At 46.7% G+C, this 576,716-nt stretch overlaps 1 pseudogene; it reads right to left on the reverse strand.

Moving 5' to 3' along the window:
- Positions 1–523,214: 523,214 nt before the first annotated feature.
- Positions 523,215–523,893, reverse strand: LOC144769688 (putative G-protein coupled receptor 33; annotated as a pseudogene).
- Positions 523,894–576,716: the final 52,823 nt, after the last annotated feature.

Raw genomic sequence — 576,716 nt, forward strand, 5'->3', positions numbered from 1 at the left:
TGGTTGGGGGCTAGGATAAAAATCATGCAAATCCCAGATACAGATGGGACCATCTCTGAATTTGGGCTGAGAAGATCGTAAGAAGGGGGCAATGTTCCTGTGTTTGAATTTAATTAATATCAAATCCCCCGGGATATCTTTAGGCAACCTGCCTAGCCATCCCACCCTCCTCACGCTCAGAATTCCGCCATCTAGGGTAGGTGGTAACGGTCTATTATTTTGGAGCCAAAAGATGGCTTTACACAGCAGGTCCTGGTGTGTTTCCAATTTGCCCCGTTTAAGTACAGGGACCCCAGAAAGAACCGTCACGTATGGGGCGGCTTCAGGTGGTAAATTAATGTTATGCCTCCCTTCTTGAATAATTCTAGGAGTTGTGTGAGGAACACTCTAGAAAGGAAGCCAAGGTGGTCTTTGCAACAGGACATACCCTGTGGCTGCTCCGGAGAAGGGTGGTCCTTTATCACGGAGCACCATGACTAGAGCCTGGGAGAAGCTGGAATTAAATGTGGCTTCCTCAGCATACTGCAGGGCTGGCCATGGACTTCATCTGGGTTTTTCAAAGCTGATCTTAGCCCCACTTGACAGTGCCAACGGGCAGAGGAAACCTGGCGGCTCCATATCCTCTGGGCACGCTGCGTCATTGCTACCTCCTGGCTGTGATACGGCGGCCACTAGCATCTCACACCCAGGCTGTCAGCACGCCTAGCAATGCTACCAAAGCAGCCCGCCTCACTGGTTAGATGAGTTCAACTACATTTTGTAATGTTTGTGACGTGTTTAACATTACTGGATGTGTGGCCTTGAAATACTTTGTCCTCATGCTTCTAAGATACAGTATTTAAGGCAGACGTTTGCCCCTCGGGTTCTCTGGCTTCATTCAAATACCTAGATCTGTTTACCCAGGCATATATGTGTTGATCAGTCATCTTTAGGAATCCCATGTCACAAGATATCCATTTAGGACAGATTTATTAAGGACTTAAATCAGAAGTTCTTGTATAGTGCCACTTGTGACCCCAGGGGGTGTCTAGGAACTGGTGGGCTCTGTGTGCCTCGGTCGAAGAGCCAGGTCTTGAGGTGCTTCCTGAAGTCCTTTAGCGAAGGGGTGGCACGAAGGTGGAGGGGTAGTGCATTCGTTCTCCACATTGGCTGCTGCGAATACAGGGGATAACAGCCAAAGCGATAATGGAGTTGTAATACCATCAAAATCAAAGCATGATCAGAGATGTCAGTATTATAGATATTAGGAGTAACAGCTGAATTAATTAATTGCAGAGAAACTAATAAACAATCTAGTCTTGAGTAAGAGTTGTGAGGGTTTGAGAAAAATGCGATTTTTTTCAGTAGGCTAATGTAATCGCCAGATATTCACCAATAGAGTAAAAAATGCTCTAGGTGGTCGAAATTTGGTGTGAGAAAATCTATCTAATAAAGGATCACGTACAAAGTTGAAATCACCTCCAGCTATAAGTGGGACATTACCCAACTTGAGAACTTCAGTAGTTAAAATGAACCAGAAATTAGGGTAATCAATTGTTGGCCAATACACATTCTTTAAAAACACAACTGTATATTGAATTTTAACTTTCACTATGGCATATCTACCTTCTGCATCTGAAGATTCACTAAATATTTGACAATGCAACCTTTTTGCAAAAAGAATAGCGACACCATTTTTGTACCCGTATCAGGAGAAGATATAATAGAATCAACCGACTTTTTTCATAAAATTAAAAATTGTCTCCTTGTTAAAACCTGTATTTGGTCGGGGACAATCGAGATTTGCCCGGCGGTATTGCCTCTGTGACCCACGAATTATTAATCAATGAAGAGGCAGGCGCTGGAGACTGGAAAGCAGGAAACAAGGTTTTATTTTCTCCGGAGGAGAACACAGCAAAACAGACAGCAGGTATCGTTCTGAGGTGCTCTAACTTATTTCTGGGGCCTGGCCCTTATATTCAGTCTTTAGCGGTTTTATTACAGTTTACATACTCATGACAATGCTTTGATGTACGGAAAAGACATTCCCGGAATCCCCCTTTGGGCCCGTTCCCACACATTTTTACAGTAGAAGTCCCCCCCCTGGTCACAGCAGGTGATGACTATCGCGCAGCTGGATATTCCGCCAATTCGTGGAATGCGGGGTTCGATCGGATCTCATGGGGTGGGGGCTTTGATCAACTCGGGGGTCCTTTGATGAGGGAAGCTTTCTATTGCACGGGGAGGGGCAAGGGATAGTATCGGCAGAGCTGGGTGTCGGCCTGGGAACGAAGAAGACAAACGGGCACACGGGGAAAAAGGGTTTGCATCAAAGGGCCGGGGACCAGGAAAGGGAAGAAGGGAGGTGTTGCGCTGGGAACAGGATGGGGGTCTGAGGCAGAGCAGCGCTGAAGAGGGGTTTATGATTCAAGGCAGGTGCAAGCAGGGGGTTGGTCAGCGTGCAGGCTTGGTGAGGGCGAAGGGCCATGTCGGGGGCCAGTGGCATCTTGTTCTGATCAGGGCATTAAAAATGGCGGGTGCGCACGAAAAGTGTGGCATCGGGGGAAGAGGCAAGATGGCGCAGATAATGTTCACCAAACCGTGCTAATTTTCCACAGTCCTCCCTTTAACATATTCAAGACATCTTGCTGATTCATTTTCTACTCAGTTCTACTCTGCTGGGCACAAGAAAAAGCAGTAGGAACCCTAGGTGATGGAGTAGTAAACATTACATTTAAGATCTCTAGTTTTAGGAGGCGGACCTATTGATAAACTTTGATAAACTTGTGTAGCAGGAAAGTCATAGTAATGCAATACAAAAATAATTCGAAGTGCGTACATTTCATAAGGTGAACTGATGGATTGTTACATAATTAATACAATGCGGGCTGGGAGAGAAACGAGACGTAGCAGAAATGATAGTGAAGGAATGTTCGAAGTTTAGTAAGTTGTCGGCAATTTTTTTCGTCTTCTGTTGGCACTGTGGAGTACCGGCGGTGGAGCTACGAGTCCAGCTCTATTCTAAGTTCCGTGTTGCAGAGCACGACCTTTTCCTCGCGTTTCTGATCAGAAAGGTCTTTTTTGCCCTGTGTCCTTTGGAATCAATAGTCAATAAGTTCAGGAGGAAGAAGAGTGCTCAAATAGTCCATAGGGTAGGTCGGAGGAAAAAAAGGGGGGGGGATGGAGCAAGGCCAGATCGGGAACAAACTAGGGAAACGAGATATTCAGGTGAGCGGGCTCATGACCGCGTCTAGAGAGCGGGGACCTTTCGGCACACATTCGAACATGGAGCGGGGGCATCAAGTTAGCCCTTTCCTCTCCTTTTGTTGTAGATAGTGCCTCGTCCTGTAGCTCTGTTCTGTCGCGGTCTCGCCTTGGCCCATATCGCAGACGTTCCATAGTCCGTAGTCAGGCCACGTGCTCCCACATCCGGTCCTTCTTTCCTCCGGCAGCCGTACCCTTGCAGGAGTTCGAAAAAGACAGTCTTTTAGAGAATTGGTAGAGGAAAGTAACCACATAAGTCTATTTCTCTCCCAGCCCCAAGTAAATGAGAATAGAGACGTCTGTTATGTTAGTGTTCACAACTGACATATAAATGATCGATGGTGAGCCTGCCGGTTTTACTATGACTTTTCTTCACGATTGTTTAATATAATCACGACAGTTCATCTGAATACAAGCCTGACAATGCTATACCGTTCTCTAGGGGTCTATATTTAAAAAGGGTGTCGTGAGCTATCAGCACAGAACTAACAGGCATCTCGACGTGGGACGAACATAGGCAAAGCATTTTTCCTATTATCACTGCCTCCTGCCTTTTACCTAAACATTTTCGCTTTTCGACAATGTTCATTGTAATGGTTATCTTTGCTTCGGTCTAATCTTTGACTTTGTAAAACATCATTCTGGTTCCTATGCGGCCTCTCACGGCCTAATTACAAAATTTGAAAAGACAGGGATCTTATGGGAAAACAACTAGGGACATAGAAAACGGTGGTGGGGGATAGTCAAAAACTCTTATCGGGGGGCAACTGAACGCAGTACTGGGCGCGTCCTGGGAAGATGGGGGGTTTCGGTTACTTTTATGGTTTGGGTATCGTGACAATTCGGAACGGGGAAGGTCGCGCTATCTGGGGCACTCTATTCCATCAGGGGAGCCGCTGACGTAGTTCCCTTATTACGGGTCGGATTAGGGAACCTCAGTCGTCTTACCCGTCCTTTCCCTTATGGCCAATTCAAAATAGTTTTCGGAAAGGAGAGGTAGTGGCACAGCGTTAGGGCGATTGTATTAAAGACAAGTTTTGAGCAAATACTGGCGGTATTTGAAGCCAATTGGGTGGTGTGCTAGGGGTGGTAGTCTGCCAATTTCGGAGCTAATCGCTTGGAAGAGTGGGAGTGTGACGGAGAGAGAGAGAGAGAGAGAGAGAGAGAGAGAGAGAGAGAGAGAGAGAGAGAGAGAGAGTGCAACGGCAGGCTAAATAGTACACGTGCGACAGGAGGGTGGCAGTGTATTCGAGAAAGGCTATTTAGTGCATTACACAGCAAAGGACAGTTACGGGTCTGCGTTAGAATCTTGAAAGCATGCAGTTTGAGGCGGACGAGCATTTAGACAGGGTAGAGGGGGCATGCTTTGAGGAAAAGAGAAAAAGGGGAGGTACCGTTGTGTCGCACTTTCTTGCACTCTTGGTCCTTCGACCAGTTGAGTCAACGCTTCAGTCACACACACACATTCTCTCATAGTTTCGGATCATACGTGACATGGGTTCATTCGTGCAGCCTGGTTTAAGGGTGATCATTTTTCATCAGATCATACTAGTTTTACGGGGGTGTGCTACAATGAGTAGTTTGCAGGCGTGCTTATGTGCCATCTTGCAGCGTTGGTCCGCTTCGCGTATTAGACGGGGCAAGGCTTCAGATCCTCGTCATACCTCGGTTGTGGCCCCTGATGTAACCTGTAGAGGGAGGAAAAAGAGGGGAAGGGAGGGGGACAACATTCGCGCATATAAAATACATGGATTCGAGAGTCCTTTACTGACCTCATACTCGTCTTTCCTCATCGGGGTAGAGTCCCCGGGGATATGGTTTCTGGAGTCGGGGGGGGCAGTGTGTCCTTATAGGTCGTGTGCGGGGAAACGTGAAAAGGGAACCAGAGGTGCCTAGTGCGAGGTGTCTAGTTAGCAGATGTATCTCACTATCGGGGTCCTTAAAAATCTCCTTCAACGCTGTGACGTTCTAGGGTTCTTCAGTTCTAGGGTCAGCTCTGTTCCCTAATACCTTTGAGTCGTTGTACTTTATAACATTTACATCGTTTTATTTTACCCTTTCTTTTACATTCCCTCATTTATAGCGTTCTTCTTACCCATCCTTGGAAGTCGAGGTCTTCCTCCATGCGAGAGTCCATGAGTCAGTCGCGTACCTTGAAGGCAGAGTGTCGTGTCGTAGACCCGATCCGTCCTCCAGGGCTGGGCAGCCATCTTCTTAATAACCTTAAAGAGGGAGCATAGTAGGGTGCACAGAAAAGAACTCTCCCGCCCATCCCATATTTTCAAATAAAGCATGCAATACCCGTTCATCATTTCGAAGACCTTTATTTTTGCAAAATCATAGCACGTGGACTTATGAGGGTGCAGTCGTATTTGGCCGGACACGGTAATGGCTAAAGTGCGTACAGTGGGGTGTCGTTTTGCAGCAATAAGAACGTTAGAAAGTTTTAGCAATTCATTTGTAGCAAGCTTAGAACGTCTATCAGTTGGCCGGGGGCTCGGGGGCGTTTATTTCATAATTTAGAAGCATAGTTCAGACTAGTTGCAATCAGATTTTCCTATATGCATACCGTGTGCGTGCATCATAAGCGAGGTTATACATCGGCTATATTTATATAAAAACATAATACATCGTACATTTATAATCATCATTTTAACGGGATCCGTTTACATGTTCCCCGAGTGAGCTCTCCTTTCTTCTTGTCAAGTGTACAAAAAGGGTCATATACGTCTCAGAACATTAAGTTTGTATAGTACAAAGGGACACCACGAGGTGTTCGTAAGTTCCTATCGATACCGGCGCCATTTTGGGCGGGCCGGGTTAGTCCGGAAGTAGCATCAGGGAAAATGTTTCCTACAATCGGCAGTTGGACCAGAGTCCTTTTCGGCAGTTCTAGAATTCATGCTAACAGAAGGAGTGGCAATGTCATGTTTGTTCCGTTGGCGATCAAGGCAGTTGTCCCTTACCGGAGGCCTGCAGTGGCCGAGGGTTCCTCCGGGGACCTTTGCAGAATCTTCAAGGCTGTGGAGATGTTGTCGGAGGTGGGGGCTCGTGCTCCGGTGGGCGAGCGACCGAGTTATATTGCCGTTCAAAGTTACTCTAGTGGCCGAGGCCCGCCTTCCAGCGGACCCAGACGCCATTTTGAGGCCCTGCAGCAGTCCCCTCTCATCGAGTCTGTAAGAGTGGAAGTATGGCCACCTGTGGCGCACATTCGGTGCTGCGCAAGTATCGGTGCAGTCATTGCATATTCGGTGCTCCGAAAATATGGGTACCATTGCACGTTCGGTGCTGCGCAAGTATTGGCGCACCATCACCTGGCTGGGGGTGCTCGGTGTTGGGCCGGGGGCTGGGAGACCTCCTATCCGTGGAGGTGGGAGAGGCTCGTCCGCGTCGCCTCTCCCTCCCAGCCCAACTTGGACAAATTGTTGTGGAGGTACGTGCAGGACATCCCGCCGCCCAGAGCTGCTGCGGCTGTTACGGAGGGGAAAAGAAAGAGGTGCCTCGTTCTTCTCTGGACCGGGATTCCTTAGGTCATCGGCTGCAGCCAGACTCAGTTGGCCCCGGTCCCTGGCCATTGGTGGCCGGACCGGGTGGACATGTGGCGGGACTACCGGCAACTACCTAGGGCCGCTGCGGCTGGACTCCGCTGGCCCCTGCCTCTCCTCCGGCTCCCCCATACGTTAAGATTTCCTGACCAAGTGCTGGCAGCAGGGCCCGCCTTATATGGGTTGCCGCCGGTTGGGCGTAGCCGTAACCCTGCCCTGCTTTGGAAGGTTCCAGAATGTGGGGGGGGTGGTGTTCAGTTGGCTTTCATGTTCTACAGTTTACCGTTCTTGTTTTTCTAGCGTTTTTGTGTTTTTCTTTTGCTTGTTATGTTAAAATAAAAGTTCATGTTTATCAGCGGCTTACTGATGTCGTTTCCCATTATTTTATTTTTTTTTCTTTCCAGGTTGTTTCATGCTAAAATTTCTATTAACATAGTTTATGTAACATGGAAGCACGTGCAGGGGGATGACGCAGATTCATATATTACGTACACACAAACTCAAACGGGGGGTGCGGGGACAGTAAAAAGCATGATACACAAGATTCAAAGACAAACATAAAACAGTGATTGGCCATAATTTTTCTCTTTCTGTCTGTTAATTTAGAACTAGGCTGGGTTCCCGTCTTTACATTGTCCGGTCCTAGGAAAATTCGAACATGTCGCTGAAATCGTTCTGGCGAAATCTGTGCCATCGGGCATAATCAAACGTGGTGGTTCTATCTGGTCTGTCCATGCGAGTCTGTTTCTTCTTTGCCTCGTGCTTTTTCTCATTCTGCCGGCCTGTCGTTCCTGTCGGCCCTCTGCCCCTACTCACGCTCAGTAGAGTCGGGCATTGGGCTTTCCAGTGTCCGACGTATCTACAAAAAGCGCATTGGTCTTGCCCTAAGTCTGGCCGTCTTTTGCGTAGTGTCGGGGGATAACTTTTGGGTCGTGGTGCCTCGGGGTTGTCCTGTCGGTATGTTTCTCTACCTGATCTGTCCTCGTCTTTTCTCTGTCGTTGCATAGCCTCTCTGCGCCACATACCGAGACTGTCGAGCATAATAGGCGTTGTCTTATTATTGCGAAGGGCGATTTCCAACGTTTCTATTTTACCAAGGTCAAAGGACCCTACCAGTGGCCACTGTTTGTCTTGACATTCTTTGGTATACCTGTGCCACAATTTATTATAGGCTATGGTGACTAATCCATAGTTTATGAACATGTCCTTATTAGGGGTGCCTTCCAGTGGAGCTATATGGTCCACCTCTAATACACGGTCCGGGCTGAACCAATTATCAATCAGTGGGGAGAAGACAGACATGACGGCTCGTAGCGAGGGACAAAAAGTCAGCACTGCCTATCTTATCACTGTGCGCAAAGACTAGACAGAATATTTCTATTCTACGTTGTTTGCGGGCAGTGAATACCTCATGAACAAAAAATAAAAAAGAGTAACCAGTAACGAGGAACAATCAATAATAAATAAGATAGAGTAGAATCAATGGGGAGAGTAAGTAGGGCGCAAAAGTCTGCGTCCTCTACCTTTTCACTATCCACAAAGAGGAATCTGTTATTTCCGGTTTGCAGACAGAGAATCTCCAGAAGACAATCTGCGACCAGTAGTTCGGGGTCAAAGAACCCAGTTAATCAGTGAGGGAGAGGGAATCTCCCAAAAACCGTTTAAGAAATAATAGAGTCAGTGGGGGAGAAAAATAGGCACGACGGCTGCGTTACCTATCCTTCACTGTTTGCAAGAGGGAAAGAGCCTACTGTTTCTCCGCGTGCAGACAGTGAATCTCCAAAATAAGTTAACAAAGAGTAATACTAGTATTTTTTAAACAATCAAGCAATTATTTCGCAATCCGTCGTGTTTACACGACCTTACCCGGACCGTATGGACAGTTTCTTGTCTTCCGAATCCAGCGCCTGTTCGTCCTCTTTTTCTCGTATTTCTCACGGCACTCCTAATGGTCCCCAGTCAGGACCGTAGATCGCTCGAGAGAGGTCTGTTCGGAACTAGTGAAGTTCGGATGATCGGCTGCCAGACGAGGGTCTATTGGGCAAGAGCTCTCCCGATCGTTGCAGTCGTTCACTCTGTCGTCGGGACCTCTCCCACTGGATCCACGAGTCGCTGATGGGCCCCACGCTTGGGACGCCAATTGTTAAAACCTGTATTTGGTCGGGGACAATCGAGATTTGCCCGGCGGTATTGCCTCTGTGACCCACGAATTATTAATCAATGAAGAGGGAGGCGCTGGAGACTGGAAAGCAGGAAACAAGGTTTTATTTTCTCCGGAGGAGAACACAGCAAAACAGACAGCAGGTATCGTTCTGAGGTGCTCTAACTTATTTCTGGGGCCTGGCCCTTATATTCAGTCTTTAGCGGTTTTATTACAGTTTACATACTCATGACAATGCTTTGATGTACGGAAAAGACATTCCCGGAATCCCCCTTTGGGCCCGTTCCCACACATTTTTACAGTAGAAGTCCCCCCCCTGGTCACAGCAGGTGATGACTATCGCGCAGCTGGATATTCCGCCAATTCGTGGAATGCGGGGTTCGATCGGATCTCATGGGGTGGGGGCTTTGATCAACTCGGGGGTCCTTTGATGAGGGAAGCTTTCTATTGCACGGGGAGGGGCAAGGGATAGTATCGGCAGAGCTGGGTGTCGGCCTGGGAACGAAGAAGACAAACGGGCACACAGGGAAAAAGGGTTTGCATCAAAGGGCCGGGGATCAGGAAAGGGAAGAAGGGAGGTGTTGCGCTGGGAACAGGATGGGGGTCTGAGGCAGAGCAGCGCTGAAGAGGGGTTTATGATTCAAGGCAGGTGCAAGCAGGGGGTTGGTCAGCGTGCAGGCTTGGTGAGGGTGAAGGGCCATGTCGGGGGCCAGTGGCATCTTGTTCTGATCAGGGCATTAAAAATGGCGGGTGCGCACGAAAAGTGTGGCATCGGGGGAAGAGGCAAGATGGCGCAGATAATGTTCACCAAACCGTGCTAATTTTCCACATCCTCAAAATGCGTCTCTTGTATGAAGCAAATCTCTATTTTATAACTACTTAAATAATCAAAACTTTGTGTACCTTTTACAGGATGTTGTAAACCTTTAACATTCAAGGAAACAATTGTAATATTATGAACATTAGCCATAGTGACATGGGAAAATACACATGTGAAGAACGGATAAAGTTTTAAACAAAAGAATAAAAACAGTAGCTCTACAGAAGGACCATTGGGTAAAAAAGGAAAACAAAGAGACATACAAACATAGAAAAGGACAACATTTACACAACAATAACAATTTTGAAATGCACACACGCTTTGCAAGCATGACCGAACTATTGGAGCCCTGTGAGGAAATAAACAGTTAGATTAGCCAGAAAAAATAATGAGTTATTCTTCAAGGTGGAGACTCATGTGTATCCATAGAAAGCTGTGAATGCTGATCTGGAAATATGCATAGGTCTTCAGGATGCTGAAAGGGTTTTAAAAAACTATCTTTCCAGATTCGCATTGTCAAAGGATCAAAGAGACCATATTTAAAACCAAGACTTCTTAACCTGTGAATTCCTTGCAAATCTTAACAGTTTCCTTAGCAAAGTCTTGGTGGATAAAATGTTGTTACCATTTACCATTAAGGAAGGAATTGCTCTTGCTGCTTTCCTTAGCAAGACTAAATGATGGTGACCTAAAACTTTGAATATCTTTTGTCTTGGCTTGGTATGATGCCGATTTCGATGAGAAGGAATCCTGTGAGCTTTATCTATTTCAAATTTTTCAGGAAATTTAATGGGTAACAAAATAGGTATCAAATTCTCCAAATATATCCTGCAATCATCACCTTCTACATCTTCAGGTAAATTTTAAAAAAAGCAAGTTGTATTGCCTGTTACGATTTTCCAAATCAAGAAGGAGAGTAGACATAGGAGACATTTTTGCCACAAGCGGTGAAAAAGTATCAATTGTAACTTTATTTTCTTGAATTTTAATTGCATTGTCAGATATTTTCATTGACATACTAGACATATCTTTTCATAATTTTTTAATCTCTGACCCAATAACACCAGTGCTAGAGTTAATTGCCTGCACCTCATCAAGTAGCAAAGCCAATGAAGGTTCACTAGATTCCACCACTTTAGATTTAGCAGGAAGAGGAGAAATATTGTGTTTCCTTTTATTATGTCGAGGATGCATATTTTTGTTCTCCATATTGCTTAAAATGAATTTCAGCAGTCAAATAGAATCAATATGCAGGAAACAATATGCAGGAAAGAGTTAATAATGAAGAGAAATCACTCAATAAAGGATGGTGCAGCAGCAAAAACTGACTGTGGGAGTGACTAGGCCGAAGCCTCGCCCTTTCCAAGGTATTACTCCGTGCCCCTGACAGGAATGCTGGGCTGTACCTGAAGAACAGATACCAGGCAGAGCCAGGATCGAAGAACACAGCTTCCGGCATTCAGGGGAGCTGGAAAAACACCTCAGCGGTTAGTAAATGATATTAGACATTGTTGCCAGTGGTTTTGAACAATGTTCTGGATAATATTTGTCCAGAATTAGTTGAATAGGGGCTGAAAAGGTGAAGAGCTCACCGGGGGGCTCTCGCGCGTCTCTCCTGAAGATGTGATTCTAACCAATGTCTCAGGTTCCGTCATTTAAATGAGCACATTTAAATATGGTTATATTAAAAAGCTGATACTCAAAGTGGTAGGTAGGTTGTAGGTGCGTATATGTACAATTAACAGAAGAAGCATAGAATATATACCATAGGCCAGCGTTGCCTTGGTAAATGGGCATAGTTGGGTGGTATAAAGAGGCATATTAAGGGCCCGTGTACATTCCCTCGTTCTCGCTATAAATCTGCACTGATAGACGTGTTTTCTTGTCCTGTTCTCAAAATCCCATTTCCCTCCTGCCCTTTAGAAAATAAAATAAACACAGACACGATGCTGGGCAAAGAAATTTTGTTCTTTTACAATCAGAGCAAATATATGATGGGTGTTTCGCCATTTGCAGGTGACAAAATAGATAATAGTAGATAATATGACCTCAGACGCTGAATCCAACTTTAAAAGTTGCCTTTCCGCAGTCCTCCAGTGGATGAGGAAAAACCACCTTAAATGCAATACGGACAAAACAGAAATCCTCCAAATAGGTAAAGATGTCCTATTCCAGCCTTGTAAATGGTGGCCCGGGGGAACCACTCCTCCACCAGATGTGGTTAAGGTGGCGAAGACTTGGGAGTAGAATTTGATGCAACACTCTCCTTTCTCCCACATGGCACAGCAGTAGCAGGGACATGCTTTAGTCTCGTTAAATCATTAAAAAAAAATTCTATTTTCTCCCACTAGCCGCAAGGAAGTCAGTGGCAGTGGCCCTGATTCTCTTGCATTCAGATTATTGTAATTGCCTTCTCTGGGGAGATAATAAAGCTACTCTTAAAAAGTTACAAGTGGTCCAACACGCGGTGGCACGGTTGGTGCTCAAACTCCCACGGAGATCCTCAGCATCTCCAGCATTAAAAAGTCTGCCCTGGCTTCCTGTGCATAAGAGAATTCTTTTTAAAATTCTCCTGATCACTTATAGAGCCAGGCTTAACGTGGGACCTAAGTATCTTGCAGCACGTTTTTCTCCTTATACCACAACTAGGACACTGCGGTCATCGTCACGTACTTGCTCAAAACCCCCACCTTCAGATACAAACTGAAAGGAGGAAAAACAGTAGCCTTTCTTGAGAGTAGAGTGTGGAATTTACTGCCACCTCACCTAAGGCTACTTGAATCAGAAATTCAATTTAGGAAGGCCCTGAAGACCTGGATATTCATGGCCCCAGACGAAGTATGTCTTTCTCTGATTTAGTATTTTCACGGCTCACTCTCACCTCCAACCAAGTTAGCGCCAGGATACTCCTCGCGGAGTGACAGTCGCGCTCTACAAGTACCTAATGACATTACATTACAAAATAAATAGGTGAAAATGATTCACAGGGCAGTAAATCCAGGGCGCGCAGTTTTACAGTGTGGAATGTTTCCCTGGAAGTTCACTACAGAGGCTGATGGACTCAGAGATGTTGATCTCTGCTCTGTCTGTGGAAGGGAAGGGGAGGGGTTACTACTTACACCAGCTCTTCAAGGAATCAAAAGCACATGCCTGTGTGTTTCAGTGCCGCTGATGCCCAGCGACTGCCAGCCCCAGACCCAATTAAAACCCTTAAGAATGGGATGGGCAAAATTAGAGTAGTGTTTTAGTTCAGGAAGAGACATTTCGCGTTAAAGAGCGGCACAAAAATCACTAACACTGCTAGCAAAAGCTTTCTGCATTTGGGTCATTTGCTGTGTTTTGCTTGCTTGTGCTTAAGTTTTGTCACAAATGGCGACTTAGCATGTGGCGTAATTTTGTGTAATAAGAATAGCACAAAAGTATGCAAGATCATGCCTAAGTAATGGAAATTTCACCCTGACCTACTTAAAATATACGTGTGGAGGGGTCACACCATACACCCCCACTGAAGATACGGCCGTGCACAAGTCCTATAAACTCTCAGCCGCCTGCCTTCACTCGCCCTGAGATGAGCAGAGTGGGACAAAGGAAGCATTTTTGCTCTGCACCCTCCCACCCCCATCCCTACCACAGCGCAAGCCCTTGATGTAATTTGGCCACCCAAACATGGACAAAGCACATCCTCACGGTCTTGGAAAGCGCCAACCGGCCACAAGAGCAAAGGTCCAACTGCTACTCTCTACTTCCCCTCGGCTACCTGGAGCCCAGTTCATAAAGTGTTTTCTGTCAGTACTAGTAGTTGTGTCCTGTCCGGACTTTACTGTAATGCTCACTGTGCATGAGCTGCATAGCCTTGTATATTTCAGGGAAAATTTACTAAGATTGATAAAAGTGACGCAAATAGGCGCAAAATGTTTTTTGCCCAATTTACTCTCCAGCGCTAAAGTTGTTTAGCGCTGGAAATAATGGAAAAGAAATAAGACGAAATAGTGCATAGCGCTGCTTTGCATTACTTTGCACCATGGGGGCGTACCAAGGGTGGAGCATGGGCGTTCTCAAGCAACCACCCAAGGTTTCTTACACGAAACCCAATTTACTAAATAAATTAGATTGGATTTATCGTGAGAAAACTGCACCTTTTTCAAGTAGGCGCATGGAAGGAGAAATGCTTTAATTGAGAGGAGGCGGAGGAAACGCCATTTTAGGTGAGGGAATTACGATCCCCGCACCAGCTTTCAGGCCACCTTCCCGCCTCTTTTGTGTTATAAAATGGAGGGAGGATTTCGCCGGCGCAGCGGGCGGGCGCAGCGGGCGCGCCGAAGGCGCGCCGAAGGCGCGCCAAAGGCAAGCCCGTCTGGGCCCGTCCGGGCCACGCCGGGCCCAGGGGCCAGATCCCCTGGCCTATTACCTGGTAACGATCCCCTTATATCATATAACAGCAACCAACTCATGTCCTTAAGAGGTAAGATCGACCCCACTTGTAGCTTGCTAAACACCTATAAGGATCATGAGTCATGTTCAGGCTGCCACTATCATTTTAACCCAGATATAAGGACCCATGAGCAGCCTCCTTTCTCACTGGCTCTGTTGAACTGCCGATCCCTACCTAAGCATGCCCTTGAGATCTCCATGCTACTGGAGGATTCAGATATTGAAGTCCTTTTCCTCACAGAAACGTGGACCAATGATGGTTCCGACCCTGATGTTGTTCGGGCCCTCCCTCCGAACTATGCTTTGTCGAGGCAAGATCGAATGGATGGACGAGGAGGAGGGATTGCTATAGCACATAAAAAATCAATAAACTGCAGAACAGAGAAAGTCCTTATTCCGGGGTCAGAGTGTATGATGTTCTCTATTACTCTCTCCCCTACATGTTCGCTCTCAGGCCTCTTGGTCTACAGACCTCCGGGACCAACGGGACAGTTTTGTGAAGATTTGTTAAGTTCAGTCAGCAATCTATCCTGCAATACTCCCAACTTCACGGTGCTGGGAGATTTCAACATTCAGTTAGATAAATCGGATACTTCAATCTGTCAGACTTTGCTGACAGCGTTAAACACAGTCCAACTTAGACAAATTGTTCATGGCCCCACGCACAGAGCAGGACACACCCTGGACCATTGTTACACTAATTTAAACACGCTTGTGTTTATGAATAATACCTCAATTCCATGGTCCGATCACTCTCTTTTGTCCTTCTCTCTTACCCGCCAGGAACAGATAGGCCAGGCTTGCTTTGTAAAAAAATACAGACGTCCCTGGTCTAAATTAGTAACTGAGAAATGGACACTCAATCTTTTAGAAACTGTACCAGAAACTACTAATTGTCCTTCAGACGCTAATGACTGTTTTAACCGTTGGCTTGAGGACTCATTGAATCAGACCCTACCGAAGGTTGGGCTTTCCCATCGTATTGGAGCAAATAAAAAAGCCTGGTACACCCCAGAGCTTAAAACCCTTAAACAACTTTGTAAACAGAAGGAGAGGCTCTGGAGAAAAGATTACCAACAAAACAGTAAGGATACTTATAGGACTGCCCTTCGCAACTATAAAAAATTGATTAAATCCACCCAATCCAACTATTATCAGGAGAAAATCATCTCGGCCTCAAGCTCCTCTAGGGAAATCTTTAAAATATTCAAGTCCCTGGTTACTCCACCTAGTCCCACCGCTGATCCTAGTCTTGCATATATTCGCTGTAGAGAACTAGCACATTTTTTTGTCTCAAAAATTACAGACATTTATTCCACTTTCCATGATATACCATGTTTATCAGCGGTATCCCCTAGTTTGGAGGTGAATCTCCTTGAGACATTTCCTCCTCCTGACTGTCGGGAGGTTCAATCACTTCTAAGTAACCTTAAATCAGGTTCACCTGCCGATGTAGCACCTCCCACCATGCTCAACCTAGTCTCTGATGTTGTGGCCCCGGTGATTAAGGAGGTGATTAGTGCCTCACTCACAACCGGGGAAGTTCCCCTTCACTGGAAACATGCTAGAGTGAAAGCATTACTGAAAAAACCCAACCTCAACCCCGATGACTGGGCGAACTATCGCCCTATCTCTTTGCTGCCAACAATTAGCAAACTTACTGAAAAGTATGTTAATTCCCTGATTTCCAACCATCTGGAAACCCATAATCTACTCCACCCTTCCCAGACAGGATTCAGGCGCAAACAAGGCACCGAGACTGCACTGGTGGCTGTAATTGAGGAAGCAAGAAGGATTGTAGATCAGGGCAGCTGTGCGGCCATACTATTATTAGATCTCAGCGCGGCCTTTGACACCGTTAATCACTCCATCCTGATTCAAAGGTTGGGTGATGTGGGTGTCACTGGGACCGCGCTGAAATGGTTACAATCCTTCCTCTCCGATCGGACTTTTTCTGTATTTGAGGATGACATCTGTTCTCCACCTGTGCATCTTCACTGTGGCGTTCCCCAGGGGTCATCCCTCAGCCCAACATTATTTAATATCTATATGAGGCCTCTGGCTGAGGTGGTGTTACCCTGGGGAGTGCAACTAGTGACGTATGCTGATGATACACAGCTTATCATCACCCTTTCTGATCGGATGTCTTCCTATGATAAACTCTCCTCTTGTCTCAGTAAGGTTCGTGAGTGGATGGATGCCTCCTTTTTGAAACTCAATGGAACAAAGACGGAGATCATGATGTTGGGACATGATGCTCCATCAACGGTGGACGGATGGTGGCCTACTATCTTAGGACACCCCCCTACCCCCAAAAAGGAAATTAAGAGCTTAGGGGTCTGGCTGGACCCAGCTCTTAACTTTTTGGCACAAGCTCAGAAGGTAGCAGCAACCTGTTTCGCCCTGATGCGAGCCCTTAGGAAAATTATTGAATTACTCCCGTTCGAAGCAAGGCGGATATTAGTCCAGGCCCTGATTCTAACACGCCTGGACTATGCCAATGCAGTATACTTAGGCGCACCACTGGGGACACTCAGGGTCCTCCAGACGGTACAGAACTGTGCGGCCCGGATGCTTCTAAAGACACCGCGCCGAACTTCCGCTAAACCAGCACTCCAACAACTCCATTGGTTGCCAATACAACAAAGGGTGGAATTCAAGGCGATGACCATTGTTCATAAAGCCCTCCTCAAGACAGGTCCTGCTCTAATCCAACCTCTGTTCTGCCCTTACCAAACCAATAGGTCCTTGAGATCCAGTAGTAAGAATCTTCTGACAGTCTCACGAATAAGGAGAATCCGTATGGGCGGCAGACGTTTTTCTGTCCAATCAGCCAAGCTCTGGAATAATCTGCCGGACTCTATTCGGATGGAACAGAACCACACTAGGTTTAGAAAAATGTTAAAAACCTTCCTATTTCTGTAATCTCTCGGATGATGAATTGATGCACCGCAGCGCTGGGATGCCTCCGGGTAACCACGCGCTATAGAAATGAGTATTCATTCATTCATCCTTTTTTGATTTTGCATGCGTGCTGCACTGTACAGCACGCATACAAGGTGGGGAAAATGTTGCATTGTGTCTGGGCAATGTATTTTGAACAAGAAAGGTACACTTCCTGTACAAAACCTATGCCAGACTAATGCACCCACCCTAGCACTATGGCGCTAAAGTGTGTGATTGGCGCATGGCAGCTGTAATCAGCACCGGCGCAAGGGAAAAGGAGGAGAGAGCCATATCTCTGAAGATATGGCGCTCACTGGCTTCCTCCCTATCGCACAGCGCAGCCTCGCAGGGGACTGCGCTGCATGAAATGTTTCTAAATCTCCCCCTTCATGCGTAAGAAACTCAACTAGTTACCGCGATCTCAGCAGCGCAGGGGGCTCCATGTCCCAAGGATCATCGTGAGCCAGTGAGGAGGGGCTTTACTAGCTCTGCCGCACCGACGCGCATAAAGCACTCCCTGGTCTCCCGCATTGTGGGATGTGCACTGGCCATGCCCAGCTAAGCCCAGGTCCGCCCTTCGCCTGGCTGCACCATGAAGGGGCAGGGCTACCCCCCTTGGCCGTGTGGCTGGATGCTGTCCGGTACCCTGGGAATATTCAACATTACATTCAGTACTTTTGCATATTGCCCCCTGCTTGCACTTCCCTATTAGGCCCTTTGTTGTAGTTTCAAGATTTGTCCCTAGCGGGACTGACAAGGGACACCCCACAATTCTGGGAGGTAGTAAAGCGGGCAGTTTTTGAAGAATGTGGTACCTCCGTAAAGGAGTCCTTAACACCTGCAGATACCTGAGTACAGCATTATATAGACGTTTTTCTTATTGTTGACTCAGAACCTGTATCAGTGGTTGTGGGGGCACCTATAGATTTAGATATACAAGCGTTCAGTAACTAAATAAGTGTGGAACAAGTGTCCAAGGCCATACTGAGAAGCTCTGCAGTGAAGGCCCTGGGCCTGACGGGATTGCAGTGGATGTTTATAGATCTAATGTACCACTCTTCACCCCACTCCTAGCAAATTTATTTAAGAATTCCATAATAGGCCAGCTTCTAGATTCATGGAGTAAAGCCAAATTTGTTCCTATATCAGAAATGGGCAGCAGAGGTCTGCTCGCCTGCGCTAAGATCCTCGATGGGTCATCCTCTGTCGGCTTGAAGACTGGGCAGAGGAACATAAGATTCTCACTGAAGTTTGGTTTGGATTGTGCATGGATAAGCACAATTGAGCAATGTTTGAATCTATATCTGGTAGGGGGAAAATATATGCTAGAAAAAAGTAGGTACTCCACCTAGCACTTATGGAACTCTCGAGTGCATTCGACCTGGTCAACCCGTTAAAGCTCTGGGATATAATGGATAAATTGGGGGTTGACAAAGAATTGTTGTTGTTGATAAAACGCCTCCATGATGAAACTTCAGTTTCTATCATTATGGGGTCTCAGGAGAGATAAAAACATTTGTTGGGACTCAGAGGCGGTGTCCACCAAGGATGCATTTTGCACCCTTTCTTTTTTGCTATATATCAATAATGTTAACACACACCTACTTGATTCATGCTCTGATTTGCCAAAGATGGGTATCCGCTTTGTCCCAATGTTGTTGTACGCAGATGATGCAGTGATCTCGCAAGAACTGCAAATGGCCTTCAAACCCTATTGAACTCCTTTTTCTCCTTCATGGAAAGTTTATGTTTGAAAGTTAATCAGACCAAATCTTTTGTAATGATTTGTGGCCCAGCAAAACAAAGATTAAGAATTATAGGGTAGCTGGTCAAGGTTTGGGGTTCATTTTATTCGTTTGACCTGGTCACTCATGATGAATTTAAGAAACCAACATTTTAGCTTAACAAATGAGGCAGTGTTCAAATTTGTACATAAACAGAGACAGAAACCGGTTATTGAATGAATCACTATTTATAAAAGTGTTTACCCGTGGGCTCATATGGGGCTGGTATCTGGGGCCACTCGAAATCAGAAACTCTACGACGCACGGAAAATAGTTTTTTATACAGACAACTGTCAATCCCACGAAGCGCATCCTCGATTATAGGGCATGAGGAAACAGGCCGAGAGGCTATGGAGGACACGATTAGGCTCTCTCCACTGATACTGTAGATTGATTGCTGAGCCAAGCATGAAGCGGGCCTCATCAGAGCCTTTTTTGTTTTTTTTAGTAGAGTTTTATATAGCGCGAACTAGAACCGAGACCTCAGGTATCAGAGCGCTTTACATGAGCACCAGTTTGGTTACATGAGGACACATTCATTTTTGTTAGGCACGGGGAGATTAGCAGCCTTATTCATCAACGGGCCGTTTTGCGAGCCCCTAATAGCAAATCATAGCGAATCGCTATTAAGGACTCGCAAAACGGTATTCATGTAGGAATTGCTAAATAAATAGCGATTCCTACACATTCCTTATTTGCGAGTAGCAAATTGCTAATCGCAAATAAGGAATAACTCCCCATTCATTCCTATGGGCCAAAAGGCCCATAGGAATGAATGGGGAGTATTCCTTATTTGCGATTAGCAATTTGCTACTCGCAAATAAGATAGCGATTGAAAGGGTGCCAGGGGTGTCCAAAGGACACCCTGTAGCACCCCTGAAATGCTAATTGAAACAGGTGTTGCGCACACACATGTCCAAGGGACATGTGTGTGTGCAACATGCAACTTAGAAAAATGCTTTTAAAAGCATTTTTCTAAGTTTTTGCTATTTACCGAGAAGTCTGACCTCTCGGTAAATAGCGGCCCAATATTGCATTTTCGCAATTTTAAAATGCTTCATGAATTGCATTTAAGGAATCTCAAATAGAGATTCCTTAAATGTAATTCCTCGCAATTTAGCGAATTAGCAATTACCGATTTTTGCATTTGGAATGATGAATCCCAAATGCATAAATTGCGCTCGCAAAGGGCCAGGTTCTCAGAATCTGGCCCTTTGCGAGCGCAATTCGGCTTGATGAATCAGGTTGTAAGTGATTTACCCAGAATCACATGATGTGTGCATATAATGCCCGGTTACTCACCGGTAATATCCTTTACTCCGAGTCCTGGTCTCCCCGTCCCATTCCTTACAAGTGAGCAGCTAGTCTGCTCCACAGAAACCTAGGTACCTAGCAGAGCTTTTTGCCCCTCCCCCAGTATGGCGTCACTATCATGTGACAATAAAGGGGGAGGAGCGGCAGAGAAACTTCCTGAGAATACCAAAGAAAAAAACCCAGAAACGAAACAATCACCCCAAAACCAAAAAGAGTTAGGGAGGGAAGGGCTCAGGAATGGGACGGGGAGACCAGGACTCGGAGTAATGGAGATTACCGGTGAGTAACCGGGCATTACCTCCTCGTCCTGTCTCCCCGTCCCATTCCTTACAAGTGAGCGCATACCCAAGCACACGGTGATTGTAAGAAAAAAACAGACCAGAAAGTTCGAGAAAAAACAGGTCCATTTTAATCAACAGAAAACAGTACATTCTACAAATCATATACCGCAGACAGGACACGAGCCCCAAAGGCAGCAGGGGCCGCCATCCCCAACTGAAGACGATAATGTGAAACAAAAGTATGGGGAGAAGCCCACGTGGCAGCATCGCAAATGTCCCTCAATGAAGCCCCCTCGAACATGGCCCAGGAGGAGGACACGCTCCGAGTCGACCGACCCTGGACAGAAGAAGGCAGAGGACAGTGGGCAGAATCGTAAGCAAAAACCACAGCGCCCCGGACCCAACGAGACAAGGTGGACAAAGAAGGCCGAAGCCCCAGACCAGAGAGGCCATAGGTGACGAACAAGGAATCAACCGTACGGAAACCAGCCGTACGCACCAAGCAGATGCGGAGAGCCCTCAGCACATCCAACGAATGGAGGAGCACCTCCACAGGAGAGGCAGGAGCCGGAAAAAACACCGGGAGAACAATATCATCCTGACAGTGAAAAGGAGACACCACCTTAGGAAGAAAGAACCGACACGGACGGAGAATGACCTTGTCAGCGCAAAAGCGCAAGGGGGGAGAAGCCATCAGCGCCCCAATCTCACCAACCCTCCGCCCAGAAGTAATGGCCACCAGGAAAATAACCGTAGCAGAAAGGAATTTCAGGGCCACGGAGTCCAAAGGCTCGAAAGGAGGACCCGTCAAAGCCCACAGAACCAAGGGAAGAACCCAAGGAGGCACAGGAGAACGAGAAACAGGACAACGAATCAAGAAACACCTCAGAAGGCGAGCCACCAACGGGGAGACAGAGGACACAGAGGAACCCCGAAAAGCAAGAATTGCAGCCCACTGCACCCGCAGGGAAGAAACCGCAAGCCCCAAATTGAAAACATCCCACAAGAAGTCCAACACCCTCACGGCCTTACAGGAGTCAGAAGATAGACCCTTCCCAAGACACCAGGAGGAGAAATTCTTCCAGTGACGGGCATAGGACTTCAAAGTGGAAGGACGCTGAGAAAGCAGGAGAAATTGGGCAACCTCCACACAGAGGGACAACAACCAGTGCACCAGCAACACCAGGAGGGCCAAGAGAGAGGAGGCATCCATACCATCCCGCAAAAGAAAAACCAGGGCCCGGACCATGTCAGCAGAACAGGCCCACGCCCGACAAAAAAGCGGGAAGCAGTAGAGGAACGCCACACTCCACCAACAGCCAGCCGAGCCCGGAAGGCAGCAGCAATCTCCACACGAAGAAGCAGGCGCAAGGATGCAAAGAGGTGCATGCAGAGAGCACCCGAAGAGGCATCCAGCACCATGGCAGCAACGCAAGAGAGGAGGACACAAAGCAGCCACAGAGGACGGGACTCAAGAAAAAGAGACCCGCCCAGAAAGGCATGAAGACCTGAGGCCCTGTCCCCATACAGGAAAAAGGGGGGGGGGGGTGCTGAAAAAGCATCCGGCTGCCTAAAAACTTCCCCAGGGAGCGGAGCACCCAGCAGGAAACACAGCCGAAAAACCCCGCCCGCTAAGCAGGGCGCATCGGGAACGGCATCGAGAGGAACGGCCGCTAGAGCAGGCCAAGGAGGTCCAAAAATATCCCCGGGGAGCTGAGCACCCAGCAGGAAACACAGCCGAAACCCCCCGCCCGCTAAGCAGGGCGCATCGGGAACGGCATCGATAGGAACGGCCGCTAGAGCAGGCCGAGGAGGCACAAAAACACAATACGCTGCAATCAGGATTCAAACCTGCACAGGGAAACCCAAACGGATTCCAAGCGCAACGCCTCAACCATATGTAATAGCAACAAATGAGGCCAAAACAGGGGGGTCACAGATAGAACCTTCACACACTACATGTGAGCCACACAACTGCTCTCTTCATGTGAAGCATTGTGCCGTATAGTAACTGCCTGTGCTCATACCAGAAAAGAACATGAGAACCAAGCACCACCAGATCACGTAACAGATCACTCCAGTGCCCAAAAGCAAGCAGCAGCCAAAAAAGGAGGCACAACTGGCCGCTAGAGCGGACCGAGCAAGTGACAGGCCCCCCCCCTACAAACATACAAGAAGGCGGTGCCACAAAGAGTAGGGATCGAACCTCCGGTAGTCACACACACAATAAAAAGGAAAAAAGGCGGCCGCTAAAGCAGGCCGCCACAATAACAACAAAAAAGAGATAAAATTACCCCCAAACAGCTCCTGCTAGGACATCAGTAGACTGCGAACACAGAAAAAAAAGAACAGGAAGTTTCTCTGCTGCTCCTCTCCCTTTATTGTCACATGATAGTGACGCCATACTGGGGGAGGGGCAAAAAGCTCTGCTAGGTACTAGGTTTCTGTGGAGCAGACTAGCTGCTCACTGTCATATCGTAACTGCCTGACCCCTGTCTGCGACAGGACAGGCAGTACAGGAAGGTGCGTGAGGAGGAAGAGGAAGTCAAGGCAAAGGGAAGCTAGTTATGAGTAGGACACAGAAGAATAAAGACGTGTTGAATACTACTCCTGGCTCCTGTCGTAATTTGGGGGGGCACGACACTGGCGACGAGGGTGGGATTAGTGCAAAAACCCACATTGCCCGAACCCCTGCCGTGTGTGAACGGCCCGAGACTAGAGAGCCTGCAGCCTGTGTCAGCGCCGCGCGTCGGAAGCGCGAAAACGAAACGCGTTACGCGTTGTGCCTGAATGCTGCCCCGCGACATGACAAGTGGGTGAATTGAAGCCGCCTGTACGATCGGAGGGCCACCCAGAGCGTCCACACTTCATAACGAAGCGGCCGGAAGAAAAGAAACGGCGCGAAAGGCAGCGCAGAGGCTGAAACACCTGGGGACAGACCGCTGCGCTCGGCAAGGCAGGGGTTGAGTCCCAAAGGCACGGATTTCATTTTAAAGCCCTGGCAAACAAGCACAAAAGCTGCAGAAAACAGAGTGAAAGAGATAAACCTGCAAGGAAAACAAAAATTACAAGGGGTCACGCGTCCCGAGCGACGGCCATTTTGAAGTCAAGCGCTGCCCATTGACTCCCATTAGAATTTTGGTGTCGGCCATTTTGGGGTCAGGCTCAAAAGAAAAAAAAAAAGAAAAAAGAAAACTTTGCATAAACTGCCCAGGGGACTTTGGAAAGATCGAAATTACTGACTCTAACAACAGCAGCCACCTGAATATTCCTACAAGCAAAGATGTCGGTTACCAGCTCGACTGGAGCCACAGGAGGAGCAGCAGCAGCCCCGGGCAACCAACCACTGCCAGCACCAACTCCTCAAGTACTCATGGGAGTGCCTTACCTGCGACCCCCGGACGCTCTGGAACTAACGTCCGGCAACAACATGGGACCTAAGTGGAAGAGCTGGGCTGAGGACTTTGAAGATTACATGACTGGGTCTCAGGTACAAGACCCCGAACAGAAGTTAATAGCCCTGCGGAACTTGGTGGGGAAAGACATCGCGCAGATCATCAAAAAACTGCCTAACGCGGCCACCGCTTCATACGACGATGTTCAGGGAGCCCTCGACCGAAGATTCCTACACAAACGCAACTTAGACTACGAACGATACATATTTAATCTAGCCACCTAAGAGAGAGACGAGCGCATGTGCGATTTCATCGTGCGCATCAGATGGCTAGCTCGCCATTGCGACTTTGACAACTTCAATACCGAGGATGCGTTGCGGCTCCGCATAATTGAAGGCTGCCACTCCGAGTCACTACGTCGGCGACTGCTGAAAAAGCACTACAATCTCGAAGAAATTGAAGAAATGACACGAATCAACGATCAGGCGGAAGATCACGCAAAAAAGATGGAAGCGAATAAAACTGATAGAAAGGAGCAAGCATTCAGAATGCAAGCACACAAGGAAAAGAAACACCGGACTGACCACCACAAAACGAACAAACCAGCACACTTCAAGTCTTCTCGGAGGCCGCCGTCACGACATGAATCGCGACACACCAAATCTAACAAATCTGCACCCGCATGTTACAGATGTGGCCAGGACTATCCTCATTCAGGACAATGCCCAGCCATTGGTCAAAGATGCCACCGCTGTGGCAGGGAAAATCACTTTGAAAGTGTCTGTCAGACTCAACGCTCAGGGCGACGGTCATCAAAAACTCGACCAACCACCCAGCATCACGCCCATGCAGTGAAGGGGAGAGAAGAACGTTCCTCCAGCTCCTCCCGATCGAGTGTTCAATCTGTGAGCTTACACAGATCGCGAAGATCAACATCCAGCGAGTCGTCCCGCACGCCCGTGTCACAAGACAGTGACGAATACATATGTATGGTATCAGACCCGGACCTACTAAAAAAATATCCGAAGCTAGACATCCGGATAGGAGAACACCCGGCCAAGTTTGTTTTAGACTCTGGAGCCTCACTAAACTACATCTGCGCACTGGAATATCAGAGCATGAAACCACGACCCAAACTAGAACCTGCGGCTGTCAGGATACTCACGTGGATGTCCAGGAAGCCATTACCATGCCTAGGCCGTTTCCACACGACGTTGTCATACAAAGACTGACAGATCCCAGCGTATATCCATGTCGTCGAAGGCCCGGATGTGGCTGACTGTCTACTCAGCCTGCCGACAGCTGAAAGGTTGAGGCTCGTGGAACTCCTCTATATGACTGAAGACGCCCCGTACATTGTTGCAAAGTTCCCAAATCTCTTTAAGGGGCTAGGAAAACTGAACCAATTCAAGGTGAAACTACATATTGATGAGCGGGTGACTCCGGTGGCGCAGCACCACAGGAAGGTACCGTTCCATTTACAGCAGGCTGTCGATGATGAACTCCAGGACCTGCTACAGACTGACATCATTGAGCGCACCTCAGGACCAACTCCATGGGTGTCACCCGTAGTGGTTGTACCGAAGAACAAAGTGCGCCTGTGTGTAGACATGCGGGCACCCAACGTGGCCATTGAGAGAGAACGCCACCCTGGGCCACACATCAGCGATATGATCGCTCGCCTCAATGGAGCCACGGTATTCTTGAAACTCGACCTCAATAAGGGGTACCATCAGCTAGAGCTACACGACAAGTCACGCTATATTACCACCTTTACAACACATCAAGGACTCTTCCGTTACAAGGGTTTGAATTTTGGCATCTCGTCAGCGGCTGAAATATTTCAAGAGGCTATCAGGCGAGTGATCCAAGGGATTCCCAATGCATTCAACTACAGTGACGATCTACTGGCGTTTGGAAAAGATTAGACCGAACACGACACAGCTCTAGACAGAGTATGCCACGCACTACTGAAGGCAAACTTGACTTTGAATGCAGCAAAATGCGAGTTTCATATGTCAACTCTGAAATTCTACAGACACATCTTCTCCAAAGATGGCATGAAGCCGGATCCAGACAAAGTGTCTGCCCTTGAGGACACACCAACACCGCGTGACGTCAGCGACCTTTGTTCCTTCCTTGGAATGGCAAGCTATTGTGCACGATACATCCAGGACTTCGCCACCATCAGCCACCCTCTCAGAGAGCTCACCCGTCAGGGTCAACCCGTTACATGGACAGCTGCTTGTGAGCACTCCTTTCACAAAATCAAGCATGCCGTTGGCTCTATCATCAACCTGGCTTACTTTGATGCAAAGAAACGGACTGAAGTCACCGTTGACGCCAGCCCGGTGGGCCTTGGCGCCATCCTGGCACAGTATCAGGAGGATTCAGAACAACGCCACATCATCGCCTATGCCAGTCGCAGTCTCACCAGCGCTGAGAAACGATACTCACAACCGGAGAAAGAGAGTCTAGCGGTGGTGTGGGCCTGCAAACATTTTCATCTCTTTGTCTACGGCAAACATTTTACCATCATCACAGACCACCAAGCTCTCGTCACCATCTTTGGCAATCCAAAAGCGAAGATGCCTCCGCGCATTGAACGATGGGGACTGCGACTCCAAGATTACATATACACCATCGTCCACAAGCCAGGGAAGTCGGAAAATCCAGCTGACTACATGTCCCGGCACCCTAGGACAACCACCAGTGGGGAACACTCATTGGCCGAGGACTATATCCACTTTGTCATTGACACGGCATGACCGCCGACAGTTCCTCTAGCAGCGATCCAAGAAGCATCCGCCCAGGATCCCATCCTTCAAGACGTCACGGAACGCATACTCAACAACTCATGGCGACACGTGAAAGACACGTCTCAGGACTCTGGCCAGAGGTCCCAGGAACTATCCGCGTTCAAACACATTCACGAGGAACTATCTATCAATGAAGACGGCTTGATCTTGAGAGGGGGGAGGATTGTCATTCCTCAAAGACTAAGGCAAGGCGTGATCAACCTCGCCCATGAGGGCCACAGAGGGATAAGTGCCACGAAAAAGTCTCTACGAGAACGTGTCTGGTTTCCGACACTCGACCAGATGGTAGAAGCCACACTCAAAGACTGTGTTTCATGCCAGCTGGTAAGCCGTGATGAACCACCTGCTCCTTTACAAATGTCAGAACTACCAGAAGGAGTATGGCAGCAGGTTGCAGTTGACTTCTTCGGCCCTCTGAAATCTAGCCAATACATTATCGTCATTATGGACGAATACTCCTGGTTTCCTTTTGCACATCTGATATCATCTACCAAAGCGACCGCAGTAATTCCAGTCCTCGACGAAACGTTTGCAGCATAGTGCATTCCATTCCGAGTCAAATCGGACAATGGACCACCGTTCAATGGACATGAATTCACAGAATTCGCAAAACATCTTAATTTCAAACATCAAAAGATCACACCCCCATGGCCCCATGCTGGGAAGAGTCCCACGCACTCGACTGCCCACCCTAGACAGTGCATCTCAACCAAAGGTTACAAACATCGATCATGAGACACTGGTCAAAATAGACTATGATAAGAAACTACAAATGAAGACGTACGCTGACCAGCGCAGACACGCAAGACACACCGACATCCAAGAAGGAGACTGGGTGATGGTCCGACGTGACAGAAGAACAAAAGCGGACAGCCGCTACCTCTCCCATCCCCTGAAGGTTAGCCGCCGGAAAGGAACTATGATTACAGCAGGAGGCGATCACAAGCGGATCACTCGAAATATTTCACACTTCAAGAAATGCAACCCTCACGGACGGCATGAAAGTCAATACTGGGAGTCCACCACCGACTCAGAGAGCCGAAGCAGGAGCAGCGACCAAGGTCATTCCAGTCCGGCAAGGCAGGACAACACCGGGCGCCGCCGAACCAGGACACCAGAACAGGCTGACCGCCCCAGACGACAGGCCAGACGGTCAGTGCGCCTCATAGAAGTGATCTAAGAAGCAGTAAGACTTTGTACAAAAGGGGGAGATGTCATATCGTAACTGCCTGACCCCTGTCTGCGACAGGACAGGCAGTACAGGAAGGGGCGTGGGGAGGAAGAGGAAGTCAAGGCAAAGGGAAGTTAGTTATGAGTAGGACACAGAAGAATAAAGACGTGTCGAATACTACTCCTGGCTCCTGTCGTAATTTGGGGGGGCACGACACTCACTTGTAAGGAATGGGACGGGGAGACAGGACAAGGAGGTAATGAGTTTTTACTGTGTAATATAAAAAAATTATACTGTAGCTTTTAATATTTGTATATTTTTCTGGAATGTGTTTTGATATTTTATGTTTCTTTTACTGCTGTTTTATAGCTGAATAAATATATATTGAACTTGTACTCATCCATTCCTGCGAATCTCAATATAAAGCCCGAACCACAGGTCCCAGAATGCAAAGGTAAAAATTTAGACCGAATTAGCCAGTGTCAGTGTAAGGATTGGTGGACCCCTGGCAAGACGTATCTTGGATCCTCATATTCAGAACAACTTCGAATTTCATTACCTTTTTCTGATAATTCAAGCCTGGGAGATGCATAACATTATTATATTGTATTTAAACTTTCACTTAAAACAGCCGAAATGTGTCTTCCCGGAGTTCAAAAATCCAGAAAATGACACTGGACACAGAGAGAGTCAGAGGTAGAGGTAGGGACGGAGAAGATGAGAGGTTCTAATGGAGAAATCAATGAAAGTGAGAGAAACTGTGAAGCATCACTTTACCAAGGGGCCCCTCGGAGGATGGGGGCCCTGGGCCATTACCCACCATGCCTATGCCTTAATAACGTCTCAGGAATGAGCACCTGCTATTGCACGGACCTGGGATACTAAACTTGAGAGCACTGCCCTTGTCGAGGGTGTGAAACATGGCTACATGATCAGCTTGTGTTTCCCCTCTGCTGCACGAGCGTGGTTTAGGAGTTCAGCTGGTCCTTGCTGTCTGTCCCAGAGTGCTTTGCACGAGTAAGCCTTAGAAGCTGCCAGGCACTGAATCCTGCCCCACTTACTCTACGGTTCATTTAGTTTGTGCCCCCTGACATGTCCGGTGTGGGCTTTCATGACATCTATAAATAGCAGTGGAATTTTCATTATTTCCAGAGACCCATCCGAGCAGTACAAAGTCTGAATAGGCGAGTCCATTTTAAAGCACTTCGGCAGCACATAAGCACCTCTCTCAAAGCTGAGGGGTCTCATCGCCTTGGCAACCCCAAGGCGAACGAATGTCACTGCTGCGGCTGCTGGGACTGACTGTGTCCACCGGGCACTTCCGTGAGATGCAGGGTGTGGTTAACACACTCTGACTGCATGGAGAGACAGTTTTCACCAGCGGCCAGAAGCTAAATAAAAAGAAAATAACTTTTCTGACAGTAGCGTGAGTACCTCGTCCTTCTATGTTGGCTGGGCAGTTCTGGGCTTTCTTTTGACTTCACAATGCCTTCTGGGAGTTGTAGTTCTGGGCTTCTCTGATTGAAAGAATGGACTAATGCACTTTAGAGCAATGATTTGTAAGAGATGTGTTTATGACTGGAAATGCGTTGTCATGGCGACAAGGAGTGAGGAGGCAAACTTACATCTAGGTCAAAGAGAGATTCTCGTCAAGGCCTTGTGGTTGCTAAGTGCTTACCTGAAGTAAGATGGGTGATAGTTAACATTTCAAAGCCATTAAGCATCTGCCAAGGCCGCCATTACCGTGTGTGCACAAAATAACTTGTATTTTACATTGTATTCCTCCATTCCTGTCTGGTGCCACTTTTAGCCAGTAATGGGAACTGCCCCTTTGCAAATAAGAGGGGTACCTGAGACATTGCCTGTCCTTACATATACAATCGCCACCTCCTTCACTGCCATGCTGCCTACGTCTCTGTTTGTTTTCTTACTAGCCGAGGACTTGTCTCTTTAATCACATTATTTCTCTATTTCTTCCTTTTTTCTACTTAGTTTTCAAGGTAGCATGCATGGGCGATGATTTAACAAAATGTTAGGGGGAGCGGAAGTGACATCACACATCCTTTGACACCCCCTATGACATCACATGAAGTGATGCCAAATCATCTCTGACCCGCTGTCACTTTGCTTTAACTGTCTGGTTGTGAACTGTCTAATTTGTTTATTCTGTCTCTCGTCTGTCTTTCTCACCTGTTGCTGTTTCTTACTCACCCTCCTGACTATCTCTCAACTGTGTTTCACTTATGTCCTTAAAATACATGTCATTCCCACTCTCACCTGACTTTCCCACCAGGTGTCATTTTATCACGTCTGTTTCACCTGCCTCTCTCCTCTCTTACACCGTCGCCTGTCTCTGTCCCAATATCATCTACATGTCTCTCACCTTTCCTCCTCCCTACCTGTCTCTCTAAACGATATAACTGCTCTGTATCCCATTCAACTTTCCACTTTACCACCAGGCACTCATTTGTCTCCCTTCTTTTATGCATCACTTTGTCACCTCTTCACCTCCCCCCTCTCAGCTGTCTTTCTAACCTGTCTCTTTGCTGTGCCTCTCTCTCCCTTCTGTCTGAGCTGTCTCGCCCTTCTTGTCTCTATCACCGCCATTAATGCACTCCTCCACCCTCTGCATCTCCTTCCCTCTGAATCCACTCTTTCTCAGTATCCTCCCAGCTCTCGCACCTGTCTGACACTCTTTCAGTCCATCGCTGAGCTGCATCCTTCTGACCAGCATCCCCTACCTCCTTCTGCCTCTCAGTTGTCTGTCACCAGCTGTCTCTTTATCACTTTTCTCACACCTGCCTCTCGCTCTTTGTCTGTCGATTTCTCATCTGTTACTAGCTATATCATGTTTTTGATGCTGTCACCCGCTCTCTGGGCTTCCCTCTATCTGACTCTCGACTGTCTCTTTGTCATCTGTCTATGTGTTAACAACCTACTGGTCTCACTTGCCTCACTTTCTTCAAATTTATTTATATCTCTCATACACCTGTTAACTCTCTCTGATGTCTCTGTAATCACTCTTGTGCTCTCTTTCTCCCTCTCTCTCTCACACACATATGCCGCCTGTCTTTGTCTCTCAATCTCCAACCCTTCTCTTTGTAGGGTCTTCTTTCTTTCCTTATTTTAAGGTCTTCTCATAGTTTTTCCCCTCTACTTCTCTGTTGCTCCCATTTTCCCTCCTGGATTCGTGCAATTCCCACACTCCACGCTGTTGTATTAGCGTTAAAGGCCATTTATTAGGACAGGGTTGCTAACATACTCTTAAACTTTACATAAGCAATGTCTCAAACTTCTGAATCTGATCATAAAACATGACAGTTCCATTCTACCCGCCATCAATTTCCAAACAAGTCCATATCCTTTTCTTCATTCTTCCCCCTTTCACTCACTGACCTCGTACCATATATCCAGTCACTCCCTCACTTGCCCCACAAACATCCTCCATTGAAGATCCTTCTCCTGCTTGTTGCAACCTTCAGTCACCTGTGCTCCGTTCTCCACTACCCCGAGGGGTGATATGCCCGAATGTAACTTACCATCCCTAAAATACCATCCTAGAGGAATGGATATGACGAGGGCAACAAGATTAAATACAAAACAGCCTTAAAAAAGTATCACCAGTTATGTAGAGCAGCCCACTCTGCGTATAACATGGATCAAATCACGGCAGCTAATAACTGCAAAATCTCTGTTTAGAGTGCTGAAAGAATTTTCTGCAACTGCAATGCGAGGAATTGGCAGGTTTCTTCAATAAAAGGTGGCAGATATTCAGCTGGCGCTAAAGGCATAAGGGAAGAATAGCCCTCTGTCAAATAATGTGGCAGGGAAGCTGTTTGTGAAGGACCTATTGTGCCTATGCCCCACAGGAGGAGGTAACGAATTAAGAGCATGCAACAAGTTGCACCAGGATGGTTTTTTTTCATTACTGATGTCAATTGGATCTGGCTCACGTAGAGATCCTATTCTGGTATTAGACTTAGCATCTTTGGTTTGGTTTCCCCTTACTTTTTACCTCTACCTCCTGTATTTTTGATGCTGTGCTATATTTCGTTTTCGCTGGCTTAGAAGCTTTGAGCACTTTGCCTCTGCTGATCAGTGCCAAAGTGCAAGTGCTCCCTGTATACATTATTGTAACAATTGGTTCTGCCTGATTGGCATATTTGATTTACTGGTAAGTCCCTAGTAAAGTGCACTAAGTGTGTCGGGCCTGTAGATTAAATGCTACTAGTAGGCTTGCAGCACTGATTGTGCCTCCCACCTAAGTAGCCCTGCAAATGTAACACAGACCTGCCACTGCAGTGTTTGCGTGCAATGTTGAACTGCCTTGTCGACCTGGCAAGTGCACCCATTTACCAGTACCTAACCTTCCCTTTTCTTACATGTAAGACACCCTCAGGTCAGCCCAAGGTATCCCCACGGGCAGGGCAGAGTGTATGCTAAAGCTAGGACATATGCTATTGTGTGTGATGTCCTGATTAGTGAAATACACTGTATTTCGTTTTTCACTATTGAAGGGCTATCTTTCCCATAGGATAACATGGGAAATACTTTGTAACATCTTATATAACTTTCCATTGGGACAATATGGAGAAATAAAAGTTAGGCTCTCTGAACACATAATTTAATAACACAACTTTTAGTAAATATGGTTTTTAAATTGTGTGTTTGGAAAAGCCACTTTGTAGGCATTTTCTTGTTTAACCCTTCTGTGTGCCTCTGCCTGTTTGTGGATTGACTGTCTGGTTTTGGAGTGACAGGGGCTGAGGATGTGCATTCACATTAGAAATCCTCTGGGGGTTGGAGGGTGAGGTGTGCCTGGCCCTTCTTGGATGACCTAGCGCTGAGCTGAATATATCTTGGCTGCATTTATAGTAGTGGGAGAAGTTTTCCTTGCACCTAAATAGGGCCTGTCTCCCCTGGACAATGCTGTCTCCACCCCTGTAGTCATGCTGCAACTATGAGGACAGAACTGGTACGGACTGGGCTCAGAGAGAACCTTGCACAAAGAAGAAGAAAGACAAAATGGGGTATATGTAGTGGACCTTACACCCCAGAACTTTAGATTACTTCAAGGAACAAGAGGACCTTGCCAAGAAGATGAGCAAAAGTATTGTGTGAGGAGTGCTGCCTTTACTGTATGTGGGGTGGATTAGCCTGCAGTTGCTGCTTCTGTCTGTGGTGGAGGAAAAAGACTGACTCTTTTTGCCCTGCTGTGGTATCCTGCTTGTGAAGGTCTCTCCAAGGGTTTGTGTGTGCTGGCCTCCTGTTATGGGAAACTTAGTGACAACAAAGTTTCCAGATTTGTTTTGTCTGATCTAAAATAATTTTCTCTCCTGAAAGCCTCCCTGTGTGTGCAGCAGGGGAAGACTCCCCAGTGCACATGCTGTGTTGAAAACCTTGTTTAAAGGCCTTAGGCGCTGGAAGCCATGTGCGCTCTGTTCTTTGTTTACTTCCAAAGTCAGCAGTGCAGCCATAAATAATAAATAAATCCAGTACATCCAATCTGTGTCGTCCGTGAGCCCAACAGTGAGGGAAAAATCCATTACAATGCAGTCATTATATCGCACTGATTTTACAACGCAACCGTTACAACGCAACTGCCTTTACATCGCATGCCATTACAACGCATGCCACTATAACGCATGCCATTACACTGGATGGATGTATGACGTTATAACGCATACTATTACTCCGCAGACCATTACAACGCGACTTTTACTCCGCATACCGTTACAACGCATAGCGCCTTGGGGCGCTGGATAGTGGTAAGTATAATTTACTATTCTAACTCCAGTCCCCGTGGACCCTAGGGAAGGTGTTGGATAGTAAATTATACTTATTCCCTATCCTAGAGCGCCCCCCAGCGCAATGCGTTGTAATGGTATGCGGAGTCAAAGTCGCGTTGTAATGGTAGTGCGGAGTAAAAGATCCGTTGTAACGGGTGTATACCCACTGGATACCATTACAACGTATATCATTACAATGCATTGTAATGTAAGTAATGGAGATTTTTTGTTTTACAGTGGGTATGGGTTTTGGGGTAGATGGGAATAACAATTTTTACCCATACACTATCCAACACTTTCCCTACTGTTGCACTCACTGGAGGCGGAATAGTCATGTTTATCCCTACACTCTCCAACGCTTACCCTACTGTAGTATGCATTGTAATGGTATGCGTTGTAATGGAATGCATTGTAATGGTAGTTTTTAAAAATGCGTTGTAATGGCATGTGTTGTAAAATCATGCGATGCACTGGTAGTTGCGATGTAAAAACCGTGTTGTAAAAGCATGCGTTTTAATTGTTTGTGTTGCAACATCATATATTCAAACAGTGAATGTCATCACCGATTCAGTTTGGTACATGAACCTGTAGTAAAACTACAGGTTCATGTACCAAACTGAGAACTTTGGAGCCACACCCATAATTCCTGGACACCACAGGAGTGTGGTGTGTCATATTTGTTGGAAATGGTGCTGCTGACAACTGATTGATAATATAAACTACAGTCGGTTCTGTCGGGTGCCTCAATTGCTTAGTATGCAGTAATCAATACAACACAACACAGGAAGTTTTGTCAACGTCAACTCGCACGGCTCGCGCGACTTTCCTCTATCAAATAGCTGAGCTCCACAACACACATGTCATGGCAACAGTTTGTGGCTTCGGCATTCAGCGCATTTAAAGAGTACAATGGTTCAAGGGTGGCCTAGATAGGTCCAAAGCAAGAGCAATTACATAGACTATACACTAAATCAATGTGAGAGCAAAACATGTAGGGCAACATGTATATTTAATTGATGTGCTTTTTCAACATATTGGTATTTTAAGAATACGTTCAGATGCTCACATAAGTGACAGGGTGCGTATTGTGACTGAGTGAAAGTGAAATAGACAAACCAATCACATAAACAACAAAAAATTATATACAATGGAGGGATTTTCGTTGGGGGGGTCGACGACGTTTTGATGTTTTAGTTAGTTAAGATCATCATCAGGACAGGGTGAGCAGTCTGAAACTGAATTAAAGCAAGCTAAAGTTAGCACCTTGCCCTACCCAATGTTTTCACTTAATACAGTGGCTTAGTTCTCCCAGTGACATGATAAAAACAGTTGGCATGCAGACTGTTTATTCTTATTACTTAGAAGGTACAGTGCAGGCGGGAAACCGGGCGGTGAGGGCTGGGGCGCGCAGAGTTGCATGGGATGGAATTTACTATGGGATCACTGCCGCGCTGGGGCCTGTGTAGTGTTGCGGCACTTACTTTCTTTGGGGATCAGATCAATGGTGAAGGGAAGCAGAGTGTAACATGAACACTCAAGTGGTTGCCTGAAACCACTGGCCTGCGGGTACTGCTGGCGTGATTTCTGGATGAGTCGAGGGTGGGGAGGAATTCTATAAATAGGCAGAAAGCAAAAGTCAGCTCCATGTTGTCAAACCTACAAGGAATAATCTAAGCTAGGTTAAGAAGGTCTCTCTCTTACTCGCAGGTTGATTGGCTTACTCCACAATGTGCTAATCGTTCAGGAGGAAGAATCACTTATACGGGAATCTAAGAAAAGAGAGTAAATCAGTATCCAAAACAGCAGGTTGGGGAGTAGCAGAACTGATATTGACCATGCTTACTGGGGCTGTTCAAGGGAAGGTGGTGTACATGATTTAAGTTATCGTCACCATCGATTCAGAAGCTCGGCCAGCCAGTGGTCTGAGCTTGGTCCTAGGGTTAAGGTGACACAGTTACCAAATTATCTATGCTGATGCCATTCAGTGCAGCTCTCCATTAAAGAAAGGTAGGAGGCAGAAATTTTGAGGGGCTTGTTGTTTCAATATCCCACCACTAAACAACGTCTTATCAACATTAACTTCCAGATTACAACTGGCTGGTGGATTCTGCAAAGAGAAAAGAAAAATAATCCTTTTCCTAAAGTTAAAATATTCCTTCGCTGCAATCTTCGATTAAAATACCACAGCATTGTCAAAAGGTAAGACACACGCTACAATAGCGTTGTGCCATTTTTGGGTACCATGCAGTAGTAGGCTATCTGTCCTACTGTCAATGTTTTATTAGGTATTCATTGAAGAGGGTCCATTCTTCCACAAATCATACCCTTATTCTATACTTCACTTCCAGAATCGAACCAGAGGGTGGTTTCTTACCCTGTGAGATTGATTGGACATTGAGATAAGTGTATGAGAACGTTCTCTATTTTCAGAAGATCTGCTGTGTGATATTTACCACAGTTTGATTTGGTAAGTCCATTACTAATTGAGGCTGCTACTGATTTAGGGTCAGATGTATCAGGTGTTTTACCGTTCGCAAACTGGCCAATTCACAGAATTTGCCCATTTGCGAATGGTAAAAATCCCTTTGAGATGTATCTTCTCAAAAGGCATTCGTAAAATAGGGAATCTCAATCTTTGCTATTACCTATTTTGCGAATGCATTTAGGGAATCGCAACTTGCGAGTCCTTAAATGCACTGCTGGAAGCAAAACAATATTGTGACATGGCTTTAAGGAATCGCAAATTACCACCAACTTTAAGTTGGATGGTGATTTGCAAACTCCTAGAAAAATGCACTTTCTTACATTTCTCTAGGTGCCATGTGGCGCACATATATGCCCTTAGGGCATGTATGTGCGCTTAGGGCAAGTATGTGCTCCACATGTGAACACATGCATATTTCAGGGGTGCAACAGGGTGTCCTTTTGGCCCCCTTGAAATTGCATGCGCAATTTGCGAGTACCTTTTGGGTACTCGCAAATTGCTAATGCAATTCCCATTAATTCCTATGGGCCTCTAGGCCCATAGAAATGAATGGGAAGCCATTCCCTATTTGTGACGAGCAATTTGCGAGTTGCAAATAAGGAATATGTAGGAATCGCAATTTTATTTGCAAAACCTTCATACAGTGCATTTTGCGAGTCCATACTTGCAAATCGGTAAAATTTGCTATTAAGGACTTGCAAAATACAATGTTGATACATCTGGCCCTTAGTCTTTATACCCACAGAAAACACACCAGACTTATAATTAAATTATCTTGCCCCGTATAGGCTGTCCATATCTATGCTTTCAGTCCTGAGGAAGACCCGCTGTGACGCTTTTTGAACTGCGCATACCTCTGGGTCGAAATGTCGATGCTTTTTCGATTCATGTCCACCAGTTTCCTCACCGGAAGGCCATAAAAATAATAGAGGGTTGATCTGAAAACATGTGTTAAAAAATTATGAAAGGACAAACAAACTCTAATTTGTAGGATGTACTTGTGTTAATTGTATGATTCTGTATAGATTTCATTATGATATCACTTTATTGCCTTATTGCACTTCACTCATGAGAGTTACTTTTCCTATATTTTGATAAAAAATGGGTATGTAACAGTCATATATTCTCTTTAAAACAAAGTAAAGGTTGTTTCTAAAACAAATGAATTAATGTCTCTCGGTGTGTTTCGGTTCTTACTATAAAAATATTAGTAATTGGAAATTAACAAAACTTCCTGTGTTGTGTTGTATTGATTACAGCATACTAAGCAATTGAGGCACCTGACAAACCAACTGTAGTTTATATTATCAATTCCCAGGTTCAGAGGGACATTGGTTTACCCTACTGATTGATGACATAAACTGTTGGGCTCATGGATGACACAGATTGCATGCACTGGATCTAGTTATGATTGATGGTTACACTGCCAACTATTTATCTTGAAGAACACCATTTTTTGCTGCATCCTTTTGGCATATTTCTCTTCCCTTGATGAAACCTTGTTAGTTGAAACCCACTGGCTGCACTCCTTTGAAAAATTTAAAATAAAGCTCAAGACCAATTTCCACTAATAAAGATCTGTGAGTATTAATTACATGCAAAGTATCTAGCACTGAATGTGTTGTATATTTTGTATGATTATTGTCTGATGTATGGTCAACAGGCAGCTGACCATTGATGTGGGCAGCACTTTTTCTCTTTTCTCTATTCTATTGTGGTGACTACATCAGACAGTGCAGTTTTGAATTCCCTGGCTGCTTCCCTCTTTGTTCTAGTGCTTCTGGGATAAGCCTGATTTCTCTGACAACCTACCAAGGGGGTGAGCAGGGGTTATCTTCTGTGTGTAACTCTCTTGCCCTGACTAAGAGTGGTGTATTCTGCATGGGTTAGATGTATACCCTACCCAAACAGAAACCCCATTCTAACATTTGACAACTAAGACCGAGACAATCTGCAACTTCTGGGGATTCTCCTCAATCTATCCCTAAGTATAAGGCAGATTACTCAGGCATGGAAACATTCCATGGTCCAACTCTTCTTGAAGAAACCTAACCTAGACACCAATAAGTGTAGATCACTTTCTTTGCTTCCCACCATGGCTAAGATAATGGAAAAACATGTTAATAGACAACTCTCCAGTTTTATGGAAGCAAGAGGGTCTGCATTCCTCTTAATCGAGTTTACGAGGGCACACAGTACAGGGTCCATCCTGCTTGAACATCTCTGTTGACTCCTAGATGGGGGCAAGAAGGCCGCACTGATTCTTCCAATTAATCTCAGTACGACTTTAGATACTTTGTCTCATTAGACTCTTATATAGACCCTGATTAAGCTGGGTCTGCAATATGAGCCCCTTGACTGGATGACATATTTTCTAGGGGACCAATCTTTCCAGATGTTTTCAGCGATGGACTCATCCGGGGGACTACCCTGACATCAGGAGTTTCTGAAGGATGGTCCCTAAGTCTTGCGCTATTTAATATCTTTGTTCGCCCTTTGGCAGACTTGGTGGGAAGCTGTGGGCTCACTTTATTTTCACACGTGGATGGCACACAAATAATCTTCTCACTGTCATCCACATAGAGTCACAACTCAGAGATCTTGATCAACCTTTTTTCGGGCACAGTGGTGGAGTGGATGAATATTCATCCACTTAAGCTCAACAGAGATAAAACTCAGGTAGTGAGGTATTGGTGCTGGGGACGAATTCATCCTCTTGTGGTTCCCAATACTGGACAGAAAGCTTGGGCCCACTTCCTTTGTCAGTGATCAAACTGAAGAACCTGGGATTTGTACTGAATGATAACCTGCCTACGTGCTTCACCGTCCTAAAATGGCTGAGAAAAGTCTTGTGGCAGCTCCCATATTCAGCCCAAAGGAAGGTGGTGCAGGCTTTAATAATATCAAGACTAGACTCCACCAATGTTCATTATCTGGGAGCAGATAGAACAGTGATCAAAATGGTTGCAAGTAGTCCAGAATTCAGCTGCAAGGATATTCTATAGACCCCTGAAAACTTCCTCGGCATCTGGGCTCTTACAGGAACTCCACTGGCTTGAAAAGAATCCAGTTTGAAAGGTTGTGCTATGTGCACAAGGCTAGCATAGGAATAAGTCCACCATATTTGCAAGAACTAGTTAAAGTCTATCAAACTTCCAATACTCTCTGATCGGGCTAACTCCCTTTGTGTGCAGTTCCTTTAGATAAACGTGTGGATGGGGCCAGTCATTTGCCTTCTAGGGCTTTAAACTGTGAAACTCTCTCCCAGAACCGTTAAGAAAATGTCCTTCATTGACAGTGATAGAGCACAACGTTGCTCTTTTATGCATTATAACCATGGTTAGTCCGCATCCACATATAATCCATTGTCATATTAACATTAAGATATTAGAACATGAATTGTAATAACATGTAAGTGAAGTGTTAGATATTTTCTTCATGTAATAAAATAATTAATGTAACAAATATATGTGTTTAGATGAATCATATATACTGTGGAGTGTATTCCTGACTAATGAATTTTCATATATATTCTCATATAATGTGTGCATATTAATATCTCACATATGCTTGTATTTTAAATCTGGGCACTATTCCTATGTTAGCCGAACTTGTTCAGCCTAACGTTCATTTCTCCCTGTTTGATCTAAGTGAAACTGTTAAATATAGTATGTGTTTGTGGAGTATTTTTCTTTTCATGCCTCTGTTACAGGTGAAATAATTAGTTCTCATTAGTTATAATAATATCTCTGTTTTAGGAGTTAGTCAGACATAGGGAAGAGAGGATGTCTTTGAGCAAGCGGAGCTGACAAAAAAGGAGGATGTATTCCTTGTCTGGAAAGGCATGGGAGCCAAGGTCACCGAGCAAGAGTTTGAATGCATCATCACTCCATAGAAAGTTACCTACAAGGTGGTGTTCAACTGGACGAGGTGGTCAACTGAATTAATTGGAAGCGGGATTTTTGACTTTGTATTGGGGATAGGGACAGAGCCCTGGAAACTTCTGCCTTACCTGGAGAGGGGAGAGCATCTTAGAATGAGCTCTGTGGCTTTATGCTACTCAACCCATTCAACGTGAGTGAGCTTATTAGGAAGACTTCATGTGCTGACAGCTTTTGGGAGCTTGCCTGGGGAATGCTAAGTAGGGATGTCACAGCAGAAGTAGTGTAGGGACAGATAATGCTCTTCCTTATTATTCACCGATAAAAAAGGCTCTGGATGTTGTTTCTATAATCATTTGCGTCATGATTTTAGAATTGGCTATTCTGTGCATTTTGCACAGCTTAAATTTTATTTGTAGCTTTGTATTTATATTAGTGTCCATTTATCGTTACACTCTTGTTTTGAAGTGTTTATTTGTCCAACTGTTCTTGGCTTTGTAATAAATGTATACAAAATTGGATTAGGAGTCTGTGGTTCTTTGGGTCTTGGGAAATGGTAAAGTAATTGGTTAATGATTTTCCTCCCCTCCACACTTGCAAAGCAGGCAACAAGGTCATCGGCCAGAGGTTCCAGATTAAGTCTACAACATGGAACCCGGCTCCTTCAGTTGGTAGCTTCAGAGGATAGTTGCCTCTTGAAGTGAGGGGAGAATCCAGAACAATCTAGAATAGACTTAGATCTATAGAGCCCCAAAATAGAGCCCAATAGTTGACAGCGGAGAACGAGGGACTTTGACGGAGACCGACGAAGATTGATGAACAGTGGCGTGAGTATGAACCGGGATGTGTGTGTTAGATTGCGGTGATCCGATTGTGTGATGTCTTGCGGAGTTGGGATAACAGTTGAGTGAATGTGGTTTATCGGGCCGAACCCGCGCTGTCCATGAGGTTTTGGTGAGGTTTCGATTTATTGGGCTCAAGAGTAGCCGAAGATCCTGAGATAGGTCAGTGGTGTGGAAAACACCACCTAGTCGTAATTGTTTTGGCCATTTGTTTGTTGGGAAGTCGTGGATTACTATCGGCAGGCCACTTGTGACAGGGATCTTTGTGTGAGTGAACTTGTTAGAATTGTGTGTGGAAAACCTCATGCACAGGGGTAGACTGCAGTGATTTTAGTGGCCAGTGCAGGTCGTGGGTCACGGGTCACGGGGTGTGAATGTTCTTGAGTGAGTGAATTCTATCGATCTTTTAGTAGGTTTTGGTTTAATGTAACTGTCAGGTCATTTGGTAGGCAGACAGTTACTAAGTTCTATGAGTGCGAGAGTGAATGTGTACGGTGAGATTGTGAGGTAGGGTGAACCGCTGTGAGGAGGAAAAGGTGACGTGAGGTTGTGCAGTGCTGTGATAGGTAGGTTGGTGTGGTGCCATGATGGGAGTGGTGGATTGTTATCAAGAAGCAGAAGTCAGAAAATTGTTAGCGAAAAGACTTAGCTTAAAAATGCAGTGCTTTAGGGTATTAAGAAATTTGTGTAGGGGAGACACAGCTGTAGTAACTCGAGTGGGTGAAGAAGCACCGACCGAGGATACTCCAGCACATGATATGGAAATGAATCTAGGTCTCCTTACTATAGTTTGGCTTCAAAATTGGCACAAGATAACTGAGAAGGAGGGAGATTTGGCTTTTCTGCATTATGGGTCATTTCGATTGGATGTGTTATATCAGCTGAGGAGAGTGATGTCTTCATTGTGAACCCCACCTAGACCGCCACAATTTGAGGAATTGGATGCTTGGATGTGAGCGGCTCATGCGAAGATCACGGAAAAATCTCAGGTTAAAATGAGAAGAGCCATGAAGGAATAGCAGGATTCACAATAGGACGCAAAGTGGAAGAGGTGGAGAGTGGATACCATTGAGGGGGAAAGGTTGTACCCGTTATTGGTGAAGGAACCAGACACTCACAGTAGGAATGGGGATGATGGAAGTGATACTGACAACAGTTTGTTAGACACTTATTAGCAGATCGCCCCCACCTTTTAACCCACACTTAGAAGAGGGACGGTGAGTATTGACAAGTGCAGTGAGGATGGAAAGAACGGAGGTGTCACTGACAGGTCTTAATGCAAGGGTAGTGGGAAGGATGTCAGCAGGGACAGAAAGAACAGGGATGCCAGCGCTTGGAGGATCTGAGATTAGTGGAGCTAGTACTGCTATATGGTTACTGGAATCTGTTACAGTACCGGTCAACATTGGGCCTGTAGTCTCTGTATATGATCCAAATCAGGGGGAAAGTAGCAGCCAGTAACAAACAGGATTAGGAAAAAGAATCCATTCAGGGGGAAATGTTACAATGGATGGGAAAGGTACACTTTTGGTGCCTGTGGAAGCCAGTACACCATTACCAGCAAACGCAGACCTTTCGAGGATGTGTGTTGGGTCTAATACAGTACGAACAGGTACATTGACCAATCCCCAGTCAGATTTGAGAATGTGGGAAGCTCCAATTAGAGGACCCATAGGAAGGATACCGGAGGTGGGTACGAGTCAGGGATCTTCTGGAGTTCAGCATGTCTCACGGGATAAAGGGTCAATAGATCAGTTGAGGAATCAGAGTTGTGAAAGAGAAGGACGGACTAGTGTGCCGAGTCAGGGAACGATTAAGGCTGCAATAAAAGCAGAATTGTTAAATGTGGTGAAATTGAAAGAAGTTGCCCTTGGACAGTATAAAATTGCATGAGCATGATGAACTTTTGTTCGTGGCGAAGGATATTACCCGTAAGGCAAGATGGACACATGAAAAATTAACGGAACTGAGTCAGAGGTACAATGTGGACTTAACAAAACGAAAATGTTGCAGGGAAATCATAGGTTAAATTATAGTGATCAAATGGGAAGAGAGGTGGTCTAAGAAAAAGAGTGTCAAGAAAGGGATAGGAGCTATGCCACCTCCCGGAGGGGGGACCACTGGAGTGAATGCTTATCCATTGTGAGAACTGAGAAGTACCAAGCGGGGTGTATGTGCATGTGCCTTGGAGTAGGGGAAACTTTACAGCGTTTACAGATGACTTTTCTCGGCTGAGGGAGAAACCCGCTGAATGGTACAAACAAGTTGACCGCTACGTAAAAATTTCAAAAGTGTTATAGATTGACTTGAATACTCTGTTTGGTATTGTGGTCCCGAGTGATTTATGGTTGTCATGTAAAATTGCTGTTGATTGGCCATCTGCAGAACCGGTTAGAGATCCTGTGACACACGGCCCTTCCCCTGAAGTCATGAAAAAGTTTGATCAGGTAATCACATGGTTGCAGACTAAGATTGCCCTGCAGGATATTGATTGGCTTAAGATATATCGAACTGTCCAAGAGCCTAAGGAGTCAGTGTATGCCTATTATGAGAGGTGGTTTTTGCAAGCTTTTAAGCAGTACAGAGGGTTGGATAATTTGGACCCCAAGGATTGTTTCCAAGTTTGTGCTAGGACTAAGGCCAGAGATTAGCTTTATGATTCAACAACGTTTGATCTGTTGGCAGAACAAATCTGTGGACAAAATGTTGCGATATGCTAGGTACTGTAGCGTTGCGATAGAGTCTAAGCATAGGAAGATGAAAGACAAACTCAAGTTGGTGCAGTTGAGAAATGCAGATAAAGATGAGCAGACTCAGATGAATGGGGGAACTTTGAGTCGGAGACAGGGGAATGGTCAAGGAGGCACCCAAAATGGGTTGGCCCCTGTGGGACAGGCAAAAGGAAGGGGAACATATCCTAGGTCAGGAGTAGATTTGGGGACCTTAAGGAGGACCAATGCCTGTCATTATTGTTACAAGATCGGCATTGGAAGTGCGAGTGTTGGGCAAATCCAGCAAATCAGATACCAGAGGAGGAGATAACATAAGTGCCTGATGTTATGAATACAGTGACGAGACCTAGATCCATGAATGGTGGGGGTTTGAGTCAGCAGGTGCAGGTTCCCCAACCCCCAAGGATTGCACAGGGCAACTGGGTATACCAACAGATGCCATTCAGGGAAACGTATGAGGATTTTGATCCAGACTTATCACAATGATGGTGCCCGAGGAGGGGGAGGTCTGCACTCTTGGAGCAGTCCTGGAGGTAGATCAGAGTGGATTGTTTGTAGAGGCAGATGTTGATGGTCATTGCATTACTTTCTTGGTTGATACTGGTGCTGCCCATACTACTGTGAAATCAACAGAAATCCCCAACCCATCCCTCTTGGGACAATCGACCCAGGTTATAGGAGTTGCCAATAAAAGAATTACCAATCCTTTAACAGAAGAGTTACCTGTAAGAATAGGAACATTCCAGGATTGACACCAGTTTGTTGTGTGCGATTTGAGTCCAGTCTGTATGTTAGGACGCGATCTTTTATTCAAGTTAAATTGTACCATCTATTGTGCGCTCAAGAGAATAGAATTACAATCTAATGATGATGATGTTGCATTTAAATTGGTGAGTCAAAATTTCTGTACAGAAATATTTCCTGAGCCAACATTAGAGGAGCTACCACATGACTTGAGAGAGGCTGTCTTTCCAGAGGTGTGGTATTTCACAGGAGAAGAGATAGGATTGATCAAAGGGGTTGAGCCAGTTATGATACAGTACAAACTGAATGTTGAATTTCCGAGAACACAGTATAACCTGACCCCGTATACGGTGGCAGGAATAACACCTGTAATAGAGTTCATGATCACATAGGGTATTTTAAAGGAGATCAGAGGAAGTCCCTGCAATTCACCCATCATAGGATTGCAAAAGCCTAATGGCAAGGATAGGATTGTCAAGGACCTGCGAAGGGTCAATGAGATTGTGATTCCATGTTGTCCTGTGGTACCAAATCTAGCTGTGAACCTATTTCAAATCCCTTGGGAAGCAGAATGGTTTACTGTCATCGAATTATGCCAAGCATTTTTTTCGATACCCTGGCATGAAGAAAGCCAATTTTTTTTGCTTTCCGTTTGGGGAACCATGTATTAACATGGTGTTGTATCCCACAAGGGTATACTGAAAGTCTATCTATCTTTAATCAGATCTTGAAAGAGAACCTTGAGAATCTAGTTTTGCCACATAATTCAGTCTTTGTGCAATAGATACATGATCTGATCGCTTCAGAAACTGAGGATGCTTGTAGGATTGATACTGTTGCTCTGCTAAATCCTCTGGCAGAAAATGGACAAGGGTGTCCTCAAGTATACTCCAATATTGTTTTTCTGAAGTCCAATATCTGGGTCATTGTGTTGAAAAAGGCAAGAGAAAGGTGTCATCAGATCGAATTGAGGCGATCATGCAGATGAATCTGCCTAAGACTCGGAAAGAAGTCTGGATGTTTCTGGGAATGGTTAGCTATTGTCGACAGTAGATGCTCAATTTTTAATTAGAGGCAAAGCCTTTACTGAGACTGACACGCATGGATATGAGTGATCCAGTACCATGGGATAACAACTGTTTGGTCGCTTTCCTGGAGTTGAGAGAGAGTCTGTGTCGTGCTCCGGCTCTGGGAATGTCTGATTACAATAACGCGTTTTCGCTCTTTTGCTGTGAATGGGTTGTGCACTAGCTGTACTCACCCAGACACATGGGGGAGTCCATAGACCTGTGGCTCATTTCTCAGCTACATTAAATCCTGTAGTTTATGAGTTGCCTGGATGTCTTAAATCTGTTGCTGTAACTGGTGTCAGCATTAAAAGATATGAAGGCATTGTAATGGGTCATACTCTTACTGTTTATGTTCCACAAGTTGAGCTCCTGATGACGAGAACTAAGACGTAGCATTTGACCAACAATAGGGTCACCTGATATGAGCAAATCATCTTGGCCTCTGATAGTGTCATTTTGAAAAGATGCTCTATGTTAAGTCCTGCTATCTTGATGCCTATTCCAAATCTTGAAAGGGCAAATTGTGAGGACCATGACTGTCTGGATGTGACTGAGCTTTGTACCAAACCGAGACCTTACATTGATGATGAACCATTACCTGATTCAGATCAAGTCCTTTTTGTCGATGGTTCATGCTTAAGATACAATGAAGTTTATGTGAGAGCAGGGTTTGCTGTATGAACTATATATGGGGTTAGGGGGGCTGCTTGTCTACAGGGAATATACTCCTCACAAGTGGCTGAAATCATTGCTTTGACCCGTGCATGTCTTGTTTCTGTTAAATTCCGAGTCACCATCTACACCAATAGCTAATATGGATATGGTGTGGTTCATGGCTTCGGACAGCTGTGGTCATAGAGAGGGTTCTTAACATCATCAAGATCTCCTATCAGAAATGGGGAATATGTGAGACATATGTTGGAAGCTTTGCAGCGGCTGAAGGAAGTGGCAGTGGTGAAGGGTGCGGCTCATGGGAAAGGGGAAGACTTTGTCTCTATGGGAAACCGCTATGCCGATGAAGTTGCACACTTTTGCTCTGTATATGTTTGTATTTTTAAAGGAGAATATTCAGGAGAGAGCACAGAAAAGACTGAGATCATCATGATGTTCACCATTGCAGACACTTGGGTTCAGGTTAAGCATCTGCAGGGAGAAGTGTGAGACCAATAAGAAGCTGGTTGGTTTAAGGCAGGTTTTGAGAAACGAGATGATGGCATTTGGGTTTCAACCGATGGTAGAGCAGTGTTACCAAATTGCTTGTTGAGTCCTATGGTGAGGCAGATTTGTAGAGCAGTTCACCTTGGGAGAGATGCTATAGTGTGGGTGTTCAGACAAACGTGGTTTATTCTAAAATGATGTGTTTGTGTGGAGGATGTGGTTGCATTGAGTCACGTTGGGAGATCGGGAGGTCCTTTCAATAGGATCCAGTAAGATTTCATTGAGTTACCTAGATGCAATGGGCTGAGGTACACTTTGGTGGGGGTGTGTGTCTTTTCACGTTGGGTGGAGGCATATCCAAGAAGGAGGCATATTAGTCTGACAGTAGCCAAGTTACTGCTTAGAGAGTTGATTCCGCAGTTTGGATTTCCAACTTCATTGTCGGATAGAGGAATGTATTTCAATAGTGAGACCTTCAGGCTATTGTGAGCTGCCTTACAAGTTGCCCAAAGACTGCAATGCAGCTATAGGCCGGAGGTGTCTGGAATTGTGGAGCAGGTAAGTGGGATGCTCAAAATGAGGATGGCGAAAGTGTGCTTTTCAACATCTTTAAATTGGCATGATGCACTGCTCTTAGTACTGATGAGTGTGCGCAGCACTCCAGACAGTAGGGTGGGACTTTCCACACATGAAATATTAATGGGGAGTGTGATGCGCTTGCTTGCAGTGCCAGCTACAGCATTGATAAACATCACAGGTGATTTGATCCTTGATTATTGCAGGGAATTGTATGATGTGGCTCATTCTGTGCCTCACCAGTTTGTAGCCAACACAGCACCGACCTCGAAGGAACTCATGCATGACCTATGCCCAGAGTCTGGATATTGGTTCGTGAGCATGAGCAAGAACTGCCTTGATGCACAGTTGCGACGTCCGTATCAAGTGATCTTGGTGACAAATACTGCAATGAAGTGCAGAGGCTTACTGAACTGGATTCAGGCCTCCCATACCAGCAGAGTTCCAGAACCTTTGGAAAAAACAGGTCCTCTCCCTGAAGAAAATCCAGCTGTGGTCAGAAGGCCGGTGGGAGGGCAAGCCAAGCTGTAGGGGTTCTTGACGAGACTGGTTACCTACTAGGTCGAGCTAAGGGGGGTCATACTACACAAAGCCCAGGTATAGACTCAGAGGGAGACGGTAACGTTGCGAGTGGTATAGAGTCAGATTCAGCTGAAGAGACTAATGTGGGACGTAGTTGAGTGCTGCGGAGAAGAACTGAAGCCGAAAGACAATCGTGGCTGGTGAGAAAAGGAAGACTGAACTTGAGATTGAGACCTGAGAGAGATCTTGCTCCCAAATCTGAAATGAGGGAATGAGAACAAAGTGATGCAGAGCAAAAGCAAGGAAGTTTGAGAAGAGCGAGGAGAGAAAGAGTACCATGCCAGAGGTATGCTGCCATGGAGTGGACATATCTCATCACAGATGCAGGGAACAGTGAGGTCCGGGAGACCCAGATTAGGACGAGTGAGGTGGAAAACCTCAGCGCTGATTATTGAAATTGAATTGTTGGTTCCTGGAGTATAAGCTCACAGAGTTCTGACACTGACTGTATCAGACCCTCCAAAGCTGAGTGGCTTGACTAATCTGATCCTAACCAAGCTTTCATTTCCAACCTTTGGGCGTCAGACTTCAGCTCAGGAGATGGCAGCACATCGTTTGGAAATTTTGCAGCGTGTCGTTGAAAAACTTGACTCTGCCCTCATACATGATGTAAATTGAATTGTAAATAAACAGTAGTTTCTCTAAGATGATAACCTAGGACTGACTGGCCTAGGGACCCTCGAGTAGAAGAAGAAAGAGGACTAGGGAAGTCTTTTGACTGTGTAAATAATTGTGTGAAGAACTGAATACAGTTTAATTTCAGAACTCCAGGCCATCGCGTATGAACGTATGCACAACAAATGGAAAGCAAGGAAGAGATTTTGGTTGAGCCTCTTGCAAGTTGTTGCTTGAACTTGATCCAAAATAGAGTCTGGAAATTCGAACCGTAGAAAGAAGTCTGTAATAGGCACACTCATAGCAGGAGTAATAGTAGTTATAGCTGTAGTCGCCATTATATCCATTGTTGAGTCCCATGAAACAGAGGTTGAAGGGGTCAGAATACGAGGGACATGCACACCATCTACTTCAAGCACAAAAGCGGGTTCATTAGGATCTGATAGAGTTATGATGGAGGTAACTAGTCACTTATTACATGTAGATTTGTCTAAAAGTGATTTTACGTTGAATGCATATGCAAAGCTGTTGTATGAATATGTGGATAGATGGATTTGAGAGATTGTTATGTGTGTATGTAATTGCCACCATCAGTGGAGGAGGGGATTAGGTATCCTCACCTACCCCTGACATATGGTATTACTTGTAGTATATTACTTAGGCAGAGTCCTAGAAGTCCCGCATGTTTCAGAGAGAGGGCAGGCCTAGACACCAATACATTACCAGAAACTGGGGGCTCTTTCTGGGATCCACCAAGTCAATCCAGACTGACAGAGTGCTGCTGTGGATGTGGACGATTGAGGACCCATCAAACATCGAGGTGCCTACCCGCAGAGGGGATTGTATTTTCATTGGTCGCAGTCTTACGAGATCACCGGTGCCCTGAGACACGAGGTTGACACAAAAACTGGGTTACTGCTGGATGTGTTTTAGTGAGAGGAGTCTTTGGTGAGCTGTGCAATTAGAAGCACACTCAGGCCGGGAGCCTCTCGGCATTATGGTAACCTGCCGTACCGGCGGAACAGCCCACACTCTGGCTTCTGCCACCACAATCCGAGAAAGCGAAGATGGAAAGTTGAACAGGGGCAGGGAAAGCGGGAGAGAACAGGGCGTGTGAAGACTGCTGAGATTGCCGGACCCCTTCTGCCATGGAGGTGTCAAGTTAAGGTGAGGCACCCACTCCTTTGAGGAGGTCAAAGACCTTGAGTTGCTGAGGGCCAGGGCAGCCAGTTTAGCTCAGCCTGGCTCCGGCTCCCGGCTCCAGCCTGAAACCCGCCTGGCTCTCGTCTGTCAGGTGGTTGGACTCCTCCCTCGGGTCTAGATTCAGGTGCCAAAAACAACTGCTATTGTCCTTGGTGTTTGTGGATGGGGCAGGTCAAACTACAGGCCCCAGCAATTCCCGAGGCACTAGCTGCATCAGCGTTCCCAGTGCTCGTCATTTTCAATCGTGCCTTGAGGCACCTACAAGTAACGGCTGGGGTTCCACTGCGTCTGCACCCGTCATCACCCGGAAGAGGCTGCGCCCCCTCTCTTTCCTTAGTGGTCTACTGTGAAAATCACTGAAGGCAGCTCCTGTGATTGCACCTTCATTGTTTTGACATTATTTTGACTCTTGTTGCTAAAGTTAGTTAGGGGTAAACGCAAGTCAGGGGACATTCCGACTCATGGCCTCCTAGATAGGAAACAGAAAAGACCAGGATCGACCAGACCGGAGGCTATAGCACTAGAATACATTACAGTACCTGATATCAACACCCTAATTGGAGAGGTAGAGCTGCTCCTTACTACAAATAATACCAGGGGGAAGGAAAAATTTACCAAAAATCCGGACCTGTTTAAGGCACCGACTACTGCTTGGGCTCCTACCTTGACTAAGGATCCTAGTTTGACATGCGTAACAAACCCCGGATGCCAGGCTATCACGAATGCTCTTGAATCTGTTCTCTCTAGGCCCAAGGCTACTAATACTGCAGATCAAACCATCAAGACCCCGTGTTACTTATACACCACCATCACTGTGATCCCGAAAGTGCCATGCCACAATTGATTTGATCCCAACACCCCATTCACGATTGTGAAGAACCACCTTTTCCTAGTTTTCCATCAAAGGAAGTTTCTATTGCTCCTCTCAATCTTGGAACACAAAGTGTCCCCCCAGATGCAGTGAATAGCGTACTGTTGATTAGTAAGATAAATGAACTCTGTATTCAACTTAGGTCATTATCCTCTATCGTAATGGATCTTAAACAGATCCTTTTGTGTAGCTGTATGTGCAGGTATAATGGTCAGACAAACAACATGAAGGCTCCACATCCTAATCTTCCAGCTAATGGAGAATGTAGTGATGCTATTCCGGCCCCTGCTCCAATTAATTGGGGGCACTGACTAATGTACCACTGTTGACACCAGCAACACCAGTTCTTCCCACAAAAACGTACATTCAATGAGCTTAAATCAGAACTGGCACAAGGAACTGCTCACTCCGAGGTCAACCCCGACCTGAACTCTGTCCCCCAAAATTGTCAAAACATAATACCTCTGAGGGCTGGTTACCCACCGGCAGAGAGGGAATTTCCTCCTAGTAGACTTTTGCATCATCCAGTCTTCCTTGGGCCAACTTTTCCTCCTTCCGTCACCCCTGGAGCAGCTCTTCATCCATCTGTGCGTAGCTATCTTTTGAACTACAATCTTCAACAATCTAGCGAGCATCGAAAAACCAACAGGTCAATCTATATGGTAAGGGTCCCCAAATTGAAGCCAGGCACCCTGGAGGACACTGATGCATGAATAAATAAGGGGATCTGTTGGCTAAAGTTGGAGCAGAACTGCCTATCTATAATTAAACCTGACGTTATATTTGCAAAAAGGCGCTCAATCTCCTCTTCACCTTATGACCATATAGATGTTGTCCTGTGCTCCAACCTTTTGGTTGAAAACCCAATAAACTTTGAATTCCGTACCTGCCCCCTCATCAGGAGAAATCAATCAGGGATACAACTAAAAGTATTTTCCCTCTGGCAGACTGTTTTGAGGGGTCATCAGAGGCGGTTGGTGACATTGGAAAGTGGTGAGGCGTAAAACAATTGTCTTACTTCACTGCGGCAAATGAGCGTAGGGAGCGAGCCTGAACCACCTACTGGGGTTTGTGGGGATCTCCTCCGAGAAAAATTTGAAAAAAAGTGGGCAAATGGTGCATTTTCAAGCAAACCAGAAGGTGTGAAGAACAGCTCAGTCAATACTACTGTTTAGAGTTGTGGGAGTTTTGAAACCTTATAGAAATTTGACACATAATGGGAATTCTCTGGAAATATGGAACTAAAGTGAACAACGAAATAAACTGGAATTTAACGGTACCGCAGTAGCACAACTATTCTTAATCATACTGGATAGAACCACAAGCTATCCACTATTGATAGGGTGTACTTGCTGATTCAGTGAATCAAGGGACAATTTGTTTTTTAGAACCACAAGCTAACATGTACAATACCATGATTGACAGGGTGATGACTTTACTTGGACACTAGCGCTTAAGGAATGTTGCTCATCATTTTATCATATAATGACAATTGCGTCCTTGTATTTCTAAACTTTGTCAGCAGCAACCTAGTTTTAACATTCAACTGCTTTGCATAACTTTCTGTGATGTATCTTTTGCAGTGTAATCACTGAAGCATTTCCTTTTCATTTAATGCGTGGCACGGATATTGACTTGGCATGAACACGGAGGCTTGGGAGTCTAGTGACTAACATTAGAAGGCAGAGGATATACCACTCGGACTGTCTCTTCGACTTACCTGACTTACCTGATTCTGCTGCACTTTATCTGAGCACATACCGGCTAGGTAATGGCTCGTCGTGATATCACTATACCGGACAACAGCATTGCCGACATAATAATGAAAAATATCTAAAAACTAATTTTCTATTCGCTACATCATTCTTTTCACATGTGGATTACACTTTAACAACCAAAATGAGAGGCATTCTCCAATCAACCTTGAGAAACAAAAACTACACTTGATAAGCCGCACTCTCCTACATCAGAAAGCTTAAAAAAGACGAACCACATTACAGGGCATTTTGCAACTGGGCAAGCACTGAAGCAAATCGATTGTTTTCCCTGTTTGCTCTAAAATTAAGAATACAGAACCCAGAGTTGCTCTTAACATATGCACACCGCTGTGGCAAGCAGTTATAGAGCCAGCATGCTTACTCCATGCTGGCTGTTCTTTTTACTGCCCAATTTTTCAAACATGAACGATAGTCCCTTTTCTACAGGACGCAATACCACCATTTTAACTTTTACATGCGCTTCAAATTAAAGATAACGCTATTATTAGAGTTAATGACAGTTAATTTGTCGACTTTGTACGAGTGAAATGCTGGATTGGAGTGGCTAAGTTTGAAAGACGTGACTGCAGCCAGACGTTTAACTCGCCGAGCTATTCAGCCAGCATGAGGAAAAACCATCTTGATTGAGGTTTATTTCACAGCTAAAAAATGTGACAGTAATTACAATCCGCCTTTTTGCTTATACAAGTAAGTTCGACGATCAACAAAAACAATCTGTCTGTCTGTGCTGCTTACTAAACATGAAGCAAAACATGTCCAAAGTAAATAGGGTTCCAAGTTTCTGCACACGTGCAAACGTTCAACTGTCATGCTGCCACGAAAACAACTTTTGGTGCATGGCACCATTGCCACTGACAGCTAAGGAGGCAGGGGAAATACATTACAACACATCAATGCTTTATTGGCATGCTTGTGGGTTGAAATGTGTTTCAAAAGCTTCACAGATTCAAATGGTTGTCACAATTTTACACGAGGATCCAGTCGTGGCCAGCAAAACGGGCAGGTGGGTTCATGCGGGGCAGGGGGGAGGGAAGTGGCCAGTGGGATGGTAATCTTTATATTAATAAAAAAAGTACCCTCCTCCAGTTCCGCAACCGCATCACGCACTATCGTCCCAGCTCTTGCTGCTCCTGGCGCGTTTTAGGCAGCCTCCCTCCTCCTGCTCCTAAGCCAAATACAACGCTGCAATGGCAGCTTTGTGATTGGTTAGGCTCAGTGGAGGGTGCCCCAGCCAGACCATTTTGTCTAAGTAGGCTGCATGCAGCAGCCTACATAGATAAACAAGCATTTACAATGCAACGGTTTCGCCTTTGCAAAAGTTAGAGCTATTGGCATTGTAAATGACAACATTTTTATTTATGTGTTGGTTTTGAAAATAGATAAATAAATGGCATTGTCATTTACATTGCCAATAGCTTAATCTCTCGCAAATGTGAGACCTATTGTACCCTAATGGATGAGCTCAGCAGACAGCAATTACTACCACACACACACACACCCAGAGCCACACACACACACCCAGAGCCCGCCACACACACCCAGAGCCAGCCACACACACCCAGAGCCAGCCACACACACCCAGAGCCAGCCACACACACACACACCCAGAGCCACACACACACACACCCAGAGCCACACGCACACACACACACCCAGAGCCACACACACCCACCCAGAGCCACACACACCCACCCAGAGCCACACACACACCCATAGAGCAAGCACAGCGAGGGGGCAGGGAAGCAAGCACAGCGAGGGGTCAGGGAAGCAAGCACAGCCAGGGGGCAGGGAAGCAAGCACAGCAAGGGGGCAAGGAAAGCAAGCACAGCCAGGGGGCAAGGAAAGCAAGCACAGCCAGGGGGCAGGGAAGCAAGCACAGCCAGGGGCAGGGAAGCAAGCACAGCCAGGGGGCAGGAAAGCAAGCACAGCCAGGGGGCATGGAAGCAAGCACAGCCAGGTGGCAGGGAAGCAAGCACAGCCAGGTGGCAGGGAAGCAAGCACAGCCAGGTGGCAGGGAAGCAAGCACATCCAGGGGGCAGGGGAACCAGGGGGCGGGGGAGCAAGCACAGCCAGGAGGCGGGGGAGTAAGCATAGCCAGAGGGCGGGAGAGCAAGCACAGCCATGGGGCAGGGAAGCAAGCACAGCCAGGGGCAGGGAAGCAAGCACAGGCAGGGAAGCAAGCACAGCCAGGGGGCAGGGAAGCAAGCACAGCCATGTTTCCAGTGCTTGGCTATTCTGAACAAACCATTGGTATCCGGCCTGCCACTCAAACGAAAACAATTTCCAGAATACCTTAAATAGCTAAATGAAACCTCAGAAGTAGAAACATTATGTCCTGACTACACGAGAGAGGCTGCAATTGTAACTGCGAGGGACAAATACCTCTGAACTGGGAAGAAGACGGCATACAACTATAGTGGAAGAATAACAACCTCGTACACTACTGCATACCACTGTGCTTTGGATCCAGGAACACCACAGGCCCAGGTTTGGACGCTACTTCAGAAATGCCACAGCACAAAAAGAATAACATTACCTATTCGTTTTACATCAGTTATTAAAATCAAGAAGTCCACATTGTTCACAATATCGGCATCATTTTCGGGGAGAGTAGTTTCCACGGTCATGGCTCGTCAAATCACGTTCCAAATCGAGAACAGCAATGACACTCCATTATGCCTCGGTACAAAGAGCCTCCTGGTGCCCCCAGCAGACGGCGTCCCCTACCAGGCAGCATGCTCCTCCGCCCCCTTTGCTCACCTGGTGAACCTCTTCATGACTCCTGCGCCCTCGGAATGGTGGTGTCCAGAGGGCTGAAGCTCTCATGTCCCGCGGGGATTCGGCGGCTGGTGACTGCGGCAGGCTCCTGCCTCCTTTTCATCACTGTCCCGGTCAAAACACACAGAAACAAGGAGGCTGACGGGGCGGGCCGGATACAGTCTTCGAAGCCAGGGCAAGCCCGGAGGCTATGCTCGGGGCTGCGTGCGCAGAGTAAATACATCCCGGCAACTTAAATCGCGCACCGGGGCGGAGAAGAGCTGCTGCAGAGGGAAGGGGGGGGGGGTGCGAACAAGAGCGGGACGGAGAAGAGCTGCAGTGAGGAGAGCTGCGGGCAGAGGGAAGGGGGGAGGCGGGAGGGGGAGGCGAGGCAATAGCGGAAAGGAGGAGGGCTGCTGGAAGGGGGAAACGGAGGACAGGACGTAAAAAGAAAAATATAACAAAATGCTGCTTACCTGCTCGTAAATAAAGAAATACATCCCGGCAACTAAAATCGCGCAACCCACCACTGCAGAAACGCACGTTCAAAATGGCCAAAACATGCCGAGAAAAAAACAAAAAAAACATCCGCCCACCGCCGCATGAGGGGCGGAGAGAGAAAAAATCAGCGGAACGCCCACGAATCTGCACGGACAATTATGGACAGATCTCTCTTCCAATGGCTAGCCTCCATTTATGGAGAAAGCCCCGTACTGCTAAACAAAAGATTTCGCCTGCGCAACGCAGTGGACGCCAGGCGAAACCTAAAAAGGGAGAGTGGGCATGACTTGGTTGGTCGCCCTGGGGCTGACCAAACAGTCAGTACCCACAACAGTGGGCAAGCCACTTCCCCCTGCCTTCGAACAGGACCGCCCGCCCACCCACCCCCCAACCTGACACTTCTGCTTTCTCGCAGTGCGCTAAGCAGAAACATAAAATGGTAGTTTTACCATTTCATGTTTCTGCCTTCTCGTACTTCGAGAAAGCAGTGGGGCGACGCCCCCTTGCCCCAATGAAGGAGCAGCCACTGGGGGTCATCCTAGCTTGTGGACGGCTCCAATGACTAAGGAAATTACCAGCCCCTCTTTCGCTCCTTCATCGCATATGAATGCACTTGATTGACTAGATAATACCACCCATATGTATCCTTGCAACCATATGGGTCATAGTTCTTGTATACCAGCAAATGGTATCCCTATATTGAATACAACATGCGCAACGGAGGGAACCTGGGCAACAGGAACCTTAGAGTGTACTTTTAGCACTGTTCCAACATGTGTTCCAGTGCACTTCTGAAGCATTAGTAAAAACAGGGATAATTTGCTTGATGGGGCTGAATGCAATATTATATTACATATCAAGGAGGATTGCAATTACATTAAATCCCCCGACAAGCCTCACCATTTAAATGATTGCCCAGGGCTTAAACCCAACACAGTTGGCAGCCCTCTTACTTCACCGAATCTCACCCTTTTACTTCACTGAGTCTAACCCTTTTATCTTGGAATTTAGCTGGTTTAAACGCAAAAATATGTGATCCCGATTGGTTAATGTATATTTTGAATTATGGTGTGTTTATATTTCAGGAAACATGGGCTACAGAGAAAGCTTATATACATGGGTTCACCTCCCTCAGTGTGGAAGCCAAACCTGCTGAGTACTATGGTCGAACAAGTGGAGGGCTTCTAACCTTTGTTAAGAATGGTTGTTTTAACACCCTAACTCCTTTGGCAATTGAATGCCCCGATTTAATGGAGACTATGGTTACCCTACCCTCGGTTCTTTCTCTTGCCTTGCTTAATATGCATGTTAGAAGGGTTAAGCCAAATGATGAATCCCCTATTGTAGCAGTACTAGATATTACACTGGACACTTTACACCATGACACAAAAGTAATAGTGGTGGGAGACTTTAACACCTCCATTTAACCCTGCACCTTTCTAAAAAAGATTACTTCTGAGGAGGATAAGCACTGGGGCATTCCTGCACTGACAGTGCCATCAAGGAAAAATCTCTACTGTAGTGCTTCACAAGGATCCTTGTTGATTACCAGCAGAGGACTCAGAGCTTTAAACGGTTGCACCATCTCCAATCCTAATAGAGCAGCAACAGTAAGAAGGGGAACAAGTACTAGTGTAATAGATTATGTACTGATTGATGTGAGTTTGTGGCAACTGTTGGCTGATTTAGAAGTTAATGTAAGGTCCGATAGCGACCACAACTCTCTTGAGGTGATATACCTTGGTGAGCCTTTGGAGCAAGGGACTAACGTCTTGCTTACGATTGTTCTAGTCACAGTTGTAATCAACAACCGTTGCTCTGTTAAATGGTCCAAAATCCTGGCAAATCCAAAACTATATTCAGAGCTATATAATCAGTGTGTTGCATCCCTAGAACAATATGTGGGGTTATCAGTAACTAGTATTCCTATTTTAATCAATCAATCAATCAATCAGGAGTTTATAAAGCTTGCTACTCACCGTGAGGGTCTCACAGTGCTGGGGGGGGGGGGCAGTTCAGAATCAGTCGAAGAGCCAGGTCTTGAGGTCCTTCCTGAAAGTGTGCAGGGTTGGGGAGCATCTGATGTTCACAGGGAGCTTGTTCCAGGTCTTGGCCGCGATGTAGGAGAAGGCTCTCCTACCTGCTCTGTTTCTGCGAATGCGGGAGACCTCTGCCAGGGCAAGGTCAGCGGAGCGAAGGTTCCTCTTGGGTACGTGGAAGGATACTCTCTTGTTGAGGTATTTGGGACAAATGTTGTGGAGGGATTTGTAGGTGTGGGTGAGGTGTTTGAAGGTGACCCGCTTCTCGAAGGGGAGCAAATGGAGGTCTCGTAGGTGTTGGGTCATGTGTTCCTAGTGCGGTGTCCCGAGGACGAGTCTGGCTGCGGCATTCTGGATGGTCTGGAGTCTGTGTAGAAGAGCTCAGTTGATTCCGACGTATAGGGTGTTGCCGTAGTCCAGTCTGCTGGTTATGAGTGCACAGGTGACGGTCCTTCAGCAGTTGGGGGGATCCATTTAAAGGTCTTACAGAGGATGTGCATGCAGTTGAAGCTGGTGGAAGCGACGGTGTTGATCTGGCGGTTCATGGAGAGGGAGGAGTTGAGGATGCTGCTGAGGTTTCGTGAGTGGTCTGTATGGGTGGGCGGATTCCCGAGGGCGGAGGGCTGCCAGGTGTTGCCCCATGCGGAGGTGCAGGGTCCAAGGATGAGGACCTCGGTCTTACCTGAGTTGGGCTTCAAACAGCTGTCCTTCATCCAGACTGCCACGCTCTTCATTCCTTCCTGCAATACTGTGCCCATGCTGTCTGACGATGGCGGCGAGAGGGGCCATGTAGATGTTGAAGAGAGTGGGGCTGAGCGAAGATCCTTGGGGTACTCCACAGTTGATATCGTGGGTTCTAAGAGGAAGGGAGGGAGTCTGATCCTCTGGGTTCTGCCGGAGAGAAAGGATTGGATCCAGTCAAGGGTGGTTCCTTGAATTCCTGCATCGTGAAGCCTGGCTGCGAGCGTGCGATGTGAAACTGTTGATGGCTGCGGAAAGGTCTAGGAGGATGAGGGCTGCAGTGTGCCCCCGGTCAAGTTGCATGCGGATGTCGTCAGTGGTGGCAAGGAGGGCTGTCTCGGTGCTGTGATTCCTGTTGAATCCAGACTGGGAGGTGTCTAGGATGGAGTTCTCTTCGATGTACGCGGTCAGCTGGGTGTTTACGAGCCTCTCTGTGACTTTGGCTGCGAAGGGGAGGAGAGAGATGGGCTGGTAGTTTTTCAGGTCCGTAGGGTTGGCCGTTGGTTTCTTGAGGAGGGGTTTAACCTCTGCCCGCTTCCAGTCATCTGGGAAGATGATCGATCTGAAGGAGGTGTTGATGGTCCGTCCTAGTTGGGGTGCGATAGCGGCGGCGGCCCTGTGGAAAATGTGAGGTGGGCAGGGGTCCATTGGGGCTCCTGAGTGGGTAGTCTTCATGGTCGCGGTGATATGTTCGACGGTGGCGGGATCCCAGGTCATGATGTGTGGCTTGTCGGCCGCAGTGGGGAGGGGGGTGGTGGGGTTCTGCGTCAGTTCGCTGAAGTTGTCGTAGAGGTTCTTGATGTATGACATTGAACAGTTCCTTGGCGTTGGTTGCGTTGGTCTGGACTTTGTCTCTTTTAAATGTCCGCTTGATTTCTCTCATGAGCTTGTGGTATTCCTTCAAGGCGCTCCTGTGGTTTTTCCATGCTTCCGGGGTTTTCTGGTTTTGCCAGGTTTTCTCAAGGTGTCTGCAGGAGCATCTGACTTCTTGTAGTTCTGTGGTGAACCAGGCAGCCTTCGGGGGCATTGTTGGTGGGGTTGCATAGGGGTGCGAGCTTGTCGGCGCAGCAGGAGATCCAACTGTGAAATTCTGTGGCTGCGGAGTTGGTGTCAGTCATAGCGCTAGGGGGTTTTGGAGGAGAGTGGTGTTGAGGTGTTCGTCTATGACCTTGCTCCAGTTCCGTTGTGAAGGTTGCTGGGGGGCTTGGGTGTGACAGTGGTGTTAAAGGTGAAACGGACGCAGTGGGGGTCCGTCCAGGTGGGTGGTACCAGGTAGGAAGGCGGGAGCAGGGACTGTGTTGGGGTGGGCGTGGGCGTGGCCGCAGGGGCAGGAGTGGCGGAAAACATGCTAGGCAAGCAAGAGGAAAAGAAAATAACTTGAGGAGTCCGGCGGAGATAGAAGCAATAAATCCCAAGTAAAATACAATCCCAGAAGTAAAACACAGAGAAAATACAGTGAGCACAAATGAACACAGCTACAAGAAAAATCTACCGAAGGCAAGTCTGGTTGCAGGTGTGAACAATGACTGCAGGAGACTCGAGGCTGCGGCGGTGAGGCAAAGCTGCAGGGGAGAGTGCTGGCCTGGACCCACGGTTTAGATTTTAACAGTGCATACCCAGCTGTTAAGTGAGTTGCAAAAGATCTTCTACAAAGAGGTAACTGTCACCAACACCATGCATTCTAAAGAAGGAGCGCAGGGCCGCATGTGACGGCACGGTGCTTGTGATGAGCTCAGCACGTCATGCTGCACAGTGGAGCTGTGCTCGTCAAGACTCCGCCCACTCTCCTAGAATGCCCGCACAGGCGGGGAATTAGCCCCGCGTGGGCCGTACGCGACCGTTATGATGGTCAGCTTGTCATGAGCACAGCTCCACTGTGCCTCATGATGAGCTGAGCTCATCATAAACAATCAAGGGGTTAAAATAGCAAAGACCTCGTTGAGGCTGGTAATTATTGAGGAGGATAGAGCTAAAATTTGTATAGCCAGAAGCACTTATGAATCCAGATTGAGACAGGCCTAACGAGATTGGGAGGACAACTACTGGCAGGATTTGCTTGCCACTAGTAAAATCAAGGATAGCAGAGCCTTCTGGAAACTAGTAGCAACTAACAAACCTGGAAGTGTGACGCTCCCCTGTTTTAATATTTTCCTTCAAAAATGGGAGGCCAACTTTTCGGCTCTCTATAACGCAAAAGAGAATAATAATTCAAGCTGAGCCGGAATTAAGACTGGTTCTGCATTACTATGTCTTACAATGCAAGAGGCATATACTACTCCTGTTCCCTTCAGCCCCAAAGAGACAGCTAGTGGAATAAATTTGCTTGGCACCAGGCCCGGACAAGATCCCGGTTGACCTCTATAAGACTGAGCCACAAATCTGGTCAACTTATTTTAATTTGCTAGCAAATGCCATCTCGGCTGGGGGAGAGGTACCTGAATCTTGGGGAGGGGGCTGAGATCATAATCTTATTTAAAAAAGGAGAGGCTAGCAACCCAGCTAACTACAGACCTATAAGCCTGAGAGATAACACCCCAAAAATGTTTAGCCCACACATTTTGAATAAATTGATTGACTGGATGGAGGCCAATAAAATAAAGGCTCAGTCGATCAATCAATCAGGGTTTGTTGAGATTGGCTTCTCACCCATAAGGGTCTCAACGCGTTGGGGGGGGGGGGGAGGAGCAGCTTTGGTCCATTAAGCTAGGGGTCTAATCATTGAAGAGCCAGGTTTTGAGTTTTCTCATGAAAATGGGGAGTGATGTTGTCTGCCTGAGGTGGAGCTGTAGGGCGTTCAATGCTCTGGCCACGAGGAGGGAGAAGGAGCGGCCTCCTGATCTGGTCTTTCTGCCGCAGGGAACCATGGTGTAGGAGAGCTGGCCTGATTGTAGGGTTCTTTAGGGTGTGTGGAAGTTGACTCGGCTGGTTAGGTATGCTGATCCGGTGTTGTGGAGGGCTTTGTGTGCATGGGTGAGGATCTTGAAGGTGATTCTAGCCTCGATGGGGAGCTAGTGGAATGTGCGCAGGTGTTGGGAGATGTGGCAGTGTCGTGGTAGGTTGAGGACCAGTCTTGCGGCGGAGTTCTGGATATTTTGTAGCTTGTGGGTGAGGTTTTTGTTTATTCCGGCGTAGAGTGCATTGCCGTAGTCGAGTCTGCTGGTGATGAGGGCGTGGGTTACGGTTTGTCTGTGCTCGAGGGGGATCTATTTGTAGGTCTTACGTAGGAGGCGGAGGTTGTGGAAGCAGGAGGGTGTGACAGCGTTGATCTGGAGGTCCATTTTGAGCTCAGAGTCTAAGGTTGCGTGCGTGGTCAGTGGGGGCAGGTGGTCTGCCGAGAGCGGGGGGTGTCGTTCTAGGCGTCGGGGTGTGGGTCCATGAGGAGTTCTTCTGTTTTGTCGGTGTTGAGTTGTAGTCAGCTGATTTTCATCCATTTGGCAACAGCTTCCATGCCTTCTTCGAAGTTGAGTCCGGAGGTGTTGGGTTCGTTGGATAGGGAGAGGATGAGCTGGGTGTCATCTGCGTATGAAACAATGTTGAGTCCGTAGGTTCTGACGATCGGGGCGAGAGGTGCCATATAGACATTGAAAAACCTTGGGCTGATGGAGAACCCCTGCAGGACTCCGCAGGTGGTTGGTGTAGGGTCCAAGAGGAAAGGGGGAGTCTAACCTGCTGCGTTCTGCCAGAGAGAAAAGAGTAGATCCAGTCGAGGGCCCTGTCACGGATAACTGTGTCGTGGAGTCTGCATATTAGGGTCTGGTGGGATAGCATGTCGAAGGCCACTGAGAGATCGAGGAGGATGATGGCTACTGTTTCTCTTTTGTCCAGGAGGGAACGGATGTTGTCTGTTGCGGCGAGGGTGGTTTCTGTGCTGTGTTTTCTTCTGAAGCCGGATTATGACGGGTCGAGGATGTTGTGCTCTTTGATGAAGGTGGAGAGTTGGCTGTTGACGGTTTTCTCAATGACTTTCGCTGAAAACGGGAGCAGGGAGATGGGTGTGTAGTTTTTGAGGTATTTCTCCATACAATCTGGTTTTATGGCAAAGAATAGCACTATTGATCAGATTTTTAGATTTTCGTTATTATACTGGAAAACCATCCTTTTAAAACATGAAAAGCTCCATGTAGCTTTCATAGCACTTAGAGCTGCCTTTGATCTCATTCCACGTGTTAAGCTATGGCAAGTCCTACTTAATATAGGAGTTCCCAGTAACTTTGTATAGATCCTAAGCAAACTGCATGAAAACAACTTTGCACAGGTCTGCTGGGGTCCGAATGGCAAACTAATGCAACACATCCCGATCGAACGTGGAGTTTGCCAAGGATGCGTTCTTGCACCCACACTGTTCTCCCTGTTCCTAAATGATGTAGTCGAAGTTTCAGAAAACTGTGTTAACGACTGCCTAACGCTGAACAATAGGAATGTCCTGGTTTTATTATTTGCTGATGAATCCCTTTTCATCTCGAAGTCACCCATGGGTCTGCAGTACCTGGTTAACAAATTCTTAGACTTTTGCAACACCAGGGGCCTTGAATTAAATGTTAACAAGACCTAATTCATGGTACTGGGCAAAGAGGTCAAGAAAGGAAAAGCAGCCTTTTGGGTAGACAATGAGGTACTTGAAAGGGTAGACAAATGTGACTATCTAGGGGTGTGATTCATGGAAAATTTTAAGTGGATGGACCAGATTACTAAAAGGAGGCTGCTCATTGAGCATAGGTCAAATGCCATTTTGAGGACGCAAAAGAGAACGGTGTCACATGTAGTATCGCCAAACCTGGAGATATATCGGCCTAAGGCACAAGGGGCTGCACTTTATGGGGCTGAAATAAAGGAGTATATGGATGTCCAACCCCTGGCACTGGCGGAAAGCAGTTTTGCAGGAAACTACTCTGCCTCCCATCCAGTTCACCCCTTGTTCCGCTGTATCTTGAACTGGGATTGAAAAGAGTAACTGATGTGGCCATACTAAAACATTAGTTTACTGGGTTCGTCTCTGGAGTACTCCTGAGCTTGCTGATTACAGAGATTCACTTGATGAAGTTCTTAAGCTACTAGGTGCTAGATCGCTCCCCTGGATCAAACATGCGTTCACCTGGATGGGTGAGCAAGGACTTCTCAGATTTTGGGCCGACCCAACTAAAAAAAAGGAATAAAATCTATTGAAAGTACTTATAGGGCATACATTAACGAAAAACTCTCAAATAAAAGTCCTGTGGTATCTCTCACCAATACGTTTCTTGATCATAAATTCTTACCTTTTTATGAGGAATATTTAGATTTTATACCCTCCTCTTTTCCTAAGAGCCTATTTTTACGATTTCGCCTGGGGAAACTCCCTCTAAGGTCCGTCACCCATAAATGGAGTAAAGAACAGGTAAACAATGGTACCCAAGTGTAACCAGGGCAATGAAAATGAACCACATCTACTCTTTTTTTGTCCAGAGTATTCTACCGCTCGCCGCAAGTGAATCATTCATGTATGTCGTGAACTGGGGGGCTCTCATTACCAGGTAGCTCTTCGAATTTAAAAGACCAATGCATCTCTTAGAATCGCTTTACCTGTTAGTAAATTTTTTGAGGCAGTCTGGCACAAACGAAGAGCAATTTTAAAAATTGAAGTGTTAAGATCTATGGTCGTCTCTTCTTTTATACACCTAAATACAAACAATTATTTTATCCTTCTGTAAGCAGGTTTCAATGCAATGACCTTATGAGTATACTGTTGTATACCATCTATGTATTTTTATTGCTGCTAATATTTCTGCACTGATATTGAAGCATGGATCACTTTAGCCCTTGAAGCGCGTTCATCAATTGGGTTACGTCCTACTGTTCAGAGAATGGCTGGAATCGATAGTTGCACTGATTTTGAAGCACTGGGCACTTTATAGGTTGGCATGGCACTTAATTAGGGCCATTATCACACATCACTGTTAGCACTGCGTGTAGGTATGTTCTTTTACTCTTGAATTTTATCTTTTTAACTTTATTAGTTTATTATTTTATTATTGTGTACCTCACATTGTCATTGACATTAGTCTTAGGATATGGTCTTAATATTTAATTGCAGTGCTGCAGAAGGTCCTTAAAGCATTATTTGTTCTGTACTACAGCCCGCTTACAGTTATTAACCCCTGTGGCTATGGAATGTTTTATTGTAACGTGATGTATGTTCTGTGTATTCATTGTTTTTAATTGATGCCGTTTTGCTGGATGTATACTTTGATGGTTGTAATAACTAAATAAAGTAATAATAATAATAATAATAATAATAATAATAATACTTAGTATGTTTTATGGCAAGGGACATTACGAGTATTATTTTTCAAACTATGATGTAGTGCTTTCAGAGGTGACAGCTTACAAACACCTGAATAAGTATGATTATTACAAACAGAAAGAATGGCTTAATATGTTGTACCTACTGTTACATTAGATACAGCTTGTGCACATGGGCACAATCTCACTTGCATGCTAACTGATATAGAAAAGAAATGTGTAGATCAGATAGAAAATAGACATAGGCAATCATTGGTTAGGCGTAATAGTAAAGTTATAAAGGTTGAATGGACTAAGGAGGAGTTAGCCCATAGAGCAAAGGTTCAATAGCTTTAGATTTACAACAACAGGGAAACTTTTGCATTAGTGAGACACAGACACACTATGATAAGATATTTGTGGGACAGAGTGAATGTGACCACATCTTCCTGATTGAGGAGTCTGTAAAGAAGGCATTGAAGGTTACGCTACAGGCGGTGCCAAACATGTATTTTGTATGTGGGAGAAATGCATATGCTTGATTGCCACAACATTGGTATGTGCATGTTATGTAGCTATCGTATTTCTCAAGATTTTTCACGTGGAGGATTTTTGGTCATGAGAAGGGAAACAGTCTCATCGAGAGAACGTGGTACAAGTACAGGAGAGATTGTGGGAGATGTGTTTGGAGCGATGATATCGAGTCCGGGAGTGATTCTGAATGATGTGAAGAATATAAAGTTGTCAACTATAGTAGATAAGTTGTCAGTGAATACAGCCCAGTCCTTATTACTTCTAGACAGAGAGAGAGGGCTATGGTAATGCAAAATTGTTTTACTTTAGATGTATTGTTGGCAGAGGACAGCGGAGTCTGTAAAATGTTGAGGGTACAACAGTGCTGTACTTATATCCCAGATCATAGTAAGTATATGAGGAAATATATAAGTAACATCAATGAGACACAACATGAGATACATTACCTGCCCATAGAAGGAATTTGGGATAAAATTGGTCAAGGATTTGGAAAGGTTGGGAGTTGGTTTGCGAATATATGGAGAGGATTTCTTGGTTATTTTATGAAACCCATCATCTTAGTTGTGACTTGTGTCATCATCTTATTAGGTGCTATCAGAATCTATAAGTGGCATCAAGCAAGACTGGCTGAGAGTTCTCTAAGATGGCTGGAAAGGAGAATGGAAAGACTGAAGGACAGTCACTATGAGAATCTCAAGAATTTGGAAAAGATCAGACAGGGAAGACTTGCTATGACTTCTGTATAGGTCGGTGTTTTCTGCAGGGAGAAATTCCTAGTGGGATAGGATGCTGATTGTGATGACACTAGTCATCAGAAGTTGGCTGTTAGAGTGCAGCTTTGCTCTTTTATTTGTAGGGGTTCATTATAACCATTGCTAGTTCGCATCCACATATCATCTATTGTCATATTAACATTAAGGTATTAGAACATGAATTGTGATAATATGTAAGAAGTACTAGATTTTTTCTTCATGCAATTAATGAATTAACTTAGCAAATGTACGTGTTTAGATGAATCATGTACGTGTGAAGTGTATTCATGACTAATGAATTTTCATATAAAGGCTCATATAATGTGTGAATGATAATGACTCATATATGCTTGTATTTTAAATGTATCAGCACTGTTCTTATGTTAGCCAAACTTGATAGGCCTAATTTTCATTTCTCCCTGTTTGCTCTTTGTGAAACTGTTAATGAGTTTATGTGTCTCTGGAATATTTTTTTTTCAAGCCTCTGTTGCAGGTGCAAGAATTTGTTGTCGTTAGTTAGTGTAACGTCTTTGTTTTAAGAGTTAGTCAGACATAGGCAGGAGAGCATGCCTTTGAACAAGTGGTGCTGATAATAAAGGAGGATGTCTTCTGTGTTTGGAAAGGCCTGGGAACCAAGTTCACTGAGCAAGAGTTTGAATGTATTGTTACTCCATTGAAAGTTACCTACAAGGCGGTGTTCAACTGGACGAGGGGCGTGATTTTCAACTTTGTATTCGGAATAGGGAAATAGCCTAGGAGACTTCTGCCTTACCTGGACAGTGGAGAGCATCTTAGAATGAGCTCTGTGGCATTATGCTACTCGACCCATTCAACATGAGTGAGCTTCTCAGGAAGAATTTGTGTGCTGACACATTTTGAGAGCTTGCCTCGGGAATGCTAAGTAGGGATTTTACGGTAGAAGTAGTGTCGGGACAGATAATGCTCCTGCTTATTATTCACTGTTACATTTGGGAATCTCTAGTTGGCACAGGTAGGTACTTGTGACAAATAGGGATACCTCTCTCTAGTAAGGATAAGGGGATTACACTCCTAAAATAACCCCTGCTCTCCCCCTTGGTAGCTTGGCACGAGCAGTTGTGACCACATACAGTAACCCAGTGACAACACTACAAATGGACGCCATACAGGTTTTATATAAAAAAATAAGTAGACTTTATACAGAGTTACCACAAGACCATAAACGACAAAAATACACACTATGATTACTTTAAGATGGTAGATTTAAGCTTAGTTCAGTTCAGTTCTTAGATGTGACACTCTGCGTCAATGTACCTTAGGTTGCGTTGCGCTTCCACGGCAAGCAACGTCGCAGCAATGGGAAATGCTGCAAAGTTCAGATACAAAGAAATAAAGAAGTGAAGATCTTCCAGATATGACATGCTTCTCGGGGATGCGAGAAGTTCTCGGTTCGATGCGTGGACTGCAGCAGCAACACCCTTACGATGCGACGACAAAAGTTCCAGCGGCGACGCTCTTCTCCCACAATGCATGAAGCTTCCGCTCGATGCTACAACTACAGCAGCGACATCCAAGATGCGACGGCGGCATGCTTCTCGGGGATGCGAGGTGCTCTTGGTTGATGCGGTGCAATGCGACCGTTCCAGCGGCGACACCCTCCTTTGGAGTTGCGACGGAAGGCACAGCGATAGCGACATGCTACTACCTCGTTGCGAGATTCTTTTCCTGATGTGGTGCAGTGCGACAACTACAGCGGCGACACCCTCCTTCGGAGTTGCAACGGCAGCAGCAGCGACACTCTTCCTTTTCGTTGCGGCACGCTTTTCTCCGATGCGGTGCTGTGCAACAGTTCCAGTGGCGACACCCTTCTTCGGAGTTGCAACGGCAGGCACAGCGCCGGTGACACGCTTCTTCTCGTTGAGTCGCGCTTCCAGCTCCTTGCGGCACGCAGTCCCTTAGAAGGCAAAAAACAGCAGCAGGCACTTCCAAAGAACTCTGGGGGACTGGGGGGTGAAGTCTGTTGTCCCTGAGACTTCAGCAGGAGGCAATCTCTTTTCCAAGCCCTTGGAGATCCTTCACAAGTTGAAAGCAAAGTACAAAACGTTCCTTTCTCCATCCTTGGGCAGTAAGGCAGCCACTGCAGGCCAATCCCCAAGCAGCCCTTCAGCTTGGGAATAGTCTCTCCTCAGTTTTTTCAGTTTCCTCTCCTCAGTAAAGGTTTTTTCTTGTAGTCCAAAGTGATCTAATTTCATGGGATCAGGGTCCCAATATTTATACCCCAAACTCCTTTGTTCTCTGAGGGGAAAGTGGCATTTGCCCAGTCCAAACCAGTTCTGAAGCACTCTGTTTACCAGACTTCTCCTTTCCTTTCACAGTGCAGGGCATGCAAATCAGAGGCCCCACAGGAGGTGGAGCCAGCATTGTGGAAGGCAAGTACAGTCCTGGAGCACTTTGTTGACAGGTCTCCTTCTCTTCTTTCAGTGTGCAGGGCAGAGACATCAGCCACTCCCCAAGGGGTGGAGCCAGCATTGTGGAAGGTAGGCACAGTCCTATTCAAGGTTCAGGTGCACTCCTCCCTCCCATCTGGATGCAGATCTCTCTATTCACCACTGGGTGACTCAGCCTGTCTCCTGGAATTCCGCAACCCTGTCACTCACAAAACCAGACATAGGAATACACAACCTAGCAGAGGCAGGTTTGAATGGTTAGACAAACAAATACCTACTTTCTAAAAGTGGTATTTGCAAACACAGAATATTAAAATAAACTTTACTAAAAGATGTATTTTATCATTCTGAGTTCAGGCATGCTAAACTCGAATTTCTACCATGTTCTCTGAGACAGTTAGGATTATAAAATGTAATAACTCTAACAGCCCATTCTGGCCTATGGAGAACAGGTAGCCTTTCAATAGTGAAAAACGAAAATGGCTGTAATTCACTATTAGGACATGCCACACACACCAGGGCTTGTCCTACGTTATCCTTACAATGCACCCTGCCCTTGAGCCTACCATAGAGGTGACTGTTATGAAGAAAAGGAAAGGTTTAGGGACTGGGAAGTGGGTGCACTTGCCCAGTCAGCATGACAGTACCAGACTGCACGCAGGCTCTGCAATGGCAGACCTTAGATACATTTTACAAGGCTGCTTCTGTGGGTGGCACAACCAGTGCTGCAGGGCCACCAGCAGCATTTGATTTACATGCCCTGGGCACACTCAGTGCACTAGACTAGGGTCTGACAAGTAAACCAAATAGCCAAACATGGAACCACTGATTAATACATCAATTTACAATAGGGAGCACTTGCACTGTGGCACTGAATAGCAGTGGCACAGTGCCCAAAGCATCTAACACCAGCAAAAAGACATGAGGCAACAGTAAAAATGGAAGGGAGGCCCACGCCAATGGTGCTAGGTCTAACATTCACCAATAAAGAAGGCTCTGGATGTTGTTTCTATAATCATTTGCCTCTTGATTTTTGAATTGGCTATTCGGTGCTATTAATTTTATTAATAGATTTGGTCTTGTATTAGTTCCCATTTTTGAGGTGTTTATATGTCCAAATGTCCTTGGCTTTATAATAAATATATACAAATTTGGATTAGGAGTCTGTGGTACTTTGGGTCTTGTGAAATAGTATAGTAATTGGGTAATGATTTTCCTCCCCTCCACACTTGCAAAGCAGGCAAAAACATAACTGGCCAGGGTTTCTAGAGTAAGTCTAGAACATGTAACACGGCTCCTTCAACAGTCTTGCGACGACAATTCAAGACATGGCTCTTGTGAAGTGGGACAGTGGATACAGTCCTACCTGACGTATAAACCTCAATGAGGTAGCTGCGTGCTTTATGAAATCGCCAACTAAATAAATAGATTATTTTTGCATACGAAATTACCAAAACTGCAGATTCATCATGGTATGAGCAAATGTATCATTTCATTAGGAAAACAGAACACATTTTTATTACATGTCAAATTGTCTTAAGACTTTAGTACCATCCCTCTACATAAATATTGATTCTTCCCACTCTATGCTGATGCCATCAAATAAGGTAGATACATGAACAACAGCAAAACATTATGAATGAGTAGGGTACAGTGAGCTAGTGGAAGCAAATTAAAATGACTGAGCTGGGGAAGATTCAACGAAAACAGCATGAACAATGAAAAAAGTAAATAAACAGAATTCGTTATTTTTAATACTATGAGACGCGCAGGGAGAAGAGAAGTGGAAGCATCTATTTTGAAAAAGAAGGATGCGAGGCCTAAATCGAGGCCTAGTTAACAAGAGCCAAGGAAACACACTTTAATATGTCATAGGACATTGTTTTTAAAAGCAATCATATTAAATCAATGTATAAATGTGTATTCAAGTGTACAGTTACATTTTGCGTGCTGCTAATAATGCATAAAAATATAAATGCACAAAAAAAAATCTTCAACACAGGACAGAATGAAAGTAAAGGATTGGGAAAGGCACAACAGGCGTTCCTGGTGTCAAAAGCTAGGTGCCCGGTTGTTTCATATTCATAAAATAGCATGGTTTAAAACCAGACTTTCATTTTGCATATATTTGTTAGCAGGCCTTTTAGTCATGTGACTCAGTTATAGCATAGGAAGACTACGATTCCCAGAATGCATTGATAATGTATGTGGAGTTACACAGGGCGAGATCTGCAACGTGGAGAAGTGTGGCTAAATGATTAGAGCGGCAGACCCTGATACAGAGGTCTGGCCCGGACCAGGGTTCAATTCCCGCCTCGGCGGGTTTTGGGCTCAATTTCCCCGGACCTGATAATTCTCGCCTCGGTGCCTATTCTAATCATGGGTCCCACACTGCAACTCTGGGCAATAGCTTGCTTAATCTCCACAACGGCCCCAGCAGCGCTTGGATGCCTGGCTTCACCTTGGGGGTGCCCAGGAGTGGGCACTTTACAGGGAAAGGCCAGGAAGGGTTCCACAGCGGTATGTGTACAGTGCCTTGAGACCCCTTCGGGGTGATACGTGCACTATATAAGCACTACTACATTTACATTTACAACTAACCTGGCAAACCTCATGTTACTTATTCAACATGAATATGCAGCGCTGATTCAAGAGCGCAATTCGCTTGGCATATTTTGAGAATGTCAATATTATCTGGCCTGGTCCCCCCTCACCTGTATAATTTTTCGATGCTTGTGCTCTCCATTCCAAGAAATATATACTCTGCCACGTTTTAGAGACCACAAGTTGAGGTTTGCTAGGTCACTTGCTAGTGTACAATGACTGTTTTTAGCTCCGGCTACTCAGCTTGCTATCTGCCAGGTCTCATGTCAGCACATACAGCAGAGAGGGAATTGGGGTCAGCCCCCTTTACTCACTGAGTCGTTTTGGTCAGCCCCTTCAGGCACTGGCTTGTCAGGACGTCCATCTTGTTTTGGGACCAGCCATCACCGTCATGCAGTTGTTTACATTGCCTTGTGTTTTACTGGTAAGTAGGCTAACAATTGTCTCTCCTTATCTTCTGCTGCTAGGAGCTCATGGGAATCTGGGGCCAGATGTAGGAGCCCTAATACCGGTCGGAAACGGCCGATTTTGGCCGTTTCCGACCGGTATTAGGGTTTTCAGATGTAGGGCATGCATTTACAGAATCGTTATTTTACCGATTCTGTATTTACCGATTCGGTAAAATTACCGAATCGGGAAAATACAGACTCGGTAAAATACCGATTCTGTAAATGCAGATGTAGCTGGCACATGTCAGAGTGCCACAGGGCTTTAAGAATCGGTATTTTACCACCCAATCCAATTGGGTGGTAAAATACCGAATCCAGGTGTGCATGCACATGTGTGCATGCACACCTGTGCCATGTGACACACAGACATGCCCTTAGGGCATGTCTGTGTGCCACATGGCGCACATGCCTATTTTTGGCATGCCAGAGGGTGTCAAAGTGACACCCCCTGCACCCTTTCTGAAATCGGTATTTACCGAATCTGTAAATACCGATTCGGTAATGCCCATTGATTCCTATGGGCTTCAATGCCCATAGGAATCAATTTAGACGCCTTATTTCTACCCTGGAGCAGTACTTTGATATTATAATAGTGCATACTGAGGACATGAATGTCTCTTTGAAAATTTGGGTTTAAAAGGTTCTGAAAAATAATTTTTCTTCTGGCCAGGTTTTCAATACGGATAGAACACAATACCGTTATTGACTGAAGAATAATGTGAAACGTTTTTTGTATATTACTGTGAATTCCTTTCCTTTCTTCTATATTCACTTTACACTTGGATCACCTCTTTTGCACGCTCTGTTTGGGCAACCTTTCTGTTTTTACTGTTAAGATAACATAATACCATTCTGCGAAATGAATTCTAAATAAGAGACAATGAATTAAATACATTGTATCTCAGTCTCCGTTGTAGTGGATGTTTTCCTTTGTGCTTTTTTCCTGAACATTATTAGTTATGTTTGAGTAGATTCAATTGAAGTACTCTTGACTGTGAAATTTAAGTAAACACGATTGATTGAGTCAAGTGTTTTGATCAATAGGTCTAGGACCATTGTTTATTTATATCATAGGAATCAATGGGCATTACCGATTCGGTATTTACAGAATCGGTAAATACCGAATCTTAACGATTCGGTATTTACCGAATCTGAAATACCTACATCTCCCCTCCTCTTTTTTTACCACTTCTTAAATACCGATTCGGTATGAATCGGTATTTAAGAAGTGGTAAAAAAGATTTACCTACATCGGGCCCTTAGTTCCCAACCAAGCCCGGTGTCACCAGCCCTTGAAATGTCCCGCTGAGGTAACAGCAGATCAAAATGTAACCACTGCCTCCTGTCTTCACTTCCGGCAACCTCGTCCGGCTGCAGGAACTCACCCTAGAAAAAAAAGGCGCCTTGCTGCTGTATCATTTCCTTTTCCATGGTCACGGTTCAGTGGTCGGACACAAGTGTTTTCAGTGAACCCTACCTCCCAAACAACTGTTTATTCATGATTGATTTGTGATCATCCGAGCATCTTAATTCTCAAGACACTGAAGAATCTCCTTTTTCTACACTTATCAAACAAGGCCAGTGTGGGACTGGAACAGAAGATAGGCCCGGGCACCAAAATAAAAGTGGCCTTCAGATAACAAGAAATGGGCCATGGCGGCAAATTATAGCAGTTTTGAACTGGTAAAGACACGCTGTATATGTTTTGCAAGGAATGGAAAGCTGCATGGATTTGATCTTGCTGCAGAAAATGTTTGTTTTAATATAACGGAAATCAATGGTTAAAACCGGCCCAGCAGACCATAAAACAAGCAGTGGCGGTTTATTCGTGAGGGCAGGGGGAGCGTCACCCCCCTGGCAGCTGCGTTAATGATTTTATTGCCATTTTATTATTCACAAAGCACCTCCTGTCAGACGGCCCAGGAGCCGGGACGAAAAGAGGGGCGTGGCCAGGGCCAAAATGGGAGCCGGACCCGGCCCTGACAAACTGCGCGGCCTGCCACCCCTCCAGGGGGGAGGGGGTGCGGCTGAGCTGTTTGCGAGGGACGGTTTCGGCCAATTTTGTTAAAGGAGGACAATATTGCCGCCCACTGGTTGCAAAAACGACCCGCCAGGGGCCCAAAACCAGCCCTCACCCTGGCGGCACAACAGGGAAACGCCTGGTGCCTGCTATGGCCAGTCCAGCCCTGGGCGTGTCCTCTGCTGTTCAGAGAACTGGTGATGTAGCTGGACTAACCCTGCAAAAGCGGGTAAATCAGTTTGGCCGTCTGTCTTGAGCTGACCAGAGTGACATGTACACTTTGCAGGTCTCTACATCCAGCCAGGATGCTCCATCCAATCCAGGTGGCATGAGAGCAGTGTCTGGATTGGTTAGAAAAGTTTCCTCTTCCACTGGAGCCCATCGGAGGCACGGACTGCAAGGACACAGAGAACCCAGCACAGGTAAATGAATGTATTTCTTTTAATGTAATTTTAATACATTGTAGTGTTTTTATTTTGTATCCTCTTTAAATGTAAATATGTTGGGGATGCTGTGGGGGACTTTGCTTCCCCCACCACTTTGATATAATACCAGCTCCTGAAAACAAGCCCACAACACACGAATAAAACTGGCTCATACACTGACCAGTCAGACCTGCCCTTCAGGCACTGCCTGGTTGCTCTCTAGGCCAGCCCGAGCCTGCGTAAGGCAATAGAACAGCGTGTTCCAGTTCATCTGCTTAAGAGGGAGATATCAGCCTGATGGGAGGCTGTAATAATCAATCCAAACTTACACATTTAAACAATTACTTCCTCAGTAGGTCAGTATCGTTCTTGTTAAAGTGATGTAAATTGATTGACTGGTGAAATGGACCCGGCTGACAACATGCTCCTTAATTGAGGTTTAGCCCTTTTTCTCACAGAAAACCTTTTTTATCTCATGCGTGCATTTTAAAATTGTCCGCTGTGTGGGCACTGAAATCATCATCCGCATTTCTTTGCTTTTAGCCCAGGTATTTAGGCCAAATCTGCTTCATTTCTGGCTTGAATTTGAGATGAAAGTGCAAAAAGCAAGAGGAAGCAAAAATATTGGCATTTTTTTATAAAAAAAAAAAAAACCTCTCTGAATCATACTGTTTATATGGTTGCATATCTCATTCACTGACATAACCCCAGCTTTTTTGTGATTTCTCCTGCAATTGTCATTTAAAATAATCATTGCCAAAGCCAATAGGACTGGCATATGCTAATCAAGCAGATAGTATTTCAGGATGACTGTTATGTTTCTGAAATCATTAGTGCATTAAGCTGAGGCCTAAAGGCTTTGCCAGTGGTTATTCTAATAGGTTGTATGAAGCTGTACATACTCAATAAGAGATGTATATGATGGTCCATCTGCTTCAGACTCCTCGGCGGGGTCCATCAATGTCTCCTACTCACCATATTCATGTTCTTGTTTATCTTTACTACAAAAAGAAAGGTCAGGAGGGTGTAAGGGGGTCAGTTTACCGACCCTGACATCTCAAAACCCCAAGTCAAATGTAATAGCAAAAAGAAGAGATGTCTGGTCAAATGTATGTATGTGCTGTACTAGAAGCTAAAGACACGATGAGGTCGTATAGCAACCAAATGAAATGACACAGGGCTGGAAAACTCCCATCAGCCCACCCTTATGGCGGAATATCATCATGTGGGATACAAATAGTAAATCCAAACCTCGCCCAACCCATCAATCGATGGTGCAGAGATGGATTTCTGAGGTGGAACTCTAGCCACAGTGTGATTAAGATGATGCTGATGATGTGCAGTGCTGTGAAGATGTGAGTGAAATGTTAAAATTGGCTACTAGGGCAAAAAATCAAGTTTAATAGGGATTGTCCTAGTGTCAAAATTAAAATGACGCCTAATAGTCTGAAAGTATGACTATGTTGTGGCGCTGTGCAGTGAGGTCAACATGTTTCAGCCGAGTGGAACAAACTGTCTGGCTTTCTTCAGGACCCAGAATGGATAGCTACTGCAAAAAGTGCAAGTGAGAAAGATATAAATATTATGATTGTGCAACAATCGTTCAATTACTCCTACCAGGAACTTGGGTCCCCAATGTAATCTGGTGGGATTGAATTAGTTGTCCTTTCCTGTAAGAAAAAAAGGAAAACAGTGCACAAAATATATGATAAGGTTGTATACAAATATCCCAAAATGGCATAAAGATACAGTACAGACAACACATAAACAAACGAAGAGAAACATCTCTTCGAGAAACAGGATGCTATAGTCCTTCTGTATGTCAAATCTTATTCAAATGATAATTTTATTTGATATTTTACTCACCCAGCATTGTGTGGGAAATAACCTCACCTCACCCGGCAACCGCTGGGGAAAATGAGGCCCCGCTCTGTTATGTACAAATGAAAATGGGGACACAGTCAATATCTTATTTGTTGTGTCCGGCTAAATTGCTATATCATTTCTTTTTTGAAAAAGAAAAAACCCAGTTTTTATCAAAAGACCTTCCTTCTACGAGCCATATGGCTCAACCTTCACTAGTGGCATGAGATGGTCTGCCTCTTAAACGATCAATAATTCACTTATGGAGAAGGTCATATAAGTGAAAAGGGTTTTTTCTTTTTCAAAAAAGAAATGATATAGCAATTTAGCCGGACACAACAAATAAGATATTGACTGTGTCCCCATTTTCATTTGTACATAACAGAGCGGGGCCTCATTTTCCCGAGCGGTTTCCGGGTGAGGTGAGGTTATTTCCCACACAATGCTGGGTGAGTAAAATATCAAATAAAATTATCACTTGTTTATCTTTATTCTTCTATAAGAAAGTGAAGAAGATCGGGTAGTTTGGATGATATGTCAGGATCCCTTTCATGTTTCCCTAACTCTTTACTGACACTCTCTTTAACTCAGACCACACCCTTGTCAAGTCAAGGATCTTAAGGTAATATTTGCCCTTAAAGAGCAGGGTGTGATCCCACCACACTGGGAAGTTTCCACCTGGTATCTTAGGGTCATTGCCTTCTAAGAGTCCTATTGGAAGCTCAAGTTAGATACTGCCTAGCATCTAATGATGTCTTGGAAGATTGACAGGCAAGCCTTAATCACATCCGCATACAGAGCTAAATTTAGTTGCGACAATAGATAATGCTAGATAAATTACGGATGGCAGAAGACGTCAGATGTGTCACTACCCTAAACCTTTCAGATCTGTGACCACAAGTTGGAAATGTCGATCATGCAATCCTCCAGGTTTGCCAGCAGCAATCTTGCAAGAGAGATTACTAGCTCCACCAGCATTTCCTAATTCTCTCTATCTGTTTATAAAGGATCTCCCCTAGCATCTTACACCCTGGAACCCCAGTTTCTCTCCCAGGGGCACCGCCTGGTCCTTGCTGTCACCATACGGTGTCATGATCTGCTTTGAGTTCATGCCAGGCTCATGGCATCCCCTGAAACTTGAATCATTGCCTGCCTGGAAAGGCGAGATGGCCATGGGCTGCAGGTCTCTCTCGAAGCATGCAAACGACCTCTGGCTTTCCCTACCTGAGTTATCGTGGGATCTAATGATCCTAATGGAAACCTGGCTGAAGGAGGGTACTAACCCAAACCTGATGTGACCTCCCTTGCACCGCAGAGACCGTATAGTGCTGCGTTCAGGACCAGCTCTTATTTTGCAGGAATTGGCCATTTTAAAACGAACTCTTTGCCAAAATTTGAGTCAAATGTCGTTATTCCTTCCTTTTCAGTGCCAAGCACCCCTCTCCACCTCTCCCCCACCGTGGTGTAAGAGCATTCAATAAAATATAGGTAACGTGACATGAGTCATCAATGCCAATTTACTACATATGCACTTTGACCTCTTATGACATCACAGGGTGAAACTCTTGTGGCGACTTTAGTACCCTGTTCCACATGCTGAAGCTCGGACACAGATCCATGGCTGGCACACACTTGACGTTCTTGATTCTGCCCCAGCCATGACGGCCTTGAGGACATACTGGTCTAAAAAGATGATTTCCCACAGGTTCCACCCGTAACCAGCGCCCCTCTCCACCCGTCATCAGATGCCTCATGCCTCCTTTACGGCGCCTGTACCTGCCGCCTGTGTTCCAGGGTGAAGTTGCGCAGGTCGTGCCGGGTCCATTATCCCCTGCCCATCTCCGGCCTGCCCACCTGCGCAGAAGGGCTCCATGGCAACGTCACCGCGCGCCGCGGTCCTCGCATCCTCCCGTCCTCTCAATCAGAACCCAATCTATCGGCCTTTCTTCTCGTCAAATTCATGAGTAATACATGAGCGCAGCAGCTCTGCTCCTAAAATGTCCCCATTACACCCATTTTCAGGGACAAGTGCTGGTGGCTGCGCGCAACATTCAGAACATGCCCGTCATCTCTCAGCGAGGCCTTGAGACTTGAGAACAGAAAGCACCAGGGCAGAATGGGAACGGCGCTCTGGAGGGCCGGCTCTAGTGCTGCTGGCGCCCGGTGCCACAATCACTTTTTGGCTCCCCCACCCCATGATCTCCTCGGATTCTTTCACTACCACCAGACAAAACCTGATCTCTCTAATCATAAGTTATTGCACAGCACACCCCCTGAGGTCAGCGCCCCCCTCCACAGGTCAGCGGTCGCACTGCCCTAAAGCCAGCCCTGGCGCTATGTTCAATATTAACCATTTTCAACATTCAGTTTCCAATATGAGAAGCTTAGTTATTATTTACCTTCGACAGGGGTGCTTGGCAATGCACATTAGCGCTGCATTTGGAATGCCTTCTGTCGCTTTGCACCACACGAACACCTGTGCAAAACTTTAGCAAACAAATTCCGTAGCCGTAAATAATGAAAATAACTTTGCAGCAGCTGCTTGGGCAAGCCCCCGCCTTTCAGAAGGGAGCCCAGATTTTTAGATGCAGAACTCGAGCCGTATTTGGAAGTGTCCTGGAGGTACAATGGGTGTTTGTGCCTGCTCTGTGCGCCCCCGTGGTAATTCGGTAGTGCTGAAGGGCGCAGACGCTTGTGCGCTCCCTTCTGTAATACTGATAGCACTGGCGCACAACAAGCACCAGTGCTATCATCAGAGGGCGTTCCCTCGTTAGCATGGGGGCATGCCCCAAGCAAATGAGGGAATCCCTTTGCCTCAGCGTCCACGCTGCATTATAGATGTGTGCGCAGAGGCAAAGAAGCTGTCAGGAGATGCACTGACAGAGCACCACCCAAAAGGTTGTATCCACAAAAAAAGGATTTTTAGTATAAAGGGAAACACTTGCGCTCCACAGGGTATCGGCTGTCAAGTTGACATAGAACTGGGTAATATGGTGCTAACAGGAAAGGGGTGACCCTAATAACCCCTAAACTAGTGTTTGGAACTCCAAACCCATACAGTAATAACCAAGGACCTGTGCACACATAAGATCAAAACACAAAGTATGTTCATGTAATGTACAAATAGATTAAAAAAATCGCCACGTCTTTTCTTGTTGTTTTTAATGCTTGTTTGCATAGAGACCAGCCGACACGTGTTTCGTCAGAGAATAGTCAACTCTGACTCTTCAGGGCAAAGTCATAATAGATTAAATGAATAATCCCAAAGCCGGTGATTATTCCAACCCGGTCGGGGTCTGGGTAGATGCAGAAGCAATTGCAAACACAATAAAGATGTGAGGTATTCAGCTGATAAAAAGGACACATAAATCCAAGTCCAATGACCAGATAAGTAATGTTAGCTGCATCTACCCAGACCCCGACCGGGTTGGAATTATCACCGGTTTTGGGATTATTCCTTTCATCTATTACTACTTTGCCCTAAAGAGTCAGAGTTGACTATTCTCTGATGAAACACGTGTCGGCTGGTCTCTATGCAAACAAGCATTAAAAACAACAGGAAAAGACGTTGCGATTTTTTGATCTATTTGTACATTACATAAACATACTTTGTGTTTTGATCTTATGTGTGCACAGGTCCTTGTTATTACACCACCCAAAAGGTGGCGCACTGCCAGTGCGCCCCCTAATGCAGCCCTCTGGTGGAAAAAATTAGGTCCCATGGACCCCACCGACATCTCCTTGCAGGCAGGTGCAGGTGGGTGTGTCCTTGTTTGCACCGGGCACACCTTTTAAAAGGTGCACCCAGCACAGACGAGAAAAATGTGCTGTATCTGTGATACGGCCCGGGTCTTTCTGAATATTTTTTTAGGATCTGGTCGCAACATGAACTCCTACAGTCAACCCTTATTTTATTAGGACTTGCCTACCAGGCAGCTTTAGCTGGCTGTAGGTGAAATACTATATGGGAAAAAAAATAGCAAAGACTTAGATCAGGATCAGAACCCACCCAATGCTTTAAATTGGATGGCTTCTCCTTTGATAGATTTAGTGTCAAATCCACCTTTTCAAAAGTCCTCCTTCAAGAATTATGCCTTGATACAAGAGAGCCCACAGATGAAGCCATACTTGGATTGGGTAAGACAACCCTCGGAAGGAATTTTACTCACCAGATTCCATATAGGATCCATTAGACGGAAGATCTGTTTCTCTCAAGTTCAGTATGATCTAGCTAGCATTAGCCCCTGAGATGGAACTTCATGTCAAACCTTGCTTTACTTTGTATTTTTGGGTAAATATAATAAATGGTTGTCCAAGAGGTCTTCTGATCCTAATTTTTAAGAAGTTACAAAACAAAAAGTTCTTCTTCTGGAAGGCGTAGGACGTGGCATGTTGCTTTTCCCATTGCTACAAATGTTGGCGGTTCGTGGACCGGACGCTGTGGCTTCACTCCTGATCTCAGCCTTAGCTGCATTAAATCCGACCCCTACCTCGCCACCTTGTTGCTTTGCTGCCTTGCCTTGCCCCCTCAGCACACCCACTAGTGCGGTGTTTTTAGCAGGGTGTTGATCTAAGCATCAGGAACCAAGCTTGTAGGGCAAGCAGCTCTAGCCCAGCCTTGACTGTGTACGTGGCAGCTGAGTGTAGGATGCCGGGCTCCACGCCCCTACCCAAGGCTCTTGTGACTCCAGAGGCTCCTAAGGCCCCCTGATACCTCCAGCAACAAGGCGAGTTGTGAGGTACATCGGGTTATGGGGCTCCGGCGGGCAGTGGGTGCCATTGTCAAGGCAAAGCAAGCGAAATGGGGTACAAGAAGCTTATTTATTTATTTGATTTATTTACGTAATTTTTGTAGCGCAACAAATACCCTGGGGTGTCTCGGCGCTGTAGAGCTAGTGGAGTCAGCCATCCTCTTACTGGTTAAACAACCATGTTTTTAAGAGCCTGCGGAAGCTCATCAGGTTCGGAGCAGTTTTGATGGCCAGTGGCAAAAGATTCCAAAGTTTTGGAGTGGCCACAAGGAAGCGCCTGTCTCCCCAAGTGGCTGTTCTTGTGCGTGGCACAGGAAGGAGACTGGTGTTGGCTGATCTTAATTGCCTTCTAGGAGTATACAGCTGAAAAGCTTCGGTCAGGAACCTGGGTCCTATGCCATGTACTGCCTTATATGCAATGCAGAGGGCCTTAAATTTAATGCGGCTCTCAACTCTCAGCCAGTGGAGCTGGCGAATGCCAAGAGTGGTAGATTTGCGGCGAGGAATGTTTAGAAGGATCCTAGCAGCCGCATTCTGGATGGATTGCAGCTTAGTTATGACACGCTTCTGGGTATGAAGAAAGAGAGCGTTCCCATAATCTATTTTAGAGAAGACTAAGGTGGAGACCAGAGTCTTCCCAGCTGAGGCAGGGAGATAAGGTAGTAGTTTCTTAATTTTTTTCAAAATAAAGAATGCTGACGAGACAACCTTGTTGGTGTGGAGGTCGAAAGCCAGCTTGCTGTCGAAAATCACTCCCAGATTTCTGGCTTTTTCCACTGGAACAGGTGGATGGCCGAGCTTTTCCGGCCACCAGCTAGGGGACCATTCAGGGGAGAGTTTTCCAAGGTCATAATCTCGGTCTTGTCCGAGTTGAGCCTGAGACAATTCGAGGCCATCCAGGTACTGACCTTAAGCATTGCTCTCTGGAAGTTGGCTGCCACAGTGAGGCCGTCCCTGTGGATACCCAGAACCAGCTGGGTATCATCTGCGTAGGATGTAAGCCGTACCCCATGGGCCTTTATTACCCTCGCTAAGTCCGCTACATAGATGTTAAATAGCATAGGACTTAGCGAGGAGCCCTGTGGGACTCCACAAGGGAGTGCAGAGATAGGAGAGTAAAAGTCTCCCAGCCTCACTGTCTGGGTACGGTTTGCCAGGAAAGATGAAATGAGATCCCTGGCCAGACCGTTTATCCCCAGGGCTGTGACACGGTCGACTAGAATGACATGGTCGACCGTGTCAAAGGCCGCTGACAAATCCAAAAGGATGAGGACAGCCGCCCCTCCCTGATCCATGATTGCCCTGATCTCATCAGAGGCCTTTATCAAGGCGGTCTCTGTTCCATGCCCTTTCCTAAAACCAAACTGCGTTTCGTCGAGAAGTAGCAGGGGTGCAACAAACTGTTAGGGCATAGCACTCCTCCCAAGGGTTAAACCGGCGGAAACGGCCTGGCTAGGCCCGTAGTGCGGCTTGTTCTACTCTGTGTGCCTACCCACCCTGGTTCCTGCAATTTGGACTTCTCACGCTCGCTCAAACCTGCAGAGTCCCCTAGGGGTGGTCTCAATCAAGAATCAACAGTAACTGCCACGACAAAAGACTGAAAGTTTGAAATGCATAAAGAGCTGTCTGCATTAGCAGTTGAGCTAAAAAAACTTCAGTAGCTCAGTTAACCATCAAATATCTCTGCCAGTGACGGAAAGGTGCCAGGTAGGGCAACAAGGCTCATCGAATAGGAGATCATGAGATCAGGGAAGGCAAGGGTAGCACTGACAGACATGCCACCAGCCTAAAAACAATGGTACCCCTGATTCCGGCTCGCAAATGGCCCGGCAGACAGAGCAAGACAATGGTTCCCTGCTGTGGGAAAGTGCCCCTTTTTGCATGGTTGCCCCTCACTTTTTGCCTAAGGTTGATGTCCTTTGACTAAGTGTGCACTGGGTTCCTACCAGGTACTCAGGGCCTAAGTTCATTCCCTAAACAGAACTGTTGCAAAACCCAATTGGCAACTCTCTGGCCACATGAAGCCCTTTGTAAAAGGTACAATAGGTACCAAGGGCACTGTGACCAGGGAAGTCCTCTAAGGGCTGCAACACTTATTGTGACACAGTTAGAGACCCTGTACCCTTACACACACACACACACACTGCCATTGCAGGCTGCTTGTTTTGGTGCAGAACAATGTGAAGAGTCCACATGGCACACATCCCTTTTTGCCATGCCTACAATCCACTGCCCTTGCATAGATCAGTCACCCATCTAGCAGGGTGCGCTATACCAGTGGTGCATGAGGCCAGTACCCCTACAGCATCCAAGTCAATTCTTAGACATTGTAAGTGCAGTAATGTCATTAAGAGTATATGGTCTGGAAGTTTGTCATCACCAACTCCACAGCGCAATAATGGCTTTACTGAAAACTGGGAAGTTTGGTATCAAACTTGTCAGCACATTAAAACCACACTGTTTCCAGTGTGGGATTTAATTAAAATGCACTCAAAGAGCATATGAGTGATGCCCCCTGAAAAACAACCCAACTCTAGTGTCCTGGCTGAGTGGCTGCTCAACAGTTGCCACCACCAGATATATTTCTGGACCCCTGGGTCGAGAGCCTGCAGCTCTCAGGGTTCTGACACAAAGCGCATTTTGGGACGAGGTGCCAAGCCTCCTCCCCCAGGATGGGCAAGGTCCACAAAGGGTAAGCTTCAAAGGATTTCCACCTTTGTGGGGTACCCCAACCATTTGTTTCTCCCATCAACTGGCTCCCACCCATTCTGACTCCCATTTCGGGTGGAAGAATCAGTAGGAAAACCAAGCTCGGAAGAGAGGTGTGCCCACCTTTGCTAACCCAAACCTTCAGGAGGGTGAGTCGAGGTGAAGCACAGGTCTCCTGCCCCACCACGTGGCACAATAGGGGGTGTGCCCACCCCAAGGAAGGGACCCATTGCTTCTGACCTGTACCTTCCTATTACACGCCTAAATGTATTAATTAGAGGCTACTCTGAACCTTGCCTCATCAGACAGGAAGAAACAAGAAAAGGGATAACCGAAGAGCCATTCTTAAGAAGAAGAGGACACCAACTGACTTGGCCTCAATCCTACTGACCTATCCCGACCTGGACCGACTACAGCAAAACCTCAGGGTGTCCTGCAGCCAGAAGCCCCTAAGAACCCAGAGGAACTGCCCTGCCTTCCCAAACGAGAAAGTGTCTCCCATGAGCACCGGATTTGCTTACCCACTGACTCTGGCCATATCCGCGAGTCTGCACCACACTGGACCCGACGCCCACGGCCGGAGCTTGAGTGGTCAAACACCACGAGGACATCTCCCCGGCGATACCGACCTGGATCTGGTGATCCCTGAGCTGCCTAAAGTCTGCAACCGATGCCTGCAGCCCCTTTCTGGAGGATCCCCCCCACCGCAACCGTAGCCGGTAAGAGAAACTCGATGCCAAAAGACACCCCTGCACCTGACGTCCCACAGCCTTGGGTGGCCCAACCGACGGTGTCTCAGCATCCCCACATATCCCAACTTACCTCTCCAAATAGTGGTTGCATCCATAAGATCTTTGTCCCCGAGCCTGCAGTGTCTGTTGCAATCAGAGAATCCTCATTGAAACTAACAGGGTACCCAACCCAAAACAGCACCCTGCACTGGCTGCCCCTGTGCCGCTTTGGGAGCAACTTGTGTGCTAAATCGTATCCCCCTTTGCCCTGAGCCTGGGTGCACCCTGGTTTTAAGACAAACAATAAATCCTGAGCTAAAAGTTCTTCAATATCAAAAGACAAATGTCGAGTCCAAGGTTTCAAAATATCTTCATCGATCTTCATTTATTTTCATTTTCAAAATAATCCAATCTTCACCAATATTGAATTTAATAACCGCTGCCAACACGTGTTTCGTCTAGGTCGTGAAGACCAAAAGACTTCGTCAGGGCTGTAAATATTACAATAAATATAATCATAATTCTATTCCACTTAAATTATATCACATAAGAAGCATGTTATTAACAATCCTTACTAGAACAAAGTGGCTTCAAAATTACAGTCAAAACATTGCTAGCTGTAGTGACTTTGACTGAGAGGGCCCTGCAAAATAGACCCTCCTAAGTCAACACACATATTGTATCAGTAGATAGAGATGCTACAACTGTATTCGCTACTTTGTCATTATATCCATTCAAGTTGTAATCACAAATCTTTTTAAAATTTGGTAAATGAAGAGTGAAAAAATCTAGAGGGGGAAAGTGCGGAAAAAGCCGGAAGAAGAGATAGTGCTATAGTCAAATGACCATAGTGATATAAAGTGAGAGTGTGTAGATACATAAAAGGACATGAGCAAAGTAGTGTATAATCGTAAAGGTATATACACGACAACCCGTCACCCAAACTATAAGTAATGACACAGAACAGAAATAATAGCGCGTAGATACCAAAACCAGAACCATTGTCACTCACCTAGTAGTGATAAGATTATATATAGGCCTAAAAGAATAGACAAGGTCAACGTATATATAAAAATCGCTCACCATATAAGTCAAAAGGAGGAATTACGCAGACATAATAAGAAGAATGCCTTTATCCATAGCCAGCAACAATTCATATACTGAAAACGAAAATTTAGATGGTCATTGTTCAGTACATACGTGGAACCCTCCAAACGTAAGAACTAAGTCTTAAAAATACAAAGATCGCTAAACACAATAACAAACCATCATTCAAGTACCCAAAGATGTATAAGGAATATATATAACACTCACTCCAATTCCACTGTTTTCCAAGATCATAAGTGTTAGACCTGTCAGCCTTAGGGTGGTCTCCCCTACATTTTTGCCCTTTTTGCCTCCCATTTTTACCTTACATTTCGTTGGACTTAGGACTCTGGGCGCCTCACCACTGCTAAACAGTGCTGAGGTGCAGGTGCTCTCCCCTAAAACCTTGTGAGGCTGGCATATCTGCCACAAGCCACTGCTACTGCAGTAAGGCTAATCCTCCATAGGCTAACATTGGGAACCTCCCCTTATGGGATAACTTCTGACAGGGACCTAATAAGTCTGTCATGTTTGGTCTTGTTGGACTCGGGGCGGGGAACCCTTTCCAATGATATATAGGGTTTGGGCACTACTACGCTAGGGATCCCACTTTTATAAAGGGGATCTTTTCCTGCCTACACTTAGATTAGGCTGCAGACTCCCCCCTCCCCTCTGCATACTGATAGCCTGCCTGGGTTGGGAGGTGGGAGTGGTGATCCACACCTTCTTCCCTGGGATGAGCTGTGATGGGCTGCCCACTGTAGCCTTAACGGCCTGTCTCTCGTCACTGTGACAGCTAGGTCAGGGAAGGCAGGGAACATACCAGAACTCCCTGGACTCTTCCAGAAGCCCCTGCCCACCCAGACCCTTCCAGAGACTTCCACCACTTTCTAGCCCCTAGACTAAAAAGATATATAAGGGAGGGTCCTGGCCTCACATTCTTGTTACACTGCTGGACCTGGAAGAATCCCTGCTGGAGTGAGGACTGCTGCGCAAGAGGATTGCCACTGGGAAGGAGGCTGACTGCTCCAAGGAACTGCTGCCCCACAACCTGCTGAGCTGCCCTACTGTCTGCTGATCCTGCCCTGCATGGGAAACTGTGACATCACCACCAGAGTGTCTCCACAACATCCCAAAGGAACTACTTTTCTTTGAACCACATTTTAAAGAATCTTCCACCTTTTAAAGATTGCCTTTTTGGGACTGCACCCTTTTTAAGCTAAAGGAAACTACCTGTCCTTGGACCACAGCGTTTTAAAGACTGCCCTTTGGAACAGCAACAACACTCTCAAGATTTGCCCTGCAACGCTGTGCCTGCCCTCAGCACTGCTTGCCCTGTGATCCTCCCGAGGGCTCTGTGATTGCCTCTGCTTCTGGCGCAAGCTGACTGAAACTGGCCCTGAGGTCACTGCCACTGGGACCGGAGCGCGCTGTGTAGCGCTGAGAAGCGAAGCACTGTGTGGCAGAAGGCTCCGTCGTTGCCCCGGACTTGGAGGCACTGTTAAGCGCTGTGCTAAAGGAGCGCTGTGTGGCCATGACCCCCACCCGTGCAGCGCCTGCTGAGCCCGAGGCCCCAGGGGGAGAGGAGCCTCGCACCCGCGCCCGCAACCACCACTCCAGGTAACGCCTCAGTGCAACCAGGCTGCTGCGAGGGGGCGGGGTGCGGGATGGCCGGGTACCTGGAGTGTGAGCTTTGTGCTTGGCTGGGAACCGTCCTTCACTGACCGGCCTACGGGGGCATAATTACTTGGTAATTGACACTGGGGCATTTTTTAGCATTACCAGCAGCGCCTGGGCAGCCGCACTTCCTACGCTGGGAGCATCATTTCTATGAGAGGCACACTTATTACGCTACAGGGGAACTTTGGCCTAAGAACCTTCCCACAGTGAATTTTGACCATAAGAACCTACCTCAAGTGAACTTTTGCCATCCAAGGACACTGTGGGAAAGACATTACCAGCGGGAGCCCTTGGCACACATGAGCTTTAGGTGATTTGATCAGGCCTGGGAACTGGATTCATTCTTATTGATTATTGATCTTGCTTGGAAACTGGAATCCTTTTTATTATTGATCAGGCCTGGGAACTGGATTCTTTCTTATTGATTATTGATCCTGCTTGGAAACTGGAATCCTTTTCATTATTGATCTTGCCTGGAGCTGGATTTACCTGCTTTTGGTTCTTGCATATTTTTTAGATAAAGAAATTCTTATTCTTATACAAAACTTGTGTGGTGTTCCTTTTGTGAGTGTTTTTACTGTGTCATCGCCGTTGTGTGTTGCACAAATACTTTACACATTGCCTCTGAAGTTACGCCTTTGCTGCTCTGCGCCAAGCTACCAGGTCAGAAGCGGTGGTCCATACTTGGACTAGGGTGCATACCCCTGCCAACTAGAGACCCCGGTTCTAACAATAAGTACATAAATTCCATAAGCCCAGTCCTTAATATTGAACAAGCCGTAACCGGGTTACTTTGGTGAAAAATAAAGAATTCACTCCTGTCCTAAAACCAAGACAAAAACATACTCCATGTCAATAATTAGACCGAAAGGAAGATGTAATTTCCATCAAGTCATAATAAGAGTAACAAGTTGAAATATTTGGTTGGGGCTTCTATCCATGAAGTCCGACATTGAAGGGGTATTAGTTCGTAATCGTAACTGATATTACTCTTAATAAAAATAATAACGAAAGTTCCAAGGTCGGCATAAATTGCCGTCTCCAAAACGAAACACATTGGTCCCCACCTATACACACATTACATATTATCTACAAATAGCGGACAAAGAAAATCATACACAATGTCCTGAATACCGTACCTCCGAGTGCAGAGAAAAGAAACAGCATTCCAGTATTAAGCGGCGTGCAGCAACAACGCTATATTGTACGGCTCCTTATCAGCGAGATTCCCATTAACGGTGACTGAGAAAGGACTACTGAGTACGCGGTGCAAATACGCCGCCATCTTATGGTGGTCAAATATACATGAAAAAAATAAAATAAAACAGATGCCATAATACAAATGCAGCCGCATATTGCATAAGAGGTCCACCAAGTTTCATGCAAAGTAGCGTCAATCAGGCCACAAGATAGCCATACTTTTGCCACCCAAAATTTATCAAGACGAAGTTACTCCTTCCCATCAGAAATCAATAGTACAAGTAAGCAGACACAAACAAGTGGGTCCCAATCAATCCTAGACATAAAATTCTAATTATCAGTAAGGGAAAAACGACATATAAATATATATGCCCAATTCCACAAATCAAAACAGAATTCACTGTCGGAGACAAGAGTGAATTTATAGTGAAATAGTAGTTAAAATTGGTTAAGAAGAAAAAGCAGTATTAGTAAAGTGAACAGAAAACGAAAAGTTTCAAACCTAGAAAGAAATAATCACATATAAATCAGTCATATAGATTCATATATTAGTATTGCTTAAAAGCACATCCGGATGAAAAAGTCTTACAATTAATAAACATCATTCCAGAAAAAAAAAATATATATATACCTGCTCATAATTGGTCCAACATTCAGGGAACATCACACTAATTCACAGATTCATCATATGGTGATGTTACTAGATATATAAGATGATTAGAGAGTGGAGAAAGGAATACATCATTTTGGTACATCATAACATTAGACCAAAAAGTATTGTAATTCATCATCAAAGTTCAAACCCCTCTCCACCGCATGAACCCTCATTATCCAACGTGCTTCCTGTTGTCTTAGTTTAAGTTCACGATTTCCACCCCTTATATCTATCGGTACCGTCTCTATGCCATGAAAGGACATTGTCAGATGTTCCGTTTGTGCGGGGCAGTCCATAGCATGGACTGCTATTGGAACTCTATTGTCCCTGTTCTTAAGCCCTCTGAAATGTTCACTGACTCGGTCTTTTAATTTCCAAATGGTACTCCCAATATAGACCTTCCCACACTTACATAAGATGGCATATATAACATAAGTGGTTGTACAATCAATGTGGGTCTTAATATGGTAAGTACCTGAGTCATTGTAGTTAAAGAATTTGGTACCATGTATTGACATTCTGCACATACTGCAGTTCCCACATTGGTAAGAACCTTTATTAAGAGTATGTAGCCAAGATGTTTTCTGGAAGTTTTTAGGGTAGCTAGGACTAATCATATTTCCAATCGTAGTACCTCTACGATAAGTAATGGATGGATGGGCCAATATATGTTCTTTTAATGAGGGATCAGATGTTAACATGAACCAATATTTTTTTAGAATACCATAGATTTGTGTTGACCATATATTATAACTAGTAACACATCTAATTGGGTTCTTAGTTCCAGTAGGTTTTGGTTTTGTTTGAAGGGTTTCAGTTCTTTTTAGTTTAAGTGCCCTGTTTTTAGCTCTTCTGATTACATCCTGTTCATAACCTCTGGATAGAAATCTATTTTCTATATCATTGGTGCATATTGTATATTCTGTGTCCTCACTGCAATTTCGGCGAGCTCTGTAAAATTCGCCGTAGGGGATTGAGGTAATTTGTGACTTAGGATGTGCACTACTGCAGTGTAACACAGCATTACATGAGGTTTCCTTTCTAAACAGTTTGCTGCAAATTTTGCCATTATGTACATAAAGTTTAAGATCAAGAAAAGTTATTTCGGAGCGACTGTAGTTAATGGTGAAGATCATATTATAAGAATTATTGTTCATATAATCAAAAAAGTCCAAAAGTTGAGTCTCACTGCCTGTCCAAATAAAAAGAAGGTCATCAATATATCTTCCATAATAGTTGATATATTCGTGCCACACGGCACCACCAGGGCCCCAGATATGCGTCGTTTCCATCCACCCCATATAGAGGCAGGCGAAAGACGGCGCAAATCTAGAACCCATGGCTACTCCGCATTTTTGACGGTACCATTTCTCATTAAAAAGGAAAACATTATTTTCCAAAATCATTTTAGACATAGTCAGTAACATGTTTGTGTGATCCAGTAATTCAACTAGTCTTTTGTATAAAAAGTATTCCAATCCTAAAATACCCTTATCGTGTCCAATATTGGTGTATAATTGTGAGACATCCATAGTAACCATTAACATTTCTGGCTCCCAACTAAAATCATTGAAGACATTAAGTACATCCTTCGTATCTTTGATGTAAGAGGCTAGGCTGGTAACATGTGGGCGTAGAAAAATGTCGGGTATATTACCTTTACAACTATACACTACTTTGCTCATGTCCTTTCATGTATCTACACACTCTCACTTTATATCACTATGGTCATTTGACTATAGCACTATCTCTTCTTCCGGCTTTTTCCGCACTTTCCCCCTCTCCATTTTTTCACTCTTCATTTACCAAATTTTAAAAAGATTTGTGATAACAACTTGAATGGATATAATGACTAAGTAGCGAATACAGTTGTAGCATCTCTATCTACTGATACAATATGTGTGTTGACTTAGGAGGGTCTATTTTGCAGGGCCCTCTCAGTCAAAGTCACTACAGCTAGCAATGTTTTGACTGTAATTTTGAAGCCACTTTGTTCTATTAAGGATTGTTAATAACATGCTTCTTATGTGATATAATTTAAGTGGAATAGAATTATGATTATATTTATTGTAATATTTACAGCCCTGACGAAGTCTTTTGGTCTTCACGACCTAGAGGAAACACATGTTGGCAGCGGTTATTAAATTCTTTATTGGTGAAGATTGGATTCTATTGAAAATTAAAATAAATTAAGATCGATGAAGATATTTTGAAACCTTGGACTCGACATTTGTCTTTTGATATGGAAGAACTTTTAGCTCAGGATTTATTGTTTGTCTTATAACCTTACATTTGTGGCCTGTTTCAAGTCACATTGTTTGATTCTGGCTGGGTGACCAGAATCTTATCCTTTGAGCTTACCGGATATTGTATCATATTACCAGTATTTCCTCTCTGCGCAATTTACCCTCATTCACCTGTCCTCTTTGTTGTATTGAACCCTGGTTTTAACCCCAGAATACCAACTCCAAAACCTAACTACTTCCCAAGAAGGCGATAACACTGTTTTCTCCCATAGCACTGCATTAACTGCTTTTATCAGAAAAATCTTCCAAGTATGGAGTTGGTTTGTATGAAAACCCTAAGAAACTGCATATGTGTAAAAACTGAATTACTTATCTTTCATCTAGGAAATGTCCCGGTGTGATATCTAGGCATGTCACACTGATTAGCAATAGTAACTTAAAAAGTAAACCAAGAAGTAAAGTACACAGTAGTCTACAAAGGAACTGAAACGTACTTTTGACTGTTGACGTACCTGTAAATCAACCAACTGCATTTTAAACTGCATTCAACTGTGAGTCACCACATACGTTTGCAAAGTATCATTCGATTACCTGTACCAGGCCTGACTTGGTTCTAAAGATGAAAATATAACTAAATAATATTTTTATAGAAACAAAATTGATCTGAGTTCAGTCCTTGAGTGTGTGACATCATCTCTTGCCTGCGCGTGTACAATACATGCTTAACACTACCCTCTGATAAAGCCTTTCTGCTTGCCCACACTACCACAAATAGAGAGTAAGGTATTATCTACTTCTACCACTGCCTATCTTTGGGGATCCACTTTGGTATTGTATATACAGAGCCAGCTTCCTACACCTGCTCTCTCCTATTCTGGCGGTCCAGTTGCATGATCAACAGTCAAGCAACTTGAACTAATTCAATGGCCAAAAAACCCAGTAGATGCACTTTTCTCACACAATAAGGATGGCGGAGTGCTTAGAAACTCCCCTTCAGCCGCACTCCTCGTCTACAATCCTTCACCAACCATCAGGCGCCAACGATGCTTCATGTCTGCAGAAAACAACTGAGAGTAAGAAAAGAACACCTTTCCAATGGGAGGAATGGGCCATATAAAGTATGGAAGCAAGAGACAAGCAGCTGAACCTGGCGATCGACAACCCCATATTAACCAACACAGTTGTGGACATTTCTGGAACTGTTTCAATGCAAGCAGTCTCTGTAAACTTTATGAAAAGATCATCACTTCGCAGTCCTGCCAGTAAAAGACACAAAGACAACCTATCCACAGACAAGCAACTTGAAGAAAGGAAGGGTTGTTTAGTCACTGCAGAGCTGCATTTTGTTCCAACACAAACAGCACCAGTCACTGAGCCCCTGAATTCTCTGCCAGACTATGTGGAAAACAACTGGTGCCCCATGCAAAATCTTCCTGGCTCTCAGACCAGTCATTCAATAAAGTGACAGCAGCTACTAGCCAACAAAGGAGTAGGTCTCCTCTCCCAGAAAGACCATCAATCCTGTTTTTAGATGCCACTCCTCATTTACAGGAAAAGAGCCTGTCCGCAATTGATTTAATCGGTATCTAGCGGATTCTCGAATCTATCCTCTCCCTGTTTTGGAACAACTCAGTATCTGTGTAGATGACTCCCAAGGCTCACTTAAATGAGAGAAAGAAGGAACAAGCTACACCTGGGAGGCTATGTAACACTCATTCCAATCAGTAGTTAACGCCCTAATATATAAGTCAAACAAGCTTGACCTGCAGGTGGACTTTCTGAGCACCATGCCAGCTTGTGCCAGGGCAATCAGTGCTATGACAGGTGCAATAAACACGTTGATACAACCTGTGCAGTCTGAAGTAGGCCAACCAGCCTTAGCTTGGTCATATGGTCCGGTGACTAACAAACATGCATACCTTCCTGCCACACTAGGGTCTGTGCTCACAAAAATAAAGTTACACCTAAACCCAGGTCCACCGGTAGTACAGGAGCCAATTGTTCCAAAAGTTGTGCATAGCGCCTCTAACATTAAGCAGTTCATAGAAGTTTCGAGTAATGTCGGCCATTAGAGCTTATATTTCTCCAAGGCATCTACCCTTCAACCTAGCGAAAACATGCTTCCATCAAAAAACAGTGCAAGAGGCTAAGAGAGGCTCATAATGAGCAGCTCACAAAAGGAGAGGCATCTACACAGCACACACAAGTATATTCTATTTACAGACCAGTTTCTAAGATTGCAGTCACAGCCAATGAATCTCTAATGGAGGGAGTCGTACATTAGATCAATAACCCTCATAGACACTTTACAGAAAATGCATGGCAGGCAGATCTTGAATAAACTGAATGACTAGATGGATGAAAAAAACATCTTGACAGCCTATCAAGCAGGGTTCAGGATGCGTGTCAGCACAGTTGATCAGGTCTTCAAGCTTCTATGTATTTTGTGGAAACATATTAAGTTGCGAGAAGCGCATTGGTGTGCCCCTGCCCCTTTTGGGCCATACTAAAATGCCAAGGTGTTCCCCTACTAACTTAAAACCCAGATAGTTAGCGTACATCATGATAACTATGCCTAACTCCACTGGGGTCCACCTGGTGAACTTGCTGAACCCATTTCTTGTTGTTGTTGTAATACTTTATTCGATACCTGTTAGACCCGTCTGCTTCTGAGAGTCCCCTCACCACTATGATTTCCTTTGTTCCCCTGTACCTCCCAAAATTTGTCGTTTTTTATTTGTCTACCAGGACTTTTTATGTGTTGTTTCATGGGGTTAGATGTTCCTTGACGCCCAGTTGCTCACAAGGTTTGTGGCACCTATTTACAAAGGCGCCTGGCCCAAACCGGTGACATTACAAGCTGGGGTTGTCAACCTGTGTAAATGAACTTAAAATGGTGGACACCCTTTTTCCTCATGTGAAGTGACTCCCATTGGAGCCTTCATGAACCCTGGCCTTTTGAGGTTTTGGCGCCCTTTGGTTGGCGCGCATTTCTGACAGGAATTCCTTTATTTTCCTCAGATACACAAAATGGCTGCTCTAGAACCCCAGTACGGTGGCTGTGAGTGTCCTAAATACCCCTCAAGAGTGCCATGTCATTGTCACAGCCAGAGAAGGTTCTAGAACCTTCTGGCTCGTGCCAGTACCCTAGGGCACTGGCTATATAAGGCCCAGTCCCTGGCGGCCATTTTAGATTAGATTAGATGAGATTCGACTAGAGAAGAAGAGATTCCAGACTTGACACCAGATTGACACCTGCCCTGTTGACCCCTGAGGTGGCTGGTAGCGCAGGCAGTAGAGCAGCAAAGGGTTGCTGGCGTTGTGTCTGACTGGCGCCGTAGGCGCGCATAGACCCCACCGGCAAAGCAGAGATCCTATCCCGGTGACCGCCAAGTGCAAATGATGTATTGACTGTGTTTCCTTGCCTTCTAGATATACGCGCATACGCCTTGAGTGATTATTAAAGAGTCCCAAACCTTATTTTGTGCTCAGAGAAGCCGTATACCTGGTCATTGAAAACAGCATAAACTGTAAGAGTTATCTTTCCCATTTGAAACGTATTGCAGATGTAATGATTCTAAAGTATTTAATTGGTGGCAGCGATACCAGAAGAAACATGTGGTTGTTTATTTAAATGAACCAATATTTATTGTGATATTTATTGTGATATTTATTGTGATACTCATTCCTGAAGTTATTCTATTTATTAATACTATTTATTACCAGAACTGTATGACCAAAAGAAATGTATATGTGCTTTCCCAGTCAACCCTATTTACAACAAAGAACTTTTATATAACGGGATCGTATTTTTATACAGCAGTGGTGTGGTGTCCTTCTTTTTGGTGTGGATGTACAAGGAGTTATTATTGGGTCAGAGCCGGCTTAACACTACAGCCTTCACTTGCCTTGTCACTTGAGCCAAGCTACCCCCTTTGTGCTGGGCTTGCCCATCGCAGGTCCAACATAAAATTGGTGCTCAGCGGGTGGGATTGCGAGCCGTGCTTGTTTTGAACCCCATAATAATTCAGTGTGCACCACAGGTACACACCCGGAGTTTTCTCATAGCGGCCCTCAAATTCAACGTTTTGCTTTTTCCAAATTCTTTCCTGGAGGTGGGTGGAAGTGACCCTCAAAGTCCTTATCCTGGTCACCTACTTCGGGGTGGTGGTCCACACTTTTCACTGACAAGATGGAATTCGAAATGTCAGAGCTGGAGACCTATACTGTGGCACAGCTCAAGGATTTCTGTCAGGAGAGGGGAGTTTTGTCAGGCGAGGGGCCAAAAGAGAGGAGCTCCGTACTAGTCTGCGAGCATGGGTGGAAGCACACACAGAGGGAACGGTGGAGGAATCGGACAGAGGTACTGTCATTTATAGGACTGCGGAATGTCCCCCGGGGGTGGGTGAGATGTCAATCAGCCCCAAGGCAACCTCACGGGAGGGCAGCAGTGTGTCATCGAGAGGGTTGTCAGAAACCGAGTTAGCTGACAGGAGAGAGGAAAGACTGTTAAGGTGGGAAATAGCAAAAATGGAGTTGGAAGAAAGAAGGGAGGGGAGGAGGTTGGAACATGAGTCCAAGCTGGAGATGGAAAGGAAAAGGATGGAACACGAGTTCAAGCTACGAGAACTCGAATTCCAGGCCCCTAACATCACTCCGAAGGGTGTCGAGTCAAAGGAATTTGCCAGGGAGCCCAGGCCCCATTTACCCAAGGACGTAGTCGCCAGTTATACCGCTGGAGATGACATAGCCAAGTGGCTGGCAGCCTATGAGGTCTCCTTAAGAGCCCATGGGATCCATGAGAAGCATTGGGGTGGTGGATTATACCGGTACATGCCTCCGACAGGTAGGGATGCCCTATTGGCCCTAGACCGGGAGGAACAGGTTAATTACCCCGCCATGAAGGTGGCGCTCATCAGGAAGTTTGGGTTGACCCCCGAGAAATACCGGCAAAGGTTTAGGGGCAGCCACAAGCTGAGCTCACAGAATTGGGTTGACTTCCTGGATTTTGCCAAGAAAGCCCTGGATGGGTGGGTCCAAGGTAATGAGGTGGAGGACTATCGAGGGTTGTACGACTTGATACTCAAGGAACATCTACTCGAGAAATGTCTTCCCGAGCTGAGGCAACACCTGGTAGACAGCAAACTTACTTGCCCCCGTAAGCTTGCTGAGGAGGCGGACATTTGGGCAAGTACCCGAGTGTCCACGAAGGGGACGGGAGGAGATTCTCAGAAGTCCGGACAGGGCGCTCCCCAGAAGAAAGAGCGGGGAGATAACAAGAAGCAGGAGTTCTCCAAAGGCCCCCAAAATACCTTTAAGGGGAAAAGTTTCTTCTCCACTTCTAAGGCTAACCCGCAGAAGAACCCTAATCCTGGCCAGAGTCACCAGCCAAGGGTTATCCATTGCTATGAGTGCGGTGGTATTGGACATTATAAGGGAGACGTGAAATGCCCAAAGAGACCACCCCCTCCCACTGGAGGAAAGGCCCCGGGAGTCGCTAGTGTAGCGCTCGGGGAGGAGATGCCCTTAGTTAAGGGGGGGAGTGGGCGGGTGTCACCTTAGTGTCCCTGGGTGATCGGGAGATGGTTCCAAAGATCCAGGTGCCCTCAAATACTACCAAGTATGGGCAATGGGTCACCATCAATGGCCATAGAGGGAAGGCTCTGAGAGATACAGGAGCCAGTATGACTATGGTAAGGAGTCATCTGGTGTCCTCAGAGCAGGTGATTCCAGGCCTACTTCATCCAGCCGCGATGGCTGACGGCAGAATGGGCCACTATCCTGTGGCCGAGGTTCCCTTTGAGTGGGGAGGGGTTGCAGGTTCACTTCGAGTTGCCGTAAGCCCCGCCGTGCCAGTCGATTGTCTGCTGGGCAATGATATGGAGCACAATGCTTGGAAGGAGGTGGAATACCGGACTCATACTGAGATGCTGGGTACACCTGATTGGGCCTGTGTGAGTACCAGGTCTGCGGCTGCTCGGGAGAAGTCGCGTGGGTTGGAGCCTGGAACAATGGCCCACCCAGCTGCTGATGAGGGAACATTTCGAGGACAGGAGGAGCCTGCCTCGATGTCCATGCCCCGTGAGAAGGATAGGCCACCTGTGGAGGTGGACCCGGAGTCCGCGGAGGAGGACATGGTTCCGTTGGAGGACTTGCCTATCCCCGCTGAGTGGCGAGTGGAAGGAGGACCATCCAGGGAGGAACTGAGCAAGGGACAAAGGGAATGTCCCACCCTCGAGGGTCTGAGGCAACAGGCTGAAGCCCAGGCAGCAGGTAACGAGTCTGGGAACTATCGTGTTTACTGGGAGGATGGTCTCCTCTACAGTGAACCCAGGGCGCCAGTGCACGGATTGTCACGGGCCCTGGTAGTCCCACAGTGTTACCGAGCCTTCCTATTAGAGTTGGCTCATGAGATTCCCTTGGCAGGACACTTGGGTCAGGACAAGACCTTTGCCCGGCTTGTCCCCCACTTTTATTGGCCTCGAATGAGGGTGGCGTCCGACACATACTGTCGGTCGTGTGTGTCATGCCAAGCCAGTGGGAAAACAGGGACGAAGCTGAAGGCTCCCCTGGAACCACTTCCGGTCGTTGGCACCCCCTTTGAAAGGGTGGGCATCGACATTGCTGGGCCCCTAGATCCACCTACATCATCCGGTCACAGGTTTATCCTGGTCTTGGTGGATCACGCCACAAGGTATCCAGAGGCAATTCCTCTGAGAACCAATACTGCACCAGTAGTGGCCAAGGCCCTGAGGGGATCTTTACCCGAGTGGGATTCCCCAAGGAAGTTGTGTCCGACAGGCGGACCAACTTCCTGTCAGCATATATGCGGGCCATGTGGAAGGAGTGTGGAGTGACTTACAATCCCACAGCTTGTCTGTGCAGGGCCGTGTGTTTCTATTACTGGGTATTACCCCATATATTACGAATTCTCTTCTTATCCCCAATTGTTTTTTGAGTTTTGAGCAGTTGGTAGTATATCTTCCCCTTTGTCCGAAATATATTTTTTTCTTTTCCTTCATATATTGCTAGAAATGGCCAATCTTAAAACGTTTGGCTTTACAGACGATGAATTTGCCACTTTAGTCGGTATTACGGCCCCACGAATAGTACCAACTCCATTAGTAGAGCTAATAATGACAGTAAAAAATTAATAGAACTTAAAAAGAAATTAATTCGCATGGAAGCCCATGGTGAATTCATGCTGGCTTACTTGAAAACAGGCATTATTCCAAACGGTTTAAAGGTACGTATTACCCCAGGTCTATTTGTGCATCATAGACCATTTTTAGAAAAATGGAGTCTTATAGCTAATAGGTGTTCCCGCGATCTGATGATCTTGATCGTGGAAACGTCTAAACACCTAGCATTGGAAATCAAAACTGAAATAGAAGACTTAGAAAACAAACTTAGACAAGACGAAGGGGTAGAAGAGGCAATGAAAAAGATAGCCGACTGTAATAAAGATCTTGAATCTTTTATAACCTATCTCAATAAACGGAAAACTGACAAACTAAATAAAGATAAAAGATACTATACTGAGGAAACAACATATCCCTATCTTGGCAAAGATTTTTACCAACAAAATCATTACAGAGACGAGTCTAGGAATACACAGCAAAGGGTAAATAATTTTACTGACACATCGGATTCTGAAGGTGAAAGCACTAATGGAAACTATTATGAGCCGGATGGTGGTTTTAACTCTTACCCTAGTTCTCGACCATTCCAGCGCCCTTTTTTGTCCAACAGGGGGCCTCGTCGAGGCCGCCCCAGAGTGAGATTTCAAGGGCAGGTACAAAACAGGGGGAATTTTCACAATCAACAACAACAGCAAATACAACATCAACATCAACAACAACACCAGCAACACCAACAACACTTGCAACAGGAACCCCAGTTTATAAGAGAAACCAGGAACAGACAGTATTGGGGCCAGTAAATACAATACCCATTTTTAATCTGTCCCATACAGAACTGGATCAGCATAGTGAAACTTTGCTATCTAGAGGACTTTCTTTTGTGCCTCATGCACATGTTAACACATTTGATCTATATAAAGATAATATATCTTTTTTCAGGAAAATCCGGCTCAGAAAGTTTTTCAAAGACAGCAATACAAATAAAGAGGAAGAAATTAGACATAGAGAGATAATGCTACCTTCCACTTTCAGTCCAGGATTAGAACAACTAGGTCCTGAGGTAGCTGCATTTGAACTGATAGTTCTTCAAAAATTGGAAAGATCTCTCAAATTTATCCCTAAACCTAAGTATAATTTGAGCAAAGAAGAATCATTAGCACTTAAAAGAATAACAGAAAACAAAGACCTAACTATAAAAGCATGTGACAAAGGGGGAGGAATTGTCGTCCTGGACTCAAATAATTACGAGAACAGTATGATTACAATGCTAAACGATAATTCCACCTATCAGAAGATTAAGACAAATCCCCAAAATAAGATCGTAAAAAAGATTCAACTTTTAACAAATGAGGCCTTAGTTAGTGGAGATATCAATATGAAAGAACATGAATTCTTGAACACCAATAAAAATAAAACTGCGTGTATTTATGGTCTCCCCAAAATACACAAAAATACAATGGATCCACCTTACAGGCCTATTGTATCAACCATCGGTAAACCAACGGAAGCTCTCTCAAAATACGTAGATCATTTTCTGAGACCCCATATTAGTAAGATCAAATCATATGTCAAGGATACAGGGCATATGATTAACATAGTTGAAAATTTGGAATTCATCCCTAATAGAGATATACTAGTAACAATGGATATTACATCCTTATACAGTAATATCCCTATTGATGAAGCCATTAGAGCTACAGATCAATTCATTGACAAACACAATATAGTCTGCCCAAAGCAATTTGTAATTGATTGCTTATACATAGTTTTGACGGAAAACATCATGGAATTTGGGGAACTCCTATATCGTCAACTAAGGGGAGTAAGTATGGGTGCTTCTGTTGCACCATCTATAGCGAACATATATATGTCCGCTTTTGAAGACAAATTTGTTGACAACGAGGTGGCTCCATTCTTCGAGTCCATTTCCCATTGGTCCAGATACATAGACGACATTTTCTTTATCTGGACCAATGGGAATGACTCGCTACTTGAATTCTTGGAATGGATTAATTTGACAGATGAAAATCTACATTTCACGGCCCAATACAGCACCAGTCAGGTTGAATTTTTGGACTTACTTATCCGTGAAAACAACAGTAAACTGGAGGTAGACCTTTTTGTGAAAAGTACAGCCCGTAACACGCTGTTACATTTCGGTAGTTTTCATCCAAAAAATCAACGCGAGAGTATTCCATTCTCTCAATTCCCGAGAGTGCGTAGAAATTGTACGAATCTCTCGGACTTTGACAGACAGGCTGCAGTGATGCGAAAGAAATTCTTAGAACGTGGATATCCACATAGGCTCCTCAGAAGCTCATACAAGAGAGCACGCTTTTTTGATCGAGATGCCCTACTGATCCCCAGAGAGAAAAAGATAAAAGATCAACTTGTCTGTATAACCACACACTCGACATTAAATGAGCGTGTACGCCAGATAATTAATGCAAACTGGCATGTATTGAACTGTAATCCTACTTCCCATAGCAAGCTTCCTAAACCAATGTTTGCATACAAAAGAAACAGAAATCTTAAAGACAAGATTGTTCACTCCAGATTCAACTCTAAATCCCCCAACATAAGTTTGAATCAAAGATCTTCGTTGAACAATCTCCCAGTACGAGGAACTGTGAAATGCTCTTCGTGTAAGTCTTGCAATAATATCATCAGTGGCGAACAATTTACTCACAATGGTTTTACAACAAGAGCAAACGATATCTGGAACTGTAAAACTACGAATGTAGTTTATTTCATAAGATGCACGTGTGGCTTAGGCTATGTCGGCGAAACCAGTAGGTCCATCCAAACACGCCTTACAGAACATAGATCTGCAGTGAGAACCCAAAAACTAACAGCACCCCTAGTAAAACACTTCCTAGAAAGCGATCATAAACCTGAAGACTTCCAATGGCGCATCCTAGAAAAGATAAGAACACCTGATAGAAAAGGAGGATGCGCTATTAGGAAGAAGAGGGAAGTCTTCTGGATTTTTGTTTTCAATACATTTAAGAAAGGGTTGAACTGCGATATCCCTTGGGAAAACGCAATTACATAGAGATGCAGTAAACCTATAGTGTATATTTTTTACAGTAAATGACCCATAGTTTCCTCTATGGAATACACTAGCATTGAGGAACTCAACACCCCTTTGGAAATATTAATACTGACTAGTTTGAGTTCATAGAATAAAAAGAATCCCAAACGCATGCTTAAAGGGCAGATCGTTCATATATTCTTTATTACCATAACAATTATTAATAGAATATGTTTTGAGACCCTTTCATTGGTCCATCTATATTATCTTACGAGTTCCACAGTAAGTCGATAAGAATTGACCTATTTATAGATGGTATACTAATTGTCATGGTTTTGATAGAATATCGGTTTACAAGTAAATAAATGGCCGCTGTGATATCTGGGAACAATAATAGAAACTCAGTGGATAGGTCGAGTTAAAACTAAGGAAACTGACAGACCTGTATATACAGTTTCTGCATTTGTGAGATTGCACATAGGGAATACCGATCTAGCGATCCGTCCCTTTAAATATATTATCCACGAGTTCTAAGATCCCATTGGCCGATCATCTCACGTGGGTCGTTCGAACATTAAGCGCGGGAACCATTTAAGAGAGACCGCCCCATAGCGTACAGATGAAATCAAATGCAACGGTCGGGAGACGCCGGCCACAGTATCTTGCAGCTCCGCCGATCCCTCGTTTATCGTTTTAAAGGTAAGAAGAGCGAAAGAACCTTTAGTATAACTCATAGTAGATGCAGGCTGTCTCTAGCAGCCGAATGACAATAATACCAAAGAATATACCCGTTTATGTCTCCATAGGGAATATTGGTAAAAACCCATATCAAAGGATTTACCAAACTGGAAATTTAAGTGCAAGAATTATCGATTGCACACAGATATAATATACCAGGAATGTACATGAAAACCGGTCAACTATACCGGCAGTGAAACAATGGTTCACTAATACGAAGAAATGTAAGTACAAACAACACCCCGAAAAATTACAACGAACTTCTGAAAAATTTGGGTGTCATGAATAATTTAAAACGGTGTTTCTTTTACCAACAGTTGAGAACATCAAAGGGAAACATCGCTCGTTCTGCATTATATAAATAATGAAGAATACATCCATGATAGAGTCCTTAACTGGCCCGAGATTTTAACTAGGTAAGCGACTCAATAGGAAATGTAGTTTAGGGTGTATCTACTATCGACAGGGTGGAATGAGAGCTCTCTGCCTTATGAATCCCTTATTGCTGCAAAATTAATTAACAATGTTATTTAATATCCTTTTTTATGCCTATCCTAGCGCCAGAAAGATCCATACCAGTATCGGTGAAATTTATATTAAATACAGAGGGCTAATACCATGAAACCTTTTTTAAAAAAGAGGAAATAATCGGTTTAGCTGTGGACATTGTCTATATAGCCAATCGAGGGTGTTGTTTTTTGACTCCCCTTTTTCAAATTAGGAGTTTGTTAATTCTACCTCCATCTATGTTCATTATAAAATATCTGAATATTAGAACCTTTCCTTTTATTTGAATCTGCAGAGTTTAGCTGTACGCGTTCCTTTTGACGACTAACAGACTATACAACAAGGGAACCCAAGTTTTTTATACCATTGGAACAAACGATTTTTTGAAATTTAGTAAGTATACTATTTCAAATAAAAGGGGAAAAAAAACTACTAGGAAACTAATAATAAAGTGTTGGACTAAAATAATAGTAAAATGATCGCATAATGAAGAGATGTATTTTATTAGAAAACATCTAAAACTGTGGCTTTTCAGGCATCAACCCCCTTTAAATACAACCCTTTATCCATATCTTTTTTACATATCCAATGTAAGATAACTAAATTATTCCTGCCCTTGCTCACTTCTTTACCCCCCCCCTAAAATACTTCATCTAGCAACTGCTCAAACATTATTAGATGGCATTGAATTGTGCCTTTTTATCGTTTTTACTAGTTGTTGTATAGAGATAGCTACAGCTCAAAGAGGATAGAATACTATGTACAATAAGATAAAATTGTAAATGATTAAATTTATGAGTATGAGAGATTGCTAATGAATTCTTTTCGATAAATTGACAAAACATGTTACCAGCATGCAACAGTAAAAAGTTGGTGAGTTTTGAAGCCAGGTCGTAATTAGGTCTGATAATTGTGAGAACTTTACTAAAATACTTGCTTATGTATGTTTTTTTCCCTTTTTTTATATATGTTTCAGTGTAATTGTGTGGCTCCTGAAGAAGGCGTTTGTTGGAACGCCGAAACGCGCGTCGAGAGACTGAATTATGTCATGCCACTTTTTTAATGAAATGTTTTGAACAGATTAGATTTTGATTTGCTAATATTTCAAGTCAAGTTTCTAATTCAATGTGAGAGAAGAAATATAAACGTTTATTATTAATTGTGAATTTATATATATGTAATAGGTAGTCATTGTTATTATTGTTTTCAAGATTATTGTCTAGGACATGTGTTTTTTTAATTTATTTTGTGTACAAGATACAATGATTTTATATGTACTCGTTTTTTAATTAAAAATGTTGAATAATTGAGAAATATTTGTCTTATTAGTTTATGATTGTTGGAAATTATTCCTTTATTTAGATCTATGACCTTCCTCTGTAGCTATCAATCATTGTTGAAAGTATTCCAATATATCTATTGTCCCTGTCGCCGGAACTGACAACGCCGAATAAGGGGGTCCTTGTTTGTCTGACATAAAAAATCCCACAGCTTGTCTGTGCAGGGCCGTGTGTTTCTATTACTGGGTATTACCCCATATATTACGAATTCTCTTCTTATCCCCAATTGTTTTTTGAGTTTTGAGCAGTTGGTAGTATATCTTCCCCTTTGTCCGAAATATATTTTTTTCTTTTCCTTCATATATTGCTAGAAATGGCCAATCTTAAAACGTTTGGCTTTACAGACGATGAATTTGCGACTTTAGTCGGTATTACGGCCCCCACGAATAGTACCAACTCCATTAGTAGAGCTAATGATGACAGTAAAAAATTAATAGAACTTAAAAAGAAATTAATTCGCATGGAAGCCAATGGTGAATTCATGCTGGCTTACTTGAAAACAGGCATTATTCCCAACGGTTTAAAGGTTCGTATTACCCCTGGTCTATTTGTGCATCATAGACCATTTATAGAAAAATGGAGTCTTATAGCTAATAGGTGTTCCCGTGATCTGATGATCTTGATCGTGGAAACGTCTAAACACCTAGCATTGGAAATCAAAACTGAAATAGAAGACTTAGAAAACAAACTTAGACAAGACGAAGGGGTAGAAGAGGCAATGAAAAAGATAGCCGACTGTAATAAAGATCTTGAATCTTTTATAACCTATCTCAATAAACGGAAAACTGACAAACTAAATAAAGATAAAAGATACTATACTGAGGAAACAACATATCCCTATCTTGGCAAAGATTTTTACCAACAAAATCATTACAGAGACGAGTCTAGGAATACACAGCAAAGGGTAAATAATTTTACTGACACATCGGATTCTGAAGGTGAAAGCACTAATGGAAACTATTATGAGCCGGATGGTGGTTTTAACTCTTACCCTAGTTCTCGACCATTCCAGCGCCCTTTTTTGTCCAACAGGGGGCCTCGTCGAGGCCGCCCCAGAGTGAGATTTCAAGGGCAGGTACAAAACAGGGGGAGTTTTCACAATCAACAACAACAGCAAATACAACATCAACATCAACAACAACACCAGCAACACCAACAACACTTGCAACAGGAACCCCAGTTTATAAGAGAAACCAGGAACAGACAGTATTGGGGCCAGTAAATACAATACCCATTTTTAATCTGTCCCATACAGAACTGGATCAGCATAGTGAAACTTTGCTACCTAGAGGACTTTCTTTTGTGCCTCATGCACATGTTAACACATTTGATCTATATAAAGATATTATATCTTTTTTCAGGAAAATCCGGCTCAGAAAGTTTTTCGAAGACAGCAATACAAATAAAGAGGAAGAAATTAGACATAGAGAGATAATGCTACCTTCCACTTTCAGTCCAGGATTAGAACAACTAGGTCCTGAGGTAGCTGCATTTGAACTGATAGTTCTTCAAAAATTGGAAAGATCTCTCAAATTTATCCCTAAACCTAAGTATAATTTGAGCAAAGAAGAATCATTAGCACTTAAAAGAATAACAGAAAACAAAGACCTAACTATAAAAGCATGTGACAAAGGGGGAGGAATTGTCGTCCTGGACTCAAATAATTACGAGAACAGTATGATTACAATGCTAAACGATAATTCCACCTATCAGAAGATTAAGACAAATCCCCAAAATAAGATCGTAAAAAAGATTCAACTTTTAACAAATGAGGCCTTAGTTAGTGGAGATATCAATATGAAAGAACATGAATTCTTGAACACCAATAAAAATAAAACTGCGTGTATTTATGGTCTCCCCAAAATACACAAAAATACAATGGATCCACCTTACAGGCCTATTGTATCAACCATCGGTACACCAACGGAAGCTCTCTCAAAATACGTAGATCATTTTCTGAGACCCCATATTAGTAAGATCAAATCATATGTCAAGGATACAGGGCATATGATTAACATAGTTGATAATTTGGAATTCATCCCTAATAGAGATATACTAGTAACAATGGATATTACATCCTTATACAGTAATATCCCTATTGATGAAGCCATTAGAGCTACAGATCAATTCATTGACAAACACAATATAGTCTGCCCAAAGCAATTTGTAATTGATTGCTTATACATAGTTTTGACGGAAAACATCATGGAATTTGGGGAACTCCTATATCGTCAACTAAGGGGAGTAAGTATGGGTGCTTCTGTTGCACCATCTATAGCGAACATATATATGTCCGCTTTTGAAGACACATTTGTTGACAACGAGGTGGCTCCATTCTTCGAGTCCATTTCCCATTGGTCCAGATACATAGACGACATTTTCTTTATCTGGACCAATGGGAATGACTCGCTACTTGAATTCTTGGAATGGATTAATTTGACAGATGAAAATCTACATTTCACGGCCCAATACAGCACCAGTCAGGTTGAATTTTTGGACTTACTTATCCGTGAAAACAACAGTAAACTGGAGGTAGACCTTTTTGTGAAAAGTACAGCCCGTAACACGCTGTTACATTTCGGTAGTTTTCATCCAAAAAATCAACGCGAGAGTATTCCATTCTCTCAATTCTTGAGAGTGCGTAGAAATTGTACGAATCTCTCGGACTTTGACAGACAGGCTGCAGTGATGCGAAAGAAATTCTTAGAATGTGGATATCCACATAGGCTCATCAGAAGCTCATACAAGAGAGCACGCTTTTTTGATCGAGATGCCCTACTGATCCCCAGAGAGAAAAAGATAAAAGATCAACTTGTCTGTATAACCACACACTCGACATTAAATGAGCGTGTACGCCAGATCATTAATGCAAACTGGCATGTATTGAACTGTAATCCTACTTCCCATAGCAAGCTTCCCAAACCAATGTTTGCATACAAAAGAAACAGAAATCTTAAAGACAAGATTGTTCACTCCAGATTCAACTCTAAATCCCCCAACATAAGTTTGAATCAAAGATCTTTGTTGAACAATCTCCCAGTACGAGGAACTGTGAAATGCTCTTCGTGTAAGTCTTGCAATAATATCATCAGTGGCGAACAATTTACTCACAATGGTTTTACAACAAGAGCAAACGATATCTGGAACTGTAAAACTACGAATGTAGTTTATTTCATAAGATGCACGTGTGGCTTAGGCTATGTCGGCGAAACCAGTAGGTCCATCCAAACACGCCTTACAGAACATAGATCTGCAGTGAGAACCCAAAAACTAACAGCACCCCTAGTAAAACACTTCCTAGAAAGCGATCATAAACCTGAAGACTTCCAATGGCGCATCCTAGAAAAGATAAGAACACCTGATAGCAAAGGAGGATGCGCTATTAGGAAGAAGAGGGAAGTCTTCTGGATTTTTGTTTTCAATACATTTAAGAAAGGGTTGAACTGCGATATCCCTTGGGAAAACGCAATTACATAGAGATGCAGTAAACCTATAGTGTATATTTTTTACAGTAAATGACCCATAGTTTCCTCTATGGAATACACTAGCATTGAGGAACTCAACACCCCTTTGGAAATATTAATACTGAGTTGACTAGTTTGAGTTCATAGAATAAAAAGAATCCCAAACGCATGCTTAAAGGGCAGATCGTTCATATATTCTTTATTACCATAACAATTATTAATAGTATATGTTTTGAGACCCTTTCATTGGTCCATCTATATTATCTTACGAGTTCCACAGTAAGTCGATAAGAATTGACCTATTTATAGATGGTATACTAATTGTCATGGTTTTGATAGAATATCGGTTTACAAGTAAATAAATGGCCGCTGTGATATCTGGGAACAATAATAGAAACTCAGTGGATAGGTCGAGTTAAAACTAAGGAAACTGACAGACCTGTATATACAGTTTCTGCATTTGTGAGATTGCACATAGGGAATACCGATCTAGCGATCCGTCCCTTTAAATATATTATCCACGAGTTCTAAGATCCTATTGGCCGATCATCTCACGTGGGTCGTTCGAACATTAAGCGCGGGAACCATTTAAGAGAGACCGCCCCATAGCGTACAGATGAAATCAAATGCAACGGTCGGGAGACGCCGGCCACAGTATCTTGCAGCTCCGCCGATCCCTCGTTTATCGTTTTAAAGGTAAGAAGAGCGAAAGAACCTTTAGTATAACTCATAGTAGATGCAGGCTGTCTCTAGCAGCCGAATGACAATAATTCCAAAGAATATACCCGTTTATGTCTCCATAGGGAATATTGGTAAAAACCCATATCAAAGGATTTACCAAACTGGAAATTTAAGTGCAAGAATTATCGATTGCACACAGATATAATATACCAGGAATGTACATGAAAACCGGTCAACTATACCGGCAGTGAAACAATGGTTCACTAATACGAAGAAATGTAAGTACAAACAACACCCCGAAAAATTACAACGAACTTCCGAAAAATTTGGGTGTCATGAATAATTTAAAACGGTGTTTCTTTTACCAACAGTTGAGAACATCAAAGGGAAACCTCGCTCGTTCTGCATTATATAAATAACGAAGAATACATCCATGATAGAGTCCTTAACTGGCCCGAGATTTTAACTAGGTAAGCGACTCAATAGGAAATGTAGTTTAGGGTGTATCTACTATCGACAGGGTGGAATGAGAGCTCTCTGCCTTATGAATCCCTTATTGCTGCAAAATTAATTAACAATGTTATTTAATATCCTTTTTTATGCCTATCCTAGCGCCAGAAAGATCCATACCAGTATCGGTGAAATTTATATTAAATACAGAGGGCTAATACCATGAAACCTTTTTTAAAAAAGAGGAAATAATCGGTTTAGCTGTGGACATTGTCTATATAGCCAATCGAGGTTGTTGTTTTTTGACTCCCCTTTTTCGAATTAGGAGTTTGTTAATTCTACCTCCATCTATGTTCATTATATAATATCTGAATATTAGAACCTTTCCTTTTATTTGAATCTGCAGAGTTTAGCTGTACGCGTTCCTTTTGACGACTAACAGACTATACAACAAGGGAACCCAAGTTTTTTATACCATTGGAACAAACGATTTTTTGAAATTTAGTTAGTATACTATTTCAAATAAAAGGGGAAAAAAACTACTAGGAAACTAATAATAAAGTGTTGGACTAAAATAATAGTAAAATGATCGCATAATGAAGAGATGTATTTTATTAGAAAACATCTAAAACTGTGGCTTTTCAGGCATCAACCCCCTTTAAATACAACCCTTTATCCATATCTTTTTTACATATCCAATGTAAGATAACTAAATTATTCCTGCCCTTGCTCACTTCTTTATCCCCCCCCTAAAATACTTCATCTAGCAACTGCTCAAACATTATTAGATGACATTGAATTGTGCCTTTTTATCGTTTTTACTAGTTGTTGTATAGAGATAGCAACAGCTCAAAGAGGATAGGATACTATGTACAATAAGATAAAATTGTAAATGATTAAATTTATGAGTATGAGAGATTGCTAATGAATTCTTTTCGATAAATTGACAAAACATGTTACCAGCATGCAACAGTAAAAAGTTGGTGAGTTTTGAAGCCAGGTCGTAATTAGGTCTGATAATTGTGAGAACTTTACTAAAATACTTGCTTATGTATGTTTTTTTCCCTTTTTTTATATATGTTTCAGTGTAATTGTGTGGCTCCTGAAGAAGGCGTTTGTTGGAACGCCGAAACGCGTGTCGAGAGACTGAATTATGTCATGCCACTTTTTTAATGAAATGTTTTGAAAAGATTAGATTTTGATTTGCTAATATTTCAAGTCAAGTTTCTAATTCAATGTGAGAGAAGAAATATAAACGTTTATTATTAATTGTGAATTTATATATATGTAATAGGTAGTCATTGTTATTATTGTTTTCAAGATTATTGTCTAGGACCTGTGTTTTTCTAATTTATTTTGTGTACAAGATACAATGATTTTATATGTACTCGTTTTTTAATTAAAAATGTTGAATAATTGAGAAATATTTGTCTTATTAGTTTATGATTGTTGGAAATTATTCCTTTATTTAGATCTATGACCTTCCTCTGTAGCTATCAATCATTGTTGAAAGTATTCCAATATGTGACTTACAGGTTCACCACTCCTTATCACCCACAGACCAATGGTCTTGTGGAAAGGTTCAACCAAACCTTGAAGGGTATGATCAGAAGTCTACCCGAAAGCCTGCGGAGGAAATGGGACGTCCTCCTACCCTGTTTGCTCTTTTCCTACAGGGAAGTGCCGCAAAAGGGAGTGGGCTTCAGCCCCTTCGAGCTTTTGTACGGGCACCCTGTATGTGGACCTTTCAGCCTGGTGAGGGACTCCTGGGAAAAGTCTCCCCGGAAAGTTCCCCAGGATGTGGTGAGCTACATGCTGGCCTTCTGAAGCCAAATGGCTAAGTTGTGGAAGCAAGCTTCTGACAACTTGGAAGCCAGTCAGGCAGTCATGAAAGCGTGGTATGACCACAACGCTCACCCAGTGGAGTTGGAGCCTGGCCAGAAGGTGTGGGTGATGGAGCCTGGAGAGCTGAGTGCCCTCCAGGACCGTTGGACAGGCCCCTATGAGGTATTGGAATTGGAGAAGAAGGGCAAGTCTACCTATCTGGTGGACGTAAAGACCCCTCGGCATCCGCATCGGGTGTTACATGCCAATCGCCTCAAGCCCCACTACGAGAGGCCCGAAGTCATGTTGGTTATGGTGACTGACGGATCGGAGGAAGAGGACACGGAGCCTCTCCCCGACCTTTTTGCGTCTCAAGAAAAGGATGGGTCAGTGGACGGAGTGAAACTCTCGCCAACCCTGACTCCTGAGCAGCAGGAGGAATGTCGCCAGGTCTTGGGGTCATTCGCTCCTCTGTTCTCCCTTGTCCCGGGTAAGACCCACTTGTGTACCCATGACGTGGACACAGGGGACAGCCCACCTGTGAAGTCAAAGTCTTACCGGCTGTCTGACAAGGTGAAGGCCAGTATCCAAAGCGAAGTAGCTAAGATGCTGGAGCTAGGAGTCATCGAACTTTCAAGTAGCCCTTGGTCTAGCCCGGTGGTGTTAGTTCCTAAAGCTGCCCCACCTGGCACCACACCAGAATTGAGATTCTATGTGGACTACCGAGGACTAAATTCGGTAACCAAAACGGATGCTCATCCGATCCCTCGGGCGGATGAATTGATTGACCGGTTGGGAGCTGCCCAATATCTCAGTACCATTGACCTCACTGCAGGGTACTGACAGATTCCCATGTCTAATGGAGCCAAGGAAAGGTCAGCCTTCTCCACACCTGATGGACACTACCAGTTTTGCGTCATGCCCTTTGGGCTCAAGAACGCTCCTGCCACTTTTCAGCGGCTGGTGAACACGATCCTCACCGGGATGGAGTCATTCTCTGCTGCTTACTTGGATGACATAGCTGTCTTCAGTAGCAGCTGGGAGGATCACTTGCAGCACTTGCAAGCTGTTCTCCAGACCCTGGAACGGGCTGGCTTGACGATCAAGGCCAGCAAATGTCAGATTGGACAGGGGTCGGTAGTGTACTTAGGACACTTGGTGGGCCGGGGAACGGTGCAGCCCCTTCAGGCGAAGATTGAGGCAATCATGGCCTGGAAACCCCCCAAGACCCATACTGAGGTCCGAGCCTTCCTGGGCCTCACAGGTTACTACAGACGATTCGTGAAGGGGTATGGCACTATCGTGGCACCCCTTACAGAACTCACGGCCAAAAAGCAACCCAGGAGAGTCATTTGGACGGAGGCTTGCCAGCCCCTTCAGGCGAAGATTGAGGCAATCATGGCCTGGAAACCCCCCAAGACCCAGACTGAGGTCCGAGCCTTCCTGGGCCTCACAGGTTACTACAGACGATTCGTGAAGGGGTATGGCACTATCGTGGCACCCCTTACAGAACTCACGGCCAAAAAGCAACCCAGGAGAGTCATTTGGACGGAGGCTTGCCAGCGAGCCTTCGACACTCTGAAACAAGCATTGTGTAAAGCTCCAGTCCTGAAGGCTCCAGATTTTTTCAAAAGAGTTCATTGTCCAGACAGATGCATCCGACATTGGCATTGGGGCGATGCTATCGCAACTCAATGACGAGGGTCTGGATCAGCCCGTGGTCTTTCTGTCACGAAGACTGCTTCCCCGGGAACAGAGGTGGAGTACCATTGAGCGGGAAGCCTTTGCGGTGGTCTGGGCACTGAAGAAGCTGCGACCATATTTGTTTGGTTCACACTTCCTTGTTCAGACAGACCACCGACCCCTTCGTTGGCTCATGCAAATGAAGGGGGAAAATCCCAAACTGTTGAGGTGGTCTATCTCCCTACAGGGAATGGACTTTCGGGTGGAACACCGGCCCGGAGTTGACCACGCCAATGCAGACGGTCTCTCCAGGTATTTCCGCCTTAGTGTTGAGGACTCCCAAGGGGTTGGGTAGCTCTCCCCACTTTCAGCTGGGGGGGACGCGTGTTAGACCCGTCTGCTTCTGAGAGTCCCCTCACCACTATGATTTTCTTTGTTCCCCTGTACCTCCCAAAATTTGTCATTTTTTATTTGTCTACCAGGACTTTTTATGTGTTGTTTCATGGGGTTAGATGTTCCTTGACGCCCAGTTGCTCACAAGGTTTGTGGCACCTATTTACAAAGGCGCCTGGCCCAAACCTGTGACATTACAAGCTGGGGTTGTCAACCTGTGTAAATGAACTTAAAATGGTGGGCACCCTTTTTCCTCATGTGAAGTGACTCCCATTGGAGCCTTCATGAACCCTGGCCTTTTGAGGTTTTGGCGCCCTTTGGTTGGCGCGCATTTCTGACAGGAATTCCTTTATTTTCCTCAGATACACAAAATGGCTGCTCTAGAACCCCAGTACGGTGGCTGTGAGTGTCCTAAATACCCCTCAAGAGTGCCATGTCATTGTCACAGCCAGAGAAGGTTCTAGAACCTTCTGGCTCGTGCCAGTACCCCAGGGCACTGGCTATATAAGGCCCAGTCCCTGGCGGCCATTTTAGATTAGATTAGATGAGATTCGACTAGAGAAGAAGAGATTCCAGACTTGACACCAGATTGACACCTGCCCTGTTGACCCCTGAGGTGGCTGGTAGCGCAGGCAGTAGAGCAGCAAAGGGTTGCTGGCGTTGTGTCTGACTGGCGTTCCATTCAGCTACGTGAGAAGTGATCTAGCGCCTACAGCGCCTGCCCAGCGAGTACCTCATTGCCCACAAAGACTGTGGCCAGATTCGTGTGCCTCTCCGCCCCCCCCCGGTGGTGAACTGTGATCGATTTATCGAGTCGCGAGGGGAGAGCAAGTTCGCCGCGACCGCGATCGTCAGCTGTGCCCCCTTCGCGACAGGTGCCTCTAGAGGGGAGCTCGGACGTCTCCGAGCCCCACCAGCGTAGAGCGCTTCCTGCGCAGATTGAAGGTGAGGTGGTGCGCCGGGGCGGGAAAAGGCCAGCCTTTGTTGGGCGGTACTAGCGTCTTCGCCACTCCCCAGTGACCCGGGAGCTGTAGCTGTGGGCGGGAACCACCCTGTGTGCGGAAGTCGGAGGGAGGTCCGTGGAGCCCCTGAGAGCCCCGTCGTTAACGAGAGGAGTGCTGTGCCCGACTGAATCGTATCTTGATTGCAGCCGATGTGAGGTGGGCCCGTTTCCTCATAGTGAATGCAGCGTTGTGAAGGAACTGTGAACCGGCATTTACTTGACTGTGCGCGAAGGTTGTGTGACCTCTCCGGCAGCCCGTTCGTCAGTCTAGTGACTTTGAACTGGTGCCGCCTGTGCTCAAGTGGTGCTAAAGCCCGTAGGCGCGCATAGACCCCACCGGCAAAGCAGAGATCCTATCCCGGTGACCGCCAAGTGCAAATGATGTATTGACTGTGTTTCCTTGCCTTCTAGATATACGCGCATACGCCTTGAGTGATTATTAAAGAGTCCCAAACCTTATTTTGTGCTCAGAGAAGCTGTATACCTGGTCATTGAAAACAGCATAAACTGTAAGAGTTATCTTTCCCATTTGAAACGTATTGCAGATGTAATGATTCTAAAGTATTTAATTGGTGGCAGCGATACCAGAAGAAACTTGTGGTTGTTTATTTAAATGAACCAATATTTATTGTGATATTTATTGTGATATTTTTTGTGATACTCATTCCTGAAGTTATTCTATTTATTAATACTATTTATTACCAGAACTGTATGACCAAAAGAAATGTATATGTGCTTTCCCAGTCAACCCTATTTACAACAAAGAACTTTTATATAAAGGAATCGTATTTTTATACAGCAGTGGTGCGGTGTCCTTCTTTTTGGTGTGGATGTACAAGGAGTTATTATTGGGTCAGAGCCGGCTTAACACTACAGCCTTGGACACTCCGCGTGCAGGGGAAACTCGTATTCCGGTTCTTCTGTACGCGGATGATGCCGCTCTAATAGCACGGACCCCCATTGGTCTACAAAAACTTTTAAATGCTTTTAATGGTTTTATGTCATCCTTAGACCTAGTGATAAACAACTCCAAATCACATGTCATGGCTATAGGGACTGGTAAAAACAACTCCAGACAGTTTTTCTGTAATGGCGATGTAATTACAAATGTTAAAGTCTTCACATATCTGGGCGTAATTTTTGATAACAAGGGGAGTTGGGCTCCGCAAATTGTAGCCAAAACTAAAGCGGTTAGAAGCTCAACCAATGCCATCCTAAGTTTCGCAAGGAGACTGGGAGGGAAGCCAACAAGTGCTTTACTTAATTTATACAGGGCAAAATCTTTGGCAATAGCCAGGTACGGCGCTGGTCTGTGGGGCTATGTAAATAGCGATACAATCCAAAGGGAAGAAAATAAATTCCTGCGTTCTACCCTAGGGCTTCCCCAATCCACAGCTACGTTTTCAGTCCACCAGGAAGTGGGGTTTGGATATATATCGGATACCCTTCTTATGGCTCCTATTCTGCTATGGATAAGGCTCTGGACCAACAAAAATCTGGTTCTTAACCATAAAATTCTGGCGGATTGTTTAAATCTGGATAACCATAAAAGTATAAATTGGCTTTCACATGTAAAGAAGTGCTCTTTGGACATGGGCCGCCCTGATATTTTCTTTTTCCCTCAGGGTCTTAAGAAATCAGATTCTGTCTGGGTGAAGGCCAATTTTGTATATAGGAAAAATGTGGTGAGGGAAGAATCCCAATTACTTAAGCCCACGGTCAGAGCCCATTATCTGACCATTACGCGTCTTACCATCCAACCATACCTTACCATCGTCACTATCCCCTTTCATAGGTGGCTTCTGGTTAAACTTCGGTTTAACCAGATTTATACAGTTTTGTGTGACAGTCACGGTTGGTTTAAGGAGGAGGATGCCCCTGTTTGTAAATGTGATAGTTTTTCTGCACAAAACAATATGCACTTTATGCTATTTTGTGATTTTTTCAGTGAGCCCAGACAGAAATATCTTGTACCATTGTTGAAGGAAAAAGCTTTCCTTCAGGCAAGACCTGCTCTCCTGTTTCTCCAATTAATGGATTCTACGCGGGTTATGTGGAGCGTGGCTAATTATCTTGTCGCTGCGGTTAGGAGCAGGAGGAAAAGACTGAAAGATATAAATATTAGTGTTTTGTGAAGACAAATGAAATGGATGTTGTTATCATTTTTAAATGTCTATTTTACTGAGTATTTTACCCATTATGATGTATTTTTGTATATTAATGAACTATCACTGTCGCTTTTTTAAATCTTGTATTTTTATGAATGTTTATTGAACGATGCACTTGTATTTGCTCATGAATTTTTCTGCCTTTTGATGTTTGTATGATTGTAGAATGCTTTTATGATTTTTAACTAAATCGAATAAAGTGGTTTTGACTTGACTACAGCCTTCACTTGCCTTGACACTTGAGCCAAGCTACCCCCTTTGTGCTGGGCTTGCCCATCGCAGGTCCAACAATACCTGTATCATAAAAGTACAAACATAAATGGTACATAAAAAATGTATCGAGTATTACAATTCCTCCTAAAAACATGACATCAATAGAAACAATTAAGTGCTGGGGGAAAATATCGTGAATAAAATTTGAACTAAAAGGAGATCTTTACATTGCTTGGACAACAATTTTGACCGAATGATCCAGGCACTAGCCAAGAACTTAGCAACCCTGCAGATGATAAACATAGAGGTAGTGTTGGTTAAAATGATACGGAGAGCTGATCTATAGTCCCTAACTCCTAACACTTTGCAAACTGGCTTCAACCATCTAGCTCTAGCCTGCTTATATGCTTTACATGCAAAGAAAAAATGGCCTAGAGATTCTTCCTGGCATGGGCAACCTGGACATTTTAAATCCTCTTCCCTCCTATCCTTCCACCCCTCCATGAAATTTGTGAGAGGAAGGCTGCCATATCTTAATTTCAGAAACAAGGTTCTGTCTCGAGGGGTCTGGATGAAATCCAGAAATGGTTCTAACTTAGCAAGGACCTTGTGTTCTAAAAATGTACTCGTAGGGGACCCCAGTTTGGATTTCTTTAAAAAGGGGGGTGCAAGAGAGATGCATGATGCTTGCACCCACCCTGTTCTCACTCTATGGCAATAATGTTGTAAAGCATCTGCAGGAGTGTAACCACGGCACTCGGAAGCTTTGTGGGGCCCAAGTTCCTGCATTACTTTTTGCAGATGATACTATTTCGGTATCACAGAAGTCAAAGGGCCTACAAAAGCTACTCAATAGTTTTAATGAGTATTGTATAGCCAAGAGACTATAAATCCATTCTAGTAAGATGAAATACATGGCCATTACAATCCATATGAATTTTAAGAAAAACACTGTGTAATACGGCAGCAAATATTGGACTATTTAACTAACTTTAGTCATCTGTGTATAATGTTGCACACTAAGCTACGAAGGCTTCCAGACATTAACAAATCCAAAACCGTTCTCGCCCATAGCCCTATGGCTAATATTAAAAAGGACCAAGCCACTACATGTAAAGTGATTTTCCCGGCCCTTGAGGTTTACAAGTATAAGGCCCAAGCAGCAGCACTACATAGTGCTGAGTTATGGGGTGCAAACAATCTCAATCAGCTCAGAATGAGCAAGAATACTCTTATAAGAAGGTTATTATGCCTTGCCAGGTCCACACCATTGATACCTATTTACCTAAATATAGGCATTAAAAGAAAAAAGCACTTAGCCATCCTGAGACCCAGGCTTCACTGCATAAGGCTATGGGTCACACAGGAATGAATTCACTGTGGAGAGTAACAAAGGAAACTGTTGGGTCTTGACACTCACACCGCCTTCCCCTGCTTCTGTGCCATCTTCAGACTTGGTTTAGTAAGCTTGGTCTAACCTCCTTCTGGAGTGATCCGAAGAGGTGTGGCGCATCGGCCAGGGCGCCTGTCTCCAGACCATAGGGTTCATGGTTCATTCCCCGGTGCTGGCGGCAGGTTTAGTCCAGCACCATGTGACTCTGGGCAATATCTCGCTTAACCTTCCCGACAGCCCCCAGTCCCTTGACACCCTCGGGTAATTGTGGCTTTACAAAAACTGGATTTCATTTCATTTCATCCCCAAACAATAACAGTACACTCAAAAAAGCACCTGAAGCGGATATATTTGGAATATGTTCTGAACACGCTTCACCAAAATGGCAGGTTGGGATGGTTGACTTCACAATTACTTGCCATCAAACTGATTCCAAGTTTCGAAGAGTATCTGGATGTTGTCCAACCCCATATGGCAAAAATGCTGTATCTGAAATATCGTTTTGATATTCTTCAAATCAAAGCTTTTGCAGCACGGTGGAAAGCAGGCGATGATGCTAATGAAGAAACTAACTGCACTTTATGTACGTTGGACACTAGAGAAAGGCTTGCACATATTCTATTTTTCAGTGTATGCCAATTCGAGAATTAAAGGGATTCGCCTGATTAGCCACAATGTGAGGTTCTGGAAACATCTAGATGCACTGAGAGTCTTAAAACAAGCATTTGTAATGCAATAGGAATCACATTTGAGAGAGTTAGAGCTATTGACGTTGTAAATGGTAATGTCTTTTACATTATACATTTTACACTCCTGTGACACCTTGCGAGACTTAGGACGCCGGACTGCTGGGTGTAGTTTACATCTCTTACACCCGTTAGTCGGTCCTTATTATTGTGCTGGCTGTCGGTGGTTTTTGGAGCGAGCTACTTCCATCGCCCCTACGCATTCGGGGGCAGCCGTTCGCAATAACCGCCCGGAGCTTGCTCTCCGCATTTTTAGTCTTAATGCTAGGTCTTTGGTATCGCACTATCAGGCAGTATTTGACCTGTTGCAGGATGAAAGCCCAGACATCGTGGCTATCACCGAGACATGGCTGAAAGACGAGGACGCTGCCATTATTAATCTGGCATTCCCCCCTGATTATACAGTCCGTACCCTCAATCGATCTTCTAGGGGAGGGGGAATTGCCCTGGCTATTCGTTCTAGTTTTTCTTGCTCCTGGACTGCACTGACCATTGCTGGATGTGAGGGTGCGATGTTTAAGATTCTGGTTACTCCTCACTTTTCACTCTCGGGGATGGTGGTCTATCGTCCCCCAGGGAGCGAGGTGGCGTTTCGCGCTGCTTTCCCTGATGTGGTCAGCTCCTTGGTGGTAGGGTGTCCCAATTTTTCGATTTTGGGGGACCTTAATCTCCATTTCGACAGACCTAACCTACCCGCGGTCAGTGGCATTCTCGCGGATTTGGAGGCCTTACAGTTGTCGCAACTCGTTCAGCAGACTACCCACATCGGTGGCCACACGCTAGATCCCTTCTTCACTAACTTGGCAGATGCTTCTGTCACTGCCGTCTCGCCCTTGGGTTGGACTGACCACTCTTTGGTCGCCATTAGTACCCCTTTACCAGGTAGGATTGTCATTCCTCCTGCCAAACTGGTCGTAAGGCGGCATTGGGGCAAATTACGGTTGGAAGATCTGCACCGTGTCCTCGCTGCAGAGCCATTAGACCCGTTTGTGACTGTTGATTCAGGTTACGATGGGTTCTGCGCGTGGATCTCCAAGGCGCTAGATGCGCTCATTCCACTCACCGCCTGTAAGACCAGTGCTAGAGAATCTAGCCCGTGGTACGATGGCGCCCTACGTGCGCTCAAGGGTAGTTGTAGACGTGCAGAGAGGGCTTGGCGGAAGGCGTACGATTCGGGGAAAAAAGCTATCTATCTCGCCTCCGTCAAAGTGTACCATCGGGCTGTGTGCCGTGCTCTGGCATCGTACGATACTGCCGAAGTTGGCAACAGCTCTAATCCCTCGAAAACTATTTTCAAATTGATGAAGGATCTTCTAGCTAAGCGCCCTGATATTCCGGCGACTGGCTCCATTGCACATTGTGAGGCCCTTGCGGCGTTCTTCCAGGAAAAGGTCCAAAACATCTATAAGACCTTTCCATCCACAGGACCCCCAGTTGAGTCTCCGATTTCCATCTGTGGAGACACGGCCCTGCACGCGTTGCCCCTGTTGACATCTGAAGGGTTTGACATCTTGGCAAAGCAGGTGAAATCTGGGTCCCCCGCTGACCCTCTTAGTTCGGCTCTCTTTAGAGATGAGTCGTTCTTGGGCCGGACCGTGGTTCACTCCTTGATCAACAGCTCGTTGGAGTCAGGCACGGTCCCCCTCAGCTGGAAGCGGGCGGTGGTTTCTCCCATTCTAAAGAAACCCTCATTGGACCCAGACAAGCCTGAAAACTATCGGCCTATCTCTTTGCTTCCCTGGCCTACCAAAGTCATGGAGGCCCATGTCAACAAAGTTCTCTCGCCCCACCTTATCCAGGTTAACATCTTGGATCCCACCCGAAACGGCTTCCGTGCTGGTCACAGCACGGAGACCGCCCTTCTCTCCATGGCTGAACACCTGCGCACAGTGATGGATGCGGGGCAGACAGCGGCGCTCGTTTTATTAGATCTGAGCGCCGCGTTTGACACCGTGCCCCATCCTATCCTGTTGCATCGCCTGGAGGAGATCGGGCTGGGTGGCTCTGCCCTCCAGTGGTTTCGCTCGTTCCTGAACGATCGTTTCTTTAGCGTTGCGTTGCCACCGTTCCAGTCCCAATTCCTTCCTCTGAGACAGGGGGTCCCGCAAGGCTCCTCGCTGAGTCCCACACTGTTCAATCTGTACGTGAAACCGCTGGCTGAGATCGTCAAGCAATGGGACATGACTATGGTCTCGTATGCTGACGACACTCAGCTAGCGGTTACTATCAGCGGGGACGCGGACCGGGATGCCCCCAGGTTTCAGAGTGGACTTAGGGCGGTGGCAAGCTGGATGAAGAACAACTGTCTCCAGCTCAACGCGAAGAAAACCGAGATCATGATCGTCGGCAGGAGGGCGGAACTGTGGGGGGACAAGTGGTGGCCCGTTGAACTGGGGCCGGCCCCTCTCCCGGTCACTGAACTTAGGAATCTGGGAGTTTGGATGGATCCTGCTCTTAGTTACGAGGGCCATTCGAAGAAAATCGCGGCCTGCTGTTTTGGCATCTTGCGGTCGCTGAGGCCCATTCTTAAGTTCTTTGACCGTGGTACCAGGCAGCTGTTAGTCCAGGCAACGGTATTATCTCGCCTGGACTATGCCAGCTCGCTTTTGGCAGGGACCAATGTGGCGGAGACCACCCGCCTCCAACGCGTGCAGAATGCCGCAGCGAGAGCCATTGTTGGCTTACCTCGAAGGAGCTCTGTCTCGGGAGTCTTGAGATCTTTGCATTGGCTCCCCATCAAATCACGCATCCAGTTTAAGGTGTTGTGCGTGGCGTTTAAGATCTTGAGGGGAGTAGGTCCGCCAATTCTTGCTGACCTCCTGTCATGGTATGTTCCTTCCCGCGCTCTGAGATCGGGAAGTCAAGCGCTCCCGGTGGTTCCCCGATACAGGCTGTGTCGGGCTGGTGGTCGCTCTTTCCGGGTTAGGGCGGCTGAACTTTGGAATTCCCTCCCAGTGGACTTGCGGCTATTGGATGACCTCTTGGCCTTTCGCAAAGCACTGAAAACTTTCCTTTTTAAATAAACTCTTTTATCTGTGTTATGTCTCTGCTAACTGTTGCACATTGCCTGCCATGCGCCAGGACGCCCCTTAGCTGGGGCAGCTGTGCGCAATACAAAAGTGCATAACATAACATAACATAACATAACATTGTTTTGGATGTAAGTGGTGCGGAATGGAATCATGTTGGTTGCATTGTAATTGTTATTTGTGGAACTGTGTGGGGTGGTATTGTGTGGTGTGCAGTGTATTTGTGTAGAAGAATTATGTGGCATCATAAACAGGGGTGAGAGCTGCAGAAAATAGATAGGAATATAGAGAGGGATAGGTAGTTTTTGCACGAATAGGTGACTGAACTCCAGACAGAGGAGCAGCAAGAGTGTGCGAGAAAGAGGGAAAAAAGTGACATCAGGCCACAGTGGAATAAATGGGAAGTGTTTGACACCAAAAGAAGAGGCAGAAGACACCTGAAGAAGAGGAGGAGAGCGTGGGTTTGAGGGACAGAAACATCTGAAAAGGCACAGGAAAGATATTGTGCTCAAAGACCTGAAGTGAACCATATGAGAGGGGCGGAAAGTGTGCATGAGAGAGAGAGAGAGATGGGGTGAGAGATATTACGAAAGAGAGAGACAGACAAAGAGAGAGAGAGAGAGAGAGAGAGAGAGAGACATACAGACAGAGACAGAGATGAGTGGGGGGGCTTCAGGGGAGGGGGAGGTGCGAAGTTGACTACTGCACAGCGCAAGGAGGCACCAAAAAGTAACATGTATGAGCAGGTATCATAGAGAGTAGATAGGGAGTATGAGGGAAGGATTAGAGGGGGCAGTGGGATTGCAAGATTAAAGGGGGTAGTGGGAGTGTGAGTGAGATGGGTATATTACAATTGTTTGTTGTGGAAGTGTGCGGTGAGGAGCTGTGTAGCGGAAATATGTGGCATGGTGTGCTGTAGAATTATGTGGCTAGTAATCAAATGGTATTAAGTGTGATGGAATTTTGTAGTGTAGTGGTGCTGAGGTGGTGCTGCACTGGTGCTGAGTGTTACTGAGGTGGTAGTATGCTTGTGCGGATGTGCCGGTGAGTGATGCTGAGGTGTTGCTGTGCTCAGCTGGTGCTGAGGTGGTTCTGCACTAATTCTGAATAGAGGCTGCTACGATGCAGAGTTGACACTGAGGTGGTGCTGAGATGGCGCTGAGGTGGTGCTGTGCTGATGCTGTGGTGGGGCTGCATTGGTGCTGCACTGATGCAGAGGTGGTGCTGTGCTAGTATTGGATGATGCTGAGGAGATGCTGTGCTGGTGCTGAGAAGATGCTGCGCTGAGTGATTCTGTGGTGGTGCTGAGTGTTGTTTAGGTGGTGCTGTGCTGGATTGCTTATGTTGAGGTTATACTCAGGTGGTGCAGTGTTGATGCTGAGTACTGGTGAGGTGATGCTGAGCATTCGTGAGGTGGTGCAGAGTGATGTTGAGATGGTGTTGCCTGGTGCTGAGTGATGTTTTGGTGGTGCTCATAGAGGACACTCTTAATTATGCGCTGCAAACCTAAGATTTGTATTTAGAGGAGCCAAAAGCTCACAAAGATTGACATTTTGGAAACAGTCTCAGTACCTGCTTTGCAGAACTGCTGGTGCTGAGAACCGTTAGGACCTGGTCCACTTAAAGCCCTGGGCTGAAGGCCACAAAACATTTCCCCATAGTAGCAACCTCCATTTGGATTAACCCATCAACAACAAATTCGCACCTGATAACTCAGAGGGTGTTGAGAAGAGTGGACATATTATCACTGTCCCACTAAGTGAAGAGTAAGGAGCAGTAAAGGGAACTGTTTAATTTTTTATAACAGTTGTAACATCTTCCTAACTTACAAAATTACCAAAATACCGAATTTATGCACTGTGATTCAGGCATAAATAACATGGTTAGGCAGTTATGTGAGGCAAGGCAGTGTTTTTCTCCTCGTTTGCTCTGTGTTGTCGGAGCAGTTAGACTCTTCCTGGGACAGCCATCATTACAGATTTATGCATGAGATATATGAAAAATAAACCTCACTCTTATGTCACTTTCAGGCACAAGAAAAAGGTTACATAAGGATTTCCCCACAATGTAAACATGAAAGTATGGACTGGCCTAGCACTTGCACGTGGCACCGTAGAAGACCCCAAAAATACAAGTGATGAAGGGCACACCTTTCGTTTTTAAAAAAAAACTATTTTCAAGAATGTGTGTGCTGGCCCATTTTGTGCTCTGTCCCAAATGCACGTGAATGAATTTCAAACTGTCAAGTGCGCCTCCATGAACCAGTGAATGAGCTGTACCACCATGTAAGCAAAAAAGTTAGAAGAATCAATCAACATGAAACCAATTATTATCCAAGTAATCCAGTTTAAGCCATATTTGATCTATTTCTTAAGTCCAGTGTACACACGGAGACAGCGTGACTTTCATACTTCAATGCTCAAGCAATGCCCATCCAGGTCTTACACATCAGCACCTTAGAATTCATGTCTCACCCACTATCTAGCTATGAACATAGTGCGTTTTGGGATGATAGCCCTTTGTTAGGGGTACCTTTGGTATAGAAAAAAAGTTAATCATGAGTCATGCATTATTACACAAGATGCTTACTTAACTAAACCGTTGCCGTGCAGTGTATAAAATAAATACACAAACACCATCATGCCACTAATACTTAACCTCAAAAACGTGTTCCTTTACCAAAGAATTTCAAGTGATATTTTAAACCTCAACTGCATTAAGCAATTCAGTGCTAAAATATACCTACTTTAACATCATGTAAACAATAAACCCCATTCTGAATCGCACCATAAGGGTGACTTGAATTAAAGGAACATAGGCCAAATGTAACCTAAAAAATGTAATATAAAAAGACAAGCAATGCCCAGAAAAACAATACTCACCGAATATGTTCAAATTGAAATGTCAACCTTAATAAAGCAACAATTAATGCTCTGTAGAAAAATATTCAAAATTGTGAAGTGAAGGTCGCTCCTGCTGCTGAACTTAATGAGGCTCGACGTTCCCAATACTTTCCAGAATGGCATTTTTTGTTATTCATTTAGAAGCACATCCCAAAACTGCAGCGCAGGACCCGAGCAGAGGAATTCTGACTCTGTGTTAGTGAAAAACATTAAACACTCTTTTGAATGGTTACCTTCGGTAGGTTACCGTTTTTTAGAAACCTCCTGTGATTGGTCTGGGAAGAAAGGAGCAAGCAGAAAGGGGAATGAAGAGGATATGCTTAATGGCTGGAGCAGCTTTGATGCTGTGGAACAGGGTTCGAGCTAGCAGCGTGATACCTTCGGCGTGAGGGTACAAATGTAAAAATAAAAAAAAGTTTAAACAAGCAAAGGAGTGTGGGTGTATAATAGAGGTAAAAGCAATAAAGCGATCGGGAATATAAGAGAGAGGTCAGAAGGGACAGACAGACAAAAATAGAGCAGAGTAAATTACTGAAAGAGACGGAAGAAAACAAGTGATGGGGCGGAAGGGACAGATGGATAACATGCAACTGGAGGTGGAATAAGTAGTACTTGCATCACCGGAGGGGCACTAATCAGGTAAAATTAATTTGTACTTGAGCGGTGCTCTTTAGCTACAAACGGAAGTGATGTAGCGGTGCCGGAACTAATTAGGAGGCAGCAATGAGGATCAACGTTGTAATCAACCTATAGTAAGTAGCAGGTGGGATCACACTGCTGTAGTAAATACAACAGGTCTTGCAGAGGGCGCATGCTCGCTGACGCTCGACCTAAAAATGATACTACTTCGCATATAGGGGCATATGTATCAAGATACCCTTTTGAGATTCTCAAATAGCGATTTTTTGAGAATAGCTATTTGAGAATTGCAAAATGGTATGTATGTAGAAATTCGCAATTTTTTAGCAATTTATTAAAATTCCTTAATTGCGATTAGCAAATTGCTAATCGCAATTAAGAAATAATTTCCCATTCATTTCCATGGGCCAGGAGGCCCATAGGAATGAATGGGAAGTTATTTCCAATTTGCGATTCGCAATTTGCTAATCGCAAATTGAGAATAATTTCAAGGGTGCAAGGGTGTCTAAAGGGCACCCTGCTGAACCCCTGAAATTGACATGTGTGCACATATGGCGCACATACATGCCCTAAGGGCATGTTTGAGCGTCACATGGCACCTTTACAAATGGCAAAAAGTGCATTTGTTGAAGAATTCGCAAATTACCACCAACTACAAGTTGGTGGTAATTTGCGATTTCTTAGTCTAGTTTCGCAAAACTTAAATGCTTCATGCATAGCATTTAAGTAATCGCAATTTGCGATTCCTTAAATACTTATGCAATATTAAGGAATCGCAAAATTTGCGATTCCTTAACATTGCGAGGCTTTTTACTTGATACATTCCATTTTCCTATTTTTTGGTCGCAAACGCTGCTTTTTAGTGATTCGCAGCGTTTGCGACAAAAAAATGGTTTGATACATCTGCCCCATAGTTTTTAGCTCAAGTAGCTATATATTAGCAGTAGGATTTGTAAGAAAAAAAGGGAATTGAACTTTTAATTATTTGTGGTTTTATCATTTTACTAGTGGTTTTATCCTTTAAACCGATTGTATTGCATGTAAATGCTGAAAGATTGTTTTGTGTTTGCACTTTATTCACCATTCTGGATTTGTACGGCATGACAAATAAGCTGTGTGCTTGCTATTTATGGTTTTTAACCAAACTAAAAGCTATTTTAATTTTAATTTGAGTCATACCCGTACTAGATGGGACCCCGGCTGTTGAAACAACAACTGCCAATGTAGACAATGGCAACCTGGAGCAGGCCAAAGTTTCCTTTGTGCGAAAGAAAATTTTAACTAAACAAATTAAACAAACGGCAAAGAAGGATCCTCAGGAGGATCTGATCAAGCCTGCTAGAACACTGGCTTCAGAAGATGGAATTTGTCATCTTGCAAGTGAAACAAGCTTATCAGGTATTCAAACTCTACAAATGGTGCTACAGGCATCCCAGATCGAGGAAGGCCGGAATAACCTCTGCGCCAAACAAACAACAGTGAAAGTCAACAGACCATCTCACTGCCCACGGGCACTCCTCCCATTCTTAACTTAAGCTGTGATCTTTTGGTAACTATAAAGTTCCTACCCTCTCAGAAACCAGCATTTCTCCAGGAGAGAAAATAGAGTAGAAGGATCACTATTTCTCTGAAAGGCACAGTAAAATACATTTTTACGCCAAAATATGTCTTGAGGGCAGTTTGACACAATCTACAGAGGCACAATGCTCTGCATGGCCAAGGAAATACTGACACTACGGCATATGAAGTCGGCAGATATTCATACGGTCGCCTTTGGCTGCAGAATGTCATCTAACAGAAGAATCTACAACAATAAATTGGGCAAATCACCTGCTTGCAGAGCAGGTCTGGAAGGAGAAACTGACCTTTGGCAAATGGGATATTGAGATTTCATGCCATGAAGGGAGCCAATCACCAACTCAACACGTTAAGGAAAAATAAACTGTTCATGCCTCCTGATTAGATTACGGACTTGTGACCCTGGCAGGGCTACCCAAAGCCAGACTGGCTCCTGTAAGAGCTTCTCTGGACTCTGCTGCCAGACTCATCACAGGATCAAGAAACATGATCACATCACACCAGATATAATTCAACTCAATTGGCTCTCTATTGAAGCAAGGATTCTGTTCAGGATAGCCTGCTTGACGAATCAAACTCTTCATTTTAACACTCCCATTTAACTGGCAAAACCCCTGTACTTTCTGTTGTGTATCTGGCCCTAAGAAGTTCTAACACTCTCCTGCTGCAACCTCATTATTCAAAAGGCAGAGAACGTACATCCATGCCTTCTACGGTCTTGCTCTGAGAATATGGAACGCTGTCCCTCCCGAAATCAGATCCAACCCTTCGACCTTCTCATTCAAAAAACAAGTCAAATGGGTACTCCTGAATAGCTACCTGCAACTATAGATCAGGAGCTTCCGAAACTAACTTTAATTTCTTGTTTACAGCACTGGTCTCCCATTCAACTATACCATTGTTGTTTCTTTATGTGTACTACGCGGTCTGTTCTTTTTTCTAAATTTTGTATGTTTAACTTCTTATATGTTTAGTATTTACACCTTTACCTGATTATCATCTCTGTTTCTATGTACAGCGCTCAGATAACCTTATGGGTCATGTTCGTGTTATATAAAACTTTTCAAATAAACAAGGACACAGCACATCCACAGATCTTAATCCCTAGCCACCCCGATCAAAGGCGTCTTCTCACAAATTCATCAAGAGTGCAAAGCAATCAAGAAACACTGGCCCAAGTGCATGAACTGCCCCATACAACATCGGTTCTTGGAAAGACAAGGAGCCACTCAGTGTTGATGTTAAGACCGAGGGTCAACATCTGTGGCAGCAACGGTGAAGTGAAATGAAGTGGCTGCCAAGTCAAGCTCCAACAGACTGGGCATGGGTCCGATGCGTGCTGCATCCAATTACTAATAGCTACAAAAACAATTGACAAGAAAAACTATCCATGACAACCGAGGGAAAGCTTAGCAATCTGCTCATGGGACGTTGAGGGTCTGCAAAGCAAAATTGAGAATGCGCACTTCTTAGCCCACATAAAATCCTTTCAATTGGTAATTCTACAGCAAACTTGGGCACTGGTCCCCCTAGACAGACCGACTTTTCTAAGGTTCTATAAACTGGCAGTGAAAACCCACTTGCTGGACGCCCCGGAGGGGGAGGGGAGACTAACCTTTTACGGGGGGTCGACATCATGGCCAAAATAGAAGACATACAAATAGACTACTCTAACTTGCAAGCTGGGAAGCTATCAGAATGCTTCTAAGACAATGAACACCCCCTGCTGATAATAAATGTTTAAATTCACCTTTCTCCAGCGAAAAAAGAGGCAACCTTTGATCTCTTATTGCCATTTATTATTGACCAAGTATTATGCAACTCTATGCCACTTATTCTCATGACATGAGATTTCAATAAGAAATTGTTGCAGGAAGTTGTGCAAGAACAAATATTAGAAATACAAAATCAGATCTTCCGTATTACCCCGCTTCAGCTGTGGATGGAAAGGAGTGACAACAGAGGTCTGGAACTTGCTGAGAACTTGTAGCACCAGGGATCAAGAACTCTAAACAGGCAATTTAAAACTGATGTCCCTGCACAACCCACTTTCCACTTGGTATCGGCTCACTCGATTTTAGACTACACCCTGATGTAGTCTAAAATCCAGCAGGAAAGCGACTACTAACTCTAAAGGATCCTACTAAATTTACGCTGTAGGCTCCATGACCAGGCACTCCAATATCTCTGAACTGTCCACACAGCCAACTACAGGAGGATAAATTGGTCAACAAGATCTATTGCTTGACTCAAACTTAAAGCAAGTAGGCAATGGAAAGTATACTTACTTTGTCCATTGACCAACTGGAGAAATGGCCTCTGCCCTCGGACCTTCTCTTGGTAACTAAAGGTCGTCTTCCAAGTAGACCATACCTACAACCAAGTTACTCTACTGGGAGTCCTTCAGTGGAGTTCACTATAGCAAAAAGAAACTAAATTGCTCACAAAGGTGACTTCGAAATAGCCCAAGCTCTACAATGTAGAGGTCTGCATTAACTAAGAAAAGAGAGCAACATGGAAGTCAGCTAAAACGGAAACAGATCAGTACTGGCACAAACTATAAGCAGCCCCCAGAGGAAAAGCCCTCCTCCTGCATCCTCCAATATATCAAAAGAAGCATGGGTTGTTCATCTGCAGGAAATTACATCATATAAGTTGGTCAAACAACTATATGAAATCATCTCTCCTGATGATTTAAAAAAGCAATCTCCTCAGGATATCCTCGACGGAATCCCTAGCCCAATGGACTCCTACAGGCCATCTTTAAAGAAAATCCTCAATTTTGGGCCGGACTTCTCAGTCATCTTTCTAACTTCCTCCTTCTCGACCAGGCCATTCCTGACAGCTGGTGGGGATGGGTAATGTCTTAGATTTACAAGGCAGGAAAAAACACACTACCGGCAAAAATTTTAGGTTGATCGCTGTGCTAGATGGTGAGGAAAAATATTTTACCCAAATTTTGTTGACAGAATTAACCGAATAGTCAGCAGAAGAATCATTGTTCCGGGAAATCAAACTGGGTTTATTTGAGACGAAAGAACAATCATAAACATCCTAATGCTCACCATCTTGATCGATAAAACAAGATCCTACTATTAGAACTTGCATCTTAAATAAATTGACTTTTTTCTGCTTTTGACACGCACAGCGTAATATTCTCTGGTGCAAATTTCTGAACTGTGGAATTTCTCCAATGCTGCTCAAAGCCATTTAACTTGTATATACCAACACTTGGACAAAGGTCAGACTGGGCTACAGAACAACTGTCTCAAGGAAAATATATATCAGTAATGTCCTAAAATAAGGATGCATCCTTGCTCCGTTCCTTTTTATTCTGTATTTAGCAGAACTGACAGATATCTTAATAAAGTAAATTTGTATGCCCTAACACTGGCAGGCGTTAATGCCTTGCCATCATAGAGGTAGAGAGTAGGAAACCAAATTGCGTCCTCCCTAAGATGACTTCCTACACAAATGGGCCACTAGGCTGGACAATCGGTCGGCGGTCCTGGGGAAATCCAAAGATTTTGGAGTACACGCCTCACCCACTAAATAGTGGCATGCTTAATCATAGGCACCTATCCACACCCTGGTAGGATGGTACCACCAGGTCAGACTCAACCAGAAATGGGAGTTATTATATAGATCATTACTGGATTATAAAGCAGCGATCCAGGAGAAAAATAGTAAAAATAGTACAAATGCCTCAGCGTATACCCAAGGAGATTCCTTTAGTAGTTGGGTACAGTAGGCATTGATAAAAGAAGAGTTTTGTGGGGTACATATAAGTTACAATGACTCAATTTCACATATTATACGCCAGCATATTTTGGCCCATATTTAAAGCCCGTATGGGTTTGAGGCCAGGGCTGTCAGAATCCCTGCCTTTCTCTTCATTCGTACCACGCATAGATATGAGGCTTTAGGCTCTCAACTTCTAGTAGTCTCCTACTTGAGGAAACCTAGGGATAATTATATATATGTCAATGGATTATTTGGTTCAGGGCCATACATTTTATTGACATAATCAAGTATGTTGATAGGTTGTGCTGGTGGTGGGGGGGTGCACCTTGAGTAAGTGGCCACCGACCGGCTTTAACCACCTGTCTTCATCAGACAAGTGCTTGGTGCAACTTATTGCACGACATATAGAGATGCTATAAATGAAGCATGACAAACCATTTAACAACACATGCTATAAAGTGAAACACCTCAAACCATTATAAAGACACCGGGCACCTGAGCTTGCACACTTCAACAATTTTGACACCAAAAGGAAATAGACACACTTCTTACCCTGAATATGGGTTGTTCAGGATTCAAGCGCATCTGGTGAAAGGCGCTACTATAGTTACAGACTTATGGTAAAAATATAACATTGTTAATACTATTGGTTGGATGTGGGGCTAACTGCCATATGCATTATATTCTTAAAAAGGTGCGTTTCTGTAGGTTTTATAAGCATCAATGGAACTAAACAGGGAAAAACCAATTGGATATGCCCGAGGATAAAATGGTATTGTTAATCACCCAATGCATTCATACCAATGTCAGAATGCATAGCCGCTAAGTAATTGGAGTCAAGTTAGCCTTTACACCAGGGTGCCCGCCATAGGAATGTCAAAGTGTGGTGGGCCAGCGGGATATCTCGGTGTCACAGATGAATACATTACCTTTAAATGGGGGGGAAAGTGAGCCCCTCCACCACCCAACCACGATGTGCATGCCTTGGGAACACTGCTTCCGTTAATGCAGCTCTTGCCAGGTGAAAAAGGCATATAGGCCTAAAGGCAGGTGAGCGCACCCATCGTAGGTGCAATGCACGGACAATAATTGGCCCCCACTTACTTCGTCAAGAAGGCATGCATGCTTGTTACTCCTACAGTGTTCTACAGAGACCTCCGCCAAACACCTGGTGTTTGAGCAGGCTAGTCTTTAAGCAAAACAAAAGGAAAGCGCAATTGGTTAATTTGCTGAACAGGGCAGTGACATGTTGGCCTGCCGAATGGCTAATTGCCACTTATGGGATATGTAGGCTGTGATGGCCTTAGTCTCTGTGTGTGCTACACTACTCGAATAGAGAGCATTATTTACACTGAAGAGTATACACGTGCGTTACTGCACCATCTGCAGTGGAATGCGTGATGAATGAGTCTTTCGCAGGCAAATATTTTTTTGCCAATGTGCACTTATCCTGAATATGCCCTGGATCTAGTAACTTTTGTAAGGACGCACTGCCCTGCGAAGATATATTACTATGTATTAGTAATTTTTTGTTTTATGCCAATGCGATTTTGTTAGAAATGGGGGTCTCTAGTTTGCGAGGGTTTGTACCTTTGTACAAGTAGGGACCCTTCCTTCTAGTCAGGATAAGGGAGTTGCATTTCTAAAATAACCCCTGCTCTCCTCCTTGGTAGCTTGGCAGGAGCAGGCAGGCTTATCTTAGCGGCAGTGTGTAAAGCATTTGCCCATAACTAACAGCAACACAGTGTAAGCACTACAAAAGGACACCACACCAGTTTAGAAAAATATCCAATTTTTTTATATACTTAAGACAAGACCAGAAACAATAAGAATCCACAGTACAGTACTTAGAAAATTTCAGTCATCAAAATAGACTTGAAATAGAGTTCCTTGGGGTCAATAGCTCCATCTGGGGCTATTACGGCGTCGTGAACAACAAATCCTAACAGTTCTGGCTAACCGCGGCATTGCGGGCCAGCTACGGTGTCGGGAAGAACCGGAAAACAGTACCTGGAGAAATGCAGATTGTCGGCGACCTCTTGTTGAGCTCCGAAAGCACGGAGTTTGCAGGCATCGGTTCTGTAAGTCTGTGCGGGAGTCATCGTTGCAGATCGAACTCCTCGTGGTTGCAGTCAGGAGTGTCGGCAGGCTTCGGGTGCTACGGAGCGAAGTGAAGCAGTGCAGTGTGCGGTGCCCTCAGGTCGCGGTGCAGACAGCGGCTTGGTGACATTCATCTAGAGGCGTCGGTGAGACCACGGCTGCAGTGCGAAGTGATGCGGCGCTCGTCGCGGTGCTGGCAGGTCACGGTGCAAGCAGCGTCGTCGTCATTGCTGAAGCGCTGTTATCGGCTGATGAATTGGAGTCGATGGCACCAGTGTCGATAGGCCAAGGCTGTGGTGCAGGATGTGGAAAGTGTGTTGTGTAGCTTACAAGCAGTGACCTCAAACCACTGTGCGGATGTATGACGGTACAACGCGTACCGTCACAACGCATCCCTTTACCACGCATCCCTTACAACGCAAGTCGTTACCACGACTTGCGTTGGGGGTGCGGATTTTGAATAGTTTAATTTACTATTCTAACACCAGTCCCCGTGGACCCTTGGGAAGGTGTTGGGATAGTAAATTAACTATTTTTAATCCTTTAGCGCCCTCCAGCGCAAGTCGTGGTAACGACTTGCGTTGTAAGGGATGCGTGCTAAAGGTACTGCGTTGTGAAAACATCGTGGTAAACGATGTTTACCCACTGTGCAGGCAGCGGTGTCAATGTCGGACTTAGAGCGTCGTCGTCGAAGATACCAAGGCGGCATTGTGAAGCGAGGCAATGCTAACAGCGGTGCCCACAGGTCGCGATGGCGGCGTCAGATGGTGTCGTCGGTGAGACCAGGGTTGCGGTGCAGCTTTGCGGCAGTGCCCTCTGCGTGATTTCAGGACACGGAGTCGGCAGCGGCGTCATAGATGGCGGTGGGTTGCTTTTCTTCTGTTGCAGCACAAAACACACAGTCCCCAGTGCTGAGGGCAGAAGAGCTGGAAGTCTTTGCTGTTCCTGAGACTTCTTGAACAGGCGGCAAGCTCTACCTCAAGCCCTTAGAGAAACTCAATAAAGAAGTTGTAGAAAGTTCAGTCCAGTCCTTTCACTGTCCAAGACAGAAGCAGCCACTGCAGGCCAGCACAGCAAAGCACACAGCAAAGTGGTAGTTCCTCCTCACAGCTTCTCCAGCTCTTTTCTTGGCAGTCTTCTTGGTCCTAAAGAGTTCTAAAGTTCTGGGATCTGGGCCCCAATATTTTTATCCCACAATCATGTTTCCCCTCAGGCAGAGAGTGTCTGTGCTTAGTCCAAACCAGTTCTGTTCTCTCTGGCCCAGCTTCCTGGCAGGGGGTGGAGACAGCATAGTCCAAGGCAGACATGGCCTATTCAGGTGCATGGGAAATCTCCTCCCACCACTCTAAATGCAGACTGGGCCTATTCACGTGCAAGTGACAACTCCTCCCACTACAATCATCATGCAAAGGAATGGACACTTGTATCTACAATAACCATTGGTTATTCTTTGAAAACCCTCATAGACGTTGAGATGTTATAAGTGCGGTGTATCTTTTATCCGCCCCTTCTCTAGCATCATGGCATATTCATCGGGTTAACAAATGACGTGCTATATGCCTGCCTCACCCGAGGCAACCTCTGGAAAGAGTAGAAGTGTCCAGGAATGAAAAAATGCACTTGTCCAGAGGGTTGTAGTGTAGTGCTAGTGAGCCAAAAAATTCTAAAAACAGGTTTGCACCCAAACGAACAATTTATTATAAAAAGGGTGTAAACTGTAGTTAAAAAATAGTGGTATATGAGGTAATCGAGTTACAGGACTACCATATAACTCCATCTAGGTCGACATGTTTCAGCTCTAATGGGCCCGAGGGGTCTGTAGAGCTTTCGTCAGGACAATACAAAAGAGACAAATTGAATACTCACACTATTCGTGTAGTGTTCATTGGTTGTGTGAAAATTTCACACTCAGTTTCCTGTATAGGGAAAACAAATACAAGAAAAATTGTACATAGTATAGCGGCATATAGCATGCACAGCAAGGGACTCATTTTAATTGCCCGGTGCAGAGAAGTGAAAAAATTCAATCAAACTCCATTCGTACATCTGTTTGCACCACATTGTGGGTACTATATTACATGGGAGCAGTGAAGATGTGAAGCAATGGATCGTGACACTGGAACTTTAGGATGAACAATGATTCAAAATAAAATTATAGTAATGAGTAATTGTTGGATAGTGGGTCAAAGTTACTATTAGTAGCCCCCGTGCCCGCTTCATGTGTTTAAATGGTTGCAGGCACGGGGGTTTAGCATTATGGGTCGTGCACGGAGTGTTCTAATTCATGCGCTAATACTAATAATACCTTTATTTTCAGGAAATCTCTCCGCATCAGACGGGCTATTAGAGTCGCTGTTCACAAGGCATTCGCTAGAATAACAAAAGCAATGCGTTTTGCGTGAAGGTATCACAACAAATGCAAGAGCGCAGCCGTTACTTACTGCGTTTAGTTAGGTGCTCGTCTCGCGCCATTCTTACCCTCGTGTTGGATGCAATTACTGCTTGTGCTGACTCTGCCCCTGGGAAGAGGAACACCACTCCCTTGTTTGTTTTTAAAGTCATGGACAGCAACAAGGGACTGCTGCCAGCCATGGGTATTAAAGTGGCAGGGACACATTGTTCGTTGTCGTTCAAGAAACGGCATAGTAACTTAAAAGAGTTATTTACTCTATCTGGCCAAAAATATGAAAAATGACTAAATGTCATAAATAGTCGCTAGAGGCTATGTTGTGAGAAAATTATTAAGGGCCTCTTATTGACATGGTGGAAATATCGTACTCAAATCAATTGGAATTTTAAATAAGTAAGTACAGAACGACCAGGAATAAATCTAAAGGGTTGATCAGTAGATCGAAGACAGTGTGGACGTTTAATAAAACTGGTGCCATGGAATATTGTCATTCATCCCATGTAAATGGGTTCCCAATCGATTGACCCATCTTTGCTCCCTTTCAAATAGTGTGCGTTCAGCATCAGTGTGTTTTTCATGGAGTTTTTCCAGCACTGTCCATCTGAGATCATCACACGTATGTCCTGCTGTCACGAAATGTGTGCAGAGTTTTGTTGTACTTTTTTTGAGCCGTATGTTGCTCCTATGTTCTCCTATGCGAGTCTTGACCTTACGGCAGGTCATCCCCACATATTTTTGTTGACAAGGACATGTTATGAGGTAAACCACATGGGTGGAATTACAGTTTGTGTGTTGCCTCTGTGTCCATAACAAGCTGTCAGTCAATTGTAGGGTCTTGGTTGGATTTGTGAATTTACAGACTCCACAGGTGCCACAGGGAAAATGGCCAGTTATTGGGGTCATATTGATGTTTCTTATGGTAGTCGTAGTGAGTCTTTTCCTGGGGCGAGTGTGTACTAACACATCTTTGAGATTTTTTGTCCTCCGGTTGGCAAATCTTGGCTTGGGCCAATCAAAATTCCCTGAGGTCACTATTGGCCAGTTCTTCCTTATTAGTTTTTGTACCTGATACGAGGCTGGGCAGAAGGTGGTCACACATGTGACAAGGTCCTTTACTGGTTCCTTCTGGTAACTCTGTAACAGACATTCCCTTGGTTGGTTTTGAGCTCTTTTTTTACATTTAGAGATTGTCTGTGGGGTGTAGTTTCTAGCTCGTAATTTCTTACTTAATATTGTAGCCTGTTGTTTATAATCGCTTGCTTTGCTACAATTTCGCTTGTGTCGAAGAAACTGGCTATGTCAAGGTTACAAGTAGTCTTACCTGTAGGCCACTTGTAAAGGGATTCCGCAGAGACGTTATGGACCAACTTCCCCAAATTCTAGGTAACTCCTAGTGATTTTGTAGTTTACACTTAGGTATCATATAGAAATCAGGGAGGTAGGCCGGATCGTGGACGCTACCTGCTTCCTTATTGTCGACCTGCGAGGCAATAAAAGAAAGCTATTGTAATCTCTATTCTCTAATCTTCTGCACTATTGTTAACTCCCCATAGATTCTCCTTATAAGTCAGATGCAAGCCTACCTGCGACTGTTAAGGCCTAGGCGTCACGTCCGTGTTGTCGTTGTGAAGGGTGAAGTGAAGATGAGCTGGGCAGGATTGAAACGGATGAGTTGCCAGAGAATTCTGATTGCCACTGGAAAGGAAATAATTTAGATAAGTTACTCTTTTCTTGTATTGTTTAATCCTTCCTTTTCACTATCCCTTACTATATACACCACTTACTCTCTCTGTATTGTGTTGTGTCTTCCTTCACCTTTTCTTCCCAGACCAAACCTATAATACTAACAAGATACAAATGCACACAAAATATTCTACGAAAATTATTGTCCCAAAAGTTAGCTTTGATACTTCTCAAAGCCTTAACAAGCAAGCAAGAATTGTCTATTTCAGGAAGTCTCTGTTCTAGTTCCTTATGCTTCTTCAAATCATTCTTCAGGTAAGTTATTCAAATTGGAACCTGTGTTGCTTGCTTGCGTTGTGCGCCTGCTGATTTAAACAATAAAGAAAGATTTCACTTAGCTTTCTTAGTTGTCCGTGTTCTTTTTCCTTTTTTGCGCGATGCCGAGATGAAGACGTCGAGATGCAGACCTTCGAAGTTGCAAGGGCGTTGGCTGGTGTCTGCAGGCTCCGTGAGTTCTCCAAGGCGATTCTGTGCTGGGCGACGGAGGAAGGCAAAGCGTGGATTTGCGTTGGGTGTGGTCTTTTATAGTTGTGCCACACCCAGGACTCCTTGACGTTACGCGCACATTTTCCTGCGTGTGCCTTTTAAACGTGCGCTTTCCTATGCGTGCGCTAGCACCGTTCTTCTGCGTGCGCTTCCTCTGCTTGTGCCAGCGTCCCTCACACGCTCTGACAAATGACTAACAAACATTACTAGCGATTGTGCAAACAGAAGTTAAATTATATTCTCATCTTCAATCTCCTCATTATCAGAATCAGAATAGAATTAACAGCGTTTGACCCAAAAAGGATATTAAGAAACCATACTGTTTTAACAGAAGTGAATAAATATACATTTGACAGTGAAAACACGGTTTACATTCAGACACATAACATTTCTGGAGTGCTGGCTGCACGGGACAGGGGTGGGTTTTCTGAGTGGGCAAAACCACATTCGTAGGAGCCGGATGTGTGTACCTTTAGTGGCGGTGGTGATTCATGACAGTACTCCCCTCTCAAGAGCCCTCCCAAGATGTGTGGAACAGGTTTTGGTTTGCTTGGGTTATGAAGATGATAACCTCTAAGTAATCGAGGAGAATTCTGTAAATTGGAAAGAGGTTCCCAGGTTCGCTCCTCAGGACCATAACCCTTCCAATGTACCAAATAAAATAGTTTTCCTCGACTTCTCTTTGAATCTAAGATCTTTTGGACTTCAAACTCAGGGACTCCATCAATGTGAAGGGGTACTGGATTCTCTTTAAATCTAGTCTTAGGGTCACAAGGTTTTAATAATGATACATGGAATACTGAATGAAATTTATACTTGGAGGGTAACTTTAGTTTAATACTGACTGGATTGATTACTTTCTCTACATCAAATGGTCCTATGAATCTTGGACGAAACTTTTTACAAATATTTATTTTTAAGTTCTTTGTAGATAACCACACCTTATCTCCGATAGAATAATTAGGTGGCGGTTTTCTGTGTAAATCCGAAGATTCTTTTTGATTTTCTTTTGCTTGTGCTAAATGATACTGAGCCTGATTTTGTACATGGATTAATTTCGTAATGTGGTCTTCCAAAGATGGAATAGCCGAAGGAATCAGGATAGCTTCTGGGATATTTTTAGGGTGAAACCCATAGGTGCAGAAGAAGGGTGAAAGCGTGGTGGAAGAATTATCCATGTTATTGAATGCAAATTCTAAAACCCATAAAATATCTGACCATTCCTTCTCTTCTTCCACCAAGGCACATCTTAAAAACTGCTCTATGGTTTGATTGGTTCTTTCTGTTAAACCATCAGTTTGGGGATGATAACCAGAAGATGTGCGAATATCCATATCTAAAGTTTTACCTAATTGCTGCCAAAAATGCGAAACGAATTGTGGACCCCTATCAGAAATTATTACCGAAGGAATACCATGTAGTCGAATTATTTCTTTGGAAAAAATGTGTGTTAACTCTTTTGCAGAAGGAATTTTCTTTAATGGGATGAAATGTGCCATACGAGAGAAATGATCGACTACTGTCAGAATGGTGTTAAAACCTTCCTTGGTTTTCGGAAGCTCCACTACAAAATCTAGAGATATCGTGTGCCAAGGTTGAGGGGAAATCGGGAGAGGAAGCAGCTGACCACTAGGTGCTTGATGTTGTGTTTTATTCTGTGCACAAATCACACAAGTCTCAATATAAGATCTAACGTCATTTAACAAGGAAGACCACCAGAACTTTCTTTTAATCAATTGACTGGTCTTAATGATTCCGGGGTGCGCAGACATAAGTGTGTCATGATGTAACTGTATTATCCTTTTCTGTAATTCTGGCGTGGGTACATAAATTTGTTCATTCATATACAACAACCCTTCTCTTAACTGTAACAGAGGATACAAATCATACCAATCTTGTGATGTTTTTTCCTGAACCTTTTTTCTAATGTCTTCCATTATATCGGAAACAATCACTCCAACCTTAAAACAATGGTCTGGTAGGACAGCTTGAGTTTTTTCAGAGGAATTTTCTTTTTCTTCTAACATTCCCAAACGAGACAAAGCATCTGCTTTTAGGTTCTCTTTTCCTGGTCGGTAAGTTATCACAAAGTTGTAATCATTAAAGAATAATGTCCAACGTAATTGCCTAGCAGTGAGTGCCTTAACCGAGCGCAGAAATTGTAGATTTCTGTGATCAGTATAGATCGTTACAGGATGTCTTGCCCCTAACAAGTAATGACGCCATTCTTCGAAGACTGCTTTGATGGCTAACAACTCCTTGTCAGCGATTGCGTAGTTTTGTTCTGTAGGGGTTAGTTTTCGTGAATAATATGCAATTGGATGCATTTGACCTGTTTCTTTGTGTCTTTGAGATAAAATCCCTCCGATGGCAAACTGTGAAGCATCTGCTTCCACTATGAAGGGATTAGAGGGATCCGGGTGCATTAATACAGGAGCTGTGGTAAACTGTCTTTTTAGATTCTGAAAAGCTTCCTCTGCATCGTTATTCCAATCAAATTTTACACCTTTCTTCAGAAGCCTAGTAATTGGGGTTATCAAATGAGAAAAGTTACAGATAAATCGCCTATAAAAATTGGCGAACCCCAAAAAACTCTGTACTTGCTTCACTGAAGAAGGACTGCTCCAATCTAGAACTGCTTGGATCTTTTTAGGATCCATTTCTATACCTTCTGGACTTAACACATACCCCAGGAATTCGACTCTAGTAGTATGGAATGTGCTTTTCTCAAGTTTTACATACAAGGAGTTGTCAAGAAGTTTTCGAAGAATCGCTCTTACTTGTTGTACATGTTCTGTGGTGTTTTTAGAATAAATGAGAATATCATCTATGTACACAATGCAACAGATATCTAAAAATTCCCTAAGTACCTAATTTATAAAAAATTGGAACGCTGCGGGAGCATTGCAGAGTCCGAATGGCATAACCTGATACTCATACAGACCGAATTTGGTACGAAATGCTGTTTTCCATTCGTCGCCACTACGAACTCTAACCAAATGGTAAGCTCCTCGCAAATCCAATTTAGTATAAATGAGGGCGTCTTTTAGTTGGTCTAAGAGAGTTGGAATTAACGGAAGTGGATATCTGTTCTTAACGGTTACATTGTTAAGAGCTCTATAGTCGATGCAAGTTCTCAACTCACCTCCCTTTTTTGGAATAAAAAAGAGAGGAGAAGATACTGGAGATTTCGAATGTCTAATAAATCCATTTGCCAAGTATTCGTCTAAATAGTCCCTTAAATGGTCGTTTTCTCTTTCAGTGAGTGCGTAAATTCGACTACACGGTAGGGTAGCCCCAGGTACTAAATCTATTCGACAATCGAAATCTCGATGTGGTGGTAAGGTATTGTCTTTGGTTTTGTCAAACACATCATGAAGGTCAGAATACTCCTCAGGAATTCCTTCCAATAGTAACACACTTTTAGAGTTCAGGGGGAAACTACTACCTTGAATCAGTACTTTGGAATCTTGTGACAACAAACAGGTTGATGTACAATAAGTCGAATCTAACAACACAGTCCTCTCTACCCAATCGATTTTGGGATTGTGCTTAGTGAGCCAAGGTATACCTAGAATCAAGCGAAATTGAGGTGCGTCAATGATGTCAAAGGTTATGTTTTCTTTATGGACATTTAAACAAGTCATGGCAAGTGTTTCGGTATGGAATTGAATTAAACCTGATGATAACTCTTTTCCATCCACTGCTCTGACCACTTCTGGATGTTCCTTGGATTTGGTTTTAAAATCTAATTCTTTTAAAAACATTGTGTCTATAAAATTGCCTGTGGCCCCTGAGTCGATTAAAGCGTCAACCGTCCATCTTTTCCCTGATTCTGTAAGAGATTGCAAAGTGACCTTTATACTAAGATGTTGGGAAGTTATTTCAGGAGTTATGGAGGCCAAACTAGAAATCTTACTCGACAATCTGACCTCTCGATTTGTCGAGCTAGTTAGTTTTCCGACTGTTGTACCACAGCTACCTCAGAATTCTTCCCCTTGGGTTTGTTTGGGCGCACCGGGCATTCCTTAACAAAGTGGCCTGACTTGCCACAATACAAACATTGGTTTAATTTTCTTCTTTTGTCCTTTTCTTCTTTACTTAGAGGACCTTTGATAGTACCTATCTGCATGGGTTCTCCTAAATCAATCTTGGGAATGTTTTCTGTTCTCATACTACTATTTCTTTCTTTAAAAGAAAAGACAATCGATGATTCAGTTTTACCACTAAGTCAATGAAATCTTCTATAGTATCGGGCGGATCTAAAATCTGTGTGACCATGTCCTTTAATTCGTCTTTGAGTCCCTTGTAAAAAAGGGAAACCCTTTTTTCCTCTGGCCAGTGAGCTTCAATTACTAGTCTATTAAATTGAGATATATAATGCAGCAAATCCGACGAACCCTGTTTTAAATGTAATAGCTCGTGGTCTGCTGATTGGACAAAGACATGTTTTGCAAACAGTTTTTTCATGGTATTTTTAAAGGTTCTGAGATTATAGAGAATTGGGTCATCACGATCAACTATTGGCACTGACCATAAAGCTGCATCACCCCCTAAATATGAGAGAATAAAGGCTATCTTAGAGGAGTCATCGGGAAAGGCTGCTGGTTTTGCTATAAAATGTAAATGACATTGAGTTAAAAATATAGAAAATTTGTTACTGTCTCCATAAAACCTTTCAGGAGGTGCTAAGGGGACAGGTACTGGAGTTACAACTTGAATCTGAGTTGACGTTGAAGACGAACTAGAATCAGGATGTAAGGTTTGAAACCCAGGCTGAAAAGTTGCTGGTTTCAACACAGACTTCTGAGTAGGGGAGAAATTCCAAGTACTAGGACCGGATGGAACAGGTTGCGTATTACTTCGAATGTCAGCAACCTCTCTACGAAGGGCTGCGTTATCGGCTTGAATCGCAGTTAACAGATTTGCCATGTCTTGCAAAGAATTTGCAATGGAAGGATCCATAACGTCTGGGCGGAATAAATGTCGTGGGCTTTGCCTTCTGTCAAGGTTACAAGTAGTCTTACCTGTAGGCCACTTGTAAAGGGATTCCGCAGAGACGTTATGGACCAACTTCCCCAAATTCTAGGTAACTCCTAGTGATTTTGTAGTTTACACTTAGGTATCATATAGAAATCAGGGAGGTAGGCCGGATCGTGGACGCTACCTGCTTCCTTATTGTCGACCTGCGAGGCAATAAAAGAAAGCTATTGTAATCTCTATTCTCTAATCTTCTGCACTATTGTTAACTCCCCATAGATTCTCCTTATAAGTCAGATGCAAGCCTACCTGCGACTGTTAAGGCCTAGGCGTCACGTCCGTGTTGTCGTTGTGAAGGGTGAAGTGAAGATGAGCTGGGCAGGATTGAAACGGATGAGTTGCCAGAGAATTCTGATTGCCACTGGAAAGGAAATAATTTAGATAAGTTACTCTTTTCTTGTATTGTTTAATCCTTCCTTTTCACTATCCCTTACTATATACACCACTTACTCTCTCTGTATTGTGTTGTGTCTTCCTTCACCTTTTCTTCCCAGACCAAACCTATAATACTAACAAGATACAAATGCACACAAAATATTCTACGAAAATTATTGTCCCAAAAGTTAGCTTTGATACTTCTCAAAGCCTTAACAAGCAAGCAAGAATTGTCTATTTCAGGAAGTCTCTGTTCTAGTTCCTTATGCTTCTTCAAATCATTCTTCAGGTAAGTTATTCAAATTGGAACCTGTGTTGCTTGCTTGCGTTGGGCGCCTGCTGATTTAAACAATAAAGAAAGATTTCACTTAGCTTTCTTAGTTGTCCGTGTTCTTTTTCCTTTTTTGCGCGATGCCGAGATGAAGACGTCGAGATGCAGACCTTCGAAGTTGCAAGGGCGTTGGCTGGTGTCTGCAGGCTCCGTGAGTTCTCCAAGGCGATTCTGTGCTGGGCGACGGAGGAAGGCAAAGCGTGGATTTGCGTTGGGTGTGGTCTTTTATAGTTGTGCCACACCCAGGACTCCTTGACGTTACGCGCACATTTTCCTGCGTGTGCCTTTTAAACGTGCGCTTTCCTATGCGTGCGCTAGCACCGTTCTTCTGCGTGCGCTTCCTCTGCTTGTGCCAGCGTCCCTCACACGCTCTGACAAATGACTAACAAACATTACTAGCGATTGTGCAAACAGAAGTTAAATTATATTCTCATCTTCAATCTCCTCATTATCAGAATCAGAATAGAATTAACAGCGTTTGACCCAAAAAGGATATTAAGAAACCATACTGTTTTAACAGAAGTGAATAAATATACATTTGACAGTGAAAACACGGTTTACATTCAGACACATAACATTTCTGGAGTGCTGGCTGCACGGGACAGGGGTGGGTTTTCTGAGTGGGCAAAACCACATTCGTAGGAGCCGGATGTGTGTACCTTTAGTGGCGGTGGTGATTCATGACAGGCTATAAGGGAGACTGTCTCTGAGAGGTTGAGGATGGAAACTAAAATACGATAATAGGCTGTTTTTAGCTGTAGGTTTTGTGTAGGTCCTTGTTTCTAGTTTCCCATTCTCAGAAAATTTAGTCAAGTCTAAAAAGTCTATGCTCTCTCTGTTGGCGATAGAGGTAAACCTGAGCCACCGGTCTTGGGCATTCAGCCACTCCATGAATGTGGTCAAGGAGTTCTTCGTGTCCCAAATTAACAGGACGTCATCGATATAACGTTTCCAGTATAATATACTGGAAACGTATGGATTGTCATTGTTGAGGACGAATTTCTGTTTGAATTGACTCACATACAGTCCAGCTACCGATGGAGCGAAGGCGCTTCCCATGGAGGTGCCATGGCACTGTAGGAAAAGTTGTCCGTTGTATTCAAAGTAATTTTCTTTCAATGCTAGGCGGCAGCACTCAAGAATAAAATGGCGAGGGGTTTTATGAGGCCATTCTATGAGGAATAAAAGGTCTTCCAGCATTTGCATGGTATCATCTTGGGGCAGGCTCGTATAAAGCGATTCTACATCTAATCCAACTAGGATCATGGTGTTAGGGTCGAATGCTTTATCGGCTATCTGGGTTAGAAGGTCACGAGTATCCTTTAGGTATGTCGGGGTACTTTGAACTAGCGGTTTAAGATATTCATCCGTGAATTTGGAGAGGGGTTCTAGAAGTGACCCGATACCCGAGACTATCGGGCGTCCTGGTGGTGGGGATTTATTTTTTTGGGTCTTGGGCAATGAATAGAAAAAGGGGACTTTGGGTGTTCTTGGTGTTAAAAAGTCCGCCTCTTTTCGAGAAATCCATCCATTCACCTCTGCTTCATGAACCATTATCGCGATGGTGTTGAACAACCTATCGGTAGGGTCAGAATCCAGTTTTCTGTAGAAATTTTCATCCGACAGTAGTAGGAGGCATTGTTGGTCATATCCTTCTTTTGTGAGGATGACCACACCACCACCCTTGTCCGCCGTTTAATGATGATGTTATCATTATTCTAAAGTTCCTCTAAGGCTCGTCTCTCCTTGTTACTGAGATTTTGAAAAGTTTTTTTTTTGTCCAAATTGTCGATGCCTTTTAGGATTGCTTTTTCGAAGGTTAATATCTCTATTGATACCGCATTGGTTGGTGGTGAGAATTTCGATTTTCTTTTGAGTGTTGTATCACCATCTGTCCCGTGAGAAGGGGATCCATCAAAAAAGGCTTTAAGTTTTAGTGTTCTACAAAATTCAGATAGTTCGCACTTTAATTTGAATGGATCAACAGGTGGAGTTGGGACAAAGCCTAAGCCCTTGTTTAGAATGTTTGTTTGTTCTTCCGTTAGGGTCATATCAGTCAGATTCACAATTAGTGACTCTTCTTGTTCCCATCCACTTGTGCCGATGACATACTCCTGGTCTGGACATTGGGTTGACGGTCCTGCCAAGTCAGATTTTTCTTTTTGCCTCGTGGCTGATTTTGGCCTCTCCCTAAAAAAGGCTGCTGTGGTTGGTGCGGATGGCTTGGATTTTGTAGCATTTGGTCGCTCATGTGTGGCTGATGTTCATTTCCTGGATAGTAAGGGTTCATCCAACCTCCAAAGGGGGGCATAAATGGCTGGAAGTAAGGCATTGAGTTGCCAGGGTAGAAAGGAGGTCTGTGCCACCTGTTTCCTCTGTAACCACGTCTTGGTCCTCTCTGTCTGGAGTGGTTTTGTCCTCTTCTTGGTGTTTGTTGGTCCGAGCTGTTTGCTGAGCCATCAGAAGACCACCCAGTCGAGTCTGCATCTGAAGTGATATCTATCACTGTGTAATCATCTTTGGAGTATGGGTGCATCTTTTCCTGACTAAACTTTTTTAAATCCTTAGCCAGTTTCTGCAGCTTGTTCTGCATCAGGAACTCCTGAGTATCATCCATTTCTTTCGTGATCTCATCCAATCTTTTCTTAAAAATGTGCGGATTGATGCTGTTTTTTAATTGGGTTTCACAGGTTAGAATTTCTACCAATAATGCATCTGATAGTCTCTTGGCTGTCTTTATTATCAGGACCAAATAATCCAGAGTACACTTCCAAGATATGGAGGACCAATCTCGACGGAAGGCTAAATCATGAAGAAAAATTCTTGGAGCATTTGAAATCCATAGGCCTCTGGGTGCTGACTTGGTTCTCAAATACTCGGTCAGAATTATCCCATGGATAGCGGTTCGAATTTGTTCCCTCTTTTTATTTGTTAAGGTCTCCCATTCATCTGTCTGGGCAATTGCTTGTGTGAAGTCTACATTCTGTAAAAGTAGCTGTGCAGCTAGAATTTCATCAATGTCGTCACCAGTGAAACTGAGTCCATTGTTATTCTCCATCATACAAAACTCCTTGGAAAAAGAAATACACGTCCAAGGAGTCCAAGGAACAATAAAAAGAGGGAACAAATTCGAACCGCTATTCATGGGATAATTATGACCGAGTATTTGAGAACCAAGTCAGCACCCAGAGGCCTATGGATTTCAAATGCTCCAAGAATTTTTCTTCATGATTTAGCCTTCCGTCGAGATTGGTCCTCCATATCTTGGAAGTGTACTCTGAATTATTTGGTCCTGATAATAAAGACAGAAAAGAGACTATCAGATGCATTATTGGTAGAAATTCTAACCTGTGAAACCCAATTAAAAAACAGCATCAATCCGCAAATTTTTAAGAAAAGATTGGATGAGATCACGAAAGAAATGGATGATACTCAGGAGTTCCTGATGCAGAACAAGCTGCAGAAACTGGCTAAGGATTTAAACAAGTTTAGTCAGGAAAAGATGCACCCATACTCCAAAGATGATTACACAGTGATAGATATCACTTCAGATGCAGACTCGACTGGGTGGTCTTCTGATGGCTCAGCAAACAGCTCGGACCAACAAACACCAAGAAGAGGACAAAACAACTCCAGACAGAGAGGACCAAGACGTGGTTACAGAGGAAACAGGTGGCACAGACCTCCTTTCTACCCTGGCAACTCAATGCCTTACTTCCAGCCATTTATGCCCCCCTTTGGAGGTTGGATGAACCCTTACAATCCAGGAAATGAACATCAGCCACACATGAGAGACCAAATGCTACAAAATCCAAGCCATCCGCACCAACCACAGCAGCCTTTTTTAGGGAGAGGCCAAAATCAGCCACGAGGCAAAAAGAAAAATCTGACTTGGCAGGACCGTCAACCCAAAGTCCAGACCAGGAGTATGTCATCGGCACAAGTGGATGGGAACAAGAAGAGTCACTAATTGTGAATCTTACTGATATGACCCTAACGGAAGAACAAACAAACATTCTAAACAAGGGCTTAGGCTTTGTCCCAACTCCACCTGTTGATCCATTCAAATTAAAGTGCGAACTATCTGAATTTTGTAGAACACTAAAACTTAAATCCTTTTTTGATGGATCCCCTTCTCACGGGACAGATGGTGATACAACACTCAAAAGAAAATTGAAATTCTCACCACCAACCAATGCGGTACCAATAGAGATATTAACCTTCGAAAAAGCAATCCTAAAAGGCATCGACAATTTGGACAAAAAAACAACTTTTCAAAATCTCAGTAACAAGGAGAGACGAGCCTTAGAGGAACTGAAGAATAATGATAACATCATCATTAAACCGGCGGACAAGGGTGGTGGTGTGGTCATCCTCACAAAAGAAGGATATGACCAACAATGCCTCCTACTACTGTCGGATGAAAATTTCTACAGAAAACTGGATTCTGACCCTACCGATAGGTTGTTCAACACCATCGCGATAATGGTTCATGAAGCAGAGGTGAATGGATGGATTTCTCGAAAAGAGGCGGACTTTTTAACACCAAGAACACCCAAAGTCCCCTTTTTCTATTCATTGCCCAAGACCCATAAAAATAAATCCCCAACACCAGGACGCCCGATAGTCTCGGGTATCGGGTCACTTCTAGAACCCCTCTCCAAATTTGCGGATGAATATCTTAAACCGCTAGTGCAAAGTACCCCGACATACCTAAAGGATACTCGTGACCTTCTAACCCAGATAGCCGATAAAGCATTCGACCCTAACACCATGATCCTAGTTGGATTAGATGTAGAATTGCTTTATATGAGCCTGCCCCAAGATGATACCATGCAAATGCTGGAAGACATTTTATTCCTCATAGAATGGCCTCATAAAACCCCTCGCCATTTTATTCTTGAGTGCTGCCGCCTAGCATTGAAAGAAAATTACTTTGAATACAACGGACAACTTTTCCTACAGTGCCATGGCACCTCCATGGGAAGCGCCTTCGCTCCATCGGTAGCTGGACTGTATGTGAGTCAATTCGAACAGAAATTCGTCCTCAACAATGACAATCCATACGTTTCCAGTATATTATACTGGAAACGTTATATCGATGACGTCCTGTTAATTTGGGACACGAAGAACTCCTTGACCACATTCATGGAGTGGCTGAATGCCCAAGACCGGTGGCTCAGGTTTACCTCTATCGCCAACAGAGAGAGCATAGACTTTTTAGACTTGACTATATTTTCTGAGAATGGGAAACTAGAAACAAGGACCTACACAAAACCTACAGCTAAAAACAGCCTATTATCGTATTTTAGTTTCCATCCTCAACCTCTCAGAGACAATCTCCCTTATAGCCAGTTTCTTCGACACAAGCGAAATTGTAGCAAAGCAAGCGATTATAAACAACAGGCTACAATATTAAGTAAGAAATTACGAGCTACAAACTACACCCCACAGACAATCTCTAAATGTAAAAAAAGAGCTCAAAACCAACCAAGGGAATGTCTGTTACAGAGTTACCAGAAGGAACCAGTAAAGGACCTTGTCACATGTGTGACCACCTTCTGCCCAGCCTCGTATCAGGTACAAAAACTAATAAGGAAGAACTGGCCAATAGTGACCTCAGGGAATTTTGATTGGCCCAAGCCAAGATTTGCCAACCGGAGGACAAAAAATCTCAAAGATGTGTTAGTACACACTCGCCCCAGGAAAAGACTCACTACGACTACCATAAGAAACATCAAAATGACCCCAATAACTGGCCATTTTCCCTGTGGCACCTGTGGAGTCTGTAAATTCACAAATCCAACCAAGACCCTACAATTGACTGACAGCTTGTTATGGACACAGAGGCAACACACAAACTGTAATTCCACCCATGTGGTTTACCTCATAACATGTCCTTGTCAACAAAAATATGTGGGGATGACCTGCCGTAAGGTCAAGACTCGCATAGGAGAACATAGGAGCAACATACGGCTCAAAAAAAGTACAACAAAACTCTGCACACATTTCGTGACAGCAGGACATACGTGTGATGATCTCAGATGGACAGTGCTGGAAAAACTCCATGAAAAACACACTGATGCTGAACGCACACTATTTGAAAGGGAGCAAAGATGGGTCAATCGATTGGGAACCCATTTACATGGGATGAATGACAATATTCCATGGCACCAGTTTTATTAAACGTCCACACTGTCTTCGATCTACTGATCAACCCTTTAGATTTATTCCTGGTCGTTCTGTACTTACTTATTTAAAATTCCAATTGATTTGAGTACGATATTTCCACCATGTCAATAAGAGGCCCTTAATAATTTTCTCACAACATAGCCTCTAGCGACTATTTATGACATTTAGTCATTTTTCATATTTTTGGCCAGATAGAGTAAATAACTTACTCTTTTAAGTTACTATGCCGTTTCTTGAACGACAACGAACAATGTGTCCCTGCCACTTTAATACCCATGGCTGGCAGCAGTCCCTTGTTGCTGTCCATGACTTTAAAAACAAACAAGGGAGTGGTGTTCCTCTTCCCAGGGGCAGAGTCAGCACAAGCAGTAGTTGCATCCAACACGAGGGTAAGAATGGCGCGAGACGAGCACCTAACTAAACGCAGTAAGTAACGGCTGCGCTCTTGCATTTGTTGTGATACCTTCACGCAAAACGCATTGCTTTTGTTATTCTAGCGAATGCCTTGTGAACAGCGACTCTAATAGCCCGTCTGATGCGGAGAGATTTCCTGAAAATAAAGGTATTATTAGTATTAGCGCATGAATTAGAATACTCCGTGCACGACCCATAATGCTAAACCCCCGTGCCTGCAACCATTTAAACACATGAAGCGGGCACGGGGGCTACTAATAGTAACTTTGACCCACTATCCAACAATTACTCATTACTATAATTTTATTTTGAATCATTGTTCATCCTAAAGTTCCAGTGTCACGATCCATTGCTTCACATCTTCACTGCTCCCATGTAATATAGTACCCACAATGTGGTGCAAACTGATGTACGAATGGAGTTTGATTGAATTTTTTCACTTCTCTGCACCGGGCAACTAAAATGAGTCCCTTGCTGTGCATGCTATATGCCGCTATACTATGTACAATTTTTCTTCTTTTTGTTTTCCCTATACAGGAAACTGAGTGTGAAATTTTCACACAACCAATGAACACTACACGAATAGTGTGAGTATTCAATTTGTCTCTTTTGTATTGTCCTGACGAAAGCTCTACAGACCCCTCGGGCCCAATAGAGCTGAAACATGTCGACCTAGATGGAGTTATATGGTAGTCCTGTAACTCGATTACCTCATATACCACTATTTTGTTACTACAGTTTACACCCTTTTTATAATAAATTGTTCGTTTGGGTGCAAACCTGTTTTTAGAATTTTTTGGCTCACTAGCACTACACTACAACCCTCTGGACAAGTGCATTTTTTCATTCCTGGACACTTCTACTCTTTCCAGAGGTTGCCTCGGGTGAGGCAGGCATATAGCACGTCATTTGTTAACCCGATGAATATGCCATGACGCTAGAGAAGGGGCGGATAAAAGATACACCGCACTTATAACATCTCAACGTCTATGAGGGTTTTCAAAGAATAACCAATGGTTATTGTAGATACAAGTGTCCATTCCTTTGCATGATGATTGAGGTACCTATTCAGGGGAACTGAATGGACGCAAAATTCCTCTTCCCTCTTATGATCACAACTCCTCCCACTACTCTGAATGCAGCCCAGGTGTATTCAGCCCAGCCCTGACTCATTCAGGAAAGGCAACACACACATCAACCCCCCGGTGGCCATCTGAGAGAATACACCTCCCAACCCCTGTCACTCCAAAGCCCAACAGTTATTAACCGCATGCGTGCGGGCGGAATTCCGCTCGTACGCTGAGATTTTTTATATCGCACTTTACGTGACGAGCTGGGCTCGTCATGAGCGTGCGAGGAGGCTACGCCATGACGAGCCCAGCTCGTCATCAGCGTCGAAGGGGTTAAACATCCCAGTAGAGGCACACAGGATGGCTAAGCAAGAAAATACCTACTTTCTAATAGTGGTATTTTCAAGCACAGGATGTAAGAATCACCTTTACTAAAAGATGCGTCTTTAGATTCGGAGTTCAAGCATAGTAAACTTTATTTTCCTATCTGATCCCTATGGGAAGTCATATTTAGAAGATGTTATAAGTTACTTCCATTCTCTCCTATGGGCCAGATAGCCTTTCAATAGTGAAAAACGAAATCAGCAGTATTTCACTATCAGGACATGCCACACACATCAGAGCATGTCCTACCTTTCACATAGACTTCACTCTGCCCAGAGGGGTACCTTGGGCCTACCTTAGGGGTGACTTACATGTAAGAAAAGGGAAGGGTAGGGCCTGACAAGTGGGTGGACTTGCCAAGTCGACATGGCAGTTACAAACTAAGCGCAGTCTCTGCATGACAGCTCAGACTAGGTGAGGGAAAGGACCTGCGGACAGATTATACTTGTAAATGTCATGGTACTTATAGAGCGCACTGTAACCAGACGGTCACCTTGCGGTGTCGCCTATTCGGCTTCCTGGCGCTGATACTCATACCGCTGTGGAACCCCTCCTGGCTTTCCCTGTGAAGTGTCCACTCCCGGGCACCCCCAGGGTCTAGCCAGGCATCCTTAGCGCTGTTGGGGCCGGTGTGGAGGCTAAGCAAGCTATTCCCCAGAGTTGCAGCGTGGGGCCGTGATTAGAATAGGCACCGAGGCGAGAATTAACAGGTCCGAGGAAATTGAGCCCAAGACCCCGCCGAGGCGGGAATCGAACCCTGGTCCCTGGCCAGAACTCTGCATCAGGGTCTGCCGCTCTAACCATTGAGCCACACTCCTCCACACAGTACTTAGTGATTCTCCCTACTTTAGTACTGTTTATAGTCCTACATTCTTCCCTCAGATGTTTACCTGAACATCCTTTGCAATTGGTGTACGTTTTAAGTTTGATAGAGGGTGTTGATTTTTGTGCTATTTGTGCCCTATAAAACAAGGGTACTCATTAATTATACAAACAACTCTCAGAACACATATATCTTAAGCTGAGATCTAATACTGTTACCTCTACAACCTACCAGGTATTATACTGTTATGGCTGTCAACCTTGGGGGCAGCACTGGAAGAAAACACAGGATACACACGAATAGTTACTGCACTATCAGCGTTTGTTCTCTGTGTCATGTCAGGTTATATGTTTCAATGTTCTCACAGTAGTGCAGGACCTGCCTTGCACCTTTCATAAATAGTCTTTCCCAAAATTACGTTATGAAGAACGTCCTGTTATAAGGTTAACGCAAGCGCACTTACCGCCCGTTCCAATCTCTTAGGCCCACATGCATCATTGTGTCTTTTTGCATTTCTTAATTTGCGAAAAATAAGGAATCGCAAATTAAGAAATGCAAAATGATATGCATCAATATTTTCGGTATTCTTGTGGGATTCGGTAAAAATCGCATTTTTTACCGAATCCCAAAGAAATACCGATTTCTTAACTTAATTTTCGCAATTCCCATTGATTCCTATGGGCCAAAAGGCCCATAGGAGTCAATGGAAATTGCGAGTGGCACTTAGAAAATTTCATGGGTGCAGGGGGGGGTCCAAAGGACCCCCCCCTGCACCCCTGAAATGTACTTTTCAGCATAAGTTACATACACACATGTCCTAAGGACATGTGTGTGTGTAACTTTACAGTTTAAAAAATGCATTTTTGTGCATTTTGAATCAATTTCGCAATTTACCACGAAGTTGAACTTCGTGGTAAATTGCACTTCCAATTTAAATAAACGCATATTTTTCTTTAATGATGCATAGCATTTAAGAAATCGCACAATTGCGATTTCTTAAATGCTAACGCAATTTTAGAAATCGTAAAAAAGATGCGACTTCTAAAATGGCATGATGCATCCCAACAAGCACTTTTGCATTCGCAAACGGCCGATTTTAAGGAATCGCACCGTCTGCGACTGCAAAAATGCTTGATGCATGTGGGCCTTGGTCCCAGACTGTCTTTGGAATTCCATCCTAGATCAGCTTTCTGATTGTAGCAGCGTGACTCTCTTTCAACTTCAGATCAATGCCACTGCTGTTAAGACGAAGCAAAAGCAAAACACTGGGCCTCATTTATGAGGCCCCTTGTGCCATCGGAACGTCACTGTTTGTAACGTTCCGTGGCGCAGAAGCCTGCGTAATATTTATCAGGCCGCACTAAGCCACTTTTTAGGCTTAATGCTGCCCAATAAATATCAGTTCCTTTAACACAGTGTTCTGTGTTAAAGGGGCATGCAATGGGTGTTGCTGGGGGCGTTCCCAGCAACATCCATGGCCTTTTGACATTGCCCCAGATTTACGAGAAATCGTAAATCTGAGGCAGTGCCAAAAGCATACACCTCTCCAGGGGAGGCGTAAGGGAGGCGCAACAGGGAGAAATTTCTTTATTTTTTCACGTTTTTCCTTTTTCTATGTGTGCTGCATTCTGCAGCACACATAGAAATAGGAAAAGCTTCTTGTGATTATTTTTGTACAGAAAGGTTTCCCTTCCTGTACAAAAATAATCATCCCCACAACGCAAACACCCTTGCACCATTGTGCAAAGGTGCTTGCATTGGCAAAGGCAGCCCATTGTGCGCCGGCGCAGGGGAAAAGGACAGGAATGCGCCGTATTTTACAGATACAGCGCATTCCTGCCCTTTTCTTTTGCCGTAGGGAAGTGCAGCAGAAAGGCCTGCTGCGCTTCCCTATGAAAACCTCATAAATGAGGTCCACTGTCTCCCGGCCGCAAACCTTCCTAGATGGCTGACAGAGGAATAGAGAGCACGAGGCTAAGGGCGAGGCTCTGTTTTATACACTCGAGCCACGCCCAACATGGCAGATGCATGCTGAACGTTGTGTTTCTGTACAGTGATATACCACTGTGCAATGGAAGGGCAAAAGCAGGGAAAGGGAAAACCAGGGCTGCAGACAGAAAAAGAAACACTAAACATTTTTTAAAACAAAATGGCAAGGAAAAACAGTGCACATCGAACTTAATCCCCCATACTGACATGAAACAGTGCACATTATACACCGTGCACATTATATTCAATGCCTCTATGAGTTAAAAATAATGTTGAACTAAGAAGGTACAATGCCACCAATACTTATTTGACGAAAAGGGGGCATGGATCTTGCCACATCTTTGACGTGGACATAAACGGCACACAGAGACATATGGATCTAGTGTCCTATGGTCGCCGGTGAGAACTATGACAATTTTTAGGCTTATGAGCTCATCCACTTACCTGCACAGCAATATCTTTTGGCCCCATTTGTATGGCAAACACAGCTAAGTGACGTCAATATACCGGGCCCTCTATGGTGACCTCTGGTCACATAATACTACCCAATACACAGACTGCAACAGATCCAGCTGAGATAAGTGTTAGACCAGGCATATTTTGGCATGTTCCCCCTTTCTTTTTTACTTCCTGGCTGTTTTTAATGGTATGCTGGACTTCCTTTTGCTGGTTTAGTGCCCCTGTGCACTTTTTCACAGCTATCCAATGCTTAAGTGCAAGTGATCCTACTGTAAATTGTGTTACGATTGGTTTCCCATGATTGGTATATTTGATTTACTGGTAAGTCCCTAGTAAAGTCCACTGTGTGAGCCCAGGGACTGTAAATCAAATGCCACTTGTGTCCCTGCAGCACTGGTTGTGCCACCCGCACAAGTAGCCTTTCAAATGTGCCTCAGACCTGCTTCTGCAGTGTCTGTGAGTGCAGTTTTAAACTGCCATCATGAACTGGCAAGTACATCCACATGCGAGGCCCTAACCTTCCTTTTTCTTACATGTAAGTTAAATCCTAAGGTAGGCCCAAGGTATCCCATAGGCATGTTACAGTGTATGTAAAAGGTAGGACATCTAAGTAGTGTATTTTATATGTCCTGATAGTGAAATACTGCCAATTTCATGTTTCACTATTGAAAGGCTGTCTCTCCCATGGGTCATCGTTGGAACTGCCTTGTAACATTTTACAAGTGTAACTTTCAACTGGGAAGAGATAGACATTTGGAGTTTAAGTTCCCTGAATTCAGAATATAAAAATACATCTTTTGGTGAAGATGGTTTATTAAATTGTGTGTTTGAAAATAACACTTTTAAACAATGGGTATTTTCTTGCTTTACCAGTCTGTTTGCCTCTGCCTGCCTCAAGAATTAATGTGTGCATTCACTCCAGACACTCACACAAAATGTGCCCTGCATATCCCGAGGGGTCTTCCTCAGTTAGATTAATGGGAGGAGTTGTCGATGAACACCTGAACAGGCTCTGACTGCCTTGCACAATGCTGTCTCCACCCCCTGCAGTGTGGCTGGACCAGGGAGAAAATAAAGTTTTTTAATGAGCAAAAGAGTCTTTCTTACAAAGACTTCAAAAGGAAAAAGGGGTTGAAGTATTCAACCATAAACCCCAGATCTTTAGATTACTTGTGGAATCAAGAGGAACCTCTACCAAGGAAGACGAGCTGAAGAGCTGTGAGAAGGGATTCTGTCCCTTTGCTGTGTGTTGCTCTGCTGGGTTAACCTGCAGTTGTTGCTTCTGCCAAGGAGAGTCCAAAAACTGCACTACGCTGTGAAACCTGCTTGAAAAGAATCTCCAAGGGTTTGTGTGTGGATTGTCCTCCTGTTCAGATACTTGTGGAATCAAGAGGAACCTCTACCAAGGAAGAAGAGCTAAAGAGCTGTGAGAAGGGGTGCTGCCCCTTTGCGGTGTGTTGCTCTGCTGGGTTAACCTGCAGTTGTTGCGTCTGCCAAGGAGAGTCCAAAAACTGCACTGCGCTGTGAAACCTGCTTGAAAAGAATCTCCAAGGGTTTGTGTATCGATTTGCCTCCTGTTCTGAAGTCTCGGGGACACAAAGACTTCATCTACAGTTTCCTTGAACTCCACTGCTGGGAGTTCTGGTCTGCTAGGTGGAGGCCAGCCCAGTGCTGGGCCCCTGGGGATTGTTCCTGCTACAGAAAACTGTGAAGAACTGAAGAAACCATCAAAATGAATGCTTCACTCTTGTTGCAGCTATTTTAATCAATGCTACACCGCCATGCAGGAGAAAATTCCAACGCACAGCCCGTGCAGCCCAAAAAAAATAAAAAATCAATGCAGCACCGGTCAGCGGCAGGAAAAAATGCTGCATGCCGAGTCCCATGCATTGATCCCCGAAGTCCAAGATCACGGCACCAACTTCGACGCAGGCCCTGCCCTGTGGCTAAAGAATCAATGCATCGTTGGACCACAGCTGAAGAAATTGATGCACCAAATTGACATCAACACTGGGGCTGCAGTAAGAAAGCAACACATCACCTCTCCTGCATGGCAGTAAGAAACCGACACGTCCCTTTCCCTGCGCCTGTTTTTCTTGAGATTTTGACACATCCCAGGTACTTTACACCAAAAGTGATGCATCCATAGTTTTCTATGGACCGAAATGTTTTTACTTTTAAAGAGTCAGATTTTGATACCTGTATGTTGGATTTTTGTCGTTTTGGTCTTGTTTGGTTTAGATAAAGATACTTTATTTTTCTAAACTGGTGTGGCATCCATTTGTAGTGTTTTCACTGTGTTATATGCCTTACACATTGCCTCTGAGATAAGCCTGACTGATCATGCCAAGCTATCAAGGCAGTGAGCAGCTGTTATTTTATGTGTGTAATTCCTTTATCCAGACTAGATTGACAGGGTGCAAGCCACCACCAACTAGAGACCCCCATGTCTAACAATAAGGATCATCGCACATTTGCCAGTAAGGAATATACTAGCAGCAGGGCTGCTGCAATATAAACAGCCCATCGGGCCTACTGTTCCCTAGATAATCCACATTTTGGTGCTGAGCACCTTCACAAAATCACTGTACTGGTGTTGAGATCTGTTGGAAATGGCCCTTTTTGCAGGGCTGCCCCCAAACGTTTTGCTTCTTCCTCTGATTTTTTCTTGACCTGCTGTTGTTGATTTTAGGACTTCGGGCACTTTAGCACTGCTATTCAGTGCTAAAGTTCATAAGCTCTCTGTGAAATTTGTATTAGGGATTGATGTTTCCATGATTGGCGTACTTGATTTACTAGTCAGTCCCTAGTACAGTGCACTATGTGTGCCCAGGGCCTGTAAATTAAATGCTACTAGTGTGCCTGCAGCACTGATTGTGGCTCTGGCCTTTCCCAAAGAAACAAATGTATATAGACATTTGTTGACACTGTACATATTGTTCACTACTTTATCACAATGCACAACTGTCACCCATAGACACTGTAAGAATTCCTTGTACACAATTATATTTCACAGTCTTTTTACTTGTAAGAATTGTATTGCTGATCATGAAATGAAGTAATTCTGACAAACACTTGATCAAATCTTGTTGAGCGCAGAACTGATTCATTGAGTACTGTTTTTGAATATTTGTATGTTAAGAGATCATGCCATTTCTAATTACATTTACTGTACCCCGAATCAATGTCAGTTCTACCCGACAGAACCATTTTTCTTTAATCGTTTAATTACTCAGGTTCTGAGGGACACCCCATTTTTGGAACTACAGCCACCCCTGATAGCTCTAGTTTGGCTAGGTTTCCCTGGTTGCTGGCTGAGCTAGGGTCCAAAATCTAAGGGAACAAAAACGGTAGAACAAGTGTGATCATCATTTTCCTGCGCCCAGACAGCTTTCACCAGCGTGGCTGGGTCCAGGAGCTCCGACCGCCTAAGGGCCCCTTGGCTCCGTCCTCCGGCATACCGCATCGCCAAAGGCCCAGGAAGAGATTCCATCAGCTCCGGGGCCTCTCCTGCTCCACCTGCATGATAAAATGCCTGCAGGCCCCAGGCCAGAGCTCCATCATGGTCCTCCTCGCAGCCCTGTGACTGAGACACAGCTGGGGCTCTGAGCATCAAGCCCGCAGGCTCCCCTGAACCTGGCCATATGGTTACGCACCATGCTTTCCACTAGTGGGGGGACCTGAGGGCTGGGCTGCGCTGGAAGTCCCAATTTAGGCTAATTTGCTTCCTTGAGCCCAGAAGGGCTCCAGAAGGCCGGTGTGTGCGCAACTTCGGTCCCCTGTGTCACTAGGTATGCATGGATTACCAGAAATGAGGGAAGTGTTCCTGCAAATTACTAGGGTTAGCATAGCCAGGACTCAGTTGTGGTCTGGCGGTTCTCAGTCAGTGACCAGATGGCCCTGGACCGGGGTCCCCCCTATCCTGATTGCCGTCCTCAGGTCTGCTGCGTGGCAGATTGCCACGACAGGATCCCATGGGCCCAGGAAGGCCTAACCCTGTGCAGCTGGGTCCAGGAACTCCAGGCCCGTGCTGGTGCTCCCACCCTGGGCTCCACCCTTCGGCCTGCCACTGTCTAGGGCCTGGTACGGGGTACATCGGAACTGGGGAGGCTTCCTCTTCTTGGCTTAAAAGCTCTGACCGGGGTCCACCGGGTGAGAGCCCCCTATCCTTGGCGCTGTCTTCTGGCCCACCGCACAGCCAATCCCCTGGGGTCTGGCTCCTGTGGGCCCAGGGGGGCCACCTTGGCATGGCTGGGCTCAGGTGCTCTGACTGGGACCCAGCCCCGCCAGGCCCCAGAGCAGACACCCCTGCATGGGCTCTGTCCTCTGGCCTGCTGCACTGCCAAATACCTGGGATGGGAGTCCATAAGGCCTGGGGAGGCTTCCCTTGCTTGGACGTGGCAGAAGCTCCAGCCGTGGCCCCAGTGGGCTGTAGGGTGGGTGCCTCTCCTCCTGGGCTCCGTCTTCTGGCCCACCTCACTACCAAACCTCTAGGACTGGCTCCTGCAGGCTAGTGAAGGCATCCCGTGCTCGGCCGGGTCCAGGAGCTCCCACCCTGGGATTCATCCTCCAGCCTTCCAGTCTGCCAATGGCCAGGGGCGTGGTCCATCAGGCCCGGGGAGGATTCCCCTGCTTGGCCTGGTTCAGAACCTAGACTGGGGCCCTGGGCTAAGTCTTCTGGCCCACCCAATGGCCATGCCCCTGGGATGGGCTCCTGTGCGCCCAGGAAGGCCTCCCGTGATTGTCCAGACCCAGGAGCTCCAACTGAGCCTCAGAGCCCCACCAGGCCCCATGGCAGACACCCCGGCCCTGGGATCTGTCCTCCGGCCTGTGAGGTTCCGTGAATTCTGAACCTGTTTCCTAAATGTCGTCGTGTCATGACGATATTTGTATCAACGGACCGAAAATGACTAGTGTAAAATGTACGAGTGTTTTTGTCATGTTCGAGTGACGAGATCACCATGAAATCAGGGATTCCGTTCTGAACCCTTGGGTTCCATTTTGTATGCGGCAGCCATTTTGTGGTTGCCCTCACATAGGCCGATGACTAAGGCCGAACGAGTCCTTGGGACACGTACACCTTTAGCTGACTTCTGCGTGACCTGGGCAAGCTTACTCCTTTGCCCGAGGCCGGACTTGTTGAGCCAGTTCCTTGCTCGGCAGCTGGTCAAGATTACGGATCAGGGCGCAGGACATCATAGACCCTTTTATTGCACACAACTATGTCTTATCTGACCTACACCTGTCTCTGCTCCCTTCTGTATGACCCATTTACGATGAGGAGGTGCCCGTTTTTATTAGGGGCCATCCGATATATCTGATGAAGAGTGTTGGACCTTTCTGGGTAAGCGACGGTGGGCTGGACAATGAAATGTGGGTTTGTCATGCAATGCTTTTGTCGTGTACACTTGGGATTGGGCAACTGTAAATAAGGAATGTTTGCCTGAAGCACAATATCTGGTATAAAAGGGATGACGCGCTTTGTAAGTTTGAGCAGTCTCCTACGAATATACAGCCTTTGTACTTCGTGGACCTCTGTTACTGGTTGCAGCCAATAAATCTGATCTTTGACGTCACCAAGAAGAGTCCGCGTTTCTGTAGTTCTGAGACAGGTGAATCCGGAGACTTCGGGTGTGTCCCCTGGCACCGCTGGGTCTTAAATAACCCGGTTCTTCATTTGGCGCCCAACGTCGGGCGACTTCAGCGGTACCGGTCCAAGCCTGATGATCGTGAGGAGCTTCGTGTGAAAATTCTGGAGGAAGGCCAACCACTTCATCGACCCCTGTATGTCGTCGTGATCCGAAAGACTTTGCTGCGAGGTTCCCCGCTTTCCGACGGCTACGAAGGACTGCTGCCCTGACTGTCGCCCTGTCTTGGAGCCTTTGACGATTTGTAGAGCGAAACGGTAGACGGGTCTTCTGGTGACGTCATCGACATTTCAGTTAAGTATGAGTGGAGCGTCTTCCAGTCCTTAGTTTTGGGTATCCCTTGGGATCTTTGATTTGGGTTCTTTGATTTGGGCCTTGCAAGAACCAAAGCCGAGGGACTCGTGTATTCGCGAGGCTATCATATTTGATAATCCCTTGAAGTTTGAAGCTAGACTAGAGAGCGAAGATGCCTGGTCTTAGCAGACTTGGAAGAATATTTTGTTGTGCTTCTAATAGGGATTCCCGATTGGAGGACTCGTGTCCGGTTCCTCCAATTGCAAATCCAACCTATGAGCTCTATGTGAAGCATGGCGTGGGCCCCATCACGTATAATGAAGGGTGGATTAGGTACACTAGGAAGGACGGTGTCCTCAAATGGCCCCAATATGGTAGTTTTGATACGGAAGTTCTAGATAATTTAGAGGTTAAACTCTTTAATAAGAAAGCCCGGCCGGCGATGTTTGACTCTTTCCGCCTATGGCGAAAGGAAGCCAAACAGAAGGAAATCAAATTAGCGAAGAGAAATAAAAGAGAGAAGGGTATCTCGATTATGCAAGCTGCTATGCAGTTTAAAGATAATGAAGAAGAACAGGCGAGTGAGCAGTGGCCCAGGCAACATAAAATGGCGATTGATAAATAATAATAATAATAATAATACTGGATTTTATACAGCGCGAACAGCTACCTCACAAGGAGGTGTCCCGGCGCTAGTAGTTCACCGATAACCTGGGCCAAAGAGGGGAAGCTAGCGTGGCTGGGTGAAAAGCCAGGTCTTTAGCAATTTCTTAAAGCAGGGTTCGGTTGGAGCCTGTTGAATTGCTTGTGGTAGGGAGTTCCACAAAGCGGAGACATTCGCTGAGAAGGTCCGACCGCCTAGTCGGGCCTTCTTAGCACGTGGGACAGCCAGTAGAACACGGTCATTGGACCGTAGTGCGCGGCTTTGGGAGTATCTTGGGAGACGGTTTTTCAGGTATTGTGGGCAGGAACCATGCAAAGATCTGAATGCAAGCGTCAGCGCTTTGAATTTTGTTCTGTTGGCAACTGGTAGCCAATGCAGGGTACGAAGATGCGGAGAGACTGACTGCTTGAACGGGATTCGCAGTAACAGTCTCGCAGCCGCATTCTGAACTACCTGAAGCTTGTGAGTCAGGTATTTAGGGAGGCCAAGATACAAGCCATTGGCATAATCCAGTCGTGAGGTAACAGTTGCGTGGACAACTGTTTTTCTGCAGCCCACCGGTAGAAGTTTTAAAATTTTACGAAGGTTTCTTAGCTTGCTCAGGCAGCATCCGGCCACTTGTTGGATATGGGATGTAAAGGACATATTATCGTCCCATCTCACTCCAAGATTTTTTGCCGAGTGACTGGGTGACGGGGGTGGGCCCATCTCCGTAGGCCACCAGAGTTCTGGGGCGGGGGTGGGGCCCTTCCCGAAGAAGATGACTTCGGTTTTATTGGCATTTAATTTTAGTTTATTAGTGTTCATCCAGTGTGCTATGTCCTGGAGACAGCCTTTGAAATTTGCGAAGGAGTCTTGCGTCATCTCTGAGTACGGAAATACCAACTGGGTGTCGTCAGCATACGAGATTGCCTTGACACCCCAGTTGGCAATTAACGCAAAGAGAGGTGCCAGATAGATGTTAAACAAAAGGGGGCTGAGGGCCGAACCCTGCGGGACTCCACAGCTGAGGGGTTTGGGTGAGGAGGAGATTGTCCCGAGTGCCACCTTCTGCGTTCTCAGAGATAGATAGGAGCTTATCCATCCCAGTGCACTATCCTGAATACCTATCGCTGCCAGCCGGCTGAGTAGTCTGGCATGGTCCACCGTATCGAAGGCGGCCGACAGATCCAGGAGTACCAGCATTGCTGAGTTTCCTGCATCCATCGACCACCTCACTGACTCGGCTACCTCTATGAGTGCTGTTTCGGTGCTAAAGCCGGGACGGAAACCCGATTGAGTTTCATGTAGAGTATTGTTGGATTCCACGAATTTGCTCAGTTGGCGCTGTATAACTTTTTCTAGCATTTTTCCCGGGGCAGCCAACAGGGATATTGGTCGAAGATTCGTGAGGTCATCTGGGTCTCCATTGGGTTTTTTCTTTAGGGGTAGGAGAGTAGCGTGCTTCCACACGTCCGGGAAAATGCCCGATGTGATGGAAGAATTCCAGATATCTTGAAGCGTGGGGGCTACCGAGTCCGCTATGGCATTCCATAGTTTAGCTGGACAGGGATCATCAGGGGAGCCGGATTTGCAGCGGCTAAGTTCTTGCCTTACCTCGTTCAGGGGGATATACGTGAACTGGGTGAGGGTCTCTCCTAGCTCGCCATTATTCGCTAGGTCCTGCTTCACTGTTTTTACTACTGGACCAAAAGAGTCGTACACTTTTTTAATTTTATGATCAAAGAACTCTGAGATTTGCACACATAGCGTAGCTGTGGGTACCACCTCTCTTTCAATGCACTTTGGTTTGAAGAATGACTGTACCACTTTGAAAACTTGTTTGCTAGACTGTTCTGCCTGAAGAATCGAGTCCGCATAGAAGCGCTTTTTACTTTTCCTGATGGCTTTCCGAAGTTTTTTGGAGGCTTCCTTATACCTAACTTTTTCTTCCAGACCGTAGTTTGCTCTCCAGCGTCTCTCCAATTTTTTACATGCCGCTTTCTCATTCCTAAGTTCCTGCGAGAACCAGGGAGCTGAGGGGGAGTCTCTTTTTGATAGAGCCCGGGAAGCTGGAGCAATGGAGGAAACCATCTTTCTGATCCATTCATTGAGCAGTATAGCATCCGTATTGGCATTGTTTGTCAAGGAAGGGGTCGTTTGTGCAAGGACCGGGCACATAGTATCAGGGGTCAGCTTACTCCATTGCCTCTTCATGAAGTAGCATTTACTCGACGCAGGAATATCATTCACAATGTTGAGTGTAAATGGGACGAGTGAGTGGTCTGACCATGTCAGGGGGAGAGGTATCTCAGGTAGTACATTCTTAATATTAGAAAAGATGAGATCAATAGTATGTCCCCCTGTATGTGTAGGGCCCTCATTGATCAGTCTGAGGCTGGCCATATTTAGCGTGGTTCTGAGTAGCTCTGCCATGGCACAATCGGGTTTATCCATATGGATATTGAAGTCGCCTACCACAATAAAAAGGGGATGGAGGAGCGAACTCTGGACAATCGTATCTAGTAAAATAGTTAGGTAGGGGTCCGCGCCGACCGGGGGGCGATATATCACTAGTCCTGCTAGTGATAGCTGTGGGCTCACTTGGAAGCAGAAGTGGAGGCCTTCAATTCCTTGAATAGTAGTGGGGGCTGAGGATGTCAGTACTAAATGCTCTTTGAATATAATGGCTACACCACCGCCTCTTTTAGTCCCGGGGCGGTTGGCAAGGCATATTTTAAATCCCAGAGGGACTGCAAGTGCAATGGAAGTAACATTTTCCTCTTTGAGCCAGGTTTCAGTTAAAAACAGGATATCCCATTCCTGCTCTTCAAGTAAAAGCCATACATCATCTGCGTGTTTTGCTAAGGATCTGCAGTTGAGTAGGCCCGCCCTGAGGCTGGTTTGAAATGGGGATTTGGGTTTAAGGAGTGACAGCGAGGCATCGCTGCCGATGGCTATCCCGCAATTATTACAGCGCTGAGGGGAGTTGAAGGTCATAGGGTCTATAGAGTGAGGACAACATTTAAAAAGGGGGGCAAGCGCCATTAGGTCCTCACCTGACCATGCAGTCCTTCCAACTTGTGCTTCACTGCCGGCAGTATGACTGGCCCCGGCCGCGGTCTGGTCGCGGACGGGCGCAGACGGGCTTGCCTTAGGCGCGCCTTCGGCGCGCAAACGGCGCGTCCGCTGCGCGTTCTGGGGATGCACATTTTAAGTAGTGGACCGTTAGGCGGGAAGGGGGCGTGGCCAAAAGTGGGCGTGGCCAGCGGCGCTGGGAGGCGATCGAGGGTGTCACGTGACAGCGCTTAGGTCCGCTGTACGTCTCCCTAAAGTGCCAGAGTGCAAAGTATTAAAATCACAGTATCAACACAATTTTAAAAGGAGGAAATGCAGCAACTCCCGGCTTTTCGCCTCAGGAGACAGGAACTAGGCGAGCGCTCGTGGTTCAGCGCTCTAAGTAGGGCGGGAAGGGGGCGTGGCCAAAAGTGGGCGTGGCCAGCGGCGCTGGGAGGCGATCGAGGGTGTCACGTGACAGCGCTTAGGTCCGCTGTACGTCTCCCTAAAGTGCCAGAGTGCAAAGTATTAAAATCACAGTATCAACACAATTTTTAAAAGTGCCAGAGTGCAAAGTATTAAAATCACAGTATCAACACAATTTTAAAAGGAGGAAATGCAGCAGAGCTATCCAGCTATCCAGCTTTGTCGCTTCTTCAGCAGGACGCAGCGAAGGAACTTGAGAAAGATCCCTTGATGTCGCATTTGTTGAGTTTGCCACTCCCTTATGCGCAAAGTGCTACAGCACCTCCGCAACCTTTGGTTGTGCAACCTCCAGTTGTGCAGCCTCCTGTTATCCCACAGCCACCAGCTCCTCTTCAATTGGCTCCTGCTCCTTTGGTCCAGCCTTTTCAAGGGCTGCCGACTTTGCCACCCGCTCCGCCTTTAATTACTGCAACTTTTTCACCTTTTCTTGCTACCTCCTCTGCTACTGCTCCTACGTTGACCTTTTCTCAGTCCGCTTTATCTCCTGTCCTTTCGACCTCTCCTTCTGTTCGACAGAGAATGACCAGCACTGTTACTAGTCTTTTTTCTCCTTTCTTTGGGTCGCCTACTACGACCCCTGTTTCAGAGCGTAAACAGTTGCGTAGCCAACTGCCTTATTCTCGAGAGAGAGAAATATTGGATCGCTTGGCGCGTAAATGGGTTACTCGTCCCTTGAGATGCGACGTAGAATCTGTTATGGATGTCTTCCGTCAATGGGAAGAACCGAAACAGAGATATGTCTTCGATAAAATGTGTATCTTTCTTCGTGAAAAATGGGAAGATGATGATTTGGGACAGACTCCGCCGGAGTTGTCCAATGTGCAATCCGAGTTTGCAAAAGGAACGATTGTGGGTTCCGATGTTGAGAAAGCAGTTGCGACGTTGTTGTCGTTTAGGTGCGAGTCTCCTTCTCGGTCGTTATTTGAGCCTGATCCCTCTGTTAGGAGAAAGGTGCGGCAATATCCAATGAGAGAAGTTCCTCCGGTATGGAAGGAAGCAGTTCAGGCTGATGTAGGTCTTGGTATTGTGGCTGCGCCGGCCCATTTTCAACGTGTTTGGGTACATGTTCCATGGAAACGAGCAGAAGTCTTGGCCCTTAAGCAGACTTTACCTGACCCTCGTAAAAATCCTGCAGGGTATTATAAGGAGTTATCACAGACCGCAGACTCATGTGTTATGAATCTAGCTGATATAGACATGTTTGGAAATGTGGTTCCACAGCCTTTATGGGGATTGATTCGTCATACTGATCATGCGCAAGAGTTAGGTGATTCATGGGTTAATATTGCTGCTGCAGATGGCCGACAAGTTGGTGGTGCCAAACCTGAGCCCTTAGTCGCAGAACTCCCTGGTAAGATTGTTACTTACATGAAAACTTTAATGCCCGCTATGCGAGTAAACTGGGACAAATTGTCTGCGTGCAAGCAGAAGAAGGATGAAACAGTATCTGACTTCTTCACCAGGATTGAAGAAACGTTTATTGACCACAGTGGTCAAGACATGAGTACCGTGGGTGGTCAACGTTTGTTTGTTGATAAGTTTGTGCATAATTTACTTCCCGAGTTATGTACCAAGTTAAAAGATTCAGAGAGCTCTTGGGCTGTGTCATCATCAGCACAGATACTGGCTACTGCACAGTACTACGAAAATAGGGATAAGGATGAGAAAGATAAAGCAGACAAGAAAACTAAAGAGTTAAAAACGAAGGTGCTTTTACAGCAAGCGTATCCGCCCCGTAATAGCCAGCGTGATTATCAGCAGCCTCAGCAGTTTCAGAGAAACTCGCAAAGGTTCGAGTCTCCTCAACCGCGTTTTCTGGTAGGCCCCAATCACTGTTCATATTGTAAGGAAGAAGGTCATTTCAAGTATAGTTGCCCTATTTTGTTACAGCGTATGAATGGTGTTTCTAGTGCACGAGGTCGAGGTGTTCAACAAGCTCCTAGAGGTAGGGGACGTGGAGGTTTCCCCCAGAACGCGCGTTCATTTCCTCCACAAAATTCGATGAATAGTTTTGATCAGCAGAATAATGCATCTGGCAGAGAGACTCAGTACTATGCAAATGACTACTATGTCGAAGGAGGGAATATGGATGGTAATGATTGCTAGGACAGCCATGGACAAAGAGAGGGAGTTGTTTCAGTTCCAGTAGATCAGAGTGGACCTTATGTTGAGGTGATTACATCAGGTGTGTCAGAGCCTTTTCTGTTGGATAATGGTGCTACGAAGAGTTCTATTATGCACTCTAAACTCCCTGGCGCACCTTTGTCTGGCTTAACGAATGTTTCAGTAGGTTTTTCTGGCGCCCCAGTTAGAAACCCGATTTCTAGCCCTTTGTCTCTTTCTGTTGGACCTCGCGAGCTTGAAGCACCCCTTATTCTGACGACAGGTTGTGGTGAGAACTTGTTGGGATTGGATCTGTTGAAAAGGTTGTATGCAACATTGTATTGTTCTCCTTCGGGAGTCCAACTTACACTGGGTAAGAAAGTGGTCTCTCCGATGTGTTTGTCGAAGGATAAACTTCCAACGGAACTATCTTCTCTTCCTGATATTCTTTGGGCGACTGGTCCTAACGATGTAGGTCTTCTGGAGATTCCGCCATACGGTGTGACGTTAAAAGTGAACGTTAAAATGCCACGTATTCCCCAATATAGGATCTCTAGTGATGGTGAAAGAGCGTTGCTAGCGATTATCCATGATTTGATTGAGAAAGACGTGATCGAGGAAACAAGAGGTAATGTGTGTAATAGTCCTGTTCTGCCTGTCTTGAAATGCACGGACTCTTCTCAGCCACCTGTTTACAGGTTTGTGATCGACCTTAGAGAGGTGAATAAGATAGTTGTGCCACAGTTTCCTGTTGTTCCGGACATCACTGCTTTATTGACTATGATTCCAGCTTCGGCAACTTGTTTTTCAGTGATCGATATGAAGAGCGCTTTCTTCCGCATCCCGATTGCCGAGGAGAGTAGAGATATTTTCGGCTTCTCTTTAGGAGGTCGAAGCTTCCGGTTCAAACGCGCTCCTCAGGGCTATTGTGAGAGTCCGTCAATCTATAGTCAGGCTTTGAAAACACAACTTGACACGATTGTGTTACCTGATGGTGCTGCTCTTCTCCAGTACGTTGATGATTTACTAGTCGCCGTCGATAATGAGGAAATTTGTAAGAAAGCTTGTCGTTATTGCGTCATTTATCTGACTTCCATCACAAGGTGTCTCTTTCAAAGTTACAATATTGTCGACAAGAAGTGATCTACTTAGGTCATCTCTTATCGAAGGAGGGAAGAAGATTGACCCCAGAAAGAATTCAAGCGATTGCGAGCATGTTCAAGTTCAAGTTCAGAGATTTGTATAGCGCACTACTCACCCAGAGGTTCTCAAGGCGCTTGAGGGAGGGGGGTACTTTACTTATCGAATATCCAAGTTTTCAGTTTCTTTCTGAAGGAGAGGTGGTTCTGTGTAAGTCGGAGGTAGGTGGGGAGAGAGTTCCAGGTTTTGGCCGCTAAGTAGGAGAAGGATCTACCCCCCATGGTGGATTTATGGATGCGCGGAATTGCGGCGAGGGCTTGGTTGGACGATCGTAGTTGGCGGGTAGGGGTGTAGAAGGACAGGCGTGTGTTGAGGCATTCGGGTCCTAGGTCGTAGAGGGCTTTGTGTGCGTGGGTGAGGAGACGGAACGTTATTCTCTTGTTGACGGGGAGCCAGTGGAGGTCTTTCAGGTGGCCGGAAATGTGAGCTTGGCGGGGGATGTCTAGTATGAGTCTGGCTGAGGCGTTTTGGATGCGTTGGAGTTTTTTCTGTAGTTTGGCTGTGGTTCCGGCGTAAAGGGTGTTTCCCTAATCCAGTCGGCTTGTGATCAGTGCGTGGGTGACCGTCTTTCTTGTTTCGGTGGGGATCCAATAGAAGATTTTTTTGAGCATGCGTAGGATGTTGAAGCATGATGATGAGACGGCGTTGACTTGTCTGGTCATCGAGAGGGAGGAGTCCAGGATGAAGCCCAGGTTACGTGCGTGGTCTGGGTGCGGTTCCCAGGGCCGGTGGCCACCATGAGTCGTCCCAGGCAGAGAGGGATGAGCCTAAGATGAGGACTTCCGTTTTGTCCGAGTTCAGTTTTAGGCGGCTGTTCTTCATCCATTCGGCTACTTCATTCATCCCTTCATGTAGGTTGGTTTTGGCGGTGTTTGGGTCTTTGGTGAGGGAGAGGATCAGCTGGGTGTCGTCAGCGTAGGAGATGATGTTGAGGTTGTGTTGGCGCGCGATGGATGCAAGGGGACTCATGTATACGTTGAAGAGGGTGGGACTGAGTGATGATCCTTGTGGTACACCGCAGATGACTTCTGTGGCCTTTGATCTAAAAGGGGGGAGGCGGACTCTCTGGGTTCTTCCGGCGAGGAACGAGATGATCCAGTCCAATGCTTTTCCTTGTATTCCAACGTTGCTGAGGCGTTGTATGAGGGTGCTATGACAAACTGTGTCGAAGGCTGCGGAGAGGTCAAGTAGGATGAGGGCAACTGTTTCTCCGTTGTCCAGTAGCGTTCGAATGTCGTCTGTTGCTGCGATGAGGGCGGTCTCGGTGCTGTGTTTGGCTCGGAAGCCGGACTGTGAGGGGTCGAGAGATTTGTTGGATTCGAGGAAGGCGGCGAGCTGGCTGTTGACGGCTTTCTCAATGACTTTGGCAGGGAATGGGAGGAGCGAGATGGGGCGGTAGTTCTTAAGTTCAGTGGGATCTGCTGTGGGTTTCTTCAGAAGGGAGCTGAGTTCGGCATGTTTCCAGCTTTCCGGGAAGGTAGCGGAGTTGAGGGAGCAGTTGATGACATCTCGGAGATGGGGTGTGATAATGGAGTCTGCTTTGTTGAAAATGTGGTGGGGATATGGGTCGGTTGGCGATCCTGAGTGGATGGAGTTCATCAGGCGGATGGTGTCTTCAGTGGTGATTGGGTTCCAGGCGCAAATGTTGTTCGGGGGGGTTTAGGTTCGGAGGTGGGTGGAGAGGACTGGTCTCCGGACTGGTTTTCAAAGCTGTTATGTAAATGTAAATGTTGGATACTTGTAAAGCACACTGTTACTCTACCCGAGTGTCCTGGCGCTGTAGACCGCTGGGGAACCCGTCCTGGTTTTCCCTGTGAGATGGTCCCTTTCTGGGTATCTGCAGGGTGAAACCAGGCATCACCCGCGTCTGTGGGGGGCCGTTGTAGAGATGAGGCAAGCTTAATGCCCAGAGTTACCGAGTGTGTTCCATGGTTAGAGTAGGCACTGAGGCGAGAATTATCGAGTCCGTTGACCTTGGTCCAAGACCCTGCCGCGTCGGGAATTGAACCCTGGTCCCGGGCCGTTCTCTGCTTACAGGTCTGCCGCCTCTAACCAGTGAGCCACATGTCGGCGATTTTGTTGTGGAAGAATGAAGCTAGGGAGTCGCAGAGGTCTTGGGAGGGAGTGATGTCGTTGGTGCCGGCGGTGGGGTTGGTAAATTCTTTGACGATGTTGAATAGTTCCTTGCTGTTGTGGGCGTTGTTGTCAAGTCGATCCTTGAATGCTGATTTCTTGGTGGATCGGATCAGTTGGTGGTGTTTGCGGGTGGCGTTCTTGAAGGTGGCCAGGTTGTCAGTGGTAGGGTTTTTTCTCAAGGCTTTCTCGAGGGTGCGACAGAACTTCTTGGATTTCTTAAGGTCATCGTTGAACCAGGGGGCTTTTTTGCTACCTTGCTTGATTTGATGGTTTTTCAAGGGTGCTAGTTCGTCGGCGCTGTGGGTGATCCATTGTGTGAGGTTGGTGGCTGCTTGCATGAGTGTGCCGATTACACAGAGAGACGTGCGTGCCTTTTTGGGTATCACGTCATATTGCAGACAATGGATACAGAATTCTTCTCTGCTGGCCAAACCGCTCGTGGCATTGACCTGTAAAGATACACCGAATCCCCTCCCGTGGTCTGAAGATTGTCAGAAAAGTTTTTCTGAATTGCGCGACGCATTGTGTTCAGCTCCTGTGTTGGGTACCCCCGACTACAGTAAACCCTTTACGTTGTATGTCCACGAGAGAGAAGGATGTGCGTTGTCAGTGTTGACACAGTCTTTTGGGGACAAGCAGCGTCCATGTGCGTATTTTTCGTCGACTTTGGATCCGGTAGCTAGAGCGTTGCCGAGTTGTTTGAGAGCCACAGCGGCAGCAGCTGTTTCTATTCGACAGTCTGCTGGTTTGGTGATGAATAATACGCTGGTCGTGATGGTTCCACATGCAGTGGATACGTTGTTAAACAGGACCAAGATACAGCACTTGACTAGTGCTCGATTGTCAGGTTATGAGCTGACACTTTTAGCGAGTCATGTACACATAAAGAGATACAATACGTTGAATCCAGCCACGTTGTTGCCGATTTCAGTAGAGACAGATATTGTTGAACAGCATTATTGCTTTCTCAGGACAGAGGAAGAAACGAAAGGAAGAATAGATCTTAGGGACACGCCTCTTGTGAAGTGTGATGGTACCTTATGGGTGGATGGTTCATGCTTCAAGCTTCCGAATGGTGATACGACTGCGGCATATGCTGTTACGACTTTGCAGACGATTGTTGAAGCTGCACGTATCCCACATAATTCAGCTCAAGCAGCAGAGTTGATTGCACTTACGAGAGCGTGTGTGTTATCGAAAGGAAAGAAAGTGACCATATATACCGACAGCCAGTATGCGTTTGGTGTGGCTCACAGTTTTGGACGCTTGTGGAAGGAACGTGGGTTCCTTACGTCACAGGGGACAAAGATACAGCATGGGCAGTTGGTGAATGAGCTTCTGGAATCACTTACCTTGCCATTGCAAGTTGCGATTGTGAAATGCAGTGCACACAAGAAGGTCACCGATGATGTTGGGCGGGGTAATGCGTTTGCAGACGAAGTTGCGAAAGATGTGGCAAGAGATGTGACGAGCCGAATGTATGTTGCGGGTCCGGTGAGATGGGTTCCAGATAGAGGAATGTGTGAGGATACGATAGAGAGTGTGAAGTCGATTCAAGCTGAAGCTACAGAGAAAGAGTTGAGTGTGTGAAGAGAGAGCACGGGTAAATTGGATGCGAATGGTTGTTGGATTGAGTTGTCAGAGCATCAGCGATGGTTGTTACCCGGTGCGTACGTGCTTGCAGTGGTTACGATGGCACATGAAATGGCCCATATCAGTGTGAAAGGGATTTGTAAGTTGTTGGCTCCAGTATGGCAAAATGCTGGAATCCCTAAATGTGCAGAGAATGTGGTCAAGAATTGTATGGTTTGTCTGAAGTACAATCCTGGTAAGGGAACTCCAACCCCAGCTGGCCACTTTGCGCCTCCGATGTATCCGTTCGGGGTTTTGCAGCTAGATTTTATCCACATGGAGAGGTGCAACAACCTGAAATACGTACTCGTAGTGGTTTGTGCCTTCTCAAGATGGGTAGAGGCATATCCCTTGAAAGATAACACTGCAACGTCCACAGCTAAAGTCCTTATCAAAGAGTTTTTCCCTAGGTATGGTTTGCAGAAAATGGTCTGGAGTGATAATGGGAGTGAATTTGTGGGTCAAGTGATGAAGAGAGTATGCGAAGGGCTAGGAATCCGCCAAAAGTTCCATGCCTCAAATCACCCCCAATCAGCTGGACTAGTAGAGTGCTATAATGGCACCCTTAAACTGAAACTGGCCAAGATACAAGCAAGCTCTGGTCTTAAATGGCCTGATGCTTTGCCATTGACACTTTTGTCTACAAGAATGACTGTACATTCCCGAGTAGGACTTAGTCCCTATGAGATTGTGTTTGGTCGCCCGGCCAACATATGGGGAGTGCCGAGGCCGACGAAATTCAGCGAGATTGAACACCCTGTACTGCTTGATTACTTGTATGATTTGACGACTAAATTGCGTGTCTTACACCAACAGGTTCATGATACACTGCCTCAGGCTTCTGAAGATCCAGGACATGTCATCGATCCTGGTTCATGGGTGTTAATCAAGAATTTCCAGTGAACAAAGAACGATCAGCCCCGCTGGACTGGTCCCTACTTGGTGCTCCTGTCAACGCGATCTGCAGTACGAGTGCAAGGAAAAAAGAACTGGATCCACGGCGTACACTGTAAGAGGGTTCCTTTGCCTCTGCCGTACGACCGGTGGGTCCAGGAGGGTGTTGCTGATTCTGAGACTGAGACTGTGCCTCGTTTTCTGCCTTTTAGCGATGCACGTTTAATTGGGACAAATTCCGAGCAAGAGAACGACAATCTTCTACAAGAAACTGAGAGAGCACAAGTTTGGAAAAAAATGTATAAGTACGCCATATTTACAAGCACGTAGTTAGTTAACATGTACTTTGCACCAGAGTGTTTATATTTAGAAGTGAAATACACCGAGTGTCTTATATTCAGTGGTGAAATGCATAGAATGTTTAAGTAGAGTAACAATAATCATAACTGTGTGAGACTAATGTAGAAATGTTTGGGATGAATATGAAAACCTCATGTTCTCATGTTAAAGGAATAATGTAAGAGTTGAATGTAACTCTAAAACCCAGTATTTTGTGTAGGCCTCATGGCAATTCACAAGCAAATCTAAACGTGCTGCTAAAATAATGTGAGACAAGGTTGACATGGTTCTTTCAAAATGTACTATTGAACTTAGGGTTAAAAGTATATGCTTTATAGATGTGTTATTTTAGAAACGTATGCTAGTTAAGAATGTTTGCTGTTTAAATCAAGGTAACGTTTTAAGAGTGCAGGAACCTGCTGCATGTAAATCAAGTAGGCCAGAGCCGATAATGTCATGTAGTTTAAATCGTCATGTGCTCGTTAGAGGAGAGGTCGTGAGGTGTCCAGTATGAAGCTCTGAGAGTGTTTTATGGCCTAAGATATGGTGAAGTCTGGAATTTGAGGCCCACTGCAGGAAGAGCTGTATGCAGGTGCGAGGGTCCTAATCAGCTCGAATGAAAGGGACTTTGTTCAGTGGCGCCTTGCGCAGGCCTGTAGGAGTTTCCAGGAATTTCAGGGGGTATCAGCGCACGGAAGAAGAAGCCTGGGAACCAAGGTCAACTTTAACGAGGGTCTTCAAGAGTACCATCATGGAGTTTGCCGCGCAAAGATGTACCACGTGAGGGGCGTCCCAAGGGGCGTTTCTATTGGAAATGTGATTTGGTATTAGGGAAAGTGACCCGGGAGGAGAGCAGAGCAGATGATTTTGGGAGCCTAAGGAAGCGGATGGGTAGGCAGATAGGCTGATCAGGAGAGACCCATTATCTGAGAAGAGACAAAGAGAAGTGCGTGATCTTCTTAGGAAATCACCACGGCTGACACCTAGAGGGTTAAGATCTTGCTAAGTAGGGATGTCATTTAGTGTAGTGTAGGGACAGACTAACCTTAATTTTCTTTTCTGTAATGACTTTGAGGTTGCAACTTGTATCCATTTTAGCAACCCTGATGGTATTCGAACTTGTACTTATTATTTTGTTCTTCAGACTCAGACTATTCAAGAAGTTCATGTTCATAGTGATTCCGATATACCTTTTGAATCTCATCTTGAGAAGTTTGTATCTTCAGTTATCTTTGACTTTATATTAAATCTTTAAAACTTAATTTTGGTCAGTGGTCATTTAGAGTGGTGTAAGTTCTTAAATTGATTGTTTATTGTGAGATTACCTTTTACTCAAGACAGGTACCAACGATTCAGTCGACAGGAAATGGGATTTGGTAAGATAATTAGTAACCAGTAATCCCGCGTTAGCAGTTGGTAGCAGAGTGAGGATGGTTATCTTCTTGAGGAAGGTAATCTAGAGAGGTTAGTTTACCCCAAGGCCCGAGACGTCGAGAGACGAGCAGCGGAAGAATCGTGTGCCGAAAGGTGCAGACGGTGCGAGAAAAGCAGCAGTATCGGAGAGTGAGTATAAAAAGGGTCATGCGTGAACAGATTGCGGTGTTTTGTGTTGTATTTGTATTGTAATGTCTTGCGGAGTTGAATGCCTGTAGTGTGAAAGAGAGAAGGTTGTGAGCGCGCGCAATCTGGTAAACTGGTAACCTGGTAAACGGGTGAACTGGTGAAATCTTAAGTTCAGGCCAGAGCTTAAGTGGTTTTGGGTGTATCGAACATCCAGGGTAGTTGTCGACCATAGTACGGAGGTCACGAGGTACCATTGACCGCCGTGGATCCAAGATAGGGGGAGTGTAAGAGTGAGTGTGTGAGTAACGGACGCTGGTCGAAAGTTACTGCGTGTGAGTAACCTATCGGAGAAGGCGATTGTCTGGAAGTAAACGGAAAGACATTTCGCCAAGTTAGGGTGACAACTACAGAAAGACTGTGGGCGTACAGTCAAAGAAAGGTGATCGCTTGGACGGAAGTAATCATTTTTCAGAGTATGAATGGGATGCGTGCATGACCGAGGAGACGAGCTGAGAAAGGAGGGGAACTGCTGCGAAGGGGGACGGGTGACGTCGGCTAGAGCCGCGCTGTGATTGAGCGGTTGGTGTGACGTTAGCTAGAGCCGCGCTCTGGTTGGGCGGCTAGAGTGACGTCGGAGGAAAGCCGCGTACGGATAGGCCAGTTAGTGAGAACGGCGCTGAGATTGGTGGAATATCATCAGGAAGTAAACAAACGCGGAGAAAAGAGAAATCATGAAGTGTTTTAAGTGTTTGAAAGGGATTTTTAAACGTAAACGAAGTGAACATTATTACGGGGAAGAGGCTCCCCCAGAGGGTACGCCAGCTCATTATATGGCAACGAATGTTGGGCTGCATACGATATTGTGGATTGGGGCCTGGAATAAGCTTACGGAAGGAAATGAGGAAATGCAGTTCCCGAAGTATGGAACGTTTAAGTTAGAGGTGTTACATCGGCTAAAAGCAACCATGTCCTCATTGAAACCTTCACCTAGACCAACACAGTTTGAGGCTCTTAATGCATGGATTAAGGCTGCACACGACCGAAATTTGAACAGGCGTCAACAAAGGCTGACGCGATCGGTAAGGGCAGTGCGAGATTCCAAATGGGATGAGGAGGAAAAGCGTTGGAGGGTACAGACTATTGAGGTGGAGAAAATGTATCCGATGAGGGAGGTGTCAGGAGGAGGAAACCTCATGGAAGAAGACGAGGAAAGCGAGTCGGAGGACAATCTGATAAACAGATTGTTAATGGATAGACCACCTCCGAGAGTGGGTTTGATAGAAGATAGAGGGCTCGCAAGGGAAGATGGGAATGAGATAGAGGGATATACACCACTCCCTATATCGGAATGGACACCTAGCAAAGGCGGAGAAACACCTCCAAACAACACTGTACAGAGTGTAGTGGGAAGGTTTGTGGTGCAGAAAACGCCAACCACAGAAAGGGTTGAGTCTGTGGGATTGCCAGACGCTCTTCAAGTGCCTGTTACCATAGGACCCATAGTTTCGATCTATAATTCTGAGAGAGATAGAGGGGAACAACAAAGGCAATTGGATAGGGAAAGGATTGAGATGGAAAGGAGGAATAATGTGACGAATGCATGGAAACAATTACCAGGTTCGGTAACGTGGAACACCCCATTAGACACAACTGTCGGTCCCAATTCAGAACAGGGAGGTCCGAGAGGACCAATGGATCTAAGGGGACCGCGGCCAAGATCTTTTTCAGAGTTAAGAGCTGATTTGAGGGAATGGGACGGGTCCATAGTATCTCCGAGTAACAGGACAAGAACGGAACCAGAGTGGGAAAGCAGGGGTAACGGGACAGTATCTCATTGTGGGGCCAGCGAGAGTAGTCAGAGCCGGGAAGGCCAAAGTCAAGAGAATAGAGGGGATGCATGTCCTACAAATCAGAGAGAACAGCCGGAACAAAATACTAGGATTGTAGAATGTGAGGAAATGTCCCGTCTCTGGGGGAACGGAGGAGATGAGGCGGTACGGAATTTCCAGAATAGGTTTAGGTGCCTTCATCATACCCTTGGGGAAGACGTTCAACATTGGAGAAAGGAGAACAGCGATAGGTCCCGCCACGCCTCGAATACTCAGGAAGCACAGGGAAGTAGGGAAGAAAGAGGGAATAATAGAACCTCTTATCCTCAATCCCATGAAACTAGCCAGGATGGAGAGAGAGAGGCTGGGAGGCATGAAGGAGTGTTTCACCACCCACCCCGAGAAGACGGAAAGGCATGGGACTTAGAGAGATGGGAACAGGGGAGGACTCCCTATAATTCACCAATACCCAAACGTAGATCTCGGAGCTGGGATGGGAGAGATGCAGATGGAGGAGCTAAATTGAGTGTCTTGAAAGCTGAAATAAAGGCAAAAAGGCTTGATGTTACCAGTTTAAAATCAGATGTTGATGAGATAATAGATGGAACATTGCCTTTGGAAAGGATAGAATTGTATGAACAGGATGAGTTATTGTTCATGGCAAAGGATATTACTAGGAAAGCTAGAGCGTTTCATGAAAAACTGACTGATTTGGCAGACAAGTATGCCGTGGATTTGTCTAGGACAAGGGCATTGCAGAGCAACCACAGATTACAGTACGCAGACCAAGATCTAGATGAGAAGAGAACTGCTGGATTAAAAACACACATAAGAGAGTTGGTAACCGGGATAAGAGTGTGGAGAGAACTGGATAAATGGGAAGAAAGGTGGTCGAAAAAGGGCACAGTTAGGCGAAGTACAAACGTGATGACCCCTGAGGGAAGGGTAATGCAGATGGAGGCATTCCCTTTGCGAGAAATATCAAATGGAAATTATGTACATGTACCCTGGAGTAGAGGAGACTTAGCCGCATTTACCAACTCATTTCCGAAGTTGCGGGACAACCCAGTCGAGTGGTATAAGCAGGTAGAGAGGTTTGTTAAAATTTCGAAAGTATTGTGGATAGATTTGAACACGTTGTTTGACATCGTGGTCCCATCTGATTTGTGGACCCCTTGTAAGACTAGTGTCGAATGGCCAAATGCTGAACCATTGAGAGATGTTCGAACTAATGGACCATCTGAGATAGTCATGCGAAAGTATGAAAGGGTAATAGCATGGCTGAAAGATAAGGTACCACCACAGGATATAGATTGGGTAAAAATAGACCGAACAAGGCAGGAACCCAAGGAGACAGTTCACGAGTTTTATGAAAGATTGTTGAAAACATTCAAGCAATACAGTGGACTAGATGTAATGGATCCCAAAGACATAGGGCAGTTCGTGTCAAAGTTTGTATTGGGGTTGAGACCTGATATTTGTTTGATGATACAGCAACATTTAATCTGTTGGCAGAACAAACCACTAGATGAAATTTTACGATATGCGAGGTACTGCAGTGACGAGATAGATTCTAAAGCCAAGAATCTAAAGGAGAAATTGATGGTGGTGCAAATGCAGTCCGCTGGGAAGGGTGGCCAGCAGAAGCAGGGGATGGGACGAAAACCAAATGGTCAGAACAAAGATAATGAAGAAGGGCAGAGACCTAGGATAGACTTTGCCACTTTAAAGAAAACGACAAAGTGTCATCTGTGTCATCAGGTGGGGCATTGGCGACGCGAGTGTCCCTTTAACCCTGAAAACGGAGAGCAAGAAGTAGAAGAGCAGGTCCAAGAAGACCCAGTGCAAAAAGTGACAGTCCCAAGCAGTAAGGTGGCCAAAGGGGGGACTTCGGCTCCACGGGCCCAATTCCCACAGCCACCGAAGATAGCAGCTGGAGGAAAGGTCTTTAAACAAATGCCTCTGTTTATCGAGGAAGAAAAATGTTATTACATTGATCCATTGACAGGACAACGGGTGAGCAGTGAAGAAGACTGTACCCTCGGGGCAGTTCTAGAAGTGGATCAGAGAGGGCCATTTGTTGAGGCAGAAGTGGCAGGGTGTCCCACTACGTTCTTAGTGGACACTGGGGCTACTCGTTCGACTCTGAGATCAGCGGTAGTTCCAGACTTGCCAATGTCAGGGGAAACAATTCAGGTGGTAGGAGTTGCAAATAAGAGAATGACTAGTCCCTTGACAGAACCAGTGTCTGTGAAAATTGGAAACCACATGAACGAACATCAGTTTGTGGTTTGTGACTCGAGTCCGGTATGTCTGTTAGGTAGGGATTTGTTATGCAAATTGAATTGCACCATATACTGCACCCCACAAGGAGTGGAGGTACAGACTACCGACGATGATGCTACCTTTAAGGTGGCCAATTCAAAATTCTGTGTAGAACTATATCCTACTCTGACTGTAGAAGATCTTCCACAAGACTTAAGAGATGCAGTGGCGTCAGAGGTGTGGGATTTCACAGGAGAAGATATAGGATTGATTAAAGGGGTAGAACCGGTAAAAATTCTGGTAAAACCAAATGTTGAGTTTCCAAGAACGCCTCAATACAAATTGTCCCAGGAAACGATTGCGGGAATAAAGCCTGTGATCGAGTCAATGATACAGCAGGGAATACTGAAGGAAATCGTGGGCAGTCCTTGTAACTCCCCGATTATGGGTTTGCAGAAACCTAGTGGGAAGTTTAGGATAGTTCAGGATTTACGAAAGATTAACAACATAGTCGTTTCATGTTGTCCCGTGGTACCGAATCCATCAGTAATATTGTTTCAAATACCATGTCAAGCAGAATGGTTCACAGTGATAGATCTTTGTCAGGCTTTCTTTTCAATCCCATTGGATGAAGAGAGTAGGTACCTTTTTGCGTTTAAAATGGAAGATCGCGTTTTAACATGGTGTCGAATTCCACAAGGATTCACAGACAGTCCATCCATCTTTAATCAGTTGTTGAAGAAGAATCTTGAGAATCTAGTACTGCCACAGAACTCGGTTCTGGTACAGTACATAGATGACCTACTTGTTGCGTCAGAAACAGAGGAAGCTTGTAAAGTAGACTCAATTGCCTTACTGAATCATTTAGCTGAAAATGGACATAAGGTATCTCCGAGCAAGTTACAGTATTGTCTGACAGAAGTACAGTATCTAGGGCACAGGTTAGAAAAAGGGAAACGTAAGGTGTCCCCAGAGAGGATTGAGGCGATAATGAAAATGAATGCGCCTACAACTCAGAGAGAGGTTAGAATGTTCCTAGGAATGGTGGGTTACTGCCGACAGTGGATAGTTAACTTTTCACTGAAAGCAAAGCCCTTACAGAAACTGACGCACAAGGAGGTGAGTGATCCGGTACCATGGGATGAAGAATGTCTGGTGGCGTTTTTACAGCTGAGAGACGATTTATGTCGTGCTCCGGCTCTGGGAATGCCAGATTATGAAAAGTCGTTTTCACTCTATTGCTGTGAGAGAGAGGGATGTGCTTTGTCAGTCTTGGCACAGACCCACGGTAATGCCCGTAGACCAGTTGCATATTTTTCGGCTACATTAGATCCAGTAGCCGCAGCGTTGCCCGGATGTCTCAAATCCGTTGCTGCAACGGGTGTCAGCATTGAAAGGAGCGAGAGTATTGTGATGGGACATCCAGTAGTGGTGTATGTACCGCATTCAGTTGAATTGTTAATGACCAGGACGAAGACGCAGCATCTGACCAATAGTAGGCTCACGCGTTATGAGCAAGTTATACTTGCCGCAGAAAACGTGACTCTCAGGAGATGCTCTGTCTTGAATCCTGCTACTTTGATGCCATTACCTACGGTAATAGAAGGCGAAGGATGTGAAGACCACGATTGCCTTGATGTGACTGAACTATGCACGAAACCCAGACCAGATATTGTGGATGAGCCATTGTCTGACCCCGATGAAATTTACTTTGTTGATGGCTCATGTTTAAGAGACGATACTGGTCGGTTAAGAGCAGCTTATGCTGTTTGTACCATTACTGGAGTTGTGGAAGCCGCTTGCCTGGAAGGAGTACATTCCGCACAGGTAGCAGAGATTATTGCCCTAACTCGTGCCTGCATAGCAGGAAATGGAAAGAGAGTCACCATCTACACGGACAGCCAATATGGTTTCGGTGTGGTTCATGATTTCGGGCAGTTGTGGTCTCAGAGGGGTTACATGACCTCCTCTGGTTCGCCCATTCGAAATGGAGAATTTGTGCGATTGCTGATAGAAGCATTACAAGGTCCTGTTGATATTGCAGTAGTGAAGTGTGTAGCTCATACTAAGAATACAGATTTTGTGTCACAAGGTAATAGATATGCTGATGAAGTCGCACGCTATTGTGCGGAACAAAGTTATTCTTTCTCAAAGGTGGAAATAGAAGGTGCAGAAGAAAAGACAGAATTAAGTATGATGTTAGAAACGGTAGACACTTGGGAGGATTTAAGAATAATGCAGGAGAACGCACCTGAAAAAGAGAAAAAGGCATGGGAAATAGCAGGCTGTGTGCGAAGTGAAATGGATTTTTGGGTTTCAGCAGATGGGAGAGCTGTGTTACCTGAAGAATTAGCTAATCCCATGGCGAGAGAAATACATGGTCCAGTACATCTAGGAAGGGATGCTATGATGAGAGTTTTTAGGCAGACTTGGTATTGCCCGAAATTCAGAATAGCAGCAGAATCAGTATGTAAGCGATGTGTTACCTGCCAACAACTGAACGTAGGCAAACGAACACCAGTCACACTGAGTCACATTGGGAGGTCAGGGGGGCCTTTCAATAGAATGCAACTAGATTTCATCGAAATGCCAAGAGTCAATCGCCTTCGGTATGTGTTGGTGATTGTATGCGTATTTTCCAGATGGGTTGAGGCGTACCCTACACGTAGGTGCGATACACTCACAGTGGCTAAATTGTTGCTCAGGGAGTTGATACTGCGCTTCGGGGTGCCTGCCTCTTTGGAATCGGACAGAGGAAAACATTTTAACAGCGAAATAGTGAAGATGTTGTGCTCCACACTGAATATCGATCAAAAGCTGCATTGTAGTTATCGACCAGAAGCTTCAGGAATTGTGGAACAAGTGAATGGCACTTTGAAGAATAGATTGGCTAAAGTAGTGGCATCCACATCTTTGAGTTGGCCAGATGCTCTTCCATTGGTGCTCATGAGCATGCGCAGCACACCTGATAGGAGGACAGGTCTCTCTCCCCACGAGATCCTGATGGGGAGGGCCATGAGACTTCCTACAGTTCCAACTACTGCTCTATTGAATATTACAGATGATCTGATCTTGGATTATTGTAAAGGACTGTCTGACGCCATCCATTCTGTGTCCCTTCAGGTGCATGCGGCTGAAGTTCCAGCAGCGAGGAACCTGTGTCATGACCTGAACCCAGGGGACTGGGTCCTGGTTAAAAAACACGTCCGGAAGAACTGCCTAGATGTTCGCTGGCGTGGGCCCTTTCAGGTAATCCTGATCACGAACACCGCGGTGAAGTGCGGGGGGCTGCCAAATTGGATTCATGCATCCCATACTAGAAGAGTTCCAGCACCTCTAGAAGGAACAGCTCCCATCCCAGACGAAAGCCCGGAAGTGGAAGAAGAGTCGCAAGAAGGGATTGAGGCAGCTGAGGAGGTGTCGGAAGAAGTTGGGAACGCATCGGATTCAGAAGAAGAGCGAAGGCAGGACGGCAGTGAGACAGAAGACGCAACTGAAGGAGAGAGCAGAAGTGAATACGACTCAGACTCAGATCCGTATCGGAGCGACCAAGGACCAAGTGAGAGGACAAGGAATAGGAGAATAAGGTTTGGAGCTGCCACTTGGCCAGCAAGAAGAAGAAGGCTAAGTTTGAGGTCGGCCCAAGAAGAAACGCTTACTCCTATATCCGAAGACTCAGATCCAGAAGAAGATATCCAGGATCAAGCCGAGGAGGGTCTTAGAAGATCAAGTAGGGTGCGAGTGCCTAGCAGAAGATACTCTACTCCCGACTGGACCTACCTTGTTGCAGATGTCTGGGAGACACAGAACAGGGAGGATCAGGGAAGTGGAACTGATCAGAACTGACCCGATCATCACAGTGCAAATAAAGTTTCTACTGCCAGGAGCGGAGACCGAAAGGTTGCTGACACTCAACATCGTTCATCCTGCTCTCCTGAGTGGAATAAGAAAATTGCTTTTAGAGACAGTTGAGTTTCCAGTTTGCTGTTCACGATATCCAATATTGGAGGGAACTCTTCTTCGTTTGGAAATGCTTGAACGAGTAGTAGAATTGCTAGGAGTGCTTATTGTTGTGGATTAAAACCATACTGCGAATGTCTTCAAAGGGGTGCAGATCTGGAAAAGTGAAGAAAGTGATCTTGATTAGAACGGACCCCTTTGTAATTGTGGATATAGAACTGATAGTACCAGGATTGGAAATTGAAAAAACGCTAACTCTCAATTTCGTCTGTCCACTTGTCTTGAGCGAAATAAGGAGAATAATCCTAGAAAAGGTTGACTTTCCATGGTGTGGTACGAACTGTCCAGAACCTGAGGGAATGATACTTCGGATGGACGTTTATGAAGAAGTAGTGTCACTCCTTGAGTCATACATAACTTCAGATGAAAATAAGACTTTTGAAAAGAAATTGTAAACTTGTTGCAAGATAACCTAGCGCCGAGTGGAAGAAGAAAAGTGATAGGGGTTTCATTTTAGTGGATGGAGAAGGGCTAGGGTTGTCTATTTTCTACTGGACTTTGAACTGTTTTGCGGAAACAAATTGTCAAGCTTCCAAGCGTTCCAAGAAAGACATTGCAAGAGAGAAAGACTTTGTTTGAAAAGAAGAGGAAGTGAATGCTGGAAGAAAGTCGAAAACTACACAGTTTGAAAACATGGAGGCTGGCAACCCGAACCGCAGGGCAAAATGTATAGCTGTTACATTTTTAGGAGTAGTGGTTTCTCTTATAATTTTAGTGGTAACTGTTTCATTCCTAGCGGGACACGAAGGGGATGGAACCACAGTTAAGGAGGATAAGGGAGTGTCAACACCGAGAACTACCATTATTAAGGAGAAGGGAAACATCAATGAGAAAGACAAAGCGTTGTTAGATGCAGAAGTAAAAAGGTTACACATGGATGAGTCACAGGGGAATTACAAGTCAAATGCTTATGCTAAGTTGCTTTATGAATATGTTGATGCCATGGAGGTAAAGGACTGCTATGTATGTATGCAATTACCAATTTCGGTGGAGGAGGGTATCAAATACCATCATCTCCCGTTGACATATGGAATAACGTGCAGTTTATTGTTAAGTATGTTTTATGGACGAGACGGATTTGAGTATTACTTCTCGAATTTCGACTCGACATTGCCAGAGGTTCCGAATTTCAAGCATTTGAACAAATGGGACTACTACAAAAGCGAAGACAGGTTACACAAATGGTTTATTCCATGGAAAACGTTAGATACTTCACATGCTCGAAACAACAATCTGACTTGTCAAATATCAGAAGTTGAGAAAAAGTTTATAGCTCAGGTAGATACTAGATACAGAAAGCAGAAGGCATTGAAGGCATCAGGACAAGGAGAAACAGATTGGACCAAGGAGGAAAGGGCACAACAACGAAAAGGTAGTATTGGTCCAATTGCTTTGGATAAGGAGAAACGGGGGAAACTGTGCATTCACAGGAGTTACTCCTACTATGAAAACGTTTATGTAGGACAAGTCAATTGCGAACATGCTTTTCAATTGGAGTACTACTCTAAGAACTTCATGAAAGGGATGCAAGCAATACCAAATGTATATTTTGTATGTGGAAGATATGCCTATGTGAAGTTACCAGATAATTGGTACGGATCATGCTATCTGGCTGTTGTCTTCCCTAAAATATATCATGTTGAGAATTTAGACACGCCTAAGAAAGAAATATCAACTAGATGGAAGCGAGGGCTGGGTGCAGCAGAAGTAATCGGAGATGTAATAGGTGCTGCATTCCCTTTCTTAGGATTGATAATGAATGACCTTAAGATCAGGAGGTTAGCTACAGTCGTAGATAGACTGTCTGCCAGTACTGCAAGGTCCTTGATGCTGATAGAAGGGGAGATGCAATCGATTAGGGCAATGGTTCTTCAGAACCGACTTGCTTTAGATGTTCTGTTAGCAAAAGAGGGAGGAGTCTGTAGGGCCTTGAAGGTCCAGGAATGTTGTACTTACATTCCAGACAATTCAAAGCCTCTAGAGAAGTATATACAAAACATCACTGCCATACACTACGAAATTGAGGACCTGGCAAAGGTAAATGTGTGGGAAAAAGTGGGTCATGGAATGGGTAAAGTTGGAAGTTGGTTTGCCAACTTAGGAAAGGGTATCGTTTGGTACATATTGAAACCCATCATCATAGTAGTGATTTGTGTAATCACTTTGTGGGGATTGGTGCGTTTGTATCAATGGTATAGAGCAAATAGGTTACAGAGAGCTATGAAGAAACAGGAAGAAGAGTTGACAGCGATGCAGGACACTCAATATAAGAGTCTGAAAGCATTAGAGAGTATGAAAAGAAGTGGTACTGCCCTGTCTTCACTATAAAGGTTCTACATTTTTAGTGTCATGGTAATGATGACCCCTAAAGGTCATCAAAGGGGGGACTGAGAGAGCACAAGTTTGGAAAAAAATGTATAAGTACGCCATATTTACAAGCACGTAGTTAGTTAACATGTACTTTGCACCAGAGTGTTTATATTTAGAAGTGAAATACACCGAGTGTCTTATATTCAGTGGTGAAATGCATAGAATGTTTAAGTAGAGTAACAATAATCATAACTGTGTGAGACTAATGTAGAAATGTTTGGGATGAATATGAAAACCTCATGTTCTCATGTTAAAGGAATAATGTAAGAGTTGAATGTAACTCTAAAACCCAGTATTTTGTGTAGGCCTCATGGCAATTCACAAGCAAATCTAAACGTGCTGCTAAAATAATGTGAGACAAGGTTGACATGGTTCTTTCAAAATGTACTATTGAACTTAGGGTTAAAAGTATATGCTTTATAGATGTGTTATTTTAGAAACGTATGCTAGTTAAGAATGTTTGCTGTTTAAATCAAGTTAACGTTTTAAGAGTGCAGGAACCTGCTGCATGTAAATCAAGTAGGCCAGAGCCGATAATGTCATGTAGTTTAAATCGTCATGTGCTCGTTAGAGGAGAGGTCGTGAGGTGTCCAGTATGAAGCTCTGAGAGTGTTTTATGGCCTAAGATATGGTGAAGTCTGGAATTTGAGGCCCACTGCAGGAAGAGCTGTATGCAGGTGCGAGGGTCCTAATCAGCTCGAATGAAAGGGACTTTGTTCAGTGGCGCCTTGCGCAGGCCTGTAGGAGTTTCCAGGAATTTCAGGGGGTATCAGCGCACGGAAGAAGAAGCCTGGGAACCAAGGTCAACTTTAACGAGGGTCTTCAAGAGTACCATCATGGAGTTTGCCGCGCAAAGATGTACCACGTGAGGGGCGTCCCAAGGGGCGTTTCTATTGGAAATGTGATTTGGTATTAGGGAAAGTGACCCGGGAGGAGAGCAGAGCAGATGATTTTGGGAGCCTAAGGAAGCGGATGGGTAGGCAGATAGGCTGATCAGGAGAGACCCATTATCTGAGAAGAGACAAAGAGAAGTGCGTGATCTTCTTAGGAAATCACCACGGCTGACACCTAGAGGGTTAAGATCTTGCTAAGTAGGGATGTCATTTAGTGTAGTGTAGGGACAGACTAACCTTAATTTTCTTTTCTGTAATGACTTTGAGGTTGCAACTTGTATCCATTTTAGCAACCCTGATGGTATTCGAACTTGTACTTATTATTTTGTTCTTCAGACTCAGACTATTCAAGAAGTTCATGTTCATAGTGATTCCGATATACCTTTTGAATCTCATCTTGAGAAGTTTGTATCTTCAGTTATCTTTGACTTTATATTAAATCTTTAAAACTTAATTTTGGTCAGTGGTCATTTAGAGTGGTGTAAGTTCTTAAATTGATTGTTTATTGTGAGATTACCTTTTACTCAAGACAGGTACCAACGATTCAGTCGACAGGAAATGGGATTTGGTAAGATAATTAGTAACCAGTAATCCCGCGTTAGCAAAACTGTGCCACCGACAGTTCGATTGGACATTTCCGAGCCTACACTCCTGTTTCGAGATCAGACATTGCTGGGGAAAAGTCGTTATAATTTGCGACCAAGAGTCATGGACAAATAAAAGAAATTTCCTTTATGATCTATTTTTGAACATTCAGCTCTCCCATCTGAGAAACTGTTTTGACCGATTTTTGTTTTTCGAGCCGCCATCCGGGTTCAGCTGTAAGGTCGCGGTGTCAAGTCTTCGGAGTGCAAGCCGGAGACACAAGGTCGACGGTTCTGGTTGGTCCTAGGGCGTTCCCAGGACTGACAGACGCATTCCTTAGCACGGAACACCCAACAGCCGCGAACAGCACGGTTAGGGGATGGAGTTTTTCAAGATGGAGAGACCTGTTGAAGAAATGAACTTTAGAGCCAAAATGTGTACAATCATGAGCAGAAAATGTTTTTTAGTATTGTGTCTTTGCATGTTGCTTAGCGTAATGAGGTTTTTGATGGGATATATAATATTCTCTTTTCAAGTGACGTTTGCACCCACTGCACAGCCCATACCTCCTTCTACTGTTTCCTCACATTCTTTTCACCCTCTGCCTGAACATGAGTCCATTAGGAGACTGGAATTCGCTAATAACTCCTTCGTTCAGCTTCTACACCAACACCAATTAGTAGTGAACACGACTAACGGTTGGGTGTGTGGTCTTATGCCCCATACTACCGATAAAGGTATTCCCTACCTGGTCCTGCCATTTAGCTACAATGGTTCTGTGTGGGCATACAGAACGATGTTCATATATGCTCGTGAAGTCCACCCCCTACGTTCTGTGAAAGACAATCCGAAGAATAGTGCTCTAGTTAAGGGTATAGTAGACATGATTAGAGGAGCTACTTCCTATGAGACTATCCCGAGAGATGAGACACTAGCATATATTGGATGGAACGTTACTGGATATGGAGTTAGTCTGAATGAGAACCAGCAAGCAAAAAGATCCTCTCCGATCTGGATCGTACCCCATCAGGGTCATTACTGTCTGCAGGGAAATGGCAAGAATCCGAGAGCTCAGTTAGGGAACAGTATCTGCACTGAGACATATGTTTTTGCATCCCAGACTTCCCCATCGTTTCTAGCAGCTAAGGGTACCTATTTTGTCTGTTACGATAGAGCATACACATGGTTGCCCCCTGATTTCTCGGGCACATGTTTTGTCTCGTTCCTGTTACCTCCCACCTACACAGCTGCGGCAGATTATCACAAGACAAGAATTGTTAGAGGTGTCTTCAGTAAGGAAGATACCGCAGGACAAGAATTAGGTGATTTCTTGAAGGGTTTTCTGCCGTTTTGGGGACCTATGGTTAACAGCAGGAACATACGGCAAATGACAAGAGTGGTTGAGTCCACCGTAATTGAAACTGCCGATGCCCTTAGTAACTTGACTGCTGAGCTCCAGTCGGATCGTCTTATGACTCTCCAGAACAGAGTTGCGTTAGACGTCATACTAGCAGACCGAGGTGGGGTATGTAAAGTGATCCAATCAAGTTGCTGCGTTTTTATTCCAGACAATGCTCCGACAGTGTACCAGGCCATTTCCAAGTTACATAAGATCTCCGAATCTATACACGTGGATAAAGGAGATTGGTCGTTGATGGGATGGTTCTGGGAACTGATATCCACGTGGGGATGGAAGATTCTGATGGTCATTGGGATGGTCTTAGCCATCATTTTCCTGTTCTGTCTTTGTGCACAGTGTGCTCCTGCTATATGTGGCCTCTGTGCTACATCGTGTATAAGGAAACCTGTATCACAAGACGTGCTAAGTAATAGGATGATGCTACAGCAACATCTCGATGATCTGATGAGCATAGACCTAGATTCAGACTGACATGGGTTTAGGTTATTGCCTATGTAAGGGCAAAAGGAGGGTCTGAGGTTCCGTGAATTCTGAACCCGTTTCCTAAATGTTGTCGTGTCATGACGATATTTGTATCAACAGACCGAAAATGACTAGTGTAAGATGTACGAGTGTTTTCGTCATGTTCGAGTGACGAGATCACCATGAAATCAGGGATTCCGTTCTGAACCCTTGGGTTCCATTTTGTGTGCGGCAGCCATTTTGTGGTTGCCCTCACATAGGCCGATGACTAAGGCCGAACGAGTCCTTGGGACACGTACACCTTTAGCTGACTTCTGCGTGACCTGGGCAAGCTGACTCCTTTGCCCGAGGCCGGACTTGTTGAGCCAGTTCCTTGCTCGGCAGCTGGTCAAGATTACGGATCAGGGAGCAGGACATCATAGACCTTGTTATTGCACACAACTATGTCTTATCTGACCTACACCTGTCTCTGCTCCCTTCTTTATGACCTGTTTACGATGAGGAGGTGCCCGTTTTTATTAGGGGCCGTCCGATATATCTGATGAAGAGTGTTGGACCTTTCTGGGTAATCGACGGTGGGCTGGACAATGAAATGTGGGTTTGTCATGCAATGCTTTTGTGGTGTACACATGGGATTGGGCAACTGTAAATAAGGAATGTTTGCCTGAAGCACAATATCTGGTATAAAAGGGATGACGCGCTTTGTAAGTTTGAGCAGTCTCCTACGAATATACAGCCTTTGTACTTCGTGGACCTCTGTTACTGGTTGCAGCCAATAAATCTGATCTTTGACGTCACCAAGAAGAGTCCGAGTTTCTGTAGTTCTGAGACAGGTGAATCCGGAGACTTCGGGTGTGTCCCCTGGCACCGCTGGGTCTTAAATAACCCGGTTCTTCACCTGCCACAATGCCAAATACCTGGGACAGGGGTCCATTGGGTGTGGTGTGGCTCCCCCTGCTTTCCTGGTTCAGAAGCTCTGACCGGGGCCCTGGCGGGCCCTGGAGTGGGTGCTACCCATCCTGGGCTCCGTCTTCTGGCCCACCGCATGTCCAAACCCCTGGGACAGGCTCCTGCAGTCCCAGGAAAGCCTCCCCTGCTTGGACGGGCCCAGGAGCTTTCACCGGGCCTTGGGGCCCAGGCAGGCCCCAGGGTGGACACCCCTGCCTTGGGCTCTGTCCTCCATCTTGCTCGGCTGGGTCTAGGAGCTCTGACTGGGCCCCGGAGCCCCACCGGGCCACGGAGTAGTGGCTCCCGCCCTGGACTCCATCCTCCGGCCATCCCCACTTTCCAGGGGCCTGGGATAGGGGTCTATTGGGCCCTGGGAGACCTCCCCCTCTTCACCTGCATTTTAAGGTGCCTGCAGGTGCCGGGTCAGAGCTACGTCGGGGGCCCCTTTACAGCCCCATGCTGGAGGCCTAGATGGGGGTCGAGCCCCCGGGGTGCAGAGCCCTAGTTCCCTCCAGGAACAAGCAGAAGCCCTTTTGTTGAGGCACAGAGCGAGAAGAATGACCATTCTCGAGTCTGGCCATCTGGTTGAATCGAGACCCATGGCCATCTGGTTGTGCCCAGTGCTTTCTAATAGGGCAACCAGATGGCCTGCCTGCCCTGGATGTCCCGATGGGGGGTCATTTGCTTCCAAATTCCCAGCTAGGGCTTTAGGAGGTTCGATACATTCACGCCTTCAGTCCCCTCTGGCACTCGGTGTGCATGGATTAATAGAAAGGGGGTTATTTTTCCTCCATATTACTAGGGGGAAGTTACTTCAGACTCCCTTTAGGTCTAACAATTCTGAGCTGGGCAAATCTAGGTTCAGGGCCCACCCGACATGGCACCCAGGGGCCCAGTTCTGCTCCTGCCTCCCAGCCCTGCCTGATGGGCCTTTTCTCAGAGCCTGCTTTTTCCCGAGAGCAGGCAGGGACATGAAGTGGACATCACAGCCGCCCTGGAAGTCCCGATGAGGGCTCCGTTGCTTCCGTAAGCCCAGTCAGGGCTCTAGGAGTTTGAGTACATTTGTGCTGGTGGTTCCTTCTGTCCCTCGGTGCACATGGAATACAAGTAAGGGTCGGAGCCTTCCTCTGGAATATTAGGGACACAATGCATTGCACCCTCTTGTGGTCCATCGCTTCTCAGCCGGGTGCTATCAGGACCTGGGCAGCTGGGACCCCCAGAGACCCGGGCTGATGCCTGCCTCTCAGACCTGCCCGATGGGCCTTTTCACTGCGTCTGCCTTCCCTAAAGGCAGACAGGAACATGAAGAGGCTGTCCCAGCTGCCTTTGAAGTCCCAATAAGGGATCATTGGATTCCTTAAGCCCAGGCAGGGCCTTAGGACATTGGGTGTATTTGTACTGGTGGTCCCCTCTGTCCCTCCTTGCGCGCGGAGTAAGAGAAAGGTAGCCTTCCTCCGGATTACCAGGGACAGGATACTCCGGACTCCATTGGGGTCTGGTGGATCTCAGCCAGTGACCAGCTGGCTCAGGACCGGCTCACCTCCATCCTGGGCTCCATCCTAAAGCCCCCTGCATGCCAGAGACAGGGTTTGATGGACCCCAGGAGGCTTCCCCTGCTTGGCTGGGTCCAGGAGCTCCAACTGGGACCCTGGGGAGGTTACCCCTACCCTGGGCTCTGTTTTCCAGCCCACCACATGGCTAAACACCCGGGACAGGGTCCTGCAAGGCCGGGGAGGCCTTTCCTGCACGTCCGGGCCCAGGAGCTCTGACCGGGGGATCCCACCCTGGGCTCTATCCCCATGGCCTCCCCTTCTTTGCCCGCCCGTTAAGGGGACTTTTGGCGCTGGGTTGGAGGTTCATCAGTGGCCCTCCTCGCAGCCCCGTGCCTGAGACCCAGGTGGGTCTTTGAGCCCCCAAGCCGCAGAGCCCCTGTCCCCACCAGGGAGAAGCGGAAGCCCTGTTTGTTAAGGTACAGTTTGACCAGTTGGCTGCTCTTCGAACCCGGCCATATGTTTGCCCTCAATGCTTTCTAATGGTGCTACCAGATGGCCTAGCCACCCTGGAAGTTCCATGAGGGTTCATTTGCCTCCCCAATCCCAGCCAGGGCTCCAGGAGGCTGGGCACATTCACGCCTTTGGTCCCCTCTATCACTCAGTGCACACGGGTTAAAAGAAAGGGGCTATTTTCCTCCGGATTACTAGCTAGAGGGCATGTTGACCCCCTTGAGGCCTGGCGATTATGAGGCAGGCAAAGCCAGGTGCATGGGCCTGCCCGCTAGGGCCCCCAGTATCCCGGGTCCACACCTGCATCCTAGCCCTTTCCTTCAAGCCTGCCTTCAGACTCGAGGGCCTGCCATTTGGTGGAGGTCCTTCCCCTACCCAGCAAAGTGAAGGCCGAGCAGCAATGGCAGCTTGTGCCCCCCCAGTGGTCTGACCGAAGTGGAAGGGGTTGGGTAGTACCAGGTCCCAGGCAGGGTGCCTGACGGTCCGGTCCCCTGAGTGCTAGACTGTAACCCCCCTCTGCCCAGTGCATTTCTGCAGCAGCTCGGAATGACTGTTCCATGGGGTGTCATTGAACCCTGTCTCACTCAGGCTGCACCTCGACCTGTCTTTCCCTTCCATTGAGACGGCTGGGCCTGCCACTGTCTATGCAACCGCACATGTCCTCCAAGCAAGCCCCCTAGGTGGGTGGACTGCCCCAGCAGGCTCCCGAGGGGTGCGAAGGCCAGTTGAGAGATGGGCATGCAGCTCCCCGCAACCTTGTCCAGCAGGTGCACCTACCTGGTTGATCCTGCCAGAAGCATATGCTTGTCTCAAATATTTAGCCATGCAAGGGCTTAGATGGCACCTTGCTCTGTTTTATCATAGAAGGAGGAGGTGTGCTGGTGAAGGTGAGAGGCTGTTTGTGTATGCTGTAGATGAGCGAGGGAGAGTCCGCAAAGAAAGTTAATCTGTGTCTGGTCTTGTGGACACGGTTCTGGAGATTGGTCCGGTGCAGTGGTAGCAGAGGATTGAGATACACATGAGTGTTATCTTTCACTACAGTTAAGTGTGGACCTCTGAGCTTTATATTTTCTTGTGCTGTACTGTCAAGCCCTACTTGCCTGCATAGTGCTCCAGCAAGGGTGCGAACAATTTTGGTGGAGAATGCCCTGCTAAATGATCATCGGAGCAGCTCCTGCATACCGCTGGACGAGGTCACGTGTCGGCCTAGACACTGAGCGTCATAGCAGCCGTTCCTACAAGCTAGGAAGAACGACTCGACTGAGTCCACTTGAGGTCCCACGCCATGATATCCAGACCTCCGCTGTTCCGAGAGCTCAGGTGAGCGGGTTGGAGCTTAGAAGACAGGGGGAGGTAACGCGCTATACTCCCGATCCCTGTGTGAGTGCGGCAGCAGAACGACGCGGGCAGTTGGAAGTCTCCGTGAGAGAAGCAGACCTACGCAAGGGCGCCCATCCTCCGTCGACTGTCCTTGGATGAGGGGGCGATCAGCTAGCAGCCATTATACATCCTTGAACCACGCCGTGCCTGACCTTAAAATGGCGGCCGACCGCTAGCACGGGTGCCATTTCCTCATGCTGACCACTCGGAGATTGAGCAGCTGTCACTCTACATGCGCTCTTCAGAGGAGTCCACTGACAACGGCTGGCCATCAGGGGCTCCGTATATTTATCCTCGAGGCAGGCTTGCCACCCCATATTAGAAATTTTTAATTGAGGCCCAAAGATATCGCAAGTGCAGTAAACATATTGAAGGCTGTCTTTTCCCTGCGCCTCCCTGTCTTACGTGGAAAGTGCTGGACCTGCACTACACCTAACTCCTCTTTGTCTGCTCTCTATTTACCACCATTACAAGCTCAATGAAGTCTGTCCAGTAGCGCCTACCACATATTCTCGCTCCTAAGTCCCATCTTGGTCTGCTGACTCACCTCTTCTGCGCCACACCAGTAACCAGGGGCTGGGGTTTGAGCCTTATGCCTCCGAAGAAGCCGACAACTCGAGCGATGTCTTAGGTCACAAGCTTCTTCACACCAGCGGATAAGCATCGGACCTTGGACCACGGCGTCGAGCCATCCAGTATGGCTCTTACCAAAGAAGATCTTATGTCCTCACTTAGAGATTTTAAACCAAACTAAGTAAAGATTTGTGTCAAGGCATTCAAACTTCCATAGACCAACTAAAGACTGATCTTACCACACAGATGGCAGATATTAAACGCAACGTGGACTCCGTGCGCAGCAGAGTAATCGACCTTGAAACACGTGCTCAAGAAGCAGATAGGCACTCCTCTGAGTTGCATGACACGGTCCTCACCCGGCTGTCACCTATCCAGCCGGACCTTGGGCAGATTATCCCCTTGTTCTCTACATCTTATCTTCCTCCCACCCCTTTACCCTATCCCCTTACCCTTTCTTGCTCCTTTCACCTTGTCCCATATGTTCTGTAAATGCTTTCCTTGATAGTTATGTAACTTTTAACGGATGTTAATTGTTAACATCAGTGTTCCTCATGTAAAGCATTCTGATTCCTTTGGGTCTAGCCAGCTCTATATAATAACTCATAAATTAAATATGTTCCCATTTAGTAGTCTTTCTCTCTTGGGCTTATCCATGCTTGGCTCCCTGGATGCCAAGAAGGTGGAAGGCACCCACATCAGGCAGCACCCTGAGTCCACGGTATGGCAGTGACAATACCCAGAACAGAGTGGCTGAAGGTCCAGGGAGGACTTTCCTGCTCCTGTATTGGGTTTGGGCTAAAGAGCGGAGACCAGTCCTGCATGAAGGCCCAGCCCCTCCCCCAGATGAGCCTGGGAGAACTCTGAGAAGTCCTCAGCAGACACCTGGGCCCGATCTTGGATGACAGCGACTGTCGATGTACCGTGCCACCCAGGAGGTAAAGTTGACAGGCCGGCGCTAGGCTTAGCGTTCTCCTAAGAATGAGCAGGGCCTGGCAAAGGGGAAGTGGCCGGCCCGGGAAGCCCCTCCCCCTCTTCTCTGGCAGTGAGGGAGGCAGTGCTTGCACCCTCGGTCAGTGCTCCGGTGGGACCCGGGCTCCTTTCGCAGGCCCTCCATGTCGCCAAGCGTGTGGCTGGGGGAAATGGGCTCTGCGATCTTGGACAGTGGGCCAGCCTCAGGAAGGTCCAGACCGGACTCTTGTTGAGCGGGCATATTTGGGCCGATTTGACAACTGTGGGCTGCTTGGTTGGAAACACCTGACCGTGGCACTGGTGAGGGCTTCCGAGCTAGAGGACAGGCTCCTCAGGGTCAGGAAGCCAGTAGGCCTAGGTATGTGAGCCCACCAGGGCCCTGGGTTCCCTTCTCCAGCCCTCCGTGTCGTAAAAGGGATGCTGCCCCTGTGTGGCCGGTTTCCCAGGATCTGAATGGGCCACTGGCCCCCTGCTGGGCCATGGAGTGGGCTTCCTCCTCCAGCCTGCAGCGTCACAAAGGGCATGGGACGGGGGGTACCGTGGGTATGGGGAGGCTTCCACTGCTTGGCTGGGCTCAAAAGCACGGAATGGGTCCGGGATCCGTCGGGGTCCTGGGGTGGGAACCCCCATCCTCCCAGCGCCTGGGCAAACCTTGAAGGATATAAGCATATGACCCCTTGCTGAAATCAGAATTTTGTCTACTTTTCAGAAATGTACAGCTTTCTAGTATCCACCATGGGTTTCACAACCAATTCTACCACTAACTGGAAGGAGGTTGAACACACACAGAAATTAGGAGAAATGGGCTATGTCCCAGTAAAATGCCAAAACTGAAAGCTGGGAAGATGGTGATTTTTAGCACTGCAAACCTTGTTGCAGGGATTCTGCACAGACACAGAACTATGCGCCGGTTTATGAGATTTTGGTGTATAGAGACTGAGGGCCGTATGCATAAACCGGCTGTCCCATAGACACAGAATGGGTAAAACCCTTTAATGCATCTGCCCCTAAGTCTTCCTACCACCTTAGCACCCATGAGCCCAGGACCGACTACCTATAGTGTCTCACTTGCTCTCCTAGTCACAGAGAAACAAATGATTAGACACTCCAGAACACTGCACTACTAGATCTCTCAGGAATTGCGGTAACAAGACACATCCTTTCGCTTGCACTCTTGTATTTGTCCATAATAAGATCTGACAGAGATACTAGACAGTTTAAAATATTTATTTTAAGTAACGTGCCCTACCATGCAGTATACGTGCCACAACAAGCAGGAAAATGCATAGTACAAATACAGTCAGCATAGCAGCAAGTCCATAACTCATGAAGGGAAATGTCTTCATGAAAAGACAATAAAGCCTAACCTCCCTCCCCTTGCTAAGAAGCAGTGTTATTATATATTAGAAGATCTCTGGGCTTTGTCAGCAGAATCCATACCTTAGTCTATAGATGGTAGATCTACATCATAAGTGCTGTCTCGTTCTTCTCCCTGGAAAGGTTCATCTCCCGTGTGTGTTGCCTATTTGTGTATTCTAATAAAACCCAAGTATGTTTGTCCAAACAACAGCTGCATCCGTATGTTTTGTCTAAGGGCTAAGGCTTTGCTGGAATAAAATAACAAGGGGCATTGTTGTTTGACCTTGCACATAATGTTCAGTCAAAATCCCAGGAACATGCAGAGAGTGAACACAGTGATTAATTCTCATGCTAAAACAACTATAGAAATTATTGCAAAAAAATAAGGACATGTAGTAACATTTGCAAATCAGCAGGCAAGTTGCAGCGTGCTTATGCTAACTTAGTGAAGATGAGAATGTCCCTATGAGCCACGTGACAACCTTTTGTAGGAGCCATGTGCAGGGAAAAAACGAACGCTTTTTTCTGCGCCACTGGTTTCCCCCCAAAAAACTAATTTATCTGTATTTTGGCTAATTCCCGGTCGCCTCCAGGGGAATTCACAAACCCTGGATACCTTTAGAATCCCCAGGACATTGGAAAAAGGGGACGCAAATTGGGCATGGATACTTTATGTAGACAAAAAAGGTATGGGGGCCTACGAGTGAACAACCCCAAATAGCCAAAAAAGGGCTTAGCACAGGGCAGAGAAAAGGCCTGACAATGAAGGGGTTAAGCATCTGCAGGAGGGTTTTTCTACGGTTGTTACAGGCTATTTTTCAGGTTCTGTTGATGAGGTAAATTTTGGCCTTTTTTAAAAAAGTTTTATATAGCGCGAACTAGACCCGAGGCATCGGGTATCGGAGCGCTTAACATGAGCACCAGTTTCGTTACAGATGAACACATTCATTTTTGTTAGGCACGGGGATATTAGGTGATTTGCGCAGAATCACAGGATGTGTTGCGTCAGTTGCCGAGCCTCAAACCCGGTTCCCCAGGTCCAAGGTCAAACGCTCTAGCTATAAGGCTACATCCTCTCCCCCTTTAGTTTGCTAGTCAGAAGTTCAGCTTGTTGTTCATAGTTGCTTTCATCAGTTCTATCTCAGAAGCTCAGTATGATGTTCATAGTTGCTTTTGTCAGTACAATTTCTTCTAAGTCTCAGAAATTGTCCCACTGGTAAATTTTACTTTAGTGACTTTGGGCGGAAACTGTCATACCTTAACAAGTTGTTTGTAATATACCTCTGTTTCTAGGCAATTGTCATCTACCCACATTTTTACATCCAGAAGGGTGATTGCTTTTTTGTCCGTCGTGATTGTGAATCTGAGAAACTCAACTCTAGAGTTTAGCTGTTTGACAAACTGCAAGGCCTCTGCTTTGTTTCCTTGCCAGATGATCAAAACGTCATCAATGTAACGTTCCCATGTTTTTATATCACCGTTGTATGGTTTACTGTTGTGGTAAATGTGTTTAGTCTCAAAATAGTGCACCCAGAGACATGCTGTGCTTGGGGTGAAGGTACTGCCCATTGCAGGAAATAATGGTCCTCAAATTAAAAGTAGTTTTTAGTGAGTGCCTTAGAGAAAATGGTCAGTAAATTTTGAGAGTGGCTTGAAGAGGGATCTGATCCCAGATTCAATTGGCGTACTGGGGGGGGTACCTTTGTGTATTTTGGGTAGAATGTAAAAAATTGTACTCTTGGTTTTTTTCTCATTAGAACGTCTGCCTCTTGGCTTGTTATCCAGCCTTTTTCTTTGGCTTTGGTAACCATAAATTGCATACCCTCCATAACATCCTTGGTGGTGTCTCTGTGTATCCTCTTGTAATTCCTGAGGTGGTGCAACAGCCTTAGGGGTTCTGTACTGTACATTTCTTTCAGGAGGACTTCTTTAATGCCTCCCATATGTTGTATGCCAACAATTTAGTTCTGATTAAACAGAAAAAGGTTGACTTGCAGAGGCTAATAAATGCCACAGCATTGTATGTGCAAAGCATGGGCTCACAGTCAACTTTAAGAAAAGGAATGCTAGTCAGCACAAAAAGAAGTCCTGCACCAAAATACCACCTGGAAGACTCAACCCTGGAACCGGTGACAGAGTATTAGTATTTGGGGATAATCTTTGACTCAAGAGGCTCTTTCACAACCCTCAGGCGCACGACATTGAAAAAGAGTAACACCTCAATTTCTGCTTTTTGCTCTTTAAGGCACACATTAAAAGGCCTCTTTCTTCAACCATTACTGCAAGTCATGGCTGCAAAACGTGCTCCCTCTGTAGCCTATGGCGCAGAAGCTCTCTGGGAGAGAGTAGATAGAGCAATTGATAATGCAAATACTGGTACCTAACACCGGGTGTTCAGCCTTCCACGTCATATGTCTCCAGCCCAAATAAGATTAGAATGTGGGTTATGGAGGAAGAATCTATCTAGTTTCGGCGCCTACTTTAAAACAAGACAGCTGTGGGTGGGGGTTAAGTATGCGGGGGTTGGGGGTGCAATTACCTTTTCTTGATGTTACAACAGTATGAACTAGCTTACAAAGATTGCTACAAATGCGGATAGGGTTATAAGCTCAAGGAGGAAAAATGATAAGAATAGACAGATTTTTCTTGTGATTTTAACTAACAAAGTGTTTTGATTGTTTTGCTTTTAATTGTAAGTTTTAATTGACTGTAAAATAAAATTATGAATTCATTCATTCAGAACAAAAAGTGTAGAACAGCCTAATTAACGTGTAGTCGCTGTGCTCAGAGATGGGTAACACCACTTTGTAAATAAGGAGAATGGCATATTGCACCCAGAACGTTGCTAAAAGTAACGCTCTGGTGCTGATATCCCCTTGCAAATATGCCCCTTATTGTCTTCCCTTTAGAAATGTGCCCAATGGAATGTCAGACTGTTTTAAGCATAGAAAGTCTATGTATTGCACTCCCACTTACACTCACACCTCATTACCACCACCATCACCAACCTCTCATTACCAGTCACATTCTCTCTGTCAGGACTCTGTCTGGTTTACAGGACTATGAATGGATTAAAATGTAAGAGTGCTACATGCAAATGTTTTGAGAGACAAATTCCTGGACATAGTTAGTGGTCATTCACCTACTCCTTGCCGAAGATTGTGACACTGTAAGGTGAGCAACCCTCCCAGCAGCATAGTAGCTATAAACCTTTAACATTTTGAATTACATCAGATTAATTTGTAGCAATGCATGGTAGGGCACCTGACACATGATGTTTTAAGCATGCTCACCACTGCTTTTCTGTACCCTTTGTCTGATTAGATTATAGTGGTCATTCACAGCTGCCAAGTGTCCCCGTGCAGAAGTCTCACTTTACGTCATCCAGATCTTTTAACAGATATCATATTGTATTCTAGGACTTGAAATTGTGGTGTTAACATTGTAATTCCGGGCACAAAAATCCCAGCAGTAAATTGCAGTTGGGTGATTAGCTGAAGGTATCACACATAACAGTGGCAAGCTTTGCAGCTATGAATTCTGTTGGTATGTGGAAACACATGGTGTCATGTTTTCCCATTCGAATGTTGACAGCACTCTTCCTCTTTTCACAGGTACCTGTGCACTGAATGTTTAAAGCCTGAGGTGTTTGTCAGGTGAGCTGATATTAATAATATCTTGCTAGCAAAGGAGACTGAAGGTTTTACCCATACTGTGTCTGTGGATAAATGAGATATGATGTATTGGCCAAGATTCTTATGGGCAAGCCATTTTACCAATCACTGACAGAATTAAACACTGACAGTGATGATTACTCACGTCTTGTTTGCATGTTTAATTGATTATTTAAATGTCGTTTTTAAAATTATTGCGGTGCGTAGTGCTCCTGTAAAATTAGTAAACATGTATTTGGCTTGTATGAAAGGCAGATTTACTTCACAAGTGGGCTGAAACCACTGTAAATAAATGCATAAACACTGACAAAAGATCACATGTAATTTTACTATTCCCAGATTATCTCAAGTGCATACATTATTTAGAGAATACCTAACACACCCTTCTAACCCCTGCATCTTTAATCCAAGCACACACGACTGGAGGAAACAAAAGGAAGAAGAAACTATATGTTAGTGACAATAATGAAGCAGAATAATTGTATACTAGCCTTTTTTGCTCATTCCTTGTATAACAAAGTTACATTGTGTTGCACATTTTAGAAAGAAATAGAAAGGACACATTCTCACTTTCCTTTCTTTGTGTGGCAGTTTAGCTTGTAGTTTTGCAGGTGTTTATCAATGTTTACATGTTTTTTTGATTGAAAAAGCTTTATTCGAGTTATACACTCATAAAAGCACTGGCATATAAATTCATACATTTTAAAACATCAAGCATTCTATAACAACAATTTATAATTGAAAATACATAATACCAAAGCATTAAAATTTTTACCAATTGGAATAAAATAAGCTTTTTCATACAATGCGAATACTAAATGCATGCTGAGGTATGGGAACCTCCGCGTTACAGACCATTCCCAAAGTTTGGACAAATTAAAACTCATACCATACATATTGCCCGCATTATTTGAGTTAAAATTCATATACAACACCCAGTAGATATTTGCAAGGTTTAGTCAAACAAATATAAAAATGTGGAATTCAAAACACATTGGGGAGTAGAGCCCGCCTCCTTATGGACCATGCCCACCCCAGGTATTTAGCTGTTCCAACTACGATGGGCATTTCAGTGGAGGAACAGATAATTCTCAGCCCCTCCACACCGCTTCGGACACCAAGATTCCTACATACTGGAGCCAACCATGATTTCCTTGGGATTGCATAGGACTCACATATAAACAGGAAGTGTGCAATATTCTCATTGGGGGCCCCACATGACGGGCAGCACAAACCACCACTAGTTCTCCAGCCGGATGTCAGGCACCTCAGGGGGAGAGAGCCCGCCCTTAGCTGGAAAAATAATTTCCTGTCTAATGGAACAGTTATGCTGTCCCAATACTTTTCCAGGGATGGGCTTTGTTTGATTTCCAGGAATCTTCCCCCCATTGAATCCGAGGTTGCGCTCCTCCATAATTTCTGATCTATGTAATCCCAATATATTTCTTTAATGTTGGTTTTACTGGGGAATACTTCCCCAAGAGGGTTTTCCCATAAATTGGAGAGCCCAAGTTCCGCAAGAACGTCCTTGAGCGTTTTTAGCCATTTAATTTTGCGAAAAACATCTAATTTGGCTAATGCTAGGAAGCCCTCGGCATAGTGCCTTATTTCCATGGTTGTCCAAAGCCGTCTCCAATAAAGGATTGGCCTCAGTCGGGCTCGGTCCCTGAGCGATTTTCTACCTAAATCAAGGACAAGCGGTATTAAGGGGGTGCTTTGGGGAAGACTAGTTATCCCTCTCAAAAACTTGTTCTCAGATTTTTGAATGTTGATAAGACTCTCAAAGCCCCAGACTTCGGCCCCATAAAGGGTTGCGCCCAAGGCTTTGGCGTCATAAACCATAAGAACTGGTTTTATGGGCCTGGTCTTAGATTTTACTTGCTCAAGCCTGAGGGCTCCTGAAATTTGCCGATGCTTCAACAGCGCCTTCTCTATGTGTCTTGCCCAACCAAGTTTGCTTGAGATCTCAACCCCGAGGTATGTAAAAAAATTTACTAGCTCCAACTTAGCATTATTCAAAAATACCCTAGGTTGAGAATGACGCTTATGCCCAAAGGCCATCAACTTGGTTTTGCTTACATTCACCTCAAGACCCCGTTCTTTGCAAAATGCGTCAAAAATGTTCAGGGCTCTCTGCAGGCCCGACGGAGTCTTGGACACAATCAAGGTATCGTCCGCGAACATCAGAATTGGGACTCTGATGCCCGCTAACGAAGGTGCGTCAACCATTGCGTCCAACATCCTATCCACGATGCCATTGATGAACAGGGAGAACAGCAGGGGTGCCATTGCACAACCCTGCCGCACTCCCCGCTCAACCGGGAAGTTAGTAGTGGATTCCCCATTCCTCCCCCACTGGACCTTGGCATAATTGCTCTCGTGGAGACGCATTATCAGCGAGAGCAATTCAAGGGGAACCCCAATTTTGGATAAAACCTCCCACAGCGTGCACCTGGGCACCAAGTCAAAGGCAGCCCTTAGATCTACAAATGCTACATAAAGGCTGCCTTTACCCAGGAGTACAGTCCCCCACCGCAGCATGGTGAAACGGAAAATTTGGTCGACCGTACTGGTTGCACGTCTGAATCCTGCCTGGTAAGGGGATAGGGCATTATTGTCATCTACCCAGGCCGTAAGTTTGTCGACCAGCATCTTCCCCACTACTTTTTGTATAGTAGCCAGCAGACTTATTGGTCTATAGTTTGCTGGGAGTGACCGATCGCCTTTTTTAAAAATCGGTATAATTATGGCCCCCTTCCATATATTGGGGATTTTTGCCCCTTTAGCCAAGCCATTTCCCAACAAAGTCGCATATTTTGCCCACTTAACCTTGTCATGCTTAAAAATGTCTGAAGGGATTCCATCCAGCCCGGGGGCTTTTCCCCCCGGCAGTGTTGAGATTACAATTTCCGCATCCTTAGTGTTAAAAAAATCACCCTTGCAAAATATCATAGGGATAGGTTCTTTAGCCACTATATCCCTACACTCAGCATACTGGGGTTTAAAATATTCGACCCACAATGCCTCATCGACATTGTTGTCGGGATTATTGGGGGCGCCCCCTCTTCCCCATTTCACAATTTTCCAGAACATTCTGGAGTCCCTTTGACCTGAGGCCTCCAGTAGCTCCTCCCAGTACTCCTCATCCCACTGCTTCTTAGCCTTTCGAATACTGTCATTATAACATTTCCTTGTAGCTTTAATCGAGGCCTTGTCCCTGCTTTTGAGTGCCCTACCCAACTCCAGCCTAGCTACCCTACATTGTTTGTTGAACCAGGTTGGAGTTGTGATTGGTACTTTCCTATTAGCCTTCAGAGGTTTAGTGAAATGCGGTTTTAATAGAGAAAAAAATGTCTCATGTATGTCAGTAATTTGGACAGAGCCTGGTAGTATAGGGTCTACTCTTTCCATTGCGGCAATGGCATTGTCAACCTCCAAATTAATAGACTCCAAGGTGGTCAAATTAGCCAGGACATATGGCCATTTCACCCTTCTTGAGTCATTGGCCATAACAGGTACGCTCCCACTACCTGACACTGAGTTGGCTCGTGCGGCCTTCCACCATGAGTGGGAGACACAGAGAGGATTGTGGTCGCTTTCTATTCTGGCCACAATTTCCATGTCACCCACGCCACACCATAACTCAAGACTGCAGATGACATAGTCAATCCTGCTTTTATTATGTCCATTATCGTATGTGCAACTACCACCTTGATCACTTTTTGTCCTGCCATTGAGGGCCCTCAAACCGTATTCCAAACATAATGCATTCAACAACAAGATGTCGTTAGTCCACCGCTTCACTGGTAGGAGGTCTAGATTGGGGATGTCCCAAAGGGCATCTTCCTCTAGTCCTATTGGGAAAGCAGTATGTTCTAGGGGCTCGAATGTCCTATTCAAGTCACCTGCCAAAATTACACTGTTTCCAAGTGACCGGGATTCAAGGGAAGCGGATAATACTTCCAGGGTAACAGAATTCCCTGAACTCGTGCCCCTGGCATATATATTATAGATATCTATTGTTGAACCCTTGTCTACAGATAATCTCAGTAACTGGATATCCTTACAACCTAGATCAATCGTTTTTGCCTTTACATTTGAGTTTTGTTTAATCCAGACTGCAAGGCCTCCCATAGGTCTACCCCTGTGGCCTCTCGTTGCCGGTATGCAGAAGTTTAAGTAGCCCTGGAAGTGGATTGGCTCACATGCCCATGTCTCCTGAAATAGGCACATTTCAAACCCGGTTACGAAGTCAATCCAATCCTGCGACATCATTCTTGCCCCCAACCCCGCAACATTCCATGACAAAAATCTCTCCAGGATATTTTCTACACAAATCCCCTTGTCATTAGGTGTCATAGGCGGAATATCATCCTGCATCCCACAATCACAAACCTCACTTAGAGCAATATTTATACAATTAACATCTGTACCATCTTTGGAGCAGTCAATAGTTTGCAAACTCGGTTCACCCGCACACCCCCCCGAGCATTCAATATTGTCCACATCCCTCACATATTCCACTACGAGTTTTCCGGTCATTTCATCGTGGGGTCTTAATATTACATCAGGGAACTTCCCACTAACCATGACCTCATCCTGTCGTAATTGCTCAATTGATCTCTGTCAGCAACCCCACCTCATCTGCCCCTGCCCTTTATAGGCGTTAAATGCCTCAGTGTAACAGTTAGTCGATCTAAATATAGGAGCAGCAGGTGGGACAGCCTCTACCCAAGTACAAAGACTGGGTCTCGGTTGCTCATTGGAGCCCCCTAGATAGATCGCCGGTCTTGGGTAAAAGAAAGTGAGGTCAACAACCCCAATACCTCCAATGTTAGTGTTCCAACCCAGTCCCGTAATCAGCCCCACAACCCTTGGATCCTGGAAATTGATTATAATACACTCACCCCCCTGTTTTTTTATAGTATTCCCTATCCAAAGGACCCTTCTAGCCCCGATTATCAGGCCATCCACCCCCCCTGGGAGCGGTCTATTGACTGAAAGCCAATGCATGGCCTTGTTTTTTAACATGTCGTAGGTTTCTCTCTGGCCCTCCGTCAGGGGTGGGACGTTAGTAAGTACGGCCACATATGGGAAGGAGTCAGGGGTGAGCTGTACTGGCGGGATTCTAGTTGGCAGTTTGGTTATTTGGGTCTGTAATTGGACTTGTTGTGGGGGAACATAACTCTGTGAGGGAGGTTTTGCCACTGTCACACAGGAATTAATCCCATTCCCATTACTCGGGTGAATTTTGTCTACCTGTGTATGGACTTGCCGTGGGGGAACCTGGCTCTGTGTGGGAGGTTTTACCACTGTCACACAGGTATTATTCCCATGCCCATTACTAGGGTGAATTTTATCATTTCCTGACCGTTGGGGCAAAGTTATTCCCGATCCGGTCGTCAAGGGTGTGGCATTTTTGCTAGTTGTTGTAGGTGGGTTTTTTAGACTGTCCTTGCTTCCCTTATTTCCAGTGTTATTGGACTTCGGTTTCCCGCAATTACTACTGGTTTTGCTAGACACTGGATCAGGTACATTCTTGCTATTCTCCCCTTCATTATTGACCTGTGCAGGAATACCACTTACAGGCGGAGATTGTAGGTCAACCAACATGGCTCCTTGAACTTTATCACCCTTCTGTTGGTTGTTCCCAACCTCACCCATTTTTTTGCCAGACTTAATTAAAGATTTAATAGAAAAAAAGTTATCTAAGCTAGCTTGTTCTAGATGGTCAAGTTGCTCAGCTAGCTTTTTAAGTCTTATTTCCACTGGATTAAGGAGGGAACGCATTATTTTTTCCACTTCTATCAAAAGATCGTGGTTGGAGGGTGGCGAACCAGGGGGAACTATGATAGATGGATCTGGGACAGGCACCGCCATTATTGTCGGGTGCACCATACTTATAGGCTCTACTACAACTGGAGCTACTTCAGCCTCCCCTATTGTCATTAATGCATCATGCTTTGGAGGGACATGATTCAAAGTCGATTTAGTACCTAGCTTCCTGTGTTTTCTAGCAGGTTTTATTGGTTGTGGTTTTTTTACAGTAGCTCCCCATTTCCTTTTGACACTAGGCTTAAGTTTGCCCGCTTCTGTTAGTACACAGTGATTTTCTGAGGCTCCTTCCCCTGTTACTATTTGGCTAGGTGCCTCAGGATGCACAACAGATAAGTTTGTTGTAACAATGTCCAATTGGGGGTTAGCTACTAACTCAGTAAGCAGTGGTACGTCAAGTAATAAGTCCTGGGGGGCTGGTAAAACAATGGATGATAATGGTGTAACCAGCGCAGGATAGTTCAAGCCTTGGTTTTTCTCCAGTGGATTTTTCAGAAGCTCAATCGAAAGCCTACGCCCGGCTCGCCTTTCTGCCAAGGCGATCTCTTTATCGATATCCTGCGGCAGACGCTTGAAGTAGGAGTCAAGGGGGCCCATGATAACAGGCTCAGCTTCCCCCGGGGGAGGCAGCAGAGTAGAAGTACTTATTGAGCTAGCCATAATACAAGGGACCCCCTTTCTGGCCACCTATAGGGAAAAAGGTCACACAGCCTTTCCAACAACAGTGCGTTTGATCAATACCTGGCCCGTAGATGTTAATGGGGTTTACATGTTTACACGGAGTGTTGTTTCCCTTTACTCTGGGATTTTATCCATTATTATAGGGTTAACCCTAAAACAGAATAGCCTATCTCCTAGGAAATTAACTTTTTTCTGCTTCCATTTTACTCATCTTCGCCCCAGCAATAGCCGTAGACATGAGTGTTTGTCTTGTTTGCGATCACATCTACTTTAATAGTAACAGTAGTATTTTTTATTTCTACTTCGAACAACCAATTTCCAGCAGGTCAGCCTTTGTCGTGGAGTAATTCACACCGAAACAAATTACTGTGAACAAGGTCATGGCCAATACAGAATGCAAAAGAGATGAGTTAGGACAGTGTTGAAAGTGAGTGGCCAACTGCTTTGCATCCATCTACTGCTATTTCTGAATAAAAGCTGGATATTCGTGCAAGGCACCTTTCTTTCTTCAGCTCTGTGTATCAGTACAGTGGCATGTCCTGGACCAGAGAAGGAAACTTCCTCTGTTTCCGATACAGAAGTAGGGAACATACCTAAGAAGTTGAGCCAATGCTGCTAGAACGGGAAAGAAGAAAGGAGTCTGCCTGCCATGCCTTATTCAGTACAGAACTCAAGGACCAGCTGTGACCAATGCTGATGTGGAAATCTCCATTCGCGATGAGTTACAAGGATCAAAGACCTGTTACTTCTGCTTAGACCGATCTCAATATCATACCGGATAACTCACCAAAATCTCTCCCGCTCCATATCATAGGTGAAGAACTGACATTCAACCTAACACTTCCTTTTTACAATCCACGGTACCCGCTCTTTGGAAGCATGCAATGGTGAACCCTTTACTAAAAAAAACAACGGCTGACCCCGAAGTACCATCCAACTACAGACCCATCTCTCTTCTACCAGCGTTTTCAAAAATCTTAGAAAGACATGTCCATTCCTTGCTTACAGACTTTGCAGAAACCAAAAACTGTCTTCACTACTCTCAATCTGGTTTTAAAGCGGGCTACTCAACCGAAACAGCACTTCTAGGAGTTACCGAAAAGATCCATAGGCTCCTGGACGATGGCCAAACAGTTGCTCTCATCTTACTGGACCTGAGTGCGGCCTTTGATACCATCTCTCACAAAAAGCTGATAAACACCCTGAAAAATATTGGTGTATGTGGCGCCCTTAAATGGATTGGCTCCTTTTTGGAAAATCGCACTTTCCAAAATAATCTGCCTGTTCTAAAAATTTTGCTGCACCACATGGAGTACCCCAAGGCTCGATTCTTAGGGCCAGATGTAGGAGCCCAAATACCGGTCGGTAACGGCCGATTTCGGCCGTTACCGACCGGTATTTAGGAATTGGCATGTAGGGGCCAATATTTTACAGATTCGGTAAATTTACCAATTCGGTAAATTTACCGATTCTGTAAAATACCGAATCGGTAATTTTACCGATTCGGTAAATCCAAATGTAGGTGACACTCCTGAGAGTGTCACAGGCCCTTAAGAGTCGGTATTTTACCACACAATCCTATTGTGTGGTAAAATACCGAATCCAGGTGTGCATGCACATCTGTGCATGCACACTGTGCAATGTGACACACAGACATGCCCTAGGGGCATGTCTGTGTGCCACATGTCACACATGCCTTTACTTCGGGTGCTAGAGGGTGTCAAAGTGACACCCCCTGCACCCTTGCAACATTCGGTATTCACCGATTCGGTAAATACCGAATCGGTATTTCCCATTGATTCCTATGGGCTTCACAGCCCATAGGAATCAATAGGAAATAGCGATTCGGTAAATACCGAATGTTACCGATTCGGTATTTCTATTTTTAAAAATACCTACATCTCCCACCTTCATATTTACCGATTCATAAATACCAAATCGGTAAAATTTGGTATTTATGAGTCGGTAAGTGTCCCTCACCTACATCTGGCCCTATGTCCCTTGTTTTTTAATCTTTATGTTAAACCCTTAGCAGACATAGCAAACAAAGCAGGTCTCACCCTCATGACCTATGCAGACGATTCTCAAATCATCTTTTCTCTCACCGACTCCAGTTCATTTGTTCCCTCCAACCTCAAACTTGGTCTTATTGATATTTTGATTGGATGACTGTTAACCAACTAAAACTAAACGGAGATAAGACTGAGGTTCTTGTCCTAGGACAAAAAAAAAAGAACTCTGGAATCCTTCCCTTTGGCCTATCGAAATGGGAACTTTTCCAGTCCCGACTAGTCATGTTCGCAACCTTGGGGTGATTGTGGATAGTACCCTATCTATGAACCAACAAACTGGCAAAGTAGCAGCCCTGTGTTTTACTATTCTAAAATGGCTGAATAAAATTCTGTGGATGCTATCTGTTTCGACCCAAAAGACCGTAGTCACTGCGCTTATAACATCTCGACTTGACTACAGAAACATCTTATATCTTAAGTCAAACAAGGCCGTGGTACGCAGATTGCAGTTGATACAGAACTCAGCGGCTAGACTGCTTTGCAAGGTTCCCAAAACAGCTAGCATCTCTGGCCATCTACGAGACTTACACTGGCTCAGGGTGTAGAATCGCATCAAATTCAAAGCCCTGAGCTATATGTTCAAAATAAAAGCTGGTACCGCTCCCAAATACCTCCAAGCATTAGTGCATCCTTATGTACCTACTCGTCTTTTAAGATCCCAAACTGCTGCCAAGTTCTGTGTGCCGAGGTTTAAACTTTCTAGAGTAGGTGGAAGATCTTTTTCATACTTAGGTCCTTCCATCTGGAATACTCTTCCCATCTCTATGTGGAATGAAACTAACTATGTACGTTTCCGAAAAAACGTTAGGACCTGGCTATTTGACCAATAAAATCTACGCTCAGGCTGCTGCTTCTGCTGTTTTTGCTCCGTCTTGGCGCCGGGAACCCCTTTTTGGGTAGCTGTGCGCCTTATAAACTTAACAAATAAATAAATAAATAACCATCAGAAGAGTGGGTGAACATTTCAAGAACATTCCCTCACTGTGGTATCACATAGAGAGGAGTGCCTATCAGAGGTGCCCATTCATGCAGCGGTACTGGGGTACAGAGGGGAGGGACTAGCCTACCTTGCACCAGATGTGGTTCTTTTCATGCTGCCTAGTGTTGTGGGCCAGGTCCATTCCATTCACAATATAATACTTCACCAACCTCAAACAGAAAACAACTTTCCACATTTTTGCTATGATGGGGTCTCCTCTTCCTATCACCACTCTTATAACAATTCAAATGTCTACGGTTGTGTCTTCTAATGCAAACATATGTTTAATGCCCTAATGGTTAATTTGCTTTAAACTGAAACATTTAAAAAACATATATATTCCATAAACAATTATTTCGGTCTGAGACATGTTTGTTCCCCATGATTATTCCTCCCCTTTTAACTTCTCTTCTTTCTGTTCTTCTCTCACTTTCTTTTTTTGCTCTCACTTTATCTTTTTATTCTCTCTATCCCTCTATTTCTAACTTTTGTTCCATTTCTCATTCCCCCTCTCTGCATCTTTCCTACTTAGGCGTCGATTCCGTTCCGGTAAAAAGCGCTCCGAATTGCCGTTCGGAGCGTTTGTCTCCGTACGAATCATACCCGTATGCGTCCAAGTACGAACCAGCAAGTACGATCCCAACCAAAAGCGTCACTCCGTACGCCTCGTAAAAAACTCCGTACAAATCGAAAGTCCATACGAATTGAATTCGGACGACGCTCCACGCTACGTCCGAACGTAAATAGACCGCGTCTCCCGAACCAGGAAGTACGATCCGTTTAGAACACACTCCATAGGGCTCTTTTTCTACGAGAGCTGAAAACTACCGTGAAACCAGACTCCGGCACAACCGCACCACGGTACGCGACAAACAAGACATGAACGCCATCGTCCGTCTCATCCCAATCCTGTACGGCCACCACCTCGTACATAGAAACCGACGACGGCGCAGACGGTGAGTACAACGAAGTCCAACATACCTGTACGTGGTGCCACATGCGCACATCTCCATTGCACGACTGTAATGTCTGGGTACGTTGCGCCACACATTCCCGCACATCACCAGTGTAATACGGAGACGTGCCGCACCTACGTCATCAACCTCGGGGTACGGTACGTCACCGCACATCACCAGCGTAAAACGGAGACGTGCCGCACCTACGTCATCGACCTCGGGGTACGGTACGTCACCGCACATCACCAGTGTAATACGGAGACGTGCCGCACCTATGTCATCGACCTCGGGGTACGGTACGTCACCGCACATCACCAGTGTAATACGGAGACGTGCCGTACCTACGTCATCGACCGCGGGGTACGGTACGCCACCGCACATCACCAGTGTAATACGGAGACGTGCCGCACCTACGTCATCGACTGCGGGGTACGGTACGCCACCGCACATCACCGGTGTAATACGGAGACGTGCCGCACCTACGTCATCGACCGCGGGGTACGGTACGCCACCGCACATCACCAGTGTAATACGGAGACGTGCCGCACCTATGTCATCAACCGCGGGGTACGGTACGCCACCGCACATCACCGGTGTAATACGGAGACGTGCCACACCTACGTCATCGACCGCGGGGTACGGTACGACACCGCACATCACCGGTGTAATACAGAGACGTGCCGCACCTACGTCATCGAGCCCGGGGTACGGTACGTCACCGCACATCACCAGTGTAATACAGAGACGTGCCGCACCTACGTCATCGACCTCGGGGTACGGTACGTCACCGGACATCACCAGTGTAATACGGAGACGTGTGGGACATACGTCTGCCATGTCAGTATAAGTGTAAGAGGTGTGTAGAAAACACCCAGCAGTGCCCAGCATTAGAATGTGTGTTTGGCTAAGACCCCCACCAGTGCCCAGCCTCAGATTGTGTGTGTGGCTAAGACCCCCACTAGTGCCCAGCATCAGAGTGTGTGTGTGGCTAGGACCCACACCAGTGCCCACCAGTGCCCAGCCTCAGAGTGTGTGTGTGGCTAAGGTGCCCACCAGTGCCCAGCATCAGAGTGTGTGTGTGGCTAAGACCCCCACCAGTGCCCACCAGTGCCCACCAGTGCCCAGCATCAGAGTGTGTGTGTGGCTAAGACCCCCACCAGTGCCCAGCCTCAGAGTGTGTGTGTGGCTAAGACCCCCACCAGTGCCCAGCATCAGAGTTTGTGTGTGGCTAAGACCCCCACCAGTGCCCAGCATCAGAGTGTGTGTGTGGCTAAGACCCCCACCAGTGCCCAGCCTCAGAGTGTGTGTGTGGCTAAGACCCCCACCAGTGCCCAGCCCCAGAGTGTGTGTGTGGCTAAGACCCCCACCAGTGCCCAGCCTCAGAGTGCGTGTGTGGCTAAGACCCCCACCAGTGCCCACCAGTGCCCAGCATCAGAGTGTGTGTGTGGCTAAGACCCCCACCAGTGCCCACCAGTGCCCAGCATCAGAGTGTGTGTGTGGCTAAGACCCCCACCAGTGCCCAGCCTCAGAGTGTGTGTGTGGCTAAGACCCCCACCAGTGCCCACCAGTGCCCAGCATCAGAGTGTGTGTGTGGCTAAGACCCCCACCAGCACCCACCAGTGCCCAGCATCAGAGTGTGTGTGTGGCTAAGACCCCCACCAGTGCCCAGCCTCAGAGTGTGTGTGTGGCTAAGACCCCCACCAGTGCCCAGCCCCAGAGTGTGTGTGTGGCTAAGACCCCCACCAGCGCCCAGCGCCCAGCCTCAGAGTGTGTGTGTGGCTAAGACCCCCACCAGTGCCCACCAGTGCCCAGCATAAGAGTGTGTGTGTGTCTAAGACCCCCACCAGTGCCCAGCCTCAGAGTGTGTGTGTGGCTAAGACCCCCACCAGTGCCCACTAGTGCCCAGCATCAGAGTGTGTGTGTGGCTAAGACCCCCACCAGTGCCCAGCCTCAGAGTGTGTGTGTGGCTAAGACCCCCACCAGTGCCCACCAGTGCCCAGCATCAGAGTGTGTGTGTGGCTAAGACCCCCACCAGTGCTCACCAGTGCCCAGCAGTTAAATCAAAAACATACCATTGTTAACCTCATTACCATCAGGAGATAGACACATGTTAACATACCCAAATTTGAACATCACACCAGCTTCCAGGCACACAACAGTCACAGACATTATCAGACAAACTAAAGTTCAGAAAATGAAATAAATAGCTTTATTCAGCTGGTTCAAAATTGAAAACGCAAATAAGAGTCCTTGCTCATAAAAGGCCAATGGCCAGTCCAAAAAAGTCAGATTAACCGTGAGTGCCTCCATGGATGTGCTCACACCCAAACTTGCCTGCACATGGAGTTTAATCCGCAGTGGAAACTACGGGGGCACCATCTGTGGAATCCTCCGGCACCGCATGGACAGGAGAGGGAATGACAGGTGGAGTGGGTGCAGGTGGAGTGGATTCATCCACACTGGTCGGTGCATCGCTGAAAGTTGCTTCAAAAACCTGGCTGCACACCTCAGCCAGTGCGGAAAAACTACCACCTGAACCCGGGGACACATTGGGGGTGGAGGTAGAGGGCTGTGAGTCTTTTCTCCTGGGTGTGGGAATGCATGTGTGCGGTGTGTCCCCTCTCCCTGTGGGTGTGCCTACATCCCCTTGAGATTGGGTGCGTGGAGCTTTGATCTTTTTCTGCCGTGTGGGTGTGCTGGGTGTGTCTGACCTGTGGCGTCTGTGTGTATGTTGTGTAGGTATGGGAGAGGCAGAGGTGGATGGGTCTGAAGGATGGGGGGTGGACAGATGCTGCTGGGTCTACAGAGCTGCCGTCAGTGTTGACTCTATGGCAGCCACACTCCGACGTAGATCAGACATGGCCGATGACATGCCCTCCATGAACGACACCAACTGTGTAATGAGTCGTGTATGTCCATGGAGGACAGTCAACATGGATGTCTGACCTACTGCAATCTGCCGGAGTAGGTCCACAGACTCAGCACTGAGGGCAGTAGGGGACACAGGGGTAGGGGCTGCGGTGCCGGGAACAAAGGAGACACGGGGGCTAGCACGGACCCTAGGGACACTAACAACTGGGAGGATGGAGATGGTACTGGAGGAGGGGAGGCCAGACAAAGATGAAGAAGTGACCATTGCGGCTCCCCCTCCTCCGGAGAGTCTGATTCGGAGTCGTCCGCATGGTAGGATGTGTCAGTCACATGTCGTCCGGCCTGCAGACTCTCCTCACCCTCCGTGTCCTACTGCCTCCCTCTGACTCCTCAAAGCAGGTGGCACTGTCGCTGGGTCCCTCTGCCTGGTCCGCGCCTGTGTCTCCTCCAGATTCTGATGATGATGCTGTAGGCAAGGAGAATAAGAAAAACATATCAGTCACCTGTACACATCAGACATATCAGCTACAAATCATTTGGGCACATTTCTAAACATGGCATGCATCATGAGTCACATGACACTGAACTCTGCACAATGCTAAGTCTAGTCTTGGGCAATTGTGAGAGACACAACGCTCAATGTATAGTAGGATACAAGCAACAGGCAAGGCAAAAACTTGTATGAGAGACACAATGATGATCCACTGCCTGACAGCAGGATAGCTGATGATGTATCACAGTTAATTTTCCCACCCTGCCACCCAATCCCAGACCTGGTCATGTTTGAATTGCTTTGAGCTTGTGCCACATGGGAAAAGTCCTGCCTTAACTGACAAGTGATGCCATCCTGGGACCTGAACCAAGTGTCCCATCACCTCACACTGGCATCACAGCTGTCTACACCCAAAGCCACATTGTGTGGCTGACCATCAATATTATTTACTAACTACATGCAACATATTTTGAGAATATGCACACACGCACTGCCCAGTGTGAGTATGCATAAGCCCAAAATATTGCACATGTATATTGTGCACCTGTAGCTAACACATGACAATTAGAAAGTGTACCATGGACAAAGGCCACTGAGGCTGACTCGTGCAGAAAACACATGTTGAGACTCAAGATCAGTGCCAAAATATGAAGAAGGGCAGACACAGTGCACATGTGGTGCTACATGTAAGGTACCAACAGGTGTCACAGACCCCCCTTCCAGCTTCAGCTGTACTCTGGCGATGCGGCGGGTCCAGCACCGGATGTCCTGCCACCTCTTCTTGATGTTTCTGAGCCTCCTGCGAGGCCCCCCCTCACTCCTGACAGCCCTGGCGATGTCCACCCAGATTTCACCCTTCTCATAGGCAGATACCTGTCACGAATGTAAAGTAAAAGACCATCAGTACACCTGGTCCATGTTCCAAAGACACACATATGTGCACAAAATACTTGAGGGCAACAGGACATCGTATGCTCTACACATTTGCATCATTGTCCAGGAGTATGTGGCCTGTGAGCAAACACAACTGCATTACATGCCATTGAAAGCCTACAGATGACATAAGGGGTTCAAAACACTCTTTGAGCATGGCACTTACTGAGCCATATATGCTACATCTGGGTGCACTGCAGCACGTGACATGCTGTCACACACCCCACTACAACAAAGAACTCTCTTGAAACAACACTGTACACCCTGGCACTCACTCCCAACAACATTGCATCTATCCACTATACATACACCGTGGCTAAAATGTCACACACACAACAGGTGCACACTCCAAGGTATTGCACACATCACTCACCTGATCCTCTGGTCTCCCATACAGCTTGCTGTAGTTAGGCAGGAGGGCATCCAGCAGGGCCTTGTTCTCACCATCACAGAATGCAGGTGCCCTCTCCATGCTCAGCTATTCAGGGTCCAGAGGATACAGAGACAGCAGCTGTGGTTACCACTCCAATGTTGTGCAGGCAAGTGCCCTCCCACAGCCACATGCTGCCTTGTATCTGTGCTGCAGAGGGTCTGTGAGTCCAAGGAGTAGTGTGTGATAGGCCACCATAGTCTGCATCCTATGTTTCATCCAATCACATCACACATAAGGCCATGACACACATATGCATGGTTTGAAAACTGAGCCAGAGATGAACAACAACTTTTGCAACATTGTATACTTTTGCCCAACTGAATTTTCTAGGACACCTGAAGGAGGCTCAAAACTCTCTGTATCCATGACAACCTGGTTGCATCCTGATCATTCCACTGTTCCTCTAGATGTTCCCTATGTATTTATTTGAATACCCACACAAGTACTGTGCCATTGCCATTGCAAATGCAACCCATTCAATGATGTAACGAGGCGTACACACGCACGTACCATAGGGGTACGCTGTGCTCGCGTGTGGCTAAAATTCAATAGGGAAACGAGGCGTACCATTGGGGTACGCTGTGCTCACGTATGGCTAAAATTCAATAGGAAAACGAGGCGTACACACGCACGTACCATTGGGGTACGCTGTGCTCGCGTATGGCTAAAATTCAATAGGGAAACGAGGCGTACACACGCACGTACCATTGGGGTACGCTGTGCTCGCGTATGGCTAAAATTCAATAGGGAAATGAGGTGTACACACGCACGTACCATTGGGGACAGTGCGTCAGACATGCTCAAGTGAACGCTTGTGTAGGCTGTGTTCCTGACCTCCTTCATGTCACCATTGGGAGAGTGACTCCAGTACATCACATTGCAGGGATGTAGTCTACACTCATGTTGACGATGTGGATGCATACATCAGCATGGCATCCTTACATCAACATGCCCCAGGTGTGGCAGACATTGAAGAAGCACAGGGACTGTGACCTTGTGGCTCAGTTGATGTGTGAAGAGCTGTTGAGACATGTCAGTAATCATTTTGCACATGTGTATCACATACATTCAACACTTCGCACCTGAGCAACGTCTGCAACATATAGTGATGCACATCAACACTGGAATGGCACACCATTCAGTGCAGGGAACTGTCACATGATGACAGCAACATGCCCACTGTCACAGAGGTCAAATTGCCGCACAGCATGACCCTGTGTGACCACGTCATGTGTGTGCCCTGTGCGACATTGTGCATGCTGTTTGCATTTGAAATAAACAGGTCAGTATTATATTCCTCACCTTAGAATATCCCCAAGTGTCATCCTGGATATGGCAATTTCCGCTCAGCAGTACACTTGTCTGTCGGTAGGCATCTCCTGCGGCTCCGCTTGTGTCGTTGGCGTTGTGTGCGCCGTGATGACGTTGTCAGAGTACTCATACGTCGCCTCAGCGTGCTCACGTCAGGTCCTCTTTTTTAACACCACCAGTGCTGTTCCCGTATAAGTGTAACCGTACTCATTTTTCTTTTTTAAATCATAGTACGATCACTTCTGACCATTTAACTTTTATTGTCCGACTCTGGATGGTGCCAATAGGGATGGCCATTTCCAAGCCTGTGAGGATTGCGACTGACTCATGTTGGTGACTGACCCTCACCGTCGGTGTCTCCACTGTTTTGACGTCAAGCACGACAACAAGAGCTGCTCCGACTGCCGGGACCAGACATATGAAGCCAGGTGTGAGTGGTCCCACAAGCCGCTCGGACTCCAGCAGTTGGCCCTGCACCGCAATAGCTCATGGTCTGGACGGTGGTCAAGTGCCTGGGCGTGGGTGTTGAGACATCAGAGCCCCGGGATTTGACATCAGTCATCCAGGGCAAAGTTGTCAGGTAACCACAAGAAGTCAAAGAGACGTCATCGCAATTCAAACTCACCACAATGCACGTGCAATGCTGCATGGGATTTGGGTGACACCGCCCACACGGCTCAGTCAGATTTTCTGCCGTTGTAGCCTGCACCACAACCTCCGGTCCCTGGCCAGCATGCGACACAAGAGGACTAAGTGCGCTTCCTCATGGCCATGATGTCCCTCCCTCCACCGACGGCCTACGCCACGGCTTAGGGCCCAGCAGACCCGTCTGGGGGCACTACCGGGTCTGGTGCTTTGCCCCCGCCGCCGTCACTCGCTTTGGCTCTGACGCTGGTGGCGCCTTCGTCCCAGCCCTGCTGGGACAGACAGGATCCGATTGGTGATCCTGGTCCTCGCTGGTTCACCTCACAACCTCACCGACAACAGTCCCCCAGGTGTCACCCTTGGCGCCGTCCTCGGGTGGTGCTGTCCCCGATACCACACACTATACGGCTCTGGCGTGGAAACTGTGCCGCAGAACACCACTTTTAATGCTGCATGAGGAGGTAAACTTCAACGAGCCGGGCACAGCAGCTTATGACAACCATGATTATCAGGGAATGGGTGATAAGGAGTATTGGGAGGGTTCAGAAGACCCACTAACATGTGAGTGTCAGTCCCAAGACGACAGGACAGGTGGACTGGGGGATGTGAGTGGTCTGGACACCTCGTCAGACACTGGTAATGTCTCTACTCCAAACGTGTCTTTGGATGAGCGGGCAACATACAGTGTTGTGTTTATGTGGGCGGCCGAAGCCTTGCCCCTTCATCTCCCCGTTGCGGCCGTGAGGAGCAACCTCCTCACTGAGCACCTTAAACTGCAGTCAAGCTCTGCAGAGCCTCTGCAGCTGTTTCATGAGGAATTGACTGATGCCATATTGGCCACCATGCCCAGGCCTGCTGCAGGTTTGGCTGTAGATAGGCACGTTGCCAGACGCCCACACTCCTCCCCGGATGACCCATGTTTCCTGTCCTCCCACCCCACACCAGAGATCTTGGGCATCCAGGCCTCCAAATCACATACCGCATTCCCGTTTGCTCCGTTGGACAGGGTATCCAAGAGGTATGAGCAGTACGGAAAGATGGTATCATCCTCCCTGAGTCTGGGACTGAGGTCTTCCAACATCACATGCCTCTTTTTCCGCTACACACACTCTCTGTGGGACACGGTTGTGGAACTGCTGCCAGAGTGTGGGTTGTAGGTACAGGCAATACTTGGCCAAGCCCTTGTAGAATGCCGATCTGCGACACGGTATTCGATCTGGTGTAGGCTGGATAGCACCGACTCACTGGGCAGAGCGATGGCATCCACGGAGGCAATTTGTTGCAAAGCCTGGTATGTATTCCAAGTTAGGAATATGGTACTAACTACTGTTCCTTACAGATATTTCGTTACAAAAGGTAAGTAACTAGTTCATACTCTTCAGTATATCTGCTGTAGGAGCATCTATGTTGGGTCCTTGCCGTGATGACAGGGTTTCTAATGTACGCACACCATGCCACTTATGCAAAATAACCGCTCATATGTGTGATGGCATCACAGACCATTTGTCACAAATCTCACATTTATGCTGTCTGATGATGTCCATGTAATAGTTGTGGAAATATCACACCGCAATAGGAATATGTCTGATCTGTGTAAATGATGGCACATGTGATGTGGGTGTGTGTATTGCTGTCAGCTGTCTGGATGTGCAGATAACCTCCTAATGCAATTTACGTGACGTGTGTCACTGACATGATACATTGTCATGCTCACTCAGACCTTCCCATCAGATCATTTGTATGCATGTCATATCCATTCCACAGACCACAGGTCTTTTACTCTTCACGGAGTAGTGGCTGCCAGCTGGCACATGTTTCCTCAGTGTGTATCCCACGCCACAATCAAAATTGTCTAGATTTGTTGAAGCAGTGTTGCTTGTGCCATGTACATTGTTATTGTCTTTGTCTGACAGTTGTACACATTTTCTACTAAATATGGTTTGCAGGGCACCTCCTCTGGAAAGGCCGTTGCCAGACTTGGAAGCGATGAGGGAACGTAATTGCATACGGCGTTACCGCTTCGGCAGACAGTTGATCAAGGACCTGACGGACAGGCTGGAGGTTCACCTGCAACCACGACATAGGTATCCAACTGCGCTGACACCCAAGGTAAAGGTGATGGCAGCCCTACATTTCTTTGCTGTTTGACCCTTCCAGGTCGCTCCACCTACCGCACGGCCCCCGTGTGCTGGCCTCCACCGCTGCTCCTGCTTGCTGCCGCCGCTGATTGCCTCCAGGGACCCCGCCCTCAGGCCATCCCCCTCGCCGCCTCCTCCGCACTCTTTCCCGCCTTCCAGACCCCCGCCGCTGCGCCCCTGCGGCCCGCCCCCTTACTCTATCCCCATTCCCCATTCACCGCCCCGCTCCTGCCTCCCAGCTGCTCCTCCCTCGCTCCGCCCCCCCACTCTCCATTTATGGCAGAGTACGCGCGTGCGCGCAGCGTCCAAGCGCAGAGGGTGCGCCGAAGGCGCGCCAAAGGCAAGCCCGTCTGCGCCCGTCCGCGCCTGGACCGCGCCCAGCGCCAGGACCCCTGGCCCCCGCCGCCGATGCAAGACTACCCTACAGACCTACGACGCCGCCACTCTCAACGCACTCAATGCCGGCCGGAACCCTGCCTGCTACCAAACAACCCCGAGACGCACCCACGGACCCTTCGCCTGCCAAGCCTGCCGATTCACCTGCTACCGGACCTGCACCACCCCCGCCAAGTCGAGCACCAGCAGCAACCCCCTGAAGTGCATCCTGCTCAACACCCGCTCCGTCCACAGGCACGCCGTGGAACTCTGGGACCTGCTCAACGCAACAGCACAGGACGTGGCCTTCCTCACCGAAACCTGGATGAACGCCTCCTCAGCGCCCGACATCGCCATAGCCATCCCGGACGGATACAAGATCACCCGGAAGGACCACGTCAACCAGACCGGAGGAGGCATCGCCATCGTACACAAGAACACCATCCGCATCTCGACCAACTCCGATGAAACCTTCACCGCCGCCGAACACCTGCACTTCCAGATACACACTGACCCCAAGACCACCCTCCGAGGCACCCTCATCTACCGACCACCGGGACCACACACACAATTCAGCGAAGACATCGCAGACTTCATCAGCCCGCACGCCCTTCCCTCCGCCGACTACATCCTCCTAGGGAACCTCAACTTCCACCTGGAGAACAACAACAACAGAAACACCACCGCCCTGCTGGACAACCTCGCCAACCTCGGACTACGCCGGCCACACGCTTGACCCCGTCTTCTCATCCAGCAAGCACATCTCCTTCAGCCACGCCACCGGACTCCACTGGACCGACCACAGCTGCGTCCACTTCAGCTTCAGAAGAACTACGACCCACCACCACCCGCAACAGGTTCCCTGCCGAAGCTGGAGCAATCTCACAGCCGAGCAGCTCACCGCCTCCCTCAACCAGAACACTCCCACCAGCACAACGGACCCCAACGAAGCAGCCAGCAACCTCACCAAGTGGCTGACCGCCTGCGCCGATGACCTCGCACCACTAAAGAACCCTCCCAGCAGACCCGGCAGCAAGAAAACCCCCTGGTTCACCGACGAACTCAAGGAATCCAAGAAGAACTGCCGCACCCTCGAGAAAGCCTGGTGGCTCGATCAGACCACAGACAACAGGACCGCCCTCAAGCACGCCACCCGCAAACACCATCAGCTGATCTGCACCACCAAGAAGACGGCACTCAAAGAACGACTGGACAACAACGCCCACGACAGCAAGGAACTCTTCAGCATCGTCAAAGAGTTCTCCAACCCCAGCGCCGGAAACAACGACATCACTCCCTCGCAAGACCTCTGCAACTCACTCGCCTCGTTCTTCCACCGCAAGATCGCCGACAAACACAACAGCTTCAACGCACAGACCACGCACCCTACCACCGAACCAACGCCCGCCACCACCACCCTCTGCAACTGGACCCCGATCAGCACCGAAGACACCACCCGCATGATGAACTCCATCCACTCCGGATCACCTACCGACCCATGCCCACACCAGGTCTTCAACAAAGCCAACGCCATCATCACACCCCATCTCCGAGACATCATCAATTCCTCCTTCCGCACCGCCACCTTCCCGGAGAGCTGGAAGCACGCCGAGCTGACCGCCCTCCTGAAGAAACCAACGGCGGACCCCACCGACCTCAAGAACTACCGTCCCATCTCACTCCTTCCTTTTCCGGCCAAAGTCATCGAGAAGACCGTCAACAGACAGCTTGCCGCCTTCCTCGAGATGAACGGATCCCTCGACCCCTCGCAGTCCGGGTTCCGGGCCAACCACAGCACCGAGACCGCCCTAATCGCTGCCACCGACGACATCAGAACCCTGATTGACAACGGGGAAACAGCGTCCCTCATGCTCCTGGACCTCTCAGCGGCGTTCGACACTGTCTGCCACCACGCCCTAGTGAAGCACCTCAGCAACATGGGAATCCAAGAGAAAGCACTGGAGTGGATCATCTCGTTCCTCGCCGGAAGAACCCAGAGAGTCCGCCTCCCTCCGTTCAGATCCGAGGCCACCGAAGTCATCAGCGTCGTACCACAAGGATCTTCACTCAGTCCAACCCTCTTCAACGTCTACATGCGCCCCCTCGCAGCCATCGCACCCCAACACAACCTCAACATCATCTCCTATGCCGACGACACCCAGCTGATCCTCTCCCTCACCAACGACCCCACCACCGCCAGAGCCATCCTACATGAAGGGATGAAAGACGTCGCCGACTGGATGAGGAACAGCCGCCTTAAACTGAACTCAGACAAGACGGAAGTCCTCATCCTGGGATCATCACCCTCCGCCTGGGACGACTCCTGGTGGCCCCCGGCCCTGGGCACCGCTCCCAAACCAACGGACCACGCACGCAACCTGGGCTTCATACTGGACTCCTCCCTGTCGATGACCAGACAAGTCAACGCCGTCTCATCCTCATTCTTCAACACCCTGCGCATGCTCCGCAAGATCTTCAGATGGATCCCCACTGAAACCAGGAAGACCGTCACCCAGGCACTCGTCACCAGCCGACTGGACTACGGGAACACCCTCTACGCCAGAACCACAGCCAAACTTTAAAAAAGACTCCAACGCATCCAGAACGCCTCCGCACGACTCATCCTGGACATCCCTCGACACAGCCACATCACCGGACACCTGAGAGACCTGCACTGGCTCCCCGTCAGCAAGAGAATCACGTTCAGACTCCTCACCCACGCACACAAGGCTCTCCACGACCTGGGCCCCAAGTACCTCAACGACCGCATGACCTTCTACACGCCCACCCGCCAGCTACGATTGACCAGCCACGCCCTCGCCACCGTACCACGTATCCGCAGAGCCACCGCCGGAGGAAGATCCTTCTCCTACCTGGCAGCCAAGACTTGGAACTCCCTCCCCACCCACCTTCGGCAAACCCAAGACCATCTCTCCTTCAGGAAGCAGCTCAAGACCTGGCTGTTCGAGCAGTAACATACCCCTCTCCCCCAGCGCCTTGAGACCCTCCCGGGTGAGTAGCGCGCTTTACAAATGCCGTGATTGATTGATTGATTGCCACAGGTACGTTCCAATTTACCATAGCTGATGTGGGAGGGATGTCTCAGACAATGTTCAGCCGTGTATTGTCCGATGTATTGGCAGCTATGTTACTGCACATCGATGAATTCATTACATTCCCTACTCCAGAACAGTTGACAGATGTCAAGGGGGAATTCTATGCCCTGGGACGCATGCCACATGTAATTGGTGCAATTGATGGTACACATGTTACTCTGGTGTCACCACAGGCTCAGGAGCAAGCGTACCGCAACAGGAAACACTACCACTCGATAAATGCCCTGGTGGTGTGTCTTGCCAACATGATTATCTCACATGTTTCTGCACGTTTTCCAGGATCGTGCCACGATGCTTTCATCATGAGGCGTAGCAGGGTACCACAGATGATGCTACAGCTGCACAACCACCGGGCATGTCTTGTTGGTGGGTAAACTCTGTCAGCTATGTATGTCAGTATGTCAATAGTTCATGGACTGCATCATATTACACACTCATTTCCATGATGTCAATTTGCAGGAGACGCAGGATATCCAAACATGCTGTGGCTAATGACTCCGCTACGCAACCCTAGGACAGCTGCAGACCAGCGGTACAACAATGCTCATGGGAAGACCAGGCGGGTGATTGAGCGAACATTTGGACTCCTGAAGAGCCGGTTCAGGTGCCTGGACAAGACAGGCGGAGCCCTCCAATACACCCCACGCAAGGTGTGTGACATCTTCACCGTGTGCTGCATGCTACACAACATGGCAGTGGAGTAGGCCGTGCCACTCTACCTTGATCCTGATGAGCTGGAACATCCGCCCGTTGAGGATGAAGGCCTTGCCCAGGATGCCAGTGACGAGGAGGCTGAAGATGATATCCGGAGTCACCTCATCCGCAACTTCTTTTCATAATGGTGAGTCATACGTGCTTTTTGATTAAATATGTACTATAGAGTTGCATGGCTAGCATGCTGTGTATGCAACTGACTGTATGCAATGTCACTTGGATGTTTGTTGTGCAGTGTCACACAGATGCAGATGTAATGCAACACACATACGTGCTATGTGTGTACTTGGAATGTACAGGTGTACTACAATATCAGGCTATTCAACAGGACAATGTCAGAATGACATTATATGGAACTTGACCCCTTGTGTGCCTCTCATCCCCAGGTTGCCCTGCATGTTGTCCGTTGGGGTCATCGTGGTCAGCCTGCTATTGCTCATTATGATTGCAACATCAGCCGAATCAACGGAGCCTGCATGGAAATGTTGAGAAGTAATTTTGGGTAAGGACTCATATGAGGCAGTTTAGCGTTGGTATGGTTTCAAATGTGTGGTACATGTTCATGCGCATGTAGTGAGACCATGCATACATGCTACAACATAATGTTTCTTATTACATGTATGCCCACTCCCATGACAGTATAGTCCCCCCATCTGACAGTCATCTGTTGTAGGTTTAGACTCGGATGAATGCATCAATGTGTGCAGACATTGACACTGCAACATTGCATATACCATGGTTTGACATTGTGTTAAAGGTCACAACCACGGACTCTGTGGGGGATTGCTGCCTCACTGTGTGCATTACAATGTGTCTGGTTCCTCACCTCCACCTTGTGGGCCAGTCCACTTTGTTTACCACTAAACCATGTCGTGTAGGTGTGGCCCAGTGTATGTTCCACATGTTAACACAACTGTCATGTGATTCTGTTAGCCTGGATGCATTGCCCCTTGTTGCAGTATGCCATGTCACTGTCATGTCGTTACCTCAGTGCAGGTTGAGAATTCTGCTACGCCAGCCTTCACAGTGAGTAGCAGTTCTGTTTTAATTCACATGATGCCATGTATGTTTAGCATTAGACATGACAATGTTGGGCTGATGCATATGTGAGTTATTGTGTTGTGCCAGTGAAGTGCGTTCATTCACATGAATCTCTTGTCCCCTGCAGCATTTCTGTGCAATGGTAGGGTATCATTATGTGGCTTGGATCAACATCACTTGCTGTTGAGTTATTTTCTACCTGCATGTCATGTTTAGCATAGTGATGCAAAGTTGATAGAGCAAAAGACTGGCTACAGAGTGCCTTCATTGCATGTAGGTCATTAGCTTCCTCATCATATGTGATTCTTACAGCTGTTGTGGGTGTTGTCAAGTTTGCCTACATGGCCCTTACGGGTACACATAATCAAATACAGAGATTACACTTTGCGTAAGTAGCATTGCCATATGTTTTAATTTGTTTGTAGGGTCCACATCATCAGAGCCAGTGAAATATTTTTTGTCCACATAGATCTCATTGCATGGTAGCTGACTTGTGAGCGTTACACAAGACTCAAATAGATGACAGACTGTCCTAGGTTTTATGTGTCCGTGTTACAGCATTGGATCTCATGTGAAGGCATGATGACTGATCTCTAATTGGCTACAGTCGTTACACTTCACAGGTGTGACTGCTACAGTGTATCTCATGAGGTATTTTTAGTGTCAGTGATTGAAAAACTACTCCTAATGGTTATTTGCCTCTGTTTCAGGTCTCCCTCCCTGCAGTTCCCATCCTCTCCTTCCCTCGCCTGATCACCCTTTTGTGTCTGTCATTTGTACTCAGACCAAGGGGCTATTTGGAGGTGGAACCCTTTGAGCATCACACCATTCTGATGAAGAAAGTTACGGCCAGTCCCTGGCAGGCTTGTAGCTAATCGTTCTGCTGCATCACAGGTGACATCATTCATAGACTTTTTTCGTCTTCTTGCCAATGCCAATGACCATGTATGTTTGATAATGCTTCATGGGCTCACAAGGTAAATCATCATGTTGTGCATGACGTGTGATTTCGACTGAATATTGTGCCTCCTTGATGTCAACGCACATGTCCTACTTATGTGCATGTATGCTATATGGCATGAAGTAAGCTCATGCTTGTTATGTGTTTACGTGTACAGTGACTATATGCATGGTGTTAGTTAAGGCTAAAATACTATATTGTGTGTGAGGTAGATGGCTGTGTAGCTGCTGGTTAGCTTGGAACACACTATCTGTAGTCTACACCTGCTGACGCTGTGTGTCCTGTGCCCCACTTGTCCCTAAGTGGCCTGATCCCATGACCGTGATCTTTGGTGATTACTGTGCCATGTTATTTGCTGTGACCCTGAGTGAAGCAGACACTCCAGAATTCACATGCACATGTCACTTTGTGGCTTGCCAATGCCCTTGTGGTATGTGCTTGTTTAGCTAGTTGTCACACCCCTCCTGCCGTCATGTCTTCACTCATTCCTGGTGCTGCATACACAGCCACAATGCAGCGCACACTATACAGGACCACACACGCCTACAGGATACCCCTCCTTCCATCCATTTGTAGAGCATGCTCCTGCCTCCCTACACACAGAGAACACCAGACAATCATCCTCCTGGTATCACGATGCCTCAAACTCTGCCATTACAGCTTCTATGCCTGTGTGTGCAACACATATTGGCAAAACTATGCTGAGCCACATGACATTGTGTCTACGTACCACCAGGTCATATGCCTTGTACAGCACACACACACCTTCCATAGGCACAATATTGTACAGTGTTACCTAGTCAACACCACAGCAGGAAAAATGGGCTTCCTTACAGTCACGTGGCAGTACACGACCTGGTCACACCACTTCAACATAGCCGTCACAGTCAGTGAAGTAGCCACAGGGGACACACACCATGACCACGTCTCTTGGGTGTGGTGTGATTTGGACGTTCTGGTGTGATAATTGTCAGACATGGGTAGTTGTTCTGGATGCGTTGCACCCATCACAGGAATGTAGCACTTGTAGCTCCATAGGGGGAGGTCACCTCATCAGGTGAGCTTGGGTAGAGTGCTACAGCCCATTGCCCACAGTCTGTCCTGCCACCCTTGTCCTGTGCGCCATTCTCCACATCAACAGTACAGCATCATGCTGATGATAGTTCACATACCTGATGACACAGATGTAGGTACTCCCTACGTGGACAACTAGTTTTGTCACACTGATCTGTACACCTCAAAGTGACTCTCCTGGGCCTGGCTGTTATTGCAGTTTTGTGATCCAAACCCCCCTCCAGCATTTACTATCCCTCACAGGTGTGTCTTTCCATCCATGTATCTAGTTGTTAGGAATGTTTGACCAATGTGTGTCCTCACACGGACTCAGATCCAAGTGTGTGGATGGCTGCAGTTTGTTGAATAGCCTTGTATTTCATACATTTGCAGACACATATCATTTTATATTTATTTTATTTATTTATTTTATTTATGCATCTTGTACCGCGCAAACTAAAACCCGAAGGTGTCAAGGCGCCTAACAAAAGAATCAGAAAAGCATGGTATAACTACTCATACGCTTGTACAAAAAGGCGTGTTTTAAGGGCAGCTCTCAAGGTTTGAAGAGAGGGGAGGGACCTAAGCTCTAGTGGAAGGTCGTTCCACCATTTAGGAGCCAGAAGGGAAAAGGCCTTACCACCCCATCTGGCTTTCTGGATGCGGGGGACGTGGAGGAGAAGGCGATTGGAAGAGCGGAGGTTCCTGCCAGGATTGTAATAAGTCAAGATGGATCTAATGCCTGTAGGGCTACTTTTGGTCAAGGCCTTATAGACCATACACGTGGATTTAAAAACAATCCGCTCCTTTATCGGAAGCCAGTGAAGCTGCTTCCTAGCCAGAGAGGCCGAAGAGCGTCGGGGGAGATCGAGGACAAATCTGGCTGCCGCATTCTGGACTACCTGCAAGCGCTGCAGCTGACTCTTATTCAGTCCAGCGTACAGCGCATTGCAGTAGTCCAGACGAGAACCCAGGAGGGCGACAGCAAGTTGCCTTCTTGCCTGCAAGGAGAGGTAGTTCCTGATTTTCCTAAGCACGTAGATTATGCCCCAACAGGTAGATACCGTCCTGTTAACCTGTAGGCGCATGTCAAGAATAGGGTCAATCATCACCCCGAGATTTTTAGCTGAGGAGGTAGGTTTGGGACAGGAGCTGTGGGTACAAGATAATTCACCAAATGCGTATGATGTTTAGAATATTATTATTGGGTGATCTTGTGCAGGAAACGTGAAGAGGTGCTGTACAGAAAGGGGGGGGAATCCAAAGTTCACTGCTGGAGATGAGATGCCTTACAGTTTGAGTCAACAGAGTCCAGGCCACAGTGGTTGGCATCATTGGGCAGACTGTGACCAGCAAGTCCATGTGGGAGAGTCTCATAGATGATGCTGTTGCACCCAAGGGCAATATGCCAGGTCCGGTGTCCTGGGAGTTGTGCATGGCCCACTGCCACTCAACGTCTTCGCCGTGGACGACCCACCTTCCTTGGGGGACCCTCAGGTGCAGGCATGGATGATGCATGGGAAGCTACGTCAGACAGTTCCTCCTCCTCCTCCTCATTCCTCCCTGTGGCTGGTGTTGCACTTTGCCTTGATGTAGCTGGCCTGGTCACACGGGAGGGTGCTGCATGTTGGCAGCAATCTGACGTAGCGATTGGCTCATTTCCCGATGCACCGTCAAGAGCTGAGCCAGACTTGCCTCCACACGTCCATAATGTAGGTCTTGCCTGGCTGTTTGCTCTGCCTGCTGTTCTTTCACCTGGTTGAGGGCCTCCGCAAGCTGGCTTACCTCCCTGGTGTCCCGCCGGTATGCCTCCAGGATGTTAGTCAGTTCAGGCATACCAGGCCCTGCAGCTGACTGGCCAGAATCTCGCCTCCGCCTTGCGCCACTCCCACCACCCTGATCCACACGAGCACGGCCTGCGCTTGTGGGCACATCCGATCGACGGGCCCCCCGAGTGCTTGTCTGCCACCTCAGGGGCGCCCGACGAAGGGTGTCCCTCATTTTCAGACAGGCTCTCTGGTGGATCATGGGCGGGGCTCTGACCTGTCTGCTGGGATGTGGTGGGAATGGTACCGGTGGTTGGCACAGATGTCACTGGTAGAGTTGCTGCAGGGATTTGGTATCCAGAGGAGCCAGGTTGGTTGGGGTCATCCACAGTGCGTTGAGTGGCGTCGCTGTCAGTGGGATCAGGGTCCTGCTGAGCCTGGGACTGGGATCCTTCTCCCCCCTGGTTGGGGGGGGGCTCCACACGTTGCCCTGTGTGTGGGAGAGACAGACACTGTTAATGCACTATCAATTGACATCTTAATTATTTAGCCATTATCACCATCACAGTTCCACAAGCTTTACATTGTTGTCATTGTTCAGTTGTGTATGTAGTGGTAGTAAATTGACATGTACTCTGGGGTATTTTCCTTCTTCCATTGTCTTGACAATGACTGACACAGCCATTGCTGTGTCTTGTCTTGCCGACACAACACATATACAGCAGTGCTCGGGTTCACGCAACATCCAGGATACGGTGTAAATCCTTATGTCTGCGTCAAGCATGCACAGAGTTTAGATGCAGCATGTCCATGTAAGAGACAGGGCATAAATCCTTTTGATACATTCTTCTACTTTGGATAGGTGTTGCTGTTCCGTGATGGCCAAACAATGCCAACACCCCTGGACCTGTACACACACTTCTACATCATGGCTTTGGAACGTGGCACTTCTCCAAGACGCATCACCTTGTCAATACCCATGTCCATGTTGGTACTTAAGTGCATCCACAACGTTCATGAGATGGGGCACGGGCATTGTGTGAGAGGCACAATGGACAGGAGCATCTGCAATGCGCATGTAAAAGTTGTATGCGTATTCATATGAGTGAGTGTTTAGTTGTGCTACATGACAATTGGGACAGTGTTGCACTCCATTGCCTGTCCCCAGGGGATGAGTTTCTGTAAGGGGGGTGTATGACAGGCCATGCTAGTAGTTTGCGTGTGATTTGCAAGAATCCATCCTTCATGGTTTGGCTGTCCCCTCATGTAGCATGCTGGCACAATCGTGGTTGTGTGTTTCTGCACAGGATGTGTGACCTTGTCCTGGTGTTTGTGTTTGCAATGATCACAGGAGGGACTTGTGCTGCCTACACCTGTGCCCATTGTGTACTACAGAGCTTTCCAACTGTGTGTCCTGACACAGTACAGTGTCGCATGCAAATGGTGGGTGTGTTGCAGGCACTTAGTAGATGACTGCTGGTAATTAGGAGACATCCCTAAACACTCTACGCTATGGTCTTTATAAGGCCTGTGCAGTGCTTGGGTGCAACTGTGTGTGTGCCCAGGGAGCTGGGGTGAGGTGACAGAGGGAGGAACACTGAGGGATGGATACAGAGGGATGGAGGGAGTCAGAGGGAGGGAGACAGTCAGAGGGAGGGAGACAGACAGAGGGAGGAGGGCAACAGAGGGATGGAGACAGGGATGGAGGGAGTCAGAGGGAGGGAGGGAGTCAGAGGGAGGGAGACAGTCAGAGGGAGGGAGACAGACAGAGGGAGGAGGGCAACAGAGGGATGGAGACAGGGATGGAGGGAGTCAGAGGGAGGGAGGGAGTCGGAGGGAGACAGTCAGAGAGAGGGAGACAGACAGAGGGAGGAGGGCAACAGAGGGATGGAGGGAGTCGGAGGGATGGAGGGAGTCAGTGGGAGGGAGACAGTCAGAGGGAGGGAGACAGACAGAGGGAGGAGGGCAACATAGGGATGGAGACAGGGATGGAGGGAGTCAGAGGGAGGGAGGGAGTCAGAGGGAGGGAGGGAGAGAGACAGGTTGTTAGTGCTCGCTTGCTTGCTACACTGCCTTACTGTGTCACAAAATAATGCATCCCCGAAAGGTGTGTCAGCAACATGAAATAGTTTATGAGCTGTGGTCTACTATCTTGTGTGATATTTCCCTATCCCTGTGCATTGGGCATGGTGCTTGGGTATGTCCCTGGGACATATGGGATGGGAGCAGCCTCTTACCCTACACACTCCACCCTTTGTGCCTCCCCCTTGCAACTACCCCCATTTGGTTGTGTACTGCTGGGACTCATGGCCACCCACCCCATGCTGCTGGGCACTGTTGTAAGTCCACCCATGTAACATGTGTCTTTTGTACACTCACCAGACTCAATGGCTCCTTCAATTCCGTGTACTCCAACCGGTGGCAGCAGGGCCATGACTTTCTCCTCCCAGGGATGGTATACAGGAGGTCTGCGGGGACCACCGCCTCCAGTGCAGTGTGCATTGGCGTAGTCCTGGTCCATTTCTTCTTCACCATCCTCCGCAGCTCATACCACCTGGACTGGCATTCCCCCCTGGTGCGCCTGATGGGTGCAACAGCATTGACCCGGTCTACGATCCTCTCCCACAGGCGTGTTTTTTCTGCCAGGCTGGTCTGTCTGGCCAATGCGCCAAACAGCTGTGGCTCGACTCTGATGACTTAATCTGTAAGTATCTCATTCTCCGGGTTAGTGAACTTTAGATTCTTGGGTGTGCTCATGGTGTGGGGTGTATGTGATTGAGGGGGTGATGGTGTGTATGGAAGAGGGTGTGTGGGTCTGATTGTGAAGGGGTGGTGTGGGTGTAGATGAAATAGGGTGTATGTGTGAAGGTGTGTGGCTGCAATTGTTGGTGAGATGTCTGTGTCTTCGCAAGAATGGGTATGTTGCAAAGGATGATGGGTTGTATTTGTGGACCCTTTTATTGGTCAAATAGTGGGTGTGGCTTAATTTGAATTGGTGGGGTGTGTGTTATATGGGGTGGGTGTTAGTGTTGACCTCTGTTTGGCTGTGATCAGGACATTGATTCTCAATGGTATGTACACAGGAGACATGTTCAGTGTTGTTGTGCGACTCGTTAGCAAAGTCCTTGTGCTGGTTTAGGTGTTGGCGTTGTGTGCGTGTCGTACTTGTGCATGCGATTGACTTGTACGGGCCGTTGGCGGGTGGGGGGTATCGTGTAGGCTTGATGGGGGGTGTGCGTGCCGTACTTGTGCGTGCGATTGACTTGTACGGGCCGTTGCCGGGTGGGGGGCTTCGCCTAGGCTTGATGGGGGTGTGTGCGTGTCGTACTTGTGCATGTGATTGACTTGTACGGGCCGTTGGCGGGTGGGGGGGCATCGCGTAGGCTTGATGGGGGTGTGTGCGTGTCGTACTTGTGCGTGTCGTAATTGTGCGTGCGATTGACTTGTACGGGCCGTTGGCGGGTGGGGGGCTTCACGTAGGCTTGATGGGGGTGTGTGCGTGTCGTACTTGTGCGTGCGGTTGACTTGTATGGGCCGTTGGCGGGTGGGGGGCATCGCGTAGGCTTGATGGGGGGGTGTGCGTGTCGTACTTGTGCGTGCGATTGACTTGTACGGGCCGTTGGCGGGTGGGGGGTTCTTGGTCGCTTGATGGGGTGTGTGCGTGTCGTACATGTGCGTGCAATTGATTTCTACGGGCCATTGGCGGGTGGGGGGCTTCGCGTAGGCTTGATGGTGGGTGTGCGTGTCGTACTTGTGCGTGCGATTGACTTGTACGGGTGGTTGGCGGGTGGGGGGCTTCGCGTAGGCTTGATGGTGGTGTGTGCGTGTCGTACTTGTGCGTGCGGTTGACTTGTACGGGCCGTTGGCGGGTGGGGGGCTTCGCGTAGGCTTGATGGGGTGGTGTGCGTGTCGTACTTGTGCGCGCGATTGATTTGTACGGGCAGTTGGAGGGTGGGGGCTTCGCGTAGGCTTGATGGGGGGTGTGCGTGTCGTACTTGTGCGAGCGGTTGACTTGTACGGGCCGTTGGCGGGTGGGGGGCTTCGCGTAGGCTTGATGGGGGTGTGTGCGTGTCGTACTTGTGCGTGCGGTTGACTTGTACGGGCCGTTGGCGGGTGGGGGGGGTTCTTGGTCGCTTGATGGAGGTGTGTGCGTGTCGTACTTGTGCGTGCGGTTGACTTGTACGGGCCATTGGCGGGTGGGGGGCTTCGCGTAGGCTTGATGGGGTGGTGTGTGTGTCGTACTTGTGCGTGCAGTTGACTTGTACGGGCCGTTGATGGTTGGGGGGGGTTCTTGGTCGCTTGATGGGGGTGTGTGTGTGTGTCATACTTGTGCGTGCGGTTGACTTGTACGGGCCGTTGGCGGGTGGGGGGCTTCGCGTAGGCTTGATGGGGGGTGTGCGTGTCGTACTTGTGTGAGCGGTTGACTTGCACGGGCCGTTGGCGGGTGGGGGCTTCGCATAGGCTTGATGGGGGTATGTGCGTGTCGTACTTGTGCGTGCGGTTGACTTGTACGGGCCGTTGGCGGGTGGGGGGGTTCTTGGTCGCTTGATGGGGGTGTGTGCGTGTCATACTTGTGCGTGCGGTTGACTTGTACGGGCCGTTGGCGGGTGGGGGGCTTCGCGTAGGCTTGATGGGGTGGTGTGCGTGTCGTACTTGTGCGTGCGGTTGACTTGTACGGGCCGTTGACGGGTGGGGGGGGTTCTTGGTCGCTTGATGGGGGTGTGTGCGTGTCGTACTTGTACGTGCGGTTGACTTGTACGGGCCGTTGGCGGGTGGGGGGGTTCTTGGTCGCTTGATGGGGGTGTGTGCGTGTCATACTTGTGCGTGCGGTTGACTTGTATGGGCCGTTGGCGGGTGGGGGGCTTCGCGTAGGCTTGATGGGGTGGTGTGCGTGTCGTACTTGTGCGTGCGGTTGACTTGTACGGGCCGTTGGCGGGTGGGGGCTTCGCATAGGCTTGATGGGGGGTGTGCGTGTCGTACTTGTGCGAGCGATTGACTTGTACGGGCCGTTGGCGGGTGGGGGGTTTCGCGTAGGCTTGATGGGGGTGTGTGCGTGTCGTACTTGTGCGTGCGGTTGACTTGTATGGGCCGTTGGCGGGTGGGGGGCATCACGTAGGCTTGAGCGAGGGGTACACGTGTGGTATGTGTTGATGCAGCTTGCTGTGAGGCGAATCATCCCGTACGAATCAATCTTCATGCGCGAACACTTTGGCCCGTACGAATCGCGGACAGGATTTACGTACGGGATCGTACTAGTGAGTTTGTACGGCCTGGTTACGATTCGTACGGTAGGAATCACGATGCTTATTCGTACGGGTCACCGACTGTGGTTCGTACGTTCGCTGATATTCGTACGGAATTCGTCGGAAATGAATCGGAATTCGCAGGTCGGACGGTAAATTTCCTATAACTACCCACACACATTATGAGGCCTACACTTGGTCAGTACCAATTCCTGAAGATTCCCTTCTGCAATAGGCTACATATGCTCAGATGCTAGGCTGGGCTAGGCGGAAGCCTCCCGTTGTGCCACACCCATGTGTGTGCCCTCGTGTGATCATGTTTTGCCTATATAACAGGCCCAGAGCCTCTTATCCTAGCTGTGCAGCAGAGGCCTTATATTAAAAGGCGGACTCTGGTGGTTAGACTAGGCCTGGGTGAAATTGAAACGGACCCATCTTATGCTAGTCTGAAATGACATAATTTCTCAGAATTTTGCCATAATTTTGCATTATTATGCAACAGTAAATTATATGAATTTCACACACTCCTAGTTAGCACTATTTCCACGGACTTTAGTGTGAGTGAGACTCAGGTGGTGAGAATTCCTCATAGTAGAGGTCCAAACCAGGTAGTCAGTTATGCATAATCCAGGAAACATTGCAACACCAAGGAAGGAAGTACTCTGCAGAGCACTCATAAGACTGATGAGCATCCACAAACTGGTTTACCTGACAACCAGCTACCCAATGATGAAAGGACATCACCTGGAGTCTGGCCTGGAAGGAAGAAGCTGTCCCCCTTGCCAGAAGCACTTGGAAGCCAACCTGCCTGCTGAGGAGGGAAGGAGCATGCCAGGCATGCATGAGGTATGATTGTGCAGGACAAGCCAGAAGCATCTGATTAAAAAGCTCAACCCAGGAGAATGAAGGAGAGATCTCTTGGGCTTCAGGGACTGAAGTGCAGTCTCTTTCAATGTTCAGTAGGCACCACTGCAAAACTGTGAAGTTGTGCCCTAGCAGACCGCGCCACTGCAACATAGTGAAGTTGTGTGCAAGAGGACTGTGCTGCTACAACATGACATCACAAAGTTGTGCCGGAGCAGGCTCTGATTCTGCAACATCATGAAGCTGTACCTCAGAGGACTTAGCTGCTGTGACTCACAACTACACCTAGGTAGAAACTACCACTAACCCAGCAACATGAGCCATGGCATAGTTGTCTGCTAGAAGTACCTTGAGGTGGCCCCATGAACCTATGGTCCAATGCCCAAAACTCACTGTAGCCCAGAAACAGGCTTGCAAACACCCAAGTGCAGTGATGAGTGGCAAGTGTTGCTTTCTGCAGACGACGTGAGTGACGGAGCATTCACATGCAAAAACAATTGATGGACAGAATGCAGAACAATGTCATACATTCACCCCAGTACAGAGATATGGGCCTAAATCAATCGTTTTTTTGCACTCCACACCACCCCAGTTCAGACATGGCCATATGCAAATCAGCCTTGACCCTGTGCCTCATAGGAACAGTCCAGCCCGAACTGCCAAGCCATGTCTTTCCTGGACCAGAATCAAGCATCCTAGGACTGGTTTCTGGCTATCAACCGTCTTCAGCCAGGATAGCTTGACTCCAGTGGTGTGGAGAGCATGGGACTCACGTCTGAGCATACCCATCCCACTCGGGGTGACAAATGCAAAAACAACAATTGATGGACAGAATGCAGAACAATGTCATACATTCACCCCAGTACAGAGATCTGGGCCTAAATCAATCGTTTTTTTGCACTCCACACCACCCCAGTTCAGACATGGCCATATGCAAATCAGCCTTGACCCTGTGCCTCATGGGAACAGTCCAGCCCGAACTGCCAAGCCATGTCTTTCCTGGACCGGAATCAAGCATCCTAGGACCGGTTTCTGGCTATCAGCCGTCTTCAGCCAGGATAGCTTGACTCCAGTAGTGTGGAGAGCATGGGAATAACGTCTGAGCATACCCATCCCACTCGGGGTGACAAATGCAAAAACAACAATTGATGGACAGAATGCAGAACAATGTCATACATTCACCCCAGTACAGAGATCTGGGCCTAAATCCATGTTTTTTTGCACTCCACACCACCCCAGTTCAGACATGGCCATATGCAAATCAGCCTTGACCCTGTGCCTCATGGGAACAGTCCACCCCGAACTGCCAAGCCATGTCTTTCCTGGACCGGAATCAAGCATCCTAGGACCGGTTTCTGGCTATCAGCCGTCTTCAGCCAGGATAGCTTGACTCCAGTGGTGTGGAGAGCATGGGACTCACGTCTGAGCATACCCATCCCACTCGGGGTGACAAATGCAAAAACAACAATTGATGGAAAGAATGCAAAACAATGTCATACATTCACCCCAGTACAGAGATCTGGGCCTAAATGCATCGTTTTTTTGCACTGCACACCACCCCAGTTCAGACATGGCCGTATGCAAATCAGCCTTGACCCTGTGCCTCATGGGAACCGTCCAGCCCGAACTGCCAAGCCATGTCTTTCCTGGACCGGAATCAAGCATCCTAGGACCGGTTTCTGGCTATCAGCCGTCTTCAGCCAGGATAGCTTGACTCCAGTGGTGTGGAGAGCATGGGACTAACATCTAAGCATACCCATCCCACTCGGGGTGACAAATGCAAAAACAATTGATGGACAGAATGCAGAACAATGTCATACATTCACCCCAGTACAGAGATCTGGGCCTAAATCCATCGTTTTTTTGCACTCCTCACCACCCCAGTTCAGACATGGCCATATGCAAATCAGCCTTGACCCTGTGCCTCATGGGAACAGTCCAGCCCGAACTGCCAAGCCATGTCTTTCCTGGACCGGAATCAAGCATCCTAGGACCGGTTTCTGGCTATCAGCCGTCTTCAGCCAGGATAGCTTGACTCCAGTAGTGTGGAGAACATGGGAATAACGTCTGAGCATACCCATCCCACTCGGGGTGACAAATGCAAAAACAACAATTGATGGACAGAATGCAGAACAATGTCATACATTCAACCCAGTACAGAGATCTGGGCCTAAATCCATCATTTTTTTGCACTCCACACCACCCCAGTTCAGACATGGCCATATGCAAATCAGCCTTGACTCTGTGCCTCATGGCAACAGTCCAGCCCGAACTGCCAAGCCATGTCTTTCCTGGACCGGAATCAAGCATCCTAGGACCGGTTTCTAGCTATCAGCCGTCTTCAGCCAGGATAGCTTGACTCCAGTGGTGTGGAGAGCATGGGACTCACGTCTGAGCATACCCATCCCACTCGGGGTGACGAATGCAAAAACAACAATTAATGGACAGAATGCAAAACAATGTCATACATTCACCCCATTACAGAGATCTGGGCCTAAATCCATGTTCTTTTGCACTCCACACCACCCCAGTTCAGACATGGCCATATGCAAATCAGCCTTGACCCTGTGCCTCATGGGAACAGTCCAGCCCGAACTGCCAAGCCATGTCTTTCCTGGACCGGAATCAAGCATCCTAGGACCGGTTTCTGGCTATCAGCCGTCTTCAGCCAGGATAGCTTGACTCCAGTGGTGTGGAGAGCATGGGACTCACGTCTGAGCATACCCATCCCACTCGGGGTGACAAATGCAAAAACAACAATTGATGGAAAGAATGCAAAACAATGTCATACATTCACCCCATTACAGAGATCTGGGCCTAAATCCATGTTTTTTTGCACTCCACACCACCCCAGTTCAGACATGGCCATATGCAAATCAGCCTTGACCCTGTGCCTCATGGGAAAAGCCCAGCCCGAACTGCCAAGCCATGTCTTTCCTGGACCGGAATCAAGCATCCTAGGACCGGTTTCTGGCTATCAGCCGTCTTCAGCCAGGATAGCTTGACTCCAGTAGTGTGGAGAGCATGGGACTCACGTCTGAGCATACCCATCCCACTCGGGGTGACAAATGCAAAAACAACAATTGATGGACAGAATGCAGAACAATGTCATACATTCACCCCAGTACAGAGATCTGGGCCTAAATCCATCGTTTTTTTACACTCCACACCACCCCAGTTCAGACATGGCCATATGCAAATCAGCCTTGACCCTGTGCCTCATGGGAACAGTCCAGCCCGAACTGCCAAGCCATGGCTTACCTGGACCAGAATCAAGCATCCTAGGACCGGTTTCTGGCTATCAGCCGTCTTCAGCCAGGATAGCTTGACTCCAGTCGTGTGGAGAGCATGGGACTAACATCTAAGTATACCATCCCACTCGGGGTGACAAATGCAAAAACAATTGATGGACAGAATGCAGAACAATGTCATACATTCACCCCAGTACAGAGATCTGGGCCTAAATCCATCGTTTTTTTGCACTCCACACCACCACAGTTCAGACATGGCCATATGCAAATCAGCCTTGACCCTGTGCTTCATGGGAACAGTCCAGCCCGAACTGCCAAGCCATGTCTTTCCTGGACCGGAATCAAGCATCCTAGGACCGGTTTCTGGCTATCAGCCATCTTCAGCCAGGATAGCTTGACTCCAGTGGTGTGGAGAGCATGGGACTCACGTCTGAGCATACCCATCCCACTCGGGGTGACGAATGCAAAAACAACAATTGATGGACAGAATGCAGAACAATGTCATACATTCACCCCAGTACAGAGATCTGGGCCTAAATCCATCATTTTTTTGCACTCCACACCACCCCAGTTCAGACATGGCCATATGCAAATCAGCCTTGACTCTGTGCCTCATGGCAACAGTCCAGCCCGAACTGCCAAGCCATGTCTTTCCTGGACCAGAATCAAGCATCCTAGGACCGGTTTCTGGCTATCAGCCGTCTTCAGCCAGGATAGCTTGACTCCAGTGGTGTGGATAGCATGGGACTAACATCTGAGCATACCCATCCCACTCGGGGTGACAAATGCAAAAACAACAATTGATGGACAGAATGCAGAACAATGTCAAACATTCACCCCAGTACAGAGATCTGGCCCTAAATCCATCGTTTTTTTGCACTCCACACCACCCCAGTTCAGACATGGCCATATGCAAATCAGCCTTGACCCTGTGCCTCATGGGAACCGTCCAGCCCGAACTGCCAAGCCATGTCTTTCCTGGACCGGAATCAAGCATCCTAGGACCGGTTTCTGGCTATCAGCCGTCTTCAGCCAGGATAGCTTGACTCCAGTGGTGTGGAGAGCATGGGACTCACGTCTGAGCATACCCATCCCACTCGGGGTGACAAATGCAAAAACAACAATTGATGGACAGAATGCAGAACAATGTCATACATTCACCCCAGTACAGAGATCGGGGCCTAAATCCATCGTTTTCTTGCACTCCATACCACCCCAGTTCAGACATGGCCATATGCATTCACAGCCAGCATATCGCTACCTAAAAGAGGAAGAAAAAGACTTCTTATGGCAGTCAAAAAGCAAATGAAACTCTGCAGTGGTGATATAAGGATGATAGAGACAAATAGGAGTAATTGAGCCCACACACCCAGAAACACTGCACCTGCTATTGACACCTGCCCAAGACAATGCTAAAACCTGAAAGGAACCACCATGACAGTTGTTCCTTTCAATGTATAGAGATGGCTTTTCTCTTAATTTGGTGTATAATAGTGTATGCCCCTTCTGACTTAGTTCCTCTCCCCTTTTGCCCTGATATTGGGTGCAATTTCGATCGAAAGTGGGGCGGGTCCTCTGTTCCACAATAGTAAACTCCTTTAGGATCTTTGTAAGTCCCTAGTAAGTAGTATCCATGGCATGTAGGGTATTGGACCTGGCAGGTGTGCTACCCTAAGGGACCCCTCACCAAGCTCATGCAGAGTGGCATTTTAGTCAAAGAGCCCCTTTGTGCTATGCCTGCCAGCACTACATGTGGTAGAGGTAATTCACCCCTACAGCAGGCCTTACAGTCCTAAGGCAGGATGCACTATACTCATGTGAGGGAATATCTGCGAGTTTACCCTTAGATATCACCAGTGCACAGGGAAGCCATAACAAGTACATGGGCTGGACACCCGTCATTATGAGTTCCCCAGCTACATGATGGCTTCACTGTAGCCCAAGGTGTTTGGTACCAAACACCTAGCCTTAATAAACCCACACTGATGCCAGAACTGGATTTATTAATAAATGCACACATAGGGCACCCTAGAGGTGCCCCCTGTAAACCTACCTACTACTAGTGTGTTGACTGACTGGTCTTGACCAGCCAGCTACCATAAACAGATTTGAGACTAACTGAGGTGAGAGCCTTCACTCTCAGAGGAAAGGAACAAAGCTTGCTCTGGGCGGAGGTGTTCACACCTCCTCCAAGCAGGATGAACCTTCCAGGGTGGGAAGCTTCAAAGGCCCTGCTGCCTTTGTTATGCGACCCCGGGCCCCTCCAAAAAGTGGAGGTGCCCATCCCCCATTCCTGACCCCACTTTTTGGCAGCAAGACAGGCAGGAAAATTAGTTCGATTAGGAGGTGTGCCCACATTTAGCCACCACCACCCTTAGGGCAGGCCAACTGAGGTGAACCCCACTTTTTAGATTCCTCAGTATTGGTTTTGGCAGGAATTAGCCTTATAGGGTCAGCGTTATGCCCACTTCCCACAGGTAGGTAGCCCATTGGCTACTACCTGTCACTCCCCATAACACCCTTAAATTGAATATTTAGGTGGCAACACCAGCCCAAGAACTCGGATTCGATGAATCAACAGAAGAAGGGCTAACAAAGAAAAGTCACTGCCTGGTGAGAACTGCAGCAGAGCTTTGGACTTTGACTCGAAACCCTGCTGTCCTCAGCCCTCTCTCGACAATCACAACAGAGTGACTTGTCCTGCAAGCTGGAGTACTACCAAAGCCTTGCGTTGCCTGCCACCACTTCACCAAACACCAAGGGCCATATTATCAAGAACGGCGATAACATTATCGCGCTTTAACGGCAGGAAACTGCCGCTAAAGCGGCAATAAGGGGCTTGATAATAAGCCCTTGTGAATTCTCATAGAAGCCCAGGTTCTGGTGTGCAGGACATCAAACCTCGGCTTCTATGGGAATTCACGAGGGCCACTATCCCCTTAAATATGTTGTGTTCCCATTATTTGCAAGGGATCAAGCGATTTATACACCAGCAAGCCTCAACCCTTAAAACAGTAATATCTATATAATGCCTTTAGCAAAATCATATAGGGCTATTCACTAATAAAAATGCACACGTAGTGGCTTTATCAGATATATTCACTTTTACAAAGTCAGGCCTAAGTCTTTGGTTCTGTAAGTTTGATTTCAAACCATATGTCTTAAGGCTTTATAAAGACATGAGGAACGTTTGCCTTTTAGAGTACATAAGTCAAGTTTATTGGCTTTAAGAAATGTTGTTCACATTCGTAACAGCCTTTAATTCAATCATTTCTTGCTTTAGCTTGGTTCCCTAGCAACCACTCCTTATGTCACAGCACCTGCTGTCAGCACCCCAGAAACTCCCAAACAGTCATCAATAACTTCTTGCCTGTGGGTGCACAGGCAATTTCTTCCTGCACAAGGTGGTTTCTGTGGGGGAATATTATTTAATATATTATTGTGATTATACCCTGCACATCAAGGTTTCTGGATGCACCACTGCTTCTGTTCTGGAAATGTTTGGTCCTGAATGTTTCCTTGCCTGCTTGGCACTGCTTATCTTGATGTGAGTCTTTCACAATTAATAGGTCCGCAATTGTCTTATTACCAGGGTTGGACTGGCTAAAGGACTATCAGGCAAAGCCGGATCGGCAGGTCTTGCAAATCAGTGTGCGGGCCGGTTTTGTTGCAATTTGCAGGCCTGTTTATTGCATGGTAGTGGTGGGCTGATTTTACTGTTGATTTCCCTGAAATTACCACAAACATTTCCAACAGCAAGTACACATGCATTCAGTCTCCCATGCCATGCAAAATACAGTGGCCGCTGCCGCCAATATAAAGTGGCAGGGCGGGGGGACGGGTCATATAAAAATAAAATCATTTATCTGCTGTTGCACTCCTGCTATGGCCGCCTCATTGCTCCTCTCATCCCGGAAGTGGACGGGCCTCAACGCACAGGCTCCCCATCTAATCTAGAATCTGCTCTCATGCTATACGTAGCATGAGAGCAGCACCAGGATTGGTCTGAGCGACCTGGTTTGCCTCTCAGACAGTGCCTGGGAGCCTGTGGCATTTCTCCAAAAAGGCCATGCAACATAGCTGGGTGGGAGAAACCTAAATGCTCATGTCTGTTTGCCCGGCCTAAGACGGCTGGCCATAGTGCCATGTGCCCTTATAATTGCCCACCACTCCTCCTCCCTGCTATGGCTTGGCCTTCCCCTCCCTACTCCATTGGCTTCCCTTGACATCGGCTTCGCAGACAGCGCAGACAGTGATAAATAACATAATGAGATTGTTTTATTATCATTTTACTTATCACTGCCTGGTTAAGTGCAGTGGGGTGATGCTCCTCTACCATTAGGGTGGAGCCGCCACTGGCAAAATACCTATACAATGTAACTTTAAAAGTTAAAAAATGGACTGATTTGCAATGTGGACCACTTTTTTAGCTATCTGGTTTTAATATGGGGCGACATTTATTTTGATGCCCGGGCCTACTCCTTGTCCCAGTTCAGTTTTGTACTGGGAAAAAGTACCAGTTGGTGCTCCTCTGGTGATGGAAGCAGAGGAGTCCAAGGTTTAACCAGGAAAGGTGGTGTGGGCTAGCAATCCCAATTAGCTGGCACGCAGCAACAACACTCAATAAATTACTGCCTGATCGGTGGTTTTTCTTTTAAAAAGTAAAAGTACTTTTTTCACACACAATACTAAATACTTTACATTAAATTACAAATATATACATTCATATAGGTGGAATTACGTTTGGTGACACCATCATATCACATTCACCCATTGTGGGTTTTGAACCCCATAATCACAATAACCCCTCCTCACCCCCACCTCCTCCAGCCCACCCACTATACCAGAGATAACAACAGACTATTAGGGAGTGTCATTATATATGAAGCAGACCTACTGGGTTTGTCAGAGAGCCAAGTTAATATGTATTATAGAACTGCTAGCTTCATCAAGGGGTCACCACATTACTATCAATAACTATATGTTATGATTCAGTAGTGTCTGATACAAACAATAAGCATGTTCAGAAGCAATTCTTATAAGTATTGCAGTGGGATTCACAACATTGTCAATCAAAAAACACAAACACATGTGTCATATTTTTTCTTTACTTGCTTCAAGCCACATACAACTAGGGTACCCAACAGACCAAGAACAAAGGCTCCACCTCTGCCAGTGTGGAAATTCAATGTAAAACGTTCCTGGGGTCATACTTATAATGTCCCCGGAGACATATGGTCAATCTCTGTAACGCATTGCTGCACCCTCTGCAGCCCCCAACAACACATTGGGAGAACCTTGGTGGTGCCCTTGCCCCTTTGGGAAAGCACAGATGCAAGACAGCCTATGCAAGTGAACCCTTGCAGGACATTATTGGGTTCTCCTCATCGGAACTATGGGTATTTTATTAGTGGGGTCTTTTAGTGTGGCCATGTTCACACAGATGCATTTTCATTTTTTATAATTTTCTCTCTGGGGGCCCAATCCCACTCAGGATACCTCCACAGTCTGGGTATTAGTCGAGGCTGCACATGGAGCCCACTTCTGTGCTGCCATGCTGCGTCCACTCTCCCCATCTGCGTTCTTTTCTCATGTTGTGTTCTGGAGACATGGCGTACCCCCGGGACAAAGGTTCTGCATGCTATTCCTTCTTTGTTTTATCTTGTGCCAGAAGTGGTAGAGCCCCCGGGAGCAATAATCATTTGGGAGGATGCCCCACACACACCTGTTCCCCCAGATGATCAATTAAATAAAGATACAACAAACCCTGTCCTTGATTGACCCCTGAGGCTAATTATTTGCAATAAGATGGACTGACACATACACTTCATTGTTCAGTTTCACCTGGTCACCAGGCTTAGTCACCAGTTGCATTTCCAGCAGGTGTACTGGCCGCTAAAGAGGTGCATTTTGCAGGGAGCTGTATGTTCTGGCTACCTGCAGCAGCCTTTTCCTCTGCCTTGCTCCTCGTGCACCTTTTCTGCTGGGAGGGGGGCGGGTGGCATCGTGCACAGCCACTGCACTGTATACCACTCTACTATATCGACATCACCCCATCGCAAGAACTCTGCAACTCCCTCGCCTCCTACTTCCACAACAAGATCGCGGACATACACAACAGCTTCAACACCCAACCGACGAACGCCACGTCCGACACGACCGAACCAACGCCCCCCACCACCACCCTCCGCGCCTGGACCCCGATCAGCACCGAAGACACCATCCGCATGATGAACTCCATCCACTCCGGATCACCGACCGACCCCTGCCCTCACCACGTCTTCAACAAGGCCGACGCTGTCATCGCACCCCACCTACGGGACATCATCAACACCTCCTTCACCAACGCCACCTTCCCGGAGAGCTGGAAGCACGTCGAACTCAGCGCTCTACTCAAGAAACCAACAGCGGACCCCACCGAACTCAAGAATTACCGCCCCATCTCGCTGCTCCCGTTTCCGGCCAAAGTCATCGAGAAGACCGTCAACAAGCAACTGGCCGCATTCCTCGAGACGAACGGATCCCTCGACCCCTCACAGTCTGGCTTCCGAGCCAATCACAGCACGAGACCGCCCTCATCGCTGCCACCGATGACATCCGAACCCTGATGGACAACGGAGAAACAGCGGCCCTCATCCTCCTAGACCTCTCCGCGGCCTTCGACACCGTCTGCCACCGCACCCTAGTGCAGCGCCTCTACAACGTCGGAATCCAGGAGAAGGCACTGGAATGGATCATCTCCTTCCTCGACGGAAGGACCCAGAGAGTCCGCCTACCACCGCACAAATCAAAGGCCACCGAAGTCATCTGCGGCGTACCCCAAGGATCCTCGCTGAGCCCAACCCTCTTCAACGTCTACATGAGCCCCCTCGCGGCCATCGCACGCCAACACAACCTGAACATCATCTCCTACGCCGACGACACCCAGCTGATCCTCTCCCTGACCAACGACCCCGCCGCCGCCAGAGCCAACCTTCACGAAGGAATGAAAGAGGTAGCCAAGTGGATGTCGACCAGCCGCCTGAAGCTGAACTCGGACAAGACGGAAGTCCTCATCCTGGGATCCTCGCCCTCCGCCTGGGACGACTCCTGGTGGCCCCCCGCCCTGGGCACCGCACCCAAACCGACAGACCACGCACGCAACCTGGGCTTCATCCTGGACTCCTCCCTCTCCATGACCAGGCAAGTCAACGCCGTCTCCTCGTCGTGCTTCAACATCCTGCGCATGCTACGGAAGATCTTCCGGTGGATCCCCACCGAGACCAGGAAGACTGTCACCCAGGCACTCGTCACCAGCCGACTGGACTACGGCAACGCCCTCTACGCCGGAACCACCGCCAAGCTCCAGAAGAGACTCCAACGGATCCAGAACGCCTCAGCCAGACTCATCCTCGACGTCCCACGACACAGCCACATCTCCGGACACCTAAGAGACCTGCACTGGCTCCCGGTCAACAAGAGAATCACCTTCCGTCTCCTCACCCACGCACACAAAGCCCTCCACGATCAAGGCCCGAGCTACCTCAACACCCGCATCAACTTCTACGATCCCAAACGACACCTCCGATCAGCCAGTCACGCCCTCGCCGCCGTCCCCCGCATCCGAAGAACGACAACAGGAGGAAGGTCCTTCTCCTACCTGGCCGCCAAGACCTGGAACTCCCTCCCGACCGACCTGCGCCTGACCCAAGACCACCTCGCCTTCAGGAAGAAGCTCAAGACCTGGCTGTTCGGGCAGTAGCAGCACCCCCCTCCCCCTAGCGCCTTGAGACCCTCCGGGTAAGTAGAGCGCTCTATAAATGTCTATGATTGATTGATTGATTGATATATGCCACTAAACTCTACGACAATCCACTGTATGATCTTACACTGTGCATCACTCCATTCTATACACCACTCCACCCAGCGCGAATCCACTCTACCCTACTTCAGTCTTCCCTGTTCCACTGAACAACTCTCCATTCTATGCCATTATTCTACTATATGCCACTCCACTCTACGTTACTACACTTTAAGCCATTAACACTAAACTTTATTCCACTCTCCACCTCTCCAATGTAAGCTACCCCACTGTATGCCACTCCAATCTACACTATTTCCCTGTATGCCGCTTCTATCTAGAACACTCCATTCCACTCTAAAGTACACTAGTACACTGTATGCCACTACAGTCTACACCACTACACTATACCCTCCTCCACTCTACAAAATTCCACTCAACGGAATTCTAATCTGCAATACTCCACTCTATGCCTCTATACTGTATGCCACTCCACGCTACATCATTCCAGTCTATGTTATTCCTCTGTATGCCACTGTACTGTCCCTCACACCACTCTATTCTACGCTACTCCATGCTACTCCACTGACCGCCACTCCACTCTACACAATTACACTCCACTCCTCTCCACTCTACATCACTCCACTCTACCTATCTCCAGTATATGCTATTCCACTTTATGCCACTCCAGTATACACCACTCCACTGTACCCTACTCCACTCTAAGCTATTCCACTGTGTGCTACTACACTGTACCTCACTCCACTCAGTCAATTGTAGAACACTCCACTGTATGCCACTCCATTCTATGCCACTTCACAGTAAGCCACTGCACTGTATGCTGTTGCACTGTATGCCACTCCACTGAAACACTCCACATATGCCACTACACTGTACATCAATCCACTCTACACTATCCTAAGGGAGTAGTGGTAATCCGTCCAAGTCTGATCCTAGGAAGAAGGAGTTCCTAGACCATAAGTCAGAAAAATGTGTACCCCAATGTACAGAATGCTGCAAATATGGGCACAACAAGGGTGACTCCAATCGTCCCAGGAGGGCACAGTCCCCACTGTTGAACAGACACCAGGGTTGGCAAGTGGAGTGCTTTTGGAGTAGGTAGTCCAAATTATTTTTGGGGGACACAGAGAGGTGACCTTAGCTTCTCTGGGGGATAGAAAAATAGTGCCAAAAGCCCATATGCATTCAAATACTTCTGGTGATGGGTCTCCATTAATGGGCAATGGGTGGAGATTCTGGCAGACACAGGAGCTAGCATGACAACTGCTATCTGCAGAGCAGGTCCTACTAAACTCATTCCACCAAGTTTTAGCCTCTGACAATCGTGAGAGCTATCAACCGTTGGCTCTGATTCCCTTTGAGTGTGTGTGGGGGGGTCTAACATTCTCCGAAAGGTGCTGTGAGCTGTGCCATGCCTGTAGATTGTCTGTTAGGCAATACCTGGAGCACATTACCTGGAGGGAGGTTGAGCTCATGTTTCAGGTTTCACTTGGAGATGATGGAATTGCCTGAGTGGGTCTGCAGGGCCACACTGGCCATGGCTGCTGGAAAGGGAGTCAATGGGGTATGTAGCCTGGAAGAATGGCCCAGACAGCTGCCAATGAGAGGGGTAAGGGGTGTGGGAATCCAGTCCCTGAAGGTCCCCTGGTAGAGGTTGAGTGGGCCCCTAAGTAAAAGGCCCCTGAGCCAACCACTGGGGAAGGAATTGCTGCCCTAGGTGACCTACCTGAGCTTGCCATCTGGCAGGTTGAGGGTGGGCCCAACAGGGAGGAATTTAGCCAAGCGCAGAAATAGTTTCCCACTCCTGAGAGCATGATGCACTAGGCCTCAACCCATGCAGCGGGTGAAGATTCTGGGGATCACCTGATCTGTTGGGAGAACAATCTCCTTAATAGCAAGTGTAATGTTCCTGGTGGTTCCCCAATGTTCCAGACCTTTCTACTGGGTTCGGCTCACAATATACCCCTGGCAGGACATTTGGGGCAAAACAATACCTTTACCAGGCTTGTCTCCCACTTCTATGTTCCCCGAATGAAGAAAGTCTCAGATGCATTCTACTAGTACAGGGAAAATGCACAAAGCTGCCCTGATGCCATTACCAGTCGTTTGCACCTCCTTTGAAAGGGTGGGCATCAACATAATTGGACCATTGTACCGCAAGACAGCCCTAGGCAACAGGTTTGTCCTGATCCTGGTGTTGGTGGATCATGCCACCCGCTTCTCAGAGACCATCCCTCGGAGGTCAGTGACTACATCAGTGGTACCTGAAACTCTGATGGGAATCTTTCCCCAAGGAGGTAGTGTCTCACAGAGGTACTACCTTTTATGTCTGCGTGGATGAAGTCCATGTGGGATAAGTGTGGTGTAATTTCAGCATACCCTATCTCCCCCAAACCACTGGTCTTTTGAAGAGATTCAACAAGACTTTGAATGCATGAGTATGGGCTTGCCTGAGCCCATGAGGCATAACTGGGATATGGTATGTCTTCTCTTCGCCTACAGTGAGGTGCCATAGAAAGGAGTAGGGTTCCGCCCCTATGAACTCCTCGATGGACAACCTGTTAGGGTACCTCTGAGCCTTGCCAGGGAGGAGTGGGAGCAAGCTCATAGGAAACACCCCCAAGATGAGTTCAGCTATATACACTTCCACAACCAGGTGCACCGCTTCTGGAAGAATGTGAAAAGTAATCTAGAGGCCAGCCAAGAAGTCATGAAACCTTGATACAACCAGAATGCCACACTGGTGTTGTTGCTGCCTGGTCAGAAGGTGTACGTCATGGAAACAGTAGAGAGCAATGCTCTCCAGAACTGCTGTACTGGCTCATACGAAGTAAAGGAGCGTAGGGGGAAGACCACCTAATTAGTGGATCTCCAGACCCCTAGAAATCCCTTAGGGGTGCTCATCTAACCAGACTCAAACCTCACTTTAAGAGAGCCGAAGTGAGCATGCTCCGTGTGACAGATGAGGGAGCGGAAGAGGAGAGTGAACCTCTTCCTGACCTCCTCTTTGCACAGCAACACAATGGGTCAGTGTAGGGTGTCAACCTCTCTTCTACCCTGACCCCAGAACAGCAGAGGGATTGTTAGCGGTTGCTGGGACAGTTTGCCTCACTGTTCTCGCTCACCCCAGGCCTCCTACATCTGTGCATCCATGATGTTGACACTTGGGACAACCCCCTGTAATGAATAAAATGTACAGGTTGTCAGACAAAGTGAGAGCCAGCATTAAGAAGGAAGTCTCCACGATGTTAGCATTTGGAGTAATTGAGCCCTCTAATATTCCCTGGTCCAGCCTTATGTTGTTGGTACCAAAGGCAGCACTACTGGGCACCAAACCAGATCTCCGGTTCTGCGTAGACCACAGAGTACTCAACTCAGTCACCAGGACTGATAAACACCCGATCCACTGAGCTGATGAGCTCATCGACAGGATGGGTGCTGCAAGTTTCCTCAGTTCTTTTGATTTGACATCAGGGTACTGGCAGATCGTTGTGACTGAGGGGGCCAAAGAAAGGTCAGCATTTTCAAACCTAGGACCATTTCCAGAAACATCATGGCATGGCTACCGCCTAAATCCTAAACAGAAGTTAGAGCCTTCCTAGGGTTCACTGGCTATTACAGAAGAACTAGGGTGCCATTGTTTCCCTCTTAACTGAGTTGACTTCTAAGAAACAGCCCAGATTGGTGATCTGGACAGAGGCTTGCCAGAAAGCCTTTGACTTTCTCAAGGAAGCAATGTGCACAGCACCTGTGCTCAGGGTCCCTGACTTCTCCAAGAACCTGTTTGTGCAAATAAACGCTTCAGAGCATGACATGGGGCAGTCTTGGTACAGCTTAATGACTAGGGCCTAGACCAACCGGTAGCCTTTATTAGTAGGAGGTTACGTCTACAGGAACAGAGATGGAGTGCCATTGAAAGAGAAGCTTTTGCTGTGGTGTGGGCACCAAAGAAGTGGAGGCCATACCTGTTTGAGATTCACTTCCTGGTACAGACAGACCCCAGGCCCCTTAGATGCCTCATGCAGTTGAGGAGTGAAAATCCCAAACTGTTGAAGTAGTCCATCTCCCCACATTGAATGGGCTTTAGGGTGGAGCATCACCCGGGGACAGACCACACCAGTGCTGATGGTCTCTCCATATTTTTCCACCTTTGTGAAGAGAACTTCCAAGGAGGTGGGTAGCTCTCCCCACTTTCACCTGGTTGGGAGACACATATTTGGCCTGAAAACTTAGGGTGGTCTACCCCCAACCTCTTGACTATCTCTCTCCATTTTTCTGACGTTGTTTTTGCTGGAGTTAGGACTCTGCTAATCAGTGCTAAGGTGTCTGTGCTTTCTTCCCTAAGCATGGTAACATTGGCTTAACCCAAATTAGCATATTTAATTTACTTATAAATCTCTAATAAAGTGCACTACATGTGCCCAGGGCCTTTTAATTATATCGTACTACTGGGCCTAAAGCACTCATTGTGTAATCCACTTAAGTAACCCACAAACCATGTCTCAGGCCCCATTGCAGGTCCTGTGTGGAAAGTTTACACTACAACTTCCACCTGGCAAGATAAATCTCGTCAGGCCTAACCCATCCCTTTTTATTCAAATAGGTCACCCCTAATGTAGGCCCTGTGTGATCCACAGGGCAGGGTGTAATGTATTTAAAAGGCAGGTCATGCACTTTCACGTTTTACATGTGTAGGTACTCAAAATCTCTCAGTTTAGTTTTTCACTACTGCAAGGCCCATCTTTCCCATAGTATAATTTTGGGATCACCTTGTAACATCTTTTAATTGTAATTCTCAATTGTGAAGAGGTAGACTTTTCAAGTTTGGTGTCACTTGACTCACAATTTAAAATCACAACTTATGGTAAAGTTTGATTTTAAATTACAGTTTCGCAAATGCCAGTTTCAGAAAGTTGGCATTTACTTACTTTAGCCATTTGGTGCCTGCTGCCTGTCTTTGTTCAGTTTGAGTTGGGAGACAGCTGGGATTTGTGTATTCCCTCTAGACAGCCACGCACAAAGTGAGCTGAGGTGTGACTTGATGGGCCTTCCTGGGAGATGGGAGGGAGGAACTGGGCACAGCCTAAAACGTGCACTTGAATAAGCTGTATCCTGACCACACAAAGAGCAGCATACCCCCTATAGTGAGCCTGGAGCCAGGGTAGGAAGGGAGGGCATCTGTGCACTTCAAAACTTTCTTTGAAGTCTCCTCCACTTCAAAGGCATAACTGGGTATAAGTACTGGACCTTTATTTTTATTTTATTTATTTATTTATTTAAGAAGCATATAAAGAGCGCGGCTACCCCCAACTGGGGTGTCCCGGCTCTTCGGACAGAAGGCAGCAAGAAGGTCAGGCACAGCTAGAAGTTGGAAAACAGCCAGGTTTTCAATTTGCTTCGGAACAATGTTTCAGATGTGGTTAGCCGTAGGCCCAGTGGAAGGCTGCTCCAGAGTTTTGCAGTCACCACAACAAAGGCTCTAACCCCGTTCTAGAATGGCGAAAGCGAGGGGAGCGGAGGAGGCGAAGATGATTAGATCTAAGAGCTGGGGTCGACTAAACGGACTTTAACCGTCTTCTAAGGGAGGCCGGACCAAGGCCGTTGAGGGCCCTGAAGGCCAAGACCAATGCTTTAAATTGGATGTGATAGGTAACTGGCAGCCAGTGCAATTTCATCAATTATGGGGCGATTGAATGGCGATAAGGGATGTTGCATATCAGCCTGGCTGCGGCATTTTGCACAGTCTGAAGCTGCTTAATCAGATAAGATGGGGCTCCCACATACATGCTATTAAAATAATCTAGATGTGAAGTGATTAGAGCATGTATGACTGTCCTGCGCGAGTCCAGGGGCAGAAAAGGTAGAATTTTCCTAATCATGCGGAGTTTACCAAAGCAAGCTGAGGTGACCTTGTTAATTTGAGTCTTACAGAACAGTTCGGTGTCAAATTGAAAGCTCAGGTTACGAGCTGATTTGACTGGTATCGGAGGGGGGTTAAGCTCCGATGGCCACCACAATAGAGAAGGAGGTGGAGCGCTTTGATTAAAAAATAAGACCTCCGAAACTTACGCATCCTTGTCAAATCGTGGAATGGAGCTGGCGCAACACACTCGGAATCAACGCATCGCCTTCAGAATCAAAGCTTCACCTGCTGCGGTAGCAGTAGCCATGCATCGCCTTCGAAACAAGTGCCTTACACTTGGAACTGATGCATCGTCGCCATTGTGTGGAGAATCTCAATGCATATTTTCCACTGCGTGGTTCGACAGAGATGCATCACTTCGGCTGCACCTCCCATCTTCTTTGACGTCGACACAAGCTCAAGTTACTCTGGTTCAGTGGGCCCAAGTGGATCCCTCTATCGGCCAGCGCTCCATCATGGTACTCCTGAATTTTTTACTTTGCACCGGTCCTGTGCAACCACATAACCCACTTAACTGGTACTACTTCTAAGCACTATTTTACATTTATGCTTTCAAAATTCATAGCTTGACTTCTACTTGTTGAATATTTGTCTAACCTGGAATGGAGTCCTTTTTGTGGTGTTTTCTCTGTGCTACTGTTTGAAGTGTTGCACAAATACTTTACACATTGTCTTTGAAGTTAAGCCTGACTGCTCTGTGCCAAGTTACCAGAGGGTGAGTACAGGGTAATTTAGAGTGTGTTGAGACTTACCCTGAGTAGGATTAGGGATTCTGCTTGGACAGGGTGCATACCCCAGCCAATCCACTGTAGGCTACTCCACTCTACAGCACTCTACTGTATGCCATTCCACTGTATGCCTCTCCACTGTACAACATTCCACTCTATTCCACTCCATTGTACTCCTATCTGTAGCACTATACTCTACAACTCTACCACAGTACACTTTGTGACACTCTCCTCCACTCTATTGTACCACAGTCCTCTCAATGACACTCCACTCACCGACAGTAAACTGTGCAATACATTTTTTTTATTTAAAAATAAAAACTCTTTGAAATTTAATGAAAAAAAAGGTTAAACTTTAGTTGTAGTTAAGAAAACTTTATTTATTCATTCTATACAATCAAGCTTAAAACACACAAACATTAGACATCCTTCTGTTATAGAAATAACTTAAATTTATAATTTACACACCACCTTTAAATTAATGTAACTTTATTCTATAGCTACAAATAAACCTTAACGTACACAAAAAGTTTAACTTCTAAATGTATACTTATACCTTTAATTTATAATGCATGCAACATCTTCAAATTATTATAACTAGCTTGTCTCCATACACAGCAGTATTAAAGTCTGTAGCCACACTACACTAACTATAACTCGCACTCTACCATGCACTGCGTTCTCACAAAGTATGTGATTTGCAAAGTCATACCTGTTCTTACAATGGAGATATAATATATACACACATATATATATTACCTACTGGCAGTAGCCAGTAGGTAGTTATAGTTAGGACCTATTATCCATAGGAAAAGTGTTTTTCCTTTTCCGAATAACTTTGGCGCCGGTTGACGAATCTTCGTGAAATTTTCAAAACTTATGACCTGCTCCGGTCAGCTCCTATCTTGAAAGTTTAGGGGGGAATCGGAATGCGGCGGCGAGAAAAAATTGGTGTCCCAAAACGTGTTTTCTCCATGTTAATTCCCATAGGAAACTTTAGACATGGCTACTGCCCGAACTGCTGAACGGAATTACACCAAGTTTGGCAAAAAGGTAGCCCTTGGTTGCGAAAAAGAACTGTTTTTGCTAAATGGTGTAAATCTATTCAGTAGTTCCTGAGAAATTAATAAAAAGGAGGTAAAAATGCATTTTCCATAGCATACTTTAGACACGGCTACAGCTCGAACTGCTGAACGGAATTACACCAAATTTGGCATGAAGGTAGCCCTTGCCTCAGAAATAAACTCTTTTTCTTAAATGGTGTAAATCCATTCAGTAGTTGCTGAGAAAATCAAAAAATAAAAGTTTCGATAAATAGAGGTGCGGCGGATTTGCGCACCCTCTCGATCACAAGCTTCATGCTAATTGGCTGTCAACACTTCAAACCAGGAAGTGTTGGCAGCCATCTTGTGCCTCTGTAGAACAGAGGCACAAGAAAACAGAAATACTAAGGCGCAAAACAAGAAAAGGGGGCAGTGCTGAAACACCCGGACAACAAAATAGAAGTGGGTTCCCCGTTGGGGTTAAAGATACGGCAGTTCAGAGGGGTTAAAAAGCAAAAAAGAAACAGCAGCAGAACCCTGCCAATTTTATATAGAGAGGTCCGATTAACGGATCCTAAGATTCAAGGGATGGTGGCAAACGTAGGTATCAGAGCCAAAAACAGGTAGGACCTTTCTTTGTTTTTTTATTATTCGTCTTTTTATTTATTAAACATTTTATCAAAAATTTCTCAAGGCTTCAAAATCCATCATTTAGAATAAATAACATTACAATTGTTAAAAGGTCCCACACAGATCGTACACACCAAAGCTCAGTTTCATTCTTTCACATCTGCTCTCTTTCATCCAACACATTCTGTCTCACATTCATCCTTCACAGTCACAATGGTACGTCAATTCCTGTCAATGCAGTCAACATGAACAATATTGCATTAACACAGGTGAGAAAGGTGGGGAAGGACAAGAGTAAAAAATGTCATCCAACATAGATGAAGTGCTATCACCAACAGGAATCACCATCCCTTGAATCTTAGGATCCATTAATCGGACCTCTCTATATAAAATTGGCAGGGTTCTGCTGCTGTTTCTTTTTTGCTGAAACACCCTGACCCCCTAGGCTTGCTCAGGGGGTCCCACAAGGACCCCCAGGGCCCAAAAAAGCATTTCTTTTTTAAATCGAGAGGTGCGCTGAGGACCCACGGATCCAGCTGCAAAATTTTAAAAATGAAGCGTGGGAGCTATGTTTAATTTAAGCCCCCGGGAGGGCCAAGTCCCGGGGGCAGTTAAAAGATGTATGGGGGGCCCCAATCCTCCCACACTGCCCCGGGGACTGCCACCCACCGGGCTTTTCAAAAATATTTTCGGGGGCACACGGCACCCCCAAAGCCCCGGGGACCGCCACCCCCGGGCTTCTTTTTTAATCTGTGGGGGGCTTCTAAGGCGCGTTTTAAGTTGGGGAATTAATTACTCTTCAATCCCGAGGGTCCCTGGGGGCCAACTGGCCCACCACTTACCTCCAGTAAGTGCCACTGCGCTGCGTTGCAGAGAGGTGGTCCAGGCCATGCACCTTTTTACACCACTCTGCAACGCAGCTCTGTGGCGCTTACTGGAGGTAAGTGGTGGGCTTTTTGGCCCCCAGGGACCCTCAGGACTCAAGGGGACTTAATCCCCCAATTTATAACGCACTAGGGGGTGCGTTTGCGTAGTGGTGCAGGGAGGGGGCGTGGTCTGATGCCCTTGGCGCATTTTAAATTGGAGAATTAAGTCCCCTTAAATCCTGGGGGGCCCTGGGGGCTAACTAATCCACCATGTATGTCCAGTAAGTTCCACAGAGCTGCATTGCAGAGAGGTGTAAAATGGGGCATGGCCTCGGACCACCTCTTTGCAACGCAGCTCCGTGGTGCATACTGGAGGTGCATGGTGAGCTAGTTGGACCCAGGGACTCTCAGTAATCAAGGGGACTTAATCCCCCAACTTAAAATGTGCCACAGTGCGTGTTTGCACACATGTCACCTCAGGCCCCCCCTCCCTTCACCAGTGTGCAAACGCACCCCGTGGTGCATTTTAGGAGGTAGTTTTAATCCCCCTGCCCTATTATGTACTAGGGTCTTACAGAGGAGGTCATGCTAAGCACAGGGTTACCCCAACGCATAGTGCTCCCTAGTGTATGTAGGTGTGCTCACTGTATTCTAAGTGTCTTTTAGCATATCACTGGCTCTAGGCCTGGTTAGTCAGAGTCAGTTACCACCAGTACCCATCTGAGCACAGGGGCACAGGATGAGTTTGCAACAATGCTTCTTTCTGCTCCTCTGTTGGTTCTCTCTGCACATGTCTTGCTTCTTCCTGCACTTTTCTTCATCTTTGTGGACTTCTGTTGCTTCTTTCTGCATTTCTTTTGCTTCTTTCTGTGCGTTGTTTCTTCTTTCTTCATTGTCATTTGAGATGTGATCAGTGATGTCATCAGTGATGCCACTAACCATGTCATGAGTGATTCAATATGTGACGTCATCAGCAGTGTATTGGGGGGGCGCGAGTTATAGTAAGCTGAACTAACTATAACAGAATTTCTATGGTATTGTACGAGTGAAATGTCCAACTAACTATAACTTTCCCTAAAACCTACGGTTTTTAAAGTGAATTTCAATGTTTTTTTAAATGCAAATTTCTAACTATAACGTGCCTGAAACCAATGGTTTTCTCAGTGAATATATATATATATCCGCTCAGCAGTCCCTCCCCGCAATTCTGGGAATTAGGTAGCAGCACTCCGGGGTTAGTTCACAGTTTAGGTTTTATTAATCAAAACGCGCTTTCGGCACTCGGCCTTCGTCAGTGTTCAGAGTAACAGTGCCGCGCAGGGTCTCAAATGCTTTAAACTAAGGATACTTGAGCATCAAAGGGCAATACAAAATGCAGATGTGAATTACCCCGTGGCCAGACATTTTGACCAAGAGCATAAACGCAACAGGGATCTGTTGAAGTATTTTTGTCTGGATTCAGTCCCTGCCCATGTAAGAGGAGGTGACAGGTTACACAAACTAAGAGTCGCGTTACATTATCGATCTACAAAGTAAGATACCAACAGGGTTGAATGTACACGAGGACTTGGCAGTTCATTTGATTTGAAATAAGCATAAATTGGGCTCATTTGTATAGTGGTAAATATTGCTTGGTTGTCCTGTAATTGCTCCAATCTGTTTATATGTGCTAATAATGCATTGCCTTAGAGATGCGCTTTTCAACACGTTATTTTATTTACATTTAGAATTGTGTATAGCCCATCTTGGGCGTGATTTCACTGAATGAGAATGGGGGTGTTATGAACATCGTACGTATGCAGCCCATCTGCGGGCATTATGTCAATGGCAGATAATGAGTGATGAATTTTGACTCTTTAAATGCTTTAATTTTGATTTATTTGCATATACGTAGCTATGTACTGCTGGTAATAGAGAGCGGAAAGCAACATTGAATTGACTCTACCCATTCAAAGATGGCGACCATGATTATTATTTTTGTGGTCCTATCTCTGTGTCTAAGAAAACATCACGTGTTGAGTGTAAAGCATTTGAGACCCTGCGCGGCACTGTTACTCTGAACACTGACGAAGGCCGAGTGCCGAAAGCGCGTTTTGATTAATAAAACCTAAACTGTGAACTAACCCCGGAGTGCTGCTACCTAATTCCCAGAATTGCGGGGAGGGACTGCTGAGCGGATATTATGGTCGGGTGCACCCCGACGAGCAGGCACCAGCCTGGGAGTGCGTCTGGCAGGTGCAAGTGGAGCTTTGATATATATATATATATATATATATATATATATACACACAATTCGATATATATATGTTTTTAATTAAACAATTTTTATTTTATTAAAGGTAAAGCACAGAGTCATCATTACAATATCACAGTGTAGTCCAAAGTTCATGCACTACAGTACATCGATGTTTGCATGCTACAAATATTAATGAGTTAAAGGGTCACTGATTCGATTTCTTCTCATTGCCATATCTTCTGTTGGAGAAGTACAAATTTCCCCTCAAAGGCAGTCCACCCTCCCAATTTTTTGTCCCACTTCTTAGAGAAGCCCCTTTCTTTATAAATCTCTTTCTGTGCAGTCATGCATCAATCCATCTCTGCCACCCATCCAATCGTCAATGGCCATTTGTTGGCTCCCCAGAGCATTGCTATAGCCTGCTTCACCAGCCAGTATCCCAATGCCACCCATTGCTGCTCCACGTCTGTCAAGTCGGTGGCTTCCCATATATTCAGAATCCCCAATCGCGGCGATAATGGAATGTGTTTACCCAATGTGTCTTTCATTTTTTGGGGTGCCCTGTCCCACAGGGGACATATATGGGCACAGTCCCACAGGACATGACAGAAGGTACTTTCTTGGCCGCAGCCCCTAAGGCACAACGCATCCATCTGGCTACCTATTTTGGCCAAGAGTACTCCAGAGAGATAAGACCTGTGGAGTATGTTTTAGTTGTATTAGGCGGAAGCGGTGATTTATCGCTGTTTCCCTGGGGGACATTAGTGCGGTCTGCCAGTCCTCATCTTTCAGCAACCCCACATCTGTTTGCCAGCGGTCTCGAAGAGTCTGAAAGGAGTCAGGTAAGTTGTTGCAGAGTTTACGGTAGGTGCAGGAGATAGCTTTAGTCAAGAGTGGTTCAGCGAGCAAGCGGTCCTCTAGGGGGGAAGACTTTGGCAAGGAAGAAAGGAATGGTACTTTTGTGAGAATAGCGTGTCGGAGCTGTAAGTATCGGAAAACTTCTCCTTGAGCGAGAGCATATCTAGTTTGTAATTCCTTAAAGGTGAGAAGTTTCCCCTTGCTGACCAAGTCCCCTATATTAGTGATGCCAATGGTGTCTCACTTGTCAAACCCAGTATGGAAGCAAAGTGATCCCAACCTCTGAGATGACCACAACGGTGTGGCTTTTGTGAATCTATCCGCCCAACGCAGGCGCTTAGTAGCCTTGTGCTAAATGGCTACAGTTTGTGACATAGGCCCTAAATAGCGGCTTCTTCGGGCCTTGCTGTAAAGAGCATCCAAAATCCCTCTATTCCTGTTTGGTATTGTTCTAGGTGGAAAGACTGGTTTGTCGGGGATCCATAGATCCAGTGATTGATGGCCACCAGTTGTGAGGCCCAATAATAGAGGCGTAGATCTGGAATCGCAATCCCTCCGTCATACCACCCCTTTGTGAGCTTCTGGAGGGCGATAAGGGGCGTCTTCCTGTTCCATAGCAAGATATGGAGTTCCCCTTCTATGGTGGGGAATTAGTTGTCAGCTATAGGGAATGGGCAGTTTTGAAATACATATAAAAATCGAGGAAGTGCAAGCATTTTAATAGGGCTGCCCTGCCCAGGAGGGACTGGGGCAACGACCTACAGTGCTTAACGTCCTCTTGTAGCCGCTTAAATGGGCCCAGTAGATTATATTTAGAGAACGAGTTGGGGTCGGGTGTAATAAAAATGTCTAAGTACTTAAAACCTTCAGTGGCCAGTTCTATCGTGTATCCCTGAGGTAGGCGAGGCAGGGGGCATGCAGTACGTACAATATAGATTCAGACCAACTAATAGTGTACCCTGCATATTATCCAAAATTAGTAATGACGTTAAGTAAACTCATGATGGAGACTTGGGGGGACACTAGGTATACGAGGATGTCATCAGCGTAAACTGATATTTTGTCCTCTCTGTCTTCGCTCCAGCGCAGTCCCCATATAGAAACATCTCGCCATATCCAGTGGGCTAACGGCTCGAGGGTCTACACAAATAATAAGGGGGATAGGGACAGCCTTGTCTGGTCCCTCTCTGTAAAGCGAAGGTGCGTGACGTATGAATGTTCACTCTGACCTGATCCAACAATTCAGTATACAGCAATGCCACCCATTGTCAAAACAGTGGGTCAAATCCAAACCTCGTCAACACCTTGAAAAGATAGAGCCACTCTATCGAATCGAACGCCATGGTGGCGTCTAAAGACAATATCTTCCTGCAGATAGGGCTGGCTTCCCAGGACATTGTGGACATTACAAATATTTAGGGCGGTATTTCGACCCAGTACAAATCCTTATTGGTCTTCATGGACCAGAGATGGGAGGACTGCAATTAACCAGGATGCAAGAAGTTTGGCCAACACCTTGGCCTCCTAACTGATTAAAGAGATGAGCCACAGTTAATCGCTGATTTACCCAGTTTGCGGATGACAACTATAGAGGCTAGCTGTTGGCCAAAGGGAAGGATACCCCACTCCCGACTCTCGTCATACATGTTTTTTAGGTGGGGAGCCACCTTAAGGGCCATCCCCTTGAGGAATTCAATGGGGATTCCATTAGGCCCCATTGCCTTCCCAGAATTAATGGCAAAGATAGCTTTACAGATTTCGGGCCATATGTAGGTGGCCAAATACCGGTCGGTAACGGCCGTTACCGACCGGTATTGTGATTCTCAGATGTAGGTGGCCAAAATATTACCGATTCTGTATATTAACCGAATCAGTAAATTTACAGAATCTGTAAATTACCGATTCTGTAAATGTACAGAATCGGTAATATGGGATGTAGGTGGCACTGGAAACAGTGCCACAGGCCCTTAGGAATTCGTTATATACCATGAAATATTATGGCATGGTAAATAACGAATTCCTGTGTACATGCACATCTGTGCATGTACACCTGTGCCATGTGGCACACAGACATGCCCTGAGGGCATGTCTGTGTGTCACATGGCATACAAGCCAGAAACAGGGGTGCAACAGGGTGTCAAAGTGACACCCTGTTCCCCCTGGCAGGATTCGGTGTTTACCGATTCGGTAAATACCGATTCAGTATTTGCTATTGAATCCTATGGGCTTCAAGGCCCATAGGAATCAATGGCAAATACCGATTCTGTAATTACCGAATCGGTAATTACAGATTCTTACCGATTCGGTAATAGTTACAGAATAATTACCTACATGGCATTTACCGAATTGTAAATACCGAATCGGTAAAATTCAGTATTTACGATTCGGTAAATGCCATTTACCTACATATGGCCCTTCGTCTGCTGTTATGTCTGCGTCTAGGGCGTCTCAGCCGGTGTCTGAGAGTGTAGACAGATTAATTTCCTCCAAGAGCTGATGGGACTCTTCAGAGGAGGATGTAGTCCTAGGGGTATATACAGTCTCCAGGTGATCTGCAAATGTCTCTACTACATCCTGAGGGTCTGTTGCCCGCCTTCCATCCTCAAGTAAGATTTCAGGGACACATCGAGCCTCCTGATCCCATCTTTCCAGCCATGCTAGCATCTTGCCGGCGCATTCCCCAAGCTTGTAAACTCTATGGCGTGTTTGAAGTAATCTCGCTTGGGCCTTTTCCTGTGCTAGGGCTTTGTATTCTAGTTGATTATTCTGGAGTTTATGGGCTGTGGCTTCAGTGGGAGAGGTGTTATATTCCGTCTCGAGGAGGAGCAAGTCACTCTCCATTTGGGTCAGCTGTTCACTGTGGTTTCGAATGTATCTGACTTTTAAAACCAGGGCACGTCCTTTGATTACTGCCTTATAAGCCTCCCATATAGTGTTTGCCGAGTCAACAAGGCCAACATTTTCGGTGAAGTAATGGTCCTTGTTTTCAGCAAGGTCGTCTTTGAGATTTGGAATTGTAAGAAGCCACGGGTTGATGATTATGGGGCCTCGGGTGAAGCGTCGGTGAAAAGTGAGTTCAACCCTGAGGGAAGAATGGTCGGAGATATCTCGTGGGAGTCCCTGGGGATGTTGAAAATTACCTATGTCTGTGAGGGACATAAGGAAATAGTCAATGCGAGACATACTTTTATGTGCATTGGAGTAGTGTGTGAAATGAGTTACATCGGGATACAGAATACGCCATATGTTAGTAAGTCCCATTGCTTGGGTGAAGTCAGCCACGCAAGTGCTATGTCGGGGAGACGATTTTTTGAGGGTGTCTGTAAAGCGTGTAGTCCATTGTCATGTTAAAGTATCCTCCCAGTATAAGAGTACCAGGGGGAAGATCAATTAGTATTCTACCCAGGTCTTGTAGTGCTGTCCTTCCCAGCGCTGGTGGGAGATAGGCCGAAATTACATTCAATGGCTTGCCCTTCCAGGTCACCTCCAAAACAGAAAATCTTCCTTGGGGGTCGGCCCAAATACGGGTGAGTGTAAGGGCTAGATTTTTGCGAAGGAGGATACCTGTACCTCAAGACCAAGACGTAAACCCAGCATGGGCCACAAGTCTGTACCACAACTGTTACTCACCCGGTGGGTTTCCTGCAATATTCTCAAGTCTGGCGAGTGTCTTTAAAGGTACTGCAGGACCACCCCCCTCTTTATTTTACTATCCAGGCCATTTACATTCCCTGTCAATATTGACAGCTTCAGATTTTTAGAGTCTGCTATCTGGTAATTAGAGGAGGCAAGTGTGGATTGCAGTGCCAGTATTGGTGGCAGAGATGTTGAGCCCCATATCGTAGAGTGATATTTGACCAGTGTTAGCGGGACCTCCCCCGTTCCATCCCCCAAGCAGCTGAAGAACACAGTAGTCACAGTAGTTTAGCCCTTTGGATTGGTGAAATCCTGCTCACCTGGATGCTCTGTGCAAAAAAAACTCTAATATTCAAAACCAAAACTACCCCCCTACTCCCACTCTGAATCCCCCTCCCTGTCCCTCTGCCAGTGGAATCTGAACTATCCACTCCCCAACAAGGCAGAGTGCCAGTCGCCCACCCTTCCATTTGCAAGGTGCCCGGCTAACCACCTCCTTCCCTCGCCTATCAACGTAGTATTTTCTTAGTATATCTAATCGCTGTTCATTTTAGTCCAAACCTCATGTATACTTCATGGTAGCTTCAAGACTTTGAGGCGTATGTTCGGTTCTGTCAGTCCCGCCCCAAGAAAAGTGTCTGCATCTGCCCAGAGAGTCGTTGCATGGAAGTCACGAGTCATGGAACCGGCAAATACAAATTAGACTAAGAGATGTGAATTAAAGCAATAGGATCCGATGGCCTGAGTCAATGTGCCCCATATGAGCCTCCCTCTGGATGTCACTCTCTCGTCGCGGGAGGGGCCCGCTGGCTGTTGTTGCGGCCATCCGATTGCTTCCCTACTCAACGCTATCCTTCCAGCCAGTCCCAGGCCTCCTCCGGGGACAGGAAAAACAAAGTCTTGCCATCGGATTCCACCCGTAGTTGGGCCGGGAACAGCATGGAATATTTAATGTTTTTATCTCTGAGGGCTTTTTTAACCGCTGTAAAACTGCGTCGCTGTGCTTGAACTTTGACAGTGAAGTCCGGAAAAAATGTGATGTTTGCATTGTCGATTTTCAGCGGAGGTCCGGCCTGTGCGGTCTGTAAGAAGACGTCTCTTTCTCTAAAATTAGAAACTCTTGCAATTATGGGCCTCGGACGCCCCCCGGGGACCCTATGGGCCCTTTCGATGGAGAAGTAGCTGGAGAGACGTTTAGGTTGGAGTTTATTGAGTACCAGGTCCTCCACAAAGAGGTCAACAGCCATTGGTTCAGGCACCCCAAGAATACGGATGTTATTCCGTCTCGCCCTCCCTTCATAATCATCCAGGAGCTCTTCAATTTTTTTCTTCTGGTTCTGGAGCTGAGCAACTTGTTGCTGAAGGGTAGAGGTGTCGGACAGGAGGGCCGTCGTATTAGTCTCAACTTCTTTGACCCTGGAGTCCATTTTCTTCAGGTCTGCTTGTAGGAGGATTACCTCAATATATACTGAGTCTATATGTGTTTCCAAAGATGTCCTTATACCTGCTATGGCCTCCATAACATCCTCCAAGGTGAGAGTTTTAGCTGCGGGCAAGGTTGTAAGGTTTTGGGATCACCGCCTGATGCCATCTCGGTGTCTTCGCGCTAGAGAGCAGACATCGAGAGCAACGAGTTTCGTAGAGAGTAGCCGAGAGCAGCAGAGCAGCAGAGCGGCGGAACGGACAATCGGGGAGGTAGAACACAGTGCAAGGTGCTAAAAACAGGGGCAGGCTGAGAGGGGAAGCGGTGTGGAGAGGAGAACGTTGAGGAGTGCCTGCAGCCTGTAGCCCGTAACAGGACGCTCCCGGTCCCAAATCCCTCCAATCTCCAATCTCCAATCTTCAATCCCCGCCGCCCAGCTGCCCAGCCCGGCCCGGCACTCCGGCAGCAGTCCCACGTCCCACGACCCACGGCCCACTGCAACGATAACGTTGAGAGAGCTACGTGGCACTACGGGAGGGGGGTACCGAACTGACAGACAAACACTGAGCGGGCTAAATCACCCCAAAATACTCACTACAATTCAAGGGAGACCCTCAATTTCAATAGTTATTTGCCCAGCTCCTCCCTCCCGCCACCGCGCTCTCCCTGACGGCAGCTGCCCTTACTCAAGGGACAGACGGGCTTGGGAGGGTGAGGGTGAGGGTTAGGGCTTCAAGCAGAAGGCTGAAGGAGTGATTACTACACTTTCAGCCATTACACTTTCGGTACGCATTTTCTGGAAATTGGGAGCACAGCTTGTGACTGATTTGCTGGTGCGTGGGTCCGAAATCCAAAGAAGTCCTGAGGTGGCAGGTTCCACGCAGGTTGCAAGCAGGTGTGAGCGCGGACATCCGCGCTGTGATAACAACGCCGCTGCAATCCAATAAATATTTTAATAACAAGGTAACTGGGGATGCGTTCTGGGGAGGAAAGATCAACAGGTCCCCTGATAAAGAAGGTGCGGAAGAACCAAGCACCTAAGGTACAAAAAAAGATAAAAGCGCAGGTAAAAGGACTAAACCAGACCCTAATTTCACCAATTGCTCGGATGTTCGAAAGGTCAACTAAAATACCGTAGAAATTCGATTTCTTGGTCGACCTGACCGGGGTACTAATGACAATGGAATCAGATATATCCAAAAACCAATTACAAACCCCAATTGAACCGTTAAACATCCTTAAGGAAAAAAACAGTGATACAGAAGATTCAGCCGAGGAAAAAAATTCAACAAACGAAATGAGACAACAGGATTCATTATGCGACATCTTGGACCTAAGAAGGGAACTAATACATCACACCCCACTGCAGCTAAAAGATGCTGAGGCAACAAATAAGGTCAAAAGAGAGATTGAAGAGTCAACACAAATCATACTTCTGCAGCAACAACCTATAGAACCAAAAATGCCAATACCATTAGAAATCAAAGTGGACATATTAAATAGGGGAAAATGGCAAAAAACAAGTATTAATGACATTGACACTAGGAAATCACACGTAGCAAAATCTACATCATTGATAAAGTGTGCGAATAATACCACAAATATAGAGCGGGAAACGCCACTACCATTACCATTAGAAGTCGAAGGGGACATAACAAAAAAAAAGCGGAAAATGCAAGAATCAACTAACATCAACATGGACACACCGAAATTACATGTAGTTGAATCTAAACCAATAAATAAACTTGCGAATAATATCACAAATCTTACAGGAAAGAAGCAAGTCTGTGTTATTCCAATAAATGGAGATGTGGGTCATGCAAATGCAGAATATAGCTTCTTAAGGGAGATAAATGTAGAAAGTGTAAGCCAAGGATCACAGACACCGAATGCGAATGGTATAGGTAATGAGGATCACGCCGCAAAAAAGAAAAAAACTGGAAGGAGAACATCATATAGATAAAGCAGTCAACAAAATCCAGTATACCAAAATAGATTTGGATCAAAAACCGAAAAACATAATAAGTCAAGACCCAGGAGCAATATGGGATATATTTTACCAAACTTCTACTTTAACACTAGAAGCACTGACATATCAGTCAAATACAATGGACACTCAAATTGAAATACTGGGAGTAATGGCTAATGCAGTCACCGGAATAGACCGAAAATTATCAGAATTAAACTGCCAAATAACTAAAGCTCAAAAATATGCAGCAACTAACAACTTTGAATGCACTTGTGAACCAATCATAAATAAACTTTCAACTATCCCTGAAGTAGTCAATACCATACTCGAGGATGTGAAACACCTAGTTCACAAAAAATAACAACAACAAAAAAGAGGAAGTAGGTCAAGCCCGCAGCCCATTTACGACCATATTAATACTCCAGTAAGAAAGCAATGGGAGCTGGTGGAAGCCAACAATCCAAAGCAAATGGAAAATATAATAGACCAGAATGGGGAAACTGAATTGTTACCCAATATCATGCAAAAAGCTTACGAAAAAATAACTACAGAAAAGGATAAGGAAAATGGTCATGGAAATAAAATTTCAAAGAGACAAAGGAAAAAAATTCTTAAAGCAAGAAATAAGCTAAAAAATGAAAACACAGTAAAAATATATCCCCCCTCGATAAAATCTATAGAAATGTACCAGGAAAACTCAATACAAGAAGAAGTAGATCTAGAAAAAAGCGAGGGTGAGGTGATCCAGTCCAAAACGGTGGAAAAGAACGGAAGGAAAAAAATATTATGATATCTTTAACAAATCATCCAAAGACCAGATGGATTACAAGCCACATGTACTCAATGAAATTAAAGAAGAAGATAGTATGGACCGAAAACAACTGACGCAAAGGCAAACCAAGGTAATAAAAAAAACGGTATCAAGCTGAGCAAAACAAAACTCAGGATTGTAAAGTAACACGCTCTCAAAAAGGAAATGGATGTATTTCCTGGTGCAATTTACAGGATATACAAAGTAACCCGAACGAAACAAAGAAGGTTTTTTCTGAAGTAGAGTCTAACACACTGTCAAATGGTGAAAAAAATCACTTAGATTTAAGGATACAGAGAACAATTCGTCAAGAAAAAAAACAACTCACTGAATGAACCCACAAATCAATTGCAACAAAAAAAGTACCCAGTCCAGATAGAAAAACAGTCAGGTGAGACTCAATTAGAGCATTTATATAGCGCACTACTCACCCGGAGGGTCTCAAGGCACTGGGGGGGGGGGGTGTGGGGGGGTCCGCTACTGCTCGAACAGCCAGGTCTTGAGCTGCTTCCTGAAGGCGAGGTGGTCTTGGGTCAGGCGGAGGCGGGTCGGAAGGGAGTTCCAAGTCTTGGCGGCCAGGTAGGAGAAGGACCTTCCTCCTGTGGTGGCTCTTCGGATGCGGGGGACGGCGGCGAGGGCGTGGCTGGTCGATCGAAGCTGGCGTTTGGGAGCGTAGAAGTTGAGGCGGCTGTTGAGGTATCCTGGGCCTTGGTTGTGTAGGGCTTTGTGTGCGTGGGTGAGGAGCCGGAAGGTGATTCTCTTGTTGACCGGGAGCCAGTGCAGGTCTCTCAGGTGTCCGGAGATGTGGCTGCGGCGGGGGATGTCCAGGATGAGTCGTGCTGAGGTGTTCTGGATCCGCTGGAGTCTCTTCTGGAGTTTGGCGGTGGTTCCGGCGTAGAGGGAGTTGCCGTAGTCCAGACGGCTGGTGACGAGGGCCTGGGTGACCGTCTTCCTGGTCTTGGAAGGGATCCATCGGAAAATCTTGCGTAGCATGCGCAGGATGTTGAAGCACGACGAGGAGACGGCGCTGACTTGTCTGGTCATGGAGAGGGAGGAGTCCAGGATGAAGCCCAGGTTGCGTGCGTGGTCTGTTGGTTTGGGTGCGCTGCCCAGGGCGGGGGGCCACCAGGAGTCGTCCCAGGCGGAGGGTAAGGATCCTAGGATGAGGACTTCCGTCTTGTCCGAGTTCAGTTTCAGGCGGCTGTTCGACATCCATTTGGCCACGTCTGTCATCCCTTCGTGCAGGTTGGCTCTGGCGGTGGTGGGGTCGTTGGTGAGGGAGAGGATCAGCTGGGTGTCGTCGGCGTAGGAGATGATGTTGAGGTTGTGCTGGCGTGCGATGGCTGCGAGGGGGCTCATGTAGACGTTGAAGAGTGTTGGTCTGAGCGAGGAGCCTTGAGGAACGCCGCAGATGACTTCGGTGGCCTCCGATCTGAACGGGGGGAGGCGGACTCTCTGTGTCCTTCTGGCGAGTAAGGAGATGATCCACTCCAGTGCCTTCTCCTGGATTCCGACGTTGCTGAGGCGCTGTACTAGGGTACGGTGGCAGACGGTGTCGAAGGCCGCGGAGAGGTCGAGGAGGATGAGGGCCGTCGTTTCTCCATTGTCGAGCAGGGCTCGGATGTCATCGGTAGCTGCGATCAGGGGGGGCGTGGCTAAGCGCGCAATGGCGACGGACATGCCTGGGTAGAGCTCCGAGAGAGACTCCCCTGCCACAGGCCATTTATCCGTAGTTTATGCCCGCCACACCTTGCTACTGCTGTCGAGTGCCTATCGAGAACTTCCCTGCTGACTGCCGGAGTTTGGGGCGGCTGACTTGCTCGGGGCCGCTCTGGTGGCGACGAGCGCTCCCTGCCTGACCGACCCTCGCTGCGCAGCGGCGTGAGGAGCTGGGCGAGGCCGGGGATCCAGCCGGCCCTCTGGGCCCACCGGAGCGAGCTGCTGTTTTGTGCCCCCTGGCAGCGGCTGGGCGCCGTGAGACCTGCCCCTCTGTCTTCCCCGAGTGAGCCGCTTCTGAGGTTGGTGCGGCGGAACGGGACCGGCCCTGCTGGACTGTAATTTCCTAGTGCCCGGGTCTGTGTGGATGTGCCCCCCCCCCTCGCTGCAGCAACCAAGTGGTGCGACCGAAGGATTCACTGAGGGCTCCATCGAGGTGCCTTCCGGGCTGCCCGGGTGCTGGCCGTCCCGGCCCACCATCGACGGACCCGGAGACCGGTGGCCCCTGATGCCGGCTTAAGTGCCCAACTGAGCCCGGGGATGCGGCCTACTTTGCGAGCCCAGAGCTGAAGGTGCCAGTCGATTGCAGGCGGCGAACTGGGGGAACACGGTGAGAAGCACCTACTCAGCCCCTCAGCCCCCACGGACCTGATAGTACTGGGGTGCAGAGCTGGACACCTGGGACATTCGACGCTGTGAGGAGAGACTGTCCGGGACTGGGGGTGAGGCCTGCGCGCTGGAGCTGGCGCCGGCGTGGGACACTGGGAACGAGTGAGGCCGGCGCGGCACTGACTGGTGACCCTACGAGGCGGCGAGCAGCGGACACTGGCAACTCGGAGGTCGGAACTGAGCAAGACAAGAGGGCTGGTGAGTCGCGGTGCTTCCCCCCTCCCCCCCATTGCTCTACAAAGACTGCGAGGACTTGTTGGGCCCTTGTTGAGACCAGCACAGGGAGGGGGCTGAGAGCTTGGGCTACCCGGAAGACACCTGGAGGTTTGGACTGCTGCGGAGGTACCTCTGGCGGCGTGCTGCTGGCCCTGATTTGTCCTGGCGACTGGACCCTACCTTGCCGCGCCGTTGCGTGGGGGTAGCAACGGACCTTGCCCGCGTCTTGCCCTGCCCATGGCGCTTGCTCACGCGCGCAGCGTGCTAGCATAGCTACAGGCTGCTTGAGTGGGACAGTGGTATTCACGAGACCATCGGGGGATCTATGTGGCACTGAGGGTGTACCTGTCTTGACTGTTTGGGCTTGCTCTGCCCCTTCCCCCCTCCCATCGAACCCTGCGCCACTTGTGCCGCAGTGGGTCTCTTTACATTGCTCGACCAGCTGGCCACGTCGTGACTGCTCATGTCGGGGGGACCTAAAACAAGAGCTGTGACAGGCAACGCACAGGTGAAGGGAAAAATGGCGAAGCAGGTGGAGACGGATCACACTGCCTCCAAGCTGGACACAATGCTGGCGGCCATGGAACGGCTTGAAGAATCGATGCAACAAACCCGCGCATCTCTGGAGTCTAAAATTGATAGCGTGGCTATAGACATGACGCACCTCCGTGCAGACCATAAAAAACTATCTGAGAGGACGACGGCGCTGGAGACCACGGTAACGGACCTGGCGCCCAAAGTATCCCAGATGGATAAGAATGTACAGAATCTCCTCAACAGGGTGGATTTCCTGGAGGACCGAGCGGAAGACGCGGAAGGGCGGGCAAGACGGAACAACATCCGCATCGTGGGTTTGCCGGAACGATGGGAGCCCAGGGAGGCGCCGGAACACGTGGAGAGGTGGATCAGGGACATTCTCCCGGAGGGTACCCTCTCGCAACACTTTGTGATAGAGCGCGCTCACCGCGTGCCCTCTAAACCCCCCCCTGAGGGCTCCAATCCTCGGCCCATGCTCATCCGAGTGCTGAACTACAGAGATCGGGACACTGTCCTGCGGGAGGTCAGGAAGTTAGGGGAGGTCAGGGTGGACAACGCCACGATTATGTTCTTCCCGGACTATACAATTCAGGTGCAGCGGCAGCGGCACTCTTTTCTGGACGTCAAGCAGCGACTCCGCCGCATGGCACTCAAGTACTCCCTATTATTCCCTGCCCGCCTGCGAGTTGTAGCTCAGGATAAAACATACTTCTTCAACACCCCGGAGGCTGCTGAGACCTGGCTGGACTCTGGATTTGTCCAGGATCCGGGTGGCCAACCCATGAGATCCCGTCGTGGAGGAGGTGCTCGGCGTCGCAGGCGCAGGCGACACTCGACGGCGCGCTCGGTGCATCCTGAGGCGAACATTGGCCCTACCCCTGAGCACCGCAATGAGGAGCAACAGGAAGCTATCCGTAGAGTGGCGGAAATTAGCGGTTCGCAACCGGACGCCCTGGCCGAGGGTGCCAGTCCTAGTGCTGTGGGGAGTGATGATGAATCTATATATGGCCTGCCGGACTCACAGGTGTCAGTTGAACTCCCGGATGTCACACCACAGACAGCTGATTTACTGAATTAATACTGTTACAGATTCACTGGCAGCTACAACAAGGAGAACGATGCATTCCTGCGACTTAAGTGCCCCTGCACTTATTGTAGTCTGGAATGACTCTGATGTTGACTTGATAGACACGGGGTGGAAGCCTGGCTTCGGACATGCTGGCTCTGTTTGCTGGGCAGACTGTTGGCCCATGAGTACTGAGGGCCCCGTTTCTTGAGGGTCTCAACGGGGGATGTGGTTGTGGTGCCCCGTGGTGGTACGTCTTCACATGCGACCTGTCTGCTGCGGCTGCGGGAACATTGCCGCCTTATTGATGTCTGGAGCAGTGCATCTCTATAGACGCTGGGCTGTGTGATATTGGACGCCTGTGGCATGGGTGGAGAGCCCATGACAGTACTGTATGTATCATTAGTGCCTTTAAAATTTGTGCTTAGTGAACCCCCCTTCTTTCTCATAGAATTCACGAACAGTTAGTGCTCATTAGAGCGTTTGGACGACTGCATGGTTTGCAGTCGACCTTTTGGCATTGTTATTATGTTTTTTGATGTTACAGGTCTGGTGCAATGTTCCCCTCCCCCTAATGTGTGCGGGAGAGCTGATGCGATTCACTGGGTACAGGGTGTGATGTTCTGTGTCGATCTGCAATGGTGGGTCATAGTTTGTGGTGCGGCGGGTGGGTGGGGGCGCTGGGTGGAGGGGAAGAAATGTAGTAATGGCGGTGGTTAAATTTTGCACTTGGAATGTACGCGGTATGCACACCCCCTCACGTCGCTATCAGGTGTACTCGTACCTCAAGCGGCACCAGGTGCAGATAGCGCTATTGCAAGAGACACACCTGACGGAATCGGAGACACATACACTGTGCCGACGCTGGAGGGGGCAAATATATGCTACAGGTTATTCGGCCTTCGCGCGTGGGGCTCTCATATGGATTCGCCCGGGGGTCCCTTTTGACATGACACATAGCAACATTGATAAAGACGGCAGATATGTTTTCCTTCAGGGCAACCTAGACGGCCAGCACATTGCCCTGGCGTCTATTTACGCTCCCAATGTTGACCACGGGCGCTTCCTCACACACTTATCGGCGGCGATTGCGGCATGGCCAGGGGTGCCGCTTCTACTGGGGGGCGACTATAATTGTGTCCTGGATGTTGTGCTGGATAGATCTACTCCTCCTTTGGCGCATGCGACAATTCACGGTACGGCGCGCACGTTTGCTGACTGGGCGACACAATGGGACCTCACTGACGCTTGGCGCAGCCGCAACCCTAACACACGGACTTACTCGTACTACTCGGGCGCTCATGCGTTACATGTTAGGCTCGATAGGTTTATGCTGACCAGCGACCTCTTGCCCTTAGTCACTGACTCCCACTACCTGGGTCGCACTCCTTCGGACCACAACCCACACACGCTTGACTTTGCCTGGGTGCGCCCGCACCCACCGGTGCCCACGTGGCGCCTCCAGCCGGATATCTTGCTGGATGCTCCCTTTCGGGAACTGCTCTCGAATCGTGTCTTGCAGTACTTTGAGGACAACACTGATACCGCCTCCACCCCGCAGGTTGAATGGGATGCATTCAAGGTGGTAGTGAGGGGGCATTGCCTGGGAGCACAGGCCGGATTGCGACGTCAGGTGGAAAGGGAACTGACGCATTTGGAGACGTCACTGCTTTCGGGTGAACGGGAGGCAGTGGGAGGGGACGACTCGAACTTGCTGGATGCTCGCGGTAAGCACACGCAACTCCTTGAGAGACTGAAAAACTTGAATTATGCAGCACACTCTGCGCGCGTGCATCATGCTGGTGATAAAGCTGGCAAGCTTCTGTCCTGGCTGGTCAGGAGAGACGCCCAAGCGTTGCCGGTAATGTCGATCCGCACTACACAGGGCGAGGTGGTCTACACTCAGAGGGCCATCCACGAGGCATTCTCGAGCCACTACAGATCCTTGTATTGCACTCGCCTGAGGGTCACCGCAGTGGAGATTGCTGAGTATTTATCAGGCGTCCTTTTGCCGGCGGCCACTAATGCGCAGAGTGAGGAATTGGGTGCGCCGTTCACTGCAGAAGAACTCCGAGCTGTAATATACTCCCTTTCGAATGGCAAGTCCCCCGGGCCTGATGGTCTACCGGCGGAGTTTTATAAGGCGTATTCCACCATTCTCATTCCCGAACTGTTGCGGGTGTATGGGGCGGCGGTACGGGATGCAGTACTTCCTTCGTCTCTCAACGAAGCCAATGTGATCTCCCTCTTGAAACCAGGCAAGGATGCATTGAATATGGGGTCGTACAGGCCACTTGCCCTCCTTAATACGGACTATAAAATTCTGGCATCAGCGTTGGCCCAGAGGCTGGCACCACTGGTCCCGACCCTAGTGCACGCGGACCAAAACGGGTTTGTCCCTACCCGCAGCACGTCTTACAATATTAGACGACTGTTTAGAGTGCAGAATCTGGCGGTGACCCAGTGGCCCCATTCGGGGTGCGTGATCCTTGATCTTGAAAAGGCGTTCGATTCCGTGGAGTGGCCCTACCTAGCGCTGGTACTGGAGAAATTTGGGCTGGGCGCAGCCTACCTCCGCCTGGTGGAACTCCTTTATTCTGCACCAGTGGTGCGGGTTCGAACGGGCAAGCTTTTCTCAGATCGGGTTCGTGTCCGCAGGGGCACGAGGCAGGGATGTCCCCTCTCCCCCCTGATTTTTGCACTCATGATGGAGCCACTGGCGGCGCAATTGCGCGCTTCTGGTGAGAATTGGGGGATCCCATTGATGGATGGGATGCACTCGGTGTCGCTTTATGCCGATGATCTATTACTCTATGTCAGGGACCTGACCTGCTTCCCCCGAGCGCTCACGGACATTTTCAGCAGCTTTGGTGAAATGTCGGGGTTGCGCGTCAATTGAGCAAAGTCGGGGGTGTACTCTTTTGCAGCAGATGTACCGGAGTGCGACGTCATGGTAATGGGCGAGCGGCTCCTCTGGTACCCCACAGTGTTCCGTTATCTAGGAGTTTATGTGTACCGCAACCCCGCGGACCTCCTGGAAGGCAACCTTACGAGAGCGATTTCTTCGATTACGGCGCAGGTCTCCTTCTGGAATACTCTCCCGCTGAGTGTGCCCAGCCGTATTGCCCTGGCGAAAGCGGTTGTTTTGCCTCGGCTACTGTACTATTATGCAAACCTGCCGGTATATGTTCCGGTTCGCACCTTTCGCGAGCTAGAGACTATACACAGGCGACTGATTTGGAACAAAGGTCGCCCCAGGGTAGCTTTAAAAACCCTATATGCCGCGACAGATAGTGGCGGGCTGTCGGTTCCCAATCACGAGTTGTATTACCTGGCAGCACAGCTGCAATGGGTAGCCTACTGGCTGAGTGGGCGCAACTTGTGCGATACGGCCACGATGACGACTATCCTGACGGTCCCGCAGGTGCATGCGTTGTTTCATCCTTTGGCTAGGCCGCCTGTTCAGACCCCACTCCACCTTGAGGTGGCGAGAAGGTGCTTCTTGAGAAGCCTGAAACTCACTGCTGCGGTGACACCCTACGCGCCTAACCTGCCATTGCTGGGCACGCCTTGGGGTTCCGAGATGCTTGCGGCGCCTCTGCTGGACAGCTGGGGAGCGGCAGATTTAGAGAGCTTGGGCGATCTATTCGAGGAGGGTGCGTTGCTCCCTTTCGAGGCACTGACAGTTAGCACTGGACTGCCGGCAGGACAGTTCCTGACATATGCGAAGCTGCTACACACACTGACGAACGCCTGGGGACCGCTGACGGAGGAACCACCAACACACCTGCTCATTCAATACTTACACGTGATGGGACATGGCTCTCACCTTGTACATTGGATTGCCCAGGCGTTGCACACGCACACTCAATTCTCCCCTCAGCGCCTACGTGACAAATGGGTGGCTGATAGAGGACGGGACTGGACAGACAAGGAGTGGGCGGGGGTGCTAGCCGGAGCTCTACATGTCCCACGTAATGCGCGCTTCAGGATCATACAGTACTATGTGATCCATCGAGCGTATCTGTCCCCGGACAAAATTAATCGCTACTTTGGACTCACCACGACAGGATGCCCTAAATGTGGTCTAGTGGACGCGCAGTTCCTGCATGTCCTCTGGTCCTGCACTCTACTACAGCCGTATTGGACTGCAGTGTCGTCTGTCTTGGCGGGGGCGACGGGAGGTACCTTACCACACACATGGGAAGCTTGCCTGCTGGGGCTGTTTAAAAGGACGAAGCAGACTAAAGTCCAAGCGAGATTTTGGGATCTGGGCCTGATAACGGCGAAACGTCTCATTACCAGGCGTTGGAAGCATGGTCTGCCCCCCCAGGCGGTGCAGTGGCGTCGCTCACTGGATGCTTGGGCGAGTGCTGAGAGTGTGGCATTGCACCGGGAGGAGACGGCGGGTCTCCGGATGTACCCTATTGCGCTGGAGTGGGATGGTGTCCTGGTGGCCTACCACCGGCAGTGCCTGCGGAATGGTATTGAATGAGTGTTTACATCATATTCACCTGTGACGCATCCAATGTTCCTCTTGCTCCCAGCCTTCCCCCCCCCCCCCCCCTCTTTCTCCCTCCTCCCTGCCCCCCCCCCTTCTCCGCGGCGCTTCCCTCACACCCCGCTGCACGGGTGCTGATTCCTACGACTATTACCTTTCTGTTGTTATGACACATTTGAATGACACTCCTCACCGCACCGCCAGCTCCACACACACACCCATGACTGATGACAGACACCACCTGGTTTATGGTTTCCTATGTATCTGGAATTGTTTTGTATAGTTACTAGTTTACTGATGCAATTTTGAAATGTGTAATATGTTGCCAATGTCAATGCTAGCTCTGTTTCTCCGGTCATGGTATGCTTTGAGCGCTATACGAAACGAGTCTAAGGTATGCTGACACAATGCAGCAGTTCCTTTACGCCGCTACTGGGCACTGTCATTACTGGACGTAAATGTAATACACAACAGCTATTGCATTCCCACTTTGTTATGCGGTCTACCTGTGCACCGCTATAGTTTGCTCCTTACCGCCATGCTTCTGAGTGGGGGGGGGGGCTGATCCGCATACTCTGGGACTTCATGACTTAAGTGACAGCGTCTTTCACTAGCTATGCTTGCATATGTGTACTGTTGTATAATGACAAAATATAATAAACATATTCAAACAAAAAAATCGGTAGCTGCGATCAGGGCGGTCTCGGTGCTGTGGTTGGCCCGGAAGCCAGACTGCGAGAGGTCGAGGGAACCGTTCGTCTCGAGGAAGGCGGCCAGTTGCTTGTTGACGGTCTTCTCGATGACTTTAGCCGGAAACGGGAGCAGCGAGATGGGGCGGTAGTTCTTGAGGTCGGTGGGGTCGGCTGATGGTTTCTTGAGTAGAGCGCTGAGTTCGGCGTGCTTCCAGCTCTCCGGGAAGGTGGCGGTGTCGAAGGAGGTGTTGATGATGTCCCGCAGGTGGGGTGCGATGACAGTGTCGGCCTTGTTGAAGACGTGGTGAGGGCAGGGATCTGTCGGAGATCCGGAGTGGATGGAGTTCATCGTGCGGGTGGTGTCTTCGATGCTGATCGGGGTCCAGGCGCGGAGGGTGGTGGTGGGGGCGGTGGTTCTGTCGTTGCGTGCGTCGGTTGAGTGCTGAAGCTATTGTGGATGTCCGCGATCTTGTTGTGGAAGTAGGAGGCGAGGGAGTTGCAGAGGTCTTGCGAAGGGGTGATGTCGTTGTTTCCGGCGACTAACTCAGAACCAGCAAATAAAAAGATCGGTATTGGAGACTACAAACGTAATAATGAAGAACTTACTACTACAAAGACTGGCCAAGACAAACTTATCATCTGGAAAACCCATCAAAAAGTAACTGAAAACAAAACGGACTCATTACTCTCAAAGATGTTATCACAAATAATATTGGCACCATCATACGACTCAAGAGGCAAAAGGTACATTCTGAATAGAGGTAATATCTTACAACTAATGAAATCAATACCTTTGTTAGAAAAAATAACTTCAAAAGATATTGAATGTGTGGGCTTTGAACAAAACCTGGATGGTACTCAACCACTCACAGTTTTAACGTTAAATAAAGCCTGTTTAGTGGATCAAATCGTGCAGGAGCAAGAAGTTTTTCAAAGTTGGGGGATAAAAATTAGTCAACCTCTGCCCAAACCTTATCCGACCACATTTAAAAAAGAAGAACTCCCAAGAAAAGCTCCTAAAGAATCAAAGAACAATCCAGTATACTCAATACTAAAAACCCCCCAGGGTAGTATACATCAGGCAAAAGAAGAGAGCATGAAAGAAATAAAAGCAGTAGAATCTAAGCAAATAAACGAAAGTTGGATACGGAATGCATTACATGACCACTGACAGAAAAATAATCAAAACAAATGCAAGGAAATGAGCTATCCTCGACACCCGGTTTACATATGTTCTTGGAACATAAACGGATTGGGTAAAAAAATTATTAACGCTGGAGTAGATTCCTTGTCAAATCTTTACCAAATTATATGCTTACAAGAGACATGAGAAACGGAAGCTTTCTTTCTACAAGGTTATAAAGGGTACTACGTACCAGCCATCAGATATTGCAAATTTGGACGTCCATGTGGGGGATTGGCAATACTCATTGGGACCGATTTGAAAATCGTCCATGAACAGCTGGACACCAATAACGCAAATATACAAGCAGTTAAGATAACATTTGCATCCGGTGAGCAAAAAAAAAAAACAAGAATACGTTAATAATATATAACATATATATTCCACCAAACCAGTCAGCTCGCAAGAACATAAGTGTCGATCTAGTAACAATTCTGCTGGAACAAATAATACTTGACCCGACCGCTAATATTCTAGATACAGGGGATTTTAATATAAACTTGCTGATTCAAATGACACGGGATGATTGTATCCACTCTCAAAATTACGAATGGTCCATCCCGGAACAATCTGTCGACCATAGCATAATTGCCAAACAAAATCCGATTGGAAAAAATCTACTGATGGACTTGGAAGCAATGGGTCTACGAGCATTAAATGGCAGGTTCCCAACCGATCAACCCGCTGGCTAGTCATTTCATAATCATGAATCAAAATCAAGAATAGACTTTACATTATTATCAATAGATATGTTTGATAAAATTGGTTCCTATAGACTTAGGCGGATACGTAACAAACTGAGAAAACAGTTAACTAGGATGCCGGATAATGAGGAAATTAGAAATCAATTTTGAAGTGCGAATAATAATTTGAGGAAACTGTTGTGGTCTGAAAAAAACAAAGCCCAGGAAGAAATGTGGACAAAAATCTCCCACGCTAGTAACCAACCGAATTCCAGAGAATTTTGGAAAATAATTAATGGCATAAACAGATCGAATAAATACGTGATAGCCTCGCCAATAATGGAAGAGGACTGGGTAAGATTCCTCAAAAAGACCTTATATGTTGAAGCAGAATTTTGCTCTCAGGACGACACTCAGAAAGAGATCGCTGAAATAGAACAAGAAACTGATCCGGTGAAAGACTTCTCCGACAGCGATGTAGCCAATTTAATAAAGAGACAAAAAGATGGAGCACCGGGACCCAACGGAATTCCGTTTGCACTTTATAAAGAGGACCCCGCTCTATGGGCTACTTATTTGACAAAGTCTTTAACGTAGTTATCCAAACAGGGCAAATACCGGAATCCTGGAGAGGATCATTAATATCTCCTGTTTACAAAAAGGGTAATTGGCAACTACCTGAGAACTATCGTTTGATCACTCTCCAGGACACGGATGCAAAGCTATTTGCGGGTCTTTTATTATCAATTCTGTCAGATTGGGTTAAAGAAAGGCTAATATTACCCCCAAACCAAACAGGGTTCATTAAAGGCTTAGGAACCACAACTAACATTTTAATCTTATCAGTTTTAACAGATAAAGCACTTTTAGCTAAACAGTTCATCTTCTTTTGTTTGGTCGATTTCAGATCGGCCTTTGATCTTGTAAATAGGACCCTTCTATGGAAAAAACTTGAAGATTACGGAATCCCCGGCTCATTACTTGATGAAAAAGGGTTCAGGCAGATCAGGTCGTTTTACCCCTTTTCTAGGTTTGCCCGGCGTTAGCCGCTTCTCACCCAACTCACGATTACCAAATAAAGAGGCAGGCGCTGGAGACTGGAAGGCAGGAAACAGGAGTTTATTTCCGACGGAACAGAACACGTCAAATCAGACAACAGGGTATCTTCTCGAGGTGCTCTCTCAACATCTGAGGCCTGGCCTCTTATACACTGGTTTATTACTTTATTACATGCAACACATTCTTGGTAATGCTTTGAAGTACGGAAAAGGCGTCTTTGGAATCCCCGGTTCAGGCCCGTTCCCACACATATCTACAGTAGGAGTCCCCACCCCAATCTCAGCATGATGGCTATCGCGCAGCTGGACATTCCGCTGGGAACAGGAATGCGGGCGATCGATCGAATCTAGGGGTGTGAGGGCATGGATTAATCCCCGCTCCTTTGATGTGAGGCGAGGTCCTACTGTAGGGGCAATAAACCGCATCTGTTGGGCTAAGTGATGGCCTGAGGTCGGGCCGGACAATCGGGCAAGGAGGAAGAGGTTATCAAAGGGCCCGTTTTATGGATGAGATGAAAGAGTGTGGGGGTTTCGGCACGGGATGTGGCTCGGAGAAAGGGTCGCGCTGGAGGTGCGTTATAGCCCAGGCAGGAGAGATCGGGGGCTGTCCGAGCGCGGGGGATGCTTAAGAGGCGAGAGGGTGAGGGGGGGGGAGACGCGCTGGCTATCGACAGTGGGAAGGGAGATCATGGCATTCAAAATGGCTGCTGCTTACGCGCACGTATGGATCTGAAAAGAGACAAGATGGCGCCGATAAGGTTTACGCCACGATCTAGATTTTAACAGTCCTCCATTTTCAACATATCTAGCCAGCTTGTTAATTTACGTCAATCCCCATTATATTTCTTATTTCGAGGTCATACAATGCTTTCATGTGTTCAGTTTTGAAGTCCGAAGTCTTAGGGCACATGCAGTTAGCAATGAGCGAACACAAAGGTGGCAAACATTGTATACCTAGGCAACACCCACACAGTATCACGACCGGTACCAATATAAATGTGAACAACCTCCATCCCCAGTCCTTCAAAGTGCCCCAAAACCAGCTTCCAAGCGACCATCCTTCCTGTTCCTGGTGAACCTCTGAGGAAAGTCTGTGGAGGTGTTCGATTGCTTTGTCGACTGAGGGCGAGTTATCTGGCACGTAGGTGCAACAGCTGGATCCAATGATGCGGCATGCTCCTCAAGGTCGGCTAGAACTACATCTAGAACAAGGCGGTTCTGAAGAGCCACCAGGCGGACTGCCTGAAGCTCGGCCGTATTGTTAGTGAGGATGCCAGCCGTGATGTTCATGGTTGTTTCTACTGCCTGGGTCAGGTGTCGGATGGCGCGGCTGTTTGCCATTGGGCCCCACAGAGGAACAAGTCCCTTCACTGCATCCAGGAACTGTGCTCCAGTGGAGTCGGCTTGTTCAATGTCTCTTGTGCGCTTCTGCCGGTGATGGTTGGCTGGGGCCACGTACGTTGGAGGGAGAATGAAGGCGATGTAGCAGGTACCCCCCCAACTTTTTGGAAGCCAAGTGTAAGCTTTGGTGCCACAAACAAAGTACATATTCGGAGAAGCAACAAAGGAGGGGGGGGAATCGATGGAGTCCAATGTTCTGGTGATGTGGCAGGAACTGTGACCCACCAGCTGTGTTCCCAAGCCTTCAAGGCACACGAGGCCCGTGACATTGATAACAGACAGGGCCACCGTCAGAGTGGCAGCAGTTCGTTTCCGTAGGTAGGAGAAGGTGGGTCTGGCTGGATTATGGAACACCTGCATTTCGACTCGTTCCTTGGCAGGGATGTCCATCTGGAAGGAGGAGCCAGAGGTCAAAGGACAAAAGGGAGCAGAAGTCCTTCCGGTTTTGTTCAGCCAGAACCCGTGGTAGAAGTGTGACACTGTTTGACCAGAAGTGGCGTTGTCCTTGTAGCTCTCTTGCAAGAGGATCAACCAGGCAAGGCAAGAACCGTGAACTGAGAAAGGGGAAGGGATGAAAGGGATGGAGTGTCCGCTGGCATGCGGGAGCAACCCGCAGATCCAGCAGTTTGTGGCGTTGGTGGCAAGGTTGTGTTGGTGCAACAGTTGCACGAAGGAATTGTTCCAGAACTCCTTACGCCTTTCTCGGAGCTGAGGCGAAAGGGAGATCAGGTGATGTTCTTTCATAGTGGTTGGCTGTGCAGTGGTCAGCAATATCTGATGAGCGGGTGCGCTCTCTTCCATGATCCAGAAGGAAGTCATGAGGAGGAGGCAAAAGAGGAGGACAATGAAAAGGGCAATTGTCTTCGATTTGTGTATACTGTCAGTGTTTCGATAACGGGTATTTCCTGTTGCTTCCATCATCTTCTTATCTGGCGCTTCCATCATCTTCGAGGTGCTCGGTAGCGGGCAGAACCGCAGACTTCGTTTAGCCTCTCTTCGGGTAACCCTTGGTTGTGTTTAGGCTACCGTTCTGAGATTCAACTTAGTCTGTGGTCTACTTAGCCGAAGCTCCCTCCTTTCGACGCAGAAAATACCCTTCCCTGGATGGCACAGTGGGATCAGAGAATTTTGCAAGTTCGAGTGCCTCGGTATCAGGATAACAGTTCAATGATGGCCGGTCTTTGTTCAGCAGTTCTTCTTGGGTGCTGACGTTTTCTGTCGTGGTCAGGGTCGAGGAGACCTTCTTACAGTGGTGTGCGTGCAGCCAGTGTCGCTTCCCCTCCACTCGAAGAGCCGTTCGGGTGGTGATCAGTACTTGCCAGGGGCCCGTCCACCGGGGTTCCAGACTCTTCGTCCGTTGGAAATTCCGGATCAGCACATAATCTCCCGGTTGGATATCGTGACCCGGACCCCTGGAAGCATCGGGGATGGCCTGCTGCACCTGCTGATGAATGACAGACAATGTTTTAGTCAATTTGCACAAGTAATCAGACAGTAGGACGTCTGGGACGTCGTGAACGGAGGTCGGTTTAGGGGCAGTCCAGAGATTCATTGGTCGCCCAAATACAACCTCGTAGGGGGTCAAATGGTGCTTAGTGGGAGTGGAGCGCATCGATGGCAATGCCAGTGGGAGGGCATCTGGCCATTTAAGTCCTGTGGTGGCCACTATCTTCGACAGTTTTAGTTTCAGTGTGGCGTGTGTCGCTCAACTAAGCCAGCAGATTGGGGGTGAAAGACTGCATGAAACCTCTGTTTTACCCCCAGCCCTTTCAAGATTAGTTGAATAACTTCAGCTATGAAGTGGGGGCCGTTGTCGCTCCATAGAATTCGACAAAGGCCGTAGCGAGGGAAAAACTCTTTCAGTAGTAGTTTGGCAGTGGTCATGGCAGTGTTATCACGGGTTGGATAGGCTTCTACCCATTTGCTGAAGGCACACACAATGACTAATGCATACTTCAGGTTTTGGCATCTTTCTAGTTGGATGTAGTCCATCTGGAGGATCTCAAAGGGATGGTCGGGGACCCCAAACCCTCCCCGGGGTACCACAGTTTCTTTCCCAGGGTTGTGTTGCAAACAGATAAGGCATTGCTGGACCAGGCGTCTGGCTGAGTCGGGGATTTTGTCGTTGTGCCAGACCTTGGAGATGAGTTCGATCATGGGGGCAGATCCTATGTGCGCAGGGGAGTGAGCCATAGTCAGTATGGGGATCAGGTATGAATTGGGTAGCAACCATTTGTTAGTGTCCTTTGTCCGCCAGCAGCCTTCATCGTCTTTCAATCCCACCCGTGCTCATTCAGTCAATTCGTGTGGTGAGCTGGCCATCTGGATGTCCCTAATCGTTTCCCTAGCGTCAGTCCATTTTTCTGCTTGTGACCTGGTCACATACATGCGTGTCGTTGTCCTATTCTCAGCTGTGGTTCGGGCAGTGATGTCGGCCAGCGCGTTTCCCTGTCCGACTAAGTCTGTCACCTTCTTGTGTGCCTGACATTTGATTACCGCTAATCGTTTGGGGAGGAGAACTGCTTCAATCAGGGCGGAGACTAAATCTCTGTGGAGGATGGGCGTGCCGTAGGACGTCAAGAATCCCCTTTCCCTCCATAAGAGTCCAAAATGGTGAACCACTCCGAAGGCGTACTGGCTGTCCGTGTAAATGTTTGCAGTAGTCCCTGTCGCTATAATACATGCTCGTGTGAGGGCAATCAGTTCTGCCGCCTGTGCGGATCGCTGCGCGATGCGGGCAGTTTCAACTACGGTTTGGGCTGTGGTAACTGCATAGGCAGCTGAGGTGGTGCCGTCGGGGAGTTTTATGCAAGAACCGTCTACCCATAGCTCTCCGTCAGGGTCTGTGAAGGCGGTGTCCCGGAGGTCAACTCTACTCCTAGTCTGTTCATCTGTGAGGGTCACACAGTCATGTATAGGGGGGACATTCGGGTCGTTTTCGGGGACAGGCAACAAGGTGGCTGGGTTCAGTGTGGTGCATCTTTTCAGCATAATGTGGGGTGCAAGCAGAGTTAGTTCGTATCCGGTCAGTCGTGCGCTAGTCAGGTGTTGCGTCTTAGTCTGGTTTAGGAGGGTGTCAACAGCATGGGGCACTAATACCGTGAGGGAATTCGAGAGTACGATCCCCTCACTTTGTCGGATAGAGACAGCAGCGGCAGCTACGGCTCGAAGGCAGGCAGGCAAGGCTCTCGCTACGGGGTCAAGGGTGGCAGAGAAATAGGCACATGGTCGTTGCTTGGGGCCAATGGTTTGAGTCAGGACAGACAAAGCGCACCCCTCCCTTTCGTGAGTATAGAGAGAGAAGGGCTTTGTGTAATCGGGGGTTCCCAGGACCGGTGCAGAACAAAGGGCGTCTCGAAGTTCTTTGAAGGACGATTGGCAGTCCAAGGGAGTGGGAAGGGGACATCTTTGGCTAGTAGGGAAAGTAGTGGCTTTACAATAAGGCTGAAATTTGGCAACCACTGCCGGCAGAAGGAGGTGAGGCCTACCAGGGAGCGGACTTGTTTCTGGGTCTTTGGGACAGGGGTGTCTAGAATGGCCTGAATTCGATCGGGTGTACGTTTTCTCCCGTCTTTGGACAAGAGGTGGCCTAGGTAGGTGACCTGGGGTTGGCAGAATTGCAACTTCTTCTTGGAGACCTTGTGGCCGTTTTCCGCAAGGAAGTGCAAGAGTTGGATGGTGGCTGTGACCGCAAGTGGAGTGGTGTCGGCCGCCAAAAGGATGTCATCGACGTACTGTACCAACACCACTCCCTCCGGTAGCTGAACGGCGTCCAGCTGCCTCTTGAGGGCCTGGCTATAGATGCTGGGGCTTTCTCTGTAACCTTGGGGAACTCTACAAAATCTATATGAGCGGGATTTTAACGTGAAGCCGAAAAGGTAGCGGCTGTCCGGGTGGATGGGGATGGAGAAGAAAGCGTTTTTGAGGTCTATTACAGTGAAGGTGGTGGCTGTGGAAGGAATCAGGGTCAGAATGGTGGCGATATCTGAGACTACCGGGTACTGAGGTACAACTACCTTGTTGACCTCTCGAAGGTCGATGATGAAGCGGTACGCTTTCTCATCTCCTTCGCCCTGCTTCTTCACAATGGGTAGGATAGGGCTGTTGCAAATATTGCTGACTACTTCCTCTACCACTCCTGCCTCTACCAGGGACTGGATTATCATTACCAATGCCTTCTCACCTTCGGGCGATATCCGATACTGTGGGAGTTTTGGGAGTATCGCATCTTGGCGGACAGTTATGCGCACGGGGTCGATCATCATTCGTCCTACATCAGCGTCAGTTTTAGCCCATAGATACAGAGGTAGAGAGTCAAGTAAGGATGCGTCAGTGTCAGAGATGGAGAGCATGTGTCGTGCATGATGAGGTCTGAGCAGAGTCGGGTTGTCGTACAGAATGACTCGAACCCCGTCCTGCGAATAACTGATAGTAGCTCGGAAATGCTTCAGTAAGTCAAGTCCCATAATGAAATCGGGGGTGTTGGAGGAAAGCAGAAACGTCGTGTCAGTGGGGTTACTGTCCAAGTCAAAGGAAACCGGTGCGGATAAAGGGTTAGTGGAGGGCGTTCCATCAAAGCCTATTGATGTTATGTGTGAGCCAGACAAGGGTGCCCTTGGAATCAGTCGTTTAGATAACGCACTACATGTCGCGCCAGTGTCTACCAGAAATGGAGACTTCGTACCTAGGACCTTAGCGGTGACGTAAGGACCTTGCTGGTCAACATAGAGCTCGACTGGATCCCTTCCTTGCCCTTGGCAGTCCTATGCAAAGTCGTGAGCGTTGTCGCAGTCAGACTGTTGGCACTGATTCTGTCGGGGGCGGTCAAATGTGTTCGGTCTGCCAGGTCTGTCATTGTTGGTGTCGTGGGTGTGCCCTCGTCCCTGCCCTCTAGTCCTGGGGCCATTTGCCATGTCCCTTGTCTCTTTATTTTTAATCATTTCCAGGAGGACCGGGCATTAAGACTTCCAATGGCCAAATCCTTTGCAAAACGCACACTGGTTCTCATCGAGGTCTGTTCGTGGAGCGCCGGGTGTGGGTGTGCGGTCTCTAGGGGGTGAATTTCTAGGGGCATTCGGCTGGTAGTTTCCTCTATACCGTTCCCTTCCTGTCGTCACTCCTTGCAATTGAGCAATCATCACTCGTTCTTTCAGGTCCTTTTTCTTTTTCTCAGTCGCCCTCTCGTTCTCGTTCTTTTGGTGTTCGTAATACTGAGCCATCTGAAGGATAGCTGCAGGTTTGGAGGCCCCCCAACTACTCTCGCTCGTCTGTAACTTTTGGGAGACCTCTTGCGATAGACCCTTTACGTAGTTTTGCACGAATAGGTGTTGTCCGGTTGCAGTGGTCATGTCTTGGCCACTGTAGTCGGAGAACACCGTCTCAAATCGGGAGAAGTATTCTGATACGTCTTCCTGGGGTTTCTGACGGCAAGCCGTGACTACCGACCAGTCTACCTTCTTCTCTGGGATCAATGTCTTTAGCTTCTGAACTATTTTGTCCGGGAGTTCCAGTATGTCTTTTACAGGTTTCTTTCCGGGCTCCCGCTGCCTATCTAGTTCACTGAGTTGATTCCAGGTATGTCCGAACAGATCTGTGTGGTCGGCTTTTCGGATTTGCTTCCACACATCAGCCGGCAGACATAACCCAAAAAACAAGTCAATGTCCGCTAGAGTCATTATGGTTGAGCCCAAGGCTGTACCTAGTTCGGTATAAAATGCTGTCGGGTTCTTTCTTAAATCGGGCAGGGTTTGCCTAAAAGTTAAAATATCTTGCCGATCCCATGGTTGATAAACCCAGTTGTACACAACCCTCCCCTTTGCATCTGCATGGTTGATATCGTCTTTCGTTCCCTGACCTCGTGGGGGGACCCAGTAGGGGGCGGCTTCTCTGATAGGCATCATAGTGTTGCCTACTTCTGATGAGGACCCAGTCGTTTCGGGAACTGTAATCTTAACTTCTGGTTTCTGTTCCGTGAGGTGGCGGAAAACCTCAAGCGTTTGCATGAAGAGGTCCGCCGCGTCACGCTCTGCCTCGTCTCCAATATCGACTTTTCTATATAACGCTGCCAGTTTAGCAGGACACCGATTCTGATACCTATCCTCATATGCGTTCAGGGTGTGGACTAAACCGTAAAATGAAATGCCGTCTGTGGCTACCGGCATGTGAATTGTGCATATCCATCGTGTATTCTTCGCTCTCCTTCCGTTCTACCAGTGCCTTTACTATCTTGTCAATTCCCTCCCGCTCATCTTTGCTCAATCTATTCAGTCTAGCCGGTGGCTGCTTGCTAGTCTCGGGTTCATCTGATGTCGTTACTAATGCGGCCGGAGCGGAGGCCGTGAGGGCTGGGGCACTAGCTCCAAGGTTATTCTCATTTGCACTCGGAGCTGGCAAGTGCTGTACTAGGGGTTGGGAGGGGGCATATGGGGGGGGCATATAGATGATCGGAGGACCTAGCAGCAACTCATCGTTCGCCCGTTGTTTGGAGGCCAGCTCAGGGTAGAGCGTAGAGGGGGTCCTAACAGGGCACTGGCCTGTCGACTCAGATTCCTGCTTTTGTCTGGCTTCCTCTCTTTTTTTTATCTCTTCTTCTAGTTTCTTAGCGGCCAGTTGGGCTGCCTTTCGTAACTCTTTTCCTATTCTTGCTTCTTCTCTTTTCTTTCGTTGCTCTGCTTCTTTGCGCCACATGCCGAAACTATCAAGCATTGTGGGCGTGGTTTTACTGTTACAAAGGGCTGTTTCCAGCACGCTTATTTTTGCGTCATCGAAGGATCCTATCAGTGGCCACTGACTTTCCTGATCCTTTTTAGTATATTTATTCCATAACTTACTATAAGCTACGGCAACTAGTCCATATTTTAAAAACATATCCTTATTAGGGGTGCCCTCCAGAGGAGCCGGATGATCCACCTCTAATAAGCGGTCCGGGCTGAACCAACTACTGACCAATGGGGAGAAGATAGGCATGACGGGTTACAATGGGGACAAAAGTCTGCACTACCTATCCTTCACTACTTTGAGAAGACTGGACAGAATATTTCTATTCTGTAGTATTCGCAAATAGGGAATACCCAAAGAGAGAACCAATATCGAACAATTAATGTCCGTTCAATCAAACAATCAGTGACGAGAAAGGAATAGGCACGACGGGTTACAATGGGGGCAAAAGCCTGCGTTACCTATTCTTCACTATCTGCAAAGGAGGATAGAATACTTTTATCCTTCCCCGTTTGTAGACAGAGAATTCTCGAGAAAACAATCCTCGAACGAACAATGTTCGGGCAAACAATCAATCAGTGGGGGAGAAAGATAGGCACAACGGATTACAACGGGGGCAAAGGCCTGCGTTACCTACCCTTCACTACCTGCAAAGGAAGAGAGAATACTTTTATTCCTCTCCGTTTGCAGATAGAGAATCTCCAAGAGAACCAACAATTCGGAGAGTAATACTAGTATTTTCCAATCAAACAATCAAATATTTCCCAGTTTGTCGTGTTACACGACCTTACCCGGACCGTATGGACAGTTTCCCGTCTTCCGCTTCCAGCGCCCGATCGTCCTCTATTCTCCGTAATTGCTGTGGCACTCCTGATGGTTCCCAGTCAGGACCGTAGATCACTCGAGAGAGGTCTGCTCGGAACCAGTGAAGTTCGGATGCCAGACGAGGGTCTATCGGGCAGGTGCACTTCCCGATCGTTGCAGTCGTTCACTCCGTCGTCGGGACCTCTCCCACTGGATCCACGTGTCGCTGATGGGCCCCACGTTTGGGACGCCAATTGATGAATAAGGGTTCAGGCAGATCAGGTCGTTTTACCCCTTTTCTAGGTTTGCCCGGCGTTAGCCGCTTCTCACCCAACTCACGATTACCAAATAAAGAGGCAGGCGCTGCAGACTGGAAGGCAGGAAACAGGAGTTTATTTCCGATGGAACAGAACACGTCAAATCAGAGAACAGGGTATCTTCTCGAGGTGCTCTCTCAACATCTGAGGCCTGGCCTCTTATACACTGGTTTATTACATGCAACACATTCTTGGTAATGCTTTGAAGTACGGAAAAGGCGTCTTTGGAATCCCCGGTTCAGGCCCATTCCCACACATATCTACAGTAGGAGTCCCCACCCCAATCTCAGCATGATGGCTATCGCGCAGCTGGACATTCCGCTGGGAACAGGCATGCGGGCGATCGATCGAATCTAGGGGTGTGAGGGCATTGATTAATCCCCGCTCCTTTTATGTGAGGCGAGGTCCTACTGTAGGGGCAATAAACCGCATTTGTTTGGCTAAGTGATGGCCTGGGGTCGTGCCGGACAATCGGGCAAGGAGGGAGAGGTTATCAAAGGGCCCGTTTTATGGATGAGATGAAAGAGTGTGGGGGTTTCGGCACGGGATGTGGCTCGGAGGCAGGGTCGCGCTGGAGGTGCGTTATGGCCCAGGCAGGAGAGATCGGTGGCTGTCCGAGCGCGGGGGATGCTTAAGAGGCGAGAGGGTGAGGGGGGGGGAGACGCGCTGGCTATCGACAGTGGGCAGGGAGATCATGGCATTCAAAATGGCTGCTGCTTACGCGCACGTATGGATCTTAAAAGAGACAAGATGGCGCCGATAATGTTTACGCCACGATCTAGATTTTAACATACTAATCCTTATCAAACTACTGTATTCTGAAAACTGGGTCAAGGTGCGGATCGGAGATGGCCAATCACTATCCAATAAAATTCCGGTGACACGCGGCCTTAAGCAGGGTTGCGTGCTTGCACCATTACTTTTTAACTTATTTGTAGAAGACCTCACCAAAGCACTAAATGAAGTTAACTCACACCCGCCTAGGCTAGCCGGAAAACAAATGTCGAATTTGCTATATGCAGATGACGTGGTGTTGCTGAGTCACACAAAAGTGGGACTACAAAGACTAATTGATCGTATCCTTAGGTATGCAAAGGATAACCAAATGATAATAAATGAGGCATAAACAAAAATAATGGTCGTCACAAGGAACAGAAGACAAAAAAATAAATGGATGCTTGAACAAACTCACCTAGAGCAAGTTGATAGCTATAGATATCTTGGTGTTCTATTTAATGAGAGTGGAAGTTTTCTCCCCCAAAGGAAAGATATTAACAGGAAAGCAAATAGCTTGGTTGCAGCATTTAGAACCATACAAAAGAATCTAACTGCACTGACATACGGTCCCTTATTAAAAATCATATCTGCCAAACTATTACCAGCTTTAACATACGGTGCCGAAGTCCTAAATGGTAAGGATGCGGAGTTAATTAACAATGCAGTGGCAAAAACCTACAAAATAGTATTCAACCTACCATGTAATGCCTCACAGGCACAAATAAGGCTGGAGTTTGGGATAAATAATCAGCAATATGCCCAGCAAGGCCAAATTTTAAAAGTCTGGAACCGTGTAAAAAACGACCAGGACAATCATTTGTCTCGAGCATTATGGCAAGAAGTAAGAGACAATCAGAAACTTCAAGCATGGACATACCTAAATAAAGCAAAAGAAGAATTTGGAATAACAGCAGTTTGGGAAAATACAATTACCCAGGAAAGCTTTAAAAAAACAATTAATAAACTGGTTACTCATCTATCGCTCCTAAAAGACAAAGATCTATTGGTAAAAAGAAAGCATTCATGGCCAATTGTAAACGACTATAAAAAAAAGCAAGTCCAAAACTACCTTCAAACTCCCTGGTCCGTCCAAAGTAAGCGAACATTTATAAGAGTACGCTTTGGTCTATGGCCAGGTTTGTGCCATCTTCCACCATGGAAGTCAACTAACGGCAATATGATATGTAGGCTATGTAAAGGGGGACAGGAAGATATTTTGCACTTGGTATGTCTGTGTCCGGAAATAGAAGCAGAAAGGAAAGTAATCCTCAGGCGGTTATTTAATGCTCGAGGTATAAGAACTTGTAGGCAAGCAATAATGGCATGTCTAAGCCCGAACGATTTACCGATGAATGCGGCTTTTGTAAAATTTTTAACTGTGATTGCGAAAAGCCTTAACGAAAATTTTATATAGATTTCCTCTTTTAAAAAGATTAGCATTATTATTTGTATGATGTTCTTAAATTTTTTAGTGTTGAAGATATTTTAATGTGTACTCTTTTGTAAGATTTTAATTAATGAAACAAATAAACTTAAACTTGAAAAACAAAACTTGTGCCTTCCCCCTGCTTGGTCCAGGCAAACTTTGCCAGTTGTTTTTGGCCTTGAGATTGGAGTCCTTTGTTGTTAGCCATAAATAATATATCGGAGACAAAGGGGTGCAACTGTTTGGAGAAACGCACCTGTAATTGCCGCCGCCTGCGCAGAGGAGAAGACTGCCCTCTGCCAGCCTGTCGGTGTTCTAGGTGGTTTTGCTGGGCCAGAAGAAAATGTAGTTTGCTTCACTGTCGGGCCAAAGCTTCCAGTGTCCGGGGCCCACCCCCCCAACAACTCTCGGTGGGGACCCCTTCTCCACAAATACCAGGGCCTCCAAATGGCCAGCTGAGCATGGATCTATGTTGTGTCCGTTACAGCGGTAGCCAACAGAGGGGTTCAGAGGAGGCCACAGGATATCAGGGACCGGTCCACCAAGTAGCACTCCTCAATGCGTCTGTGAGTGGAAGTCGAGGGTCTAACTTCTGCAGCCGCTGATGTGGGATAGGGTGCACTGTGCTTGCTTGTAGTGTGAGTGCTGTTAATAGGCATCTCAGCTTAGGCCCCGTGTGTGCCGGGACGTTCAGTCCTCACCCAGACCCACCGCAGCGCGCGTTGTGTTCAGGGACTGATAGGAAAAATGTTGGTCTGGTGTCAGCCGCACCTATGTTGATGAGGAGGTGACCTCGATGGTTTCTACTGGGGCCAGAGTCAGGGGATGCGGCTGCTTGCCAGCTTATTCAGGGTGTAGGCTGCGCGTCCGGGGCCTCGATTAGATGTCAGCCACCCGCCCGCTCTCCACACTGCCGGAATGGCGGGGGTTTCTGGAGCGCTCCTCCTTCCCTTGCGGCTCCCAATCAGCACCCTCTCACCTCAGTCTTCTGATAGCCTCTGGGAGATGTGGAACTCGGAGGCCCCACGGGCAGGCCCCAGAGCCGGGGACCTCGATTTGGCTGGCCCTCTGGTCCGAGTTCAGTCTCCGGCGGGTTACAGTTGCGCCTCCTTCCCGCTGTTGTCCACACCCGGTATTGCTTCACCAACGCCGCTTAACGGAGGCCCCCAGGGGGGTGCAGAGGCTCCATGCAGTGCCTATTTCATCGCCCGGGGCAGCGTGGTCGTGTTCTGCGGGTCTAGCTGCTTCCCATGCTATTTCCTGGCCGCCATTTTGGGTTTCTGGGGCGATCCGTGTCAGGCGCTCTCACCGGCTCAAAGTTAGAAGGCCCACCTTCTCGAGGGGCGCCTCCGTGTTGGACTGGATTAGGGAGAGTTCCCCGATGTAATGGGGAAGTCTCTGAGTGGAAAAGTGGAGAAATTAACGGATGTTTTGGCAAGGGCTGCGGAGCCACTTTAGAAAGCGACCATTCCCGACGGTCGCTAGCCACGCCCCAATATTTTTTAATGCAATGTGGAGGCGCTATGCAGGGGCGTAACAAACGCCCCCGCAGCCCCCGCAGTGCGGGGGGCCTCACTCTCTACAGTTACTGAAGGGGGCCCCCTCAGCTCTTCTGGGAGCTGTGAGAGAGGCTTGCGCTGAAGGATGCAAGGCAGAGGGGGAGAAGGGTGCAAGGCAGAGGGGGAGAAGGGTGCAAGGCAGAGGGGAGAAGTGTGCAACGCAGAGAAGAGAACGGTGCAAGGCAAAGAGGAGAAGGGTGCAAGAGAGGAGAAGGGTGAAAGGTAGAGAAGGGTGCAAGGCGGAGGGGGAGAAGGGTGCAAGGCAGAGGGGAGAAGGGTGCAAGGCGGACGGGAGAAGGGTGCAAGGCGGACGGGAGAAGGGTGCAAGGCAGAGAAGAGAAGGGTGCAAGGCGGAGGGAGAAGGGTGCAAGGCAGAGAAGAGAAGGGTGCAAGGCAGAGAAGAGAAGGGTGCAAGGCGGAGGGGAGAAGGGTGCAAGGTGGTGGGGAGAAGGGTGCAAGGTGGTGGGGAGAAGGGTGCAAGGCAGAGGGGAGAAGGGTGCAAGGGGGATGGTGATGAAGTTAAAAATGTGCCCCCCCTGGAAACATTTCTGCGGATGCCCATGGAATGCACACTACTCTGTGAGGCAGAGTGGGAGAGAGTGGAGAGAGAGAGTGAGAGAGGAGAGAAAGAGTGGAGACAGAGAGTGGAGAGAGAGAGAGCGGAGAGAGAGAGTGGAGACAGAGAGTGGAGACAGAGTGGAGAGAAATAGTGGAGAGAAACAGTGGAGAGAGAGAGAGAGTGGAGAGAGGCAGTGGAGAGAGAGTAGACAGTAGAGAGAGAGCGGAGAGAGAGACAGTGGAGAGAGAGAGAGAGTGTGGAGAGATTGGAGAGAGTAGAGAGAATAGAGAGAGGGTGGAGAGAGAGTGGAGAGAGAGTGGAGAGAGAGTGGGTGGAAAGAGAGAGAGAGAGTGGAGAGAGAGTAAAGAGAGGGTGGAGAGAGAGAGTAGAGAGAGGGTGGAGAGAGAGTGGAGAGAGAGTAGAGAGAGAGTGGAGAGAGAGTGGAGAGAGAGTGGAGAGAGAGTGGAGAGAGAGTGGAGAGAGAGTGGAGAGAGAGTGGAGAGAGAGTGGAGAGAGAGTGGAGAGAGAGTGGAGAGAGAGTAGAGAGAGAGTAGAGAGAGAGAAGGGAGAGAGGGTGGAGAGAGAGAGATAGTGAGAGAGTGGAGAGAGATAAGGGATAGGGGGAGAAGGGTGCAAGGCAGAGGGGAGAAGTGTGCAAGGCAGAGAAGAGAAGGGTGCAAGGCAGAGAAGAGAAGGGTGCAAGGCGGAGAAGAGAAGGGTGCAAGGGGGATGGTGATGAAGTTAAAAATGTCCCCCCCTGGAAATATTTCTGCGGATGCCCATGGAACGCACACTACTCTGTGAGGGAGAGTGGGAGAGAGAGAGTGGAGAGAGAGAGAGTGAAGAGAAACAGTGGCGAGAGAGAGAGTGGAGAGAGACAGTGGAGAGAGAGTAGACAGTGGAGAGAGAGTGGAGAGAGACAGTGGAGAGAGCATGGCGAGACACTGGAGAGAGAGAGAGTGTGGAGAGAGAGAGAGTGTGGAGAGAGACAGTGGAGAGAGAGCGGAGAGAGAGACAGTTGAGAGAGAGTGGAGAGAGAGAGAGTGGCGAGAGAATAGAGAGAGGGTGGAGGGAGACAGTGGAGAGAGAGTGGAGAGAGAGTGAGTGAAGAGAGAGAGAGAGAGTGTGGAGAGAGAGTAAAGGGAGGGTGGAGAGAGAGTAGAGAGAGGGTGGAGAGAGAGTGGAGAGAGAGTGGAGAGAGGGTGGAGAGAGGGTGGAGAGAGGGTGGAGAGAGAGTAGAGAGAGAGTAGGGAGAGAGTAGGGAGAGAGTAGGGAGAGAGAAGGGAGAGAGAAGGGAGAGAGAAGGGAGAGAGAAGGGAGAGAGAAGGGAGGGAGAAGGGAGGGAGAAGGGAGAGAGAAGGGAGAGAGAAGGGAGAGAGAAGGGAGAGAGAAGGGAGAGAGAAGGGAGAGAGAAGGGAGAGAGAAGGGAGAGAGAAGGGAGAGAGAAGGGAGAGAGAGAAAGGAGATAGAGAAAGTGGAGAGAGAGACAGAGGAGAGACAGTGGATAGAGAGACAGTAGAGATAGAGTGGGCAGCGTTGAGAGAGAGAATGGAGAGAGCGAATGGAGAGAGTGGAGAGAGAGTAGAGACTGACTGACTGACTCAGAGACTGAATACTGACTGACCGAGAGACTGACTGACAGAGAAACTGACTTAGAGAGAGAGAGACTGGCTGACTTAGAGAGTGACTGACTGACTGACAGAGAGAGAGAAACTGACTGACTGAGACTGACTGAGGTAGAGAGAAACTGACAGAGAGAGAGACTGAGAGAGAGAGACAGAGACTGACTGACCAAGAGAGACTGATTGACTGTGAGAGAGACTGACTGACTGAGAGAGGCTGACAGAGAGAGACTGACTGAAAGAGAGACTGACTGAAAGAAAGACTGACGGAGAGAGAGAGACTGACTGAGTGAGAGAGTCTGACTGAGTGAGAGAGTCTGACTGACAGAGAGAGAGAGACTGACTGAGGTAGAGAGAGAATGACTGACTGAGAGAGACTGACTGACTGGCAGAGAGAGAATGACTGGGAGAGAGAGAGACTGACTGAGAGAGAGACTGACTTACAGAGAGAGAGACTGACTGCCAGAGACTGATAGAGAGAAAGAGACTGACAGACTGACAGAGAAAGAGAGACTGACCAACAGAGAGAGAGAGAGAGACTGACTGACAGAGACTGACAGACAGAGAGAGACTCACAGAGAGAGAGACTCACAGAGAGAGACTGACAGAGAGACTGACTGACAGAGAGAGAGAGACTGAGTGACAGAGAGAGTCACTGACTGACAGAGAGAAGAGAGACTGACTGAGAGAGACTTGCTGACTGCGAGAGAGAGAATGACTGACTGAGAGAGACTGACAGAGGGAGAGAAAGACTGTCTGGAAGACAGACTGACAGAGAGAGAGACTGAGAGAGAGAGCCTGACAGAGAGAGGGACTGACAGGGAGAGGGACTGACTGAGAGAGAGACTGACTGACTAAGAGAGAGACTAACTGACTAAGAGAGAGAGAGAGAGAGAGAGAAACTGACTGACTGAGAGTGTGACTGACTAAGAGAGACTGATTGACCGAGAGAGATAGACTGACTGACTGACTGAAAGAGAGATCCTGACTGACAGAGAGAGAGAGAGACTGTGATGGAATTGGGGTCAAAGTATGAAGCTATGCAATGCCTCTTAAGATTGCTATTGTCTAATAAAAATGTATTATCAAAATGTGCTCTTTGTGGTTACATCTGCTTTTGAAATACTGCATTGTCGCATTGTCTAATGTTTTAAAACGGAAAGGAGAAGGAGCAGTGGATGCACTTTTGTCAAAACTGAACGATGAGTGGGCCCGATGTTGTATATCATGACAGGAGTCTGCATCAGGAAACCCACCTAAAATTGGACAAACTTCCCCGGCCTACTGATGGCAGGGACCCTGTAATGAATGGACCACCACCTATGACAGCCTGCTGGCAGACTAAGCCCAACCTTTGACTCCACCATGCAGTGTTACTTATAATGGCTGGATTGGTGACAGTGGCGTAACAATAACCCTGCATCCTGTGGAAAAGTAAATTTTGCCATGTTCTGTGTCCCTACGCCTCATCCATCATATGTTATGTGTGCATGACCAATATGCATATGTTATTCCCCATGTCTGTTTAATGACGCAATTACAGTTGTGTCCACCTCTGGTATGTCAGTTTCCAGTCTTCGTGAATACTACGAATATCAGGCCTATGTAAAGTTACGTTGCCACGTTTCTCAGTGTGCACGTTATTCCATTATAAAGTCCCCGTTTCCAGGCCTCAACAGGGCCCGGACATCAGATTCAGCTCCTGTCTCCTGAAAGCCTCGCTGAGGAGCGATACAGCCCCCACCTGTATCCTCGACCCTTCACTTACTTCCTGCCTCGCAGTGCCCGGTGCAGCTTGGCTCTGCCTCTGAGTCTGCCAAGAGTATGTTATGATTCCAGCTATCAGTTCAGTCCTTCTTCTCTGCATTCCTAAGCTACTGAACTGCATCAATAGTTTCCGTCATTGTCTAGCCTTCTCGTCTCCATGTTAGAGAAATACTGTATTTAATGGTCATTTAATATTCTTCATCACGCACTACATGTAGAATAATGCATGGTCCAGTCTTAGAGTCAAGTTAGCTTTTCCCCTCATGACTTCTAGTTTATATCAACATGTTCCCTAAACACCAGATACCAGATAGGGTTTAGGTACATGTCGCTCCGACCCTCCAGACTCTAGTCTCTGCTCCTAGCACAGAGTTCGTAGCCCCCAGCTTCTCCTAGTGATACGTCATTGCCAGTTTTCGCGCACCATTAGGTTAGAGGTCCCGGCTCCTTAGGTAGCCCCCTCCTATGTTTCCGCCCATTCATGACATATTCTGTTACGTTTGCATCACATGTCTATGTATACTCCCAGTTACACCTCTTTTTACTGTTATCTTTCGCGACTGCTACGCGTCACGCCTTCTGCTCCACCCACTGTTACGCCTACTGCAATGTAATGCTATGTGTTTGCGCTATGTATATAAGTCCATGTATTGTTATTAAAAGTTAGCGCGCTCATCCCAGATCAAGCCCCGGCAGCTGCTGGGCCCCAGTTGTCCTGCTGGGCCCTGTCACCTCTGTTCTATGCAGGTTGTCCTGATCCTGTCCTTATGCTGTAATAAACCTGCAGAAACTCCTACTACCTCGAATCTTGACTCTTATTTTATTGAGCTATCTGTTATTCATTCATTCATTCAAAAATAGATCCGGTATTATTTATTTATATACCACATAATGGCGCCCGAACAGGGACTTGCCCTTTCCCCACGCGTCGGTGAAGCCACGCCGACCCCCTGACCCTCTGCAGTCGTGACGGAACCATACCGTGCACTGGCAGATATTTCTGCTCCAAGTATCCCTCAGGCCCACGGAGGAGACGGAGGAGGCGGTCCAGCATCCGAACGAGACGGTGGAGGAACGCGGCGAGTCCCGACCAGAGCCCAAGCCGAGAGTCCAAGGTCCGAGGTATCCGGAGGCCCACCTGTAACTGAAGTCCGAAGTTCGTCGTCCGTCGTCCAGTCCAGTCCGAGGCCTTCCGTTCCGTGCTGCCCGGTGAGTACCATTGCTGGGGTAGTATCTAGACAGGACCAATCTAAATTGACTCCTGGTCCGTGGGTTGGTGGTACCCAGACTCACAAACGAAGTGTTCACCTAGGTGGATACGGGTCTTGATGCGTTCCTTTATGGGACCGGTATGTTCCGTACTGTTACAGCAGTGCATCCAGTAATTCTAGTCTGTTCCGTTCTCGAGAAATTCTGTTCTGTTTCTGTTTTCAGTATTCCAGGTAATATTCTGTCCGAACTGTTATTTACAATGTTCTTCATGTATTTTAATGTTGTGGTATGAGTGCGACGTGATTTCGTGTTTTCATTGTGTATTGTATTGTGTCCAGATTACAGTTCAGTCATGCCGCTCTTTTCCAAGTTACGTCAGTTAAAAACTAGAAAGGGTTTATTAGAAGAAGCAGTTCCTGTCCCGCCCAGGGACAGTCCAGGTCATTTTATGTATCAGAAACATGGCATAAGCGCCATATTATATCTAGATTTATGGGTAGAGTATACCAAACAGTTAGAAGAAAAGTATAGATGGCCCGTATCGGGTACATGGGATGCCGAATGTATCATGCGAGTAGAAGAAGCATTATGGAAAAAGAAAGCCAGACAGTCACAGAAAGATGCCATCGAGTTATGGCGTAAGGAAGCCCATAGAAGGACCGAAAAGGAAGTCAGAAAGTCGGAGTTAAGTAGAGAATCCCAGGAACGAGCCCAAGAAAGAGAATTAATCGAGATAGGTGAACAAGTCAAAGCCGAACAGTCAGACAGACAGAGGCATGCCCTTATTAGGGGTATGTATCCTCTTCTTGCCGAAGGTTTGCCAAAAGCGACCCCAGAGGCATCTAGTAATTTCCCGCCACCATTAGTTCCGACCAAGCTACGTCACAAACCGACCGCAGCTGATATTTTTATTTCGTCCTATCTGGACGACACAGTCCCAGAATATGCAAATCCTGTTCGCGCTCCGCCAGTCCCTGTAAATCAGGCACTTCCTGCTCCTTCAGACACCGGGGTGCCCTTAACAGCTCCCCCGGCCCAGTCCGCCATACAAGTCCAGCCCACGTTACAATTACCGACCCTGCCAGGACGAAGAATGTCAATCGACGATTCCAGTTTAGGGGCCGCAGGAGGAGGTCTTCCTCAAACCCCGCCGCCACACAAGCGTTTAACATTACTCGAATTACATGCTCAAGCGTTACAGCGCACGCCCAAACATCAGTCTGTTACAGAAATCAGGCAAACCCTTAACGAATGTGTCTATGATCCAGTTCCAGGCGAATATAATATGGTTTTATATTCCTTACGTGTAAGGAGAGTGACCGAGTATCTAGTCACCTTGCCGAATATGAAAGAAGATCTAGACAGAATATATCGTTTCATCCGTACAGGGGATGATCCAGAAAGTATTGGCGAGATTATGTCTCAAAGGAAAGCCGAGATCCAGCTCATGATATTAAAGTTCCTGATCAATTGTCTAATAAGAGAACAAGATTACCCGTCTAAAGATTCCGCCGAAATGAGAATCCTGACAAGGTGGAGTGATAATATAGCCGAGGGTAAGCACAAGACCGTCGGTGCTATGGAGAGTATGTACAAGAAAATTCGTAAAGAAATAATAAGGTTACACGACCAGCGTAAAGCAGCACAAGTAAGCGAGAAAGAAAGTATCTCTGATCCTGAAGAGGAAGACGAGAATCCCGCCAGAATAGCGTATGTAGGAAAATCCAGATTTCCAGATCGCCATTTACACCTAGAACCCAAGTCTATTTTTCATCATTCAGCGCCAGAACAAGGTTCCCTAGAACAAGTATTCCAAGCTACCGATCACATTTTGAAATCACGAATCGGTTACAGTGAATTAAGTACCATGCATGAACAAGAACTAGCCCGATCAGCAGTCCGATGGATTACTGATTCTACCACTTTTCCAGACGAAATAGTGGCACAAATGTTTCTGAAACTGCCCCCAGCCGAGCAGCGACTGGTGGGTATGTATATGATCCAGCACCTCATTACTTTGTATGAGGGTCAACACTCTGATCCAGGTCCGTTACATGATGTTCTGAACGAGTTACTCCAGTACAAATGGAGAGGTCTAGGTACCGATTTAATTAGTGTCATTCTAGAACAGCGTCACAAATATAGAACGTTTTTGAACCCGCATTTTGTTCATGTCTCACCCCCAGAAAATAAGCCATTCTACATAGACAGACAGAATCCGTTACGAGAAGTCCACCCAGTCAGAGGGACGGGTGGCGAAATGCAACGAGTGTTTGTATACACTCCAATATCAAAGATGGAACTTCTTGAAATGAAGAAATTAATTCCCTGTCATGACAAAGATCCAGCAGGGTTCCATAGAGAATTAAAAGACATGCTCCGTATGGGAGAATACACTTACCCAGATATCATTAAAATGTTAAAGGTCCTGTTACCCGCAGGGGTGTATGAAAAGTTAAAGGAAAAGGAATGGGAGGTGGGAGAGAAAAAGATCGATTGGGCAGTTCTAGAAGCTGAAGACAAGGCACGAGTACCAGGTACCGGTCTTGGAGATAAATGTAAAGAATTACCAGAATTACTGATTCAAGTTTTACCCAGATTATTGACAACTAGGAAGGAAGACTGGGATGCAATCTCAGCCTGTAAACAGAAACAAGATGAAGATATTAGTGATTTTTATTCTAGATTTGAAAAATGTTTCAGTATCAACAGTGGTCTCAAGACAAGTAGTGAGTCATACCCTCACCTTTTTGTTACCAAATTAGTCGAGAATTCAAGTCCACAAATTAAAAACCGAGTTTTGAAAGTCGAAAGCACCTGGCAAGCAAATACCCCGTCCCAGATGCTCCAGATGCTCCAGTATCACCAGAATAGAATCAGGGAAGAGCAAGAACACGAGAGAAAACGTATGAAAGACACGAAAATGAAGGTGCTAGTTGCACAATCCGTTCCTCAAGACAGTCAGAAGAGGGGTCCGAATCAAGCCAGTCATCCTGCAGCTCCCGTTAAAGGGAACTGCAATTATTGTAAACAGCCAGGTCATTTTATAAACGAGTGTGCAGTTCTGAAACATAATATAGCTACTGGTAAGACTAAAGAAAGACCACGTCCGCCTAGACAAGAACAAGTTTCACAGACTCCGCAGTCACAGAATGCACAACAGACAGTTTCCGCACCGCAGCCTATTGCTGCAACACAGCACGTTACATCGCAGATGTACCAGTATGCACAGTCCGAGTATCCAGAGTACCAGCCATATTCATGAAACAGCCTGGAGAGGGAGGTAGGCCTACCTCTCATCGAGATACCTGTAGATCAAGAAGGTCCCTATGTTCACAGTCAAGTATTAGGGAGAGACAGAAAGTTTTTGATCGATACAGGGGCAAGTAGGACCACAATTAGTCATGCCGAAGTTCCAGGGGCTCCGCTCTCAGGCTCAAGAAATGTTTCCCTTGGATTTTCAGGAAAGCCAATAGTTAATGAGATATCAAAGCCAGTTACTCTAGAAGTAGGTCCATTGTCCCGCACTACTGATCTGTTACTCACTAAGTCATGTCCAGAAAATCTATTAGGCATTAAGACACTGAAAGAGTTAGGTGCAGTTATTTGCTGTTCCCCAGAGGGAATACGTCTGTTCCTACGTGACTTTAAGGGTCACTATGTATTACGAGATTTTGATTCAAGATTGTCTAATGTTCCACAGCACTTATGGGCGCAAGGTCCAACTGATGTAGGTTACATGCAAATCACACCCTATCGTGTGACTCTCAAACCAGGTGTAGTGTTACCACGAATCAGACAGTACAGATTGCCACCTGAGGCTGTAGCAGCCTTATCCAAAATTATTGACGAGCTCATGGCTCAAGGAGTAGTTGTAGAAACTGACTCCAATGTATGCAATTCTCCGATCATTCCAGTCATGAAACGTACTGATCCGAATGCACCCCCAGTATATCGATTAGTGATTGATTTACGAGAGCTTAATAAATGTATTATTCCTCAGTACCCAGTTGTCCCAGATATCTCTTCCCTGTTAACTGCTATTGATTCCGAAGCCATGTTCTTCACTGTCATAGACCTCAAGAATGCATTTTTTAGTGTTCCGATTCATCCAGACAGCCAGTTTCTTTTCGGATTTTGTTTAAACGGAAGGAGCTATATGTTCACACGCGCTCCTCAAGGTTTCACAGAAAGTCCTAGTATTTACAGTCAGGCACTCAAGAGACAACTAGACAATATTCACATGCCAACTGACACTGCCCTGCTCCAGTATGTCGATGATCTCCTGATCACAGCCCGTTCTGAACGTGCTTGCGAGCGAGCATCACTTACAGTCCTGTATTTTCTAGCCGAGATGGGGCACAAGGTGTCACCTTCGAAGCTTCAATTCTGTGTTCAGCAAGTGGTATACTTAGGACACTTGCTGTCCAAGAGGGGTAGGCAGTTGACACCAGACCGTATCCAGTTAATAGCGAGTCTTCCCCAGCCCAGAACCCAGAAGGAGGTACGTGCTTTTATCGGCCTTACTTCTTATTGTAGACAATGGATTCCCCAGTATGCATTTCTAGCCAAGCCACTGATACAGTTAACGACACAGGAGGCAGCCGTATCGACTGTCCTCCCTTGGACATCTGACCATACACTTAGTTTCAACGAGTTAAAGAAAGCCCTATGTCAAGCTCCAGTTCTAGCTACACCGAACTACAGTAAGCCTTTTACACTTTTCGTTACTGAACGCGAAGGTACAGCATTATCTGTTCTCACACAAGATCAAGCAGGACAATACAAGCCCTGTGCTTATTTTTCGAGCACATTAGATCCAGTCGCCCAGGCGTTGCCTGCGTGCCTCAAGTCAGTTGCAGCCACAGCACTAGCTATCAGACAAAGTGATTCCATAGTTTTAGGGCATTCCCTGACAGTACAAGTTCCACACTCCGTAGAAGTTCTTTTAAACCGAACACAAACACAGCACTTGACAATTGCACGTTTAACAGGTTATGAATTGACACTGTTCCAGCCACACATAGAAATCAGACGCTGCAACGTCCTGAATCCTGCTACACTGTTACCATCAGTTAGTTCAAATTCTGACCCACATGACTGTGTGGAAGTAGTTAATATTACGACAAAGCCAAGACAAGACCTGACAGACATTCCGTTACCAGATCCTGACCTGACACTTTATGTGGATGGTTCATGTATGAGAACTAGTACAGGAGAACTAGTCGCAGCATATGCAGTGACTACTGACACTGAAGTTATTGAAACACACCGTATTGATACTCTGTCCGCTCAAGCAGCAGAGCTAGTCGCTCTGACACAAGCCTGTATACATGCCAAGAACCTGAAAGTTAATGTTTACACAGATTCACGTTACGCATTCGGAGTTGTACACGACTTCGGAGTGCTCTGGCAGGAGAGAGGTTTCATGACTTCTCATGGAACCAAGATTCAGCATGGTCTCCTTATTCAAGCCCTGTTAGATGCCATACATTTACCGACATCCATTGCTATCATGAAATGCAAAGCACATACGAAAGTTACAGACATTATTTCCCAAGGTAATGATCTAGCAGACCGCACAGCCAAGCTTACAGCACAGACTCCAGACATTCCAGTTAATCAGACACATACTCCAGATCCGACTACATGCATGACAGTTAAGGACCCTACTCAAGATGTCATAGATATCCAGTTACATGCTACTTCCGAAGAAATCAAGAAATGGTCTGAACAAGGAGGGGTCCAGACAGATCAAGGATGGTTAACAAAGGGTAGAGCCACATGGTTTCTCCCCGATTCTATGGTTCAAGTCATTATCAATACCGCACATAGTCCAGCACATTTAGGAGAAAAAGCTATGTTAGACAGTATCCAGAACATTTGGTTCAACAAGCATTTACGAGCTGCAGCCAAGCAGAAAGTCCGTACCTGTATGATATGTTGTCAGTTTAATCCAGGTAAAAGTGTCCCGGTGGAACAAGGTGGTTTCCAGCCCCCTGACCACCCTTTTGAGGTCCTCCAGATGGATTATATTCAGATGGAGCGATGTCGAGGTTTCAAGTATGTCCTTGTAGTTGTATGCGCTTTGTCCAGGTGGACAGAAGCATATCCAGTCCCAGATTACACAGCCGCGACCACTGCCAAGCAGTTGGTTCGTGAATTCTTCCCTAGATATGGACTCCCTAGAGTCGTATATTCTGATAACGGTCAGCCATTCTCATCTGAACTCATGAAGCACGTTTCCCTTTTGTTAGGGTACCAGTGGAAGTTCCATTGTGTACACCATCCTGAAGCAGCCGGTCTAGTCGAAAGACATAATCAGACCCTGAAAATCCGTATTGCCAAAGTCTGTAAAGAAAAAGGTGTGGACTGGCTAGTAGCTCTGCCAGTCGCTTTGTTTTATATGCGCATGGTCGCACATTCCAGATCAGGTCTGTCCCCGTATGAGGTCGTATTCGGCCGCCCCCCTAACATGTGGGGTACTCCTAGACCCCGAAGTATTACTGATGTTTCATGTAATATGCTGACAGATTACCTAGCTTCCTTGATGTCTGCCCTCAACTCATGTCGTTCACAGGTTGCTGCCGCCTTTCCAGACAATACCGAGGTGGCACCACATGAAATCGTTCCAGGCTCCCTAGTGATGGTCCGGAATTTCGACAGATCAAGTCCGCTGGAACCACGTTGGAAGGAGCCACGTCAGGTCCTCCTCACCAGAAAATGATGGATCCACCTGTCTCATGTTAAACTTTTTAAAGGACTGAAATCCGTTTCTAAAAACATTTCCCAGGATTTGAAGGACTGCCAGAATATTGCTCTTAAGGACTGTCCCGCACAAGACATTATTACAACCCCTCCCTTGTTAGAGAAAACTCCGCAGCAGGAGTATAAGTTAAAGCTCAGGTCTAGTAAAATAAGTCAGTCAGTTTGATTGTATAAGTCCTCCCCTAGGTGAAACGGTTAGACTGTTTCTGACATGTATAAAATAGACCCCCATAGTGAGAGAGTCAGTAATAACTCAATTCAATGTATCGTTTTTCTGAGTTTCGTATTATTCATCAGCATAATGATTTCTTGCACCAGCTATGCGTTCTATCTGTATTTTCCAGTTCCTCATGTAAATATGTCTGCTAATGCTACAGTAGAGCACACGTTTAGTGATCTACCTCCTCACGAATATTCTTACCGCCTCGCTATGCGCAACAACACATTTATCCGTATGTTACATTATTCACACCAGACCAGCAATGCCACTAATTGTTGGGTGTGTGGTCGACTCCCCCCTTTTCAGACACCGAAGGGAGTTCTGCCACTGTTTCCTTATCCATTCTCACATAATGGTTCGTGTGGAGCATGGTCCACGTTAACGTCATCCTCAACAGATATGTCTTTTCTTAACAGTACATGTTTTCCAGACAAGCAAGGTTTCCCCCACAGAACAGGTTTAGATCTAGAAAATGAAGTTTATAATTTAGGTAATTATTCGTCGAATTTTATGGTCCTGAATGTTCAGTCTGACACTACTCCAGACTTACCTGCTATTTCAGTACTACCTGTCAAAGGCGAATTATGTGTCCGTAGTTATGGTTCCATACATGTAGGTCATAGTGAATGTACTACTGTTATCCAGTATAGTGACAGTGGGAAATCTGTTTTCAAAGCTTCACGTCATTCCTATTTTATTTGTGGTCAAACTGCATATGTCCGTCTGCCCCTCGATTGGGAGGGAACCTGTTACATTGCTTTCCTACTGCCACCTGTTTTCCTAGCCCCATCTGATTATCACAGAAACACACATCTAGTACACATTAGACATAGAAGGGAGTCCCCAATTGTCGATTATACTGAAACTGCTCTAGAACAGTATACAGATTTCAATAAAGGTTTCTTCTTCTTTGTAGGACCTGTTCAGAACAGTAAACTGATCCGTAGGTTAACCAGAACCCTTGAAGCTGTAGTAAATGAGACTGCCTCTGCTCTAGGTAACTTAACCGAAGAACAATCTGCTATGAGATTTGTCGTTTTGCAAAATCGTCTCGTCCTTGACGTCATACTGGCCGATAGGGGCGGGGCCTGTAGAGTCATCGGATCTAGTTGCTGCATTTTCATTCCAAATAACGCACCGTCTGTTTATTCAGCTATAACCAGACTCCATAAAATTGCCCATCTGTTACACCAAGATCCAGGCACCTGGACATGGTCCGGTTGGTTCTGGAATATAATTTCCGCCTGGGGATGGAAAGTCCTGTCCTTTCTAGGTATTGCAGTAGCGATCATATTTAGCTGCTGCCTCTGTATACAATGTGGCCCTGCGATTTGCAGCATGTGTGCTACCTCTTGTATTCCTAGTCCCAAGCCCCGTTCTAAATCCCGTTCCAAGACAATTCGAGACGAGCAAATGGTACTGTATGAAATGATAGATGGTATCATGAAAATTGATGTTTCCTGATGGAAACGTAGTGACAAGGAGGGAATGTGGAAAAGTAAATTTTGCCATGTTCTGTGTCCCTACGCCTCATCCATCATATGTTATGTGTGCATGACCAATATGCATATGTTATTCCCCATGTCTGTTTAATGACGCAATTACAGTTGTGTCCACCTCTGGTATGTCAGTTTCCAGTCTTCGTGAATACTACGAATATCAGGCCTATGTAAAGTTACGTTGCCACGTTTCTCAGTGTGCACGTTATTCCATTATAAAGTCCCCGTTTCCAGGCCTCAACAGGGCCCGGACATCAGATTCAGCTCCTGTCTCCTGAAAGCCTCGCTGAGGAGCGATACAGCCCCCACCTGTATCCTCGACCCTTCACTTACTTCCTGCCTCGCAGTGCCCGGTGCAGCTTGGCTCTGCCTCTGAGTCTGCCAAGAGTATGTTATGATTCCAGCTATCAGTTCAGTCCTTCTTCTCTGCATTCCTAAGCTACTGAACTGCATCAATAGTTTCCGTCATTGTCTAGCCTTCTCGTCTCCATGTTAGAGAAATACTGTATTTAATGGTCATTTAATATTCTTCATCACGCACTACATGTAGAATAATGCATGGTCCAGTCTTAGAGTCAAGTTAGCTTTTCCCCTCATGACTTCTAGTTTATATCAACATGTTCCCTAAACACCAGATACCAGATAGGGTTTAGGTACATGTCGCTCCGACCCTCCAGACTCTAGTCTCTGCTCCTAGCACAGAGTTCGTAGCCCCCAGCTTCTCCTAGTGATACGTCATTGCCAGTTTTCGCGCACCATTAGGTTAGAGGTCCCGGCTCCTTAGGTAGCCCCCTCCTATGTTTCCGCCCATTCATGACATATTCTGTTACGTTTGCATCACATGTCTATGTATACTCCCAGTTACACCTCTTTTTACTGTTATCTTTCGCGACTGCTACGCGTCACGCCTTCTGCTCCACCCACTGTTACGCCTACTGCAATGTAATGCTATGTGTTTGCGCTATGTATATAAGTCCATGTATTGTTATTAAAAGTTAGCGCGCTCATCCCAGATCAAGCCCCGGCAGCTGCTGGGCCCCAGTTGTCCTGCTGGGCCCTGTCACCTCTGTTCTATGCAGGTTGTCCTGATCCTGTCCTTATGCTGTAATAAACCTGCAGAAACTCCTACTACCTCGAATCTTGACTCTTATTTTATTGAGCTATCTGTTATTCATTCATTCATTCAAAAATAGATCCGGTATTATTTATTTATATACCACAATCCCCTGCAGGATGGCGGGTCGCTGGCCTGAGAGCTCTAGACTGGCACGGAGGATGGGAGGGGGGGACCCCTCCATGTAGTTTGCAGGGGGGCCCCCTCAAGTTTCGTTACGCCACTGGCGCTATGTCTGAAGTTAACTATCCTAATAACCGAATGACCATTGTTTTATCGCAAAACTATTACAACCATGAAATGCTATGTCAAAAAGGTTCTAGTTGGCCATCTAGAGGGGCAGAGAGCGAGTCCCCGGTCCCATAGTTGGATATTTTGCACGCACCTTAAGTTTGTGCACTGGACTGGAGTCTAGAACCAATGCATTACCATAATATTCATCATGATAGGGGGCATTTTCCAACTTTCATCCTCACAATGTCTATCTGCACAGTCTTTTGGCTGTAAAAAAAACTACAGGAAGCGCAGCGATGCCATCCAAATTGTGTTCGGCGCTATACATGGGGGAAATGAAAGATTTCAACTTTTTGTTGTTCTCGTAGGGGCCCCGGACCTCCGAGGAGAGCAGCGTGGTGGTAAAAGGGTGGACTTGGCATGGCGTGCAGCCCGTGTGCTTGGCTGTGACTGGAGTATGATTAATGCTGTAGCGCCCCCTCCTGGTCAAGCATTCCCCATCTTATGCCACGTGTAGTCGTGGAACAGAATTGGTTCAACAAAACGGGATATTGTTCTTACAGTGTTCTGTGTGTTTTATGACTCTTTATCACATTACCATGCACTGGTCTTTTAAGAGTTCCACAAAGTTCGGTGAAGTTTACCAAAATTCACAAGTGATGGCCCCATGTAAACAAGTCTCTCATCTTTCCAGAGAGAGGTCATGTCTGGGTTTCACCCTCGCTTGTGAAGCTTCTTCCTAACCAGCGTGGTGCTCTCTTAAGATAACCAGGTAAGTATTAGTGCTAAGAACTCAATATTAAGATAGGGGAAACGAGCTGCTAAAATATTACACACTGATTCTTGTTTTTATTTTCAATTATGTGTCTCAGGCATTTGCTTTTTCCTTTCAAAGCCTCCATTGTATACACCAGATTCAAATCCGGTAATTCACTGCTATGACATTGCAACAGTTGATAACAAATCTTGTGTTCTGTTATATATACAAACAGAAAGGCCTTCCAGGCCAAGCTGACAGGGCTCTCTGAAAGCCTTCCAGCCTAGAGCTCCTCGTCTGCTTTGACCGAAAGCAGAGAGCACAGTTGCAGGAGGAGGAAAGAAGGTGGGGAAGGTTGTGGGGCTGGTTAATGATGGAGGGTAAGGTATTTTTTCCACATTTGTCGGGGAGGAGAGGCCTTGTCATTATGTATGGCTTCCCCCGTGACTCCTCCACCCCTGCTCAGCAGTTGAAAGCAATTGAGGATTACAGGGGAGTTTTTCACCTCACTCTCGTCTATTTCATGTCACTCAGAACCCCTCGGTGAAACCCATCCCTGAAATTTACTGTTACTCATCTATAATTCTATAAGTGATGCACGGCTTTCACTGAGAGCCAATAGTGAGAAATGTCATTCTAAATACAATAATTCACTGCTGTGACATAGCAACGGTGGGTTACAGATCTCATAACTCACTGTTGCGATGTCGCACAGGATTTCCAGGCTACTCTGGTTCAGCTCTGTGGGAACCTGTCAGAGCAGCGCTGAAGGGCAGAGAACACAGCTTCTGAGGGAAGGCAGAGCGAGTGAAGGGGTTGGGTGATAGGAGACCTATTTTAACCCCTTCACTGCGGCGGCTATTCCGCCGCAGTGCTAAGGGGGAGGGGGGCCGCGCGGCGCTCCCGTGCTCATGACGGAACCGCTCCGTCACGAGCCTCGAGTGAGCTGTGCTGTGACAGAACGGTTCCGTCACGGCCACGCCCGCCCAATAGAACGCTCAGCGCAGGCGCGAAATTCGCGCTGCGCAGGCGCGGCGAGCGGGCCGTGACGGAACTGTTCCGTCACAAGCACAGCACACCCGAGGCTTGTGACGGAACGGTTCCATCACAAGCATGCAAGGGGTTAATTTATTTTTATTTGGGTCAGGAAGGAGAGGCCATGTTATGTATGGTTCCCCATTACGTCCCTACCTCTAAGTAGCAGTATAAAGCAGGGCCAGATGATTTGGGGTCCATACATAACATAACATTATAGATGCATAAAAGGAGAATTATGGGAATGTTTTTCACCTTGGGGTTCTGAGTGAATTTAGAAACAACTTGACCTTCACTCTACTCTATATCATGTTACTCGAAACCACTTGATTAAATACATTACTGTGTTTCACTGTTACCCATCTATAATTCTATATATAGTTTGGTTTTGTCCAGTTTTCCTTCCTTGTTTATTCAGCCCAGAATAAGTCTTTTATTTCACTTGCTCCCTAACTTGTCCTCCAAATAAGGAGTAGTATGATAAGAGTAGTAAAATGTAACAAATTTGCCTTTTCTGTATGGTCTCCCCACATTTTTCGCCTTTTTCTGGACCCTGTATTTGCTGGCTTTTGGACTCTAGAATTTACCACTGCTAAACAGTAGTGTATGGTCAGGGCTAGACTGGATGTAGAGGGCATTCAGCATTTGCCCGGGAGGCTGGAATGCTGGCTGGTTTTGCAGCGATACTGTAATATCGGCCCCCAGTAACAAAAGCAGCAATGCTGGGTGCCGGTTTTGTTAAGCAGCAGAGCTTCACTCTTGCATATCCTCCTCCCCCATCACCCCCAGGGTGGGGACCAGTCTGACAAAATTGCCAGGGTTGCTTTGGGTTCCCAGTTCAGCGCTGCCTATGCTACCACTCTAAAACATGTGCTGAACATTTGAAATCCCTATTTGGGCTATTTGTGTCAAAGGTCCTTCTTAGTACACTATTTTTATGGTTCTCTATGTGCATAGGTGTTACTTGAGGATCTTGTGAGTGATTTATATGTAAATGGGCACCATGTGATGCGTGGGTATCCAATCCTAGTTGGGAAGATTTCGGATTTATATGATTATATGTGTGTTCGGTGGTTAAAGTCCCACCAGGGTAGTCGTTTAGTCAATCCACTGAATCTAAGTTGTGGGTCCCCTCAGGAGCTGGTGGCAGAGTATTTCTCTAATACAGGTGTTCTTGTCTGCCTAAAGCTGATTTCTGATTGAACTGATGAAGCAAAGCTTTGCATTTGCGACTTGCTTTTGTCATGAACCTTGTTCATGTGTAACAAAGTAATAATTTGTACGTCATACTAACGTTTATTTCATGTTTGAAACGAAGTCAATGAAGCTTGCCTATGTGTATTTCTAATACGATTAATTTGAGTCGATAAAATGGCCGCTGCTTGGAAATAGTGTCTGCGCATGCGTCAGTCACACTCACGTGTCCTGACGTGTTTGCAGGTTTGGAGGGAAATAGTTGCACATGCGTAATACATAGCTTTGGCAGTAACGTGGTACTGCTCGTGCCATTGCTCTTGTGCCCGTGTATATGTAGCTAACATTTAGACTGCATAAGTATATTTCTTAGTGATAAGTTGAAAGTACAAAACCTATGATGTGTTTTCATAACGTTATTTCTATGTATTAATTTGTTTTCGCTTACTTTTCATGTACCGCGGGGAATGGGGGTCTGACTGAGCCGAAAGCCATCTTGGAGGTCCTTTCTGCGCAGGAACGTCCGCCAGGGGAGAAGTCAACCTTGGCTGGTGGAACTCAGCCAGCTGGCAGGGATGGGCAAGATGCTCCTGAGAACTGACCTGCGAACTCAGCAGGACGGAGTCATGTGTCCCCATTCTGAAACAATGTAAACTTGTCACTGTATTTCCCTGGACTTTCTCACGAGAACCCCAATCTCGCTAGGCGGTACCCAGAGATGTAAATTAGGCCTCCAAATAGTGTGTTCTGATTGGTGTGTTACCCAAATCCTACCTTAGGACCAATCCAAATTGAGGGATTCTGACACTTTGCAACATTGGGGGGTGGTACACCGTCCCCAAACTGTATATCTACCCTGGGTTCACCTAGGGAAGTCGTCCGACTTGTCTGGTTTAGCTGACCTGTCACTGACCCATCGCACTCAATAGGTGACTGAAGATACAGAGAGCTGCGGAGCACTCTGTCCGAAATTGACCATAGACTAAGGTTCTACTGAACCTTAAAGTGCTGGCGAAGCACTTTGCTGGGAGTTCGCTGACCCAATCGGGGTCTTGATCGATAGCTGCAGAGAGGGTGGAGCGCAGGCGTTGCTTCCGAACTGCGGGTGCTGGTCCTGTCCTGAGGGTTTCCTGTCCTGTCCTGATTCCTAATCTGAGGGTTTCCTGTCCTGTCCTGGGTGTCCATTCTGCACCTGCTGTCCATTGAGGGGTATCCTTACTTGAGGGTTTCCTGTCCTTAACTGACCCGTGGCCAGGGTTTGGTTTCCACACCAGTCTAGGTAAATATTGCTCTAAATTCTTTAAACTTGCACCTTTCTATTTTTCTGTCTTTTGCTTCAATAAAGACATACCTTTGCATATGTTGATTTTTCCATGCTTTCGCCGCAATTATTTGAAACGTAAAGTCATTTGCATATTTTTATAACGTGTTCCCATGTTACCCTACCTGTTAGAAATCATATTTTGCATTGCAGTTTGTCATTTCCTGATATGGTCTAGAACGGCCTTACTTAAACTGTCCAAAGAACTATTGCCCTAAATGCATAGCGTTTCCTGTTGCATCTCATATTAGCATTTCCATGATTACCCTGACTTTATTTCTCTATAGTTATGTACTTTTCATTATCTTGATTATCGATTGCCTTATTCTTGTAAATCTCATGCTTTCAGAAAACGAACTTTAGATAAAGATTTTAAAACTTCCAGTTGTCCGTGGTCATTTTACAAAAGTATTGAATGTCATTTGAATTGTATTTTTGCTGCCTTTACTTTTACAGCTAGCTCCCTGATCCATTGTGGTCATAGGTACCCGTGTCGGTGGATGGTAAGTCGGGTACACTGAGGAATAACAGTAGGGAATACACACAAATTGGTAGCAGCCCGTGAAGTCACCCGGTCAATGTATATGGTGAATTGAAATATATGGGCCCGAAGCCGGAAGCGGCGAAATTATTGGTTGGGTGACCTCGCGCGCTCTATCAGAACTAATGAATGTGTTCGTAAATTCATAATTATCAGATTGTCTTCAATGGTTTTGGAATGAAAAGTAAATTTTATATCATCCAAATTCCCTGTTTCTTGCCTAAGCTGTTCAGCTTTAATAATGTATTTTATTTGTTACCTATATTCCCCCAGCCTGGTCTCAAATTCTGGCACAACCCTTCTTTGGCTCTGCAATTCTGCCTATTTATTGTGTAAGTATCAGAAGGGTTGGTGTTAAATACCCTGTGCCGTACAAGGGGGTGTTCTATGCTGTGTCCCCAGAGTAGGTGAGTGATTAGTTGTTAGCGGTTGGTAGAGATTCTAGCAAGCTAGGGAGTCCTTATGATAAACTACCTCCTTTAAAGTGGGAGCGGAGGAAGAGCTAGAAAAACGCCTATCGGTCGCTCCTGCAGTCTGATTGCAGATGACGTTTCTCACTATGGGATTACTTTCCCCTTGTATAATACTCATTTTATTTGAAGTAATAATAGTTTGTAGTGGTATGTTCCCCGCTGTTCTCTTAAGGGCCTTTATCTCATCTTGTAAAGCATCTAGTCTTTAGTATAAGGCTCCCATAAGTGCATGATTATCCGTGCTCTCAGTCTGTACCCCAATTTCCCTACTGCTAACTTTCCACTGACTATTATAGGTAGAACTACTTATACGTGTTGCCTGACCTTCCTCTTGGAGGGTTTCCAACAGTGAATATCTATTTGAACAAGACACTGTTGGAGCCTCATGGGTGGTCTGTCTTCCTTGACGGGGCACTAATGTCCCTGAAGGGACTGTCAAACAATCAGGCTTGCTCTGGGTTACCTCTAAAGGAGGAGATTGAGTGTGTGCCATAATCTCCCTACTGGTATGATGGACTATAGCTGTAGAATCAGGGGGTAGGATGGTATTCGACTTGATCTGCTTACTGTAGTATGTGAATAGTTTTTTAGTGCCATTAGATGTCAGGTTTCTTTCAGTAGCCAAGATGGTTTCAACCTCCTCAATTACATCATCTATCTTTGCTAATGTGCAGTTATCTGCTGCTGACTTTGTTGGCTTGCAGATTTTTGCTAGCCTCTTTTTTCCCGCCACGATCTCAACAGCCTTCCTTTTCCCCATTTTTTATACAATGTATTTCTAGGTGCAAAGCCTGTTTTCACTGCTGTCTATACAAAGTAGTCGCTCAACATTTACTATAAAGAGGAAGATGGGAACAGCTGGCTAATGGGTTCTAATTCCCCCTAGTATAAGCTTGTGAGGAGATCACATCATCTACAGGCAGTCAGGTTATTAGCTGAAAAGCAATCCTCTGATACAACACCCAAGCTCCAATGAAGCGTCCTTTGCATCTACTGTCTATCCAGGTGAACAACTGTAACCGTAGTGATCGTGATTTTTTGCCCAAGGGACAGTAACAACAAAGTCTCGATTACCCCGGGAATAAAAGTAATGAACAGAATGAAATTTTGTAGGACAAACGACTAGACGGCTACGTCAGGTTCTCCGGCTGGGCTTAACCATCTGTTATTATCGAGTAGCAAGGTGATCTCATGGGCTTAAATAAAAAGTAAATTGTTGTTCCGCAGACCACAGTAGTTACAGGCTAGAAAGTCTTACCAGTCTTACAGTGTTCAAGTTGTAGAGCCAGGAGTAGGTGCCCTTACCTGTCGCGGACAGGCCCGGCCTTGGTCCAGGCTTCGTCCGCGCGCATCCTGCAGCACGTCCCGCGCAGCGGTGTCCTCAGCGCGCTTTATATGCCGCAAGTTGGGGTGGATGTATGGCAGGTGTGGAAGAAGCAAGTTGTGGTGCGGGGGAGCCTCGGAGAGAGTCCCTGTGCCTGGCTGCAACCCTGATGTCCGTAAAGTGCGTCCCGCGCAGCGGTGTCCTCAGCGCGCTTTATTGGCCGCAGGTCGGCATGGATGAATGGCAGGTGTGGAAGAAGCAAATTGCGGTGCAGGGGAGCCTGGGAGAGTGAGTCCCTGTGCCTGGATGCAACCCTGATGTCAGTAAAGTGCGTTTAACTTACCAATATGCCAATTGTAAGTGCTGACTAAAGTGCATCCACCTCATGGGACTTTAAATGTCAGATGTTGGCTAAAGTGTGTATTTAAACTGCCTAGATATGTGACAAAAATCTATGTGTGCCATGAGAACCACTGTGCTCTTGCTGAGCTGCATTTAAATGAACTGCAGTGACACAAGGCAGGAATGAAGGCCTTTGTTATGTAGAAGAAACCTATTTTTAAGTATGCACAGGTCAACCCTTAAAGTGTGCCTTGTAAGCCGACATTACAAAGTGGAACAGGTATATAGATGATATCATCATGATTTGGAATGGAAGTGAAGAACATCTAAATACTTTCCTGGCTTGGCTAAATGACCGCTCGACAGACATCCAGTTTACAATGGCATGGAATCGAGAAGCATTACCTTTCTTGGATCTAACATTTGAAAGAGAAGACGACAAAATAACAATGAATTTATATAAAAAACCTACTGATCGCAATACATTATTGCGATACAACTCCCACCATCCAAGAAATTTACGCGATAATCTACCGTACGGTCAATTTCTCCGTATACGTAGAAATTGTACTAAGCGAGGGGATTATTTTAAAGAAACAGACATTCTGATTGTAAAATTACGTGACAGAGGTTATCCTAAGGGTCTATTGAACAGAGCGCGCAAAAGGGTGTGGTATAGACCTAGAGAAACGCTACTTGAACCAGTGGAGAGAGAACAACAACAGGAAAGATTGATATGTGTAACCACCTTCAACACGAGGAGTCACGACATCAACAAAATAATTAAAAAGTACTGGAACTTGGTGGGACCTGAGATTGGAATAAAAGAAATGCCTATGTGTGCATACAAGAGGGCCAAAAACATAAAGGACATGGTAGTGTCTTCTTTTCTGGATATCCCGACCAAGACTGATATTAGGAGTCAATTATCATTGCCCCCCATCACAGGACACCATAGATGTGGGAGCTGCAAAGCATGTAAATACACTAAAACAGGCAATTCTTTCACTATTGACAATAAGACTTACAAAGTAAATAATTTCACAAATTGCAATAGTCAAAACTTGATCTATGCCATCAGATGTCCCTGCCAGATGCTGTACGTGGGCCAAACTACTCAATGAATTAAAAACAGGATTTTACAACACCAAAGTAGAATTAGATGCCAGGTCCAGGGTGCCCCTCTCGTTGAGCATTACAACAAATCTAGTCATACACATGAACAGTTAGAATGGTGGGTTCTGGAAAAGATCGAACTACACCAGAGAGGAGGGGATATGGCCGCCAGTTTGAATTATAAAGAGTGTCTCTGGATCCATATTTTAAACTCTGTGGCGAATGGATTGAATAGTCAGGAAGAAACGTGCATGCAAATGAGTAGACTGTAGTTATGTTCTATGTGCCAGTCATGCTGTATTGTTGCAATTAATGGTCGAGTCTTTAACATTAATGCGTGAATATTACGTGTAGCTAGATTGACCATAACTGAAAGTTCATAATGCCCTTCTAAGTAAACATGCCCATAACAATTGTAATTCCATTGAAAATGTTTTCATACATGTTTGTGGATGTTTTTTTTAAAAATGTTTCCAAATCTTCTAGACATGAGGATGTGTAATAATAATGTTGCTTCCGATGGGGGTGTTCATATAACATCCTTCAGAACATAATTCTTTGGCCATGGATACCTGAACAGATTTGGGAATACTAAGGCGATGACCTGCGGCCAGCCCGACCGCTACTGCTTTTGCCAGTAAAATGCGGACACAAATACCAAAGTGCACCGCAGCCTCGAATGCGTCAGTCATGACGAGAATTAAGTTACACGAATAGGCAGCAGTAAGGAGGCCGCGTTCCACATGATGACGTGGTGCGGTTCACGAAACTCTGACGGGTTGCGTGTCAAGACAGCCATTGGATCGCGGCCCAACACGCCGTGGAGAACTTAGGTCACGACGTCACAGACGTCCCGGAGTGCACGGTATCCGGAAGTACTCCGTTAATATAATGGAAATAGACGCGAGCCGCCAGAAAGGACTGACTCGCGCGGTGCACTCAGACGTTTGCTGTTACGGCTCCCGAAGTAAGTGAAAAGAGCCAGATTGACTGTCGAGCTCAGGATGTCTTGCATATTCAATAACTTAACTGATAGATTGAATTCACTAATGCGGGAATATTTACCTGTTTAGGTGATCGCGGCTGCGGCACTACAGGCTTGAATCTCTATCCAGGAGGTAGCGTTATAAACAATAAGGTACGTGTCCCCATGAACCTGCGTGTCACTGAGCATTCATTTAATAGGAACAGTGCACTGAATATTGTTTAATACTTCACAGATAAAAACGCCCTGAAAATCTTGACAAAGCTGTAATTCGATCTACAGCACCTTCCCCTATTTGTACACCGGACGGTGACAAATACTTGAGGTATGTGTCCAATAAAACTTGTAACTTGCAAATTGAAGTATAAGCTTAAGCTTAAAAAATGTGACACCCCATGAACCTGCGTGTCACTGATCATTCATTTAATATGAACAGTGCACTGAATATTGTTTAATACATTGCAGATATAAACGCCCAGACAATCTTGACAAAGCTGTAATTCGATCTACAGCACCTCCCCCTATTTGTACACCGGACGGTGACAGATAGTTGAGGTATGTGTCCAATAAAACTTGTAACTTGTAAATTGAAGTATAAGCTTATGCTTAAAAAATGTGATACTCAATAAAATTATAATTTACAGAATCAACGCTAGAACATAAGAACTACGAGTGTAGAGGCAGAAATAGGACGCCTATACCCTCTCTAAATTACGAAATTTCAGGTGAGCAAATGAATAAAGGTTGGCATTACCTGCTCATCTAATTCACACACCCCATACTAAAACAGGCACGCCTTTTTAATTATAGGTTGTCCCTTCTTCTTTATCGTCCTGATGAAGACCCGAATTGGTTGCTAATAAGACAGCACCGCACCCCAGGGTCGAAACGTCGACGTTAACTCTTCAACTGGTCCTTGTTATATCCCAGCAGAAAAATATAAATAATTGTACTGTTTGTGGACATCGATACCATTTTTGGACCGTGACTTCTTTTAATTTTAATTTTTGCTGTAAAATTGTTTCACTGTATTATACACTCAAATCACTTGTTCACGTTTAATTCACTTGTGCACTTTGTTTTGAAATCTATTGAAATCTATTGTATGGACAACCAATCTTTTAAGTGTTGAAATGAATTGCTGTAAAGAGATAGATGAATAAGAACCTTTCTCTTTTTTGAAAAATGTGTGGTGTGTGATTTTCCAATTCAAATACTTCTAAGTACAACTAAGTAAGAAAAGTTGTTGCAATATATGCTATATAACTAAGAAATTGTTCACTCCCCGACAGAACCAATTTTTGTTTGCCATTGCCTACCCAGGTTCTGAGGGTTACTGGGTTACCCCATTATAATTAATGGATTGTAAGCCGACAGAGCAAGGTGCTAATTAGACCTGGGCAAAATTTTTATTATGCAGATGTAATGCATGTAATTTCGGTACATGATTGTTTTACGAACTTCCAGAAATTACACTGTTGCAGGGATTCTGCGGAGTCACAGAACTATGCTTGGGATCATAGAACATTGATAGGCAGAGTCATTTTACCACCTGAGTACTCATGAGCCTGTGACTGATTTTCTATAGTGTCTCACTTGCCCTCCTACTCACTCACAGAGTTTTGACAGAGAAACTAGAAAAGTTTCAAATGTTTATTTTAACTATATTGCTCTAGTATGCAGTATACATGCCTCAACAAGTAAGAAAATGCCTAAAGCAAATACCATCAGCATAGCAAGAAATCCATAAATCATGAAAGGAGCTGTCATTGTATAAGACAGGATATCCTAACCTCCCTCCCCTTCTACAGAAGCAAAATGATTATATATATTAAAATGATTATATATCAGAAGATCTCTGGGTGTTGGAAGCAGACACCGTACCTTAGCATCCATAGATTCTTCATCTTAGGTGCTGTCACGATCTCCCCATGAAAGATCCCTATCCAAATGTTTTGTTCCCTATCTGTGAATGTGACAAAGTATGTGCTCCCAAACAACATCTGTATTTGTGTGTTTTGTCTAGGTGCTAGTACCTGACCAGAACAGAATAACAAGGGGCATTGTTGTTTGACCTGGTCTACAGTGTTCAGACTAAATCCCTGGAAGGAACAGAACGCGAAAACAACAGCAGGTTCTGTGTGAAAGGACAATGTGGCACAAAGCAAAATATGTTTGTATAGTAACATGCACAAAGCAGAGGGCAGTCTGCAACATACTCATGCTAACATAGGGAAAACAACAATGGGCATGCACAGGACACAGGACATAAGACAACACCATTATGCCACATTGCATATTTGTTGGACTTGGCCCTTTTTGGCAGGTTCACCCCTAAACTTGTTGCCTTTTCTGTGAGCTGGTGTTGGTGGTTTTAGGCCTCTGGGCAATTTTGCACTGTGGTCCAGTGTAAAGTGCGTGCGCTCTCTGTGTTACATTGGTTAGGTTGGCCTGCCCTCCCATAGGAATGCATTGGGGATTTCCTGCTCAGAGTGTGTCAGTGGTAATTCCTGTTATGAGAGGAGCAGTGTGGTCGAGTTTAGTATGTATGGACTTGTGAGAATAAATGCTGCGCAATGGTGTGCACAGATTTATGGTGACTGGTGGAGAAATTACACTTTTAGAAGTTGGCATTTCTGTGTGCTATATGTCTGCCTGCCTGATGTGAATTGCATGTCTGGCTTGTGAGTGACAGGAGCTGAGGGGTGTGGGTGTTTCCAGGAGGGACAGGATCAGTCAGAACTAGTCTGAATGGGACACCGAGCTGAGAGTAGTGGGAGGAGAAATCCCCTGACTCTGAATAGGATGATGCTTCCCTAGTACCATGCTGGCTCCACCCCCTATGGTGTGTCTGATCCCTGAGCCCCCACCTGACAAAGGGAGAGGAGCTGGGCAAAACAAAGTGCTCCAAATCGCCCCATAACCAGTCCTGACTGGTATCCCCATGCCCTGTGCTGTGACACAAAGGAAATGCTAGTATACATATAGGGGCTGTGACCCCATGAAAATGTTCAGTTCTTGGTGTGCTGTTTCTGCTGGGGCCTGCTGCTGCTGGGGCCCGGGGGGGGGGGGCTGCAATGAGGGCTTGCCTCCCTGGGCCCTGCCTTGCCCCCCCTGGGCCTGGAAAACCTTTGTGTTTGGACCCTGGGGCTCTTCTTATCATCCCCCAGGACCTTCAGGATTTTTGGTGCCTCCAGCGCCCTGTGAGCGCTTTATTTAAATTTTTACAAGAAGAGGAGCGTGTATGCTCCACAGCGCTCAGCTACCATCTGTGATAGAGGGAATCCCCATTGTAGGGATTCCCCCCATGGTGCCGGAATTGCGGGTACTCACCCCGCTCATACTTTCATTTAAATGGCGTGAGCCCACCCCGCTTTGCATTCTAAATCGAGAGTGAGCCTACCCCTCATTATCCACTTTATCTTTATTTTTTCCCTGCGGGTGCCCACCCCGCGTTTCACCGCCATAGCCCGACCCACTAAAGGATTCCTCTCCGGGCCGCTCTTGCCGCGACCCAGAAGTCATGCGAGACTGCCTGACGTGGGGCGGAGCCTTGGGGGCCCCATTTCTACCTTCCCCCAGTAGATGGAGAAAAGGGGAAGGCAACCCAGTAGCGGCTGAGGCAGGCAGCGCCTGTACCGTTTCCCCTCTGAGGCTCCCGTGGTGAAGAGGGAGACCCGCGTGCAGCAACACGAGACCGGGTGACGTACCAGAGTCCCGGGCGAGACAGAGGAGCCTGCAGCCAGAGGCCCGGTGAGTGGGGCCGTTTGGGGAGGCAGACTTTGTTAAAGTTAGGAGTCCCGGGGGGCTCCATGCGCACATTGTGGGGCCTATCTACTGAGCGGCCCTATGATCGGGCACAGCTGTTCCAAGGGCCCGGTTGAGAGGGGCTCAGTGTTGCATCCTGTTGGTGCATGTCGAGCACACTGTCGTTGCCTCCGTTGTGGGCCGCTCTAACGTTTTGGGGCCATGTTTGTTTAAGAGGGCCAAGGAGCCCATGCACCTCCCAGTTCTACTATGGCCACAGCTGCCCCGCCTGCCAAAGGGCAGGTGCGCCAAAGAGGGCCATTGTGTTAAGAGTCCCAAAGTGTTCTCAGATGGCATGTGTAGTGCCGGTGCATTCTTTCCAACGTTGGGGGCACAATATAGGAAGGCACAGTCGGTGCCAGTGCCCCACATTTGAGTTTTCCAGCTGCACAGCTCTTAGTACCAGCTGCACCGTTTAGGCTATTCTTTCTTCGAGGGTATGTCTTTTGAGTTAGGAATGAGATGCACTCCTTTGCCCCATACTTTCACAGCTGCGCAGTACTTAGTGCCAGCTGCAACGTTTAGGTTTGCGAAATTGCGCACCCCATACTTCTGCTGCATTGGCAGCACGCCCTGACTCTTGGCCATAGGGCATTTGAGCCCCTTTGAGATGGTCAGTTGGCCAGGGGGACAGTTAGGATTGTAGGACGCCAGGCCCTAAGGAGATTTATGTGGTGCTAGGAAATGTGATTTATATAGTATGAATGACGCACCCTGTTTTATACCTCTAAATGTTGTTTTTATGATTATGAGGTTTTGCAAACTGTGTTTATGTTTGAGTTATTCTCTACCGTGGTTTATGCTGTGAGTTATGCCACTAGTGTGAGTTATGCTTAGGAGGTCATGGTCTACTATGTTTAGGCTTATGAGGTTGGAGCAGAATATATCTCTTGCCTGATGTGATATTGTGCATCATATGATTTATGTTACAGGCTGATGCTGAGTAGAGTAGTTACCAGTGATTACTGGTTGCACGTTTATGATTGTTTTACTTTTACTAAGTTCACTTTGTGATGGTTCTGACAGTGGTCCAGTTGGCCCTGTCAGGTGTATATAATCCCTTGTAGTTATGACCTAGTGCCAGGTGGCACCATATATATTATGTGAGTACTATTTTAATATGTTTGGAGAATACAAAGGCTATTTTTGATATAACCTTGTGTGAAGTTCCTTTTGTAGTGTGCCTGAAATGTTGTTGCTGTGCGCGTTTGCAAATGCTTTATACATGGCCTCCAGGATAAACCTGACTGCTCGTGCCAAGCTACCAAATGGGTTGAGCAGGGGTTATCTTTGGCGTTTAACTCCCTTGCCCTGACTAGAGTGGTGGTCTCTGCCTGGCTTTGGCGCAAGCCTTAACCAACCAGAGATCCCATTTCTAGCAATATTTAATTGGTATTTGAGGTAAAGGTTTTCTCTGAAAGGTCTAAGTGAGTTTAAAATATGTTGTCTACCACCTCCACATGGAAAGGATTTGACAATTGTTTCAAAGATATTCTCTGCATAGGTTTTAGGGTGAAATCTGATTTTGGTAGAAAAGTAACATTACAAAAATGTATTTTAGGCTTATTGAGCCAGAATTGGCTTAAAAACAGTTCTGCCAATCTTCAAACCTCCTGACGTGGACTACACACTCGAGGCTGGGATATTTACTGCCCCTGGCTCAGATGACTATGGCTTGACTCTGGGGCCTGGAAAGGTCAATGGGTGTTGACAGCTGACTATCTAACAGATTAGCTACCTTGGACAGGACAGGAACAGTTGCATAACAAACATCAGCTTTAGTACTACCTATTCTGACTTGAAGCTGCAAAGGAGGTATTCTTCTCGCTATTCCTGGACCCTCCTAAATAGATAGTCTCCAGCTGTAGTAGAAGATGAAAACAAGCTTTGACGCTGTGAGGTAGAAGAGCATCCAAGAAGCTGAAGAAAGGCCTGCCTGGTGGCAGCTGGGTCCCACCATCTTGAGGCAGAGGCTCCTGGGTAATTTTAAAGTAAGGCATACAGGAAATGTAGTAAAAGGACAACAGCATGTGGGGGACTTCACAAATTGTTAGCTTTGGGCAGTAGAATTCCTTCAGTCACATAGTAGTGCAGATGATAAATCTGGTACCTCAACAACCAGCTCCCCAGCGTATTCCTAGAACTGGTAAAACTCCATCTGATGAAGCCCCTGCTAGAAGAAGAATGTTGACTTCTGAAACCTGGCTTCCTCCACACAAGGAGTTCTGAATCCTGGTGTCAGCAAGGGACTGGAACTTCTGTTCAAAGGTTAGATGACGAGCCTCCTTTTTACATGCTTCAGCAACATCAAAAGCAGAGTTACTATTCACTTCTAAAGGGCCCAGCTGACTAAGAAAAAAACCTAGATCCTACAAAAGCCCTGCTGTACAGAGACTAGGTGCCCAGATGCCTGCCTCAGGAGCTAGGGGGTTCAGGACTGATCAGAGAGATGCTCTTCCAGCAGTTGAGGCTAATTCTGAAAGTAAAAACTTTGACCGGACAGCCCACTTGGTGTATGTGATCCCTGTTCCATCATGGTTAGCCAAAAATTGCACCTAGACCCTGGTCGAACATAAACTGTTGTTTTCCAATAGTGCTAGGTCTTTCTTGCCTTAAAAATTTGAAAAATCATATCTCCAGTTCTTCTTCACATATTATGATTTTCTTGGTTTCTTTTCGCTCATTAAAATTTCTTAGCACGTACTTCGTTGATGTCTGCCTGCTGATTGTGCCTTTGCTACCAGAGGTTAAACAGAGATTTTCTCAGCACTGTGTTTTGACCTAATCAGAGAAGGTTTATTGACTTGGTATGGGTGTCCTCTTTCACAAATCAGTATTCCAGTATCTGAGATAAAGAAAAAGGAAAAGAGATAAAATAGTCCAACTTACACCTGCTGGCGTTTGCTTAACCAGTTCATTAGTATGGTCCATCACTCTTGTTTCTATTAATTTCCCGAACACTAGGTAGTTTTAGCCCACAAGGTGTTATCTTTCATGCACCCTTTTCTGAAATCCTTGCTTTACATTACAGTTCTCACTTATTTTCAGAATGGGCTCTTTCCTCATCCTTCATCTTAACGTCCTGCTTCCAGAATGCTCATCTGTCATCTCTCTCTCTCCCCAAGGGAAACAAGCATTAGTCTTTTCTCAATTTATTTAAGTTCTTCCCTGTTATGTTATGCCTATCCTGGCAGTGAGCAGGTGTAAACTTAGTCAAACCTAGAGCCTAATGGGACTACTCAAAAACACCAGGTCTTCAGTTTCATGCAGAATTCCAGAAGTGAGGAGTAGCAGGTATTTCCATGCTTCAGGAGTGATGTTGTAGAACTCTCAATCACTGGATCAGTTTTGTTTGTTTGAGTGGCATGTGTGCAAGTAGGAGTCTGGATGGGTGGAGGTGTCTCGATAACGTGAGAAAGCAGATGCGATTGTTGAGGCATTCTGGACCAGTGATATGTAGTGCCTTGAAAGTGTGAATAAGTAGTTTGAATTGTGCCTGTTTCTGTATGAGAAGTGTTAGACCTGGCACCATTGGCTTGGGTCTCCCTTTCATTTTTTTCTGTTGCCTAATGTGTTTTTGCTGGTGTTAGATGCTTTGGGCACTGTGCCACTGCTATACAGTGCCACAGTGAGGTGTGGCGCCGCGGCCAGGGTGACTGACGCTGGAATCTGGGGACCACGGTTCGATACCCGGCTCCGGCGGCAGGTCAGCCCAGCACCATGTGACTCTGGGCAATAGCTCGCTTAATCTTCCCGACGGCCCCCAGCGCCTAGAGACCCTTACGGGTGATTGTGCGCTTTACAAATGTGGACTTTACTTTACTTTACAGTGCAAGTGCTCCCTGTTGTAAATTGATGTATTAACCAGTGGATCCATGTTTGGTTATTTGATTTACTTGTCAGACCCTAGTCTAGTGCACTGAGCGTGACCAGGGTGTGTAAGTCCCAATGCTGCTGGTGGGCTTGCAGCACTGGTTGTGCCACCCACAGAAGCAGCATTGTAAAATGTGTCTAAGGTCTGCCATTGCAGAGCCTGCGTGCAGTCTGGTACTGACATGCACACACTTTCCCGTTCCTAAACCTTTCCTTTTCTTCATATCAGTCACCCCTATGGTTGTCCCAAGGGCAGGGTGCATTGTAAGTATAAGTTAGGACAAGCCCTGATGTGTGTGGCATGTCCTAATAGTGAATAACAGCCATTTTCGTTTTTCACTATTGCAAGGCTACCTGTTCTCCATAGGCCAGAATGGGCCGTAGATTATTACATGTTGATAATCCTAACTGTCTCAGAGAACATGGTAGAAATTCGAGTTTGGTATGCCTGAACTCAGATTGATAAAATACATATTTTAGTGAAATTGGTTTTAACAATCTGTGTTTGCAAATACCACTTTTAGAAAGTAGGCATTTGCTTGTCTAGCCATTCCAACCTGCTTCGGCTAGGTTGTGTATTCCTTTGTCTGGTTTTGTGAGTGACAGGGCTGGGGGATTCCAAGAGACAGGAGGAGTCAGCCCAGTGGTGAATAGAGAGATCTGCATCTAGATGGGAGGGAGGAGTTGCACCTGAACCTTGAATAGGGATGGGCCTGCCCTCCACAATGCTGGCTCCACCTACTGGGGAGCGGCTGATGTCTCTGCCCTGCACACTGAAAGAAGTGAAGGAGTCCTGTAAACAAAGTGCTCCAGGACTGTACTTGCCTTCCACAATGCTGGCTCCACCTCCTGTGGGGCGTCTGATGTGCCTGCCCTGCAGTGTGAAAGGAACGGAGAAGTCTGGTAAACAGAGTCCTTCAGAACTGGTTTGGACTGGGCAAAGGCCCCTCTACCCTCAGAGAACAAAGGATTTGGGGGTATAAATATTGGGACCCTGATCCCATGAAATTAGATCACTTTGGACTACAAGAAGAAACTTTTACTGAGGAGAGGAACCTGAAGAAACTGAGGAGAGACTATTCCCAAGCAAAAGTGCTGCTTGGGGGATTGGCCTGCAGTGGTTGCCTTACTGCCAAAGGAAGGAGAAAGGAACTTTGTGTACTTTGCTTTTAACTTCTGAAGGATCTCTAAGGGCTTGCCTCCTGCTGAAGTCTCAGGGACAACAGACTTCACCCCCCAGCTCCCCAGAGTTCTTTGGAAGTTCCTTCTGCTGTGTTTGGGCCTTTTGAGGAACTGCGCGTCACAAGGAGCTGGAAGCGCGACTCATCGAGAAGAAGTGTGTCGCCGTCGCTGTGCCTGCCGTCGCAACTCCAAAGGAGGGGGTCGCCGCTGGAACTGTCGCACTGCACCGCATCGGAGAGAAGCGTGCCGCAACGAAGAGGTAGAGTGTTGCCGTCGCTGCTACTGCCGTCGCAACTCCGAAGGAAGATGTCGCTGCTGTAGCTGTCTCATTGCACCGCATCAAGAGAAGAATCTTGCAATGAGGTTGGAGCACGTCACCGTCGCTGTGCCTGCCGTCGCAACTCCGAAGGAGGGTGTCACCGCTGGAACTGTCGCACTGCACAGCATTGAAGAAGAGCACCTCACATCCTTGAGAAGCGCGCCGCATCTGGAAGATCTTCATGTCTTTATTTCTTTGCACCTGAACTTTGACGCATTTCCCTTGCTGTGACAATGCTTGTCGTGGAAGCGCCATGCAACCTAAGGTACATTGATGCAAATTGTCACATCTGAGAACTGAACTGAACTGAGTTAAAATCTTCCATCTTAAAGTAACAGTATTGTATATTTTTGTTGTTTATGGTCTTGTGGTAACTCTATATAAAGTATGCTTATTTTTTTTATAAAACCTGGTGTGGTGTCCATCTGTAGTGTTGTCGCTGGGTTACTGTATGTAGTCACAAATGCTTAACACACTGCCTCTGAGATAAGCCTGTCTGCTCGTGCCAAGCTACCAAGGGGGTGAGCAGCGGTTATTTTTGGAGTGTAACCCCCCTATCCTGACTAGAGGCAAAGGTACCTATTTGTCACAAGTACCGACCTGTGCCAACTAGAGACCCCCAAAACTAACATTGTTGGTCAGCGGAAGGGATTTGGGATTTGCATTTATGACTCATGTACAGTGACTGGTGAACACTACTTAGTGAGTGCAGACCATAACACAACCACATACTTTTTGGTAGATTCCTTTTTGGATTTTTGTTCTATTTTTGTTTTTTGAAAGATGCCTGATTCAGTTATCATTGGAGATACATAATCCATAGCCTCAATGGAGTGTGAATGGGAAGAAGAAAGGCTAGAAAGCTACAAAGTAAAGCTGTTGAAGTATTTTTGCAAGAAATTCAAGGTTTCCACTGTTGGGTACCCAAAGAAAGAAGAATTCTACAAGGCGCTGAGGGCCTTGGTAGAAGCAAGGAAAACCCCTGAAATTGAGGAGGGGGATGACCATGCAGAAGTACAACAGGAAGAGCCATTGGGCTCAATAGGAAGGAAAGTACCTTCCCCTGCAGGTAGCATTGGTTCTAACAAAAGTCTGTCTCCAGAGGAGTTGGAGGACAGAGAGAGATCAAGGAGGCATGAAATGGAGATGACCAAGTTCAAGGTGAATAGGCAACTGGAATTAGAAAATAGAATGGTAGACATAGAGGAAAAGTAAATGCAGTTTGAGCATGAAAACGTTTTGAGGGATTTGGAGTTTAAAACCAAACGTTTGGAGGTTACTCCCTCTGGTGGCATTATACCATCAGTACATACAGAAAATAGAATGTATATTACCAAGGAAGTGGTGAAAGAGTTTTACAAAAATGATGATATTGGTCAGTGGTTCAGAGCCTATGAGGTAGCCATGTCTTCCCACTGGGTCCCTGAGAGAGATTAGGGAGCGGGGATGTGGGGAAGGTTCCTTAGTGAGGGGCGGGACACATTGTTAGACTTGCCTTCTGAAGTCCACAATTCATACAGCCACATGAAAGATGCATTGATGTCTAGATATGGTTTGACACCTGAGCCCTACAGGCACAGTTTCAGGAAATGCAAGAAGTTAGAAAACAGTACTTGGGTTGAATATGTCACTTTCTTTTGCAGAGCATTAAATGTCAGATGTTGGCTAAAGTGTGTATTTAAACTGCCTAGATATGTGACAAAAATCTATGTGTGCCATGAGAACCACTGTGCTCTTGCTGAGCTGCATTTAAATGAACTGCAGTGACACAAGGCAGGAATGAAGGCCTTTGTTATGTAGAAGAAACCTATTTTTAAGTATGCACAGGTCAACCCTTAAAGTGTGCCTTGTAAGCCGACAGAGCAAGGTGCTAATTAGACCTGGGCAAAATTTTTATTATGCAGATGTAATGCATGTAATTTCGGTACATGATTGTTTTACGAACTTCCAGAAATTACACTGTTGCAGGGATTCTGCGGAGTCACAGAACTATGCTTGGGATCATAGAACATTGATAGGCAGAGTCATTTTACCACCTGAGTACTCATGAGCCTGTGACTGATTTTCTATAGTGTCTCACTTGCCCTCCTACTCACTCACAGAGTTTTGACAGAGAAACTAGAAAAGTTTCAAATGTTTATTTTAACTATATTGCTCTAGTATGCAGTATACATGCCACAACAAGTAAGAAAATGCCTAAAGCAAATACCATCAGCATAGCAAGAAATCCATAAATCATGAAAGGAGCTGTCATTGTATAAGACAGGATATCCTAACCTCCCTCCCCTTCTACAGAAGCAAAATGATTATATATATTAAAATGATTATATATCAGAAGATCTCTGGGTGTTGGAAGCAGACACCGTACCTTAGCATCCATAGATTCTTCATCTTAGGTGCTGTCACGATCTCCCCATGAAAGATCCCTATCCAAATGTTTTGTTCCCTATCTGTGAATGTGACAAAGTATGTGCTACCAAACAACATCTGTATTTGTGTGTTTTGTCTAGGTGCTAGTGCCTGACCAGAACAGAATAACAAGGGGCATTGTTGTTTGACCTGGTCTACAGTGTTCAGACTAAATCCCTGGAAGGAACAGAACGCGAAAACAACAGCAGGTTCTGTGTGAAAGGACAATGTGGCACAAAGCAAAATATGTTTGTATAGTAACATGCACAAAGCAGAGGGCAGTCTGCAACATGCTCATGCTAACATAGGGAAAACAACAATGGGCATGCACAGGACACAGGACATAAGACAACACCATTATGCCACATTGCATATTTGTTGGACTTGGCCCTTTTTGGCAGGTTCACCCCTAAACTTGTTGCCTTTTCTGTGAGCTGGTGTTGGTGGTTTTAGGCCTCTGGGCAATTTAGCACTGTGGTCCAGTGTAAAGTGCGTGCGCTCTCTGTGTTACATTTGTTAGGTTGGCCTGCCCTCCCATAGGAATGCATTGGGGATTTCCTGCTCAGTGTGTGTCAGTGGTAATTCCTGTTATGAGAGGAGCAGTGTGGTCGAGTTTAGTATGTATGGACTTGTGAGAATAAATGCTGCGCAATGGTGTGCACAGATTTATGGTGACTGGTGGAGAAATTACAATTTTAGAAGTTGGCATTTCTGTGTGCTATATGTCTGCCTGCCTGATGTGAATTGCATGTCTGGCTTGTGAGTGACAGGAGCTGAGGGGTGTGGATGTTTCCAGGAGGGACAGGATCAGTCAGAACTAGTCTGAATGGGACACCGAGCTGAGAGTAGTGGGAGGAGAAATCCCCTGACTCTGAATAGGATGATGCTTCCCTAGTACCATGCTGGCTCCACCCCCTATGGTGTGTCTGATCCCTGAGCCCCCACCTGACAAAGGGAGAGGAGCTGGGCAAAACAAAGTGCTCCAAATCGCCCCATAACCAGTCCTGACTGGTATCCCCATGCCCTGTGCTGTGACACAAAGGAAATGCTAGTATACATATAGGGGCTGTGACCCCATGAAAATGTTCAGTTCTTGGTGTGCTGTTTCTGCTGGGGCATGCTGCTGCTGGGGCCCGGGGGGGGGGGCTGCAATGAGGGCTTGACTCCCTGGGCCCTGCCTTGCCCCCCTGGGCCTGGAAAACCTTTGTGTTTGGACCCTGGGGCTCTTCTTATCATCCCCCAGGACCTTCAGGATTTTTGGTGCCTCCAGCACCCTGTGAGCGCTTTATTTTAATTTTTACAAGAAGAGGAGCGTGTATGCTCCACAGCGCTCAGCTGCCATCTGTGATAGAGGGAATCCCCATTGTAGGGATTCCCCCCGTGGTGCCGGAATTGCGGGTACTCACCCCGCTCATACTTTCATTTAAATGGTGTGAGCCCACCCCGCTTTGCATTCTAAATCGAGAGTGAGCCTACCCCTCATTATCCACTTTATCTTTATTTTTTCCCTTGCGGGTGCCAACCCCGCGTTTCACCGCCATAGCCCGACCCGCTAAAGGATTCCTCTCCGGGCCGCTCTTGCCGCGACCCAGAAGTCATGCGAGACTGCCTGACGTGGGGCGGGCCTTGGGGGCCCCATTTCTACCTTCCCCCAGTAGATGGAGAAAAGGGGAAGGCAACCCAGTAGCGGCTGAGGCAGGCAGCGCCTGTACCGTTTCCCCTCTGAGGCTCCCGTGGTGAAGAGGGAGACCCGCGTGCAGCAACACGAGACCGGGTGACGTACCAGAGTCCCGGGCGAGACAGAGGAGCCTGCAGCCAGAGGCCCGGTGAGTGGGGCCGTTTGGGGAGGCAGACTTTGTTAAAGTTAGGAGTCCCGGGGGGCTCCATGCGCACATTGTGGGGCCTATCTACTGAGCGGCCCTATGATCGGGCACAGCTGTTCCAAGGGCCCGGTTGAGAGGGGCTCAGTGTTGCATCCTGTTGGTGCATGTCGAGCACACTGTTGTTGCCTCCGTTGTGGGCCGCTCCAACGTTTTGGGGCCATGTTTGTTTAAGAGGGCCAAGGAGCCCATGCACCTCCCAGTTCTACTATGGCCACAGCTGCCCCGCCTGCCAAAGGGCAGGTGCGCCAAAGAGGGCCATTGTGTTAAGAGTCCCAAAGTGGGCTCAGATGGCATGTGTAGTGCCGGTGCATTCTTTCCAACGTTGGGGGCACAATATAGGAAGGCACAGTCGGTGCCAGTGCCCCACATTTGAGTTTTCCAGCTGCACAGCTCTTAGTACCAGCTGCACCGTTTAGGCTATTCTTTCTTCGAGGGTATGTCTTTTGAGTTAGGAATGAGATGCACTCCTTTGCCCCATACTTTCACAGCTGCGCAGTACTTAGTGCCAGCTGCAACGTTTAGGTTTGCGAAATTGCGCACCCCATACTTCTGCTGCATTGGCAGCACGCCCTGACTCTTGGCCATAGGGCATTTGAGCCCCTTTGAGATGGTCAGTTGGCCAGGGGGACAGTTAGGATTGTAGGACGCCAGGCCCTAAGGAGATTTATGTGGTGCTAGGAAATGTGATTTATATAGTATGAATGACGCACCCTGTTTTATACCTCTAAATGTTGTTTTTATGATTATGAGGTTTTGCAAACTGTGTTTATGTTTGAGTTATTCTCTACCGTGGTTTATGCTGTGAGTTATGCCACTAGTGTGAGTTATGCTTAGGAGGTCATGGTCTACTATGTTTAGGCTTATGAGGTTGGAGCAGAATATATCTCTTGCCTGATGTGATATTGTGCATAATATGATTTATGTTACAGGCTGATGCAGAGTAGAGTAGTTACCAGTGATTACTGGTTGCACGTTTATGATTGTTTTACTTTTACTAAGTTCACTTTGTGATGGTTCTGACAGTGGTCCAGTTGGCCCTGTCAGGTGTATATAATCCCTTGTAGTTATGACCTAGTGCCAGGTGGCACCATATATATTATGTGAGTACTATTTTAATATGTTTGGAGAATACAAAGGCTATTTTTGATATAACCTTGTGTGAAGTTCCTTTTGTAGTGTGCCTGAAATGTTGTTGCTGTGCGCGTTCGCAAATGCTTTATACATGGCCTCCAGGATAAACCTGACTGCTCGTGCCAAGCTACCAAGTGGGTTGAGCAGGGGTTATCTTTGGCGTTTAACTCCCTTGCCCTGACTAGAGTGGTGGTCTCTGCCTGGCTTTGGCGCAAGCCTTAACCAACCAGAGATCCCATTTCTAACAATATTTAATTGGTATTTGAGGTAAAGGTTTTCTCTGAAAGGTCTAAGTGAGTTTAAAATATGTTGTCTACCACCTCCACATGGAAAGGATTTGACAATTGTTTCAAAGTTATTCTCTGCATATGTTTTCAGGTGAAATCTGATTTTGGTAGAAAAGTAACATTACAAAAATGTATTTTAGGCTTATTGAGCCAGAATTGGCTTAAAAACAGTTCTGCCAATCTTCAAACCTCCTGACGTGGACTACACACTCGAGGCTGGGATATTTACTGCCCCTGGCTCAGATGACTATGGCTTGACTCTGGGGCCTGGAAAGGTCAATGGGTGTTGACAGCTGACTATCTAACAGATTAGCTACCTTGGACAGGACAGGAACAGTTGCATAACAAACATCAGCTTTAGTACTACCTATTCTGACTTGAAGCTGCAAAGGAGGTATTCTTCTCGCTATTCCTGGACCCTCCTAAATAGTTAGTCTCCATCTGTAGTAGAAGGGAAAACAAGTTTTGACGCTGTGAGGTAGAAGAGCATCCAAGAAGCTGAAGAAAGGCCTGCCTGGTGGCAGCTGGGTCCCACCATCTTGAGGCAGAGGCTCCTGGGTAATTTTAAAGTAAGGCATACAGGAAATGTAGTAAAAGGACAACAGCATGTGGGGGACTTCACAAATTGTTAGCTTTGGGCAGTAGAATTCCTTCAGTCACATAGTAGTGCAGATGATAAATCTGGTACCTCAACAACCAGCTCCCCAGCGTATTCCTAGAACTGGTAAAACTCCATCTGATGAAGCCCCTGCTAGAAGAAGAATGTTGACTTCTGAAACCTGGCTTCCTCCACACAAGGAGTTCTGAATCCTGGTGTCAGCAAGGGACTAGAACTTCTGTTCAAAGGTTAGATGACGAGCCTCCTTTTTACATGCTTCAGCAACATCAAAAGCAGAGTTACTATTCACTTCTAAAGGGCCCAGCTGACTAAGAAAAAAACCTAGATCCTACAAAAGCCCTGGCTGTACAGAGACTAGGTGCCCAGATGCCTGCCTCAGGAGCTAGGGGGTTCAGGACTGATCAGAGAGATGCTCTTCCAGCAGTTGAGGCTAATTCTGAAAGTAAAAACTTTGACCGGACAGCCCACTTGGTGTATGTGATCCCTGTTCCATCATGGTTAGCCAAAAATTGCACCTAGACCCTGGTCGAACATGAACTGTTGTTTTCCAATAGTGCTAGGTCTTTCTTGCCTTAAAAATTTGAAAAATCATATCTCCAGTTCTTCTTCACATATTATGATTTTCTTGGTTTCTTTTCGCTCATTAAAATTTCTTAGCACGTACTTCGTTGAGGTCTGCCTGCTGATTGTTCCTTTGCTACCAGAGGTTAAACAGAGATTTTCTCAGCACTGTGTTTTGACCTAATCAGAGAAGGTTTATTGACTTGGTATGGGTGTCCTCTTTCACAAATCAGTATTCCAGTATCTGAGATAAAGAAAAAGGAAAAGAGATAAAATAGTCCAACTTACACCTGCTGGCGTTTGCTTAACCAGTTCATTAGTATGGTCCATCACTCTGGTTTCTATTAATTTCCCGAACACTAGGTAGTTTTAGCCCACAAGGTGTTATCTTTCATGCACCCTTTTCTGAAATCCTTGCTTTACATTACAGTTCTCACTTATTTTCAGAATGGGCTCTTTCCTCATCCTTCATCTTAACGTCCTGCTTCCAGAATGCTCATCTGTCATCTCTCTCTCTCCCCAAGGGAAACAAGCATTAGTCTTTTCTCAATTTATTTAAGTTCTTCCCTGTTATGTTATCCCTATCCTGGCAGTGAGCAGGTGTAAACTTAGTCAAACCTAGAGCCTAATGGGACTACTCAAAAACACCAGGTCTTCAGTTTCATGCAGAATTCAAGAAGTGAGGAGTGGCAGGTATTTCCATGCTTCAGGAGTGATGTTGTAGAACTCTCAATCACTGGATCAGTTTTGTTTGTTTGAGTGGCATGTGTGCAAGTAGGAGTCTGGATGGGTGGAGGTGTCTAGATAACATGAGAAAGCAGATGCGATTGTTGAGGCATTCTGGACCAGTGATATGTAGTGCCTTGAAAGTGTGAATAAGTAGTTTGAATTGTGCCTGTTTCTGTATGAGAAGTGTTAGACCTGGCACCATTGGCTTGGGTCTCCCTTCCATTTTTTCTGTTGCCTAATGTGTTTTTGCTGGTGTTAGATGCTTTGGGCACTGTGCCACTGCTATACAGTGCCACAGTGAGGTGTGGCGCCGCGGCCAGGGTGACTGACGCTGGAATCTGGGGACCACGGTTCGATCCCCGGCTCCGGCGGCAGGTCAGCCCAGCACCATGTGACTCTGGGCAATAGCTCGCTTAATCTTCCCGACGGCCCCCAGCGCCTAGAGACCCTTACGGGTGATTGTGCGCTTTACAAATGTGGACTTTACTTTACTTTACAGTGCAAGTGCTCCCTGTTGTAAATTGATGTATTAACCAGTGGATCCATGTTTGGTTATTTGATTTACTTGTCAGACCCTAGTCTAGTGCACTGAGCGTGACCAGGGTGTGTAAGTCCAAATGCTGCTGGTGGGCTTGCAGCACTGGTTGTGCCACCCACAGAAGCAGCATTGTAAAATGTGTCTAAGGTCTGCCATTGCAGAGCCTGCGTGCAGTCTGGTACTGACATGCACACACTTTCCTGTTCCTAAACTAATATTGGGACCCTGATCCCATGAAATTAGATCACTTTGGACTACAAGAAGAAACTTTTACTGAGGAGAGGAACCTGAAGAAACTGAGGAGAGACTATTCCCAAGCTGAAGTGCTGCTTGGGGGATTGGCCTGCAGTGGTTGCCTTACTGCCAAAGGAAGGAGAAAGGAACTTTGTGTACTTTGCTTTTAACTTCTGAAGGATCTCTAAGGGCTTGCCTCCTGCTGAAGTCTCAGGGACAACAGACTTCACCCCCCAGCTCCCCAGAGTTCTTTGGAAGTTCCTTCTGCTGTGTTTGGGCCTTTTGAGGAACTGCGCGTCACAAGGAGCTGGAAGCGCGACTCATCGAGAAGAAGTGTGTCGCCGTCGCTGTGCCTGCCGTCGCAACTCCAAAGGAGGGGGTCGCCGCTGGAACTGTCGCACTGCACCGCATCGGAGAGAAGCGTGCCGCAACGAAGAGGTAGAGTGTCGCCGTCGCTGCTACTGCCGTCGCAACTCCGAAGGAAGATGTCGCTGCTGTAGCTGTCTCATTGCACCGCATCAAGAGAAGAATCTTGCAATGAGGTTGGAGCACGTCACCGTCGCTGTGCCTGCCGTCGCAACTCCGAAGGAGGGTGTCACCGCTGGAACTGTCGCACTGCACCGCATTGAAGAAGAGCACCTCACATCCTTGAGAAGCGCGCCGCATCTGGAAGATCTTCATGTCTTTATTTCTTTGCACCTGAACTTTGACGCATTTCCCTTGCTGTGACAATGCTTGTCGTGGAAGCGCCATGCAACCTAAGGTACATTGATGCAAATTGTCACATCTGAGAACTGAACTGAACTGAGTTAAAATCTTCCATCTTAAAGTAACAGTATTGTATATTTGTGTTGTTTATGGTCTTGTGGTAACTCTATATAAAGTATGCTTATTTTTTTTATAAAACCTGGTGTGGTGTCCATCTGTAGTGTTGTCGCTGGGTTACTGTATGTAGTCACAAATGCTTAACACACTGCCTCTGAGATAAGCCTGTCTGCTCGTGCCAAGCTACCAAGGGGGTGAGCAGCGGTTATTTTTGGAGTGTAACCCCCCTATCCTGACTAGAGGCAAAGGTACCTATTTGTCACAAGTACCGACCTGTGCCAACTAGAGACCCCCAAAACTAACATTGTTAGTCAGCGGAAGGGATTTGGGATTTGCATTTATGACTCATGTACAGTGACTGGTGAACACTACTTAGTGAGTGCAGACCATAACACAACCACATACTTTTTGGTAGATTCCTTTTTGGATTTTTGTTCTATTTTTGAAAGATGCCTGATTCAGTTATCATTGGAGATACATAATCCATAGCCTCAATGGAGTGTGAATGGGAAGAAGAAAGGCTAGAAAGCTACAAAGTAAAGCTGTTGAAGTATTTTTGCAAGAAATTCAAGGTTTCCACTGTTGGGTACCCAAAGAAAGAAGAATTCTACAAGGCGCTGAGGGCCTTGGTAGAAGCAAGGAAAACCCCTGAAATTGAGGAGGCGGATGACCATGCAGAAGTACAACAGGAAGAGCCATTGGGCTCAATAGGAAGGAAAGTACCTTCCCCTGCAGGTAGCATTGGTTCTAACAAAAGTCTGTCTCCAGAGGAGTTGGAGGACAGAGAGAGATCAAGGAGGCATGAAATGGAGATGACCAAGTTCAAGGTGAATAGGCAACTGGAATTAGAAAATAGAATGGTAGACATAGAGGAAAAGTAAATGCAGTTTGAGCATGAAAACGTTTTGAGGGATTTGGAGTTTAAAACCAAACGTTTGGAGGTTACTCCCTCTGGTGGCATTATACCATCAGTACATACAGAAAATAGAATGTATATTACCAAGGATGTGGTGAAAGAGTTTTACAAAAATGATGATATTGGTCAGTGGTTCAGAGCCTATGAGGTAGCCATGTCTTCCCACCGGGTCCCTGAGAGAGATTAGGGAGCGGGGATGTGGGGAAGGTTCCTTAGTGAGGGGCGGGACACATTGTTAGACTTGCCTTCTGAAGTCCACAATTCATACAGCCACATGAAAGATGCATTGATGTCTAGATATGGTTTGACACCTGAGCTCTACAGGCACAGTTTCAGGAAATGCAAGAAGTTAGAAAACAGTACTTGGGTTGAATATGTCACTTTCTTTTGCAGAGCATTGGATGGTTGGGTAGAGAACAGCAAGGTTAATGATGTTCAAGGTTTCTTTGATTTGATTGCATGGCAGCACTTGTCTGATAATTGTTTTCCTGAGCTGCGCCAGCATCTGATAGATAGCAAGCTGACTTGCCCTAGGAAGCTTGCTGAGGAGGCAGACCGCTGGGTGAGCACCTGGGTCCACAAGGTTAACGTGGGAGACTCAGCCAAAGGTGGGCAGGGTCCCCAGCAGAAGAGTGGGGGCGACAAGGGTAATTAGAAGGAATTCCGCAAAGGGCCCCAAAGTAATTCACAAGGGAACCAAGGGAAAGGTTCCCAGCCTCCCCCTGAGAAGAAGCAAGGGGCCCGACAGGTAGTCCTGTTCCCCAGGGGCCCCTGTAGTGTTTCAAGTGTGGCGACCGGTGTCATAAAGCGAGTGATACCAGGTGCCGCCTGTTTGGTAAACCAGCACCCACTGGTGCTCCACCCCAGAAGATGGCTAGCATAGACTTGGGGGAAGAGATTGATGACCAAGGTGGGTGGGGTCCCGCACAGATGACCTTAGTCTCTTTAGGAGACTGTGAGATGGTCTCAGAAGCTCAGCTGCCCAGGAACACTAAGAAATATGGGCAGCAAGTGACCATCAATGGCCAAAAGGTGGAGGCTCTTAGAGATACAGGAGCCAGTGTGACAGCTGTCAGGTGTCACCTGGTGTCTCAAGAGCAGATTATCCCGCATGCATTTTGCCAAGTTGTTGCCGCCGACAACACAGAGAGTCATTGTCCAATGGCTCAGGTTACCTCTGAGTGGGGGGAGGGGTCTCTGGTACTCTTCAGTTAGCTGTGAGGCCCAACATGCCTGTTGATTGTTTGTTGGGGAACGATTTGGAGAGCTCCCCTTGGGAAAAGGTGGAGAAAACAACTCACTTGTAGATGGTTGGACTGCCTGACTGGGCGTGCGTGACCACCCGGTCAATGTCAGCCAGTAGGGGTTCTCAAGAGGACCTGCAGCCTGAGAGGGAGGCCCAGGAACCTGCCTTAGAGAGAAGTGGCGGGGCGTGGGAAATTGGCCCCCGAAGTTCCCACGGCCCAGGAAGAGGTAGACCCTGATGGAGATGCCCTGGAGCCTACCGGGGAGCAAGTAGCTGAACTGGGGTACCTGCCTGAGCTGATCCATTGGCCGCAAGAAGGAGGCCCCTCCAGGGAAGAATTCTGCAAGGAGCAGGGAGAGTGCCCTTCTCCTGAGGGCTTGCGGCAACAGGCTGCAAGCCAGGCAGCAGGTGATCAGTCAGGGTCACACTTGAATGGTCTCCTGTATAGAGAGCCTAAGGTTGCTGATCCTGGGTCAGACCGTGTGCTGGTGGTATCCCAGAAGTTCAGAGCCTTCCTACTGGGGTTGGCGCATGATGTGCCCTTAGCAGGACATTTGGGGCAGAACAAGACCTTTGAGAGGCTTGTTACCCACTTTCATTCACCCCAAATGTGCAAGAGTTCAGATACTCAATGCAGGACCTGTCAGACCTGCCAGGCAAGTGAAAAGAGTGGGAGAAAGCACAAGGCTCTTCTCCAGCCATTCCCTGTGGTCTATACCCCCTTTGAGCGGGTGGGGATTGACATTGTGGGGCCACTGGACCCAAGACAGCCATGGGCAATAGGTTCATCCTGGTCTTGGTGGACCATGCCACCCGATACCCAGAAGCCATACCTCTGAGGACAGTGACAGCCCCCGTGGTGGAACGAGCACTGATAGGAATTTTCTCACGAGTAGGATTCCCTCACGAGGTAGTGTCTGACCGGGAGAGCAAATTTATTTCCAAGTATATGAAGTCCCTGTGGCAGGAGTGTGGTGTGACTTATAAGTTCACCTCTCCTTACCAACCCCACGAAATGGGTTGGTTGAAAGGTTCAACCAGACCCTGAAGGGCATGATAATGGGTCTTGAGGAACCCATGAGGCGTAAGTGGGACGTCCTCTTACTATGCCTGTTGTTTGCATACCTGGAGGTGCCACAGAAATCTCTAGGGTTCAGCCACTTTGAGCTTCTTTATGGACACTCAGTAAGAGGGCCTCTGAGTCTGGTTAAAGAAGGCTGGGAGCAATCTCCCAGGAAACATCCCCAGGATGTATATAGCTACATGCTGGCCTTCAGGAACTAGACCGTTCAGGCAACTCGCGGAGGCGAATCTGAAAGCCAGCCAGGAGGAGATGAAGCGCTAGTATGACCAGAATGCCACTCTGGTAGAGCTTCAACCTGGCCAGAAAGTGTGAGTCATGGCCCCCGTGGAGCCTTGCGCGCTCCAGGATAAGTGGACCCGACCATTTGAGGTTGAGGAGCGCAAGAGTCCAGTTATCTACTTGGTGGACTTGCGGTCTCCTAGGAACCCCTTGAGGGTCCTACATGTCAACCGCCTTAAGCCCCACTTGGAGAGGTCTGAAGTGGGCACGCTCTTGGCCACAGATGCTGGGATGGAGGAGGAGACTGAGCCTCTTCCTGACCTCCTGTCAGTCTCAGAGCAAGCTGGGTCAGTGGATGGTGTTAACCTCTCTTCCATCCTGACCCATGAGCAACAGAATGACTGCCACCAGTTGCTGGAACAGTTTCTGATCTGTTCTCCCTGGTTCCTGGTGTCACAGATTGGTGCACCCATGATGTGGACACAGGAGACAGCTTACCTGTGAAGCATAAAACTTACAGGGTAACTGACAGGGTGAGGGCTTGCATCAAAGTGGAGGTCTCAAAGATGCTTGCGCTAGGGGTGATTAAGTCATCTAGCAGTCCTTGGGCCAGCCCAGTGGTGCTGGTCCCGAAGGCTGCAGCGCCGGGTTCCACACCCGAACTCCGGTTCTGTGTGGACTACATAGGGCTCAGTTCAGTCACGAAGACTGACGCACACCCCATCCCCAGAGCTGATGAGCTCATTGATCAGCTAGGGGCTGCACGGTACCTCAGCATGTTTGCCTTAACGTCTGGGTACTGGCAGAACACCTTGACTGATGGGACAAAGGAGAAGTCAGCATTCTCCACACCAGATGGGCATTTCCAGTTCTGTGTTATGCCCTTTGGGATGAAGAATGCCCCTGCCACCTTTCAGAGGTTGGTCAACCAGGTGTTGGTTGGACTGGATGAGTTCAGTGCCGCCTACCTGGATGACATCGCAGTGTTCAGTGCCAGTTGGGAGGAACATCTGCGCCAACTCTGGGAAGTGTTGATGGCGCTGTGGAGCCTCACGATCAAGGTGAGCAAGTGCCAGATCGGGCAGGGTTATGTGGTGTACTTGGGACACCAAGTTGGGAGCAGCCAGGTGGCGCCCCTACAACCCAAGAATGAAACCATCCTGGCTAGAGAGCCACCCAAAACCCAGACAGAGGTGAGAGCCTTCTTAGGTCTCACAGGGTATTACAGGAGGTTTGTCAAGAGGTATGGCAACATTGTTGCACCCTTGACAGAGCTGTCTTCCAGGAAGCAGCCCAAGAAGGTGATCTGGACTGACACCTGTCAGATGGCTTTTGAGGCCCTGAATGCTGCCATGAGCATGGCGCCCGTGCTCAGGGCACCCAACTTTACAAGTGAGTTTATCATTCAGACAGACGCTTCAGAGCATGGTGTGGGGGCTGTTCTGTCACAGATGAATGAGGAGGGCCTAGATCAACCTGTAGCCTTCATATGTAGGAGGTTACTTACACAGGAACAGAGGTGGAGTGCTATTGAGCGTGAGGCATTTGCTGTGGTCTAGGCACTAAAGAAGTTGAGACCATACCTGTTTGGGTCTCACTTCTGGGTTCAGACAGACCACAGGCCCCTCAGAGGGTTGATGCAGATGAGGGGTGAGAATCCAAAGCTGTTGAGGTGGTCTATTTCCCTACAGGGTATGGACTTTACGGTGGAACACCGCCCTGGTACAGAACACGCCAACGCTGATGGTGTGTCCAGATTTTTCAACCTTAGTGATGAGAACTCCCAGGAGTTAGGGTAGTTCTCCCCACATTTCAGCTGGAGGGGACACGGGTTAGATCTGGCACCATTTGTGTGGGTCTCCCTTCCATTTTTTCTGCTGCCTCATGTGTTTTTGCTGGTGTTAGATGCTTTGGGCACTGTGCCACTGCTATCCAGAGCCACAGTGCAAGTGCTCCCTATTGTAAATTGATGTATTAATCAGTGGATCCATGTTTGGCTATTTGGTTCACTTGTCAGACCCTTGTCTAGTGCACTGAGTGTGCCCAGGGCATGTAAGTCCAAATGCTGCTGGTGGGATTGCAGCAGTGGATGTGACACCCACAGAAGCAGCCTTGTAAAATGTCTCTAAGGTCTGCCATTGCAGAACCTGCATGCAGTCTGGTACTGTCATGCTGACTGGCCAAGTGCACCCACTTGCCAGTCCCTAAACCTTCCCTTTTTTTCATATCAGTCACCCCATTGGTAGGCCCAAGTGCAGGGTGCATTGTAAGTATAAGGTAGGACAAGCCCTGATGTGTGTGGCATGTCCTAATAGTGAATTACAGCCATTTTCATTTTTACCTATTGCAAGGCTACCTGTTCTCCATAGCCCAGAATGGGCTGTTAGATTATGACATGTTTATAATCCTAACTGTCTCAGGGAACATGGTAGAAATTCGAGTTTATTATGCCTGAACTCAGAATGATAAAATACATATTTTAGTGAAGTTGGTTTTAACATTCTGTATTTGCAAATACCACTTTTAGAAAGTAGGTATTTGCTGGTCTAACCATTCCAACCTGCCTCTGCTAGGTTGTGTATTCCTTTGTCTTTTTTTGTTAGTGACAGGGCTGGGGGATTCCAAGAGACAGGATGAGTCAGCTCAGTGGTGAATATAGATCTGCATCTAGATGGGAGGGGGAGCTGCACCTGAACCTTGAATAGGGCTGTGCCTGCCTTCCACAATGCTGGCTCCCCCTCCTGGGGATCGGCTGATCTCTCTGCCCCGCACACTGAAAGAAGGGAAGGAGTCCTGTAAACAGAGTGCTCCAGGACTGTACTTGCCTTTCACAATGCTGGCTCCACCTCCTGTGGGGCGTCTGATGTGCCTGCCCTGCACTGTGAAAGGAAAGGAGAAGTCTGGTATACAGAGTGCTTCAGAACTGGTTTGGACTGGGCAAAGGCCCCTCTCCCCAGAGAGAACAAAGGATTTTGGGGTATAAATATTGGGACTCTGATCCCATGAAATTAGATCACTTTGGACTACAAGAAGAAACCTTTACTGAGGAGATGAACCTGAAGAAACTGAGGAGAGAATATTCCCACGCTGAAGTGCTGCTTGGGGGATTGGCCTGCAGTGGTTGCCTTACTGCCAATGGAAGGAGAAAGGAACTTTGTGTACTTTGCTTTCAACTTGTGAAGGATCTCCAAGGGCTTGGAAAAGAGCTTGCCTCCTGCTGAAGTCGCAGGGACAACAGACTTCACCTGGCCGCCCAGAGTTCTTTGGAAGTGCCTGCTGCTGTATTTGGGCCTTCTGAGGAACTGCATGTCGCAAGGAGCTGGAAGCGCGACTCATCGAGAAGAAGCATGTCGCCGTCGCTGTGCCTGCCGTCGCAACTCTAAAGGAGGGTGTCGCTGCTGGAACTGTCGCACTCCACCACATCGGAGAGAAGCGTGCCGCAACGAAGAGGAAGCATGTCGCCGTCGCTGCTGCTGCCGTCGCAACTTCAAAGGAGGGTGTCGCCGCTGGAGCTGTCACATTGCACCGCATCAAGAGAAGAATCTCGCAACGAGGTTGGAGCATGTCGCCGTCGCTGTGCCTGCCATCGCAACTCTGAAGGAGGGTGTCGCCGCTGGAACTGTCGCGATGCACCACATCGAAGATTAGCACCTCGCATCCCTGAGAAGCGCGCCGCCATCGGAGCTGCTGCCGTCGCATTGTGGATGTTGCCGCTGTAGTTGTCGCAACGTGCAGAAGCTTCAGGCATTATGGGAGAAGAGTGTCGCCACTGGAGCTGCTGCCGTCGCATCGCGGAACAAGTGTTTCGCCACTGCAGTCTACGCATCGAACCGAGAACTTCTCGCATCCCCGAGAAGCGTGCCGCATCTGGAAGATCTTCACGTCTTTATTTCTTTGCACCTGAACTTTGCCTCATTTCCCTCGCTGCGACATTGCTTGTCGTGGATGCGCAACGCAACCTAAGGTACATTGACGCAAAGTGTCGCATCTAAGAACTGAACTGAACTAAGTTAAAATCTACCATCTTAAAGTAACAGTACTTTGTATTTTTGTCGTTTATGGTCTTGTGGTAACTCTATATAAAGTATACTTATTTTTTATATAAAACCTGCTGTGGTGTCCATCTGTAGTGTTATCGCTGGGTTACTGTATGTGGTCACAAATTCTTAACACACTGCCTCTGAGATAAGCCTGTCTGCTCATGCCAAGCTACCAAGGGGGTGAGCAGGGGTTATTTTAGGAGTGTAATCCCCTTATCCTGACTAGGGGCAAGGGTCCCTATTTGTCACAAGTACCTACCTGTGCCAACTAGAGACCCCCAAATCTAACAAGGAGCCAGTGGAGCTCCTTCTGGTGTCACATGGGCGGTTGAGAGTGAATCGCACTTCCATGTTCTGAAGGGTCTGAAGCCTTCTTGGGAGTTTTTTCCTGATTCCGGGGTAGAAGGTTTTCCTGTAGTAAGGCTTGCGATGAGGGCGTTCCTGATGGTTTTCCGGCTGTTGATTAGGAAGCATTTGAAAATCTTCCTCAGCATCCTAAGTTTATGGAAGCATGAGGCGTTAACGGCGTTGACTTGGGCGATCATGTTGAGTTTGGGTTGATGATGATCCTGTGGTTCTTGGCGTGGGTGGTGGGGGTGAGTGTTGGTCTAAGCTCTCATGTCCACACGGTGGCGTCCCATGGTGAAGTACTCTTCAGACAGAGCCAGATCCATTGGAGTTCCTCTCACTGGATTTCAAAGTCATGTAGGTGTTGGATGAGGATGGGGTTGGAGACTTTGTCAAATGCTGCGTAGTAGTCCAGGAGAATGAGGGCTACAGTGTGTCCTCTGTCCGGAGTCATACAGATGTCATTTATGGTGGTGATGATGGCAGTTTCTATGCTCTGATTGGGTCTGACATCAGAGTAAGAGGTGTTGAGATGTTGGTGGATGTTAAGGTATTCAGTGAGGCGCCTGTTGGTGACTTTCTATTAGATCTGTGTACAAATAACAAATGATGGACAGAATTTTGAACAATGTCAAATATTCACCCCAGTACAGACATTTGGGCCTAAATCCATCGTTTTTTTGCTCCTCATGTCACTCCAGTTTAAACCCAGCCATATGCAAATTAGTCTACACCCTGCTCCCCATGGGAACATTCGAGCCCGAACTGCCAGACCAGGTCCTCTCTAGACTGGAAACAAGCATCCTAGGACCGGTTTCTGGGTTTCACCACTCATCAGCCAGGCTAGCTTGACTCCAGTGGCATGGAGAGCACAGAACCCATATCTGGCATGCATTCCCACTTGGTGTGAAAAATGCAAAAAGAACAAATGATGGACAGAATGTTGTACAATGTCAAATATTCACCGCAGTACAGCGATCTGGGCCTAAAAACATTGTATTTTTGCTCCCCATGCCTTTCCAGTTTAAACCCATCCATATGCAAATCAGTCTTGAACCTGTTGCCTATGGGAACAGCCCAGCCCGAACTGCCAGGGCAGGTACTCCCTGGAATGGAAACAAGCATCCTAGGAGCGGTTTCAGGGTTTAACCCCTCATCAGCCAGGCTAGCTTGACTCCAGTGGCATAGACCTTGGCTGAGAATGGTAGCAGGAAGTTCAGCTTGTAGTTGGCGAGTGTTGAAAGGTAAGTGGATGGTTTCTGCAGCAGTGGGCAGAATGTTGCATGTTTCCAAGTGTCTTGGAAGATCGATGAAGATGTGGAGGCATTCAGACTAGGTGTGAGCAGATTGCTGATGGGTTGCAGTCCTCTGAAGTAGGCGTGGTGGGAGCAGGGGTCCAATGGACTTCATGTAAATATATATATATTTTTTACTGAAAATAATAAAGGTTAAAGTAACGTTATAGTTAGGAGAAATGTTCAGTAACAGCGTAAAGTTTTAAACTCTAAAAACCACAGAAATGTGCCTGCTATACTTATCTCAAGTAACTATAACTCGTACCCTTGCACTTGTTTTCATCGACAAACAAGTGCATTGTAAATGTGGTATTACTGGAGCTCAGAACCAACTCAATCTTCAAGTATATGAGAATTCTCGCTGAGCTCAGTATGGATACTGTTTTGGTTTTAGGCCCTCATAATAGAGAGCTAAAAAATACTAGACAATAATGTAAGCTCCGAGGACAAGTTTTAAAAAACAGACCCAGGGCTTGAGAAATGTTTCTATGTAAAGTTATCATGGTTTTTTGTATGTTTTGTATATATTCTGTGATATGTTCTTATTGTACATATATTGTTATTAGTGTCCCTTTGTATTGAATTTCTTTTTTAAACGCTTGTGTTTTTCAAACTTCAGAATGTCATACCTAAAATGGTCTTTTTGGGAGGGAATAATCTGATGGGTATAGAGTCTAAATATCGAGTTTTTAATATCGACTAGACACAATATCGAGTAAAAAATATAGAATGGACATAATATCGACTAGACATAATATAGACAACAAAAATATCGACTAGAAAAAATTAATATCGGATAGAATGGACAGAATATCGAATCAAAAATATAGAATGGACATAATATCAACTAGACATAATATAGACAACAAAAATATCGAATTTAAGGTAAGTTAATATTATTTTTTATTTTTTGTGTAATATAATTCTGTAACGGGTTGTGGGTTTATAGGGGAATAGGGTGGGAAGTAATTTAATTATAATTAATTAAATATGTTAATTTATTTATTGATATTAATTTAGAATTATTTGTTAATTAATTATTAATTTGGTAATAATTAAAATATAATTGGTAAATAATTATAATTGATTAATTGATACATATTTTAATTTTAGTAATTTATTTTCTGTAGCGGGTTGTGGGTTTATAGGGGAATAGGGTGGGAAGTAATTTAATTATATTTAATTAAATATGTAAATTTATTTTTTAATATTTATTTAGAATTAATTGTTAATTAAATATTAACTGGTAATTAATTAAAATATAATTGGTAAATAATTGTAATTGATTAATGGATAAATATGTTCATTTTATTAAATTATTTTCTGTAGCGGGTTGTGGGTTTATAGGGGAATAGGGTGGGAAGTAATTTAATTATAATTAATTAAATATGTTAATTTATTTATTGGTAATTATTTTGAATTAATTGTTAATTAAATAATAATTGTTAATTAATTTAAATTTAATTAGTAAATAATTTTAATTGATTGATTGATAAATATGTTAATTTATTTAATTTATTTTCTGTAGCGGTTGTGGGTTTATAGGGGAATAGAGTGGGAAGTAATTTATTTATAATTAATTAAATATGTCATTTAATTTATTGGTATTTCTTTAGAATTAATTGTTAATTAATTATTAATAGGTAATTAATTAAAATATAATTGGTAATTAAAATTAATTGAATACTTTTTTGTATTGTAAATTAATTTATTGTTAATAGGTAATTAATTAGTATTAGTAGGTTATTTTTATAATTAAATATGTTTAATTTGTATTTAGAAATAATTATGTAATATCTTTTATACAATTGTAAAATATTTAAATTAATTTGTAATTGGTATTACTATTTATGTTATTTATATTTATATATGTAGTATTTACTTTCCCAAATATTGCACTCAGTGGAGTTGGAATAGTATTTTTTACCCCTACACTATCCAACACTCTCCCTACTGTTGCACTCTCTGGAGTTGGAATAGTAATTTTAACCCCTACGCTATCCAACGCTTTCCCTACTGTTGCACTCTCTGGAGTGGGAATAGTAATTTTTACCCCTACGCTATCCAACGCTTTCCCTACTGTTGCACTCGCTCGAGTGGGAATAGTATTTTTTTTCCCTACGCTATCCAACTCTTTCCCTACTGTTGCACTCTCTGGAGTGGGAATAGTAACTTTAACCCCTACGCTATCCAACGCTTTCCCTACTGTTGCACTCTTTGGAGTGGGAATAGTAATTTTTTACCCCTACGCTATCCAACTCTTTCCCTACTGTTGAACTCTCTGGAGTGGGAATAGTAATTTTTACCCCTACGCTATCCAACGCTTTCCCTACTGTTGCAATCTCTGGAGTGGGAATAGTAATTTTTACCACTTCGCTATCCAACGCTTTCCCTACTGTTGCCCTCTCTGAAGTGGGAATAGTAATTTTTACCCCTACACTATCCAACGCTTTCCCTACTGTTGCACTCTCTGGAGTGGGAATAGTAATTTTTACCCCTACGCTATCCAACGCTTTCCCTACTGTTGCACTCGCTGGAGTGGGAATAGTATTTTTTACCCCTACGCTATCCAACTCTTTCCCTACTGTTGCACTCTCTGGAGTGGGAATAGTAACTTTAACCCCTACGCTATCCAACGCTTTCCCTACTGTTGCACTCTTTGGAGTGGGAATAGTAATTTTTACCCCTACGCTATCCAACTCTTTCCCTACTGTTGCACTCTCTGGAGTTGGATAGTAATTTTAACCCCTACGCTATCCAACACTTTCCCTACTGTTGCACTCTCTGGAGTGGGAATAGTAATTTTTACCCCTACGCTATCCTACACTTTCCCTATTGTTGCACTCTCTGGAGTGGGAATAGTAATTTTTACCCCTACGCTATCCAACGTTTTCCCTACTGTTGCACTCTCTGGAGTGGGAATAGTAATTTTATCCCTATGCTATCCAACGCTTTCCCTACTGTTGCACTCTCTGGAGTGGGAATAGTAATTTTTACCGCTACGCTATCCAACGCTTTCCCTATTGTTGCACTCTCTGGAGTGGGAATAGTAATTTTTACCTCTACGCTATCCAACGCTTTTCCTACTGTTGCACTCGCTGGAATGGGAATAGTAATTTTTACCCCTACGCTATCCAACTCTTTCCCTACTGTTGCATTCTCTGGAATCGGAATAGTAACTTTAACTCCTACGCTATCCAATGCTTTCCCTACTGTTGCACTCTTTGGAGTGGGAATAGTAATTTGTACCCCTACGCTATCCAATGCTTTCCCTACTGTTGCACTCGCTGGAGTCGGAATAGTAATTTTTACCCCTACGCTATCCAACGCTTTCCCTATTGTTGCACTCTCTGGAGTGGGAATAGTAATTTTTACCCCTACGCTATCCAACGCTTTCCCTACTGTTGCACTCTCTGGAGTGGGAATAGTAATTTCTACCCTTACGCTATCCAACGCTTTCTCTTCTGTTGCACTCACTGGAGTCGTTACAGTAAATTTAAACCTCTTGCTATCCTACGGTAAAAATATTGTATATGTTTTGTTAATAATATGTATATATATATATATATATATATATATATATGTATTCAAAATAAATAATTTTTTTTAAAGTTATATTAATTATTTTTTAATGTTACATTTATTTAAGTATTTTAAATAAGTTAAAAATATTTTTATTTATTATTATATTACTTTTAAATTACTTTTAAGACATTTAAAAAATTCGATATGTTGACAGTCTATATTTTTTACACTCGATATTTTGGACTGGATATTTTTGTACTTACCTGTTTGAAGATAGGAAGTCGATATTTTGGCAGTCGATATTTTTACCTCGATATTGTGTCATCTCCATATTGTGACTGTGGATATTCTGTCAGTGATCCAATCTGATGATATCTTGATATATGTACGGTTGATTGTTGTCATTGTGATCTCATTTGGTTTAGATGTTCATTTTCCTATTTTTCTAAACTGATTTGGTGTCCGTTTTTAGTGTTTTCACTGTGTTACTGTATGTGTCCACAAATGCTTTACAGTTTACACACTGCCTCTGAGATAAGTCTATCTGCTCCTGCCAAGCTACCAAGGGGGTGAACAAGTGTTGTCTAAGGGCATAATTCCCATACTCTGATTAGAAGCAAGGGTCCCTTCTTGGACAAAGGTGCGAACCAGTGTCAACTAGAGACTCCTACTTCTAACATATATATTTTGTTATTAGTGTCCCTGTGTATTGAAAGAATTTTTAAACCTGTGTGTTTTTCAAACATGATTGATAATATCATACCTAAAAAGGTCTTTTTGATAAAAATGAATAAATAAAGGGTGATCATGTTAATTAAGGTGTATGTTCAGGAATTTGAATGATTGTGTGGAGTTGCATCAGTAAAGGCACTTGTGCTGTTTTTTTAGTTTAATAGGGGTTAGACTTACTGATTAAGGGCCTAACCCTGTGAGTTTATACTTTCAGAAAGATGGCAGTTTCTTGTCCCAACCGTTTGTGCCTTCTGCCAGTGTCCTGGATCACAAGACTGTGAATGGCTCTGCTGTTGGGGTTTATGTAATGCTTCCAGACTCTAACAAAAAGGGGGCTTCCATGCAGACAGAATGGGCTATCTTGGCAGAATGACTGTAAGGAGATATACCCATCCCCACTTATTTTCAAAGGGCTTTGCCTCCGGCACACACAAACACACTAGACAGTTTGCAGCCTTGATAGGGGAAGAACCTTCCAAACCATATGTGGGTCAGCGAGTTCCCCCACACAAAGGCAGGCACGATTTATAAATATTGGACATCTAAAACCACTCATCAGAACACTCTTTTACTTGTGAACATAACAGAAGAAGGACTACTCTGCTGCGAGAAGACTGCTCTGCTGCGAGAAGGCTGCCCTGCTGCTGAAAACTGCCCTGCTGTCTGAGAAGGAAGACTGGTCCTGCTTACCTTAATTGCAGCCTAACCTGAGTGACTACAATGGTCAGATGGGTGACCTTCTGTTTGGGATACAGGGACATAAGAAGCTCCAGAGGTCTTTGTGCAACTTCCCTGCTTACCTGCTGCACATGGCCTGGCTTGACCTGCCTGAGCTCTGCTGGCCTCTGCTGGAGTGAGCTCCTGATCCACAAGAGGAGCCCTACAGGTCCTGGACCCATGGTTGGCATGAGCTTGTCCAAAAAGGAAAAGATGAACTCCTGATGTTTGGGATCTTTGCGCCAAGACTCTTCTGCCTGCGATGACTTCCAATGCGAAGCTCCAGTGAGACCTACTCTTTAAGTTCTGGTGAAACCTGCTCTTTGAGCGATGACCGGCAATACAAAATCTGCACTCTGTGCAACAGCAACGACAGATCACGTGAGTTTCGACCATCTGTGAGTCCCGGCCTGCTCTTCATGCTACAGTGATGACCATCCATGACAGTTTCCTTTCTCCTCGCAGACTTCACCTACATGAAAGGAACTCCTCACACCAGACTTTGAAGGTAATGCTTTAGCAGGAGTAACCTGGTCTCTGAATCCAACCCATGATCCATTGTGGTCAGCTTGAACTTATGACTTTTCCCGGGTCTATAGCGAAAAGATGATTGCAAGTGAAGCTTTGTGCTTTTGGATGCTAGTTTTCACTAAAAACTTTAAAATTCAATGTATCTGGTTCTACTGATTGGATATTTGTTATACTGGTATCATTCTCTTTAATAAAAATTAATCTACACTTTTTCGATTTTCTTTTTTTTTATAAGATGTGTACTGGTGCTTGGAATGTTGAGTCTGTACATTCCAGTTCCCAAGGCAGAATGCTGTGGGTTAGAGGGGGTTCTGTTTCACAGTTGCTGCTGGGGCATTGGAGACAACAGGTGGAATAAAGGTTTGCTCTTTCCATGGTTTCCTGAGCTTTCTTTAAGTGTTGAGGATCAGCTGTAGGCTCCATTCCTTGTGCTGCATTGACAGGCAGAGTACCTGGCACTACACAGTGTTTCTGGACTGTGTGTGTCACTGTTAGCTTACCTGCTGCGTTGAACAGCAATACAACTAAACAACCCACAAAGGCTAATGAGAATGCTAACGTCTTGGGTGTGCTCAAATCAAAAGGTGAAAAGGTTGAGACATTGTGTTTCTGATGTGGCAACAAATCGCTTTTGGGAAATGCCAAATTTTGTTCAGCTTTGAACCAAGTGTGTTTCAAATGCGGGGAAAAAGGTGCATTCTGCATGTGTGTGTAAGGCTAACACTTGACAAAAACGTAGGGCCCGATGTAGGTGGCCATTACCGGTCAGTAACGGCCGAATTCGGCCGTTACCGACCGGTAAATGGGTCATTGAGATGTAGGGGGCCTTTTGTACAGAATCGGTAATTTTACCGATTCGGTAAATCTCACATGTAGGTGGCACTGCAAACAGTGCCACAGGCCTTTAGGAGTCGGTATTTGACCACCCAATCCAATTGGGTGGTCAAATACCGAATCCAGGTGTGCATGCACATCTGTGCATGCACACCTGTGCCATGTGGCACACAGACATGCCTTTAGGCATGTCTGTGTGCCACATGGCACATATGCCTGTAATTGGGGTGCCAGAGGGTGTCAAAGTGACACCCCCTGCACCCTTGCAAAATTCGGTATTTACCGATTTGGTAAATACCGATTCGGTAATGCCCATTGATTCCTATGGGCTTCAATGCCCATAGGAATCAATGGGCATTACCGATTCGGTATTTACCGAATCGGTAAATACCGATTCCTTCCGATTCGGTAATTATTAAAATAAAATTACCTACATCTGCCCTCCTCTTTTTTACCACTTCTTAAATACCGATTCGATATGAATCGGTATTTAAGAAGTGGTAAAAAAGATTTACCTTCATCGGGCCCCTAGTCCTTTACAAACTGTTAAGACCATTGATAAGGACTTTAATGATTTTGATCATGATAATAACGTTGTGTTAATGTCATCTTCCTGTGGAAACGCAAGTAGTGGTGTCATGGAAATATCATACACGCTCGGCGTACACAAAATGAAACCTCCATCTTGTGTAATTGCATTGAACAACAGGCACAATACTTTAATTCCAGACTCTGGTTCTCCTTTCACACTAACTAACTTTAAGGAGTTTGGAAGTTTAGGGGACATACAAGAGCAACCATTGTGCATTAAAATTTTGCATATGGGGCAAAAGAGTAAAAGTTATGGGAAAATGTGATGCCAAACAGGAATTTGACAAAAGTTCTGCTGTGGGTTCAGTTTATTTTGTCAAGGAGACTGCAAATTTGTTGAGATGTGATGTGATGAACAAGGAGACCTGGGAATTGTCTTAGAGCATGTACAAGCTGAGAAATTAGTCAGGGATAATCCTGAGATCTTTATTGAGAATTTAGGAAAACTTAAATAATTTTGGCATTGTATAGTTCTCAAGGAGAATGCTCAAGCTGTGGCTCGCAAGGTACCATTAAGTTTGTGTATTGAAGTGCAATCTGAATCGGAGACGTTGTGTTCCACAGGGGTCATAGAGCCCATTGAGGGGCCAGAATGGTTGTCATCAATAGTCCTGGCACACAAAGCAGACAGGTCCTATGGCTTTGCATGGATTTGAGAGATCTGGACTCGAAATTTGGGTGGATTGCCAGCCCCTACCTAACAATGTGAAAATGTTGGCAACTCTGGGTGGTGCTAGTTTCTTGACTTCTTTGGATGTGTCTTCAACTTACCACCAAGTTGATATGAGCAGGGATTCCAGACACCTTACATAATTTGTTACACCTAAAGGTGCCTAACGTTATGTCTGTAAGCCATTTGGTCTGGCATCAGCATCACCTGTGAATAAACAGTTGATGAGCGATTTCTTTAAGAACACTACGCGGGTCACATTTTACAAAGATGACATCTTGATATTTGGCAAAATTGAGGAAAGACATGACGACAGAGTAACATGCCTACTTGCAATCATTAAGGCTAGTGGTTTAACACTAAAGAAAGAGAAGTGCACGTTCTCTCAGAAGGAGGTGGACTATTTAGGCCACCATGTGTTGAACAGAGGTATTGAACCAAATGTGAAGATTCTAGATGCCATGCAAAGTGCGTTTAAAACCAAGGACAAAGACCACCATCGTTCTTTTTTAGTTCTGGTGGATTATTATGCCAAATTTGAGAGCACTTTCTCTGACAAAACTGCGAGACTACGTAAACTCAGTCAGAAAAACGTGAGTTTTTTGTGGAATGAATAGTGTGCTGTGAATTTTGGCTCAATCAAAGGTGAGATTGTGCAGGCTCAACCACTTGAGCCTTTGTAATTAACGATTTGTACATAGTTTCCACATATGAAAGTAATTTTGGACTCAGTATAGTTCTTTTGTAGAAAAGAAGAAAGGTTGGGTGGGAGGAAACCATAGCTTTTGCTTCCAGAACACTGATAGCAGCTGAGGTCTCCTACTCTACAATAGAAATGGAAGCTTTAGGTTTGTGGTGGGATTTGAGGGACAACATTGCAAGAACTTTTTTGATAGAAATGAAGTTATTTTGAGGACTGATCACAAACCATTGGGGGATCTGCTCACCATGAGAGGGGGAGGAAGAGCCACCCTGTGTATTGCCATGTTGCAAAACAGGTTGCAAGAATTTTCCTACAAACTGGAGTATGTGGTAGGGGGTAAGAACCATGTGGCTGATTGCTTATTGTGATTGGCACTAGAAGAGAGTGACAGTTTTTGTGAAGAACAGGATGAACTTGAGATAGTATGTGCTGTTAGTTCGATTGTTGAGACAATGAAAGGAGCCTTATCGTAACAGGAATGGTTGCAAGCCATATCTGATGATAGGAGCTTCAAGATGTGGCTGGTTTTGTTGTTAAGGGTTGGCCTGTAGTAAAGTGCTCTCTCCAGCATTGGTTCCCTATAGGAGGGCTACTGAGGAAATATATTCTGTAGGGGGAATTAGGCATATTTATTTATTTATTTGAGTTGTATGTAGCGCTGGCTAGATCTGGAGGTATCAGAGCGCTTTACATGAGGTTCCACATTGTTATAAAGTTACATCAGTTGCAAGTTACATCTGTTGCAAGAAAACATTTAAAGAGCATAGAAGACGAGATAATTGGAGCGTAGAAGGTTAGGGGGTAAGGTGAAAGAGTAGGAGGGAGATATTGTGGAGAGACTAAGGAAAGTCTGCCCAAAGTCCAGCTGGGTAGGTGACGGCCGAGGGGGAAGTCCACAGCCCATCTCCTATATAGCTACCAAGGTAGCTCCTCTGCTCATCGGCCAAAATGCTAGGTCTCAGCGGTTGGTGGTAAGTTCACAGGTTCAATGTCCTGATGGGTGAGCCGGATGAGGGATATGCTCAAGGTTTGGCCGATGTCCAATGTTTGTCAAAGAGTAGTAGCACATCATGGTAAAGGACCACTGTTGCGGCCATCTTGGGGTCAGGCAAGGGATTCTGCCCCTAGTGTTCCATTCAGCCGTTCCCCATTGTTATCGTTCCCCAGTGTATTCTCAGGGGCCCCTAGGGTGTTCATGCTGCTTCTTCATTCAATAGTGCATGCTACACCCCTAGCTGGACACCTAAGAAGTGTCAATCATGAAGAGTCAGAACAAGGTAAACAGTTGCACGATTCAGCTGTCAGAGGAAGTAGCAGATTCCCAGGAACACAGCATTGAAAGTGCATATTTACCCGGTCAGATTAAAAAGCGGATGGAACGACAGCAGATGGGTACTAAAATGGAAATATTCTGCTCTGAAAAACAGCAATCCAGAACCTGTTATGGATTGGGTCGTTGGGGTTAGTCACCTCCTGTATATACCAAGAGCCAAGAGGGGAGAGGTGCAAGGAACAGCTCCTAAGCCTGCAGGTCCGCCCCAGACCTGTGTGAACTAGTGTGTATTAACCTCTTGTATAGGATCCCAGTGGAGGGGGGAGGTTATGCATAGGGTTGGTTTGTTGATTATCCGGGGAAAAGTTCTGGATTTGGCTCACGAAGCTCATATTGGTATTCAGGCCATGATACATCAGGTGAGAGAGGATTTTTGGTGGCCAGAACTGGAAAATGATATTAAATGTTATGTTTATACATGTTGTATTATGTACTTAGTGATACGCCTCAGGTAAATTATCCAGATCCTATCTCACCTGTCTCACTTAACAACATGCAAGTTAGCATTTGATGTATCTGTACCTTTTGGAGTAATCAGCAGCACACCCAAGTATGCATTAGTTTTGGTGGATTACCTGACCAAGTGGCCTTAAATTAAATTTGTGGGCAGTGTAAATTCTGAGGCTATCCTCAGGTTTCTCAGAGAGGTGCGCTTGAGAGAGGGATTTCCTGGAGGAGATTGTAACTGATAACAGTACTCAGCTAGTATCCAAGGACATGGAGAATTTTTGGGAAAGTCAGGTGTTAAGCATGTTCTAACGTCCTTGTATCATCCCCACAGTAATGGTTTTGTTTAAAAAGTGAACCATGTTATCAAGGATCAGTTACGGCTTGCACTCATTCTTGTGTTGCATTGGGTTGATTACATGTTGTCGGCTGGGAGAACAACACCTCAACTTAGCACAGGTATATATCCCTTTACGTTACTGAGGTGAAGGGTTGCAGGATCCAAATTGAACATGGAGTGGATATCTAGGTAAAGTATTAATGCTGCAAAGATGGCTGGGGTGGTGGACGTGAGGACTGCTGTGCAGGAAAAGTATGGTACTGTAAAGGATCAACAAAGAACCTTGGTTGTTCAGGTCGGTTTTTATGTGAGAATCCGGGGACCTGGATTTGTTTGTACACAAAGGCAATGCTTTTCTGCATCTATGCAACAAAAGGAAAAGTGTATACTCAAAGTTTGTCCAAGAATCAATGAAGACAAGACTAATAGGTTGTTTTGTTTGTGTTTGTCTTTTATTCGTATTCTTCTTCAGATAGAACAAGTGCAGCCGGTGCATTTCACCTTAACAAAGGCTTCCTCAGGGCAGCTTTATATAACAAGTATTGTAAGCCAAACTGGGAAAGCAGAGTCGCAACGTATAGCCAACCGTCCATAGTACACTTTTAAGAAATGACTTTCTGTACATCCAAGCTTGAAAAATGAATATCCTATGATAAGGCTGAGTTTGAAGATTCAAAGTCTTGAAGTCAGTCATTCAAGCCATGTTCGGCACAGAGTTCCATCCGCGAAACGAGTTGCTCAGCCTCCAGTACTGTGTAAAAAGATGTTAGATGCTGAGAAACTCGTTTGCTGGATGTGTGAGGTGAAGTGCGTTGGCTGAGCTTGTTCATTCTGAGGAAGAACATGAATAAAAGACAAAACACAAACAAAAAAGACATCTGAGTCATGTCTTCATTGCTTCTTATACAAATGTTCTGTGTATACACTTTGTTTTTCATTGCCCCTCGCTTTTGTTTAATTAATATTATCTGATTGCCTATTGTTTCTTTTTTTCTTGTATACTATTGCTGTATTCTTTGGCTACATTCTTTGTTATACTTTTCTCTTTTTATTTGTGAGGGAAGGGGGGTGTGATGAGACGTTTGCTGGTGCTTGGAATGATAGGGCTCTGCATTCAAGCTTCCGAGCTAGAATGCTGGGAGGTTCAAAACGGGGGGATCTGTTAGGCAGTTGCTGCTGGGGTGTTGGAGATGGCAGGTGTTAAAAAGTTTTGCTCTCACCCCAGTGTCATGAGCTTCCTTTCATTCTTGTTTTGTGTTTTCAGTTGCCTTTGTGCCAAGCTACCAGAAGGATAAGGTACAGGTTAATTTAATGACTTTTGTGGTTAACCCTGAGAAGGACTGAGGTTGTTGCCTGACTGGGGCTTCCACCCCCTCAACAATAAACCTGATTCCTTACAAATGGATTGATTCATAATATGCATAATCACTTCTGAGGAATTGTAAGTTTTATAAATGGGGGTAAACTGCTGGTCTGTCCCTCCTGATAAGGAAGGCTATTAAAATGAGTATAACAGGTCATACTTTCTGAATGAGGGTGATTGAGACTCTGGGCCAATAAAACATGTCCACCCACACCCTCAGTGGTGGAGGAATGTGGGGGCATATTATCAACGGGCAGCGATAATTATCGTAGATAAAGCCTTTGTAAATATTCCCACCAGTCTCCTAGCTCTCCAACCTGTTAATTGTCTGAGCAAGGGTAGTTTTCAGTTTAATGTTAACCTGCCTGGAAAAAATCTGGCACACATTAACTAAATTCACTTATGTGGACCCCAGTTTCGTGTATTTCAATGGAAGGCCAATGCTGCATCAGACATTCTGATGTTCATCAACCTGGAATTCTTTGTGGTATATTTTGCTGGGTATGAAATCGCCAAGAATTACAGCTACAAGAACAGCTACAAGAACAGCCATTTCAAGACAAAAAGGTAAGGTTCAACACACTTATAGTAAGATAATGGCATTACAGGCTCTCAAATACCAGTGTAGGTTTTTATTTCGTTGAACAAAACATGACCTGAAAGAGAAAAATTATGATTTATGGGGCAAAGTCACTATCCCAGTTCACTCAATGCAGCTCAGCAAGGAAAGTTACTGCTCTGCGTTGCATGGGCGGGAGAGAGCTGAACAGAACCCTATTTACCAAGCTATGCCACTATTCAGCTCCCTCTGTGTGCTGGCGGTTTTGTGGCTGCCTAGCACTAACACAGGCTCCCTTGCACCATGTTGTAAGTGCATCTGCACTCTAGGTAGGATTGCTTTAGTGTACGAAGGGATCCCTTCTTTCACGAAATAAATGTGTCCAGCTGGTTATGCATGCCATTTTTGCACAAACTCAGGGCTACAAGTGTTTGTAAATCTAGATTTGCCTTAAAATACATGGGTGGATGCATGGGAACACCCTGCTCCACCCATGTAATGCCAACGGAAGGCAGCACTATGCGCTGGGGTACTTTGTATTTATGCGCTGGGGTACTTTGTATTTACTAAACCTTGCAAAGACAAACTGACTTTGACTCTATGTAATGTAATGTCAAATTTTATTGTTTAGTTAATTAAAACCATAACAATTTCCCTCACTCTTTATAGCAAATATTTTTTTTTTAAATCACGCAAATTTTAAAATCATTCAACAGTCAAATACACCAAGACGTATATCACAAATTGAAAATCAACTGTTAACCATAAATACACTCTAAAATTCGGTTAAGTAATGCCTGTACTTTTTCTACATGGATTGCAAAAATGAACCGGCAGTTAACCGATGACAAAAATTAGTCACTTCGGTACCAACAGTAATCCAATATGAATAAGCGTGATAGTCTCTACCCCTGGGTGGTCCAGTCCACTTGCTCCCTCCTTGTGATGTCGCCCTCATAATAGATTATCCACAGGGTCAGTTATTAGTAACATTGCACCTTCTGTAATTGGACCCTCTCATTAATGTATTGCCTATATTGCCTGATCATGTATACGTAGGAATTTAACCAATTTACAGTCAGATGGATCAAGCCTTTTAATTATAGCCACCCAACATGATCGTATTCCTCTGTCCAAAAAAGCTATTCCTAGTAACTGACTTTGACTCAGTAAATGCCATAATGGATTTTGTGTGGGGGCTGTGCAATACAAGTCAGGCAACCACAAAATGATAGCTTTTCTGGGTCTATATGTTCTCTCAGACACAAGAGATGCATTCTGAAAGGTTTCTGTTCTGTATGTACTTACATAAAGTCCCCCAGGGATGCAACAGGTGTTTGCGTCCACTTTGCATGCCCCCAGTGCACTTTCGTATGACAGAAGGGTCCGGTGTGCACATGCAGCCCCTTCTGTAATGCAGATAGCGCTGGTGCACATGTAGTACTGGTGCTATTTAGAGAGTGCGTTCCCTCATTTGCATGGGGCTTTGCCCAATGCAAAGAGGGAATCACTTTGCCCTGCACCCATGTTGTATTTTCGATGTGGGCGCAGAGACAAGCGTGCCCTTAGGAGTGCCCCACAAAAAAGGTAGCTCTCTATCAGTGTGCCTCCTGAGGCCAGTCCTCTTAAAGGATGAAATGGGGGTCCCATGGTTCCCCTAGACATCAATTACAGGTGGGTGCAGCCACTCACTGGAGCCACCTGCAAGGGGTTCTCTAATCCCTTTTGAAAGTGCGGCAGGTTTCTAACTGCACAGAGAAACACAGAGCAGCTTTTAAACTGCTTCTCTGCATTTCTCTTGAATGCGCTGCCCTGGAGTCTACTCAAGTTTGCGGCTGCCTTGAGGGCAGCACATTCTTCATATTAGGGCACACTTTCAGTAATGCTGGTCCGATATCATACGTTTGTCCTCCAGGTAAAAGGGAGTGAATGTAAGTGAGGCGTTATTGGTGATACAAGAAGTTTTCTATATGGCCTTGGCTTCAAAGGGCAGCCAGGATAGGTGAGATGTGGCCATTCCTTTTGGCCCATAGACAAAGGATGCTTCCCAATGTAGAATTGATTTTATGGGATTATATGGGTCTTGAGGAGACCTGTCAAACAAGAGTTACAATGTTGATTCTGCAGACCACCATTGTTTGAGTAAGAGATTTCAGATCTTGTTCTGGAATGTAGTGGTTGATTTCCCAGAGAAAACACAATTGATTTTGCACATTTCTAGCCATGGTGCTGGTTTGAGAATGTGTGTTGAGACTTTCTCTTTAGGATGACACCTAGGGATTAGGCACTGTCAATGGTGGAGAGTTTGCTGTTGAGGATTGACGAATTTGATGAGAAGATGAGAAGGAATTCATTTTTGGAAGGGTTCTTTTTAAAATAATGTAAAGGTTTCAGGTGGCTGGGTTAGGCCTGGGGAAAAAACACCACCATTTTTAGTGCACGTTAGAAATTGGATTTCTGGTTGGCTAAGGCTTGTGCCAAAGCCAGGCAGAAATCACCACTCTAGTCAGGGCAAGGAAGTTCACACACTGATGCTAACCCTTGCTCACACCCTTGGTAGCTTGGCACGAGCAGTCAGGCCAGGCTTATCTCAAAGGCAATGTGTAAAGTGTTTGCTCAACACACACACACCAGCAACACACTAGGCACACTACAAAAGAAACTCCACACAAGGTTATATCAAAAATAGCCTTTATATTATCCTAAACACATTAGAAAAATGATCACACATTTACATTTTGCCAACTGGAATGGGCAATATTCACTTGAGATTATATACAGGACCAGGCAAATCGTGCCATGGTCAGAACCTTCAAAAAGTAGGTTATACACATAAAACACAAACAGTAACTACTGGCACAATAATGACCTCAGCATTATTACATTAGGCATGAAACACATTAGGCTCCAAACCTCATTAGCATAACCACATTACGCCATATGCCTTACCAGCATAACCACAGTATGCACTAACCTCCTAAGCATAAAGACATTACACATTAGGTAGCACAATTAGGCCAGGACATTGCGCATAAATCTCCTAAGCATAAACAAGGTATGCAATCACTGTAGGCAGGAACATTCAGGTATTGGTCATCACGTTAGGGCCTGGCGCCCTATGAACCCTCTCAACTGACCCCCAGGCCAACTGGCCTTTCGCTGGGGCCTCCACTGCCCTATGTCCAGAAAGTCAGGGCGCTAAGGGGGACCTCTCAAAGGGCCCATGGCTGCTTTTGAGAGCCAACACAAAGTGTGCACCAGCGCTAGAGAGGGGGATGCAACTCACCCCTTATTTACTTACAGAGAATGGCCCCAAAACATTGCAGCTGCCCGCAACGCAGCTGTGAGTGAACCAAAGCACTGGCACTACGGGGCTCCAGGGAACACTGACGCGGCTCCAGGCACCGACAATGTGCCTCGGTGGAGCCAAAATTGCCCCCAAAGAGAATCTGCCATGGACTGAGCTTTGAAAGCCCCACGGGGGACTCTGTAATTAAAATTGCCCCCAAAACAACAGGCTCCTCTGAGCAGGCTCCGCAACCCTCCCAACATGGTAACTCACCACACACTGAGAGTTACCTGGGGAGACGAGGCTGGCAGCGGTGTGAGGCTCCTCTGAATCTCTCTCCACCACCGGTCTTGCTCTTCTCTGTTGCTGCAGCCCACGGGGCTCTCCTGACTTTACCCGGGCCGCCCTGGGAGGTGGGGTAGGCTCCCATCCTCCCTTCTCCACGGAAGCAACATGCAGAACTTCCCTTACTGATACAGGAGCCCCGCCTCGCATCCAGCACCTGGTTGCCTGTTTTCTTCGCCGGCCGCAGGCTTTCCTCCTTCCTGCTTCCTTAGCAGGCCCTTCCTGCAGTCAGGTGCGGGCCTGCCTGACTTCTGCTTTGAGCTCCTGGGCCGAGGCGTAGATTCAGCTGCTTTCTTCCCTGCGGTGTAGTGCAGGGTGTGCACCTGCATTCCATCATTGCACCAGCATGCGGGGTAGGCACCCGCTTTCCACCACGGCGCCAGCATGTGGGGTGCGCACCCGCTTTGAGCGAGGCAAGTGCTTGATGGGCACCCGCCAATTAATGAAAGCAAAATGTGGGGTGGGCACCCGCCGTGCTTAGATGTGCCAAGAGTGGGGTGGGCACCCGTCAATGAAGCATAAATGCGGGGTGGGCACCGCCGTGCTTCAACATCAAACTGCGGGGTGGGCTCCCTTTCTGAAGGCAACACGGGGGAATACCCACGCTGGGATTCCCTCCTCCAGTCTCCTCAATAGCACGCTGCAAAGCACGCACACACCTCCTGCCAAAGGGGTAGGAATTTAGCACTCCTCTTCTCGGGCAAGGCTGAAGTCCTTCTTCTTGGGCTAGAAAATTAAATAAAAGCGCTCACAGGGTGCAAGAATCTTCAAGGGGCCAGGGGCATAGCTGGGCCTAGGGAGGTCAGCACACAGGGTCCTCCAGCAGGGAGGCAAGCCCCCATGGCGGTTCCTCCTGGGCCCCAATCAGTAGCAAGCCCCCAGCACAGAACAGCACATGACCAAGAACTGAACAATCCAATGGGGTCACGACCCCTATACTTATACTACCAAATCTTTTGTCTGAGGTGCAGGGCATAGGGGAACTAGATGCAACTGGTTCGGGGGGAATTGGAGCACTTAGTTTTGCAAGCTCCTCTTCCCCTTTGTGTGGTGGGGGCTCGTCATCAGACACACCACAGGGGAGCGGAACCAGCCTTCACTAGGGCAGGCACCATCCAATTCAGGGCCAAAGGACTTCTCCTCCCACTACTCAAAATGTAGATGTCCTATTCAGCCTAGCCCTGACACATCCTGCCCCTCCTGGAGTCACACACACCTCCCATCCCCTGTCACTCACAAGCCAGACATGCAATGCACATTAGGCAGGCAGACACATAGCACACAGAAATGCCAACTTCTAAAAGTAGCATTTCTCCCATAGTCATAATAAATCTTCGCACACCATTGCGCAGCATTTATTCTCACTATTTTATACATACTAAACTTGACCACTCTGCTCCTCCCATACCATGAGTTACCACTGACACACACTGATCAGGGATTCCCCAATGCATTCCTATGAAAGGGCAGGCCAATCTCACATGTACACAGAGAGCGTACGCACTTCACACTGGACCATAGTGCAAAAGTGCTTTTGGCAGCCAACACAAAGTGTGCACCAGCGCTAGAGAGGGGGATGCAACTCACCCCTTATTTACTTACAGAGAATGGCCCCAAAACATTGCAGCTGCCCGCAACTGCGACGCAGCTGTGAGTGAACCAAAGCACTGGCACTATAGGGCTCCAGGGAACACTGATGCGGCTCCAGGCACCGACAATGTGCCTCGGTGGAGCCAAAATTGCCCCCAAAGAGAATCTGGCATGGACTGAGCTTTGAAAGCCCCACGGGGGACTCTGTAATTAAAATTTCCCCCAAAACAACAGGCTCCTCTGAGCAGGCTCCGCAACCCTCCCAACATGTTAACTCACCACACACTGAGAGTTACCTGGGGAGACGAGGCTGGCAGCGGTGTGAGGCTCCTCTGAATCTCTCTCCACCACCGGTCTTGCTCTTCTCTGTTGCTGCAGCCCACGGGGCTCTCCTGACTTTACCCGGGCCGCCCTGGGAGGTGGGGTAGGCTCCCATCCTCCCTTCTCCACGGAAGCAACATGCAGGGCTTCCCTTACTGATACGTGAGCCCCGCCTCGCATCCAGCACCTGGTTGCCAGTTTTCTTCGCCGGCCGCAGGCTTCCCTCCTTCCTGCTTCCTCAGCAGGCCCTACCTTCAGTCAGGTGCAGGCCTGCCTGACTTCTGCTTTGGAGCTCCTGGGCCGCGGCGTAGATTCAGCTGCTTTCTTCCCTGCGGTGTAGTGCAGGGTGTGCACCTGCCTTCCATCATTGCACCAGCATGCAGGGTAGGCACCCGCTTTCCACCACGGCACCAGCATGCGGGGTGGGAACCCGCTTTGAGAGAGGCAAGTGCTAGGTGGGCACCCGCCTATTAATGAAAGCAAAATGTGGGGTGGCACCCGCTGTGCTTAGATGTGCCAAGAGTGGGGTGGGCACCCGTCAATGAAGCATAAATGCGGGGTGGGCACCGCCGTGCTTAAACACCAAAATGTGGGGTGGGGGAATCAGCCCACCAAATGGCAGAACTTCATCATCTGGGATTTGAGAAGACTGGTCTATGCTAGCGCAACTCTCCTCATACAATCGTGAGCTGCCCTAATCCAAAACCACCAGTGATGGATCAAGCCATGAATGTAAACTCTGTGGTGCTGAATAACTAATTTTGCAGTCATACTAAATGTGAGAAAAAATCATGAGTGCAATTTAAAATTGGCTACCATGATAATAAGAGTACGTTTATTGAAGGGTTATCATGGTGTCAAAGCTAAAAACAGAGTGTGGACAGTTTGTCAAAATAACCGTCGTCAGTTGACTAAAAGGGTCCCAGATGATGAAGTTCTGCCATTTGGTGGGCTGGTGGGATTCCTTTCCAATTTCAGTACAGGTTGAGCTGCTACAGACTGTGTTTTTGCCGTATGTTACTTTGCCGACAGACCAGTAGTATTTGTTTTGTTTGGATATACTGTGGATGGGGGCTATAATGCTACTTGGTGTATAAAGAATTTTTTTCCCCTTGGACCCCCTTAATCGTGTATTTTGTGGAACACGGGGGAATCCCCACACTGGGATTCCCTCCTCCAGACTCCTCAACAGCGTGCTGCAAAGCCGGCACACTCCTCCTGCCAAAGGGGTAGGAAGTTAGGAATTTAGCGTCCTTCTTCTTGGGCCAGAAATTTAAATAAATGCGCTCACAGGGTGTAAGAATCTTCAAGGGGCCAAGGGCCAGGGGCATAGCTGGGTCCAGGGAGGTCAGCACACAGGGTCCTCCAGCAGGGAGGCAAGCCCCCATGGCGGTTCCTCCTGGGCCCCAATCAGTAGCAAGCCCCCAGCACAGAACAGCACATGACCAAGAACTGAACAATCTAATGGGGTCACGACCCCTATACTTATACTACTAAATCTTTTGTCTGAGGTGCAGGGCATAGGGGAACTAGATGCAACTGGTTCGGGGGGGATTGGAGCACTTTGTTTTGCAAGCTCCTCTTCCCCTTTGTCTGGTGGGGGCTCGTCATCAGACACACCACAGGGGAGCGGAACCAGCATTCACTAGGGCAGGCACCATCCTATTCAGGGCCAAGGGACTTCTCCTCCCACTACTCAAAATGTAAATGTCCCATTCAGCCTAGTGCTGACTCACCCTGCCCCTCCTGGAGCCACACACACCTCCGATCCCCTGTCACTCACAAGCCAGACATGCAATTCACATCAGGCAGACACATAGCACACAGAAAGGCCAACTTCTAAAAGTAGCATTTCTCCCATAGTCATAATAAATCTTTGCACACCACTGTGGACATTTATTCTCACCATTTCATACATACTAAACTTGACCACTCTGCTCCTCCCATACCATGAGTTGGAAAGGACGCAAAATTGACAGGGCTAATATATAAAGGGCTATAGCAGTAAATGATAATGGTACGACTACCTTATGCACCAGAATCTACTCTCTGGGTAACATTATGCAAAGTGTAGTAGACTTTATGCAAAATGACATGTCAGTATAGCAAAATGAGCAGTCACAACTTTGATCGATCATGATGCTGAGCTGGACACTTCAGACACTTTGTGCTGGTCGCGTACTATGGAAACGCATTTATTCCACCAGTCTTTTTTCACAACACAATGTCACAAAACTGCGCTTAAATATGGCATGAAAAGATGCAACATACTTTGAGAGACACAAGGAGACGTTGGCAAAGTTACCATTCATCGTTGCAGAAACACCATCTGGGGTTTGGGAAATCCACTGCTTTCTTACTCTGCCAGTTTTGACATTCCACATCCAATACTGGTCACAACACCATCAAGAAGGCAGACATGCCTAGGTGAGGGGTATGTACAGGAGTAATGTCTCTTACCCTACAAATTCCGATGTAGGAATAGGGAGACTGAAGTTTGTCTTAGCGGGTATGACTGCGGGAGTACTTTAAGTCAGTCCTTAGTGTGTAGGGACTTTTCACTTCATGATGCATGTAACGCATCCTTGGGAAATTGATCCTGCTATTTGAAAGGTGACTCTCCAATGGCAGGTATTTGATAATAAATGATCAAGGCTGCTGCTGTCTGAAACCAGGAACTGCCTATCTGGGTACGGCTTCTGCTATTGTGACTTGTGGTACACAAGCACTGTCTCCACCTGCCCATGCCACCAGCCGATGCTTTGGCCTTTGATAAAGCATTTTAATGTGTACTTTGATTATTTGATAAGACTGAAAGCTTGTCTGTTCCAAAAGGATGTGGCTTTAACATCTGCAAAGGAGAAATTTGATCTTGAGTTGCAAGATCCTCTTCGGAGATACAGTTGCTACTCTACACTAATTTCCCATCGCATTTCACCAGTCTAGAACAAAGTTTAGAGTGATGACGAGGTGTTAGATGTCCTTTGCACAGTAGATCTTTAAATATAGTTGGGTGTCATTCGCATATTGATGATATATCCCTGCTTTTCTTAGTAGGCCTCTAAGTAGCTCGATGTACAGGTGCAAAATAGTCAGGGCATGAATTGATCCCTGCTAAACCCTTAATCAACAGCCATTGGTGCTGAAAAACAATCATCAGTTTTTATCTCCTGTGATATACCCATGAGGAATAATTCAAAATATTTAAGACCCACTGTATCAATGGCATTCGATTTTTGAGCGTGTCAAGGATTGTTTGACATGTGTGGAAGGCTGGTGATAGATCTAGAACAATCGGGGGCAGGAGTTGTCCAAGTTTATGACTTAAAGTGCATTTTGAACCACCTGTAGCTGTGCTGTTTCAGGGGTGCAACCATGATTGAAATCAGATTGGTATTCGCGTATGAGGTTGTTCTCATAGAATTGTTGGGTGAGTTGTTCGGTTACACGTCTGCTGATCATTATTGCACAATAAGCCAGTTTGGAGATGCTATGAAAATTGTTGAGGTCATTAGTGTATATGGAAAGTTTTTCGATGAGTGGGGTGACTTGTCCAGTTTTGAGGCAGTCAGGAAATGTCCTGTGGCTGAGAGAGCGATTCAACAATTTTGTCCAGTAGTGGAGCATGTGTCTTTAAAGTATTTTGGCAACGTTACCTAGGCTTTGGTCCAGAAGTGGTTAGAAAATGTAGTCTTCAAGATATTTTTCAAGAAATATTCTTCCCTAGTGATGTCTACTACTTGCCAAGTGGTGTTGGAGTTGCACAACATGGGTGGATTAGGATGGTAGTCATGGCATATAAATGATTTTACTTTACAGTCAGAGAACTTTACAAACTCTTCTGCTTTCAGTGGTGGATGATAATATTTGATGGATGTGGGTGTGGAAGGGTTGTTTGCAGTTTTTACCACATTAGAGAGTTGTTTTGGTAGTGTTTTGCCAAGTCACAGAGGAAGCTAAATTAATGTAAATACATTTATTGCAAATAGTATGTCTTTTATACAATCATCTTCAGTTTTTGATACATGTGAGGTTAGTGGTGGATGGCAAATGTCTCCATTTCTTCCCTAGTATTCTCAAGGCTTTGACTTCCTCATATCAAACTTGAACCAAGAAGCTGATGAATTATAGCTTTGCTTTTTGTTTAGAGTAGAGCTACCTCATCAAGCACATCTGAAAGAAGGTCAAGACTGTGGGTAGATAAGCCATTGACATCTGTGATAGTGCTGAAGGTAGGTAGTACCTTCTGTGCGGTGTTGCTAAGTATGCTGATGCAGTGTGTTGAGGAAAAGGCAGTTTGAAGTGTCTCAAAACCAGGTAATACTCTTTTTGGCTGGAGAATGATCAGACTGGCATATTGGTATAGGTTTATTCACTAAGAGCAGGTTTTCTTTTGGAGAGTATTAAGTCAAGTATATAACCATTTGTGTGTGTTGTTTTTCAGGTTATTTTGGATCAGATAATTCCTTGAAAGAAAGGAAGCAACCCTGTTAACTGCAGATCCCTATGTGATGCCTCAGTAAAGATTAAAGTCTCCCAGAAAGATCACTTTGTCGCTTTGCATTGATTGGTCATTTCTGAGGTCCATGTATTGCTCAAAAAAGGCTGGACCATCACCTGCTGAGTAATAAATTGCATTTAATCTCAAAGGGGAATTGTGTTGAATGCATAGGTCAAGAGTTACACATTGCAATGTGGAAAAAGAGCCATTGGGTAACTACCTGTAATGTAGGGAGTTTCTGATGATGGCTGTGAATTCTCCCCTAACTCACCCTACCCGGTCGTTTCCGATGATGGAGTAGTTTGTATGTAATAGAAATTCAAATATGTTGTAGGATCTATTATTAAACCGGATATTTTTTAGAATTACTAAATCCAAGGTGTAGTGTGAGACTATCCAATGTTTCCAGCTTGCGCTTCACTGCAGATCTACAGTTATATAGCATGCATTGTAGAGCAAAGGTAACTGATTTGTGTAAGGGCTGTCAGGAGTTAGACTGTGGTCTTTTTGAGCTGTCCTAAAACTAAATGTTAAACTCAGGGTACCTAGATGCTTTTGGTATCCCTCCCCAGACTCTAACTAGGGGAGAGGATGTAGTGTTAAGGCCAGAGCTGCTTACATTGACCCTGGGGGACTGGCATCTGCTCAGCATCCTATCATTCTGTGACATTATGCAAAGCGCTCCAATATCTTTAGGTCTTGTTTGCGATATGTAAAAAAAATACACTCCCCCATCCCTTTCAAATAAATCTTGACTATAGAACTCTGAAGTAATTAAAAGGTGACACACTTCACTTTATCAGCAATTTTAATAACAAACCAATGATGTTATTCCTCTAATCCCCAAAAGGTAGCTGTTATGCTGAAAAAAGTGTAGTCTAGGATTCGAAACAAAATGGGCTTCATAGCAGAGGACAAGGTGATGAAGGAAAGTAAGAAAACACTGTTCAGAGATGACATTATTAAGTCTGGTTTTCTCCTTACCTTGTACATTCAGGCCATTTGGCCAGGTCAGTCGTCTTGACCTCAGAGAAGAATGCGGCTGTCAGTTGCTCAGTGCTTGTTAAACAGTCTCACTATAAGGGTAGTCACATTATATATGACAATAGCCTACAGAGAAGTCTTCTCATCGGACATTTGCTGCATGGAGTATGAAACTAGAGCTTTCCTCCTGGGATTTATACCCTTTGACACGGTCTCCCACTACACACTCATCACATGACTATGACAGATCTCAATCACAGATCATGCGCTCAAATGTATGGCTTCCTTTCTCACGGGGTGCACCCAGAGAATACGTCTCCCTCCTTTCAACCTTTCAACCTCTCAACCCAAGCACATCATCTTCAGCATCCGTCAACGCTCTCCCCTCAGTCCAACCCTCTTCAACACCTAAATGACACCACTCACGGACATCATCAGAGTCCATGACATCATCAGAGTCCACGACATCAACAGAGTCTCCTATGTCGACAACACCCAGCACATCCCATCACTCTCAGAGGACCCCACCACCAAAAAGATCAACTTCCACAACTGTATGAAGGTAGAACGTCTCAGCCTGGATGAAGAGCAACTGCCTGAAGCTCAACATGGACAAAACTGAAGTACCGATCTTTGGCAGACACACCTCACTCTGGAACGAGTCCTGGTAGCCATGAGAACTCGGAGCCACCCCAGCACCAAAAGACCACGCCTGCAACCTCTGCATTGTCCTGGACAGCGAACTCTCCATGAAATGCCAGATCAACTCTGTCACTTCAGCCTGCTTCCCAGTATGCTCTGCAAAGTCTTCCAGTAGCTGACCATCAACACCACGAAAACCGAGACGCAGGCACTCATCACCACAAACTGGACTACAGCAACATACTTTATACAGGTACCACCACCGAAATCATGAGGAGACTGCAGATGATCCAGAACGCAGCTGCCAGGCTCACCCTCAACCTGCCAAAGAGGACCCACATCACCCAGTACCTGAAGGACCTCCATTGGCTCCCCATGCAGAAACGTTGTCAATTCAAGCTCTTGACCCACACCTGCAAAGATCCTCCATGATCAAGGACCCGCCAACATGAACTACTGCCTGAAACTCCACCTACCTCCCAGGAACCATGGTTGGCATCTTCCACTCCTCCCACTTCTAGTTTAAGGGACCCAGCCCCTCAGGTGAATTCGCCACAGGGTTTTATATATGTGTGAGACCTCATCTCTCCCCATATGACCCATAAGCAGACAGACGTCTTTCTAGTTGTCTATATTCCGGGACCCTGTGTAAGTCTCCTTGGTATGCACACAGCGCGTGATGTATCTGGAGGTACAAATAAAATTGGGAGACTTTAGAGATGGGCATCTGGAAATCTGTGCGTATGTCCTGAAATGTCCGCATATGATCTCGTTCCCATGTATCTCCCAGCTTTGATATCCCTGTAGAGCCCCAACACGGGAAGCCTTGTAATTTCAACACGTGTGCCAGCAAACAGCCCTCCAACAGGGGAGATTCAAGTGTAAGTTGGTATTTGCCTCAGTAAGTAAGCTAGAATGGGCAGGAGGATGTCCAGACAGAGCCAGTGGTAATGTCCCACAGGGGAGCCATCTGGCCCTAGTCTCTTCCCCAAATTTACTGGGTCCGGGTGCGATGTCCCACGTGGTGGTATATACGACCCCATGATATGCAGCAGCAGCACATCAAAGGCCTGGAGAAACCAATAGGTGTGTGCGAGACAAGGACCCCTGTGCCACCAGAACACAAGTGTTTCCTGTATCCCAGGATTCAAAACGTGCCAGGAGTCGCTGAGTGCCAGCCCGTTCGACCAGTCAGCCAGACCCTCCCTGCCTCTGGGGGCCTCCCCGAGGTCTATACCAGTCCAGCAAAATCTGCCAGAACAGCTGGTGAAAAACCGGGACTGTCGGTGCAAATCCGGGACGTCTGGTCACACTACGTATCAGCTCTGGTCATCCTGCATTGCCCTAGTCACCACCAGAGGGAGTGCCCTGTGTAAAAGGATGGCCACACCGCAGTATATGTAAGTATATCCAGCATGGTATGCTCTATCATAGCCCTTGCGGGCCAGAAATTGGCAATTGTGATCCCGTAGGTGAGTTTCCTGGAACAGTAGGACCTTTGGGTTGTGTCTTTGTGCAAATTGTTTTACGGCCCTCTCTTGATTTGGCCTAGCAGCCCCTTGACATTCCAGGTCATAACCGAATGTAGCCCCTTAGTGGTAGTTGTGAAATGACATAGTGCTACTTTCATTCAGAACTGGGACTAGGCCAAATGCAGATCTCTCCAGACAATGCATTAGCCTCCAGAGTGATCTTTCCATTATAATTATTCCCTGAGATTTACTGGGCACAAAAAGATCTCTGCAGCAGGTGCCTTAACATCTTAAGATATTTTAAAATGAAAACTTTGCAACCAGTTCGGCGGATGTTGTCGCCAATTTCTTCGTTGCAGAGTTTAAAAAAATATAAATGCAGCAGTTGAGGCCTAGATTTTGGTACGGGTTGCATCACTTTTTTGGCACAGGCCAGACACATAATTTCACTTGTTAAATCCAGTAATGTGCTTTAATGATAGACCTTGTAAACATGTGTGTGAGGTCTTTAGATGTGATGCCACTTCTTGTGATGCCACTTCCTGTGATGTCACATGCAATGTCACACGCTATAACGTCAAGCGCTGTGATGTCATGCGCCTTTGTGTCCCTTGCAAACTGCCTAACTTGGTTAGTCTCCACACTTCAGTATTTCTAGGACTTGTGCCCTGGGGATGCCCAACAGTTGAAGAATGAAATCCATCCTTGTTCCGCTGGTCATTCATATACATATGTAGTGAATGATCTTTTCACAATTACGCCCTCTTTAGGCGCGTCCCGGTATCAGACCTCTCTAACTCCGGTTGAGTTAACAATATGCCGGATTATGGAATGTGGGGGAATAATAGCATGCAGGAATGAGTAGTTTCCCATTGATTCTTGAAGTCTTTCAGCAGCCGAACTCTCCAGGTGAAATACTCCAAAATACTCCTAAGGATCCGGTAATCACGAGAGGGCCAATAACTCCGATTAATGGCCTCATCACAATTACCATGGCAGTCGAAATGAGGGCAGTAGAAGAAACCCTTTTTGAGTTGAAGCTGAATTGTCAACAGAACCTTAACGTGCAGTTCTACACCTGCCCAGGTGGAATAATTGATGGTTTTAGATACCAGTTCCCTCATCATTTCATAGCTGTGTACTCACAATTGACAAATTAACTCGATTAATGGCCGCCGTCTTCTGACGTATTGATGTGCTCCACTATAACAAATTACCCTCCGCTTATTCTGGGTAATTTTAATGAGCACTTTAGCGATTCCCACAGTGCACCGCGCGGATATTGACAGCCCTCGACACTGGGTCCCGAGGGTGGTTCTGCGGCAGAACGTGTTGTTCTCTTGCCTCACTTAACCAGCTATTGACGCTCAGTTTTATTAATTTTCCAAATCAAAGATATGAAAAACGTAACTGAAGCTATGAATATCTCTGCATTATAATGGCAAAGGATGGAAGCTGGCATATCAGGTAAGGGGAACAAAGAAAAGATGTGCTGTGCTTTCAGAGCCGAAGGTAGGATGTACTGTGCCTTCAGAGCGAAAGAAAAGATGTACCGTGCTTTCAGAGCATTGGCGTGGTATTTCTAGAAAGCAATGCAACCGTTTCAAAACATGAGGAGCAAAGGAATTGTGGCGTGTTACTGACGTGTCTGCTTGTCTGATTCAAAATTAACTCCAGGTTTTATCTGCCTGTGTGTAGTTTCAGAAAAGAAACGATTTGAGCCTAAAGTGAGATCTTGCACCTCCCTGAACCTGTAAATAACGACCGATAATCACCTACCGTGGAAATCTGGGGGCATTTTAACAAGAACCTCATCAAAATTATCGCTGTTTTAGCGGCAGGAAACTGCTGCTAAAACGGCGATAATGGACTTGCTAATATGCGTTATAGAATTCCAATAACCTGGGCTTCTATTGGAATTCTATAACGCATATTAGCAAGACCATTATCATCGTTTTAGCGGCAGTTTCCCGCCGCTAAAACAGGGCCGAGACACCTGTGGGTAGTTGTGCGCTCTATAAATTGCATAAACATAAACATAAACAGATAATTTTAACGCGGTTCTTGCTAATATGCCCCCTAAAACTTAATAACGTTTATTTGCTGAAGAGGAAGTCCATGGCAGCATTATTTACAAAATCAGACCCAAAAAAACGAGAAGTGTCTTCCGTAGCCTTGAAATCTCGAGCAATTTTGGACTGTAGCTGCCTTTGAGGTCAGGGCTCTCGTACAGTTGTGGTCAGCATCTTATTTTTACATCTTTTTTACGTACACTTGAAATGTGAACCGTATCCAACAAGAGAAAATGGACACACTTGTTTCCAGTGCCAATGAAAATTAGAGTCTGATCCTTACAGACCACTTCTTAACCCCTTCGACGCTGATGACGAGCTGGGCTCGTCATGAGGTATCCTCCTCGCACGCTCATGACGAGCCCAGCTCGTCATGAAACATGGGAATCATCAAATCTCAGCACAGGAGGGGAATACCATCAGCATTGATGTGGTTAACCTGTATATCCAATGGGAGTTGGATATTCAGGTTAAGACCCTAGTGGTGATGATGCATGAATATCACTGTGTTTCCAGCGATATTCACGCATTGAGCCGCTATCGCCGGATATTTTATCGCATTTGAGATAAACGTTGCTAATAGCACTTTATCTCTGAGATCAAATCTGGCGATGCGCGGGGATAAAAAAAATATCTCTAAGCTCATTTAGTGATAAATATCGCTCGTTGTTAATAATATTGCCCCTTAATTACTTTGGAAGGTAGTGCAAATTCCGGAGGAGAGCCCACCGGTATAATTTGCTCTGCCATCCCACCGTTATCGCAGAGAGAACTCCAGTGGCGGGCTTTCTTTCAAATGTGGGATTAACTCCAGAAGTCAGGACATTTTCCAGTGCCCCCTCTAGGCCAACACAACCAAGTGCATCTCAAATGTAGCAAACACACTGGCCCCGTAAACTTCTGTTGAGGAGATTCGTGAACAGTGTTGTCTGTGAGTGACAGACCATTCCAGCTTCATGCCAGGTTTACAGAACATCCACGTGCGATGGACTTTGATCCAATTAATCTAATTGGAAATCATTTGGACAGACAGTGATTATGTCAGGATTAGGCCCAAAATATCTCCAGGACAGGCCTACCTTACACCTCCCTGACAGGAATCTAAGATAAAAAAACTCAACTTCTGCTACACACTTGACACATTTGCATGTCAAAATAAGGAGGCCGGGCATTTTCCTATGTTGCCCTGCTTCACTGGAATAAACTCCCGCATTATTCGGGCATGTTCTAGCTTTTCCGGTTTTAACAAATTGATCCCACTTTCCTGCCTGCTAAAGCGATGAGATGTCCCTTCGCGGACGAGTCGCGCACTATATCAAAACCCAATTAATATAACATAACATATTGCTGCCTATTCACTGAGCATCGCCTCTACCCTGAAAGCCCTGGAAAGTGTGCATCGCCTGTTGGAAAGGTTGTGATGCATAGCATAGGTGGAAGGCAAGTGCTTGAGAACAGCTGTTTAATTCCTAGCACTGCTAGTGGACGTGGTGTGCTAGGGAGGCTAAACCCAGAGGGCCATATTATCAAGAAAGGGCGATACATTATCGCCGCTGTTATCGGCCGGAAACTGCAGCTAAAGCGGCAATAATGGGCTTGATAATATGCCCTTGTGAATTCCCATAGAAACCCAGGTTCTGGTGTTAACCTGGGCTTCTATGGGAACTCAGAAAGGCATATTATCAAGCCCATTATCGCCGCTTTAGCGGCAGTTTCCTGCCGATAAAAGTGATGCTGATGTATCGCCCTTTCTTGATAATTTGGTCCAGAGAGCGCAGATTCGCTCGACTGGTCTTGCATCTCGCCAGATTCAACTTTTTAATCAAAAAGTCAGGTCCCATCAAATGACATGTCCAACAACGAAGAATTAATGTCTCCCAAAAATCTTGATAAGGTCTTCTGGGCATGTCTGGATGATGACACTGGTTCTCACAGCAGAGGAACTTGAGTTCCCAGAGTTTATGGCAGAGTGCAAGATCTGTGCACCCTGGCCATCGTGAATTGTCTGTCCAGACAACACGCAGAGATCCACCAGCAATGTCCACAGAACTTTGTGTCCTATCTCCAAATGGCAATAGTGAGAAAAAAGGCAAAAATCAAAACCCATTTAACGAATGTTGCATTCAGAGCAAGAGAGGGATGACGTTAAGAAAGGGAGAAATAACTAGGAAGATCAATATAGAAAACAGACATACAAAATACCCTCCAAGAGCGAAAGAAATAGACTGTATTAAAATGGGTTATTAGTTAAGGGTTGGTGACCATGTAACATACATAAAGGTCAAAAAATTATCCTGAGCTCAAAACCCAACAGTTATAGCCCAAAGCACACAGGCTTAATTTACAGAAAATGTGTAAAATATTTATGTAGTACCAAAAGAGAATAAAGTCAAAACACTACACAAGAAAAAATTCCAACCAAATTTTGAACAATAAAGTAACTTTTACTGAATAAAATGTCAATAAAATTACAAACATCCAATGAGATGAACCGGAGTTATGAATTTTTCACGTTTTAAATGAAGATAGGGCCAAAAAGAATTAAGCATCATCTGGGGTCAACTGGTCGTGGTAGACCAGGATGCTAGGCACAGTTTGAGGCCAAATGAGATGGAGTGTAGGTGGGATACAGAGATCAGGTTCTGCCCAGTCAGCGGATTTACTTTGGGACTTATTCTCAAAAAGAAGTCGAAAGCCTTCAGCAGGGCAAGTCAACAGGCTGTGACTGAGGCGGGTGCAGCAAGGTCGGATAGCTATCGAATGAGGTTCTGATGAAACTGTTCCTTTTTGACAGAAATGCTCCAAGTGCATTACATTTGAATTTCATGCCAATGGAAGTGTTAAAATCTAGATTGAGGCATAAACATTATCGGCGCCATCTTGTCCTTTTCAGATCTATATGTGCGCGTAAGCAGCAGCCGTTTTGATTGCCATGGCCTCTCTGCCCACTGCTGATAGCCAGCGCGTCTCTCCCCCTCCCTCTCCGGCCTTGCAAGCATACCCCGTGCTCTGATAGCCCCCGATCTCTCCTGCCTGGGCCATAAACGCACCTCCAGCGCGACCCTGCCTCAGAGCCACATCCCGTGCGGAACCCTCACACTCCTTTCATCTCTCTCACGCGAGCGGGCCTTTTTGATAAACTCTCCCTCCTCGTCCATTGTCTGAACCGTTCCCAGGCCACCACCTAGCCTTGCAGCTGCAGTTTATTGCCCCTACAGTAGGAACTCACCCCACATCATAGGAGCGGGGGTTAATCAATACCCTCACACCTCCAGATCCGACCGATCGCCCACTTTCCCATTCCCAGCGGAATGTCCAGCTGCGCGATAACCACCACATGCTGAGATCGGGGTGGGAACTCTACTATAGATGTGTGTGGGAACGGGCCTGGACCGGGGATTCAGAGGATGTCTTTTCTGGCCGTCAAAGAAACATTACGGATGCAATGTATGTAATAAAGCCATAAACCTGTGTATAAGAGGCCAGGCCTCAGAGATGCGGTTAGAGCACCTCAAGAAGATACCCTGTTGTCTGATTTGACGTGTTCTGCTCCGTCGGAATAAACTCCTGTTTCCTGCCTTCCCGTCTCCAGCGCCTGCCTCTTTGTTTGATAATCTTGAGTTGAGTTAGAGGCGGCTACGCCGGGCAATCTTAAAAGAAAAGGGCTATCGATCACGTCTGCCTCTCTTTTTACAATTGGCGCCCATAGTGGGGCCCATCAGCGACACGTGGATCCAGTGGGAGAGGTCCCAACGACAGAGTGAACGACTGCAACGATCGGGAAGTGCACCTGCCCGATAGACCCTCGTCTGGCAGCCGATCATCCGAACTTCACCGGTTCCGAGCAGACCTCTCTCGAGTGATCTACGGTCCTGATTGGGAACCATCAGGAGTGCCAGAGCAATTACGGAGAATAGAGGACGATCAGGCGCTGGAAGCGGAAGGCGAGAAACTGTCCATGCGGTCCGGGTAAGGTCGTGTAACACGACGAATTGCGAATTGATTGTTTGATTGTTTGAAAATACTAGTATTACTCATTTGATTGTTTCTGAGAGATTCTCTGTCTGCAAACAGGGAAGAATAGGAGTATTCTCTCTTTGCAGATAGTGAAGGGTAGGTAACGCAGGCCTTTGCCCCCGTTGTAATCCGTCGTGCCTGCTTCCCTCTCCATTTGATTGATTGTTATCCAAGCATTTACTGTTTTGGAATTGGTTCTCTTTGGATCATTCTCTATTTGCAAACAAGCACAGAGTCGCAATACTCTGTTTAGTCTTTGCAGATAGTGAAGGATAGGTAACGCAGGCTTTTGCCCCCGTTGTAATCCGTCGTGCCTATTTTTATCCCTCATTTGATTGATTGTTTGTCCGAACATTGACTGTTTGGAATTAGTTCTCTCTTTGGGTATTCCCTATTTGCGAATACTGTAGAATAGAAATATTCTGCCTAGTCTCCGCAAAGTAGTGAAGGATAGGTAGTGCAGACTTTTGTCCCCATTGTAACCCGTCATGCCTATCTTCTCCCCATTGTTCAGTAGTTGGTTCAGCCCGGACCGTTTATTAGAGGTAGATCATCCGGCTCCACCGGAGGGCACCCCTAATAAAAAGGACATGTATATAAAATGCGGATTAGCCGCTGTATCTTTGCAACGAACTATGACAAAAAAATCGCTAGGAAAAACAAAAGGAATCGAGCGAAGTCAGTAGGCCACTGATGGGATCTCTTTTTCTACCCCGCTAAAATAGAAACACTAGGAACAGCCCTTCATGAGAAATATGAAACTAGTGGGAGGAGCCAAGCTCGACACCGCGATGGCCGCAAGGTAGCTCGGCTCCGCCGACCCCGCTGCCCAAACATGTCTATCCTGCCGCCCACCCTGCCCAATAACGACAAACTTATACCTACCATCCGTCCTGGGGGCTCCGGAGTGCAGCAGATCCACAGCTACGCTCGTCCAGAAAATGAGGCCTCCGGGACGTGGAGACCGGGGCCTTGCCTGCAGTCATCAGCCGGCGAGGTGGCATCGATGGCGGCCCGGGGTGGAGGATGGAGGCCGACCCAAAGGGACCGTTGTGCGAATAAGCCGGAGGCAACACAACGCGCTGAGGCCTGTCCCCAGATCGTCCAGAGGTGGTGTCCAGCAAGTTTTGTGCGGGGGATGCCCTGCTGATGGCTCCCCCCTTTGTTACCTGGTTCAGCCATTTTGTATATCTACGCCAGGAGATGGCGTGGGGCGCCCGCGGAGAGGCGGAGCGGACGGCCCCCTCCCCCTCCAGGTGGAGGTTCCTCTCCTGTACCAAGATTGCCATTCGCGTTCCACTTGCGGACCCCCCCCCCGCGCGGCTGGCTGACCGGGGAGGAGCCCGCTCCGGTGGCCGTGGTGAAGGGCGGCTGCTGTGGGACTGTCAAAGATGGCGGCCGGCTTCCCGGATTTGGGACTGGTCAACTAAGATGGCTCTGGGCTACCATGGGACTCGGATGCTTGCCTGCTCGGGCATGAACCCCACTCTTGAAAACGTTCTCTCAGCTTTAGAGAATTTACGGAAGTCGTTGGCCCCCGACTCCCGCGGGCTTCCGGTGGGGGCGACCGCCACTGTTGCTCGACCATCCCCCGTTGATGTGCCTCTGCCCCAGGTAACCGCCGCCTTATCCTCATCTGGTGCCATGAGGGAGGATAATTCAGTGCATCGACGGAGGGATACGCCCGCGGTCCTGCTCTCCGGAGTGGCCACGACGTTGTCACAAGATGGCGGTGCTCTCATGCTAACGCCGGCTTTTGTCCTAAATTACTAAGAGATACTGCAGACTACCAACTCGATCAGTCCCGGTGGGACCTCAGCGTGGCCCGGTAGGGAAGATTCTGCCTTCCTCACCTTTAACGATTCAGAAAAGGGGGTGGTGATGAACAGAGTGTCTGAATTAAGCAGACCACTCTTACCCAGTCCAAAGATCAGGGCTTGATCCATCACCGTTATTTAGCTCACTGCCCCATCCCAGCTCAGAACCTGGCTATATGCAAATTAGTCTGTCCCTGGCCCAGTGCATCATGGGAACAGGGCAGACCAAACTACCAAGCCAATTCTTCACCAGAAAGGAGACAAGCTACCGGGGACCGGTTTCTGGCATTTCAGCCTCGTCGGCTCGGCTTGCTTGAATCCTGATGGAGCAGTGAGCAAGGGACTCATGTCTGAGTATACCCTGCCACACCTATAGTGGCCAAAAATGATTCAGAAAAGGGGGTGGTGATGAACAGAGTGTCTGAATTAAGCAGACCACTCTTACCCAGTCCAAAGATCAGGGCTTGATCCATCACCGTTATTTAGCTCACTGCCCCATCCCAGCTCAGAACCTGGCTATATGCAAATTAGTCTGTCCCTGGCCCAGTGCATCATGGGAACAGGGCAGACCAAACTACCAAGCCAATTCCTCACCAGAAAGGAGACAAGCTACCGGGGACCAGTTTCTGGCATTTCAGCCTCGTCGGCCCGGCTTGCTTGAATCCTGAGGGAGCAGTGAGCAAGGGACTCATGTCTGAGTATACCCTGCCACACCTATAGTGGCCAAAAACAATTCAGAAAAGGGGGTGGTGATGAACAGAGTGTCTGAATTAAGCAGACCACTCTTACCCAGTCCAAAGATCAGGGCTTGATCCATCACCGTTATTTAGCTCACTGCCCCATCCCAGCTCAGAACCTGGCTATATGCAAATTAGTCTGTCCCTGGCCCAGTGCATCATGGGAACAGGGCAGACCAAACTACCAAGCCAATTCTTCACCAGAAAGGAGACAAGCTACCGGGGACCGGTTTCTGGCATTTCAGCCTCGTCGGCCCGGCTTGCTTGAATCCTGATGGAGCAGTGAGCAAGGGACTCATGTCTGAGTATACCCTGCCACACCTATAGTGACCAAAAACGATTCAGAAAAGGGGGTGGTGATGAACAGAGTGTCTGAATTAAGCAGACCACTCTTACCCAGTCCAAAGATCAGGGCTTGATCCATCACCGTTATTTAGCTCACTGCCCCATCCCAGCTCAGAACCTGGCTATATGCAAATTAGTCTGTCCCTGGCCCAGTGCATCATGTGAACAGGGCAGACCAATCTACCAAGCCAATTCTTCACCAGAAAGGAGACAAGCTACCGGGGACCGGTTTCTGGCATTTCAGCCTCGTCGGCCCGGCTTGCTTGAATCCTGATGGAGCAGTGAGCAAGGGACTCATGTCTGAGTATACCCTGCCACACCTATAGTGGCCAAAAACGATTCAGAAAAGGGGGTGGTGATGAACAGAGTGTCTGAATTAAGCAGACCACTCTTACCCAGTCCAAAGATCAGGGCTTGATCCATCACCGTTATTTAGCTCACTGCCCCATCCCAGCTCAGAACCTGGCTATATGCAAATTAGTCTGTCCCTGGCCCAGTGCATCATGGGAACAGGGCAGACCAAACTACCAAGCCAATTCTTCACCAGAAAGGAGACAAGCTACCGGGGACCGGTTTCTGCATTTCAGCCTCGTCGGCCCGGCTTGCTTGAATCCTGATGGAGCAGTGAGCAAGGGACTCATGTCTGAGTATACCCTGCCACACCTATAGTGGCCAAAAACGATTCAGAAAAGGGGGTGGTGATGAACAGAGTGTCTGAATTAAGCAGACCACTCTTACCCAGTCCAAAGATCAGGGCTTGATCCATCACCGTTATTTAGCTCACTGCCCCATCCCAGCTCAGAACCTGGCTATATGCAAATTAGTCTGTCCCTGGCCCAGTGCATCATGGGAACAAGGCAGACCAAACTACCAAGCCAATTCTTAACCAGAAAGGAGACAAGCTACCGGGGACCGGTTTCTGGCATTTCAGCCTCGCCGGCCCGGCTTGCTTGAATCCTGATGGAGCAGTGAGCAAGGGACTCATGTCTGAGTATACCCTGCCACACCTATAGTGGCCAAAAACGATTCAGAAAAGGGGGTGGTGATGAACAGAGTGTCTGAATTAAGCAGACCACTCTTACCCAGTCCAAAGATCAGCGCTTGATCCATCACCGTTATTTAGCTCACTGACCCATCCCAGCTCAGAACCTGGCTATATGCAAATTAGTCTGTCCCTGGCCCAGTGCATCATGGGAACAGGGCAGACCAAACTACCAAGCCAATTCTTCACCAGAAAGGAGACAAGCTACCGGGGACCGGTTTCTGGCATTTCAGCCTCGTCGGCCCGGCTTGCTTGAATCCTGATGGAGCAGTGAGCAAGGGACTCATGTCTGAGTATACCCTGCCACACCTATAGTGGCCAAAAACGATTCAGAAAAGGGGGTGGTGATGAACAGAGTGTCTAAATTAAGCAGACCACTCTTACCCAGTCCAAAGATCAGGGCTTGATCCATCACCGTTATTTAGCTCACTGCCCCATCCCAGCTCAGAACCCGGCTATATGCAAATTAGTCTGTCCCTGGCCCAGTGCATCATGGGAACAGGGCAGACCAAACTACCAAGCCAATTCTTCACCAGAAAGAAGACAAGCTACCGGGGACCGGTTTCTGGCATTTCAGCCTCGTCGGCCCGGCTTGCTTGAATCCTGATGGAGCAGTGAGCAAGGGACTCATGTCTGAGTATACCCTGCCACCCCTATAGTGGCCAAAAACGATTCAGAAAAGGGGGTGGTGATGAACAGAGTGTCTGAATTAAGCAGACCACTCTTAACCAGTCCAAAGATCAGGGCTTGATCCATCACCGTTATTTAGCTCACTGCCCCATCCCAGCTCAGAACCTGGCTATATGCAAATTAGTCTGTCCCTGGCCCAGTGTATCATGGGAACAGGGCAGACCAAACTACCAAGCCAATTCTTCACCAGAGAGGAGACAAGCTACCGGGTACCGGTTTCTGGCATTTCAGCCTCGTCGGCCCGGCTTGCTTGAATCCTGATGGAGCAGTGAGCAAGGGACTCATGTCTGAGTATACCCTGCCACACCTATAGTGGCCAAAAACGATTCAGAAAAGGGGGTGGTGATGAACAGAGTGTCTGAATTAAGCAGACCACTCTTACCCAGTCCAAAGATCATTGAATCATTGAATCATTTTGTCCACCATAAGCGTGGAAGGGTATACTCAGATGTGAGTCCCTTGCTCATTGTACCATCAGGATTCAAGCAAGCAGGGCCGACGACGCCTGAAATGGCAGAAACCGGTCCCCGGAAGCTTGTTTCCTTCCCAGTATAAGAATTGGCTTGGTAGTTTGGTTTGCCCTGTTCCCATCATGCACTGGGACAGGAACAGACCAATTTGCATATAGCCAAGTTCTGAGCTGGGATGGTGCAGTGAGCTAAAAAACGGTGATGGATCAAGCCCTGATCTTTGGACTGGGTAAGAGTGGTCTGCTTAATTCAGGCAATCTGTTCATCATCACCCCCTTTTCTGAATCATTTTGTCCACCATAAGCGTGGAAGGGTATACTCAGATGTGAGTCCCTTGCTCATTGCACCATCAGGATTCAAGCAAGCCGGGCCGACGACGCCTGAAATGGCAGAAACCGGTCCCCGGAAGCTTGTTTACTTCCCAGTATAAGAATTGGCTTGGTAGTTTGGTTTGCACTGTTCCCATCATGCACTGGGACAGGAACAGACCAATTTGCATATAGCCAAGTTCTGAGCTGGGATGGTGCAGTGAGCTAAAAAACGGTGATGGATCAAGCCCGGATCTTTGGACTGGGTGAGAGTGGTCTGCTTAATTCAGGCACTCTGTTCATCACCACCCCCTTTTCTGAATCATTTTGTCCACCATAAGCGTGGAAGGGTATACTCAGATGTGAGTCCCTTGCTCATTGCACCATCAGGATTCAAGCAAGCCGGGCCGACGACGCCTGAAATGGCAGAAACCGGTCCCCGGAAGCTTGTTTCCTTCCCAGTATAAGAATTGGCTTGGTAGTTTGGTTTGCCCTGTTCCCATCATGCACTGGGACAGGAACAGACCAATTTGCATATAGCCAAGTTCTGAGCTGGGATGGTGCAGTGAGCTAAAAAACGGTGATGGATCAAGCCCTGATCTTTGGACTTGGTAAGAGTGGTCTGCTTAATTCAGGCACTCTGTTCATCACCACCCCCTTTTCTGAATCATTTTGTCCACCATAAGCGTGGAAGGGTATACTCAGATGTGAGTCCCTTGCTCATTGCACCATCAGGATTCAAGCAAGCCGGGCCGACGACGCCTGAAATGGCAGAAACCGGTCCCCGGAAGCTTGTTTCCTTCCCAGTATAAGAATTGGCTTGGTAGTTTGGTTTGTCCTGTTCCCATCATGCACTGGGACAGGAACAGACCAATTTGCATATAGCCAAGTTCTGAGCTGGGATGGTGCAGTGAGCTAAAAAACGGTGATGGATCAAGCCCTGATCTTTGGACTGGGTAAGAGTGGTCTGCTTAATTCAGGCACTCTGTTCATCACCACCCCCTTTTCTGAATCATTTTGTCCACCATAAGCGTGGAAGGGTATACTCAGATGTGAGTCCCTTGCTCATTGCACCATCAGGATTCAAGCAAGCCGGGCCGACGACGCCTGAAATGGCAGAAACCGGTCCCCGGAAGCTTGTTTCCTTCCCAGTATAATGTGGTAAATAAATAATTAATTACCGGTACTATTTTTTAATACATTAACAATAACAGATAGCTCAATAAATAAGAGGCAGGATCCGAGGAATCTGAGTCGAACGGGCTTTATTCAGGCATAAGGGAAGGGACAGGATCGGGACAGCCTGAAATAAAATAGAGAGGCAGCTGCAACGTTTCATCAACAGTACAAGGTATATATAGTAAAACATCACAATTACATTACATACAGTAGGCGTAACTAGTGACAAGCGTAAGATAAGAACACATGGGCGTGAAAAGAAGGCGTGCACAGGGCGTGCACGTAGACATGTGATGAGAACGTCACAGAAGTGTCATAAATGGGCGGAAACATGGAGGGGGCTACCTGAGCAGCTGGGACCTTTAACCTAGTGGTGCGCGCAAACGGACAATGACGTGTTACCGGGGAGAACTGGGGGCTATGACTTCTGCACTAGAAGAGGAGACTAAAGTCTGCGGTGTCAGGACGACATGTACCTATAGCATATCTGGTATCTGGTGTTTGGAGTACATGTTGATAGAATCTAAAAGTTATCAGGGCAAAGGCTACTTGACACTAAGGCTGGTGCATGCATATATTCTACATGTATTGCGTGTGCTATGAATCTTCATGAATACTAATACAGTAATTCTCTTACATGGAGACAGAAAGACTAGACTAGAGCTGGAGATGTTTATATGGTTCAGTAGCTTAGGAATGTGAAGACGGAGAGCTGAACTGATAACTAGAAGCATAACATATTCTTGGCAGACAGGCAGGCAGAGCCAGGCCGGGCACCGCGCTGCGCGGCAGGAAGTAAGTGAAGGGTCAGGGATGCAGGTGGGGGCTGTATCGCTCCTCGGAGTAGGTTCTGGAGACTGGAGCTTGAATCTGGTGTCCGGGCCCTTTGAGGCCTAGAAACGAGGACAATTCAATGAATTAACGTGCACACTGTAAAACGTGGCAACATAGGCCTAACATAGGCCTAATACTCGTTGCTTTCACGAGAACTGGAAACTGGCATACTAGAGTTGGACACAACTATAATTGCGTCTTTAATCGATCATAGGGGGATACATGCATATCGATCATGCACATATAACATAGGATGGGGAACACGTAGGCACATATGACAAGGCAAAATTCAATTTTCCTCATTCCCTCCTTGTGCCCTACGTTTCCATCAGGAAACATCAATATTCATGATACCATCTATCTGTTCATATAGCATCATTTGCTCGTCTCGAATTGTCTTGGAACGGGACTTAGGACTAGGAATACAAGATGTAGCACACAAGCCGCAAATCGCAGGGCCACATTGTAAACAGAGGCAGCAACTGAATATGATCATTACTGCTATACCTAGGAATGACAATACTTTCCATCCCCAGGCAGATATTATACTCCAGAGCCAACCGGACCATGTCCAGGTGCCTGGATTCTGGTGTAACTGATGGGCAATTTTATGAAGTCTGGTTGTAGCTGAATAAACAGACGGCGCGTTATTAGGAATGAAAATGCAGCAACTAGATCCGATGACTCTACAAGCTCCTCCCCTATCGGCCAGTATGACGTCAAGGACGAGACGATTTTGGAGCACGACAAATCTCACAGCAGATTGCTCTTCAGTTAAGTTACCTAGAGCAGAAGTAGTCTCATTCACTACTGCTTCAAGGGTTCTGGTTAGCCTACGTATTAACTTACTATTCTGGACAGGACCTATGAAGAAAAAGAAACCTTTATTGAAATCTTGATACTGTTCTAAGGCAGTTTCAGTTTGATCGACAATTGGGGACTCGACCTCCCTTCTATGTCTAATGTGTACTAGATGTGTGTTTCTGTGATAATCGGATGGGGCTAGAAAAACTGGTGGCAGGAGGAAGGCAATGTAACATGTTCCATCCCAATCGAGGGGCAGACGAACATATGCGGTCTGACCACAAACAAAATAAGAATGACGTGAAGCTTTGAAAATAGATTTCCCACTGTCACTATACTCGACCACAGTAGTACAATCACTATGTCCTACATGTGCGGAACCATTCTTTCTGACACATAATTCGCCTTTAACTGGTAGAACTGAAATAGCAGGCAAATCTGGAGTAGTCTCGGACTGAACATTCAAAACCATGAAATTCGAGGAATAATTACCTAGATCATATACTTCATTTTCTAGATCTAAACCTGTTCTATGGGAAAGTCCTTCCTTGTCTGGAAAACATGTTCTATTCAGAAGAGACATATCAGTTGAGGATGACGTTAACGTGGACCATGCTCCACACGAACCATTATGTGAAAATGGATAGGGAAAGAGTGGCAGAACTCCCTTCGGTGTCTGGAAAGGGGGGAGTCGACCACACACCCAACAATTAGTGGCATTGCTGGTCTGGTGTGAATAGTGTAACATTCGGATAAAAGTATTATTACGCATAGCAAGACGATAGGATAACTCGTGAGGAGGCAGGTCACTAAACGTGTGCTCTACTGTAACATTAGAAAACATACGTACATGTGAAATAGGAAAACATAAATGTAAGGCATAACTTATGCAGGTAACCATAAGACTCAGAAATATCAGGAAAAACAGAGTAACGATACATCTACTTCGGAGATTTTTTGGATAACGTATTCTCTTAGAGTTTTGACTAACTCTCTCACTGTGTGGGTCTATCTCATACATGTCAGGAACCTGTCTAACCGTTTCACCCGAGAGGGACTTAGACAATTAAACTGGCTGACTTACTAGACCGGAGCTTATCTTTATACTCCTGCTGCGGAGTTTTCTCTAACAGGGGAAGTTTAGATTCAGTGTCTGGGCAGTCCTTGAGAACGGGGCAGTCCTTGAGAAAAGTCTTTGGTTTGAGTCCATGAAATCTCTTTACATGACTGGAGTGCAACCACCCCTTCCTTCCTTCGATCTTCACGGCTGTCCTTGTTGTTAACAGTACAAGGCGGGGCTCCTTCCAGCGGGGCTCCAGCGGACTTGAACGATCAAAATTCCTCACAAGTACCAGGTCCCCTGGTATGACCTCGTGCGGTTTCACTTCGGTGTTGTCTGGAAAAGCAGCGGCAACCTGTGAACGACAAGATTGTAGTGCAGACATCAAGGAGGCCAAGTAATCTGTCAGCATATTACTGTCAACATCTGTAATTGTACGTGGTCTAGGTGTACCCCACATATTTGGGGGACGACCGAACACTACCTCGAAAGGGGACCGACCTGAACGAGAGTGAGCGACCATTCTCATATAGAAAAGGGCGACTGGCAATGCTACCATCCAATCTACACCTTTCTCTGCACATACTTTGGCAATGCGGATTTTCAGAGTCTGGTTATGTCTCTCTACGAGACCGGCTGCTTCAGGATGTCGTACATAGTGGAACTTCCACCGGTACCCTAACAGAAGAGATACTTGTTTCATGAGCTCGGATGAAAATGGCTGGCCGTTATCTGAATACACGACCCTAGGCAATCCATAGCGGGGGAAAAACTCACGAACCAACTGCCTGGCAGTGGTCGCAGCAGTGTAATCTGGAACTGGATATGCTTCTGTCCACCTGGACAAAGCGCATACAACTACGAGGACATACTTGAAACCTCGACATCGCTCCATCTGAATATAATCCATCTGGAGGACTTCAAAAGGGTGGTCAGGAGGATGGAATCCACCTTGTTCCACCGGGACACCTTTACCTGGATTGTACTGACAACAGATCATGCAGGTACGCACTTTCTGCTTGGCTGCTGTTCGTAAATGCTTGTTGAACCATAGGTTCTGAACGCTGTCTAACATGGCTTTTTCTCCTAAGTGTGCTGGACTATGTGCGGTGTTAATAATGACTTGAACCATAGAGTCGGGGAGAAACCATGTGGCTTTTCCCTTCGTCAACCATCCTTGATCTGTCTGGACCCCTCCTTGTTCGGACCATTTCTTGATTTCATCTGGAGTAGCATGTAACTGTATATCTAGTACGTCTTGTGTAGGGTCCTTAACTGTCATACAAGTAGTCTGATCTGGAATGTCTGTCTGTGTCGGGTTAACTGGAATGTCTGGAATCTGAGCTGTGAGCTTGGCTGTTCGATCTGCTAGATCGTTACCCTGGGAAATGTCAGTGTCAGTCAGTGACTTTCGTATGTGCCTTGCACTTCATGATAGCGATAGCTGTCGGTAAATGTATTGCATCTAACAGAGCTTGAATGAGGGGGCCATGCTGAATCTTGGTTCCATGAGAAGTCAAAAAAACCTCTTTCTTGCCAGAGTACTCCAAAGTCGTGTACGACTCCGAATGCATAACGTGAATCTGTGTATATGTTTACTTTTAGGTTCTTAGCTCGTATGCAGGCTTGGGTCAGAGCGACGAGCTCTGCTGCTTGAGCAGACAGGGTGTCAATACGATGTGTTTCTATAACTTCAGTTTCAGTAGTCACGGCATACGCGGCTACTAGTTCTCCTGTACTTGTTCTCATACATGAACCATCCACATAAAGTGTCAGGTCAGGATCAGGTAATGCAATGTCTGTCAAGTCTTGTCTTGGCTTTGTCATGGTGTTAACAACTTCCACACAGTCATGTGTGGCAGGATTTGAAGTAACTGAGGGTAGCAGTGTAGCGGGATTTAAAATGTTGCAGCGTCTGATTTCTATGTGTGGCTGAAACAGTGTCAGTTCATAACCTGTTAAACGTGCAATGGTCAAGTGCTGAGTCTGGGTTCGGTTTAATAGAACTTCCACGGAGTGTGGAACTTGTACTGTCAGGGAGTGTCCTAACACAATGGAATCACTTTGTCTGATAGCTAGAGCTGTGGCTGCAACTGACTTGAGGCACGCAGGCAGCGCCTGGGCCACTGGATCTAATGTGCTAGAAAAATAAGCACAGGGCTTGTATTGTCCTGCTTGATCTTGTGTGAGAACAGATAATGCAGTACCATCACGTTCAGTAACAAAAAGTGTAAAAGGCTTACTGTAGTTCGGTGTTGCTAGAACAGGTGCATTACATAAAGCTTTCTTTAACTCATTGAAAACAAGTGTATGTTCTTGGGTCCAAGGGAGGACAGTCGATACGGCTGCCTCCTGTGTCGTTAACTGTATCAGTGGCTTGGCTAGAAATGCGTACTGAGGAATCCATTGTCTACAGTAAGAAGTGAGGCCGATAAAAGCTCGTACCTCCTTCTGAGTCTTGGGCTGTGGAAGATGTGCTATTAACTGGATACGGTCTGGTGTCAACTGCCTACCCCTCTTGGACAGTAAGTGTCCTAGGTAGACCACTTGCTGGACACAGAATTGCAATTTGGAAGGGGACACCTTGTGCCCCATCTCGGCCAGAAAATACAAGACTGTAAGTGACGCACGTTCGCAGTCACGTTCAGAACGGGCTGTGATCAGTAGATCATCGACATACTGGAGCAGGGCAGTGTCAGTTGGCATGTGAATATTGTCTAGTTGTCTTTTAAGGGCTTGACTGTAAATACTAGGACTTTCTGTGAAACCTTGAGGAGCTCGTGTAAATTTATAGCTCCTTCCATTTAAACAGAATCCGAAAAGAAACTGGCTGTCTGGAGGAATGGGGACACTAAAGAATGCGTTCTTGAGATCGATAACAGTGAAGAACGTAGCTTCAGAATCAATGGCTGTCAATAGGGAAGAAATATCTGGGACCACTGGGTACTGGGGTATGATACATTTATTAAGTTCTCGAAGGTCAATCACTAATCGATAAACTGGAGGTGCATTTGGATCAGTACGTTTCAGAATCGGAATGATAGGAGAATTACATACATTGGAGCCAGTTTCTACAACCACTCCTTGAGCAATGAGCTCGTCAATAATTTTGGATAAGGCTGCTACAGCCTCAGGTGGCAATTTGTACTGTCGGATTCGTGGTAATACAACACCTTTCTTCAGGGTAACACGATGGGGTGTGATGTGCATACAACCTACATCAGTTGGACCTTGCGCCCATAAATGCTGTGGTACATTCAATAATCTTGGATCAAAATCACGTAATACATAATGACCTTTAAAATCCCTCAGAAACAGTCGCACCCCTTCTGGGGAGCAGCATATGACTGCCCCTAATTCTTTCAGGGTTCTAATGCCTAATAAATTTTCTGGACATGATTTCGTGAGTAACAAATCTGTAGTTCGGGACAATGGACCAACTTCTAGAATAACTGGTTTCGATATTTCATTAACAATAGGCTTTCCTGAAAATCCAAGGGAAACATTTCTAGAGCCTGAGAGTGGAGCCCCTGGAACCTCGTCATGACTGATGGTAGTCCTACTTGCCCCTGTATCAATCAGAAACTTTCTGTCTTTCCCTAATACTTGACTGTGTACATAGGGACCCTCTTGATCTACAGGTATCTCGATGAGATGCAAGCCAACCTCCCTGTCTAGGCTGTTTCATGAATACGGCTGATAATCTGGATACTCTGACTGTGCATACTGGTACATCTGCTGTGTGACGTGTTGTGTGGCAGCTATAGGCTGCGGTACTGTAACTGTCTGTTGTGCATTCTGCGGTGGCTGGGAAGTCTGTGAAACTTGTTCTTGTCTAGGCGGACGTGGTCTCTCTTTAGTTTTACCAGTAGCTATGTTGTGTTTCAGAACTGCACATTCGTTTATATAATGACCTGGCTGTTTACAGTAATTGCAGGTCCCTTTAACGGGAGCTGTAGAATGACTAGCTTGATTCGTACCCCTCTTCTGACTGTCTGGTGGAACAGACTGTGCAACTAGTACTTTCATTTTCGTGTCTTTCATACGTCTTCTTTCATGTTCCTGCTCCTCCCTGATTCTGTTCTGGTGATACTGGAGCATCTGGAGCATTTGTGACGGAGTATTAGCTTGCCAGGTACTTTCGACTTTTAGTACTCGATTTTTAACTTGTGGACTTGAATTCTCGACTAGTTTGGTAACAAAAAGATGGGGATACGATTCACTACTTGTTTTCAGACCACTATTAATAATGAAACATTTCTCAAATCTAGAATAAAAATCACTAGTATCTTCATCTTGTTTCTGTTTACAGGCTGAGATGGCATCCCAATCTTCCTTTTTCGTGGCTAGTAATCTTGGCAAAACTTGTATCAGTAACTCGGGCAATGCTTTAGCTTTATCCCCAAGACCGGTACCTGGACTGCTGATCGGGCTCGTTCTTGTTCATGCATTGTACTAAGCTCACTATAACCTATTCGTGATTTCAGAATTTGATCGGTGGCCTGGAATACTTGTTCAAGAGAACACTGTTCTGGTACTGAAGGAGGAAAAACTTTCTTGTAATCTGGGCGTGAATGTCGGTCGGAAAGTCTAGTTCTACCTACATACGCTATTCTGGAAGGATTCTCGCTGTCTACCTCTTCACTAGAAGAGTCATTCTCTTTTTCGGTTGCTCTTTTCGCTTCCTCTTTCTGGTGTATACTTATAATTTCCTTACGGATTTTCCTGTACATACTTTCTACACTACCTTGTGTCTTGTGTTTTCCCTCGGCTATATTGTCACTCCACTTAGTCAGACCTTTCATCTCTTCTTTATCTTTATCAGGATAATCTTGTTCTCTTATTAAACAGTTAATCAAGAACTGTAAAATCATATGTTGAGTCTCGACTTTTCTGTGTGCCATAGCTTCGTGAATACTTCCTGGATTCTCTCCTGTACGGACAAAACAATATATTCTGTCTAGATGTTCCTTCATGTCGGGCAGGGTGACCAAAAAGTTGGCAACCCGTCTTAAACGTACTGAATATAATACCATGTGATCATCGCCTGGAACTGGATCATATATACATTCCGTAAGAAGTCGCTTGAGGTCTGCGTATGTAGCTAGTTTTGGCGTACGCTGTAACGCTGCGTCTCGCAGCGTCGGTCGTCTTACTTGAGGCGGGGTGATAGGAGCACTTCCCCCCACTGCTCCTGAACTAGAATCGTCAGTTAATACTGTACGGGCTGGTAAAGTGACTGGCAAAGCGGGTACATTTACTGTGGGCTGGTCCGGGGGTACGGGCACATTAACTTGACCCACGGGACCAGCGGCTGGAGGAACAGGAATTACATTATTAACAGGATGCGGAGGGTGTGCAGGCGGAATAGGATTTGCATATCCTGGGACTGTGTCGTCCAAGTAGGACGAAAGAAAAATTTCAGCTGCGGTCGGTTTATGACGTAGCTTAATCGGGACCAATGGTGGCGGTAAATTACAGGGTGCTTCCGGGGTTGCCTTCGGCAAGCCCTCGGCAAGAAGAGGATACATACCTTTAATAAGGGCATTTCTCTGTCTATCTGACTGTTCTGCTCTAACTCGTTCACCCTCTTCGATTAATTCCCTTTCTTGTGCTTTTTCTGAGGATTCCCTACTTAATTCTGTTTTTCTGAATTCTTTTTCGGTTCCTTTATGAGATTCTTTGCGCCATAACTCGATGGCATCTTTCTGGGACTGTCTGGCTTTCTTTTTCCATAATGCTTCTTCTACTCGCATGATGCACTCGGCATCCCATGTACCTGATACAGGCCATCTATATTTCTCTTCAAGATGTTTGGTGTAATCCACCCATAAGTCTAGATATAATATGGCATCTAAGCCATGCTTGTGATACATAAAATGTCCAGGACTGTCCCTAGGAGGGACAGGAACTGCTTCTTCGAGTAACCCTTTTCTGGTTTTTATCTGACGTAATTTCGAGAACAGAGGCATTTCGGAATTATACTTGGAACACAATACACAATAATCACAGTAATGAAATGGCAAACAAATCACTCATACCATGACATAGAAATACATTAATAACAGTTCGAACAGAATACTACCTGATACACTGAAAACATGACACAAGAATTTCTCGAGAACGGACTTACTAGAATTACAGGATGCACTGCTAAAACAGTACAGAACATACCGGTCTCGTAAAGAGACACGTCATACCGTATCCACCTAGATGAATACTTCGGACTGGATCTGTGTACCCAAACCCATCGGACCAGGAACAAACTAATGTTCCTGTCTAGATACTTCCCCCGCAACGGTACTCACCGGGAAGCAGAAACTGGAAGGCCTCGGACTGGACTGGACTGCTACGACGTCTGGTTACGAACTTCGGACTTCAGAAACAGGTGGGCCTGCGGATACCTCGGACCTTGCTCTTTCGGCTTGGGCTCTGGTCGGGACGAACCGCATTCCACACCGCCTCGTCTGGATGCCGGACCGCAGTCTCCGTCTCCTCCGTGGGCCTGAGGGAGACTTGAAGCAGAAATATCTGCACGTGCACGGTAGAGTTCCGTCACGGCTGTAGAAGGGTCAGGGGGCCTGCGTTACATCGCCGGCGCGTGGGGAAAGGGCAGGTCCCTGTTCGGGTGCCATTTCTGTGGTAAATAAATAATTAATTACCGGTACTATTTTTGAATACATTAACAATAACAGATAGCTCAATAAATAAGAGGCAGGATCCGAGGAATCTGAGTCGAACGGGCTTTATTCAGGCATAAGGGAAGGGACAGGATCGGGACAGCCTGAAATAAAATAGAGAGGCAGCTGCAACGTTTCATCAACAGTACAAGGTATATATAGTAAAACATCACAATTACATTACATACAGTAGGCGTAACTAGTGACAAGCGTAAGATAAGAACACATGGGCGTGAAAAGAAGGCGTGCACAGGGCGTGCACGTAGACATGTGATGAGAACGTCACAGAAGTGTCATAAATGGGCGGAAACATGGAGGGGGCTACCTGAGCAGCTGGGACCTTTAACCTAGTGGTGCGCGCAAACGGACAATGACGTGTTACCGGGGAGAACTGGGGGCTATGACTTCTGCACTAGAAGAGGAGACTAAAGTCTGCGGTGTCAGGACGACATGTACCTATAGCATATCTGGTATCTGGTGTTTGGAGTACATGTTGATAGAATCTAAAAGTTATCAGGGCAAAGGCTACTTGACACTAAGGCTGGTGCATGCATATATTCTACATGTATTGCGTGTGCTATGAATCTTCATGAATACTAATACAGTAATTCTCTTACATGGAGACAGAAAGACTAGACTAGAGCTGGAGATGTTTATACGGTTCAGTAGCTTAGGAATGTGAAGACGGAGAGCTGAACTGATAACTAGAAGCATAACATATTCTTGGCAGACAGGCAGGCAGAGCCAGGCCGGGCACCGCGCTGCGCGGCAGGAAGTAAGTGAAGGGTCAGGGATGCAGGTGGGGGCTGTATCGCTCCTCGGAGTAGGTTCTGGAGACTGGAGCTTGAATCTGGTGTCCGGGCCCTTTGAGGCCTAGAAACGAGGACAATTCAATGAATTAACGTGCACACTGTAAAACGTGGCAACATAGGCCTAACATAGGCCTAATACTCGTTGCTTTCACGAGAACTGGAAACTGGCATACTAGAGTTGGACACAACTATAATTGCGTCTTTAATCGATCATAGGGGGATACATGCATATCGATCATGCACATATAACATAGGATGGGGAACACGTAGGCACATATGACAAGGCAAAATTCAATTTTCCTCAATAAGAATTGGCTTGGTAGTTTGGTTTGCCCTGTTCCCATCATGCACTGGGACAGGAACAGACCAATTTGCATATAGCCAAGTTCTGAGCTGGGATGGTGCAGTGAGCTAAAAAACGGTGATGGATCAAGCCCTGATCTTTGGACTGGGTAAGAGTAGTCTGCTTAATTCAGGCACTCTGTTCATCACCACCCCCTTTTCTGAATCATTTTGTCCACCATAAGCGTGGAAGGGTATACTCAGATGTGAGTCCCTTGCTCATTGCAGCATCAGGATTCAAGCAAGCCGGGCAGACGACGCCTGAAATGGCAGAAACCGGTCCCCGGAAGCTTGTTTCCTTACCAGTATAAGAATTGGCTTGGTAGTATGGTTTGCCCTGTTCCCATCATGCACTGGGACAGGAACAGACCAATTTGCATATAGCCAAGTTCTGAGCTGGGATGGTGCAGTGAGCTAAAAAACGGTGATGGATCAAGCCCTGATCTTTGGACTGGGTAAGAGTGGTCTGCTTAATTCAGGCACTCTGTTCATCACCACCCCCTTTTCTGAATCATTCCTCACCTTTAAGTCACGGTTCATGCCGCCTGTCCTTTCTGTTGGCGTTAACGGAATTTTTTTGAACTGCCGAAAAGGGTTCTGGTCCGACCGCTAGTTATTGGAGGCATTTGGACTATACTCTGGACCCGCCCGGCCTCGACCACAATGGCGCCAGTATAGACGGGACTTGCAACACCTTATGTCGTTCTAGTTGCTTAAGCCTTGATGTTATGGGATATGTATGCGGTCTTTGTGCACACGGCGGGCGGGAAAGGGTACTGACTGGTCATGCAGACAACCCTATTGATGTGGTTTTCATTCGTTATTGATTATTGTATTATTATAGCTTCGAAGTAATGTTACTCATGATATTCGCCCATGGTGTGCGTATGAACGATTTTATTGTAACTGATCCTGTTATACTTCCAACTATAAAATAAACCTTCACTGGTCCTGCAACCGTAAGTCGCGTTAGTTTTTCAATTAAAATGGCTCGTCCTTTACGTGCTTCTATACTACAGTGTAATCTCTCCTTACCTCATGTGTTTTCCGTCTGCTCCGTGACCGGCCTATATGGTTGGAGGCCCGTATTTGAATACTGACATCTTCACAAATAAAGTTTTTTTTAAATATATGGAACTGGCCTCATAACAATCACTTAGATTGGTAGGTTTTCGATTAAAGGCTACTATCCTCAAATAAATAAAGGGCAAGTAAAATGAAGCAATTTTGATTATGAAAAATTAAAAAGACATAGTACCCAGAAATAATGCGAAAAGAATAGTCAGGATCTGTCGTATTTTACATTCCTGCAGCATAAGCAATAGGTAAGGATCCTGATATTTAGATATCTCTATGAATAGGACAGTAGACCAGACCTCTTTTTACTGCGAGGTACTGCATCCCAAAGAGATAAGTCAGGTACGTGGTAGGTAAAAACATTTTCGTGTTTATGCGCGCTGATGTGCTTTGAACGCTGCCCCCCCCTCTTTTCTTTTTCTGCAGGTTAATATCGGAATTTCAGCTGAAGTATGGAGAAGACCTAAAATGCACCGTGTTCCACGCAGAAAGAAAAAAAATTTGTATGGTATGAATGTGCGCATGGGCCCTGATTTGTGCCGTATGAATGCTTATGTGTGGCGCACGTCTGGGTTGACAAAAGAATGCTTTTTGTATGACTGAGGTGTTGATCGAACGGTTAATGGGATAGGAAAATTAAGCCCGAACATGGTACCTGCATGTGAAAAACGAATAAGAATATAGCACATTCCTTAATTAGAGACGACTCTCTCTCTGGAGCTAGTAAATGGGAGAGTGGCCTACACCAGAAACTTGAAGGGTTATTGCAGTGCAACAAACCTGACCCCAACCGATACCCCAAATATATATCCGCAATAACGCGCACCAGTGAGTCAATTTATGTGCTGACTAAATAAGAGAAGTTAAGAGTACTCCGGGTCGGGGTTCATCCAAAATCCCCCTCAGCCCAGAAATTAGGGATATTGTCATGTTTTAGATTTACCCCTTCTTCTTCCATCCTCATAGGAAAAATCAGAAGTGTCCCATTATCAACATCATTTGCTAGATGTTGGAAGACCCCACCGTGAGTACAAGCACGACTGGACTAGTGTCCGACCAATTAAAAGGAGTAAGTATTTTTGAAACGAGGTTACCAACAAAAAAAAAAAAAGATTGTCTACTATTAGGAAGGAAGGAGAATAAAAAGAGCTCGACCCCCAAAATGAATTAAAGGGAATACTGAGAATGCGCAACATGCATGACAAAGTCCTTTTGCCTAAAATAGCTCTGTGTCTTGTCTTAGGTTTTCGTACTTGATGTATGTACTGTCGCGCCCTATCTGGTATTTGTGTGTACGTAAACTAGTAATTTATGTTTTCCCTTAGCTTGTGTTTTTACACGTAAAACTGACCCGTACTGTCCTATGTGTGTGTGCACTGAATAGCTTATTATTATACACGTTTTTTTCTCTCTCTCTCTCGTTATGTTGTACGTGTACTTTTTGCCTATTTGGTGCGCACGACGCTCTCTCTCCCTCTGAGGGCTCCCTTGCTCCCTTTTGAATAAATGACGACACTGTACCTCGCCGGTACATGTATAATTGGCTTTGAACACGACAGTGTTTGAACAAATTGACAGAAACAAAACGATCGTATCTTGCCATATTACTACCTCTCCTTTCTATAAAATGATGGAACTCAATTGGCTGAGAAAGAAAGGACAGGTAAGACGACTGATGTCCCCTAATCTGGCCCTTAAACGGGAGCTATATGTCAGTGGCTTTTTAAGTGCTTTAGTAACACCACCCTCATCATTCAGATTACCACCGCCCGCATCACACAGAAATCTGCACAGGCAGCAGAACTGATTGCCCTCACACGAGCGTGTATCCTAGCAGCAGGGACGACAGCAAACATTTACACGGACAGCCAGTATGCCTTCAGGGTGGTTCATCATTTTGGGCTCCTGTGGAAGGAAAGGGGATTCCTGACCTCACACGGCACCCCCATCCTACATGGAGATCTAGTCTCCGCTCTGACTGAAGCAGTTCTCCTTCCCAAACGACTTGCTGTGATCAAATGTCAGGCACACAAAAGGGTGACAGATATCGTCGGACAGGGGAATGCACTGGCTGACATGACCGCCCGGACGACAGCAGAGAATAGGATGACAACACGCATATACGTGACCAGGTCACAAACAGAAAAATGGAAGGACGCTAGGGAGACCATTAGGGACATCCAGATAGCCTGTGCACCACACGAATTGACTGAATGGGCACGGGTGGGACTGAAAGACGATGAAGGCTGCTGGCGGACAAAAGACACGAACAAATGGTTGCTACCCAATTCATACTTGATCCCTATACTGACCATGGCTCACTCCCCTGCACACATAGGAGCAGCCCCTATGGCTGAACTTGTCTCCCGAGTTTGGCATAACGACAAAATTACAGACTCAGCCAAACGTCTTGTCCAACAATGCCTAGTCTGTCTGCAACACAACCCTGGGAAAGGAACTGTCGTACCCCGAGGAGGATTTGGGGTCCCCAACCACCCATTTGAAGTCCTACAGATGGACTATATTCAGTTATAGAGATGTCAAGAACTGAAGTATGTACTTGTTGTTGTATGCGCTTTTAGCAAATGGGTCGAAGCCTACCCGACACGTGACAACACTGCCATTGCCACTGCAAAAGTACTACTGAAAGAGTTCTTCCCTCGCTACGGCCTTTGCCGTATTTTATGGAATGACAATGGCCCCCATTTCATAGCCGAGGTTATCCAGCTTATCCTGAAAGGACTGGGGGTACGACAGAAATTCCACGCAGTTTTTCACCCCCAATCTGCTGGACTGGTTGAGCGGCACAATGCCACATTGAAACTAAAACTGGCGAAAATAGTGGCTACCATAGGACTAAAATGGCCAGACGCTCTTCCCCTGGCATTGCTGTCAATGCGTTCCACCCCCACCAAACACCACTTGACCCCTTACGAGGTCGTTTTCAGCCGGCCCATGAGTGTCTGGTCTGCACCCAAACCGACATCTATTCACGACGTCCCGGACGTCCTAATGTCTGACTATCTGCATAACCTAACTAAAACACTGTCTGTTATTTATCATCAGGTGCTGCAGGCCATCCCCGATGCTTCCAGGGGCCCCGGACATACCATCCAGCCTGGAGATTTCGTCCTAATTCGGAACTTCCAGCGGGAGAAGAGTCTGGAACCCCGCTGGACGGGCCCCTGGCAAGTCTTGATCACCACCCGAACAGCTCTTCGAGTGGAGGGGAAGCGAAGTTGGCTGCATGCACATCATTGCAAGAAAATCTCTCCGACCCTGACGTCGACCGAAGACGTGACCACCCAAGAAGAGCTCCTGAACAAAGACCGACCATCCCTGAGCTGCTACCCTGAAACGGAGTCACTCGAATTGGCGAAATTCCCTGATCCTACTGTGCCATCCAGAGAAGGGTATAACCTGTGACGAAAGAAGGGAGCTTCGGCTAAGCAGACCACTGACTAAGTTACAATTCTCAGACCGGTGGCCTAACACTACTAAGGCTGCCAGGAGAGAAGCCCAACGAAGTTTGTGGTTCTGCCCACTACCGAGCACCTTGAAGATGATGGAAGCGCCCGATACGAAGATGATGGAAGCAACTGGACATCCGAAGACCCACTACAGAAACCCGAAAACTGACAGGTTGCACAGCTCAAAGACTATTGCTCTTCTTATCGCTCTTCTCTTTTGCCTCCTCCTCATGACTACCTTCTGGATCGTGGAAGAGAACGCACCGGCTCATAAGACATTTCTAACGACTGCACGGCCTACCACCATGAAAGAACATTACCTGGTCTCTCTTTCACCTCAAATCCAAGAAAGGCGTAAGGAGTTCTGGAACAACTCCTTCGTACAGTTGCTGCACCAACACAACCTTGCTGCCAATGCCACGAATTGCTGGATCTGTAGGTTGATACCACATGCCACCGGACATTCCATCCCCTTCATCCCTTCACCTTTCTCTGTTCATGGCTCCTGCCTTGCTTGGCTGATCCTCTTGCCAGAGAGCTACAGAGACAATGCCACTTCCAGCGAAACTATGTACCTCTCCAAACATGTACTTCGTCTGTGGTACAAAAGCCTACACCTGGCTCCCAAAGGGCTGGGGAGGTACCTGCTACATTGCCTTCATCCTTCCTCCAACCTATGTGGCTCCGGCAAACCATCACCGACAGAGACGAGCAAAGGACATTGAGCAGGCCGACTCCACTGGAGCACAATTCTTGGATGCAATGAAAGGACTTGTTCCACTTTGGGGTCCGATGGCGAACAGTCGTGCCATTCGACATTTATCCCAGGCAGTCGAGACAACGATGAACATTACAGCTGGTATCCTCACAAACAATACAGCCGAGCTTCAGGCGGTCCGTCTGGTGGCTCTTCAAAACCGCCTTGTTCTAGATGTGGTTCTGGCGGACCGTGGAGGAGCATGTCGTATCATCGGGTCCAGCTGTTGTACCTACATACCAGACAATTCTCCCTCAGTCTACAAGGCCATTGAACACCTCCACAGACTCTCCTCAGAAGTTCATCAGGAACAAGAAGGATGGTCGCTTGGGAGTTGGTTCTGGACTGCTGTAAAGGACTGGGGATGGAGGTTGTTCATGATCGTACTGATACCAATCGTCGTAATATGTGGACTCTGCCTGAGTATTCAATGCTTGCCACCTCTGTGTTCACTATTTGCTAACTGTATTTGCCCTAAGACTCCGAACTTCGAAGGTGAACGCATGAAAGCTTTGTATGATATCGAAATACGTAATATAATGGGGATAGACATAAATTGACAAGCTGGCTAGATATGTTGAAAAGTGAGGACTGTTAAAATCTAGATTGTGGCATAAACATTATCGGCGCCATCTTGTCCTTTTCAGATCTATATGTGCGCGTAAGCAGCAGCCGTTTTGATTGCCATGGCCTCTCTGCCCACTGCTGATAGCCAGCGCGTCTCTCCCCCTCCCTCTCCGGCCTCGCAAGCATCCCCCGCGCTCTGGTAGCCCCCGATCTCTCCTGCCTGGGCCATAAACGCACCTCCAGCGCGACCCTGCCTCAGAGCCACATCCCGTGCGGAACCCTCACACTCCTTTCATCTCTCTCAAGCGAGCGGGCCTTTTTGATAAACTCTCCCTCCTCGTCCATTGTCTGAACCTTTCCCAGGCCACCACCTAGCCTTGCAGCTGCAGTTTATTGCCCCTACAGTAGGAACTCACCCCACATCAAAGGAGCGGGGGTTAATCAATACCCTCACACCTCCAGATCCGACCGATCGCCCACTTTCCCGTTCCCAGCGGAATGTCCAGCTGCGCGATAACCAATCAATCAATCAATCAAAGCATTTATATAGCGCACTACTCACCCGGAGGGTCTCAAGGCGCTGGGGGGAGGGGGTCCGCTACTGCTCGAACAGCCAGGTCTTGAGCTGCTTCCTGAAGGCGAGGTGGTCTTGGGTCAGGCGGAGGTGGGTCGGAAGGGAGTTCCAGGTCTTGGCGACCACATGCTGAGATCGGGGTGGGAACTCTACTATAGATGTGTGTGGGAACGGGCCTGGACCGGGGATTCCGAGGATGTCTTTTCTGGCCTTCAAAGAAACATTACGGATGCAATGTATGTAATAAAGCCATAAACCTGTGTATAAGAGGCCAGGCCTCAGAGATGCGGTTAGAGCACCTCCAGAAGATACCCTGTTGTCTGATTTGACGTGTTCTGCTCCGTCGGAATAAACTCCTGTTTCCTGCCTTCCCGTCTCCAGCGCCTGCCTCTTTGTTTGATAATCTTGAGTTGAGTTAGAGGCGGCTACGCCGGGCAATCTTAAAAGAAAAGGGCTATCGATCACGTCTGCCTCTCTTTTTACAGAAGGTCCCTCGCAGACCGGATTCTTTTGGTGCCTTTGTCGAGTCAAGATTTCTTTGTTCACACACTGAAGAGCACTCTGTGAGGCTGGATGCCATCTCTGCAAAGCCCGCTGACAAGAATTTGCTCTTGTAAAAAAGCTCAGAATGGGGGATACTTGTATCTTTAGCCTAGCGGCAACGCAACTTAGTCAGATTGGCTTGGCATATTTATCCCATTCCTCCACAAGTTTTCGGACTCAAATTGTTTTTAATGTCTCAGGTGTTCTGGGGTGTTACAAGAAGTCCATCCACAGCCAAGGGTTCCAAGACCTCAGGAATAGCACTTGGGGGTTAGGAATCACTCCGGTAGAACCAGACACAAGGATCCAGTGAACTTCATTTAGAACTGGTCAGCTGAAACTCTTCAGTAAAGGCCTCTTGTATCTTGCTGTGTTCCTGTCGATTGAACAGTACCCTTGGAGTCCACTTTATTATCTTGGTTACGAGAGAGTAAGTGCAGTCCTCCAGGGCTCTTCTCAGGGCTCAGACAGCAGGTTCAGTCCTTGTCTGATCTTCTTTTGGGTCCAGTGGTGTTCTGAGGAGGGCACTGGGGATGCCACATTTATGCCTGGCAACAGCTTTTTGGTGGGGGTGACTCCTGGCTCCTCCATAACCATTCCCTGGGTTAACTTACCCATTCTTGCAGCAAACACAACACAAAATCCCACAGTTCCTCTCTCTGCCTAAGATGGGGAAACTTTTCTCCCCTGGTGCAGAGCCTCCATGCCCACACAGGCTCAGGTGTGGATAGGCAAATTAGCGCAACCCCTCCTCTGTGGTCAGTTCAGACATGGGAAGCCCTCTTGAGGTAAATTAAGTTATTGGGCACTATCCAAATAGTTATTCTGCCTGTCTGTCTATTCCAGAGCCTTTAGGCAGGGAATAGCAAACTTTTAATACTAAGGAAGTACCTTTCCTTAGTATTTTTTTGTAATAATCCAACTACACCACTGAATTAGGGCTTAAATACATTCTGCAAGGCTCATATTTCTAGGTGTTCCTTAGTCAAATATAGTATTATTAATTTTAATAGTGCTTCCCAGTGTTCTCTATGGACATCTAGACTTGCTACAGTAAAAAATAACTTTTTGGCACTGCTCGTTGTCAGGATATTACATTTCTTCTGCAAGTCATGTGGCGTGGCTTGCATGTATTCTCCATATTAGATTCATCTTTTCAAGTTGACATCTCTTTCTTGTGGTGCCCTTTGCCGCACTTCTTTAATTTTCAACTTTTTTGCTAATACAAGAATGTGCTGCATGTATTTTTGTGATATCCTATTGTCAAGGGGGCTACCCGTGAACCATACAGGCATCCGGGAATATAAACCAAACTTTTACAAAATGATGCATATGGTAACAATTCTAAGAACCTTTATCAAGACAGGTACCGCAAATTAACTGTCTTCAGTTTACTACACCTACTTCATGAATTAATCAAACTATCACTCTATCTTGCTTCATCCACTCGCTATCTAAACAATAATTCAAATAAAGCAAATCTTTGGTTTCATAACTTGTTTTAGTAAACCAATTTTTTGTAGAAAAGTAAAACATTTTTATATAATTTTCATTTCTTTTTTACATTTGCATTTTGACACAGCATGTATACATTTAAATCAAATTTTTGTGATAGGCTCTGATGCCCTGTAGTCTGTACAGGTTGTTCTAGAGTCATACATGTAGAACATGATGCCACTGTTTTCTTTCTTTTTGTGCTCGTTAGGAGATACTTTATTTTAGCTAGACAAAACCAAATGAGCTGTTCTGCACCTCTACCACAGTTGATGAGAACAGTGTTTTATTATATAAACAGCTTCCATGTTAAGGCTTTTAGAGGATCATTCCTTGCTGGGAACTATCACAGAACCTTTACTGACTGTGACTTCGATGCAGCCCTGCTGACTCCGACATCCATCCTTCTCAGGAAGATAACCTGTGCACTGCAACCAGCTTCCTGACACTTAAGACCAAGGTATGGGGGTTTAGACTATCCCAATTTATCTGGCAGAATAATGCATTCTTTAGTATAGTGAAGGTACAGATAGGAGTTGGCAAACTTTAGCAACAATTTACATGGTTGAATTGTTCATCCCGTTTAGCATTCTAAAAAAGTTGATTACAGTAACATGTCTCATATTTTTAATAATCACAGCTCACTCTTTTTATACAAGAAAACAATCATTTCAATAAATGTTTGAAAATGCATTATCATGTCTTTCTTGTGCTTACCTTAGATGTGCAAGAGTGTCAAACAAAAGGGCTTGATCTGTTTCCATAGATTCCTTGAGAAGCAGTGTGTCATGTTTAAGGTTGCCAACAACATCTATTACCCTGTTTGCTTTAGGGGTAAGGTATGGTACTGTGAGCTTGCCAGAAATCCACCAACACTCAAGAATACTATTTGTGGACTAAGTCTCTATACTATGAAGTTTGCGTTGATCTAATACACAGTCCTGCTGTATTTGTAGGGACCCCATAACATTTCTAATTCTAAAAACTATGCACTCTGCCTTATGGGTTAGCAGGCTCATTTAGGGATAGCTTATTAATATTTAAAAGGAAGGTTTAGACCTGTCAAAATGCATTATTTTGAGAGGTCAAAATGCAATTTTTGCACAGCATAAGTTATGTTATGTTATGTTATGCACTTTTGTATTGCGCACAGCTGCCCCAGCTAAGGGGCGTCCTGGCGCATGGCAGGCAAAGTGCAACAGGTAGCAGAAACACAACACCGATAAAAGAATTTATTTAAAAAGAAAAGTTTTCAGGGTTTTGCGAAAGGCCAAAAGATCAGCCAGTCCACTGGGAGGGAATTCCAGAGTTCAGCCGCCCTCACCCGAAAAGAGCGACCACCAACCCGACACAACCTGTATCGGGGAACCACCGCGAGCGCCTGGCTTCCCGATCTCAGAGCGCGGGAAGGAACATACCACGACAGGAGATCAGCAAGAATTGGCGGACCCACTCCCCTCAAGATCTTAAACGCCCAGCACAACACCTTAAACTGAATGCGTGATTTAATGGGGAGCCAATGCAAAGATCTCAAGACTCCTGAAACAGAGCTCCTTCGGGGTAGGCCAACAATGGCTCTCGCCGCGGCGTTCTGCACTCGTTGGAGGCGGGTAGTCTCCGCCACATTGGTCCCTACCAAAAGCGAGCTGGCATAGTCCAGGCGAGATAATACTGTGGCCTGGACTATCAGCTGCCTGGTACCACGGTCGAAGAACTTAAGAATGGGCCTCAGCGACCGCAAGATGCCAAAACAGCAGGCCGCGATTTTCTTCGAGTGGCCCTCGTAACTGAGAGCGGGATCCATCCACACCCCCGGATTCCTAAGTTCAGTGACCGGGAGAGGGACCGGCCCCAGTTCAACTGGCCACCACTTGTCCCCCCACAGCTCCGCCCTCCTGCCAACGATCATGATCTCCGTTTTCTTCGCGTTGAGCTGGAGACAGTTGTTCTTCATCCAGCTTGCCACCGCCCTAAGTCCACTCTGAAACCTGGGGGCATCCCGGTCCGCATCCCCGCTGATAGTAACCGCTAGCTGAGTATCGTCAGCATACGAGACCATAGTCATGCCCCATTGCTTGACGATCTCAGCCAGCGGTCTCACATACAGATTGAACAGCGTGGGACTCAGCGAGGAGCCTTGCGGGACCCCCTGTCTCAGAGGAAGGAATTGGGACTGGTGCGGTGGCAACGCAACGCTAAAGAAACGATCGTTCAGGAAGGAGCGGAACCACTGGAGGGCAGCGCCACCCAGCCCGACCTCCTCCAGGCGATGCAACAGGATGGGATGGGACACAGTATCGAACGCGGCGCTCAGATCTAATAAAACGAGCGCCGCTGTCTGCCCCGCATCCATCACTGTGCGAAGGTATTCAGCCATGGAGAGAAGGGCGGACTCTGTGCTGTGACCAGCTCGGAAACCATTTTGGGTGGGATCCAAGATGTTAAACTGGATAAGGTGCGCCGAGAGAACTTTGTTGACATGGGCCTCCATTACTTTGGTAGGCCAGGGAAGCAAAGAGATAGGCCGATAGTTTTCCGGCTTGTCAGGGTCCAGTGAGGGTTTTTTTAAGATGGGAGAAACCATCGCCCGCTTCCAACTACGGGGGACCGTGCCCGACTCCAACGAGGTGTTGATCAAGGAGTGTACCACGGTCCGACCCACGAACGACTCATCCCTAAAGAGAGCCGAGCTAAGAGGGTCGGCGGGGGACCCAGATTTCACCTGCTTTGCCAAGATGTTAAACCCTTCCAATGTCAACAGGGGCAGCGAGTGCAGAGACGTGTCTCCGCAGATGGAAATCGGAGACTCAACAGGAGGTGCTGTAGATGGAAAGGTCATGTAGATGTTTTGGACCTTTTCCTGAAAGAACGCCGCTAGGGCCTCACAATGAGCAGTAGAGCCCGTTGTCGGAGCATCAGGGCGCTTAGCTAGAAGATCCTTCATCAATTTGAAAATAGTTTTCGAGGGGTTGGAGCTGTTGCCGACTTCGGCAGTATAATATAAGGCTACAGTGGTAGGCCTGAAGCCATGCTTCCACTTCCAATCAATCAATCAATCACTCAGGGGTTTATAAAGCGCGCAACTAAACCGTGAGGGTCTCAAGGCGAAGGTGGGGAGGGGGGAATGGGGGTGCAGCCGAAAAGCCAGATCTTGAGGCTCTTCCCGAAGGAGTGCAGAGTGGAGGAGAATTTGATGTTGACTGGGAGTTCGTTCCATGCTTTGGCTGCAACGAAGGAGAAGGCTCTTCCCCCCACTCTGGTTCTGCGGATACACGGGTTCGTTGCTTAGGCGAGGTCGGCGGAGCGGATTTTTCTTTTGGGTACTTCCACTGTAGTGAATAGCAGAGTAGGTGCTGATGTTCAGTAGTGTCATTTAACTTCCAGGCCCAGGATGCAATTTGTACCATATGCTACAGATTTTTAGGCAAGTTAAATCTGCACTTAGAAGTATAGAAATTCAACTATTTTAAAAAGGCGAGCACAGGCATCTTACTCCTAGTAGGGGTAAAGTGCACACAGTTCTGCATCAAGCAAAAAAAATAAAGCAAACAATCTGGGGTACACCACTCAAACAATAGTCATTTCCTACAATTCCCATTATCAAGCTTTGCGTTGATGAAGGCACCAACCACAAATCTGTTGTTATCTGGGTGAATGTAGAGTAATACTTCTGAAGTAGGCAATTTTGAACAAGTAGGCATTAGCAACACTGTCGATGTGAGATATGAGACTCGTGCTTCCATCCCAAAAAAACCAAGACCCTTTACCCTATTAGCAAGCATTTCTTAAAGCTCCAAATAAACTAGGAGGTGAAGGATATAGTATTGTCGGAGTATGAATCTGACTGCAGCGCAGGAATGACCATTGCCTCCCAGTCAGCTAGATATCTTCATGAGGCTGCACCAAAGCCCTTGAAAAGTGTCTGTCAGGGCCTTCACCTGTGTAGCAAAAGGGCTCCACCCAATTGATCCCCCAGGATTTTTTGCATTTGACAACCTGTTTTTTGGACTTTTACTGTTAGCGAGTCTCACCTCCTCAGACTCACTCACATTTAATTCACGATAGGTGGACTGAGAATGTTCACTTTTTAAGATAAGCTAGTTACACGTGCACACATAAGTGTGTGCACCTGTGCAGGCTACCGTTTTGCGAAGCCTGGAATCTGTGCACATGCAGATTGACGCACAAGGGACTCTTCAAGTGTGAAGAGAAAGCCATAGTAGGTAGTAATAACAGCTGTCACTCTTGACTATAGGAGTATGTGGTTTGGTTGGCAGTTTAGGGCATTGGAATCAATGGGCAGTATGAGAAACTGGTAGTGGCAGCCAGTGAGAAGCTCCCATTGATAGGCAATGTGAGGGGCTGGCTGCTGGGTTTCAGATGAATACAGGATGCTGACAGTGGTGCACAGTGAGGAGCTTGCACTGCATGTGAAGTGTCTTGAGCCTTTCACTGGTGTTCATTGCACTTGCTCTGCATACATAGGTGGTCAGTGTGAGGTGTTCTATAGGTTTGCAGTGTGTTCATGGTGAGTAGGTATCATTGTTTGACACTGTACCTAGCTGACCCTAGTGAACAATGTCAGACTCAGGAACTGATCGGCAGTTTCACATTGTGCCAAGATGGGCAGTGTAAGGAGTGACTACTGCTGGGAAGTGTAAGGAGTGACCACTGGTGGGCAGTGTAGAGTGATTCATTGGTGAAGAGTGTGAGTAGCTGGTGCTGTTTAGTGATCCAAGAAACAGGCACTGGAGCGGTCAGTAATGGGATCTGTGAGGAGAGGGCACTGATTGGGATCATGACAGACTGGCACTGCCAGGATGTGCTGCCTCCTCACCCAGGCAGCAGTGTCAGGGGCATATCAAGCATGAAGGAGCTAGTACTGGTGGGCAGCTTGAGAAACCGGCAGTAATGGCAGCATTCAGAGCTGGACCTGCTGAACTACATTGGAAGCTGGCACAGTTAGGCGATGAGTGTGAGGAGTTCACTCTGGCGGAAAGAACATAAGGCATGAGCGCCCTTCCATCCAACACCAAAATACATGACTTTATCTGCATGCAATTGGCACATTATATATCAAAGGAAGGCTGGTAGAAATATTGTATTTGTATTTGTTTTGGGAGTTTTATAACTCACTGTTTGTCACTTTTCAGAAACTTCATAGTGATGTAGGTGGGTACTGAGTGGTTGGGAGGAGGGCCGGGTCACCACAGTCCAATATTGTTCGATCACTTACCCCTTCTGTGAATAGTTCAGGAAAACAAGTGAAGTAGGGCAGGTCAGTTTTCAGGTCTTTCTTAACAGCACATAGTTTGGTTCTACCCTCTAGAGTCAGGGGGCCTAATTCACAGAACTAACTTAAGACAAAATCCTAAACTTACTACTTTTGGTATTCACAGAAGTTAGGATTTTGTCTTAAGTTTGTCTTAAGACAGACTTAAGACAGACTTAAGTTAGTATTTTGTCTTAAGTCTGTCTTAAGACAAGCTTAAGACAACATCCTAATTTCTGGGAATACCAAAAGTAGTAAGTTTAGGATTTTGTCTTAAGTTAGTTTTGTGAATCGGGCCCAGGGTATTCCCCATCTTGCAGTCCTGGACTACCACTGATCTCACTCCATGCTTCATGCTTTTGTACAACTGCTGAGTCATGAGGTTATCTGTTGATGAATGCAAGTTCATGTTGGAGAGGTAATGTCCAAATTACACACATTAAGCCATTACTCAAGTAGGCCTTGTGTTATGTTATGTTATGTTATGTTATGTGAATTTGTAGAGCACGGCTAATCACCTGTGAGAGTATATAGGCATTTGTGGGTGGTAAAAGGGACTTTGAATGTGATCCTCACATCCATCTGCAGCCAGGGAAGTGCTTCCGAAGCAGGTTTGATAGATTCATATGTTTGTAAGTTCAGTCTGAGGCACAGACTTTCAAAAAAGTCCTGCAACGCAGCGCAACAGCCCAAAATGCTGTACTGCGTTGGGTGACAGGGAGGGAGCAGGAGAGCGTCATATCTACAGAGCTATGGCTCTCTCCTCCCCTCTGCTGATTGCTGGCACTGATTTCAGCTGCCGAACGCCATACACATACCATAGCGCCATATCGCTTAGTTGCGTGCCTGAGGCTAGCATAGATTTTGTACAGGAAGGATACCCTTCCTGTACTAAATCCTATGCCTAGACACGTATAAAAACACGTTTCCCATTTTGTACGTGTGCTGCACAGTGCACCCCGCATGCAAGGTTGGAAAAGATAGAAGAAATTAAAATAATCCTCCTCTTAACGTCTCCGTTCAGATGCCGTTAGCTTTTGGCGCTCAACCCTGTTTACAATTGTTTGTAGATAGGATTTTGCCTCAAGAACTTATGGCCCACCTCACTCCTCCCCTTCACAGCTAAAGTCGCAGAGAAAACAGTCAACAGGGAAGTGACAGGCTACATCGAAGAGAAAGCCATCCTCGACCCATCCCAATTCAGATTCTGAAGCAACCACAGCATAGAGACCGGCCTACTTGCTGCCACAGATGACATCCGCACCCTCCTGGACCAAGGCCACTCCCCAGCCCTCATCCTACTCGACCTATCAACTGACCACCCAACACCGTCTCCCACGTCACACTAGTCAGCAGACTACACAATGCAGGCATACAAGAAACAGGCCTGGACTGGATCCGATCATTCCTCACCGGAAGAAGACAAAGGATCAGACTCCCACCCTTCCTATCTGACCCCATGACAATCACGTGCGGAGTCCCACAGGGATCATCACTGAGCCTGAGAGGTGTGGCGCCGCGGCCAGGGCGACTGACGCTGGAATCTGGGGACCACGGTTCGATCCCCGGCTCCGGCGGCAGGTTAGCCCAGCACCATGTGACTCTGGGCAATAGCTCGCTTAATCTTCCCGACGGCCCCAGCGCCTAGAGACCCTTACGGGTGATTGTGCGCTTTACAAATGTGGCCTTTACACTCTTCAACATCTACATGGCCCCCCTAGCAACCATCGTCCGCCAACACGGCCTCAACATCGTATGCTAAGGTGATGATACCCAACTCATCCTCTGCCTCACCAAAGACCCCACCACTGCCAAACTCAACTTCCAGGAAGGAATGCAATATGTCACAGTCTGGATGACCAACAGCTGCCTGAAGCTCAACGCTGAAAAGACAGAAGTCCTCGTCCTCAGTACCACCCCTTCAGCATGGGACAACACATGGTTTTTGACCGCCCTCGGAAACCCAGCTACCGCCTCAGACCACGCCAAGAACCTCGGCATCATCCTCGACTCATCACTCACCATGAACTGCCAGGTCAACACCGTCACCTCCAGCTGCTTCAACACCCACGCATCCTCCGCAAGACCTTCAAGTGGATCTCCCAATTCCACGAAGACAGTCACCCACGCACTCATCACCAGCAGACTGGACAACGGAAGTGCACTCTACGCCGGCATCAACAAGTCCCTACTCTACAAACTCCAAATTATTCAGAACACCTGTGCCAGACTCTTCCTCGGCATCCCAGGCACAAACACATCACCCAGCAGCTACGTAGACTGCATTGGCTCCTGTTGGAGAAGAGCGTCACCATCAAAATCCTCACTCATGCCTACAAGTGCCTACATTAAGGACTTTGTGCCTTCCACGTGCTGTTATGTCCGTGACAGCACGGAAATGATCAATCTTGTTGAACACCAGCCCTTTGATCCCAACATTCAAACACTATGTACATTGGACGTAGAGTCGCTCTACACTAATATACCTCAGGGAGCGGCTCTACGGGTCATTGAAAGAATACTTGATTCCAGACCTAGACCACATAGAGTACCGACATTGTTCATATTGCAATTGCTAGAACTATGTCTCACGAAAAACTTTTTTGTCTTTGACGGGACCTTCTACCAACAGATAAAAGGATGCTCGATGGGAGCGATTTTTGCTCCCCATCTGGCCATTATGTACATGGATGCGCTTGAGACCGGCACAATCCTAGCTGACACAAATCCATTCAGAACCAGCATTGGGGTTTGGCGTCGGTACATAGATGATATTTTTCTAATTTGGAATTCGGAGAGAGAAGGTCTGAATTCGTTCCTACACTGGCTGAACAATAACTGCGACAATCTGCAGTTCACTCTCTCATATCACAAAACAGAGATACCATTCTTGGATCTCATGATCTATCATGAGGCAGGGGAGTTACTTACTCGCCTCTATAGAAAACCGACTGAGCGTAATACGTTACTCAGATACAACAGTAACCACCCCAAAGCTCTGAAAGATTCACTTCCCTATTCGCAGTTCCTGCGGATTAGACGGAATTGCTCCTCGAAAACTGATTATTTCAAAGAGGCAGGTATTTTGTGCTCAAAACTGAAATCAAGAGGTTATCCAAGCAGGATAGTGAGGAATGCCTCGAAACGGGCATGGTATTGTCCTAGAGAGGTCCTGCTCCAACCCAAGACGAGGCCCAGCACAGAGAGAATTGCCTGTGTCACAACTTTTTCCCCAATCTCTGATAAAATCCGTAAAACAATTCTACGGCATTGGCCAACCTTAAACTCAGGCCAATTAACTTTTGATAAACCTTTGTTTGCTTTCAAGAAAAGTAGAAATATAAAAGACCATTTGGTTCGAGCTGCCCTACCCCCACCACCTCCCACAAATACGATTGAGTCAAACTGGGGCTTGCCCCCGCTGAGAGGTCACGTTAAATGTGGACATTGTATTGTTTGTGATCTGACACTTGAGGGGCGCACGTTTAGTCACAATAACATCACAATTGATATGAGAGATTTCACAAACTGTAACAGTCACAATGTGATTTATGCAATTCTATGTCCTTGCCCTCTGATGTATGTGGGACAAACTACACAAAAAATAAGGACCAGAATAAGTCAACATCGGAGTCGCATAAGGTGCGGCACTCCCAACGCCCCTTTGGTTGAACATTATGCCAGCATGAACCATACAGCTGATGACCTCCAATGGACCGTCCTGAAATCCATCAAACTACCGCAAAGAGGTGGCAACCTGCAGCAGTTACTAAACCGTGAGGAATTGAAATCCATCATTCAATTTAATACCATTCACACAGGGCTCAATCGAAGTGAGGACTGGACCACGCTACTGTGATTGAACCTATGACCAATGAGACTATATCATGAAACAGTAACGGAATGAGCCTTTTTTTGAAAGGGTTGTGTTCCCAGATAAATACTCCATGATGGAATGCATAACTGGCTGAAAGACAAGAAATCTGGCCTCCTGGGAGAAAAACGTTATGTGGTTTATTTTATTGAATACTTACCACCGTTTTTAATGTCACATTGTCACCATCACTACCTAATTGTCCGTGCACTCCCTCACACTGGTAGCATTAGCCCGCACAGCCATCCACTCCAAGATGGCCCCCACCAAGACAACTCGCCGTTCTACAATGGCACCCGCAATGAAGGTCACGTGACCAGCGTGGCTGTAGACAACTCCGCGCGCACTCTCAGTCCGTTGACTTGCAACCGGCACTGACCGAGAAGCCACGGGAGAGACGAGTCTTTACCTTGACTTTGTAAGTAACTGCGAAATTTTAACACTGTCCGGTTATGGCCCGCTCTTAGTCTATGTGCTGATATGTACCCCTTGCTATTACAGCGTCTGAAGGCCACATTGTTGGCAACCCCCGTGTATGGCCACCGCTGCCTACACGTAAACTCTTTATCCTGCTCCCCTGATGAGCTAAGTAAGGTAAGGAAGGTCCTTCCATAAACTACCACCCTGTTTTGTAGCCCCCTTGCACCTTGATACAGAATTCCCGCTCTGTTTTCAGCGCTGCCATCGTATGCAGTTGGAAACGAAATACGAATTCTCTAATGTACAATTCGTCTGGACCCCCAAAAAGACCTCCACGACATTTTACTACGTGGTATGTGGTTATTTTTACATCACGGTTCGCTGAAATTGTGAACCAGGGAATTCGTAACCTTGTGTTTTAAATTTACTCCCATTTCAGCACGATCTCTTCGGCCAAAAGCCTTGAAGTGAAGCACACCTCCCATGTGAGGCTTCATGCATAGATCCACTGAGGTATGATTACACTTATTGTGACTCATAATCCACAGGGCTATCCCCAATCACCTATTTACCCCTAGCCACGCAACTACTGAACCTGCACCGTCACCTCACGATGGAAATCCCTGTTCCCCAGTATACTACAAACTGAATTGATCACTATCACGGCACAACTGGTCGTCGCAGCCCTTCACGCACGTCACTGCGATTCCGAGGAGTATGAAAATGTTGTTATTATGTGCTTGATTAGGTCACAAACACCGTGCACTTGGTCACACACTGCGAATTCGCTACATAGTTGGCATACATCTGCAAACTACTCTTAAGTGTTTGAAATATCTCTTTTTTTCTCTTCGTTTCTCCTAAACAGGCTTTCTTACAATCAGGCATGTCTTGTTCATTACACAGTCCTGATGATGATCCCATGTATCTAGTTGAGCAATAGGGATCGAAACGTCGACACCCATGAGTGGATTTACATTTACAATATTGACAAATAAGATTTTGTATACTCCACTCCAGGCGATACTGTTATTGATCTTTTACCTATTTACAGTGCCCTGTCCTTGCTCTCTTTCTTTGCCTGATAGACACCGCTTTCACCTTTATTCTATTTTTCTTTTCCCTCTTTTTTGTACGGCACAGGCTTGTGTCTTGTTATTACGTTTGTATTGTAGGATTGAACATTGTTTCTTGATAAAATAAACTCCTTTCCCGGCTGGGTTTGGAAACTTTATAACGTATAGCTTTCCATTGTGTTTCTATACAGTATTGTTTTTTTGGATTCTAAAATAAGCTAAGGACCTTTGTTCATTATAACGTTACAAGTGCCTACACAACAACAGACCCAAATAACTCAACGACAAAATCAACTTCCACATTCCCCAAAACAACGCTGTGGTCTTTCAACCTCACACTGGCCGAAACCCCGGGCATCCACAGAGCCAGAGCAGGTGGGAGATCATTCTCCCACGTTGCAGCCAAGACATGGAACAACCTACCGGCAGACATCAGACGAGGCCCCTCCCTGAACACCTTCAGGAAGACCCTCTAGACCTGGCTCTTTGGCTAGAAAGTTCTACACCCTCAGCGCCTTGAGACCCTCATGGTTGAGTAGTGCACTTTACATATCCCTGATTGATTGATTGATTCATTCATTCTTTGATTGAAAAGGCATGGGTGGTTGCATGGTAGTGTCTATGTACCACCCATGTAAAGACCCTTTGGCTTTGAGTAACCCAAAGCAATGCTTTGCGCAGCTTTGCGTTACTTGTGGGGTACTCTCTAGTGCAAAACAAGTTTGCCACTGGAAAGTAAATTGGTAAAAAACGTTTTGAGATGGTTAGCGTCACTTGTGTGGTGGTAACCAAGTGTGACATGTTTGTGAATCGACCCCATAGTCTCTGCAGCCTGTCAATGAGCTTCTCCTGGACCCGGTGTAGATGATGTTGCAATATTCCGGACATTCCATCACCAGCACTCATGATACGTCGACTCAGTGGTTGATACTGAGTTGCAAGAGGATTTTCCACAGCATCAAAATCAGCAGATTGATGGCCTTCATCACGGTGTTTACCTGGAGAAAAAGACATGTCTGCATCTAATATGACTACCAGATTCTGAGCTTTTAGTGTGCAGCATGGAGGTAGACACAGGCTGGAGGGAGAGGCGAAGGGGATCGAGGTTCTGTGAGGCTCAGAATAAGAACCTTGGTTTTTAACCCAATTCCAGCCAAGGATACTCTCTTTCATCTAGAGGAAAACATGGTCCAGCCCTTCGGAGAAACATAGAGCAACCTGAAGTTAATGCTTAATATACTTCATATTTCTTCTTCTGGAGTCCCTTGTCTTCCACCCTTTGGAGTCTTTTTGCATCAGTGCCTTAACTGATAACAGATAGGCACACCTGCACTTCTATCAGTGCCTGTATGTTTGCAGGAATTCACAAATGCATTTTGCTTGCATGCCACCTGCTCAGATTGTGCCGGCCCCTGTCCTGAGCGGCTGTCCTGCTACAAGAATGCCAGCACAGAGCTTTTAATTCATTGTGAAGCGTCTTTGTGCAGGAAACAGGATCGCACCAATGTACATTGAGACATGAAGCACAGCAGTGCAAGTGCTCGAAGGAAAAGCAGGATGTGCAGGCGTCACTAGGGTTGGTGTCACCCAGAACCTGCACCAGGACTCAGCATCAAAGAACCTGCACCAGGACTCAGCATCAAAGAACCTGCACCAGCAAAGAACCTGCACCAGGACTCAGCATCAAAGAACCTGCACCAGGACTCAGCATCAAAGAACCTGCACCAGGACTCAGCATCAAAGAACCTGCACCAGGACTCAGCATCAAAGAACCTGCACCAGGACTCAGCATCAAAGAACCTGCACCAGGACTCAGCATCAAAAAACCTGCATCAGGACTCAGCATCAAAGAACCTGCATCAGGACTCAGCATCAAATAACCTGCACCAGGACTCAGCATCAAAGAACCTGCACCAGGACTCAGCATCAAAGAACCTGCACCAGGACTCAGCATCAAAGAACCTGCACCAGGACTCAGCATCAAAGAACCTGCACCAGGACTCAGCATCAAAGAACCTGCACCAGGACTCAGCATCAAAGAACCTGCACCAGGACTCAGCATCAAAGAACCTGCACCAGGACTCAGCATCAAAAAACCTGCATCAGGACTCAGCATCAAAGAACCTGCATCAGGACTCAGCATCAAAGAACCTGCACCAGGACTCAGCATCAAAGAACCTGCACCAGGACTCAGCATCAAAGAACCTGCACCAGGACTCAGCATCAAAGAACCTGCACCAGGACTCAGCATCAAAGAACCTGCACCAGGACTCAGCATCAAAGAACCTGCCCCCGGACTCAGCATCAAAGAACCTACACCAGCACTCAGCATCAAAGAACCTGCTCTGCGTCATCAACCTGACGCCGCTCGTGGGGTAGGTGCATCGGCTTGGACTGCTGCCGCCGAAGGTACCATACCTCCCCAGCCGGTCCCACGGGAGCAGACTGCGAGGTCCGTCAGGGAATCTTTTAGGGTAATTATACTGCAGCAGGACCGATTGGCCTGCACCCCGGTATTATTGACTAAATAAGGTCGTATACCTATCTGCAAGTTTTGACCCTTCACTTAAATATTTTTCACTGTGTGGTACCATCTAACTAGGTCCTGAAGAATTGCCACTAGGCATGAAACATGTTGACCAATAATTGAGGGTAGTAGTTAAGTTTACTCTGATAGTTTTAGGGTAATTTTTTCTCCCCTCATACACCACCACCCTCTGTTTTTAACCAAGGGAGTCTACCACGGGAATAAAATTAGTGTGTGGACTGACTCACCTTTTTTAATCAAGCACTCACGTCACGACCACACTCCCCAGGCCCTCTCACACGCATGCACCATATGGCGGGAACAAAAGATCTCCGATAAAGAGCCCCGGTTTCGGGAGCCTGTCAGACATTGCAGCGCCAGTCTGACGAGGAGCAGAGCCCATATGGTGAAGCATGACACCTAGCTTGCTGGGTGTGTGAGGGTTCTAGTTCCAACTAGGGGATTCCCCCCACTTACTAGCACACACACCCCTCTCCGTCACTCTTCCCGGGGAACTTTGTACACCCCTTTTGTGTCACTAGGCGTTGAGCAGTGCCGGAGGAAGGAAGTGTGTATTTAATGAAAAATGTCCTTGTTAAGGGCCGTGCAGGCTGGTACGCGGGGCGGTGGGGGCCCATTATTTTGCATTTTGGTCGGTGTCACGGTGTCACCCCAAGTGACGGTGTCACCCGGTGTGGTCCGCACCCCCCGCACCCCCCTAGTGATGCCACTGACCCAGGTTCTATTGTAATGTCAATGCAGCAGTTTAACCAGAAGCAGCCAAGAAGCCACAAAAATAACAGTGAGGGAAAATATGGAGAAAGATCATTGTGCCAAGGTGGCGTGAGCAAGGACTATGGGAAGGGAAGGTGAACGATTGTTAAAATTGAACACACTGTAAAAACGTATCTTTGAGATTATGACTTTTGTACTAATTAATGATTTAGATGATTAGAGATTTCAGGGGCCTCATTTATGAGGCCTTGCGTGAGATTTGCGCTTCTGATGCGTCACTTTTTGTGACGCATCGGCGGCGTAAAACATGCCTCCTGATGCGCACTATTTACAAAGTGACGCATCTAAGCAGATGCGTCACTTTGTAAACCCCTGCGCTACATTATACCTGCGTCAGGTATAATGTATGCAGAGGGGGCGTTCACCCGCAAAAAGCCTCGTAATAGTGACGCAGTGAAATCTATGAGATTTCACTGCGTCACTTTTAGGACGCTGTTGCGTCAAAATCTTGCGCCTGCCTCACAGCAGGGGTAAGACTGACGCAAGCCCTTTCACATGGGGCTTTCCCCATGTGAAAGGAAGCATTGCTGGAGTTGCGTCACTTTTGTGACACACTCCAGCAATGCGTCACTTTTGCGCCTACAGATATGTCAGAAATACTGACGTATCTGTAACTCCTTGCGACATGATGCGTCATATTATAAATATGACGCATCAATCATGTCGCAGGGAGAGCGCAGTGAAAAGTGACGCATCGCTGTTTTCACGCAGTGATGCGTCACTTTTCATAAATGAGACCCCAGGTTAGGTAGAAGAAGCATTAATTCATCTTGTGTATATTACCCAATCGGTCCACGAGGTGGCAGTGTTGTTCTCTGGTGTATTCTTTGTTGACAATAGTCAGTTCTTGTCTCTCGTTAGATCCATCCTATTCACCGCTCAGCAGTCTGACTCTGTACCTGAGCATCAAGACAGACATTTTAAAACCTGGCCAAAATGGGCGATTGTCCAAGACCCCCTCCTTCCAAAGGAATCCCTGGTAAAATGAGAGGGACAGTTGAAATTCCTGCCATAATAGCCGTGCTCATAAAAAGCAGCTTTTTGTTCCTAATTTGACAGCTGAGCATGGTTAACAGAAACATGGGGAAAATGTACTACAAATTTTTGCAAAGCTTCAACCGAAGTTGCTGTGCTGTGTTTGCATGGAAGGGATAGAGCAGGGTGGATTAGGGTATGAGGCTGCTGCTCTCTTCCCCGGCTCCGGCATGCAATTTGGCTACCTTGCGCAACACATGCAAAGGTGTCCATCAGCCTAGCATAGCTTTGGTTCTGTAATCATGTCCTTCCAGTACAAAACACTGTGTGCTAAGCCAGAGGTGCTAAGTGCTAAGCCAGAGTGCAAGGGTGTCTGCGTGCAGGGGAGGATTGTTTATGTGTAGGAAGGTGTACCTTTCTGCACATTAACAATCCTAGACATGCCATTCTGTCACTTTCATGTGTGCTGCTTCATGCAGCGCATATGAAAGTGTCAAAATGCCATTTAAAAAAAAAGTTTGTTTACGTACAGCAAGGGACACCTTCCTGTACATAAACAAACAATGGCATATCGCTTTTTCCATGTGTGCTGCACATGGCAGCACACATGGAAAAACCAAAAACAAGATGAAAGAATTAATTTCTCCTTGTTTCAACATCCTAAGACCAGTTTTTACGTGGTCTTAATTTTGGCACTGCCTCCTATGTACGTCACCCTTGTACATAGGGGCCAGCGTAAAAAAGAATGGGTGTTGCCATGGAACGCCCACATCAATACCCACTGCCCACCCCTTTCAGCTAACCATAGGGTGAAAGGGAGCCTTATGTACAAGGCAGCGTTATGCCACGTTAAGTGGCTTATTGCTGCCTTGTACATAAGGTGCAGCCCCTATCGCCACCACAACGTCACTACAGGTGATGTTGTGGTGGCAATAGGGGCTTGTACATATGCCCCAAAGTGTCATAAACAATTTGTACATTCTTTTAGAGAAAGAAATCTGGGCCTCGTCACAGAATCATAAATATGACCACCTGCTATGGAAGGCAGGAGGGTCTCGACCTTGCGTGAACACAATGCAGGTCAGTGGGTACATGTCCAGATATCCGGCATGGGGAGCGCATGATCATTTGGTGTAGTGTGCATGCTGTGTTCTGATTGGGGAGTGTTCCTAACTTCATGTGGCATCTAACTATCTAACTTTAAGGTGTTCAGGGAACACGCATCCCTCCTGCCAAATGTGTTTTTTACTGGGGCCAATCTTCATGGACCATTGTGGTGTTGCTGCCTGTCTGTGGGATCAATCTAAGTGGCATCATATTTTCCATTATTAACAGGAGGTAGCATGGGAATGCTAAAGTGCTACCAATGGAATTCTACTTGATGCAAAATAATGCAAAGCAGCGCATAGTTCTGCTATTTGTAGGCACCTTTCCAATGCAAAACAAGCTTTTCCCTTGCAAATGAATCCCAAATCAACACTTTGTGTCACTTTGCGTCACGTTTGGTGACTTTGCCCCTGCTCAGGATGTTGATAAATTTGGCCTGTAGTTTTCATGCCTGGGCTAATATTTCTTAAAACTAACACTCTCTGGAAGGCACTTCAAAGTTATTTGGGTATACGGCACATTTGGGTATTAGTACTGGGTCTCTGACCCCACCAAATTAGACACTTCTGTACCTACAAGTGGACCCTTTTCAATAGTGTTGTGCTGCCTCAAGGACTGAGACTCTACTGGGCTGCTGACCTGGAAGACCTGCTTTTCTCTTGTGCTGTCCTGCTGCCTACAGCTCTCTGACTCTGCTGAGGACAGCTGAATTCTGACTTGCACTGAAGTGAACTCCTAGGATTTGTTGGTTTGCCTCCTGTTGCTTGAGACTCAGGGACATCAAAATCTCTATCCCTACTCCTGCGCATGGTTCACTGGAGGTTCACTCAGATACTTGCGTCACAGAAATTGATGCATCTGCAGTCTGTGTGGAGAAAACTAGCGCATTGACCCAGTTGCAGGAGTAGGATTGGCACATTGATATTGGAACCAACACATTGCCTTGAGAGTACAACACATCGGAACCACACATCACTGCAGTGGCAGTGTGGTAAGATTGATGTATTCTTTGACTGCATAGAGAAACCCAGTGTAAATCAACGTCAGAACCAGTGCATCTCAGCTTGGTGCTTCATCTGCAGAACCTATGCATCGCCATCACTGCGGGATCGACATGGACACATCTCTTGACGCATTGCTCGACCTTACTCCACATCTCTCTGTTGCGACCCGTATAAAGTGCTCTGTTCACTGGGCCTGCATGGGTCCTGTGGCTGGCTTATACTCCATCGCAGTAGGCCCAAACGTTTGAATTTAGCCCAAGCTAAACTCCCATTAGGGCTTATTACTTCTAAGAGCTAAAATGCTTTTTATAATTTAAAAACTCATAACTCAACTTCTACTCATTGGATTGTAGTAACTTTATTTGATTTATTTATAACATTATAACATTGTTGTCTACTTTTCTGAGCCTCTGTGGAGTCTTTTGTAGTGTTTTCATTGTGTTACTGTGCATGTGCTTTGCACAAATACATATTGCCTCTTTAGAGAAGCCTGACTGCTCTGTGCCAAACTACTGGAGGGTGAGCACAGGTTAACTTTTAGTGTGTATCTAGCTTACCCTGACTAGGATTGTGGTTCCAGCTTGGACAGGGTGCATACCTCAACCAGCCAGAAACCCAATTTCTAACAGTGTCCTTCCCTGTCCTAAATCATCATGTCAACAGCACTCCAACAGCTAGGGCTGGGAGCAGTGAAGTCCCGATGTGGACTTTGGTACACCTTGATAGGATCCACCTCTAATACATTTAAAACAAGATTAACATCCAGAATTGAAACGTTTTCATTAGAAATTAGAGATAGGTTAAATTTTTGAAGGTTATGAGAAATGAATAAGAAAATGAATAAGAAAATACAAAAATATGCCATAAAAAAGTTTAGTGGCAGGGGGTGCGTGGCTTGGACGGCAATGCGGACCGTCGTCTAAGTCCATCGGCTCCACATCCCTGAGGGGAAACTAACCAGCCAAACTAGCCAGAGCCAGCAAAAAAAGCAAAAAACAGGCGGGGGAAGATCGGCGCAACCAAATGACGGACGGAAGAAGGAGGAGAGCAGCCACAGCACGAGAAATCAGCCCTCAAACCCACCAAGGCAAACAACAGCACGAAGCACAAGATGGCGCCTTGAGGCAAGTGGGAGTCACCGAAAGGAAGACCAACAGCAGAAGCAGCAAGAGGACGATACCACATTAGCCAACACTCCCTGATAACTGTGGCCGGAGACCTCCCCCCCAACCCGGGGCAAAACCTTACCAAGTCTGGAGTCAGATCCGAGAAAAGAGAAGGGTGCCCAGAGCCAACGATCAGCACGGACACAGAGAAGGGGACGGGCAGCCGCACAGGAGACAATCAGGTGATCTGAAGACCCAGCGACCCGCCATCTGACTGCCGTGAGAGGGTGCATCGCCAAACCGGAAGCGGTTACAGAGAGGGCGCCATTGCCGGAAATCTTCTCCGATCCTGGGCGGAAGGCGAAGCAGGAGACCCGGAAGCGGAAGAGCTACCAACCGGAAGGGGACGCACGAGCAGGGAGGTGTGCGGAGACAGGCGCCGGAGGTAAAGCGGAGCCCCCCCCAACGAGCAGGAAGCAAGCGGAGAAAGCGCCAACACCAGCAACGCCTACCAGCAGAGAGGAGAAGGTAGGAGAGCGCTGGGGGAGCGCAGGAAGTGGTGCACGGCAGGAGCGGTGTAACAGGCCAACCGGAGGAGCCGGGTGAACGCGGAGAGGCAGGAGATCCCGCACGTGAGGCAAGCGAAGGCGGAAGCAGGAAAGGAAAGCGGGAGCGAGCGCCAGGGAGCGAGCGCCAGAGACAGACAAGAGAGGGCGTCTGCAGCTGGAGTCAAGGGGGGAGCCTCACAACATCGACAACACCGACAAGGAGCCCAGGAGGGCTCAGAACCCAGAACCAGCACACAAAGACAAAACCACGGGCACATGGTCACACAGCACAAGAGCGCAAGGCAACAGAACCACGGCCAACACCTGCACAGAGGGACTGTTGAGTACAACTTCTGCGCAGCAATAAAGCCCGGGTGGCCCTGGGAGGCACACCAGGAGTAAATAGATAAATAAAGGCACGCGTGTCTTGAGTAAAGAGGAAGCCCAACCAGGAGAGCATACAGTGCCACAACGGCAAACCAGAGAGACACATAAACAAGGGCTCAGGAAAGTCCACTCACCACACCAACCACAACAGCCCCAACAGCCCCAACACCTCCTGATCACACAGGGTCACTGACGCTTGAAGTGTGCGGGCTGACCAGCCGCGAACGAGACAAAGCACACGCTGGCAGGACCAAAGGCAAAGACCAGGACAAGGCACATCAGAGAGCCCAGCAGGTACAGACATCAAGCGAACCTCGTGGTGGCAAGGGCGATAGGCATATCAAGGGAGGCCCAGGCAGAAAGGCAAGTAGGCAGCATCCTACCCAGAAGAGGCAGTGCAACAATGGCGGGCAGCGAGGGGAAGAAAGGAGAGGAACAAAAAAGACCCAAAATAGACAATCAGGGATCCCCCTCAAAAACGAAAGGCGAAACAGTCACCTTAGAGACCATCCTAAGGAGAATAAATGAGGGCAATGAGGTGGCGAAAGAGACTAAACTCAAGGTGGAGAACATGCAGCTTGAGCTAGCAGCCATAAGAGCGGACCTCCACAAAACGAACACAAGAATAGAGGCAGAGGAAGGCCGAATAAGCTCAGTGGAAGATGAGACTAGCGGGAACACCAAGGCCATAGCTGAACTACAGAAAGTCACGAAGGCCATACAAAAACAGCTAGCGGAGAAGGACGACAGGGCAAGAAGGGGCAACATACGAATACTGGGCATACCTGAAGGAGCAGAAGACAAAGCCTGCTCATGTGCAGCCATGCTAGAGGAGATGATTCCACAACTTATGGGAATTACATTTGAGAGGAGGTTCGAGGTGCAAAAGGCCTACAGAATACCAGCAGGGAGAGTGATGACGGGCAAGGGGCCAAGGGCGATAATCTGCAACCCACTCAGGATGAGCCAAACAGAAGCCGTTTTTGCTTTTGCCAGAAAGAACCAAAATCTGTCGTGGGAGGGGAGCAAGATCGTGCTAACCCAAGACTACTCGAAGCAGACGGTAGAGTCAAGAAAAGGGTTCCTGGCCTTCAGAGAAACCCTACGCAAGAGGGGCGCCACCTTCAGCTTCGTGGGCCCATCCAGGTACAAAGTAACGGACAAAGGGAAAACAATGATCTTTGAATGCCCAGGTGATCTAAGGAACTACCTACGAGGACCACCGGTGGAAGAGATGGAGGAGACAAAAAGCCCCGGGGCAGCAAAAAGAAGTGCATCACCAGACGTAAGCGGGCAATCTGAGTAAGACACACCACAACCAAGGAATACTCAGGACATAAGACAACAAATCTACCTCAAGCTACCATGAACAGTCAAACAGGAGCTGTGAAGTCAGCAGAAACAAAGAGACATAAAGCAGGATGATGGCAATACCAGAGACCAACTACACAACAGAGACTGAACAGGACAATGTTTTTACTTACAACCTACCTACAAACAAAGGAAGAACACAAAACCTACCTCAGGGATGATGCGGGCAGAGGAACTTTGTCGTCGCACACCCACTCAGCAAGTAAGGGGGGGCGGGGGGTGAGAGGGGAGGGACGGGCGGGGGGCCCAAGGGGGGCGGGGGGGAGCGGGGTGCACATACATGGGCTTACTTTCTATCATCTCTTCTTCTTTTTCTACTATCCTTCCCTCTATATCTTCACGTCGAGGTCCAGAAAACACAGGCATAGGTACCGAGGAATGCATACAACAAAGCCAGCGCAAGCATGCAAGAGAGGGCCAAATAGACCGCGAAACACAAGCAACATAAAATGACAAACACCAACCAGAGCAGCATCGTAACAGACATAAAGATAGTGTCCCTAAATGTCAAGGGTCTAAACAGCCCGGTCAAAAGAAGGAAGGTGCTCGAGCATCTTAAGAAACTCAAAGGCGACATCTATGTGCTCCAAGAAACTAGATTAGAAGCGGCTGACATCGGGCGCATAGGTGCAAACTGGATAAGCGAGGTGGTGGGATCTCCGGCACAGAACAAGAAGAATGGGGTAATAACAATTATCATCAATAAATCCAAGCTAGCAGTGGTATGCTCACAAGCCGACACTCAAGGAAGGACACTGGTGACCACTCTTAGAAGGGCGGGAGAAACATTTCATGTAGCGAACATATACGGACCCAACACCGAAGATAAAGCATTCTGGGAGGGGGTGGGATCACAACTACACACACTACCACTAGAAGATCTGCTGATAGTCGCCGGGGACATGAACCAGGTTCTAGACTCAGCGATCGACAAACACCCGAGCAGGCCAAGGCAAACAGCGAACAACCCCAACATCCTGAAGAATCTCTGCGCCAAACTCAGACTGAGAGACCCATGGCGCCTAAGCAACCCAGATACCAGAGAATACACATTCTACTCCAACCCACACAACTCATACAGCAGAATAGATTATATCCTCATGTCAGATACACACACCCACCTCATAGACCACACAGAGATAGGACCCAGATCAGTATCAGACCACTCGCATGTAAGCCTAACCTTGGCGGGCAGGCATAACGAAAAGCCAACACGCAGGTGGAGATTTGACGATAGCATACTCCATTGCGCCTCAGCAAAAGCCGAGATAGAGAAGGCGATAAACGAATACCTGCTAATAAACGACACATCAGAGACAAACAGGGAGGTACTATGGGACGCACTAAAAGCCACCGTACGGGGAGTAGTTATGACAATCAAGGGCAGACTAAACAATGGAAGGAACAAAAAAATTTAATACCTAGAAAATTAAATAAAAGAACTAGAGAAGAGCCACATAGCCAGAATGGAAGACAAGAACACACTCACAAATCTGACCAAACACAAGTACGAGCTCAATAGAATATTGAGTGAGCGAGCAGGGACCTGGATTAACAAATATAAATCTATTAACCTTTGCACTGCAAACAAGGCTGGCAAGAACTTAGCATCCTACTTAAGAGGGAAACAGCGGCAAAACACGATAGGAGCCATCAAACACAGACAGGGCAAGTCCGTGACTGCAAACAAAGATATACTAGAGGTCTTTAGAGATTTCTATGAGGGACTGTACACCAGGGATGGAACATTAAAGGAGGATGGGGCGAAGAGCTGCTAGTAAGTATAACCACCCCTACACTATCAGCCTGCGAACGAGACATCCTCGAGCTAGACATAACGGAGGATGAGATAGCCAAAGCCACAGCAAGCCTCAAGGATAATAAAGCGCCAGGGTGAGATGGCTTCACAGCTAGCTTCTACAAAAACTACATGCACATCCTCAAACCCACAATGAAACAGGTATTCACAGAATGCGTCCAGACAGGCCACATGACACCCTCGATGGCTGAGGCAAACATAATTGTCATACCAAAGGAAGGGAAGGATACAACTGAGGCAAAGAACTTCAGACCGATCTCCCTCATCAATGTAGACTGCAAGATATATGCCAAAGTACTTGCCAGCAGACTCAATGCATACCTACCCAAACTCATACACAACTCTCAAGTTGGCTACCTCAAAAACCGCATGTCCCGCGATAACACGAGACTACTATGCCACATAATCAACCACTCCTCCAGGAGCAACAATGCCGCAGTCATGATAGCCCTAGACGCGGAGAAAGCTTTTGACAGGGTCTCATGGCTCTTCCTAGAGCAATGTATGGCGACATTTGGTTTAGGACCGAACTATAGGAAGATGGTGATGGCCCTATAGAGCAACCCCAAAGCCAGGGTGGTGGTCAATGGCGGCACGTCTAACACACTCAACCTAGGCAGGGGTACGAGACAAGGCTGCCCACTATCACCAGCCCTATTCCTGTTAGCCATTGAACCACTCCTCACGATGATTAGAACGAATGAAGATATAGTAGGAATACCAATAGGGAGAGAAACTTTCAAGCTGGCAGCATATGCGGACGATGTCCTAATAGTCACAGAAGACCCCGGAAGATCCATTAGAGCACTGACTGACACCATTGACAAATACGCTCAAGTCTCGGGGTACAAGCTCAACAAAGATAAATCAGAATGCAAACCCCTAAATATCCACACAACAAGAGAGGTACTAGGGAACTCCGGATTAACATGGCAACAGAAGCCCATAAAATACTTAGGCATCCTTTTCGAGAGAGACCTAAAAACGACACTGGAGCACAACGAAAAGGCAACAATCAAGAAAATTAAAGAGAAAGTGGAGGGGTGGTCGCCCAAATTCACCACATGGTGGGGAAGGATAGAAGCGATAAAAATGATGCTAACACCTGTGGTCAACTACATGCTAGCCATGCTCCCATTGACGAACACAGACGATTTCCACAAGAAACTAGACAAGATACTTAACAACTTCCTGTGGAAAGAGAAAAAGCCCAGAATAAGCCTACACAAGCTTAGACTCACAAAAGATCAGGGCGGTCTGAACATTACAAACTTCAAAAGATTCCAGGTTGCATGCATAGCCAGACAGGGACTACACTGGTTAGACCCAAGAAAGGAATATACCCCAGCATGGCTGACACTAGAGCGTGGACTATTAAAAGGCATGAACCCCATCACCCTCCTCACAGCCACCAGACACCCTGCAGTCAAGGAGAACCCTGTCCTGAAAAACACAAAAAAAGCTCCCCTGAGCGTTGACAAGCTATTAACATCTAGCATAAGAGGCAGCCAACTTGAATCTATATGGCATAACCCAACATTGAAATACAGAGATAAGGTCCTAGACATACACGAATGGTATAGACATGGCATCTCCACGGCCCAAGACCTCCAGAACCAGGGCACATACACAACCTTCGACACCATCAAAGAAACACACAACTTACAAAGCATAGAGCTCTACAACTTCCTGAAAATCAAAGTAGCCATAAGGAAAGCAAACCTCACTAATCGCACACCCCCGCTCATACAACTCGCAGCCAGTCTCAACACACTAGGACACCAAGTAGCACACCTATACAAAGCTCTCCGCCCCAAGAACTCCAAACTAAACGATAAGATCACAAAATTCTGGGGGGAGATAGCAGGGAGGGAGCTAAGCGAGGCAGAGAAAGCAGAGATGTGGAGATCCTCCACTAGGAAGAAAATAATGGCAGCGCTCAACCAGACCAAATATTGGCTAGTGCACAAGGCATACTGGACACCAGCCCGCCTGGCCGCCCTGGGGATCCGAGACAGCGAAACATGCTGGAATTGCCACAAAGCGGAGGGAGACCTAGAACACCTTCTGCTCAGCTGCCCTAGGGTCAGGGGATTCTGGAACAGAATTGGAACACTCATCAATGAGATCACAGGAATAGACATACACATAGATTTCCCAAACCTAGTCCTAGGCTTTACGTCTCCGTCGATCACAACGACAGAAGATCGCGACCTCATTGACCTATTGCTAACGGCGGCAGTCAAAACGGTCCTAAGTAACTGGAAGGACACCTCAAAAGCTGCGCCCCAAGCTTGGCTCAACTGGGTCACGTTCTTAAGGGGGGCAGATAACATCACAGCGAAACACTCACCGAAAACACATAGGCAAGCGAACATGTGGGGACCCCTAGACCATTACCTAACATCACATAAACCCCCATAGGCGCAGTATCCAGACATTACAGAAGGGACACACGTTCCTGCGTACCATGCACTCACTCTACCGACCTCAACCTCTATTCCCCCCCCCTCCTCACTATTGTCCGGGGTTGGGGTAAGAAATACCAACGAACAACGAAGCGTCGCAAAGGAGGAGGCATAAAACAACGAAACAACGACCGACAGAACATGGACAATCAAACTACTGCCCCCCCTCTCTCCCCGGCGCTCCTTTCTTTTTCCTCCTTTTGTTCCTTCTTCTTTCTCTGTTTTTCCGCTCACGTATATTCCATGCTCCATGTAAATATATATTTTGTCAATAGAAAAAAGAGTAGAGAGGCGCACTCAATAAGATTAGTAGCTCGAAAAGTCCATAAAATACGTAGATCCTCTGTCGTTTTTCTTAAATATATTCTTTATTTTCATTTGCATAAAACGGCACAGCCAACGCGTTTCATCCCCAAAATGTGCCTAGGGGATTTCGTCAGGGCTGAAAAGAGACATTTACATATATAAGTATTTAAATTATCTTAAGTCTAAAATAGCTTGCAAAAAGAGACATATCCAAGCTAGTAAATAGAAAAATATAATCTTTACAAAAAGAATCGCAAAATTTAAAAAACAAGCAACCCATAGATCCAAACATATTGGACAGAATAAATATCTGCCATATGACAGGGTTAGTTTTCCCCTTTATGGATGCAAATGCTCCCTCACCAGTGCATTTGCAAACATACACCCACTGAAATTGGTGAAAAGGGGACACCAGGCTATTGGAGAGATAGATGCCTGGAAAAGGTTGTGTAGGTTTAACATGCATAAAGTTTACCGTGTCCAAGGAGATAGTGTGTGGTCAAGACGACCATAGTCCAAGATTTCACCAGTATAAACCACACGTGAAAATAAAACCAATAAAAAACCATTTTAAGGTGAGAAAATATCCACAGCCTTAATTGCCCAGAAAGTCTTAGGGTATCACGTGAAAGTAACTGCATGAATTATTTCATGACTCACCATAAACTGAACAGTCAGGATAATGAAGTAATATTAGAGAAGATAGCTCTATCGACGCGGTTATCTGAGCTCGATCACAGTAGATCCCAGTATTTTCCTAAATTTTAAAGATATAGTATTAAAATATAATTATTAAGTCCCATGATTCCCCATATTGGGGCAAGTAGTCCATTTTAAATGTATTTTGTCAGACAAAATCGAGGTCATACTGTTTATGTTTGGGTAAAATGTTATCCCAATATGCATACTGTTCATGACGTTCTATTTGGAATGGACACCTATATTTTAACAAAAAATAAGTACAGGCATTCCCCAACCCAAAATACATGGTCCATAACAATAAATATATTTTGTGTATATACTCAATAAAAAATTACAGAAAAAAAAAAAAAAAGTTTAGTGGCAAATTTTAAATTAAGTTCTATATGAAATCTGATATTGATTCACCTTCTGACGGTAGTAAATAGGGTGTTCTGGTGCACAGGGAAATGCACATCCTTTTATAGGACTTTAGACAATGGCTCTCATACATTTCTACACAAGCACATACCTCTCAGATGTTTGCACAAGCAAAAAGAAACATTTTACTACAGAATACATTAGAGGATCCTCACACAGTAAAATTACATCAAATTCATTCATTCTGACAGTTTAACCAAGCTGTGAATAGCCAGGGACAGTTGGGAGGTCCTTGGTTAGTGACAGTGTGGGGGGGGGTGGAGTCTCTGGCAGCTCTCTCATTTTATTAGTTCAATGCTTTCAAGTTTTTATTTAGAACAGGCAAAAACAATAGTATTTATCATGTGGTGGATATTGACATAAATTCAAGCTTGAGAACAGAGTAAACACAGATGATGTTAGAGGAGGCCCCATTTCTAATGTATTCAAAGCAAACAAAAAGGAAAACGTCTCTCAGAGTGTCATAAGAAAGTGCCTGATATTTCAGCTAAACAATCCTTAACAAAATGCCATGAAGATGAACTTTTCTTTGCAGCAATAACCTTTGCAAGCATTTGAATGTGACTCGGCCACAGATCATATCCAGCTGTAGGAAAGTAGGATCTGCTTTCTATGGTTACCCCTACTTTTTGCTAAATGTGATACTGTTTTTGACTAGTCTGACTAGGATCCTGCTAATCAGGACCCCCGCCTATCTGCTTTCTCCCTAAACTGTTATGTCATGTACTTTGGTACACTCCAGATTGGATACTGGGGTACCCTTGTCAGTCCCTAGTATATGGCACCCATGTACCCAGGGCATAGGTACCCCAGAGTAAGTATGGGCGGATCTAGCGGATCTCGTGTACGCGAACTTGCGGATTTACGGATTCGCAATCCGCGAAGATCCGCGAACTCTAGCGGATTTGCGGATTTTCCCGTTTTTTGTGTTGGCGCTTGTTCGCGCCGATTTTGGGACAAGTTCGCAATTGCGAACTTACTTTTCGGCTCGCAACGGCCGCGACTATGTTGTTTCTACGTCTGGTTTATCATCACAGGTTCACAGCACCCTCTGTTTCACCACTGCCACCCTCTGGGACACCCATGCCACCCTCTGGTACATCCTCACTGGCACCTATTAGGTTTATTTATCACTGTAGATTATGGTGGTTGAAAAAAGCAAGCACACCTGCCCTTCTTCAACTGCCATCAATTAATTTGTGTTTCATTAATGTGTCAGTAATTTTGAAAGTTCCAGTCTGGCTGGCACCTGCTTCCTTCCTTATCTGTAATTTGCTTTTAGTTGCAGTGAAATTTTTTTTTCACAGGACCTTTATGGTCTACTTGTAGCTATTCTATGAGCCTGCTGTTTGGGTCATAGCAGGGTCATAGAATAGTTGCAAACTCTGGAGGGGCCCATCAGGAAGCACTACCTTGAATGTTACTAATGTTAAGTTTGAACTTTTGCACCTGCTCATTGCTTTCAGTTTAGCTAAAATCGTTTTTTTCTGCAATTTCGCGCGTTTTTTTGGGGCGCGAATCCGTGCGAGATCGATTTCGGAAGCCGCGAATACGTGCGAATACAAAATTGTTTTTTTTGCGACGTGTATGTTCGCGTGATCTTGCGCGTGTTCGTGAGGCGCTTCTAGCTATACGTTTGCCAAGTTACCCTATCGGTCGTACACGGGCGCGGCCATCTTGTTGGCGTGACGTAATTCCGTTTCCGCCCGCTATGTGTAATCTCGCAAAGTGTGCTGCTCGCTAGTACAATTTCGCGCGTACTCGCAAGGAAAATCTCGCGCGAACTTACCGACGCGGTCGTGAACGGGCGCGGCCATCTTGTTTCTCATTCATTGCTATGGTTCTGGGCATGCTTTCTCTATCCTCTCTCAATCTCTGCCATCCTTTGCTTGTTTGAAGTTTTTTTGATCTAATTTTACTTATTATCTATCCCTCTATTTTTCTAGCTCTATATTTTTGTGTTTTCTGCAGCTTTTAGTTACTTTTAAACTACTTTTTTAAACTCTTTTCTTTTCTTCTTCACTATTCTATTTCTTGTTTATCATTTAAGTTTATTTCTGCCCAGACCATGGTAAATGGAGCCGGGAAGCACCCTGAGAAGGGGAAGGGTCCCGCACCCCGTGCCCGGCTCCCGTGCGGGCGTTTAAGGGGGGAGCAAGTGGTCCCGAGGGAGATCTTCAGCGCGGAGGAAGTGGCGGCACTGATCTTCCACGTCCAGCGCCGCCTCCCCAAGACGATCCTGGGAGGCGGCAAGATCGCGACCGGCTATGGCATCCGGGAGCGTCGCAAGCGGTGGGAGAAGGTGTGCCGGGCCATGTACAAGATCTCTGGGGTCCGGCGCACATATAACCAGGCCACCCACCGCTGGACCGATGTCATGGACCGGGAGCGGGACTTGCTGGACGCGCTCGGCGTAGAGGTCCCCGGGCTTGGTGAGTAGTAGTAGTAGTACATTTACTACTCTGTTTTATCCTGCTCTGTTATTTGCAAATCTTTGTTCTTTACCAAGAGCAATAATGCTGCCGATTACATTGAGGTAAATTATATTTCAAAATCTTCTATGCATTTCAGGTGCACTGCTCTCCTTCTCAGTAGCCTTGCTTGCTACTATGCTTCTTTGTTTTGTATGTTGTGTTCAGAAGCATTTCATTGGCCTGAGAAATTATGTATGAGTGTACTGTAAAGAAAAGAACTGCGTAATGCTAGACAGTAAGGGTCATATTTTCAATTACCGGCGCATCCCTGCAAAGTAGCAGGGATGCGGCAGTAATTGTGTGCCATGCCACCACCACCCATTGGCCCAAAACGTCACAGAAGCCTTACGCATCTGTGCCGTAAAGGCAGCGCATTGCTGGAGTTGCGTGCCAACGATGGCGCAGCTCCAGCAATGCTCTGGGGTACCCTATCTCCCCAATGCTGCATCAAGCCGTACGTCGGCTTCAAGCGCGCAGGGTTTGAGTCATGCATCATTGTCCTAAAAGTGACTGATTGACATCTTGTAGATTTCCCTCAGCCACTTTTAGGATTCGTTCCTGCGCAGGTACGCCCTCCCTTGCGCCGGAACGCCCCCTGATGGCGCAGGGCTTTACAACGTGATGCATCGCCCATATGCCCATATGTGTTTTTTTTTTAATATATACGCCGCACCAACACCATGGCGAGTCTTTTGTTCTGCCGCTGCGTCAGAAAAGGCACGCAACAATGGAGGAAAATGAGCCGCAACTTCCGCAAGGGACTTCTAAATCAGCCCCAACAGACTGAAGTCCAGTCCTTCCTTTAGACACATGGCTATAAGAAGAAATAGTGGCGGTGGTGGCGGGTGGATTGATAGTTTGAGTATTCACTGATCTGCAAGCAGGATGGACTTTGTCTGTCACGTGTTGCGCACTGCTGCCTGCAGTGCCAGGCCTAGGCAAACCTCTTTAGTAGTCTGTTTATTGAGTTACATAGGAACTTTCTAAGTCAACGTTCCGCAAATCAGGCAATACGAATAACGTAGTATACCACATGAGATAGATCCCGTGGAATAGTTGTCTATCTATTTGCTATTTTTCCAAAATATGTTGTTATTGTTCTTTTGAAATGTTTGATTTGGTTGAAAAATCTCATCCATGTTTTCTGGTTTTTCTTTCTTTCATGTTGTACATCAGCTCCCCCCAAGGGCAAGAGGACACAGGAGGAGGGTGCTGAGGATGCAGGCCAGGATCGGGCAGGCGAGGGCTCCTTTGCTGGCCCCAGTAAGTTTACATTTTAATAAACAGTACCTATTTTTTCCTAGCGTTCCTCATTCGATTTTTTCTAAATCGTCTTTGATCTTCTTGTAGACTGGATATAAATTCTTATCCTGCCTCGAATATGACTCCCTGTGGTATTACTAGACTATTCTTATTAGTCTGTCTGTGTAGCTAACTAAGATTGGACATTTGGCAATTCCATTGGACTCCCATTATATTCAGCAATACCTCTATGCACTGTCTCCTTACTGACTAGATAGTGTGGCAGAGTCATTCAGCTCCCGAAGTCACCGATTATAGATCCCCAATGATCTCTAGATTATCGTACGCAGGACAAGAGAGTAGTACGGAGTCACAGCACAGTCAAGAAGTGTCAGAGGCACTCATGCTTGCAAAAATTCCAAAACCTTTAGCTCATCCACTCTAGTCTAGAGGAACAAAAACCACAGAGTCTATTTAAGTTTAAAAGCTTTATTAAAAGTAAACACATTTATTAAAATCTACTTTGTCATAAAACTATTTAACTGTAAACGGAAAAGTGGTTAGTGCTGACGATTAATTGGACACATTTCTTGTGGTCGAGCCGAACTCTCACCTGGTTTGAACTTGATCCTGGTCGTGTTCTTAGGACTCAGGAGTCAAGCTTCTGTCTGTTAGGAGAAAAAGTGGTGCGTGTTAAAAATCAAAAGCAAGCATTCATCAGTTGTGCATAAAAGTGCAGCAAGACAACAGCCTTCCCTGGAAAATGGGACATTTTTACTATGGAGTAGACAGTCACAAATTATTACATTTTATTCTGTTTTTTTAACATTTCTCCTAGACCAAATATTATATAGTAGTGAGTGGTGTATTCTAACATTCTTAAATGTACTTTGTAGGTGTAACATCTGGTGACGGGGCCAGCGCGGAGGTGGCTGTGTTGGACCAGGACTCGGAGGCCTCTGGGGAGGAGGCGGCGGTACAAGAGCCGGCGGACGTTCCTGTGGGGGATCAAACGGTGGTGGCGGAAACAGGTAAGCTATATATTCCTTACTTATTGAGATTGAAGACTGCATAGTGTGCTTTCTGCACGGGTGTATTACAATTACAAATCAACCAGGTAGTAGCCTCCTCGAAATGTACTTCGACTTAGCTGTGAAGTTTTTGGTGAGAAGAATCCCAATAAGTTCTTAGACGAACGTGATGGATGGGATGAACGAAAAGCGAAAGAAGGGTGTAAGTAAGTGGGACGCGAACTTGTATGATGGCTGGCAAAGAAGAACGATATGTGTTTGCTTGGCCCCCGAGGTGGCTGGGAAGGAAAGAATATGGTATGGTGCATGGCTGGGTCAATGATGAAGCAAGGATGGGTGGAAGGACAGCAGCCTGGGTGGGTGAAACAGAAACTGTATGTGTGCGTATACTTTGACTGAATGGATGCCTGGAGCATGGTATTCTCTGACTCTTAGATAGCACATGTGTATCTAGAGAGAGTAGATGGTCGCCAGGTGAAGTAAGTGTTACCTTGAAGAGCATGTACCACCGCACCCGCACGTCCGTTCCAGTGCAGGGAAGGCAAGGAAAAGAAATTGTAAATGTGTCCAATACTACCATGAATAGTAGCAGTACTTTGTATTGCGTTTGCATTCACAGCATATATCTGGTTATTACGGTGGACACTCCGTACCTCTCTTAATAACTTTAGTTTACTTGTAGTACGTCATTCATGTGTGGGTGTATCACTGTTCACTCAATATTAAGCAAAGCACCTAAAGTCATCTCATCTGTCATTAAATACGTCCCATGTGAAGTGATAGATAATCAAATTAGTTAGCTTCTTCATTTTCCTTTTCTAGTACTCATTTGCACTGTAGGGTGAAAGGTAAATTAATTAAGCAGTAGCCCTTGTAACAGAGTATTCTCAGTGCCACCCGTAATAGAAAAGTAATAGCTTCACCACCTGCATGTACTGGACCGGTACAGTAACGCAAGTCTGTCTCACTCATCATGGTGTGCAACTTTTTTTCTCGGGTGCAAGTTCACTGTGCTGTCCATGTCATTCTGCCGGCTTGCATAAGATAACGTACCCATTTCCCTAAACAAGAGAGAAGAAGAAGAATAAGACTGGTGTACTGTCATAGTCGACTGTAATAGAAGTCCATAGCGGTCGTAGAATTAGTTCATTAAACTACCACTACTTTTAGAGCAAGGATGCAGAAGTGGGAGGTTACATAGATACTGTCCTCAATAGTTATGTACTGTGCTTTCAATTTGCTACTTGTACTCTGTGACCCAACTTTCGGCTCAATCACTTTGTGTTATTAATAAGGAGCATTGGTTACAGACTATGTCTTTCTTTCTTCATATAGTTGCTCCTTCCAAATCTACAACAAGGAGGGAGCAGGCTAGATTGGCCCGGCAACGGAGGCTGGAGGCCACAGTCGCCGAATATCGGCGGCTGGTGGCCCTGGAGGAGGAGGAGGACACGCAGTCGAGCGGGGCAACAACGACATCCTCGACTGTGACCACTGCATCCTCCTCCGTGACTAAGCCAGCGGGACCGAGCCAGGCTAAGAAAGACGACCGCCACCGCCAAGCAACCGAAATACCAGCTGCCCCCCACAGGAGCTGCAAGGAACGCCAACGCCGCCTACGAGTCCGCATGTCCAACCTGGAGCAGGAGGTCCTGAGGTATAAGAACTTGGTTAAGGGCCTCCGCTCCGAGCTTGCCACCCTCCGCAAGGAGTATGATGCCCATGCCGCATCATGCACCAGCACCAGCACCCTCCAGTAGTGGAGTGTCCCTTGCCCTTTTTTTATAGACTTTTGGGGGGTGGGATTTGGGAGTTGGGATCGTTTTGGGACGTTTCAGAGACAATCGTTGGGGTTAGGGTGGGTGAGGGAGATTATTTTGTTAGGGCTAAATAAATATATTTTTCAACTTTATCTGACCATACCTGTTTTTTACTGCTTTTCAGTCTGGTGGGTGGGGGGCGGGGGTGTAACAGTAACTTTGTTTTCCTGAACAGTCGTAGGACTTTAGTAGTACAACCGTCAATCTCTTGTCTACTCCGAAATAATACTCCATTATACTACCTCCCACCAAACGCTTATCTTACCTGTAATTTGTGTTAGAAATTAGGGCTAGGCCCAGGGCTGGCTCCAGGTGAAATGGGGATTAACGTTGTCAATCCTGGGCGGGTGACATTTCCTCATTGCGGTGGTACTAGTGGTGTGACACAGTGGCAGTTGCATGCCTATGGAAAAAAAGAAAACGAAACCTTGTTTGTCCTCCTTACTGTAGCATTACAACGGTTACGGTACGATCGAGAAAATAGCAGGTGACAGTACACTAGAACAGTGCCATAATGTAGCCTAACAAATGGTAAAGTATTTGCTTGCAAGTATAACTAGTACTTGCGTTGAATTTATTTGACATTGGCTACTACTACTAGAAGATATAGTACTGAAGCTGAGTAAGTCTAGAAGATATCCTCGTATTCCTTCACCAGCCTGTTGCTGCTATGACCTTATCCTCCCCAGCAAGTGTGTGGAATTATTGATGTCATTTTAGTCAGACATCAAGCAAAACAACACAGCCCGGGGGAAGAGGGTTAGGGTTTGTAAAATGGATGGGAATGGGGGTTTCTTTTTGGGTAGGTTTTGTTGAGAGAAGAAAAAAAAAGCAGAGCATGGACAAACAATAATTGAAGATACAGACAATCTTTGGTTACAAACTAAAGGTAAGCACATGCAGTCACACTCATAGAATAAAAGACAACAATGGATACTGTATCTGTATTGCGTATGTTGTTGGAGTTGTCCTGTTGAATTTGGTAAGTAATAAGCATGCAGCAAACAATTCCTCTTATTGGCGGCACTCCTCCATTCCAGCTGACGCTTCGTCCATCAATGTGGTGACCACTGACAGAAGACACCCTGTCCACTGCCTGCCTGGCAGATGTTGACTGAAACCCGGCCTGTAATTATTGAACGGAAAACAGGAAGTGCTATTACAATACCACTGATAAATAAATAAAAGGTATGTACGCTGTGTGGTGCAAAAAGTCACACTTTGATTTCCCTAATAGACAGTACAATATTTTAGAAATTGCGTGCTCTGTCTGAGTCACCTTTTTAAGGATCAATAAGTATGGCCAAAATATTATAGCGGATCTTTCCCCTCAAGGTAGGTGTACTACTGTGTTTTAGAACAAAATTTGACCTTGAAAAAAAGGCTGTTCCTTATGGATTTTGTCCAAAACACTTCTATCCGGTATTAGACCTTCCCAGGAATGCCCCAGGCAAGACCCGCCGGCGCCAACCCACCCGCAAAAAACCACCCGACAACACCCTCAAACAGCGAAAAAGCTAAATCTCATACTTACAATATCTCTCGGCCTTCGGTCCAAATGCGGCGCTGTTCAGCTAGGTCATCATCATCATCAATCATCATAACTCCGGTTTTCCACCACGGATTTCCTGAAAAGCAAATGCAATCAAGATTAGACTGTCGCAGCAGTGCTTCGACAGAGACCCCGGCCGCAACCCACCCACGAACAGCAGGAAGCCCCCCAAAACGCTACATTGAGCAAGATGTCAGAAGAAATAGCAAAAAAAAGGCTGTTCCTTATGGATTTTGTCCAAAACACTTCTATCCGGTATTAGACCTTCCCAGGAATGCCCCAGGCAAGACCCGCCAACCCACCCGCAAAAAACCACCCGACAACACCCCCAAACAGCGAAAAAGCTAAATCTCGTACTTACAATATCTCTCGGCCTTCGGTCCAAATGCGGCGCTGTTCAGCTAGGTCATCATCATCATCAATCATCATAACTCCGGTTTTCCACCACGGATTTCCTGAAAAGCAAATGCAATCAAGATTAGACTGTCGCAGCAGTGCTTCGACAGAGACCCCGGCCGCAACCCACCCACGAACAGCAGGAAGCCCCCCAAAACGCTACATTGAGCAAGATGTCAGAAGAAATAGCAAAAAAAAGGCTGTTCCTTATGGATTTTGTCCAAAACACTTCTATCCGGTATTAGACCTTCCCAGGAATGCCCCAGGCAAGACCCGCCAACCCACCCGCAAAAAAACAACCGACAACACCCCCAAACAGCGAAAAAGCTAAATCTCATACTTACAATATCTCTCGGCCTTCGGTCCAAATGCGGCGCTGTTCAGCTAGGTCATCATCATCATCAATCATCATAACTCCGGTTTTCCACCACGGATTTCCTGAAAAGCAAATGCAATCAAGATTAGACTGTCGCAGCAGTGCTTCGACAGAGACCCCGGCCGCAACCCACCCACGAACAGCAGGAAGCCCCCCAAAACGCTACATTGAGCAAGATGTCAGAAGAAATAGCAAAAAAAAGGCTGTTCCTTATGGATTTTGTCCAAAACACTTCTATCCGGTATTAGACCTTCCCAGGAATGCCCCAGGCAAGACCCGCCAACCCACCCGCAAAAAAACAACCGACAACACCCCCAAACAGCGAAAAAGCTAAATCTCATACTTACAATATCTCTCGGCCTTCGGTCCAAATGCGGCGCTGTTCAGCTAGGTCATCATCATCATCAATCATCATAACTCCGGTTTTCCACCACGGATTTCCTGAAAAGCAAATGCAATCAAGATTAGACTGTCGCAGCAGTGCTTCGACAGACACCAAAAATTACCCACAAACCCCCGGAACCCCACCAAAGAGCACCTCAAAGGCAAGCAAGTCAGCAAAAACGGCAAGAAATTTCCACCTCATATTTGGTCCAAAACACTTTTGTCCATTATTAGAGCTTCACAGCAATGGGCCCAAATCCGTCAACTCACCCGCAAAGAAGTACAACACCCCCACAAGTGCTGAGTCTTTCTTCATTGGGCGTAATCCAGCACTCTGCTTGGAGGCAAATCGCAGTCTGGAGGAGGAGGATAGAGGAGCATGTTCTTCAGAACTTGTGAACCTGAGGAATGTAGACTGCGGCACCTTCAAATCAATAAGCAAACAAGTGAAGACAGTTCTGATGATGGTCTTGTTTTTGGGATTAGGTGATTAAAGTTTGAATTAAATTAACTGTGCAAAACAAAGAAAGAGAGACACAAAGCACACAGGAATAAAAGTGAATAAGGACGAAAAAGAAAGTTCTTGATTGATTGTCTCATTTTCAGGGCTCGGTGTCAGGGAATAAGAACAAGATTTCGTCATCATACTCTGCGAATTCAGGCTGGATGAGGTCAGTGGCACCGAACAGAGAAAAAATCCCCTCATCTACGTTGCTGTCCTCCTCGTCTTCATGCGGCGTGCTTTCTCGTACTTTGTAATCTGGTGGTATGAGGTGCTGATTCATCTTGATCATTGTCAGCCGCTCCACATTTTTGGGCGAGAGGCGGCTCCGTTTGGGAGTTACAATGCCACCAGCAGCACTGAAAACACGTTCAGAAGACACACTTGCGAGTGGGCAAGACAAATAGTTTATAGCCAGGTTGAAGAGCTGTGGCCACAATTGTTTTTTGCCATGCCAATACTGCAATGGCTCATCATTAAGGAAGACCTCTGTTGAGTCATTCAGATAGTCCTGCACCATCGACTCAAGGTCATCAACTGTTCCTCCACTTTGCTTACTTTTTGCTGTGCCTGTGACATTTTTTCGAGAACCATACCCCATCAAACTTAGCCAATCCTCCTTCGCAGCCACTGTTAGTGTTGTCATTGTGTGTGGTGCAGATGATCCAGTTGCCGGTGTCTTTAACGGCTGAGAGGTCACTTGTGCCCCAGCCACAGGTGCAGAAGTGGATTCTTGTGACTGCGGATGGCCTGCTGATGCTGATGCTGATGTACTGGCTTCTCCTTCAATAACCTGCCGTTCTTTTTCAAACCTCTTGGCTGACCAGGCTAACCAATGTTTGTACTTTTGAACATCTGCATCAGCAAAAGGAAAGAATGCTTCGTCTGCCAGCGCCTTTTTGTAGCGTGGATCCAGAATAGTAGCACAAATGTAATGCTGATCTGAGTTGATGTTTTGAAGACGTTCATCACCACGTAGGCGATGTAATAATTTCTCAGACAAAATGAAATGTTTTTTTTTTTTTTCATCTTTTTCAAACTCAGAAGACACCCCCATCAGTTGGTGCTCCAGCATGCACAACAATGGGATAGCTTTTCCTAAATTACAGTCCTCCTGGCTGACTGCACGCGTGAAGAACTCAAAAGGACGAAGCATGTCTGTCAGGCTTTTAACTATGTCCCATTGCGCCGCACTCATCCGCAGGTCCTCCTTCTGAGATGTAGCCTCTGTGAAGAAATAGTGATCGAGTACCGTATACTGCTCATACAGACGCTCAAGCATGTAGAAGGTTGAGTTCCAACGTGTTGCCACCTCCTGGATGAGTGCTTTCACTGGCATTCTACGTTGAAGTAGCAGTCTCCGCAGATGCTTCCGGGCCTTAAAAGAATGGCTGAAATGGTTGCACATTTTGCGGCAGGTGGCCATTACCTCGAACGCTGGACTCTGTTTATCACTCAAGAATTTTTGAACTACCAGGTTGATACAGTGCGCCAAACACGGCACTCTAACATGGTCACCAATGAACATGGCCTTAACTACATTGGCGCCATTATCCGTGGAAACATAACCAATCTTGCGTTTTAGGGGGGATAGCATTGTCAAGACCTTTTTGTTAAACTCTTCCAAAAGGTTTTCTGCTGTGTGACTTTTCTCCAAGCCAAACATGGCTAGTGTTGCATGTTTCCGAGCAGCTTTGAAAACTTGGTCCGGGTCAACACCTGCGTTTAGCTTTGCTTTAACACCTGAAAAAGAGACCCAGTGTGCAGTGATGCACATGTAATCATCGCCTGGGCCACTGGTCCACATGTCTGTTGTCAGATGTATTGTGTGAACAGCACTCTTCTGCAAAGCTGCCCCAATCGCCTGCAGCACATCTTCATGTAGTGCTGGAACCGCAACTCTGGCAAAATAGAACCGTCTCGGAACCTTCCATTTAGGGCAGAGCGTTGCCACTAATTCAAGGAAACCTACCGCTTCTACAAAAGAAAAAGGTAGAAGGTCCACAGCTAGCATTTTAGCCAGCTTAGTGTTATACAGACGCGTCAGTGGGTGGTTGCGTTCATATGGCACGTCTGAAGTAAGCATTGTTCTAATGTTGCCCTGGACCAAGCATTTACGGGCTGATAATGACTTCGTTGACCCAATTTTGCTCGCTGGTGAACTTTTGTGCGTTGGTGTCTTACTCGCTCCAACACTCTTAGTGTGCCTCACATTGGGTGTGCTGCTGACAGGGGTACTGGGTGTAAGGGAAGTGTTTGACACGTCTTCTTCCTGCTCGTCATCATCAGATGAAACATCAACGTTTCCTTGAATTTGGCCTTTCTTGATCGCATCTAGGTGCGCAAACCATTTGACAGTGTGCTGTCTCCTAAGATGACCTCTCTGGCCTCCGGTACCATAGTTGGTACCTGGCTTACCACGACTAACTGCTTGCTTACAAATGGTACAAATGGCAAACTTTGGATTTTTTGGACAAACAGTAAAGAAGTCCCAAACTGGGGACTTGAAGTGTCTGTGGGACATGGAGGAGGCGGCGATACTGGTGGTGGTGGTCATGAAGCTAATGCCAGATGAAGTGGAGGATGTGGATTGCCCAACTTTTGTACGTTTTGCACTTTCACCGCCACTAATTAAGGTCGAGGTTGACGGAGGTCTCTTCTTGCCAGAAAGAAATATGGAAGCGGGACGAGTTGGTGTACTACTTAACTCCAATGATTGTGGTGTTTCCACTGCCTCCTCATCGACAACATCATCATCACGCTCAGCAGCTCTTCGGGCTAGGGTCAAAATGTCTGTTTGCTGCATGCCCGCTGGGGCTGCAGTGACCTTTATGATGACTGGGTCGTCGTTGGCAGAGTCCGCCACTTCTTGTTGAGACTCATCACACTCCATAACTCTGAGACTTTGGACGAGCTTCCTTTTACGCTTAACTACCTTTGTTTGTTCCCAAGTTTGATCCGTATCATCAGAAGGAGGTGTGCTTGAAGAGGATGTAGACACCACCCTTGATCTCTTCCTTGCTAGGGGTGTGGAAGACAATGAAGGATCATCAGGAGGAGTGGCTTCCTCAAATGATACCTCGCCTTGATTGTCGATTTCCTGATGTGCCCCTACTTCGGGAGGAACAACTATTGTGGGCACTTGTTGTGACCCTCCATGCACCTCTGCTTGCGCATCTCCTTGCGCTGCCTCTCCTTCCACATGTACTTGGGCTTGTACTTGCACATGTGATTGTTGTTGCGGCTGTGGTTGTTCAACACTCGTCAGATGAGCTACAACAACCTGTGTTGATTGAGGGACATTGCTGATGCTTTCTTGCGATGAGCCAACATCACTGGTCGATGGTGATTGAAGAAGTATACTGGCTGCCTCTGCAGCACTCAAGGGCTTGGACTTAAGTTGGCGTGGTGGTGGTGGTGGCACTGAGCCCAATGGAGCGGGGGTGCTGCTGCCAGCTTGGTCCCCAGCAGATCACGCTGCAGCTGCTGCAGGCATACTTTTTTTTTTACTCCCAAAAAAAGGGGCGGGCGGCACACCAGTGTCCTTGGTAACTTGCTTCTTCTGCTCCTTACTGGCACCTTTCCTGCTAGAGGAGCTACGGGTTACTTTTTTTGGGGCCATCTTCTTCAGAGCAGGTCAGCAGGCAGCAGTTGCACGAGTTGCAGAGGGTTCTGTTGTGTCCAGACGTGACGTCGCGTGACGTTATGCTGCACACACCGCTGCAGGACTTCTTCCTGGCACTGGTGGTTCTATTGAGTCTTCTTGTGCACCTAAAAGCAATGGAAGACAGAGGAACATCAGTTCAGTTATACACCCCAAAAAATCGACAAAACACAGAAAAATGAGCACAATCCCATGCCATCCATGATGTTTACATTGAAGACACCCCACAGAAAGACTAGGCCCATGCAACACTCACCACCCCTGGGCAAAGGGCCACACCAGCAGGCCCAAAAAAACGACAAAAAACAATAAAATCTGCACAATCCCAGCCCATCCATGGCCTCAATGGTGTTTAAATTCAAGAAGACACCCCTCAGAAACACTAGGCCCATGCAACACTCACTACCCCTGGGCATAAGGGATGAAAAGTAGGCAAAATAAGTGCAGGCCTCAGACACTGCCTCTCCTCAAAATGGCCCCCTTACACCCCAAGCACATGTTGCCTGTACCAGCCAGCACTCAAGATGGGCACCACCACCACCCACATGGCCAGTCCACATCAACAGTACACCCCCAAAAAACAGAAAAACAGCCAGAAATCACCACAATCCAATGCCATCCATGATGTTTACATCAAAGAGAGTGAGACCACACCACAGGCACACTCAGTCCATGCACCACCACCACCCCTGGGCAAGCAAAAGGACACACCAGCAGCCCCCCAAAAACGACAAAAAACAATAAAATAAGCACAATCCCAGCCCATCCATGGCCTCAATTATGTTTAAATTCAAGAAGACACCCCACAGAAAGACTAGGCCCATGCAACACTCACCACCCCTGGGCAAAGGGCCACACCAGCAGGCCCAAAAAACGACAAAAAACAATAAAATCTGCACAATCCCAGCCCATCCATGGCCTCAATGGTGTTTAAATTCAAGAAGACACCCCTCAGAAACACTAGGCCCATGCAACACTCACTACCCCTGGGCATAAGGGATGAAAAGTAGGCAAAATAAGTGCAGGCCTCAGACACTGCCTCTCCTCAAAATGGCCCCCTTACACCCCAAGCACATGTTGCCTGTACCAGCCAGCACTCAAGATGGCCACCACCACCACCCACATGGCCAGTCCACATCAACAGTACACCCCCAAAAAACAGAAAAACAGCCAGAAATCACCACAATCCAATGCCATCCATGATGTTTACATCAAAGAGAGTGAGACCACACCACAGGCACACTCAGTCCATGCACCACCACCACCCCTGGGCAAGCAAAAGGCCACACCAGCAGCCCCCCAAAAACGACAAAAAACAATAAAATAAGCACAATCCAAGCCCATCCATGGCCTCAATTATGTTTAAATTCAAGAAGACACCCCACAGAAAGACTAGGCCCATGCAACACTCACCACCCCTGGGCAAAGGGCCACACCAGCAGGCCCAAAAAAACGACAAAAAACAATAAAATCTGCACAATCCCAGCCCATCCATGGCCTCAATGGTGTTTAAATTCAAGAAGACACCCCTCAGAAACACTAGGCCCATGCAACACTCACTACCCCTGGGCATAAGGGATGAAAAGTAGGCAAAATAAGTGCAGGCCTCAGACACTGCCTCTCCTCAAAATGGCCCCCTTACACCCCAAGCACATGTTGCCTGTACCAGCCAGCACTCAAGATGGCCACCACCACCACCCACATGGCCAGTCCACATCAACAGTACACCCCCAAAAAACAGAAAAACAGCCAGAAATCACCACAATCCAATGCCATCCATGATGTTTACATCAAAGAGAGTGAGACCACACCACAGGCACACTCAGTCCATGCACCACCACCACCCCTGGGCAAGCAAAAGGACACACCAGCAGCCCCCAAAAAACGACAAAAAACAATAAAATAAGCTCAATCCCAGCCCATCCATGGCCTCAATTATGTTTAAATTCAAGAAGACACCCCACAGAAAGACTAGGCCCATGCAACACTCACCACCCCTGGGCAAAGGGCCACACCAGCAGGCCCAAAAAACGACAAAAAACAATAAAATCTGCACAATCCCAGCCCATCCATGGCCTCAATGGTGTTTAAATTCAAGAAGACACCCCTCAGAAACACTAGGCCCATGCAACACTCACTACCCCTGGGCATAAGGGATGAAAAGTAGGCAAAATAAGTGCAGGCCTCAGACACTGCCTCTCCTCAAAATGGCCCCCTTACACCCCAAGCACATGTTGCCTGTACCAGCCAGCACTCAAGATGGCCACCACCACCACCCACATGGCCAGTCCACATCAACAGTACACCCCCAAAAAACAGAAAAACAGCCAGAAATCACCACAATCCAATGCCATCCATGATGTTTACATCAAAGAGAGTGAGACCACACCACAGGCACACTCAGTCCATGCACCACCACCACCCCTGGGCAAGCAAAAGGCCACACCAGCAGCCCCCCAAAAACGACAAAAAACAATAAAATAAGCACAATCCCAGCCCATCCATGGCCTCAATTATGTTTAAATTCAAGAAGACACCCCACAGAAAGACTAGGCCCATGCAACACTCACCACCCCTGGGCAAAGGGCCACACCAGCAGGCCCAACAAAACGACAAAAAACAATAAAATCTGCACAATCCCAGCCCATCCATGGCCTCAATGGTGTTTAAATTCAAGAAGACACCCCTCAGAAACACTAGGCCCATGCAACACTCACTACCCCTGGGCATAAGGGATGAAAAGTAGGCAAAATAAGTGCAGGCCTCAGACACTGCCTCACCTCAAAATGGCCCCCTTACACCCCAAGCACATGTTGCCTGTACCAGCCAGCACTCAAGATGGCCACCACCACCTCCCACATGGCCAGTCCACATCAACAGTACACCCCCAAAAAACAGAAAAACAGCCAGAAATCACCACAATCCAATGCCATCCATGATGTTTACATCAAAGAGAGTGAGACCACACCACAGGCACACTCAGTCCATGCACCACCACCACCCCTGGGCAAGCAAAAGGCCACACCAGCAGCCCCCCAAAAACGACAAAAAACAATAAAATAAGCACAATCCCAGCCCATCCATGGCCTCAATTATGTTTAAATTCAAGAAGACACCCCACAGAAAGACTAGGCCCATGCAACACTCACCACCCCTGGGCAAAGGGCCACACCAGCAGGCCCAAAAACACGACAAAAAACAATAAAATCTGCACAATCCCAGCCCATCCATGGCCTCAATGGTGTTTAAATTCAAGAAGACACCCCTCAGAAACACTAGGCCCATGCAACACTCACCACCCCTGGGCAAAGGGCCACACCAGCAGGCCCAAAAAAACGACAAAAAACAATAAAATCTGCACAATCCCAGCCCATCCATGGCCTCAATGGTGTTTAAATTCAACAAAACAGTTGTATCATGCACCCATAACCAACCCTGGTCCTACTGGATACTGTGGCTACCCACAATATAATTTATTTAATTTTCTGAAAAAGTTCAAAAATTGTACTTGCAGCAACTGTAATGCCCCAAACAAACTTACTTGTGAAAGTTGATTTCTAATCCAAAAGTGATCCAAAGACAGTCAAAAAGGCCTCAAATCCAAATATCCAGCAGCACCCACAAAAAGTAATCCTTCCAGCTCCAGATCCAAATGAAAGTGACCAGGAGATGGACAAAGCACTGGGAGGAGCCTGCTGGACAGGAACAGGAAGTTGGAGACTGTGGGGCACTTCCTTCCTCCCCCCCCCAAAATGGACTCCTTGCAAAAAAAAGGCCATGCAAATGTCAACCTGAGGAGTGATTCTGATAAAAATCATAATTTTCTGAAGGTTTATCCTGTTTGCTGGTGATTTTCTTGTGCGAAATTGCAAAATCTCTATTTCGCAAGTGCGAGATTGTTCCTTTCCGCCGCAACTACGTGTTCGCAATTGCGAACTCTCGCGAGGTGTGCTGTGCAAGGTGGCAAGCCGCGAGTACGTATTCGCGGGCGACAAACTCCCGCGGGAACACGCAGCAAGATCTAAAATGGCGCGTCACTCGCAAAGAAAAACAACTCGGCAAACGCTAAAATGACGGAAAGTGAACGCCGTGCACCACGCCGCGCGCCGCAACCAAGCAAAAAATCCGCCGCGAGCGGATTCACGGATGTTCGACAAATTCGCGAGCGTTCGCGGATTGCGAATTTGCCGAAAATCCGAAAAATCCGCGAGCGGAGCGGATTTTACGCCCATGCTTACCCCAGAGGCCTCCCATGGGCTGAAGCATGTATTATGGCACCCATGAGAGGCAACGCACAATGGAACCTACAGGCCTGCCTTTGCAGCCTGTGTAAGTTGGTGCATGCACCACTTACTTAATATATAGGTTTACTATATCTAAGGGTCACTACACTTGAATCATTTAAGTCACCCCTATAGCAGGCCTTGTCAATCCTGAAAGCAGGGTGCTTGATTCTAAGAGGGTGCCACCACATGAGCAGGGGGGGAAAAAACAACACAGGGTTCAGGCTATTATGAAATACGACACTGCATCATCTGGGTTGAATGAAATATCAGAAATTCTGAGACTAAACTAATTGATTGTGATTTTTCTGCAGCCCAACCTAGTCGCATTCTTCGATTCAGAAAAGGGGGTGGTGATGAACAGAGTGTCTGAATTAAGCAGACCACTCTTACCCAGTCCAAAGATCAGGGCTTGATCCATCACCGTTATTTATCTCACTGCCCCATCCCAGCTCAGAACCTGGCTATATGCAAATTAGTCTGTCCCTGGCCCAGTGCATCATGGGAACAGGGCAGACCAAACTACCAAGCCAATTCTTCACCAGAAAGGAGACAAGCTACCGGGGACCGGTTTCTGGCATTTCAGCCTCTTCGGCCCGGCTTGCTTGAATCCTGATGGAGCAGTGAGAAAGGGACTCATGTCTGAGTATATAGTCGCATTCTTCAGCATTCTAACCCTGAGGCTCACCCCTGGAATCCCCTTCGGCCAAGCCCCCCTTCATACTCTGTATGAAGATTAAATAAAGTTTGTTGTTTTGAATCCATCACGCTATCCCTTTAACAATCTGACCGAGAGGAATCACTTTGGGGTTCCATGGCGGTCACGTGGTCTTTCCTCGGTTCCGGGTAAATAGTGAAGTAGGACTAATGCCCTCAGCGTCCTCCGACTCAGTACTGTGAGACGCGTCCGGCGTTTGCCCCGAGGTAAGAACTCCCTTTTTAAACCACATTACTTCACGCACAGTATCTTGTCCGTTTTAGTATAAACTACTCTAATTGCGCACTCCGTTTTTCAGGTAAAATTGTATCCTGAATCAGACGGAGTAAACACAAAAATCAAGCGGACTTTAAATCTGAATTGCTGCCACTCGGTAAGCGCTATGTAATTTCTCTTAGCGTTTCTCTTACCCCCTGAGTGTTTACACGATGGTGATATTAATTACAACTTAAATCCTTTCAGGGAGATCCTTCGCAACTCGAAGAGGTTAGTGCACTGTCCATCAGACTAATGGTTGTTTTGACTATGCAAACCTAGGTGCAATTGGGATTTATGTTGTGTCGTTCTTTCGTCTAGTGTTATTCTGAACCTGTCGACTGTCTACCACATGCAATCATGGCCATTGACTGACTTTCCAAGGTATGGCGTTTTCAGAAACTGGTGGTTTGTTAACTTCACGGTTAAACGTAGAGCTGACTGGCTAATTTTGTGTTTTGACCTTTGTTGTAGAAATGATTGGTCCTGATGAGAACCCCGACATTGGGGGTTTGAAACGCGTCGACCTTTACTAAAAGCGACCGGACTCTTTGTCAACCTACTATTGGTTTATATTATGTTATGTTTTTTCTCTCCAAAAAAACGAATTAATGTTCTATACATTTAATTGAAAATATTTGTGAACTAAGAAAAAGCATTATCATTTATTGCCTTTTTAGTTGCACTGGTTACAAAGTGTCTCATTGTGTTCTTTTTTGTATAGTTGTATGAATGAAGTATGAATGTTGTAGGTAGGATGTGTGTAAATTGTAAATTGTAAATATGTAAAAAGATCTTGTTGTGTTATGTTTAACGTTTGAACTGTTTATACATGCACATTTAATTTGTGAGACAATTTTCAAATATAAAGCTGAATCAGTGAAAATAATAAAAATTTGGACTTGTGACGCAATATGGACCGCTATGTTTGATTCATAAGGTGACCATTACATTACATTTAAAAGGTGATCCAGTACTGACCACATGAGCAGGACACACCTGCAGCCTACGGAGTCCATTCTCCCGGGTTGTTAGTGCAGCAGCTATTCACAACATATAGAGTGGCATTATAAGAGCACGTGATGACCCACTCTAAAATGGCTGAAAGTAAGCCTATCATGTTTGGTTGTGGGAGGTATGATTACACCCATCAGAAGCGAGCTTCGTTGGGTCCCTGGTGTTCCTGGTACCAGCCTTCTAGTCACTGGCAGCACAAAATGGTTGCTGCTGATGAGAGACACATTTCTGCCCTCCTGCTGCTGAGCCAAGCTCGAGCAGAGGAAGGTGGAACAATAGGCATCCTGTTACAGGGAGGTGTGACCACCTCCCAGACAGTGTTCAGTGTATTAGGGCTGGGTGGGTGCGCTTGCCAGTGACCAAAAATCTGCATGAGGGGCACATTTGGTGTCCCTGTGCATAGTTCAGTTCAAAACAGTCCTGGGAGTCATTGGCTCCTGCTCTGGTGAGAAACTGGACAAAGGACATGGAAGTAAACTCCCGACTGTCCAGATCCTCACCTGGGCGGGTCACCTGAAGCTGTCCAACCCTCTCCCATGGTACAACAGTTCTTACCTGGCTGCAGGACCCTAGATTCAACGTGGACAAGATTCTGAACCAGAAATCATTAAACTTCGACCGCCTGGACACTCTGGACTTCATCTGGACTTCACTGGACTTTGTTTGGGCCTGACTTTGTCTCCCTCTCAGTCTGAAGCATTGTCTGTGCCAGTGCACCATACAGGCTCTGTGAAAGACCGTGTAGCATCAAGGAAAACCAAAGATATCTCCTTTGGAGTGAAGAAGTCACTCCCCTGCATCTGCAGGCACCCCATCACGATTGACCGGTCTGATGCTCCTGAGCTCCTACGGACTCCAAAGGCTCCAGTAACACAGGAGGTGGGTTTCTATCTACCTTGAGGTCAAAACTGCCCTCATACCAAGTTTTAGGCCAGAAATCTACCTGGGGCCTGCAATACCTGTACCCTTGTGCACCGTGTTCAATTGCAAGCATAGGCTTGTTGGCATTTTCAGAGCAAGTGCATTGGGCTCCAAGAAGCCCCGACTGCTGCTACCATTTTCTACCAAGAACTCCAGCCTCCTCACACCAAGTGCTCTGTGGGCTGCTGTTTAGTTAAATTGCTTGAGGTCTTCTCACGACTCCTGTGCCTCCGGCCAGTGGGTCCAGTTGAGGGTCAACTTTGCTTTTCTTGGACTCCCTAGTTGGTCCTGACTTGCATGACTTCCTTGTGTTTGGTGAATTTCCTGGACCTTGCTGGTCTGACCCGTAACCTTCTTTGACCTTCTGCATGGGTTACTGTTGCCAAGGCTTGTTGGGGCTCCCGCCGGACACCGACCCCTCAGCACTCAACATCTTTTGTGGGGCAGCTCATATCCAGCTCCTGGTTGCCCTCGACATCTCCTGGTCCCCCTAGCTGCAGAGTCAAGAGCTCCATCACCGCACCTGAAGCACCAGAAATCGGTGGGCATTCATCTACTGAGCCCCTGGCCACTCCTGATTGAAGCCAAGCCTGTCCCCTCTGCTTTCAGATACTCTTCAACAAGAATCCACCTTTGGATTCCAGCGGACACTTTTCTTCCTTCCAGCAGTGACTCTTCTTTGAAAGATCAATTGCGGTTTATGACACCACTTCAAACCTATTCGCCCAGCTCCCCTGGGATAGCTAACTCTGGTTCTATGGTATCCACCAGTGCAGTGGCTCTCCAACCTCCTAGTTTACACTGAGTTTCTTCGAAGTCCACTGGGAAGAGTCCTTAAACTTCAAAACTTCAACTGCATCTTCCCCATAGAATTGTACGGAGCACGCAATTGTCTTCCCACACTGTACCCGTCCTCCATGGGGTCCCTACTTACTCACCTTGGGAGGTTCTTTGGGGTCCCAGTGATTCTACATACTCTAGACACTGCCTTGACTTGAGTCGTGGTTCTTTTACCACTTTTTTAGTATATTTGTGTTGGGTACCCCCTGGGGCCCACTGTGTATTAGTGATATTTAATATTGTTTCTGTGCTACAGTATTGTGTGCTTTGTGTGTATCTTTGTGTAGAAGATACTGTGTTGTACTAGAGTGTTATATCAATAAATACATAGTTTTATAACTACTGTGTGGTTCTCCTTTCATTTAACCAATACTATAAGGTTGCATTCTGGTAAAACAAGCTGCTTAACATTCCTTCAAGACTTTGTCTGAATGCTGCTCTCCACAGCTACCACTTGGATAGCTTTCTAAGGTTATTTTTGATGTCTTAAATCACCATGAGGGGTGTGAAGACCGGTGCAAGGTGCCCCCTTTAATTAGTGGACAGTATATACCAAGCCAACTTCTCACGGGAAACAACCTTTCCAATGCTGTCATTACATCGCACTACCTTTACAACCCAGTCATTACACCACAACATCCATTACATCACATGCCACTACAACGCAGCCATTACATTGCATGTCACTACAACGCATGTCATTACAACGCATGTCACTACAACGCATACCATTACAATGCATACCATTACAACTGATAGTTTTTACCCTTACAGTATCCAACACTTACCCTACTGTTGCACTCACTGGAGTGGGAATAGTAATTGTTACCCCTACATTATCCAACACTTACCCTACTGTGTCACTCACTGGGGTGAAAATAGCGATATTTACCCCTACACTATCCAACACTTACCTTAAATGCAATGAAATGGTATGCGTTGTAATAGTATAATGCGATGTAATGTAATGCATTGTAAATGTAGTTTCTAAAAATGCGTTGTGATGGCATGCAATGTAAAAACATGCATTGTAATGGATGTTGCGATGTAAAAACTGCGTTGTAAAGGCATGCATTGTAAATGTTTGCATTGTATTGTCATACATTCCTTCTCACACCAGCTCTAAGGCAGCAGGTCAGAATTCACACTGGACCATACTACTCTTACTGACACTGGACATACTACCCTTACTGACACTGGACATACTACTCTTACTGACAACTGACCATACTGCTCTTACTGACACTGGGCCATACTACTCTTACTGAAATTGGACACACTACTCTTACTGACACTGGACATACTACTGTTACTAACACTGGAACATACTAAGCTTACTGACACTGAACCATACTGCTCTTACTGACACCTTACCATACTACTATTGCTGACACCTGACCATACTACTCTTTTTGTCAACGGACCATACAACTCTTACTGATACCTGACCATACTACTCTTACTGACACTGGACCATACTACTCTTACGGACACCTGACCATACTACTCTTACTGACACTGGACCATACAACTCTTACTGACATTGGACAATACTACTCTTACTGACACCTGACCATACTACTCTTACTGAAACCTGACCATAATACTCTTTTTGACAACAGACCACACTACTTTTACTGACACCTGACCATACTGCTCACACTAACACTGGACCATACTACTCTTACTGACACCAGACCATACTACTCTTATTGACACTGGACATACTACTCTTACTGGCACCTGGCCACACTGCTCTTACTGACACTGGACCAGACTATTCTTACTGACACCAGACCATACTGGTCTTACTGACACCTGACCATACTACTCTTACTGACATTGGACATACTACTCTTACTGACAGAGGACCATACTACTCTTACTGACACTGGACCATACTACGATTACTGACACTGGACCATACTACTCTTACTGACACTGGACCATACTGCTCATACTGCCACCGGACCATACTGCTCTAACTGACACCTGGCCATACTACTCTTACTGACATTAGACATACTATTCTTACTGACATTGGACCATACTGCTCTTACTGCCACTGGACCACACTACTCTTACTGACATTGGACCATACTACTCTTGCTGACATCTGACCGTACTACTCTTTCTGACAACAGACCATACTACTCTTACTGACACCTGACCATACTGCTCGCACTGACACCGGACCATACTATTCTTACTGACCCCTGACCATGGTACTCTTACTGACACTGGACATACTACTCTTAATGACACTAGACCATACTACTCTTACTGACACTGGTCATACTACTCTTACTGACACCTGACCTTACTACTCTTACTGACACTGGACATACTACTCTTACTGACACCTGATCTTACTGCTCTTACTGACAATGGACATACTACTCTTAGTGACACTGGACATACTACTCTTAATGAGGCCGCCATCATACTACTCGACCTCAGCGCCGCATTCGGCACGGTCAACCATGCCATATTAATACAACGTTTGAGTGGTTTGGACGTGTCGGGTGCGGCCCTGGAATGGCTTACCTCCTTCCTGGATGGGAGGTTCTTTCAGGTGTTTGAGGGCGAGACAGTTTCCCCTAAGCATTCACTTAGCTGTGGGGTGCCTCAGGGTTCCTCCCTGAGCCCCACCCTTTTTAATGCTTACATGGAACCTCTAGAAGGGATAGTCCATCCCTTTGGTGTGCGTATTGTTACCTAGGCAGACGACACCCAACTGGTGGTCTTTCTTGACCACCTCGAGGGGTCGTCTTCCACCTTAGGTCCCTGTCTAGAGGCAGTCGCCAGATGGATGCAATCTTCCTGTCTTAAGCTCAACGGGGAGAAAACAGACATCATGCTGTTGGGCAATTCTTCTCCATCTGCCTTTGCATCCATCTGGCCCACATGTCTTGGCCTGCCCCCCCTTCCCAAATCTCAGATCAAGAGCCTGGGAATTTGGCTAGACAAGGCGCTTGATTTCTCAGCCCAAGCTATTAAAACTGCCTCTACTTGCATTGGGCTGATGAAAATGCTCCGTAAGGTGCTCCCTCTGCTTCCATTTCAGGCTAGGAGAGTCATGGTCCAGGCCCTGATTCTCTCTCGCCTGGATTACGGGAATGCGCTTTACATAGGAGCCCCGGTAGCAGTTATCCACAGGCTTCATATCACACAAAACTGTGCTGCTCGGCTACTGTATAAAATCCCCCGCTGGCAGCCAGCTAAGAAAGCTCTGAAAGAGCTTCACTGGCTCCCAGTGGCGGCCAGAGTGCAGTTTAAGGCCATGTGCATAGTTCACAAATCATTCCATCGCACTGGCCCGGCAATTCTCCACCCTGTGGTTACGCCTTACGCACCGTCCAGAGCCTTACGCTCTAGCTCTCTTCAGCTTGTAACCACAACAAAAATTAACAAGGCTCGCTGGGGTGGCCGTTCCTTTTCTCATGCTGCGGCTAAACTTTGGAACTCCCTTCCCCTCTCCCTCCGAGAAAACAATAATCTCATGTCCTTCAGAAAGGTTTTAAAAACGTACTTGTATGCAAAAACGTGCTGATTTACCCGGTGCCCGCCACAAAAAATCAGTCTAAAGTGCTGCGAGGCCTCCGGGTAGTTACGCGCTATATAAGTGCAATTTTCATTTCATTCATTTCATTTCATAATGACACTGGACCATACTACTCATACACACAACTCACTCTTGTTGGAGAAAAGAGCATCCCACCATGGAGTAAGAGAGCTCCTGTGCCTGCCCACGTAATACATCATTCATGCACAATGAACATCTGCTATAGCAGCAGAACCAGCTCCAGCCCTGGAGTATTCATCTCTTGTAGCTGGTGAAAGGCACCCCTCTTCTGGAATCATACAGATCCTACAGGGGACCCTTGCATTCCTCCAAATCCCCCGGACCCTTTGCCCTCACTGACTCTGATGGATTTCCTAGGACTGGGACGACAGGGGGACATTTTGGGCAAGTTCACTTCTTGTATTTGTTGTCAAGCGAATCCAGTGAAGGAAACAACTAAGCATGGGCGGATTTTGCGGATCCACGATTCACGAATTTGCGTATTCACGGATCGTGGATCCGCAAAATCCGCGTATTAGCGGATTTTTGTAATTGCGGATTTGGGGCGGGGCTTCCATGCGAGTGCACATGCCTCTTGTGTGTATAAAAGGTCAGATACCGATCAGAGACAGCTGCCCAGCCTTGACAACGCTCACGATTGTTTTTGGGGCCGATAAATGAGTCACTGAATTTAAGCTTCAACTAGGGCACACCTACAAAAGATTAAGTCATGTTCAATTCAATAAAGTTGCATTGGAGGCAGGTAATAGATCTATTTTGAACCAAAAATAAAAACGAATAAAAAACAGAATAATGACTATGGAGCTTTACATTACACACAACTACATAAATCACATTGGAAAATAATATGAAAAATAAAAATTGTATGAAATTGGCATCTAAATGTAAATGTTGCGAACACTCATATGCATAATAGTGCGCACATGTTAAGGAAAATGAAGGAACCCTGCCCTTCATATTTATTCAAGAAGACGCCACCGTTTTGGGAAGAGGGCACAGCTGCCTGGCCTGTTAACTATTTTACGATGGCGCCGGCAAGCTGCCAGCGCCACCCTAAAATAGTTGCCACATTAGCTTCAACAGGAAGCTCTAATAGATAAAATAAAGCAGATGCACGAGCGTCTGCTTGATTTTATCTATTTGAGCTTCCTGTTGAAGCTAATTTAGTAACTATTTTACGATGGCGCTGGCAGCTTGCCGGCGCCATCGTTAAATAGTTACAACAACAGGCCATCAAGGCGTGAACTTTTGACCTAGGAATCCGCCGCTCGCGGATTGCGAATTTTCTGTAAATTCGCGAGAGTTCGCGGATCGCGAATTTACCGAAAATTTGCGGAATCCGCGAGCGGAGCGGATTTAGCGCTCATGCTTAGAAACAACCTTGCTGTACTGCTTTGGATGGGATGAAAGAACAGGACAGCTCCATATCACTAAGATATGGCACTCCTGCTCTCTATCCCAACGCTGGCGCATAATCAGACTTCCTTGCAGCATGCACACATCTTTGCACTACAGTGCGAAGGTGCCTTTGTGATGTCTAGCATATGATTTGTACGCTTCCAGTACAAAATACCATGCTAAGACAAACTTTAACACTTTTCCCACATTGGAAGTGTGCTGTACTATACAATGCAACATGCAGAACATACTCAAAGTCAAAAAGGTTTGAAGAAATTAAAAGATTTCAGTTTTTTAAAGCCAGCTTTAAAGAGGTGTTATTTTTTTATGCAAAATCCTGTCTCCAAATGTTAGTAGTAGGTAGGTCTTTGTGTCAAAAATCACGTGTGGTTGCGCGGAAGAGCCCATGCTCCACCGCTGACGGTGCACCTCCTTAACACAAAGATACACAAAAAGTTTACTTCCCAATGCAAATTAGTTTTGCCCTGGAAAGCCGTTTACACATAAGGCACATATTTATCATTTTGTTCATACCGAGCATCACAAAGCAATACAGCAAGCCACCTCTCTGTGCGGTGTGAAGGGGAAATGGCTGGGATGTGCCATACGTAACACTATATGGTTCAATCCTGCCATTTCCTAGTGCTGGCACACTTTTGGCTGCCTAGAGCCAATGCAGACACACACATGTCTGGGTGCAAGGGTGTCTGTGTTGCAGGCAGACAGAATGTTTTGTCCCCGAAGTTACACAAATGAAGTCCAGATCTCACAGTGCTGGAACCTCGGATTACGTTGGAATCACTTTAGATTCTGGGTTTCCAATTTCTTGCAAGAAAATAGCATTTTTCATCCGTGGCAGAGCTCAGTACTGGGCTTGTGCTTGAGGCTCTTCTGCCACAATTAATTACTGTAATGAGAGCTTCACAGATTCACTCACCCAGGAGCATCAGGTCTCGACAGTGCTTTTGATCCATGCCAAGGGAACCACACGTCCTAAAACTCTTTTCAAGACCCTTGTGAGCAGCATGTCTTTGCATTTGTAAAACACAGGCTGTCCTTCTGTTAAAGAACACTGGATGCGAGAGAACCTCGTATAAAATGTACCACTCAATAAAAAGGAAATGTTCAATCCACCTTGAATAGATCAGAGTTAAAAACAGAAAAGTTATGCAGGGTGGAAAGGCTTTAGGCTTAAAATAGCTGGATGCATCGTGTGCTTGTTTTCCTCCCTCAGGCTAAGGGGCCTGAGGGAGACTCACTTCGGAACATGCAGTAATTGTAACATTTCTTTTTGGGCTTGTAAGATTTCAAGCCTTATCTAGGCAGGTATAAGATCGCAGCCTCGAGGTCCGATTGGTAAAGACATTTGTAAATGTACTCCTGTAAGTTGACTCCTACGTTGGGATGTCTCATGTTGTTGCAGTGTTTATTACTCGTGAATAGTTCATATTTCATTGTTGATTATATAATGACGCCCTCTACAAAGCGGTGACTTTTAATTAATGCTTATAAAATGTTTTGCTTAACCAGATATTCAGGGGCATATTTATCAAAAGTCATGCAGCACAGCCCCCTTGCTGCGCTGTGTTGCAGTGAAAGGGCAGCAATGTGCCGTATTATGGCAGATTCCCAACCTTTCCCAGCCCTGGCGCACAATGTCCTGCCAAAAGCCAATTCAGGCACCCTTGCACCATGATATGAGATATTTCTCCTTGTAAGGCCTCACATGGGAAGGTGTAGCATTGTTGTGATTCTATCTAGGACCCTAATTCGATATTCCAGATTTATGCCCTTATATAGATATAACAAATGATATCGTTATAAAGGCATAAGAATCATATCCATATTTAGTAATAGCCCATGCAGTCCAAATACGGCAAGGCTACTCCCATAGACTCCTAGAAAGTACAACGTGTTCTTTAAACAAACCAAGCCTCCAGCAGCCCGGGAAATCCCCCTGCTTTTATTTTGATTTGCACAAGAACTCATGGAGTCCAGAAAGAACTGTTAGTTCTTTGTGACGTCTTATGTCCAACCTTACGTCAAACCCGGCACCTTTCAGGTATAAATATACCAATGTTGCCTTAAGCAAACACATGGTGGTTTGGAGCAGGGCGGCTATCTACTTGCCCGACGCCCAGCTGATGCGAGAGCCGAAGGAAGCCGACCCTCCCAATTTGACGCACTAAGAAGATGCTGTCTTTTCTCCTGTCGAGAAAATCCAGCTCTGGTGTTTCCAGTCACCCTTGCGGGTTGCTGGGAGATCGAGTCCTGAGAGAGAGATACAAGACCTCCTACATTCTATTACCAAGGTACGGAGCTGACTAAATCCTTAAAGAGAATTCTTGATTCTGATTCCTGGCAAAAACCAACTTAACTTAAACTGCAACTTGGGCTGCCGAGCGGAATGGCTGCCTAATTCCGCAGCTCCGCCGGTCGGGCACATTAATCTGCTATTCACCCGTATAACCTGACGCTGTAGCTCGGACCCCAAGGACCCTAAAGACAGTGGAGCACACCCGCCTGGCCCTGCGTGAACTTCGTTGAAAGGTATTGCCCGATATTCGAGGGTGCGGGGCGGCCATATCTGCAGCCATGAAGGGGCCTGGTGCGGCGCTGGAGGCCGGGAGCCCGAGTAGTGGCGAGCCTGACGGAGAGACGCGGCGGCCGGTCGGGACACAGCGGCTTGAGACGAAGTAACCCTTGATATCAGTGACCGGCTGCGAACGCAATATCGGAGGCGCCACATTGCTCACCTGGAGAATCAAGGCGACAGCATCTCCATATCAGCCGTTCTTTGACGGAGCAATCACTGGGAGAACGGCGAGCCCGTGGGGGGCTGGACGGCTGCTGGCGTCGGAACACTACGGGTGCGGGATGGTCGCCGCGCCTCTGACGGCATACTACAAGTAAGACTCTGCTGGCGCTAGAACGACCTTCACCTCTGAAGGGCCAGGCCGGGTTAGTCATCATAACTTGCGTTGAGCACTGTGGGAGGCAACAGTCACGCAAACACGACATTGGAACAAACAGGGGTAGAGAAGAAAACGGCGCGAACCACCATCTTGGAATGGGATCGAGGGCAGAGGACAGATTGGGCTGATGGAAGACTCACGACCAGCGCCATAGGCCCTTATTGTCGCTGATTTACCCCCATTTGACCACGTGAGTGACACCGGGGACGACAATCTATAATCTGCACAACTGTACCCCTTCACCTGAGCAGATCCTGAGCCCCGGTGTACAACGATCCCGAACGGGCACAGACACATAGGGCCTCTGCTTCTTGCCCGAGTGACTGTCGGCTCAACACCAAACGAGACGGCGTAGAATTGGATCCCTGGGTACTCCGCTGAGCAGAGACACTTCGGAGCGCTTGGTCACGCAGCACCGGCACGGAGCACCTGATTCGCCACACGTTTACCCATAAGCATTGTGCCCGGGAGTCGCCATGGGCAAACCTGACACAAGGCAACCAAAACTCACGTTCGATAAATCGAAACAGAAAACGCCGAATTCGGACCAGCCTGAACAGGAGGCGTCAGGAGGGGATCAGGATAAATTACCGGCGGAAGACATCCGATCCATGTTCCAGGATCTAAAAACGAGCCTGCAGGGGATAGATAATAAAATGGATGCCCTGGCTGCGCGTATGGACAGCATGACGAAGAGGATGGACCAGCAGGAGGGTAGAGTTGGAGGGCTGGAGACACGCGTAACCGAAACGGAGGAAAGCCAAACGGACCTCGATAAAAAAGTGCGGGGCATGGACAAAGTGCTGGCCCTGATTCAACAGAAAAATGAGGATTTAGAAGCGAGATCGCGCCGCAACAACGTCCATATCACGGGCGTTGCGGAATCCACAGACATAGCAAACATGGAACGCTACGTTGAAAAAATGATGAGGGACATCTTTGGGGAAGAACTATCGCCGATGTTCCTTGTGGAGAGAGCACATAGATCTCTAGGGCCCAAGCCCAAACCAGGAGCACCGCCAAGACCCATATTGGCACGCATCCTCAACTACATGGACCACGACACAATCTTGCGGATGGCACGCAGCATGGAGGATTTGCAATATAAAGGAAATCAGATCGCTATGTTCCCTGACTTCACTCTCCAGGTACAGGCGGCCCGACGAGTTCCTACCAGCAAAGAAGGGGTTCCAACAGTCCGGCACGAAATACTCCTTAATATACCCGGCAAAGCTGAGAGTACAAGGCCCAGGCAAGCCCACCTTTTTTGTGGATGCGAAGGCGGCACTGAAGTATGCTAAACAACTTGCCAAAGAGCAGAAAAGACAATCAGAACCAGAAGAACCGACCGCAACTGAGCCGCTAAGTGACGTTGAGTGACACTGGGTGGCACTGGAAACAGTTGGGTAACTTGTATGGGCAATGATTCTTATCGAGACCTAGAACTCTGCTGTCCGCACTGTGTGTGACTGGCCTCCCCGAGCTTTAATACGTGAATACACTACTCCACTCGAATATGGGTTGCGGGGGGTCCTAGAGCTGGCATAGTCAGGCCAGCGCTCGATCACCCTGTCACAAGCGCGGGGTTAGCTGGCGTCTTCCTGCATACCCCATTAGATGAGTCCCACAAACTGGATAACTAGACTACTGTTGATGTTAATTGGAGCTAGTTGGAAGGGATGAGGGGGGAATATGCACAACCTGATTGGGGGGGGTTGGAGCAGGAGGGGAGGGAGGGAATGGGATTGGGGTGTTTTGCTTGTCTATGTTCCTTTGCGGAGGCGTTTTACTGAACTGGTCACTATTGTGCAATTGGTCTGACAACACTAAAATGGTTACTATGTGCGATCGGGATGAGGGATGCTTGCTCTGGGGGTGGTTGGGAGAGGCTGCACCCACGATTGAAATGGGGGGGGCCCTGCCCAGGCACTCACATACAATGCAGGTCCCAGTGCTCCACGTGTTGTACGCCCGCCTTGAAATTATGCCAGCGGAGCTCACAGATGGCGCTATGCTAAGAGCGAGTAGACATACATACGTACAGCTATGACGTCTATACAATGCTTATCTTGGAATGTAAGGGGCATGAATGATAAAAGGAAAGCGAGACTGATACACTCCTACCTAATACGTAAACACGTTGATATCTGCCTGTTGCAGGAAACCCATTTAACACACACCAGTGCATTGATGCTCAAACACGCTAGGTGGGGAGAGATAGTTCATGCATCCTACTCGAACTATGCAAGAGGGGTAGCGATCTTAATCCGTAGAGGGTTACATTGGAGAACGCATACAGCAATTACGGATCCAGATGGGAGGTATATAGTGCTCCTGGGTACGTTGTGTGGAATGCAAATATTGCTGGTGAATGTATACGGTCCGAATGATGACAATCCTGAATTTTTCGGCGAACTGTGGCAAAAAATACAGACATTTGGCTCAACCGCGCTACTGTGGGGGGAGATTACAATGTGGTACTCTCCGACACTCTAGACAGACAGGGTACAGCCCGAGAGCACCACCCGAAGGCGGCTGAAAAGTTGTGTGACATTATTGCCGAAGCGGCACTGGTAGACTCCTGGAGGCTCCTACACCCGGGGACACGCACGGGCACATGTATTACTGCAGACAGAGCTGCCTGGTCACGACTGGATTACTGGTTGCTGTCTAGAGACCTTCATGCCTCTGTAGTGGAGGCGACACACCTGCCGAGATGCATATCTGACCATGCACCAGTGGGGGTGAAACTTGCCACACCGACACAATATGTACAACCTTTTAGCTGGAGATTCCCCGCACATGCACTGTTAGATCAGGTATTTAGGGAAGAGTTAAGAAATAAGATATCGGAATACTTTGAACTAAATGAAGGGTCTGTGGACTCGCCGGGTAAACTTTGGGAGGCCTGCAAGGTGGTAACTAGAGGTCATTGCCTGGCGCTCAAAACGAGCGTGCTGCGCTCTATTAGACACACACTAGATAGATTGGAAAGAGAGCTCGCAGCCTTGGAAGCCACTCTGCTCACGGCACCAACTGACAGGGCCCGCGCCGACCTCAGGGCGAAGCTCACCCAATATCAGGATGGTTCAATAATGGGGCACAGGAGTATATGGATCTGCCGATTACGATCGAAGACATAAGGGTGGCCATAGCAGGCATACCGTTGGGCAAAGCACCAGGCCCGGATGGCCTCACTGCGGCATTCTATAAGGAATATGCCGACCTCATCGCACCCAGACTTCATAAGATGTATATGGAAGCGATTGAGACGGGGTCACTGCCGCCATCGCTCAGAGAAGCCATGATAATAACACTGCTCAAACCCGATAAAGACCCGACCAACCCGGACTCATACCGTCCGCTTTCCCTAATAAATCTGGACGCTAAGATTTATGCGAAGCTACTGCCCGACAGGCTGACGCCGATGCTGCCCCAGAAAGCACTGTCGGATCAATCGGGATTTGTAGCGGGCAGATCAACTTCCCATAACTTGCGAACACTATTCGGCCTATTACACTATATAGATCCCAAGGTTCAAGCAACCGCTGCCCTGCTAGATGCCACAAAGGCATTCGACTCCCTCGAATGGAAATTCCTTTTGTCTCTATTCACCCGCATGGGCTTCAGCCGGTCATTCATCCAGAAAATTGGCATCCTCTATAATGGCCCGACAGCAAGAGTTAAGGTGAATGGACAAATTTCAAATCCCATCAAAATCACAAGAGGGACCTGACAGGGTTGTCCTCTGTCACCATTACTGTTCGCCATTGCCACAGAACCGCTCGCAGCTCGTCTGAGGCAACATCATACACATCGGAGTATTGGCTTTACGTCGAGAGGGCTGCTTTTGTCCATGTACGCGGACGACATGACCATATATATGCGAAACCCGGCAGAAAACTTTGACCCTCTGATGCGCGAACTAGTGCGGTATAGCGGCTTAACCGGCATAAACATAAACTGGTCCAAGTCGACTATGCTGCCTCTAACTGACGGCACGACCAGATGCCAGACCGAATTCCCTATAGAATGGGTGACGGACGAAGTTAAATATCTGTGTATCAGAATTAGTCGCTCAATACAGGACATATGGCTGTCAAACTATGGCGTATCAGTAGAGTGGCTTGAGTGCAAAGTAAAAAAATGGAAGACCTTACCACTGTCCCTGACGGGCCGCATAGCCATCACAAAAATGGTAATTCTACGGAAATTTCTGTACCTCTTTGCGAACATACCCCTGCCGCTTACGCTCTCTCTCTTCCGACGAATCCGCTCTGCACTACTGGAATTGGTCTGGGCGGGAAAACAACCGAGAGTGATCTGGAAACTGCTGACACTTCCCTTTCGACAGGGTGGGCTCGCGGCGCCGGATTTTGAATTATATGCGTACAGTGCACAAGCCCAATACTTACACTATTGGCAACATCCGATACCGTATCAGCCACATGTGGCGATTGAGATGGATGTGTCGGACCCCACCCCCTTGGCGACTACTCTATATCACAAATACAAACGTTCGCCGATGGACATAGACACGGTTGAAACGGTGCGATGGGCCTGGCTGGGTATAGCGAAACGTGCATGACTGGCTGATTTATATGCCCCATCCATGCCGCTAGGTGGTAACCCGCTTTTGGAGCCACTAATGGACAAGGCAATATCGGAAAGAGCACGCAAATGCGGGATGACAGAGGCTAGTGATCTCTACCCGGATGGCACATTCGTGTCTCTACAGGGCATGTGCGAGTCCGAGGTGCCAACAGCATCTGAACTACTCCTTTATTACCAATTGAGAGAGGCGTGTAGGGCTAGATACCCGATGTTTCCTGCTGCGCCACCAACGTTGTCGGCACTGGAAGACATATTAGCCAACAGTTCGCCAAGCAAACTGATTACACGAATCTGCAGGATTACGCAGGACACGGCTCTGGTCCTACAGCCAGACTCGAGACGGCATTGGGAGGCGGAGACAGGTATCAACATAACGGAAAAGCAATGGGCGTTCTGCTGTACTCAGCTTGAACACCTGTCACCTAACTACAGACTTAGGTTAATCCATTTTAACTTCCTACATAGAACGTACCGCACACCTACACAATTATTTAGGATGGGCCTACTAGCCGATACTAGTTGCTGGAGGTGTGGAACCGTAGACGCTACTTTCTACCACTTAACATGGGAATGCGAAACTGTGCATACATACTGGATGGCAGTCTTTGCAAAGATAAGAGAGATAGTGGGAGAGGAAATAAGTCCTGACCCCCTTGTGGCCCTCCTTGGTTTCGTAATGAACATACCATGTGACTCTAGGAAATTGGTTGCCCTTCTACTTCTGCTAGCGAAGAGACAGATCGCAGTACACTGGAAACAGAGGTCCCCATCGGTGATCAAGGGATGGTTAAATTCGGCCATGTACTGTAGAGACCAATTGACAGCATATTGGGAACTTATGCCGCAGCGATCCAGGCCAGTAGACATCTGGCAGCCATTGACGACCTGGTTGAATGGAGCGGAGCTGGGGCAGTGAGACCGTGGGTATGAGGGAAAGATGACTTGGGATATGCTGTACATAGTACTGGCTGTAGACACTGATTTGGGGAGTAGTATGCGGGGTGGGTAGCGGTCGGGTAGTGTAGAACCGTGCGAGACTGGGCATGAGTCGTGCGATTGGATATAGAGGGTTGACTGCGCTGTGAATCACGTGGGTGCTGACTGGATCCCGGACCCCTAGGCAAGGTAGTCAGGGACGTAAATGTTATCGCAATAGTACACAAAAGTTCTTGGATGGACCAATGTTACATGTGAAATGCTTCTGGTTTGGTTCTGTAGTTAATAACCAAATTTAAATACGACAGCAATGTACAAGTATGTGAATACGTAACCGCAAGTCGCGGTCCAGACTCTCCTTCTTCAGCTGCCTGCCTCCGGGTTGTTGGCAAAATAGCAGTGTATTACTTGTACAAACAAATAAAAGTTAAAAAAAAAAAAGTATTCAGCAACTGAAATGCAATTGTAATAATTTGCTAAATGAATGTGAATGTGTATTGTGACGTTTGTAGACATGTAACTGGAAAAACATTTAAAAATTGCCAATAAACAGATTTGACAAAAAAAATATATATAAAAAAAAAATTAAACTGCAACTTACTTACTCCTTCCCACGTATTAGGCTTAGGTCAGGTACACCGGGGTAGGCGTATCTTAGAAGCACCAGTTGAGTACGTTAGTCAATGTTTTTATGTATCTATATATTTTATCCATTTTAAAGTGTCATATGGCTAAGCAACCATATCAATGCTTTTACAGTATTATTTTATAATACTCCTTTTACTGTCCGCACTTTACTTTATGATAAGTATTGCAATTGTGGCAACTCATTTCTCTTGCATGAGAAAGAAGACTGCTCAATAAATAACACCTTTTATTGAAAACGCCCGTCTCTCTATTTCTCTGCACTCTGGTGAAACTAAGGGGCAGATTTATGTTGGGAATGCGCCACGTTTGCGTCACGCAACTACGGCGTAAACGTGGCGCATCCCTACAACCCATTTACAACGTGACGCATCTAGGCAGATGCGTCACGTTGTAAAGCCCTGCGCCACTTGTGGGCGTTCCGGCACAGGTGGGCGTTCCGGGGCAGGTGCGCCTCAGTCACTTTCAGGCCAATGCTGCGTCAAAACCCTGCGCCTGCTTGAACCAGGTGTAGGTCTTGACGCAGCATTGTAAAGATGGGGCACCCCGAGCCTTGCTGGAGCTGCGTCGCGCTTCGATGCAACTCCAGCAATGCGCCACCTTTACGGCACAGATGTGTCACGCATCTGTGCCGTTTTTGCCCCATGGTGCGCCGCATTTACAATGCGGCGCACCATGGGTGGCGGACCAGCGGCGCGAAATAACTGGCGCATCCCTGGGGAATCATAAATCTGCCCCTAAGTATGCACGATTGACTGAGTGAAATAACTGTCTATTGTTTTCACACGACTCTAGAGATGAGGGAGCAAAGTTGTCATGTTTATGCGGTTGTCAGAAACTAATCCCTTCTTGTCTAAATCAGGACGGTTAACTCTTTCCTGAACATTCGAGAAAGTTTCTAGTGACCTCTGAGCTAGCTGGCAAAACTAATTAAGTCTAATATAGTCAGTAGAGACCTAGATGTCCTCAGTCCTATGTCTAAACTGCTGTTTATATTATTCCAATGCGCAGAGCCTATTGGGAATATAGGAACTACATTACATTGCGCCCAACATTTGGTAAGGCGATAATCTAACGCAAGACATTAGAGTAACTCAGTCGTGCTTTTTCACACAGACCCCTTTTCCCGTAAAAACTCCAATAGACGTCTGGAGTGGGTAAAAGGTTAAAATCCGCCGCAACTTAGTAGGAAGAGATTCCTACGTATTAGTTTTTGGTTTAATCAATGTTGAAGGATACAGTGTTCCAAAATATTGTGCACCTAATCTTTGTTTCCTTGATACTTGATCTGCAACAAAAAACTTTCTGTCAGTAAAATGCTGGAAGGTGACAAAGAAAGAGATGCTTTAGCGTCTCAACTGTTGTTAGATGACACAACTCTCCAACAGAATTACCCGAATGTTATAATCATTCCGGTCAATGTAAGAAGAACTATAACTCTTAAACTTATAGAAAATGGACTATCACCAAGAGGTGGTACAGTCATATTCATGGTAGAGGCCCATGAATATCGGCAGACAGAGGTATTCTATTCATGGATACAATTTCCAGCAGCAAACGCTGTAACACAAGATTTCCACTATTACAAAATAGAGGAACCTCCGGATGAATATGCTCCTTTCGAGGACGTTGAAATCCCACTAACTTACCAGGAGCACCTGCTCTGGTTTAATGGCGCCCTAAAACATCAGAATCACATTACCAGGCTCGGTCCACTAGGTAGACCAGGAGCCACGTGGCCGGTTCTAGCCAGCTACACACCACATCCAGACATTGAAAAAATGTCAGACCGGGAACTTTTAGCTCAGCTAAAACAGCTACTTAAAATACATAGACAATTGGTTCAATATGTCATGCGGACTTCAACAGTCCAACCAGCAATAAAAATTCCACAGCAAACCCCTCAGCAGGGGAACACAAATAAAATCACACCACAGAATATACAATCAGCAATTGGCAAAATACCCGCAAAACGGGAACAAATTCCATTCTGGTTAGCACAAAAAAATCACTCAGATAGAGGCAGTATTTCCTGATACTACACCTCATGAGAAACACAGAATTCTGACTATCTGCCTTCCAATGGGGATCGCACCACATGTGGAGGACTGTGACACTTGGGGCACAGTCTTTGCTTCTATTTACACAAAAACACATGGTGTTCCGTCTATGGCGGTTATACCAGACGTACTAAGACAGATTCAAAATGAATACGGTCCAGGACCTGCTTTAACTCTGGGTATGAAATTACTGAAAGACTTCAAGCAGGTCTCGGCTATATTATTATCCACCATAAAAGGAGAAGCAGCATCTGTGGCGACCTGCCAGAAATTGAAAGAAACAGATATAGCAGAACAACCTTTTGAACTTGCCAGCATCATAGAAAAATCCTATGAAGAACTAGGTTGAGATAGTTTGGTTGGGAAACCAGTAAAACCCCAACTAACTGAAAATCCTGAAAAAAACTTTTATTAAAAATAATCTGAAAACTCCAAAAAAGAGTTGGGAGGGTAATAAACAATCCACTCCCCGCGAAAAACGTTTTCAGTCCCGAGGAAGGTCTCCTCAACGGAGAGATAGATCTCCAGAACGAGGAAGCAAGTCTCCCCAGAGGGAGCCCTCTGAGAAAAGATACAACCTTAGAGATAGGGATAAATTGAGAAAACCTGACAGATATCAAGATATTGATATGCGTCCCTCTCGATCTTTTCAGACTTCCTCACAGAAATTGGAAAGAAGAGGACGGTCAGAACACAAGGAAGAGCACGTCAAGTCCAAAGACAAGGAACCTGCTCATCAAAGTAAAAAATTACAATTTCCAAGAAAGAAGGTAGCCAGTATTAAAATAAAACATGCCGAGGATTCTGAGGACACAACTGAAAAACGGAGAGCGGGCCCAGACAATGCTAGACAGCGAACCATAGTTCGCAAGATCCTAATGAATCTTCTGGAGACAGTGGACACGAATGAATACATTCATGGGGAAACTGCAGACACCAGAGTTAGCAAACCCCATAAATTATATGAAATAAAATTGCGTGTAGAGGAAAGTCAGGGGTCTCTTTTGGGACAACCTTTTTCGAAAGGCTATGATATCCTGTTAGCTGAAAAAGACTGGCCACCAGAGTTTGTCAGGGAGTGCCCTAATGGTGAAGAAATGATTATGCCTGCCTTCTGAAATCATATTCCAATTCATAAAAAATACACATTTGCAAGAAAATGGGCAGTGGCCCAAGCTCCTGCATTATATAAAAATCATGTAGGATGGGATGAGGATTCTTCTCCCCACAAAATCTAGTAAAAAAGTCAACCTACTGCACAAAGGCAGTACCCAGTTAAACAAGAAGCTAAAAAGCAAGTCAGGGAGATCTTGGATCAACTTGAATATCAGGGGGTGATTGAAACATGCACCTCACAAATGAACAATCCTTTGTTTCCTGTCTCCAAGCCAGACGATTCATATTGTTTAGTTTTGGACTACAGACACTTAAACTCCTGTTGCAAAACATTTGCAATACAAAACTCACACAGTGAGGCACTAATGAATAACATCGTGCACAAAAAATATAAAACGACATTAGATAGCTCTAGTGGATTCTTTTGTCAAAACATTGCACCTGAAAGCAGGTATTTGACCGCTTTCTCAACAATGGGGTCGCATTAACAATTCTGTCGACTCCCACAGGGATTCAAGAAAGAATAGCCCTGGATTATTCTCAGCAAGGGTAACAGAGTTACTACAAATATATGATGATGATGAGGCATTATCTTATGTCGATGACATCTATCTAACAGATGATGACCTGGAGACACACTTGAAAAGAGTAAACACCATAATACTTGGGTTCGCAGCTGAAGTGTATAAATTCAACTTTAAAAAGTCACGGATTGCTTACCTAGCTGTCCTGTTTTTAGGATATGAATTATCAAGTGAAGGCAAAAGCCTAGCAGACAACTTCTTAGAGAAGTGTGCTGTACTCCAAGCTCCAAAAACGCTGAAGAACTTACAATCAATACTAGGTTTACTGAATTTCGGAAGAACATACATTCTAAATTATGCAGAAAGAGTTAAACCTCTCTATAAATTAATAAAACCTGATTTCAAACCAATTAATTGGACTCAGAAACACACAGAAATTTTAAGATCATTACAGACAGACATGTTAACTAAAACAAAATTGCAAACACGCGAAAACGTATGCAACCTTGTAATCCGAGTCATCCCAGGAAGATGCGGATTCACGCACCTGACCTCTAATGAGGGAGAAACGGTACCAATAGCTTACAAATCACACTTGTACACACAAGCTGAAATGAAATTCAGTTCCACTGAAAAAATTCTAACTGCGGTTCAAACTGCTGTAGCAAAAGAAAGAGCCCTAGTCCAAGGGAGAAACATCTGTTTTAACAGCAGAATCAGCCGTCGAGGCAGTAACAAGACCACGCATTCCGAATGCTGTGGCATTAGATCCAAAATGGATACAATTGGAAAATTCTCTTGCTGCAGAAGACGTGAAACACGCTTTTGACCCGAAAATGAAAAAACTAGAAGATCTAGAATAGGAACATGAATATCTTCTGCCAATCGAAATTCTGCCTCTCGAACAGTACACATGTGTAATCTACATGGACAGATTTGCACAACACTACGATGTGAATAAAAAATCCTACAATGATTGTTCAAGGTCGCTGGCGCTTTGGTAAATTCAGACCGAAAATCACCAAAACTGAATTACTCAGAAACTGTACAGCTCAGCGAGCTGAAATAAGATCTTTAAAGATGGCGCTTGAAAATGCCGATCGCAAATTCCCCACACTAATAGTGTGCGATTCGCATTACTGCGTCAGGTCTTACAATAATGATATGCAAACATGGATCAAAAACGGTTACAAAGATAACACAGGTGCCACAATAAAGCATAAAAAGCTATGGGAACAAGTAGTTCTTTTTCAGAAAGAACTACGAAAGACTCACGTGATACATACACTGAGTCATCAACGTGATGGCGTTCATGTTGCAGGGAATTCATTGGCTAACAGCGGAAGCGGTTCAACCGGCTTCCGTAGCCACAAAAAAGCGTTCTAAAAAACACATAGATGGAGAAACCATGCTGGCGGTAAATGCCTCGTTAAAAGGCGACTATGCAGCATTACCTCTCGACTATCCACTCAATATTACATACATAATTGATGCAAACTCCGTTCCTTTTGCTCAAATCCCTGGAGTGGGGGACAGAGTAATTCCAAACACAAACAGGAGGGCTTACTTGATTCAAGAAGCACACATGGGAGAGGGTCTAAGGCACCAAGAGATAGTGAAATCTCTAAAAGAATTACAATCAGAATACTGGTGGCCGGGGATGAGCCTGCAAAATTACAAATTTGCAAAGAATTGTCCAGACTGCAACAGAGATCGCAGTTGTGAACCGGACCAGACTATTGCCAGGACACCGTTATTAGAAAGCATCAGGCTATCTATACGCAAAAATCCAGCCGGAGAAATGTGTCCCCATAATTATTAAGACTAGATTCACTTAAGATGTAGGCCCCAGCGCTCGGCTGACGCCAGAACTGTTATAAAAGATTTGCGAGTCTTTATCGGCACATACGCAATTGGCATGCTACATTCTGACCAGGGTCCTGCGTTTAGCTCTCGAGCTTACAAAGAGGCCATGGCCAGCATGGGCATTGCATTGCGGTACTCTTCTCCCATCCATCCTGAGGGAAATGTGGTAGTGGAAAGAAAAAACCATGACATAAAGCAATCTATAACGGCGAGGGTATTAGGTTTGGGTGATGGGTGGGTCAAACATTTAACAAGTGTCCAATGTAGCCTTAACAATCTGCCAAGAAATTCTCTAAAAGGTATCACTCCATACGAACTATTGTTTGGTACTAGAATGCACATCCAGGACTTAGATTGTCACACTTCAGAGGTGAAAGAAAAAGCCTTTGATATCAAAGACCGTTTGGCTGTTTTACAGGACATTAATGAAACAAGAAGAAGTCTAACTAACTGAAAGTTAAAGCCAACGACCACTGAAGAGAAACCACCTTTCCCAGCAAGACCTGTCTGGATTCCAAAGATTGGGGATCTGCTCGTAGAAAAGATTGCGGTGAAGAAGGAATTTGTGCCTTCTTACAGAAAAGCAGTACCTGTCTTAGCTGTCAGCGGAACAAGATCAGTACTCCTACCGCCCCTTGCTGGTAAAAAGGAGAACAGAGTTGTATCCTCGACCTGGTCAAACCACAATCATGTGGCCAATAATAAGTAGTAGGCCCAGTGGACTCCCAAGAAATAGCAGAAGACCAAATCTTGCTACAATCCAAGAGGTTCAAACTGAGAGACTAATCACTTTTGATAAACCTGCAGTGAACAAAAAAGGACTACGCAACAAAGCCATGGAACTTGTGCCTCTTGAAACCCAAATTGCAACAGTTCGTCAAGAAACACCAGTCTACAATGATGTAGCATCAGACTATGCTAATGAAACAAAGAAAAATGCAAAGACAAATGAAAATCCGGAAGCAATTCCAACAATTGACAGAACTGCATCTGGCTACTTCATCAATTTCGATTACTTTTCTGATGATCCAAGTGAGCATGAAGAAACGCCAGCAACAAAAACTTTCAAAGACAAAGTAACTGAACTTTTTCACCAACTAAAAGAAAAAAATCTGATTTCACCATGGATTGAATTTTGGATTGTGTTAGGTGTACTTTTTCTCCTGCTTTGGCTCATCATGGTTTTATGTTTGGGTAGATTCATTGATGGAAAATATAGTACAATGGACACAGCAAGTCAGAACATCAACTTGGTCCTAAAGCCTCACAAATCCTCTCACATCGAGAAAAGAGAACTGTCATCAGTGAACATCACAGCCAATCCAATACCCGGTGGGGTAGCATGGGACAAAACGGATTATGAAATCTATGGCCCGATTGAGCTCTTGAAATATCCACACCAGTTTAAGGTTTCCTTAAGTGACTTTGTGACTCCAAGTACTTTCTCTGATGATTGGGACTTTGAAAATATAAATAATATGATGTTAGATTTAGTAATGTCAGCAAAATTCACAGAACATAATTATTTGCAGGGTTCATCAAATTATGAAGAGTTGTACTGTTATAATCATTTTGGTCATCACTATTTGCATAAATCTGCTCAACCTAGGAATGTTTTTAATTATAACCAATGGGAACATTGTGCAACACCACCTAAAGGCAGCTCGAAAACATTTTATGAGAAATTCCCATACTTCTCAGGGTTTAACACAAGTGATCCAGAAACGTTTTATTTTAAAATGTTAAATAAGACAGGAATGAAAACAATGTTGACAAATACTAAATTGATTTATTCTGAAACATTTTATGATAAAATATCTACATTTGGTTTTGAATTTTGGAAAAACAACATTGAAACAAAAACCATCTGGGGTTCAAAAGACTGGCAGGTACAAGGTCTCGAAGCATTATTTAGAGCCTGCACGATCCCAGAACAGATAATATTCCTGAATGACACCATTCAGCAAACATCCTGTCTTGGTTAAGCCAAGATAAAAGACTTAAATAAACCGTCTATTTCGAAGCCTATTCCTGATAGTAATAGCACTACAGATCTGGAGATAGACGTATCCCATATTTTACACCAAAAACAAAACAAATCCTGATTGGAAAAAATGGTTGATCTGGCCCACAGACACAAATAACTGTAAAGATAGATTCCTGAACAAAACACAGGGGTTAAAACAGAACAGGCCAGACCCAAGATATTCCCAGAGACAACATCCAGGGATAGTTACAACATACAGTGTAGGGAAACTATGCCTTGAGCGGCTCCAGAAATCCACACTGGCTGAAATTAAGCAACACTTGACTTTACTTAAAGACGCTGCTGACTTGCGTGATTTCATACTGGGACCACGCAAACAGCGTCAAAAACGTTTCATAGCGGCCGGTGTATACGCAGCTTACAACGAAGCTTGGAAAGTAACACAAATTGAAACAGCAGAAAAAATACGAGAAATTGATCGTATAAATTTGGAAAAATCACTTTCTGTAGTGGACAATGGGTTAACGACTCTATCCTCCAGAATATATTCACTGGACAGAATTGAATCAACTGCTATTGATATAATAGAGCAGGACTTGCTAATGTTACAACATGGTCAGTCCCAATTACATTCTATTGTACAGCTAGGCTGGACGTTGCAAAATCTGCGTTCAGGCTACATGCCATGGCGTTTAATCAACACAACGTCATTATTCTCTATCTTTAACCTTACTGATAAACTAATCAGTTTGGCACAAAAATGAGCAGACTACACGATTCTGAGCATCGAAAAACATGAGAGATTACCATTGACAATGTCAGAGAGACCTGTCATTGAATGGATAGTACATAGAACAATTACAATTCCGATAACAACTTTCCAGTTTAAGTATATACCAGCAGGCCAGTATGAAAGGTTGGGTAAAGGATACATCAAGTCAACATGGAATTTACCTTATACACACAAATGATATAGTGAAGGGAAAAAGGAGGTATTCCTTAGTGGTAACAATTGTACAAAATCACTAAGCGGTACACTTCTGTGTCAAGGTATTAACTTGCATGGAGCCTGCGAAGGTTCATCAAATAACCTTTCATGTCACCTGCATGGCACTCCTGCAACACAGATAGAGCCATTCTTCAGACAGCTTTCCAACGGCAGCTACGTTCAAATAAGTGACCACAGCTGTTGTGGCATGGTGCCAGGAAAAGCCTATCTCGTGAACGTTACTTCCATGGCCACTTGCTGTATGCAAGTATTGTATACAAACAGCAATCCAGACATGGAGGCGGCAATATGGCCTTCTTTGAATATCTCTTCTATTCGAATTGATACTTTAAGCAGAATGAAGTCTATTCTTTTACAGACAACTGTGCCTTTAACCTAGTCCAAAGAGACGTATGATCTGCAAGTTGCAAGGACAGCTGCAGAGATACATTCCCTATTATCAACAAATTGCCCCGTGCATTTCGTAGAAATGTTAGGTCAAATCTTAAACATGTCTGATACCAGTGGCATCGCACATGTATTTAAGACAATTTTTTCGGGACTGCTTTCACCCTTTGAAACAGTTCTGGGCATTTTCCCGAATTTTGTCCATTCCTTTTTCAGCGGCCTGACTTTTCTTTTGGGACTCGTAGCAGGAATTTTATTTTTGATCCTTCTGCTCCGATATGGCAAGCCAAGCCACAGACAAAACTCCAGCTACGATGGAAGGAACGATCCTAGCAATACGCTACCGAGACCAAATCACTAAAGTCCTCGGATTAGCCCGACTAAGAGATCTGAGTGCAACTTGGTTTCTTTTATTCAGACCAATCTGGCAAGATTGCATCTTACCTGTGCTTCGATCTCTGCGATGCGGTGAAGAATGCGTGTTGGACGTCTGTCTTACACTACCATCAGCAGTACCAATGGATATCGATACTTTGCTAGGTCCGGTAACGACTCATGCAATGTGTAGGCCCCAGCGGCTACCTATTCTGATGATGGCATTCGCTGAGACTTCACCATTACAAGTAGGTGGCAGTGAAGTACGAGAGGAAAGCAGCACCAAACAGGTACAACCTTCTGTGAGCATTGCTGCTCCAAATATCGATGATAGCAATCATTCTCACATATGCACAATTTCAGCTTTTTCGAACTTGGTCGAACTTTCACCTGATGTTGTAGACCAATTTTTCCCAAGCCTGTCTGATATGATGTTCTCTCCAGTCAACAAGAATAACTTTTAAAATAACGAGCACACAGCGTTCCCAGAACTCTGAATTTGGCCTTGAGTTTTTGATAAACAAAACTACTGAAAACATTTGGAACTATTTTTTCCCCTGAAAGCGAAATTATTTGTTCCATTTCCAAAATATTTACCTTTTTTCTGGGACATGGTACTCTGCTTAACCCCTTTAGAGCTTGTAAATAAACCTCCCCAGTGCTGCGCTGTCCATTGGAACTAGTGCTGAATGGACGTCCAACGGTCGTGCGCAGCACTGGGGAGGTAGTGGCCGTGACGACCGTTGGCCGACGGCAGCAATTAAGGGGTTAAAGTAGAACTATTCTTAGAGAACAGAGCTTCTATTTATAGAGACAATATTTTACCTCAGCCTCTAGCACATGTACAGTATTGTATAAATATGTGATGAAATGGTCTCAACCTTCTTTTCTGTATTCAGAGCCATTTCATAAATGTAATTTTCGCAATTCATTCAGCCGATATTTATATATGCATTTCCTGAATGATAACACTGCTTGAAAAACGTACAGTATAAATACTCATTTGTGTGTATTTACCATATACCATTTCAAATGCGATTTATGTATTTTGGGGTGGGTTGGAAAACACACATGCATCGTTATATGTTTAGTATTGCTTAGTATTTAGTAATGATGGACATTAATATGTGGAGTGGGTGTTGTGATTCTATCTAGGACCCTAATTCGATATTCCCGATTTATGCCCTTATATAGTTATAACAAATAATATCCTTATAAAGGCATAAGAATCATATCCATATTTAGTAATAGCCCATGCAGGCCAAATATGGCAAGGCTACTCCCATAGACTCCTAGAAAGTCCAACGCGTTCTTTAAACAAACCAAGCCTCTAGCAGCCCGGAAAATCCCCCTGCTTTTGTTTTGATTTGCACAAGAACTCCTGGAGTCCAGAAAGAACTGTTAGTTCTTAGTGACGTCTTATGTCAAACCTTACATCAAACCTGGCACCTTTCAGGTATAAATATACCAACGTTGCCTTAGGCAAACACACGATGGTTTGGAGCAGAGCGGCTATATACTTGCCCGACGCCCAGCTGATGCGAGAGCCGAAGGAAGCCGAACCTCCCATTTGACGCACTGAGAGAGACGCTGTCTTTTCTCCTGCCGAGAAAATCCAGCTCCGGTGTTTCCAGTCACCCTTGCGGGTTGCTAGGAGATCGAGTCCTGAGAGAGAGATACAAGACCTCCTACATTCTATTACCAAGGTACGGAGCTGACTAAATCCGTAAAGAGAATTCTTGATTCAGATTCTTGGCAAAAACCAACCTAACTTAAACTGCAACTTACTTACTCCTTCCCACGTATTAGGCTTAGGTCAGGTACACCGGGATAGGCGTATCTTAGAAGCACCAGTTGAGTACGTTAGTCAATGTTTTTATGTTTTTATATATTTTATCAATTTTAAAGTATCATATGGCAAAGAAACCATATCAATGCTTTTACAGTATTATTTTATAATACTCCTTTTACTGTACGCACTTTACTTTATGATAAGTATTGCAATTGTGGCAACTCATTTCTCTTGCATGAGAAAGAAGACTGCTCAATAAATAACACCTTTTATTGAAAACACCCGTCTCTCTATTTCTCTGCACTCTGGTGAAACTAAGGGGCAGATTTATGAGGCCCTTGCGCCTCTTTGCGCCCCAATTGCGTCACTTTATTTGACGCAACGGCGTCGCAAACAATGTGCCCTATTTACAACGTGACGCATCTAGGAGATGCGTCATGTTGTAAAGCCCTGCGCCATAAGGAGGCGTTCCTGCGCAGGGGGGGGCGTTCCTGCGCAGGAACGCCTCCTAAAAGTGGCTGAGTGAAATCTATAACATTTCACTCAGTCACTTTCAGGCCAATGCTGCGTCAAAACCCTGCGCCTGCTTGAAGCAGGCGTAGGTCTTGACGCAGCATTGTGAAGATGGGGCACCCCCGAGCCTTGCTGGAGCTGCGTCACGCTTGTGACGCAACTCCAGCAATGCGCCACCTTTACGGCACAGATGCGTCACGCATCTGTGCCGTTTTTGCTCCATGGTGCGCCACATTGTAAATGCGGCGCACCATGGGTGGCGGAGCAGCGGCGCAAGATAACTGGTGCATCCCTGGGGATGCGCTAGTTATCATAAATCTGCCCCTAAGTATGCATGATTGACTGAGTGAAATAACTGTCTATTGTTTTCACACGACTCTAGAGATATACTCTTTATTCTGAGGGAGCAAAGTTGTCATGTTTATGCGGTTGTCAGAAACGAATCCCTTCTTGTCTAAATCAGGACGGTTAACTCTTTCCTGAACATTCGAGAATGTTTCTAGTGACCTCTGAGCTAGCTGGCAAAACTAATTAAGTCTAATATAGTCAGTAGAGATCTAGATGACCTCAGTTCAACGTCTAAACTGCTGTTTATATTATTCCAATGCGCACAGCCTATTGGGAATATAGGAACTACACTACAGCATTTTGACATATTCCCAGGTCTGCCAGTAATGTTAAATCTGGGAATGCATCAAAATCCACGGTGCTGCTTGGGAACATCCATGCAGCGCCCATGGAACACCCTGGGGCAGAGTACTGCAACTCAGTGATTAGCGCTGCATTGCGCTACTTTACATTTGTCACGGCACAGGGTCACGTAAATTGGCCTTGCGTGGCTTGATAAATATCACTTCGGTTTTGCGTCATCCTTGTACCCCTTTGAGGAGATGCAATAGCTTGATCAATCTTGCCCTAAGTATTTTGTATCTGTTTGCATCTCTATTGTGAGGAAAACAGTGTACAAAATGTTAGGAAGTTCCCCCCAGTTTACAGTGATATAAATTGAAACGTTTTTCTGCACCATAGCATTGCTGGCCTAGGGTACCAGTTGCTAGCAGCTAGTTCTTGGTAAATAGATGTGTGACATCCAACTCTTCCCGGACCCCTCAGAAGACAACATGAGCAAACGAGTCATGCCTTCCTGTCACTTTAAGTAAAACCGAGAATTGCTGCAGTCGCCTGGACTAATCCAACGCAGGGGTGTCGAGGGGTGGCTCTCCTCCCGCCCCTTCAAAAAGGCGGTTAGTGTTATGAAATTGTGAAATTGCAAAACTACCAAACGGCCAATCTAAATAATCCCCCGCAGCCAACATCCCAAATGAAGCCCGGATCACTCAGTGCTGGACCCGAGCCCCGGATTACGTTGGAATGCCTTTTGTTTCTGCATTTCCAATTTCTTGCGAGAAAAATTGCATTTTTCATCCGTGGCAGAGCTCAGTACTGGGCTTGTGCTGGGGGCTATTCTGCCACAATTAATTACTGTAATGAGAGCTTCATAGATTCACTCACCCAGGAGCATCAGGTCTCGACAGTGCTTTTCATCCATGCCAGGGGAACCACACGTCCTGTCACTCTTTTCAAGGCCCTTGTGAAGCTGCATGTATTTGCATTTGTAAAACACAGGCTGTCTTTCTGTTGAAGAACACTGGATTAGAGAGAACCTTGTATAAAATGTACTACTCAATAAAAAGGAAATGTTCAATCCACCTTGAATAGATCAGAGTTAAAAACAGAAAAGTTATGCAGGGTGGAGAGGCTTTAGGCTTAAAATAGCTGGATGCATCATGTGCTTGTTTTCCTCACTCAGCCTTAGGGCCCTCCCAGTCTAGGAGGCTCACTTCGGAACATGCTGTAATTGTAACATTTCTTTTTGGGCTTGTATGATTTCAAGCCTTATCCTGGCAGGTATAAGATCGCAGCCTCGAGGTGAGATTCGTAAAAACATTTGGGAATGTTCTCCTGTAAAATGACTCCTACTTTGAGATGTCTCATCTGGTTGCAGTGTTTCTTACTAGTGAATACTTCATATTACATTGTTGAATATAAAGGGACGCCCTCTATAAAGAGGTGACTTTTAATTAATGCTTATAAAATGTATACTTATAAAATGTTTTGCTTAACCAGATATTCAGATCATATTTATCAAATTATATTTGATAAATTATATATTATGTTATCACTGACCTGGTCAGTGTGACTACTCCGCCCTGTGCAGCTCCACCACTAAGTGCTGCCCCTTAAGCTCTCTGTTTTCAGGGTGATTGAGGCCCTCCTCCACCCGCAAGCTCCTGCCTGCGCCTCATCCCTGGTGGCCCAGTGAGAAAGCACCCTGCACCTTCTGCTTTTCTGCCTCTTCCTCTTTCCTTTTGTTTTTAGTTCCTTGAAAGGCGAGCTGTTCCTCGTGATGTGATATCGCCCCCGCTAACGCTGTTATCATTGATCCTTTCACCTCTTTCACAGTCAGCGGGTCTTTTGAAAATGCACTGTCTGATTTCCTTTGTTGTCGTTGTCACACGACCACTGTGTCCCCTTCCTTCAGCTTTGTGTTGGTGGAGTGCCTCCTTTGATCTGCGTATGCCTTCATTTTTGCTTTTGCCTCTTCGTCTTTCGCAGCTATGTTGCTTCGATCTACGCTCGTCGCTGCTTCCATCTGCGGTAGTCTGGTCCTGCTCGAGCGTCTCAGGACGAGCTCCGCTGGGCATCGACCTGTGGAGCTGTGAGGGGTGTTCCTGTAGTCCCTCAGCACCTGACATAGTGCTTGTCCTGTCGATATTTGTGTTATTCTGGCTCTTTGTATCGCCTTCTTTATGGTCCCCATGAACTGTTCCGCCATCCCATTTGCTTGTGGTCACGGAGGCGTTATCTTCCGATGCCTTATTCCTAGGTATTCCATGAACTTTCGGAATTCTTCTCCGGAGAATGGCGGACCATTGTCAGTTTTTAGTGTTTGGGGTGGGCCCCATGCTGCGAACACGTCATCCATGACTGGCAATGTCGCACTTGCTGATGTTGACGCCACCTGCCTGACTATTGGAAACCGGGAAAACTCATCTATTATCACCAGCAGGTATTTTCCTGTCTCCAATGGTCCATAGAAATCTGCCGCTAGTTCGGTCCACACTGCTTCTGGTAGTTCAGACATCTTTAGTGGCTCTGGCTTGGGCGGTGGCCCTGTCACTTGGCAGACATGGCAACACGTGACAGCCTTCTCGACCATGCTGTCTAACCCTGGGAACCACACTTTCTCTCGTAGCATCTTCTTGGTTGCGACCATCTCTTGGTGTGACTTGTGCGCCAGTTCTATTGTCCACTTCCTCAGTGTTCTCGGTATTACTATTCTCGCTCCCCTCATCAGGATGCCATTTCCTGTTTCTGAGAGCTCTTCATTTATTGTCTTGAAGGCCAGCAGGTCCTCCTTTATTACTCATTCATCAAGGGTGCGGTTGTTGTTGATGTGTCTCCACCTTTGCTGTTGCGTCGTTTTCTGTATCGCTTGCATGGTGGGGTCTCGCTTTGTCTCATGTTCCAGCTCTGCCATCGTGATTGAGGCTGGCGTGTTGTGCTTCAGTATGAAGTTCAGATATTCCTCCGCCATTGTCGTGGTCTCAATTGCATGCGGCAAAGGATGTCTGGACATGTAGTCAGCCGGGTTGTGTTCCTTGCCAGGTTTGTGTATTATTTTGAAGTTATAGCCCATTATTCTTATTCACCACCTCTCTATCCGGGGTGGTATCTTGGCGTTGGGATTTCCGTAAATTGTTGTTAGTGCTTGGTGGTCTGTTATTATGGTGAATGGTTTTCCATATATGAACATGTGATAATGTTCACAGGCCCACATGACTGCTAGGCTCTCCTTCTCTGGTTGAGAGTATGCTCGCTCTACATCTGACAGGCTCTTGCTTCCATATACCACCACATATCTTGGTGAGTCTTTTCCAGGTCTATGTTGCGCCAGTATTGCCAACTGGGCTGGCATCTACTGTCAGTTCAGTGCATTATAGCGGATCAAAGTACGCCAGGTGTTCTACTGTAGTCACAGCTACTCTGATATCTTCAAAGGCTTTGCTGCATTCCTTTGTCCATGCAAAACTCTGTCCTTGTTTTGTCAGTTCTCGCAGGGGCGCGCTCACTGTGGCAACATCTTTGATATACCTTGCACAGAAACTGGCCAAACCAAGGAATGACCTCACTTCTGCCACATCTCGTGGTTGCCTTGCTTTCTCTAACGTGTCCACCTTGCTGCGATCTGGCCGCATTCCTTTTTTGGAAAAGATGTGTCCAAAGATACCAGTTCCTCTCCTTTGTATGTTAAGTGGTCTGTAAATTTTCCCAGATTGGTTACTGGTCTTTTTGACCCCCATGTGAACACCTCAATCTTCGACGGCTTCAGCACTGGTTTCACTTCCATCCTTTCATATTCCGACGCACACATGATGTTGCATGTGGCGCCGCTGTCGAGCACGAACCGTGCTCGGTGTGGTCCTACGCCAATGGTCACAGACTCTGTCTTCTTTAAGGTGCTCTAGTCTACGAGGCAGATGCTTTCTTCAGTTTTGTATTCCTCTGTGGGCATGACAGCAGTGTCTGACATGAGGTACAGTCGCTCTACCTTTTCTTCTTCTTCTTCTTCACCTGCCGATTCTACTGACGAGCTTCTGTTCGCTCTTTCGACATGCCTGACATGTCTGCTTGTCGTCATCTGCGGTCTTCACGGCCTTCCTCTTTCATTTCTAAATTGTAACCCCTGGCAAACACTGGCAAAGTGATTGCTCCTGCATCCTGTTGCATTTCCTGCATGTTTGGCCATACGCTGGGCACGCGCCTCTATGTGGAAATTCAAGTCCGCATCTGTAGCATAGTGATTCTATTGTTGGTGCGACTGTTGTCTGACATGCGGTGTGCTTGTTCGACTCTTTGTTCCTTTCCTCGCTTCATTTCTTTTGCCTGTAGTACCGCTCTTTCTTTTGCCCTTGCTAGTGATAGAATGTTTTCTAGTGATGTCGGTTCCTTCAGAATCCTTGTGCAGAATTCTGTGTCACGACACCGTTCAATGATGCGCAGGCGACTTGCTTGTTCATTGTCGTATTTGTCGAACTTGCAGTGAGTCACTAGCTTCCTTAGTCTCGTCGCAAAATCATCTAGTGACTCATCGGTATGTTGGAATGCTATGGTGAACGTGTATTGCTCAAAGTCAATATTTCTTTGCGGGTCAAATTTGTTTGTTAGGCACTTTATTAGGTCTTTGTAGGTTGATATTTCTTTTGCTGGTAAGGTCACTAGTAGGTCATCCACTTCATCGCCCACGAGGTTAAGGAACAGACCTAATTGCTTGGCCTCTGTGACGTCAGTTGCTTCCAAATCTCTCAAATCTCTTGACCCATCGCTCCCAAATTATCCCCACTTGTGGCTCAGAGAGGTTAAATGGGAGAGGTCTACGATATTGGGCACTCTGATTTGACTCTGCCATTTCTTATTTCGGTGTTCTTGTGCTTTTCTTCTTGCTTTTACTACCTATGCCCCACTATGTATTCTTTGTTCTCTTTGTTATTATCTTCTTGGCGTCACTTTGTGCCTTCTTTGTGTCTTTTCTATAGTTCCCTGTTCTTTATTGTTATTTTCTTGATATTTCCTTATTTTCTTCTTTATTGATGCTCTTTATCCTTGTGGTGCTCTTTCTGGCACTTTTTTTTAGTTTTTGGTGCTTTACTGGGCACTTTTCATTCCTTTTCGATTTTGCCTGGTTTTAAAATGGCTGCCGGCCCTTTCCGACTTCCTATTGCTGCTCACGTCTGTTTCCAAAATGGCCGCTGAGATTCTCGCGAGACTTCGGGACCAATCAGACGTTGCCTGGTTTCAAAATGGCCGCTCGTTGTCTTCGCGCTCTCATTGGCTCGTATGCTGGTCCTTAAGATGGCCGACGAGATTCTCGCGGGATCTCGCGCTATTTGGCCTTTGAATCTCGCGCTTCTCTCTTTACGCTCAACGCTTACCGGGCAATTTCAGGATACTCTTTTCAGCGGTCGGGGTGGGCTCCCGCGCCGTTGTTTCCACGATAGCGCGAAGCAGGGTGGGCTCCTGGCTTTGCTGCAATTTCCTCTTCTTCACGACGCGATCCAGGGTGGGCTCCTGGTTTTCAGTGCGAGAGGCAGGCGACACACACGTCGGTTCTTCCCTTCGTCGCCAGTTGAGATATCGTGACGGTCCCCCAAGGATCACACGACAAGCTTGCTTGGTTCAGGTAAGTTTTATTCGCTGCATGGGACAATGTGTCTTGCGTCCTGCCTCTGGTCCCCTTCCTGTGGAATGTTCCTCCCCTGCCCCCTGACCGGATGTGGTGTCCGGAGTCCTCTCCCCACACCCTTGTTCCCAGGGTCCTAATGCCCTTTGCCTGGATATGAAACCCTTCTGTCACGCTTCACTTTTTCACTTCTCACTCTCCTCTCCTCACTCTTTATAATAATAATAATAATAATAATAATAATAATAATACATTTTATAAAGCGCCTGGTTACACTGAGAACAGTGTGTCCCCGCGCTGTAATGTGGCTAGCTATAGCTACTTATGCATATCTCCCTTCCAGTTCTTCAGATGCGGATCTCCTCACTCTCCCACCCGAGGGAAGAGGTGGGTTTTCAGTTGTTTTCAGAAAATACTTTCCGAATTCTCTGCTCGCATTGCGGATGGAAGTCTGTTCCAATGCTGAGCCGCTTGGATTCGAAAGGAGTGCCCTCTCATCTGAGTTCTTCTGAATCTAGGAACCTTTGTCAGCCCTTTCCCGGAAGATCTCAACTCACGCCCAGGGATGTACGGTCTCAGCAGTTCCAAAAGATAAGATGGACCCTTCCTCTGCATGATACGATGGCTAATCAGCAAAGTTTTAAAGAGCATCCGTTCTTTAATCAGCAGCCAATGAAGAGATTCCAGGGCTTTCTTTGCTGATGCTCTTTTGGGCAGCATCAAGATCATACGGGCAGCCGCATTCTGTGACACATCTAACATTAGCTCCCAGGTACAGGACGTTCCCATAATCCAACCTGGAGGTAATGAGAGCATGAACCAGGGTTTTCCTGGCCGAAGTCGGCAGTAGGTCAAGTGTTGTCTGAATATTTCTCAGGATACTGAAGCATTGTCCTGCCACACGTCTGGTATGGTACTCAAAGGAGATTTTTCTGTCTAACCAGATGCCCAGATTTCTGACTTGATCGCTGGGAGAGGGTAGAGGCCCCAATTCCTGCGGACACCATGCCGATGTCCACACAGATGGTGCATTCCCCACCACCAGCACCTCCGTCTTGCTTCCGTTTAGTTTCAAGCAATTGTTGGCCATCCAGGCCGCTATAGCTTGTAAGCACAGTGAGAAGTTATTGGCTGCTGCCCCGTCAGGTTGAGCAAGAGACACCACAAGTTGGCTGTCATCGGCATAGGTTACAACTTGAACCCCAAATCTTTCAGTGATCTCTGCTATAGGTGTTACATAGAGATTAAAGAGGGTGGGGCTCAAGCAAGACCCTTGGGCCATTCCCTGATTCAGCCTAATGCTCTTTGACCGGTGGGATCCCTGAGCTACTTGAAAGCTACGGTTCTGGAGGAACGATTCCAGCCACTCCAGAGCTCTGCCTCTCACACCCCCTTTTTTCAGACACTGCAGCAAGATGTGATGTGCTACAGTTTCGAAAGCAGCGCTTAAGTCCAGAAGGATCAGCGCTGTGGTGTGGCCTTCATCCACCAGCCTGCGTATGGTCTCTGTTGACAGGAGTAAGGCAGACTCAGTCGAGTAAGACGCCCTGAAGCCTGATTGAGTAGGGTGTAGAAGTTTGCATGTTTCGATATGTTCCGTCAGTTGCTTATTCCCAACTTTCTCCGCAATTTTTGAGAAATAGGGGAGAAGAGAGATTGGGCGCAAATTATCTAACTGCTCCGCGCTAATGTTAGGTTTTTTCTTGAGCGGGAGCACCACTGCCTCTTTCCACGCTAATGGGACACTTCCTGATCCAAATGAGAGATTCAGCAGATGGCGTATGTGGGGTTCCAGCGTCTTAATACTTTCCCTAAGTATTTTACTTCATTTCCTCCTCACCACTGCTGCCCCCGCAACCCCTCCCCTCTTCAGTGTGTCCTTCCCGCTCCCACCTCTAAGCTGAGCTGCCCTCCCTGGACCCTTACTTATTGGTGGCCGCTGTGCGGCAAGAAAAGCAAGACCACTGACCTGGTCAGTGTGACTGATCTCCTACCTTGCAACTCCACCAAGTGCTGCCCCCTTAGATGCTGTTTGCAGGGTGTTTGAGGCCCTCCTCCACCCTCAGGCTCCGGCATGCGCCTCATCCCTGGTGGTCTGCGCTTCTGCTTTTCTGCCTCTGCCTCTGCCTCGCTCTGCCTCTTTTTAGGTCTCGCCTACGCAGAGCGCATGCGCTTCTTAGGAAAAAGACCTTTAGCCATCAATTCTCTTTTTCTACCAACAAGGTGCTCGCGTTGCATTGCTTTCAATGGCAACGCGTGCACGTTTGGCGATTCCCTTGCGGGAGCAAGCTTTTAAACCATGTGTTAATTACAAACATATGGTTCCTGATCGCTCTCACAATGGAAAAAGTCGCAGGCCCCGCCTCTCTCCCCGCTGTCGCACGAGGCACACACGCTTGTTTTTTTTCTTTGATAATGCTTCTCGATTTGGGGTAAAAAAAAAATAGGATCTATACTGGCCACATATAAAAAGTGTTATTTACAGATCACTCAAAAGACGAAACACTCAAGCGCATCAGCAGTAAAATAAGTTGTTTGCAGAGAACCCATTAATTTGTCGACCGCATTTGAAAATTGCAGGACAATACTGACAAATCAGTTTTGCTGTGCTCTCGTTCCTTGAAACCAGCAGAAAAAGAGTTGTTTTTTACAGTGGTTTACCGCTCATTTAAGTACTGCAACTCCCATTTTCCTAAGTGCATGGCTGTATTTTGTTATGTTTCACCACTCGTCTCCCATTATGTTTTCATGGTGAGGTATTTCCGTGGTATCACTGGTATGACACTATTCCAGACTGGAACCTCCAGCCCAGCATACTTGTATGGGCGGAATGCGGCCCCTCCTTGGATTTTCTGCTTGCAGAGTCACCCCTTGCTGTATATTTATGATGGGTCACGTCAAAGGAAAGAACCCCGGGACGCATAGGGTTCTAGTGTCTGGGCTTTCGGGATGCTTCAGAGAAGGATTTGCTGAGTTGTAATGTTATCGGGTTCACGGGGAGGGTCTGGTTGTAAAATTGAAAAGCCAGCCACGCAGTGAGGTTTAACACGGCACGATTACTTAGAAAACGGGGGGATAGCTTCAATGTTCGTGCGCTTTTTTCCTAGGCGGCAAATTTAGCTGCTGACCATTATGTAAGGTCAAACACCTGTCATTTGAACAACTGGAAATTAATTAACCAGAGGCATTTCCTATTGGTCTCTTATCACGCATCAAGTATTTCTTCAGTGATGTTCCAAATCAAATATTTTAAACAATGCTTTTTAAAAGTTTAATCGAGAGGGAAATGGAGTTGAAATGCTGTTTCTATTAAAAGTAAAGAAAAGATAAGAAGCCCCATCCTGCTAAATGTGGTAAGCAGAAAGTAATCGGATACTGCATATGGTAACCAGCCATAGCGTTTATTGTACTCAGTATAACAGCCACACAGAAGTATAGGAAGACTAGTCATTAGAAGTGTGGATTTTAGAACTTGGGGACCCAGGTCGAACCCTGGCCTTCATGCCTCCTGGCTCAACTTGTTGTAATTCTGGAAACATCGCCTAATCTCCCTGTGCCTAAATGAGTGAAGTCCCCGCTTGATGTATGTGATCTTATAAGTAGTCTGCACCCACATGTAATACAAAGTTATGTTCATTTCTCGCATGTCCTGAACCTCAATTAATCTCGCAGTAACAGATGCTCTATCACTGGGTAACTATGAAGTAAAAAGCGATTCCAAACAAACAAGCTTTTTAAAAAACAAAACAAAATCATTGATACACATTAAGAAAACCAGCATTGGCAATGACAGACTTTTGGCAGTGTCAGAGTTTGTATTTACCACTTTTTTTTTGGTGGAGACGTTGCCAGTCCCTCATCAATCTAGAAACAAGCATTGGCATAGCCAATAGGTCTCGCCTTTGGGACCTTATAAGTGTTTAGCCATGCAACAGTGGATGTTGTTGCAGGAAGGATATTGTGCTGCATAACTAAATACTTATGAGGCCCCAAAGGTGAGACATATTGGCTATGCCAATGCTTGTTCTCTTTGTTTCGTTTTGCCCTTCTGTAACGTTTCACCTTTTCACTTCTCACTCTCCTCATTCTTTCCTACGTTTTCTTCTCCACCATTGCTGCCCCGCAGCCTCTCCCCTCTCCAGTGTGTCCCTCCCGCCCCGTCTCCCAGCTGAGATGCCCTCTACCTGATCCCTACTTAATGGCGGCCACTGTGTGGAAACAAGAGCCAGACCATTGAACTAGTCAGTGTGACAGCTCTCCTCCCACGCAGCTCCACCAAGTGCTGCCCCTGAGCTCTCTATTTGCAAGGTGTTTGAGGTCCTCCTCCAAACTTAATTTTGCCCTTCTGTCACTTTTCAATTTTTTACTTATCACTCTCCTCCCTCTTCTCAATCTTTCCTTATTTTCCCTTATTTTTCCTGTCGCCGCTGCCACCGTGGCCCCTCTCCCCTCCAGTGTGTCCTTCTCTCTCCCGCCTCCCAGCTGACTCACCCTCTCCCCAATTCCAACTTAATGTCAGCCGCGGCAAAGGTGCACCAAAGGCAAGCCCGTCTGCGCCTGTCCGCGACCGGACCGTGACCATCACCAGGGACCCTGGTACTCTGACCTGCCACTGCTACGCCTCGAGCACCCTCCAAGATCTCAACCCTGAATGCAACAACTGCCAGCTCTCAACGCCGAACAACACCCATAGCCCTCTCTCCTGTCTACACTGCCACCGCACCTTCACCCACCTCTGTACCCCAGCAGCATCTCCCAACCTACTGGACATCACCGCTCACAAACCACTCAACTGCATCTTCCTCAAAGTATGCTCCCTACACAAGCATACCATAAAAATCTGGGACCTCCTCAACACCTACTTGCTAAATGTTGCCTTCCTCACGAAATCCTGGACCAATGCTAAGTCTACACCTTACATCGCCACCGCCATTCCTGATGATACAAGGTCTTGTGCAAGGACCACTCCATCCGTCCAGGAGGAGGCATCACCGTCGTACACAAAAGCTCCCTCTGCATGACCATCCTCCCAGACAACACAACGACCCTCATGGAGCACCTCCACTTCCAGATCCAGACCAACCTCAAAACGACTCTCCAATGCAACCCTCATCTACAGGCTGCCTGGCTCCCTGCTCCATTTACCAACGCCATCGCCAACCTCATCGCACCCCATGCCCTCACATCCACAGACTACGTCCTACTTGGACACCTATATTTCCTCCACCGCTGGATCACGAACTGCGCTGACCAACCCATCCCCCTCAAGAAAGCCACCAGAAGACAAATCAAGAAAGCAAGCTTGTCCATTCCTGCACTCCAAGAATACAGGCGCACCTGCAGATGACTCAAAAAGACATGGAGGAACAACAAAACCCCAAGATACATGTGCGGCCTACAAAGCAGCCACACTGCACACCACCAACTCATAAAATCCACAAGGAAGAAATCCCTCCAAGACTGAATCCTTGCCAATGCACACAACACCAAAGAACTCTCCTCAATCATCAAGGAATGAGCCAAAACCAAGCAGCAAAACAACAGAAATCCCACCCTCCCAAGACCTCTGCAACAGTCTCAGCACCTTTTTCCACCACAAGATCAAGGTGATCTATGACAACTTCAACAACCAAGACTACCTCATGGCTCCAGCTCCCCCTCATGCGATGCCACCCAACAGACCCTGCTCAAATGGATCCCGCTTGAACACCATGAAAAGCATTCTCTCTAGAGGACCCTCATATCCCTGCCCACACCACATCTTTCACAGAGCAGTCTCTGTTATCACACCCAAACTACGTCGGATGATCAACTGCTCTTTCAAGACCACCACCTTCTCCGATGACTGGAGACATGCCAAAGTCATCCCCCTCCTGAAGAAACCTCTGCGGACCCAATGGACTCCCATGAACTCCAGGCCTATCTCCCTGCTTCCCTTCGCTGCCAAGGCCGTCAACACCCAGCTAACAAACTTCATCGAAGCTAACAATGTCCTGGACATCTCCCAATCCGGATTCCGAAGCAAACACAGTCCAGGTTCCTCCATACTGGCCGACATCCGCTCCCTCCTCGATGAGGGCAAAACAGCAGCCTTTATCCTCCTGAACCTCTCGACTGAATCCGCTCCTTCCTCACCGGGAGTACTCATAGGGTCAGACTCCCTCCCTGCCTCTTGGAACCGACAGAGACCCGCTGTGGAGTTCTCCAGGGCTCCTCCCTCAGCCCACCCTTTTTAACATCTATATGGCCCCCTCACAACCATCCTTAGGAACCACAGCCTCAACATCATCTCATACACCGACGACACCCAGCTGATCCTCTCCTTCACTAGTGAACCCGACATCACCAGGCACAACTTCTAAGACTGGATGAAAGCTGTCGCCACCTGGATGAAGAACATCTGCCTGAAACTCACATCATAAAAGATAGTAGACTTCATCTTTTAGCTCCAGCCCCTCTGCTTCAAATGACTCCTGGTGGCCCTCCGCCCTCAGAAATCCCCCACCCCGGCAGACCCTGCAGGAAACCTCAGCATCATACTAGACTCATCACATAAAGTGAACCACCAGATCAACGCCATCTCCTCGACCTGCTTCAACACCCTCTGCATGCTTCAAAAGACCTTCAGATGGATCCCAACCAAATCCAGAAAAACTGTCATGCACACATTCATCAGCAGTAGACTGGACTATGCCAACACTCTCTATGCTGGAATCAACAAACTCCTTCACAAACTCCAGACTGTCCAGAATGTCGCAGCCAGACTGATCCTCTACATCACCCAAACTGGACGTAATTTCCACTGGCTTCCAATCGAAAAAAGAATAACCTTCAAACTCCTCACCCATGCATACAAGCCATTCACAACACCAGAACCTCATACCTGAACAGCCGCCTCTCCTTTCATGCACCCAAAAGACACCTCCAATCTACCCAGTTCTCACTGGCCACCGTCCCACTTATCAGTAAGACTAGAACGAGAGCAAAGTCCTTCTCCATCCTCACCACCACGCTCCCACATTGTCCCAGTTCAGGACCGACCTCAAGATCTGGCTTTTCGGGTGACCCCAGCACACAACAGAGCTGCCCCCTCACCTCACCTCCCCCCTGCGCCTTGAGTCCCTCAATTTGGATCACGCGGAGAGATCACAATGGTTGGGCTATGTTAAGAGCTTTTTGACTGAGATTGGGTGCTATTCTTATTATTCGGATCCATCAACAATGGATAGCACCTCAAGGCGCTCACTGAAGGCCCGCTGCCTGGTTCATCTTGAAGCTAAAAGGAGGAGAGTTGAATCCCTAAAACATTCAGTACAGTCTCATCTCCTGACCTTATGCGAGGTTAAGTCTGTACAGCCATATCTATCCCTGCCCATGACAAACTATGATCGTTTTCTTTTAACTCGATTCAGATTTTGTATATTTTTTAGATTGGTGTCACTTCCAAAAATGAACTCATGGACACGTACTCTGCCTTTCTGCCCATGCGATGTTACCTCACAACAATCGGATATCCATATCCTTTTCTTTTGCAGATTCTATAGTGCCTTACGCAGAGAAATCATAATCCCCTTTTTAAAAGAAATGAACTTTACCAGATGTCGCCCAGCCTTTTTAGAGCTCCAGAGAATGGACACGGTTTTATCTGTATCTGTGGTTTTAACATTTTTAAAGAGTGTCCTTAAATTACGGAAATATACGATAACAGAGATCTGATAAATGTCTAGTTCTCTTTCCGTTTTAAGTATCTGTCTTTTTGGTCCTCGTTATTGAACTTACTCTAAGAGCTGTAATTATTGTAATTTGTTTTGATGTTTGTTTCTTTCTTGGTTATCTGTTTTTAACCGAATAAAGATCATTGAATCTGAATCTGAGTAGTTGTGCTTTACCAACCCTGATTGATTCATTCATTTATTGATTGATTGAAAAGTCACACAGCACTGCAAGCCACCATGCTGCACTGCGCGACAGAAAAAGGATATGAATGCGCCATATTTCACATAATACAGTGCATTCCTGTCCTTTACCAGTGCTGGTGCACAATTTGCACGTTACCATGTTAAAAATTTGTGACTATCGTATTATTAATAAGTTTGTGTATGTGTGGTTATCAGTGCTTAATTTGAGATGGTGGTTGGTGGTGGGTCTCACCAGCACTTATGTTTTAGGACCAGCACCTGATTTTCCTCATAAGATATTTACCGAGAGCAAGAGAAAGAAAAACACACAAAGGGGGAAAAAAGAAAGAAGAGAAAGACCAAAAACCTTGCTAAATTGAACAGGAATTTGCAAGAGAGAGATAAATGGGCAAGGAGTGCTTGGTGGTGGATTTAAGAGACATGAGGAGGATCCAAGACTACACAACCTTGGTATTTGCCTCACTGAGATACAATAGTGCAGGACACAGGCTTCCGAGCAAAACTTTGGGCACCAGCACTTATTATTTTATAAATTAAGAACTAATTGTTATTTAATTACATTGTATTTTTAGGTGCTTGTATTTATTGGTATAAATATTCTGAGGGCATAGGAATTGTACTTGGGGTACAAGTTTTGGTTTGAATGGGTATTGTGCGGGTGGTGAATTGTGATCCTAACTATAAAGAAAAACGGAATTACTATATTGTAAACTATTAAAACTCTTCAGGCTTTCTGCAATGTACAAGCCTGATTCACAAAGGGCTCTGCACTAGTGGCGGAGGCCCCACAGTCGTGGCGTGGAGCCCTCACTAGTGGCAGGACCTCTGAACTGCAGTTTCTCATTGAAGAGGTCCCGCCACGAGTAAGGGTACCCCGACACGACTGCGGGCCCCCACCAGGAGTGCAGAAGCCGTATGTGAAGCAGGCCCTACATGTTTAACAGCTACTGTAGAGAAGAATCATAAATATTAATACATCTTCTCATCTATATTCAGCACAATAGTTTCTCAAGTATCTGTTTCAATTATCTACCAAGATTTTAATACCCTTTGTTTTTTCTCAGTACCCTCTTGGCTTCTTCTTGGGATCGAATCAATGTTAACATAGTAGTCCATGAGAGATGTGATATGTGAGTACATAGCTGTGCTTGACTGGGCACCCTAAATGGAACATCATGTTAACCTTTGCTTTTTTCAGTGATTTTGGGTGTTTTTTGATCATATTCAAAGTTGAGCATATTTGCAGTCTCTTGAGTAATCTGCTGCCAGCCACCGTCCTGCGCATTATATTTGCAGTGCGCAGTAGGGGATTAGCTGCAGGGCCTGGCTCCCGGTTGGTTGCTGCACTCAACCCCTTGCAGTGTTGTAGTAAAAAATGAGTACGACTGGTACCCCCACCCACTGCTGCTGTTGGAATCCTCCCCTACCCTCCCACCTGAGAACACAGAGGAGTAGGAAAGTGGGTTTCTGTTGCATTAACCCCCCATTTTTTGCCAGACTACTGATGCACTTTCACTTGATGTGTCCTGGGTCCCTGCCAATCAGGTTCCCAGGGCCTGTGTTCTTTTCCCCAAACTAACCCAATTGGCATCTCTGGCCACAGGTCAGCCCCTGGTAAATGGTACCACAGGTACCTAGGGCACTGTGACCAGGGAAGACCTCTAGGGGTTTGTAGCGCGGGTGGTAGTAATGGGCAAGAGCCGAGTTTTAGTATTAGTGGGGTTTATTTGAGAAAACAAGAAGTCTGTACAAGTCTTTCTCGTATGGACTCTCTGTGGTGAACGGCTTCATTCTCTCCTCCTCCTCCTAGCGCTTTCTTCCTCCCTCTTTAACAGTCCGGGACTTCTCCGGGGACCAGACGCTGAGGGCTCCGTGTTGCTGGGGGTGCCGGGCGTGGATGGCTCTGTCGTGTAGTGCAAAGGGCTCCAGAGAAAAGACATAGAGGACACGTGTCAGTCCTTTTATCCAGCACTGTACATGTGAAGGGGAAAGGGAGTGAGGATGCGCCATCAGTGAAGTAATTACGGCATTGTGAGGGGGGGGTTGGTGCAGGGAAGGAACCGGCTACCGGGAAAAAGGGGAACTAGTTCACGTCACGGACCCACACTTTCTCCCCACCCAGCCCGCTATACGCCCTCGTACCTGGGTGAGCCACACACCTCCTGGCGTGCGGCTGGGCGGCTCGTGTTGCCGATGGCCTCCTGGCTCCCGCGCCGCTGACGGGTCTTCTCTCTTTCTCCGACTCTCCGTAGATGGTATTCCGGTCTCTGTACATTCTCCAAATCCTCCAACTACTGCTTCCTCCACCTACTCCTCACTCGACTCCGCTCTCCTCTCTCCTACATCTCCGGTGAACAAGCACCCCTGTTCTGCCTCATCCGCTGCTTTTGACGTGGCTATCGGCTCCGCCCACTCTCCGAGATCCCCCAGTGAAAGGGACCGACGTCTTTGTCCTCTTCTGGTGGATAGTATCGCCCTGCTGTGCTCGTCCAGTCATTATGCTGTGAAGAGAAGAGGGGGGTCCATGGTATGAATCCCCGTAAGGGGGTACAGAGTCCTTGTACCGCTGGGGGAGCGGTCTTCCCTTGCTACAGGGCTGCAACACTTATTGTGCCACCCTTAGATGCTCTGTACCTTTACACACACACACTGCCTTTGCAGGCTGTGTGTTTTGGTGCAGAACAAAGTGAGGAGACGACATGCCACACATCCCTGTGTGCCATGCCTACAAACCACTGCCCTGGCAGAGATCTGTCACCCCTCTATCTGGGTGCCCCAGCCAGTGGTGAGGGTACAGGTGCATGAACCCTGTACCCTTATAGTGTCTAAGTCCATTCTTAGAAATCGTAAGTGCAGTGCTGCCATTAAGAGTATATGGTGCTGGGGGCTTGTCATTACGAACTGCACAGCACCATAATGGCTACACTGAAAACTGGGAAGTTTGGCATCAAACTTCTCAGCACATTCAACCCACACTGATGCCAGTGTGAGATTTAATGGAAAATGCACACAGAGGGCATCTCAGAGATGCCCCCTGAAAAACGACCAGCCTCTTCCGCTCCAAGAAGACGATCTTGGACCGACGAGCTCGAAGAACAATGGCCCGCTCGTCAGCTTCGATCCCCGACGACATCTTCGAAGAGGGCGTCGACGTGCCAGAACACCAGCCGCTGAAGAGAGTACCAGCTCCTCAGATACCGAAGACTCGGACGTCGAGGAAGTCACTCCAGCTCAAAGGGTCGTAAGTAAGATCGTCGACCCCAACCCCTCGACACCCTCTAAAAAGGCTTCAGGCACACCCTCACCTTCGGGCCCGGGTGCACACGAGAGACTCCTTCCTACACCCCGCCTTCGGGCCCGGCAAAGAAGCCCATTAAGCCTTCAGGCAGCTCGGGTTCGAGCCAGCCTATCCACGGTGCCAATCCTACCCTGACACCGAAGAAAAAGCCATGTTCATCAACCACGCCATCCCTTGCTCCAACACCGAATCACACGGCACCGAAGACTGGCAGTGGCTCATCGATGCCGACTCTGCATTCGGAGCCAACTAAAAAACCGCCTAAAGCTCCACAAGCTTCGAAACCGAAAAAACACCAGGAACCGAAGAAACAGGTTCCGGTAAAGGACACTTCAAAAGGGCACATTTCTAAACCGAAAATCAGCTACCGACTCGGTGCCGAAAAAACCTACGGAGCCGACAACCTCGACACCAAAGGATCTGCCCTGTTCAGAGGAACTTTTCACACCTGATCCTAACCAAAAAACTCTTTTCCAGGATCCTAAGACTGGTCAATTGACTCTCAGTTCCAAAAAGAGACCACTTAATGCGCCAGCTCGGCTTCCGTAGGCGAGTGTGGCGCTCATACTGCGTTGGCCGCATCACTCATAGTTCAAATGAGGTCATGGGGCGGTCCCTTGTTGTGATGAGCCGTGATTGATGCTGCCTCCCCCTGATTTTATTATAGAAGGCCAGTAGGACCACTACTTGCAACACATAAGGCCAATCTGCGCAGTGACACGCGCCTCGAGGTAAAAGGGGTGCCTTGTCACACACTGCTGAGGTTCTGGAAGGAGCTCCTGCTGACCGGTGGGAGCGACCTCACAATTTGTGCTCCATTGATCTTCTCCTGCACTCAGGATACTAGATTGAACAATTACTGGTTGGCACCGGTTCTCCTAGCGACAGTTCTCCGTTTGCCCTCTGGGATTGTAACTCACAGCTTACCTCATGACCGACCCTGTTCAACATAATGCGTGATTTATTGCACACCCCTGCTTCCTCTGTGCTGTGCTGGACTAGATGTGCAGAAAACGGAAGCTACAGCCTAGAGGGGTGGGGTCGAGTGATGGAGGTGAACCGGTCGATGCTAGAGGAGCTGAGTCAACAGCAGGCCTCTACCAGCACTGTGGAAATGATGCTAAAGGAACTCACTGGTTTGTTTAGTGCAATTTTGCAGGCAATCCTTGATTTTAAATCAATGAATAAACCTAAAATAGATGCTGTGGTTCAGAACATCGGGCTACTTAGGGCAAACCACAAAAAACTTTCAGAACAAATGGAAACCAATGAGTTCCCTCTGGCAACGACCCATGAAAACACGCAAGCACCAATGAAAGATGTGCATGACAAGGGGAAATTCTTGACCCTTAAAGCCGATAATGCTGAATGGCACTCTAGCAGGAACAACATGTGCATCGTCGGTCTGCCGGAACATGTGGAAGGCCCAAGCATGGAACTCTACCTCAAGTCATGGCTAGGAACACAGTATTGGATGGATAAATGTCTACTTTTTTCTCTGTTGTACGTGAACACAGGACCCAAACTTTTTACCATCCAATACAGTGTTCACTGCCATCACCCCCCTGGGCCCCTTCCAGACGTGTGGTAGCGAGCCTATTTAATTATCCCGACAGAGACCATATTCTGTAGGCACCTCGCAGTAATGCCCCATGGACAGTGGAATGTGGCAAAGTGAATATATTTCCAGACTACAGGACCGAGATCCAACAGAGATGGCAATCACTTCTGGAAATTAAATAACGATCTGTCAAATTAATCTACACTACTTCATGATCCAGGCCAAGCTGTGAATTGTAGAAGGAGACACAACCTGGTATTTTGTGACACCAGCTGACGCCAGGGCATGGCTTCAGTCAAAGGGGTAATTGAGAGGTGGAACTGAGAGTGTCTGATCAATGTGACTCGGATGGATGCAAGACACGGAGGAACAGACACAGGACTATGAGGAAGACCCACCAAAGAGCAGGCTGCCAGAGTAAGAGTGATGAGTGTGGAAGAAATAGAGTTGCATCATAGTTCTAAAGGCGAGTAGCATCTGACCGAATTGTTTACATTTCTTTTTTTTCTTCCATGTTATATCCTTTGATATGCGCTGTTGGCTATTATAGGTGACTGATGTGTTATAGGACTAGTTATCACATTCATAAATGCACACGGAGACTGGGGGGTTGGTAGTGTGATGGGTGGGGTGGATCCGTAGGGGTCTCTGATTAGGTTTTTCTTATTAGTTAGCTGCTCTCATATTCAAGGATGGACAAGTTCATTGCACAAATCTATGGTGTGACTTGATTGGTGGGGTAGTACATGACTCCTCTGCCTGAGAGTGGAAGTTGGGATTTTTGATTGGTTTGAGCCTAGAGTTATCACTAATATTAACTTTCTATAGCTTGGTGAGAGGAGGAGGGGTGGGTGCCAGGTACGGTGTGTGCTTTGTTTATTTTGAGATATGGTGGGGCACAGCAGAGGTTCATTATCCTGACATGGTGGTTTGTAATTGAATGTACGGTGTGCAGCCACTCCAATGAAACATTACATACAAGCCTATCTTAAGCACCATCATATTCGAGTTGCGTGTTTGAAGGAAACACAAAAGACTTTTTCTCAGCTCTCCAAGTTGTAAAAACAGTGGGAAGGCATGGTGTTGGGCACTGCCCGCTTGAACTATGTTAGGGAGCCGTGCATATTTTGGAAGATCTAAGGGTCCCATTTCTAATAAGTCATGTGAAGGTAGACCCAGAGGGTAGGTAGGTAGTGTTTGATGGAGTCCTAGAGAGGGCTGTTTAGTCACTGCTGGCAAGGTATGCTATAAACACAGGATTCTGACCATACTCTATCCCCACTAACAAACAAGTGCCCTTAGGTGGTGATTTTAATTCTCTGTGCCTGACATTATCATAAACGGGGGTGCCGCTCGTAGCCGGACTTTGTGCCTTCAGGATCGCGGCCCCCGCTTCACGGGAGCCGCTCGTAGCCGGACTTTGTGCCTGATTGCTCGCCCAGGGACCACAACTACCAGGAGCCCTGCAACTATCCTCACCTGTGCCGGGAACCGCCCACACCGCCCATAGCGCTACTTCCCGGCTCGCGCCCCCCCCTTCGCGGGGGCCGCTCGTAGCCGGACTTTGTGCCTGATTGCTCGCCCAGGTACCACAACTACCAGGAGCCCGGCAACTATCCTCACCTGTGCTGGGAACCGCCCACACCCCCCACAGCACTACTTCACGGCTCGCGGCCTCCGCTTCATGGGAGCCGCTCTTAGCCGGACTTTGTGCCTAATTGCTCGCCCACGGACCACAACTACCAGGAGCCCTGCAACTATCCTTACCTGTGCTGGGAACTGCCCATACCGTCCACAGCGCTACTTCATGGATCGTGGCCCCCGCTTCACGGGTGCCACTTGTAGCCGGACTTTGTGCCTAATTGCTCGCCCAGGGACCACAACTACCAGGAGCCCTGCAACTATCCTTACCTGTGCTGTGAACTGCCCACACCGCCCACAGCACTACTTCACGGCTCGCAGTCCCCGCTTTGCGGGGGCTGCTCGTAGCCGGACTTTGTGCCTGATTGCTCGCCCAGGGACCACAACCACCAGGAGCCCTGCAACTATCCTCACCTGTGCTGGGAACCGCCCACACCCCCCAAAGCGCTACTTCACGGCTCGCGGCCCTCTACCTCTGGAAAGCGCACCCTACGTAGTTGTTTTAGCGGGGGTACCTAAATTGGACATCAATGGAACTGAATCATATATTGAACTAAAAAACAAATCTATCAATTGGTTGAACATCACTTGACCCCTTCCAAGAAATGTGCAATGCCAAATCTTATTTGCCAGAAGAGTGGGCTGGGTGGGACGTAGACCTAAAGATGTAGAGGGGGATTGTATTGTTTTCAATTCTAAGAACAGCAGGGTGGTCGAACATGTATGTATGGGTTTTCCAAAAAATGTCCAATCAACAATTCAACCCCTGGAATTAAGCTATTTTTATCCTCCTCCTATCCGTAGTTCGAATCAAGGTTTCCATGGAATTAATAGGGGATGGCAAGCTCAACATGTTACCCAGGGTCATGGAGAAGAAGTGGGTAGAAACCAGTACCTGGTAGGTCTTCCAGTAAGCAATAGGTATAGTGTATTAGATCAAGTAGACTGACTACCATCCACTTTTTTGTCTCCAGCCTTAACATCAAAGAGACAGAGGGACATAATTAAAGGAAGGACTCCTGGGGGGAAGAAACGAGACCTTTTAACAACCAAGGTAACAGGGTCGTGACAATGGAAGAACACCCATAGTTGATCCCGGGGCAGAGGATGGGAATCAAGTGTTAATGAAGGATATATTTATCGTACCCAGTGAAGCTATATTACCCTCTGAAGTTGTATCCCTTCATCGTCCTTGTATTGACCATTTAGGCTCATTGGAGAGTGCAGGGCCTGAGGTAAATGTAGGGAGGGGCCTAGAGGGTTCCAATGGTGGCTTAAAAATATTGTCTTGGAATATTGCGGGCCTTGTGGCCAAATTTGACTTGCCAAATTGGGGAGACTTCATTGACTCCCATGGGAATTGCCTCTTACAAGAGACTTGGGCCCTAAAATCTGTTCATAGAGTAGGGTTTGCGACATATTGCGAGCCAGCTGTTAAGGGCCCTCGAGGTAGACCATCGGGGGGTTTGTGCATATGGGTGGGAACCCACCTTGGATGTGTGGTGAAAAGAGTTGATACCCACTCTTCAGACATAACCTGTATTTTATTGACCCATAAAAACTCACAAAAACTGGCACTTATTAATATATATTCTCAGCCAGTTCAGTATGTTGGGGCATCCCCGACATTGGATTCCCTGGCAAGCCTTTTGAACTCTCTCATGGGTGATGTAGTTTTTTTGATTGGTGGGGATTTTAACTGTCATCATGAACCCCTTAATGGTTTTATGAAATCCATTACTACTGACGAGAATGCAATTTGGTCAATTCCACCGCCAAATACATACTCGGTAAAGGGGTGGACCCCACTAGTCCTTCAAATGACTTCGCTTACACTTACCTTTTCTATAAGGGCTTGTAACGGGCGATTTCCGAGCGATGACACAGGGCATCCAACTTTTGAAAGGTCAGGTATCAGCAATTGATTATTCTTTCATTAGTGTAGATATATGGCATAAAGTGTAATATTTTAGTGTTGTGCATCGCAACGAAAGTGACCATAACCCTTTGGTCACTATGCTAGATTTTTGTACGAATGAGACAGACCAAGGTATTGTAATCCCCCCCGAAGTGATCTTAGTGTGGTTGATGGAGGCAGGCGCATTCACTGGGCTACAATTAACCAATCCCCAGAAACAATGGCAAGAATGTACAATAACATCATTTCCTTGATAGAAAAGGCAAGCATTGTTTCTGAAAATGCTTTTAATAGCGGTTTTGGTGATGACCTGGGAAAAATCTAAGCATGGGCGGATTTTGCGAATTGGCAATCCGCGAAATTGCGTATTTACGGATTCGCAATCCGCAAAATCTGCGAACTCTCGCGAATTTACGGATTTTTTTTTTTTTTTTGTGTTCGCAAGGATTTCTGCCAGTTCGTGAGGATTTTGTACCAGTTCGCAAACGCGAACTTACTTTTCGGGTAGCAGCGGTCGCAAACATGTTGTTTCTACATCTGGTTCATCACAGCACCCTCTGTTTCACCACTGCCACCCTCTGTTTCACCACTGCCACCCTCTGGCTCACCCATGCCACACTCTGGCTCACCCATGCCACCCTCTAGTTCATCACTCTAGATTATGGGTGGAAAAGCACACCTGCCCTGCCTCAACTGACATAAATGAATTAGGGGCTGATTAATGTGTTACTGAATTTGAACTTCCTGGCTGGAACCTGCATCCTTATCTGTAATTGCTTTCTCTGAGCCTGCTGTGAGGGTCAGAGCAGGGTCATAGAATAGTTGCAAGTAGGCAACTGAACTCTGAAGGGGCCCCTCAGGAAGCACTACAGGGAATGGTTACTAATGATAAGATTGAACTTTTGCACCTGCTGAGTGCTTTCAGTTTTGCAAAAATCCAAATATCCAGCAGCATCCACAAAAAGTAATCCTTCCAGGCACTACAGGGAATGGTTACTAATGATAAGATTGAACTTTTGCACCTGCTGAGTGCTTCCAGGTCAAGATCCAAATCAAAGTGACCAGCACATGAAGAAAGCACTGAGAGGAGCCTGCTGGACAGGAACAGGAAGTTGGAGACTGTGGGGCACTTCCTTCCTCCCACCCCCCCCCCCCCAAAATGGACTCCTTGCAAAAAAAAGTGCAGGCAAATATCAACCTGAGGAGTTATTCTGATAAAAATCATAATTTTCAAGGTTTATGCTGCCTGCTGGTGGATTTCTTGTGCGAAATTGCAAATTTTGCAATCTCGCAATTGCGAGATTGTCGCTACCCGCCGCATCTAAGTTTTCGCAAGTGTTTACTCCCGCGAAATTGTATAGTATTCTAGTTGGCAAGTGCGACCAAGCAAAAAAATCCGCTTCGCACGGATTTACGAATTTTCGGTAAGTTCGCGAGAGTTCGCGGATTGCGAACGTTCGCTGATTGCGAACTTGCCGAAAATCCGCAAAATCCGCGAGCGGAGCGGATTTTACGCCCATGCTTAGAAAAATCCACCTGGAAATGGTTATAACCCTGGGGGACTTTTTTTTATAGTAGCAGGTCAACTAAACGCAAACCTCGTGGCAATAAAAACCCTTGATTTAGTAGTGGATGTAGGGTAGCTAAGTGAACTCTGGTATCATCCCTCAAGGGGGGGTGACCGTTTCGTATTAAGGAAGCAAGGGCAGATTTAAAAAAAATATATTTTTAAAGCAAAATCAGAATGGGAAGCAGATAGATGGTAGGCTATTAAGTTTGCCCTAGACGCAAAAGACGCGAGGGCTTTCTGGAATTTGGTCCATACAGAGAAGCCAGAGGTCAAGACTACTACCGAACCAAATATTTGTAAGGAAGCCTAGCATCTATATTTTAAAGAACTATATTCAACCTTGACAATTGAATTAAGTGAGTTGCCGGTATGTCTTTTAACTGCTGATCCCACATGGTGTATACCACCCTGCACAGCGGCTGAGGTTCAGTTAGCCTTAGCTAAGCTCCAATTGAATAAAGCGCAAGGATTAGACAGGATTCCCGGAGACCTGTATAGAAATGAACAGGTAGTGTGGGTTCCCTATCTCCAAATATTATTTAACACAATCCTTCAGGGACTTCAGGCCCCCTGCACTTGGGCTGGGGCGGAGATCATCCCCATTTATAAAAAGGGGTCAATGGTAGGCCAATTAGCCTCGAACCGTTCGAACCGGTCAATTGTAGGCCAATTAGCCTCATCGATGTAGCTCAAAAAATCTACGCAAGGGTGTTATTACAACGATTGCAGGAATGGATTAGTAACCATGATATTTTGACCCCGTTACAAGCAGGCTTTAGGGCCCAAACTTCCACTATTGATCAGCTATTCAGGCTCCAGTTAATTTACTGGAAGCATGTAGTTCTGGAAGGCGGGAGCTTATATCTAACTTTCGTGGACTTGAAATCCGCATTTGATATGGTGGACCGTAACAAGCTGTACAGTATTTTGCTGGCTATGGGGGTTCCACCATATCTATGCTTTCAGCTTAAACGACTCCACGAAGGTACCTTTGATAGAGTAAAGTATGGCAAGAACGGGCAACTGACGGCTCCGTTTCCTGTTGTAAGGGGATCAGGCAGGGTTGTGTGCTTGCGTCGACCCTTTTTTCCCTCTTCCTAAACGGGTTGATAGAAGATCCATTAAGGATATAGACTCTCCGAAACTGGCACGCCGCAGATTCCCCGCATGAATGTTTGCGGATGATACCCTACTGCTTTCGAAGTCAGCTATGGGTATGCCGCATGTGTTGAATGAATTCATCCAGTTTTGTAAAAAAAGGAATCTTGTGGTTAATATTAACAAAGCTAAATACATGGTCTTTAATGCAAATTTCACTAATTGCCCTCATCCGATGATGGAGGATGGACCCCTGGAAAGGTACCTATTTTTGATTATTTGGGTCTCTCACTGACTGACAAATTGGGGTGGGGCCCTCAGATGGATAAGGTTAATTTAAAACTAACCCAGGCTGTTGGGGGAATTTTAAAAGTTCAGAAGAGTTGTGTCTTAAAAATCATAAGCCCACCACTTGAAATAAGTAAAGTCCAAGCTAGGTCAGCATCCCTATACGGGGCGGAATTGTGGGGGCATAGATCTCATAAAGCCCTCACATTAACTGAAAATAATTTTATCAGACAAATTCTGACCCTGCCAAAAAATACACCACTAGTACCACTAAGGATGGACTTAAATATTCTACCTATTGCGGACCTTATCTCGAAATCCGTTGCTTTATTGGCGGCGGTTATGGAGTACTCTCGAGTTGACCTGCTATAGGGAAGAATTAAAATCAGTGATGACATCACTAGCAGCTGGAAGTATACCCTGGCTCTCATTTGTAAGGCACTCTTTCAGGGCAATTGGCATAGAGAACCTTTGAACTAATCCGAAAGTATCCTGCCCAGCCATCTCCAAGAAAACCTTGGCAAATGCCCTAAAAGAGTATAAATTGACCGAAATCTTACAGTCAGTAAATTCTACGAGCCTTACCTACAGGTTCCTGGATTTTAAGTGCCATTATGAATTTGAGAGTGTGCTGGATTCTATACAACCAATGTTAGCAAAGAAGTTGTTCCTCCAATTTGGATATGGAAATCTGCCGCTACACGCGACTACAAATAGGTGGGCGGGAGCATTAAATCACCTTTGTCCTGGTTGCCTTGTGGAGGAAGAAACTGTAGTTCATGTAATGTTCTTCTGCGTGGCATATAAACAGGCTAGGCTGAAATGGATTATTCAACTTTGTAGGAACCTGGGCATTAGGAAATACCTTGATTTTTTTAGGATCCTAAAAACAGATACTGACCCGGTTTACGTGGTTGCAATATCAAAGTTTTTGTTTTCTATGTGGTCAATTCGTAGGAACTTGTTAAAACTGGAGCAGACCACAAGTAATGCATAGCACCCCCTCTCCTGTTATGATCAACTTTTGGAGTTTTTAATTTTGGGTTGTGGTGGAGGGAGATATAGTGGTATGCACTTTGGGATCGGGAGATGAGTCCGGTATTTTTAGAATTTTATGAATCTGTATATCTAATTTATATTTTTATAGTGTGTTTTAAATCTATGAAATTCCCATAATGATGATTCTTAAATAATTACTGACCAGTTGCTGCACACGTCCGGGCTCGGCTCCGCTGTGTGTTTTTCGGCCGGGCTTGGCTCCGCTGTGGTGTTCCTGGCCGGGCTTGGCTCCGCCATTCTCTGTCCCTCACTGTGGTGCTCCTGGTCGGGCTTGGCTCCGCCGGGGGACGCTTGGGACCACAACCCCCAGCAGCCTCATCACGGCAAGGACGCCGCCGCCCACGCTATCAGGAAGCGCCGGGAGGCGCATAAAGGAGACCACACCTCCTCGTCCCACGGGACGCGCGGGGGCGCGCCCGGGAGAAGCCCGGGACAAGGGCGGGGCCGTCTTGTGGCTTTCAGGGGCCAGAAGAGGCCAGGCCGGGCCATGGACTTTGGCTTTCTTCCCAGGATCCAGGACTAACTGTAAGAAATAACAGTATTGTATGGTCCTTAATTGATTTTTTGTTTCTTGGCCTTAAACAAAATATAGAAGTCTTATTCCCTTCAATAGAGACACTGCTGGTTATCTTTATTTGTGTTTCGTATCTCTGGTCATAACATGTCAAAGTCCAGAGTAGCTAAACCAGTAGCCGACAATGATCCAAGGACATTAGATAACTATCTTGTTAAGGTAGTTAATAAATTAAATAAAGAAAGGCGATTATCATTAAACAAGACTAACCTAGAAGAGATAGGGTTGAGCGCGCCCACTTCCCCATTGCCTCACACAGATATTAGTGTGAATAACCCAAATGCGAATGCCATCAGTGATGTGTCCATCACGATGACGCCAGACGATCGGGTAATCACAACTGATTCTATTCTTACTTTGAGCCCAACACCCTCCCCAGTACAATCACCGACCCATTCGTCGGTTCGGAGAATGGTGCGGGCATGTAGGAAGGTCCCTGCTAAAAAGGCGGTGGGCCGGAAATCAAAAAAGGCAGGTACTTCCCCTATCACATCACACAGTGGTGGAAGTATATTAAAACCCACAAATAATGCTGAGAAAAATGTTGTACACCCTGACCAGATAGAGCTTCTGGCATCCATTTTTGAGTCGAAACTAGAAGCAATGGTTAGCCCACTGGTGGCTAAATTAGAGCAGGTCGCACAAGAGGTCTCTAGACTAGGGGGCCTCTTGGATTCTCATATGGCTCGGTCTCACACATCTACGAGCCCCCTCCCTGGCCCCTTTATCTTTACTGGAAATACCATAGCTGGGGCTACCGTACCTGCTTCTGTTGGTACGTTTGGTGCATCTATTAGCACCAGGAATTCAGGGTTAGCGGCCACTGTAGTGAACCCTCCAGCCTCCCGTCCAAAGAAAATCCCACCCTCTACTATACCTTCGGGGGAAACTCCAATAGTACAACCAATAGTACAACCATCAGTACAGCCAGCTACACTACACATTGCCAGTCAGAAGTCTGTAGCTGGGGGAGAAATGGTCGGGAGAAGTAGGCCTAGGAGAAATAACCCAGTAAACCTGCCACCAGAGTGTGTTCCTTATACAGTGGTACTAACAAACGTTCCTGAGGTTGACTCTTGTTTGACTGACTCTAGGCTAGAAACCCTTGCAGCCTTAAAAAACAAAACACTTGCATGGTTAAACAGGAATTGTGGGTTTCCTTTTGCATTTTCAAACGACATAATATCTACTCGTAGAGTCAGCTGGATTGGCAACAGAAGAAAGGGATCAAAAGGGGATTGTATCATTGTAAATTTTAAGCATCCCCAACACGTGGCTACAGTTCTCCTCAGAGCAGCATCTTTACCACTTGAGGAAAACTCTGTATGTGCTAGACCCCTTGGCTTTTTTTATAATCATTTGGATAATACGAAATGTCCAACACCGCCTCAACATAGGTATCCTGTAAATGGGCATAGAGGGGAGGTGGCAGGTCATGTTCCAAATGTTTCAAATGTCCAACAATGTCAAAATACTGGGGATAGGTATTGTTACCAGTTATCAAATAGGCAATTTGATTACACTTTACCATTATACAATCGTTACACAGCATTATCCTCTCTAGAGGAAAACGATTGACTACCCACTACCATGGGGAGCACTGACCAAATACCGGTACCGTCATTAAAAATTGCCACATGGAATGTTGCGGGTATTAAGAATAAAATTGGAAATGCTGATTGGTTAAAGACTATGAAATCTTTTGACATTATTGCCTTACAAGAGACATGGGATCAATTTAATAGTTTCTCTTTGGATGGCTACAGTCACTTTTGTATCCCTGCAATTGGCAGTACCGCAGGAAGAGCCAAGGGAGGATTATTAACCCTTTTCAAACTGGATGTTAAAGGCAAACTAGTGGAGTGTTTTTCGGGATATGAAAACTGCTTGATTGTTGAACTTTCCACTCAGGATAAGGCCAAGATTCTTTTTGTTAATTTTTATAACTCTAACTCAAATGAATGTACCAGTCACAATTTGGAAGTACTGGATACATTTCTGTCAGTCTACAGTGCAAATGGAAATACTTTTGAATTAATATTATTAGGGGACTTCAATATTCACCCTTGTACCCAGCCATGTATGAGTCAGGATGATGAAGGTCCTCCCCTCTCCTTACCAACCCACATGGAACACACTAGGCGAGGAGAGTTATTTGAAATCTTTCTTGCAAAATGGAATCTATATGAGACAGGCTGTGGGAAGGGCACAAAAAGGTCCCCTACTTTTAAAGGAAATGATGATGGCACCATCATAGACTATATTTTTATGTCTTCTTTTTTGTTGAATAATGTGATAATCTATTACACAGAGGTATCAGTGTTTAGTGATCATAATCCTGTTTTACTTGAAGTGAAGCACACAGACCTACTTTCACTAATAACGGTGACACACAGAGGGGGACCAAATGTTGCTGTTAAAGATCAAAAGCGTAGGTTGAAATGGACAAAAATAATTCCTGAAACATTTCTTCCAGAGGTTTTGTCTAAAGTGGAGGATGAAGTTGCAATATGCTTAGCGAACCGAATTGAGAATAAAGAGGTTATAGTGGCATTTGATAACATCGGTTTAGAAATAAACCATAGTTTACAGATTGATTCCAGGCAGAGGCCACTCATGGGAAAAAGATGGTTCGACAAAAGATGCACGAAGGCGCATGGGGATTTACTTAAAGCACTGAAGGCCATGCCTAAAAATCGTGTTGACATAATTGAAGCAAGGACTGCATATAAAAAAGCTATCTTTGAAAGAAAAAGGGATTTGAAAAACACAGCATGGGAGCAACTTCTTGATCCTGGAACATTAAAAAATAGTGGCTTATTTTGGAATATCATAAATCATCCACTTTTTTCCGAGGGTGAGAACACTCCCCTTGATACGAATATCCCAGATGAGGGCTGGATCCATCATTTTGAACAGATCTATGCTGGAATTAGTAGTGCAGACGTCCCCATAGTTACCTCTGAAGTAGAGGTGGGGGAATTACAAATTGCAGAGGCTCTTGCCATCAATCTTGAGGCAGCAGAAGTGGAAAGGGCAATAGAGTTGACTCTGAAAAACAAGGCACCGGGCCCTGATGGGGTACTTGGAGATGTCTTTAAATGTGCCCCGAAATTTTGGTCTAAAGTTTTATGTAATGTTTTTAACGCTCTAAAACAGGACAATATCCCGGCCACTTGGAAAAAATCTATCATCATACCGGTCTTTAAAAAAGGTAACAGGCAAGACCCCTCCTGCTATAGACTGATTTCACTGATTGATTCTTCAGTGAAAATATTGGGCCGGGTTATTTTATCCAAACTGAATGATTGGCTAAACGAGAAAGGGGTTTTATCAAATGTTCAGTATGGTTTTAGACCAAAATGGAGTACGATAGACCAAGGTCTTAATCTACACTTATTGATAAATAAATACACTAGGGCCAAGGAGGGGTCCATGTACCTGGGGTTCATGGACCTCTCGTCTGCTTTTGACCTTGTAAATTGCTCAAAATTGTGGTTAATCTTTTAGCGGACTTGCATACTGATCTCATAGCGTCCGTTAGAGTTACCCCGGAGGGACGATGTACGAGTGGCACCCCTCCTATTCTCCATCTATATAAATGGCCTAGAACCAGCCTTAAAGGAGGCAACTCTCGACGTCCCTCGTGTGGGAGAACTTGGAATTCCAGTTCTTCTATACGCGGATGACGCCGTTTTGCTTTCACGGACTGGTGTTGAACTCCAACGCCTTCTGGATGCCTTTGAAGACTTCATGGGTTCGTTGTACTTAAAAATAAATGTAAGGAAGTCCCAAATTATGATAATGGGTAAGGGAAATAAAAATAAGATTCTAAAAACATTTACCTGTGGCAAGCAAGAGCTATGTAGAGTAGCCACTTTTCCATACCTGGGGATAACTTTTGACGAGAGAGGTACTTGGGGTCCCCAGTTAAAAAATAGAAATATTTCCCTCGCAAGATCAGCTTCTGCACTACAGGGATTCGCGAAAAAAGTGGGAGCTAGGCCAATAGCAACATTGATAAAAATATACAAAGCGAAATGTCTTGCTGTGGCCACTTATGGGAGTGCAATTTGGGGATACTGTTCCCCTGATACCATTCAGATTACTGAGAATAAATTCTTAAGAGCTGTTCTCTCAGTTCCATAGTCCACTCCAACATATACAATCCATAATGAACTAGGCGTAGGATATATTGCAGACTTGATTAAAGTGGCTCCTGTTTTAATATGGTTAAAGACTTGGTTGAACCAAGAAATCCCCCTCAACCATAGTATATTAAAAGACTGTTTGCAGCTAGATAGAGTCAGTAAAATTCCGTGGCTAGCCTATATAAAAGACAGTCTTGTAAAGTTAGGAAGACCAGAGCTCTTCTTTTCCCCGGCCTCCATAACAACTAGGGATATTGCTTTGGTTAAAGGTATGATGGGGGATCTGCTAAGACTGGCGAGGGAACAAATGGAATTAGAGAAACCAACGGTGAGGGCTAGCATTATTCTGAGTACCCAGGCTGGCCCAGAACTGTATTTAACGACTGTAAATAAACCTTATCACCGTTTTCTTTTAACCCGTTTTCGCTTTAATTTAATCCATTTGATCATCGGACACTTTCCAACTTGGAGTACTCCAGAAAACGCGGTGCCGTGTACTTGTGATAATTTCTCGACCCATAACACAGTGCACTTCTTGATGTTCTGTGGTCACTACACGGCAGTAAGAACGAAATACCTGATCCCTATTTTAAAAGAGGTAGGGTTTATTCAGGTCAAACCAGCTCTCCTGTTTTTACAGCTATTGCAGACCCCAAGGATAATGTTTTTTTTAACTGAATTATCATAAACCGGTGAGGTCCACCTTTGCAAAGGGGTCAATTCTTGACAGTGACAAAATATCTTGTGCAGTGGACGAAGGATCATTTTGTGGTTGATGCATGGAGATGCTTGCATCCTAAAGATAAAGAGCATTCATTGTATTGGGATCTACATGGACTGCACATACGTGCAGATGTTGCAATGCTGGGGCCACTGGGAGAGGGATTGACAAGGACTATTTGGGAAGCACACTTTTTGATCACTGTCTCATTAAACGTATATTTTTCTTGGCACGGATCCCCACGTGGAGGTTCCACTTGGATACGCTCCAGGCCCCATGTTCTTCTCTACAGAGGCAGAACAAACGGACCAATGTCAATGGGGAGCTTTGTATTAAAACACTGTACAGAGTGAAACGGGCGTTGCAAGAGGATTTGATGCCAACCGAGGAGGGCATAAGAGCATTGGAGCTTATGTCGCCTGCAGATAGCCGGGTTACCAAGGTGCTCGCTCATACTAAATTGGAGCCATGTTGGACAGGTTAAGCAAGTTAGGGGTCTGACAACCTCAGAATCCCAATTGAACCTACCCGGGACAATTGGGATCTGAATATTAATACACCAGCTGAGATTATTGTGGCGATCTAGAAATATTATTCTGCCCTGTACACCTTCCCTTCGATAGACGACACACCTGATGATTTTTAGATGGGATTCCACTTCTATCTACTAATGTACTTCAACGAGCTCGATTGGCGCTTCCGATCACCATGCAGGAGATGCAGACAGCAATAGCTCAGATAGGCAAGATGTCGGGAATGGAGGGGTTCCAGGTTGAATTTTATGCAACCAATGCCTCAGGGCTGACACCCCAATTGCTATGGGCATACAAAACTGCTAGAAAGACAGGGCAGTCACCCACCACTATGAGGAAGGTACTGATTGTTGTTTTTCTGAAGCAAGGGCGGGACCCCTTTGCAAGTAAACTCATATCTCCCACTTTTGTTCATAAATTTAGACTACAAAATTCTATGAGAAGAGCTGGCAAACCGTGTGATGCCAATAGTCTAAACCATAATACACCAGAATGGGTATGTTCCAGGATGGAACACATTCTTGAATCTTCAATGAGAGTTTTGAATTATGGGCTTGTCTAGGAAACCGCAGGCATAGCACTTGGTGTCCTACCTTGATGGCGGAAAAGCTTCCAACACCTTGAATTGGACGTTTCTGATGGAGGTGTTGTGGCGCCTGGATTGGAACAGGAGTTCCTTCGTTGGAAGTTCTTGTACATTGAATCCGATGGTGAGGGTTCATACTGACGTGGTAGTATCTGACGGAGTGTGGATATGCAGGAGAACCAGACAAGGATGACAACACTCACTTAATGTCTTTGCACTGGCGATGGAGCCTCTGGCCTGCATGCTGAGAACTAGGGGCCTTGCATAGGGCATACAGGTAGGAAGGGACTGGCCTACAGTGTCTTGGTATGCTAATGATGCTCGGTTATACCTTTGAGATGTTGCCTCAGATGCTGCCCATTTTGCTTCTCTGATGGCCTAGTTGGACGATTATGGTAAACGTCAGGATTGACAATTAACTGGGAAAAGTCCTGTCTGTTTCCCTTATTAAATTACCAGAGGAGCATCAGGTTTTTCTTCCTATCACAGGTTTGAAGCTAGAAATTCATGCTATCAACTATTTGGAGTGGATACTTACCATGGGGCTAGACCCTTGATTGATGGCTATATCTAGACAGGGTGCTTGCATTGAATTGATAGTCACTTCCATTCTGGACAGCCCTGCCATGGTGGACTCTGAAGAAAAGCTGTTGCCTAAATGTTGGTATTGCCCAGTCTATTATATTTCTTTGTGGATTTGCCAGTGGTGCTAGAGAAGTCCTTCTTAATGGAGCTACTACAGTTGTTGATTCTCTGTCTGGTGTGGTGGTAGGGGCGCTGTCACCTGGCAATGAAGGCGTTGCCCGTGCCTTTTATAAAGGTGGAGTAGCCATCCTCAATTACGAGCTGTATTATGTAGCAGCGCAACTGCCGATGCATTGGTTGGCAGCAGCTGAAGATCTAGAGGTGTATGAAATAACGGCTCAGGTGGAGGTAACACCGATGCTGAACTGGTTGCTGGGTAGGGGTGAAGGGTGAGTGGGAGAGAATGTGTACAGAGAAAGGCAGACGCCCCATATGCACCAGAGCGGTGTCTGCGGTCCTTGGCAGGGTGCACCTGACTAGCAGCATTCCAAAAAGTACGCCTCAGGCTGGAGCCAGGAGATCAGGGATGGGATGACTTGTTTGTGGAGGTGACACTGTGCTTATTGAGGTATAACTTTGGCAAATGGCAGTTCTGATTGCATAATGCCTTTGTAGAAGAGGCAATGGGGACCTGGAACATTGGACATGAGGTACCAGTCATTTTATTGACCTTACAAGCTATGCTGACACATGGCACTTCTGGAAAGGTGCTGACTCGCCTATGCACTTCATTGCTACAACAGTCTGGGCATCAGATGGAGGCTCTAAAGGAGTAGTGGGATATGCACACAAGTTATGAACTATCCACAGGGAGCTGGGGAAATGCCTCAGCAGTGTGACCTTGGTCTCTAAAAACTCTAGGTCTTAAATGCACTGAATTATGTTGTGTGCACCATACAAATCTTACCCTAAAGAGAAGAGAATAAATGTATCGGGGGGGGGGGGGGTTGACTGTGTACCGTTGGTGTGCAGAGACAGAGGCACATTTTATTATGGTATTGTCATGTTAGGTGATATCACAGCTCTGCGGAGAGGTGTTTGGATGTTTGTCTGAACTGATGGGGAGGTTGGTCCAAAAGGGGAAACAACCTTTACAACACAACTTTTATAATGCACTACCATTACAACGAAACTTTTACAACGCAACATCCATTGCGTAGCATGCAATTACAACGCAACCATTACAACGCATGTCATTACAATGCAGTCATTACAACGCATACCATTACAACGCATACCATTACCATCCAACACTTACCCTACTGTTGCACCCCCTGAAGTTAGAATAGTAATTTTTACCCCTACACTATCCAACACTTACCCTACTTTTGCACCCCCTGGAGTTAGAATCTTAATTTTTACCCCTACACTATCCAATACTTACCATACATGCAATGTAATGTTATGCGTTGTAATGGTATGCGTTGTAAAGGTAGTATGCGTTGTAATGGAATGCGTTGTAAAGGTAGTTTTTAAAAATTAGTTGTAATGGCATGCGTTGTAATGGAATGCGTTGTAATGGATGTTGTGTTGTAAAAAATGCATTGTAAAGATGTGCGTTGTAAAAGTATGCGTTGTAACGTCATACAACCGCCCAAAAGTGCTCTATAAAAGTGCAAAAATACTGGTGAAAATGCCCCTTACAATGGCCAGGAAAACAGCAGCTGGTCTGTTGATCAGTGGCTACATGAGACACACCACCGAAATGTGTGTGTGGGTGGAGGCACATGATACACAATGTGGAATAAGTTTAATGGAAACATTAGAAGCTAAATCGGACACAATACTTCCTTGAGGGTAAGGACGTGTGCTGATGCCTAATGGAGAGCAGGCAGACCTGTTCCACAGGGAGGGCCGAACCATAGCATGGTGACCAATGGTTGGACTCTGGCTTTTACCTTGATTTGGTGCCCAATTGCTTCTTGCCCGGGAATGCCTGCCTCACCACCAGCACACGCTTATGGTGGGCACATGGTGCACTGCCGCATTGTTTCCTTACACTATGACGAGTGATTGATATCTCTCTTGCTGTGAGTGGGCCTTTCTCTATGGTCGCTCGTCTATGCATGTACTACCTCGATATGTTCTAGGCTCGCTTCTTATCTGAGTGAGCTCACGTGGGACTGCCAGGAGCACCTAAGCTATTTGAACGAATACATCAACCCATTTCAATTGCAGTGTAGCTTGGAGAATTACAGCACAGCACAAGTGCTCCAAGCGAATGTGGCAAAAATATCTCAGGAAACTGTCAATGTTAGGAATTTTAAGGACGACTTCTCATTGACAGCTGCAATTGGAGAAAGTTGTGTGGGATAAATAAGAACGAAATATTCCTGTAATAAGTATAATGTGAAAAATGCATTGGCCTAGATTTACGAACACTTTGTTTCTCGTTTGTGTTACTTTTCAGAATTCAAACCCAGCACAAAATGTTGGGGTGGTGTTTACTTTTCAACGTAAATCGTGGTTTACATTTATCCGTGGTCAATCCAAAATGATGCTATGCCCTACTCTACCCTGTTTTTCATCAAAGTGACATTCCAGGGTGGTACATGTCACCCCATTCAACCACCCATGAGTTTTGGTCCAATTCCTTATCTACTAACTCTTGTAGGGCCATATTTCAAGAATGGCGTTAAAATTATCGCTGGTTTAGCGGCAGAAAACTGCCGCTAAGGCAGCGATAATGGGCTTGATAATATGCTTTGGAGTATTCCAATAGAAACCCATATTCACACCAGAACATGGACTTCTATTGGAATTCTCAAGGGCATATTATCAAGCCCATTATCGCCTCCTTGGCGGCAGTTTTCTGCCGCTAAACCAGCGATCATTTTTAACGCCGTTCTTGATAATATGCCCCATAGGCAGCGATTTGCTTCGAAACCTAAAGCCTCCTCGATCCAGGCAAATCAGAGGAGGAATGCTTACAATTCTCCAAATTTTTCAAAATGTGCATGCATGTTACACTGTTCAGTACACATGCAAAGTGAAAAAACTTATAACGCGTACATTTTTTGTGACCAGAAGTCTTTTTTTCTAGTACAAATCCTATGCTTGGCAGAACACCAGCCCAGAGGGCCCCTCCGCGTAGGGGAGGAGGTGGGGGGAGAGAAACAGTGCCAAATCATAGTAGACATGGTGGTTTCACTCTTCCTTTAACACAATGCAGTGCTGCGCTGTTGTGACTTACATTTTAGTACATTTTCCGCATTGTGTTCGATTACATAGAACGCCCTCGTAAACTTGTGTACTGACATTTTGAGATTTTCCATTTAGCCCCAACATTTGCACCCACTGATCAGTGCAAAAACATTTAGGACGACTAGTAAGTAGGGTCAAAGTAGGTGCAAATATTGGTGAAAAATGGCACTGGCCCAAACACAATGCAATTTAATAAAAAATGTCATTGCTGAAGTTGCCCTGGCATCAATCAGCATCATCCCATGGCAGTCGAGAGGCAGACACTGTCCTGCCACTGGTACAATGGATTGTAATCTGACTCCAAGAACACTGAGTAGGCTTGTTCCCCACTGACTGCCACTGCAGTCTGGTGTTACTCAATAAACAATGATTTTGGTGTAAACTTTGAAAAATAATCAGAGTCATATTCCTGAGTTTAGAAAAGGATCATATGGGGGTGTGGCTTGGGCGCCGAGCTAAGATGGAGGTCACAGCTTGAGCTCCGCTCCGTAACGGAACTCGTTTTTGTCTGGAGAGCTCTTTTCTTGCCACTCCTGCCCTCGGAATGCCGGGCTTTCATTCATGAAGATGCGGTGAGTTTTTCCTGCCGCTTTTGGAACGCCTTTCTGCCCGCATTTGGTATCTACTAACGAACACGATAATCTCCGCATTGAACTCGCGGGCGGCTGCCATTTTACAGTGCCGCGCCCGCGTTTTATTTTTTAACGGCCCGTTTATTCTCCCTCTCATCTCTCTGGCAAGGAATTTTTCCTTCAAGGGCAAGAATATGTGGCCTATCTCTGTTATAATGTTGTTGGCAGGCAAATAATGCTGCATATTGACTTCCCTATGCCCTCAATGTGCACCTCTGCTTTATGCTGACTGGAAATTTTGTCCTCACTGAACACTTTTCTTTTTTTTCCTCTTTTTTTCCAACGTGGTGTGCTCTGTTTGACCTGCTCTGCACAGTGGCATGATTTATGTTGGCACTGCTGTTGTTTTTTCTTCTTTCACGTGCTAATCAGCTTTTTTGGAGATATTTCTCATTTTGGAGTCATTGGCGGCCGCCATTTTTAGTCGCTGATGCCCATGTTTCTTCAACCTTCTTTATTGTGACATTACTAGTGTACCACGGCTACACTCACTTCATTACTATCAATATTATGTGCAGAGCTTCTGGTTTTGGAGTCTACATATCGTTTTCTTCATGTCTGCGTATGTAATCCACTTGTCCTGCACCACCTCATGCTACTTACCTATTGAGGAGTTCATCATCTGTGATGTCTTTATGAAGGAGTGTATTTGTGCATCTTAATCTTGCGGCATACTTGCTCCTTCATTACCAGTACCTTTCTATTGGAGTTTGCATTGGGTCCTTTTCTCAGACCATTTTTGTTTTTTGTTTTTTCTTTTTTCTACAATGGCTCACGACACCCATTCTGCCAGATCTTCTGTAACCGGTGCAAAGCCAAAGAGACACAAAAATGACCCACCGTCTCCTATTCATTCTTCTCCAAACCCAGTTCTGGACTCTATTCTAGATGAAGTTCGAGGTCTTCAAACTTTTATGTCTGCCACAAATGAAAAGCTAAATCAAATTGAAGAGAGATGGATTGTTATGGAAAACAAAGTTACGGAATTGGAACAACGCGTTAGTGACTTACATGATGTGTCTACAAAAATTACAATTTTGGAGCAAGAAATTCTCAAGCTAAAGCTCCATACAGAGGACCTTGAAAATCGAAATCGTAGAAATAACCTACACCTGTACGGCCTTCCGGAAAATGTTGAAGGGTCTAATATGGTTCACTTTCTTCAGAAATTTCTTCCAGAACTTCTAGGTCTTCCATCATCAGCCAATCCCCTCAACATCCAAAGAGCTCACCGTCTGGGACGTTTGACCACCAATGCTACAAAACCTCGTGGTATCATTATGCTCTTACTGGAATTCACTGATGAATGTTTTAAAAGCGGTTAAACTCAAACGTCGTCTTATCTGGTCTGGTCACAATATTTTCATTTTGCAGGATATTTCTAATGCAACCATCGTGCGTCGTAAGGAATTCCTTGCCCAGCGTCCTCAAATGAGACATTTCAATATTCAATATGGAATACTACATCCTTGTCTTTGCAAGATCACCCATGATGGCCGTTCACGTTCCTTCGAAGATCCAGAGAAACTTAAACTTTTCCTTCAAAATGTATCCTCTGCTGGAATGGATACTAATATCTCATTTCTTTTACCTTTCAGTCATGTCCATTTGAAGTGAATATACTCCTCTCTCTTCTGCTTCTGCAAGTTTCTCTTTCCTGTTTTGCCTATTTTTCCTGTTTATTTCATCTACCTATGAGGCTCTCTTCCTAATTTCTATCTTATTTTTATTTCTGAGATCCGCTTTCCTCTGCATCAGCATGCTCCCACCTCTTTTTCTTCCACTTCTTTTTCAGGTCTTTGCTTTGATCTGTTTATTTGGTGTACCCTTTCCCCTCCTTTCTGTTTTCCGTTTTTTCTCTGTTTCTTTTCTGTTTTTCCCTCCCTTTCTCTTTCTCCTTTTTTTATTCTACTTTCCTATTACTTTCTCCTGGATTGTTTACTTTTTCCTTGTCTCTTTTTCTATTTCTTCTTTTACCTTCTTTTATTTACTCTTTTATTACTCCTCTCTTTTGGCTGTGTGTACTTTGTTTTCTATCTTTTTCTAATCTCATCAATTTTTCTTCTATCTCTCAATATTAATCATTTGTTGTTTGTATATAATGGTACTGTATGTCATTTTTTTGCATTATTACTCTTGTACGTAACTCATGGGTGTTGTTTCCTTTTTTGTAGCTGTGCTCCTGATGTGTCTCAACTCCATATGTATTATGCCTTCCTAATCCACCATTATGTGTAAGTTTGTTACGTGCAACGTCCGTGGTCTTGGACACCCAGTCAAGCGTCAGAAGGTACTATCTCATTTATCTAAACTTGAATCTCAAGTTTTGTTTTCTTCAAGAAACTCACTGTACTGATGCTGAATCGCTTAAGTTGAAAAGGAATTTGGTGGGACAAGTTGTCTACTCTCCTGCATTAAAAAAAAGGGGGTGTTGCCATTTTATTTCATAAATCTTTATCTGCACAAATTTATCTACACAATGTGAGGATGCTGGATGATGGGTGATGACCAAGGTTGCTATACACAACAAAACCCTGGTTCTCTTGAACATTTATGGTCCTGTCAAACCTGACCCTAAATTTTGGGATGAAATTAAAATTTTAATTTCCTCTATCGATTACCCTGATATTATTATTTTTGCTGGTGATTTGAATCAGTTGATTGACCCCTTTTCAGATAGAGTATCTAACTGCAAGTTTAACCCAGATAAATCTCATCAAGCATTTCAATCGGCCATCACCTCTCGTCAATTTCATGATGTTTGGAAGACATGTAATCCGGATGTGCTTGAATATACTTTTTTTTCCAATGTTCACCATACTCGTTCTAGGCTTAATTATGTTCTAATCAGCAAATCCCTACTCCCTTCTCTTTAATCTTCAGAAATTGGTTCCATTTTTATTTCTGATCACGCCCCTGTTCACGCTGTTCTTGACCTTTCACTTACTTCCCCTCAATTCAGTAGATGGAAATGTAATGATTATCTACTATCTGCCGGTACTTATATTGCAGAAGCCACAACATTTATTAAAGAATTTTTTAATTTGAATAACCCAATGGATATCTCTATCGCTAATAATTGGGATGCTTTTAAAGCTTCTTTCCGTTCTTTCACTATTTCTCAAGTCTCTGCCAAAAAGAAGGTGACGCGGAAAAAATATACTGACCAGTTACAGCATCTTAAATTACTGGAACACACATATTATTCCTCCAAATCCCCTTCCATTCTACATGAATTAATTAAGGCCAAATCGGAACTCAATAAACTAGCTACTATTGATGCTTGTAATATTCTTCTAAAAATTAAATCCAAATACCACGGTGGTCAAAATAAAGCGGGTAAAATGCTTGCCAATTATCTGAAAGTTAAATCTGAAAGTAAAAAAAATGTTGGCCCTATTTTCAACGATTCTACTAAAAAAATGATATAATCGGATGAAGATATTGCAGAAGTCTTTCATGAATTTTATAAATCCCTTTATTCTGATGATGCTTTTCCTTCAAATCAAAATGTACATACTTTTTTTTTCAGGTCTTCCTTCTCCCCCATCTATCCCGGACAAAGTTAATGAATTAGAGACGGAAATTACTTCTCAGGAAATAATAAATGCCATTCACTCTTTAAAAAAATCCAAAGTTCCTGGCCCTGATGGACTATCTGTTGAATTTTATGCCACCTTTAGCTCCATTTTTGTTCCGCACCATTTAGCACTTTTTAATTCATTTATTACCGATGCCAAAGCATCAGGTTCTTTTATGGATGCCCTAATTGTCATTATCCCTAAACCAGACAAAGATCATACTCAGCGCAAACATTTCCGGCCTATATCTCTAATAAATTACGATTGTAAAATTTTTGTCAAGATTCTTGCGTCAAGACTTGAAATGATCATTCCTTTATTAGTTAGAACTGATCAAGTCAGATTTGTCAAGGGTCGATTGGCTTCAGATAATGCACGCATGTTCACAAATATTATCTCTTATGTGAAAAAATATAAATCCCCTCTTGCAGCATTATCCTTAGATGCCGAAAAAGCCTTTGATCGGATCAATTGGCAATTTATGTTTCAAACCCTTCAATGGTTTGGTTTTGGCCCTATTTTTATATCTTATGTAACATTATTATATTCTTGCCCTCGAGCTAGTATTTTTGTAAATAACCATTTTTCACAATTTTTCTCTTTATCTAGAGCTACAAGACAGGGGTGTCCCCTTTCACCTTTACTTTTTGTTTTATGTCTTGAACCTTTCCTAGAGCGTATCCGTATCAATTCACGTATCTCTGGTTAATATCATAATTCTATTGAGACCAAAATATCTGCTCACGCAGATGATATCTTAGTTTACATGTCTAACCCCACTGACTCTCTCCCACCATTTATGGAAGAGCTCCACTTATATTCTAGTATTTCTGAGTATAAATTAAACCTCTCAAAAACAGAAGTTTTACCGTTAAATTCCATTTGTTATCAATTTATGTTTAACAATACTAATTTTACTTGGTGTCCTTCTAAAATTAAATACCTCGGTATTTGGTTTTCCTCCTCTTTGCGCATTACTCTTAAATACACGTTTAATTCAGTACTTACAAAAATTCAGCCACTTCTACACACTTGGTCTCCTTTATTTCTTTCCTGGTGGGGTAGGTTGGACACTATAAAAATGATGATTGTACCTCATGTTCTTTAAACCTTATCTATGTTGCCCATTCAAATTCCCCTTTCCTTTTTTTTCTCAAATTAATTCTGCATGTTTAAAATTTCTGTGGAACAAGAAGCACCCACGTATTTCACTTGCTAGGCTTATTTCTCCTAAAACTGAAGGCGGTGTCCGATTGCCTAACTTCAGAGCTTATCATTCAGCTTTTTTAATTAAACAAGCCTATGCTTTATCCTATGACTTTGCTGATATCCCTATTCCCAGATGGATTGTTTATGAACGCTCCTTATTAAAGGATTTTTCTTTTCCAAATGTACCTTTTATGTCCAATAGCACTTTCCTGTCACACAATCCTATTTTAAAATACTCTCAGAGTTTACTATATAATTTATTTTGTAATGACTTCACTCCCTTCCAATGTTTCTTATCCTCCACAATTTGGTATAACAAATATCTCAGATACAAGGGTAAATCATTCTACTACAAATATTGGAAGGAGAAGGGCATTATTTATGCTCATCAATTGGTTTCCCAAAACTCTGTTCTCTCCTTTCCTGATCTACAGCTACAGTATCATTTACCTGATTCATGTATTCGGGAATATAATATAATTTCCTCTGCCTTACAATCACAGTTACATAAGCTTGTTATACCTGATTGTGCACCTTCCTTTACTCCAACCTCTTCTTTATACCTCTTACTTTCCACACACAGACCAAAAGCTGCCCTTGTATATAGTTTGTTGTTATCTCTTGTTACTGAGAAACCGAAGTCTCCTGTTGAAACTGTATGGGAAAGTGATATATCTCTCTCTTTATCTGTTGCTACTTGGGATAAATTGTGGTCTAAATTGTTTAAAGTTTCTGTTTCTGCTCGTATTACCCAATCCTTATCATTCATCTATAGCAGAGCTATTATGACCCCAGTTGGGATCTCTAAGTTTTCTCCCTCCTCTTCTCCTTTGTGTTGGTCCTGTTCTACTGTTATTGGTACATTGCGACAACAACTTTATGAATGTTCTAATGTATTTAACTTTTGGAAATCTGTTTGGTCCACATGCATGAAAATCTTTAAGTGTCGCCTTACATTGACTTTACAAAATGTATTTTTTAGGTTCTTTATCACCTGACATTGATTGCTCATCTCCTGTTTCCTTGTTATTTGATCTTTTTATTGCTCTAGCTTTAGCTTTTAAAGTTATCTTGTTATCTTTGAAAGAGAATTCTGCATTATCATCTGTTACTTGCTGGAATTTTGTTTGAGACGAACACAGAATTGCTAATGTTTCCTCTCTCTCTGTCTCTCAAAAAATAAAAACTGATCCCCTTTGGCTTCCTTTCTGATCTTACCTAACCTATCTTAATCCTGTACCTTAATCGGTCCCTTGTATACCTATCCACCTATCTCCCATTCCTTCTCTCTTTCCCCTCTTTCTCTCTGTTCTTCTCTTTCTATTATTTTCCTTTGATTATTATGTTTATGTTTATGCTTATATTAATTCATTGCGTTTTTTTGCTTCATGTTTATATATTACGCTGTAAGTTTTATGACTCTTTGTTTTTATTGCTTTTATTCCTTTTTGTACTTCTTGTAATTTAAAACTCAATAAAAAAACTATTAAACAAAAAAAAGAAAAGGATCATATAATAAAAACTGTGGCGCCACCCCCTCCAGAGGGTATCTTCTGTCCTCAAACATGAAAGGATTCCAGCTGGCACATCACATGTCTAATCTCCAGTTTTCTTAGAAAAATAAAACCTACACAACAAAAAAGACTGGCGATTTGTGATAGATTGTTTAAGAGTCAAGTTTATTTATGTAGTAGCCATTGTAGCTGACTTATTGTACATAGATTTAGATAGCAAATACTAACGAGGTAATGAGAGTTGGAGAGTGGGGGCATACATTGTACTAACGAGGTAATGAGAGTTGGAGAGTGGGAGCATACATTGAAGAAAAAATCTCATTCGGATGTTTACAGTTTTCTAAATTCTCAATAAGAGTGATATTAGGTGATAGCGGGAGATGTCCTTCAGTCTGTAGGCATTCACTCATCAGTAGGGGAGATCAAGGCTGACTTGGACAGTGTGAGAGTTACTTACCACAAGTCAGTGAGGACAGCTTTCCATGCAATCTCTAATACAATATTTTGGGTAGGGCTCAAAATAATTGGTATAGGACTGAAGGAAATGTTTAAAATGATGTATAAAATATTGTTTGCAGAGGTGGGCATGTTTGTGTGATGTATGAAAGCGCAGTGAAGCAGGGTGGGCCAGAAAACCAAAATGAGAAGTTTATGGAGGAAATGTTGCTTCAGGAACAGACAGCAGCCTGGTGTCTGGAAGGATAAAAAGACACTGATTGCCAACATTGGTAAATAGGGTAAGGATAATGATAATGGACCATAAATGATTATTTTACACAGTGATATCACACCGTGAAAACTTGGTAGGTTTTGTTTCTTAAATAATATGAAGAAGCCCCAGGTTAGAGGAGGGGAGATGTTTGTGGGCAGAGATACAGCAAACGAAATAATGGAAGTTAAGGCACTCCCTTGTTTAGGAGGAAAAATTAAGTTAGAAAACATAATAACTAGAGTGTTTGAGAAATGCTTGTGATAAAAATTAGGACAACGGGCTTCAAGAAATTGGGGGCCTTCAATACATTGGGTGTATGCTATATATAGGACAGAATGATTCGAAAGAAAGGTGTGGTAGGGCAGATCTTTGGAGAACAGAGTTAGGGCCTTGTTTAGAGGTCAGAGGGACCTGACCATCATCTGATTTCTAGCATAAAGTCTAAATATGTGGTGGAGTTCTTCAGCTGAATCTTATCCTCCATTTAGATAGCAATGTGGGAAAAATTCTGCCACAGTGTTCTAGATCTAATTTAGTCTATCCTTCTGAATGTGGAGGATTGTCAGCTTCTTGCACCCTCGAAATGAGGCCCTAATGATTTCAGGGTCCTTGGATTGGATGAGGAAAATGGAAGCATTGTCGACGGAAGTAAGTGTACGATTTCCAAAGAATTGGTGAGGGAAAGGCAAGTCACAATGTGGACAAAGGGGTAAGGCAATATGTAAATCAAGGAGGGAAAAAGTAGGCAATTTTCTATCTGATAATGGTCCTTTCTTTTAGGAGAAACGGAAAATGGAAGCAATGTCTGAGGCAGGGCTGGGTTACACATTGTGAGGAGGGGGACACACATACCAATTACCAATATTTCCAGCAGTGCAAGCTATCCAGGTTCTCTCTTGTGATTTTGTAGACAATTCTACTTGCATGATTTGAGACTCATCTGGTCTGTTTTGAGAACCACACTTCCTTCGACTTCTTCATGGAAAGCAGACTCGATCAGATACAAAAGAGACTTTTTATAAACTCTATAAAGTTTTCTCCGATGAAAATATAAAAGATGGGAGTGAAGCAGACATTGACACATGATGCAATGGTGGCCACCAACATGCTTTCTTGTATCAGTAACTCTGGGACAGATCCTCTAAAGAGAATTAAACAATGGATTTCCCTCTTTAATTATTTTCAACTGAGCGGTTTGATCATCAGCCGCAGTCTCCACCGTCTCTCAACCGTAATATGACAAAAGTCAGGGCGGACAAAGAATGTGTAACCGTCGACTGCCTTTTGTTTATCCGGTCTTGCCCGCTCAGAGATGGCTTGCCTCAAATTGAAATTACCTAGGAAGATTAGGATCGCTCTAGGTTTGTCATTTTGTTTCGCATTTTTATGAATGTTAGCAGGGGTACGATGAGCTCTCTGAACCTCCCTATCAAAATCCCAGTCTTTTAGATCCAAAAAGGCATGTTCAAAAAGTTTTACGACAAACGTTTTCATATCCGACCCCTCAGACCCTTCAGGGATTCCCAAAATACGTAGGTTGTTTTGTCGCGATCTATTTTCCAACGACTCAAGCTTCCATTGCATATCAGTTAGTTGTTTTGCATGGGTGTCAACTTTATCGGAAGCGGCAGCTGAATCAGCTTCGGTAGAAACAATTCGGTCTTCTAAATTGGTTCCGCGATCTCCCAGGTTCACACAGGCCTTTGTCAGTTTCCTTACTGCCCCTTGTATTTTTCTAACTGCTGCCTGAGACTTGCGGCTCTCCTGTCTTGCTTCCTCTCGATGTGCTAAAATCTCCTGATGTATAACCTCCAGAAGGGAGATTTGAGCGGATTCCCCACCTAACCCATCAGTGGCCGTATTAAACAGCGGTTGCTCCTTCTTCTGGCTATGCTTTCTTGATCTCAGTAGAGTTTTTACCGCCGTATTCGGAGGACTACCTTCATCTTGTTCCAAATCACTGCCAGAGTCTGATTTACTAACTTCTTGTTCCAGACTATCATCTTCGTCCTCTGACCATTCTCCGCCCTCTGATACAGAGAAGAATGCTTCACTCTGGACTTCTTTTTTACTTCCGTGACTCCCCTCGGTATCCTCATCCAGGGTCTTTTCTGAACCTTGGGGCATTACTGAAACATTATCCAAACAGTCGTTTCCAGGAGTCTCCCCCTGCTGCTCTTCCCCCTCTATAATTCCAGCTATGTTAGGTTGTTCAGATAGAACCCCTTCTGTATCCCCAGGGGGCCCTATATCAAGCCGTTGTACAATCTGAGTCTGAGTCTGGGTCTGCATCGAATCGCCCTTTACATCCTTGGAATCTTTATTTTTAATCACTCTCTGAAATATATCCGAGATTGGGGTTGTACCCTGGGAATCTGAGTTTGGTTTACAGGCCCCTTGCTGCTGAATTGGATTTTTTACAGAGGGGGAGCCTTGATTCTTCTTTTTGTTGCCCTCAAGGTCTGTTAGTAATTCTGCCGCTTCAGCTGCAGCCTTCCTTCTGGCTGCCGCTTTGGCGCTGGCACTCATTTTTGGGGCCATGATTTCCCTCCTCCTTTGTTTCAGCCCAAACTGCTCCTTACCGCCTGGGATACCGTTGTTAGTATCTTCCTCCGCTCCCACGCCCCGGGGTTCCTCCAGAGTGTATCGCTGCACCTCCTCTTCCCTTTGTGCCGGGGTCGCCTGACAACCCACTTGCGTGTCGGCTCCGCGGAACTTCCTGCACTGCTGCCGACTCCGTTTGAGCCAGCTGCTCCACACTGCCCGTCTGCTGAAGGCGGATACCACGAGCTCCACTGCCTCCACCTCCGTATCCGTCAACAGACCCGCTACCGCCCCGCCTCTCAGTCTCCGCGTTACCAGCAGAGCATCTAGCAGAAGCCGCTTCAGCGGCTGACAGCCGGTCAATTTCATGCAGGTCAGTTTCATGCAGTGATTCTTCCTTCGTTTTCAGCGTTCGTTTACAGCCTTAGCTCAATTCCTTCCCTCGGCGCTCTTAGCGGGACAAATTCTCATATTCACATCAGTATTTACTCGGCCTCAGGCTTTTTACCGATCGGAAAAAATGCTTGCGGGGTCTATCAGCTGTTCATGGCGCTCCTCCTCGATCGAGCTGTCTCGGCCGTCTACACAGCCGCCATCTCATTGCAAATTGGTTAAAATGGGCAAATGGCCAAAAAATATGCTTATGCTTAAATTTTTGGTTCTATACATCTGTGAGTTTTTGTTAGTGGTCACTGGCTATTAAGGCATTTGGTGTTTGAAGTGAAATTTACAAGGTAGGGGTCAAAAAAAAAAAAAAAGAGAGTGAGTAAAATCTAGGAACAAAAAAATAAAATAACTGTAATTAATTTCTTCCTCGATCTGAGCTGTAAACCATCACGTGCACAGACCATCGGTCTGAGCGCCTCTGGGCAAGGGGGGGTGAGGTCTAGCTCCAGGTTGGAGCTGGGGAAGGGGAGGGTGAGAGTGCAGAGGGAGGGAGGGCTGGGGGGGAGGGGGAAGGGAAGAACATTTTGAAAAAGCATGAGATGGAAAGGATGTGGTTTATGATGGATATCAGATACGGGGTGAAATGTCAATTTAGGAATTGTAAATACTGTATTAATGTCAGACATTAGGATATGTACTATCAATGCAGGGGGGCTAAATGATTGGAGGAAACGGCAGAGATTGAGTTATTTGGTAAGATCTAATAACATAGATATAGTATGCATCCAAGAAACCCACATTCCCTGGAATAAAAGAAAGCTGTTGGATATATCTGGGTATACTCTGGTTGGGTGTTCATCGCAATCATCAATGATTAGAGGGGTGGCTATTTTGGTTAAAAATAATCTGTGTGGGGTGAAGCGCAGTAAAACGGATGGCTCTGGCCGATGGGTATTAGTTGAAATGAATCTGGGCTTTACGCTCTGTACAATATATGGCCCGAATGAGGATGACCCAACGGTATTCGATAAGCTAGAGGAAGAGTTGGCGAACTGGGCTAACCCGATGATAGTATGCGGCGATATGAATATCTCCGCAGACTGGCAACGGGGGAGTAATTATACAGGTCGGAAACGAAAAGTCAATAGGACTGTAAACGCTTTGATCCAATCTCATGGTTTGGTGGAGGTATGGGGGGAAAAAGTTCCTGGTGACCGTGGCTATACATATTTTTCCCATCCGGCACAGAAATATTCTAAGCTAGATTACTTTTTTGTTACTGCAGGGGAAATCGGTAAGGTTAACATCGTTAAATTACCAAGAATAATATCTGACCATAACCCTCTAATTTTGACGTACAAAATCCCTAAGGTACAGAGGAAAACATCTAGATGGACCTTTGAAAGAAAACTATTAAACGATGAAAGGTTTGTAGTACACATTAAAAATTGGGCAAAAGAGTTTTTCGACTGTAACAGATATAGCGCTTCCAGAAATGGAGTTTGGGAATCTTTTAAAGCGGCATTAAGGGGGGAGACGATCAGTTACGCAGCAAAATTAAGAAAAGAGGATAAAAGCAAGACAGAGAAACTCATTTTAGATCTAGCCGAAACAGAGAGGTGTCATATTGAGGAAATAGCACTAGGTAAGGATAGTGGAGAGACGGTTAACAATATGGCTCGGATTAAGGGCGAAGTCTTACAAATAATTACACAGAAGGAGATAGCTGAATATCAAACTCAGAGAGCAAGGAGATACGAGACTGGAGAACAAGCGGGTAGAGCTTTAGCGCTCCGCATCAGGCAAGAATCAAACAGAAATAGAATTAGAAAGATTAAATACAATGGGAGTGAATATACAGATCCAAAATCTATAATGGATGTTTTCCAGGACTTCTATCAAAAACTGTATGATCAAGAGCCAGGGGCAGTACCATATATTCAAGATCAGTCTCCGTCAACCCCAATTTTGAAAGATGACGATAGGGCTAATCTAGAATTGGATATAACCGCAGAGGAGATAAAAGCCGCCCTGAATGAACTGGCAGTGGGTAAGGCGGCGGGACCAGACGGTTTACCACTAGAGGTATACAGGGTTCTGGAAGATGAAATCCTCCCTTTGTTTGAGGATCTTTTTAATGGAATACTATGGTCAGGCATTATTCCAGATACATGGAAACAGACCAACATCGTTATATTTCATAAAAAGGGCAAACCAGAAGAGAACCCAGGTTCGTACCGTCCGATATCTTTAATAAATACTGATGCCAAACTGTACTCTAAAGTCTGGGCAAACAGATTAGGACGGATCATTACCCAACTTGTCTCACCATGGCAGCATGGGTTTGTCCCTGGAAGGGGTACCACGGATCACACAGCAAGGGCAATTTCACTATTTGATGCAGTTAATGTTACGGGTGGAGATATGGCTATGATACTCTTAGATGCCGAGAAGGCTTTTGACCGTGTGGTCTGGGACTATATGTGGGAGGTATTGGCTAGAAGAGGCTTTGGTGAAAAATGTAGGAAAGCCATCAAAGCAATGTATATGGATCCAGTTGCTAGAATAACTACAATGGGTTTCCAATCAGATGAGGTAGTGATTAGAAGGGGCACCCGTCAGGGGTGTTCATGCTCATCCATACTCTTCTCATTGTACATCGATCCGCTTATTAGGAAGATTCTTGCCTCTGAAAAAATACCCCCGGTTGTATCTCATGGTCACATCACTAAGCTATTGGCCTATGCGGATGACTTGGCAATTGTTACCACTAACCCGCAAGTGGCAATGCAGGAACTAAGCAGTTTGGCTCAGGAGTTCGGGAAATGTTCAGGGTACAAACTTAATACTGAAAAGACCATAATAATCTGCTCTACTAATATTCAGAAAAGAGATCAAAGGTATGTGGACTCCGCGGTTTATTTAGGAATTAAAATAAATGCAAACGTAGGAAAAATTAATCAAGAAAATTATGGGCCTCTATTAGCCACAATTGATAAAGAATTAAGAAGGATTGATGTACTACATCTGTCATTGATTGGGAGGGTCAATGTGCTGAAAATGTCAATGTTTCCCAAGCTATTGTATCTATTCCGTGCCATACCGCTTTTAATTGAGGAAGGTTTGATGAAAAAGATGGAAGCAGTGTTTTCACAATTTTTATGGCAATATGGTAAAGTCAGAAGATCTTTAGCCCGACTTTCTGTACCGTTAGAGGGAGGTGGGTTATCTGCTCCTAATCTACGGCTATATCATTGGGTTTGTTTATTACTTCGTATGAACCATTTAGTGGATTATGATGTCCCTGAAGTATTACATGATATCTATAGAATCCCCACAATTTATGAGTTGGTAATGGGTCAAAAGGCCAGGGGGTGCTAACACGTGAAATTAATGTCTTGCATTTTAAGAGGAGTAAAAGCAAAGTGTTGCTATCTGCATGGGGGACATGGAAGGCGGTGCTGAAATTTTTCAAGATCCCTAAAATCAATGGCACAATCGATCTTTGGAATGCAGGTCCATTTCTGCATCTTGGACAAAATAGGAATAGTAGTTGTTGGAAGAGGTTGGGCATTAGATGTCTAGGGGACGTCATGGAGAAAGATGACCTCCTAGGTTTTGAGGCCTTACAACAGAAATTTGGTATCCCCTCGAATCACTGGCTGTTATACAAACAGATAGAACAATCAGTGAAGGCATTAAGACCAAGGGTGTCTGTTCAGGAGCCAAACCCATTGGTGCAATACATAATGAGTGGGGGCAAAAAGATTAAAATAGGCTATAATTATCTGTTACAGGGATTGGAAGAGGATATTGGACAAGTAGAAACTGCCTGGGCTATAAGATTAGGAGATCCCGACATTGATGTGGATTATGCTTTGGCATTAAACAGGAAAATATTAAGAACGACTAATCTGAAGGCACAACACTATAAGATGATCTTCAATCTCTATTACACCCCGGCTAAGTTGTTTCAATGAGGTAAAAGGGATACAGATAGTTGTCCAAGGTGTAATCAAGGTCCTGCAGATCTAACTCATATGTTCTACTCATGCCAAAATCTCAACCCTGTTTTGAAAGAAATGGAGAAGTTTTTATCAGGGTTGTTAGAGCGTCAAATTTCTCTATCCCCAACATCTGTTCTGATCGGAAGGGATGAAAATCTTAAGGTTGAGCAGGAAGCCGAAGCCTTTATTTTTCTTTGTGTTGCTGTTTTTAGAATTCTAATTGCGGTGGCCTGGAAAGATCCGATCGCTCCCACATTTCAGATGTGGCTTACAAGGTTGCTAGGGATCCATAATATTGAAGAATGTTTATATAAATTTAAGGGCAAGAAGAGAAAAGAATTCGGTAAAAAGATATGGGCTCCGCTAAGCAACTGGAGGAAGAGAAGATGATTGATGAGTGTTACTATACTACTTAGAATGATTTTTAAGGTAAGATTATGCAATGATGGCAATATACGTTTAAGGCTTCTGGAATGTGCTCTGTAAAGTGGCTATGAAATAATCACCCCGTATATATCTGTGAATATTGTTTTAATCTTTTTTTCTCTTTTTTGTTTTTTTCTGTCTAAAAAAATTTTGATATGTCAGCAGGTCCAGCTGATATCTGTATCATGTAAAGTTGTATTTGTAAATTCATTTTCTGATCCATCTCAATAAAAAAAAAAAAAAAAAAAAAGAGAATTAAACAATGGAACAGGTGGTAAGATGTCCAACACGCGAAGAATGACACAACAGAGGCCATAATGACTTTAATGAATTTACTTGACTTTGAAAGGCTTCTCACATTCACCTTCAAGGCTATGATGATGTAGCAGGAAGTGATGACCATGAATGGCAAAAAAAATGCAACTAGAAACCTGATTAAGAACAGGAACAGATGGATTTCATCTCTTCTGGCTTGTACTTCTGGGGTTTTCCAGTCATCATAAAATAAGTAATTGTTAGTAGAGATGGTTTTATTCTTTTCATCTGAGTTCTCGAAAGGCCAGGTATGGTACATTAAACATAAAAGCTGCGCCCCAGATGGAAAAGCAGATGATTGTAGCCCATCGGGGAGTTCTGTAATGCCTGGCCCAGACGGGGTGGACAACCAGGAAGTACCGGTCCAGGCTAATGATGGTCAAGATGAACACTGAAGCGTACATACAGAGAGACATCAGCGTGGTCACCACTTTGCACATCACTGTGCCAAAAGGCCAGTGGAAATCAAACAAAACAAACCCTCCAAGGATTGGCATGATCATCGAGTAAGTCCAACTAGACAAAACCAACCATCCAATTCATCCTGAATCCCAATGTCCATAGGAAGAGAGAGTTTCCAAAAATACCAATCAAGGCAGTGAAGAAAAAAACCATAGATTATACCAAGTTCACTGTATTCTTGTCTTTCTCCTCATAAGACAAATTCATCGAATAGTAGGACCTGTTTTGATGAGCCATGATGCCCTTTGAGAGAACAGACAAATCAGAAGAATTAGACAGAAGGGAAAATCTTAAGAAATGGAACAAAGTACATTTCTTCACAATAGTTAAACTTGACTCATTTCTTCCTGAAAACATGTTCAGCTCAGCCGCAGCAATGAGACCATTCCTATTGGGACCTACTTGTAACTCAGTGAAACCTTTAGGAAAAATCCATATCTCTAGAATTTGGCTGCAGAAGTGTGTGTTTTTTTAACATCTTCATACAAGTTCTTGCGAATTGTTCTATCTAACTATAATTCAAAAAAATACATCAGTTTCTAGTGACCACCAACTCGGAATACAAAACACCCTCTAACGCAATTTTTAAAAAAAGACCTATTGTTGTCGGTTTGGTGAGCGAAGGGGAACAGGATATGTGCACACTTTCAAGACAGGACATGTGCATGTGTGAGTCTGTCTAACAGCTTTGCTGAAGACACAGCAGATGTGCGCATACGGGTAAGTAAGATGCGCACGCATATGGCTCTGCTCGGTTGTTCCCTCTTTCCGCATGCAGGAGAAAACAAATGCACGCAATCTGCTCCCTCTCTACGCACGCAGGACAAACTTATTCACGCACTCTGCTCCCTCTCTACGCACACAGGACAAAACATATGCATGCGCTCTGCTTCCTTTCTCCGTGTGATTGTCATCATGGTTTCCCGGCAGTTCTCCTACAATCCTCTGCCAATTCCAAAATGTCGGAAAGTTACTCCTGCTTACTTTACTTCAGAATCGACCCTATATCGGTCGCAACCAGGTCAGCAGAGCTGTTGTAGAGCCAAAGAACCAGGTCAGCAGAGCTGCTCTAGAGCCAGAGAAGCAGGTCAGCAGAGCTGCTTCAAAGCCAGAGAGCCAGGTCAGCAGAGATGCTTTAGAGCCATAGAACCAGGTCTGCAGAGCTGCTCTAAAGCCTAAGAACCAGGTCAGCAATATGCTCTAGAGGCAGGGAACCAGGTCAGCAGAGCTGCTGTAGAGCCAGAGAACAAGGTCAGCGGAGCTGCTCTAGAGCCAGAGACCAGGTCAGCAGGGCTGCTTTAAAGCCATAGAACCAGGTCAGCAGAGCCGATTTAGAGCCAGAGAACCAGGCCAGAAGAGCTGCTTTAGAGCCAGAGAACCAGGTCAGCAGAGCTGCTCTAGAGCCTAAGCACCAGGACAGCAGAGCTGCTCTAGAGCCAGAGAACCAGGTCAGCCGAGCTGCTCTAGAGCCAGAGAAACCAGGTCAGCAGAGCTGCTTTAGAGGGAGAGCACCAGGTCAGCAGAGCGACTTTAGAGCCAGAGAACTCGGTCAGCAGAGCTGCTTTAGAGCCAGAGAACCCGGTCAGCAGAGCAGCTCTAGAGCCTAAGAACCAGGTCAGCAGAGCTGCTCTAGAGGCAGAGGACCAGGTCAGCAGAGCTACTGTAGAGCCAGAGAAACCGGGTTAGCAGAGCTGCTTCAGAGGGAGAGAACCAGGTCAGCAGAGCTGCTTTAGAGCCAGAGAACCATGTCGGCAGAGATGCTCTATAGCCAGAGAACCAGATCAGGAGAACTTCTTTAGAGCAAGAGAACAAGGTCAGCAGAGCTGCTCAAGAGCCTAGGAACCAAGTCAGCAGGGCTGCTCTAGAGCCAGAGAACCAGGTCAGCAGAGCTGCTGTGGAGCCAGAGAAACCAGGTCAGCAGAGCTGCTTCAGATGGAGAGAACCAGGTCAGCAGAGCTGATTTAGAGCCAGAGAACCAGGTCAGCAGAGCTGCTCTAGAGTCTAAGAACCAGGTCAGCAGAGCTGCTCTAGAGGCAAAGAACAAGGTCAGCAGAGCTGCTGTAGACCCAGAGAAACCAGGTCAGCAGACCTGCTTTAGAAGGAGAGCACCAGGTCAGCAGAGCGGCTTTAGAGCCAGAGAACTAGGTCAGCAGAGCTGCTTTAGAGCCAGAGAACCCGGTCAGCAGAGCTGCTCTAGAGCCTAAGAACCAGGTCAGCAGAACTGCTCTAGAGGCAGAGAACCAGGTCAGCAGAGCTACTATAGAAACAGAGAATCCAGGTCAGCAGAGATGCTTTAGAGGGAGAGAACACGGTAAGCAGAGCTGCTTTAGAGCCAGAGAACCAGGTCAGCTGAGCTGTTGTAGATCCAGAGAACCAGGTCAGCAGAGCTGCTCTAGAGCCTAAGAACCAAGTCAGCAGAGCTGCTCTAGAGCCAGAGAACCAGGTCAGCAGAGCTGCTGTAGAGCCAGAGAAACCAGGTCAGCAGAGCTGCTTCAGATGGAGAGAACCAGGTCAGCAGAGCTGCTTTAGAGCCAGAGAACAAGGTCAGCAGAGCTGCTCTAGAGCCTAAGAACCAGGTCAGCAAACTGCTCTAGAGGCAAAGAACCAGGTCAGCAGAGCTGCTGTAGACCCAGAGAAACCACGTCAGCAGAACTGCTTTAGAGGGAGAGACCCAGGTCAGCAGAGCTGTTTTAGAGCCAGAGAACCAGGTCGGCAGAGCTGCTTTAGAGCCAGAGAACCTGGTCAGCAGAGCTGCTCTAGAGCCTAAGCACCAGGACAGCAGAGCTGCTCTAGAGCCAGAGAACCAGGTCAGCCGAGCTGCTCTAGAGCCAGAGAAACCAGGTCAGCAGAGCTGCTTTAGAGGGAGAGCACCAGGTCAGCAGAGCGACTTTAGAGCCAGAGAACTAGGTCAGCAGAGCTGCTTTAGAGCCAGAGAACCCGGTCTGCAGAGCTGCTCTAGAGCCTAAAAACCAGGTCAGCAGAGCTGCTCTAGAAGCAGAGGACCAGGTCAGCAGAGCTACTGTAGAGCCAGAGAAACCAGGTTAGCAGAGCTGCTTTAGAGGGAGAGAACCAGGTCAGCAGAGCTGCTTTAGAGCCAGAGAACCATGTCGGCAGAGATGCTCTATAGCCAGAGAACCAGAGCAGGAGAACTTCTTTAGAGCAAGAGAACAAGGTCAGCAGAGCTGCTCAAGAGCCTAAGAACCAAGTCAGCAGGGCTGCTCTAGAGCCAGAGAACCAGGTCAGCAGAGCTGCTGTGGAGCCAGAGAAACCAGGTCAGCAGAGCTGCTTCAGATGGAGAGAACCAGGTCAGCAGAGCTGCTTTAGAGCCAGAGAACCAGGTCAGCAGAGCTGCTCTAGAGCCTAAGAACCAGGTCAGCAGAGCTGCTCTAGAGGCAAAGAACAAGGTCAGCAAGCTGGTGTAGACCCAGAGAAACCAGGTCAGCAGACCTGCTTTAGAAGGAGAGCACCAGGTCAGCAGAGCGGCTTTAGAGCCAGAGAACTAGGTCAGCAGAGCTGCTTTAGAGCCAGAGAACCCGGTCTGCAGAGCTGCTCTAGAGCCTAAAAACCAGGTCAGCAGAGCTGCTCTAGAAGCAGAGGACCAGGTCAGCAGAGCTACTGTAGAGCCAGAGAAACCAGGTTAGCAGAGCTGCTTTAGAGGGAGAGAACCAGGTCAGCAGAGCTGCTTTAGAGCCAGAGAACCATGTCGGCAGAGATGCTCTATAGCCAGAGAACCAGAGCAGGAGAACTTCTTTAGAGCAAGAGAACAAGGTCAGCAGAGCTGCTCAAGAGCCTAAGAACCAAGTCAGCAGGGCTGCTCTAGAGCCAGAGAACCAGGTCAGCAGAGCTGCTGTGGAGCCAGAGAAACCAGGTCAGCAGAGCTGCTTCAGATGGAGAGAACCAGGTCAGCAGAGCTGCTTTAGAGCCAGAGAACCAGGTCAGCAGAGCTGCTCTAGAGCCTAAGAACCAGGTCAGCAGAGCTGCTCTAGAGGCAAAGAACAAGGTCAGCAAGCTGGTGTAGACCCAGAGAAACCAGGTCAGCAGACCTGCTTTAGAAGGAGAGCACCAGGTCAGCAGAGCGGCTTTAGAGCCAGAGAACTAGGTCAGCAGAGCTGCTTTAGAGCCAGAGAACCCGGTCAGCAGAGCTGCTCTAGAGCCTAAGAACCAGGTCAGCAGAACTGCTCTAGAGGCAGAGAACCAGGTCAGCAGAGCTACTGTAGAACCAGAGAAACCAGGTCAGCAGAGATGCTTTAGAGGGAGAGAACAAGGTAAGCAGAGCTGCTTTAGAGCCAGAGAACCAGGTCCGCTGAGCTGTTATAGATCCAGAGAACCAGGTAAGAAGAGCTGCTCTAGAGCCTAAGAACCAAGTCAGCAGAGCTGCTCTAGAGCCAGAGAACCAGGTCAGCAGAGCTGCTGTAGAGCCAGAGAAACCAGGTCAGCAGAGCTGCTTCAGATGGAGAGAACCAGGTCAGCAGAGCTGCTTTAGAGCCAGAGAACCAGGTCAGCAGAGCTGCTCTAGAGCCTAAGAACCAGGTCAGAAAACTGCTCTAGAGGAAAAGAACCAGGTCAGCAGAGCTGCTGTAGACCCAGAGAAATCACGTCAGCAGAGCTGCTTTAGAGGGAGAGACTCAGGTCAGCAGAGCTGTTTTAGAGCCAGAGAACCAGGTTGGCAGAGCTGCTTTAGAGCCAGAGAACCAGGTCAGCAGAGCTGCTCTAGAGCCAGAGAACCAGGTCAGCCGAGCTGCTTTAGAGCCATAGAACCCCGTCAGCAGAGCTGCTTTAGAGCCAGAGAACCAGGTAAGCAGAGCCGCTCTAGAGCCTAAGAACCAGGTCAGCAGAGCTGCTCTAGAGGCAAAGAACAAGGTCAGCAGAGCTGGTGTAGACCCAGAGAAACCAGGTCAGCAGACCTGCTTTAGAGGGAGAGCACCAGGTCAGCAGAGCGGCTTTAGAGCCAGAGAACTAGGTCAGCAGAGCTGCTTTAGAGGAAAAGAACCAGGTCAGCAGAGCTGCTGTAGACCCAGAGAAATCACGTCAGCAGAGCTGCTTTAGAGGGAGTGACCCAGGTCAGCAGAGCTGTTTTAGAGCCAGAGAACCAGGTTGGCAGAGCTGCTTTAGAGCCTAAGAACCAGGTCAGCATAGCTGCTCAAGAGCCAGAGAACCAGGTCAGCAGAACTGCTGTAGAGCCAGAGAAACCAGGTCAGCAGAGCTGTTTTAGAGGGAGAGAACCAGGTCAGCAGAGCTGCTTTAGAGCCAAAGAGAAGGTCAGCTGAGCTGCTTTAGAGCCAGAAAACCAGGTCAGCAGAGCTGCTCCTGAGCCTAAGAACCAGGTCAGCAGAGCTGCTCTTGAGGCAGAGAACCAGGTCAGCAGAGCTGTTGTAGATCCAGAGAACCAGGTCAGCAGAGCTGCTCTAGAGCCTAAAAACCAAGTCAGCAGAGCTGCTCTAGAGCCAGAGAACCAGGTCAGCAGAGCTGCTGTAGAGACAGAGAAACCAGGTCAGCAGAGCCGCTTCAGATGGAGAAAACCAGGTCAGCAGACCTGCTTTAGAGCCAGAGCACCAGGTCAACAGAGCTGCTCTAGGGCCTAAGAACCAGGTCAGCAGAGCTGCTCTAGAGGCAAAGAACCAGGTCAGCAGAGCTGCTGTAGACCCAGAGAAACCAGGTCAGCAGAGCTGCTTTAGAGGGAGAGCACCAGGTCAGCAGAGCAGCTTCAGAGCCAGAGAACTAGGTCAGCAGAGCTGCTTTAGAGCCAGAGAACCCGGTCAGCAGAGCTGCTCTAGAGTCTAAGAACCAGGTCAGCAGAGCTGCTCTAGAGGTAGAGAACCAGGTCAGCAGAGCTACTGTAGAGCCAGAGAAAACAAGTCAGCAGAGCTGCTTTAGAGGGAGAGACCCAGGTCAGCAGAGCTGCTTTAGAGCCAGAGAATCAGGTCAACAGAGCTGCTTTAGAGCCAGAGAACTAAGTCAGCAGAGCTGCTCTAGAGCCAGAGAACCAGGTCAGCAGAGCTGATTTAGAGCCATACAACCAGGTCAGTAGAGCTGTTTTAGAGCAAGAGAACCAGGTCAGCAGAGCCGTTGTAGAGCCAGGGAACCGGGTCAGCAGAGCTGCTCTAGAGCCTAAGAACAAGGTCAGCAGAGCTGCTGTAGAGCCAGCGACACCAGGTCAGCAGAGCTGCTTTAGCAGGAGAGAACCAGACCAGCAGAGCTGCTTTAGAGCCAGAGAACCAGGTCAGCAGATGTGCACTAGAGGCAGAGAACCAGGTCAGCAGAGCTGCTGTAGAGACAGAAAAACCAGGTCAGCAGCGCTGCTATGGAGCCTAAGAAGCAAGTCAGCAGAGCTGCTTTAGAGCCACGCAACCAGGTCAGCAGACCTGCTTTAGAGCCAGAGAACAAGGTCGGCAGAGATGCTCTATAGTCGGAGAACCAGGTCAGGAAAGCTTTTTTAGAGAAAGAGAACAAGGTCAGCAGAGCCGTTGTAGAGCCAGAGAACCAGGTCGGCAGAGCTGCTCTAGAGCTAGAGACCCAGGTCAGCCTACCTCCTCTAGAGCCAGAGAAACCAGGTCAACAGTGCTGCCTTAGAGGGAGAGAACCAGGTAAGCAGAAAGCAGAGCTGCTTTAGAGCCAGAGAACCAGGTCAGCAGAGCCGTTGTAGATCCAGAGAACCAGGTAAGCAGAGCTGCTCTAGAGCCTAAGAACCAAGTCAGCAGAGCTGCTCTAGAGCCAGAGAATCAGGTCAGCAGAGCTGCAGTAGAGCCAGAGACACCAGGTCAGCTGAGCTGCTTTAGGTGGAGAGAACCAGGTCAGCAGAGCTGCTTTAGAGCCAGAGAACCAGGCCAGCAGAGCTGTTCTAGTGCCTAAGAACCAGGTCAGCAGAGCTGATCTAGAGCCAGAGAACCAGGTCAGAAGAGCTGCTCTAGAGCCTGAGCACCAGGACAGCAGAGCTGCTCTAGAGCCAGAGAACCAGGTTAGCCAAGCTTCTCTAGAGCCAGAGAAACCAGGTCAGCAGAGCTGCTTTAGAGGGAGAGCACCAGGTCAGCAGAGTGACTTTAGAGCCAGAGAGCTAGGTCAGCAGAGCTGCTTTAGAGCCAGAGAACCCGGTCAGCAGAGCTGCTCTAGAGCCTAAGAACCAGGTCAGCAGAGCTGCTCTAGAGGCAGAGGACCAGGTCAGCAGAGCTACTGTAGAGCCAGAGAAACCAGGTTAGCAGAGCTGCTTTAGTGGGAGAGAACCAGGTCAGCAGAGCTGCTTTAGAGCCAGAGAACCATGTCGGCAGAGATGCTCTATAGCCAGAGAACCAGGTCAGGAGAACTTCTTTAGTGCAAGAAAACCAGGTCTGCAGAATCGTTGTAGAGCCAGAGAACCAGGTCAGCAGAGCTGCTCAAGAGCCTAAGAACCAGGTCAGCAGAGCTGCTCTAGAGCTAGCAAACCAGGTCAGTAGACCTCCTGTAAAGCCAGAGATACCAGGTCAGGAGAGCTGCTTTAGAGCCAGAGAACCAGGTCAGCAGAGCTGTTGTAGATCCAGAGAACCAGATCAGCAGAGCTGCTCTAGAGCCTAAGAACCAAGTCAGCAGAGCTGCTCTAGAGCCAGAGAACCAGGTCAGCAGAGCTGCTGTAGAGCCAGAGAAACCAGGTCAACAGAGCTGCTTCAGATGGAGAGAACCAGGTCAGCAGAGCTGCTTTAGAGCCAGAGAACCACGTCAGCAGAGCCGTTGTAGAGCGAGGGAACCAGGTCAGCAGAGCTGCTCTAGAGCCTAAGAACAAGGTCAGCAGAGCTGCTTTAGAGCCAGAGAACCAGGTCGGCAGAGATGCTCTATAGCCGGAGAACCAGGTCAGGAAAGCTTTTTTAGAGCCAGAGAACAAGGTCAGCAGAACCGTTGTAGAGCCAGAGAACCAGGTCAGCATAGCTGCTCTAGAGCTAGAGACCCAGGTCAGCCGACCTCCTCTAGAGCCAGAGAAACCAGGTCAGCAGAGCTGCTTTAGAGGGAGAGAACCAGGTAAGCAGAAAGCAGAGCTGCTTTAGCGCCAGAGAACCAGGTCAGCAGAGCCGTTGTATATCCAGAGAACCAGGTAAGCAGAGCTGCTCTAGAGCCTAGGAACCAAGTCAGCAGAGCTGCTAAAGAGCCGAGGAACAAGGTCAGCAGAGCTGCAGTAGAGCCAGAGACACCATGTCAGCTGAGCTTCTTTAGGTGGAGAGAACCAGGTCAGCAGAGCTGCTTTAGAGCCAGAGAACCAGGCCATCAGAGCTGCTCTAGAGCCAGAGAACCAGGTCAGCAGAGCTGCTCTAGAGCCTAAGCACCAGGACAGCAGAGCTGCTCTAGAGCCAGAGAAACCAGGTCAGCAGAGCCGCTTCAGATGGAGAAAACCAGGTCAGCAGACCTGCTTTAGAGCCAGAGCACCAGGTCAACAGAGCTGCTCTAGGGCCTAAGAACCAGGTCAGCAGAGCTGCTCTAGAGGCAAAGAACCAGGTCAGCAGAGCTGCTGTAGACCCAGAGAAACCAGGTCAGCAGAGCTGCTTTAGAGGGAGAGCACCAGGTCAGCAGAGCAGCTTCAGAGCCAGAGAACTAGGTCAGCAGAGCTGCTTTAGAGCCAGAGAACCCGGTCAGCAGAGCTGCTCTAGAGTCTAAGAACCAGGTCAGCAGAGCTGCTCTAGAGGTAGAGAACCAGGTCAGCAGAGCTACTGTAGAGCCAGAGAAAACAAGTCAGCAGAGCTGCTTTAGAGGGAGAGACCCAGGTCAGCAGAGCTGCTTTAGAGCCAGAGAACCAGGTCAACAGAGCTGCTTTAGAGCCAGAGAACTAAGTCAGCAGAGCTGCTCTAGAGCCAGAGAACCAGGTCAGCAGAGCTGATTTAGAGCCATACAACCAGGTCAGTAGAGCTGTTTTAGAGCCAGAGAACCAGGTCAGCAGAGCCGTTGTAGAGCCAGGGAACCGGGTCAGCAGAGCTGCTCTAGAGCCTAAGAACAAGGTCAGCAGAGCTGCTGTAGAGCCAGCGACACCAGGTCAGCAGAGCTGCTTTAGCAGGAGAGAACCAGACCAGCAGAGCTGCTTTAGAGCCAGAGAACCAGGTCAGCAGATGTGCACTAGAGGCAGAGAACCAGGTCAGCAGAGCTGCTGTAGAGACAGAAAAACCAGGTCAGCAGCGCTGCTATGGAGCCTAAGAAGCAAGTCAGCAGAGCTGCTTTAGAGCCACGCAACCAGGTCAGCAGAGCTGCTTTAGAGCCAGAGAACAAGGTCGGCAGAGATGCTCTATAGTCGGAGAACCAGGTCAGGAAAGCTTTTTTAGAGAAAGAGAACAAGGTCAGCAGAGCCGTTGTAGAGCCAGAGAACCAGGTCGGCAGAGCTGCTCTAGAGCTAGAGACCCAGGTCAGCCTACCTCCTCTAGAGCCAGAGAAACCAGGTCAACAGTGCTGCCTTAGAGGGAGAGAACCAGGTAAGCAGAAAGCAGAGCTGCTTTAGAGCCAGAGAACCAGGTCAGCAGAGCCGTTGTAGATCCAGAGAACCAGGTAAGCAGAGCTGCTCTAGAGCCTAAGAACCAAGTCAGCAGAGCTGCTCTAGAGCCAGAGAATCAGGTCAGCAGAGCTGCAGTAGAGCCAGAGACACCAGGTCAGCTGAGCTGCTTTAGGTGGAGAGAACCAGGTCAGCAGAGCTGCTTTAGAGCCAGAGAACCAGGCCAGCAGAGCTGTTCTAGTGCCTAAGAACCAGGTCAGCAGAGCTGATCTAGAGCCAGAGAACCAGGTCAGAAGAGCTGCTCTAGAGCCTGAGCACCAGGACAGCAGAGCTGCTCTAGAGCCAGAGAACCAGGTTAGCCAAGCTTCTCTAGAGCCAGAGAAACCAGGTCAGCAGAGCTGCTTTAGAGGGAGAGCACCAGGTCAGCAGAGTGACTTTAGAGCCAGAGAGCTAGGTCAGCAGAGCTGCTTTAGAGCCAGAGAACCCGGTCAGCAGAGCTGCTCTAGAGCCTAAGAACCAGGTCAGCAGAGCTGCTCTAGAGGCAGAGGACCAGGTCAGCAGAGCTACTGTAGAGCCAGAGAAACCAGGTTAGCAGAGCTGCTTTAGTGGGAGAGAACCAGGTCAGCAGAGCTGCTTTAGAGCCAGAGAACCATGTCGGCAGAGATGCTCTATAGCCAGAGAACCAGGTCAGGAGAACTTCTTTAGTGCAAGAAAACCAGGTCTGCAGAATCGTTGTAGAGCCAGAGAACCAGGTCAGCAGAGCTGCTCAAGAGCCTAAGAACCAGGTCAGCAGAGCTGCTCTAGAGCTAGCAAACCAGGTCAGTAGACCTCCTGTAAAGCCAGAGATACCAGGTCAGGAGAGCTGCTTTAGAGCCAGAGAACCAGGTCAGCAGAGCTGTTGTAGATCCAGAGAACCAGATCAGCAGAGCTGCTCTAGAGCCTAAGAACCAAGTCAGCAGAGCTGCTCTAGAGCCAGAGAACCAGGTCAGCAGAGCTGCTGTAGAGCCAGAGAAACCAGGTCAACAGAGCTGCTTCAGATGGAGAGAACCAGGTCAGCAGAGCTGCTTTAGAGCCAGAGAACCAGGTCAGCAGAGCCGTTGTAGAGCGAGGGAACCAGGTCAGCAGAGCTGCTCTAGAGCCTAAGAACAAGGTCAGCAGAGCTGCTTTAGAGCCAGAGAACCAGGTCGGCAGAGATGCTCTATAGCCGGAGAACCAGGTCAGGAAAGCTTTTTTAGAGCCAGAGAACAAGGTCAGCAGAACCGTTGTAGAGCCAGAGAACCAGGTCAGCATAGCTGCTCTAGAGCTAGAGACCCAGGTCAGCCGACCTCCTCTAGAGCCAGAGAAACCAGGTCAGCAGAGCTGCTTTAGAGGGAGAGAACCAGGTAAGCAGAAAGCAGAGCTGCTTTAGCGCCAGAGAACCAGGTCAGCAGAGCCGTTGTATATCCAGAGAACCAGGTAAGCAGAGCTGCTCTAGAGCCTAGGAACCAAGTCAGCAGAGCTGCTCTAGAGCCGAGGAACAAGGTCAGCAGAGCTGCAGTAGAGCCAGAGACACCATGTCAGCTGAGCTTCTTTAGGTGGAGAGAACCAGGTCAGCAGAGCTGCTTTAGAGCCAGAGAACCAGGCCATCAGAGCTGCTCTAGAGCCAGAGAACCAGGTCAGCAGAGCTGCTCTAGAGCCTAAGCACCAGGACAGCAGAGCTGCTCTAGAGCCAGAGAACTAGGTCAGCCGAGCTGCTCTAGAGCCAGGGAAACCAGGTCAGCAGAGCTGCTTTAGAGGGAGAGCACCAGGTCAGCAGAGCGATTTTAGAGCCAGAGAACTAGGTCAGCAGAGCTGCTTTAGAGCCAGAGGACCCAGTCAGCAGAGCTGCTCTAGAGCCTAAGAACTAGGCCAGAAAGGCTGCTCTAGAGGCAGAGGACCAGGTCAGCAGAGCTACTGTAGAGCCAGAGAAACCAGGTTACCAGAGCTGCTTTAGAGGGAGAGATCCAGGTCAGCAGAGCTGCTTTAGAGCCAGAGAACCATGTCTGCAGAGATGCTCTATAGCCAGAGAACCAGGTCAGGAGAACTTCTTTAGAGCAAGAGAACAAGGTCAGCAGAGATGTTGTAGAGCCAGAGAACAAGGTCAGCAGAGCTGCTCTAGAGCCTAAGAACCAAGTCAGCAGAGCTGCTCTAGAGCCAGAGAACCAGGTCAGCAGAGCTGCTGTAGAGCCAGAGAAACCAGGTCAGCAGAGCTGCTTCAGATGGAGAGAACCAGGTCAGCAGAGCTGCTTTAGAGCCAGAGAACCAGGTCGGCAGAGCTGCTCTAGAGCCAGAGAACCAGGTCGGCAGAGCTGCTTTAGAGCCATAGAACCCGGTCAGCAGAGCTGCTTTAGAGCCAGAGAACCAGGTAAGCAGAGCAGCTCTAGAGCCTAAGAACCAGGTCAGTAGAGCTGCTCGAGAGCCAGAGAACCAGGTCAGCAGAACTGCTGTAGAGCCAGAGAAACCAGGTCAGCAGAGCTGCTTTAGAGGGAGAGAACCAGGTCAGCAGTGCTGCTTTAGAGCCAAAGAGAAGGTCAGCTGAACTGCTTTAGATCCAGAGAACCAGGTCAGCAGAGCTGCTCCTGAGCCTAAGAACCAGGTCAGCAGAGCTGCTCTTGAGGCAGAGAACCAGGTCAGCAGAGCTGTTGTAGATCCAGAGAACCAGGTCAGCAGAGCTGCTCTAGAGCCTAAAAAACAAGTCAGCAGAGCTGCTCTAGAGCCAGAGAACCAGGTCAGCAGAGCTGCTGTAGAGACAGAGAAACCAGGTCAGCAGAGCCGCTTCAGATGGAGAAAACCAGGTCAGCAGACCTGCTTTAGAGCCAGAGAACCAGGTCAACAGAGCTGCTCTAGGGCCTAAGAACCAGGTCAGCAGAGCTGCTCTAGAGGCAAAGAACCAGGTCAGCAAAGCTGCTGTAGACCCAGAGAAACCAGGTCAGCAGAGCTGCTTTAGAGGGAGAGCACCAGGTCAACAGAGCAGCTTTAGAGCCAGAGAACTAGGTCAGCAGAGCTGCTTTAGAGCCAGAGAACCCGGTCAGCAGAGCTGCTCTAGAGTCTAAGAACCAGGTCAGCAGAGCTGCTCTAGAGGTAGAGAACCAGGTCAGCAGAGCTACTGTAGAGCCAGAGAAAACAAGTCAGCAGAGCTGCTTTAGAGGGAGAGACCCAGGTCAGCAGAGCTGCTTTAGAGCCAGAGAACCAGGTCAACAGAGCTGCTTTAGAGCCAGAGAACAAAGTCAGCAGAGCTGCTCTAGAGCCAGAGAACCAGGTCAGCAGAGCTGTTTTAGAGCCATACAACCAGGTCAGTAGAGCTGTTTTAGAGCCAGAGAACCAGGTCAGCAGAGCCGTTGTAGAGCCAGGGATCCGGGTCAGCAGAGCTGCTCTAGAGCCTAAGAACCAGGTCAGCAGAGCTGCTGTAGAGCCAGAGAAACCAGGTCAGCAGAGCTGCTTTAGAAGGAGAGAACCAGACCAGCAGAGCTGCTTTAGAGCCAGAGAACCAGGTCAGCAGAGGTGCACTAGAGGCAGAGAACCAGGTCAGCAGAGGTGCTGTAGAGCCAGAAAAACCAGGTCAGCAGAGCTTCTATGGAGCCTAAGAAGCAAGTCAGCAGAGCTGCTTTAGAGCCACGGAACCAGGTCAGCAGAGCTGCTTTAGAGCCAGAGAACAAGGTCGGCAGAGATGCTCTATAGCCGGAGAACCAGGTCAGGAAAGCTTTTTTAGAGAAAGAGAACAAGGTCAGCAGAGCCGTTGTAGAGCCAGAGATCCAGGTCGCAGAGCTTCTCTAGAACTAGAGACCCAGGTCAGCCTACCTCCTCCAGAGCCAGAGAAACCAGGTCAGCAGAGCTGCTTTAGAGGGAGAGAACCAGGTAAGCAGAAAGCAGAGCTGCTTTAGAGCCAGAGAACCAGGTCAGCAGAGCCGTTGTATATCCAGAGAACCAGGTAAGCAGAGCTGCTCTAGAGCCTAAGAACCAAGTCAGCAGAGCTGCTCTAGAGCCAGAGTGTGGTTCTGAAAATGTCTGGACTCGTGTAATTACTTTGGACTCGAGAATTATACTTCGCCACAACAGAACGAATCTAGTATCAAAAGACCGGGAATGGCAAGTATATAATGCACAAGCACTTTCGTCGTACTCGAAGGTTGGTTTCACCTCGAAATCATCATTCACGTCCCAAACCCTTGGCTTCCATTTTGTGTACGGCAGCCATTTTAGTAAGTTGCCCTGTACATAGGCTTATAATCCAGCCAAATTCGAATCCCAAAGGACACGTACACCTTGATCGACTTTTCCCTGACCCGAGCAAGTTGGAACCATTGCCCCAGGCCGCACCTGTTTGGTCAGTTCCTCTCCCAGTGGCCGAACAAGATAGCATCAAGGCCCGGCCTATCATAAAACCTCCCATCACACACACACCCTGTCGAATCTTGCTCACACCTGTCTTTACTCTTTTTCCTTACTTGCTTTATGATGGGGAGGTGACCATTTTTATTAGGGGTCTACCGATATCTGATGAGAATGTTGGGCCTCGCCTGGTAATTTATTATGGGATGAACAAACCGAACTATGGCCTTGTTATCATGACTCTGCTTTCTCTTTGTAAATGAAGTATTTCTATGGCGTAGTAAAATGTACAGAATGTTTGCCTAAAGCACAATATTATGTATTAAAAGAGAAGCCCGGCTCTGTGAATTGCGGCAGTCTACTGAGCCGTTGTAGAGCGAGGGAACCAGGTCAGCAGAGCTGCTCTAGAGCCTAAGAACAAGGTCAGCAGAGCTGCTTTAGAGCCAGAGAACCAGGTCGGCAGAGATGCTCTATAGCCGGAGAACCAGGTCAGGAAAGCTTTTTTAGAGCCAGAGAACAAGGTCAGCAGAACCGTTGTAGAGCCAGAGAACCAGGTCAGCATAGCTGCTCTAGAGCTAGAGACCCAGGTCAGCCGACCTCCTCTAGAGCCAGAGAAACCAGGTCAGCAGAGCTGCTTTAGAGGGAGAGAACCAGGTAAGCAGAAAGCAGAGCTGCTTTAGCGCCAGAGAACCAGGTCAGCAGAGCCGTTGTATATCCAGAGAACCAGGTAAGCAGAGCTGCTCTAGAGCCTAGGAACCAAGTCAGCAGAGCTGCTCTAGAGCCGAGGAACAAGGTCAGCAGAGCTGCAGTAGAGCCAGAGACACCATGTCAGCTGAGCTTCTTTAGGTGGAGAGAACCAGGTAAGCAGAGCTGCTTTAGAGCCAGAGAACCAGGCCATCAGAGCTGCTCTAGAGCCAGAGAACCAGGTCAGCAGAGCTGCTCTAGAGCCTAAGCACCAGGACAGCAGAGCTGCTCTAGAGCCAGAGAACTAGGTCAGCCGAGCTGCTCTAGAGCCAGGGAAACCAGGTCAGCAGAGCTGCTTTAGAGGGAGAGCACCAGGTCAGCAGAGCGATTTTAGAGCCAGAGAACTAGGTCAGCAGAGCTGCTTTAGAGCCAGAGAACCCAGTCAGCAGAGCTGCTCTAGAGCCTAAGAACTAGGCCAGCAGAGCTGCTCTAGAGGCAGAGGACCAGGTCAGCAGAGCTACTGTAGAGCCAGAGAAACCAGGTTACCAGAGCTGCTTTAGAGGGAGAGATCCAGGTCAGCAGAGCTGCTTTAGAGCCAGAGAACCATGTCTGCAGAGATGCTCTATAGCCAGAGAACCAGGTCAGGAGAACTTCTTTAGTGCAAGAAAACCAGGTCTGCAGAATCGTTGTAGAGCCAGAGAACCAGGTCAGCAGAGCTGCTCAAGAGCCTAAGAACCAGGTCAGCAGAGCTGCTCTAGAGCTAGCGAACCAGGTCAGTAGACCTCCTGTAAAGCCAGAGATACCAGGTCAGGAGAGCTGCTTTAGAGCCAGAGAACCAGGTCAGCAGAGCTGTTGTAGATCCAGAGAACCAGATCAGCAGAGCTGCTCTAGAGCCTAAGAACCAAGTCAGCAGAGCTGCTCTAGAGCCAGAGAACCAGGTCAGCAGAGCTGCTGTAGAGCCAGAGAAACCAGGTCAACAGAGCTGCTTCAGATGGAGAGAACCAGGTCAGCAGAGCTGCTTTAGAGCCAGAGAACCAGGTCAGCAGAGCCGTTGTAGAGCGAGGGAACCAGGTCAGCAGAGCTGCTCTAGAGCCTAAGAACAAGGTCAGCAGAGCTGCTTTAGAGCCAGAGAACCAGGTCGGCAGAGATGCTCTATAGCCGGAGAACCAGGTCAGGAAAGCTTTTTTAGAGCCAGAGAACAAGGTCAGCAGAACCGTTGTAGAGCCAGAGAACCAGGTCAGCATAGCTGCTCTAGAGCTAGAGACCCAGGTCAGCCGACCTCCTCTAGAGCCAGAGAAACCAGGTCAGCAGAGCTGCTTTAGAGGGAGAGAACCAGGTAAGCAGAAAGCAGAGCTGCTTTAGCGCCAGAGAACCAGGTCAGCAGAGCCGTTGTATATCCAGAGAACCAGGTAAGCAGAGCTGCTCTAGAGCCTAGGAACCAAGTCAGCAGAGCTGCTCTAGAGCCGAGGAACAAGGTCAGCAGAGCTGCAGTAGAGCCAGAGACACCATGTCAGCTGAGCTTCTTTAGGTGGAGAGAACCAGGTCAGCAGAGCTGCTTTAGAGCCAGAGAACCAGGCCATCAGAGCTGCTCTAGAGCCAGAGAACCAGGTCAGCAGAGCTGCTCTAGAGCCTAAGCACCAGGACAGCAGAGCTGCTCTAGAGCCAGAGAACTAGGTCAGCCGAGCTGCTCTAGAGCCAGGGAAACCAGGTCAGCAGAGCTGCTTTAGAGGGAGAGCACCAGGTCAGCAGAGCGATTTTAGAGCCAGAGAACTAGGTCAGCAGAGCTGCTTTAGAGCCAGAGAACCCAGTCAGCAGAGCTGCTCTAGAGCCTAAGAACTAGGCCAGAAAGGCTGCTCTAGAGGCAGAGGACCAGGTCAGCAGAGCTACTGTAGAGCCAGAGAAACCAGGTTACCAGAGCTGCTTTAGAGGGAGAGATCCAGGTCAGCAGAGCTGCTTTAGAGCCAGAGAACCATGTCTGCAGAGATGCTCTATAGCCAGAGAACCAGGTCAGGAGAACTTCTTTAGAGCAAGAGAACAAGGTCAGCAGAGATGTTGTAGAGCCAGAGAACAAGGTCAGCAGAGCTGCTCTAGAGCCTAAGAACCAAGTCAGCAGAGCTGCTCTAGAGCCAGAGAACCAGGTCAGCAGAGCTGCTGTAGAGCCAGAGAAACCAGGTCAGCAGAGCTGCTTCAGATGGAGAGAACCAGGTCAGCAGAGCTGCTTTAGAGCCAGAGAACCAGGTCGGCAGAGCTGCTCTAGAGCCAGAGAACCAGGTCGGCAGAGCTGCTTTAGAGCCATAGAACCCGGTCAGCAGAGCTGCTTTAGAGCCAGAGAACCAGGTAAGCAGAGCAGCTCTAGAGCCTAAGAACCAGGTCAGTAGAGCTGCTCGAGAGCCAGAGAACCAGGTCAGCAGAACTGCTGTAGAGCCAGAGAAACCAGGTCAGCAGAGCTGCTTTAGAGGGAGAGAACCAGGTCAGCAGTGCTGCTTTAGAGCCAAAGAGAAGGTCAGCTGAACTGCTTTAGATCCAGAGAACCAGGTCAGCAGAGCTGCTCCTGAGCCTAAGAACCAGGTCAGCAGAGCTGCTCTTGAGGCAGAGAACCAGGTCAGCAGAGCTGTTGTAGATCCAGAGAACCAGGTCAGCAGAGCTGCTCTAGAGCCTAAAAATCAAATCAGCAGAGCTGCTCTAGAGCCAGAGAACCAGGTCAGCAGAGCTGCTGTAGAGACAGAGAAACCAGGTCAGCAGAGCCGCTTCAGATGGAGAAAACCAGGTCAGCAGACCTGCTTTAGAGCCAGAGAACCAGGTCAACAGAGCTGCTCTAGGGCCTAGGAACCAGGTCAGCAGAGCTGCTCTAGAGGCAAAGAACCAGGTCAGCAGAGCTGCTGTAGACCCAGAGAAACCAGGTCAGCAGAGCTGCTTTAGAGGGAGAGCACCAGGTCAACAGAGCAGCTTTAGAGCCAGAGAACTAGGTCAGCAGAGCTGCTTTAGAGCCAGAGAACCCGGTCAGCAGAGCTGCTCTAGAGTCTAAGAACCAGGTCAGCAGAGCTGCTCTAGAGGTAGAGAACCAGGTCAGCAGAGCTACTGTAGAGCCAGAGAAAACAAGTCAGCAGAGCTGCTTTAGAGGGAGAGACCCAGGTCAGCAGAGCTGCTTTAGAGCCAGAGAACCAGGTCAACAGAGCTGCTTTAGAGCCAGAGAACAAAGTCAGCAGAGCTGCTCTAGAGCCAGAGAACCAGGTCAGCAGAGCTGTTTTAGAGCCATACAACCAGGTCAGTAGAGCTGTTTTAGAGCCAGAGAACCAGGTCAGCAGAGCCGTTGTAGAGCCAGGGATCCGGGTCAGCAGAGCTGCTCTAGAGCCTAAGAACCAGGTCAGCAGAGCTGCTGTAGAGCCAGAGAAACCAGGTCAGCAGAGCTGCTTTAGAAGGAGAGAACCAGACCAGCAGAGCTGCTTTAGAGCCAGAGAACCAGGTCAGCAGAGGTGCACTAGAGGCAGAGAACCAGGTCAGCAGAGGTGCTGTAGAGCCAGAAAAACCAGGTCAGCAGAGCTTCTATGGAGCCTAAGAAGCAAGTCAGCAGAGCTGCTTTAGAGCCACGGAACCAGGTCAGCAGAGCTGCTTTAGAGCCAGAGAACAAGGTCGGCAGAGATGCTCTATAGCCGGAGAACCAGGTCAGGAAAGCTTTTTTAGAGAAAGAGAACAAGGTCAGCAGAGCCGTTGTAGAGCCAGAGATCCAGGTCAGCAGAGCTTCTCTAGAACTAGAGACCCAGGTCAGCCTACCTCCTCCAGAGCCAGAGAAACCAGGTCAGCAGAGCTGCTTTAGAGGGAGAGAACCAGGTAAGCAGAAAGCAGAGCTGCTTTAGAGCCAGAGAACCAGGTCAGCAGAGCCGTTGTATATCCAGAGAACCAGGTAAGCAGAGCTGCTCTAGAGCCTAAGAACCAAGTCAGCAGAGCTGCTCTAGAGCCAGAGTGTGGTTCTGAAAATGTCTGGACTCGTGTAATTACTTTGGACTCGAGAATTATACTTCGCCACAACAGAACGAATCTAGTATCAAAAGACCGGGAATGGCAAGTATATAATGCACAAGCACTTTCGTCGTACTCGAAGGTTGGTTTCACCTCGAAATCATCATTCACGTCCCAAACCCTTGGCTTCCATTTTGTGTACGGCAGCCATTTTAGTAAGTTGCCCTGTACATAGGCTTATAATCCAGCCAAATTCGAATCCCAAAGGACACGTACACCTTGATCGACTTTTCCCTGACCCGAGCAAGTTGGAACCATTGCCCCAGGCCGCACCTGTTTGGTCAGTTCCTCTCCCAGTGGCCGAACAAGATAGCATCAAGGCCCGGCCTATCATAAAACCTCCCATCACACACACACCCTGTCGAATCTTGCTCACACCTGTCTTTACTCTTTTTCCTTACTTGCTTTATGATGGGGAGGTGACCATTTTTATTAGGGGTCTACCGATATCTGATGAGAATGTTGGGCCTCGCCTGGTAAGTTATTATGGGATGAACAAACCGAACTATGGCCTTGTTATCATGACTCTGCTTTCTCTTTGTAAATGAAGTATTTCTATGGCGTAGTAAAATGTACAGAATGTTTGCCTAAAGCACAATATTATGTATTAAAAGAGAAGCCCGGCTCTGTGAATTGCGGCAGTCTCCTGAGCCGTTGTAGAGCGAGGGAACCAGGTCAGCAGAGCTGCTCTAGAGCCTAAGAACAAGGTCAGCAGAGCTGCTTTAGAGCCAGAGAACCAGGTCGGCAGAGATGCTCTATAGCCGGAGAACCAGGTCAGGAAAGCTTTTTTAGAGCCAGAGAACAAGGTCAGCAGAACCGTTGTAGAGCCAGAGAACCAGGTCAGCATAGCTGCTCTAGAGCTAGAGACCCAGGTCAGCCGACCTCCTCTAGAGCCAGAGAAACCAGGTCAGCAGAGCTGCTTTAGAGGGAGAGAACCAGGTAAGCAGAAAGCAGAGCTGCTTTAGCGCCAGAGAACCAGGTCAGCAGAGCCGTTGTATATCCAGAGAACCAGGTAAGCAGAGCTGCTCTAGAGCCTAGGAACCAAGTCAGCAGAGCTGCTCTAGAGCCGAGGAACAAGGTCAGCAGAGCTGCAGTAGAGCCAGAGACACCATGTCAGCTGAGCTTCTTTAGGTGGAGAGAACCAGGTAAGCAGAGCTGCTTTAGAGCCAGAGAACCAGGCCATCAGAGCTGCTCTAGAGCCAGAGAACCAGGTCAGCAGAGCTGCTCTAGAGCCTAAGCACCAGGACAGCAGAGCTGCTCTAGAGCCAGAGAACTAGGTCAGCCGAGCTGCTCTAGAGCCAGGGAAACCAGGTCAGCAGAGCTGCTTTAGAGGGAGAGCACCAGGTCAGCAGAGCGATTTTAGAGCCAGAGAACTAGGTCAGCAGAGCTGCTTTAGAGCCAGAGAACCCAGTCAGCAGAGCTGCTCTAGAGCCTAAGGACTAGGCCAGCAGAGCTGCTCTAGAGGCAGAGGACCAGGTCAGCAGAGCTACTGTAGAGCCAGAGAAACCAGGTTACCAGAGCTGCTTTAGAGGGAGAGATCCAGGTCAGCAGAGCTGCTTTAGAGCCAGAGAACCATGTCTGCAGAGATGCTCTATAGCCAGAGAACCAGGTCAGGAGAACTTCTTTAGAGCAAGAGAACAAGGTCAGCAGAGATGTTGTAGAGCCAGAGAACAAGGTCAGCAGAGCTGCTCTAGAGCCTAAGAACCAAGTCAGCAGAGCTGCTCTAGAGCCAGAGAACCAGGTCAGCAGAGCTGCTGTAGAGCCAGAGAAACCAGGTCAGCAGAGCTGCTTCAGATGGAGAGAACCAGGTCAGCAGAGCTGCTTTAGAGCCAGAGAACCAGGTCGGCAGAGCTGCTCTAGAGCCAGAGAACCAGGTCGGCAGAGCTGCTTTAGAGCCATAGAACCCGGTCAGCAGAGCTGCTTTAGAGCCAGAGAACCAGGTAAGCAGAGCAGCTCTAGAGCCTAAGAACCAGGTCAGTAGAGCTGCTCGAGAGCCAGAGAACCAGGTCAGCAGAACTGCTGTAGAGCCAGAGAAATCAGGTCAGCAGAGCTGCTTTAGAGGGAGAGAACCAGGTCAGCAGTGCTGCTTTAGAGCCAAAGAGAAGGTCAGCTGAACTGCTTTAGATCCAGAGAACCAGGTCAGCAGAGCTGCTCCTGAGCCTAAGAACCAGGTCAGCAGAGCTGCTCTTGAGGCAGAGAACCAGGTCAGCAGAGCTGTTGTAGATCCAGAGAACCAGGTCAGCAGAGCTGCTCTAGAGCCTAAAAAACAAGTCAGCAGAGCTGCTCTAGAGCCAGAGAACCAGGCCAGCAGAGCTGCTGTAGAGACAGAGAAACCAGGTCAGCAGAGCCGCTTCAGATGGAGAAAACCAGGTCAGCAGACCTGCTTTAGAGCCAGAGAACCAGGTCAACAGAGCTGCTCTAGGGCCTAAGAACCAGGTCAGCAGAGCTGCTCTAGAGGCAAAGAACCAGGTCAGCAGAGCTGCTGTAGACCCAGAGAAACCAGGTCAGCAGAGCTGCTTTAGAGGGAGAGCACCAGGTCAAGAGAGCAGCTTTAGAGCCAGAGAACTAGGTCAGCAGAGCTGCTTTAGAGCCAGAGAACCCGGTCAGCAGAGCTGCTCTAGAGTCTAAGAACCAGGTCAGCAGAGCTACTGTAGAGCCAGAGAAAACAAGTCAGCAGAGCTGCTTTAGAGGGAGAGACCCAGGTCAGCAGAGCTGCTTTAGAGCCAGAGAACCAGGTCAACAGAGCTGCTTTAGAGCCAGAGAACAAAGTCAGCAGAGCTGCTCTAGAGCCAGAGAACCAGGTCAGCAGAGCTGTTTTAGAGCCATACAACCAGGTCAGTAGAGCTGTTTTAGAGCCAGAGAACCAGGTCAGCAGAGCCGTTGTAGAGCCAGGGATCCGGGTCAGCAGAGCTGCTCTAGAGCCTAAGAACCAGGTCAGCAGAGCTGCTGTAGAGCCAGAGAAACCAGGTCAGCAGAGCTGCTTTAGAAGGAGAGAACCAGACCAGCAGAGCTGCTTTAGAGCCAGAGAACCAGGTCAGCAGAGGTGCACTAGAGGCAGAGAACCAGGTCAGCAGAGGTGCTGTAGAGCCAGAAAAACCAGGTCAGCAGAGCTTCTATGGAGCCTAAGAAGCAAGTCAGCAGAGCTGCTTTAGAGCCACGGAACCAGGTCAGCAGAGCTGCTTTAGAGCCAGAGAACAAGGTCGGCAGAGATGCTCTATAGCCGGAGAACCAGGTCAGGAAAGCTTTTTTAGAGAAAGAGAACAAGGTCAGCAGAGCCGTTGTAGAGCCAGAGAACCAGGTCAGCAGAGCTTCTCTAGAACTAGAGACCCAGGTCAGCCTACCTCCTCCAGAGCCAGAGAAACCAGGTCAGCAGAGCTGCTTTAGAGGGAGAGAACCAGGTAAGCAGAAAGCAGAGCTGCTTTAGAGCCAGAGAACCAGGTCAGCAGAGCCGTTGTATATCCAGAGAACCAGGTAAGCAGAGCTGCTCTAGAGCCTAAGAACCAAGTCAGCAGAGCTGCTCTAGAGCCAGAGTGTGGTTCTGAAAATGTCTGGACTCGTGTAATTACTTTGGACTCGAGAATTATACTTCGCCACAACAGAACGAATCTAGTATCAAAAGACCGGGAATGGCAAGTATATAATGCACAAGCACTTTCGTCGTACTCGAAGGTTGGTTTCACCTCGAAATCATCATTCACGTCCCAAACCCTTGGCTTCCATTTTGTGTACGGCAGCCATTTTAGTAAGTTGCCCTGTACATAGGCTTATAATCCAGCCAAATTCGAATCCCAAAGGACACGTACACCTTGATCGACTTTTCCCTGACCCGAGCAAGTTGGAACCATTGCCCCAGGCCGCACCTGTTTGGTCAGTTCCTCTCCCAGTGGCCGAACAAGATAGCATCAAGGCCCGGCCTATCATAAAACCTCCCATCACACACACACCCTGTCGAATCTTGCTCACACCTGTCTTTACTCTTTTTCCTTACTTGCTTTTTGATGGGGAGGTGACCATTTTTATTAGGGGTCTACCGATATCTGATGAGAATGTTGGGCCTCGCCTGGTAATTTATTATGGGATGAACAAACCGAACTATGGCCTTGTTATCATGACTCTGCTTTCTCTTTGTAAATGAAGTATTTCTATGGCGTAGTAAAATGTACAGAATGTTTGCCTAAAGCACAATATTATGTATTAAAAGAGAAGCCCGGCTCTGTGAATTGCGGCAGTCTCCTGAGCCGTTGTAGAGCGAGGGAACCAGGTCAGCAGAGCTGCTCTAGAGCCTAAGAACAAGGTCAGCAGAGCTGCTTTAGAGCCAGAGAACCAGGTCGGCAGAGATGCTCTATAGCCGGCGAACCAGGTCAGGAAAGCTTTTTTAGAGCCAGAGAACAAGGTCAGCAGAACCGTTGTAGAGCCAGAGAACCAGGTCAGCATAGCTGCTCTAGAGCTAGAGACCCAGGTCAGCCGACCTCCTCTAGAGCCAGAGAAACCAGGTCAGCAGAGCTGCTTTAGAGGGAGAGAACCAGGTAAGCAGAAAGCAGAGCTGCTTTAGCGCCAGAGAACCAGGTCAGCAGAGCCGTTGTATATCCAGAGAACCAGGTAAGCAGAGCTGCTCTAGAGCCTAGGAACCAAGTCAGCAGAGCTGCTCTAGAGCCGAGGAACAAGGTCAGCAGAGCTGCAGTAGAGCCAGAGACACCATGTCAGCTGAGCTTCTTTAGGTGGAGAGAACCAGGTCAGCAGAGCTGCTTTAGAGCCAGAGAACCAGGCCATCAGAGCTGCTCTAGAGCCAGAGAACCAGGTCAGCAGAGCTGCTCTAGAGCCTAAGCACCAGGACAGCAGAGCTGCTCTAGAGCCAGAGAACTAGGTCAGCCGAGCTGCTCTAGAGCCAGGGAAACCAGGTCAGCAGAGCTGCTTTAGAGGGAGAGCACCAGGTCAGCAGAGCGATTTTAGAGCCAGAGAACTAGGTCAGCAGAGCTGCTTTAGAGCCAGAGAACCCAGTCAGCAGAGCTGCTCTAGAGCCTAAGAACTAGGCCAGAAAGGCTGCTCTAGAGGCAGAGGACCAGGTCAGCAGAGCTACTGTAGAGCCAGAGAAACCAGGTTACCAGAGCTGCTTTAGAGGGAGAGATCCAGGTCAGCAGAGCTGCTTTAGAGCCAGAGAACCATGTCTGCAGAGATGCTCTATAGCCAGAGAACCAGGTCAGGAGAACTTCTTTAGAGCAAGAGAACAAGGTCAGCAGAGATGTTGTAGAGCCAGAGAACAAGGTCAGCAGAGCTGCTCTAGAGCCTAAGAACCAAGTCAGCAGAGCTGCTCTAGAGCCAGAGAACCAGGTCAGCAGAGCTGCTGTAGAGCCAGAGAAACCAGGTCAGCAGAGCTGCTTCAGATGGAGAGAACCAGGTCAGCAGAGCTGCTTTAGAGCCAGAGAACCAGGTCGGCAGAGCTGCTCTAGAGCCAGAGAACCAGGTCGGCAGAGCTGCTTTAGAGCCATAGAACCCGGTCAGCAGAGCTGCTTTAGAGCCAGAGAACCAGGTAAGCAGAGCAGCTCTAGAGCCTAAGAACCAGGTCAGTAGAGCTGCTCGAGAGCCAGAGAACCAGGTCAGCAGAACTGCTGTAGAGCCAGAGAAACCAGGTCAGCAGAGCTGCTTTAGAGGGAGAGAACCAGGTCAGCAGTGCTGCTTTAGAGCCAAAGAGAAGGTCAGCTGAACTGCTTTAGATCCAGAGAACCAGGTCAGCAGAGCTGCTCCTGAGCCTAAGAACCAGGTCAGCAGAGCTGCTCTTGAGGCAGAGAACCAGGTCAGCAGAGCTGTTGTAGATCCAGAGAACCAGGTCAGCAGAGCTGCTCTAGAGCCTAAAAAACAAGTCAGCAGAGCTGCTCTAGAGCCAGAGAACCAGGTCAGCAGAGCTGCTGTAGAGACAGAGAAACCAGGTCAGCAGAGCCGCTTCAGATGGAGAAAACCAGGTCAGCAGACCTGCTTTAGAGCCAGAGAACCAGGTCAACAGAGCTGCTCTAGGGCCTAAGAACCAGGTCAGCAGAGCTGCTCTAGAGGCAAAGAACCAGGTCAGCAGAGCTGCTGTAGACCCAGAGAAACCAGGTCAGCAGAGCTGCTTTAGAGGGAGAGCACCAGGTCAACAGAGCAGCTTTAGAGCCAGAGAACTAGGTCAGCAGAGCTGCTTTAGAGCCAGAGAACCCGGTCAGCAGAGCTGCTCTAGAGTCTAAGAACCAGGTCAGCAGAGCTGCTCTAGAGGTAGAGAACCAGGTCAGCAGAGCTACTGTAGAGCCAGAGAAAACAAGTCAGCAGAGCTGCTTTAGAGGGAGAGACCCAGGTCAGCAGAGCTGCTTTAGAGCCAGAGAACCAGGTCAACAGAGCTGCTTTAGAGCCAGAGAACAAAGTCAGCAGAGCTGCTCTAGAGCCAGAGAACCAGGTCAGCAGAGCTGTTTTAGAGCCATACAACCAGGTCAGTAGAGCTGTTTTAGAGCCAGAGAACCAGGTCAGCAGAGCCGTTGTAGAGCCAGGGATCCGGGTCAGCAGAGCTGCTCTAGAGCCTAAGAACCAGGTCAGCAGAGCTGCTGTAGAGCCAGAGAAACCAGGTCAGCAGAGCTGCTTTAGAAGGAGAGAACCAGACCAGCAGAGCTGCTTTAGAGCCAGAGAACCAGGTCAGCAGAGGTGCACTAGAGGCAGAGAACCAGGTCAGCAGAGGTGCTGTAGAGCCAGAAAAACCAGGTCAGCAGAGCTTCTATTGAGCCTAAGAAGCAAGTCAGCAGAGCTGCTTTAGAGCCACGGAACCAGGTCAGCAGAGCTGCTTTAGAGCCAGAGAACAAGGTCGGCAGAGATGCTCTATAGCCGGAGAACCAGGTCAGGAAAGCTTTTTTAGAGAAAGAGAACAAGGTCAGCAGAGCCGTTGTAGAGCCAGAGAACCAGGTCAGCAGAGCTTCTCTAGAACTAGAGACCCAGGTCAGCCTACCTCCTCCAGAGCCAGAGAAACCAGGTCAGCAGAGCTGCTTTAGAGGGAGAGAACCAGGTAAGCAGAAAGCAGAGCTGCTTTAGAGCCAGAGAACCAGGTCAGCAGAGCCGTTGTATATCCAGAGAACCAGGTAAGCAGAGCTGCTCTAGAGCCTAAGAACCAAGTCAGCAGAGCTGCTCTAGAGCCAGAGTGTGGTTCTGAAAATGTCTGGACTCGTGTAATTACTTTGGACTCGAGAATTATACTTCGCCACAACAGAACAAATCTAGTATCAAAAGACCGGGAATGGCAAGTATATAATGCACAAGCACTTTCGTCGTACTCGAAGGTTGGTTTCACCTCAAAATCATCATTCACGTCCCAAACCCTTGGCTTCCATTTTGTGTACGGCAGCCATTTTAGTAAGTTGCCCTGTACATAGGCTTATAATCCAGCCAAATTCGAATCCCAAAGGACACGTACACCTTGATCGACTTTTCCCTGACCCGAGCAAGTTGGAACCATTGCCCCAGGCCGAACCTGTTTGGTCAGTTCCTCTCCCAGTGGCCGAACAAGATAGCATCAAGGCCCGGCCTATCATAAAACCTCCCATCACACACACACCCTGTCGAATCTTGCTCACACCTGTCTTTACTCTTTTTCCTTACTTGCTTTATGATGGGGAGGTGACCATTTTTATTAGGGGTCTAACGATATCTGATGAGAATGTTGGGCCTCGCCTGGTAATTTATTATGGGATGAACAAACCGAACTATGGCCTTGTTATCATGACTCTGCTTTCTCTTTGTAAATGAAGTATTTCTATGGCGTAGTAAAATGTACAGAATGTTTGCCTAAAGCACAATATTATGTATTAAAAGAGAAGCCCGGCTCTGTGAATTGCGGCAGTCTCCTGAGAACATACTTCCCGTGTGTTGTACTTCTAGGATGCTTGTTACCTTGATTGCAGCCAATAAAATCGATCCTTGACTTCACCTAGAAGACTCCGAGTTTCTGTGGTCTGAATCAGGAAAGGACTCGTGGTCTTTGGGTGTGTTTCCCTGACACCGCTGGGTTACCGGTTTAGTACTGGTTCTGAAAAACCCAGTACCACAGTTGGCACCCAACGTGGGGCGATTCCAGCGGTACCGGTCCAGCCAGAGGTTCGTGAGGAGCTTTGTGTGAAAATTCCGGAGGACGGCCAACCACTTCATCGACCCCTGCATGTCGACGTGGTCCGAAGGTCTTTGCTGCGAGGTTCCCCGCTTCCCGACGGCTACGAAGGACTGCTGCCCTGGCTATCGCCCTGATTTGGACCCTTGAAGTTTGGTAGAGCGAAACACTGAGACGAGTCTTCTGGTGACGTCATCGATATCTCAGTTAAGTATAAGCGGAGCGTCTCCCAGTCCTTAGTGGTTCTTAGTCTTGGGTATCCTTTGGGATAGTTTTGTGTTGGTACTTGCAAGCACCAAAACCGAGGGACTCGTGTATTCACGAGAAATATCGTAACCGATAAATCCTTCGAAGTTTGAAGCTAGACTAGAGAGCGAAGATGCCTGGTCTTAGCGGACTTGGAAATTTGTTTTGTCTTGGTTGTAGTAAAAGGGACTCCCGATTGGAGGACGCGTGTCCGGTTCCTCGGATTGGAACTCCAACCTATGAATTATATGTGAAGCATGGAGTAGGCCCCATCACATATAACGAAGTGTGGATCAAATACACCAGAAAAGACGGTGTTCTAAAATGGCCCCAATATGGTAGATTTGATACCGAAATCTTAGATAACCTCGAAGTTAAACTTTTTAAGAAGAAAGCCCGGCCGGTAATGTTTGACTCTTTCCGCCTATGGCGCAAGGAAGCCAAACAAAAGGAGATTAAATTAGAAAAGAAAAACAAGAGAGAAAGAGGTGTTTCTGTAATGCAAGCCGCTATGCGGTATAAATACAATGAAGAAGAGCAGATGAGTGAGCAGTTGCACAGGCAACGTAAAATGGTAATAGATAAATGTTATCCAGTTCTACCAACTCCTAAACAAGATGCAGCGAAATAACTTGAAAAAGATCCATTAATGGCGCATTTGTTAAATTCTCCACCACCCTATGCACAAAATGCCACAGCGCCTCCGCACCCTTTAGTTGCACCACCTATAGTTGCTATGCCTCCTGTTCTTCCTCAGCACTCACCAGCTACTCTTCAGCTCGCTTCCGCTCCTCTGGTACAGCCTCCTCAAGGCACACCAATCACATCTGCTCCGCCTGTGCTTACTACGACTTTGCCTGGTCCTACTACGACTTTGCCTGGTACACTTTCTAATTCTCCTAATGTTCCCTCTTCTATCGCTTCTGTTTCTGCCTTATCTCACCCAGTGTTTCCGCCCGTTCTTCCGTCAGTTTCTCCTTCCGTTCGACAGAGAATGGCCAACACTGTTACTAACCTTTTCTCGCCTTTCCTTGGGTCGCCTAATACGACCCCTAAACCAACACGAAGACAGTTGCGGAGTCAACTGCCTGACTATCGAGAGAGAGATTTACTGAACAGTTTAGCGCGTAAATGGGTTATGAACACTGCGAGGTATGACGTAGAGTCTGTCATTGAAGTCTTCCATTAGTGGGAAGCACCGACACAGAGATACGTGTTTGAACAAATGTGTGCTTTTCTCTGTGAAGATTTAGAAGACAATGATCTAGAATGCAACCCGCCCGAGTTGTGTCGGGTGCAGTTCCATTTTGCAGAAGGCATGATTGTAGGTCCCGATGTCGAAAAAGCAGTTGAGGTGTTATTGTCATATCGGAGCAAGGGGAACACTTCTCAATCACAATCCGAGCGTGGTGAATATGGTAGGAAGAAGGCGCGACAATACCCCATGAGAGAGGTTCCGCCTCAATGGAGAGAGGGTGACGCAAACGCTAACCCACCTATTCAGCCTCATTTCCAGCGTGTTTGGGTACATGTCCCATGGAAGCGAGCCGAAGTCTTAGCACTTAAACAGACCTTAACTGATCCCTGTAAAAATCCCGCAGGGTATTACAAGGAGTTGTCACAGACCGAAGGGTCATGCATCATGAATTTAGCTGATATCGATATGTTGTTTGGGAACGTTGTTCCGCAGCCTTTATGGGGAAAGATTCGTCACACGGATCATGATCAGGAATTAGGTGACTCATGGGCTAATATCACTGCTGCAGATGCCCTACAAATTGGTGGGGCTAAACCCGAACCTTTAATAGCAGAACTACCTGGTAAAATAATTGATTACATGAAAACGATAATGCCTGCGATACGCGTAAACTGGGATAAGTTGTCTGCGTGTAAGCAAAAGAGAGATGAAACGGTGTCCGATTTCTTCACCAGGTTTGAGGAAACATTTGTCGACCACAGTGGTCAAGATATGAGCACAGAAGGTGGTCAGCGATTGTTTGTCGACAAATTTGTGCACAATCTGCTTCCAGAGTTGTGTAAAAAGTTAAAGGATTCTGAGAGTTCTTGGGCAGTTTCATCTTCAGCACAGATATTAGCTACCGCACAGTATTATGAAAATAGAGATAAAGACGAGAAAGATAGGGCAGAGAAGAAAACTAAAGAGTTGAAAACGAAGGTTTTGTTACAGCAAGCTTATCCGCCATGTGGTGGTGGCGGCCAGAATAATGGTGGTCGGAATAGCTACCAGAATAATTTTCAGCAGCCTCAACAGTATCAGAGGGACTCACAAAGAGTCGAGTATACTAAGCCCCGTGTCCCTGTAGGCCACAACCAATGTTCGTATTGCAAGGAAGAAGGTCATTTTAAGTATAGTTGTCCTATTTAGGGAGAGGTGTGGCGCCGCGGCCAGGGCGACTGACGCTGGAATCTGGGGACCACGGTTCGATCCCCGGCTCCGGCGGCAGGCTAGCCCAGCACCATGTGACTCTGGGCAATAGCTCGCTTAATCTTCCCGATGGCCCCCAGCGCCTAGAGACCCTTACGGGTGATTGTGCGCTTTACAAATGTGGACTTTACTTTACTTTACTATTCTGTTACAGCGTGCAAATGGTGGTTCAAGCACAAGAGGTAGAGATACTCAACAAGCGCCTAGAGGTAGAGGACGCGGAAACGTCCTTCCAGACGCACGTCCCCTTCCTCCTCAAATCTCTATGAACAAATTCGATCAGCAGAATAACGAATCTAGCAGGTCAGCTCAGTACTACGCTGACGATTACTATGCAGAAAATGAGAATTGGGAAAGTAATGACTGCTAGGACAGCCATAGACAAAGAGAGGGAGTTGTTTCAGTTCCAGTAGATCAGAAAGGACCATACGTTGAGGTGACTACATCAGGTGTGTCAGAACCTTTTCTGTTAGATACTGGTGCTATAAAGAGTTAAATTATGCACTCCAAACTCCCTGGCACACATTTGTCTGGCGAAACGAACGTTTCTGTAGGTTTTTCTGGCACCCCGGTTAGAAATCCTATTTCTGACCCTTTGTCTCTTTCTGTTGGTCCTTGTGAATTAGAAGCACCCCTTATTCTGACAACAGGTTGTGGTGAGAATTTGTTAGGACTAGATCTGTTAAAAAGATTATATGCAACTCTGTACTGTTCTCCTTCAGGAGTACAACTTACTTTAGGTAAGAAAGTGGTTTCCTCAATATATTTGTCAAGGGATAAAATTCCAACAGAATTATTGTCCCTTCCTAATATTGTTTGGGCTACTGGTTCCAACGATGTGAGTCTTTTGGAAATTCCGCCATATGTCATAACATTGAAAGCCAATGTGAAAATGCCACGAATTCCCCAATACAAAATATCCAGTGAAGGTGAAAAAGCTTTGTTAGCAATCGTTCACGATCTGATAGCAAAAGATGTCATTGAAGAAACAAGGGGAAATGTTTGCCATAGTCCTGTTCTGCCTGTTTTGAAACGAACTGATCCTTCCCAGCCACCTGTTTACAGATTTGTGATTGATCTGAGAGAGGTCAATAAGATAGTTGTGCCACAATTTCCAGTTGTTCTCGACATCACTGCCCTATTAACTATGATCCCAGCTTCCGCAACGTGGTTTTCGGTGATTGACTTGAAGAATGCTTTCTTCAGCATCCCGATCGCTGAGGAGAGCAGGGATATTTTTGGCTTCACTTTAGGTGGACGAAGCTTCCGCTTTAAACGCCCTGCCCAGGGCTACTGTGAAAGTCCATCAATATACAGTCAAGCTCTAAAGACACAGCTTGATACGATTGTTTTACCCGACGGCGCTACCCTCATTCAGTACGTTGATGATTTGCTTGTCGCAACAGATACTGAGGAAATATGTAAAGAAGCCACATTGTCATTATTGCGTCATCTATGTGAGTTGCATCACAAGGTGTCGCTTTCCAAACTACAATATTGCCGACAAGAAGTGACCTACTTAGGTCATCTCTTATCGAAGGAGGGAAGGAAACTGACCCCAGAGGGAATTCAGGCAATAGCGAAATTGAGTGTGCCAAGAACACAGAGAGAAGTGCGTGCTTTCTTGGGTATTACCCAATAAATGTAATATAAATTAAATAAAATGATAAATTTTTCGTTATTGGCCAAACCTTTGGTGGCCTTAACGTGTAAAGATACACCCAATCCCGTTCCGTGGTCTGAAGAGTGCCAGAAAAGTTTTTCAGAATTGCGTAATGCATTGTGTTCGGCTCCTGTGTTAGGTACTCCTGACTACAGTAAGCCTTTCACACTATACGTCCACGAGAAACAAGGTTGTGCATTATCAGTACTGACACAGTTGTTTGGAGACAGACAACGTCCATGTGCATATTTTTCATCGACTTTGGATCCGGTAGCTCAAGCGTTGCCGAGTTGTTTGAGAGCAACAGCGGCAGCAGCTGTTTCTATTCGATAGTCTGCTGGTCTCGTAATGAACAATACGCTAGTCGTTATGGTTCCACATGCAGTAGACACATTATTGAACCGAACCAAGACGCAGCAATTAACTAGTGCTCGATTGTCAGGGTACGAATTAACACTATTAGCAGTTCATGTGCACATAAAAAGATGCAAATGTATTAAACTTAGCTACGTTGTTGCCAACCGTAGAGGAATCAGATGCTTCAGAACAGCATGATTGTTTTCTTAGAACAGAAGAGGAAACGAAAGGGAGAGTAGACCTTTTCGATACTCCCCTTGCTGAATGTGATGGTACATTGTGGGTGGATGGTTCATGCTTCAAGCTTCCGAATGGTGATACGACGGCAGCATATGCTGTCACAACTTTGCATACGATTGTTGAAACTGCACGTATTCCACATAATTCAGCTCAAGCAGCAGAATTGATTGCACTCACGAGAACATGTGTGTTGTCGAAAGGAATGAAAGTGACCGTCTACACCGACAGCCAGTATGCATTCGGAGTGGCTCACAGTTTTGGACGATTGCGGAAGGAACGTGGGTTCCTGACTTCGCATGGAGCTAAGATTCAACATGGTCAGTTGGTGACTGAGCTTCTCGAATCACTGACCTTGCCTTTGCAAGTGGCGATTGTGAAGTGCAGTGCTCACAAGAAGGTGACTGATGATGTTGGACGTGGAAACGCATTTGTTGATGAAATCGCGAAAGAAACCGCAAGGAATGTGATGAGCCGAATGTATGTTGCAGGCCCTGCAAGATGGGTTGGTGATATTGGAATGTGTGAAGACACGATAGAGAGTGTGAAGTCCATTCAAGCTGAGGCAACAGAGAAAGAGTTGAACACGTGGAGAGAAAGTACGGGTAGAATGGACGCAAATGGGTGTTGGATTGAATTGTCAGAGCATCAGAGATGGTTGTTACCCGATGCGTATGTGCTTGCAGTAGTTACAATGGCTCATGGAATGGCTCATATCGGCGTGAAAGGGATTTGCAAGTTGTTGGCTCCAGTATGGCAAAATTCAGGAATTCCAAAGTGTGCAGAGAATGTGGTCAAGAATTGCATGGTGTGTCTGAAACACAATCCTGGTAGGGGAACCCCAACTCCAGCTGGTCATTTTGCACCTCCTACGTATCCGTTCGAGGTTTTGCAGCTAGATTTCATTCATATGGAGAGGTGCAACAACTTAAAATACGTACTCGTTGTTGTTTGTGCTTTCTCAAAATGGGTGGAAGCATATCCCCTCAAAGACAATACTGCCTTGTCCACAGCGAAAGTCCTTGTGAAAGAATTCTTCCCTAGATTCGGAATGCCTAGAATGGTCTGGAGTGATAACGGAAGTGAATTTGTGGGTCGTGTGATGAAGAATGTATGTGAAGGATTAGGCATCCGACAGAAGTTCCACGCTGCAAATCACCCCCAATCAGCTGGATTAGTAGAATGTTACAATGGCACGCTTAAATTAAAACTAGCCAAAATTCAAGCGAGCACAGGTCTTAAATGGCCTGATGCTCTACCCTTAGCACTCTTATCAACCCGAATGACTGTGCACTCGCGAGTGGGACTTAGTCCGTACGAAATCATCTTTGGCCGTCCGGCCAACATATGGGGAGTGCCAAGGCCCAAAAAGTTTAGCGAACTAGAACACCCTGTTCTGCTTGATTACCTGTATGTATTGACGGCTAAATTACGTGTTTTGTATCAACAGGTCAACGACACCCTGCCTCCGGTCTCCGAAACTCCAGGACACCCCATTGAACCTGGATCCTGGGTCCTCGTGAGGAACTTCCAATGTACCAAGAACGAGCAGCCCAGGTGGACCGGACCGCATCTCGTCGTTCTCTCCACAAGATCGGCAGTTCGAGTGGAGGGTAAGATGCCCTGGATTCACGGGGTCCATTGTAAAAGGATCCCTTTACCTCTGCCATATGACCAGTGGGTCCAGGAGGGTGTCGGTGACTCAGAGACCGAAGCCGTGCCTCGCTTCGTATCTTTTAGTGATGCACGCGTAAAAGGAATGTTGACTGAACAAGAGAGTGATAACATTCTGCAACCCGTAGCACCGTCGAAGCAATTAGACACTACAGAACCTGAACTCTTGTTCCGCAACCAAACAGTACCCGGAAAACGAAGATACAACTTGAGACCAAGAAATACAAACTAATACAAATGATTTCTTTTACACTTTAAGGCAAAGACCTATGGACAAATAAAAGAAATATTCTTTTTTTCCTTCCAAGAACTATTTTTGAAAGCGTAGCTCTCAATTCTGAGAAACTTGCTTATTTTAGATTTTCGAACCGCCATCCGGGTTCACGCTGCTAGGGCCGCGATTGACCAAAGTCTTTGGGGTGCAGCTAACGACGTTAGGTCGGTAGTTCTGGTTGGTCCAAGGGAGTTGCCCTAGACTGACAGAAGCATTCCTTAGCAGAATCAACCTCCCATCACGGGCAGCACTCTAGAGAGGATGGAGTTTTCCGAGATGGAGAGACCTGCCAAACACACGAACTCTAAACACATGCTATGTGAAGTAATGACAAAGAAGAGTTTTTTAATATTGTGCATTTTTATGTTATTCAGTGTGATGATGTTTTTAATAGGATACGTTTTATTCTCTTTCCATGTGACATTTGCACCCACTACATCACCTACACCCCCTCCTCCTACTGCTTCCTCTCATTCTTTCCACCCTCTTCCTGGCCATGAATCTAATAGAAGGTTAGAATTCATAAATAACTCCTTTGTCCAGCTCTTGCACCAACACCAACTAGTAATGAACGCGACTAACTGTTGGGTTTGTGGCCTTATGCCCCACACAACGGATAAAGGTATCCCTTATCTAACCCTGCCTTTCAGCCATAATGGTTCCGTATGGGCATATAGAACAATGTTCATATATGCACGTGAAGTCCAACCCCTACGTTCTGTAAAAGACAACCTCAAGACTAGCGCCCTCGTCAAAGGAATAGTTGACATGATTAAGGAAGTAACTTCTTATGAAGATACTCCGAATGATGAGATATTCGCATATATAGGCTGGAACGTGACCGGATATGGAGCTACTTTAAGTGAGAAACAGCAAGCTAAGAGATCTTCCCCGATTTGGATTGTACCCCATCAGGGAAACCAGTGTCTGCAAGGTATTGGCAAGAATCCCAGAGCTCAGTTAGGGAAAAGTGTCTGTACAGAAACGTACGTTTTTGGGTCTCAGACCTCCCCTGCGTTCTTAGCAGCTAAGGGTACTTATTTCATCTGTCATGATAGAGCCTATACATGGTTGCCCCCTGACTTCTCGGGCTCATGTTTTGTTTCATTCCTGTTGCCTCCCACATACACAGCAGCGGCGGATTACCACAAAACAAGGACAGCTAGAGGTGTCTTGAATGAAGAAGACACTGCATGTCAGGAATTTGGGGACTTTGCAAAGGGTTTTCTGCCTTTCTGGGGACCAATGGTTAACAGCAGGAACATAAGGCAATTGACAAGGGTGGTTGAGTCCACCGTGATTGAAACTGCTGGTGCCCTTAGTAACTTGACTGCTGAGCTCCAGTCGGATCGCCTCATGGCTCTTCAAAACAGGGTGGCGTTAGATGTCATACTTGCAGACCGAGGTGGGGTATGTAGATTGATCCAATCTAGTTGCTGTATTTTCATCCCTGATAACGCTCCGACAGTGTACCAGGCTATCTCCAAACTGCATAAGATATCCGAATCTATACATGTGGATAAGGGAGATTGGTCGTTAATGGGATGGTTCTGGGAACTGATATCCGGCTGGGGATGGAAAATTCTGATGGTCATTGGGATGGTCTTAGCCATTCTTTTCCTGTTCTGTCTGTGCGTGCAGTGTGCTCCTGCAATATGTGGCCTCTGTGCTACATCATGTGTAAGGAAACCTGTATCAAAAGACGAGCTAAGTACTAGGATGATGTTACAGCAACATCTCAATGACTTTAGGAATATAGATCTGGGCTCAGATTAACATGAGGATAGATTAATTGCCTATGTAAGGGCAAAAGGAGGGTTTCTGGTTCTGAAAATGTCTGGACTCGTGTAATTACTTTGGACTCGAGAATTATACTTCGTCACAACAGAACGAATCTAGTATCAAAAGACCGGGAATGGCGAGTATATAATGCACACGCATTTTCGTCGTACTCGAAGGTTGGTTTCACCTCGAAATCATCATTCACGTCCCAAACCCTTGGCTTCCATTTTGTGTACGGCAGCCATTTTAGTAGGTTGCCCGGTACATAGGCTTATAATCCAGCCGAATTTGAATCCCAAAGGACACGTACACCTTGATCGACTTTTCCCTGACCCGAGCAAGTTGGAACCATTGCCCCAGGCCGCACCTGTTTGGTCAGTTCCTCTCCCAGTGGCCGAACAAGATAGCATCAAGGCCCGGCCTATCATAAAACCTCCCATCACACACACACCCTGTCGAATCTTGCTCACACCTGTCTTTACTCTTTTTCCCTACTTGCTTTATGATGGGGAGGTGACCATTTTTATTAGGGGTCTACCGATATCTGATGAGAATGTTGGGCCTCGCCTGGTAATTTATTATGGGATGAACAAACCGAACTATGGCCTTGTCATCATGATTCTGCTTTCTCTTTGTAAATGAAGTATTTCTATGGCGTAGTAAAATGTACAGAATGTTTGCCTAAAGCACAATATTATGTATAAAAAGAGAAGCCCGGCTCTGTGAATTGCGGCAGCCTCCTGAGAACATAGGGGTATATTACCAACAACTAGCGATAATTTTTGTCTCTAACTTGTTTAGAGACAAAAATTATCGCCGCACATCGGCGATTTTTATCGCAGATAAACCTTGCTATTAGCAAGGTTTATCGCAAATGCGATAAAAAACGGCCGCAATGCATGAATATCGCTGAAAAGTCAGCGATATTCATGCATTATCGAGCAAATGCTCTTAGCCATGTTATCCACCTCCCATTGGATAACATGGTGAAGAACTGCTCAGGGCAGGTGTTAGCTTTTGGAGATATTCGCGCTTAGCGCGAATATCTCCAAAAGTTGGTAATAGGAGATAGCGATGTTAGCGACTGTTTCCAGTCGCTAACATCTTGGCACGCCCACTTTGCATGTCATTAGTGATAAATATCACTGACATGCAAAGCGGGGCCCAAGATGGTCGCTATCTCCTATTAGCTGTCACTAACTGGTGTTAGCGACAGCTTGGTAATAGGGAGATAATTTTATCTCCGCTTTCTTGGCTTTTAAAGCCAAAAAAGCGGAGATAAACCCCTTGATAATATACCCCATAGTTCCTGTGTGTTGTACTTCTAGGACACTTGTCACCTTGGTTGCAGCCAATAAAATCGCTCCTTGACTTCACCTAGAAGACTCTGAGTTTCTGTGGTCTGAATCAGGAAAGGACTCGTGGTCTTTGGGTGTGTTTCCCTGACACCGCTGGGTTACTGGTTTAGTACCGGTTCTGAAAAACCCAGTACCACAAGAGAACCAGGTCAGCAGAGCTGCAGTAGAGCCAGAGACACCAGGTCAGCTGAGCTGCTTTAGGTGGAGAGAACCAGGTCAGCAGAGCTGCTTTAGAGCCAGAGAACCAGGCCAGCAGAGCTGTTCTAGAGCCTAAGAACCAGGTCAGCAGAGCTGCTCTAGAGCCAGAGAACCAGGTCAGAAGAGCTGCTCTAGAGCCTAAGCACCAGGACAGCAGAGCTGCTCTAGAGCCAGAGAATCAGGTTAACCGAGCTGCTCTAGAGCCAGAGAAACCAGGTCAGCAGAGCTGCTTTAGAGGGAGAGCACCAGGTCAGCAGAGTGACTTTAGAGCCAGAGAGCTAGGTCAGCAGAGCTGCTTTAGAGCCAGAGAACCCGGTCAGCAGAGCTGCTTTAGAGCCTAAGAACCAGGTCAGCAGAGCTGATCTAGAGGCAGAGGACCAGGTCAGCAGAGCTACTGTAGAACCAGAGAAACCAGGTTAGCAGAGCTGCTTTAGAGGGAGAGAACCAGGTCGCAGAGCTGCTTTAGAGCCAGAGAACCATGTCGGCAGAGATGCTCTATAGCCAGAGAACCAGGTCAGGAGAACTTCTTTAGAGCAAGAGAACAAGGCCAGCAGAAACGTTGTAGAGCCAGAGAACAAGGTCAGCAGAGCTGCTCAAGAGCCTAAGAACCAGGTCAGCAGAGCTGCTCTAGAGCTAGCGAACCAGGTCAGTAGACCTCCTGTAAAGCCAGAGATACCAGGTCAGGAGAGCTGCTTTAGAGGGAGAGGACCAGGTAAGCAGAGCTCCTATAGAGCCAGAGAACCAGGTCAGCAGATCTGTTGTAGATCCAGAGAACCAGGTCAGCAGAGCTGCTCTAGAGCCTAAGAACCAAGTCAGCAGAGCTGCTCTAGAGCCAGAGAACCAGGTCAGCAGAGCTGCTGTAGAGCCAGAGAAACCAGGTCAACAGAGCTGCTTCAGATGGAGAGAACCAGGTCAGCAGAGCTGCTTTAGAGCCAGAGAACCAGGTCAGCAGAGCCGTTGTAGAGCCAGGGAACCAGGCCAGCAGAGCTGCTCTAGAGCCTAAGAACAAGGTCAGCAGAGCTGCTTTAGAGCCAGAGAACCAGGTCGGCAGAGATGCTCTATAGCCGGAGAACCAGGTCAGGAAAGCTTTTTTAGAGCCAGAGAACAAGGTCAGCAGAGCCGTTGTAGAGCCAGAGAACCAGGTCAGCATAGCTGCTCTAGAGCTAGAGACCCAGGTCAGCCGACCTCCTCTAGAGCCAGAGAAACCAGGTCAGCAGAGCTGCTTTAGAGGTAGAGAACCAGGTAAGCAGAAAGCAGAGCTGCTTTAGTGCCAGAGAACCAGGTAGGCAGAGCCGTTGTATATCCAGGGAACCAGGTAAGCAGAGCTGCTCTAGAGCCTAGGAACCAAGTCGGCAGAGCTGCTCTAGAGCCAAGGAACAAGGTCAGCAGAGCTGCAGTAGAGCCAGAGAACCAGGCCAGCAGAGCTGCTCTAGAGCCAGAGAACCAGGTCAACAGAGCTGCTCTAGAGCCTAAGCACCAGGACAACACAGCTGCTCTAGAGCCAGAGAACTAGGTCAGCCGAGCTGCTCTAGAGCCGGGGAAACCAGGTCAGCAGAGCTGCTTTAGAGGGAGAGCACCAGGTCAGCAGAGCTGCTCTAGAGCCAGAGAACCATGTCTGCAGAGATGCTCTATAGCCAGAGAACCAGGTCAGGAGAGCTTCTTTAGAGCAAGAGAACAAGGTCAGCAGAGCTGCTCAAGAGCCTAAGAAGCAGGTCAGCAGAGCTGCTCTAAAGCTAGCGAACCAGGTCAGCAGACCTCCTGTAGAGCCAAAGATACCTGGCCAGGAGAGCTGCTTTAGAGGGAGAGGACCAGGTAAGCAGAGCTGCTTTAGAGCCAGAGAACCAGGTCAGCAGAGCTGCTCTAGAGCCTAAGAACCAAGTCAGCAGAGCTGCTCTAGAGCCAGAGAACCAGGTCAGCAGAGCTGCTGTAGAGCCAGAGAAACCAGGGCAGCAGAGCTGCTTCAGATGGAGAGAACCAGGTCAGCAGAGCTCCTTTAGAGACAGAGAACCAGTTCAGAAGAGCTGCTCTAGAGCCTAAGAACCAGGTCAGCAGAGCTGCTCTAGAGGCAGAGAACCAGGTCAGCAGAGCTACTGTAAACCCAGATAAACCAGGTCAGCAGAGATGCTTTAGAGGAAGAGAACCAGGTAAGCAGAGCTGCTTTAGAGCCAGAAAACCAGGCCAGCTGAGCTGTTGTAGATCCAGAGAACCAGGTCAGCAGAGCTGTTCTAGAGCCTAAGAACCAAGTCAGCAGAGTTGCTCTAGAGCCAGAGAACCAGGTCAGCAGAGCTGCTGTAGAGCCAGAGAAACCAGGTCAGCAGAGCTGCTTCAGATGGAGAGAACCAGGTCAGCAGAGCTGCTTTAGAGCCAGAGAACCAGGTCAGCAGAGCTGCTCTAGAGCCTAAGAACCAGGACAGCAAGCTGCTCTAGAGGCAAAGAACCACGTCAGCAGAGCTGCTTTAGAGGGAGAGACCCAGGTCAGCAGAGCTGTTTTAGAGCCATAGAACCAGGTCCGCAGAGCTGCTTTAGAGCCAGAGAACCAGGTCAGCAGAACTGCTGTAGAGCCAGAGAAACCAGGTCAGCAGAGCTGCTTTAGAGGGAACGAACCAGGTCAGCAGAGCTGCTCTAGAGCTAGCAAACCAGGTCAGTAGACCTCCTGTAAAGCCAGAGATACCAGGTCAGGAGAGCTGCTTTAGAGGGAGAGGACCAGGTAAGCAGAGCTGCTTTAGAGCCAGAGAACCAGGTCAGCAGAGCTGTTGTAGATCCAGAGAACCAGGTCAGCAGAGCTGCTCTAGAGCCTAAGAACCAAGTCAGCAGAGCTGCTCTAGAGCCAGAGAACCAGGTCAGCAGAGCTGCTGTAGAGCCGGAGACACCAGGTCAACATAGCTGCTTCAGATGGAGAGAGCCAGGTCAGCAGAGCTGCTTTAGAGCCAGAGAACCAGGTCAGCAGAGCCGTTGTAGAGCCAGGGAACCAGGTCAGCAGAGCTGCTCTGGAGCCTAAGAACAAGGTCAGCAGAGCTGCTTTAGAGCCAGAGAACCAGGTCGGCAGAGATGCTCTATAGCCGGAGAACCAGGTCAGGAAAGCTTTTTTAGAGCCAGAGAACAAGGTCAGCAGATCCGTTGTAGAGCCAGAGAACCAGGTCAGCATAGCTGCTCTAGAGCTAGAGACCCAGGTCAGCCGACCTCCTCTAGAGCCAGAGAAACCAGGTCAGCAGAGCTGCTTTAGAGGGAAAGAACCAGGTAAAGGAAAGCAGAGCTGCTTTAGCGCCAGAGAACCAGGTCAGCAGAGCCGTTGTATATCCAGAGAACCAGGTAAGCAGAGCTGCTCTAGAGCCTAAGAACCAAGCCAGCAGAGCTGCTCTAGAGCCAGAGAACAAGGTCAGCAGAGCTGCAGTAGATCCAGAGACACCATGTCAGCTGAGCTGATTTAGGTGGAGAGAACCAGGTAAGCAGAGCTGCTTTAGAGCCAGAGAACCAGGCCAGCAGAGCTGCTCTAGAGCCTAAGAACCAGGTCAGCAGAGCTGCTCTAGAGCCAGAGAACCAGGTCAGAAGAGGTGCTCTAGAGCCTAAGCACCAGGAGAGCAGAGCTGCTCTAGAGCCAGAGAACTAGGTCAGCCGACCTGCTTTAGAGCCAGAGAACCCGGTCAGCAGAGCTGTTGTAGATCCAGAGAACCAGGTCAGCAGAGCTGCTCTAGAGCCTAACAACCAAGTCAGCAGAGTTGCTCTAGAGCCAGAGAACCAGGTCAGCAGAGCTGCTGTAGAGTCAGAGAAACCAGGTCAGCAGAGCTGCTTCAGATGGAGAGAACCAGGTCAGCAGAGCTGCTTTAGAGCCAGAGATCCAGGTCAGCAGAGCTGCTCTTGAGCCTAAGAACCAGGACAGCAAGCTGCTCTAGATGCAAAGAACCAGGTAAGCAGAGCTGCTGTAGACCCAGAGAAACCATGTCAGCAGAGCTGCTTTAGAGGGAGAGACCCAGGTCAGCGGAGCTGTTTTAGAGCCAGAGAACCAGGTCGGCAGAGCTGCTTTAGAGCCAGAGAACCAGGTCAGCAGAACTGCTGTAGAGCCAGAGAAACCAGGTCAGCAGAGCTGCTTTAGAGGGACAGAACCAGGTCAGCAGAGATGCTCTAGAGCTAGCAAACCAGGTCAGTAGACCTCCTGTAAAGCCAGAGATACCAGGTCAGGAGAGCTGCTTTAGAGGGAGAGGACCAGGTAAGCAGAGCTGCTTTAGAGCCAGAGAACCAGGTCAGCAGAGCTGTTGTAGATCCAGAGAACCAGGTCAGCAGAGCTGCACTAGAGCCTAAGAACCAAGTCAGCAGAGCTGCTCTAGAGCCAGAGAACCAGGTCAGCAGAGCTGCTGTAGAGCCAGAGAAACCAGGTCAACATAGCTGCTTCAGATGGAGAGAACCAGGTCAGCAGAGCTGCTTTAGAGCCAGAGAACCTGGTCAGCAGAGCCGTTGTAGAGCCAGGGAACCAGGTCAGCAGAGCTGCTCTAGAGCCTAAGAACAAGGTCAGCAGAGCTGCTTTAGAGCCAGGGAACCAGGTCAGAAAAGCTTTTTTAGAGCCAGAGAACAAGGTCAGCAGATCCGTTGTAGAGCCAGAGAACCAGGTCAGCATAGCTGCTCTAGAGCTAGAGACCCAGGTCAGCCGACCTCCTCTAGAGCCAGAGAAACCAGGTCAGCAGAGCTGCTTTAGAGGGAGAGAACCAGGTAAGCAGAAAGCAGAGCTGTCCAGAGCCTAAGAACCAAGTCAGCAGAGCTGCTCTAGAGCCCGAGAACAAGGTCAGCAGAGCTGCAGTAGAGCCAGAGACACCAGGTCATCTGAGCTGCTTTAGGTGGAGAGAACCAGGTAAGCAGAGCTGCTTTAGAGCCTAAGAACCAGGTCAGCAGACCTGCTCTAGAGCCAGAGAACCAGGTCAGAAGAGCTGCTCTAGAGCCTAAGCACCAGGAGAGCAGAGCTGCACTAGAGCCAGAGAACTAGGTCAGCCGAGCTGCTTTAGTGCCAGAGAACCCGGTCAGCAGAGCTGTTGTAGATCCAGAGAACCAGGTCAGCAGAGCTGCTCTAGAGCCTAAGAACCAAGTCAGCAGAGTTGCTCTAGAGCCAGAGAACCAGGTCAGCAGAGCTGCTGTAGAGTCAGAGAAACCAGGTCAGCAGAGCTGCTTCAGATGGAGAGAACCAGGTCAGCAGAGCTGCTTTAGAGCCAGAGATCCAGGTCAGCAGAGCTGCTCTAGAGCCTAAGAACCAGGACAGCAAGCTGCTCTAGAGGCAAAGAACCAGGTAAGCAGAGCTGCTGTAGACCCAGAGAAACCATGTCAGCAGAGCTGCTTTAGAGGGAGAGACCCAGGTCAGCGGAGGTGTTTTAGAGCCAGAGAACCAGGTCGGCAGAGCTGCTTTAGAGCCAGAGAACCAGGTCAGCAGAACTGCTGTAGAGCCAGAGAAACCAGGTCAGCAGAGCTGCTTTAGAGGGACAGAACCAGGTCAGCAGAGCTGCTCTAGAGCTAGCAAACCAGGTCAGTAGATCTCCTGTAAAGCCAGAGATACCAGGTCAGGAGAGCTGCTTTAGAGGGAGAGGAGCAGGTAAGCAGAGCTGCTTTAGAGCCAGAGAACTAGGTCAGCCGAGCTGTTGTAGATCCAGAGAACCAGGTCAGCAGAGCTGCTTTAGAGCCTAAGAAACAAGTCAGCAGAGCTGCTCTACAGCCAGAGAACCAGGTCAGCAGAGCTGCTGTAGAGCCAGAGAAACCAGGTCAACAGAGCTGCTTCAGATGGAGAGAACCAGGTCAGCAGAGCTGCTTTAGAGCCAGAGAACCAGGTCAGCAGAGCCGTTGTAGAGCCAGAGAACCATGTCTGCAGAGATGCTCTATAGCCAGAGAACCAGGTCAGGAGAACTTCTTTAGAGCAAGAGAACAAGGTTGGCAGAGACGTTGTAGAGCCAGAGAACCATGTCAGCAGAGCTGCTCTAGAGCCTAAGAACCAAGTCAGCAGAGCTGCTCTAGAGCCAGAGAACCAGGTCAGCAGAGCTGCTGTAGAGCCAGAGAAACTAGGGCAGCAGAGCTGCCTCAGATGGAGAGAACCAGGTCAGCAGAGCTGCTTTCGAGCCAGAGAACCAGGTCAGAAGACCTGCTCTAGAGCCTAAGAACTAGATCAGCAGAGCTGCTCTAGAGGCAAAGAACCAGGTCAGCAGAGCTGCTGTAGACCCAGAGAAACCACGTCAGAAGAGCAGCTTTAGAGGGAGAGTACCAGGTCAGCAGAGCGGCTTTAGAGCCAGAGAACTAGGTCAGCAGATCTGCTTTAGAGCCAGAGAACCCGGCCAGCAGAGCTGCTCTAGAGCCTAAGAACCAGGTCAGCAGAACTGCTCTAGAGGCAGAGAACCAGGTCAGCAGAGCTTCTGTAGAACCAGAGAAACCAGGTCAGCAGAGATGCTTTAGAGGGAGAGAACCAGGTAAGCAGAGCTGCTTTAAAGCCAGAAAACCAGGTCAGTTGAGCTGTTGTAGATCCAGAGAACCAGGTCAGCAGAGCAGCTCTAGAGCCTAAGAACCAAGTCAGCAGAGTTGCTCTAGAGCCAGAGAACCAGGTCAGCAGACCTGCTGTAGAGCCAGAGAAACCAGGTCAGCAGAGCTGCTTTATAGCCAAAGAGCAGGTCAGCTGAGCTGCTTTAGAGCAGAGAACCAGGTCAGCAGAGCTGCTCCTGAGCAAAAGAACCAGGTCAGCAGAGCTGCTCTTGAGGCTCAGAACCAGGTCAGCAGAGCTGTTGTAGAGCCAGAGAACCAGGTCAGCAGAGCCGTTGTAGAGCCAGGGAACCAGGTCAGCAGAGCTGCTTTAGAGCCAGAGAACCAGGTCAGTAGAGCTGCTCTAGAACCTAAGAACCAGGACAGCAAGCTGCTCTAGAGGCAAAGAACCAGGTCAGCAGAGCTGCTATAGACCCAGAGAAACCACGTCAGCAGAGCTGCTTTAGAGGGAGAGACCCAGGTCAGCAGAGCTGTTTTAGAGCCAGAGAACCAGGCCGGCAGAGCTGCTTTAGAGCCAGAGAACCAAGTCAGCAGAACTGCTTTAGAGCCAGAGAACCATGTCGGCAGAGATGCTCTATAGCCAGAGAACCTGGTTAGGAGAACTTCTTTAGAGCAAGAGAACAAGGTCAGCAGAGACGTTGTAGAGCCAGAGAACTAGGTCAGCAGAGCTGCTCAAGAGCCTAAGAACCAGGTCAGCAGAGCTGCTCTAGAGCTAGTGACCAGGTCAGCATACCTCCTGTAGAGCCACAGATACCAGGTCAGGAGAGCTGCTTTAAAGGGAGAGGACCAGGTAAGCAGAGCTGCTTTAGAGCCAGAGAACCAGGTCAGCAGAGCTGTTGTAGATCCAGAGAACCAGGTCAGCAGAGCTGCTCTGGAGCCTAAGAACCAAGTCAGCAGAGCTGCTCTAGAGCCATAGAACCAGGTCAGCAGAGCTGCTGTAGAGCCAGAGAAACCAGGTCAGCAGAGCTGCTTCAGATGGAGAGAATCAGGTCAGCAGAGCTGCTTTAGAGCCAGAGAACCAGGTCAGCAGAGCTGCTCTAGAGCCTAAGAACCAGGTCAGCAGAGCTGATCTAGAGGCAAAGAACCAGGTCAGCAGAGCTGCTGTAGACCCAGAGAAACCACACCAGCAGAGCTGCTTTAGAGGGAGAGACCCAGGTCAGCAGAGCTGTTTTAGAGCCAGAGAACCAGGTCGGCAGAGCTGCTTTAGAGCCAGAGAACCAGGTCAGCAGAGCTGCTCTAGAGCCAGAGAAACCAGGTCAGCAGAGCTGCTTTAGAGGGAGAGAACCATGTCAGCAGAGCTGCTTTATAGCCAAAGAGCAGGTCAGCTGAGCTGCTTTAGAGCAGACAACCAGGTCGGCAGAGCTGCTTTAGAGCCAGAGAACCAGGTCAGCAGAGCTGCTCTAGAGCCAGAGAAACCAGGTCAGCAGAGCTGCTCTAGAGCCAGAGAAACCAGGTCAGCAGAGCTGCTCTAGAGCCTAAGAACCAAGTCAGCAGAGTTGCTCTAGAGCCAGAGAACCAGGTCAGCAGAGCTGCTGTAGAGTCAGAGAAACCAGGTCAGCAGAGCTGCTTCAGATGGAGAGAACCAGGTCAGCAGAGCTGCTTTAGAGCCAGAGATCCAGGTCAGCAGAGCTGCTCAAGAGCCTACGAACCAGGACAGCAAGCTGCTCTAGAGGCAAAGAACCAGGTAAGCAGAGCTGCTGTAGACCCAGAGAAACCATGTCAGCAGAGCTGCTTTAGAGGGAGAGACCCAGGTCAGCGGAGGTGTTTTAGAGCCAGAGAACCAGGTCGGCAGAGCTGCTTTAGAGCCAGAGAACCAGGTCAGCAGAACTGCTGTAGAGCCAGAGAAACCAGGTCAGCAGAGCTGCTTTAGAGGGACAGAACCAGGTCAGCAGAGCTGCTCTAGAGCTAGCAAACCAGGTCAGTAGACCTCCTGTAAAGCCAGAGATACCAGGTCAGGAGAGCTGCTTTAGAGGGAGAGGAGCAGGTAAGCAGAGCTGCTTTAGAGCCAGAGAACTAGGTCAGCCGAGCTGTTGTAGATCCAGAGAACCAGGTCAGCAGAGCTGCTCTAGAGCCTAAGAAACAAGTCAGCAGAGCTGCTCTACAGCCAGAGAACCAGGTCAGCAGAGCTGCTGTAGAGCCAGAGAAACCAGGTCAACAGAGCTGCTTCAGATGGAGAGAACCAGGTCAGCAGAGCTGCTTTAGAGCCAGAGAACCAGGTCAGCAGAGCCGTTGTAGAGCCAGAGAACCATGTCTGCAGAGATGCTCTATAGCCAGAGAACCAGGTCAGGAGAACTTCTTTAGAGCAAGAGAACAAGGTCGGCAGAGACGTTGTAGAGCCAGAGAACCATGTCAGCAGAGCTGCTCTAGAGCCTAAGAACCAAGTCAGCAGAGCTGCTCTAGAGCCAGAGAACCAGGTCAGCAGAGCTGCTGTAGAGCCAGAGAAACTAGGGCAGCAGAGCTGCCTCAGATGGAGAGAACCAGGTCAGCAGAGCTGCTTTCGAGCCAGAGAACCAGGTCAGAAGACCTGCTCTAGAGCCTAAGAACTAGATCAGCAGAGCTGCTCTAGAGGCAAAGAACCAGGTCAGCAGAGCTGCTGTAGACCCAGAGAAACCACGTCAGAAGAGCAGCTTTAGAGGGAGAGTACCAGGTCAGCAGAGCGGCTTTAGAGCCAGAGAACTAGGTCAGCAGATCTGCTTTAGAGCCAGAGAACCCGGCCAGCAGAGCTGCTCTAGAGCCTAAGAACCAGGTCAGCAGAGCTGCTCTAGAGGCAGAGAACCAGGTCAGCAGAGCTTCTGTAGAACCAGAGAAACCAGGTCAGCAGAGATGCTTTAGAGGGAGAGAACCAGGTAAGCAGAGCTGCTTTAAAGCCAGAAAACCAGGTCAGTTGAGCTGTTGTAGATCCAGAGAACCAGGTCAGCAGAGCAGCTCTAGAGCCTAAGAACCAAGTCAGCAGAGTTGCTCTAGAGCCAGAGAACCAGGTCAGCAGACCTGCTGTAGAGCCAGAGAAACCAGGTCAGCAGAGCTGCTTTATAGCCAAAGAGCAGGTCAGCTGAGCTGCTTTAGAGCAGAGAACCAGGTCAGCAGAGCTGCTCCTGAGCCTAAGAACCAGGTCAGCAGAGCTGCTCTTGAGGCTCAGAACCAGGTCAGCAGAGCTGTTGTAGAGCCAGAGAACCAGGTCAGCAGAGCCGTTGTAGAGCCAGGGAACCAGGTCAGCAGAGCTGCTTTAGAGCCAGAGAATCAGGTCAGTAGAGCTGCTCTAGAACCTAAGAACCAGGACAGCAAGCTGCTCTAGAGGCAAAGAACCAGGTCAGCAGAGCTGCTATAGACCCAGAGAAACCACGTCAGCAGAGCTGCTTTAGAGGGAGAGACCCAGGTCAGCAGAGCTGTTTTAGAGCCAGAGAACCAGGCCGGCAGAGCTGCTTTAGAGCCAGAGAACCAAGTCAGCAGAACTGCTTTAGAGCCAGAGAACCATGTCGGCAGAGATGCTCTATAGCCAGAGAACCTGGTTAGGAGAACTTCTTTAGAGCAAGAGAACAAGGTCAGCAGAGACGTTGTAGAGCCAGAGAACTAGGTCAGCAGAGCTGCTCAAGAGCCTAAGAACCAGGTCAGCAGAGCTGCTCTAGAGCTAGTGACCAGGTCAGCAGACCTCCTGTAGAGCCACAGATACCAGGTCAGGAGAGCTGCTTTAAAGGGAGAGGACCAGGTAAGCAGAGCTGCTTTAGAGCCAGAGAACCAGGTCAGCAGAGCTGTTGTAGATCCAGAGAACCAGGTCAGCAGAGCTGCTCTGGAGCCTAAGAACCAAGTCAGCAGAGCTGCTCTAGAGCCATAGAACCAGGTCAGCAGAGCTGCTGTAGAGCCAGAGAAACCAGGTCAGCAGAGCTGCTTCAGATGGAGAGAATCAGGTCAGCAGAGCTGCTTTAGAGCCAGAGAACCAGGTCAGCAGAGCTGCTCTAGAGCCTAAGAACCAGGTCAGCAGAGCTGATCTAGAGGCAAAGAACCAGGTCAGCAGAGCTGCTGTAGACCCAGAGAAACCACACCAGCAGAGCTGCTTTAAAGGGAGAGACCCAGGTCAGCAGAGCTGTTTTAGAGCCAGAGAACCAGGTCGGCAGAGCTGCTTTAGAGCCAGAGAACCAGGTCAGCAGAGCTGCTCTAGAGCCAGAGAAACCAGGTCAGCAGAGCTGCTTTAGAGGGAGAGAACCATGTCAGCAGAGCTGCTTTATAGCCAAAGAGCAGGTCAGCTGAGCTGCTTTAGAGCAGAGAACCAGGTCAGCAGAGCTGCTCCTGAGCCTAAGAACCAGGTCAGCAGAGCTGCTCTTGAGGCTCAGAACCAGGTCAGCAGAGCTGTTGTAGAGCCAGAGAACCAGGTCAGCAGAGCCGTTGTAGAGCCAGGGAACCAGGTCAGAAGAGCTGCTCTAGAGCCTAAGAAACAGGTCAGCAGAGCTGCTTCAGAGCCAGAGAACCAGGTCGGCGGAGATGCTCTATAGCCGGAGAACCAGGTCAGGAAAGCTTTTTTTAGAGCCAGAGAACAAGGTCAGCAGAGCCATTGTAGAGCCAGAGAACCAGGTCAGCAGAGCTGCTCTAGAGCTTGAGACCCAGGTCAGCCGACCTCCTCTAGAGCCAGAGAAACCAGGTTAGCAGAGCTGCTTTAGAGGGAGAGAACCAGGTAAGCAGAAAACAGAGCTGCTTTAAAACCAGAGAACCAGGCCAGCAGAGCTGCTGTAGAGCCTAAGAACCAGGTCAGCAGAGCTGCTCTAGAGCCAGAGAACCAGGTCAGCAGAGCTGCTCTAGAGCCTAAGCACCAGGACAGCAGAGCTGCTCTAGAGCCAGAGAACCAGGTCAGCCGAGCTGCTCTATAGCCAGAGAAACCAGGTCAGCAGAGTTGCTTTAGAGGGAGAGCACCAGGTCAGCAGGGCGACTTTAGAGCCAGAGAACTAGGTCAGCACAGCTGCTCTAGAGGCAGAGAACCAGGTCAGCAGAGCTACTCTAGAGCCAGAGAAACCAGGTTAGCAGAGCTGCTTTAGAGGGAGAGAACCAGGTCAGCAGAGCTGCTTTAGAGCCAGAGAACCATGTCGGCAGAGATGCTCCATAGCCAGAGAACCTGGTCAGGAGAACATCTTTAGAGCAAGAGAACAAGGTCAACAGAGACGTTGTAGAGCCAGAGAACCAGGTCAGCAGAGCTGCTCTAGAGCCTAAGAACAAGGTCAGCAGAGCTGCTTTAGAGCCAGAGAACCAGGTTGGCAGAGATGCTCTATAGCCGGAGAACCAGGTCAGGAAAGCTTTTTTTAGAGCCAGAGAACAAGGTCAGCAGAGCCATTGTAGAGCCAGAGAACCAGGTCAGCAGAGCTGCTCTAGAGCTGGAGACCCAGGTCAGCCGACCTCCTCTAGAGCCAGAGAAACCAGGTTAGCAGAGCTGCTTTAGAGGGAGAGAACCAGGTCAGCAGAGCTGCTCCAGAGCCTAAGAACCAAGTCAGCAAAACTGCTCTAGAGCCAGAGACACCAGGTCAGCTGAGCTGCTTTAGGTGGAGAGAACCAGGTCTGCAGAGCTGCTTTAAAACCAGAGAACCAGGCAAGCAGAGCTGCTCTAGAGCTTAAGAACCAGGTCAGCAGAGCTGCTCTAGAGCCAGAGAACCAGGTCAGCAGAGCTGCTCTAGAGCCTAAGCACCAGGACAGCAGAGCTGCTCTAGAGCCAGAGAACCAGGTCAGCCGAGCTGCTCTATAGCCAGAGAAACCAGGTCAGCAGAGTTGCTTTAGAGGGAGAGCACCAGGTCAGCAGGGCGACTTTAGAGCCAGAGAACTAGGTCAGCGGAGCTGTTTTAGAGCAGGAGAACCAGGTCGGCAGAGCTGCTTTAGAGCCAGAGAACCAGGTCAGCAGAACTGCTGTAGAGCCAGAGAAACCAGGTCAGCAGAGCTGCTTTAGAGGGACAGAACCAGGTCAGCAGAGCTGCTCTAGAGCTGCAAACCAGGTCAGTAGACCTCCTGTAAAGCCAGAGATACCAGGTCAGGAGAGCTGCTTTAGAGGGAGAGGAGCAGGTAAGCAGAGCTGCTTTAGAGCCAGAGAACTAGGTCAGCCGAGCTGTTGTAGATCCAGAGAACCAGGTCAGCAGAGCTGCTCTAGAGCCTAAGAAACAAGTCTGCAGAGCTGCTCTACAGCCAGAGAACCAGGTCAGCAGAGCTGCTGTAGAGCCAGAGAAACCAGGTCAACAGAGCTGCTTCAGATGGAGAGAACCAGGTCAGCAGAGCTGCTTTAGAGCCAGAGAACCAGGTCAGCAGAGCCGTTGTAGAGCCAGAGAACCATGTCTGCAGAGATGCTCTATAGCCAGAGAACCAGGTCAGGAGAACTTCTTTAGAGCAAGAGAACAAGGTTGGCAGAGACGTTGTAGAGCCAGAGAACCATGTCAGCAGAGCTGCTCTAGAGCCTAAGAACCAAGTCAGCAGAGCTGCTCTAGAGCCAGAGAACCAGGTCAGCAGAGCTGCTGTAGAGCCAGAGAAACTAGGGCAGCAGAGCTGCCTCAGATGGAGAGAACCAGGTCAGCAGAGCTGCTTTAGAGCCAGAGAACCAGGTCAGAAGAGCTGCTCTAGAGCCTAAGAACCAGATCAGCAGAGCTGCTCTAGAGGCAAAGAACCAGGTCAGCAGAGCTGCTGTAGACCCCGAGAAACCACATCAGAAGAGCAGCTTTAGAGGGAGAGTACCAGGTCAGCAGAGCGGCTTTAGAGCCAGAGAACTAGGTCAGCAGAGCTGCTTTAGAGCCAGAGAACCCGGCCAGCAGAGCTGCTCTAGAGCCTAAGAACCAGGTCAGCAGAGCTGCTCTAGAGGCAGAGAACCAGGTCAGCAGAGCTACTGTAGAACCAGAGAAACCAGGTCAGCAGAGATGCTTTAGAGGGAGAGAACCAGGTAAGCAGAGCTGCTTTAGAGCCAGAAAACCAGGTCAGTTGAGCTGTTGTAGATCCAGAGAACCAGGTCAGCAGAGCAGCTCTAGAGCCTAAGAACCAAGGCAGCAGAGTTGCTCTAGAGCCAGAGAACCAGGTCAGCAGAGCTGGTGTAGAGCCAGAGAAACCAGGTCAGCAGAGCTGCTACAGATGGAGAGAACCAGGTCAGCAGAGCTGCTTTAGAGCCAGAGAACCAGGTCAGTAGAGCTTCTCTAGAACCTAAGAACCAGGACAGCAAGCTGCTCTAGAGGCAAAGAACCAGGTCAGCAGAGCTGCTGTAGACCCAGAGAAACCACGTCAGCAGAGCTGCTTTAGAGGGAGAGACCTGTAAAGGATACAAGTCGTTTCCGCAGGAGCGTCAGGAATCCGAAGTATAATCCACAGCCTTCCCCTGCAGCCTTCCGACTCTATCGAACACTAGAGCACAAGAGGCGGAACAGGGGAAAACAGGGAGACAAAACAAGGAAAGGTGGGGGTAACAATTGTGTGATGATGGTCTTCAGACTGGATGTTTCAGCCTTCTTGGGGGCTTGGCAACAAGGTAGACTGCAATACAAAGGAGTGATATTCTTGAGACTGAATAGGACAATCACATTCACAATTATACTTAATATCCTTTCATACCTAGATTGATGTGTGTTAATGTCCCTGAATGGAAGAACCTCTGGTAAGGGATTTATCTGGAGCTGCAGTGAAGGAGGCAAAATATACATAAGTCTAGTGTCTCTATGTTGCTGGTAATACAAGCTACTAAAATATACTGCTCACTCTGATTTCTGTCTTAACATCCAAGAAGCACACCCCAAAGGTTTGAGAGGATTCAATAACTCTGTTGCCAATATTCGTATTAGCTGGAGAAACATCTACAATAAACAAAACAGGATTTTACACACTACAACACAGTCTTTTGATACCAATACATATGTGCAGCACAATAATGCGCTGTTACCGTGATTCTGGGACGTGCAGCTGTAGCCCGATCCACACTGGTCCACGCAAGATACCAAGTCCAAATACTTGATACTCCACAAGTGTAACTACCCCAAGGAATGCCGGGAGTAGGGACGGGCAGGGCATAGGAAAAATAATGAAGAGGAGAACCCTAACTGACTAATACTAATGCACCGAGGAAAACCCGGCCGCCAGCGGAGAGGAAACCCGGCTGACCAGCGGAGCACCCCGGTGTGGGTAAAATGAAGGGAGAAAGCTAGCCCGGCCCGTCAGCGGAGAACAAGCCCGGCTGACAAGCGGAGCAACAAGGAGGGCTTACAGAAAGAAGAGGAATCCCGCCGGATGGCGGAGTAAAACCCGGCCGCCGGGCGGGACACCAAAAGAATGGGGAGGAAATAAAGCAACGAAAAGTGACACGGTTCGTGTCACAAGGAACAAGCGCAGAGGCAAGGCGCTTGCTCACAAACAAAGAGAGAGACCACGGAGGCTCGGCATGAACCCACAGAGCCGCGGACTCTCACGAACAAATAGCACACTAGTACACAGGAACGGAAGTCAGGCACAGGAAGTCAGGCAACAAACGGACCCGACGGAGCTAGACGCAAGAACGTGAAGCGATGCTCCCTGGGTCAAGGAATCTTAAGTAGTGCACCATTTAAAGGGACAGCGCACGGGGAAGGGGCTTGAGGCATGACAGTACACTCCCCCCACAACAACCCACAACCGGTTTGGGCTTGTCAGGATATCTTTGATGAAACGCCCTTAACAGTCGAGGTGCATGGATATTAGAAAAGGGTTCCCATGTGCGCTCTTCCACACCGTATCCCTTCCAATGAACTAAATACTGGACCGTACCCCTCACTCTACGGGAATCAAGGATAGTCTCAACCTCATATTCATCCGAGTCCTGCAGAGTTAACGGAGTAGGTTTCACCGGCAATTTAGTCCCTGGTTCAACCGGTTTTAGTAGGGAAACATGGAATACCGGATGAATCTTGAATGAAGGTGGAAGTTGTAATCTTATGGCAACAGGATTGATTATCTTTTCCACCTTATAGGGACCTATGTATTTGGGATTGAACTTGCGTGGACCCCCAAGAGCAATGTATTTAGTGGAGAGCCAAACATCGTCCCCTGGTGTGTATATGGGTTCCAATCTTCTGTGTAGATTTGCCCCTTCTGTGTATCTCACCTTAGCCATCTCAAGACTCTCTAATGCCTTCTTATGTATCTCGAGTAACATCTCTACTCTGTCTGCAGCAGCAGGGGTTGGACAATCTGTGGAACAACCTGAGGGCAGCAACTTAGGGTGATAACCATACAAGCAAAAGAATGGAGAAACTTTGATAGAGGAGTGTGTGCTGTTGTTATATGAGATTTCTGCTACCCAAACCAACTCATCCCAGTCCACTGGAGACTGCAACACCTGATTCCTTATGTATTGCTCAAAACACTGATTGACTCTCTCCGTCTGCCCATCTGACTGTGGGTGATGACTTGAGGACAGACGGACGTCTATCTGGAGCAAAGAACACAAACTCCTCCAGAACCTTGACACAAATTGGGCTCCTCTGTCGGAGACCAAGGCAGAAGGGAAACCATGAAGTCGCACTATGTGTTGCATGTATATGGAGGCTAACTCAACTGCTGTGGGTAAAC

The sequence above is a fragment of the Lissotriton helveticus genome, chromosome 7 (assembly GCF_964261635.1).
Source record: "Lissotriton helveticus chromosome 7, aLisHel1.1, whole genome shotgun sequence".
Taxonomy (NCBI): Eukaryota; Metazoa; Chordata; class Amphibia; order Caudata; family Salamandridae; genus Lissotriton; species Lissotriton helveticus.